General features: G+C 41.4%; 6 protein-coding genes and 2 long non-coding RNA genes across 24 annotated transcripts; 4 read left to right on the top strand and 4 right to left on the bottom strand.

The window, feature by feature from the left end:
- Positions 1-32581: 32581 nt before the first annotated feature.
- ING1 (inhibitor of growth family member 1) lies at positions 32582-39926 on the bottom strand. Of its 3 annotated transcripts, none has more exons than XM_062619531.1 (2): positions 38504-39926; positions 32582-34213 (listed from the first exon to the last, which is right to left on the bottom strand). In XM_062619531.1, the coding sequence occupies exons 1-2, from the start codon at positions 38643-38645 to the stop codon at positions 33510-33512; spliced, it is 846 nt and encodes a 281-aa protein (XP_062475515.1). In that variant the 5' UTR covers positions 38646-39926; the 3' UTR covers positions 32582-33509. The 3 variants fall into 3 exon arrangements, with proteins under 3 accessions (XP_062475515.1, XP_062475529.1, XP_062475521.1); XM_062619545.1 differs by lacking the exon at positions 38504-39926 and adding an exon at positions 36469-36574; XM_062619537.1 differs by lacking the exon at positions 38504-39926 and adding an exon at positions 34305-35123.
- A 5456-nt stretch (positions 39927-45382) lies between these two features.
- Positions 45383-47637, bottom strand: LOC134164119 (uncharacterized). The gene is made up of 2 exons (XR_009965002.1): positions 47343-47637; positions 45383-46789 (listed from the first exon to the last, which is right to left on the bottom strand). It is a non-coding gene; the product is annotated as an uncharacterized LOC134164119 (long non-coding RNA).
- Positions 47638-47640: 3 nt separating this feature from the next.
- On the top strand, positions 47641-81897 carry CARS2 (cysteinyl-tRNA synthetase 2, mitochondrial). Of its 5 annotated transcripts, XM_062619463.1 has the most exons (15): positions 47641-47870; positions 47953-48003; positions 52435-52552; positions 55265-55336; positions 55974-56079; positions 56810-56893; positions 59369-59498; positions 61345-61478; positions 64139-64206; positions 66855-66921; positions 70433-70571; positions 72547-72670; positions 74861-74959; positions 78678-78938; positions 81710-81897. In XM_062619463.1, exons 1-15 carry the CDS (start codon positions 47641-47643, stop codon positions 81785-81787), a joined length of 1761 nt encoding a protein of 586 aa, XP_062475447.1. In that variant the 3' UTR covers positions 81788-81897. The 5 variants fall into 5 exon arrangements, with proteins under 5 accessions (XP_062475447.1, XP_062475455.1, XP_062475464.1 ...); XM_062619471.1 differs by lacking the exon at positions 52435-52552 and having other exon boundaries at positions 47654-47870; XM_062619489.1 differs by lacking the exon at positions 47953-48003 and having other exon boundaries at positions 47737-47870.
- A 974-nt stretch (positions 81898-82871) lies between these two features.
- Positions 82872-132743, bottom strand: NAXD (NAD(P)HX dehydratase). 9 transcript variants are annotated; one of them, XM_062619387.1, is made up of 12 exons: positions 132496-132743; positions 130266-131132; positions 128630-129001; positions 125167-125317; positions 123831-123876; positions 122072-122160; positions 108388-108496; positions 97065-97115; positions 96880-96984; positions 96431-96551; positions 87711-87831; positions 82872-85144 (listed from the first exon to the last, which is right to left on the bottom strand). In XM_062619387.1, the coding sequence occupies exons 1-12, from the start codon at positions 132560-132562 to the stop codon at positions 84994-84996; spliced, it is 2250 nt and encodes a 749-aa protein (XP_062475371.1). In that variant the 5' UTR covers positions 132563-132743; the 3' UTR covers positions 82872-84993. The 9 variants fall into 9 exon arrangements, with proteins under 9 accessions (XP_062475371.1, XP_062475398.1, XP_062475381.1 ...); XM_062619414.1 differs by having other exon boundaries at positions 130266-130843; positions 132496-132657; XM_062619397.1 differs by lacking the exon at positions 132496-132743 and adding an exon at positions 132349-132466 and having other exon boundaries at positions 130266-130843.
- Positions 132744-172178: 39435 nt separating this feature from the next.
- Positions 172179-197989, top strand: RAB20 (RAB20, member RAS oncogene family). Its single transcript, XM_062619311.1, has 2 exons — positions 172179-172542; positions 196867-197989. Exons 1-2 carry the CDS (start codon positions 172371-172373, stop codon positions 197385-197387), a joined length of 693 nt encoding a protein of 230 aa, XP_062475295.1. The 5' UTR covers positions 172179-172370; the 3' UTR covers positions 197388-197989.
- A 2346-nt stretch (positions 197990-200335) lies between these two features.
- On the top strand, positions 200336-236191 carry LOC134163977 (uncharacterized). The gene is made up of 3 exons (XR_009964940.1): positions 200336-201983; positions 233411-233530; positions 236057-236191. It is a non-coding gene; the product is annotated as an uncharacterized LOC134163977 (long non-coding RNA).
- On the bottom strand, positions 202682-347180 carry COL4A2 (collagen type IV alpha 2 chain). 2 transcript variants are annotated; one of them, XM_062619258.1, is made up of 48 exons: positions 347093-347180; positions 346745-346848; positions 346544-346604; positions 307420-307500; positions 253627-253761; positions 253500-253544; positions 250698-250814; positions 249909-249980; positions 248206-248241; positions 248050-248112; positions 246024-246059; positions 245324-245365; positions 244733-244807; positions 243488-243532; positions 242270-242332; positions 241462-241506; positions 239938-239991; positions 239630-239696; positions 238184-238285; positions 237627-237782; positions 236472-236564; positions 235992-236158; positions 233369-233441; positions 233177-233283; positions 231943-232144; positions 231139-231198; positions 230318-230380; positions 225405-225512; positions 224594-224815; positions 222896-223057; positions 222140-222310; positions 220881-221024; positions 219511-219636; positions 218992-219173; positions 217522-217585; positions 217063-217137; positions 216484-216591; positions 215407-215514; positions 214106-214177; positions 213582-213707; positions 213323-213439; positions 211198-211359; positions 210968-211066; positions 210194-210340; positions 209466-209582; positions 208424-208615; positions 207831-208117; positions 202682-204397 (listed from the first exon to the last, which is right to left on the bottom strand). In XM_062619258.1, exons 2-48 carry the CDS (start codon positions 346786-346788, stop codon positions 204143-204145), a joined length of 5148 nt encoding a protein of 1715 aa, XP_062475242.1. In that variant the 5' UTR covers positions 346789-346848; positions 347093-347180; the 3' UTR covers positions 202682-204142. The 2 variants fall into 2 exon arrangements, with proteins under 2 accessions (XP_062475242.1, XP_062475253.1); XM_062619269.1 differs by lacking the exon at positions 347093-347180 and having other exon boundaries at positions 346745-346974.
- Positions 347181-347221: 41 nt separating this feature from the next.
- On the top strand, positions 347222-470893 carry COL4A1 (collagen type IV alpha 1 chain). 2 transcript variants are annotated; one of them, XM_062619285.1, is made up of 52 exons: positions 347222-347525; positions 399339-399389; positions 416752-416841; positions 416932-416976; positions 418547-418591; positions 418695-418757; positions 418859-418912; positions 419058-419084; positions 420226-420309; positions 420417-420479; positions 421488-421523; positions 422021-422062; positions 422637-422726; positions 423332-423367; positions 423520-423579; positions 425696-425740; positions 425947-426000; positions 426482-426523; positions 427387-427480; positions 428139-428174; positions 429729-429893; positions 431711-431806; positions 432673-432756; positions 433474-433544; positions 436151-436342; positions 437142-437310; positions 437711-437803; positions 437898-438002; positions 439191-439288; positions 439591-439741; positions 440067-440180; positions 440566-440733; positions 441284-441373; positions 442286-442438; positions 445277-445375; positions 445467-445556; positions 446413-446552; positions 447446-447576; positions 447681-447757; positions 448491-448589; positions 449106-449156; positions 451048-451233; positions 452893-453026; positions 456067-456139; positions 456603-456674; positions 458463-458591; positions 460024-460122; positions 460267-460479; positions 461995-462172; positions 464919-465033; positions 465954-466126; positions 467829-470893. In XM_062619285.1, exons 1-52 carry the CDS (start codon positions 347463-347465, stop codon positions 467908-467910), a joined length of 5010 nt encoding a protein of 1669 aa, XP_062475269.1. In that variant the 5' UTR covers positions 347222-347462; the 3' UTR covers positions 467911-470893. The 2 variants fall into 2 exon arrangements, with proteins under 2 accessions (XP_062475269.1, XP_062475278.1); XM_062619294.1 differs by having other exon boundaries at positions 347223-347525; positions 447446-447572; positions 447677-447757.
- The last annotated feature ends 63799 nt before the right edge of the window (positions 470894-534692 follow it).

Raw genomic sequence — 534692 nt, 5'->3', positions numbered from 1 at the left:
ACAACTTCACACGTTAGTCTTTAATGTTCTTAACACTTCATCCCCTGATTCCAGATAAAATATTAGTCTAAATGTCTGTCATGGCTTAAGCCCAGCTGGTAACTCAGAACCACACAGCCGCTCGCTCACTTCCTCCCTGCTTCCCTCTTCCTGCTCCTGGAGGGATGGGGAGGAGAATAGAATGAATGTAACTCCCATGGGTTGAGATAAGACCAGTCCAGTAATTAAGGTATAACACAAACCACTACTGCTGCCACCAATGATAATAATGATAAGGGAAATAACAAGGGAAGAGAATATGAAACTAAACAGGGAAGGGAAAAACAACAATAAACACAAGTGATGCACAATGCTTACCACGTGCCAAGCGATACCCAGCCCAACCCAAGCAGCAATCTGGACCTGCTGGGTAACTCCCCCCAGTTTCTATACTGGGCATGATGTGCTGCGGTATGGAATACCCCTTTGGCTAGTTTGGGTCTGGTGTCCTGTCTCTGCTTCCTCTTGGCTTCCCGTGCCCCTCGTCACTGCAGAGCATGAGAGACTGAAAAGCCCTTGATCGGAGTAAACATTACTGAGCAAGAACTAAAAACGTTGGCGTGTTATCAGCTCTGTTCTCAGACTGAAGCCAAACCACAGCACTGCACCAGCTACTGAGAAGGAGAAAATTAACTGTTACAGCTGAACCCAGAACAATTTCTAACAGCTGTGAAGGAAGGCTATCATTCAAGATATGTATTACTAGCTGAAGATGAGATGCTGCTTGGCTTCAAGACCCATTGCAAATGCTTTCAGGCTCTGAACTTTTCTGATCATTGCTCTTGCCCCTTACTGTGATTGAATCCTGATCCTTGTTCAGATTCCCATTCCATAAGTAGGCAAAAGTTTCTCTATGTCTATTTCACTCAATTTCTTTACCAAACTCATCCTTCTGCAGATTGAACCCCAGCTTAATATTTATAGCTAAGTTATAAATCACTAAGAAGCTTTGCCATTCCAATGGTATTACAAATTTAATACATGCAAAATACATGCTGCCTCACAAAACATCAAAGGAAGTCCTGAGCACAAACTTACAATGAAAAAGGAATCCTTGCTGTCACATATGCTGGAGCCAACCTACACTACAAGCTTTTATCAGTAACTCACACTGTCTGAAGCACAGCTTTGCACACTTCTTCACTCACTTTGCATCGAACCAGTTTCTTCCAGTGAAAGACTACACGACCCCAAACAAAACCCAAAAACACTCCACCAGTGCAGAACTGCCCACTTTGCCATTCCATGCTGGCACAGCCAGGGCAGGATGTCCCTTACATCCCTTCATCTACTGGGCATGTGGGGCATTAGCAGCAGAGGGTAAGGCAGCTGGACCGTTCCTCCCTTGTTGGTGCCAACAGATATGACACATGCTGCAGCTTCCCGCTGGCACCATCAAATCCTGATGGATTTTTTTCAGGGTGGTTACCACCCTCATGAAATTCTTTTTGTGCTTTCTAGGGGTCTTTGTGACAAAAAAATACCTCAACCACCTTCTCTTGTGTTCTAGTAACTGTATTTTCTTACTTGCCTCTAACTCTCAAGTATGGCTTTAGGTAAGACTACAGCTAAAAAGAATTTCTTGATGCTTCAGGGAGGAATTCTTGGGTGCTGTGGTCTGGGGGCAGGTGAGCTGGGGATGGAGCACTGTTGTGGGATAAGAAAAGAGGAAGGGCAGGGGAAGCTTCCCATGCTGGGCAGTGCTGAGAGCTGCAGCAATCCTGCTGGAGCTGGAGAGAGGGTGGAAGATGCACCCTGGGAGCATCGCAATTCACTGCTGTCGCTGGCCTGGGGGATGCAGATCCACAGGGAAGGAAATCTTTGACACCCAGACAAAACAAGGAAGGAAAACCAAAGTCTTGTGTAAGCTGTGCCTTTACTATTCCTGGCAACTGGTAACTACACTTCTGCTGCACCGCTTAATGACTCCCAGATATTTCACACCTCTCCTTTCGTTCCTGAAGTTTCCTGTCTCGAAGTGGTGACTGGCTGTTCACAGGCAAAGATCAAAAGAACCCTGGTTTAAAGCAGATGGTTTATTTTAAAAGCATATCTGGCTGTAACATTAAAAAAAAAACAACAAAACACTGCAATATTTCATAACAGCACCATGTGCTTGGCGTCTGTATCTGAATTAAAAGCTTTTGAAACACTTAAGTCATAAGCCTCCAAAAAGCATGCTGAATGTTACCTGTGGTATGAGACTAAAAGTGAGGCATCCTCTCTCCCTCCAAAAAGCACCACTTCTAATGAGCAGCTTCTCTTTGCTTCTGTGTGACTCAGCTACACGCACAGGACTTGTAGCTGTTCCCAAATCAGTAGGAATTAGTCTCAACTGGCTGAAGTGCAAGCAGGAGAGACGCGAGCTTGACAGTGAAGACAAGTCCCCTGGCTTGACCACTGATCTGAGCAGGGTTCCACAAGGAAAATAACCAAACACCTAAAGCTGAGCGCAATACCAAGCTGCATAACAGGAATTATATTTCTTCTTGCTGGCTAGAACTGTAAGTTAAAGAAGAAAGATTAAGTTAGGCTGAGTTTCTCTTCCTGCAGAGGCAGGATGTAATCTTACTACAGAGGAAATACCATGTGTTAATAGAACTTCTCTTGATGTTACCGAAAGGTCAAGCATTGTTTGTTGGTGCTAGATGACAGCTCAATCCCGCCAAAGACATGTGTGCTTTCCTGTGACAACCACAAACCTAATAGTGTCTGTGGGTTTTGCTGAGTTTTGTTCGGGGGAGCAGAAGTTGGGGTTTGTTTGCTTTTATTTTATTGTTGCTGTTTCTAGAAGGTCTTGAAGGTTAGATCAAGTCTAAATAACATTAGGCACATAGCTGAAATCCCAGCTTTTTGTATTTTATACTTGATATATTGTATAATACAACATATTCCATAAAAATTAGTACCAAATTGAAAAATCAGGTAGGTATATACTGTAAGAAGAACTAAGCAAAAAGTACATGCATGATGCAGAGAAGCACTTACTTGAATGGTAGTTCCTGGGGTCAAGCGACATTCCCAGCAATACAATGTCCAACTAGGAAATTCTGGAAATTCTAGGAAGTATAAAACCCACATGTTTTTTTTTTATATAGTGTAACTGATAAAAATGCCCAGAGATTTATTTATTGGACTATACATGTAATTAATGTTTCAAATCTGCATTTGCAGCTGAAATTCCAGTATTGATAAATCATGGATGTGTCTTCCATTAGCTGATAGGTTGGACACTGTCATACTAGAAACTGTCACTATTTGCCAGATGGATTTTCACTCTTCATCTTGGGGCATTATCCTGCAGATGCAGGTTTGCATTGCTGACAGTAACCAAGTATAGCATCTGTGTAAAGAAATTATTGTTACAAGGGAGGAGGGGATCATAGAATCATAGAATCACAGAGTGCTTTGGGTTGGAAGGGACCTTAAAGCTCATCCAGTTCCAACCTTCCTGCCATGGGCAGGGACAACTTCCAGTAGACCAGGTTGCTCGAAGCTCTGTCCAGCCTGGCCTTAAACACTGCCAGGGATGGGGCACCCACAGGCAGTATTCCTCACAGTGCTGATACACTGCTCAGATCAGCCCTGCAGAGCCTTCAGCCAGACAAATACCAGCTGGAAGCTCTGTAACCAGTTTAGCATGGCACCAAGCCCAAAATAATAAGCTCTATTTATTAGGTCTTCGGTACTCTGCCTGAGGTTAAGCCTGCCATGACCTCGACAGTAGAAGACAGAACAGCTGGGGGAATAATCCTGCTGAACCCAAAGACAGGAGAATAAGATCATCCCTCAAATTCAATTTGCAGAGCAAAAGAACTGAGATATGCACATGACCTCCTGCACAGGACAGCTGAGAAGTGAGGCTAAAGAGAGCAAATACAGACCTGATTGCCTCACCATGAAAGAAGTTCAGAAAACCACCAACAAAATAGCCACCAGTAAGGCAACAGGAGCAGAAAGGTGGTACCCTCAGTACAGGAGGCTCTTTGAGACGGTGATTCCTAAGGACTTACCAGAGCTTTTCCAGTACAGAAGGATATATCCATAAACCCAGTGATGAGAAACTCAGCGATTTCAGGAACCAAAGAGGCCAAGAGCAAAATGAGGTGATGAAAGTACGCAGCCTGATAGCAAAGGCTGAAATATGCATAAAGCAAACCTGTTTATGAATGAAAAGTTCTCAGAAATGGTATTGAATATAATGGCATTCCAGGGCAATGCTTGACACCAGTTTCTGCACATCCCCTCAAGCCTGTATCTTCAGGTGTATTACTTACGGGAGCTGCAGGAATAGTAACAATGGGGTAAAAAAAGCAAAAGGCAGATGCAAAGACCAAAGTCTGCTGTGACCAGCGAGATACAGCCTTCACAGAGTTAGAGCAGCATTATATATTTAACAGCCATTTGCTTTCAAAAGGACAAAGTCCACACCTGGTGCAAATGACACACAAATGCTGTCCGTTTTACCTGAAACAGATGTTTGGTTTCCCTTTTGCTTAAGCAGCAAATAAATTTGCCCAATCTAAGCACAGTGTGGGCTTGAAGAACTGCATGCACTGGTTCCTGATGGTGAGGAGCAGGGGTCTATGGATGCCTGACAGTTATCAGAAGGTCTCGAAACCTCCAGGTGATCTGCCACCACATCTGGTGCACCACTGAAGTGCCTGAAAGATACACAAATTACTGTGTATGCAGTAAGTCTGATTTTGTGAGGAGGTCAGGAGATCAGGACAGGAAGGTCCTCAGTGCCCTCAGGACCTGGGCAATGTTACATGGAAAAGGTGATGGGAAGTTGGAATCCTCATCACCTCTCCTGGTCCTTGTACTGGGGGTGCCCTGCACTGGTTCACGGGCATCAGGGTAAGATGGGCTTCACCTAGGTGGCCCTCCTGTGGTCCCACCTTTTCATTCATATACACATCCTGCTCCGCATGCTCCTGCCAGCAGCATGAGGAGGATGCTCAATGTGTTGTTGGATATTTGCTGCTCTCTGAGGTTTCCAGGCATAGCCTTCCAGCATTGCAGCATCTTCTGATACTCACCACTGGTACAACAATGAGGGCATCCTCCCATATGGGTGAGAGCTGCCCAGCTCCTCCTCATGGGTCAGCCCAGCAAAACCTGTTTACATGTGCTATAAGTCTCTTGGTCATCCCCACACAGCCTGCTGTCTCTTCAGCTCTCCTCTTTCCTTGGCCTCTCCCATCCACACTGTGCATTAGTCCTGCTGACACTCCTGTGGGAACACCTCTGCTCTCTCCTGCCAATCCACAACTAAAAAGCTTCTCTCATCTGCTCGTAATTCAGTTATTTTTCACCAGCTTTGGTATCTGTGATGGTGATAAATGAAACCGACCCTACCTGAGCTCCATATGAATTGCTGCTGAAAGACCATTTCCTACCCCAGCAGTTTGATTGTACCCTATCTCCTCCTTGGGTTTTTCCCTATTTCCTCCTTGGGTTCCTTCACTACATGTCAAATGTATGTGATTTCCTATCTCTTTCAAGGCCTTTCACTTATTGCCAGCCCCTACCACCCACCACTCAGCACAGCCCAAACCTGCTGACTCTACAAGCTCCTTCACCCCATTACTAAACTTTTAAGCAAATATACTCATGCTTTTCATGTGCCAGCTCCCATGCTTGTGGAAACTCCCCTTTCATGTATACAAAGCAACTTCACTGTGCTCCTTCATATGGTCCCCTGAAAAACTGCCTTTAAAACTAAAAAACAAAAAACCACCTTCCTCTATTTTTTTGGCTACTGATGAGGTGATACTAAAACCTACCATAGAATCATTTAGGTTTGAAAAGACCTTTAAGGTCATTGAGTCCAACCATAAAACTAACGCTGACAAGTCCACAGAACCTATTCCCAGAGTAACTTAGGGCAGAATGCATCCTTAGAAAGACATTTGCATGCTTGTCTGAATGAAGCCTGAAGGTGACCAGCACTGTCCCTCTGATTTCTGTACTGCCTGCCTGTATCTACCAGCCATCTCTTGTCCTTGATGCAGTTTATGTGTACTTTGCGACAGATTCCTTCTAGTTGTGTGTTTAGATGGTATCTAGAACAGTGAAATTCTAGTCTAGTGGTGGGGCTTCCAGAAATTATAGCAATAATGACAACAGCAGCAACAACACTAATAAGTTAAGAATTTAACCAAGGACTTACATACTCTATGGTACAATGGGACCAAAAGCCATGGCACGCTGCAGCAGCTTCAACATCTGGTGGCAGTAACACTGAGATGTAGTAATTTCTCTTCCTCTTCTACGTGCTCTCCATAGAAACATATTTGAAAATACCAATTAACATGAATGTTGTGGATCCCATTGTGATTATTTGCAAGAAAAGATTGCTATATTATACATGTAAGAACAGACTTCCACATCGTGCTCCTGTAGTATGTCAGGTTGAAAAACCTCCATTCTTTACCTTATCCCAGGTCTCATTTTCAGACCCCCTTCTGACTTCCCAATCAACACAAATGTGTAGGGTTCCCCATCCATCATTACATTATTTGTTGTCTGCAGGCAGGAGCCCAGCTCTGCTCTCACTCTCCTCCAGATTCCCTGTTCTGCCACTCTGTGAGGATGCACAGAGCATGGGCAGTACGCTAAAACTGGAGATGAAGAGGCACTGGCAAAGAGAGAGAGAAACCAAACCTGATTATTCCAAATCTGTTGAGAGAAAGAGATCAAACAGTACCCCAAAACAAACAAGGAAAACCAACATTTTGGAAATAAACCCCAAATTGCATGGCTGTAGAGGTGCAGGGCTCACAGGAGGCCAGCTGATGGGAAGGAGGTCTCAATCACAGTGAGGGTTGGATGTTCCCTTCTTCATGGGAGCCTAACCTCTGCAGGAAGGCTCTGGAGCAAGAAGCAGGCTCCACATCCGATTTCCCACCCAAAAAGGGTTAAATGAATCAAACAGGACTGAAATAGAGGACAACCAGCTAAGACGTCAAAAGAACCCTTTCATCTATTTTGCCCCTTTGCAGTGTCTGATCCCAAAGGTCAGCAGTGCCATGTGGCTCCTCCTAGCAAGATGCAGCCCTTTACATTTGCCTGTGGCACACAGGAGATGCTCCCCAGACCTTCCTCAGGCTGCTGACATGCTGACAAGCTGCAGTTCCCCTGCTCAGCTCAAGCCAGGGACTGCCATGAGAGAGTAGGTGAGTTTTTGTCAGAAGCAAGCTCCAGTCACTCCCATAATTTCCACTACTGAGGCTTTTGAAGAGCTGTACCGGTACAGCTCCTCAAAGTTAAAGTGCCTCTTCTAATGATGAGGAGGATAAATTGGGAGAGGGCTGTGAGAATGGATGTTTGACACAGAGGAAAGATGGGAAAGGACAAAAGCAAATGGGGAAAGGCTTTTTTCCCCCCAGCAAGCACTTTGAGCAAAAGGGTCTGTGCACTCCCACACAATGCCTCCCCTGCTCCAAATGGCTAGAGGTGGGTTTTGGTGTATTTGGGAATCTCTGAAGGATTTTAATCATTGCACATTACAGGAAGGGTTGCTCAGCAGGTGCTCTGTGTAGCGTTTAAAATGTGGGAGACTTTTGTCTTGCAGAATACTACATATTCAGCGTGCTAGTTGAGTTGGTCTCTGGCTGCTCCTGCATTTCCACTGTGCATATCAGCTCTGGTGCCCTGTTGAGTATCTCTTCCCAAACTACTCTGTACCGTAGATGGGAATGGCATCATGCCAAGGAGTGCATTTTGGTCTGCACAGGGGACTATGGAGTGCTTTTTCCTGAATAGTAATTTTCTGTGCTTTAGAGCACTTGGACTATGGCAACGTATGGGCCTCTCTGCACAACTGGATGTGACAAAAACAAGGGAAAAAATAGTATTGTATTGGCAAAGAAACAGACCAAGTACTGCGCCGAAGCCTGGGACAGAGATATCAGATTAGGGAGCTACTGAATGAACTGCAGCTACAGTGAAATGGGGAGAAGAAAACAAGAAGTAAAATCTCATCAATGAAGACCTAATAAATAAAAAACAGTGGGTGTCAGCTGGAGTGCACATAAAAGCCAAAATCCAGAGAGAAATGAACCACAATTAGCTGAGAAGACTGAAGATAGAAATATGCTTTATATTTTAATGTCCACAGTGAGAGCAATTGTGAACATCTGTTTCCCATGGCCATCAGGAACTGGTAATGGTTCTCCATCACTGGTGCTGAAGTCACTCTGCCTAGCACTGGGGAAGAGGCGAGAGCCCACGCTTTCAGTGATCTTCGGCCGGGCAGGAGCAACAAACACACCACAGCAACTCAGTCCCCAGGTTCAAGCCATAGAGAACAGATCATACCAGACTGGGATGACTGGCCGAAGCATCTGTTTCTCACTTTCATTACCCTTATGAGGTTCTTGCGAAATGTTGAATCATCTTTCCTCGCTGCTATGATTAAATGGACAAAGGCAGAAGAAAGCTCCTTAGGGATCTCTGTGGATTACTGACTGCTCTACCCGTACTCTGACAGGTGGCTGTAGTAAAGCATCAGAGAAATATTTTCCTGTTCAGCAAGCTACAAACTCAACTGCCTGAATTCACACATATGCCAGAGTCCAATCACATAATTCTTTGCTATGCTAAGTGAGAACCATGCATTGCCTCACTGCCTCAACCCCTTATTGTTATGTGGGCAGTTTAAGTGAGCCCCTATTGCAATGAATTTATGTGTGTTTTTCTCCATGTTTCACTTTTTGAATATTTAGTATTGCATATATGGAAGGTATCCAAATGATCACCTCAGTCCCATGTTTATTCTCAGGAGGGGTAGAGTACGCATACTGGCAGATTGCTTTGTCCTCCAGTCTTTCATGGTACACTCTGGTGGGTCCTAGATCAGAGGCTGTACAGAGTGTTCCAGCTTCAGCCCCTTGATCTCCAGTTCCATCAGCCCTCCATCCATTCCTCACATGCATCTAAAGCCCCATCCTTCTGCACATCTAATAATCTCTGAAGATGAGAGGAAGATCCGTATCAGCCTGCAATGGCTGATGATGAGGCCTTTACAGGGTTTCACTATCCTGTCAGCTATTGCTGCAAATTGAAATTAATATATTTCTATCAAAATAAAGATGGATTTCTCACACTTAGCACTCCTACAACTGAATTAGGGCAGCTGCTGGAACCAAAGGAGATGGCCCAAATGAAAGCCTGCTTCTGCAGCTCTCGTGTTATATGGTCTGTGTACCTCCTGCTGAACCTCTTGTTTGAAAGAGATTTTAGTCAATTTGGAGGTAATGGAGACAAAACCACCATTTAAGACCTCAATATAAGGATAGAGTCTGGGATGTATTTCTGCTACCTGATGTATACATTTGTTGGAGAGTGAGTTGGCTGTGAATTTAAGACTCAAAAGAAATTAAATTACTTGAGAGTATACTGTAATTGAAAAGAAGAAAAACGTGTGAGCTTGAAACAAATTTATTTACTACCATGGGAGAACTGTAATTGAAAAGAAGAGAAACTCGTAGAGCGGAGCGTTTGGAATCGACTTGAGAGGGAGAGAAAGTATGGGGCTCCTGTGCTCTGAAACGAATTTCTTGCTTGATTTGTAGTACCAAACTTTGGAAACATCTATACCAATTAACTTGAAAGTGTAGTGTTTTGCCCTAGGGAGTCAGGCATCAATGTGCAGGGATAGAAAAGTATGATACTATAAGCTTGTTCCTCAGCTTTTACAAAAAGTAGAACAAGGCATTGACAAAGATGTGGGTCTAGATTTCAGGTGCGATGTCACCAAGGTTTTCTTCTCTGATTGTGAAAAGCCCATCTGCACCTAAAATCTGTCAGGGTGCTTAAAACTGAATATGCATCATCCTGAAATGGCTTATGAAAACAGAACTATCTCAGAGAACCCTATTGTATGAAGAAAACTGCAGCATCTGGCTAGTACTTGGTGGAGAAGTTGACTTGTTCTTCTTATACCAGAAGAAGATAAAGAGATGGATATCACTGAGTAGCATAGAGACTTCTCTAGAAGTCTCAAGAGTTGGAACTGAAGCTTCAACTTGAGTTCCTCTAGAATCCTCAAGAGTTGGGAATGTTGTTCACATGCTTCCCAACACGCATTCTAAGTAGTGAGTGCTCTGCACAAGAAGGCATGCAGCAGCCTGCCCCAGGGCTGCAAGCCACAAACCCACCCTAGCACTTTGGACCTTTATGGAACATCACCATGGGATTCAAAATGACCAGCAGCTGTCACTGTAGTTGCCACTTGCAGCCTCTTTCTGGAATCCGTTCAGTACCAAAACCTGGTTCTAGGATGAAAACGGGTGAAAAATGGCCTTGCCAGACCTGTGCTTTCTGTGCTACAAACTCAGTGGCTCTGGTCACTCTGGAAAACATCTGTGCTAGGTCTTCTCAGTTCACAGGGTTTGCCTAGGAGCACAGGTCTGAGCTTGTTTTCTTTCTGCCTCACACACCACTGAGTGCATTCAGGACTGTGCAGGGCGCTGAGGGCTTTCACTGACACCTCTGCAGTCAGTGAGCAGGTGTGATTGATTTGCCAGGTAATAGGAACTTGCAAAAGGAACTAGCTGAGGATGCACAAGATGAGATGAATGCCTTACACTACTTTCTCTTCCTTGCAATACCTCTGTAGAGTAGCCATGAGTCAAGTGCAGTTACTGTCTCATTTTGTCATAAGGCTTAGGTCATTATCAGGCTTTGAGGCTTCTTCTCATGGAATTGTGCTCCAGAATCCAGTTTTTCATTAAATTTACTTTTTTTTACAGTCGACATTTGTTTATTTCTAAGAACACAGGAAAAAATAAACAGATGCACTGTGTCTGACTCAGGGACAGTCTTATCCAGTATTATGTTTTCTCCAATACAGCTGTATGATCTCTGACAATTTCTACCTAAATGAATGAGGATCAGAGGATTAGAGGATGGGATCACTGGGTAATTCAGGCTGGAAAGGCCCTCAGGAGGTCCCTCATACACCCCCACTCCAAGAAGCAGTGGGATCAGGCCAGGTTGCTCAGGGCTTTTCCCAGCCAGTCTTGGAACCCTCCCAAGGATGGAGCCTGCCCATCTTCTGGGCAGCTTGTCCCTCTGCCTGCCTGCTGCACTGCCTGTCCTCGTGGGGAAAGGTTTCCGTACCCAGCCTGAAGCCCTCTCATTTCAGCTCATATTGTTGTACATTGTTGCCCTGCCGTGCATGGCTGCCCTCACTCCATTCCCTCCCCATAGGCGTTGTGAGTTGGCTGTGAAGTGCCTCCAAAGCTGTCTCTGCCCTAGGCTGCCCCAGCTTCTGCTCATGGGCAATGCTCCTTAGAGTCATAGGGGTGAACTGACTCCACATTGTCGGAGTCTTTCTGCACTGGGGGGCACCAAACTGGGCACGGTGCCCAGATGTGGACTAACAACGAGTTCTGGGCACAGGGGACAACCCCTGATGAAGCTCCTGGCTGTGCTCCTGCTGATGCAGCCCCAGATCCTGTTGGTCATCTGCTGTCAGGGCTCACTGTGGCTCCTACCCAGCTTGCTGCCCCAGCCAGAGCACTGGCTTTCTGCACTGGTTTTCCATAGCCTTTGACTGCCTCCCCCCATTAGTCTCTTTCTTTATTTTTGAACCTGTTTCTAATTTTGACTTCTACCACATCGTTTGCCAATGCGCTCCACAAATTCAATATACACTGTGTGAAAAAGTACTCCTCTTTATTTGCTGTCTCTGACTGTTTCGTTTGGTGACCCCTGGTTCTGCGAGAAACAGTGAATAAATTTTCTTGTGCGGCACACAATTTTATTGAGTTACATCATATTTCTCCTCAATCATCTATTTTCCAAGCAGAGGAATCATATTCTGTGCAGTACTTTTTATGAAGCTGGTCTATACAGCAAATTCTAGTTATTCTCTGTACCTCTTTTTCATTTCGACTATAACCTTTTGAGATGAGCTGACAGTGTATGAAATGAGGATACATCATAAATCTGCAGTGTAATGATGCACCCTGTTTTGCACTCCCTTCTTTCCCTAGTAATTACCAAGAGTCTTTTACTACTTAACACTGAGCTGATATTCTCAAAGCACTACCAGATCATTCTTATGTGGTTAGAGGAAATGGAGAGCCCACCATTATGTGTATGTATGTAATTAAGATTGATTCCCCTACATGAATTACCATGAACATAATAACACCCATTTTCATCTCTGACTTTTTTCTAGTTAATCCATACCATGAGATCCTCCTGCAACTCTCTGCAGCAGGCTTCAGTTCAGATAACTGGATAATTTTGTATGGCCAACAAACCCTCTCACCTCATGATGGATGCTTTTCTTCTTACATCACTTACAAGTATTTCAAATAAGGTCGGTCACAACACAAATTTCTTTCAGGCTTCACCCATATACTCTTTCTAGCTTATTTATCCCTACTTTTATTCCATACTTTTAAAACTGCTCTTAAAACTTTTCTGTATCCTCATTTCTTCAAAGATTAAGGGCCTTAAGAAGATGCTTTGAAAGAATTGGCTGAAAATGCACCTGATGAAACAAGATTCCTCCCCTTACAAAATCCAGATGGATTCTTTCCTGTATGTCCTGTTCATCCATGTGTCTCCTGCTGCTGTCCCTCATAAGCCTGACAACCGGACTGTCTTCCAGAAAGTCAGCTCACACCCGTTATCTCTGAACTGGCCATTTTAAAAAGAGGTGCTGTGTTAGCCAACTCTATCCTGCACAAGGAGACCTCACCTCACCCGCAGGTAACACGCTGCTGGGATTTGGCACACGCACCTCTGGAGTCCTTGACTTTCCCTGCCAGAGCCCCAGCTATCAGTCTGGTCTAGATTTTCTTCTACTGGCACGTTAATCTGAGACAGATTCATAGGCAAAGAAAGGGTTTGAACTGCCCCAAGGGCCATGGTAGGATTTTTGCCCTATAATTCTAAGGAAGTATTTTTGGCCTTCCATGCTGTGGTTTTCCATTTAGTTTGCCAGAGCTTGTCCTTTTTTGCACCACCCTCACTGGGAGATGTCTTCCATTTTCTGAAGGAGCTTGTTTATTTAGTTAACTTCTGGTAGTGCTCTTTACTGTTTAAAAACATGGAAGTGTGGCTTTTTGGGATTTCTTTTAGAGTCCTTTAAAATTCATTTTTCCTTTCATCATCTGATGCGATGTCCATAAGCCATCTGAGTCTCATTTGGTACTTTTGGCTGCATCTTTTAACAGCCTTTCAACAGCCTTTATCACTTTCACGTTATTGTAGTGAGGTGCTCTAAAATGCACTTTCTGTGACCACGCTGCTCAGAGAAGTCTTGCCTTGGGTTTCCTTACTGATGTGATGGTTTCACACTCATGCCCATTGTCAGGGGGAACACCTGAAGCAGGAGGGGTTTCTCAAGCTATTCTCCACTTGGATGAAGCTACTAAGAGAATAAGGAAACTGCTGTAAGCCCTGTGCCTTTCACAGCACAGGGAGACCAGCTCATCCTCTCCTTCCTTTGTTTTGCCTTTTGCTAATCCAAGGGCTGCAAAACTTGACTTTGAGCTCGGTACTCAATATGAGACAGAGACAGATTTGCAGCTGCTTCAATTTTTATCACTTTACCAGGAATGATTACTGTGCAAAAGGAACAAAAATCCCTTTCAATTAAAGAGGGTTATTTTTTTGTTTACTATCCTCAAATTCTATTAGCATTGAATTTTAAAGGTCAAGGGTAGAGCAGCACAACTCACCACCACTTTACCTATGATTGCACCAATTTCAGAAGGAGAAATCTAAAATAAATTGCCTAGGGAGATGAAGACCGCACTGGTGACAGAACAGTTGAAATGAAACAATAAGGCTTCCTGTGATTTTGACTTTATTAGTTTCCCAATTCCTCCTAAAGCTTGCTTCTCCCATTGAACTTAAACACAGATGCTCTGCAAGACAATCCCCTGCACTCAGCCTGTCAGGTCTGACATCCATGCTGTCACATTCATGTGCAGCCTCTGCAGATACTGAGGGCATCACATGGACTGTGCAATAGACATGTTGTCAAAAGTCAGACATTTTAGAGTCTGTAAGTAGCAAATTCTCATGCAGCTCACAAAAAGGTTCCTATTGTCTCTGGGAAGTTGAACCAGAAAGTGCTGCCCCAGAAGGCTCCTTCTGTATGTGTGATTTGTAAAATATTAGGAAGTCAGCTGATGGTTGCAAATTGCCTGGCTCTTGAGAGAAAGGGTAAATAGATGAGGAAAAACTGGCAGATCAAGGACTCTCTACTCAAACAGCTCACATTTAAGAAATACTTCATTAGTATTCTTACATAGTGAAAAAAAGTGGTGTGGTGAATGGCTAAGCATCAGCACAATACAGAGGTGCTCTGCATTTGTGGAGCAGCATGTTTTGGCGCTTCAAGAGCACCCACAAAATGTCCATGTGCAAACAGGAATAAAAAAGGTGATAACAGGATTCCTCTCTAAAAAGCTGTTGTTTTAAGTAAAGCAGTGCCAGGCAGGGAGAACAGCTAAAGAGAAGAGAGCAGCTAAAACAGAGGATGGGTGGCAGATACAGTCTTTTGTAAGCAGGTTAACACTTCACACTTGCTTAACATTTTACTTTGATCAAATAAACCTGGTTTATGTCCATTTTGAGTTTTGTCTACTAATAAAGAGATCTCACAGTGATCCAGGAGATGGTGATGTTCCTTACAGAAACAGCAAACTGCTAAATAGGATGGCCTGGGACAAACTAGAAGTGCATAAGGTTCAGCACATATGTTGGAGGACATCATGCACAGTGAAGTGTGATAGCCAAGGGAGAAATATTTCCTCTAACAACCTCTTTGGAAAAATCTGCTGCTTTGACACAGCTGAGAAGACCATGTTCAATGCTCAATGAAATAATAAAGAAGTAAAGGGCACATGAAATGGGAGTCCTAATATACTTGGAAGACTTCACTGCTTGAACCTGCCTTCACCCACAAGTCCTGCTCACCTTCCACTCAGGCTTTGCCTAGCAAAGAATTCCTGGCATCCAGCCCATGACACTTGCAAACGTCTCTGATGGAGAGTAACTTACCAGGGAGGGTTTTGTGATTAAAGAGTTCATTTATTACCTCCTTGACTCTAAACAGGTTGATTTATACCATGGACATGTCTGAAGAGTGTTTGTAGTACCTCTGATTTGTTGATTGTTAATAGCCTGACCTTGCTGACCTTGATATCCACACTATGGACTGGGATGTATTCAAAGTGCTCAAGCACTTTCCTTTGGTTTGAGGGGGTTTTGGTGGCTGTTTTTGAAACCCCACTAGATGGCTCAAATATCCCAGCTTTGGATTATCCTGCCCCATGTCAGAAAGCTTTTGCACGCTAGTGCTAACAAATTACTATACAATCACTTCTGAACCTCAGCTTCACAATTGTGATGTATTAGACAAAATCAGAACTGTGTTAACACCTCCTGAAGATGGATTCATGTTACTATGTTAGTGTCACTTAATTCTTTCTAGGTCAGCTTTGAATGGCATTTGTGCATTTGTAATGTAGGAACGTCTGGCTAAAAATGAAGTCCTGGACTTTTAAACGACTTGGCATAGCCTTCTGGGCCTGAATGTCAAGTCTAGCTAAATACGTCTCTAGGGATCAGATTTGAGTCTTCGGTCTTCATGTTGTAGTATCAAAATCCCTTACGTTTATGTTTCCCAGGGGAAAATGGAATGGTCACACTTTGTCAGTGTGATATTTTACCTCCTAAAAGTTTATGAAGAGGTAATTTCATCAAAAGCAACATTGTTGGTGGTGGTTTTAATTTTTTATTTGATTACCTTTGAAACTTATGCTGTAGTTGTTCACTGTGTATGGACCATGCTGCAATCCACTTAATATCTGGTTCAAACACTGACTTTGAAACTCACTCCAATCTATTCAGACTCAAAAATCTTATTAGTTCATTCTCATTTTCAAATTCTAAATACGTTTGGGCCTATTATATCAGGCCACATCTATGGTGACATGGGGGCGGATGGAGTTCTCTGATTCACTGTTTGGGAATTGTGAGCACACTGAATCAGATCTCTGAACTCCACCATACATTTTTAAATGCTCTGAGCTAGTGGCACGAGGAAGGCTAATTACTGTGCTGTGATTCTAGGTGTGTTACATCAGTCTTAATAATTACATGCTTGATATAAGATTAACATATTGTGAAACATCCTTGTATTAAGATACTGTTTGTGGCAAATGAGGCATGAAATATAACAGCACTTCTCTCCACAATGTTAGAAGGCTGATCTTCTCTTTTTTTCCTATAGGGCATACTAAATCACCATCTTCATTACTTCACTGCTGAAGTTATCTGACATTGTTGTGAAGTCAGAGGGCAGCAGGGCTGCATAAAGAAATGGGTAGATTGAGTAGGATAGACAGCAATGGGATGAGTTAATTCATTGGGAATGACTCTGTATAAGAAAGGATTTGCCAGTGCCTGCATAGGTTTAGCCTGGATTAAAAATGAAATAACTGGGTTGGTCTCTCTTCAATAACAGAAAGTTATTTTTCTTACAAGAATTAAAATTAACCATACTTTAGAGTCTGGCCATAAGATAAGTGCTTTTCAAAGCTGCACAACTCTGCTTATGTGTGCTTTTTGTTTAAAGAAGAGCTTTTCTCTTTGCATGCCTGGGTTTGCAGTAGCAAATATCATCACCTTTGTGCCAAAAGGGAAGGCTCAAACTTCTCCCTTGAATTTCTCCTGTGAGCATGGGCACCTGGCACCCACACACAGCACAGGGTGTGTTGAAGTGTCTGACACCCTGAGGGCTCTGCCTTTCTGTGTGGAGAGAGGTGGCACCTGAGAAGCACATGCAGAAAGGGGACCTGTGATCTGTTGCTGAAGCTTTATGGCCACCTGAGCCAGCAGAGATGCTCTCCTATGCCCATTTACCTACGGAAATGATGAAACCTGCCCACTGCTTTTGCTCAGAGAGGAGCCCAGTGCCTCACATACCTACCAGAGGTGGTGGTAGGAACTTTGGCCAGGGGTTGGGGTGGGAACCATCCCCTTTTGGCAGCAATGAGCTGTTATTCTGGCTCACACCATCTTATGAAACCTTACTCCCAAGACAGCTGCAACAGGAGGAATAGTACAAACAGGAACATGGGAAGGAGAAGGCAAAGAAGCTTCTTCCACCTCAGCCTGACTTTTCCTATGGGACGGTCAGCTTCAAGAAACTGGTGAGAGGAGAAGAGTAGAAAGAGCAACATTAATGGACACAGGTGCTTTATCAAGGTGTAGCACGAAGACAAAGAGGCAGACTAAAGACCTATGTGCCACCTCTATTGGTGCATCTTTTCAAAAAGAAGTCATTTGGATCCACGAGTGAAATACAGCTTCCCATACAGAGAGGGAAGCACAAAGGCAAATCCTCTGGGTGACCAAGAGCTTGTGGGGCTGCCCAGGACTGCATCCCTGATGCAAGGGCTGTGTATGGTCATCTCCTTCCCAGCTCGTAAGCTGCAGACTTTTGGTACTCCTGAAAACAGCCCATAGGACAACAATGACTGTAAGGGAGATGGTGTGGGGGGGGTGTCTGGGGCCTGTTCCCGAACTGCTGTGCAGGAAGTTAAGGGACAAAACCTTGGACAGATTTAGAAATCTCTTAAGACCTGAGGGATACTGTAGTAACTTTGCTCTTACTTCTTTATGTTCAGTCTCTATCCCCCGATACTTCTTTGGTTGATATTGATCTATTTAAGAGGTATAAAGCAAATAACTGTATTTAACAGCCCTAGTTGTGAGCAATCAAAGAGCTCTTAAAAATCTCAGAATGCGAATCTACAATGTTTACCCTCAGGCAGGAATCCCATTAATAATTTAAGATGTCTGTATGCAATTGAACAGTAATGGTATTTTCAGCTACAAGGGATCAATCTAACAGCATATTCCAGATCTCTGTATACTGTGGAAACAGCACTTCTCTGGGTAAATGCCATCCTTATATACAGTGAGCTCTGAAAAATTACAGCCATTTTTCTCTATGGTTCATTTATAAAGCTTTCTTGAATCCTAGCAAAAGCCCTTATAACATGACTTGCAGCTTGCATGAGTGCCATTGCCTTGCACAGCCAGCAGAGCTACTGCTGCCTTGCCCTGTAAGTTTCTCAAGTGCCCAAAACCTCAGAAGCAGGGGGCTCTGGCTTCAACGTGCCTTCCTGAAGAGCAGAGCTGGATCCACCCAGAGCTGGATCTTCTGCTGAATCCAGCCCAGGACATGGTTACACATGGGACATGGAAGGCCGAAGGGTGCAGCTACATATCAGGCAATGTGCTGTTCCTGCGAGAAAGCAGCTTTCAGGAGGATGCCTGGCCACCGGCCTGGTTGCCCAGTGGGATTCGAGGGGACAAATCCATGGTGGACCCACCTGTGAGGTCAGCACCTCTGTGCCAGTCTGGTAGCCCTGCTGGGGAGGAGTGGTTGTGTAGGTATGGAAAACGCTCCATCAAGCCAAGGGAGTAAGCCTCCGAAAAAAGTATTTTCAGGAAGGAAAACAATTGAGAAACCAAGTAAGGAAAATATGAGAGCAAATAAATCCGATATGAAGGTAACAGCTGTAAAAACAGCCAGCCCGGGCAGAGCCCGCAGGCCAGCCAAGCAAGAGGAGCAGACTGTGCCACCATAACAGGGTACCGGCAGCAGCTCTCCTGCTGCAGGGCAAAACAGGGCACCACTTTGTCCCCAGATTTCTGTCGATGTGTCTTCCCAGCAGGTAGACAGTGCAGCCCCTGAGGTGTTGTAAATAAAATGCTGTGACATCCCTCCTGGAAGGAGGACACCGTGAAGTAAGCCTCAAGTCTAAGGTCTCTGCTGGCAGCCTCTGTTTGGAGGACAGGACCCGCTCCTGCCTTCATCTTTCTTCACACGCTGCCAGATGCTTTCCATGTTGGCTGCTCTTAACGGTGCCTTAGAGCTGTGGAAATTTTACCAGCTGTGGTGGCAGTGTAACAACAAAAACCAGCCTGACAGAAAAGGCTAATGGGGAAAAACAATATATCGGTTTTTACTGGATTTCTTTGAATTCAGCCTCCATCAATGAGGATGATTATAACCAATTAGGCAGAGCACACTAACAGTGATCACATTTAGAAATGTGGTTTCTTGATAGAAAAGGAAATTAAACAGGATGCGATCAGAAAACTGCAGGCAAAGAGAAAATGAGGCCAGCCCAAACCAGTAGGTTTTCATGAGAGAATAGGTGAATAGATTAGGTAATTTATTTTGTTGCACCTAGAGCATTAATCAGTGTTACACAATATTATAATTTGCATTTCCAGTAAAAGCATCTGATGTACCATCCTAGAGGACTTCATTTCCCTCCTGCCCTTAGCCCTTTCTTTGCTTGGGAGGCAAGGGTACACAATGCCCTTAAACCCTTCCAACAGGAAGAGCTTCTTCAGGTGATCCCGAAAGGGCTGGAACATCCCCTGAAGTGAGGGAAAGGTGGTCTGGTGGCCGGGGTGTCTGCGGGAACAGAGTGTCTGGCTGTGGCACCTTGGCCCAGGCAGGTCAGACGCCGTCCTGCCAACAAGGCTCAAGGCTGTGTCCTTGTGGGGCTCGTGCCTGCACACACACACACGCACACACACACACGTGAATGAGTCTGCAACCCAGCCACGAGAACCTGCTCTCCCTTCACCTAGGGAGAGCCCCTGCACTGACTGCCCAAAGCAAATGTGGGTGCTCAGTGCTCAGGGTTGTGAAGCTGGAAAAATGCCAGGGCTCAGCAAGCTGAGGAGCAAAGTAAAGAGGAATCACAGAACCATTTCAGTTGGAAAAGACTCTTAAGATCATCGGGTCCACTAAGGAGGTGCAAGGTGGACCTGGTCACTGAGCACAGCAAAGGCACTGGTGGCTTTGGCACAATTGGTTGTAACTTCTGGCATCTCAGAACCGCCCTGGCAAAGTTTCTGGAAGACATTTGAGCCAGTAAAGGAGAGTTAGATGGAGAGTTAGAGCAGAGGTTTGCGCTAGCAGGTGTGATCCCAATCCTAAGGGGCACAGCTCTGGCCTGACCATCCTGGAACAGGATTACACTGACACTGGCACAGGTTGCCCAGAGAGGTTGTAGCTGCCCCATCCCTGCAGTGTTCGAGGCCAGGCTGGACGGGGCTTGGAGCAACCTCCTCTAGTGGAAGGTGTTCCTGCTCATGGCATGGGGGTTGGAACCAGGTGATCCTTAAGGTCCCTTCCAACCCAAGCCATTCAGTGATGCTTTCAAGTGTGCTTGAGAATGCAGGTCTTCAGGTAAAGGTATTTTTTACGTCACTGTGCTATATAAGAACATAGTAAAAAGCAGTACCTTGAACTGACACTACCTGCTATATAAGAACATATTAAAAAGCAGTACGTTGAACTGACAGTACCTTTTTCTTGCCTACCATTGGCAGGGCCCCCAGTGCCGTCAGAAACATGAAGCAACTCTCCGTGGAAGCAGGAATCAGGCTCTTCTTCATGACCCTTCAGCATGAGCAGAGAGCAGGACTTCATCTCATAGTCACTCTTTGCAGTCATGATCAAACACCAAACGCCTGTCCAAGTAATGCAGAAAGCAGGGGATTGAAAAAATGCCACTGCTTAAAGGTGACACCAGGGGAAATCCTTCAGACCACAAATTCTGCACTGCACAAACTGGGGAATTTCATCCAGCTGTTCCTGCTTCACACCTTCCCTATGCCAAAATCGCAGCACACTTTCAAGCTGGGCACTGAGTGCCCTTCTCAGGCAGTGACTTTCCTTCTCCTATGGGCTGTAGGAACAGTATCATAAACACGTATGAGAAAATTATTGCCTCAGCAATAACCTCTCCATAACCAAGCTAGTGGGAAGGAATCATGTACAGAAAAGAATCCGTAGGTAGAGATAACAATTGCCAATAAAAGCTTCAGGCCGTGTCACTGGAGCTGTATATTATCCATGGAATTTATAGAATCTATTTTAGTTTAGCAACTTCCCCAAGAATATGAGCAAAGCAAATAAAAGGCTCCAGAGGGGCAGTAATAGCAGTGAAGCTACAGAGGTGTCCAGGTAGGGACCAGCAGCTCAAGATTAAGGCAAGATGGTAAATAACTGAAGATTGGAGCCCAACAGTGTGTGGTTTCCCCCATACGCCTCATGCTGCAGTGCTGCTGCTCACAGGATAGCCTGGCCACCAATGCCACATGAGAAGGGCAGGTGATGCCTTGCCTGTAGTGGTGGAGAAAACTGTTCCTAGGCTGCGGAAGGGGCATGGCTCCCCATGGCTGCTGGCCAATGCTTTCTGCACATGTTCTGCCCACTAAACAGTGTTTTAAGTTTAATATATATAAGATATATATATAGCCAAACCTCAAGATAAAGGGAAAAAGTAACAATCCCATTTGAAAATACATTGGCTGCCGGAACATAAGCTGCCTTCTGCTCTGCCCTCTTCTGAGCATGCTTCACATTCCCAGCTTGCTCCATCCGTGGCCTCCCATCAACTTGCTGTGCCACCCTGAATACATCTTCTGTCCTTCAGCCTTCACATTTACATTGGGATGGGGTGATAAACTTATTTTTGTAGGACATTCAGAAATTCTCATATAACAAGATGTTGGTCTTTAAAAATGATCATTGATATTTCCAGCTCTCCTAAATACAGTGGATTTCATTCATCCAAGCACTTATGCTATTCCTTCTGTTTTTCAATACAGTTTTCCTAACACACTGCAGAGGAAGAAAGAGGTAGAGGCATGAGAGAAGCTGCTTGAGCAGACCTGGACTGAGAACCTTTATATTCACAGGGGGGGCTTGGCTGTTCAAACCCCAGCCCATCCAAATTTCATTAAAGCACTCCTAATACTGCCTGTTTGCTGAACTGCTTATTTCTGAGACAGGAAAAGCTTACACAGTGCCTAGTTCAGGCCAAAAAAGGCTGTACAGTTTACAGGAATACAAGAGTAGCTCAAGCCCCGTGGGTTGGGGACTGTGAACTTGCAGATCGCTGTTGGTTTGTGGGCATAAAGAGAGGGGGGAAAGCTGAATAGATGTAAAAGATGTGGCAGGCAGCTCTCGTAGCCTGTCTCCATGCCACCCAGCCTGAAAATTCAGGATGTGGTTAGAAAGGGACTATGGTCACTTGAAGTCACCTGATTTCACAGGTTGAAAGCCAGCTGAGTGAGAGCTCAGAAATACCCAGCATCTCCCTGGAACTCTGTGGTGCCTTTCTAAAGCGGTATGGAGACAAACCCTAATTAAAAAGGAAGAATAATCTTTGGGCTGCATGCACTCTAGTACATCTGGAGCCTCTCACCATTCAGAGGGTGCTTTTCTGTTGCAATTAAAGGATATAATGACTGTTCCTTAATGAAGGAGCTTCTCTCCTGCGGCAGAGATGTGTACCACGGAGGTTTGTATAAAGGCTGAAGGTAGCAGGGTTTGCCAGGCTGCTCTGACAGCCCTGCTGCAGCATCCTTCTACAACTTTTCACTCGTAGAGACCTCCTTTTTTACAACTCCCTTTCCTTCCCTCTCTCTGCCACTAGCTGTTAGTTCTCATCTTATTTCACAGCTTCCCTAAGGCTGAGTGAGATGTAAACCTGGCAGATCTCATTCCTATGCAATAGGGAAGCGAGACAACCCTAGCTACTAGCGCAGCTACCCTAGATACTAATGCCATTCCTTTGCTCTCCTCCTAAAAGGATCAGCTCATCATCTGCAAAATAAACACTAGGTCTGCTGGGGCAGCACAAGGCAATGTGTAATGGGACTTCTACCCTGCCTACTCGGTGTCGCCACATCCCACCTACACTTACTCATCCAGCTCCTGCAAAACAGAGTGCAGGTGGCCCCATGGGAAGGGACTGGAGGCAGCCAAAAGCTTTTCCTTTCTGGTGTTTACAGGTTCTCTCCGAACCTCTGTGTGTGAATTGGGACTTCCAAGAGCCCAGGACAGACTGTAGGCAGGTCCAGTTCTAGCAAAGGCCTGGCCTTGAGCTGCAAACTGCAAGGCAAAATTGCAGCAGAGGAGTGGCTGTCGTTCCTTGGAGATGGGGATTCCCTCACAGGAAAAGGAGTGGGGATGCTTGAGTACAGTGGCCGGGGCGGGGGGGTCAGTGTCTTGGCTTTCACAGTAGGGAATCAAGGTCTTGGATCACAACACAGTGATAACCAAAGAGGTTTTGATGTTGATACTGATAGTTAATCTGACGTAAGGCGAGTGAATTTATATGGATCTTTGATCTAGTGGATAACAGGACACAGAAGCCGAGACAATTGTTTTGGTATGAATGTCTCAGAGCATCTTTCTGCCTTGACTTCAGTCATTGCTTCTGCCCTTTTGTAAACACGTACATTTAGAATTGCTACCAACCTGTTATTTGCATATTTTTAACATTTTAACTAGCCATTTTAACTACAGACACCAGCTTATTTTCCTTTCTGGTATATTTATCAACTGTCTTATACTTTCCTCATGTATGTTTGGCAAATCTGCACTTACCCAGTTATAGTGGGCATGACATTCCATAGCGACAGGGAATCATACAGAGTAATTTAATGTGTCCAATCCCATAAAAGCCTGGCAATGTTTGCAGCATGGGATCCTTAGGAAAAATCAAGACTGTTTATTACAACAAAATGAATCCCCAGATGTACTGGTTCTTGTGAAAACAGAGTTACTGACTCGAAATATCATGTAAAACATATTTCAGACTCCATTTGCGTGAAGCTGTAGGGGTTCATCTGGCACAGGATGGCACAGACGTGCTGATAAGATACCATGCATGTAGACAGAGATGTGAGATATGAAATCAGTAGGAATTGTGCTCATGCATGTGAATGACAGTTTAGTCCCAGTTCCCAATCTTCTACAGCAGCACCTGTTCCTTGGGTTGATTTATGTTCATCTTCACTCTTGCTTCTTACAGTAGGCTTCCAGTATACACAAGAGACCTGGCTGGTCCTGCTTTGGGCTAAATACATGGAGAAGTTACAGAAACAGCTCTCTGTTAGCATAAAGAAGACAACTTGCAGCAAACCAATAACCCATGGTTTCACAGGCACACTACTGCAACCAGGAAAAAACGCGCCGATGCCTGCACAGCCCCTGAGGATGGGCTGCCCTCCATGGCCCTCAGCAGCACCCTGCCCCATGACCTCCTGTGGCACATGAGGAGGCAGGGCCTTGCTCATTCCATCCCTCACTCATGCCACCCCGACACAGGGCTCACAGCTGCTATTTTGGCAGCACGATTAAAGTGCCCTTCTCCGGCTCCACAGCTTTGCCAGCCACTTGTACTTCCCCTCTGGGATCCTGAAGCACAAAAGAAACATAATAGCCAGCAACAGCCTGCTATAGAGGTCCTTTTCCCAGAACAGACCCAAACTTGCCTCTGTGGGTCAGTAAACCTGTTGTGTGGGATCCCCCCTTGCTTCTTGTATACCCTTTAGCATACATGACCATGGGCATACACAGCCAGTGACTGCGTCTTTCACTTCCACATCCCAGGCCAGGAATTCTGTGCACTGAGGCAGATGACATCCCACGCATGTCTCTTGGACCAGGTTCAGCTCTGCAGGAAAAGCTTCATTTCTCCCCATAGCCTACTACATCAGTGTAGTCGTAGGGAGGCGTGGTACTGTTGCTGTGCCCAGCTGCGCACCTCCAGGTATCACAGCATCAGCAAATACAGTTGTACCAGCTTGGAGTTCACATCTTGCACAGAGGACAAGGTGGCAGAGGCACCAGCTCCTGACCCATAGGCCTGTGCACAGTTTCATGCTGTCTAATTTCATCCTTTTAATCAAAACCTTCATCTTCCTTTCCAATAAATATGGTATCTTCACTGTGACTCTCCTTCCTGACTTACAAGATACATAGAATGAAAACTGCAATTATGAAAACACCACTCCAAAAAAAAGATAAGAAGTTCCATGTTGCTTCAGTCACATGGATGGCTAAGACTAGAAAATCACATTGCTACAGAAATATATTCAGGAAACTCAGAACTCAGGAGTGTTTCGGCATCAAACTTCTTCCTACCACTGTGAGCAGCTCAAACAGCTCTGTTCATAGCTAAAGTAGTAATAAGAAAACAATAGCCAAAAATACGTTAGGTTTTGAATGTGTCTAACATTGATCAGAAACGATGCAGGGAGCTGGGAACTTACCTGAGGCACAGCAAAACCAAAACATAAATCTCCAGCTAAATTATATAATCCAGGGACTCCCTCCTCCTGCACCCCAGTTAAGGAAAAGGTTTAGAAAAGCTGGTGATACGTTTTCATCCATTTGCATTTGATGGAAATCACCATGGAATACCCTTATCCAAGGAAAAAAAGAATAGCATTACCGTGCAAGACTCCAGAGCTGTAAAAATGTGTCAGGATCAGTTAAGGTGGGTTAATAGAGTTACTCTGCTTATTTACTCTTCCTTTACAATGCTGATCCCCACGGATGAAGAAACAAGCTCGTCTCCAATGCTTCAGTAGATTCTTATGTCTGAAATAAGAGTCAGTGAGTGTTTGCCCGTGGGCTTCTGGAGAGCTGCATGAATTCAGCTGTCCTTGCTGGATTGCACAAGGTTCCTGTCAGCCCACACGCCAGCCTGTCTAGATCCCTCTGGATGGTAGCCCCAGCATCAAACCTACTAACTGGCAATCTTGGTAAGAGAACCCTTCACTGCCTCCTTCAGGCCACTGGTAATGATGTTAAACAGGACAGGTCACAGGACAGACCCGCAGGGCTCCAGTCATTACCAGCTCCCAGGACAAAGGTATATGACCCAGTAACCATGACCCTCTGAGCCCAACCACTCAAACAGTTGCTTACCCACCTAGTTGCCCACCCATCTGGACTGCAAATTCCTAATTTAGATACATGAATATTATGGGATAGAGCATTGAAAACCTTGCTAAAGTTTACATGACCGGCATCCCCCTTGTTAAAGCTGAAGTAAATGAGATCCTGGGCTGGTGGTCATCTTCTTGAACTGTCCACTACAAGCAATTGACAGGTAAGGAGATATATAAGCTGCCAAAGATTCATTCAGTATATTGCAGAGAATGAAGCACATCCACTCCTCAAGTATATTACACCCCTCCGAAGACTCCCCCTCTCCCCCAAAAAAGAGAGTGCAAAACAGAGTGTGTATAAGATCACTGTCTATCTACCAGGAGGATGTGCCCTAGGTGGTTTCTGTAAAAGTAGAGAGACCCCCAGAGACAAAACCTATTTTTGATGTGTGCAAGATGCTAATAAAACAGCCTCCAGGAGCTGCTTGATATGGAGCAGAGATGCCTTATGTGTATTTTTACTGAAGGGAATCTCTGCTGTCCAGAGAGACCGAGTCCAGCATACAAAGGAGCAACATCTGATTCTGTGGCTCTAGTTTTTACTTCAAGCAAGAAATTGATCTAAAAAGCCCTATGTTAGAAAGAATGAGGCTCTTCCTGAGCTTTGGTGCAAAACTTTTCAGCTAGTCCTCCAGAAGTTCCTTTGTTTTCACCTTCTATACACCTGTAACATTATGTAACAGCTCTCTCCACTTCATGACTAAACTATGTCCTGAAACACAAAAACATTTGACACCTGCTCTGCTGGACACAGTAAGTGGACCCCTGGCTTCTGACTTGCACAAAGAAGGTTCTTTGCTTTCCTTGCAACCTCCTTGGACATGGGTGCTACCTCCTCGCCAGTGGTGCCTCCTGTAAAATAACATCTATAGATGACAGAATCACAGAATGGTTTGAGTTGGAAGGGACCTTAACGATCACAGTTCCAACCCCTCGCCATGGGCAGGGACTCCTTCCACTAGAGCAGGTTGCTCAAAGCCCTGTCCAACCTGGCCTTGAACACTGCCAGGGATGGGGCAGCCACAGCTTCTCTGGGCAACCTGTGCCAGGGCTTCACCACCCTCACAGTGAAGAACTTCTTCCTAATACCTAATCTAAATCCCCCCTCTTTCAGTGTAAAGCCATTTCCCCTTGTCCTATCACTACAGGCTCATGTAAAAGCCAGTCCCACTTGTCCTGTCACAACATGCCCTTGTAAAAAGTTCCTCTCCGGATTTCTCGTAGGGGCCCTTTAGGTACAGGAAGGCTGCTTTGAGGTCTCCGTGGAGCCTTCTCTTCTCCAGGCTGGTAACCCAGGTTACTAACCTTGGCAACCCACTTCTAACAGTTCTTCAATATTCTCTTATACAGCATGACACACTTCTGGCTTTGCAAAATGTTACTACTGCTCTTGCACATAACAGCTTCTGGTCATTTCATCAAAACTAGCAGATGTGCAGAAGTGTCACATCCTTTGTATTTATCTTTTGGGGAAATTTAATGCTCTATTTCCCTTGAATTTCTGTTGAGATAGAATTCCTTTAAATGTTTTATGGCCAGGGAGGATTATTTTTGATATCGAAGTCCAGCTGTTTACCTTATATTGTAGCCTTACTTCCACTCTTCACAAGTCTCTCTGTCCCTTTTGTAAAGCTTTCTTTGATTCTAAGGGCTCAGCATAATAGAACTCTCATGACATCTTCTATATTCCCAGAAAAAAAAAGTACATACAACTGTGGATAACAAAGACTGATAGTAGTATCAGTAATTTTAAAGTAAAAAATATTACTTTTGTCTTCTTGAAGCTGTCTCCAATCCAAGCAGAATAGGCTCAGCTGATAGAAAAAATGAGACGAAACATAACATAAACCAAACCCTGATAAAGCATGGAAATGCAAAAGCAGGGCCATCCAAACAATTATATTTCTCTTCTGTGGTGACATTGTGCCAAAATGGTATGATCACAATCAAGGCTTTTAAGTAACTGTGACCATAGATTAGACTTAATTAAGGTTTAAGACATGTTACATGTCCTCCAGGGACACCTACAAACTGAAGCATTCAAACTCAGGGGATTTTTCTGAAAGAATTGGCCTTAATCTTTCAGTTGTTGAATAAAATCACTGTGTGGAACATGCATCTAACAATTCATCTTTTACTGATACAGCTCCCAGTAAATTGTCTCTTCCCAAAGTTATAAGCCTGAAGAAGCTATTATGAGAACAGAGCATTTTATTTTAGATGAAACCATACAAATCTCAAGGAGAGAGGAGGCTGGCAGAGAGAAAAGTCCCCTGATATGTATCTTTTAATTAACATAGCAAAACAGTCCTTTCTGTATGCAGGTAAATCATTTATGCACAATTCACTTGGGTTTCTCATGCTTATCACTAAAACCCTCTTTCTTCCCCCAAGTTTGATTTATTTTGTAGAAAAAATATTGAACTAGAAAAGTTGTATTATATGATGAGGGAGCTTAGGATGTAGAGCAGTGAGGAGACAACAGTCATTTAAATTGCATTAATTCTTACACAAAGCAAGAGCATAAAGTTGACCATTTGTCTTACCCAGGTTTTACAATATTCACTTAAAAGATTAAAGTTTAAGTATATATACACTGTATATACTCTACAGACACAGCGCACAGTTGAATATAAACCTGAATTACTATACTGCAGGGAATTCTGCCATTTCAGACAGCTTTTTCTCCCTGCTTCACTAGTTCCCTAAAACATGGATGGAGGTTAGATTTTCTCCCCAGCAACTAAAAGGAATTTTGACTTCTACAAAGCATCCATCCATCTGACACTCTTCATTACTGCATCATAAACGAGAATGTTTTGCGTTGGAAGGGACCTTAAAGACCATTTAGTTTCACACACGCTGTCACTAGTAGGGACATCTTCCACTAGACCAGGTTGCTCAAAGTCCCATTCAATCTGGCCTTGAACACTTCCAGGGATGGGGCAGCCACAGCTTCTCTGGGCAACCTGTGCTAGTGCCTCACCACCCTCATAGTGAAGATTTTTTCCCAATAACTAATCTAAATCTACCCTTTTCCATCTTAAGACCATTCTTCCTTGTCCCATCACTATTTGCTCTTGTAAAAAGCCCCTCTCCAGATTTCTTGTAGGCCTCCTTTCTGTACTGGAAGCTGCTCTAAGGCCATCCCGTGAGCCTTCTCTTCTCCAGGCTGAACTAGCATCTGAGAGTCCATGACCTTATGTTAGATGGATAGTATGCAAACTCTTTATAAATAGTTAGCTGATTTTCCAAGGTATTTTGGAGAGGACAGCAAAGCCAGCAGTCCTTCTCAAGGATGTTAAGCCACAATGTTTACTTACACTTCTCCAGTAAGCGCTTTTTTTGACTACCAACAACAATAAACGCTTACTGGGAAAAATAATCTTGGCATCCTGAACTCAGGAAAAAACCTTAACACTGTGCCTCAGCACTTCCTATGCATGCTGTGCTCTGGTGCTTTTCCTTACTGTGTCATTCCTCCTTCTTGCTACATTTGGGACTTCAGTAATACCTGGGAAAGAAAGAAGCTGCGTGAGGCATTATTAGCTAAATTATTTTTTTGACATTACATTGAAAGTTTGCACTACTTTCGATACTCAGAAGCGAAAAATTATTAGCTTTTCTGAGCTATGGTTAGCACAGGTTGGGGTTTTTATGTAGGCAGAGCAAATGGACTGTGAGGATGGTAATAAGCCTCACTAAAGCAACAGAATGTGCTCCAAGGATATTCACATTTGTTTTGAAGCATTTCTATTACAGAGAACCTTTTTTGTATTTTATTCTGTGAAATAGTTTACAGGATTTTGTCTTCCCCTTTCACTGATATTACAATTAAAAAGATTAACTAAAAATACCCTACCAAAAAATGAGAGTGGTGGAGCAGTCTGATTCAATTGTATTTATTCTGCATACTCCTTGAAATTAGGACACAGTTAATCAGCAACTCTGCTTAATTAGTAAAAAACCTATTTAAACCTAATGATACAAATGGCCAGGGTTGCTGCTGCTTAATGGAGACTGTAGTTCTGCTTAATTGGGATGTTTTCAGGTAATACAGTGGCTCTCCCTCTCTCGCCCTCTCCCTCTCTCTCTCCCACTGGGAACATTTCACAATTGGAGCTGACATAGCACCCAAATGGCTCCCTCGCTGCACCTTTCACCTCCTCACTTCAGCACCAGCTCTTCACTGCCAGCTGCCCTGCTGCAGAACAGATGGGCCGCCAGAGGATGGGGACCGCTCAGGTGTAAGGTCTGCTGCCGGCCGCCTTGAGTGTTGAAACAGTGCTTTCCAGTAGTCAGAAGGGCTGTCATCAGCTGAACGGTTCAGCAACACAGCACGGACCTATCTGTGACACCTACCACAGACCAGCAGTGATTACAGCCACCTGAATGTTTTCAGTGAGAAGTTTGAGGAGTTTGCAATTCCTGCTGCTGTGACTTCCTTAACACCTCCTGATTTTGTATTAGTGCTACCATACCTTGATCACTAGCCCCTAGAAGAGCCTCCCTCTCCCTCAAGCCTTATGTTGGCAGCCTCACTGGGAAAAGGTCACTGAAGTATTCAGGTATTTTCTCAAACCTGCAGATGATCTCCCCATATCACAGCACTGTCACCCTGACAGGCAGTGCAAGGAATCGTATCACAGAATCATAGACTGATTTGGGTTAGACATGACCTTAAAGCTCATCTAGTTCCACCCACCCTGCCATGGGCAGGGACACCTTCCACTAGACCAGGTTGCTCAAAGCCCTGTCCAAAGGAAGCTTATGAACTAGCTGATCTGTCATGCAGAAATAACAAAAGCTGGCTCAAAGGATGACAGATTCTCATGGCCATTAAATTCACTGCAAATAACTAAGAAAGGATTCGTAAAGATAGTGTTTTAGACAAGATAGCGAAGACAGAACAAAGTTTGCCCAGTACACAGCACTTGGCAGCATGTCAGTATAACATGAGACGGCTTCACTTCCATCAGCAAAGAGCTTAGTGCCACAGCAGAGTCTCTCTAATTTAATTGTGCCCATCAACTGAAACTAGACCTGCCAAATAGTACCACATCGGTCCAGCCAACCCTCAGGGTCAAGCAGCAGAACAACTTTGCAGCCTGTAACAGGGCAAGTTGGGAAGATAACACAAGACCCGGAAAACGCAAAAAGGGATGTAGCTCCAAGCTGCTTTGCAGTTCATCAGCTGTCTTTTGCAAAGGACTGAAATGGGGAGACCACAGCCAGCATTCAGTAACTGGAAATACATTCATTTCAGGGAATATAAATATTGCTCTACTGATCCATCTTTAGCTGAACTTTCTTACCATACTCCTTCGCACCTTCAGTGTTTTCTTCTGGCTTTTCACATTCAAAACGCCCAGTGCAGGCATTTAATGAAAAAAAGGCTTTGTTTGAAATTGTGCCTGCACTAGTTCCTATATAAAGTTTCACTAGTACAACCCTGGTAAGTATCGATGTTCTCAGTGCAAGCATAGGACGACAACAGTGTGGCTGAGGCAGAAATGAAACATCAGGACTAGCCACAACAGCAGCAAGTGGAGGGAGCAGGAATGGCCAGTAAGCGGGTAGGGAGAATGGAATACCAGAAAGCTTTAGAGAAGGGTAAGAGAGTAGAGAGATTACACACCAACCCTAGCCCACCTCAGGAGCAGATGGGATTTGGAGTGGTCGTTTGTGCAGGGCAAGGATGGTGTAACAGTGACTGGAAACACAGCGCACATATGCTTAGTGTACTTATTCAGAAGTGAAACAGGAATTGTCACTGTGAATATGTCTGACTGACAGCGAGTATCTGTGCAAGGCGATGCAGTGCATCCTGGGGCTCTTCAGTACATCTTTAGAAAACACTGAGCTCCTTCAACTGCCTCATGTAAAACTGTATCCAAAACCTTGTCTCCCCAAAAAGACCTGCTGGAACCCATCAGGAAAAGGCAGCATGACTTCAGTGGTACCGAAGCAAAACAACGCAATTATAAACTCCAAGAGTGAGAGAACATTGTGTTCCAAAAACACCCCAACCCCAGCCTCCCACGCTCTTACAACATTCTTGTCTGACCCACCGGATTTCACCACCTTTGCGTTCATGACCTTGTTAGTGTTGGTCCCATCCCCTTTTCACTTGCAGTGAAGGGCCACAGGGCAATGACGAGACAAAATCAGCTCAGCCACATCAGCCCCGCCAGCCATGCAGGTGAAGGCAACAGTCTGACGCTAAGCCACACAGGGTCTGGGTACCTAACGCAAAGCATAGCACGTCAGCCATAGCTAGTGCATTTTTGCGTGAGGCCACCATGAAGAACAGGAACGCCTACCCTGGAATAGCTGCAATACTACTTTGAAAATGCTGTAATACAAAAGATCTTCCTGCTGGTAACAAACATGGAATGATTTATACGCATAATGTAAAAAGCATGAAAACAACTGAGCACAACCACCATTTTAGAGAAATGCCTGGGTCTGGGAGTGACTGCAAGCACAAGAAGAGTGGACCTGGATGGAAAATTAAATGCTGTTTTGGCTCTCCTACAACCTTGCTGGCCACATGGTCTATTAAGATTCCTTATCACAACTGCAATTTGGTTACCACTACAACAGTTTCAGGCTTTGAAGCAGCAGCTAGCTGGAGCTGCTCAGGTTAAAGACAAATTTCTTTTTTAAGCTATATGAATGATCATTAAACAGGATTGCTAAAGAAGCAAACTGTCAAAGTTGTTTCATTTATTTCTTAGTATCACAGCTGTACAATTTTCATACATAAGCAGGAAATGCACATTGGTTACACAACGGCATTTGGCTGCATTTCCAAGTATAACACAGTAAGTGCAACTCCACTTTAAAATGTACATTTATACAACTTAAACAAATTAAGGATTGCTACACTACTATCTGTGACAGTATAAAGCTTCATTTATGTGAAATCTCATTACTAAACCACTTCCTGGTTAAATATAAAACATATTCAATCATTTTAAAATGGCCCTTGTGGTATTTGGCCAGCATATAAAATATTTGTTGTGTAAAATTTAACCATTAACTTGTATTTTTTTTTAAAAATAATCCTCTAAGCCTATTTAAACTCTTGCTATTGAACTGTTATACTGACACTTTGTAGCAGGAACCAAATTTTACCCTCCTTCTATTTGCTCTTGCACTGCTTATCACTGAAAGAAGTTATATTTTTAATGTATTGCAGCTTTATTCAGATACAACCAGATTGCTAAATTGTTTAACAATTTTGGCCAAAAGGTAAATAATATTTTTCATCAAAGAAAACAAAATTACATTGCAGAGATCTTTGTCATCAAAATTTTAATGGGTAGAGTGCTACCAGCACTGAAAGAGAAACAAAAAGAGTATTAATTTATCTTTTAAGACCCATCCACATATTCAGTTTAAACTCTTATAACTTTACTTTTGGAATACATTGGTCCACAGACCACATTCTTGTTACAGTTTACCAAATGAAAACCAAAATTGCTTATTGCCGTCCCTGTAACAGGAATGGTTCAGTTTTAAACCTCCTTTAAAAATATACATTTTACAATCCTTTCACCTCAACAAAGGTGACACTGACAATAAATACACTGGTTTGGTGGTTCTGTTTTTATTCACTTCGAAAAGTCTACAAACTACCTGTTGTAGGCCCTTTCTTTTTTAGACTTCTCCAATGCCTTGTCCATAGTTTTCTCGTTTTCTCCTCTACATTTGGGGCAGTACCATTTGCCCTTTGGTTTGTGATTGAGTCCCACACAAGAAAAGTGAAACCACTCGATGGGGCACTCATCATTATCACATCCTATCATTTCTCCATAGGAGACTTGGTTGCACAAGCAATATGTTGGCTCATTAGGGTCAATAGGAAGGTCAGGGGGAGAAGCTTCTCTCTCTGCTTTTGCCTTAGATCGTTTCTTCTTCTTGGACGTCTTTGCTTTCTTCTCCTTAGGAGTTCCTGAAGTGATGTCATCATGATCATGATTATTTGAGGCATTTTCTCTGTTCTCGTTGTTCCTTTGCCTCCTCGACCTCTTGTTGTTGGGCTTTTCAGCCTGTGCGATTGTCTCATTCTTTGACTTATCTTGGCTGGCTTTCCCACTGTTTCCAGTGGTGTCATTAGTCTCTTGACAGGTCTCAAACAGTTCCACGTGGCTGTCCACTTGCCTTGTTCTGTTCTCAACGAGCTCCACCATCTGACTGACGATTTGGATCTTCTCATCCCCCAGTTCCTGACTCCGAATCAAGGCTCTCTGGATACAGTGCAACATTCTCCTCTTCTGCATGGCATCTGTCTCTCGTTTAAATTTTTCATAGTAATCATCCAGGTCCTTCAGAATCTCTGCAAGGAAGAGATAAAAACTGTAAATATTTTCAACAGAGATAATGGCAAAACAAAGCTTTCCCGTATTTTTCCTTCCATGCAGCAACACCTTTTTGTAACGCACAAAGATTCCCTGAAGCTGATATCTGACAAATGGCTGATGGCTCCAGTGGGTTACGTGTGTCTGGTCGGTCCTGCAGGAATAGGACGCAAATGCTGATTTAGGGAAAAAAAATAGTGACTAAATACCATTTTATACACACCAACAATTCTTCCCTTCAAACTTCACAGTAATCAAAATTAACTAATTAGAATATGCACACATACCCCCCACAGAAAGTTCCAACATTAGCTGTAACATTAGAGGGGAGATTAATTGATTGTTGTTTTTTTTCCTGGATGTTTTCTGTAGAATAACATTAATATTTTTAGTGAATGACTGAGAGTGGGAGAGAAAGAAAGTGAGCACAAACCAGTGTAGAATCAGATGCTGTGTTACTTAACAATCACTATCACACTTGACAGCTGATACAAGAAAAACCTTTAAATACATGGGGCTGAAGGCTAAGCTATGGCAAGTTTCATCTAAACTGAGTTGCTGAAAAAGTGAGGCCACTTAAATCCCCAGGACTACAATATTAGGATCAGAATATCCAAGATGTCTATGTGATTTCCTCCTTACACTTTCTGTAAAATACCTGTTGCTTCCTTTTACAATACAGATATACAATCTTCATTACATATTTACTGCAGAGAAGGAAATAAAAAGTTAGAAGATACCATTAAAGATGATATGCAACAACTGGAGCAGCTAGAGCTTCCAGCTTAAAACGCTAACATTGAAAATATGTTAGATCTTGACCTGCACCTCAAGGACTGTTCCAATGTTGTTTATATGAAAGAACAGTATTGAAAGTGTTTCAAGATTAAAGAACGGTTCTAGAAACCTATTTTTAAGCAGATGTTTTTGAGCTTCACTACAACACAACTCAGCGTCTCCATATTAAGTCCTCAAAATCACGTAGGATGTTTTTGCTGCATCTCCTTTCTTCGATTTTTTTCCGTTTCTCACAGGTTAGAACATTCTGCCCTAGAGAAGCAAAATACATCAATATATAAAATCTAACCTCAATTCACTTTGCAGAAGCCAAGATCTCTTACAAGTGCAAATGGCATTACCACAACTTTTTTAAACATTTTTTTCTAAGAAAATGTGATACACATGCAACTAACGGTCTTCCTGTGATTTAGGTTTTGTCTTGCCCAAGCAATTTTCTGAACACAGGTGGTCCTAATTTCTAGTGAAGACATGGAAAGTTTATGCCAAGTTTTCCTTTAGCTTTTAGAGCTGCAGCCTACGCTTCCTCACATCAGTAAACACAACCTGTCAGCTGGTACTGCAAAATTACCTATCTGACCAACTTTAGCATTCCAATACATTATTAAATACCTTAATCAAATGCTTTTTTCCCCCTAACTACAAGAAAACCCCGAAGAAAACAAAAAGCCACCAAAAAAAAAAAAAAAGAACTCCAAGTGTACAGATTAAGCATTGAGAAAGACTAAAAATCTAGAGTTAATTATTTTCAAGGGCTGAAATGCAAGAAGTTTTGTGTTCTAAGCTTTGGCATGTGACTGATGTCACCAATTTAACCCATCTGAATATGGGAGGTAGGTATCTTTCATAAAGAATACTCTCTCAATAACACAAAATAACTAATGACTTCAGCTAGCGGTTATGAAAACTTCAGCTCTAGTATTGCATATACACATTAACACCACAGCACCTCCTATTACGCAGGAGAAACAGTTAACTGCAACGATTTTGACTTCTGCAAAGCCTTGCGAGCACGTTCCTCGGCGCTGACACGTTCAGTATGTAAGATGCGGTGCGGGATGTGCTTGCTCACAAAAGCGGGCAAACAGAAAGGGATGCCTAGCATCATTGTCAGAAACACGCTACTCAAGCTATAAAGAAAAGGATCGACAGCTGTTTACTACAGCTTGGAGGGGGAGGATTCAACCACCGCCCTTCACACAGGCAGGCTCGCCTTAAGTCGCCCGCCCAGGGGAGACCGCCTTTATAGGAAACCCAAAAAGCCTCTTTCTCCCGGCGTGCTGCCAAACAAGGACCAGCGAGCGGAGTTTAGCGCGATCTGCGTGTTACGCAATTGTTCCCTAGCTGTGCACGCACCCAACACCGCAAACGCCATTAAACCGACAAAAACAGTGTCGCACGCTGCGAAAGTTTTATTCCCGAATAGCTCCCTCACCGGGGCTGGGACCCCACCACAACGGCCACAAGCGTACTGAGCGGCCAGAACTGGGCAGCCCAGGGGCCCCCGGAGGCGCGATGCACCCCCGTGAGCAGGAGAGCCGGAAGCCATGAAGTGACGCCCGCCTCCCGGCCGGCTGGAAACTACCCTCAGCGCTCTCCCCCACCGGCCATACGGCGTGCGGGACACGGAGGCAGCGGCCACCCCCCGAGCTGGGGGGGGTCCGGTCCCCTCCCCGCCCCCCTGCAACCCGCGTGCTAGGGCGCCCAGGGAAAGGAGGGCGCCAGGCGCCACCTTTACGGCGCGGCAGGCCTTAACGGTCCTAATGCAGAGCAGCCGCCGCGCGCCCGAGCGAGACGCTGCCGCATCCCACAGGGCCAGGGTAGCCGCCGCCTTCTCCTAGCAACCATCACAGCGGCCCCGCCCCGGAAGTGACGGTGTAGCTATTGTTCTCCGGCAGGAAACCGGCCGCGCGTCTCCCCGGTTGGCGGCACAGCAGGGAGCTAGGGGAAGCGGGGGAGGAGACGGCGGGCCGGCTCGCCGGGCACACGTCAGTCACGTTCCGAACGCCCAAGGTTGGCCTGCCCGCTGCAGCCGCCCCAGCCAATCAGAACGCACGGGGCGGGGCAGGCCGAGCTATTCAAATCAACCCCACAGAAAAGTTGCCTCTCCGAACGTCACGCGGAGGCGGGGCGCAAAGGCGGAACAGCCCATCCGAGGACCAATGGGCGTGAGGGGAAGGGTCGCGGCCGGCCGGTGGGAGGCTCCTCGCCAATCAGCTCGGCCGGGGGCGGGGCGTGCCGCGCTATGCTAAAGAGGGGCGTTGATAAAAGCCGCAGCGACGCCGTTTCCCCAGCAAAGCGCGGAGGTGCCCGCTGCTGGTAGTGCTGTGTTCCCGGGCCGAGCCAGAACTGCGCTGCCCGCCCTGCCCTCTCTTCATCCCTGCCCCGCCAGCTCTAGCCCCCGGGGAAGTTACCGACGGCCCCCTCCCCCGGGAGCTGCCGGGCTACCCGTCGAGCGGCTAGTGGAAAGGACAAGACTCGCAGCCGCCCGCCCGCCCTTAAGGCCACATGCAGGGTGGCGCGCAGGCCGGGGGAGAAGGGGTCCTCCCCGCCTGGCACCCCGGCTGTCACCGCTGCCGGGGGCATCGAGTAGAGCCCTTCCCCTCCCCTTCCAAAGCGGACACCGGCAAGCGAGAGACAAAGCTGCCCCGAGCTTCGCACAAACCGGCTTCCCCTTTCCTCCCTCCGCCCGTGGGGCATGGGGACGGCGTGCCCCGAGTGCCGGTAGCGCGGGAGGGGAGGGAGAAAGGAAGGGAAGGCGCAGTTCAGCCTCCACCACATCCATACACTCGCCGTGTCCCCCCACATGCACACCCCACACAGCACACGGCAGTCCCGTGTTCCCCCCGCCCCACGGAGCGGGGCTGTTTCGCGGGGTGAAACGAAAGGCATCGAGGAGGGAGCGAAGAAAGCGCACCCTGCCCCCCACTCTCGCCTAACCCCCCTCTCCTCTCTCCTTCCCTCCCTCTTTCCTTCCCTCCCTCCCTCACTAGCTGCCTCTCTCCCCTACTACAGCCATAATGAATACTGTACATTCCTAAATGTTGTGCTGTAATCTCTCCCTCTCTGTCCACCCAGCAGTTTCTTCCGTACCCCGAAACCCTACCACCTCAGCCCCGGGGACGGCCCCCCTTTGTGCACCGCACACCCCACTTCCCTGCCCCCGCCTTCTTGGCCGGCAATTTACACAGAAAAGCAGAGTCCTTGCTTAATAAGAGAATCTGGAGACCTTTTGTTCCGCCCCATGACAAGAGCTAACGCTGCAGATCAGCCCCTCTCCCTCCTCGGATCTCTCCTCCCGGCTTTCTCCCTCCTTTCACCTCCCAAAAATAAAACTACCATCCCTGTGGGGTGCAGAGGGGCAAGCGGAGCCGAGGCTCAGCTCTGAAGAAAAGAAAGGGAAAGACACCCTCCCCCCCCCCTCCCAGAGCCCCACACCACACACACGGACACAGAGAGAAAGCACTTACCTTGATATTTGGCGTCAATTTCCCTCATCAAGGAGACATTTCTCTGCAGATCGAAGGGCATAGACTCGATGGAGTCCAGATAATCCTCCACATAGTTCACTAGGTGAAGCTGGTCTCCGTTTGCAGGACTCAACATTTTCATCCGGCAAAGGGGAGGAAAAAAAAAAAAATATCTTTCCCACACCTCTGTCCGTGTCCGTGTGAGAGCAAGTGCTGCTTCCTCCACAGCCGGTAACCCCGCTGAACGGCTCACTCCCTGCCCACCTCTCTCTGTAGCTCCCCCAAAAAAACGAGGAAAGCTACATCTGACTCCTCTTCTGAGAAACAGAGGGAGAGAGAGACACACACACACCCTCCGCTAGTCCCCTACAGCCAGCAGCAGCTGATTGAATGGCTGTCGTTGTGGGTAATTCACGAAGGAGGTGGTAGGAACAATCAGAGGGATTTGTGTGTGTGTGTGTGAGGGGGGGGGGGGGGGGGGGAGGAGGAGGAGAAAGGAGAGGGGCTTAAACCAGCTCCTCCGAAACAGTCTGGAAACAAAATGTGCTCTGCAAAGTGTCTGTCAGGAGCGGCGGCAGCCCCTCTGCATGCGCCAGCGCCGCTCTGCTCCGCTTCTCCTCCGTTCTCCCCTTTCCCCGCTCTCCTCCTCACCACCGCCGCCGCCGCCGCCGCTGCTGCTCCCCGGCGATATTAACGCAGCACTCCTCGCTCCTATACGCCGCACTTGATCCAACGTGGAAAACCCAAATACCAGTTTCAAACACTTGGGAAACATTCAGCCCCGCCACGCACGGCGCATGCGCACCCCTCCCAGCGCTGTATACACACACACACACTGAGGCACACTCACCGCACACACGGACACACACACACACAGATACACCCCATCCCCCTCCCGGAACCGCGGCGGGGCCAGCACTCCTCTGCATATTCATCGTCCCTCCTCCCCTTACTCACGTTTGGGGAGGGAAGGCGGCGGGGATGCGGTCGCAGCGAGGGGAGCGGACAGCTCGGTGGGGAGGGAGGAAGCCCCCGCGGCCAGCAGCCCGGCCAGGGAGGGGAGAAGGAGGCAGGGAGGGAGGCGGAGGCTCCGGTGAAGTTGTGCGGACGCTCTGAGTGAAGAGAGCGGCCGGCGGGTAGGCTGAGGGGAAGCGCGGGGCCAGGCTGGCGGGGCAAGTTGGATGCTTTTGCGGTTGGGCACAGACTTTGGAGGAGTCTCTCGCCTTTCCACACACAGGAGCCATTCCCAGGGCTTTCCCGGGAGGGACAGGGAGAGGGGACAGCACTGGTAAGTGTGCAACGCCACGGCGCTGTCTGCGCCGCCGGACGCTGAGCTGAAACGCGGCCTCCCTCCTCAGCAGGCAACCGCATCAATCATCCACAACGGCGGGCGACACCCGCTCCAGCCAATTACCTCTTCCTTCGTGTCCCGCCCCTCAGCTCGCTCTGCCAATCCCCGCCAGAAGGGAGGGAAAGCGGGCGAGCGCCGCGGTGACAACGCTGCCCGGGATACCGGCCGCGGCACAAGGGGCGCGGGGAGAGGAGTACCCGCGCGTGCGCGCTCTAGGCAGCGCGAGGAGAAAATGGCGCCGTCTCTTAGCGCGCCGTATTCGCCTACGTTTCCCAGCGGGCTCTTCGCTGTGGCGGGCGTGTCGGCGGCGCCCCTTCACGCCGGTCTGCGGCGGCGGCGAGGGAAGGGTTAGCGACGCTTGTGGGAGTGACTGGGGCTGAGCTCGCTTAGCCTGGATGATAGCTGGCTCAGGCCGCCCCGCTCCCCATGTCCAGCGATGGGGCTCTGGTCTCGCCCGCACGGCGCTTTCCGCCGACGGAGGTGGGGCGGGTGCTGAGCGGCCGCGATTTCATCCCGTGCGTTGTTAGGGAGGGAAGTGCGTTCGCGTTTACCTCACGTTTCCTCTCGGGAAATTCTCAGATCCCGCAGAAGATACACCCGGTTCCGCCAGGATCGGTGGTATCGGGTAGCGAGGAGCGGGAAGAGGCGGGACTGGAAAATCTACCCGGGCAAAGTGAAGCAAAGCAACGCGCACTTTCTTGGTGTTTTTTCTTGTTGTTGTTGGGGTTTTTTTTTTGTTTTTTTTTTAAACGTCACTGGCAATCCCCTAATTTAGGGAAGACTGACTCATCGTTTCTAAACGCTCAGACCTGCTGGTACAGTCGTTGATGTTCTGCTGCTGCTTGTAGGGAGCAGAGACAGCAACGGCCTAACTAGGCCTCAGCATCTTAACCCCGTTTAAGTATTTCTGCTGCTGTCATCAACTTGGTGTCTGAATGCTTGGAGTGGGGTTTTGGGGAGCACAGGCTGATTTATTTGCTGTTTCCCCCTGTGGGATTCAGGCACTGAAATACATCTGAGGAGTGGAGACTATGCTGTAGACTAAGCCTATTTTGAACTGGCTGCGCCCCACTGCTTTGGGCAGATTTCAGAGGGCAGTTGCTCGTTTTCTGAAGATACCTGTAAGTTCTCTTTTTCTTCCTCTCATTTTCTGTGAGTTGCTGCACTTGCACACCTCGAAAACCTGAGATCTTATGTTGGTAAATTATGATGAGTACTACACCATCTAGGCAGTGCTCCAAGCCAGTGTTTCTGGATCTGTGTGCTCTGGTGTATGGTGGCATTGAGAGGGAGTTGTGTAATAGCAAGGCTAGCCCGGGAACACCTCTTCTAAATTGTTGACACCACCTTGGTAGTTAGAGCCTGTTTCACCCTTGCCTTGAAGAAGCTGAGCCACTGTCAGCAATTAAAGGTAGTTAACAGTCCCCCGGCTAGTGTAAGAACCCAAACCAATAATTATGACTCAGTAGAGGCAAAACATCTGAAAAGAATTCAAATAAGCCTCAAAAAGAGTAATTTTTTACAAAGAAGTTAACCACCATTCCAGACACATGGTAGTAATTACACATACAAATAAGAAATCAGTTTGTAAAAGTACCTGCTAATCTATTAAACAAGAACTTCTGTCCCTCATCCTTATAGACAAAAGAAGAAAATAGGAAGGCACAACTCTGAAGTGTGGCTGTTCAAAAAGTATTGATAGGCTTGGATGCACTGAGGATAGAGACCTTGATATCATCTGCCTCTTAAAAGTGCTGTCTACCGGATCTTCCTCTATTATCCTCTCATATGTTGCCTGCAGAGTGACAGAATTAAAACATCATTGGGCTTTGCATAAGTCCTAGGGAAGGGATAGGACTGAGCTCACCTGAGAATGCATTTAGTGTACACTTTTAAGGTCCCCTTTCACAGTTCAAGTGTTTTGTGCAGTGCCGTAATCAAGTACACCAGTACCCAGAAATACCTGTTCTCTGCACATCCCTCTAGGCTCAGTAGCATGTCAGCTGTACTTTTAGTGTGTGGAAATTGGGTATATGTGTACATCTCCAGGTTGGAAAGTTTTGGAGAATGTGGAGCTGATGCCCCATTGCCCATCTCTGCTTCTCCTCCTCTGTTTGCTTTTTATTTTGGCCTCTTGCCTCCAAACTGCAATATGTGAGAGATGGGAGATTTTGAATGGTGTCTCAGTTCTCTTTTCAGATTAGGGGCCTATTTCTTACTGTGGTGGAGCATTCACAGGTAGAAATGTAAGGAATGATTGTTACGCATTGAAGAAGGAAGACATCTGTGGGCTTAATTTTCTTCCCGTTTTCTGTACTTCATGGGCAGATAGAGTATCTAACTTCCCTCTTCCTGCTCACAAATCCCTTTGCTGCAATTACAAGAATCCCAAATCTCTGGGGTTTTCAAAAGCTTCTTGAAGCTGTTACCTTACTAAAGATCTAAACTCACAGTAATGGGAATCAAGGGAACATATAACCAGATCAACAACTCTCACAGCTACTGTGTAACGTACATACTGTGCGCGCGCGTGTGTATATATATATATATATATATATATATGATGTTATATAATATACTTCATATATAAATGTTCTAGTAAATATGGTTGTTCTGGCTCATCAGCATAAGTATCAGGATTCTTAATATGAGGAACATAAAATCCCAAACCTCCAAACCTGTTCTACAAATGCAGACACTGCTGATACAAGGAATTCTGGCTGCCTTCTTTCTCTGCCTTAGTTGAATATTGCTACATGAAATACTACATAATCTACTACAGCTGTGTCTCTGTTTATTAAGAAAGTCTGTGTGTTCTGACCGTTAGTGATTATACTCAATAGGTACAGATGAATCAGATCAGTTATTCCTTCTAATGAATTGCTGTTTCCACACCATTTAATAGCTTAATCCTTCTCTTCTACTTTGCATTTGTTTTGGGGGGTTTTGTTTTTTTGTTTATTCTTTATGAAGCTGAATTAATACTTACCTGGGTGATGATAATGGAATTTTACAAATCTGTTCCTTTTGCTTATGGTTGAAGGTTTTGAAACAAAACATGCAGGATGAGCAGAGCTGAGATTTGCAAGTGTGAACACAAGCAGCCAAGCCATAGCTTATGCTTTCATGTCATATGCATTGTCAGTGCAGTGGGCAGTGTATACCATTTACCAGTATTTGGGCCAGGAATACATGTTCATATCAGCAAATGATGTGAGATTAATGGGTTATAAAATCTGTAAAACAATTTAGCTGAGTTGGTCATTTTCCTGCTTCCCAGTAAAGGCTCAGGAACTTCCCAAACACTTAACCTGACATAGGCCTGACATTCCAGACTTTGTCTTTTTTTTTTCCTTTAAGTGAAGTCCTACTTAAGAAAACAGGTATTTCACTGGGTACAGCTCCTCATCTCTTCCTTTGCCTGCACTGAGACTGTTTCACCCACTGCCTTTTTTCACATGTGTTTCCTGGCTGCTGCCATCTATTCCTTGTATATGCTGCACCTAGTGAGCTTAAAGAGCACTGGCATTAAAGGTGAGCAGGAAGATTCTGTCTGGAACTAGTAAACATCCATTGCAGTACAAGGCCAATGCAGAAGTACCTCTGAGCTGTCCCACTATGGAGCCAACCCAGATCAAGGGGAGCTTATTCCATGGGCTCCACATTCCTGTAGCAAGTTCAAGAGAGATACATCTCAACAGCGGGAACCACTGACAAAGACACCCAGTTTGACCCTTGACTGAATTCCTACCAGCCCTCAGGTTTCTTTATGCAGACTGTGGCCTGGGACCCAGTTGCTTCTGATGAAAACCAGGCAGCATCTGTCAGAGCAGTTGACAGGTAGGTTGTCTAAACAATAGCAGGTAATGTGAATACCTTTGGGTTCAGCCTACCAAGCTTTTGTAAGAGGAGGAATGTTTATTTTGTTCTTTATGTCCACCAATGAAATTTCTTTTACAGTTTTATTTCATTTCCCCAGAATCACTCTTTTAGAACAGGTATCTCAAGATGATTTCTCTTTTATAAAACATACTCTTTATGTCATGAATAATTGGGGGAAAGGCCACTCAACACTTATTTATGAGTCAAACATTTGTAATAACCTTGAGAATTTTTATTCTCCTATAAAAAAACCTGAGATTCTTAAACAAACCGATAAATACCTAGGTTCTGTAAAAATAAAATTACTATAAAAGGTGAGTTGACATGTGTCTTATTACAAACTACTACAGAGTTACAAGAGAAATTCAGTCCACTGCAGTGGATTTAGCTCATCTTTGCTTTTGGTTTGTAGTTTTTCTTTACAACCTTCTCCCTTTGTCTCAAGTTTCCTTGCCAGGTTCCTGAACTAGAATCTGACAAGAAAGGTCACAGATACTGGAAACATGTTTTTGATAACACACAAACACAGCCATTCTCTGTCAACAGTTCTAAGACAGTGTGGTTTAATGTTTTAAAAGAAAAATGCTGTACCTGTAGCAGTAGGGGGGACAACTGTGAAACCTTACAAAGCATGTGTCTCATAATGATAAACAGAAAGGAAAAAAGAAATTTTAGATTATATTTACTTATGATATAAAACATGCTCTGGGATACACCCACTCATCTTACTTCTGGGGACAAGGCTTGTAGGTAGTCTTGGGACTGGAAACTGGGAAATACAGGAGGAGCCAGGTGAGCCAGAACCCCCCAGAGATACCCTCTCTGCCTACCACAGAGGTGTTGCAGAGCAGTCAGGGAACAGCACATAGAGCTGTGCTTTCACTAGGTTTTCCCTATAGATGAAGGCTGGAGAGAAAATGTAGTTGTCTTGCACATGCAGATACAGGGATGGAAAACACAAAAACCTGTTCTAAAGGCATGCAGGAGTCACCCCTTTATGTTAGAGCTTCAGATGTAAAAAAGACAAGTTTTAGCCTAAGTGGCTCCTAAGAAAAACATGGGAATATGACCTGACAATATTAAATACATGGGTGTCTCCTTGAAACAGCAGTTTACCTGAAGCTCAGTCATATTCCCAGATGGGTGTCTAACAGATGTACCACCCTGCAGACAGCATCTCCTGCTAGCTATATGGCACAAAACACACAAGTCACAGGAGTGCAGCAGGTTCAGGTCTGGCATTGGTTGGATGTACCCTGGTTTCAACTGCTAACAACTTCTATAGGCATCTTCTGCTTCAGGTAGAAGCAAAGATGAATCTCCTGATGGAGGCAGAAGATCCTTTGCTGCTATTCTGCCTCTCTGGTGGAGTAGTATCGTCTCATTTCACATGTTCCAGGCCAGGAATAAGGGTATAGGGGAGGGGGAGGTAGTCGTAGGTGGTAGAAGCAGAGCTGTACTTACAGCCATAGACTGATTGTTTCCAAGAATGTTCTCCAAATATGTAATTTATGGTTCCAATCCATCAGGATTAGTATTGCTTTTCATCTGGAATTGTATTATTTTGGTACTTCAATGCTTGTGGTATATTTTCCACTGTTCCACAGAATTTGTTCTATTGCATTAAAACAAATCTCAAGCATGAACAATGTTAACTATTTATTTTGGACATTAGGTAATTGTAGCTTTTCCTAGCCTCAGAAAATAATGTTTTATAGCAGGACATAGAGGTTTCTAGACTAAGTGCTAAGAGCCAGTCTGGATAACATAGACACTAAAGCCTTCTGAAACCACGAGGGAAATAAAAAGCTCCTGCATTCTTTTGATCTGTTGGCAGTTTCATCCATGCCAGCTAAACCTGGAATTAAGGCTAAAAGCCATCCATGGATACTTAGTTTTGATTTGGGCTCTGTCAAAGTGCTTGGCACCATGCAAAACAAAGAAGACAACGGAGTTAATGACAACTCCTAACAGGATGCATGTTGAACGACAAAGACATCAAACCCAGCTATGGAAACTGAAATAATTGGCTTGTGAAGCTTCCTGAGAAACACATGAAGCAAACATTTACAAAGGTTATTGAATATCTTCAGTTTCATCCTAGCTAGTCTCAAATTAGCAAGCCCGTAAGATAAGTTCAGTCAGAAAGTTAAGATCATTAAATGAAAAATACTGTAGAAAGTGCGTGTTAAGAAGGAAACATTTATCACTGGTAGGGCTTTATACCTGATACTCACTAAAATATACTAAGATGCAGATGGACACCTATTATTAGGTACAAGCAATGCTTTTAGATGTTCATATTACACATAAGAAAAAGCTATCAAACCTGTCCCTGGCAGATAGAAGAGGAAGCAATACAAGGACTTCTCTGAGGCATGTCACCACAGGCAGACCTGTTCCCTGCAGCATCCACTCACAACAAGCTGCCACCACCCAGCACTACCTTCCTCCCAAGTGATCAGCAAGATGCTTTTGCAGGCAAGTAAACAGAGTGGTCTGGGAGGCTGGGAAAGGCTCTGCTCTGAGCAGCCTCCTTCGAGGCTCATGTGGAGGCAGACAGTAAGTGCTGGAACTGACGGTCACTGTCTCCTCTCATGCAAGATCAAGGGTGGCTGCTGCTGGAGCTACCAGGCCGCAACTTAAACATGTGCCAGGAAGATGCTTCCTAAAAATGGTGGTAGACTGTAGTACTTGGTGCCAAAGGCAGGAGCTGATGCAAAGTCACAGAGGTCAGGGAAACTAATGGTAGAGCAATCTACCAATAGAGGGTAAAAAGACGGGGGGACACCAACCCCAAAGTATTCAGCTGAGGATGTCATCTGGTTGTAAGATGGGAGAATATCCAGGAAAATATTATATATGCCTGTGGAGTTCTCCCTTGTTTCCTTGGTACCCACTCATGGTTACTTTTGGAAACAAGACGCTAGTTAAAAAGGCCTTCTGACACCCTTATGTCTGTTCCATTACACTGTTATTCACTCAAGTAGCTCATAATTTCCAAAGCAGATCAAGGCAGTGCAGCCAGGCAAGTTCCGTTTCCTCGCTATGCTCTGAAAGAAAGAAAGAAAAAAGTTCCACAATAAGATGACAGAAGCCTCATCAGAAAGCACACACTCTGCTTATCCTGGCACTGGAAAAGAAGCTGACCTAGACCATCAACTAGTTGAAGCCCAAGGAACCTCAGTGAGTATCTAGCACCAGTTCATGTCATTTTTGTAATGATGTGACCAGGATAGGTAGGACTTTACACGGGTACATGGGAGTAAGAAAGGTGCAAAACTGTTTATTAAGTCCAGCTTGGGAATGTCTCACCACGTTTTTCTTGCAGGAACTGACGGGCTGCCTGCTGTTCTCTGATCTGAAAGGCAGTGTGAAATAGATTCACTCCCCGTCTGACCGAACTGACTTGACGCAGCAGGTATCGTTTTGCTAAACTATCACCTCTTCCCTACACACACCCCCACTAAAACCTCGTTAAGAACTCGGGTTCTAGCGCGGTTACGCTGAGGTACGGGCTGGGCACGCACTGCTCCGGCCGAACTGAAGCAGGGCACAGCCAGCCCCAAGCCCCGCACCCCCGGCGCCCCAGCCCGCCGCACTCACCCCGGGGCCGCTCCAGTAACACCCTTCGCCCGGACCGGGCCAGCAGCGGCCGCACAAGTGACCCTGCGGCCCGGCGGAGCCACCCGTCGGGACCGTGCCGCGCCTCTACCCGCTTGCCCCTCCTCTTCCTGCCGCGCCGGCTGTAGCTACCCCGCTCGCCTGTTGTTTCCCGGCACGAGCGGTGCAGGGTGTCGAGGTGACAGGCGCTGCGGGTTGTGCCCGGTCCCCTCAGCGCCCTCCCCGCTGAGAGGCGGAGCCGCCGGTTCCCCGCCCGCGGCCGGGGGCTGTGGCTATGGCCATGGCCATGGCCATGCTGAGTGAAGCAGCAGTGCTTGTGGCCCGGCGGTGCGGCCTCGGGCCCGGGCCCGGCCCTGGCGGGGGAAAAGTGGCAGCGCGACGATGTTGCAGCGCAGCGCGGCGGCGGGAGTGGGTGCCGCCGGTGGGGCGGGACAGCGGGATCGTGGCTTACAACAGCCGCAGCCGGACCAAGGAGCCGCTCGTACTGGCCAAGGACCGAGTGGCGACCTGGTAGCGCCTTGCGGCAGGCGGGCGGGGGTTACTTGGGTGGCCGGGCAGAGATGACGGTGCGGTTTGCTTCCCCTCTGCGCAGGTACAGCTGCGGGCCGACAGTGTACGACCATGCACACCTCGGGCACGCGTGGTGAGTCGACTCCTGAGTCACGGCGGAAAGTGGGGTCCCGTCCTGTGCGGGCACACTGGGGGAGGGAGCCCAGTAGCTGGAGTGCGGGTACCGCCAGGCCTGACTCGGTACTGAGCAGCCTGTGTCCGGGTGCCAGGATCAGACCCCGCTGGGAGCTGCCGGCCCTTTGCCTCTTGGTCTGCGTAAAGGGCAAACAAAATACTGTTTGTTTTCTTGTTTGTGTGTTTGGGTTTCCCCCTCTTGACCTCAGGAAGTATGGAAAGCGCTGTTGGTGCAGGTCATCCCAGGCAGAGATGCAGTAGTAGGGTGGAAGGTATTAAGAACATGCATTTTTTGCTAGGCAGGGTGAGTTGTTGCAAATTTTATCAGCTGTTCTGCAGAGGAGCTGGGGTCCTGGAGCCTCTTCTCTGTGAAATTACAGTTTTGCCTCAGATTTAGTTCAGATAAGGTGTTGGCACCAAGGAAAAACTGTTCAGGGTTGACAATTCTTTCAGGTGTTTACTGATAAACGCATCTGTTCAGTCATAGAGGCACAGAATACCAAATTGGAAGGGACCTCAGGGATCATCTGGTCCAAGATGCTTTCTAGGCAAAGCATGACCTAGACTAGATGTCCCAGCACCCCATCCAGCTGAATCTTACAAGTGTCCATCCTTGGATGACTTCCTGGGTGTTCCTTGGAACACTTCCCTGGAAAGTGTTCTTAAAGCTCAGAAAGGCCTTTTTGCATAGTAATAGTTCAGTGGCTTACTGTGTTTAAAAAAAAAAAACAAACCGAACAGCACAGTATTTTTTTTCCATAGGATAATTACAATACTAAACTAGCTTCGTTATAAGTAACTTCAAAAAAGTACTTTAAATACACCAGGGCAGGTTGTTTTACACTGATGCACCTGATGAGAAGACATGCAGCAGGCTGCCTGCTGCTTCCTATGAAGTCAAGGGGAGTTGCAGCTGCTCCTAAGCTTCTGTCCCCTAATTCTTAGAAGAACAAGATGCATTTGGCTTCTCAGAGGAGCAGGGGTTTCTCAGATAACTGTCATCTGTGTGAAGATCAGGTGCTGTGTATTTGAGTAATTCCATTTTAACGCAGGGGATCCCACAGCTTCTGGTCCCGACTTGGCTTCATTCAGAAACTTGTGTTGAATTTTGCTGAATGTTGAGCCATTGCAGTACTGCACAACTGCTGCCCCTTTCTGTAAAAGGGGAGTTTCAAAATACTAAACATAAGAAAATACAGTTGGCAACATCACCTTAAATGCTGCTGTACTGTTGTGTGTGTATGTGGTGATGTCTTTTTCCTCCTTGCTTTTGTCCAGTCTTAGCAGAGAACTAATCTGATATTTTACCAGTGATATAAGAATCAGAAAATGATATCTTGAATTATTCCATTTGTACTTAGTACCTTTAGGGGAACTTTTCTTTTTTTAAAGTTTTTTTTAAAAAAACTTTTTTTTTTTAAAAAGTCATAGCAATTTGTGCATTTAAATCTACAGTTGCTGTAATACAGTGTAATATAGCCTATGTTACAATTTACCTTGAAATATTTACCATTAAAAACTAATCACTTGAGAGCAACTGTATAAAAAGATGCTAATAAATTGCTTCATCACTTAATTGAGGTTCTGTAGTGTGGTAGGGCCCAACCTGATGTTGTGTAACAAGAGAGGGAATTGTAGAAGTCTTCCTGTCCGAAGTGGTATGGTGGATCTACAGCACAATGTTTGTAGAACTGGAGAACTTCACCTTTTCATCTTGCAGCTCTCTGGCTTTTAAATGTCTGGTTTTGTCAGTAGTTCTCCTTGTTCTCCTACCTTCTGGCTCTTTTGATTAAAGGCTCACTTTGCCTGTTCTTCTCATCCATCTCCTCTTACCCTCTTTCTAAGCTGTGAATTTCAAGTTTTCCTGATGTGAGGTTTGCCCTACATCTGTGTCATCTGGGTTTGACCGTTTCACTTACTGGTTTAAGACAGAATATTTACGGCTGAATCTTTCCTCTGGAGGGGTGTATCATGCAGATAAATAACAGTGGTATACTCTTTCTGCTACCTCATCCTCACCTTCATGTATTGTTTCCTGTAGTGCTGCTGTGCATCAAGATACCTACACTGCAGACCTTTCTCTCTTCTCATCAGTTAAGCTCTCCAGTGTGTGAAGAGTTGGCTCTTCCTTACCAGTGTCTGTGGTCTTGCACACATCAGTGGTGACATCCTGCTGCTTGGCTCATTTGATAAAGATGGTGGAGCACTCTTGATTTTATATGTGTTTTTAGCAATAATTGTGTATTTTTTCCCCAGTAGCTATGTCCAGCTGTAGAACTCTGGTAAGCATAGCTGAAGCGCATCCTGCTGATGCAAGTCTACAGGCCAGGAGATGCACTGGGAAAGAGCATGAAGTCAAATAGAGTTAATGGTTGTTGCTGTTGTGCTGCTCTTGTAAAATATCATTTGTTGTACTCTTGCAACGTGTTATCATTAGAATCCCTTTTTCCCTCTCCTGCTTGCATTTGACTTGCTGCAAACACAGCATAATGGAAATGAGCTTGAGATCCTTGAGAAGAATTTGAAAATAATGGTGTTGTTACTTCCCCCCTTCCTCCTTCCCCTCCACAAGGATTTCTTATTTCTCTAAATAATCCAACTTTCTCTAGGATGCTGTACTTCTAGCTTTCAAAACAGGTGCCTCAGTGCAACATCCTGCTGTTGCAAGAGGGTTGGACTAGATGATCTTTTGAAGTCCCTTCCAACCCTTAGGATTCTGTGATTCTGTGATCCAAAACTCATTCTGTATCAAGAAAAGAATCAGACAGGCAGATAATGCCATCTTTCCCCTCAGTTCTGAGACTGGGCTTGATCTTGCTGGCATGAGCTGCAGTCTGGTTGGCATCCAGACTCCTGGCTAAATGCTTGGAAATAAGAGTAAAACCAAGCATGAGAAAAGATTTCATTCAGACACTTGTGCCTGCTCTGCCATCCCACTGATTCTGACTCTCATTTTTTTTTCCTTTTCAGTCCTGAAGTGGTAAGAACCCTACTTTCTGAGGTGTCAGGAGTTCTGCTCTGACTTTTGCAATGCTGCTGCTTCTATAAATTCGCTTGGAAGATCAGAGGGGAGGAAACTATGCAAAATTTGTGTCAGCTCTGGCAACTACGACTGCAAGGCTGTTTAATAACAAGCTTTTGATGCTGGTGTCATTCTTCTGAACAGGGTCCAAAGACTGATCTAATGCTCTTGTGGAATCATGTTGCCACATTAGGTGAACCTTACTCCCAGAGAGCTGGTGTTCAGTAAAAACTCTCCCTGGCAGCATGGCTTTCAAAAAGCTGTTTTCAACATGGGCATAGTGCAGACAACAACAGAAAATGTTTTTCTTCATCAAACATCAAGATACTGCACATCCATAAATGTGAACCTTAGTGCCACCTGGTCCCTGCAGCTAGGGGGAAGGATGTAAATCCATTTCCAGTATTTACTTGCACTTCTTTGCTCTCACAGCCATTTGAGTTGAAGTTTGTGTGATGCTGTGAGTGAAATAGGAACCTGTAGGTCTGTGAGTCTCCTTTCAGGCTCTTGTTTTCTCCAAAGCAAGTGAAGGCTGAGAATTCTCATCACTCTACAGGGCAGACAGAGAGACTCTAATCACTATCTGATATCTCCCCTGATAATTGGGTTTTACTCAGTCAAAGTATGTTTTGAGAATTGTAAGTGGAGAGTCTGAGTAGAACAAGGGGCTTCCACAGCCCTGTGCAGTGGTAGGTACATCAATCTATCAGCATTGAATCTTCTGGTTTGTGGCAAAGAGCTTGCATAATTTCGAGGATTTATTCTCAGGTGTAAACAAAGCAAAATAACCCACAGCACAACTCTTCTTTGCTATCAGGAAAGATCTGTGGTGGTGTGTGAATGAAATAGTTTATTGGTGGCTGGCAGCTGTAGTTGTTACTCAACCCTAAGCAAAGTTCATTTGCACCTTATTTCTCCCTGTTCTTATGCCCTGTGGCTTTTGAAAACCTGTTAGAATATAGAAACCCTGAGGGATATGTTTCAAGAATATCTGATCTGTGTGTCTTATTTCATACTGCTGCTTTGAGAGAGCCTTGTGGTTCACGTATACCTTCCAGTGCACTTCAGCACTTGAATGAAGACGTGCAACAAAATAAAACCCTCAGAAAATTTGATGTAATGTGTCACTAATGCCAGAAGAGGGTAGGCCAGTTCAAGGGAAATTTGCTTGACTTTTGTGTGGGTGGTAACTGGTTTTGGAAAAGCACTTTATGCACTGAACACCTTTTCATTCATCCAGGTATTGGGGTATTTCGATTGTCCCCGTGGCTGTTAGTGCTGTTGAATATTTTTGTTTAAGTTTGTTCTTAATAGTGCATGTTTAAAAGCTCATGGGTTGTTTGTTGTTTTTTTTCTTCTCTCTTCTAGCTCCTATGTTAGGTTTGATATAATTCGAAGGATAATGACTAAGTTTTTTGGAATTGAAGTTATCATGGTGATGGGGATCACAGACATAGATGACAAGATAATAAAAAGAGCCAATGAGGTAGGTGTTTGCTGCAGTTTTGACCCAAACTTTTGATATTTTCTGCAGCTGCTTATATAGGAAAATCAACCTGAGTTTGTTTTTTTTTTGATGAGTGTTGCTTATTTTAATTAGTAGATGATAAATGTTGAGATTTCTGGTCCCCTCGTATGGCTGTAATGGGGCTGGGAGTCTGGAGGGCCGAGTGTTGGGGGTAAATGGGTGCAGAGTTCTGTGGCAGAAAGAGGTGGGAGAACTATGTTACAGCACCCGTGGCCAGGGTCCTCCTGCCCTTGCCCTCTGCCTAGGAGGCCACTGGGGAACAAAAAGCTGGGGTGAATGCTCAGAAGAGTGAAAGGTACCTTTTCCCAAAAGCAACCAAAAACTTAGCAGCCAGGAGCCTTCTGGCTGAGTTCTGAAGAAGTGTTGTGTTATTATCATTAAAGGCAGCATTGCCACACACAGGGCTGAGGGTGGTTCCCGAAAGGTGCTGAGCACCATCTAGCTGCAATATCAACACCTTGGAAAGCTTTATCAGTCTTGTCAGAATTCATCATCTACATGGAAGGTGCCATTGATTATAGGGGTAAGTCTTGATAAGACCTGGGCTATAAGTGATTCTCAGTTGGATTTTAATCAGACCTTTTCCAGCAGCTGATCTTGGTGAATGATTACTCCAGGTTTTTTTTTTCCTTTTAAAATGTTTTCTGGATCCTGAAACACTGAAGAATGTATTCTCTGTTCTATTCTGCATTTTGATTTTGTTTGTTTTAAGAATCTGTAACTCATGTCTGTGGATTATAAATGAGCGTGTTAGATCACATTGCAGTTGCAAGCTTTTCTTGGAGCCAGAGACTTTGACAGCTGTCACTTTTATTTAATCTTTAAGTAAACAGTTACTACTGCAGTTAAATATACGGTGCTGCATTGAAATGAATACTGGCTCACTGCTTCTGTAGAAATACAAGTGTGTTCCCTTAGTCCATTTACTTGCAGTTTTCTAAGACAGTTTAGTAAAAAGAGACAAGGCCCATCCTCTCAAAAACCTCAACAAAAAACCCAACCCAACTAAACCAAAAAGCCCTACACCAAAACCCCCCAGGTGTTTTAAATCTATATGTGTGCATTTTAAGATTTTTTTTTTTTTTTCTGTTGTCAGAACGTTAGGGGGAATTTTGTGTTTTAGGAGGAAGAAATAATTTGATGTTTTAAAAGAATTTGTGTTCATTTACTGCATTCTTTGGTTGCATGAAATAATCTTTTTCATGCCTTTTTTGTGATTTTTTTTTTTTTTTTTTTTTTTGAATGCCTGTTCTGCTCTGCACAGTGTTTGGATGGCCAAGGCCTCTGCCTCAGTATCCTGACTTTGTTGTTGGGACCTCTGTACCTGAGTCATTATAGTGGCAGGATCAACATGTCTGAACTTGTTCTCCATCCTCTGATAGGATTCATGTAGAGAAAACCTGCAAGTTCAACATCTAATCTGTGATGAGCGTGCTGCACATGGTAATCCGTTGAGAGAGACAGATGAGTCTCTGTCTTGAACATCCATCTGTAGGGGAGGAGTTTCCCCATCTTCCTCCTACAGGCATCTTTGTCTCTTGTCTTCTGTTGATCAAAGAAGCAGCTGAGCATCTAGGGAGATGAGTCTTGTTGCTGGGGTTTGAGGGAGCACTCCTGGTCTGTAGGCAGAAGCAGACCTTTGTTTCTCAGTGCTGACCGTCTTCCTGGTTTCATTGCTGATTGAACATCTGGTTTGTCTGTGTCTTGCCTTGTGCAGGAACTTGTCCCAATAGTGGTACCCACTGTGCTTCAAAACTCAGACCCCTTAAAGCTGCTTCAGTAATTAGAAGTGGTGAAACTGGATTTATTTTGTTAATGATTCAATTATCTGCAAGCTAGAGAGACTGACAGTACGTTGTTTTTTGCGCAGTAGGTTCTCATCAGAGAAAATGTAAAAGCTCACATTTGAAACACTTTGATACCATCCTTTTGTTCACTAGAGTAGGTTTTGCTGTTGTAGATCTTTCAAGCCTTGGCCTCTTCTGAATATCTGAGAATAAGTATCTTGTCATGTGTAAGTTGTCTCTTTCCTTTCAGGTTGCGTGTTCTTGTTGCATGTGCGAGGATTCCTGTTCTTGTCCATTGCCTTGTGATTGAGGAATGTGGAGAAGGTGTTAGAGAAGTGCCACACTTAGCAAAGTGTGGGACTGACTTTTGGTTTATTTCCCCTGATTGTACTGAGATCTATGAGTAACCATGATCAGCTGAAATAGCTTATTTTTCTTAATCACTGAAAATTAATGTCTTGTCTCATCCTGCAAGTCTCTGATTTGTCTCTATGACATGTAGGTGGTATCAGTGTCCCCTGCTAATAAGTTTAATGAATTTCCTGTCCTGTGTACAGTAGTATGCCTTGTCACTGGAAATAGAAACCATCTCAAGAAGAAACTAATGGGAGAGGGAAGGAGTTTATTATTTTAGTCATTGGTTGCTGTCTCCTAAAAGATACATATTAATATTTTGGAATTCAGAAGTGTAAATAAAATACTATTTTTGCTACATATAACTTGCATCTCCTCCCCATGGATGTTAAGAGTAACAAGCATTCCTGACTCTTTGTCTTGGGGGTTCTGTAAGTCTTCCAATTTTATAATTCTGTCTAATAAAAGATTGCAGTATTTTATATTATTACTTTGATTTATGATTTACTGATCAGCCTCTCTCTTTCAGATGAATATGTCACCAGTAGCTCTTGCTCGTATTTATGAAGAAGACTTCAAACAAGATATGGCTGCCTTAAAGGTACAGATACTCAAGCCTCTAAATTTTAGAGCGTTTTAAAGCAGTTCTTTTGGTAAGGAATCTAATTTTGGCAGTTTGATTTGAAAAAAAGAAATTTGTTTGCTTGTTTGATGAAGTGTTGCTTGGAAACTTGGGATTTGGGAGTACCAATTTACTTTTTCATTCTTCTGGAAAGATACTGCACACCTTTTGAGTAAGGAAATGGGGAGAAACAAACCCTACCTTTGGAATGAAACAGTTAAATTTCTTTAGCAACACAATTGGGGTTTTTATCCATGCAATTAGTCTTGGTTCACAGATAATACATATCTACTATAATGCAGAAATAGCCTGATATAAGTATAGGAAACATGTAATATTCTTTCATTGACTTAGGGTGACTTTGCTCCTTGTCCAAACTGTTTGTCAGAAGCAGGGAGCAAGGCACTGAGAAAAAATTTCCACCATTTTCTTTTTTTCCTTCTGGGTATTATCTTAAAGGCTGCTTGTGCCATTTCAGTTATACTTGCTTTTTTTTTTTTCTTTAAAAAAAAAAAAGATAAAATTGAGGAGAGCGGTCTTTAAAGTTTGTTTCCTAGAGGGGGGGAGTTTGTTGGCAGTATGTTTCATACAGGCTAATGAGGTGTTTTTCTTTAAGGTCCTTCCTCCTACAGTGTATATGAGAGTGACTGAAAATATTCCTCAGATAATTTCCTTTATAGAAACAGTAATTGCTAATGGCCAAGCCTATGCAACCTCACAAGGTAAGACTTATAGCAAGGCAACTCCTTGTTCAGCACATGTCCAGGAAATCAGTGCTCCTAGTAATCCCGGTTTGGGATCATATGAGATACCTTGTGCCAGGCTTTCCTGCTGTTGGTTAGCAGACTGGGTGTGAGCAACCTGTTTGTGATGAGATGAGTGGGCAGAACAACTGTTACTCAATTTCTAAGTTAAATGTAGCTTAACAGTTAATATAACTGTTCACTCTAATGAAGTTCTGTCTAAGCCTCTTTGGGGAAGTCCTGGCCTGGTTCCTACAAGAGAGCTGGGGGGAGCCTCTTAGCTCTAAACGTGAGGAGATTATCACCTATGTGCTGTAAAAAATGTGCCTGCAAAGCACAATACGTGGATTTTATTTTATTTTATTTTTACTGGTAGAATTGGTGGTTGTAAAAGGATTTGAGTGCGTTGTAACTGGAGTAGCAGTAGGCTGCACTGCAGTCAGGGAGGCGATTGCTGATTGTGTATGGGCAGGGGAAGAACCTGGGGAGATGTGCAGAATACAGAGTTATCCTATATGCAGAATGAGCACATACAGTGAGGTTACTGAAAAGCTGGTAATGTGGAAACATCTGCTACTATTTCTGAATTTCTAAATTGGAATAAAATGGAAGTTGAAGGTCATTTTGTTTTGCTTTCAGGGAAGTGTTCTGTCTTCCTTATGATTGTGCCACATCTTTGCTATCTCACTAAGCATTTCTTTTCTGTTAGGCAATGTTTATTTTGATGTTAAGTCTTGGGGAAAAAGATATGGAGTATTAACTACTATTTCTTCTGATACCCAAGATGAAGCAGGTAAGTTCTTGGCACCAACTTGTTTGTATTAATGTATCGTTTGAACTTGTATCTATGTGTAAACTTTCATTCTGGAACAGTTTTCTAACCTGTTGTGTATATCCCACTTTTTGGTTAATTAGGACTACATTGTTTTCATAATTATTTATTGAGGCACTCACTGTTGGCAGTGCAGGAGGAAACTTGGTCTTATTTTATGCTTGGCTCCCTCTGTACCTTTGTTCTGGTACCTTAGAACAATTAGGATTCTTAATCAATTATTTAGTACTTGGGAGTGGTACATATAAATTTCATAGTGATGTGATGGTCTCAGCTGTTGCACAAACCAGCAGTGAGATACTCAAGGGTAAATGCAGGGAAACTTCATCTGGTGTGTTACTGTTTGGGCAATTGTACTCCTTTGATTCATGATAACTGGATGAATGTGCTTCATTTGTTACTTACCATACTTACATTACCAGACTAATTCTAAGCAGCCTGTTTGTGTGAGGGTGAGCAATCTGTTGCCTATACCCTAGTTTTGTGGTTTGGTTTTTTTTCTGCAGTTGTCTGGCTGCTGAGCAGGATTGCTGATCCTCTTGGTAGTTTCCCAAAGTTAGGTCTGATCAGGTCTCTGACCTGAAAATTTGATGCAGGTCTCATGCATTGTTTTGCATGTTGAAGTTCAATATTTCTTCATTGAAAAAATCCATTTGCAGTTACTGAAAATGCCTGGCAGGCTGATGCTCAGGTGAATTGCAGCCAGAAACTTCTCACAGCCCCACTCTGGAGTTGTTTCAGCATTACAGCTCACAGAGGGAATACGTTTTGTCAGCGGTTATTCAGAGGCAGTTACTGACTGCAAAGGCAGCCAACAGCTTCCGGGACTGTGCTGGGAAAAACACTGCCAGCAGGTCAAAGGAGGTGATCCTTCTTCTCTGCTCAGCACTGGTGAGATGTGCCTGGAATCTGGGTCTGATGCTGGGCTCCCCACTAGGAGACAGGCATGGACATACTAGAGAGAGCCCAGCAAATGGCTGCGAATGAAGTGGAGGTACTGGAGCATTTTCATATGAGGAAAGGCTGAAAAGGTTGGGACTGCTCAGCTTGGAGAAGAGAAGGCTCAAGGGCATCTTACCTGTGTGTACAAACATGTGATGGGGAGAATAAAGAAGATGGAGCCAGTCTTCTCTCAAGTGGTGCTTGATGGCAGGGCAGGAGGCAATGGGTGCAACCTGAAACACAGGAAACTGCATTTAAAGCTTAGAAAAACCTTTGTTACTCTGAGGATGATTAACAGAAGAACATGTTTCCCAGAGAGGCTGTGGAGTCTCCGTCTTTGGAGATACTAAAAACCCAACTGGACACAGTTTTGAGCAGCCTGCTGTAGCTGAGCCTCCTCTGAGCCAGTGGTTGGACTAGACAATCTCCAGATGTGCCTTCCAGCTTCAGTTGTGACTGATTACCTGTTTTACCCTGTTTCCTCTCAAGTGACTTACAACTAAATTTACTGGTATTTCTAAATATTTTAACTGTTGTTTTGCTTATAACCAAGAAAAGTAGGTTTTTTTGAGGCAATAAAGGCAGAAGAGGAAAGGAGTCAACAGATGCTGGTCAGCCAGAGGTTGGCAAACTGGTGGAAGAGCCAAGATGAAGATTCAGTGGATAAAACCAGGGTTATATTTCTGTCCCTTTATTTCTTATCAATTTTGAATGATGAAGCAGGTGTAATGGATTTTTGTAATGTGCTTCACTTAATATTGCATGACATTCTGAATAAAAACTGACTCTCTGTAATATCAGTAAAGTAGAAGCGGAATGGCTCAAGAAAAATGACCATCTAATAGTTCTCCAAAAATAGCTGTGAATCATCATTAAAATGTGTTGATACTGGAATGCTCCAGGGATTAGCTCAGACCCAGTGATACACCGTGAGTTTGCTAGACGTCTAAAATAAATAAAGTAGTAAATCTAGTGTCAACTGCTGATAAATCAGATGAGAGGTGTTAAATAAGGGAACTTAAAACAGTGCAAGTTGCTTGCCAAGCTGGATCCGTTCAAGCCAAATTGATGTACTGTTCTGTACCAGTCAAATGTGAGATCAAGTATTTGTCAGAAAAAAAAAGTGCAGAGTTCAGAACCCTGTTCTAGTTTAGGTTGCTTTATTACCTTTCCTGTTGCAGTACAATCTGTTTGTCCTGGGAAACTGGCTGGTAAATAACTCAATGAATGATGTAAAACTGGAGAAGGCCAAAAGGACTAAAAGAGAGGATGACTGAAGAATCTTGAACCCATCTTAATTCAGTATACTATATTTTTTTTCAAATGATTGAGAAAATGGAAGCCTGGTGTAAGGGAGGAAAGTTGCAGGAAAAGAAGTTGAGCAAAAGAGGTTAAAATCTGAGTAATTCACTAAATACATTCCCACTTGCTTGCCTTTTTTTTTTTTTTTTTCTTGAAGACATATCTCATTAACATTTCACTTATTCTTGGCAGTTAATACTGATAAACGACATGGTAAAGATTTTGCCCTGTGGAAGGCTGCTAAACCTCAAGAGCTATGTTGGACTTCTCCCTGGGGAAAAGGAAGACCTGGATGGCACATAGAGTGTTCCACAATATCAAGGTCAGATTCTTGGCTTTTAAATCTAGTGCTGGTTTTTGATTTTGATTGCAGTACAGTGGTAGCAGCAGTATTGAAAGTGATTTTTCTGATCAGTAGAACACCAGTTTTGATATGAATATTTTGTGCAATTGTGCCTCAAACTGCTCCGCCTTAAGTGGCATAGCTGTCTTGCTGGGTTTTAGCATCTTTTCTTGAGAGAGATTCTGTGCTTAAAATACGGCATGCAGGATCACACAGTTGATTAGCAGGTCTTTAACTTGAATGGAGTAAGCAAAGTTTTAGTGAAGGTTATGGCACCTCTTTCATTTGCCTCTGTTCCACCTGTTGCAGTCTCTGCTGGACCTAGTTCAGCACATGGTGCTATGTCAGAAGGACAGGGTATGGGAATCCGTCCTGACCCCAGTGAGTGCATAAGGTCTTGTTGGTCTTAACTGCAGTTTTGCGTTATTCGGCTTTCATTAGAAGTCAGCTGCAGTATTAAATATTCTCATTTCTCTGTGGAAGTAAATTCTATGTGCATGATGTGAACTGAGTGTAGCAGCATTTTGGTTGTAGTTGGTTTAAATTAATTTGCTCTTAATTTGGAGCATATATATGGTAGTACTTTGTCTTACATTGTATTAACTTATGACCTATTCATTTGTGTTTTTAAAAAAGAGACTTTACATTTTCTCTCTTGGAAGCTTGTTAGTGGTGCTTAGTTCTGCATTAATCTCAGATCTTTTTTTGGAAGCTAATTACAAATTACTTAGCTCTGGCCCTGTGTAACTGAAGTTTTCAACTCAAGCTGAAAGCAGATGGAACACATGCTGTAGGTTTCTCTTTCATATTCTTTGCTGGTCGCCTGGGGTTTTTAGTCATTACTACTAGATTGTGAAAAGCACTTATAGGGGTGACTTTGTGTCTGTAAATAGTTTCAGCACTGTGAAATGGTTCTTTAAAGCAAGTGAAGTACACAAAAACATAGCATCATGGAGTGGTTAGGGTTGGAAGGGACCCATTTTAAGCAATAGCTGCTTACCTGGCTGTTTTGCCAAAAGTCTCAAAGCACTTCAAGCTAGGTGAACTAATTTTGAAAAGCCTTTGAAGTGTGCCTGGGAAGGTGAATGAGGAAGGTATGGGTCTCTAGTGCAGCCCTGCAGGAGGTAACAACTTGCTGTGACTTGGGTCTGGTTTCCTCTCCAGAGCTTCCCTTGAGGTGAGGTGGGCTTGCCCCTCCTGCCCCTGAGCATTCTGCAGATCCATCTCTCCCCAGCTCTTGATGGTTTTGTTGGAGCAAACTGGAGCAAGTGGCCAGTGCTCCTCTGTAGATGGTGCAAGGGAAGGTGTGAGCTGGAGCCCCTCCTGGGAGGATCTGTGCTTAAGCTGGGTTTGGAGCAGACAGGAGGAAGCAGAGGAGCATAAGCTTGAGAAATGGAAACAGCTAGTCTTTCTTACCATCTCTCCTTGTTTTCTTCCTGTGCTCTAGCAACTTCTGCAAAGCCATAGTGAGCCAGGGTGTTTTGTCCCCAAAAGGGACAAAAGTATTAATATCTAGCCAGCTATGAGGAGCAACTTGTTAGTGTGACACATGGGAAGGCTGTGTGTTTCTCTGTGTACACCCACATGCATGCATATGTGGGGCTTGCCTTTAGAAAAATAATTGCTCCTACTAAGAATTCATTGTGGCCAGATAGGGGTCCTGCTACAGCTTTATTATAAGATTTGTGTGAAGTCTTGCCTTAAAACTGCAGTCGTTAAACTGTACACTTGAATTTATGTTGTTTCATTGCATTCTTTTCTGCATTTCTTTTTACAAAAAGCTTTTGTAGTGTCCTACTTACTGACCAGGAAAATATTGTTACAGTGCAGTGTTTGGAAAGCAGCTGGACATCCATACTGGTGGAATAGATCTTGCATTTCCTCATCATGAAAATGAAATCGCACAGTGTGAGGTGTATCATCAGTGTGAGCAATGGGGGAATTACTTTTTGCATTCTGGTAAGTAAAATATGAATCAACCTGAATGGCCAGTACAAACACAACAGCTTGGTTTTTTTTAGGTTTGGCTTTTATATGGTATGGAAACAGACGGTCTACTACAGTGACCAAGTTCCTGTGACATGTTCTATGGAGTATGAGTGATTTGTTGGTGCAGCATGTAGATGTCACAGACCCCATCTCTTACCCCAGAATTAACCTCACTGTCTATGCCTTAGTAAACTGTATGAAAGCGTCTTTTACTTGCTTGGTCTTCAGCATATGGTACTGCATGGCATTATGTAGAAAAATATGCACGGTAGTGCTTCAGTAAAGCTTGTGCTCTACAGTGTTTTGAAACTTCATCCTTGTCTGATGGTACTAGCATTGTTCCCATTGACGAAAACCTTGGAATTTGTTCTTCCTGTTGTGGTCAGTGTGGCTCTGGATGGTCAGCTGAAATCAATAGTAAGTCACATTCAAGTCCGCCGTGTCTTTTTTTGCTGAACAGCACTTTATGCAAATTGTGTTGGTGAACTCTTTGAGCTGCTTCTCTGAGAGCTGCAGAGTTAAGCCTGTGGTACACCCTGGGAGTCACTTGAGGTTTCTTTTTTTATATATATTTCTATTGTAGAGGATGAATATTGAATTCTAGGTTCAGTTCACAGTGTAGAGCTTGTTGCAAATCAATAGCAATTATCTAGAGTGTGGTGCATCCTCCAGGGTATGCTTTGCTCCTGAAGTGTTGGGGAATTCACTGTGCTTCCCCTGAGATGCACTGATCACTGCCAGGTGGAGCCGTCTGTTGAAAAAACAGTGAATCTGACTGTTCAAGCTTAGCATTGAAACTATGAGAGAAATATTCTTCGAAACTAGCTAGCTGAAGAGGAGTCAATTCTTCTTAAACAAGCAGAAAAAAAAAATAGGGGAAAAAAATCCCAAACTTGATTCCAAGGGCAGTTTGTACACTGAGATTCTCCAGGAGCTGACAGATTACATTCTTTAAGTCAAAAAAAAAATTGCTGGAGGATGATAGTGTGAATTATTTAGGGCAAATGAGTCAGCTTCAGAAACAATTTATTCTGGAAACAGACTTCAGAATTTTAGCAGGCTCAGAATTGGAGGAGCAATCCCCATTAGAGGAAGAAAATCCCTGCACTGGGCATAAATCTTCTTAAAGGACTTTATTTTTAGATTGGCTTGGCACTCTTCCCAGAGTACAAGTAAAGTTATGAAAATCCTTGTATTTTGTGAATCTTTAATGAAATCATGCTAAGTGCTGAAACTCTTGAAGAGGAATATTATTTCAAATTCAGATGTCACCTGTATGTTACTAGGAAAACACAAACTATTTTAAGCTTGGCTGCTCAAAGTTAAGTCAGTCAATATTTAGGAACCTTTGCAAAATAAGAAAACAATTTTCCTTCTCCCAGGAGAAGTTGGGGTTTAGCTTGGAGAAGAGAAGTCTCAGGGGGACCTTATGACTCTCTACAACTACCTGAAAGGAGTATGGAGTGAGGAGGTGACTGGTCTCTTCTCCCATGTAAGAAGTGGTAGGACAAAAGGTAACAGCCTCAAGTTGCACCAGGGGAAGATTAGATTGGATATTAGGAAAAATTTCTTCACCGAAAGAACAGTCAGGTGTTGGAACAGGCTGCCTATGGAAGTTGTGGAATCACCAGCCCTGGAAGTGTTCAGAAAACATGTAGATGAGGCCCTCAGTGACATTGTTTAGTGGTGGACTCGGCAGTCCTGGGGTAATGGTTTGACTTGGTGATCTGAAAAGTCTTTTCTAATGTAAATGATTCTATGATTCTATTACAGAGTAAGAAAAGTTTCTGCTTAAAAATCTGTTTCTAAGTACTATTAAGTGCTGGGTTCTGCAGGCCATTAAGCGCCTAAAAATTGTGTTAGTTGTGGGTGCTTGGTAACTTAAAGGATCACTCTTTTATTAGGAGAAGCCAATGAAAGCTTTCAGTCCTGAAGCCAAGCTCTCCATACTTTGCTAAATGTGATGGAGACAGTTACTGCTTTTTTTCCTGTACAACAGCTCTGCAAACCAACAGTCCGTGTGACTGTTGGAAGCTCCAGCAATGCTCAGAGAGTGTGTTTTAAAATGAGCTAATTCAAATTAGGCATCATAGCTACATCACTCCCCTTTTTTCTTAGTCTCCCAAAATCTGGAGAAATAGGGCATGTGCAGAAAATTAATTTTACATGTATTTTGAACAATAAAATTATAGATTAAAAAAAGAGCAACAGCCACCAGCAGTAGTAAGTGCAGAAAATTGTTTGAGTTTCAGGAATATTGTAATGTGAGATTATTGGAAGATCTTTAAATGTCTTAAAATATTTCTGGAAAGTCAAGAGTAGCAGGCAAGGTACTTTTCTGTGAAGACTGAGAAGTGTTTGCTTGCTTGAAGGGAGACATTTTTTCCTTGATGTCTTGCCCCATGCTGGTGCTATTTTGTCAGGGGGTGTTTTGTGGGGATTTTTTTTTTTTTTTTTGTGCTAGCAAAGCTATTAAAATGTTATGTGTTGCACTGAAATGGTTGATGCATGTGAACCACAGCGTATGCTGCCTCTAGCGTTTCCAGTGTCTCAGTGCAGTGTTTCTCATTCAATCCCCATTCAGAAGCATGCTCATTTATCCTCATTAATTTTGTTTGGTTTTGTTCTAGGGCATTTGCATGTTAAAGGAAGTCAAGAAAAAATGTCCAAGTCATTAAAAAACTACGTAACAGTTAAGGTAATCTGTATCTGTAAATTGAAGCAATGTGTGTTTGTAATATGTAAATATTAATCACAGCCTTCTTCTAAGGAAACTTTGGAGAGTGTGCTTGTGCTGTAGAGAAAGACCTGAAGCAGAGTGTTTCTCTAGTGCTCTTGTGTGTACCTGTTATTGTGGATCCAGATGTCGGAAACCTGCTCAGACTCAGGGCTTGCTTATGACGTGATCTTGTTGAGAGTGTTTGTAGGAGCAGCATTTGTGCCCAGTACCAGACTTCTGCATTATAGGTTTGTGGTTGGACTTGATGATATCAAGGGCCTTTTCCAACCTAAGTGATTCTGTTCTACAGTGATGGGTTCTCGTCTGTCTGCTCTTAATAGTGCATATGCTTTTGGGACTTAGAAAAGAGCAGACATACTTCCTCGTTCTGCTTTAGGTGAAGTGGGACACAGTGTCAGCATTGGGTGTCCTGCAACTGCACTGTGCCAGTGGTCTCTTGTATTTTCCTTTTCAGTGACCTTGCTGATGTACATAGAACTTTGTCTTTGGCAGCCATAAGCCACATGAATACGTCCTGGTTTACTGCATCCCAAAGTTTTTGGTGTAGCCCAGAGCAGGATTTCTGTGCTAGGCATGTGGGATACGGCTGTGCTTGGTGCTAGGGTGGCTCCAGTGATGGCTGACACTTATTCCTAAAAGTGGGTAATTTCCTTCCTTTAGACAAAGCTTGAGGAGCTCTTTCAGCACATATGTTCCCCTTTGCCCTCTTGGAAGACTTAATTAAAATCCCTTTAAAAAGGAGTTCAATGTGAGCTGCTTTATTCTTAATTCTCCTGATGCTGTCTGGGTACAGTTTAGCCCTGTCTCCCCAAGAAAATTACCCATTGCTCATGGTTTCCACAGTAATTTCATGAACAGGATGGAGAAATGATCACAGATGCAATGTATGCAATTAGGAGTAAGATATAAAAATGTTCCCTCCACATCTGCAGTGGGACTTCTTTGTGCTGAGAAAACAAAAACTTGAGATCTGTCTCTCTTCCCTTATGGGTCTCTGCTTTTAATTTCTGCCCTTAGGCGTGGCTAACTAGTATTAATCTTTCCCTGTAAGTGACTTTTGGTCCGATAAAACAAATTTCTTCCTGTACAGCTTTCTTGCATCTTGACAGTTAAGCCCTGTGTGGAAGTTTTTACACCCCAAAAGAGGGGAAGCATGCCCGGGACCTTCCTGTGGTGCTGGCTGCCTGTATTTCAGGCTGTCACCCAGGCACAGTCACCTTGCACCCTCCACATCCAGCTGCTCTGTTTTCACTGCCCCTTGTCCCCTTCTCTGATTTCTCCCCCCTGACCTTTTTTCTTAATAGCTGTTCATTCTGACCTCCCGAGTCAAGCATGTTGTGATCATGCACGGCTGAGCAGCCTGCTTTGAAAGAGGTGTGATGCTTTCTCTGTACTGTTTTAATAAAATGCTAAATTGCTTTCTTTTTTTTCTGGTTTGGATGGTCATTTGCCAAGTTTGAAGTATTTCTGTACTTTACTTGTATTGTTCTACCTCTGTATGTTAGTGGAAAGCTTCTGGGCACCATGGGTGCACTCGGTTACATAGATTTTTTTTTTTTAAAGAACAAAACCAAACAACAACAAAACCAAAAACCCACCTACTGAAACAAGCAGTATCACTGTTTATTTCTTGATTTAGCTTGCCCTAATTGCCTCAGTTATTTCTGGTTTTACTTGAGAGGCAGCACGTTGCTGGTACTTGGGTAACTTAAGTGTTTAAGCTGGTTTAGTCTGGTAGCAGAAGCTCAACTTTGAAATATGCATCTTTAAGGACATAAATTACACTTTCCAGATTTTCTCACTTGTGTTGATTTTATTTCATGATTTTCTGTTTCGGTGGCACTTCAAACTTACCATCAGCAGTTTGGAAATTAGAAAAAGAGGCAGGAATGTAGTGTTGACAGTCAATCTGCCATAGTGTCCAGCCTTGCTGAGAGCAGAGTTGGAAGTGTTGAAGGTTTTACCAGTGTACCTTTCAAGCATTTAAATATTCCTCTATACTATTAGTATAAATTACACTAATAGTAATAATTTACTCTTTTGTATAGTAAACTGTTTGTAAAGCTGGATAAACATTAGGGTATGATTAATGAGGTTTCATAATTAGAACAGCTGAATTCTGGCAATATTAAAAGAAGTTATTTTTTGTTAACTCCCTGTTTTTGCATATTCTAGTCCTGCAAAAGAGGTACACTTACTTTGTTTTTCAATAAATCTTTCTTTTTCCGTAAAGCTTTCAAAACTCAGGACCTGTACTTTCCTGCAAGCTTGTATCCTAGTCTTAGTTTGGTAATTTTAGTTTGGTGTTTTTGCAAAGGTCTTCATACAGTGTATGTTTGATCATAATTACAAAGTACTTTGACTGTCTTGTGTGTGACATTGTGTGTATGTTTATGTCTTGTATAGATGCACATCTGTCTTATATGGAATTAAATCTTACTTAGTTTAGACTTTAAACCAGTGTTTAAACCAGTATCTTAAACTATGAAGATTGGTTGTTATGTTTGTTTGCCTGAAATATGCTATGAAACTGGTGTAAGGGAGTGGAACAACCCCTGAAGTAATTGATGTACTGCTAACGCTTTCTTTTTGTGGGTGGAATTCAGGACTTCCTGAAGAAATTTTCATCGGATCAATTCAGGATGTATTGTCTGCGCAGCAGATACAGCTCAGGTGAGATGAAAACCCCTGTTATTTGTTGGGATATGGCTTTCCACACACGCATGCTTCCCAAGATGGCAGTGCAGAGGTGTGGTGGAGTGAGTGCTCCTTGTGGTGCCTTGCAGCGTCCCTCTGTTGGGTGAAAAGGTTGGCAATGCTCTGAGGGGCTGTTCTTTGGTTCTTGTGTAAAAAAGCATCTTTACTGAGCACAGTACACAGTCATTCATCTAAATACCTTCCTGAGCTGCAGTTAATTGCAATTATCAGTTAACTGCACTTTCAGTTAATGAATTACCTCCATCTCTGATTTGCCTCTGTTGCAGTCACTTGTATTTCAGATATGATCAGCTGGTTTTTGAGATCTGTCTAGGTAGAGCTTTGCCTTATATTCCTGTAGGGTATGACAAGGGCTTGCGAATAACTTTCTGTCTCCCTGCTGTGTTATCATTCTTTGTTCTGTGGAATTACTGAGTGTTCAAGCAGTTCTTTGGTGTAGTGCAGCTCACTTACACTTCGATAACCTAATGATCATCTTGGCTTGAGGAACACTGCTTGTGGGGAGAGGTGTGGGAGATTTTGTCAGCTTCCCTGTCTACACTGTTGTATTTCCAGCAGGCAGATGCTACTTTGAACTGGAAGAGGTTTCGATATACAACATGAAAATATTGATTCCATAGCATTTTTACCAGTTTATGGCAGTCTGCCAAAAGCATATGGTAGTTCCCTAACTGTCTGTGGCCCATTGGCCATCCTGGCATGGTAAGGGAATGGTGGAGCACAGGGCACCACCTGCTGTGTTACTTCAGTGGGCCTCTAACTGCCTCAGATGAAGCACCTCTAGCACTTTGACTGGGAAAGATGGCATGGTTAAAGCTCTGTGGCTTTGCTACTGTCTGTCAGCATGCAAGCCTTGATAGAGGTGCAGTCGTTGGACTGAGAAGTATTTTGCTTGTTAATAACTCTAGATGCTTGCAGGAGCCACCTGTTTGATCTTCTGGTAGAGCCTCCCTCTACTAAGGCAGCTGAAGGCACCGGGAATGCCATATATCTCTGAAATATTTTGAAGCTTGGGATAGTAAAGATACTCCTGGTTATTACCTGCCCATCCCCACTGTGGCAGGAAGGGAGGAGCACATTCAGGTGGGAAGTTTGCTGCAGATCAAGTCCCCATTTGGAGCAGGAGAGAGGCAGGCAGTGGGGAGTACTGCCACTGCAGGGTGAGGCAGCAGGATGGTGACATGCGACGGGTCTCTGTCAAGAGATGAAATACATTGTGCACACATAAATTGCTCCCTGGCTGCAGCTAGGAACACTTGGGAGTGTATTTAAAACAGAAGAAAAAAGGCTAACACTTGCAACATCATCACATATATATGTATTTGTCCTGTAAACCAAAGCCAAACGGCTGGCAGTTTCCAAGCTTGCCTTGGCAAATAATGGCAGTGCCTTTGCTTTATGCAGTTAAGTGGAGGGGTTGTGAGCCTGCTGCAGGCATCAGGGTTATGTCCCAAAGCACTCTGCTGATCACCAGAACCGCTGCGGTGATTTTGTGAACCAGAGTGAACTGTAACTTTTTGGTCCCTCTGGTCTTTAATTACTTGGTGGTGCTAAAAAACATGTGGTTTGTGATTTGATAATGTAGCAATGATGCAGAAGAGGGAGGGAGCAGGGAGTACAGTAGGGGTTTATAGAGCTGGGTTTGCCGGTGCCATGCTGTGGGTTTGCAGTGCCTGCAGGCGGTAGCTTAGGAAAGTGCCATGAATCGGGGAAGAAGAATGGCTTTAATCAAAACAGGCTTCATCAGGATAAACTTTCATCAGGTATTCCTCATGGAGTTCCTGTAGCCAGGGTAATCAGTTGAGTAATCTTGTTGGGTATAAATGATTGCTTTCAATATCTCACTGTTTTCCAAAAGTCTGTACCTAAGTCTTTTTTTTGAAGCTGAGTAAAGCTTAATTTTTAAAACTGGTGTTAATGAGGCCATAATGCAGATTTTTAATTACATACAAGTGGAAAATCTGACAAACATGGTTCCAGACTTATGCCTTAGTTATACTGGGGTAAATAATATGGAAAGTCTGTTTAAACATTTAGGCTTCTTTGGGACTTAGGCTAATGGAACTGAGATCAGGTCTTGCATCTGGCTGTTTCTGTCCTCTTAGAACTGCCCCCTTTCTCAGACTGTCTGCTCTAAAGAGTCTGTGTCTTGGCAGTATTGTGTAATTGCACAAAGTAGTTGGCTGTAATGTGTGTAGGACCAGAGGTGAGGTTGCTATGGAAGCTACAGGTGATGCTCAGTGCTGATGAGATTAGAAATACGGTACAAGCTGTAGTTTGATTGCACCTTAGTGCAGAGGTCAGGCATAAAGTGGTGAAGCAATATTTCACTGGCTGCAAATGGTGCTTTGATTCAAGTCATCAACTCTGGTGTGATATTTATAGAATTACTGAATAGTTTGGCTTGGCAGGGAGCTTAAAGACCACTTGGTTCCAGCCCCTCTGCCATGGTCAGGGACACCTTCCACTAGACCAGGTTGCTCAAAGCCCTGCCCAGCCTGGCCTTGAACACTGCCAGGGATGGGGCATTCACAACTTCCTTGGGCAACCCACAGCTTCTCTGGGCAAACTGTGCCAGTGTATCATCACCCTCACAGTAAAGAGCTTCTTCCTAATATTTAATCTAAATCTCCCCTCTTTCAGTTTAAAGCCATTCGCCTTGTCCTGTTACTTCAGGCTCATGTAAGAAGTTCCTCTCCAGATTTCTTGTTAAGTCCCTTTAGGTACTGGAAGGCTGCTCTAAGGTCTCCCCAGAGCCTTCTATTCTCCAGGTTGAAAAAGCCCAGCTATCTCAGCCTGTCTTCATAGCAGAGGTGCTCCAGCCCTCTGATCATCTTGATGGCCCTCCTCTGGATGTTCTGCAACAGTTCCATGACCTTTGTATGTTGAGGACACCAGAACTGTACACAGTACTCCAAGGGGGGTCTCATGAGAGCAGAGTAAAGGGACAGGATCACCTCCTTCGACCTGCTGGCTTTTTGATGCAACCCATATGTGGTTGGCTTTCTGGGCTGCGAGTGCAGATCATGACTACCTAAATTAGAATAGGAACAAAATTAGAGGTGGGGTCAAAGATATGCCTTGCCAGCTGAAATCTGGGGGGATGCCTAGAAATATATTCAAATGGTTTGGAGCAATAACTTCACAGATTCAATAATAATAATGCCAAGTAGCGAATGCTTCAGTCAGTTTCCAGACAGTTTTTGAATAAGTCTGATACCTTTCCAGTAAGTTAGTACTTTGTCATATGTAGTGATTGTCTTTTATATTGATTTAATTCACCAAGTGTGCATGAAGAATGGAGGTTTTAATTAAATGTGCAATTAATTGTAAGAAAAGTTTATTGTGACAAATAATAACAAACTTTTCCTGGAATGACTTTGTCTCAGAATATTGTTCCTATGTATGACAGACACCATCCTCTCTGTCATAACATCCTAATAGATGTTTTTTATTTTCTCTGTAGCAGTAGAATTCAGTGATGAGAGCATGGATGATGCAAAGAACCTTCTTCAGGCAATCTCCTCATTTATTAAAGATGCAAATGCTTATATAAAAGGACAGCTGATATGTGACCCTGTTAGAGAAGACATACTGTGGGAAAGGTAAGTGCACCTGTATTTTAAAGATTGTGATTATGTGAACAGTGGCTTGCTGACAGGCTCAGAAGGATGAAAAGTGTGGTGTTCTGAGTTCACTTTAAGAAGCAGGACAAGAAGGACTGAGAGGCAAACTTCCCTGCCAGCCCTCACCAAAACCAGGGCATTCTTCTTTTCCTAGCCAGCTGCTTTTCCTTGTAGTCTGCTACATTTAGTTCATTGTGTTTTTAAAATCCGTGTTATTTATCTAGTGTGCCTGTTCTAACACAGGCATCTTTGTCCCTCTCAAGTGATGCAAAAGGCAAAGCTATGACTGAAGTTGTGAGACTTCCTGGTTATAAATAGAATTGTGTGTTAGTGGCTGAAGAGGAGGATGGCTGGAAAGTGATATGCCTTAGGCACATGGGCGTGAAATCAACCTAGCTGGCACTATGGTGTTCAGCAGAGGAGAGAAGGGGTTACTAAGAAACTGGCCGGGAGCAGAGATGTCACAAGGAAAAAAGAAATTGTTGGTTGTGGCCCTGAGGAGGAGAATCTCCTTTGGAGTCTCTTAGGAAAGCAGATCATCTTCCAGGAGAGTGATGTGCTGTGCATTGGGTGTAAAGATGAGATTAGTGCAGTGCTCTGGAGTTGGGGTAAGAGGGGAGGGAGCTGAGCACCCTGAAACAATGTATGTGCAGGAGGTTTAGGAATTGGGATGTAGGGTCAGAGGGTAAGCGCTGTAGAAGTGCGAGATGGCTTCGCTGTAGTACCGGCACCTCGCTGCTGGGGAGCTTGCAGCTGCACCAGCTAAGGCTTGCAAGGGGCACTGGAACATGCTACAGGGAAGCAGAGCTGAATTAACTAGTTGTGGTATTTGGCCAAAGCAGGTCCTTCAGCAGGAGACTGCAGGTGACCTGTTGGTGAGAGATAAGGCTGAGAGACATGAGGCACGTGGGGAAGTTGAAATGGATTGTCAGTGGGGGATATGTGGGAGGGCACAACTTGTGTATTAGTAGATGTAAACCCAACCAAAATGGAACAGAGCTCTTTATTAGGAAAGTGGTAGATATTCAGCATAGAGGGAGAAGCTTGCAGGGAAGAGTGTTGTGACGAAGGAGTTAGGGCAGCAGCCATCTGATATCTGAGGGGAGATATTCCAGGCAAAATCACTCTCCTGGGGTTCAGGATAGCCCCAGAGGTTCTGGAATAGCTTGAGTTTCCCCAGGTAACCCTACTCCCTGGGGGAGGCGGAGAAACAGCACTCTTGGGTCAGTGCTATTGAGGTCCATTTCACCTGGCTGTGTACAAGAGTACGCTGCCAGCAGCTATTCACAGCTCACCGTTTATTCCTGCTGCTGTTCTCACTGCCCAGCCTCCGAGTGGTGGCAGTGGTTCTGTGGTGATGAGTGCTGGCTGCCTGCTGGCTTTTGATGCCGTTACACAAACAGTCCCACCAGACGTCTCCATCTGGGCCAAGCCAAGCAGAGTCTGAGGTCTGGGATTAGGCTCTCCTGGGAAATGAGGAAGCAGTGCTTGCTTTTGAGCTGGATCCTGCCAACAGGACTCCTAGCAGACCCTGTGTCAGCACTCTTCCCAGGCACTGGATGTGTGTGATGTGGCTTTGGAAGAGAAGCGCACTGTTAGTATGAAAAATGGGCTGCTGGAAAAAGAAAAGAACTTAGCAGAATCTTTAACATGCTTAATATCAGTCTCATTTTTCATCTGACTTTAATTGGCTAAGGCGTTGTTGGCTCCTGTGATTAGCCATGTATTTATTGAATGGATGCAGAACGTCAGCTTTTGAGATGCATCAAGTTTTTCCCTTTGCAGCTGAAAGATGTATTCCCCCTTATCAGTGTAGCGTCACCCATCATAGGACAGCTAGGAAGAAAATGAAAGTGTCCTTTCGATGATTCCCTCTGGCTGAATAGCTGATGAATCCAGTGTACTGCTGGCATCTTGTTTGTCTTATCTTAAATGCTACCTTTTCTTCTTGAAGGCTAGCCAACACAAAAGTAACCGTGAAGGCTGCATTTGCAGATGACTTTGACACCTCCAGGGCTGTTGCAGCAATTATGGACCTCATTCACCATGGCAACAGACAGCTTAAGGCTGTTACTAAGGTAACCCATTAGGATACAGAGATCAGAAAATGACAGCTGTCCACTGTCCTACTGTTTAATGCAGACAGATTAGTTTATTGTTCACATAAGAAACCAGCAGAAACAAAGCTCCATAAATTGTTGACCTTAGTGGTGCCCATTTGTCCTGACCATATAGCAGGAATTGTGCGAAGCTATTGTTTTGTGCTTCCTTGTGTCCAGAGGATGTTTCTTTCCTGCTGCCCTGTATTATTTATAACAAAAGCTTTCGAAAGGTCTGAAGCCGCTGTGGCATGCTGGTAATTTTAGTGCTGGTTTTATGTTCTTACCCTGCTTCTTTGCATAATGTTCATGCACAGAAATCAACCTAAACTGGGAAATGGGGGGGGGGGGGTTTGCTGGGAGGGGGTGCTTTGGCAGACAGTCCCAGCTGCATGGGGCAGTCACAGTGGTGAGTTCAGCTTTGGGGACTGAGTGGCTTAGGCAGATTATAGCTGTGGCCGCAGCATGCCTGCAGGAGTCTGTTTTCAGATGGGTTTTGGCAAATTGAGACCCTGTTAAGACCTCTCGATGCTGACACAAAGGAAGCGTCTGGAGACAAGACCTGAGCAGCAAACACTGTCTGAAGCACTTCTGGGTCTCCTTTCACCAACAGCTCCCTTTCTTGCTCAAGGCGAGCAGCTCAGCTTTGTTGCTGCGGTGCTTTATTGCTGATGTCCTCATGTTAACCATGTTTGTGCTGTAAAAGGAGCATTGAGTACGTTGTAATACCTGATTTTAAGAGAGAATTAGGCTGTTGGTTTAGAAATCCTGCCTACTCCTGGTCCTGTTTTGGCTCTGGCTTTACATTCTGTCCTTGGCCTTATCTTTACAAAACAACTCTCTGAGGGAATCTGTGACCCAAACCAGTTTGCAGCAGGGCTCTGTAACAGCGTTAGCACTCCTAAATACATGTAGCCTCATTTGCCAGGCATTGCTTGTTTCCCCTGAATTCCTTTTGTCAGCCATTTCCTGGAGAATGGGATGGGATGCTTGCAGGGCAGCTGACTCGGATTTCTGGTTGCTGTGGTGGAATTTTCCAGGGTGCAGCCCAGCTGCCTGAGCGTTACCTCTTAATGACTGTGCGTGTAGTGTTTTCCCTTTAAGAACGGTGTAGTAATTTCACGTACACGTAACTACTCTTTCCTCTCCCTAACCTTCTTACCGTTCTTACCTTGGTACATTCCTGTCTCTTCCCCTCAGTGCTCTGCTTCAGCTCCTTCTAGTTCAGTTCTTTTTCAAACTTTAGGTTATGGCTTATCTTACCTTGTATTTTGGAACAGGCTGCCCAGAGAAGCTGTGGCTGCCCCACCCCTGGCAGTGTTGAAGGCTGGGTTGGACGGGGCCTCAAGCAACCTAGTCTAGTGGAAGGTGTCCCCGCCCATGACATTGGGGTTGCAACTAGATAAGCTTTAAGGTCACTTCCAACACAAACCATTCTGTGATTCTATGATTTTAGGCCCTTATGGAGATATTGGATGAAATCTAGTACCAGCTGCTAATTTGGTTGTGTGTGTCATCACTCTCTTTATCAGGCAAGAGATTAGTCCCTGAAATTGCTTCTTGGTCTATCATTTAATCTTGATTTTAATTTTGTGTGTGTGTGTGAAATAAATATGGAGGAAAGAAAGAAATGCATGTGGTGTTAAAAGCACGATTCTGTTGCTGCTGCTGGTGGTTGCTGGTGCTCCCAGGGCGTGATAAGATAAGCCATAAGCTATCTCAAAGCAGCCTTCATGTTATTTAAATCAATAAAACTCAAAAAAAGGATTTGTTGAGTTTTTTTTAACCATTTGTTTTATAGCTGCCCTTGAATCTGGGGTTTTGTTCTTTTATTTTGTTTTCACACACACGGCCCTTTCATGCCCAGAAGTGCTATTTTTAGGTCTAATTGACTGTGCATGTAATACATGGCAGCTTCATGCATCTCTTCTCCTTGCTGGGCATGCTGGTGATAAACTCTTCCCCTCCCCGTTCACTTAAATCTTTTTCCCTTTGTGTTGTGAGATGCTTTTATATCTCTGTAAAAGTCCCTGTCTGGGTAGGTGATACTGGTGGACGTAAATCTATATGATTAGTAACAGTTTTCCCTTGTGGACTAGGCTGGAGAGAGACGCCAAGTTCTGTAACATATATTGACTGGACAATCTCTTTTGAGTGTTTTTCAAACAGGATGCTGGATCTCCTAGAAGCTCTGTTGTGTATGGAAGCATTATTTCCTATATAGAAGGCTTTTTTAATGCCCTTGGGATGTCCTTTGGAGAAAGAGAGGTATGAAACATCTTTTCTGTGTGTACTAGTATATGGTACCAACACCAGTGTTACGTTTTATAGAATGCTTTCTGAAAGCATCAGATATAACAAAGTTATTTATGGTTTTAGTAAACCTTTAGTAAACCTTTCTGCACCGCTTGCAGTTTCTATGTGATGTCTGAGGAGAGCATGTGAGCAGATGGAACAAAGTATGGGCTTTTTTTCTTCTCAGAGGTACTCCCATGTGACTTGTGCAGCAGTTGTGCTGTGGAAATGAAAGTCAGGAATGAAATGAGAAGAAGTTAGCTTTGGAGGCCTTTGAGTTGGTCCTGTTACGTGCCTGGCTTTCCACTGGCTCTTCCTCTTCTTTGTGATGGTTGTACCCAGTCTGACTTTATAGCCATAAGAATATTTATGTATTTGTGGTTGTGACCTCCCTGCACAGCAGGAGCCAGGGTCCAGCTCCTGCGGAAAGCCATGGTGCGGGGAGGGGAGGGCAGCAGAGAGGGCCCATAATTGGAAATACCGTGCATATCCTCTAGTGTTTGAAAAGGTAGGAATGTGGAGGAAAAAAAAGGGGGAGAGAAAAGCTCAAAGCAAAGTACTGCATAGGGAAGAGAGTTATAAATATGGAGGTGATGCCCTGAAGTATGGAAAGGCAGCACTTAAAATGACACAAGGTGTTAGAGACAAGCCGACTATTCTGTGCTCCTCTTCTGCTTGGGTCTGGAGCTGAATACCAAGAAGTTGGAAAATTTCCTTAGAGAAACTTATGCAAAGATTTCTTCTGGGGAGGGGGAGAAGAAGATAAGAAAACACAACTAAAGTTATTCACACTTTGAAAGTAGGCAATAAAAGTATTTATTTACTTTGCCTCTTTTTGGGTTTTCCCACAAAATTTCTTTTGTAACAGTGGTTGGATGTGATTTGGCTGTGTGTAACTCCTCATAACCCATGTTTTGTCATGCTAATTTTCAGTGGTGTACTAAACACTTACAGACGTACGTTGGATGGCAAATGAGCCATCCAGTTGGATTCCTCTGGACTGTCTGTATGAAGGTGCCTACTGCACTTCTATTTTTGCTGAAATAAGTGTGTGAATGCTTTCCTTTTTGCATGCTGTGCTGGTTTCTCAGGAGCAGCAAGGTCACCAGAAGGCGTTGGTGAGAGATAGGAAGGAAGGATCTTGTCAGACTGTTCTGTCCCTTGGTGGTTCTAGCAAATGAATCAATCAAAATCTTCATCAGAAGGGTCTGTGGGATGCCACAAGCTAGTAAATAAAACAGTGAAGGGATTGTTCTCTGACCCTGAGACTATCTACAACAGCTCAGCATCCAGCCTCTCTTGCCTTTTAGTTGGGTGGCCCCAGGCATGCAGCTTGTGAGTGCAGTCCCTGATCACTGTGGGTCCTAATCTGTGGGGTGCCTGGGAGGGGGCTAGCTTGCCTGTGTAAAAGCTTAATGCAGAGAGTTGTATTTGGGCCCTCTTCATTTAGTTGTTTGCATATAGACTGTGGGGTCTGTGCTGCTCCTAGGATGGGATTCATCTCTGCTAATGAGCCTTGCATCTAATCCTGTGCTTCTGCTGTAGTCGGTGGAGAGAGGCACTGCTAAGGAACGATTCATCTTAACCTGGTGGCTGTATAAAATAAGGCTGCCTGTCTCTTTGCATTGGCAAGAGAAGAAGCCTGGACAACCACTGGCAGGTAAGATGAATCTGTCTGAAAAGATGAGAGGTGGAAACTGTCGTGCCTGTTTTAGAGCTGGGGAGCAAAGGTGAGGGGTTTGGCTGTGCTGAGGAGTGCTGTATTGTGGATGCAGCTGGTGGCAAACAGGTGGGGTAGGCAAGGACCCAATTTCCATATAAAAATTCTTAGGAGCTCTTCGGAGTGGTCGGCTCTGCAGGAGGAGAAATTGCATATCAGCCCTGAGACGCTACACTGTGTTTTATGTGGAAATTGGATCAGTTCATGTCCTAACGCTCCCATTGTTTTAGAGGATCTTGCCTTGTCTTAAGAGTAGGTGCCTGGTTGGAACTTTGGCAGTGGTGTTTGTAGAGGTGCATTTTCTGCTCCCCTCTTCATTTGTCTTTCATCTCTCTTCTGTATTTAAGCATTTATCCTGCTATTTTTCCTGCCCCAGGTTATGATGGAGCATTTCTGGCACTTAAATTAATTACCTTATTCAATCTCAAACTTCTTTAGTACATTTACATGTTCTGAAAGTTTGGGGAATTTGCTGCCTCTTACGATTATGGAGAGCACTGAGCATCTCTTCAATAGCCTCCCCCTCACCACCTCCTCCTCCTCTTTGTTTGCTTCAGTCAGTGACCTCTGAAACTACTCCCTTTCATTTCCATCCTGCTGTTCAGTGACTAAATACAGTCCCCTCTAGCTTTAATTACTCAGCTGCTCTTATGCTCCCAGTCGAGTGTTGCTGCCGGCAGCTTTGCCCCCCGGCCTTGGTGTGCTTTACATTTCACTGCTCCATTGTCTGCTCCCCCTCTTGTGCCTTGGTGATAAAATGCTGCGGCGGCGTTTTCTTGTTTGGTGGAGGTTTGTCCTGTTCCTCCCGCTTAGGAGTTTGCCTGTAATGAGGAGCAGGGATGGTGTCTGCTGAGAGTGGGAGCCGGGCTGTGTCAGTGCCAAAGAGCTGTCCTCTCTGGCTAGCACCTGAGCTCTCGGCCTGGCAGCCATCAGAGTGGGACCCTCAAGGAGAAGCAGGGCTATTCCCTTCCCATGGTGTTGACCAGCAGGACTCTGCCAAGCCAGAGGAGGCTGAGCAAGCTTGGAGCTGGCTGAGGGAAGGAGGAGGCCAGGCAGTAGCCAGAAAACATTCACTGTGTGCCATGGCTACTGCTTGGTCAGGTCTTTTTGGCATAGCTGGAACTTTGGATAAGGTGGATCAGGTAAGTTGTGTGGACTTGGGGGGGTTTCCTATGGATGCAAGGAGAAAGGATAGCCTAGAGACTTAAAGCCGAAGTACTTACTTTTCCTGGTTTGTGTTTCCTGAAGAAGGTCTGGAGCTCAAAGGCAGAGGAAGGGGCTGCTGTGCTCTCCAGCTCTGTAGATGTAGCTCAGCTGAGGGGCCAGCGGAGCTGGTGGCTGGGCTTCCCTCTGTGTCATTTGGCTGTTATCAGCCTTTTTCCCATTAATTTGTCTAATTCCTTTTTAACTTATGCATGCTTTGGGCATCTCAGAGGTTTCCTGTGGCAATGAATTCCACAGTTGGTTTATGAAGCATGTTGTATTCACATGAGAGCTCCAAAATAGGCACTTTCCTGTGTAGGAATATGTTTAACTACTTCCACTCTAACTTTTTTGTCTAGCATTAATGAGATTGTTACATTTTAAACATACCAATGCATGGAAGATGCACAGCTAAAAGAGGTGATGAGGCCTCGGTGTATGCTACTAAGTTGGGGTTGACTTTTAAATCACGGAATCATATAGGTTTGTGTTGGAAGGACCTTAAAGGCCATCTAGCATCTAGTTCCAACCCTGTACCACAGGCAGACACCTTCCACTAGACCTGGCTGCTCAGCACCCCATCCCACCTGGCCTTGAACATGGCAGGGGATGGGGCAGCCACAGCTCCTCCGGGCAACCTGTGCCAGTGACTCACTACTCTCATGGGAAAGAACTTCTTTCAAATGCCTAATCTAAGTCCATCCTCTTTCAGTTTAAAGCCTATAAATCATTCTCAGATGTTGCTAAATCAACCTCTTTGGTTTCTAGGTGGCTCTGAGAGGGGACAACTCTGCTGTGCTCTCCAATGTCATTGACGAGCTCGTACAGTTCCGCACAAAGGTCCGTCATTACGCACTTGCTCTGCCGGAGGCAGCAGGGACTGCATCAGTGGAGGGTGATGCAGGAGCCAAAGGATCAAAACCGGAAGAGAAGGAAAAGAGGCAGCAGCTAATGCGGGAGAGAAGACCCCTGTTGGAGGCCTGCGACAGTCTGCGTGAAGACCTTGCTGCCTTTGGAATCCACATAAAGGTACAAGTAACCCTCTGCCTGAGGCTGTTACTCACTTTTTAAGGCAACATTTGGTTTTGCCCCTTGTGCCCCTCCAGCAGCTTTTGGTGTTGTACCCTGCTTGCTGTGTGACTGCATCAGCAGGTGGTAGAAGTTAAACCCTTGCCTAGTTCCACTGCTAGTCTTCTGCTCCCCTTCAGCCTCATGCCTCAATGCAACCTCAATGCAGTTACTATTACTTCTACAGTTACTAAAGTGTGCTATTTAGCCACTGAGAATCCCATAATGCTCAGAAATCCGTTTCCCAAGCTCAATCCAGAAGGAAAAGTATGAGTAATGTGTGTAATCTTTGAAATGATTGCAGAGGACCTGGAAAGTAAACTCAGATGACTTACGAAAATACTGCCGGTCCTCTACCCTCCATGCATTCAGGTCTTTATGAGAAAGTGTCTGTTTTCCCCATCTCCATTCCCACCTGTTCCTGTGCCATAAGTACTTTGCCAGATTCCTCTGCCGCTCCTCTCTCCAGCCTGCTTCCTACTTTTGGCCTATAAAGAATACCACTGTTCTTTTCCATTACCCCAATGGTGGTGCCTAGTCAGGAGAAATCCCTTCACTGGGTTATTGTCTCCTCCTGGTTTCCGTGTGCTCTACTGCTGCTTTAACAGGTGCTACTTCTGTCAGTTCCTCTTGTTTCACTGCCCTCCTCCCCTCTGCTCCAGGCCTCGTTGGGTCAGTGTCGCTCATTATGTAGAGAGTAATCTCTCACTTTCCCTCCAGCATCTTCCTCCCTCCCCCCAAGCTGCTGCTTCTTCTCTCACATGGTTTTACCAATGGGAGGATGTAAAGCACAGTGATATTAAGGAGTGACGGCATTCATCCTCTTTAACTGCTGAATGTGAGAGCTGTCATTTGTTAGCACACCTGTTAAATCCAAACATGAAGTGTGGTCAGCTGCCTCATGATCTCAGATGAAAGGGAGTATGCTGAAACAAACTGGGGTGAGGGGCCAAGTGCAGCAGTGGTGAGCTACAGCTGTGAAAGCAAAGGAAGACTGTGGGAAGCTGGAACATCTGTTTCCTTGTTTGTACGTAGCTAAATCCTCGCTCCACTTACCTGTGAAGAAAGTTTGCAAATCCAAACAACTGCACTGAGATAGTGTCTTGGAGGTGATCCCCTTTTGATGTGTTTGGCAAAACAGCTGCAGCCCCACCTCCACCCTTCTGCAGATTTGTTTTTAAAGGGATTTACAGATGTTTAATAACCTCCTGGAAATTGCCCTTAGTCAGGATTCAGCCTATTCCAGTTATTTCAATTGTCTTTTTTAATAACCTGGAGCTTGGCATAATCTGTCTCCTGCTTGTCCCAGAATAGTTTCTTTGTGAAGACAAAACACACCTACAAGCACACACACCACATGCCCAAACTCTGCTCCTGCTTTGTTTGCTGATCCTATAGAAGGTGTGCTGTGGAGGTTGCCCAGATCTTGCCTTTGCAAATGCCAGAGGAGTCCTGCAAACTGAGTGATGTGACATGACCCAATCCTGCCCAAGGCAGGGCCCTTGCCACCCTCATGCTTGGCACAAGTCTGCCTGGCTGGGTGGGTTGGCTGCTGCTGAAAATGTTGTGGTAGTTCAGTGCTGAGCAACTGGGTCCTGCTTGCTTTGTAGGTGCTTGAGGAAGTAATCTGAATTTCTCTTGTCTACCCAGCCTCTGATCTTCATGAAACTTTTATGAACCCCACAATGAGCACATGATACACATCTGTCCTGTGCAGCTGAGGTCAGTCCATGTGCAGGAGGAAAAGCCGCAGAGCAGATGAAGCAGACAGGCCTCATCTCTGCCCAGTGCAGACCATGAACCCCTGGTTTGGGGCTGGGCAGGGAGAAGTTGGCTGGTGTAGGGTGTGAGTGGCAGCTCAGAGAATGCTAGTAACTTAATTCCTTTAAAAATCAGGTTTGTAGCAAGGGCAGTTTCTCCTTCAGCAGGTAAGCTTGTGATTTCTGTACACTGGTTTCTCCTCTCATGCTGCTCAATGCAGATGACTTTCTGTTTGAAGCTAGAGAACTTGCAACAAACAGATTAAAATATCCACCGGTCTTCTCACATTGCAGTAGCGTCCTTGAAATGCGAGCTGATCTGTGCTACCAAGTGAGGTGTACTGTTGAGCATTTTTGCATCAAAACCAGTTTTCACTTTAATCTGAAGAAAATTCTACACTCTATTCCAGCCTCTCCCATGAGTCAGAGCTCATGTAACATTGTACATTAACTTCTATTGTGAACAATTGCCACTGAACTTCTAGATCTTGAGTTGGAAATAGTTTGACTGTAATACTGTCAAAAATACAACAGTATTGCATTAGATACTTACAGCAACAGGCTATTGTCCTGAAATTCAGCAGTTACTCAGTACCTTCTCATGTATTGTCAAAGAAGAGCTGTTTCCCATGTGTATGAGCCATTTAAACATGACAGTGTGATTGCCTGGGTTTAACAGAGGTTATTCATAGGATACAGAGTACACACCGCTGCAGCATTCCATACAAAAGAGGTGACATTTCTATTGTGGGTTTTTTCCTTAACTGGGGAGAACTGTCTGGCTTTGACAGCTTTGGGTGTTGTTAGTAACAGCTGCATTCCTGTGAGATGGTATCTCCACCTCCATTACCTAATGGGATGAACAGCTTGCTGCATGGAGCTTCGTTACAAGTCTCTGCCTCCAACTACCTGCACATGTGATACCTGTGTGATCCAGACTGCTGGGACTGACCTGCTCACTTCTTCTTACAGGACAGAGCTGCTGTTTCAACATGGGAAATGGTGGAAGGAGGAGGGCAAGCAGAGCAGCAGGCTCAAGAAAAAAGCTGATTCTTTGTTCTTGGACCTGTGAAATTTTTTTTATTTCAGCTGCTTTGGCAACAGTTGTAAATACTAGTATTTCCAAATAAAACCTTCGGACCAGAATGGATAGAATGGAATGATATAATCTGAGCAAAGCTGTTGACACTAGTAGCAGGTAAATAAACAGAGGACTTGCAATTGATATGTGGAAGCATTCAAACCACGGAGCAGCCCAGGAGCCTGCTGGGTTGCCTCACGCTGGCCTCAGCATATTCAAATGCAGGCACTGCCCCAGCCCTTTGTGCTGTGTGTTCTGCCCTCACACCCTGTTCTGCTCAGCTGGCACTGGGAATTAAAACACAGTGAAGACAGAGGTGAGAACTCAAGTGTTTTCACCCTCAAAACAGACTTTAGTTCAATGTTTTAAACATGTGCTTTCCTGTCAGACAGAAGGAGGTGACACTTCTGGCCTTCAGGTATTTCCTTACTGCTGTGTTGCTGTTTCGGTCCTGTGAAATCTTTAACTGCACTATGATTGTATCCAGTTACGTGTAAGGCCTGGTAGCTTTTTAGTTTGTTTCTGCAGAGAAAACACATCAAGACTTTCCTAGCACTGGGAATTCAGCATGCTCAGGGTCTCTCCATCACAACTGGGAAGATACAGAATTAGTGTGTTTATCACCTGTTCAGTTACCTTTTTCCCCTCTTTTGCCATGTTTGTGTTAAAAAGAGAGGCCTGTCTTACACATGAGGTGACCTGAGTGTACATGAGGCTTGTACTTACCTACTGGTTTATGAAAAGAGAACAAGAACACTGCTTCCACTACAAGGAATTTCATTTGGAAATACAGTTCACACAGGTGATCTGTTCAAAAGGATAAAGGCTTTCTTTTATATTATTTAGAGCAAAAGGTGTAGCTGGTTTTCTGCTCCCTTTCTGGCTATAGCTACTCCTACGGAAAACAGGGGTGTCTTCATCAGCACTTCGCCAGATGCTGATGTGATTCTGTTAGTACTTTACATGTGCTAGTGGCTGTATCGCTCTAGCAGCCTGGAACGAATGGTGAACAGCTCTGCTGCTGTGGGGACACACCAAACAAGGTACACAGAGTCACTTTGCTATTATGTTTATTTCCTACCAGAAGAAACTGCTACATTGCCAGAATGTTTAAAAATCGTAACAATACGTATACAGTAGTGAAGAACAGAGTTACAACTTCTGTGTAGATTTAAAACCAACACCACAGGTTGAAACCCCTACTGAGGTCTGGTAATTGACTGACTTTGCCTTACGAATGCCATTTAAATGATAATACCACCGATGTTCTAAACACAAAACCAAAAATATGCTCACTTTAAAAGAAATCCAGTAGCTGTTTTAAAATCAGTTTTAACTCTGATTTTATTTAAAGGAGTCAGGCTTCTCAAATAGTTTTAGGGGGAAAAAACAATAGTAGCTTTATTTCCCCTGAGATGTAGACAGTTTACAAAACTGCTTAAATTAAACACCAAAACCCATCATCTTTTACGAGTAGATGTTACTCTAATCTCAAACAGTCTGTGAACCCTCATAAACCCAAAGTGAGCAAACATTTAAAAAATAGGAAACTGCTTTAAAAACAAAAATGCATTGGGGTGAGGTAGTAGTCACAGTGCATCCAGAAATATCAACTATAAGGGCTGAGGGCAGATATTTGGAGCAGCTTTTCTCGTTCCAGGTGCTTTCTCTGGGCAGCTATTGTAAGGAACAAGAAAGCTATTTGACTAGTAGCATGGCACCATATGCCAACCTAGAGCTAGAGCACTGGGAAAGAGTGGCTGCAGTGAATACAGAACATCTACTGCAGTAGCTAAGATGCATATGCTTGTTCCTGCACTTTAAGAAGTATATACACCTGGAGCTAGACTATAGGTTTAAGGGCAGTACACACTTAAACATACTTCACGTGACCTTGTTCCTCTCTCCATATTGGTTCTATCCCTGCAAGCTTTGACTGTATTTCCAAATGTTTAAGAAATGATACTGTGCAAAGTTGCATGCAGCTTCCCCTTTACACCCAACACTCCTCTGCCCTGCCAGTGAGGTATGGCCTTTACTAAAGATCCTGTCTGTCTTGCTAAGGATTGAGCCAAAAGCCCTTAAACCCAGGCACTGCACTCAGGCTTAACCACCAACCACCCTTTTCCTATGCCAGCTTTTGCCTTGCAGGGTACGGCTGCCTGCACACCCCTAGAAGAAGGCACTGGTACACACTGTTGGCTGCCCTTTGTGTCTGCAGTTCATACTCCTGCTGGTTAGTGGATACCCACCTGTGAACCTATGTGCTGGTCCTCTCAGAGCTCTAACTCAGCAGGCCATTTGAGTTCTAAAAACACTTCACTTCTCTGTGACTGCTGAGAGGCTGACCAGTTCAGGTAGCAATCACTGAGTTTCTTATCCTGCCTAGCACCTCTCCAAATGGTAATTCCACAGAAGTTCATCATACCAAATTCTAGATGAGTCAAGGCCAACTAAAGGAATAGAAAACATTTTTTTCAGGTAACATAATTACTGTTTAACACTAAGATACCTACAGTACAACCTTGTTCTGAGATGGGGCAACCTTTTAAAGAACAAACACCCACCCACTCCGAGATGTTGTAGGAAGCGGGTGTCCTGTTGAAAATAAGCGTTGCCTCTGGGACCGGGAACGGGAAAAGGCAACTAATTACATTCAAAATCTACAGCAACTCTCATGCATTCCCTTTCCAAAGAGGCTTACTTTTTGCTGCTTGATATACTAGCATGGCAAAAATGAAGGGCAGTAACTAATTCTAGACAGAGGGTCTAAGAACGAAAACATGACAAGCTTGGTGCAATCCAAGAACTTCAGCTGAGCTGGTGGAAGAATTTTATCTAAGTACCAAGTGCATTTATTTTTTGCTGTTCATACTTTAGTTATTGCTCAATAACTATCAAAAAGAACAGAGGAATACTTTCAGTTTAGTTTTATTATATTATAACAGATCTGCAACTACAGCTTATTCCAGCCAAAACATTTTTGTATCCCAAACTCTTAAAAAATATCTACATTGATCATATTTTTCTATTCTGAAAAATAAAAAAAAAAAATCTACCTAGCATTCCAATGCTGCTACAGCACTTGAAAGGGTGCACTACTTATGGGAATTCTATGGTAAATGTAATAAACTTGCAGTCATTGCTCGTCCTCTCCTTCTCTGCCGTTTTGGCTTCAGGTCTCAAAAAGTTTGTTAAAAGCTGTTCCAACTTCTGAAACCATGTCAGAGGCAGTCATTGAACGTCCAAACTTTTGAAAGGCCTGGTGGTTAGCCTGCCTTGTAAGAGAGCACGCTCCAAAAGCAGCCACTAGGAAGGGATTTTGACTAAAAGGGAAAAACAAGCAAACATCAGAAACAAAACCTGAACACTCCTGTGTAATTCATAAGGTAGTGGACCTAATCTTTGCACCCATAAATGTTTGTCAGCAGTGCTGGGGAGGCCTCTTCAGCAAACACCTGTGTTTCTCAGAATCCTGCATTGCATAACACTATTGCCTGATTTTAACATATGCTTCCCTTTCCATGGCACAGAATGTGACTGAATGAGAAACTGCCATGGCCAAAGGATGCAAAAAGAAAACGTGCTTAAAAGAGTGTGAGAAAATGTTTATGTCTAGTTTTACCCATGTGAAACGTCACCCTTCAGAGGAAGAGTGAAGTCTCATCTGGCAATGTTTTAACTCCTTTTCCTCCCCTGTCGCTGGGTAACTCAGTCTGGTTTAGGTTGCAGGGGTGGAGGAAAGACATGGAGACATGGACAAGACATTTGTTTTAATAGGGCCCTAGTCACTGCTCCAGGGCCTTCATTAGATCAGCTTGAAAGTGGTACAGTGACAGCTGTAAACTACAACAGAGATTAAGGCACTCTCTTAATGCCTCCTACATGCTTACAGACTCTGTAAGAGAGTGTACCTAGCCCCAAGTCTTCCAGTGCTGAACGCTCCCCCTGAGAAGGCAGCACAGCCCTGCCACCTTCAGAGCACCTTCTCACAGGCTGGGCCACAGGAGCTGCATCTGCTGCCTTCAGCACCAGCGCGGAGGAAATCAACTGCAGAATCATCCAGCAGCTGGCCCTGGGCTCCAGATGCTGCCTGGTGAAAAAACCTTCCAAAGCTCAGCCATGGCTGGGACACAGCTGCCTCCAAGTCACTAACTCCTGTGACAAGTATGAGTGTTGTGAAGGATCACCACATAAACACAGGCAAAACAGAACATGAGTTTACAATTTGGTGTTACCAGGGTAGCTTTGTGCATCTTTTCCTTGAAACCAGCAACTTCATGCACTCATCAAGGTGCAGGTGTATTTAAGCCATCCTGAGAGTCAACCCTGGATGCCCAAACACTGCTCTGAAACAAGAGCTGTGCACAGGCTTCTGGGCTCAATACAGTTAAAGCAGCTGTTTCTAAGCTGCTGCATAACCAGTCTGAAAGACATCACCTGAAAGACATCACTTTAACATCCCCTTAACAGGACAATCCTACCTACTATCCCACTAGCACTCCTGAAAGCCAGTGCAATGTTAACATTTCAAAATCATGCTCTGCCCAGACTCGATTTGAAACAACAGAGGCAGGCACAAGCATGGAAGGACTGGCTGTGCTGCCTGCAGTGCAGGCTGCAAGATGATGCCCTGATTCACTGAGCCCCAAAAGCTCCTCCTTTTCCTGAAACATATGAGAGAAACAGGACTGGTACAGCAGGTGTTTGAGAAGGGTCACCTTAACACCACCACAGGAGACACAATGTGCTGCTGATGCCAATTACACTGACTGTTCCTTCATCTATAAAATAAAAGAGTTTCTGAGTGAGCTGCCTGGAAAAGCCACAGGAGCACAAGTTAGAAAGCCTGGAGAACACGTGCTGCGTTTACTAATCTCTCCAACAATTTAATACTGATCTGTTGTGCACCATGCAAAAATGAAGTCATCCTTTTAATGAAGTGAAATGGAATTCCTCCTCCAGTGGCAGCTGCAGTTGCAGATACACAGATAATCTTGGTTTCATTTTTCGTCCTGCTAGATCTCAGAATTTTAAAGTCTGGTCCCTCATTCCTCCTGGGGGACCTGATGTAGGGCTCTCACAGTAACACAAGGAGCCGACCAGTTACCTCCCATGCACATCCAACTGTGTGCATCTTTATGTAGCATCCAAAAGACCACAAAAGTTCTCTGTTCCTTAAGTTTCAGTAACTCATTATTTATTGGGAAGAGGGACTGTCATTGCATAACTGCTTGTGTCAGGGTTCTTTTCAACTTTATTTAAAACACCTACTCTCACAGAAAGACTACATGACTGTATGGACCAACCAGTCAGATAGGTATTGAAATAATTTAACCAAGAAGAGACAGCAGCCACCTGCATGGCTGCTTTATGTATGATCAAACTGGACTGCTATCTGGTCTTTAAATGGTTACTCTCTTTGAAATTGTATTTTATTTGCAAGCTTTGACTTACCTGCCCCTCTGAATTACTTAGGTACAATGCAAGAGTACCTAAGTACCAAGTTACAAACACAAAGCTAAATGACTCATTTTCTGAATTACAGATGTTACTGCCAATGACTACCATGTATTTACTCTTCATACCTGCCCCCTGCATTCAATTGTTTTGAAAACACAAACCCCTTACACATACCTCCTTGGGACTCGATCCAAGTTTGCATGCTAGTTCTGCCTCAAATTGGGAAATGTCAGATTACTGAAGAGTCTGTCTTATTAAAATTGTAACTATTATGTAGACTGCTCTAAAACTCCCTTACATTTTGTAAAAGTACATGGATACCTTAGTCCCAACAGCTCCAATTTCATCCGGGAATGTCTGCAGCAGGACTACAACAGCTGCCATAGGAGAACAGACTCACAAGAATTAGGAAGTTACTAATACTCATACCCATTTGTTTTTTCTGCTCCAGCAAGAAAGGCCCAGTGCGCCAAGACTCCAAGAGAACCAGAAAGGAGGTCCCCCTGTCCGCCGCATCTCCGGCTGCTTCCTTCATGACTGCATACGAGTACTACAAATAGACAAACCAAAAACAAAGTAATGTGCATTTTTCTTCTATTTACAGTGGTGTCACTGCAGCTGCAAGGGTTAACCTGAGGCACACAGCGATTAACAAGTGAGAGACTCCTCACAGGCAGCAACATATGCTGAAATACACAATTCTTAACAAAAATATTGCATAAACATTTTAAAAATAATTTTCTAATTACTTTTCAATCCCTTACAAATAGCACTGCACAATGTTTACACTTCCTATACTTCACTCAGCCTGCACAGAAGATTCAGTCACTAATGAGTAGTTCACATGAACTGATGCTGTCACGATGAGCAAATCTCCCAAACTGGACCAGGTCCCTCCACAAAGCCGCTGCACAAACACAACTCTCCAAAGTCTTTGACCTTCAGAGTTTTCAAATGTAAACCAAGGTGCTTCTACAAAGAGAAAAAGCAAAATGACACTGGAATCTCAAGCCTTCTGCCATGCCCACCAGAAAGGCAATTTACTGAGAACAGACTTTTCCTTAAGCTTTGTAAAACCAGTGTGAAGAGAGATCATTTTTTGCCAATCACAGTATCCTCCACATCCGTGTATGTTTCTGTCAGCAGTGTCATTGCGGATAGGCTCTGACAGAGTATAAGGTGTTACATTTCTGTTTTAAATATACAAAGGACCTTGGTCAAACCGATCTCTTTGTGAGGCTTTAACTGTGAAGAACATGCAAATGGTTCCACTAAATTTAAGTCCTTTGTTCTCTACTCCCCACAAGTCCAAGCAGGAAGCCTGAGGGATACATAAGGTACAAAAGAAGACAACAGCCTAAATTCTGATACCATTCTCCAAACTTATGGGTATGCACCTACCCTCAGCTGTCTTTATTGCTTGTTTCTGAGAACGAAACCAGGAGACATTTATTTTCTTCTCCTAGGAGGGTGAAAGAGCTGGTCATGTAGTGATCCTTAGCATCTCCAGCCAGCTACTGCAGAGCTATGCACACCACTGTTGTGTGCTCCCAAGCATGCCAAGTACACAAGTGGAGTATAAAGCAAGACACTGCTTGGACAACAGCTCTTACCTCAGCGTTCTGCAGTCACCTGGGCTGGGTTTCTCTGAGGTGTATGAACAGAGCAGCTCAGGTAACTTAAAGGGAGTACTCTGTCTTTTTTTAAAGGAATTTTCCTCTTGCAAAATAAAGGAAAACCTCTGCACAAAACCAGATGACTTGCAGGTAAATCTTAAACAGCAAGCAGTAAAAACCTACTTAATGCAGGCAAACCCTTTCCAGTTCATTAGTACAGCTCATTTCTCCTTTTTGTTACTCAGTGCAGCAAGGAACCGTACTTCACTTTCATTTCCTACTAATTCCTCCGGCAGTAATTGCTAGGCTTGTGAGGCCAGGCAGTTGTGCATTTTTGCTGCCACTGAGAGGGCAAAGATTCATTAGTCACCACGAACACAGCAGACACCGCTGCAGCGCTGCCAGCAGTTAATTTTCCCAATCACTCTTCTTCCCTTTCCCCTCCCCCCCCCCTCCCAAATTAAGATTCTGGATGTGTTTCTCAGTGAGCAGTAGTTAATGTCAGATTTCACTAGTGTAATGCTCTTCTGAGGCAGGTATCTGAGGAAGCCATGCCCTTTTAGGCAGTGTTTTGGGTTTGTTTAAATAGAGTCTTTTGGAGAAATTGCCTCTAATTCTGCTTACTTTGAAGATGGTATCTCACAGGATTTTCACTTTGAGGGCTTGAACTCCTGGCAGGAGGCAGGGTGAAAATCCTCTGTTCAAAAGCTTTGGGGCCTTCTGACTGACAGCTGAGCACAAGCCCCTGCTTATTAGCTGCATGTCACCATCTGCCACTATTCTGTAGCCCCACAACCCTGCAGTCAGTTCTGAGCTGTACAGGAAAGCAAGATCTCCTCAAAGCAGGCCAATTATAACACCCCACTACAAAAAAAAAAAAGAAAAAAGAAGTGGTCTTTTGTTTGTGGGGTTTTTTTAAAGTAAGTCTCAAATACGTGCAGAAATACCTCACAGGTGACAACAAGAGTAGGCCTTTGTACTCTGTAGAGATGCTGGTAAACAAATCCATGCAATACCTTCAAAGAAGCAGAACTACAGGAAATTCACTTGAATGAGGAGGGAAAGGTGTAACGCATGGGCAACTCCTGTGCTCAGCTCCTCAAAAAACATCTCAAAACAAAAGGATGATGAATATTACAACAGGCAGCGGGAAAAAAGAACAAAAAACTCCTCAGAACTACAATCACTGTTAAGAGCTTTTCAAAAGAAAGAAGGAATCCCACACGCCCATCAAGACCAACTGGCACACTGCCAGATCTACAAAGCACAAAGTTTTCCTGATGCTCTTCCCAGTCTTCTTCAACAACAAAAACAAACCTCCTGTCTTCCCAGTCCCCCAAATCCAGAACCTCACATTAAATGTCTGTGACCCACTGCGATGACAGCTCAAGCAGATCTTTAAGGACCACGGGGGTCATATCCTTATATGCTGCACTGAGCAGTGGCAATGTTACAAGACCCTGATTAGATGGACATGACTGAATAGTCAGGGATGATGCTGAGAAGGCGGGCAGCTCTATTCCCTGCAGACATGCAGAATGATGTATTTACATGTATTTTTCAGTCCATTGCCCAGTGAAGCTATACCACATTTGACTAGGGATGAACACATACATCAGGAAACCTAGCAAATGTAGTTCTTTGAATAGCTGAGGAGACCAAGACAATGGAATGCTGAACAACAGGAAAACTGCAAAGACCAAAACCACCACAACCTGTCAATGCTGAAAGGCAGCAACCAGGACCACTTAAGGTCAATTAGTCTGACACCAGTCCAAACCAAAATAATGGAGAAGTTCATATTCAGTTCAACTGACAGACCTTACGAAACATACAACCAATGGAGGTCAAAACTGGCTCTCGGGGCAGGGTGTCTTGTTTTGGTTTTAATAGGTCTGGGCAACCAAATCTTATGTCATTTCACAGGGTGATGAATAAAGCCCCCCCCAACCAAACACACTGTAAGTCTTTTAATGAAAACTGATTTATGCTAAGTAACTTTTGAAAAGTAAAAAACAAGCAGCTCCCTAGCACTTTTGCATGGAGCATACATCTACTATAATAGGAAAAAGCTAGACAAAAATGTCATCATTGAAGAAAGCACTGAATTATAGCAAGGATATCTGCTAGAGTCAGAACAACCACAGCCCTATTCAACAGTTTCAACAGTCTCAGCAACTAAACAGCACACAAATATTGCCAAAGCCCTATGAAGCGAATACAACACGTCCCTCACATACAGTCACTGGCACTTCTTGCTTGCCTAAGTCCATGGAAACAATCTGTACTGAAGTGTGAGTGCCACAGAAACAAAATACTGAAGGCTATCATACTGAGAGAGTATCAGAAAGTGAAAGTTCAAGAGTTTCAGGCTCCACACAATTCAGAATTCTGCCCAGACTTCTAGGTAACTACGATCAAGTAATTTTGTAGCTCTATGTTTTAACACATCTCAGGCCATAAAATAAGTTACCATCACTCCCTTTTCAGCACTCCTTGAAGATAAGATCAATGTCAGCCTTTGGGGAAACATTCAGATCATGGTGTCACACTTAACTATACCGTTGCCAGCAAATTTTAAGCTGAAAGAACTCCCAGCCCAAACTGTGCTGGCAGATCAAAGCACAGAAGAATGTCCCATTTACGGGCATTGTATGCTTAATTAGAAGTCTGTTATGTAACTGAAAATAGCTGTCCTTGCTTTGAAGGGAAAAAAAAAAAAATAATCAAAATCAGTATTTAGTATTGCTGAGATCAAGCACTACCAGTTCGCTGGCAAGCAGGAATTCTGATACGGCTTTACAGGAGGCCCTATTTACAACACTAGCACCCAGACACTACAGTTAGAAAACCAAAGGCCTATATAGTATAAAAAGTAACATATGTCTGTGTTTTCTTGTTTCACAATGTGAAAACAAACCAACCCAGGGACTCATTTATTGTGTTTGTATTTAGAACACAGAATGTGAAACATGGGCTAGCTAGTCAAGGCTAAACACGTAATACTGATGCTGATAAAGAAGACTAAAGAACCTATGTGAAATGCCACATTTGCTGAGACTGAATACCAGAAGGCAGCCTGGAGATTAAACTTTAATTCTTGAATCTTGGGCATTCTGAACAAGTTCTTTGCACTTATTTTACTCTCACAGAGCAGGAGTATTACACTTATCCTAATGTCCTCGGGAATCTGTGTTTGTAAGATGTGACCATTATGACTTCTGATATCATCCAACTGGATTGTATCACCTACATATCTACCCCACACAACAACAAATACTCTTGTTTAATTGAAAGGCTTAAGATTTCCATTTTCTATGTAAAATAATGAAGCTATCAAAGACCATTTTGCTCCACCAAGTGCAAGATTTGGGTTTAGACCATTGTCAGATCTTGAGTAGAATCTTTTACCAATACATATATATGTGATCTGGCATATACTCAGACTAGTAAGAAATTTATCTTTTTCCTTTTGCAAGTTAACTCACAAAAGCATGTAGCTGGAGATTGTGGACTCCCAGAAACATACAGACAGGGAAACCAAGATTAAGGACTCTGGCTGAAGAAAACACTCAACTGATGTGGAAAATGTAAGTTGGCTTTTAAATAAAGGGTGCTTATACTTTAATATTCCCTAATCACACTTTCAAAACTTAGATAGGTCCTTGAGTGCAACGCAACAGGCAGTCTAAGTGAAAATGATCCAAATTTTACCTTACATTCTTAGATAGGTGCAGCAGCCAGAGATGTGATGATAGGTGAGCAGTGACAGGGAGACCACAGTCCGGGCTCTGCTAGCAATGGAAAGCACAGCAGCACAACGGGCATGAACCAAGACCTCCCTGTTTCGCTCACTCTGCAGAAGCAGGAGTGGAGATGAAGGTGCTGCCTCTCAGCTAAAAAACTAGGCAAAATCTGCTGGGCAGCCAGATACTGTAACAGCTTTTACCCAAGTGAGCCAGGGACTGACAAGCACTGAACAGCTTCCTTTCCAGCTGTATGGGGAATGAATGGCAGAAATCAGAAGTACTCCTTAGGGTACTTATGGGTATTCTTATGGCAAGAATTGTTTTTTTTGCCCCTTATTCAGTACTTAATAAGTCCTCTCACACGATGCTTTGCTTCTCTTGATCACAGCTGCAGCTGGGCAACTGGAGAGAAACTATGTCTGGCTACTGGCTCCAGGTAAAAGTAGTCCCAGGCAGCAGTGGTCTGGTTACCCATAAAGTCTGCCTTTTGGAAGGGAGGAGACAACAAACACAGGTGTTGGAAAATACAGAAAAATTCATTTTATCATTTAAAACCAAAACTCCAGAATCTTCAAGGACCTAACCAAATTTTAAACATGCTAGGAACTAAGACTGGTATAACCACACTTTATTATTGACCAGTTCTCCAAAGAATAATAAAAGAAAGCCTTAGAGAGCTGTGCCATAATGAATAAAAGCTGACTTACCTTTTACCCACAGGCTGAGTACTCATTCCTACCCTGGTCAGTGATGGCACTGATATCACCTACCAAGAGCATGGTGAAGCTCATCTTTGTAGAGCAGGGAATCAACAACTGTAGGCCAAGCTATAATGTGAAATTGCAAAAGGAAAGAGAAAAACAGTATATAAAACTTAACTTAAATCTTGGTGATTACGTTTACAGGGCAGCTGGCAGCTCAACTGAAATGGAGACAAATTTTAGGAAAAATCTCCTTTACAGTGGAGGACTGCTGCTGATTTCACAGAGCCCAGGTATGTGATTCGTTGCTGATTTTAAGGTTGTAAGGAACCACCTGCACCATCTATTCTGATCTGTAAAACAAAACCTCAGAGGTGTTCAGCTACTTCACAGCTTGGCATCTATCAGAGTTCTAGGTATGTTATTGTCATAGATAATTTCTCTGCCTTACTTTTAATGTGAATTTATTAAGCTTCAGCTTCCAACCATTTACTGTGCTTGTCTGCTTAAGACTACAGTTATCTGCCAACAGTGATCCTTCACCAACACCTGTACTTCCAGCTATCAAATCACCTGATAACCTTTTTTTGTCTTCAACTAACAGAAATAAATTGTTTACTGAATTCACTACAGATTCATGAATAAAAATAACACTACAGTCACTCTAAGCTATAAAGTATTCACCCAGCCAGTCTTCTCTGCACCCTCAAAAAGCCTTCCTTTCACCACAGCCAAGAACAGAACGCTAAAGCTACATAGTTAAGTTTGCAGCTCCTGATTTTCCTGGAGTACATTAAGACTTTTTTTAATTCCCACCCTTCCTCCCCACCCCCCCTTTTTTTTTCCAGAAAGTAGGCATGCAGTATATTCCCAAAAGAGAAAGTTTAAAATTCATATATGGAAACTCCAGTATCAACGTGCTAAGTACATGAGCTCAGGCAGGAAATGTCTGAAAACAGGTACAGGTTAAGCACTATGAACAGATGATGACAATAAAAATAAAGGCAAGAGGAGTACACAGATTTTTTCGTAGTATTTGACTGTGGTCAGAGGACATTAGCCTGATCCAACGATCTGGATTTCCCTCACGCTGGAATCATGACGTATGTTGTCTTAGCTGAAAAAAAACTTACATAAGATCAGAAGAACAGACAGATGAAAATGTTCAGAGCAAAAAATATGGGAGAGGATTCAGCGTCAGTGACACAACAACATGTTCTGTGTTGTGGCACAGAGCAGACAGTAGAAATCTCCTTTCTCAATGTGATTTTGCATTTAAGCAGCGTTTAAAAGAATGACCGACAGTAACTCCCAGACCCAAAGAACACACTTGTTAGAAGGAAGATGAAGTCTATAGTTTCTGCAAAATTCTCAGGAACCTTCTTGTAAACAACAGCCCTAAGAACAGTGTAACAGACATTATAACCTGTATTAAACCCGCCAACTGCTTCTTTACAGCTCAGCAACGCTGCCTGTAGTGTCTGTAATCCAGGAGAGAGAAGGCATTGGTGATAGAAGCGAAGTAACAAGAAAGCAGCCTATAGCTGGACATCAAACCACTGCTATAAAGGCACAGAACTGTTTCTATTTCGAATAAAAAAAGCCACTTAACTAAGAGAAAAAACAGATCAGAACACAACAAAGAACAAGGTGAGAAAAAAATTAAAAACAACGGAAAGCCCCAAAAGCACACAAGAACTTGTGCCACACCTGAACACCCAAAACTGAAACTGGAAAGAGTTTCAGTTGTTCCCCAATTTTTTTTTTTTTTGAACCCTGCGTGACAAGAGACAATGAAGACAGTGTCCCTTCTCTCCATCAATGGTGGAGTACACGTATCTGAAGAGTAACAGCTCAGAAGGAGATCTGAGATACCAGCAGGTAATGTGCCCAATCTAAAGCACTCACCCAGTTTTCCCAACATTCATTAAAAAAGCAACAATCTTGCATAAAAAGAACATTGTTGACATAAAAACAGAAAAAGAAGATACACCATAGTACTCTAAAGCTGTCTAGCTGGCATAAACTAGAGCCAAGTTACTTTATCTTCTGACAGAGTTCATACTCCCTTAAGCCTGACTTGACTGTCCAAGGTTACAAACCAACTCTGCTATGGGTGCAAATGTGACAGAAGATTTCATGCAGGGCAGCTTGGGTACTGTATGCTCAGCCCAAGTCCTTCACCACATAGACGTAACTATCAGTGTAGATAGATCTATCTATCCCAGCTTGCTTCACAGTCTGTTATATTATCTGTACTAAAGGGGGTATGTAGAAGGTGGCTCTGAACAAACCAGTTGTCATATTACTGGTTTTCTGTTACAAAAGACTCCTGTGTCTCCCAATAATGAAAAATTGATTATATATGAAACAGTTCAGAAGTGGCATAAACATTTATCAGAAATTAGCATTTCAAGTAATTAGAAGCAGAGCTGCTGCTCGTTATGTATGTGAAATAAGACCACGTAGTCAAAACACAATGAAGGCACTCATGAATTCATTTTACACTGATCACAGTAAATGATCAGTATAAAAAGCATCACACAGGCAGCTCATCTATTAAGTATATTTTAACCATATGAGTGACTGGTTTAAAAAGTTGTAATGGCAATCTAGAGTTAATTTGATTTTTTTTTTTTAATTGTCAGGCCTAAGGTACAAGTCATATATATACATGCTGATCTACAGCCCCATGAACCTCAAGACATCTTTATTTTTCATGCACACCAATATATGGTGAAACAACAATATTATTCTGCACCAATTTAGCAATGACATCTGGAGTTACATAGACCATTTCAGCTAAGGATTTTAAAACAGTTCAAAGATTGAAAAATCAATACCTCAATACCTGTGTAATATAAAAGATAAGTTATAGCCATTTAAATAAGAAATAAAATCAGCAACGTTTTTTTTTTTCAGCAAATAAGTTGCACTCTTAAAATATCAATTCGCACAAATCATCTAAATGTGGTCTGCAAAGCCACCCCTCCCATTCAAACTTCAGGGAGTACAGTCCAACCACTGGACTGAAAGCAAGCAAAACAAAACAATCATTGCTGAAAGCAAAAGGCTTTACTTACCTTTCTCTCCATCTGAAATAAGATCTCTTTCTCCCTTTTGAACAATTGTCAAATTCCCCATGGCTTGGCTGAGTCTTAATACACATCCATGATGATCACTACTGTCTACGGGGTCTCTAAGCTACAACACAAGAATTCCATACACAGTACATATTTTACTACTAGAACAACATATTCTAACACCTGCTACTTCATCATATGTATGGGGGAAGAAACAAAAAGCAGCACTATCAGTCTTTCCAGGTATTTTTTTTCCTATACCCACTGCAGTGCCAAAAAGTGTATAACAAAAAGTCTTCTGTAAAAGATCTTTGTTTAAAAAACTCTGGAGAATGTTTATTCTGCATATAAGATACAGCACATAATGTTCAAGCCAGTAATAAGTTATTTTTAAAGACTAAAAGACTGAACTTGCATGTACTTAAATATAAAAAAGGAAAACAGCTCACCATGGCTTCATACAGTCTACTAAATTCCATATAGTTTGGAGTAAGAATAGCTCGCTGGTAGCCTTGAATTAGGGAAGGCTGCTGGGAAATAAGCCACAGTCCATCCTGCAACGACCAGTAAGAAGAACATTTACTTAATGGATTCTTATATATCAAATCACTGACTGAATCAATAAAATACTTACAGCATCAATAATGATAGGAATTCCTTTCACTTTTGATTTTTCTATGATAACCTGCAAAAAAATGAAGACAACTTTAAGACGCTTGCTAATTTAAATCTCTTACAATCCAAACCAAATTCATATAATAAAGCAGATCATGCAAGTTGTTTTTATAAAGCAAAATTGAAAACAATCAGTTATATTCTGCAAACTAATGTAAAATTACCAGTTGATATGAGGATGTTTTACAACTGCATTGTTCTCTCCCTGGTTCAAGTATAAGCAGTGTCAAGAGGGGTTCCGTAACTGATGCCTTGGTGCTGCTATGCAAAGCAGCAAGCAATCTTACTCTCCCTTCTGCAGGAGGCATGTAATGCCAACATCAGTCACACACAATAAATATGCATCTCCAATTAAAAAAATGAGCATAAATCCAGATGAGTATTGCCATGATATAAATCTATAAATAACTATAATATTTCTGTGCATGGACAACCAACCAACCTGAGACAAGCAATACATAAGACATGTCATTTCAACTCATGGTCCTGGAGGTTTTATACTTTCATACTTTTTATACTTTGACCTTATAAGTGTCTATAAATATATAAAGGGGGAGTGTCACGAGGATGGAGCCAGGCTCTACTCAGTGGCAAACAATGATAGGACAAGGGGTAATGGGTACAAACTGGAACACAAGAGGTTCCACTTAAACTTGAGAAGAAACTTCTTCTCAGTGAGGGTGACGGAACACTGGAACAGGCTGCCCAGGGAGGTTGTGGAGTCTCCTTCCCTGGAGACATTCAAAACCCTCCTGGACACATTCCTGTGTAACCTTATCTAGGTGCTCCTGCTCCGGCAGGGGGATTGGACTAGATGATCTTTTGAGGTCCCTTCCAATCTCTAGCATACTATGATACTGTGAAAACAAAACCAAGGTGGGCCATTCAACAGACCATTTGTAGAACTGTTTTTTCAGCAAGCAGCATCTACTAGCAGACTCTCTGCCTTTGTTCTGTTCTCTCTCCTAACTGAACTGTGGCAACAACTGGTACTCAAGTTTTTTTAATGAGCAACGGCTGACAGTCAAGTTTTTTGAATGTTGGTCATTATCAACTTGTCTTTGAAGCTGGAGAGTTTATCTTTTTCCTGTAGAAGATAACAGAGGATGGTATCCATCCAAAAGTCTAATTAGTTTTGAATGTCATTAAATTCTTCAGATTAGCTCTTCAGATTAGCTGTCATATGGCACTGAGCTCCACAGGTTAGCAATTATGTAAGGAACAAGGAAGCAGCTTTTAATGAATGTTCACAGTATTGAACATCCCTGTTCTTGTATTGTGGTCAAAATAAATACTGCCCACCTCGCTTCCTGCAAGTTATTGATTATGGAATATATATATCTTCACAAACTCGTTCCTACTTGATTCTGATTTTTCCAGTACCAGTAGAAATCTTTCCCTTCTATTTTCAAATGGATGACCAGAACTTAAGAGCACTGTGCTTCAACCTAACACTCCTTTTGTTTGTCTGGGGACTCTTCACACATTGGAAGTATGAGAGCGATACACTACCCGCTGTTCCAAGCTTGAGGGCTGCAGCTACATTAGAAGCTGCTACAGAATAAAACCCTTTCCATGACACACACACATGCCTGCACAAGCCTCAGCTTGAGCTGTGTGTCACAGAGTGCCCACCCTCCTCGGGATCCCAAGGGAACAAACACCACAAGTTTTCTCCTACATCCACCTCCCTGGATAATTCTGAACCAATCACAGATTTTACACAACTCACACCATTCAACTGCTACTCAACTATTCAAGTTTATGAATAAGTATTTAACTGTGCAAGGATGGAACCTTAAAGCATACCTACAATTAGTTGTGGTGTACTGAAAACCACAGAGCCTTACTTTCAAAGCTTTTTTAAGAAATTTATGAAACAGAGTCATTTCCTTATTCATTAACTTTAATCTGCACAGATGTACATAGCTCAGTTTTTCTTCACAGAGGCTGTACTGCTTTGCCCCTGCTGAGTTAAGTTCATTAACAATTATGTTTAATTTGACTCTCTTGGTTATAATAAAATAAGGCTGTTGATCTAGTAACCGGGTTTATGGGTTGTTGTTTTTTGTATAAATGAATATTACATCCAAAAGCCCAATTATTTATGAACCACACTAAGCTCTTCTGATTAGCTATCATATTGCTATCTACTGAGCCCTAGAGGTTAACAAGATAGCATGTAAGAAAGCACTGAGATCATTCTTCCCCAATTTTTTGAGATTCAAATGCCATTTACTGCAACCTCATTTTCTAACTGCTTTTAATTAGAATATTTTTGTACATTAGCAACTTCACCAAATTCCTTCAGTACTTAAAACAATTACTGCTCCACTTCCCACTAACATGAATCACCCGTTTATTCTAGTATGTCAGTAAACCAGTCTTTCATGACACTTCATTTTTTAAAGCCATAAAAGATTTCCCCAACAGATTCCTCAAGGAAATCTGAGGGAAGACACAGAATCACGAAAGTCCTTACCCTTTCAAATCTTACTCTTAAATATATTATGAGCAACCCAAGGGACTTCTGTTCCTGAAACAGTTAATGTCTGGCTGTTGCTGTTATTGTTTGACATCTTTTCATGTTTCCTCATAACTATCATTTTGACTACTGGCTAGAATTTCACTTTTTGTCTGTATATATCTGTAACAACAGGCTAAATCAAGAATCCTGAAGATCCATTATCCACCAAAAGGATGCAAGTATAGGAAAAAAACCTAAAAGGTGGAAGTTACAAAGCATGAAAGTATACGTACAAGTAAATAACTTCTGGAAGACTGAGAGACACTGGTACTATCCAGAGAAACAAGACATTTCTTCCTAATAACATTCTGTGTTCCTAGTACTCCAGCACATCTTCCACAATCCTGAGACATTTGACCTCTGCTCTGAAGAGAAATTTCATCTTGCCAAGTAAAACCTACTGGCAAAGCAACTTCCACTGTGTGCTGAGTCTCTGAGGTATAAATTCCTAATCTAACATATTGAGTGATGTTTGCTTTTTTTTTTCTCTCTCTCTCCTTATAAAACAAATAACCAGGGGATAAAAAGTCCTTTGTCTTATTTAGAAAGCTCATTTCTGTTAAAAAACAAAACACACACACAAAAAAAAACCACCCCAAAACCCTGACAGCTAAACAAATGAAAAACCACCCAACCCAGAAAACTACCCTAATTATTTTCCTTTCCTCTTCTTCTTTAAATCCAGACAGAAACTGCTTGGAGACAGACAGGGAACCTCATAGAGGAAGTTCTGGGGAGGGTAGTTGGTAATCTGGCAACCACAGTAAAGCAGAAGCAGACAACCACCCATTTGAAGCACACAACATTCACTGGAGAACCTGTGTCCCCTATTGATTGTGGACAGGACCCATCTCACCTGCTGCCATTTAAAGGTCAAATGGCTAGCCACTGGAAATTCATCCTATGCGGCTTAGGCATCACACTTAGGTTGGATCAATCACCAACAGACGTATCTGCCTCCCCTCAGCTACCACAGAGAGAACAGACACTTTACTGCTTTATTTTTAGACACCAAGAACTAGGTGAGATTAAGCACACTTTTAAACACTCTATTACTAGAGATACTGTATTAAAAAAAAAAAACAAACAAATAAGTAAGTTGTGTAAGAGCTGTTTACAGCAAAAATGGCAACATCCTCTATGCAGAGTATTTTGTTCCTGGAAGCAAAAATCAATTTTCCGCTGAACCCGTATCTCGATATTTGGCATGGACTTTCCTGGTTAATACTTGCAGCATACAGAAAAAACTTCACTGTCAATTACACAAATAATACAGCTCAAAACTAACTCCACTTTCACACCAAAACTTACTGCCCAAAGCACCACAAAAACAAACCAAAGAAACCAGAAAACTCCTATCCCACTGCAACCAGATCATCACACACATTAAATCAGAAACAATTCAGGCTGGAAAGGACTACAGGAGAAAGAATGTTGAAGGGACAAGCGTGCTGAAGGAGAGCACAGTAATGCAGAAAAACATTATGCAATTTATCCATTTGATACCCTGCAGCTGTGCTGTGAAACACAAGGTTCACCTGCACTAACACAGAAATCCAGGACTCTTACACACTTCCATAATTATTATGGAAAATGGGAATGGGCCAAATGAGCCGGTGCAAAACGCTGGCTGCAAAAAACAGCTAGGAGGTGAATGGAGGGAACATGTGAGGGAGGAATAAATTGCTATGGAACTCCTAAGTACTATCGATATCTAATCAGACATGGAAGTCTTCATAGCGCAGCCACCCTGAGGCACCAGCAGCATCCACAGCCTCTTGCAAAACTCTGCAGTCAGCCTGGACTTCTCCACGCAAGCCCATGAGCCAGCAATAACACACATATCCTATTTACTCTGCCTGTAGACAATAGCATACAAGGTGGTTCCCCACAGCTCCTTGGAAAAGACAATTATGCACGGTTTTGCCCACACCTGACTTGGATACATTTCTCGGCTTTTTTAATTAGATGTGGATTAGCTGCAGAATGCCTGCAACGACTTTCAATCTAATTATTAGTTGTAGCACTACTCCTGCTTTTACTGGTGAACTCGTTTGGTTTACCTGCACAGTAACTTCAGCATTTGATGTTTGCAAACGGAAGAATCAGGAAATTAGAGCCACTCATTTTAGTAAAAGACAATGAAATAAACAGGAAACCACAATAACAGCACATATAAAGCAACATCTATCCCACAACAGTAATTAATTTTCATCAAGGATGCATCACAATGTCATTTTTCTACCTTGCACAGTTTCCTTCACTGACACCAGCAACAGACACTGTATTTCCTAGGTCCCTTCAAGAGTCATGTCTTGGCCTAGTCTTTGCAAAATTCCTTATCCATGTTCTCAAAAAGAAGTTCAAGCTTCTGCATACCATGATAATAGATAGCACTGACCATGATGACATCCAAACATTTTAGGAAGCAGTATAACCTTGCCTTCAGTGCACTCTACTGCAATCTCCAAATGCCAAGTATGTAATTACATACTCTGGTTTGGTAGAGACATTTAAATGTGCATAACGTGGCACTGGTTACATCTTATAAAACCTTAAAGGATCAAAAAGCTGTGGTGGCCCCTTTATGAAACAACCCTCTACTGAAAGTTAGGCTCAGAAACTGCTACTGAAATGCTCCCTATAATTGCTTGTATTTTCCACATGGATGCTGCTCTCACCCAATAATTCTGAATCCAGTTTTCTCTGGAACAAAGAGATAAAAGGGAAGAAACAGCAAAATTTTCCCTGTAAATGCTGCAGCTGTAAGTATTTCTGCACACTCCTTCCCCAAAGTGCCCAGGAGGCACAAATAAGTTCCACCCCAACACACTGCAAATCAATTCCCACAAATAGGTACTGAAAGCCCTAGGAAGCATTTCTGCATTCCTTGCTTCAAGTCTGGATAAATGCAGAGTTAGCAGGGACTCAGCTGCAATAGAGGTCAAGATGCAGCTCTGCGGCAGAGATGCCTGGAAAATGGCCTTGGCAAGCATAAGTTTGTAATCTTGCACAGCTAGAGGTAGGCAAATATCCCAAGCAGAGGCTTGTGCTCAAGGCCATAGTCAGGGCTGGCGGGGGACAAGGGGAGAAGCTTCCCTTTTATTCCCCAAATAAAAAAAATATTTTGTATTTGATACAGAAGGTTTTGAAAATCATTAGAAAAATGGAGTTCCACTGTTTAAGATTTTTCACATTAGAGCTGTATTTTCAGTATCTGTTTTGGGGTTTTATCTATTTACTCACTGGGAAACATGCAGTGAACTCTGAAACTTTATTTCCTTCATTCCTACAACTGACCCAAGAACTCACCCTCCTTTCAGAGGGTGGCAAAGACAATCAAAATCTTACTTTGTGAACAAGATTCACATAAATCACCTTTAACTAGGCTAATTGCCTGAGTTTTACTTCATATATCCCTGTATGCATAACTACCGCTAGCTCATTAATCAGTCCACCAAGTTCACAAATCTCACATAAGAAATGATCACCATTTGTACTATTTGAATTAAGAGTCACATAACAGCAACAAACATCCTTTCTCTGAAATATATAAGCTTCTTTATCTCATGGTTTATGCTCCATTCAATGTAACCAGGTCTTTTGCCTTTTAACTGTCGTACTACATGCTAGACCCTGTTTCCCAAAACAGATTTTTCAGGTGCACAAGTAAATACTTAATTTAATCCAGGCAGAGGGTGATAAGGACTCTAAAGAGTACCCCACTATATCATCAAGCACAGTAAGTGCTTTGGGAAGTGCTAAAAGCTGTTGTTACAACTAAAAAAGCTGAAGATGCTGTACATGGCAGCTAATCAAAACTGTTCTATTCTACATTACAAATAATGAAAAGAGAGAATGATCTGCTTGTAGATTCCCCCTCTGACTTCAAAGCAGATCCCTTGCTGTCAAACTTGGAAGAAAACTGCAATTTTCCCTAAACACATCCAAATCCAGTTAAGCAATAATCCTGTTTACTCCAAAGTAAAAAATCTAAGTCAGAATAAAGACACAAAGTTTTCTCATGCTGTCTCATCCACTGAAGGATTGCACTCAGAAAGCAAACTAGGAGGTTCCCAATTTACCATATTATGTTAATGTTAGACCTGGCTTAAGGTATTCATGGTCAGCTGCTGGGATTTTGTTTTAAAACAAATAAACATAAACTGAAAATTAACTCTGGAATTTATCACTGCCAATTTCTTTTTTACGGTTTCTATCTGAATGTGCTCAGAAAGAGTTGAAAAGGTATCCATTTCCAGCGTGTGGCTTACAAATGCTTATAAGTATCAAAATGAAGTTAAACAACAATATAAGCCTACAAACAGAAAGCAAATAAACACCCCACTTCACTGTGAAGGACTTTCATCAAGATCCATTACATACATTAGAAAACAAATTCTGTTTGCAAGCTGCATAAACCTGTATTTAAGGTCCTGTTAGCATATTTGCAAAACCTCTTTTTCTAATCAAGAGATTTGCAAGGAAGCCACAGAATCCTAATAGTTCTTAGCACAAACAGCAGTAGTTCTTAGCACAAGGAGAGGATCTCTCTGTGTCAAGCTGGCTCTCCCAAGCTTTATCCACATCAGTACCAGCATCAGAAAAGAACTGCACACTATCCCAGAAAATGCTACACCTTAGGTGAAGAGGTCCACAAATTCTGACACTCATTGGGCTGTTTGAAAGCAATGAGGCTTGGCTACTAAGAGTGCAGTTTTTCACTGGATACCACTTGTGGTATGTTCATCAATATTGGGGATAGGGTGAGGGCTGAGAAAAATACAGTGTACACACACATTCTCACAGTGGGTGCATGTACATGCACTCTGGTTTTTGATTCTGCAGTATCACAAGCAAGATCCTGTCTCCCTCACCCCATCTAGCTGAGGGCTCAGACAAAAAGTGGCATGTCCCTGTTACTACTTCACATCCCTATGAACTGCTGAATCCCCACGGCAAGAACCTCCAGAAGACTTTACAGAGGGTATGAACACGGCAGGAAGCAAATGCATGTGACACACACTGAAGAATCCTGTCTCTTGTAAATAATTCTTCTGCTAACTTGAGTTACCCCAAAGAGAGACACATCCTGTTGTTCATATTCATACTTGGTGGTAGGTCCCACAGACAGTATTACTATCTATCAACTGCAGCATTAACCTGGGATGCTTCTCAGGTGTCTTCTACTTGGTATAGAAAGAACCCAGGGGGCTGCTCAGATATCAAGAGGAAAATGTTTCTCAAGGCCCAGAGCAGCAGATTTAACTTTGCCAGACTGCTACAATAAAAGGTGGCTCTGTATTCTGTAGTCCTCTTGATCTTGCAAAAAACAGTGCAGATAGTGTAATGAAGCACCTGGTCCTGTTCTCACAATTTATCAGGGCTGTGAAGTGTTGCCCAAATCCTAAAGGCATGAGGCTTGAAAGGGGGGGAAATTATTCCAACTGACCAAACACAGAAAGGCGGAGAACACAGTTGAGGTGGAACTGAGAATCCACTTGAAACAGAGACTTTCAAATGGGCTCTATCTGGACACCTGAGGAAAAGCTCTTGATGGCACAGACAAGAATTCCCCTACTTCCAAGTCTCATGCTACAAGAAAAATCAGATCAATTTAAGACCAGAAGTGCAAACACCCCTCAAATGCGTGAATGAAGAACACTGTGGTGGGTAGATATTATAGGGACATAATATTGCTGCTGTGTGTGAAAAAAGAACATCCAATATCTTTGGAAATAAGCTGCTTCTAAACACTGGCAGAGGACAATAATAGGGACCTTGGCCTTGCTTCCACATAGCAGCTAAACTCTTTTTCAACAGTCTAAACCACCAGCAGCAGCATACCAGCTGAGATGAACTTGGAGAGGTAATGGTACTACCATCTCTGGCCATTATCAACCAAGATGGCCCGATGTTGTCTACAAGGAAGTTCCACACCAAACGTGGTAACAGCATTTTGGAAGTTGGAAGTAGAATGGGGAGCAGAGATGCTTCAATCTGCACACTCCAGAGCTGAGAAGGGGAGGAGAAAATGTTTTTGTCCGCTTCTCTGAAGAGAAATAGATAGCATGGACTGTTTATTTGCTCCAGAGTCGGAGGGTGCAACCAGGCCAAGACTAGGATTGCCACATCTACATAGGATCCAGCTGCACAGCTATTAGGAACCCAACAAATGCTTTCTTTCAGAGATTCTCTTGAAGCTCCTGGTCCTGCAAACCCATGGCTAGAAACCTCTGACAGATCATCAGCCCTAACCCAGGCAACTGAGGAACAGCATGTCAGGGTTTTGGCACAGACCCACACAAGTGAAATATGAGAGAGGGGTATAACTTGTAGAGTGGCTTCTTGTAACAGAGCTTGTATATGGAATTACAGACAAATCCAGACAATCACAAGAATCCAATAAGCACACAGTCAAAGACTGCCACTATGTCCTAAAGGGGAAAAAATTTTTTTTCAGAAGAAACTGATCACAAGGTGGTATTTTTTTTTCACATTAGACTGTTCAAAAGAAGCAGAAATGCCACAGTGCATACACTGCAGGCATCAAGTATGAGAGAAGGTGATGAGGAAGTAAAGCATTCTTTGACCTGGAGAGAGAAGATGCACCATCTGGTCAACAAGTACTCAGGCTATAAAATATAAATTATATAATTCACTAAAAACACTGTCCATGGGCTCTATACCAAAAATAGCAGGTTACTGCATTAGTATCTTCATTTCTCAAGGCTCAGAAGAGAAAAGCATCCTCAGAACATGACTGTTTGGACAAGGACATTCATTGGCAACGTGCTGGCACAATACTGACAAGACCTGACATAAGAACAGCATCAAAGAGGGGACAGACGACTACACCTCAGCACTTTAATGGCGCAGGAGGAGGAAGAGGGGAAGCTCTCTCCCCTCATCACTGCCAATCTGATCCAAAACCTGACCAAAACGCAGACACTAATCTACATCTCAGCCCTGTGTTCATATGACAGCACGCTGAGGTTAGCTTAAAGAAACAACTGAAAATTATATACCAAGCCAGCCTCCTACAAAAGTTTAAATAGCAATGCCACCATCACTTGCTTTTTTTCTTGAAGGTGAAGAGGGATACAAAGCTTAAAATTCACCACTGAAGAAAGGCCAAACTCAGCCTTTCCTCAGCACAGAGAAGCATCAGTCTTCCTCAAGCAGGCAACGAGGGTTCACTTGTCCCCAGTTACATGTGAAAAACCAACACTGAGTAACTAATAAACAGTTGCATAATTACAATGAAGACAATGACTTGAAATTAATAAGGTCAGATCCACAGCTCATACAAATGTGGCCTGATATTTTAGCATGAAGTAACTTCCAAACAAACTGTCTTCATTGGCTGGGTTTGTTTCTTTAACTTTAAGCTAGCTCACAGGGGACAGTCAGGATGAAGTAAAAATATGCTTGTAATTTACTAAGAAAGCAAAATTATTTTTAGCAATGATGCAAAAAAAGAATAAAATACAATCAAGGACTCTTCCAGATACATCTGTAATACACACAAAGTGACAGATAGTTATAAAACCCAGATGGAATTCTGATATAAAAGAAGCTTATGTTGGATAATTAGATATTCTAAATTAATCCTTCTTTTGTTTAAAGTTGTTTTCCTTTAGAAAAAAAGATTAAAAAAACCCAAACGCAAGAATAAAAATTATTGCCCAAAATTTTTTCAGTAAAAAGAATTTTTTAAAAGTTTTCAAAAAAGAATAAAATTGCTGTTGAAATTTTCCATTCAGAACAGAATTTGATTTCTTGATCAGCTGTAAAAAACTTCTTTTTCCTTTCTTTCTGAATCCAGAATCTTTATAGTTTTGCACCCCTATATCATAAACCAAATGTCTTTTGGAAGCAGGAGGAGAATTAAAGAAGCGAAGAGCTCCAACAGCAGCTTTTGCTAACAAAAGCCTAGCAAAACCACCCTCCATAGCTCTCAAGGTAGTCTAAACTACTTGGATAGAATGGCCTCCAGTATCTTGCCTCCCGTCTTTTGCAATTTCCCTGTGTAACTATCAATATGTCTGTAAATTATATTAATTTCACTTGTTAGTACCACTGATTCAGTACTAACTTCTCAGGAAAAAAGTTGAAATTGTACAAACTAAGGTTGACATTAGACTGAAAGATATACTTTGAACATACAAAGAGGTGTTGACAGTAATATAATGTGGAAGGTGGTGTAAGTACATATTATTTAGAGTACAGAACTATCTAAGCTTCTGTTTTCAGCTCTCCGCTAAGGTTTGACAGAAAATAGGACTACCTCTTTACGCAGGGTAGAAATCTGCAACATTTTATAATTGAGAGTATTACTGCTTATTGCAAGAGGGCACAGCCCCTGTTCTTTGGTGCCTGATAAAGTTTTTGAATATGGTTCCAAGAAAACATAAAGTCAGATTCATATTTATGCTCTCACAATACAAGTGCTTTGCACTTAAGAAAACACGGAGCTCTTTATCTAGATATGCCAACATCTATTTCTTAATTAGCAACTTTCACTATCAAAAGCAAATCAAAACAACCATATGGGTGCCTAAAATTCAGAGTGATGCTTACAGTTTCATAAAGAAGCCTGTGACTAACAGCTGTAATTTTAAGTCAACAACATTTTATTAAATTTCTTATTTAGTAACCCTATCAAAACCATTTGTGTAATCATGTAAAAGAGATGAAATTGGTTAATAAAATGCAACATAAAGATACAGAATAAAACCAATATGCACATTACCTTAGCATTCTCAAGTAGAACTTCATCTCTACCTAAGCCAGGTCCTATGACAACTGAGTGCAGTCGTGGTAACCACTTTTCCACTTCATGGACAGCATTGGGACTATCACTAAATGGAATTGGGGAAAAAAAGACAAATTTTAAAAGGCTTCATTTTAGTATTTGCAGAATCTGAGTTGAAGATGCAAGATAGAAAGAGGTATTTCCTATCTTCAGTGTTAGGCAATTTTATCCTCCAAACTACCAAAAATCTGTGACCTGGGAAATTTGGAATGGTTGTCCAAATAGCTAAAATGAAACATTTCTCTTGATTCATTCCTTAGGGTGTACTACATAAAAATGAAGAGGTAATGACAAGTATCCACCATGGTTGTTACAAAATAAAAAGCAAAGCATGAAACCACCAATTCTTACAGTCTGTCACAATTCCCTGTTTAATGCTTCTTTCCAGAGATTATACCTTGGAGAGAAATCCACCATCTCACAAGTATATACTGCAGCTTGTTGGAAATTATGCAATTATTTATCACCCTGCATAGCAAAATGATAAATCTACACTTTTTTTGTTATTTGCTTCATAATCATTTGTTCCAACTGAATTACAGCCAAACTGTCCCCTTTCCCCAAAGGGCAACAGAAGAATCAAGCTATTCAGGAAAGGTATTATCTGCTTGTAATGCTCAAGATTTCTGTAGCATCCAGGTTTTGTCTACATTGGAAAAATGATGAGAAAATCCACTGCCAAATCTTGCAGCTACAATACAGCATTCAGCTGCTGACCAGAGCTGTTTATTTTGTTCTCATCCGTTTTGTTGTGCAAATAGGTCAGAATACTTTGAAAGCACTGCCCAACGATGTCAGTTAATCCTTATGGACAGTAAGAGGGAAAATTTAGACTTCCTCCCTCCCTCCCTCTGACATAAGTGATGACAATAAATGAACATTTTAATGGGAGCACTGGGGAATGAAGCTCCCTATTGGCTAAGCAAGGAGATAGTATTTGACAGCATTTCTCAGACCATTTTGAGCTTGCAATACTTCAACAAAGCTCTATTATTACAGATGAAAGCCCTTGCATGTTTTTCATAACCAACAGCTGTACTGATAGGACACACCACTTGGGAACAAGTGTTTAGCTGGCGTCTGGCAGAATCAGCAAATTCCACAACGATTTCTGCAAGTGGCAGGCAGGAGCCTAGAGCCTTTGCAGCTGCACAGAGAGAGGTGGCTCACTCCAGGCTGCAGGGATGCAGTGCCTCGCGCCTGGCAGCGACCCAGCACCCCTCCATTGACAATGGCTGCTTCAGAAATCCCCGGCTGCAGCAGCGCCGGCTCCCAAAAGGCACCCAGTGCTGACACCACAGAACAGCTCTGTCACATTAAGGCTTTCGGGTGGAAGTGATGACTCCCTGCAAGGGCAAGGGATACAATGATCCATGTGAAGACATCAATCCACGAGAGGACATCAGTGTCCCTGAAGCAGTTCCCTGCTTAGCAAGCTGAAGCTGAATTTCCATTTGAACAACATAGCTCCCTCCCTTCTCTAACTCATAAGGAAACCATATTAGCTTGAGAATTGCCAAACAGCTCACTACGACTATTTGTTGTCCCTGCATAACCACCTCTTGGTTTATGATTTAGATATAGGCTGGAAAGAAAAATTATTCAAAAAATATTTAAAGTACTATTTAAAATAAAAGCCAGTTTGTTTATACACGGCAGGTTGAACATGTGAAAAACTGTCTGTGAACCAAGCTGTAATAAAAGGTCACCATTTCTGAACGCAGACTACTTTTTTTATTTACATGCTGAAACTGATTTTCTCTCTAGAAGAGCAATATGTCTCTAAAATATATATTTCTTAAATATATCATATATATGTAAGTATCATATAGCTGTAGGAATAGTGTTATATACATAAAGATGTTTGAACAAATTGGATTCAAAATACCTTCGGATGGTGGAAGCCAAATACAGTAAATAAATGTACCATTAACCATAACCTAAGAACAGAGCCATAGATAGCATGATAACTGCTCTGCTCTTGAAGAAATATCTCAGTAAATAATCTCAAGGTAGAAAGCTTGCCAATTTATTTATTTATCTTCAGGACTGAAATAAGATAATTTTGTTTCCAATCCAGTTGATAACGTGCATTCTTCAAAACAAAGCCATCTCTTGGGAAATGAACAGTCCAACATTAAGCCACTCCTGCTCACTTTGCCTCTGGTAATAATAAAACCCTACTGTAGTGCTTTTCATCTTCAAAGCATTTTACAAACATTACGTTCACATAACTCCTTTGCAACTTCACATCACGAAGCAACACAAGGCATATGAAGGGCCAAGAGATTTAAAACAGTGATAATGACTATTACATTGCAAAATCAGCTATAAAAACATGCTGTAAAGTAACTGATGGATTTTGATTTTTCATGAAGAAAGCAGAACAAATACTGCCTCAGAGAAGCATCATGCCAAACTTCACTTTAAGATACTGGATGTTCACAGCTGCTGTGACTATCCACCTAAAGACATCTTACAAATAACTTGTACCTACAGCTTCTCTGAGAGTGGAAAGGCTATTGTGTCATCTTGCAGTTTATTTCCACACACAGACATCAAAGTAGTAGCATTGTAAAGCTCATGGGATACAAATGATCAACACACAACATCCTTCAGAAGGAGCATCACCTTGAATATTCCTGACCATGGGACTTTGGCACAGAGATGGAAACTCTTAGGTCTTAACAGCTACAGTCTATACACATCACTTAAGCATGCCCAGGAGAGTTCTCTGACACTGATCTCAGCTGGCCTGTTTCATTTCTACACTTTCAGGCTTCAGAGCAGGTAACACTCAAACTGCCTACCTGGACCACATTAGTTCCCCACCAGTAGAAGTTTTTGGGAGATGATGCCAAGGACTGTTTGGATAGTACGCACAGAACACAAGACATGTCCTCAGCTGTTCATTGTGTGCTATACTCACACAAGTAATGTTAACTTTCTTGTCTGATTCCTAACCTGATTTCAAACCTTTCCATTTAGTTATCACCTGCACCATACAAGTGCAATTAGCACTGCATTTTTTAAAAAAACAAGGGTCTAGAGAGGTATGAGGTACGAAGAAGATGTCCCCTTGATCAAGAGAGATGGAATCTTCAGGCTTTGACAGAAAGGGATCAAGTAAGAATCAATTTTGCCTTTACAGGTGAAGAGCCATACCATATGTGACTTGGCTTTTCTCCAAAACCAGAAATCACAAAAGCAATACTCCTACTCTAAAGCACAAAGCTAATATTAATATAAAGAGGAATCAGAAAAGAAAACAGCATTTGAATTTCTGAAAAGAGGGTAAAAACCTTTGAGAGAGACTCTGATGAACTAAAAATGAGGGATATCCCAAAATAAAGCAAGCGGTTTTGGAAGGTGATGGGGCAAGAGACTGGGAAACAGTCTAGTTCTCCCATCATTTGAAAATACAAACTGCACCACGAACATATGTAACAGGAATAATTTGGGAAGCTGAATCCAAGAAGTAACACCAGTAAACATGGAGAGTGAAAGACAGCACCATTATGCAGATGTGTGCACTTAACGACCACAGCTGCAGATTTGCAGGGAATGCACAGATCTTCAAACAGGTACTCAACTTCCAGCTAACCACTATGTGTTACATGACACATTATCAGATGTCATTCTGATGAAAATCTAGATTATGACAGCTCACTGTTGCTCAGTCTAGCAACCAACCAGCATCCCTCCAAACCCCAAAAGCTTCCTCAAAGTCTCAGCTGGAAATCAACTGATAAAGCTCTGACTGCATACAGGAAAGAAGAACTACCACAGGATAAACATCTAAACAACTGCAAGACAACGTAATTACTACTATGGAAAACCAAAGGAGTGTCTCATACCTGTGAAGTTCAGTAGATAAGGAAGAGTCTTAGGCTAATGACAATAATCATTCAATCAACTTTACGTCCATTAACCAAAGCAGATCTAAACAAACAAGCAAGCATACAGGCAGTCTCACAGCAGGGCATACTGTGAAAAAGGACCCCACTGATGTTTTACCTGATCAGCTTCCCTTGGCTATGAGTGAGAGGTAGGAGAAAGGGATAAAGCTTCACCCAGCAGAGGCTAAGAAGACTGTGAGCTCCTGGGAAGACAGACACAGCAGCTTTATCATTCGCCTTCCCTGAAGCCCCTGTGCAAGCAGCACCAAGGTATGGTGTTCAGTATTTTGCATGTTTCTCTTTTTGCTCTTTTCTCTGCCTCCACACTGTATTGAGAAAAGTGCTTTCCATGACAAAATCGAGAAAGATTCTTCAAATTAAACAGCACTAGATCGCTGAAATGGTAACAATTTTTCTTTGTTTAATTATTGCCAAATTAAAAGCAATATGCCATGAAAAAAATCCTCATCTTGATACATCAATTATTTTTGCATACAGGATCAGCACTGGCTTGGTTATAGTGCTTACAGCAGTGCTTCACTACTTCATAGTCTCATTGTTGCCTCTTAATGCACAACCTCACAGTCTTTCATAATACCTTTCAGTTTTCAAAAAGCTAATATAGAAAATTAAAACTTTAAGTCAAACTTCTTAATCTTCAGGAATCTTCTGTTTTTCACTATCATTTGATAAAAATCAAGATAAAACACAGTTCTCTAGATCTTCATCTTGGTGAAAATTGATGTAAGAACCTTTCCAAAACCAACAAAAAGCCCCCCAAAAATATGGTGGCTACTGCCCTAATATCATCCAGGGTTTCTAAACATCTTCCAGAGCAGTTTGTAACAGATATTATTAGTGCCATCTGCCTGAAAGTCTGCTTTAGGCTGGTCACTGTCCAGAGTGGGAAGACAGCTGTCATCTAGGGCCTGAAATGCCACTCCCCTCCCCAACCCTCCAAAACAAGATGACTTGCGCTTGATTCAGCTTTGATCATGGCTTTCACCTATGATCAAAAACCACCACGGCAACAACTTTAAATTATTACAGAAAGTGTTAAACACAGCAGCTTTCCTCATAAGGATGAATGACAGTTACTGTCATTGCCTTCCAGAGGAGGGAAGGGAACAAGGGTGATACGGTGCAGCCTTGTCAAATTTTACATGGAAAAAAATATGAAGTGAAGTCAGCATGGATGTAACTGGGAGCTACAGGAATAATAGATAAGAACGAATGACAGGACAGACAGCAGGCAGCAGGACCACAGCTCTTCACGTGTTTTAGGCAGCGCTGGAACCACCTTAGTAATCAGAGACATGTCCTGGACATCACAAAATGCCGATCAGTGGGATGTCCTGCTAAAGAAGGACACAGGATGCAACTAAAACTGCCATTACCTGATCAACTACATGGATTCTTGCTGGACAGTGAACTCAAATTCTGCTCGTTTTCTTTGCGCATTTGGCGTGACTGAGGCAACTCCAAGTACATTAAAATGTATCGTTGCAAGTGCGTTACGTAAATTCAGACAAAGCCACCGTAAGTGGGCAGTTTCAAAAGCCAACCTAGAGTGTTGCCTTCAAAGACAGAAAAAAAGCCTCTGATCTGAGGATGAAAGAGTTTTGGTTTTGTTTGTCCAACCACTGCAGGTAATTATATTAATGTGAATCAAATGTTAGACCTGATGACATTTAGATCCTGTCATGCTATACAGTACATCAAAAGAAAGAAAGGACATAATATTCAGCTCTAGAATTTAAGTGGTTATCTCAGAAAGCTAATTATTAACTACTGTGGTAAACCCTGAGTAAAGTTGTTATTGGAAACTGGGTAAATAAGATAGGGAGAGAGATTATTCTGGAAAGGTTAGGTCAAAGGAATGAAAAGGCAAAACCAAACAACGCAAAACACGTTTGAGCATAAAATTAAACTAATTCTATATTCCAAGAGCAGCTATATTTGCCAATGTTTAAATCATCATTCTTGCAAATTAACTCCGAATTTCCAGACGCCCAAAGGCTTGAGGAAACTCCTTCTACCCCCATGTACAGATCTGGAAATAACTTACTCTTGAGAAGCTCATTGATCCCATTTACCAACTCATGAGTGTCTCACTGAGCATCCCAGTCAGGTAGAGCAAATCTCAGGGACAGCCCAGAGGCATGAAGTTGGCTGAATGCAATCAGAGATCAAAAAAAAAATGTATTTAATAAATTCAATACATTAAAATGCTCCCAAAAAAGTTTACAAGATACAACAGTCATCTTCATCTATCAGGCTGTTGGAAGATCTTTCAACAGTGTGTCATCTGTCAATGCTGGGTAGAGAATACTTATTTTTCTGCTACAATCTGATTAAATGACAGGCAAGAAAATGAAAGAAAAATTAAAACCTTAATGAGAAAGGGACTGAATAGTTTCGAATCAAGTGTCCCTTTTTAGCCATTGAATAAGTTAATTTAGACACCAGAAGTGAACCTGGTAGGCTTCATCTGAATATTATCAACACAACAACACCGTAATAAGAACAGCAACCCATGATCCAGAAGAAGCACAGCTGTCACAAGTTAATAGCAGGAGACTGCTCTTGATATGCAGACACCACAGTCTTTACTTGCTCCATATTCTGCCTTCAAGGAAGCAAGTGTGAGAATGACCCACTAAGGTATGCATTTAAAAAATGTGCTGTATTTACCATGTCATATTTTTACATAATAATAATGATGATGAAACCCAAAATATTTTCCACAGCTGCTATTTGGACAGCAAACTCTCAATTAGGTATCAGATCTTCTGTTTCACTAGGAATTGGGTTCTCAAAATATTATATGCATCAGAGCCAACACAAAAATGAACTCAAATGCATTATACAAATGGTGTCACCTCTCCTATGCAGAGTAGAGCCTCTCACATCCTGTGAGGAAGAGCCCCAAAGGAGAAGATACTGCTTGACTATTTTCTGAGATTTCTCACACAGACATGACAACAGCACTCAAGGTTCACCTTATCTAGCCTTGTAAAAATACCACAGGTATGGGCACAACCATTTTTACACCCTGCATTTAGATATAACCAAATATTTAAAGCAGTTGTACTACGTTTTTACCTCAATCACATTACCAATGCATGTTGTGACCCCCCCCCCCCCCCGAGCATAATGATAACCGAATGTCTTGACCTCATATTTTCCAAGTTCATTGTCCTGCATTTAGCTGTACTCAGTAGCTGGTGCAGTGCTGTCATTTCGGCTTTAATCTGAGAACAATGCTGATAACACACTGATGTTTTAGTTGTTGCTCAGTATGTTTACTCTGATCAAGGACTTTTAGTCTCATGCTCTGCCAGTGAGAAGGGGCACAAGAAGCCAGGAGGGAGCAGAGACAGGACACCTGACCCAAGCTAGCCAAAGGGGTATTTCATACCACAGCATGTCATGCCCAGTGTAGAAACCAGTGGGAGTTACCTGGAAGGCCCAGATCACTGCTTGGGTCAGGCTGGGTATCAGTCAGCAGGTGGGGAGCAAATTGTATTGTACATCACTTGTGTCTATTGGGACTTTTTTCCTTCCTTTTTTAGTTTTATTATTCTCTCCCCTTGTTATTTCCCTTATCACAGAATCATAGAATAGTTAGGGTTGGAAAGGACCTTAAGATCATCTAGTTCCAGCCCCCTGCCATGGGCAGGGACACCTCCCGCTTAAACCATGTCACCCAAGGCTCTGTCCAGTCTGGCCTTGAACACTGCCAGGGATGGAGCATTCAAAAATTCCCTGGACAACCCATTCCAGTGCCTCACCACCCTCACAGTAAAGAACTTCTTCCTTATATCCAATCTAAACTTCCCCTGTTTAAGTTTTAACCCGTTATCCCTTGTCCTATCACTACAGTCCCTAATGAAGAGTCCATCTCCAGCATCCCTATAGCCCCCCTTATCATTAGTAGTAGTAGTTTTGTATTACACTTTACTTATTTGACTGTTCTTATGGGATTTACATTCTTGTGATTCTCCTTCCCATCCCGCCAGGAGCAGGGGAAGAAGAAGGCAGGGAACAAGCGAGCGGCTGTGTGGTTCCAAGTTACTGGCTGGGCTTAAACCACTACATTTGCGCAAGTGGTCTTGTCCTATTAATACTTCTTGTAAACTGACTTGGTAGGTAGTATCTGTCAAATAGTCTTCCAAACAGACTGCAGTCAACCAAAACTTGCGACTTTAAAAGTAACAGGATGAAGTTCAGATGACAATGTAATTACCCTCAAAAGGAAACACTTAAAATGTCCCTATAAAAAACAATGCACTTTTTTTTTTCTTAAATGTTAAAATCAAAGCAAAGTGACAAGTTTTTATCACATCAGTAATCCCTCTCTGTTTTACATTCAACTCTTAAGGCACAGATGATAGTTCAATCAATACCCAGAAGGCTAAAGCACTTCAAATCAGCTGTGGACACATGAGAAGAGCAAAACAAAATAAGCATCAGTCTAAATAATCTGCTTTGCAAAGCCGAAGAAAAAAAAAAAAAAGACCCTAAACCCTTCAAATAACAAAAAATAATGCAAAAAGCAAATCCCAGGCATACCTGCCTCTGCCTTCACTCCAACTCAAGAATGATTAAACACCAAAGAAATCTAATCCTGGTGTCTAATCACAGCAGTATGGCAATGCTCAGAAGGATGAATTTGGCCAGGATCTAACTGTAGTAAAACTCTCCTACACACATATACATCTCTTTCAACATATCAGAAAGCAGCAAGAACAGCAGCACTCCCTGCAGTGATGCTAAAAATCTTTCAATACTTACTGCATTTTGAGGAGGTCGCAAAACCTCTGTTAGTATCACCTGGGATAAGGCACTCTGCAACAACAGGGAGGAAGAAAGGGACTATTGCAGGGAGCAAATACACCTCTGGTCCACTATTCATTCTTCAGCAAAGAAGAAGCAGCTTTTTGCCAAGAAAGCTAGACACTGGCAATACATCTATATGGCACTGCACCACAGGATTAGGAACAGTTTAAGTATACTTCTCTGAGTCACCATATACAAACTGACCTTCAGCTCTCCTTAAGTACTGAGGGGAAAAAACCAAAACAAGACAAACCCAAACCCCAAGAACTCCCTCATGTGATCCCTAGCTAGGCTGCTGTCTAAATGAGGTTTGGGAGAGAGATCACAAAATTCATGCCTGCATCTTCTCTGCAGGTGTAATAGGAATCCAGAAGCCAAGTAACTTGGGAGGCATCTTTTTGATAATCTGTGCTTTCTCCTTAACTTTCCCTAGTGACAAGAATTCTTGTGCTTCTTCCAGCAGTTGAGTCAAAGGAGAGGTTAATCACATGTTACACAGAAGAGGTGTTTAATCGCTATCCTTAGCTAACACAGCTAAAAGGTATGAGCTTCCTCCCACAAAGAAATACTAGCTTTGAATCTCCTCTCCACATAATGAATTAGGAAAAGCCAAAAATCTTAAGATTGTTCCTGGGCTTTCTTTTTAATAAGAGAGTTGGCACTGGTTGAAAGTGTACACGTAACTTATCAGGAGCTCATTGTCCATGATTCATTTTCATAATATTTTTCAAATAATCAAAACATAGACAAAATTATGTTCCAGCAACCCTGATCTAAGCTAAGCTTCTGCATTACTGGTAACTGGCCTCAATACACAGGCCAGCCTTGTGCAAGTTTCCTACTCAGTTATTTTTATTTCAAACTGAAAAGAACAGTATTTTAAAAATCCAACCCAAACCTCAAACTCTGCAATTAACTGTAAGACTTTCAGTAATTCTGGCAATTTTTCCTAGTCCATACAGACCCATAGATACAACCAGCTGGGAGGAAGGCATTAATTCTAAATCCATACCTAGTTCAAGGGTGGCTTTTTTTGGAGATAATGGAAAAATAACGCGACTTCCCCAGAATCATAACTTAATGACCTAACATCTCTCATTCTACTTCTCTGATAAAACTGGAGACCAAGGAATATATCAACCGTTGACTTTACAAATTCTCTGACAACCAGGTTACAACTGAACTGCTCAGTAGTACCTCAGTCTCCCCTGCCCTATAGAGGAAGAAAAACTGTAAGATTATCAAAAAGTCCTGGGAAGAGGAGAATCTAACACAATAGATTTATACTCTCTTCTTTTAAAATATAACTAGCTAGGTTCGTATAGGTCATTTTAACTCCGATCATTCACCTATCAAGACAGAATAAACTAACCCAACAAAATATTCAAGCATCCTATTCAACCTCACCTGAGCCAGGGAATTAACACGGGTAGTATGAAAAAGCCCCTGAAAACTGTTCTCCAAAAAGTTCTCAACACTAATGTAAGAAAGTATATACATGTCTTACAGCAGAAATCCACACAGAAACTACAATGAAACTTTATAAAATGCAAAAGCTAAGTTTTATCTTGCATTTGTGTAGTTTACAGTAGGAGCATGTTAACTGAGAAAACAGAGAAATGTAGCACAAACCAGGGGTAGTGATGAGAAAAGCAAGACCTCTGTGACCAGACTTGGTATACTCCACTATTCAGAAGACCCAACTTCTGCAATACACACTATTCGCTTCTCTACAGGAAAGCAAAACCAGTCAGCACAAATACTCAACTGGTTAGCTCAGGTTTTAATTAATGCTTTCATTAATACCAAGTGATCATGGAAGGAGTCATAATGCATTTGGCAGAATCCCTGAGAAGAAAAAGGAAAAGCTACTATTTCTAATATTGACTGTTCATGGCCCCTAGACACACAACTATCATTATTCAGCTCAGGTGGTGAGGATGCAGAGACAGTTGTTGAAGGTTTTTCTTTCCAGATCCCAGGCTGCTCCCTTACCTTCACTCTCAGGAACACGGAATGAAGTCACACGAAAAAACACAGAGAAAGCTACGTTATGGGTGTCCCAGGCACAGGCTGTTATACCAAGAGAAATCCCAGGATGGTCTGCGGCTGGAGCCATGTGGAATTGCCCTGGCAATGCTGCAAGATGGATGCTCATTTTCATAACCCTTCTTCTGCAATCCTGCTCAATTCTTCCCACATAACGTTCCTCTCATCCTTTAAGTGACAGGCATTCGCCAAGGACCTGAAACGCAACAGTGCAACTTCAAGCTCTCACATACCTTAGCTACTCCTGCCATCAAAGATCTGTGACAGCAGCTCTAATGAGCCAGAAGAGCCCTCACGTTCAGGGGGCAGCAGCAGAAAAAAAGCATGCTCTTTCCTTGAGGTGATCCCCTGTGAGCTGAAGGCAGCAGGGAAAGGTAGTAGCAGTCAAGTCACAGAGGAGATGATAAAATGTCAGACTCCTGGCAGTACAAAATGGCAGCTGAACCCTTGGCGAAATGCCAAGCTGCTCAGTGAGTTCAGGAGTACACGGGACCATAATTTTCATTAGCATAGTAAGAAAGCAGTACAACAGCTACCTAGTTACTCTGGAGGGTCATGGAGAAATCATAACAAAGCAAAGTTTTAAGGAGAGACACAAAAGAAAACAATGACGTAGCTGCTTGGAGGGTTTTACCCAGAGGTTCTTCCATGCATGAAGTGCGGCCCGGGAGAAAGTACAAAGACTGTTTAAGAGATCAGGCTCTGAATCAAGCGCAGCCAGCCGTGCCTGCAGAACTCAAACAGCTCCACAACGTAGAAAAGATCGTCTGAAAAGTGTGACACTGAAAACAAAGGACCTTACAAAAAACGGGCTGTTTGTGTAAATGTAAATAAAACCTGGACTCAGTAGAGTCACTCAAGATTTTTTGCCTTCTAACCAGAAAAGACTGTTTTCTCTTTCCCGCAGATTAAGAAGAGACAAAAACATAAGAAAATTTAACAAACAAATCTGAACATCCTGATATATGCATTTTTTCATTCTGAATGTCGTAAGAACAATATTTATAGATCCACAGCTTCATGCAATTAGCCAGCTGTCTGCGTTAAATTAATCAGTTGTAATAAGAGTATTAAATATTGAATTTCAGACTCACAGCAATACGGATATGAAAACTTCTAAATTCACTGTACTTTGTGCATCTAGAAAAATTTGCAGACAGAGTTGAAATTTAAAATCAGAAGTTCTCATTGCAAGAGAAAAACCAGAGCTTTCATTGAGATATGAATTCCAGAGAAGACATTGCGAATCTGCACATGTAAGAAAATACCCTTATTTAGTAGGTACAATCCCATACAGAAACTTTACACACTGTCACCTCCCTTTTTCTCTATGCTGCTTCTGTTTCTCCTATTAACCTTTACCATTACCACTGACATCGAGAACCCTATGTATACAAGACAGGTTTCTCCCAGGGCAAGGTCAACTCCTTCCCATACAAGGCAACCATATGCTGCATCTCAAGTGTCACCCACCAAGACAACCTTAGTTAGAAGCTAATACTGCCATTAAGATTCTCCATCTCATTTGTTATCATATAATACAAGACAGAACACCAACTGAAAACATGCCTTTTGGATTTTAGAGACTAATACAGTCAGGACTGGTGAGAACCCAACCCTTGCATTTCCTCTTGCTTTCAAACATTTTTCCCTGTCTAAAATCCACAGTTACAGGTTTCCATCTTTGAAAAAGATCAACCAAACCAACAAACAACAAATCTCAACCATAAGCCCCCCCCCGCCCCTCCTCCTCCCCCCAAAAAAACAGCTACCAAACAACGCTAACAAAACCACAATCCTTGGTATATGTCTGTTTAACCAACTTTTTAAGCACCTCTACACCAACAGGAATGAAACCCACCTTTAGAATGTAATAAACTTATGGCTTCCAACCGCAAGCATCACCATAAGGGAGATCATATTTTTCTTCTCAAGCACCAAAATATTTCTACTGTCATAAAACCGTCCTGACAGCAATATCTAACAAACACCATTTGAAACTGTGCTTTTTCTAGCTTAATCACAACTTTGCTATGTACACTGACAGACTGACATGCACTGGTGCAAGTTCAGCTCAGGGACATATACCTAAGGGACACATCTTAACTCTCATTTGCAGTGCTCATTGTAAACCATCGTAACACCTGACTGAAGCAATTTATCCTGCAGAAGTTCACCAGTCAGTAACATATTTCAGAACAGAAATTCAGTGAAGCACACGCTGACATTTGCTTATTAAACTTTTCATCTTCTGGTTAACAAGTCTCTTAGTTAATATCGTTTGAGAACGTCCATTTACTCCTAGGAATGGGTGTGTATCTAATGCAACATACTTATGAATTAAAATGAGAACCAGCATCTCTCTTGCCCAGTAATTCTGCATAAAAAACTATACACACAAGAGTGAGAGGAAAAGATATGCTACTGTTAAATACTATAAGGACTGAAGAAGCAAGAGAGCATGCTCTATCTGCTTTTCAAATGCAGGTTCTAAAATGCTGACTTGTAGTGATTCCTACTTCTGGATTTTGCTACCATTCACAGTTAAATGCATTACAATCACAGAATACACACAAGAAGGTAATGGAAAGCAAGATCTTTGCTTTTTAAAAAAATCGTATTTTGGTAGTAATGAAAAGAACTCACAACTGATTGTTCTACATTAAATATCTGTTTGTAATGAAAGGACAAACCCAGGAGGCTTTGTAATCTCTATCTCATCCACACTGTAACTCAGAAAAAGAAAGAACACAAACTTGTCAACTGTCAGACAGAAATGTTCAAACTAGTAATCCTAACTTGCTCATTTAAACAAAAGAGAATTCACTTACAGAACTGGATGAACTATCAGCTCTGGACTATATGATTTGATTACTGTTGCTGCATCTTTGGTACAAAACACATGGGATAAATCAGCACCCTAAAAAAGAAAATTTGCAAACAGAATTATCAAATTAACAGTAACTTTATCATTCCAAAGTTTACTCAGTGAGCAACTCACCTGAATTGTTACTTCTCTAGAGTTAAAGGAAACTTCTTTTTTATTTTGGCTTGGACTACCATGCAATGTTTTAGAGATTTTTTTTTTTTATTTAACTTCCAATATATTTTTTTTGTTTCTCACCAACAGGATGACTGAAAACACAGACCTCAAACCTTTACTCACTTGAGAAATGTTTCTCATTTGCAGATGAGCAAAGACTAATATGTCACACGTACACTGAGAGGAAAGGCAAAATAACACAGCTGACCAAGAGACAAGCTACATTAGAGATGAAAAATAATACTGTAATGTACTTGCAAAATATAGCTATGGCAATCTATGAGTACATTTCCAGTTCTACCATTTTTACTCAACAGGCCAAATCCATACAAGACAAAGGCTGGCACACTTTCAACAACACTCTGTAAGTTAAATAAATATTAAAGCTGAGGAGTTTAGCCTAAATCTTCTATTATCAACTCAAATAATCAGACATACACATAAAAATTGTGTAAGCAGTGACCAGAAAGCCTGATCTTGTATCTGTCTTGCATACTGAAATTTCCCAAGGTTAAGAAAGTGTCTCCTCTACTTTACTACTACACACTTAACATTTTAAGCTGCTAAGCAATGCAGATATTTGATCCTATGACTCTTTATATGCAGATGTAATAATCTGAGAACAAGTGACTTCAATAGGGGGCATCCTAATATGGTACTGTATTTGCACACAGTGAACAGTGGCCTTTTATCTTCTATAAGATCATTAACTAATATAATTTCAATTTTAAATCCTTGAGGGACAGCATCCTGGGGGAGAGGGGAGAGGTGGAGTGAGAAATACTTGGATTGGTTACCTACTTATTAAAACAGATCTTCAAGAAGAAAAACACACACAGTGAACTGCAAGTTATGACACACTATAGAGTACTGAAAAGCGTATCTATTATGTGAGCATGATTTGTTTACATTTGAATAATCACCACTGTATTTAGGTAGCCTACAGTAAATGTATTTTTATTCAGTAAATATGCCATTAAAGAAGTTCACACTTCTATGGAAAAAAAAAAAAAAGGAAATACTGAGCATTATAATGTAAATAAAGTGTGCTACTAAAAATTACATGAAATTCAACCAACAATCTTTAGACTTACAATAAGAATTTTACTATCCTAAAGTTGTAAGTTTTGAAAGAAAGTTACTTCATTCACCACAGAAAAAATTCCAGATAAAAATTCTGAGTAACTTACTGCAGCACTGAAAACTTAATTTCAAACATTAATCTGAAGTTATTTTATTGATCAATTTTGGAGAAAATAGTTCATCAAGTTTTGAAATTTCTTATCCAGGTCTCTGATAAAATAGCTCTCCCTTTGAAATTCTGAATTTTTTGACATATATCTAACTCCACCTCATACAGAAAAAACATTTGCAGAAAACATAGCAAATAACCTATTTAGAAAGTATTTCTGCAAATCCAGGAGTAAGGGTTTTCTTTGTTAAATAGAAGACCTTTAAAAACTCAAATTTCATATGCAACACAGAGCAAATGCTTTTAAAAAGATGGCACTTAGCTTATATAAATGATGGTACAGAAGAACACGTACCACTTTAAGAGCTGTAATTGCAGCAAAATACGGTGCTCCAGTGTATCTAGAATGAAATACAATTTAGGTTAGGAAACACAATAAGGACATTAAATAATCTACCCTGCCATAATGAAGTCCCAAATCCAAGAGCAAGCTTATAAGAAAAGCTTTCTCTTTTGTTTGCTGTAAAAGACAGATAAAAATCTTCCTATACTGAAGCCAATCTCAAACCTTGCTCTGATTTGGAAAGTGCAGGATTTCACCATAGCCACCGGATGCTTTCAGAGAAATATTTCAAAGATCACGCCATAAAAAAGCAAACTTTTCTCAGACAGCCAGCTAAAAAGCTCAGAGACAAACAAAACAAGAGTGGAGCACTGTTTGCAAGCCAAATCTGGGATCTGTGACCCAGATCAATCCCATCTGGTTTTAGATGCTTAACTAAAGTGCCTAAACTGTGATTCCAGTTGCCCTAAATCCTCTTTATGAAGACTGAAGAGAGAGATACAGACAGAATCACCCTCCATAGGTGCTTATTTCTGCCAAGAGGTAAGAATCTAAGTGCATTAGACCAACAGGAAAACTATCTCCTGGCTGAACAACCCAGCTGTAAGACAGCACCTGTGTGCTCTTCACAGAATGTTTATTAATGGCAGATGTCCAACAACAGATCTCTCTCACAGGAGAAAGATGCCATCTCTATTTCAAAACGGGAAAATGAAAAAACAGGAAGGTGTAATAGCTCATTCAAAGTACTGTGCAGATTACTGAAAGTGGCCAAGAAAAGAACAGAGCTTAGTTTATTTCTAGGTCAGTACAGCATTTAACTGATTCATGCTGTATCTCTCTTTCCCCTGTAACATGCTATTTCTATCACTCCAGAACATAAAGCAAAGTAATGACAGAACCTAGGAACTACCACAATTTATCAAAGGGCACAGTAAGAAAATTTTCTATTCCTGATTTAAGAGACCCAGTTCCCAAGATACCAAAATACATTTAACAACAACAAAAAAAAGATGTGCCACTGTCTTACTCTATTCTACAACTTCATGATGCAGTGGGAAAACACACTGAAAACAGAGATAGTATGGTGGACAAGAAAGACGGTGAAGGTAGACACAGACACAAATAGCATTCTAATCTTCAATCACATTCACTATCAGAATTTTGCAACACAACTGCAGGGAAACGTGTTCTTTCATAAGTATGCATGGTCATGATGACTGATTAATAAAGATCCCTAGAAAATACTCATGTTTTAAACGGAAGGCGAGTTTGAATGGCTTTTAAAAGTACCTAAGACATCCTCAAACTCTCTCAGAAACAAAAAACAAATTTCTGTTTAACTTACTCTTGACATCCTCCAACAATGCCTATACGTCCATCTTGACCTTTATGCCTTTTCCCCGTTAGCGGAGGGATAACATTGCGCACCAGTTGAAAAATATTCTCCATATCCTTTAGAGAGTGTGTCCTGTGCAGTGAAAAAGATCTCTCTATAACTGAAAAGAAGAAAATAAGTGTTACTACTATCAGCATTTCTTTAAAGCACTCACACACACTAATAAAACCACTCAAGGACTTACTTCTAAAAAGCAAATGCTTCATCACTTAAAGGCCTTTAAACAGTGAGTAGCTAGAGAAGGTGAACATTTTAAAAATTAATTTTGGGTCTGATGCACAAAATATTCCCGCTGACTGCTCACAGTCCTAATTTAAGGCTCAGGTACAGAAAGAAACAACAGCCAAGAATAGTTACACGAACATTTTGTAACTAGAAATATATTCTTAGTTCAGCCTGAAATCACTTCCATAATTAAGCTCAACTGAAATAGGTACACTTACGAAGGACTAAACACACCCAGACATAGAGCAAGCATAAACCTATTATAACCACATTTTAAACATACACCCTACCTTATTTTTTGCTTCCCCTTAAAAGACTTCCACCTCTCAGCAGAATCAGGGCTTATCTCACTGCTTTTTGTTTTGGCAGGTGGTTACAAAGCATAATAAAGTCTTTCCGCAAAACTATGATCCAATGCGCTAAATGCAAACATTACAAATATCACACTAAGAGACATTTTAGCTATCATACAACTGCAGATCTCTGATGCAAAGCCACACATCAAGCTACACATTAAAACAACTGCACACTCAGAAGCCTATATACTCCAATTACTGCTTCAAAAGACTACAGAAATCTAGAAGGAAAAGCTGTTTCAACAATTATGGCTAAAGAGAATTAAACCATTTACCTAACACAAGACAAATCTGAAGTTCAATACTTCTAATAATGGGTTAACTATAAATCGCAGTAAATACACTAAAAGAGTAAGTTCTTATATTTCAACAAAGCTCTTCACTAACTGTACAATTCTCTTCAGAACAGTAGTTTATTTGAACATTAGTTTCCTAGACCGTAGCTGTGCTTCCTTTTTTACAGATCTCCTAAAAAGCTTTCAAGGAACTGCTACATAGTAACACATAATCATGTAAAAAAATAACTCCCACTATACTCCTTATTTTCAGCTGTATAAAACTTAATAATCTCACCCTGCAACTCCAACGTCAGAGAGGGGGACACAGAGAATGGACAGATGGACCTGTTCCTGAAGTTTTGGATGTAATAATGGGTAAAAAAAGTAGTAAACAAGACACCTTCACACGTGTGAGCTACCAGCACAAAGCATCTTTTTGTCCATCTTGCGCAGAATCTGAATCTAAACCTAAATCAGACTAATCTTCAGAAATAAAATGCTTTAGTGCTCAATAATGACAACTACTCCTGGTTGATCTTTTGCTTTTCAAATCCTTCTATAACACAGGCATCCCACTCTCACTGAGACTAAAAAAGAAAAAAAAAAAACAGGGGGGATGGGGATGACCCAACCAAAAACCAAGAAAAGGAAAGGAAAAAAAACCCAGACTGTTTTGGATTATGGCCAAAATAGCACTGCAGCGACCCAGAGGAGAACAAAATGCTCATCTCCTCTGGAAACAAGGCAGATTATTTTCCTTAAATCACACTTCGTACACTCACTGGTTTTCAACCACACAAGAAATAGACTTATCCTACAGCTTGTAACCCTTAAAGCACAACGTTGTTAAGGTCGCCTGTTCTTTTTCGTTGCTTTTTTATATGCAAATATAAAGTGATTGCATAATAAATGGAAAGAAAACAGAGAATTATGGAAAAAGCAATTCTTCATAGAGCCCCACTCTTACCTACAAAAACTCTAAGGTATATGTAGCTATAAAGAACTGAAATCTTAATTCCTTAAAAGATCTGCTGCCTGAAGCATTATTTTCATATTTCATTTTAAATGCTTTGTTACACCTTGACCAATTAAAAGATTAGAATCCCAAGTTAATCTTGCTACAGCTAAAAATAGATAATGCATTTTTGCACAGTGTAATACGACTGTACACCTATATGACGAAATCCAGCAAGAAAAAAAACACTTTCAGAAGTAATAATAACACCCTGTAGGCACCATCGCCCCAGTCTATAACCTCAAATGACTTCCTAAAGGATTTTCTAAAGCACTTCAGGTCTCCTTTTAATGTGAAAACATTTAAAACACAGAACACACACGTACGCCAGAATTTATCTATGAAAGTCTCCTGCCATCAAGGAATGCTACAGACCAACTACTAGTCAAGAAACACAACCAAGTCAGCCAGCCTAAACCCTCAACAGGGCTAACCATCCAGTCCTCCATGCATTTTACAGGGAAAGACAGTATGTAATGTAGAATGGAAAAGGCTCAAAGATCCTCTCAGGAATCAGTCACCCTTCAGGATATGGCATGCTGGATTATTACTCAGCACTGAGGCTGAGTGTTACGTTTTTTCTTTTCAAACCATGCTTTTTAATTCCAAGCAGTGTGAAATTCAGAATTAAAACAGAACAAGATTCCTTTAGTTTCCATATGGCAGGCTACAACCACCAAGCCCCAAGCTGACTGGTTTCACTGAGAGTGTATCCCTATCCTCCTCCTCCCATGCTGTCTACTTCTACGTATAAAGAAACTACAACAAAGATAAATGACAAGGAGCCACAGATCCTGAGAAGTCCATTAATAAACGCTAGTATCAGATTATCAGCTTCTGGCCCACGCACGAAGTACAGAAGGAGAAGTCTGTGCATAAATACCAATTCCAGAGTCACTGCTTCACCTTTTTCTTTAAAACAAATTCAGATGCCCAAGAATTTATAAATGAACTGGTGTAGAAGAAAAATACACACCAGGACTTCCATCTTATATTACACCTACTACAGTAATATAATGTTCAATTAGAAGATATGATTCAGAATTGATTTAATGAAATTTATTTTAAAGATGGATTTTAACATTTACTTCAGTGTAGGCAAAACTCCGCTCTTCCCAACACTAAAAACACACATTCACAGCCTTAATTCCATATACTGGGTTAGACCTGATAACTTCAACAGCAGCAGAATTTCCGCTACCAGGTACCTAATGTTTCTAAAGTTTTCAGCAAGTACGTGCTACTGGCCTTTTATAAAGAAAACTTCCCTTCACTTTTCAGAGCCATGAATGTGGAAAGAAGTTCACGATGTTTACAGGGTTCAAAAGGTGTGATTTCATTCATTTTGTTATAACTATATTAAATAATCGCTACAATGGTACGAATGATGTTTTGTTTTCCATCACACAGACACGTTCACCACAATATTAAATAATTCCGATTAGCTTTTATTTTCAACAGCCACTTACTTACTACCAGGGCTTTCACACAGAAGTTTAAAAAAACCTAGCTTTTATTTATGCTATAGAAGGAAGTACCTATCGGTGGAGAAAGTGCTGCTGTCATAGCATTATAATTAAAGTTATCCCCATACGAACGATGGTTCGCTCTCTGAGGTGGACTTGCTGGTATAGATTGTGACCTTTGTGATACCGTAGAAGAAATTCCTGCCAACATCTGTCCCAACATCTGTAACATCTGGAGCTCTCGTGCATGCTCTGCCTCCCGACGCTTGTCCTCTATTTTGAGCCTCTGCTCTTCATATCTGTAAAATTTCTCTTCCGTATCCACGCTCTGCTGAAGGAATTTTTCCATCATTTTATCCAACGTTAAGTTTGCATGGCGCTTTTTGGATCTTTTGGGCTGATTGCGAGGTGGGGTAATAGTTGGAGCATTGATTTCTTTAAAGCCTAAAGCAAGAAGAAAAACAATTATTTTTCTGCAGAAAAATTACTTCCTAGAAGGAAAAGGCAAAACAAAAATCTCCCTACAAGATGTGCACCTAACACACGACAACGTTGTTATACTTTTTCCATGTGAGTTATAATTATCTCAGATATTTTCATTCTGGAGTACCAAAGCGAAACCACAAGCTTCTGCAAAAGGCAACACGAAAATACAGAGAGGCATCTTTTAATTGTTGTAGTACTAAACTTCAACAATAGGAGTCTTTCTCATCTTCGAAAAAGGTTTAAGTGAAGGCTATTAAATAGTATAGCCTCATTTGTGTATTGCAGGTAATTACATTAATCTAAACTGAGTTTCAGTCTGTTGGCATTCTGGATTTGCATTTCAAAAGAACGTTAGTGTAAAGAACTGTTTGATGGGGTTTATGTGTAAAAAGAAGGTTGGTTAAACGTCAACCAATTGGCTGATTTCTCAGTGATGTCAACTCCTGAAGACAGGTTCATGTTTGTACTAAAACCCTGGCATTAATCTAGATTTAAAACAAACAAGCAACACTGCCTCCCCCCACCTCCACAACACAAATGCGGAGCTGAGGGTAAAGAGGGAGCAACGGAAGGACAGGCTTTATCAAAGGGCTGTTTCTGTCCACAAACCCACTGAAGTTAGAAGCAGTGTTTCTGAAACAACTCGAGCAATTAATTACATAAAGGTTCTCCCCTCGCTTTCTGGCCCATCTGCAACAACAAGCAGATTTTTCAGGTATTATCATCATCACGGTTTTAATACCGACTAACAAAACTGCACATAGTCTGCAGGGAACGGGAAAAATCTTCCAGCATGAAAGGACGCCTATTTTCTCATACAGCGCTACCTGACACTTTGTCTTGATAATGTCTGCGCTAGTTTTCCTTTGGTTTCCCACTGATAAACACCAATAAAAACTCACTACTGTCGCTGTCCCCCGGCATCTCCCCGTACCCGGTTTGCAGCACTTCCCTCCCCCTGCAGCATCCCGCTTTCCTGGAAAGGCGGCGTTTGCTTGGCGGGGGAAAGAGGGAGCTGTCGGGAACGAGCAAGGTGCAAGGTGAAGGGGCACCGGCAGATTTCGGAGGACGAGGCGAGAGGGAGAAGAGGAAGGCACAAGCTACTAGAATCACGCTAGCTAGAGAGGCGCCGGCAGTTGGGCTACGAGACCCCAGGGCGGGAGAACCACGGTGCCCCCCGGGTGAGAGAACACCCGGCGGCGGGAGCCTACCGGCTACTCACCGTCGCCCGGTGGCACGGGGATGGCGAAGGAGGGACACTCCACCTTGATGGGGTGATCGGCGTAGGAAGAGCACTCCCCGGAGTCCTCGGTGAAGTTGTCGCGGGGGGACTCCAGCTCGCCGTCCTCTTCGAGGTCGGCGTCCACCTCGCGGCTGTTGTGCGGCGTGCCCGGGGTAGGTGGCCCGGCGAGCGGCCCCGCCGGCTGGGCGCTGTCGGGCGGCGGGGCCAGCGACTCGGGGGCGCCGTCGGGGCCCCCCCGACAGCTGAGGATCCGGTCCATCTCGTCGTAGTACTTGCATATCTTGCGGGCGTGCCCGTTCTTCTTCAGCCCGTCCCGGGCCTGGTAGTACTGGCGCTTAAGGCCCTTGATGCGGATGCGGCACTGCTCGGGGGTGCGCTCGAAGCCCAGCTCGGCCAGGCGGCAGGCCACGTCCCGGTACACATGGCTGTTCCGAAAGTTGCCGTCCAGGGCCGACTGCACGTCCGCCTCGCCCCAGATCTCCAGCAGCGCCCGCGTCTCCAGGTCCGACCACAGGAAGCCCCGCGTGTTCGTAATCATCCTTGGCCGGCCGGGGTCACTGCAATGGCCGCGCACCGGGGAAAGGGAAGAAGGGAGGGAGCGAGCGAGGGAGGGAGGGGGAGAGCGAGGGAGGGACGGAGGGGGGCGGAGGAGGGCAGCGGGGAGGAAGAAGCGGGGTTTAATGCCCGCACTCGGCGCTCCCAGGAGGCGCCTACGACAGCCCTGGACGCGGTGCGGCGGGACGCGGCGGGCACCCGAGCCCCGGGCCCCGCATCCCGGGCCGCCGCTAGCAGCCAGGACGCGCGGAAACAAAAAACTTTCTAGGCGCCGCTTTGAGCTGCGGGCACCTGCAAAAAAAAAAAAAAAAGGGGGGGGGGGCGGTGTTTTAAAATGAAAACCAACCGAACAAAAAGCCCCCAACCAACCACCTTTCCCACCCCCTCGGCTCGCCCTGCTCTGAAAACGATGGTAAATAAAAAATAAAAACCGGGCTGCCGCCACAGAACCGCGGCCCCCTCCCCTGGGGCAGGACGCACCGCCACCTCGCTCAGGCAGTCATCCGTGCGCGACCGCCCCCCCGCCCCGGGCTCCTCGGGGAGCGGCAGGACGACGGCGCTGGCTGGACTTGGAGGCCTTTCTCATCACAGCGCACCTCCCTCTCTCCCTCTCTCTCTCTCTCTTTCTCCTCCTCCTCCCTCCCACCCTCCCCCGCCGCAGTGGAGCGCGATCCCTGCACATACACACGCACACAAGGCGATGCAGCTCGGCTCACGGCGACCGAGATTCCGTGGCTCTGCTCGGCGCTCTGCCTCACCCAGTGCACTGCCATGCCGCGCCAGCACCGGGTTCCCATACCCGCTCCCTAGGGCTGCCGCGTCACTCGGTCCCGTGGCAGACAGGCAGCGGGCGGGCAGGCACGCTCCCGCCCGCCTGGGCGTGCACACGGCGCGGCTCTGCTCGGCCCTGGGGTCGCCACAAAAGCCCGCGCTGCGGCTAGAAAGATACCGCCTCCCGGAGGCCACCGCCGGATCAGGTGCTGGCGGTCAGGTCGGGTCTGTGTGCGTTTTCCACTGCACCCTCCGGCCAGCCCTTCGCCAGGCAGGTGAACGGCAGGCCCGTCACTGCGGCCTGGGGTGGACTTCATTGTGGCGGGCGGCCCTGGGGCCCCACTGCCGCCCGCGTGCTGCTCCGGCCTCTGCCCTTTCCCTTCGGTTTTGCTCCGAAAACCGCTCCCCGGCGGGAACTGCGGCGCCAAGCCCACCGCCCCGTCACGGCGGACAGCCACCGCCTCCTTCACACCCCTGCCCAGACCCTGAGGGGGACAGCCCAGCCGAGGGATCCCCCTCGACCGACAGCCTTGCCTTCTCTGGGAGGCAAGCCCGACCGCACGCTCCCACACCGCCTTTGGAGGGCAGCCCTCAGCAGCGAGCTAGCCTGTCTCCGCTCGGCGCCCACCAGCCCGGCCCGCCCCCTTCTCCCCTCAGAGGCGGGGCCCGCCCCCTTCTCCCCTCAGGGGCGGGCCCCACCCCCTGCACCAGAGCCCCTGTGCAGGGATGTTTATACCTTCGTCACTCCGCAGCCAGAGTGCCGCTGCTAAGGCCGCAGCCAAGGCGCCCGCGGTGACAGCGGCCTGTCCCCACATCCTCCCGGGGGAACAGGCGGAGGCTGCACTCGGGCCGGGCCCTGCGCCGCTCTGCGCGCTCTTCTTACCTAGCCACAGCGCGGAGCTCCCGGTGCCCCCCACCAAGCGCGCAGGCAAGCGGCGCATACAACTCATCGGCGCGGCTTCCGGCTCCGCGTCGAGTCGGCCCGGGCAGGGCAGGGCAGGCCTCCGCGGGAGCGCACGCCCGGCACCGCTCCGCGCCTCCCCGCGGCGCGCTTTACCCCCCACCCCCCTTCGGCAGCCAATGGCGGCGCGGGGCCTGCGCGGGCGGTCCGCGCCGAGGTAGCGGCCGCCCGCGGAGCCGGGGGCGCCGCGATGGCCGCCTCGGGCAGCGGATGGGCTCCGCGCCCTGGGGTCACCCGTGCCGCTGGGCCTCGGGGCGGCGCGGGCCGGCGGCGGTGTGGCAGTGCCCGGCCCTCCCAGCTCTTTGGGGCCGTCTTCCCAGCCTTTTCAACAGGCAGCGAATAAAACCTCGTAGGAATTACCATTTATTGCTCCCTGCTTTTAAACGCGCATTGCGCCCCTCACCGTGCTGTCCGTTTCTGAGAAATCCGCGAGCGGAATTCATTTTTAAGCTGCTATTTCTGGCTCAGATACATCATTTTAAAGCAGTATCCTTGGAATAGTATCTTTTAATCTAAAACAACAGAGCCGATGGAAATACCAGCTGATGTGTGTGGATTGGCTAAGGAATGGCGGACATTTCGTGACCAACCCAGATGTCTTAGCCTTAGGAGATGGCGGTTATGAAGAACACAGCTGAACAATGGACATGTGAGCCATCCCAGCTGTTTGGTCTTAGCCAAACTCTGAGTTAAGCTGTAAGGCCTGAACTCAAGTTACCCAGGCTGGAAGGCCTAACCTTAGGTTACTAAAGGACAGCTACATGCAGTAGAACAAGGAACTTGTCGTTTGCTCAAGGCTAACAAGATGTGGAAGCGGGATGGCGAAACTGAAAGATGTGTGCAAAAAGTAACAAATGGACAAGTTTTCAGCTAGCCTATTATCTGCTTCGAAAATGTGTGGATAGCACTTCTGAGCCAATCAGAATCTATATTGGTTACATCAGCTAGTCCTGTAAACTATAAAAGCTGTTGATGTGTGTGAATAAATTTGGCAATCGCTTGATCACTTTGATCGTCTCTGCATTGTCCGTGACTCCCACGTCAACAAGTGGTACCCGAACAGGGACCCTCAGATCGGTAATTTGCAAAATGCAAGTTTGAGATTCCGACGGGAAAAGAAGGGGCAGAGAGCCAGCCGAAACAAGTGCTGCCCCGGTGCTGCAAGTCAGACGTCTGCAAACTTCAGGAAATTTGCCCTGATCAGGTGAGCGGCTGGAGAAAAGGTGGGGTCCACGCTAACCAAAGAGGAACAGGCGGTGGTGAAGCTCCTCCAACACATTCTCTCTAAGAGAGGACTGCAATATGATAGTGCTGCCTTACAAAGGCTGCTAAAGTGGTCCTGTGATCGCGGTTTTATCCCCACAGTGCAAGCAGCTTTTAAGGTTCTGGAGTGGGACCGAATTGGTCAAGCCTTATGGGATGAGGTTAGTAAAGGGACCAAAGATGCACAGAAACACTCTACACTTTGGAGACTGGTGTTCGAGACTTTGAAAGAGATGAAATCAGAAAGGGCGGCAGTAGCTTCTGTATTTGCCGCCACAGCTCCAGAAGGGGCTGTCTCCCCTAACCCCCACCATAGTGCTGCGGCTATGACTTTTGCACCTCCTGTGGTACCTGGAACGGCACTGAAAAAATCAGTGCCCCAAGCCAATGAAAGCAAGAGCCAGATCTGCAGACGGCCACGTACCAAACGAGAGACACCTGAGAAGAAAGACATAGCTGCAAACAACGGAGACCCTGAGTTCGACCCAGGATCGGACTCCGAATCTGCTGAATCCGAGCCAGATTTATATCCTCTGCTTCCAGACTCTGACTCTTCGTCTCCCAGGTCGGTCTGCTCGGCTCATCAGCAACTACTCACTGGCCTTGGAGACACTCAGCTGCAATGATTGATGAAAAGGCTCGAAGCCCTCAAGACTCGGATTGAGACATCTCCATCGGCGCCACCACTTTATCCTCCACAAAACCCCTTCCTTAAAGAAGGCAAACGGGGAGGGGGTGGGAGAGGTATCGGGGGGCACAAATCCTGCGCACCGTTGGCACGGGTTAATCAAAGATGTGATTATTAGTGGTGAATTTTCTGCAATGGGCCTCTCTGCATATCCTGTGTTTACTACACAGCAGGGGGGTAAAGAGTGGGAAGCTTTTGATCTCAAAATAGTTAAGGAGGCCCGACAAGCGGTGACCACATATGGGTTAAAATCCTCTTATACTCAGGCTGTTATTGCTCACATATTTTCTGCGTGTATTTTGGCTCCTTATGATATTCACATGGTTGCTCAATTGTTATTGACCCCTCATTTACAGATAAGGTTTTTTAACAAATGGAGTCTTGCCTGTCAGCAAGCTGCTAGTCAGCCTCGCCATCAAGGCAATCCTTTATTTGGTATAACGTCGGATGCTTTATTAGGACAGGGTCAATATGATGACCCTCAAATCCAGGCCAATTTTCCGACCGCAGTCCTTGCTTTATCCCAGGAACTCGCACTAAAAGCGTGGTACACTTTGCCTGATGAAAAAGCCACTCCCAGATTCCTGACTGTAAAGCAAGGACCAACAAAATCTTATTCTCAATTTATTGATCGATTACATGATGCCTTAATTAAGAATCCTGACTTAGGAGAAGACATGAAAGGGAAGCTACTTGATATCATAGCCCTTGATGGTGCTAATGATCAAACCAAACAGATTTTGAATACCCTACCTAGGGGAACACCCGCAACACAACTTTTAGAGGCAGTGGAGCGCATGGGCCATAAGCAAAAAGCAGCCTGTATGGCTGAAGCTGTTGGTGCTGCTGTCCGTCCGTTAGTTAAGAATAGAGGGAAGAAAAAAAAGAGAAAAAAGATGTTATAATTGTGGAAAATTGAGTCATTTTCGAGCTCAATATAGGGCTCCACCAAAATTAAACAAAGAAAAGCAGGGAAGTGGACAAATTATAACTAGTCCGAGGTGGTGTGTGCGGTGTCAAAAGCCGACCCATAACACTGTGGACTGTAAAGGTTCGGGAAACGGAGCAAGAGCGCTTACCCTCACGCTCAGACACAAATGCAGAGTGCCTGGACAGCCTCACCTCAGCCACAGCCGGGAGTGCTGGAGTGGATGTGGCAACCGCAATAGATGTAACGATTTATGATTCCCAGGTTCACTTAGTGGATTTGGTATTGTGGGGACCATTAGGTCATGGGTTGAGTGCACTGTTAATAGGGCGATCCTCTGTATCGCGTCGTGGCATCTTTGTGTTGCCGGGATTAATTGATACAGATTTTCAGGGGAACATAAAGATTATGGTATATACCCTGAATCCCCCGTTATCGATCCCAGCAGGGGAGAAAATTGCTCAATTAATACCATTTGAAGCAAAGATACCACAACCCAGAAACTATCTTAGAGGAACTGGGGGTTTTGGCTCCACGGGCCAGCCAAATGTGTTACTAGCCATGGACATCACCGAAGGAAAACCAACCGAGAATCTCACACTCACTCATCCAAATGGCCAATCCACAAAAATTATGGCCATTATAGACACAGGCGCAGACGTTACAGTAATCCCCTTGCACCTATGGCCACAATCTTGGCCATTGAGACAGGCTCCGGTAGGAGTCCTAGGAGTAGGAGGGTGTCAACAAACTTTTATCAGTCAGGAGTTAGTTCTCTGTTGTTTGTCTGACGGTGCAACGGTCAACACCAGACCATACGTTTTGAATTTGCCAATAACCCTAGTAGGACGGGACATTTTAAGTCAACTGCATACCAGATTGGTAACGTCGCCTTTTTAGGAGCGGCCACTGTGGAACAGCCAATCCTGAAGTTAAAATGGTTAACAGAACGACCAGTTTGGATAGATCAGTGGTCGCTTAAGGAGGCCTGGCTGCAAAAAAATTGAGGAACTAGTTCAGGAACAATTACAGGAGGGACATACTGTGCCTTCCACTAGTCCATGGAATACACCAATATTTACCATCCCTAAAAAATCAGGAAAATGGAGGCTGTTACACGATCTCCGAGCAATTAACTTGGTTATGCAGGATATGGGGGCACTCCAACCAGGGCTGCCATCTCCAGCCATGTTACCAGAGAATTGGGAATTATTAATTATTGATCTAAAAGATTGGTTTTTTTACCATAAAATCACACCCAGATGATTGTGAGAAATTTGCTTTTACCGTCCCTAGCATCAATAAAAACGCCCCGGCCAAACGATATCAGTGGACAGTGTTACCACAGGGAATGAAAAATTTGCCTACAATTTATCAAATACACATTGATTAGGCCTTAAACCCTATTCGACCACAACATCAGGAATTGATTCTTTACCATTATATGGATGATATTTTAATTGCTGGAAAATCAATACCACAACATTTATTGGAACAATTACAGGCAGACCTGGCAGAGAAAAGATTATATATAGCCCCAGAGAAAATTCAACAGCAGGCTCCCTGGAACTATTTAGGATGAATTATAGCTGGTAGTAGAATTCAGCCTCAAAAATTAAAACTTTCAGCAGATATTCAAACTTTGACAGATGTACAAAAACTCATGAGTGACATTCAGTGGCTTAGAACTGTATGTGGCATTACTAATGATGATCTAGCACTATTAATGCCACTGTTAGGACGTGAGGTAAATGCAGATGCCAAACGTTTGTGGACAATAGAACAAACACAAGCCCTGCAGGAAATTGTTAAACAGGTACTTTCTGGATGTACAAAGAGACGGTTAGAGAATTTTCCTATTTCTTTTATGATAGTCAATTCAGCAGATGACAGATGACACCCTCCTGGATTAATCGTTCAGATTAGACATGACACTATACACATCTTAGAATGGGTATTTCTACCCTATCAGCCTAAGAAAACCATAACAACTCGTCCAGAGTTACTTTCTCAACTTACTCTTAAAGGCAGGAGCAGAATAGTTGAGATATCGGGAAGGGATCCAGATAGGATTCTAGTTCCGGTAGCTAAGCAGTATCTCTTTTGGTTACAAAATTCTACTATTGAATATCAGATTGCAACAGCAGATTTTGCTGGAGAAATTACTAATGTATTTCCCAAGTTGAAGCTTTTACCTATGATCACCACTCAGCACTTTGAAAATCTCAAGTTTTCAGCTAGCCTGTTATCTGCTTCGAAAATGTGTGGATAGCACTTTTGAGCCAATCAGAATCTATATTGGTTACATCAGCTAGTCCTGTAAACTATAAAAGCTGTTGATGTGTGTGAATAAATTTGGCAATTGCTTGATCACATTGATCATCTCTGCATTGTCTGTGACTCCTGCGTCAACAGATGTGCACTTCTGGTCCTACAGCACCTACTTAATCTGCACAATAAATCAAATTGCAGCATCACCCAGGAAAAACTATCTTGATCATGTGTATGAGAAATCGGAAACATTAAAGTTTGATAGCTGTTTTTTTCGCTCTAGACTCCTGAGTAGTTTAAGCAGGAGTGTTGTTACTGACTCATAAAAGCTTCTAGCCTAAGTACAGCAATAGAATGTCATTGTTTCAGTCAGTATTTTAAAAGGGTGAATACAGACAGTATCTTTTACTGTTATGTGTTACATATAAGCTGTGGTCAAACAGCCCTGCTGGTTTTACCTGGACCAAACCCAAGTAGGAAAGATGTGTTCTTCAGCTTTGGAAGCACCACTTAAAACAGCTGTGCTGTCTGCAAACTGCAAGACACACAGGCAACCTGAGCTTTTAACCTGGATTGATCAGTAACCCAGGTACTGGAGTGGGAGCTTGGATGCCTGACAAGTTTACTTTCAGGTATTAACTTGTTTATTGAAAAGTTGCTATTCTAGAAGTCCTGATATCTGGTACAATTTTAAAAGCAATACTGTAAAATTTGCCCTGCGTTCAGCAAGCACAAGTAATGCTTTTTAACCTTTGATTATCTGAGTGTGTGGCAACCCAAAAAATAGATTCAGTGGCTAATCATGTCTAGTTTTTACATGAGTTTTAACCCAGGGGGTAAAAAAAAAAAAAAAAGAGATTATTGGGTCATTGAACACATTTCTTACACATTTTGATTCCAACTGCAAGGATAAAGAGCATGTAGGTTTCCTGTAACTCGAGCACCGATTTAATGCCTGGAAGATAGGGAGGAAAGAATGATGTGGATGTTTTTTTTCATCTTATCAAGTATCTCTGGCTTTGCCAAAAACACATCTTGTGCCCAACAGATCAGAGAGGAAGAAAGATATAATTGTAATGTTTTTCACTGGGTTCTCTGGTTTCCTTTGCAGAAGAGACGGAAGCAAGTTCTGATAATGATGCAAAACCTTCACAAGTTGTTTGTGGAGTCAGCGAAGTTTCTCAATCTGTAAAAGAAATCCTAAGGATGTCTATGGGCTTTCTCTGTGCCAAAGTTGTTTGGGTTGTTGTGAGCAACCTTGGCATCAACTAAACCTGCTTTGCTACTACTGTTATCCAACATGAGTGTAAAAACATTGAGCAAAACACACTGCTGCTCCTCAGACGTTCTACTGCTCTGCATCTAACTCAAGGTATCTTCTGGTATAGTACTGGCTGCCATCTCTCTACTGCATACAGTATAAATCCATAGCTACTAGTGCCATCTTTGAGCCCAGCATCAGTGATGATACTTAACCAGGGCATGAGGCAGGAAAAAAGAGCTTTTAAAAGAAACACAGAAGGTGTATGAGGCAGAAGTTCACTCACCCATCATCCAGTTAAGAGAAAAAGCAACTGCAAGGGACACTTAGTTCTTTAGGTATGCTCTCTGCTGTGCCATTTTTGTTGAGCTTCCTGTTCTGACACTCCTGTAACTTTGTCTGCTTGTCTGCAAGCTTGTCCCTTTCTTACATGGAGAGAGGAATGGCCCTGTGAGTTCCCTTTCATGCTTTGGGCAAAATTCTTCTGGCTTATTTGTCTGCTGGCCCCTATCTCTTTCTCAGAGTCTCACCGCTCCTTCCCAAGCTCTTGGTCTCAGCCTTCAGTTCCAACATTTTAACCCTTTTCTAGCTGCACTTATTACTACAACATACCTTCCTCAGTAGTGGAATAATTGCTGCAACCTCTGCCTCCCCTGCTGCATGAGCAAAGGCTTGTCATCGATGACTGATGTGAGGATGTCCTACTACTGTCCAGGTAGGCAAGAACTTGGAGGCTTGACTTGGTAGTAGGTGGCAGCAGTAACTGACAGCTGATGATGTAAGCTAGATGTCCCCAGGTAGAGACCTCCAGATAGTGACCACTCTGGACCATTCTGTGGTTTCTTCTGCAGGTTCCTGCTGAATCCTTGTTCCCAATGTTTTTAGCTCTTTGTTTCTGATTGCTTTACACCCACTCGGTACTGATGTTTGAGTCCTTGCCATCCATTTGGCAGCTGTTGTGCAACCCTGCCTACCCAAGCCATTCCAAGGTGAACCTGGACAGCAGGTGGCAATAGCAGAGCTTGCAACATCCTTTGATTACATTCTCTCAGCTCAAATAATTGTCAGCCATTACTAGAATCACCATTTAGTATCACAAATGTTATAAACACATCCATGTTAACATACCCAAGTTAATAACTGCAACAGGAGGTTTAAGCATTCATGTGGAGTGAAGGAATGGAACAAGTCAGAAGTAATAAATAGCTTTAATTGAAACTTTAATTTAGAATTCTTATAAAATAAGACCAGAGAGTTCTTTGTTGCTGAAATAGGAATCTGGAAGCACTTTACATCGTGAAAAAGAAAAAAGTGGAAAGCCACAGTTTCATTTGAATCTTTACCTAGCTAAATTGTAGGGGTTAGAATTGATAGTAATAGAAAACAGCAATAGTAATTGATAGTAACAGTAATGTGTTAAGATAAAAAGGGGGCCAGTCCTGCAGATGTTATTAGCAGTACTATTTACTGCCATTAAAGTGAGTTGAATGAACGTGTTTTACACCCAATGTTGTGTTTCTCCTAATACAGGACTATATATGTTTTTATATAAAAACATTTTATATAAAATGTTATATAATAAGAACATATATAAATATTTTATATAAAAATATGCTTTTATATTGTGCAAATTTTAGTTAGTTTTGCTGTAGAGAAACTAGGCTGCAGAGAAACTAAAAACAGAATAAGAAGACCTGAAGCTACAATAATTACTTCTGTCACTAAACTTTTGTGCATTTTTATATTCAAGAGGAAGGGTAGCAGCAAGCAGTTAACAAGCCGTTACAAAAACACATCAAAATGCTTTGGTTTTCATACCAAGTTTACTAAACACAAATGTCACATGGGTTGAAGAAGAGAAAGGAAACTGTAAATCATAGAATCATAGAATGGTTTGGGTTGGGAGGAACCTTAAGAATTGTTTAGTTCCAACCCCCCTGGCCTTGGCAGGGACACCTTCCACTAGACCAGGTTGCTTAAAGCCCTGTCCAGCCTGGCCTTGAACACTACCAGGGATGAGGCAGGCACAGCTTCCTTGAGCAACCTGTGCCAGTGTCTCACCACCCTCACAGGGAAGAATTTCTTCCTAGTATCTGATCTAAATCTACCTTCTTTGAGCTTAAGGCTGAAATAAGAAGAAATACACCCACACCTGATTAAATACTGCGTAATAAGTTAGTCCCTACAGCTTCTGTAAATCTTTGTATTTTGACCAGGGTGTTACAGATACTATCACTTCTAGACATACTCAGTGTAATAATAGTTGTCAAGCCCCATGCTTTGCTAGATAATTTTTATTTTATCCAAAGTGAACAGTAAGATATTTTTGCTGAGTGTTAATGCTGAAAAAATGGATATCAAGGAAACAATGAAGAGAACGTTTCTGTTTTGTCATCCTCTTAGAGCAGGTGATAAGAATGATCTATGTACTGCAGTAGAAGTGAAGAGGGGGATTTTGGGGGTTCACCTGACTTCTGCAAGCAAGTCCCTAATATCTAGTGCAAGCAAAGGTACATAAACTCACACACCCGTTAAGCAACATCCAAAAAGTTAAAACAAACTGTGTTTCTCCCTTTTTCAATACGGAATAATGAGACTCTAAGAAAGTAAATACTGTGGAGTTATACAGTTTTCCATAAAATAGCTTTTGCTCTCTTCCTTGGCGGCAGAAGGTAACATTTGCCGAATCTATTAACTTACACAATGTAGAACACTGTTGCTAGTATGAAATACACTGCTCATATCACTTTTTTATTGTTCAGTAGCTATGTGTTATTTCAGTTTAGTCGTGTTTTAGCTGAGCCTGGGGGCTTTGCCTGGGTATTGTCTTATTCACTGTAGATACACAAAAGTCAAGCCCCTTGCTCAAAACTCAGCTTTGTGTGCATGTAAGAGAGATGTGGATACTCAGAATGATGGACAGATTTGTAAAGGATAAATTGGTTTTACCTTAAGTGCCACAGTTCAGTTCAGTCTTGGAAACACATAGTGTATATTGAACATAACTGCTGCAAGACTACATGCTATGTCCACAGAGGGATTTGAATGCTGAAAGATTCCTTTCTCAGGTACTTTGCTTTTTTTTTTTTTCTTTTTTTTCTGTAATATGTTGCTAGTCATCTCACAGATCCAGCATACCAACTTCAGCAGTTGTGTCCCCAGGTTTTCCTGGAGACTCTGTAGTTGTTTCAAAGTAGTCACCACAACCCCCTAAGCCTTGCATTTGTAGTCAGCCTCAGATTTCTGTAATGCCACAGGTGATGTCTTTGCCTCCAGTTGCTTCTGGAGTTGTGCATTATCTTTTTGCCCAAAGGAAAAAGCTGTAGTTCTTTCCTCCCTGTGAGAGATGTTTATGTTGCACATTCCTGAGATCTCATATGTGGAAAATGTACTCTAGTACTTACTATGCCTTCTCTTCAATATACAGGTGTTAAAATTGAACACACATACCTGAGTTTGATTACAGCATCCTCTACTTGAAAGTCAGCATATATACATGCGTATTATTTCTTCGTGTTGTTGTCACAGCTTTGTAGGTGTATGGTCAGCAACAATTAATTTTCTTCATGCCAAGGCCAGCACTGCAAGTTTTACTGGTATAATTAATCCCATTCTGGGAGGAGAAGGTAATTTTTTTTTTTTAAAAAGGCCAAAATAGGGTAAAAGGGTGGATATAACTATCTCATTATAAAGATGACGCGTCAGAATGATGATTTTCCCTGCTGCATGGGAAGATCTATCCCAGAATAAAGCACCTTTATACAAATAAATTAACAATACATTAAAAAGTTGAGATAGCAGGGAAATTGTATTGCTTTAGTTCTATCATTATAATTAAAATGGTATTTATTTTTGACAGACAAACCCCAAATAACCTATGGACATTTTAAATTACTTTATTTTGCCAGTGGTTTTCCACAAAGAAGCTTGTCATTTCATGTGAAGTAGAATGAACTGTTCAAACTCCTATTTCCATTTTCTGTTCTTCATTATGTTTAACACGTTTTCCAGCATGTCACGTCAATGAATCCTGTTATCCTAATAGCACATTTTCACAAAGAGTAGGTAATGAAGGAGCAGCAAAGATCAGGAGGGATGAGAATTTTGTGTGGGGTATGGGAAGGAGAGCCTTGACATGTGGTTCTCCAGAACTAGGGCTGCCAAATAGCACATGCCAAGAAAGAGGATACATGGCCAGAGAGGAAGGGAGGCAGATGCCCTTCTGCCCTGAGCTGCTGCTGTCATCTCTAGGTTCACGTTAAAAGAGTTCAGGCAGCCCATGTCTGGCTCACCACTCTGTACAAATCCATCCTTCCTGCACTCTGATCTCCCACTGTCATCCACCAAAACTGAGTCTCATCCACAGATTAGAATAATATTAAACCTCAGTGAGTGAAGGGAAGAGGTCTCTGCATTCCAGTGCAACTGGGGGAAAGTGTTGCTGCCCTGAGGCCATCCTACTGGTGCTCCCCAGCTCCAGAGCCTTTCCTCTCCCTCTGTGCCTGCCCACTCTTGGCTCCCTTCCTTGCAGGCCACACTGTGGCTCAGCACCCAGTGCCAGCTGGCTCCAGCTTTCCCCTGCCATGGACTGAGCCTGTCCACAGTGGTCTTCTGCTCCCATTCTCCCTGCACAAGTGGCCCATGCTGCTGTCAGTAAAGAAGACACAGCCTGCCTTCACCAAAATCCACCCAGACAGGACCCTGGTGGAGGTAAAAGAGGAGTTGTGTGCAACAAAACTCAAGCACCTTGATAGGGACAAACCACAGTAGCCCTTGGTCCTGTGGTAGGGGGAACGGGTGGCAAAGAGCTAATGAGCTGGAGCGTCTTGAGCTGCTGAGGCCAAACCCCAGCAAATCCTCTCAGGGATGCAGAGCTGAAGTGAGAGTGCAATACCATTGTGTATCACCTCCAGCCTGCCGCTTTGGCTGATCTCCTATCATGCTAACCCACCTCTCCAACACCCTGCAGGGAGAGGAGGGCTAAAAGCTCCCTTCAAACACACCCACTGTGCAAATAAGGGCTCTGGGCCATTCCTCTTATCTTCCTATTCTTTAGTTATACATCCTGCTCCATCAGGCTAGCGCCCCTAACCTTTGCATTCCCACTCTCCTTCTTTTCTCTTGAATACCTCCTTGTTTCACTGCAGAACACACTTTGGTTCCTGCTCTGTGTTTTCTTTTGCTGAGCCTCACACACTTTTGCTGGATTGCTGTGAATTTCCATATGATATATTATATGGGCCACAGGTGAGCAGTTTCTGCAGGTGATGGCAGAGGAGCAAAGAAGCCGGCCGTAAGCTGCCTTCAGCCCAGTTGTCAACTGGTGAGTTACCTGCTGTAGAAGTCTTTTAAGGCAGTGCTTTCAAGTGGCTGTGAAGGCTTCCTCCTGTTATACTGAAACCAGATTATCACTGAATTTACTTGATCCACTCCTAGGGAGTAATAAAATACGCATTCTACTCTGTAAAAACTCCATCTGGTCTCTGAGATATATTGGCATGGCAAGCATCCACTTTCCATTGCTGTCATTTGCAGTCCCCATCCAGCCACTTATCAGTTCATGTGTCACAAGAAGCAGAAAGATTTCCCTTGCATAGACAAAAAGTCACCTCCCCAAGGCCTCTAGTAACTGGTCCTGCCTCTCTTCTGGCAGCCGAAGTGTCACATTTTAAGGTTGTAACAGCCTAAAAAGGATTTAAGAGGCTGCCCCTTCTGCTTAGGCATTCAGAACTGTCTCTGTGCAAAGAAACTGTGTAACAGGGAGGGAAAGCATTGGGAATTAAAAATTAATAACTCTTGATTTTTTTTTCTGGAAGAGCTCTTTTATGATGTTTCAGAGCAGACAGGAGTTTGCTGGTTAGGAAAATCAGCAAACAGAATGCCATTCTTTTGAGATAAAATGTGATGCCTTTCATTTACAGCTGTATACACACAGTCTTAATCTACGCTGGTTTTGTCAGGTTCAAAAGCACTTTTATGTAATTCAAGGAGAAGGAAGTGTTGCAGGTTTGGGTTTAACAATCCTTCTGATACCTGTGGGTCAAGCCCGAGACCTCAGGTCTTTCCTTTCTCAGAGGGAGGACCTAGTTCCCTCCCTCCTAGGCTGAGTTTATTAAGGTTGCTAATCTGTTCTTTGTGATTACACAAGTGACTCAGTCACCTTTCAAAAGCATCACATTATTTCAAGACAATACTGTTACTGAGTAATACTATGAGGCTAAGTATTTGATGGAAAAATACTGTTTATCGGATTTAACAGATGCCTGAGGTTATTAGGTCTTCTTTCAAGTGTGTGTTTCTGCATGTGTTTCCTTGACCCTGTTCAGAGGTGTCCTGTGTCTGTGCCCTTTTCTCTCCCAGGTTTTTGTCCAGCTTAATAAAGCTAAATTGCACTAGTACAGCCATTTTCTTGAGGGCACAAGGCTTCTCAGACTTATTTACAGGCCAAGAGATTAATCTTAACTACTCTCCAGTGATTCTAGGATCTGAAAGATGCAAAGGACACCTATTAATACATTAACCTATGAACATCTCACGGGTACATAGTCTGGGGATACAGTTTTTGGTTTTCTGGGCTTCTGAAGTCTCATGTCTGTTACAAAAAGACACTTTGACTACCCAATGTGAGTAAAAAGACTCAGAATTGGAGGTCAAAGTGACAGAGGACAAAGATGACCTAATTGTGGAGGTGTGTGAGGACTGTTTCAGAGTAGTGGAAAAAGTGGAAATAAAGGAGGCCAAGAATTTCAGAAGATGCATCTGGGGGAGTATTTTTGCCAGGTCATGAGCTGTAATGGGATATATGGAGTGTAATTCAGCTCCAGATTGTAGACATCTAAATTTAGCTATTAAATGTAGGTAGCTTCCTGTGAACCACATACCTAAACTTCAATTTCAAGCAATGGAGATCAAGTCCTTAGAGTTATTTGGGCCTGGAGAGCTATTGAGCTCATCCTGAATTAGGCGCCTACCAGGTCAGCCAGTGGAAGACCCACTCATGCTGCTGCTAAGGTGCTTCTTAAACTTTGGCAAGTCTGTTTCACACATAGCCAGATGCCTAGGGTTCCCTGAAGCCAAGGGAACCACACACATCTCTCTGGTGGCTATGCTGGCAGGGGGAAACTACAAACCTGTTTGCCCACAGAGAAACATACCAGATGGTTGGGACAGCTGAGTGCAATGCATCTTGCAGTGCAGGCCTCCTTGAATGTCCCAGAAACTGCTCATATACTTGTTTATTTCACATGAAGGATGTAAACATGGCATCAGCTGCTCCTGGGAAGCCCAAGAGCTTAATCTGTTCAGAGCCTCTCTGCCAGGCTTACTAACATGGCCATAGTCTTGGCTGTGGGGCTATGAACAGGAGCTGTAGGACTCAGGGCTCTTTGAAAAGAGTAGCTAGATATGTCTGCAGTTAATGTTATTAACTGAAAAGACGTGGCATGACAACCCTGGTGCTTTATATGTCTGGAGTATACATATGAACCATATAAGGAAGGCTAAAACCAAATCTTATAGCTCCAGCACGAATAACTATAGCTTGCTCATTTAGAAGAGAAAGGCACTTTCTTCATGTATTTCTCTTTTATCTTACCCTTTACTTAACCTAAAAGGTGTTAAAAAAACCCAACAAACAAAACCCAAGCAGACTCACAATGACAATATCAGAGCTTATTTTTACCTCTTTCTTTGCAGAGTTTACTAACAACATTACAAATCTCTTTGGTATATTTCACCAGGATTACAAGAATTTAACTACTAATATATTTTCACAGTAGAGCATGAGTACACAGAATGTCTGGAAGTACAGTATGTTCATATGGTTCAACATAAGATGTGTGAATACACAAATACCTAACAGTGGATATTAAGACTAGATACCTTTGGCTAGCATAGGAAGATATATGCATAGGAAATTGGCTTGCACTTCCTGAGAAGATTTTTGGTCCCTTGCTGCTCATTGCACATTTCCTTCACAAGGTGTTCATTGTATGCATCTGCCTTAAAAGCATCATCAGCTTTGTCTTTGCCACTGTTTCTATACAGTCATGTCCTTTCTTGCTGTTGTTAGGCTCTGTTTGCAACTAAAGTCTGTTACTTCCATCTGCTGTGGGCAGAAATCTGCCTCTGAAAGACTCACTGTCCCTTGGCAGCATGCCACAGAGATGTTTCTCCACAAAAACAGTAGCTGTCAGTGCTAGATTTTGGGTGCTGCAGAATCATCTTCAATACCTAACAGTACACCTTTACTTTAGTTATCATTAGGTCCCTCCAGAAAATGAATTTTCTGGGCCTGGACTTCTGAGCCTCTTACATTCTCCAGATGGGCAAAGTGATTGATGTACAGCCCGCTGGTCATGCAAACACAGAGCAGCCCGTTGAGTTGCAGTGCTGTGAATCTCCTTTCTTTTCTCACTTTTAAGCAAGAAAGCTTGAAGGAGAAGTGATTCTGATGTTGTAACCTATCACTGTGTTCTGCTGTCCACCTAACAAAAGACTTTCTCTTTCCTACACCCTCTGTAATCATTATTGACAGCATGATTCTTGTGATTGTTAATCAGATTTATAGCCGGGGCATCACCTTCAGATTGAAATTTGTCTTCAGGTTTCAAAATGTGCTCAAATCTTGCAGGTGATTTTGCCTACAGTTCTAAAGAAGTGATCCTTCCCATCTACTCACAAACCAAAATGCTTGTTAAATACAGGCACTGCAGTATCAGAAGAAGAGTAAGAACTGCTATTTTTTTTTGTCAGAATCCTTGTCTGCAATTCCTGTCACAGTTAGGAGAACTACTCACTGATCAAGACCCCATTGCACTAGGAATTGTGTGAAGCTTGTGAAAACAACAGCATCCCAGAAAACTTTACAATCCAAGTATATGAGACAACACTCAAGTGGATCCAAACAAGAAGTCAGGTAAATACAGAGAATCAAGAGCTCATTATTGGTCAGCATGGGGTTGACAGTACTTTCAGCATACCTGCAGCATAAGAGTTTCAAGATTTTTGCTGGAAGGCTTTGAAAAGCACAATGCATTCACTGTATAAACATTTATGGTATTCTTCTCCCATATGTGATGGGTGCAAGGGAGGAAGCACCAAAGGGATGCACAGAGAAATGCAACAGATGGCTAGTTGGTGGCTGCAATCAAGGATCTTTGTAGAGAATGAGGCATAACAACATAGTTTAAACATGCTAAGAAAGTTCTTGAAAATGAAGCCAAGGACATATTTGATGAAAAATAAAAAGAACAGAGAATAAATGTGGAGTTTGAAGACAAACTAATGGATAGAAAATATAAGAAACAAATGGAGGGCAGAAGCTGTTACATATGGTGGTAAGGGTGCAATCTTTAGATTGGGATGTCCTTAAGCTGTTGTCTTTGGGAAGAAAGAGAGGAAACTTCTAAATTTCTACTTTTCTGCCCATGCTCTGAGCATCGCTGACACCCCACAGGTGTTCATTAATACCTTTGCTTGAGAACAAAAGAAGCGTGTGCAATAATTCATAGGCATAGCAAACTTCACAAAAGCTGCCTAGGTTTCTGAGCTCTCGGTTTTAATTGTCTGTCCCTTTAATGTCAGCTGAACGCTTCATACTGATGAAAAGACAGCTGGTTGCTCAGACATGGATGTACAACATCTGCTGGATGCTGTATAAGCATGAAACTTGCAACAGCTTCCACTCACTGTGCACCTGACTTTTTTGAAAGTAGTCCAGTTTTTGTGTTTCTGAACTGATTTGGTGCCTTTATTCATCACACAGCGTCTACTCATCGCTTCTTTATCCATGCTTGAACGTGTGCCACAGCATCAGAAAATAAAAGATTGAATTGGAAGGATTGCATTTGTTTTTTTAGCTTTTGCACAGTTCTTCCAATATTTCCTTTAGTTAAAATAAAAACAAATTATTACTGGAGTGCCTGCAAGTCTCTGTAACTCTTTGCCTTGCCACAGGTGGCAGAAGTGAGGAAATGAAACTCCCAAATGCTCACAAGCCTGAAGCCACGGGCAGGGGACTTAAAGAATCTGTAGCAGTTAAGAGACTCCTGTCCTGCAGCAGCTGAACTTTGAGGCCTCGTTTCTTTAAAGAGGAAACAGGTAAAGCTTGTGACTAGTAAGTGTGCCCAAGAGGTTAACTAAAATGCTGCAATCCACTTGAAATAAAGAAATATAAAGAGCTTCTGGGTCCCTCATTGAAGCTGGGTAAACATCCACACTTAAAATGCTTCCCATGCTGCTGGGAGCTTTCAGCAGAATACCACAAGATGGTTTGCAAGTACTGAATATGTACACACAGAGATAGCAGCTTTCTAATTCTGAAAATGTGTTCTTTCCAACATGCAACACACACATCATTCTGTGTCACTGTGAGTGTGCTCATACAGTTTGCTAAAAATATACTTTACATTAAATGGGAGACGGTAACTTTGTTTACCATTGACACAAAAGCAAGAGGGGATGCATTTCATTGCCTCTTTCCACTTCACTTAAGGGTGTTTCTCGGAACAGAACTTGCATGTATGAAACTGTATGACCTCAAGAGTGCAAAGTGATTTCCAGGGTAGGGTGGGAAGATGCTGATGTGCTCAAAGTTAAGAATAGGGTTAAGAACTTGCAGACCCAAAGTTGGGAACCTACGTTCTCCATGGACAGAAGCACTCCTTCCCAGGCATTTGGATATATATATCGCCAACAGCATGCCCTCATCCAAAATTCCTGTAACTGTGTTTGCTTGCACCTCACTTGAATCTCTTGGCCATGTTTACTAGACACAGATGGTGCTTCATGAATGCATCTACACATGTTCTGGATTGAAGTTAGCTCCCTGGAGTGAGGGTGAGGAGAGCTTACTGGTGTAGGTACTAAGTGCTATCCATTGTCCAACACAGCCAAGGCTTTGGGTCTTGCCCACAACCTGTAGGTACTACTGCTAAAGAAATAGTATCTTTTGCCTACTTTGTCAAGACATAAGAGGATTTCCTCCTTTTGGAAAAAAAAAAAAAAAGAAGAAGAAAGGGAAATTGTTAAGATTTTGAAGAGTTCTACAAGATGTGTTTTTAATTGTCTTTGTTGGAGTCTGCATTTTTACCCCTTGCTGAATCATGTTCACTGGATCACTTCTTATTCTCTTTCCAAGGAGAATTTGTAAATTGTGCAAAGAAGTGTTGGTCTTTTTTGGGTCTCTGACTCACCTGCATTGGACCAAATAGCTGTGGTGATTTAGGCTGTAAGCATTTCAACAGCTGCTTTCTGCTTCTCTTTGCCAGGGTGAACAGAATTTCTTCTTTTGGCTGGGCTACTTCAGCCTATAGGTCAGGGTAATAAACCCATTTCATCAACTCCTTAGCTATAATAAACTCTGAACTGGAACACCTTAAGTATGTGCTTGATTATGCTGGTACTCTTCTGGGGGTGTGTGGATGGACTATGACTTGTGTTTTGGTGTCTTTTTTAGGTCCCTTCTACACAAATGCCTTACGAAGAAATATGGAAGTGAGCTTTCACCACTGGCTGTGACAAGGCTGGAGTGAATTTGCTTGTGAATGTCCAAAACCTCTTAGCAGGTGCATTCCCTGTGAGGGTTGAAAGTCAAGGATAGACCTTGAAGGTGAAGTATTTAGCCTTCAGTTGTCTTTGTAGGCTCCTTTTATAATCAGTGATCAGTGAAATATACCATAAAAGGTAATTTGTGTCATCCTAAAATGAATGCCTGTGGAAAGTTAAGCAAGTAAGAGAGGCAATTTCTTCCATTGTACTTAATGAGAACATAGGCTACTGGCTCTGACTGCTGTGGATGACTGTGGATTAGTGGCAATATTTAAATATTTACTGAACTTGGACATCCCTCATCACAGGTAAGAAAAGTAGAACGCAACTACGAAGGCCTAAGAATAAGTGACAGAAGGACTTGACATGGTAGACATTTACAGTGACCATGAGGACTGGATGGTCCTCCTCCAGGAGTGATAAAGAGTGCAACAGCTGAGTTGTAAATAAATATCTACAAGTGATCATCTCACATTTATTATGCCCCACTGAGATGAAACCTTAACCCTGACCCCAACTCTAGCTCTGGAAATACCAGTTAAGTTATAGATATTTTATTTTTCCATTATCCTGGAGAATAGAAATATTTCTAACACTGAACTAATGCTAAAGAAATACTAAAGAAATACCAGCCAGTGACTGTATTCTCATTGCTAAGAACAGTAATTAGCAAACACATTGAGAATGACAAAATACTGAGATGCTTATGATTTAAGACCAAATTATCAGCTTTCATGAGGATAAATTCTGACTAATTTTGAGTCTTTTTTGTAGCAAATTAATAAAGGAAGGGAGAAAGAAAACCAGGTAAATAATTTAGCGGCTGAACATTCACACAGCAGGCTGCAAAAGAAACTTGAAAACCATGGGGGTGTAGGAGCTGTTCTATCATTAATCAAAACCTGCAAAAGCAAGGAAGCAAATGATAATAATATCAGTCTGAAATCAGGTTAAATCTGAATTGTTCGAGTGATGAGTACACGTGAAAGTTTCTTATGTACTCTGATCTGCCAGACTTAAAAAGATAATTAGTGAATCATAAATTCATAGAATCTTGTTTAATTAATTAGGAAAATGTAGGAGATCTGAAAAATTAAGTTGGAGATTAACACTTATTTTCCTCAAGTTTAATTTCACCCAGCTATGCAGCAAAATCTTCCTCCCGTTTTATTGTATTCAACCATCTCACAGATTGAAGAAGGATTCAGTTTCTTCATCCAAATCCCTGGCATATATCCACTTGCTAAGTTTCAGGTTATGCATTTTTTGGTATCTGTGGAGTAGGATGGGAGTGCAGCTGTTTGTGGTTGCTCATGCTTTATTTCTCTTGACATATAAGAGCCTGGAAAAAAGCTGTAAGTGTGCCAATGCTGTCTTGAACATTTGGCCAGTGGCATACAAAATAGAAACCCTAGTGCCTGACCCCAGCATGCAAAACATAGACTCAAAGTCCAGCAGGAGGGAGAAGAAAGCAAACTGTAAGGTCACACTGTGTGAGAACATGGTAAAAATCTCACTCTGGACTGAAAACTTTCCCTGGACTTCTGCACCAGGTTTGCCACCCGGTTATTTGTAGGGGTTGACGGTAACAGGAGCTTGGCAGAACCAAGCAGGCAATCTTACTCACTGAACAGTTGCACTGGCCAGGTGGTCCTCTGAGGTTGGCTGAGGACACAGACTCTTCTTTTTACACTTTCTAGGAAGCATCCGGATGCAATTAAGTGAGCCAGGAAAAAAATCTGTTCTTCATTCCTTGGAAAGGTGAGGTAGTATGGAAGAAATGCCTAGGGTTTTCCAGAACACACTCCTTAAATGGTTTGGCAAAGAAGCAGTTTTGACCACAGAAATACAGGCAACTCAGTATAACTTCTTTTTTTTTTTGGGGGGGGGGGGGAGATCCTGCAGTGTGGGAACAATAAAAGGTTGATTTTTGCTGCTTTTTATGCCTTGAGACACCACAAAGGTGTCACGCAATGGGAGCCACAGGGTCTGTCACCAGTAATCTTTGCACATCCTGCAGAGACAGTTAAATATACCTGCCCTCTGCCTCCAAACAGGCTACTGTACTGAGTGGAGACGGTCTCAGTGTGGGCCAGCTTGTGGTGAAAATATTTCCTTACTTACAAGGACAGGAGGAATGGGTCTAACTCGGTTTGACACTTCCTTAATCTCAATTGAGTCCTGTTAAAGACAGGGTCTTCATCTTACGCATTTTTTTTTCGCACGTTCCTTCAGCCCTTGCAAACACAGTGGCTTTCTGGGCAAGAATTCTTTCTGTAGCTGAGGGACAGCTGGCTAACCAAGTAAAATGCTCCAGAACCACATTCAGCATCACTAACACTTCCATTAAAGCCTGTGAAGTGCATGCAAGTAGAATTTATGGAATCTGATTGTCATTTGCCTATTTCCAGTGCCTCTTAGGTTGCCAAATAAATTGTTGAAGATTAGGGCTTCATTATCCTCTTTAATTGAGGCATGTACTGAGGGATGTAGTAGTGAAAGAATATTAATAATAACAAAGAAGAAAGCCACTCCTAATGTTTTGGCCAGGATGGCATGTTCCCAATGAGCTAATGAAGACTTTGCAACAACCTTTTTTTCTTTAATGCCCTCATCTTAAAATGTCAGCTGAATGAATCAAAATTAGGAGTGTGCAGCAGAGCAAGAAGGACTTCAGAGGACTGCTCCTGTGAAAATTAATAGAGACATTCTGGAACCCTGGCTCAGACGCATGAACGAGTCCATAACCTCAACTATCAAAAATTCGTTATATATGTAGCTTTGGGGGATTTAACAAGCCATTTGAAAGATTGGAGACTATAGGAGAAATGAAAAACAAATTAAATATGTTCGTTACAGTGTCATTCTTCATTTTGCCTTCAGAAACTGGCGTGTATGATTTGGCTGAACAGACGTGGAACAGTTTTCTTTTGATCAGTATGAGTTACAGTGCATTTTGCCCTGCTGCTGCTCTCTGTTACTCCTTCCGTGACTCAGATTGCACAGGGTTTGATTTATGTGCATGCTTTACACAGGGTCATTTTTATTTTTATAGCCCACTCATAATTATATAAAGAGACAGTATCTAGTCTGGATCAGAACTCACTTGTTAGGGAAAACATACACACACACTTCTTTTTTTCCCTTGAAATTTTGCTCTACAGTTTTAAAGAACAATAACTTTGAAGCTCATAATTTCTGTTCTTTAATGAACATAGTACTGGCCTAGGAAGGGAGCAAACCTAGAAATGAATAATCAGGCAGAGTCTCCTACAGAATACTACTCTGACAGCTACAGATGTGATCTGATGCAGTTTAACAGTGTCAGTGACTAGTAACTGAAGGCACCAACTATCTTGTTGGCCCTACCAAGACAGTTTGATGTAGGGGTGTAGTTTTAGGTATCCAAGTAAAACCAGTTACTCCTAATGTTCAATATTTTTGTGACTGGAATGTGTGCATTTAATTGGTAAGCAAAATTGAATCCAATGGAATATTATTGCATTAATATATATAACTCTGCTAAAAGACTCAGCCTGCCTCCAGGCTGAAAAAAAGAAAAAAATTTCAATTATTACTTTCCAATATGGATAAAGGTAGATTTTTCTTCTTTTTTTTTTTTTTTTTACTTTTCACTTTTCAAAAAAACCTCATGCAAAAAAATCCCAGCCTTCAGTGTTGCTGTCATTTTCATATAGATGTAACTCTACAGGTTTCAAAATGCCCCATATAAAAGTTACTTAACTTTCATAAGACTTGACTAATAATTTCCATTGGTGTACAAGACCTGTTGCATTGAAACTATTCAGGTTGTATTAACATTTACAGTACTGCAGATGGTGTCAGACACTTCTTCCTTGAAAGTAAGGCAACTTGTCAGCTAGTCACTTTGCTGCTTTATTGCTAATGGCTTACAACACTATACTGTGACTAAGTCACTGCCTGACTAAGCATCTTCTTCCTCTGTCATTCTATGATACTGGATGTCATCTGTATTTCAAGGCCACAGAAGTAAAAGCAGCTCTTCTTTTTAACTGTCCCACTAACACACAGTCATCACTGATAACTAGAAAACAAGACAGCTCACTTCTTGGAAAACTGTTTCTAACTACATGCAGATACCAGAGTATCACTAGCTATGTAAGTGCTATTCCTGTGCCCAGGACTGGCAGAAGCTGTTCCAGAGAGCTCTGTAGCAGCCATGGAGAGCTTTTTACTCACCATGAGCAACTGCTGAAATAATTCAGGAATCCACATAGAATGATAGAATAGTGTCGTGGTTTAAAACCAGGCAGAGGGCTCATTCACTCACTTCCCCCCTTCTTTCCCTACCCCTACTCCCAGAGGGACGGAGAGGAGAATTGAAAAGAATGCAACTCCCACGGGTTGAGATAAGAACAGTTTAGTAACTAAGGTATAACACAAATCACTACTGCTACCACCAATAATAATAATGATAAAGGAAATAACAAGGGAAGAGAATACAACACCTCAGCACCAGCCAACCGATAACTCGCCCCCCAAGCCCGACCAAGCTCCAACCGACACCTCCTCCAACCCTGCAGTCTCCCAGCCCTTCCGGCTAACTCCCAGTTACATCCTGGGCATGACGTGCTGTGGTATGGAATACCTCTTTGGTCAGTTTGGGTCAGGTGTCCTGTCTCTGCTTCCTCCCAGCTTCCCCTCCTCTCTGGCAGAGCATGAGGCTCACAAAGCCCTTGGCCAAACCAAAACATCGCTATCAGCTCTGTTCCCAGGCTGAAAGTCAAAACACTGCACTGCACCAGCTACCAAGAAGGAGAAACATGACTGCTACTGCTGAACCCAGGACAAATAGTTAGGGTTGGAAAGGACCTTAAGATCATCAAGTTCCACCCCCCATGCCATGGGCAGGCACACCTCACATTAAACCATGTCAGCCAAGCATCTGTCCAACCTGGCCTTGCACACTGCTAGGGATGGAGCATTCACAACTTCTCTGGGCAACCCATTCCAGTGCTTCACCAGCCTTACAGTAAAAAATTTCCTCCTTATATCCAATCTAAACTTCCCCTGTTTAAGTTTGAACCTGTTACCCCTTGTCCTATTACTCCAGTCCCTAATGAACAGTCCCTCCCCAACATCCCTATAGGCCCTCTTCAGATACTGGAAGGCTGCCATGGGGTCTCCACGCAGCCTTCTCTTCTCCAGGCTGAACAGCCCCAACTTTCTCAGCCTATCTTCATACGGGAGGTGCTCCAGTCCCCGATCATCCTTGTGGTCCTCCTCTGGACTTGTTCCAACAGTTCCATGTCCTTTTTATGTTGAGGACACCAGAACTGCACACAATACTCCAGGTGAGGTCTCACAAGAGCAGAGTAGAGGGGCAGGATCACCTCCTTTGACCTGCTGGTCACGCTCCTTTTGATGCAGCCCAGGATACGGTTGGCTTTCTGGGCTGCAAGCGCACACTGAAGCCGGCTCATGTTCATTTTCTCATCGACCAACACCCCCAAGTCCTTCTCCGCAGGGCTGCTCTGAATCTCTTCTCTGCCCAACCTGTAGCTGTGCCTGGGATTGCTCCGACCCAGGTGTAGGACCTTGCACTTGGCATGGTTAAACTTCATGAGGTTGGCATCAGCCCACCTCACAAGTGTGTCAAGGTCCCTCTGGATGGCATTCCTTCCCTCCAGCCTATCAACTGAACCACTCAGCTTGGTGTCATCGGCAAACATGCTATCATTAAGCTTAATTAAATACAGGGAAGAAAACCCCAAACTACCTAATACTCTCAGCACTGCAGTTTGCATCAGAGAAAATCCTCAGCTTGGTTTTGGGCTCAAGTTGCTCTTTCTTTACTGTGATGTTTGCTATGCAAGGCGTGCACCCAGATTTGGGTTAAGGCACTAGGAAATTTAGACCATAGCTATCTCAGAGTTGTTTGTATACTTTCTTGTCATACAAATGGCTGTATTTTTTCATGCTACTGCAGTACTTAATCCAGTCAGAAGCAGGTGAGAAAACATAATATATAGACATTTTGTTACTATAGATATACTGACATTGTGTACGAATATAAATCAGGATTTGGGAAGCAGGGGACATGAATGTGAAACATGCCATTTGATGGCTGACAGAGCACTTGATGGCAGCCTGCACACAGAGGCCCTGCACTGAGACCATCTTCTGCTGTTGAAGTACAGTGGAGTTTTTCATACATGTGTAAGCACAGGAGGAAATAATATCCTCAGCAACAGCCCCAGCACATGCAGCACATCACCCACACACAACCTGAAAACTACCCAGCAGGCAACAACAGGACACCTGACGCAGGTTTCATTCAAAACAGACTCCAGCAAGGTGTGTGCCTGCATAAGAGGGAGCAGAGAGATAAGCTGTGCTGGCATGTCTATGCTAGTGGAAGCAAGGAATATAAACTGCACTTTAAAGGAAGTTATTTGTTTTCATATGTTTAAGGGATGCTGTCAGTCTCTATGCTCATCAGAAACAAACAGCAAACAAGTTTTTCAGGAAAGTGAGTGTGATCTTAAAAGCATCTGACTGCACATACGAACAATTTCTGAATACGATGACATTTCTATTGCTTTTTATATAAAGCATCCTTGGGAAGAGCACTCTGTGACAGAGAATTTACTGTAAAAGCAGGAGAGAAAAAAATGACTGAAGGACAACCTTCTCATTTCAGTGCTGTAAATATGGAGGTGGCTGTTCTCATCTGTCTTGAAACCCAAGAGACCTTGCACTCAGCACTCTTCTCACAGGCAGCATCCATTTACAGGCAGCGTGAAGAGGGGTCTCACACTGGCTGGTGAATCCCCCCAGGGTGCAGCAGGCTCTGGTCTGTAATGACAACCACGGGGTGACAGCCACCTTGCACACACTGCATGGCTGTTGGGTTTATGACTAATCCTTTGCCATCAGCTGATTGTTGCCAATTCTTCTTCCAGTTCAGAGACCACAGGAAGCTATTTCCACCAGGCTGTTCATTTGTATTACTGACTTAATGTTACTTTTCTGACTAATGGTACCAGGTTATTCTGGGAATTAATGTATCAATTGACCTTTTATCAATGGTCTAAAATTCAGTTTACCTTCTTTTGTCTCCTTCATTCAGCAGTGGCCCCCAAACCATTTCTTTCCTAGGTTCAGGGTCAATTTTGATTACTGCAGTGGTAGACTATGGCCTGTGACAGGGAACATGAACAGCAATACCCCAAGCATGTCAGCATCTCAGCTCAGTGTGACTGTAATACAAATGATTTTGAACTCATGCTATGACTACTCAGGGGAACAGACTCTCAATCTCCACCACAGTACCTTCACAGCTCCTACAGCGAAGCTTTTCCAGAGGGTGAACAACCTAGGCAATCTTTGCTGTTTGAATCATTAGTTTTTACAAGTATTCCTTGCTGTGAGAAGATTTCAGTTGAATTTGTGGATAAGATCATTCATATTCAGAGCAAAGGTAGCAGAGCTGTATCCAAACAGGATACAGTCTTTACTTGCCATGATATCACTGCAGTTTTGTGATGCTGCGGTTAGAGGGAGGGGGCTAAGAGTGCCATAGACCTCCACTGGCATGCTGGAAATGTGTTCAGGGAGCGACATGCAGCCCCTGCTCCCCTCAGTCCATATCTCAGCGTAGCTGAGACCAGCACTGTACTGCAGGAGCGCCCCTGCTCCCCTGGTGTGCGATACTCTGAGCAGCTTGCAGCTGTAGGAGCCCTGGACACAGGCATTGGGCAGCCTTAGGTCTCCCTCTCCAGGAGCAAAGCTGTTGAAAAAGCAGCTGCCGAGACTGACTGTAAATTCCTTAGTTCTTCAGAATTTAAGGTTGTTAATCCATCACTGAAGAAAAGCTTTCTTATTGCACCACATGACTGCTAGGTATTTGAGATTTCAGGTTGAGCAGTTAGAGAGCAAAGAGTAGTGAGGAAATAGTTAGAGACAGCCAATCTCCTGGACCTTCAGAGCCAAGGGGCTTCCCCTGACTCCTTGAACCTAGTTCATTTATTAGCTGCTGGGGAGCAGCAATAACTATGTGTCAGTGTTTGCCAGAGTTTGTCCCCAGTGCCCTTCTCCAAGAAGTGGGGCTGGCACCTCTGCAAAGCCATGCAGAGGCATGGTGTAAAGCTCTTCGGCTTTCCAGGAGCAATTCCAGGACAATGAGACAAACCAACTCACTGTGGGGACCCTCAACAACATGACAGGTATACCACAAATAGCACAGAATAATGGGGACCCATACTGCACTGAGAAATGATTCTGCGAGGAGAAACACCAGAGAAACACAGGCACCTGGCTGTCTCCTGTCATACCCCTGCAAATTGTTGGGATTTAGAAGGTTGGAAGAAGCACGAGGGTGTTTCCTACACCTGGGTGAGGGCAATCGCAGGCACAGCTACAGGTTGGGCAGAGGAGAAATTCAGAGCAGCCCTGAGGAGAAGGACTTGTGGGTGTTGGTTGATGAGAAAATGAACATGGGCCGGCTTCAGTGTGAGCTTGCAGCCCAGAAAGCCAACCGTATCCTGGGCTGCATCAAAAGGAGCGTGACCAGCAGGTCGAAGGAGGTGATCCTGCCCCTCTACTCTGCTCTTCTGAGACCTCACCTGGAGTATTGTGTGTGGTTCTGGTGTCCTCAACATAAAAGGACATGGAACTGTTGGAACAAGTCCAGAGGAGGGCCATGAGAATGATCAGGGGACTGGAGCACCTCCAGTATGAAGACAGGCTGAGAAAGTTGGGGCTGTTCAGCCTGGAGAAGAGAAGGCTACGTGGAGACCTCATAGCAGCCTTCCAGTATCTGAAGGGAGCCTATAGGGATGTTGGGGAGGGACTGTTCATTAGGGACTGTAGTGATAGGACAAGGGGGAATGGATTTAAACTTAAACAGGGGAGATTCAGGTTAGATATAAGGAAAATTTGATTTACTGTAAGGGTGGTGAGGTACTGGCACAGGCTGCCCAAGGAAGCTGCGGCTGCCCTATACCTGGCGGTGTTCAAGGCCAGGTTGGACAGGGCTTTGAGCAACCTGGTCTAGTGGGAGGTGTCCTAGCTCATGGCAGGGGGCTTGGAACTAGATGGTCTTTAGGGTCCCTTCTAACTCAAACCGATCAACGATTCTAAGAGCAGAACCCCAAATACGCAAGGGGACCCCGTAGCTGGGACCCCGGCGGAGGTGGGAGCTGTGGGTGATGACTGGCAGCCCCTGGTACGAGACTCCCGGTACGATACCTCCGGCTCCTGTTGCTGCGGGGGCCAGTGCTGCCACCTGCCGGCTCGGTGCCATGTAAAGCTCGGAGGAAAACCCTTGCGCCTCCCACCAGATTCCCTTCTCCCCTGATTTCTGCGCTGCACAAATTATCCTATATTATCTTTTCTTTTTCAAACTTCTCTGGGACCACGCATATCCCAAACATCACACAGCATCCAGCGTGGTTTATCCTGTTTTGTAAGATAAATAGTAATAACATGAACTACACGTTTAACCCAGCAGATTTTTGAGAAAATACATCTGAGAGAAATGGTAATCACTTTTTTTTTCCGTCTCAAGAGCTTGTTTTAGAAGTAGTGCCTCCAGTTTTTGGCTGTGCCGGTACTGTTGAGGCACATATACTGTACAGATGTCTGCAGTCTTGATTTTCCTACTTGCCCAAGTTTGCACCTGCCTGAGATTGCACCCGCTCCCTCCTGTCTGCACATCAGGTTTTCTTATACACAGAAAAAGGACAGTGAAAGAACAGGTATGGTGCTTCAAGCATAACATCAGGACATGAGATTGTAAGCATCCAGACTTAGCAACAGAGAGGTGCCCCCATCCCCTGTAATACAGTCCTAACCTGAATGTCCTATTGTGACTGGAGCAGTTCGCGTTTCAAGACGTGACAATACAAATCCACAACACAACCATGTACTTGTAGTATGAGACTAGGTATCCAGGATGTCTTTCAAAAAGATATCTATCTTCCAAAGAATATCTTTGTGGGATAACCCCCACAAATCCCATAGAACTGCAGAAACTGGATTTTCTTCTGAAGCATACCATGGTGGGGAGGATGTAATTTCTCATCATTACAGAGAAAGCAAGGATCACAATCACTGAGCTCCAATGATTTTGCTCAAAATACTGTAAATTGTAAATCATCTATGAGGGATGGCACATGTGGGCAGAGAGCTCCTGCTTTTTTCTTCTGATGAAAAATGTTCTTAGTCAGAGAGAGGAAGTTGATGCAACACATTAAAATCCTCATTTCCATAGCCAAATAGAAACGCCTCTGCGGGTATGCCTACATTGCAGCCAAATTCACTACTATAGCTCCAAATAGTTCAGACTTCACAATACCCACCTACAGGCTTCTGCTGAGTTAGCAATAGTAGAAGGTAAAGACACATTGACTCAGCTCTCATCTCTCTGCCATAATCTGGGTCAAATGAAAAGGATTTTTTTCTTCACTTTACTTATGGGAAAAGGTGTCAAGGAGAAGACCTTGAGCATTCAGCCAGGAAACCATGGTATCGTGCCAATTCTTAATGAAATCCAAGTGTCGTGATTTAACCGACGTTGTGATTACTTGACAACTGGCAACTAATATCTTAATATCTTATTATTCATTTTGAAACAAAAACATTTGGATGTAACAAAAGGAAGCATGGAGTCTCAAAGAAAAAAATGCAAAACAGATATTGACAAAACCCCTACTATGTTCACCAGACTTGGCCCACGGTTATTCAGAATTTCTGATAACGTCATATAGTCAGTCTTGTTAAAGACTTTTGAAAGCCTGCGTAAACTGTGCAAGCTTTTTCGCCTGCTTAGGAAAACATCCAAAGAACTGTAATCAAAGAGAGCTTTTCCAAGGTGAGACTGCTTGACCAGGCATCAGAGAGCAAAAGCATTTTTATGGATCAAAGATATAGCTCATGAGGGGAAAACACACTAGAAATGAATACCACATTTCTTCATGACAATATGATATGGCTTGATATGTGAAATGAAGAAAGACAAAAGGTCAGTTAAAAGAGAAAGATGAATGAGGTGACTCTCACAAATGGTGCAACATGTAGGACCCATTTCTCTAACACTGGTCGTTTTACGATGCCTTGTCTAAGCAGGTTGTCTCACCCCAGTTGGTTTGTGAAGCAAAGTAAATTGCTGTGGTGAGGTTCCTGTTTCTCTTCACTGACCACAGAGGAAACCCAGTTTCCACTCCCACCAGTTTTACAATGAGCTGCTTCTCACAGGTTGCTTCCCATGTTGGGCTGAGGTGCTAAAAGCCCACCCACCGCCAGGTTTTTTGTTTTTGTTTTCTGCAAAAAGGTGGACTGTAACAAAGGCTAGAATGCAATCCTGCTAATTCAGGTAAACCATGTCCAAACTGGAGGCTGGACGGTTAACCCCTGAGTGCACCCTGGGGAACAGTTACTTTTACTGCTACATTTGTTGTCATGTTGTATTAACGCGATTAATATGCACAAACGGTAGATGCTAATCTACTCCTCTCTTAGAAGACGCTAATGTTTTTGTTGCAATCAGAAACCCAGTTTGTCAAGGTCATGAATCATCTCATTCCTCAGCAGTAGCTGATCTCAGAATGTGACCAAACCAGCCTCCATTTACTTGTTAATAGTTAACAGTTTATTTCAAGTGCCTGATAAATTCTGGGTCAGAACTCCTGTAAACATTTGAGGGCTCAGAGTTAATGTTTATTTTATCAGGGTGAAAATATGAACCACTCATTTCTGTAGCTTCTTGTGATGCAATTTTATTTCCATTGCAGCCCCTTTCTACAGTCACCTCCTACCCTGACTGCACCCCAAAATCTCAGTGTTCCACAGAAAGTACAAATGAGCCATCATTTTGATTCCCTGAAATGCCACAGCTTTTAGAATAATGCTTTAAAACAAGCTGACCTAAATCTCAGTTTCTGTTTATATGTAACTGCAGTGGTTTGGGGGCTGCTTCATAAAACCATTCCTTTCACAAAGGTGAGGAGGCTTCAAGTCGGAAACTAAGCATGCATGCAGGAGCTCTTCCCTGGTAAATGCTGCAAGTGTCTGAGAATTAGCAGCTTTGTGACTTTCTGATTTCCATTAGTCTAACAGTTTTTTAGACTTCTGGCCTCCACAAGGAAAGAGTCTCTACAATGTAATCATGCACTGAGAAAAAACAATTACTTTCTTCCATTTTAAACCTTCTACTACAAGGTTGTAACAGTTACTCTCACTTTTGCTAGCTTTTCATCTTTTATAATGGCAATTTGAGGACAGAGGGGATGAGGTAAATGTTTTGTCTGGTGAACAAACTCCACTTCCATTCCCTGGATTGCCTAAATTCTTCCATTTAAAAAGGCCTTGAGTTTCAAGTTGTTACAGTTCTTGTGCACATACAAAGGGTTTCTTACAAATCTTTTCTCTGTCATGATCACAAAATGTACTTATAAAGAATATAAGCACATTGCAAACTTGTGTGGCCTTATCCATCAAAACACAGGCTGTGACCTGAAGCTCAGTGAAATGGAGTGTTTTTTTCTATCCACTCTGAAGAATGCAGCTAACAAGTGTTTGACATAATTTCTCCATTTGTACTCTATTGGGTTTTATTTCCTTTTGTTGCTATCTGTTTTCTATACATCTACAAATTAGCTAATTATAACCCTAATCAAAAACTCATATCAGAATTTAAATTGTCCACCCTTCTTCACTGAATAATTTAGCATAGGCTACACTTAGATATGCTTTTAATTGTTAATAGTATTCCTAAGTGCTAAGAAAATACTTCAGCACTCAGCTGACCAGAAACCCTCTATGTGATCAGGTCCCTACTTGGCATTTCACTGAGAACGGACATCTTTTTCTACAGTCACCGATGTCTTCCTGTCTTCCTTCCCATATGAATGGATATTCCCATTTATTTTTCTTCTACTCTCTTCCATTCTCATTTTCCATGCACCTGTTCTATGATGAAGCTTTTGTTTTGGTATCCTCTCTCTTCTCTTTTGGTCAACCCCCACCTTTTAATTTCAATTATTTTTTCCATTCAGTTTCATTTGTCCATAGTGAATTAATTTTCTCCTTTCTCTTTTTTTTCTGGTTTATGAATAGAAATCTTGTTATGTTATTTCATTGTAATCTCATCTGAGCTTTAGAGAATGACAAGCTCCTTTTTTTAATTAAATAGGAACAAACTCACTCCAATACTAATATCTTACATTGACATCGCCAGTATGTTCTAAAGTGCTCTTTAGTCTGTTATTTTTACTCCTTAAACAGACAAACTTTGACACAAACAGGTGTTTGAAGTCAATTAGATTGTATCATATCATATTAAATCTGGAATGATTTTCACCCAGCACTTCTGTTTAAATTAGTAATTTAGATTAAATATCAGCAAACATTAATAATTCCTGCAACTTCTATCTAACAGGAGCTGTTTTCTCAGTGTGTTAAAAGGACACATATAATTCACACTCTATGAAAAATAAAATCTCATAATAGAAAACTTTTTCTTGAGCATTTCTATTCTTCCATCCTTTATGGTTCTGAGTTTTCTCTCTGATTTAAGAGTTTCTTGCCTGGATGTGAAGAAAGGTCTGGATACCTTGTACTCAAAGCTGCTGGAACCAATCAATGATGTCAGGCCAAATGCATAACTGATTTGCTCCCATAAGCAATTTAAGCAATGTTTTGGTGAAGTTGGCATAAGCATAAATCAGCACAGAACACGGTGCTATGTTTCTGCAATGCTCTGAAGATGAAAACATCCTGACAATACTAATTTATTACTGATAAATAAATAACCAAAGAAAGGCAATTTGTGGTTATGTTTACATCCCACTTGTCATTTCAAATGGAAAAAAGCAAGACAGCAATTTTTCAAATAATATTTACAGAGCTGAAGCCAGATCAGGAGGTACTAAAGCAATTACTTCAGCAGCTTGCTTTCATAAAGGGTATCACCAGCAAGACGTTTCATTTCTAGGAATCTTCCCAGGCTTCCAAGAAACACAGCAGCACCTACAGTCTGGAAAGATGTCAAAGCAGTAGTATGCAATTCATAGCAATTCAAGAAACAAAGTGCCAGAAAATATACTTCTTCAGCGAATACAATTCGCATCGAATTTTGCCATAACAGAATGACATGGAAGATAATTACATTATAGCAGGAGAAAGAAGCTTTCATTTCAGCTGCAAACAGGAGACACCGTTTGTCAGAGGCAATTTTGAAGTATTTTTGCTCTTGAATTTAGAGCAGGATTATGTCTATATAATTAGAAGGGAGAATATTTCTCTGAGGTGGCTGAAGGTCAAATCCCATCATGCTTATTTATACTTTGGCTATGAATAGTTCCACTGATCTCAATAAGACTTCTGGAGGAGTACCCAAGGTGAGTAATGATGAAAAACTTGATTAATAAAAAAAAGAAAGGGCAAAGGCAAAACAGAACAGTTTCATAAGATCAATCAACAGCAAATTTCTAAATACTGAAATTGAAAATGCACTTGAAAGAATGACACAGAAATTAATTCCCAGAACACTGTGATGTAAAAGGATGCACTGGGGAGTGGTACACTTTTTTGATCACAAATATATGCCTAAAGATACAGAAAAATAAGAAATACTGAATGCAGCATCTTTATGTAAACTCTTCACAGGATGTTACAGTATGACAATGTTTTAAATGTAATGGTGTTGCTATTATGCTCTGTTCGAAACACTTTTAGTAAACCTTAGGGTTGTTTTACTGGGCTTTAGTGTCTAGATATAATACCTAATATAGTGAAAGACATAGTATGTAATACAGTGAATGTCCAACAGACTAACTATTAACCTAAATATGAAATGCCCTATGTTTTTTGTCTCTTTATACAAAGAAGCTAGGAAGTCTTCTTCCGTATTCTAGGAGGGAAAGATTTTCTGTTAGAGAAGTAAATGTTACTAACAAAATCATCATAGCATCCTTTTTTCTAGTTCTAAACCAGGACTAGAAAAGGACTTGAAAATTTTATACAGTAAATTTCTAATCTGAAGGCTACAAACTTAAGCAAAAATTTCCAGTATTACTCTCCAAATGCATGCTGGTATCAATTATATTTGCATATTCTAAATTCTTCTTTGATCATCCATTCTAAATCTCCAGGTCCCATCTTCATGCATCTAAGTAAATCATGACTGCCTTTATACTCCTAATTACATTAGTTTCCTTTCTGAGTAAGTTATCTGTTATCCACCAATAGCTGGTGTAACCCTCATGCAGGAGCCAGACACAGCCAAATGAAATAAGAGCCCATGGAGGGGTGTCATGTTTTTAGGAGAAATCATTGTGATAAATTTCATTTCACACTGATCAGTTTACACTTTGAAGGTTGCAATATTATCTTTCTGTAAGGCATAAAAAGAGGGCAGCTGCTTTTATTGCCAAATTCAGTCAAATTCTTTTGACCTTTGACAAGCGCCTGGAGGAGAAGTCCCACTTCTCTCTGCATACTGCCAGAGTGGATAAGGAGGAGTTCAAAGAAGAAGGAAAAAAGGGGATTGCAATGGCTCATTCAGCCAAGAGGTGAAATAAAGGTGTAGTAACACGGCTGGAGGTAGGACAAAGTGTAACTCCTGACTGGATGTGATTTTGGCCTGAGGCAAAGTTGTCAGTGACAGTCTTCAATGGCCTTTTCTTCCTGACCTGGAACAATGCTGACAAGCTTGGCACCATGAGAATTTCTTCATAGGGAATAGTTATGGATTACAGCCTAGAAAAATGACTTAAAATTAGGGCATAAAATGCAGAATTTATACGCCTGAATGTCAATAGCTATGAGCTGGTCTCAACTGAAAACAGGTCTATTCTGTACATGTTGCTTGTTCCTTAATGATTCACATGATGACAGTATTGAACTTGAAAATAAAAATCAAGTTCTTTCAACTGTCACAAACCTGCATTGTGAAAATAAGTTCACGTTTAAAGAACATCACTTGCATTCATTTTGGCTCACGTCATTATTAGTCAGTGCCAACTGATTCTGCCACACCTGCATAGATTTTCCATTGTGGGCTGCTGCAGTCCATAGGACTTCTCATGGATACATGGGTCTGTTTATCATGAACAAGAGTCTTGATGAGTTTATAAGCACTAAACAAATTCTGTCTTACTACCAGTTAACTTACTTGATCCCATTCATAATGCTCAAAAGAGTGAAAACTTAATACATCTTTTTATAGGCTGTAATTCTGTAATTTACAGGCATAAAGACATCTGTACACATCCATGCACAGTCCTCCAGGAACATGGTAGACTGGTAGAATAGCCTTGGGTTCTCATGTGTTGATAAAGTCTGATTGGACCTTAAAATGTTACAGTTAGAAAAAAAATCTATGCAGAACTTACATTTTGTGCACTTTCCAGAACTTCTTTGACTGTGATCACATCGAATCACGAATCACATTTGCTTACTTTCTGATTGAGTCCTCAATCCTACATTTCCATGTCATTGGGTGAGTATGCCCACACTGAAATTCACCCCCCTGAAATATAAGAAAAAACATTTTTCTTTCATATAGCAGAAAGTCTAGGAAAAAATAGAGCACTGATACCTTCATACGGTAAAACATATCAATCTACCTAGGTAAGTACAAAACACTGGAGGACTTGGATGATTTGATGAATGGGAAGTACTAGAAAGGAGTAGAATTGAGCTGGCTCATGGTGTGTACGTGGCAGGGCTGCTCCCTCCACATGGTGCCTGCTGCCAGCTGTTCACAAACTCGGATTCCTTGTTGAAGGAAGGTCATTGGAGACCTTGGCTCACAGTTGAGCAATGAATTCTAAAATAGCTTCTTACAGAAGACCTGATGGAAACTTCCTCCTGAGCCCCTGTTTTCATCTGCATCACTATCACCTGTCCATAAGGGAAGAGTTTACTGCAGCTTGGTGTCTGTATCTACAGCTCAGGTTGCCTTGTGGTTTCTAAGATCTTCTTTTCTGTTGCCTGTAACACACATAAATTCTATTCATCCAAGCCAGTCTTTTTTTGTGATAAGGGTGTTTCAAGCTAGTTGATTTACCTGTCTTGTTTTCAGTGAACTGTGATTTGGGCACCTACCAGGCAGAAGTAATACAGTGTTATGCTTGTTCAATCCTGGTGAAAGAAACAAGTCCTACAACTGAAGTGCTCCAAGAGCTGCAAGGTTCCAAGAGGGACAGCAGAGTAGGGACATAGAATCAATCATAGAATCACAGAAACATGGACTCATAGAATAGTTTGGGTTGGAAGGGACCTTCAAAAGTCAACTAGTGCAACCCCCCCTGCAATGAGCATGGACATCTACAACTAGACCAGCTTGCCTAGAACCACGTCCAGCCTGGCCTTGAATGTCTCCAGGGGTGGCACATCCATGATCTCTCTGGGCAACATGTGCCAGTATTTTACCAACTCCATTGTAAAACATTTCTTCCTCACATCCAGCCTGAGTTTAAAACCATCACCCCTCGTTCTGTTGCAACAAGCCCTGCTAAAAAGTCTCTCCCCATCTTTCTTATTGGCCCCTTTTAAGTATTGAAAGACTTTAAAAAGGTCTCAGAGTGTTCTCTTCTTCACGCTGAACACCAACTCTCACAGCCTTTTCTCGCAGGAGAGCTGCTCCATCCCTCCGAACATTTCTGTGGCCCTTTTCTGGACCCTCTCCAACAGGTCCATATTTCTCCTTGATCCAGGCATCTAGGTTGTGAACTAATCTGTGGGGTGAAGAGGAAGAACCTAGTTTAGGATAAATATGTAGACACAGCAGTGGCAATGTGACAAATAGCTCTTTAAGGCTTTGTAGCCTGAGAGTGCACTGTAGTTAGGGCTGTCTGGAAGATGATGAGTGTAAATATTTCTGTTTAATGAGCATGCATGCTCATTTGCTCATTTAGAAGAAAAGAAGTCATAAAGGAAGGCAATAAGCAGAAACAAAACCATAAATTGCTGTGCCTTGCAAACTGCTACGTCTTCATAGCTTTTATAGTGACCTCATACCTTGCAAAGGGGTGCAACAAAGAAACCACTGGAGTGCCAGCACATTTTGAGGATGAGGAATGAGCCTCCCTTATTTCCCTTCTCTTTTGTTTGTAAGGTCTCAGCTAGGATTCACTAGATAACTAGATAACAACATGCCTCTATTTCATGGATTTGTCTGTGTTTAAAAAGCAGCATGTTTTGTTTAGCAGTTTGTACCTCCTTTATCACTGAGGTTCCACTGAGATCCCCTGTGGTATCTTCATAGTGCCCATCAGGTCATGGAGGTTCAATATCCCAGAAGACAGGAAGACAGATGCTGCCAGAGGAGGAAAAAGAGACAGACTGAGGTGCTCAACACCAAGGCCACAGCAAAACTGTGGTATGCTGGGGGCAGCAGTTACAAGCTGGCATGACATATAGGTATATAGCTTCAGCCACTTGCTCAACTTGTCTCCAAAAGAAGACAACCTCAGCAAAAATCAACCCCGTTCTGTGACAAACATTTCACACCATGTGAGCTTACAAAATACTGTTAGCCTGGAGACCAAATGCGGCCCATGGGCAGGACAATGTATATAAATACCTAGGGGAGGCTGGCATGGAAACAAATAAACAGGCTCTGATTTTCTCCTGCAAAATTAGGTAGCTTTCATACTGTGTGAGACTATAAAGACTGAGTTATCCTGACACCAGTACAGTCATTGGCTCAGGGTTTTGGCTGGCATCCAAGGCTGATGTTCCCATTCTCGAGGGGGCTTTAGCACAGAAATTGATAAGAAAGTTTATGTGTTGTCCACCTCTGTAAGCTAGCCTGAGCATCTGAATTACAGAACATCTGGAGACCAACCATGGTGACCATGTCGCCACCCTGTCAGAAAGGCTAATGAACAGCCTCACTGTAATTAAATGGTGTCCTTAGATGCTCTAAAATGAAAAACAAATGCACAGCCTGCATACCTGTGGTACCCAGACAGTAAAGTATTCTGTGTTACCTTCTGTATTGAGCAACTTCTGCCATGCTTCATGCCTATACTTACTGTGGTGGAGACCTCCTGCCATAGACAACTCAGTGATTTGGGGATATTATCTTGCAACAGGCCTACGCATCTGAGGGCTAGAGACCAAATTACAAGCTCTTAATGTTTTCCCAAATGTTTTCACATACACTCTGTTATTATCTATATTGCATTACAGGCTAGCTATCATGAGCCATTCAATTTGAACAACAGGCAACTTAAATTGCACACTGTACATTGGAGCACATTTGTACAAGGAAATGTCAGCAGCAATAACCAGACTCACTGTGCTGTGCCTAGGGAGTGTGCTCTCCTGAGGTCAGTGGAAGTTCAGACTGCTGAGGATCTGAGTCTTTAAGGGCTTACCTCAGGAGCGCTTCTATATACCTGGAACCTGTCCACATCACTAGCTTCCTAAATTCTTCCAAGGATCTGAAACAACACATAGTACCATCCAATCACAGGTAGCCAAGGAGGCCAACAGCTGCCCACATAGCCAAGGTCAACAGCATCCCAGCCTATATCAGAAATAGTGTGGCCAGGAGGATGGAGCAAGTAGGTGGCTGGTCTCTTTTCCCAAGTAACAAGCGATAGGACAAGAGAAAATGGCCTCAAGGTGCACCAGGGGAGGTTTAGACTGGATGTTAGGAAAAATGTCTTCAACCAAAAGGGTGTTCAGGCATTGGAACAGGCTACCCAGGGCAGTGGTGGACTTGCTGTCCCTGGAAGTGTTAAAAAACTGCATAGATGAGACCCTCAGTGACATGGTTTAGTGGTGGCCTCTGCAGTCCTTGGGTCCTGCATGTCTGTTATTAACAAAATCTAAAATCCCAGTTGCATTTTCACCCTGTTATTGAAACTGTTTTCTGGCCTATCTTCCCTGCACCACTGTTAGAAACTACAGCTACATTTGACTAGCACACAAAAATAACTCAAATACAGCAGAATCTTGGTAAAATACAGAAATAATTGTTGTGCTTTAACTGCTATGATTTGGTAGCAGTATAATTCAATAATCATACTGAAGCTTTGGGGTATTTTAGTAATATGTGAACAGCAAATCAACGCGTAAGGTGAGAGTGCATGCATGGAGTATTCCTTTACTGGTCTAGATCTTCATGGTCAAAACTTTTTGATACAAGATTACTCTTTTCTCTTTCTGAAATTCTATGATTCCATGAAATCGTACCTGCCACTTCAAAATGATGTAACTTATGTTGCACATGGGAATTATGTTGTACAGTATCCATGCAAAGAGAATGTCTCTTCATGTTTCCATACCAGGCACCCAGAAGAAATCTACTTGCTTTGTGTTACTTCTGAGAAGCACTTTGATTGAATGAGTTTCTTTTTCCCAGGTCTGGGATTCAGATGGGAATCCTGGTAGGAAATGGAAATCTGAGGTGCCTGCACACACCACAGCAAAATAGAGCCATACAATAATGAAAGTAAAACACCCTCCCTCACAGAGTATCTCACACTGCTCTGAATCTCGTCCCACATACTGTTATTTTAGAGTCTCTTGCAAGATTTTTTTTTCCTCCAAATAATTTAACATCCCCTCTCTTTGGGCATCTTTTGGGCAATGTTTGGTGGGTATCTGATTCTGAGCTGAAATGATGTATCGCAAAACCACAAATCTGGGAAGTAAAAGCAGAATAAGCAAAATTAACTGGGCATGGCTTGAAAAAAGAAAACACTTCTACACAGCTATTCCTTTTGAACAGGTAAGCAAAAATCAAAGCATCTCATAAATGCGAAGCCTAGACTGGCTAAAGGAATCCCAACAGTTTCAACATGAGGCATGCGAGAGTGAGGATGTGTGCTCATTTATTATGAAAAGTGCTGTTTATTTTTTATGAAGAGTGCTGCAATCTGAATGCTTCCATGCGAGGAAGGAGAGGAAACAACCAGTCAGCTCTTTTCAAGATCCTGTAAGAGTAGTTTCCTCTCCAGTCTACAGATTCACCCTTTTCATGTTTCCCAGGGTCTACACATTATGCCTTTCTTTGCCCAAAATTCATAGCATTTTTATGTCCTATTAAAATGTTTTCCCAGATATGCTTGGTGCAAAGAGGATTGATGCAAAAAGGATAGGTTAGATCTCCAGGTATTTAAAATGATTTCAGTTCTGTCACCTGAACTGGAATTAAGCTGAATTACAACAGCTGAGCAACTGACTGTGAAGGTGGGTAGACCTGCCACTTGGAAAATAATCCCTGGTTTTTGCACACAACCTGGCTTCTTTGTCACCAGGGTTTGACTGGCTGTCACAGCTCCGCGGGAGATACTTGACTCCAGAGCAACTTTTTGCCTCTCCATCTGCTACTGCGGAGCCGGGAGAAGCGGGCTTTCTGCCTGGGGACCGGGAGAGCCGGGTGACTCTGTTACTCCGTCCGGAGGAGCTTTGGCAGCCTGGGGTGCAGCAGCAGCCTCCAAAGGCCCAGTGTGGCCGAGCTGCTGCCCGAGGAGCAGCAGCGCCGCCGCTGGGTGGGGGGAACGGGGCGGCCGGTACACGGCACACACCACCCGGCTGCTCCGGGGCAGGGCTGAAGCGGCGGCCCGGCCCGCCCCGGGGCGGAGGTTAGCGGGGCTCCGGCCCGGCCCGTCCCGTCCCCTCCCCTCCCCCTGGCGCCGGCGGAGGGCAGGGGTAGGAGGAGCCGGAGCTAGGGCCGGATCGCGGCGGCTCTAGCGGAGCCCCCGAAGTTTGCGCTGCTGGCGGAGGGCGGCCCTCGGCCCGCCGCTTCCGGGGCTCCACCGCGCCGGGAAGAGAGGAGCGGGCCGGCGGGCGCCCAGGGAAGGGGGTGGTAGCCGGCGGGCCGAGCCGAGATGAAGAAGCCGGACGGGAAGGTGGTGCTGCTGGGGGACATGAACGTGGGCAAGACCTCACTGCTGCACCGCTACATGGAGAAGCGCTTCCAGGAGACTGTCAGCACTGTCGGCGGCGCCTTCTACCTCAAGCAGTGGGGGCCCTACAACATCTCCATATGGGACACGGCCGGTGAGATCCGCGGCGCGGGCTCGGTGCGGGGCAGCCCGGAGGGCCCCCTCCCTCCCCGGGCTCCGGCCCCGCGGGCTCTCGGTGTTTCCCGGCGGAAAGGGCCCCATAGAAACTTGCGGGGCGCTTGCCGGGCTGCCCCGCTCCTGTGGGCGCGGGAGAGCGGCGCTTTCCCCGCCGCCGTCCCAGGCGGGGGCTGCCCGGCGACACCGTCCGTGTCTCCTCGGTCATTCTGCGTGCGGTTTCCTTTTCCTTGATTTTGACAGGAGCTGTTGAGGGGACAAGGTTGGGTGACCTCGGTCGGTACGGTGTTTCGCCTCTCCGAGAACCGGAGAGGAGGGGATGGAGAAGCGAACCACGCTCCGCACCGGCGGAGGCGGGGTACCGGGAAATGTCCCTTGGGTGTTCGGGGCTCAGTGCGGTGTTTCGGAACTGCTGTAAAATAAGTCGGCTAAACCGAATGGTTTGGCAGTAGGACATAACTCTGAAAAGAAACACATTTCTGGCGAGCCAAAAGGGGCCTTGCAGCTGCTAATCCGTAGTATATTTGGATCTGCTTTGCAAAACGTGGATGTACAGAGAAGATCGGGATGCCTGTTGGCTTTCTTTAGCCTGAGTAGATGGCACTGACTGCAAATTCAGACGGGAGTTAGCGAGGTTACAACTTCTGCTCATCGCTTCTCGCTGCATGCTTTTAAATGTCCAACCGCGATCAGCTGGTGCCGGGCTCAGACTGACAAATGAGCGCAGCTCGCCAACCCTTCAGACGTGGCTTGCTCTTTGAACGCAGCAAGAAGAGCTCGGCACATAAGGATTTAATGCATAGCGAACGTGGGCTGCAAGCAGTTTCTGTCTGGGAGAGCAGCAAGGGGTTGTCTGGCCCGCTGTGCTGTGGCAGGCAGCATCTGCGGGATGCGGGAGGGAGCGCAGGTTGTGGTTTGGAGCTCTGGAGTGGAGGGGTGTGGGAGAGCATAGACTGGAGAAGTGGTTTGTGGTCTCAGTCATGTGAATATCTTGCTCTTGGTTATTAAGTCAGGAAATACCATGTAAAGGGCCAGGCTACACTGAAAAATGAGGTCTCTGAATGTTCCTGCCTGTTAAATTGACTGTTGGAGAAATAGCTTGTTTTCCTGTTCAGCTAAATTTTGTTGAAATTTTTTAGTGGCAACCTAAAGAATGTGGGTCATATATTCTTGTGAAACTTGGGGAGCTACAGCATCGTGCAATATTCCAGTTTCCTCTTGGTGACATCTGGGAGGGAACTTCATTTGCTGCGTCACTTTGTGTCACAATCTAATCCAAAACGGCTTTTCCTGTGTCAGGAATTGAGAAGGAGGAAGGGGGGAAAGAAAGTGCCTGAAAGTTATGCAGAAACTTTTTTTGGGGGGGAGGAGATGCTTAACTTAGGCTTCTTGCATTCCTTAATCTGTTACTATGATGAAAGCTCTCTACCAGCAGCCCTGGTGTAGATACACTTTCTACATGCTTTGTGGTATTCTTGAGAAAAATCTACTTAAGTTTTAGATTTGTCATGTCCTACTGTGGGGAGTCTCCTATGGGCAACTGCTGCTTGTTTCTAGTAAGCCAGTCCCATGTGAGTGATTAGTGGGCTTTATTTCGACAGAATTATCTTGGTGAGTTTGTTCTTTAGTAATTTCCCTTATGCCCTTCTGCTTTTTTTTGTTAGTTTGTTTGTTTTTAGCATATGTGATAAGTCACTCTAAGGCGTCTTCAGATTTTAGAGCCTTTCAGTCGTTTATTCTTATTATAGTGTTATATTCAGTGTTAGTTGAGGAAATACCTGAAACACCCAAGTGATACCTGTCTCAGGGCAACACAAGGGTTCAGGGCCTTAGCAGCCAAAGTTCCTCCTGCACTCTGGAACAGGGTCCTGTGATGATTCTGATGCTTGTTCAGTACTGCAGCAGAAGCTCCTTTTACTTCCTAAGCCTCGGCAAGACTTCTGTGGCAGGATTGCTGAAGCCAGTTGAAAAGTGTTGTTGGGTTGCACTGAGGGCAGCATAACTCATCTTCCTCAACTTTCTCTGAAAGAGACATACCTGCTTTCTCCTGTCCTGGTGGAGGAGGAAGGAACCTTGTGGACACTGCAGCTTTAATGTTGGGTCAACAAGGGCATTCATAAAGCCTGCATTATTTATTGTATTTTTTATTTAATTTGTGCAGACCTCACACTTTTGCTGGCCACAACGTGCCTGCAGTCCTTGGTTTGTGGCTCTTATCTCTCTGTGGTGTCACTGTCTTATCTCTGCCAGGTGGCTACCAAGTAAGCTTGGGTTTTTTTTGTATAAGAAGGCGTTTAAAATTTAGCTCTTCTGTCTATTAACCTGACATTGCTTATTACTGAATGCTTGTGAAGCAGTAACAGGGTGATCAAATACAGATCCATTGTTTTCTCTAACTGCGTGTGCCTCAAGTTATAGTGGAATCCAGAAAGAAAAGATTATCCAGGAGGTAAGAAATTCTCTACTATGACAAAAGTATGGTTCAATGTCTGCAACCCTCTTACCTACCTAAATACTGAGTGCCAACATGAGATGTCTGTCTTAATACTGCAGTAGTAAGTACTTCACACAATGTACAAAGCAGAAATACAGACGATTTGGCCTAGAAAATGAAGGGATACCTGGTCATGACTACTGCAGTAGTTCAGTATCTGGTAAAATACACAGACATGCAAGAGTAACTGGAATGCATGTTCTTTTAAAATTTTCTTGGTTCATGATTATCAGCATTATTTTGGGGACTGTTATCTCCTTAGGAGTCCCATGTATTTTTCTCTCAGTTCAGTTAGGATGGTTATTTGTTGTTCTGGTCTGGGTTAGGAAGTTGGCTGAAACAGTGTAAACTTCAATACACTAATGTAAACTACATTACTATTCCTGTAATAGAGTTTTGTTTTTACAAGATTAGACTTTAGTGATTGATCAGTATATCTGCAGTAATGGTGATGGACCAAAAATTAAGTATGCATAGATATTAGTGTTACCTCAGTTTAATGGCCCATCTTCTGAATTATTTAAAGAATGTGTCATTTTTACCCATCACTCTGCTGATCTTGCATTACTTCTCACTCTGTTATTCAGAAAAATCTCACATTTTTTCCAGGAAGAATTAATTTTGCTTACCAGAGTGCTTAAAACGCATGGTTCTGTGTTATCTCTCAATAAATCACAGAAGAGCACACCAGACCTGTTTTACCAATTTAGGTTTGAAGTGCAAATCAGTCTCGGGAGGACTCTTCTCTTGGCTCTACATTCGCTCCACTCCTTATCTTGGGAAAATCAGATGCCTACTCTAGTGTAAATTTTTCATGTTCTTAGCCATAAGTCTTGTAAAATGGGTGCGCAGAAGTTGTCAGACTTGATTGTTTCTTCTGTAAATGCACATAGCAAATAATTCCGCATTTCCAGTTTTCCAATCTGATTCTGAGACAAATTATTTTGAAATTGCATTCAAGTCAAGGAAACAAGCCACAGATGGAAGAACACTTGGGGCAAGTATCATATGCTTGCCATGTACTTATGTTCTTTGTTTTTTTCCTAGCCATCTGCTTTTGACTGTTTCTCCATTGTGAGAGGCTTGGATAGTTGGTCTACTGTTGTATTCTTGGTGCGGAGGATTATTTATTCTGATGCTACAAATTATATTTGCTTCTTTCCCGTTTGGTCAGTTAATTCAAATGAATAATAATAAAAAAAAAATCCATAAACTATAGAAGAAGACAGGAACTGGAAACTTTTAGCCTATTCTAAAGTCTGCTAGATAGAGACCTAGAAGCATCTGAGCTATGCTTTGAGACCCTCATAGTAGTATGTTTGGAACAGTATTTTTCTGAACCAAGGAAAGTAAACAACAGTGTCAGCTAGAAGAATTTTCTCACATGGAAGTATTGGAGGCTGGGATGTCAAAGCTGTATATATGTATATGTATGTGTGTATATATAACTTCTAGGCAGTGCTGACAGCAGCTGTGGAGTAAACCAAGACTTTCTACTGGGTGTTGATGGCATGTGGCTCTGAGCGAGCACACAGGCTTTTATCTCGGGCAGTGCAAACACGTCCTGAAGTTCTGAGGGTCTCAGTCCTGCTCCATCATTAAACCTGGAATACTAATGCATGGTGGCTGCAGCTAACAATGTTGTGGGAGTCTTGGGTGTTCAGGCATATTTTCTGATGCCTTGGTATTTCACAGGGAAAAACTTGTTTGTTTGTTAGATTCAGTCTCTTCAAGTTGACATTTGTTTATCTGGCAGATAAGTGGTGCCTCCAGCAGCAAGTTTTCTTAATTATTAGTGGTCCCCTGTGTTGCTGGCTTAGCATTAGGGGAGGCAACTGGTAAGTTAATGACAAGTGTTTAATAAAGTTCACTTCATGATCCTGTAGTTACATTTTAAGAAAGAGGCTGGGTTTTGAACTTGCCAACAGATAGTCATGCAGCATTATAATGGAGAAATATAAAGGTTAGCAGGGAAAACAAACTTCCCTTCTTTTCCTTCCTTCTCATCTTGAGCAAGCTGTCTGTATGCAAGAACTGACTTGACTATTTTATTCTGTGAACATTCAGCTATCAGTCCATATTTTTCCACCCTCCACCCCTTCATTTTGCACCTGGAGATTTTTTTTAGTGACTTTTTTACTTGTGGAGCTAGCAGGGACAAAGGAGATAAATATAGCCTGGAAAATGCTATATGAAAGGCTTTTCTGTGACTTGGGTCAGCTGCAGTGTATCTGTGTAACAAGTGCTTACATCTCTTGTGACTGGTTTGCTGATGTCTGATGGATAAGTGCTGGTGACGCATGTGAATTGCTCATGGTTTCTGATCTTTGATTGTCACTGTTATGTTGGCAACTGCCTGTGCTGAGCTTTCTCAGGCTACATCTGAGTGTTTGGCTGGTAAGAAGTGTTACGTTCCTTCCTAGCTCAGTTAGGCTTTGAGGTTTTTTGGATTTCTTGAGAATGAGGTCAGCCCAGGTAGGCTGGTCTGTCAGCTGCCCTGGAGGCCAACGCTCTCCTGCATAGTGAACAATATACAAATTTGCTGTAGGTAGGGAGGAAGTATGGTCTTCATTGTATTGAAACAAACCAAAGAAAGAGTAGGATTAAATGGTGTATTTTCATCACAAGTGAAGACTGATAGTAGCTACTCTGATATTCTGCTGATTTTGACTTTTGGAAGTAGAGGGTTACAACAGGGGAAAAGATGCTACAGATGGGAAGATGAGGTGGGTTAGTCAAAGCCAGAGAGGACTCTGAGGCATGTGCTTCTGAACCTGATGAAATAGAAACAGAGCAGCAGCTGGGATGTGTGAGGAAGTATCTTTAAGTTGAGGAAGTTGCTTGTTGGAAGGGTTTAGAGGTTGTCACCTCAAAAAGGGGATCATCTATGAGGAAGGCTGCTGAGTGTGTACTTGTGCTCGAGAGGCAGGGACTTGCCAAGATATGAGGTGGAAATTACAGAAAATAAGGTGCCTTAAGTTTGTTGCTGGTGAGTCATGGGTTGGGGGCAAGTTGTCACCAAAAGACTTTGAGTTTTTGCAGTTTGCATTTGAGAAGATCAACCTGCAGATATGATGTTGGCCTCTGTATTAGTTGTTCATAGTTGTTGCATGTAAACCAACCACAGCTGAAGACCAATGCACCACGCACAAGTAGTGAAACTTTCCTGGGATTACTGTGTACAGTTACAGTCCCCACACCTTGAAAAGGAAATCATAAGAGCTGGGGTTTGAAGGGACAATATAGCTAGCTGCCAGGAAAAATCTCTTGTATACCTGGGGAAAAGCCCTGAAGAGAGTTCACTGTCAGCAAGCTCTGTACCTAAAGCCTATGAAGCAGCTTCAGAGGCAGGAATGAAAGTTTAGCTTTAAAGCATCCCTGGAAGCATGGTTTTGTTGTGTGAAACAGTGCACTGGATTGCCTTTTTTTTTTTTTCTTTCTGCAATGCGTCTTTCCTGAAAAGAGCAGAGTAACTTAAGAAGTGATTAGAAATATGGACAGATAATGATTTTCTCTGTCTCACAACTTAAAAATACAATGTTACAGAGGCTGAGTCAAAGGTAGTAAATTCACTGCTGCTGAAAGTGCTTTTTTGTATGTGAATGAAGTAAAAGTATGGAAATACCTTGTCAGAAGATATTGTCAAAAATATACATCAAAAAGAAACGGGAAAAGTAACACACTTTGTTTATTCACCTGTGGCTAACTTACCTTATTGAAGGAGGAATTTTGTTTCCAATATGTAGCTTTAGTACAAACTCTTGGGAAGGTAGACTAATGGGGAGGGTGAGCCACTTTATTATACTTGGTGCAGCCCTAGATAAATGTCATGTATGAACCTCTGGAGTAACTTATGTATTCCAGCCTTGAGGTTAAATCCCCACTTTGCATGTGGTATTTAATAACAGTGTGCAAAGTGACTGAGCTGTTCTAACCTAAGTGTGAAACTACTTGACCATTTGGTGAGGCTCTCTCTGAATATTGTCAGTGACCTGAGAGGTTCATGCCTGGCTAAAGCTCTCCAGTATTGTGCCATGGCATTGCAGCTTGATAAACATTAGCAACTTTGGAGTCCTCAGTAGCACCTTAGCTTCTATAACAAAAGAGGTCATCTTTGCTTTCTAATTTTAGCATGGGGGGAGGCCTGAGTTTTAGAGTCTTGTTGTAAAAGGGGGATGAGGGGTTAATATTAACCATTTTCAACTGTCTAGTCTCTCGTGTGGTTGTTTTTCTGTGAAAATTTTGCTTCTCGGCTTTGTCTGATACAAATGAGTTTTTACAACATCTATCCTAAAGCCATATTTTAAAGCCCCAGATCCTAGGTAGGAACAATACTGAGAATCTTCATAAAGAAGAGTTTCTGCCTTTGGCATTGTAGCCTTTCTTTCCAGCTTACTGAAGGTATCTCTTTCAAAATGGACTTGACAGCTGAAAGGTTAGTTTAAGTGTTGACTGCCTGCTTTGTGGCAATACTGAAAATATATGAGGGAGGGAGGCACAAACAGGAAAAATGGTTAGTCAAGCAATGTAAATACAATGGCAAAGCTGCTGCCAAAAATTGCAGGCATATGGAAATTAATCTTGCTGGTGAATCGGGAGCAGTAGGAGAAACTGTAAAAGATTTCAGAAGGGTGTCCAAGAGCTAGATTTTTCACTTCAGTAAAACTGATCTCCCAGTTGGGTGTGTACAAAGGCATAAATAGGTGTTCTGTGCAAGAAAACAAGTTATTAATGCCCCGTTGCACTCTTCAGTTTGACTTTAGTATTTGTGAAATGTAAATCTGAGCTGTCTAAGAAATGACCACCCTTTCAACAGTGTGCGGGGAAAACACGTAGACAGGATGTGGTGATTTTTCTTCCCTGTAATTCTCTTTCTAGCTGAGTGAATAGCACTGTGCAGAACAGCAAAAAGCTTCATCAGCTGTAACGTGAAGGTGAATGTGTACAAAATAACTCATGTTGACATAATTCTGGATATTTCTGGGTACTAGGCACGTTCCCTAATGGAAAACAAATAGCTACTTAAAATTAGTATTGTATGCTTAGGTGGCTGAACCCAGGTGGTCTGGGTTGAGATGCTTTTTTCTATTGACTGTGCAATCAATTTTTACTCCTTTCTTGGAAGGAAAGTCACAGTGGGTGCTTAAAAGCACAGGGCAGGTAACTAGCTGTTAGCTGTATGGGTTTATATTTGCTTCTTTGAGCGCTCATGTATGGTGAGTACTCTTCTTGTTTCATTTCACATGCACATGCATGCTATAGTGCACAAATGTCAATGCCAGGGAGACTCGTAGCCAGCTTCACAGTGCCTTGGCTGAGCTGCTCCTGATGCCTAAGTACCTTTACACATTCGCATCTTAGATCAAGTTGTTTTCATTGCTACAGTTACTATCGTGTTGAAGCCATTAGCCATATGAGCTTCCAAGCAATTTCTCCTGTGGCAGTGTTACACCGTCTGAACTGAAGATACACTTAGTAATTCCTCATCTGAGTCACATTGTACTATTGCAAAATATCCAAACAAGTAACCTTTGTTTGGGTCTCCACACTGAGTCTGTCGCGGATGTATCTGGAGTCATTAAAAATTATGGAGCAGAAAGAATCTTTTCCTCTCCCAAGTCTGAATGATTTGCTTTCTTCCAGATGAACACTGGGTAGAACATCTGGGATTTCACTGAAAGGCATTAAACTTGTGATAAATTCCTTTTCCTGCACCTGCCATATTAACTAAAACTTTTGTAGAACCTGAAGATAAGCCTAGGAAATGAGATTTTTAACTTGATGATTAAACTTATGCAAGTGGTACTGCTGAGAGCAGAGGGTGGTCAAAGGAAATGAGGGTTTTTTTTTCTCTTAACTTGAATGAATTCTTAACCCAAGTAGTTTGCCATCCTTCACCACAGGAGATCCAGGATAGCATCCTTTAGGACAGCCAACTCAATAAGCGTACAAGATTTTCTAATCTGACTATCCTACCTGGTTATGGAAAAAAACCCAAATTTAGATGAGAACTTCTTAACATCATTTTTAAAGGGAGATAGATCTTCAGATGTGTTTGTGAATCTTCTAGTGTATCTTTCCATTGCTTAGGAAGCAGACTAGAATTGAAGTTGGCTTTGCATGGGCCGCCAAGGAGCCAGTTATGAAAGAGCTCTGCTGACAGCCTGAAGACCTGTGTAAGCTTGAAGCTAATGTTTATAGTGTTTTGGGTCCAGAAGAGGGCATTAAATGGTCTGCAGACAAGTCTTACAAGGAGCAGCTGAGGGAATTGGGGTGATTTAGTATGGAGAAGAGAAGGCTCAGGGGCAACCTTATCACACTGCAACTACCTGAAAGGAGGATGTAGTGAGATAGGGGTTGGTCTCTCCTCCCAAGTTCAAGTGGTAGGACAAGGGGTAATGGCCTCAAGCTGTGGTAGGGAGGTTTAGACTGCATATTAGGAACAATTTCTTCACAGAGAGGGTGATCAGGCATTGGAACATGCTGCCTAGTGAAGTGGTAGAGTTACCGTACATGGAAGTGTTCAAAAACTGTGTGGATGAGGCCCTCAGTGACATGGTTTAGTGGTGGACTTGGCAGTGCTTGGGTAATGGTTGGACTTGAAGATCTTAAAGGTCTTTTCCAACCTATTCGATTGTGTGATTCTATGATTCTGTAAAGCAAAAAGAAGGAAATATGTATTTGAGCTTTTGCCTTTTTACCAATTCCACTGGAGCAAGAATACATTTCAGTCTAGCTTGTAGCATGGCAGAAACTTCAGGTAGAGGATTCCAGGAGGAGAGACATTTGAAAATCTTTATTCTCAAGCAACCTGACTTTTGAATTAATGTTTCTATCCTTTGAGGTTGTTTTTGTTCCATGCTTTCACAAATAGGGTTATTTTTTTGTTTTGTTTTGCTTTTTCTGCTCTGAAAATATCATGTCCTCAACTACAGAGAATGTATCTTTTCTTCCTTTTTTTTTCTTCCCTCCTGCTCTACAGGTTAATGAGTTGAATGAGTTGAAGATTGGAATAATTTTGTCTAATAATGATTAAGCATCTGGTATAGATACTTTTGCCTGTTCCCTCAGCCTCTCCTGTTGATCCACTGGCATTCTTTCTTTAATCTGTTACGTGATTCAATATTCCTAACCGCTGTTTCTGTGCTTCAGCAAAATCCCACAAAATACAGAGAAAAGATGATGTCCAGCCATTCAACTGCTTGTATATACCTAGTTTAAAAATAAGTCTTCAGTACTGCTGAAATAGCAGGATTTTTTTGTTTTACATTCTGCAGCTGATGACTACTTAGGAATTTTTAGTCGTGTATAATATTCAGCCATAGATATTTAAATACTTGAGATTTTATTTTTCTATTAGTTATATCATTATCTGTGAAATGAAGGATGGCTTATTTAGACCTTCAGGAAAATGTTCTTCCTGTAAAAATATATTAACTAGAATCCCCAAACAGTTTTGGAGGCATGGCAAGAGAAATGAACATATGCTTCACATGAAGAATGCAAAGCAAAAGTTAGACAGACTGAAATAGCCTTTAAAACAAAAGAAATGCTTAAATGCTGTTCATTGGGTAATAATGAGGAACAAACACTCCTGTGTTTCTCTACACGGAGTCAACCAACTTTCATTTCTGCTTAGGCTCACGTTCTTAATCCACTCAGTGACAAAAGTATAAAAACATACCTGTATGGTATTGTGCCCTGGTTACAATGACCTTCAGTTGAGCTCCTGCTTCCCTTTCCCCAGGGGGTTTGGACTAAGTGACTTTCCTTTCTGGTTATGCAGGTTACTTCAGCAATGGGACTGAAGCTTCATGCAGTTAAATGCCTTACGTTGTGAAAATCCTCAGAAGTTCAGTGTGTCCATTCTTCATAACGGGGTCTGTGATCTTGACGTACAAATCTCTTGTTGCTCTCTTCTTAATTGTTTGAGTTAAAAGTAAGGCACTTTTTAATCTATTATTTACTTGTCTCCACTTCCTGCCCGTCACTTCCTCTCAAAAAAACCCAAACAAGCTTTTGGCTCATTTGGAAGAGGGAGAAATTATCAGAATCTATAGTGGTTTATAGGGCTTTTTCATTTTTTGACTATGTAGTTGAGACAACATCTTCCAAGCATCATAAAAAGGCTCATCAAATTTTTTGCGTTGTTGCAAGGGAAACGTAGGTATTTTAAACCAAACCCACTGGTATAATGAGAGTGACACCATCACCCCCCATCCTGATACTGTCTGTTGCTTATTTAAAAAGGAAATCTCTGATTTTTGAAACTGAAAATTGAAACTTTCAAACTGGTCAGCTCCTCCAGCCCCTGCCAGTATAGTTACTTTGTATTTTTATGAGAAACAAACGCTCCTGTAAGATTGTCTTTAGGACATGGGGCTTTCCTCCCGCAGCAGATAGCTGTATGTGTCCCATTCAGATTGTTTCCCTTACCTTGTTTCCTGTTCTAGCACTGTGGGCCCTTTCCTCATTAATAATAATTAGTTTTATCTCTGAAAGACATCATGGCCAATATACTTGGGTCCCTCTGTATATATTGTAGAGTTCCAGTTCCTGTGCTGAGCAAAGCTATGCTGCTGCTGTGGGAGAAGAGGGTGGTCTCTGGCTACAGGGAAGGGTGGGAAGGTGCAATCCCAGGCACATGTGAATGGATTGTCCTCAAAGTCTTCCAGGCTGATTACAAAAGGCTAAAAAAGCTGTTGCTTTGGATGCCCTGGTGCTATGTTAAAGGCACACTGGAGATCCCTGGAAATATCTGCAGGCTGAGCTTTTTTCAGTGTCTTAAAACTCTCTGGCTGGTGACCTGAAGTGGAGTGCTGTGTGAGGGGAGGGAACACTGGGCTCTGTTAGCCTGTTGCCACTGCTTGTGCTTCCCAAATATTGACAAAAGATTGAAGGAAGTGTCATTGAAGTGGGGCTGATGGAAAATAGGTACAGCCATAGCTAACATTCGTAAGTGAAGCTCTCCTGTGGGTCTCTGAAAGAGAAAGCAAACTTTCTGCATTATGATATGACTCTCCTTGGGTGTGCACAAAAAAGTTTATAGCTGCATGTTGGTGGTTTGGTTTCTTATACTTGGGAAGAAAGGATTTGAAGACAGGAGGCTAAAATACATATGATGTGTTTGGGGTTATAGTGGAAATATGAAAAAGGAATGATTCTAATAGATTAGACCATTTAATTTATGGTTGATTACAATCTTAATGCAGAGAGGATCTGCAATCAGTAACAATGAACTGTTTTTCTTCTCTAAAATGTCAGGCCTTAATGAAGATGTTTATTGAGTTCATGGTATTTCCTCACTAAAAACATGGTTGGTGTGTTGTGTTGGTTGACTTGGTATGTATCTAGTTACTGTCCTGCAAAAAATCCCATGGGGAATTTTTGATTAATAAACCCAACGAAACAAACAAAAACCAACCCCAAACCAACCCCCTGTAAAGAGATATCTGAACCAAAGTATCTAATGAGGAAGTTGAAAAACTTAAGTAGAACAGGAAGCATTTCTTGTCTGTGAGGGGGCAGACAGATGCTAATTTGCAAACTCTTCACTGGGACCTGGCAGGAATGCCAGACAAGCAGTAGCATTTTGGAGTGCTGATTGAGATACATTTAGGGGGGCAATCTCAACTAAGCCCAGCAAGCTGCTCACTCACCCTCCCCCAGTGGGATGGGGGAGAGAATCATAAAAGTGAGAAAACTCGTGGGTTGAGATGAAGACAGTTTAACAGGGAAAGCAAAAGCCGTGCGCACAAAGCAAAACAAGGAATTCATTCACCACTTCCCATTGGCAGGCAGGTTCAGCCATCTCCAGGACAGCAGGGCTCACCCATAACAGTGAAGACAAACACCACCACCCCAGACATTCCTCCTTCTTTCCCCTAGATATGTATGCTGAGCCTGAGACCATATGGATCTGGGCTACCCCTCTGGTCAGCTGGGGTCAGCTGTCCTGGCTGTGTCCCCTCCCAGCCTCTTGTGCACTCCCAGCCTGCTCACTGGTGGGGTGAGAGGCAGAAAAGACCTTGACTCTGCAAGCACTGCTCAGCAGTAACTGAAACATCTCTCTGTTACCAACACGGTTTCCAGCACAAATCTAACACATAGCCTCGTACTAGCAGCTATAAAGAAAATTAACTTTATCACAGCCAAAACCAGCACACCAGCTTAACTTGCCAGCTCCTTACTGAGCAATATAAAGAATCCAGTGTGTGTGGAGTGACCTCCTGGCCCCGCAGTGCCAGTTGAACTATGTTAAAATACACCTGTCTGTGCATTCCTGCCTGTGCTAAGGACCTGCTTCTCGGTTTGAAGGGCAAACTTTGGGAGGGAGTGTGGGCTTAAAAGATCTCTTTTCTGAGTGACTCTGAATGTAAGGACCTGGTAAGAGCCTCTGCTTAGCAACTGTGTGGAGAAGTGGGCTCATCTGCAGTGCCTGTTCCCCTGTGGAAAGGAATTGTAAATTTAAGGAAAAAGTATCAGTTTTCAGGTACTGGAAAGAAAAAACATCTGCTTTTAGTATTCATCCTGTGGAATATGAATTGCTTTTCTGTAGGAGGGACTTTTCTTTGAGGAGATGGATTGGTGTTCCAGTGAGCGTTACAGCTGAAAGGCTTTTTGCACAACCCAGAGCAAGGCGTCTCATGCGGATGAGGCTGTTCTACAGCCCTGTCCCGTAGCTGGCCTCTTTGTTACCCACTGCTGGGTGATACTTGACTGTCGAGCTCTGTTGCTGCAGTTAAGTGCTCTGTGCTATTGCTTCCTGCAGAACTCTCCACAGTAAATCCGAAGGGGCTTGGGTTTTCTGTCATAAATTTAACTCACAAGCACCCTGTAACATTTTCTTTTCTGTAGAGATGGTGTTGATGCTGGATTTCAGCTCACGTTCTAGTGGAGCATTGGCTTGTAGACAGGATGATAATGATGTCCCATAAATCTGGCATGCCCTCATTTCTTTTGCCAGACTTTGGTGTTGAGATAATACATCTTCCTACACAGCTGTGAGGTTTCAGAGGGAAATTGGTCTGTTTTTTTTTAGTTTGTGTTTGAGATGCACTCAAGATATGCTTGCTGGTCTGGTGGGGCTATGCTCAATTCTGTTGATCTTCTACAAGGTTCTGCCCTTCCAGACAGCTGAAAATACATGAACTGCTTGATGCTTCTGGGGTTATTTCCTTCTCTTAAAAATAAACACAGTGCTTTAAGAGACCTAAATAAAATGGGTAGTTTGAAAAAAGTCTTATCTAGCTAAATGAGAAAGTTTGTTAGGGTTGTAGAGGTGTCAATGGGATCTTTAGCTACAGATAGGTGGGTTTTTATTTTTCTCCCCTCCCTCTCTCCCCCCTTCCCCCCCCCCCCTTTTTTTTTTTTTCTTCCAGTAAGAAAGGTTAAGCTAAATTCGTTTTGGGCAACAATGTGTATTTTGCAAGGTCCATCAAGTTGGTAGTAGATGACAAACTGAGCCCTGGGTACCTCATGGTGTCCCACAGCCCATGAGCTGTTCTGAAGAGTATACCAAGTGTAAAGAGGGGTGAAAGTAGTGAAGAATTTCAGTAACCTCCTAGCTTTGGTGAGACACTCGTGGTTACAGAATAATATGGAAAGACTGGAGAAAAGAGCTACAGGTATGGTTAATGGTTTAGAGGAATCTGCTAGGGGCAAAGAGCCTGAATATGAAAAAATGTTGATTTCTCTGGCCTAACAAGAAGGTGGTTAGGTTATACAGGAAAACCTTTTAGGGAGGAGTGTTGAGTTTTTCTGGGTTTTGGGGAATGTGGTGGGTTTTTTAGTGGTGGTGTTGGTTTCATTTGGGTTTTTTTAAGAAGATACTTCATGGAGCTGAAAGTCTACCAAAATTCTGAGTCTGAAAGCTGACCTATAGCAAGCTAATTTGTGGGATATTAACTTTTCTTTCTTTGCGTGCTTTATAGAATATAAATTTCTCATTAACAAGATGAAGGCTGAGTGAAATTCTATCATCTTCATTACGCTAGAGATCAAGTGTAGTTCTCATTCTAGTCTCATCTCTGGCCCTGCTCTGTGATTTTAATTTTTTTTCTTTTGTTTTCTCTCTTCTTTCCTATATTAAGTTGTTCTCTCCCTTCCCTTGAGTGTGTCTGAAGGGTCTGTCTTTGGGAACATATGGAATGAAAATGGACAAACTACTGTTCAGGGCTGGATTTAAAAGTTTCTGGGAAAATTTAAACTGGCTCATGAGTGAATAATACAGGATTTGACAAGATGACTGAGGGATGTTTATTATAGTTCAGCTGTGGGTGAATGGGTAATCAGCTTTTTTTGATACCTCTGTGACTCTATGTGCTCTGCAGGGCATAACAGATTGATTAGCACCACCGTAAGCTGTTAGGCATCAGCCTTTAGTTTAGCTGCCTTTAGAAAATTAAGCTTTTACTTAAAAGCACATTTCTCCATATACTATCACACTGTTAACTGTTAAGACCACAGCAATTTTTTTAACCATGTTTCAGTCATAGATTCTTTAAAGGTATACTGTGAGTAAAGGCTGTGTGTCTGAGTCATTTCTTCAGCACATCAGAAAAATTCTGTGACTAGGCATTTATTGTGGAGCTTCTATCAGCACATACCTTGGAAAATAAACCTCTTGAAGGATACGAAATAAAACTAACCCTGTAGCAAAAATACCCTCTATTTTCTGTTTTGCCATTTTTATCACAGGGTTTTCTGTGTGCCCTTTCGCTGAAGAAAAGCGTTATCACAACAAGCACATATGCCAACAAGCCGTCTTCTTCAGATAAAGCTCAGATGATCCTGTAGATCATTAACCACATCTTAGAGCTCAGCATGTGATGTGCAGCACATCACGCTGACATCATTCTTGTGTAACCTCTCAGTGTGCTATTTGTCCTAACAATAAAGGGCCCATTTAAGTGAACTTCTTTGGAAAAATAGTTTTATGTGAATTGTGCCAAAGTATCACTTTTGGAATGTTAATTGAATTGTTATTTTAACAGCGATTAAAGAGTTAGTTGAAACTGCTTGACCTTTTGGTATTTTTCAAGTTTGACAAGGAAAAGTTATCCTCAGAAGGGATAGGGGTGTGAAGGGGGTTGTTCTCCCAGCCAGCCAGGTCTTGAACAGGTTGTACTATAATAAGTCTGGGTGTACATAGCAAAGAAGAAAAAAATGGAACACAGTCAAAATAGAATTATGATTGCTTTTTTTCTGATGAAAACTATAAAAGGAGAAGCAAATTAATAACAGTTGGTGCTGTCATTTATTTTAGCTGGCTGTTAAGATGACTTTCCTTTTGCAAAGGCTGTAAACTAGGAATAAGTTTGAATCTGTAAAGGAATTTTGAGAGCATTACTATTAGCAAAATTGTTAATCCTTGTATGGGAAGGCTCATCTTTCTAGCCACTTCACCTACCTTCTGAATTTTAGGGCAAAATCTTTTGCATCATATTTTCTGGTACCTGCTGAAACATGCCCCACAAATCTTATTTATGGCATATCAGGTATTTTTAGTTTAGCTATTGTATTTAGAGGGGAGGGGAAAGAATTAGGCTAAAAGAAATTTGGCTATAGTTTTTTTATTGAATGTTTTACTATTCTTACTCATAGAGTGTAGTGGATTTTCCATTTCCGGTAAGTAAATACCTGTTCTGGGTTCAGGACAGGTATTTAAACCACAACAATACCCCATTTTTCTTTTTCATATGCCTTCTAGTGATTCTTCTTGTTTGTAAAGATTCTGAACTGATTCCTTTCCCAGCCATGCTGGTGGTGATTACAACTCAAAAAAATTGAATTCATATGCTGCCTTTGTATTAGAACAAGCAAAAAGAGCAAAGCCTCATAAAGGATACAGGGTGTGGTGGTGTTTCTTTTCTCTCTAGTTCGTTTTCATGCTCTTTAAAAACTTTTCCATCCTTCTCCTGCTTTCCATATCTGTTTCCATGTCTGGTGTTTTTGTTTTTTTTTTTGTGAATGTAGTAGGGGTAGGAATAAATGATTTGTGTTTTTGGTGCCCTCAACTCAAGCAAAAGAAGTAAGAATGAGTTTCTTTTCTTAATGCATGCTGGTAGTTGCTGGTGTGGACTAGCCTTCCAGGGAGCAGTCCTCTTCTCTTGGCAGAATGCTAGTAGTTAATTTAGATGCCTGAAAGGGTGTTGGCTTTGTTATGTAAAGGAATGGAAATAAAGGATGAGTTTCCTTTTTTTTTTTTTTCCCCCTTGGATATTACATTGGAGACAGGATCCCCAGTAATAGGCCTTGGTGCTTGGTAATGCTAAACATGTCATCCAGTTTTTCCTGAATCCTAGTGCAGCCTCTCCTTTTATTCCATGGAGAATATGTTAATATCTGTTAAATATTCGTGCATAAGTTTGCAGGGGACAAGTGGTTATCTTCTTAAGATAAAAACAGATTAAAAACTTGTGCTTCTTTTTACAATTTTGTTTAAGAATTAATGATTTCAAACAGCTCTTTAGTTATTCATCGCTGTGTGTTTTTCTCACTTTTGATTCCTGTTAGAATTTAGGTTCCCTAATAAAACACATCCCAAAATATATGCACCATGTTATCCCAGCCACTTCTGGATCACTGATGGTAGTTTAGGAGACTTCTACAAACGAAACAGAACAACAGAACACAACAAAGCCAAAATAAAACCCAAAACAATTCTCTTTAGTATTTGTATATGCACAGAAGGGTACGGCTTAATCTCCCAGGATAAAAGCTGTTCTGGTACCATAACTCATAAATTTGGGATTATAGTGGCAAGACATTTCCTGTTTCATCACCTTTATCTGCCTCTAGTTAGATAAGTAGTTGGATTTTCTCAAGTAACGTATCAGGCTGTTCAGACAAAATCAGATCTGTTAAATAGAATGTTTTAATATTTGGTTGAATGCTATTCTAGAATCTGACAGTCGATTGCATAGGATTTCTGCATGTGAATTCAGCAGGGACTATATTACAGTGACATAATGTAATGCCACTTTCAGATCAGGAAAATAGTCTTACATTCCTCCTGTATAACAGCGTACTGAACTCTTGAGATCTGCCTTTTATTCAAGTGTCATGGCATTAAACATATTAGAAAGCACATTCTGCTTCACTGTTTATGGTTTGCAAAGCTTTCTCATCTGTGGCAGACAGTTAAATATATTGTTGGTTCCTTTGAATCTGGGACTCGCCTCCATTTGAATATTGTGATCTTTTTTATGAGGAGGTATTTGTAGCACTTGAAACAAATGTCCTGTATCTATTTTTGCCTCCCTGGATGCCAGCCTCTAGGGGAGGAGGAGAAGGTCTCATGCAGTATATTTCCTTTATCCGCATAAAAGCGGTAGTATAAATACCTAAATGCTGTCAGGCTTGGATCCAAGTAACTTTGGACGTAAGCTTGTGAATAACCTCTATTATAAGGAGTGTGTGTACGTGTGCATGGTGGTGAGACCATGTGTGCAACATGGTGGTGCTTCTTTGTGTGTTCATGTTTTAAATTGGAGTGTTAATTGTAAAAGTGTTTTTGAATAACCCCCGCTTTCTAAGACCAGAACTGAGGGAATTTAAGTAATTAATGATTATGCAATGGATAAGTTCTAGGCATTCTGGTCACTGATTTTTGTGTCCAAGGGAAACATTTGTTAGTGGAGGTATGGTATTTCTAATACGATAATTAAAGCTGACTGAAGGTCAGGGCTCGGTTTTATCATGATTTCTTATCTTGCCTAAGTGAGAAGTGAATGATTACTCCTGTTCATGTGGCTTTCTTGCTCACACGGAACTGCTGTTTTGCAGAAGCAGCTTTACAAGCCTAAAACAATTCATGTTTGTAGAGTGGCAATGTTTGCAGGGTCTTGGGAATTTCATTTTCCTTCAGAACTCAAAGTATTTATTCATTAAGTTAAAAATACCTAGGTTTAAGGGAAGAGATGGTCTCTTTCACCTTTTTAATCTTCTTTTATTATGAGATAGAGATACTTGCCTTAGGAATTGAGAGTAAGCTCTGTTTAGACATGGAGTGGGCTTGTCCCAGTTGTATGTTACATTGAACCCATGTTCTTGACTGCTTCTGATGGTTTTTCTTTGGAGAGCTATATTAAAGAATTTTCCTTTGTTCATTGTTCGCTTAAACCATGTGGTTGTTATTTTCTTCCATGTGTAGCTCTTTCTTTTAGTACTTTAAAACATGAAAGTGAAGCCCTTTGGGTATAAAGATCAGTATTTTGCTATGTGTATGTTCTTGGCTTTGGCTAAGACATCACTATATGTGGTTTTTAATAACTTAAATAGGAGCTTCTGAATTAGGGCACAGTTCACACCTTGAGTGTTGATTCATATCTAAGTATGAACAAAATAAATGTTGTCTTGATTTTTAGTAGAGCTAGAGATATCTTGCATTCTGAAACTTCAATTACACAAATATCTTCTATATTGTAGTGCTGTGAACGTATAATAGTAGGCGAAGGTGGAGCTTAAATGAATTTTCTAGTTGCTCAACTTTTAATTGTTTTGGTGGTTGGGTTTTTTGGGGGGTGTTTGGTGTGGGTTGGTTTTGTGGGTGTTTTTTTTCTCCCCTCACAGAGACTTTCATTCTTTGGGGAATTTTGTCTTGGAGGAAAACCAAATGTTGCCGTTTTTGTAATCGGGAAATCATGTATTCAGATAGCTTCTGGATATATAAAAATTGAGCACTCCAGTGCTTTCTGACTCATTTTTTTCAACTAATTCCTACTTATGTCCTCCATGTTAATCCTTTGGGATGGAGAGCTTTATTTTTATCCCCAGGTAACCACAGGCATAGTCTGCTTCTTAATAAAGCTCCTGACTTCAAGGGAAATGTGATAAAGCCACCTAGAAGAAATAAATACCAATCTTGAACAAGGTAATGAAGAACTCAAACTTCATCATTGTCAAATCTTGAGAGCCTGACTCACTTCTGGGCAAGGAAACTTTTCTGAAACCTGTATGGACCTTTATTGTTTGTTCTTTAATAGTCAGTATATATCTCGGTGTACGTGCACAAACAGAAGTCTCAGTTCCTAGCAAAATTGTTTCCCCTAGTGCCCTTTAAAGGGCCACAACTTTACTGCTTTGTCTGCAAACAGAGGGAAGCGTTGTTCCCTTTTTAAAAGGGAGCTTGTTTGTCTGCTCTTGTGATCACGCGGACGTTCCTGCTGAGGTAACTCAAGAGCATCAGGGTCACCCTTTGAACCTTTATCTACTGCAGCTGGATCCTCAGCTCTCATTTCTTTCTAATACTGGTTTCTGTGCTGTGTCATGGGTGTTATACTTTCCGTTTTCTTTCCTATTTTAGCAATCTCCTTAGGGCACAGTTCCTGTCTCTCTTCGTGTGCGCTCAAGTTCAGACTCTCCTATAAAGGAGAAAGAGAATTTGAAGGCAAAACCGAACTGATACCTTCTGTTTGTGTTAATTCCTCTCTACTGTCCAAATTACAGTCTTGCTTAAAGTATAGTGGAAATCCTTGGAACATACCTGATTTATAGACTGGAAACTTTCTGGACAATTTTGCTCTCTTGTTCATTTTTAATGCAATAGTAGTGTGCTGCTTTTGCTCACTTCTGTGTACTTTTCCATGCTACATACTTACTTTAGGAACTCAAAATTTAGAACCCCTCTCAGCAATATCAGAGTAACAACTTTTTTCATTACTTTCTGGAAGACCTTTTTAGCTCTTTAGTATTTCTGGTGTCTTATTCCCTCAAGACTTAAAGGAACATTCCATTTTGCATTCTTGTATGTGCTCAGCACCAAGAGATTTAGAACTTGTTCTTCCAGCAGAGGATTTCTTTAAAAGAGTGTGTGTGTGTGTGAAGTTATGCTACTTAAGAAGTTGTGGTGAAAGCCTTTGAAGAGGTGGTATGTAAGAAACATTCAAATCTGTCTGGAGGAAATCTTTTGCCCTCCTAAACATCAATAGAAACTTCACAGGCTACTTTGGGTATCACCCTCGGGGATGGTGGGCAGGAAGAGAGCTCCAAGGGGGAGATTGGGGCAGTCGTTGGCACTGCTGCTTTCAGTGGATCCCACAGCAAGGAAGGGGAGAGGGTGCTTGGTCAGGCTGTGATCCCATCCAGAGAAAGCATTCCTGTGGGCTGCTGTCTTCCAGCTGAGAGGCAGGGTGCTGTAGGAGGCTGGCTGGACTAAAGCCTCAGCCTTAAGTTGAAGTCCTTGCACACTTTAAATCTAGCCTTGAGTATTTATAAGGCGGGTCTCTTGCAAGGTCTACTTTTCCCTTCTTTCTCTCTTGGGTTTCTCATGAACCATCTGGTTCTGAAGTCCATTTGCCTCAAATTCTTTGATTGGCTTGTGGCAACCATCATAGGACTTCAAAAATGCTTGGTGACTGCGCTGCTCCTGAGTGGGTGAAGTCTCCAACAGGACTTCATAGACTTGCTGGAAGAGCCTCTGAAAAGCTAATGGTGCTGCAGGTAGAGATAATGTGATAGGGTATTTGAACTGCTGTACACAAGGCAAGATATAAAGATGAAAAGAAAACTGGAAATTAGTTTTGGGTTGCTTGACTTCAAGAAATTTCCCTAACGTTGTGCCTTTTGTGGTTGATTTGATTCTTACGCTTCCTTTGATAGCAAGTTATTTGATAGTTCTGGAGCTCTTCCTTGTTATCTTTATTTTTTGAAAGGGTGAAATCATTTAATTCTTAAGTTCAGTGTTTACCATTTAATTTAGGTAATTGTGGAAAACGTACATGGCTGGAGTGGTACCAGATGGGTCCAGGGAGAGAAATAACTGGCCCTTAAGAAAGGGGTGGCTGTTCTCTTGCAGTAAGTTTTTCACCATAATGTCTGATATTATTTTGCCTGACAACTTAGGGACAGATAAGCTTTTAGTTTAAATACTTTGTGTAGTTTTGAGTTTTTTTTCCACATCTGGGGTTGTTCCATTCCTTAAAGCAGCAGAAGTGGTGTGTACAAGGAAACTGTGCTGTAAAAATACATTATGCATATTTTCTGCATGTAGATTGTGCTGTGTGGGTGAGCAGGAGAGACTATCCATAATTCCTCTGACATAATTAATCCCTTATGCAAGGTAAATTCTTCTTACTGTTTCCTTCCCCCTTTCAACAGTATCTTACTTGTAGAAGTAGCCAGTTTGTAGTTAGAGTTTAAAAGTGTAATGGTTTATATTATGCTGTACAAGATTACATTAGCATACAAATTCCATAAAACAAGTAATAGTATTGTTCGAGTACCCGGTTGCTGTAGCAAATCATTCTGGGCGCTGGATTTTGTGGCTTAGGCATCTGAAGTGGAAAGATGGAGGAGGATATATGTTCCATTGTGGTTTCCAGACTGCAGTATAACCAGGGTTCGGATGAAAACAAAGTAGGTTGCAGCACAAACTCCTACTGAAAAATTGGAGACTTTTAAAGACTTGGTTGCAGTGCAACTGAAAGCAGAACTCTGAACATGAGATTGGAGGAGAAAGTGTAAAAGCACTGACCCCTTCCCTGTAACCCACTCTCCCTTGCCTTTACTTCTTTACACCTAAGCAAGGTCATATCAATCCCCCCCCCCTTTTTTTCCTACCTACCAGCTCATTAGTTAAAGAATTTCTCGGGAAGGGGGACGGGGGACGGGGGGGACAGGGACGACAACGAGCTGGAGATTATGCAAAGTTGCACAGAAGCTGTTCTCGCATTTTTCTGTACTCCGTTCATTGAATTTTTGACTTCTGCAATGTCATATAACACTTCCTGCCAGTCCTTCACTGTGCGGGAAAGTAAACTACACAAGGATTTTTAATTATTTTTTTTTAATGTGAAATCCTCATTTTCTGTGTTACGAGAAAGAGTAAATAGTTGTTCCTGGGTTAATTTCTCAGCATTAGGTCTGAATTTATAGACATTGTTCATACCTTTTTTTCAGTCATTCACCAGCCTGAGAGATTCCACAATTTTTCTTTATGCAAAAGCTTTGCATGCTTCTGAGCATCCTCACCAGCTTCTTTTTATACTTCTTTATAGTGTAGTCTGAACCTTTTCAAATCTGTTTCTCTGGCAATTATCAAAATTCCATTAGTGTTGAAGGTATGGTGAGCTTTGAATTTCATGTTCATAGAATCACTGAATGGTTTGGCCTGGAAGGAACCCTAAAGACCATGTAGTTTCAACCCCCACTGCCATGGGCAAGGACACCTTCCATCACGTTGCTCAAATCCACATCCAGCCTGGCCTTCAACACTTCCAGGGATGGGGCAGTCACAGCTTCACTGTTCTAGCTTGATGTTTTCCAGTTTTGTTTACTGATAATGATGAACACTTTGTCTGTTTTCTGGCCACTGAGTCCTAAAGTTTGTCAAAGGACTTACAATAATTACTCAAAAGTTTGAAGGTCTATTCCTGACTGGAGATAGGCTCTAAGTTACTTTCACAGTGTTCATGTACATGTGCAGATGTGTTTTTCCAATATATGCTGACCTGTATTTTTCAGCATGAATTTCTTTTATCTTTCCTACTCCACAGCTATTTATGAGGATTTCACAATGCTGTTAACTTGTGGTTAGTAGCTTTGTACAGAAAATTAATGTATCTAGATCACTTCCAGACTTCCTGTAGATGGAGGCTCTCTGCAAAGAGGCTATAAAAGAAGAGCTGAGAAATAATGATGATTTTAAAATGTTTAGAAAAGTAATGTTGTGTTTGTTTTTTTTTTTCTCCCCTTCTTCAGTGACCTAAGGTTGACTCTGATGGCTGGTTGAAATCTAGCCTGCTCTGTCTTTTTCTCAGTCAAGTTTTGGGGAGTGAAGTGAACATGCTACAGTAAATTCTACGTGTAGCAGGTATTTGGGGAAAGCTGCAGTTCTTGATAGCAAAGGAAACACTTTGTCTTTTGCCTCATTTCCCTTAGTCCTTTTGCAAGTACTGAAGAACATTGTTTACTTCCCAGAATTTAAAGAAGAGTCAGTTTTGTCTTCCAAGGAACAAAGCTGAAGGAGACCATCAAAGCTTAGCTGGAAGTGCTGGTAGATATTTGCTGACTGACAAGGAGGAAGAAATGTTTGTTATTAACTGTTGATTATTGAGTGATGGTTGGGGCAACCTAAAACATAAATTACTCCTAAAATGTAGTTAGTGTTCTCTATACTGTGTATGTTTAATATCCTTAAAAGGGGTGAGTACTTGTGATGGGATAGGTGCATATTAATACATAAAGGCTATATACAGCAGCATTAAAGACAACTATTTTCCTCTAAAGTAAATGTACCTGAGAACTGTGGGCATGTAGTATAGGGCTTACAAACGCCTTCAAAACCTAGGAAGAAGTGGATTACTGACTTTGATCCAGATTTCTGAACTGGATATACTTGGAAGTGTACGTTGAATTTATAGGAGTAATAAGGTCTAGCAGAATTTGAAACAGCAGAACTTATTTTTTGTGTATAAATTGTTAAATAGGTGAAATGAGCCATCTGCGTATGCAAGTAGGGTAGTTGTTAATGTGTCATAAATAAACTAGTATGCAGTTTAATAAAAAAACCCCAACCCCTTTTCTGCTGTCTGCAGCTGTGAATGTTGTGTCAGGCTTGCTCACTCGTCTTTACAGATTACCTGATCTGCAATTGAGCAAGCAGTGAGCCAAGCTGTTCTGCAGCACAGTTGCTCTCTCAAGGGAAAGCAGAAGAAAAAAACTGAAAATGCTACAAATAACACTTTTTTACCTTCACTGCTCCATCCAAATTGGCAAAATTGGCTTAAAATTCCCTAAACTCTCTCACTTAGTTAATAACGTAGCTTGCAGCACACTGACTTATTGTTGTGTTTAAACCTTTGCCAGGACGGGAGCAGTTTCATGGCCTCGGGTCTATGTACTGCAGAGGAGCAGCTGCTGTGATCCTCACGTATGATGTGAACAGCCTCCAAAGCCTGACAGAGCTGGAAGAAAGATTCTTGGCGCTGACGGACAGTGCGAGCGCTGACTGCATTTTTGCTATTGTTGGAAATAAAGTTGACCTCACCGATGACTGCGCTTTGCCACCGGATGAAAATAGACCTGAGAAGTCTGTTGCCAGCTGCAGCTCGAAGGTGCGAAAACAAGTCTGTGCAGAGGATGCGATTGCGCTCTATAAAAAGATACTGAAATACAAAATGCTAGATGAGAAGGATGTTCCAGCAGCTGAGAAAATGTGCTTTGAGACCAGTGCAAAAACAGGATACAAGGTAGACTACCTCTTTGAAACTGTGTTTGACATGGTAGTCCCAATAATTGTACGTCAGAAAGCTGAGGGACCACCGCAAACTGTAGACATTACAGACTACAAGCCGGCAAAAAGGACAAAATCTGGTTGTTGTGCCTGAATCATTTACGTAATGTAAGAAAAGGGGAGGGATTGTTCTCTCCAGCAAACTGAGGAGTGTCAAGTGCTTGCAGTTCACAAGAAAGGAAAAGTCAAAGAATAAATAGACTAAAATGGTGTCTGTGGAAAAAAAGAAACAACCCAAAAACCAACCAGCCAAACAAATCTGACCATTAAAGGTTTCTGGGAAGCTCTGTGTATGAAAATGGAAAGTGAGTGAAATTACAGAGGAAGACTTGCCAGTTTCCAGGGGAGTGGATCTGAAGACAAATGGTGTATTAGTACAATTGGTACAAATGACATTAACTTGAACAGTTTTGAAGGAGTCTGATTTTTACTGACTTGCCATTTCATGTTGCATGTAAATGATCTGTTTGTATGCTCTCAACAGCTTTCACATGATTGTCATCATTCCCTTTGCGATTCTGACTTTGGGAGATTGAAAACACAACACTTTTTTATTCTTGACAGAAAATAAGAAAGAAAAAAAGAAAATCCAGGTATAATTTATATCTGTAGCTAATAAATCAATTACAATCTTTTTATGTCAGATGACAGTGTAAGGCTTAAAAGCTGAACTATTAAAATCACGGTGGATACGTACTATTCATTTGGAGACTATTAGTGTGAATTCCCCTTTCATAGTGGGCTTTCATGTATTAACAGACAGCATTACAGCTCTTGCTGCTGTAATTGCAAGATGTAGGAGGAAGTTTTTCTTTCCTTTTTCTCTTGTAATTCTTTTTAATGTGGATAGCAAAGCTTTTTGGGGGAAGGAAGTGATTTTCTATTTGTCTGCATTTTGACCTCTTTATGGTGCCAGTAGAATGCCACATGCTGAATACCTGTGTTCTCTTTCCCTTCCAATTCCTCCTTCGTTGTGCTCAAGGCTGCAGCTTTGATGTTTAGCAGCTATGCATGACATTGCCGTCTTCCTGGAGGGAAGTGAGGACTTGCATTTTCTGATGTGAAAGTGGCTAATGCAGGAGGAAGGAAAGAGAAACTCCCTTTGTGGAGTAGAAAGGCACATGAAGGAGCACTAACAAGGTACCTGGTTTCTCTCCTGACTGCAGTAAAAAGGAGAAGCTAATACTCAATGCTGCTCCTAGAGTTTCCCAACTCTCTCGGCTATGAAGCAGTATGTGATGATCCAGGAGCACACACTGAGACGCCTTAACCACAGTGAGGAACTGCTACTTTCCATCCCCATATTTCCCCAAAACAACTCCCCCCAAACCCCAAAGATGCAGCTCACATGTTTCCATTTCAGCAAGTTGTTGTATGGGGACTCTTTCATCTTCCTATGGATGCTGTGGGCATAATTTTCTAAAACTAAAGGGTTGGTTGTTCTTATGCTTTCTCATTGAGTTTCTTTGTCCCAACCAAATCACAGTTAAGTAGTACATAGGGAGACAATTCCTAAATGAATAATGAATGAAATTATTACTAAGAATATTAATTAATTTTTTTTCCCAAAGTATATCTTCTTGATCAACTTGCTGCAGAGAAGTAGGTTTATTTTCTGCTTTCAAGCTTATGTGCAGTAACAGAATTCTAAGGCCAGTGTCTAGTCTTTCCTTGGGACTGGGAAGAGACAAACAGGCTATAACCTCAGTCTTGTCTGTGACCAAAGCGATTTGCCAACACATCTGCGAGAGGTTCACCGCTGGCTTTGCTGCATCTGTTGACAGCTGAACCTGCAGCATACGCGTGTTGCAAGGTCAGGCTTTTGGGTCATGTACAGCTAGAAGGTACAGAACAGGAAAAATATTTGTAAATATAACATCTAATACTTCTTAAGGTATAAATAGTTGCAGCTCAGTTGCACCAACATTTGATTCATATGAGATACGAAGGAATTCCTAGTCTTTCCCAAAGCTCCAACTTGGGTGTTTTCACTGGAAAAAAAAAAAGGACACAGGAGCCAGTCTTGCATGCTGTGCTTTTGCCCTTAGGGCTACACTTGTCTGGCAGGATGTTCCTGGCTTTTTAGTGTCACTGGCTATTGCTCCTTGAGAAATGCCCGAGTTATAGTGGATGTCACTCCGCCAGCCTGTGAGAGAGATCATGGGGTTACACAGCAGAACCTGAGAGGCTGCAGACTACACAGGAGCTGATGGTAGGAGCTCAGGAGGTCTGGATTGCTCGATGTGGCTAGCCCCATTTCCTTACTACTTGCAGAAGTCAGATTGTGCCTTTGAGCAAAACTTGAGGGTTTCTGGAGTTTGATGTAGGATTTTTTTTTTTAATTATTTTACTATTTTAAACTCTGCTGTAGCTGAGTTCCATTTTTACAGCCCAGTGTTGATGCTCTGTCTGCTGCAGAGGTGCCTGTGTGTGTCTGCAAGCACTATTGGAGAGCACAGTTCAACCCTCAGCACTGGAATTGCCTAGATTTGTTGTTGTTTTCTGTTTAAATGGTGTTTTTTGTTTTTTTTTTCCTCCACCACCACCACCCCACCCCCCCCCCCCCATCCAACATAATTTTACTGGAATAATTCAGCTTGGCTCACTGACAGGGAAGAGCAGTGAAGCTGCAGAATGGTCGTGCATGGCCAGGACTAGCAATGGCAGGTGAAAGCAGCATCCCAGGTGCTCTGCTTGCCCTGCCTGCGAGCGGGACCTTGTTTTACAAGTATTTGTTTCCCTTCACCTCCCTCAAATATTTGTCTGGATTATGTGAAGTGTTTGAACAGTTTGAAATAGATGTTATTTTTGTCCACACTGGGTGAATGTGAGATGTGGGCATGCTGTGCCTGAGATGATGGCCAGGCCACGCTGTGACCTGAGGGGGATGGAGGGGTGGAAGGCAGGGTGAGTGGGTGCCAGGCTGGTTGGGAAGGCCACATCCTGAGCAGTGGTGGGAGACTGAAGTTGCTGTTGTCTCCTTGCAACCCTAATAAGGCTTAAAGTCTCATGGAGACCACCAAAGGATCCTGAACGCCCCAGGTGCTCATGAAGCAGGTAGAGCTGCTTGAGCCACATGCTTTGGCTTCAGATGCCCATGCCATAGAATTGTAGAATCAACCAGGTTGGAAAAGACCTTTAAGATCATCAATCCAATCATTATGTCCTGCTGGGAAGCACCACTGCCTGTTTTTACTTCTCTGCTCCTGGGTCAGGGATGCAGTGATGTTACTTGTTCTCCTCATTCAGTGTGTCTTGCACCATCTGTGTCTAATCCCCAAAGACCATGAGTCCAGGCCCTCACTCACCCTGATGGGTGTGGGTGGCCAACCCTGGGGGTGCAGCTGGTCCCCATATGGTTTATGGGGTCTACTGCCATCTGCACTGGGGTGCCATCAGCACAATATCAGTGACTTCCCAGCCTCTCTTCTGGCAGCAACCTAATACCTTGTTTACTGCTTGTGTTTGCTGTTTTTCTGTTTCTGGCAGCCACAGACAATCCCAGTCATGTAAGGTGTGAGTGAACTTGGTTGATCTGGTCAACACACTCTGGGGAGATAATTGGTGTCAATTGACATTGATATACTGATGCAGTTACCTGCAGAAGGGCAATATAATCTCATTCACCTTCTCCAGGCTCAGCAGCATGCTTTCAACCAGGGAAGTGTAGGAAGCAAACAGTATGCTTTGAAGCAAAAGATTTGACGTGGTCAAACCCAGGCAAAACACTTGTGGTTTTTACATCCTAGGCTGGAACACCGTAGTTTAGTAAAAGGATTGTTTTGTTTCACTGTAGCTGAGTTTTTTCCAGTATCAAAATATTTTAACTTCTTGGGAATGGGTTCTGGGATCATAGAATCATCAGATGGTTTGGGTTGGAAGGGATCTTCAAAGATCGCCTAGAGGAAGCCCACCTGCCAGGGGCAGGGGCATCTTCTGATCAGGTTGCTCAAAGCTCCATTCAACCTGATATTGGACGGGTTTAGGCCACAATAAGGTCTTCCTGGAGCCTTCTCCAGGCTGAACAACCCCACCTCTCTGACTTTTTTCACAGGAGAGGAGGTAAACCTGCAATTAAGAGGCAGCTTGAGTAAGTCAGTTCCCCTCATGCTGTGCTCTGGGTTAGCTCACCAGGTGAAATTCTCTGGCTGCTGCAAGTATTCCATGTGATTGTGTGCACGAGCAACCTCCCCTTCTCAAGCACTGATTACACAGGCTTTTGAGAAACGTGGCTATGGGAACACAGACCTGAGAACACGATGTACACAAAGTACAGAAGTTCAAGTCCAGTTGGCACCTTGTGGGTTTTTGTGAGTTGTTTTTGCCTGTACCATGCCCATGGCTTCAACTCAATGCTGTGCTGATGATACTGCACTGAGCAAACTTGTTAAGAACAGCTTATGTGAGCCAGAGAAAATGAAGAGGCAAAACTGCTTGAGAAGGAAGACCTATCTGCTAAAGTTTTACACTGGAAAAAAATTAGCTGCATAGGAAGATTAGGCAATGTATTAGCTATGAAAGTACAAACAGTTTGCTTCCTTTGTTGATGTAATTGGCTTTTCCAGATTTGCATAACCTCCACTTGAATTCTCTTAAAATACTGAATGTGCTGGAATGGTATGCTGTCAAAATCCCAAGTGATAACTGTGTTCATCCCACAGCCACTGATTTCTAGCAACACCGAGCTGAGGTAAGTTGCTTATTTTTGGGTATTTGTGTTACTGCCCTGTGTATTTAAAAGAATTGGCAAGCATGGAATAAATTTGGCTCAAGTTGACTGCATTGTTTTCTGTTCTAAGTATTTTATTTATCTGAACAAATAGTAGTGTGATTACTTTGTTTGGGGGCTGCCTTTCAGAGCTACAGCATAGCCAAAGAGCTCATTTCAAGCTTAGGTAATTTCTCTGTTTATGGCTGTATCTCATCATATGTACAACTGATCAAGGTTAGACAGCATGCTAGCTAAGAATTTTAACTTCATTTATATTTCATCTTTTTGTTTTTGTTTTTTTTTCAGAGGTAACACTTGGGAAGTTTTGTTAATGTTGGTTTTCTGAACATTGTATAGCATGAATAATACATTGCTTTAATCTGCAACATTGCAATTTATTGGCTTAAATTGTTCTAACAACAAGATGGAATACTATTGCAGTAGTTCAGCTTAAACAAGCAATTTTAGAAACACAGCTTCCCTCTTGGATCTTTTAAAGTGTCATGAAATAAACAAGCGTGTTCCCAGTTGAAGAGTTTGAATTTCAGTGGAAGGAGCTTTCTGGCAGTGTGCTTCTAATTCCTTAGGTGCAAACAAAGTAATTCAACAGAGCTCTCCATATGCATTGTGCAGAAAAACACCGTTTACAAAATGAAAATCATCAACAAATAAAAGTTTAGAAAAAAAACAGGTTTTATTTATGATACAGTGAGGATGGAATGTAAGTACAAAAGCCAAAAGCACCTGAAGCAGGAGTGAGATGAACTGTTGAAAAATCAATTGCCATTGCTGTAAAAATCTCTTCAATTTCAGGTTTAAGTATTCAGGTATATAATCAGACTATACCAGTAGGAAATCTGCAACTGATCCGTTCCCCCACTTCCCGGTCTCTTGCAGTGGTGACAGGTAACTTTGAGCTAAACTGTTTCTGCAGAAGGAAAGAGTTAGCCATTCTGGCCATTTATCAAGCCTGGCATGCAATAACTTGGTTCTGTATGGGGAAAGATGGCTCCAAATTAATGCTTTGCTTCCTCCCCCCGGCTGTGTGTAAACTGGTGGTGGTTATCCCACTGCTGTGTGTCCTTAGCTGCCAGGACAGCATGCCTTTTGACAGACAAGTGGCAGTACGGGAAGTTTTGTGCTTAAATTAAAAGTTATGTGGCATCGAGCAACTTGCTGTCCTGTAAAGCCCACACTGTGTGCAATAGCTGTTCCGGCAGTAATGGTTAAAATAAGTTTGTGATGAGTGGCTTGGTTTCAGAGGAGAAAAGCTGCAACTGAAAAGCCAACCAGTGTCACCTGCTATGTGGGTAGTGTGACATGGATGGATGTCCACAACACAGCAAGGAGCAAGAGACCCTTGTAAGGATCCTGAGGTATGTCTAGAAAAAAATTATCAAGCTTGTAAAATAAAATGCTGATCTTCATCATTTAGTTTCCTAACTGAAATAGGAAGAGCTGTATTTTGTGGTCACTGTTTTTGGGAGGCCTGTGGGCTTCTCTGCTCTTGCCAGGGGTTAAGTGCCAAAGCATTGTTAGGCTTGAAAAAAAACCAAACACAATAAAAAGATAATTGTTTTGGGTGTGTTTGAAATACCCAAGCATAAAATACTAAAATCAAGGTTAGGTTTCAATGCTGGACATGAGCACTTTCCAAAATAGTTTCAGTATTTTGCAAGAATTTCTCTCTGTGAGCACGCTGTGTTAATTTATGGAACTGGAGCTGCTAGTGTTTACTGTTGCGACAAATACAGTGAATGTAAAAGATACATATATCTCTTAAAGTAAATGCAATTGGTATCTGACCAAGGTAACCATTTATTACTGAAGGTTTTTTTGTGTTTCAAAGCTGCGAGTATTTGTAGCATTTGGCAAATGATGCAATGTTAGAATAGCAAAAAGTATATATATACACTATATGGTAGGTGAATACAGCATTAGATCTGTGTGTTAGACGTGATTTGTGTTACACTTAATTTGCTTTTATAGACATCTTTAAAAATTAACTTTCCATTCAGCTTTTGAGGTAATAAGTTAAAAAAGCACCAACATGATTTATTCAAATGTCTAACTATCACAGAAGGTTCCACTGTATAAGAATGACATGTTAAGCAGGTTCCTTATACTGTGAAAGACTTCTATAAATTTTTCATACAGACTTGACATCTGCTGATATGGCTTCGGATCAGTCCTGCCTTTAGTGTATCTGCTGAGGGCTTGCTTTGGAAGGGCTGGTCAATCGTAGTGAGCCAGAAGCTGTATTTATTGGCAAAGTAGTGACAGGTTCCACGTGCTCCATTGCATTCGATGAAAGGAGTCGCTCTGAAATCTTCTAGGCAGCTCCCAGGAGAAACCAGCGACTGGCCTCCACCTTCATCACCAGCAGCAGTGTGCTAAACAAGACAAGGAAGGCAGCGGTCAGAGTACAGCCGCAGGCAGTGCTGTCAAAAACTTGCATGTGGGAAAAGAGAAAAGCCACCAGAATTGCTCCTAATACATAGAATGGTTTGAGTTTAAAGGGACCTTAAAGATTATATAGTTCCAGCCCCTCTACCATGGGCAGGGACACATTACACTCTACCAGGTTGCTCAAAGCCCCATTCAACCTGGCCTTGAATGCTGCCAGGGATGGGGCATTCTCTCCAGAGCAGTCAGCTAATCCTGCAGCTAAGTAAGGCTTAAGGGTTTGGCTATGCTTTAGCTATACAAAGGGGTAGCTCCTGTGTTGATGCCACTTTAAAATCTTCTGGCAAAGGTCTTTTCTATAGTTAAGATTTTCACTGTTGAAAGTCTTAGCACTGGAGAATCATTTAGGTGGGAAAGGCCTGCTGGGGGTCATTTCAGCCAGTACCGTGCTCAAAGCAAGACCGACTCCAAAGTTGCCCACAGTCACTCAGGGCGCTGTTGAGTTATCAGTACCTTGAAGGATGGCACAACCTCTCTGGGCACTGGTTCTCTGTTTGATTACCTGCACTGAGAAAAGCTTTCCACCATACATATATCTAACTTGAATTTCCCTAATTAAAACGTCTGTCTTACTGCATTACACATAAGGAACATTGTGGAAACAAAATCACCTTTTATGCAAATAACTAGTTCTATGGCATATTCTTTGTCAGCAAATTACACCAAAACCATGCATCTTTAGACCACTCAACTGTTACTTTTGACACATACTGTGGTAATGAACGGAATGTTAGTTTTCTTCTGTCAAAGGCACTGCTAAAAACCAGGCATTTCCTCTGTCCCTTTTAGAGCTGTACAGCTCCTTTTTAAGTGAAGCCGTTTCCTTTTCTGTTAAAACCTGAAGGAATTTGCAATATAAAAGAAAGCTGGAAAATAAAGTTGCTAAATAGTTTTGTAAATGTAAGGGGTAATCTGGGCACAACTACTATGTTTGCCTGCCTATGTCTTAATAAATACCACACTCTGAAAGTGCAAGCTGTAACTGATTTGGTTTGTGCTACGAGAGGTCCAGTGTGTTTGTATAAATGAGTCAAAGAAGTGGCCACCTTTTAACAGAGTAAAGGACTGATCTCTGGCTGGAGGTACATGTTGCTGAGGTTTACCTGTTAAAGGGTTTTAAAAAAAACCCCAAACAACTCCTTCCCACGAGAACCCCTTACCCAGACCCCAGAACTGCAGCCTATCAGCTGCCTTACAAATATACATGACTTGCTAGGCTATGAAAATCAGAAGCAAAATTGTTCTAGCATCCTTCTGTAAAAATTAAGTTGGTAAGGAGCAGCATAAACTATCACAGCTTTGAGGCCTTTGCAGTTGGAGCTGGAAAGCAGTTAGCAAAAACTGCACATGCTATTTGAGCCCTGGCTTGGGAGCAGACCCACTTGAGAACCTCAGGATGAGTACTGGCATTCCTATGCTCAGGGTACAAACTCCAACTCTATGGCTGTAGTATCTTTTCTGGTATTGGCCACGGCCTTCCATCCTTCTACAATGCTTATGCCACTCTGATGTTCTCTTATGCCACACTGATGTTCGCTTGCTACCTGAAATCTGCCTGGCTTCTATGGCTGTTTGTTTAGGCAGGAGTCTGTGATGACTCCCTTCGGTACTGTACCTTCCTTAGGGGAAAGAGGTGACAAACGTAAGCCAAGGAAGTAAAACAGTATGTACTCTGAGATAACCAAAAGCATGCTGTACTTCTTTCATAGTTGCCTGAGAAGCAAAAATGCAGTCACCAAACACTTTATTCCCTCCAAATGCTAGCTGGGAAAATAAGAACTCTTCTCACTCTGTGCTCCTCAGTGCTGGCAAAAGGTCTTGCTAAGGTGAAACTCTGCTCTTAACAATGCTTGGTGTTTACACAGGGCTTTGCAAACATTTAATTAATCCTTAGCATTCTTGTGAAGTAACTATGAGATTGGTATCAGGGTTTTTTTATAGAAGCAAAAGAAAGGTCAGACATAGGGCTGGTCAAACATTTAACCTGCACTCTCAGGTTTTGGTTTGGTTTTGTGTTGTTTTTTTGGTGTGGGTTTTTGTTGTTTTTTTTTGGTAACTAAATGACAAATGCCAGATTTCCTTTACCTTATTCTCTGAAAAAAATAAACTTGTGGCTTTTGACAAACAAATGGTTTGCAGGTAAGAACTGCTATTGTTATTCTATGATGTTTTCTACCAGAGAAATCTAATTACTTTTTTCCTCAACCCTGTTTACTTCAGCATTCAGTCCAGTCTTTAATGGGTTAACAACATGGGCTTACTGTTGCAGATTTTGACTCTCCAGTACATGAAGCCAGTCATAAAAATGACCATCTGTCAGATCACTCATGAACATTCTAGCAGCTCTTTACCATGTTAAGCTCTCCAGTACTTACATGACACCTCTGTACAGTCTTGCAATAAAAGCAGGTCAGGTGCTTCAGCAGGTCTTCCACTGCACACATAATGCTAAGCTTTTCTATAACCTCCCATTTCTTAATTATAAGATCACAAGATCTAAGAGATCCCATAAGCCATCGGATATAGAGCTCAGGTCTCGTTGGCATTAGAGCTACAACACTGAAGCTTAATTTAAAAAACAACAGGAGGCTGTCACTGTTTCCACACTAAGTGGAAACCTTTGGTTTCTAAATCACAGAATGGGTTGGGTTGAGATCATCTAGTTCCAACCCCCCTGCCATGGGCAGGAACACCTTCCACTAGACCAGGTTGCTCAAAGCCCATCCAGACTGGCCCTGAACACTTCCAGGGATGGGGCAGCCAAGACTTCCTTGGGCAGCCTGTGCCAGTCTCTCACCCCCCTCATAGTTACAGAATTTCTTCCTGATAGCTAATCTAAATCTATTTTCTTTCTGTTTAATACCCCCTCGTCCTCTTACTACTTGCTATAAAAAGTCCCTCTCCATCTTTCAAATCTTAGACCAAACATCAATGATTTTAAGCTTTCAAAAGAAGGGAAAAGGTTGATTTTTCTTTTTTTGAAATACAGATCAGCTTTACTAGTGATGTACATAAGTAACTCCTAATCATTAGCTGTGGAAATGCTTTGTAGGCTACAGTCGCACCTCAGTGCCATTTTATTTGTCAATCCATATCTGTCCCCATATTCTGCTCTGAAGCACTATTTTGTATATGTAGTAAGGACTCTAGATGCTATTCTGACAAGAAGCAATTTTATGTGCAATTCACAGAAATTTTGTTTTGCCTCCTCTGCTTCCTAGAAACTAGGAAGTTTAAGTAGTTTGTAGTTCTCTGGTTCCCCAGTATGATGCTTGGCTTTGGTGTTGCTGGCTCTAAAACAGAGCAGCCTTCTTAGTACCTAACACTCAAACACAAAAAGTGACACTGGAGAACAAATACCATAAGGAAGGAATATCCGATCCACAAACTGCGCCAGCCTTCAGGGCAGTGAGGAATAGAAGCTTCTTGGCTATGGACAGCAATTGCCACAGCTGGGGCCTCACAAACTGAGCACCGACTGATATATGGCTTGATTTCATCTTCTGCCACAGGCATCATCGGAAGGGGTGCCGTAGTTGACAGCCAGTAGGACTTATCGTTTCGACTTGCATAATAACAAATATCACCGGGGTTACAGTAGAGGAACGGCATAGTACTGAAACGAGCCAAACATGAGCCAGCCAGCCCTGTTAGAAAGGGAAGAGAAAAAATAATAGAAATGATGGCAATCATTGACACAGAAGACAATGCATGTTTTCAGTTTCCTGCTCCTTCCTAAGTATGTCAGTAAAACCCTGAAGTCCAGACTGTTTCACTGGCTTTAGAAGTCCCCTTGAGCAACACTTGAGAGCTCAGGGGCACTTCTCATTCTGGTGTTTCCTAAGCCTGTCTGCTCAAGTCCCAGCTTCCTCTAAGAACTGTTTTATTCTTTTGTTATTTTCACTCAGAGACATGGAATTGAGGCTGCTGTCAGCAATACCTGCCCCACGTACCTAGATCCTGGTTGTGTGCTTTCTCTTGTCCTTCAAAGTACAGCAGGCTGTATCCACTCCAGAGTTTGTTCATGCCAACCGGGCACATTGGCTCCTGATCGGACTGGCTGTGCTTCACCAGCAGGTAGCCCATGCTAACGCTGCGACCTGGCATGCCTGGCAGCCCGGGGCTACCGGGGCGGCCTGGCTGACCTTAGAAGAAATGGGGAAAGAAATCATCCAACTTAGTTTGTGCTCCCACAAATGCTCTGATATTCCAGTTAAGCTGCTTGAATAAAACTTAATTGCATGATAACTCTTCTTATGTTAGGTTATTGTTAAAAGAGCTGTAGTTGTAGGATTACAGCAGTTGCTTTTAAAGAGATTGGTGCTGGATAAGGCTCCCTGGTTTCTAAGGTGATGTATTTTGCTATCAGATCCAGGAAAAGTCACATACAACACCCTGAATTTGAGCATACTTTCTACAATACAGATAAGCCTATTTGTTCCTTAAAATGCTTTCTTAGTCCAAGATTAAGCAATACTTTTTGAATTGCTTGTGTTTGCTTCATATGGTTACAACTATGCTATGCAAATACCTTTTTCTCCGTGTACTTAGCTAATTAAGATAGTAATTGTTCTCCTCTTTGACTGAATAAGGACACAGGTTATTTCTTCTGCAAATACGTTCCTTTAAACATCATTTACACAAATACCACCTACCCAACCATTTGTTTTCATGAATGTAACTGCTAGTAAAACACTAGGCGAAAATACTTAAGAGAAAATCAATATAAAAATACACAGATCAAAACCAATATAAAAACACAGATCAAAACAAACTCATGAACATGAGTGGACTGACATCTACATTTATCAAAACTTATTATGAAAATATTGCTTTAAGATAACTGTTAAAAGTAGGTATTTGTCTCTTGTGAAGTTGTGAAGACAGAAACTTTCTTTCTCCTCTTCTCATCCCCATCCATTGAGGTAGAACTACAGAATGATCTATGGCAGTGACAGTGGAAAGAGGGAAGAAGTGCTGTGCAACATTTTTTACCTTCAAATCCTACTGGACCCTGAAACCCTGTTGCTCCTTGTTCACCTCTGGAGCCGGGAGGAGCTGGAATGCCACCCCTGCCCTGGAGTCCTGGTTCTCCAGGTGCGCCTCTGAAACCTTGCACCAACAATGGTTATAAGCACAGTGACTACACAAATATCAACATGCTACCTGCTTTGTTAACATATGCTCTACTCTCTACTTCTATGTGTTTGGTCTTATGTGACATGTTTACCAATTTACACTAAAGGCAAGCTCCTGTGGTTCTTGCTCAGGCAAACAGCGCTGACTTCATCGGAAAATGTTCCTTGGATCAAGACTATATGAGCAGCACAACCCTGATCTTTCACTTTTGCTACCACCACGCATGTCTGATGAAGCTAGTAGCAAGGAGTGTACTGCACTGGATCCATGTATCACTAATGCTACATTCCCTGTGCTGATAGCACTTCCACAAGGATGTGCACATTTCCATCAAAGTTCAACCTTGATTTAAATGAGATCCACATCTGGTGTTGCTTTGGCTATGTGAGTGTTGTCAAAGTTTCCTTGTGTTCTGCTTAGGTTCTGAATGCTAGGAGGAGAAGGAAATCCAAGCCCTAGCTTTGAAAGACCAAAATTTGACTCTCCGACTTCCGGAATTTAAAGTAGAAGAGTCAAAACAGCTCTCTGGTGACCTGACCTCACTAAGGGGATCTGACCTTTCACTCTGAGTGTGCAGTTCCTACCTGGATCGCCTGGTGGACCCTGAGGTCCCACATCTCCTGGGCTTCCTTGAGGTCCTATATTTCCACTGGGACCTGGTGAACCTTGCTCAGCAACCAGCCTTGGAGGAAGAGGGGACAGCCCAGGGGAGCCTGGAGGCCCCTGAAAGCCTGTGATTAGGAACAAGATGAGACAGTTTGTTTAAAAATCCCCTAGTATTTTCCTTAACATGCTTTCATCCACAGATATATATACACACATATGTGAGCAAGGGACTGTGGTCAGCAACCCTCGGACAGCACACAGATAAGCAGAAGGAAGTGAATGATGCCACTGCTCCCTCGTTTATGCCACAGGAAGCTGGGAAAGTTCCCTGCAGAGAGCAGACAGCTCCCTGAGGCACAGCACCATCTTTTGGTGGGCTTCAGGAGGCACAAATACATGCTGATACAGTTGGAGTGAAGGATTTTAAAGGTATTTCTAAATATCCAGTATATGTACTCTGGAGCTTTAGTTTAGATCAGGAATTCTTCTGTTTTTTTAATCCTGAAAGTGACTGTGATTTTGGAGCTTGTACCTCATACAAAATAAATTGATAAAGGCAAAAAGTTGACTACTCATGTTCAATTCAGGCATCTGCCCACTGGAATTTGCCAGACAGAGAGTCATGCAGGTTGTAGAAGACTCTGGAGGTCATCTAGCCCAACCTCCCACTTGAAGCAGGGACAGTTAGATCAGCTCTGTGGAGCTGCAAAATGAGTAACTTAGAAAGGAGCCATGCATCTGATTGCACTTACCAGTTAGTCCTCTATCCCCCTTGGGTCCAATAGGTCCCAAATCACCTGGAAATCCTACTGGGCCCATAAAGCCAATGACACCTTGCTCACCCTTCCGACCTTGAATGAAAAACAAAAGGTGACATTACTGCCTTTCAACACAGATTGAGTGCAAAAGTCAAGTTATTAAAGCTGCTGTAGCATAGGAGGTTCCCCTGTTCCTGGCCAAGATCAGCATTTCCCATCCTTACCTTTTGGCCCAGGGTAGCCAGGAACGCCGGGTCTCCCTGATAATCCAGGATCACCTCTACTTCCTTTTGGGCCAATTACTCCACTCACACCTGTTTGTCCACTTTCTCCTTTGCTTCCTGGCGGAGCTGGTATTCCAGGCTGTCCCTGTAGTCCTGGATAGCCTATTTAGAGCACATATAGGTTGTAATCAGTTTATTCTTAAGACCTGGACACAGGGGAAAACAACAGTACCATCTAATTGTATCCCATCAGGTTTTATTTCCTTAAGTGGGGAACTAATGCTTAGCTCCCCAATTTATTCAGCACTCCTGCTCTGAGACTGGTATACTCTTTGCTGCAGTGGCAGAGGAATTAGAGCATGAATCTCCCACAAAGCAGTGTCATCTCAAGATGTCAGCAGAAATGAGGCGCCTGCTGAGATGCATCCTTCAATGAGCTCCTCCTTCCCCAGCAAGTTCCCCACTTCAATAGATGCCTCCCTGCTTCATCCTAAATTCTCCAAATAACTAGAGAGAAATCAAAGAGCAGTGAGTGCCTGATTCAGTGCCAGGTGGTAACTTACTGTTCAGTGTATCTTAGTGCTTCAGTTGAACATCTGGATACAAATAACTACTTCATACTGTCTTGGGAATTATGGGAACAGCTTCTTTTTCTAGAATTACTTATTGCCTGAAGCTAAACCTGGCAGGTTTCTCTTCAGTTATCTCTGCTACCTAAGAAGACATTTGGACCTTGTTTCTGAAGAGAAAGGGATTTACTAAGTAGGGTTTTCAGTGGGGCATCACTCGTGCTGCCTGCTGAAGTTGGACCAAATGCAAGATGCAGGTGGCAAGATAAGAACGAGCCATGCCTCACCATTTTGGCTGGGAGATGGTTCATGTTCCCACTCTCCTGACTGCTTCTACTTTTATTTTTAGATCCAATGACTGCCTGGGGAGTGGGAATCAGTATGAAATGTTAGGCCAACTAACGTTTGTTTTCCATTTGGAAACCTAGGTATTCTGTTGGGTTTCATCTGGTTTGCCTATTGTAGATTTTTGCCAAGTTTACATAAAAATTTCCATGCATCATATAAAGATGGTAGTGTGACATCTGCAGCTTCTGCTACAAGCTCTTCACAGTGGCACTACAGTTTGAAATGAATGTGCAGTCCAATAAGCTACAGGTATATCAGCCTCTAAATATAGAGAGACACAGAGTGGCTCTTTCATATGTGTGAGAGAGGCAGGCTCATAGCATGGACTTGTAGAGAGAAAAGCTAATACTTCCTTAGTAGCTTAGTTTGCATGGGAATTTCACATAGGAAAGTTTTATAAATGATAAAAAAAAAATTCCCTAGACCTGCAAGTCTGCCACAGACCTCAGATTTTAAAGTAGCAAATTAGCATAATCCTTCGGAAAGTTGTTAAGAGAACTCTGGACGATTACAACTGTTTGCACAAAAATCAAACCCTTCCATCAGGACAACCTGGAGGAACTGCCTTTTACTTTCAAGAGGTCTGTCTCTATTATCTTATACACCATTGAAGATAGGCTGAATGAAGATAGGCTGAGAAAGTTGGGGCTGTTCAGCCTGGAGAACAGAAGGCTGCATGGAGACCTCATAGCAGCATTCCAGTATCTGAAAGGGCGCTATAGGGATACTGGGGATGGACCATTTATTAGGGACTGTAGTGACAGGACAAGGGGTAACGGGTTAAAACTTAAACAGGGGAAGTTTAGATTGGATATAAGGAAGAGATTGTTTCCTGTTAGGGTGGTGAGGCACTGGAATGGGCTGCCCAGGAAGGATGTGAATGCTCCATTCCTGGTGGTGTTCAAGGCCATGTTGGACAGAGCCTTGAGTGCCGTGGTTTAATGTGAGGTGTCCCTGCCCATGGCAGGGGGGGTTGGAGCTTAGGTCCTTTCCAACCCTAACTATTCTATGATTCTATTAGTTCTGTCCAACAATTATTCATGCACTTTAGTGTTGCATTTAATAGGGATATTTTACTGAATCAAGACAGAAATAACAATGAAACTGCTCTTGCTAACCCAGTACTTAATCTTCTGTTGTTGTCTGAGGGCACAGCCTTGTACCTGAGTCTTTTTATTCTTGCCCGAGGGAAACAAGGCATGAATTACCTGGCACTCCATCTAAACCTGGGGAGCCTTTATCACCAGGATGTCCTGATATATTTGAAATCCCAGGAGGACCTGGAGGTCCTTCCTGCCCAGGAAGGCCAAAGGGTCCTTGGACTCCTGAAAGGAAGAGAAGAAATCATCAGTACTACAAGGAAAATGCACAATTGCAATTATAAGGAGTCACTTCAGGCTAAATATAAAGAATGAGATTTTCAAAATGGAAAACACCTGCATAGATCCCATTCTCTGGAATACAAACCTGGAACACCTCTGTCTCCCTTCTGACCCGGAGGTCCTTGGCTGCCTTCCACTCTGCTTGGCTCTCCTGCTTCTCCTTTGTCACCCACTGCACCTGGGAAACCTGCAGAGCCGTAACCATCTGGACCTGTTGTGGAGTTGTTAAAAATTAAGAGGAAAGCTGAGATGTTTCTGTATGTAACAGTGTATCAGCATGCTAACATACATGTATAGAGCATGTGGATTTACTAAATATGCGAGTCTGTAATGTTTAATTGAAAAATGCCTCACAATGGGAAGAAAAAGGCCTTGAGGCTTTAACTTGGTAAGAGGAAAAAAATTATGATTTAAAGTTGAGTTCTAATCCATCTGTGTGTCAGTACATAGGGTATGAAGCTGTTTGCCAGAGCCCACACTAATGAAGAAAATTCCACACTGGGCTATGGAATACAGTTAAGAAAGTCACATTGCAAAGATCTCACTCACCAAACTTGCAGCCAACACAATGCTATGCCTATGAACAGGCAGAATAAGAGTCTCACTTACCTGGTGATCCTGGTAAGCCTTTAGTGCCTGGTAAACCATGCAGTCCACTGATTCCTCTTAAGCCAGGCAAGCCTGTTTTAAAATTGCATTCATGATTATCTTAATAGTTTCTATGAGTCTGTATATATTACTAGGCAAAAATTTCAAATCCTTGGATAAATACTATTCTGTGTTAAAATCTGGTGTTTTATATGCAAATTAAGTCATTAGAATAAGCTTACTATGAAATACACCACACCACGGTTTTGTGAGTAGCAAATTTTGCTACTATCCAATATTATCCAAGTAATAAACAGATTATTACTTTTTAAAATATCTTCGATCTGTCTGGTACCATGTCATTAGTTCCATTCTTGCTGCCATGAGTTTTTAAATAACCATTTAGTTTTCCAAAATCCTCAAACCAAGACAATGATGGCATAAATTTTAGGCTATACATGTGATTATAGCGAAGCTCTCTTCAGGAGAAATTCACTCTCTGTAATTTAAAAAAAAAAACAAAACCCCAGCAAACCCCTAACAAAATGTATAATAGCTGCTGCTGCTGGTAAAATTTATCCCATACTTCTAATCAATGGCCAGAGCTCTGGAGGACAATTCAACCTCACAATAAATAACGTCTCTCTCTCTTCACTGTCTATAAAGGCAGCCTTCATAACCATATTAGCTTAGATTTGATGCAGATTCAGATAGAAGAATCCTAGTAAAAGCAGGGCAATTTCTGGCTATACTGTTGAAAAAAAAAATCTGCTTAATATACTAAGGAATTAGGTGGCAACCAATGAGATTCTGTATCCTGTGATTCAAGCAGCTTCATCTTAAACTATCACCTGTATTTTGATAGCAGAATTCTGTCTGAGCCATAAGTCATTTATTCTTAAAACCTGACACTGGATCAGTTCACAGTTTTTATAATGACGTAGGATAAGGATAAGCATATTGTTTGCTATCTAATGCCACATTATAATATTCTAATACTGTATATCATTGCTCTTGCTGCATGTCAAATACTTGTTTTTTCTTCCCAGTTGCCATGAAAAATGAGTATGTTTCCTGAAAACTGCTTTCCTGGTTGAGGGAGGTCATGAGCCGTTAAAGTGAGCTCACGTCCTTCAGAAGCCATAAATGAGAAAGCAGCCACGTGGGTCTTCACTAATGCACCTGGACTTTATGAGGAATAAATATTTGCTAGAGGGAACTCTGCCGCTCTGAACTGCAAAGAGCCTCCTTTCTTTTCCATCCCAAAGGAACAATAGCAAGTGCTCACATTAAAATGACTGAATAGTTGAAGCTGCAAATACCTGCTTGTCCTGGTAAACCAGGCCAGCCGGGAGTTCCCTTTTCACCTTGAAATCCAGTCATCCCAGGGCTTCCTTGCTGTCCTGGGGGGCCAACCAGTCCTGGCAAACCTGTGTGACAATGATGTTATTGCTCATGAGTGTCCTTAAAGCCAGCCACCCAAAACATGGGCTTGTGCTACCTTCATTCTCCCAGGTAGCAAAAATAAGGCTTTCGCTTCCTAATGTCATTGTATGATACTGCACTGCTCATCCAAGTGGAAGAGAACTAAAGAGTGTAAAGGTAGGAGAGGCAAGGTATAATAGAACAATTCATTACAAACTTCAGGTTTTTATAACCTTTCTGACAACCACAGAAATACAATGGGCTCCTCCTATTAAAATAATAATTTTCTTCTATTACCAGTTACGATGAGTAATTTAATGTATGTGCACCTCAGTTGCCTCTTCTGCCACATCCGTTTTGCCTTTCCGACTGGAAAGCTGTTCAGACAAGAACTGTTTCCCATTGAGGAACCCACTGAAACTGCTCCAGTCTTGGCTGGAGTTTCTAACCCCTCTAATTATATGAGAAATGTGGAGCAACTGTTCTGAAAGAGCATTTTCATGATCCTCTTGCAATAAGACATGTTCTTAAGCCCTGAGTTTATGATCCAGCCAGAGCCAAATCTGACTTCAGTTCCCCCAGTATGCTTGTACAGTCAGCCAATGAGCCTGGCTCAAAGGCTCTGTAACTGGGTCCTAGGGAGTACTGTCTTAATTTTTGACAGAAAAGAGTATCGAAAAGCCCTTTTCCTTGAAGTATTGAGACAGCATTAGAATATGCGAGTATGCCAGCAACACAGTTCTTTGGACACGACTGCTGTAAAAAGTAAAACTGTATGAAGCAGAGGTAGGCTTTTGAAATTTCCTCTTAATAAGTTCTACCGTGAGTTCCGCATCCTTTTCACTGCTCTTTACCAACTTACAGAATGATCAACATATTAAAAAACATAATGATTTTATTTCAAGACAAAAGGTATTTTTTCTTTCTCCTCTTAAACATTTTTACTCTTCTGAGCTCTAAAAAGAATATTTTACCTTCCTGTCCCACAGTACCAGGGAGACCCTGAGTGCCCTTAAGGCCTTCAATGCCAGGGAAACCAGGATCGCCACCTTCACCTTTTTGTCCTGCGCTTCCTCTTGTGCCTGAAAAAGCATGAAGCCAGTATATTCTTTTAATAATCTCTGTACAATCCTAAAAGCTAACAAGCATAATGTGAAATTGGCTACCTAATAGGTCCTGATCTTGCCACATAAAGACGTTCTTCTAGTCAGGGCGCTTGCATAATCTGGGAGAATGAGCAGTTGCCTACAGCATGCGGGCCAAACCATCATTAAATTTGTTTTTAAAAGTAATCCCCCAATTATGTGGAACATGACACTGATGTTCAAGTGTGCTGCACGTGCAGGGAAAATTTAATACACGACCTAACCAACCCAATCCAAAATTGACGTGGCCCTGCTATCCCATTTTCCATAATTATTTCCTCTTCAGGAGCTCTCATGAGAGCACAGGTTCAACAGGCACCAAAAGCCTATGGTAAACTCCCCCTCCCTCCCTCTGTGGACTTCAGTATGAAAAAAGTAATACATGCAGAGCAACTGTGAAATTAATACCTGTTAAGCCTGGCACACCAACTTCCCCTTTAAGGCCTGGCATTCCTGGTAAGTTTATAGTATCTCCCTGCTCACCTATTTCAAGCAAAAAAGAACACATGAGTGTAATGCTTTAATTTAAACAGTATTTCCTGTTGTTTTGAATGAATTGCAACCTCTGAGGCAAAATTCAGTAATTATTATCTTTCTAGAATAAAAGAGGAGTAAATTAAAAAAGGAAAAACATAAAGTCTCTAGAACAACCACCCTCCCCACTATGGATGGCTTCATCCATGGACAGTACACGTTGCATGAAATTAACAGTATTAAACTTTTCACAGCCTCCTACATCTACAATACCATTCTGTAAGACTGAAGGCTCTTTAACACTGAAGACCCCCTAAGACTCTTCAGAACTTAATGCTGAGCGTTTGATGAGCAATGAATACAAAGAGGGCTCAGATAAGAGAATTAACTCACCTATTTCACCATGTGAGCCAGGAGTACCAAAATGGCCTGAAATTCCTGGCATGCCCTTTTCTCCCTGTCACGCAATTGAGAACAGGTATCAGTTAGTGAAGACAAGGATATATTCAACTTTCTAGGCAGCGCAGTTTGGAAATATTGAAAAAAGGTTATCAAATTTACCGGTTTTGAGTTTCTGAAGTCCTTTATGGAGAGTAATTTGGCTGAAGTCAGTTTAACCGAATCAGTACAAAACCAATGGACAAATTATATTTGCAAAGCCTTAAGTCTGAAATCGAGAACATCCTATTGCACATATATGTTAGTGAGTCCTTGTGATGATTTTGGCTGGGGTAGAGTTAATTTTCTTCACAGTAGCTAGTATGGCTTTAGATTTGTGCTGGAAACTGTGTTGGTAACAGAGAGATGTTTGAGTTACTGCTGAGCAGTGTTTACACAGAGTCAAGGCCTTTTCTGCCTCTCAGTGCACCAGTGAGCAGGCTGGGGGTGCACAAGAGGCTGTGAGGAACACAGCCAGGACAGCTGATCCCAACTGACGACAGGAGTATCCCAGACTATATGGCATCATGCTCAGCATGTAAAGCTGGGGGAAGGTTGGGCAGGGGGCCACCGCTGGGCATTGGCTGGCTGGTGGTGAGCATTTGTATCACTCGTATTTCTTGGGTTTTATTACTTTCTCGTTATTTTCCTTTTCATAACTATTATTATAATAATTATTATATTTCAATTATTAATCTGTTCTTAAACCCATGAGTTTTCTCACTTTTACCCTTCCAATGCTCTTCCCTCATTCCACTTTGGGAGAAGTGAGTGAGCAGCTCTGCAGTGCTTAGTTGCCAGGTGGGGTATACCACAAGAGTCCTGCAGACCTTGGTTAGGAAGAAGTCCTACTGAAATCTAAGGGCAATGCTACCTGAGAAAGGAACATAGGTTTTGGCTCTCTTAAATAAATGATGTGTGTGAGTCTACTGTCAGGCATTTTGGAAGAGTCTATTTCTTCCATTGTAACTTATTTTGCATCCAAAGTGAACCACAGTGAATTATCCTCTAGGAGCTGAGATTCTTAGACTCTTTTACTGTTAGATGAGTGACAGTGAATTATTTTTGGCAGTGGTACCACAAGTCCCAGGAGAAAGGGAAGAGCACGCTCAGCATGTGAAAAATTTTACCAACAGCTGCAGCAACAGTTAGGTCTGCAAGGACCTAGAAGGAACTGTGTAGGTCCTCATTGACAAAAAGCTGGCACCTGAAATTTGGATGTCTCCCAATAGAAGATAAAGGACTCTGCTTGATGAACACTGGAGGGACCAAACAAAAATATTTGGCCTATTTATTAAATTTTTATTGCATTTTTATCTTTTCATTGTAGCTGTTCAGCACCATGTCAAGGGGTGAAAGCCACTCCCTAGAGAAGCTGCATGGCAGCACAAGGACACCTTTATTCCCTCATGGGCATGAACTCACCCTGATTCCTGTAGTGCCAGGGAAGCCTCTGATACCAGGAGAGCCGGCTGGACCTGGATACCCTTTCAGACCTGTCAGCCCTTTCGCGCCAATGTCTCCTTTCACACCAGCCACATAGCTGGGATGCCCAGGGGACCCTGGAGTTCCTGTCTTTCCGGGAACACCTGGCATTCCCTTGCTACCTGCAGGCAAAAAAGAAGAAAAATAGAAAATATGTAAACTATTAAAGCTGAGAAAGGCTAAGATGCAGTTGCTTGTAAGAAGCTTTCAAAACATGTCACCATAATGCATTAGTACAAAAAGGAGGCACATACACACAACATAACCCCACAAAGCTTTCCTTGGCTCTAAACGCAGTAAAAGGCAGCCAGGAGCTCAGCTTCTGCTGTCAGAGACTTTGCTGGGAGGGTCTGCAGCACAGTGGAACAATGAGTGGGGTATATTTAATATGGTAACTGAGAAAAGACACCAACCAATAATCCTGAACGTACTTGGGTTCTTTTTGCTGTGACCACTGACCTTTTAAGCCAAAGAATCCCTTCGTGCCCCTTTCTCCAACATCTCCTTTTTCACCTTTAACTTCCATCATCATGCTGGGCTTGAGCTTTGGGGGTTCTCCTGGGGGTCCTTGATCCCCACGGTCACCTAAGGGGTGAAAAACCAACCATGTAACATAAAGCTAGTCAGTGGCACTGCGGTGGAAAAAGTGAGCAGAAGAGTAAATTTAGCAAAAAGGGTTTAGTAGATAATTTTGCACAAACTAAGGAAAATCCACGCTGTATTGACCTGTTGCAATACGATGTGGCATCAGCACAGTCAAGCATTAAAAACTCCATGAAAACTGAGTTAAACTTTTGTACATGCAGTCCTGGGAAGCTGGACCCAAACTCCTTTGTGATAGATAATTTACCTCTCAGCAGTTAAGTATCATATGTTTATAAGAAACCAAAAAGCACACTGGAGAATGCACAGAAAAGTAGGTTAGTTCCAGTGAAAGGGAAACTCTCAGTCAAAATGCCTTGGGCAAAAGAAAGTGTTTGGGTTTGTTACCAGTTATTTTGTTCCTTTTTTTTGATTTGAAGGTTACTGGTGACAATAGTAAATAATATTCTGAATAAAGGACCCGAAGAAGCTGACTGCATGATTGTCTTTAGTTCTTTGTGGGCCGGCAGAGACAGGCCATCCATCCAGACTTGTCTCCTATGATCATACACTGTCTTATAGTTCTTCACCAAGAAGTATATTTACACTTCTCTTCACAGTGGCTGTTTTCACACTTGCCTTTTGCTCATACCTCCCCTGAATTGCTGGGAGCATTGTTTTGCAACGTTTAAATTGCAGACTAGATTTTCTTAAGTACCTATCTCAGGGTCCCTGGAAAGAATATTTTGGTGTTGTGGTAAAGCGCACAAAGAAAAGAGGACTCAGTTACACTTTTCATTTCACTGATGATGATATCAGCTGAAACTTTACTGAATTTTAACTACTTAATTGCTTGTTTTTCTGAGTATTTAAGTACCTTTACAGTGCAACTGGAGAAAATCTGAATCTTCCCCCCATGCCCCCCTCCCCCCCCCCCCCGCACACCTTACTCTTCCTGAGAAAAGGCTCTGTTAAGCTCTGCATATGCCCAGAGGTGCCACTATCTGAGCTCAGCTGAATAATGAGATGTCTGTCTCCAGCCTTAAATGTGTAAAGATTCACAAAGAAGTCACCTTTCCCTGAGCCTAAAACTCAGGCCTCTCACCAGAGGCCCATGTGTGAAATAGGTCAGGAATGTCTGAGCTAAATTTATGATGTGAAAAATGTCTTTGTTGTCTTTGTGTCCTTGTAAAATTGTTCTCCAGATGTGAAAAGCAAACACACTGGTACCACCCATAAGCAAATACCTTTAAAACCACGTGCTCCTTGTGAGCCTTTATCACCCTGAGCCCCCAGTGGGCCAAATTCTCCTTTGATTCCCTTGATGCCTGGTCTTCCTTTTAGGCCTGTCATTCCTTTGAAACCATCAATGCCAGGTGAACCTCTTTCACCTTTAAAGAAAGAAAGGGAAGAGAACTGTTACCTCACTCAGATTTCTTCAAAGTAAGCATCACATGACTAGAGTGGTGTAAAAACTGTGCAGCAGTATCTATTTTTGGGTGCCTTGATATCTAGGTCAATCTGCAGCTCTGGGTCAGGCACCCAAGTTAGAGAGGAGCAGGGGCACATTGAACTGCCCCAGCTGGCCAGGAGGAGATGTTGTAGAGATGATCAGAACTTAGTGTCTTCTAAAAGTTCAACCCCTCTCCTACATGTGAGCTAGAGAAAGGTACCTAGTTCCATACAAGGTTTTTAGTCAGCCTCTTCTTCTACATGAAGAGACACAAATCTTGGGTTTAGGACTGGCTGGCCCTTTCTCACTACAAAATCCCACACTCCTTTTCTCCAAACAAGAGGATGCTGTTTTACACAGGGCATGCTAACATATAGATCTTAATTCCTCTCAAATGAGAGGTAATCAGTACTCCAGAGTTGTATTAGGAAAAAAACCTTATCTTTCCAACTGGTGAAATTTTAACATGCATTTATAGGCATGTCCCCCTCCTTTCCCCACCTTTGACTGGGCTTCACATAGAGTTCAATACTGTTGAAAATCCCTGTAATCCCTGTGAAATGTAGACAACTTGCATTATACATAGCATTTTTGGGACTGGCAGGTGAAAATCTCACCTTCTTGATATGCAAGATTAGTATCCTGGTAAAAGTCAACATTGAGGTCTTGTGTCTGGCATTGCTCAGTATAAAACAGCTAGCTTTAAAAAACTTCAAAGCAAAGGTTTGGGTAAAATCTCTGATTTCACTGACAGCCAAAGGGCCTGGGACAAGAGAAAGACTTCTGGACAGAGAACTGAGTAAATACTGTGCAATTTTTAAAAGGAGAAGTAAAACAGCCAGTTTCCTTCTGAGTAGGGCTGCATGTCAGAAGCTAGCATTTTGCCAAGCACAACACAGGAGATAACAGTGATTTTTGGAATATATTAGGCACATGATCCTAATTCTTCCATTTTAAAAAGAGGTAGCCCAGCAGAGAAGGTATCTTGTTCATCTCAGCACAGAACTGGTTTAGGCAACACTACTTTTTTCAAAGCAGCTGTGCAGAGCTCACCTTTGTCTCCTGGAAAACCATCCATTCCGCTTATGCCAGGGGGACCAATCACACCAGGCACACCTTGTAATCCTGGATAACCTGTTTCGCCTTTGTCACCAGACAGACCTTTCATGCCCACAGGGCCAGGAAAACCTTGCTCACCATCTTCTCCCCTAGCACCCGGTGGACCTGCCATGTGAACATGCGAATAGGGAGATTAAAAAGTGTTTGGACATACATGATGATTTTCATACAAGGCAGCTCAAGGAGGAGAAAACTGCTGTCCTACCAGCTTTGTGTTGAGGGGAGAACATTAGCACTTTTTTCAGAAAAGAACTGTAGACATGATTACAAAGACAAAGCAGATCCTCAATGCAAACCACACTCGCTGCCAGCTTAGTCCTGCACCCACTCCCAATAGGACCTTTCCCTCCTTTTTTTAGGAATTAAGCATATCTTCCATAACTACTCCCTCCTTTGGTAGCTCCATTCTCCCAGTCTGCCACCAGCAAGCTCTGACCTGGCTTGTTAGGTGGCTGTACAACTAAAAGCAGCAGCTCTGCCAGCAAGGATCATCACCCCTACTTCCACCTCTGATACCAGTACAATTTGCAGACACATTGTCTACATCATTTCTGCCATTTATCTGGCTGAGAATAAAAGCACGGCATGTGCCACAATCCCAAGCTTAACTTTCTGCTGTGGAAACCATATAGTTGTCCTGCCACAGAAAACTGTCAGCAGGAGGGATACAGGACAGCAATACTTCCTCACCAATAGGTCCTCGAGAACCAGGCCCGCCACCTGGCCCAGGGTTTCCTGGTGGCCCTGGGAATCCACGTGTTCCCGGAGTTCCCGGCAATCCCATCAAACCAGGGAGACCTTGTGGCCCTGGCTCTCCTTTGGATCCTGGCAAACCTGGGATACCATCCGCTCCTAAAATACCATAATCATGCATTAGAGAGCATAAATATCTAGAGAGCTTATTATCACCACTTCTGTGTATACACTAGTCTTTCAGGGTTTTTCCTCTGAAACTTCAGTGAGAGCAGGGAAAGCAAATTAAAAGACTACTCATTAGTTTTAAAATAATTCACATTACCAGTACTGATCTCAGTACTTGTATTGGAAAGGTTGACTGGCTCTTTCATAATGGAAACAATCTGGCACTGGGCGGATATAGATGGGGCAGGTCTTTTCCACTTTTAACCCCAGTAATTCTGTAATTCCTGATCTCTCTCTTTATCACATATATGTTTTTAAGAATCAAATTAAGCAGCTGACTGAACCACTGAAATAATGTTCTGTATCTTTTCTAAAATGTGATAGGCATGAATCAGAATATTTGAGGCAGGTTCTGTTTTGGGGTTATTGTTCAGAAATCTTCAAGTAAGGTCATTACAAGGCATTGTTACAAGATTCGTACAAATTCTTCTGCAAAAAGGTCTTGACATGACTTAGTGCACTTGGTGAAAATTTACATCTCTACAAGGTAAGAACAAAGGGGGTATCCAAGATTTAAAAGCTAATTCCTGCTTTGTATTCAGATTGGAAATGCAGAAACACAGAAGACCTCAAGAGTAAATAGCACTTAACATCCAGGCTGAGTGGATCTGCTTCTCTTTATTCAGGTTTTATGTCAGTGTGGGTCCATTGCCTTGACTTAAGTGTGCTTTTATAACTAATGTCACATAACTTGGGTTTTCTCAACAACAGAATACAAGCTTTACCTCTTTGTTCTGAGGGGCTAGTAGTATAAGTGGAAGCACTAGCCACTTCATGTAAAACTAAAAACCCACATCACATACAGAAAATTCACATACTTTTCTTTTGGAGTCATTCTTTCAGAACTGTAAAATAAATCAAGAAGAGACAAACTACTAATACTTTTTCTTTTATCCATACTTACTTTTTGTTATTGCTGAAAATTTAGTTCTACAGAAATGCTTAGGAAGAAGGTACAAAGTCACACAATTTTCTTTCCCTTTCAATTCATGTTTTACCTTGAGTTTCTTCCCCTTTTCAGAGTGATGTTTTCTGCCTTTTTTTAAATTTGCCAAGTGCCACAGAGCTGTCTTCATCTTTTTTTTTTTCACACTGTGGCTCTACTGAAGGTGAAACCAGTTCTCTTCACTTCAAACAACTTATGTAAGATGACACTCTTCTTTGTATTGAAAATCATAAGAAAAGTCTCCCAAACAGGCACCTGTGATAGACCTCCTTGCTTTGAGCTAGTCACACAATTACTACTCTTTTTGCCACTCCCACAACAGGGCAAGGGGGTAATCAGCATATTGGTAACACCTGATGGTGAAGGGATGGGAGATCATCAGGCACTGGGATTTGATACTGGGGTCATCAGTACCTCCAACACATCCTAAGACAGTCTCTTACTACTCTCACATTCCTATAATTTGCCTACATTTATACCATACTCTTACTTAAACATTTCTTTATTTGAAGTAGTTTTACCTCTAACTCCTGGTACTCCTTGATCTCCTGGCAAGCCTTTCAACCCGGGGAAACCAGGAAGCCCAACATCCCCTCGGGAACCTGCTGCAGCACCTAAAGCATCACCAGGTAACCCCTTCAGTCCTGTGGCTCCTGGAGCACCAGATTTTCCTGTGAGGCCTGGGTGTCCCTGCAGTCCAGGTAGACCGTTTGGGCCCCTGTCTCCCCTGGGCCCAGTAAAACCTACAAATAAAACAGGGAGTAGGCATCACAGGGTTCACTATAAATGTTGGAGTTCAAATCACAGATGCACCGTTACAACACCTTTTATATTACTGCAATTTCCCCTAGTCCTTAGCAGAAACATTCAGAATCAAAGTGTTTTTATATATATATACATACATGCTTTTAAACTACGTAGTATTTATAAAAACATTCAACCAAATGTGGAAATGGGCAGTTATATAGAAATACTAATACTAGTGTTTTCCTACTTTCTGCATCATCATTCTGAGTATATTCCATTTGGAATCTGAAATATCTTGTTACTGAATTTATTTCTGTGTGAATTTCATGGACTTTTACTGACACATTCACAATTTTGCACTATAAAGCAGATTTTAAAAGGCTGGTGTTTGTGTTACTTTTCATCATTACAGAAGTTGCAGGAAACCCTTTTGGATTTGAAAAATAGCGGTTTTGTATAATAGTTTCTTATTTGAACATGGAAGGGAAGATAAATAAAAATGTATCTGGAACCAAGTTTCGTGTTCCAGTAACTGTAGTGAAGAGGTCAAAACTATATAAAGAATGACAAGTTATTTCAAGATACCTGGAGGACCTGGTAAACCTTCTCGACCTGGATCACCTCGTGTACCATTTAGCCCTGGGAATCCCATGGGACCTGGATCACCTGGGAATCCTCTTGCACCTTTCACACCTAAATTATATGAAAGAAAGTAAGAAATTGTTTCTGAACAAACAAACCAGAAATGCCCATATAATATAAGAAAAGGTAGTGGTAAATATCACCATGATGTGTTTCTGGATGCAAAGATGAAACTTTTTTTAATTTAATGGGACTATATCATAGCTCTTTAGCAGTATTCATGATCCAAAGACATGGCCAAAAATCTAGGCTGAGTGCTCTTACAAACATGGATTAACCTGACTTAAAGACTAATGATATGGAGACTACCAGATGAAAATGACTAGGCTCATAGACTTTTAATACTTTGTAAATTAAGACTTTTATCTTGAAGTCAAAAGGCAATGTCAAAGAAGAATGCTCAACAGAAACAGGCTCAGATGAGATGCTGTAGGAGGAACAAATTTTTCCCTTCCTGGCTAACACGACAAGATCACAGAACAAGAGCAGAATGGTTTAGATAACCACAAAACAGAAATGTAAGGCTAAAGAGTAGATCTAATCATCCTGGAAACAGGATACAAATTAACTACACTACTTACTATATTTATGACAGTACAGATGTATAGTTTCGGTAGTAAAAGCAGGTGCCCTGAAAAAGTGTTTCTCTGGCACTGAACTCATATTCATACCGAGTTACCTCCTGACAAGTAAAATTAGACCTCACTTCCTTGTACTGTAGTATTTGACATTTGGGTAAGGACAAATATTACTGTTTCTCAACATCTGAACACTTTCAAGCATTGCAAGTGATACTTAAGTTTGTAAATTTTTTTTATTTTTGCAATAGTTTTACTACATAGAATCATAGAATCATTAGGGTTGGAAAGGACCTTAAGATCATCTAGTTCCAACCATCCTGCCATAAGCAGGGACACCTCACACTAAAACATCTCACCCAAGGCTTTGTCCAACCTGGCCCTGAACGCTGCCAGGGATGGAGCATTCACAACCTCCCTGGGCAACCCATTCCAGTGCCTCACCACCCTAACAAGAAACAATTTCCCTCTTATATCCAATCTAAACTTCCCCTGTTTAAGTTTTAACCCATTACCCCTTGTGCTATCACTACAGTCCCTGATGAACAGTCCCTCTCCAGCATCCCTATAGGCCCCCTTCAGATACTGGAAGGCTTCTCTGAGGTCTCCATGCAGCCTTCTCTTCTCCAGGCTGAACAGCCCCAACTTTCTCAGCCTCTCTTCATACGGGAGGTGCTCCAGTCCCCTGATCATCCTTGTGGCCCTTCTCTGGACTTGTTCCAACAGTTCCATGTCCTTTTTATGTTGAGGACACCAGAACTGTACACAATACTCCAAGTGGTGTCTCACAAGAGCAGAGTAGAGGGGCAGGATCACCTCCTTCGACCTGCTGGTCATGCTCCTTTTGATGCAGCCCAGGATACAGTTGGCTTTCTGGGCTGTGAGGGCACACTGAAGCCAGCTCATGTTCATTTTCTCATCAACCAACACCCCCAAGTCCTTCTCTGCAGGGCTGCTCTGAATCTCTTCTCTGCCCAACCTGTAGCTGTGCCTGGGATTGCTCCGACCCAGGTGCAGGACCTTGCACTTGGCATGGTTAAACTTCATGAGGTTGGCATCAGCCCACCTCACAAGCGTGTCATGGCATTCCTTCCCTCCAGGGTATCAACCAAACCACACAGCTTGGTGTCATTGGCAAACTTGCTGAGGGCGCACTCAATCCCACTGTCCATGTCAGCGACAAAGATGTTGAACAAGACCGGTCCCAACACCGATCCCTGAGGGACACCACTCGTTACTGGTGTCCAGCCGGACATTGAGCCATTGACCACAACTCTTTGCGTGCGGGCATCCAGCTAGTTCTTTATCCACCAAGTAGTCCACCTTTCAAATCCCATCATAGAAGGCCACCAAATTGGTCAGGCAGGATTTCCCCTTAGTGAAGCCATGCTGGCTGTCACCAAGTACCTTGTTGATTTTCATGTGCCTTAGCATTCTTTCCAGGATAATTTGCCCCAAGATTTTGCCAGGCACAGAGGTGAGACTGACTGGTCTGTAATTCCCTGGGTCATCCATTTTCGCCTTCTTGAAAATGGGGGTTATATTTCCCTTTTTCCAGTTGTTGGGAATTCATTGTATTCCAAGATCAAGATTATTTGGTAAAGCTCCTTCTTTGAAAATAATACCTGTGGAATGCTTTGTTTCCCTACCCTCCTGAGCTCCTCAAAAGTTCCCAGCTCAGGCTTGAAGGTCAACAACATGCTTTAACATTTTAAATGTTGTTGCTTAGTATCACCATGAATTACAACTCATTTCTTTCTACACTGAAAGCAAATATGTCTCTATCTTTGAGAAACCAAAGAAAACATCACTTGAATTTTGATACTTTTTTCCACTTCAGTTTTCTGAATTTCCATTATTTAACTATAATTTTTGCAGTTCTAGCTGTTATTTGTAGAGGGGAGAGGAAAACCTTTAAAAAGACCACAATTAAGGTGCACATAAACAGCCAATGCAGCATGAATAGCATTTTCCCAGAGCCATACAGGACTATTGTTCTCTCCCTTATATGAACAATAACTTCTCAGAAAGCAATTGAAAGGAAAAATCCTAGGCTTTCAGGTCTCAGTGAAAAATTCTAATGTACCTCTTACAGAAATAGCATCGTAGTCCTGTTTCCCATGTGTAATAACTGACTTCATTCATTCTGTTCAGTATTGCACTAATTAAAAAGCCATTCTAGAGAAAGAAGGCAGCAGATAGAGAATGCAACTACTGCTTACTGCATATTTCAGTAACTCATTATGCAGTGTTAGCTGCTGTTAACATGTTATGCCAAACAGTAGTAGGAAAAGGTTTTTATTTTAGACCAGTGTTTAGTTTGCAAGCTCTTCAGCTGTACATTCAAAACAGAAAACTTGAACATTTTATTCCACAGCGGTCACGTAGGTCTTGAGACTACTGAATAACAAGGATGTAAATTAGGGTGGGCTCTCTATGTTGCCAGGAATTTTAAAGGAACACAAGGACATGAGGGTGTGAGCCTATAAAGATGACTCCTTGTTTGATATACTGCGTGCCATCAGCACCTTGTACACTGAGAGACTTGACTGCCTATAGCAGAGCTCCATCCTGGCTGAAAAGAAGTCAGGAAATCTTGTGGATAAAACCACATCACTCTAAGGAGACAATGAAAATAGTGTAAAGGAGGTGTTGGTGCTTTTGAGTCAATCCAGAGAATGTGGGTAGGAATAATGACCCAGGAAACTAGATTGACACATACATGGCAACAAGAAGCTGTGAAAAGTTGTAAAATGTGTCCTGTTCCCATGGGTTGCCAGCTTCAGGACTCAGGCTGAAAGGTGGCTATAAACAGAGTTCTGCCCTGGGCTCAGCGAGGGGCCTTTTCCAGTTTTTGGAGGGAAGGGAGGGAAAACAAATCTTAAAATTACTAGAACATAAAAGCTGACAGACAGAGATTTGTTAAAGAGCTAACCAAAAGTACAAAATATAGACCACATGAAAACAGTGTCACTTGTTTTACAACAGTCTTACAGCTAGGAGTTAAATCTGGCTGTATTCACTGAAATAAAAACCATATGAATGAAAGAATAAACAAATCATCAAAGCAAAAAAAAAAAAGAAAAAAATTACAAAGATGGCAAAGAAAACAACCTTCAGAAGCATTGATCCTAACAACAAAGTAAGGCATTAAGGACTAAGGAAACATAGGTTGGAGATACACATCATCTTTGAACAGAGATCAAATGTTCCCTTTTAGAATCCATTAGTCTGTGATAAATGGATCCATCAATCCATGCACGCCATAATAAACCTTATGCTGGAAAAAAAACCCAAACACTTGACATAGCCCATATCTCTGACATTGGCTAAAGCATGGAGGCACAAGAATAGCTGCATCAAGAATTTTACATTTACCAAGCTCTGAAAGACCCAGTTCTAGTTTCTGTCAGTACCTTTACCAGCTGGTCATGAGAAGGTTTTACTGAAAAATAGCTTTATTGCTTTGGCTGGGAGTACATAAGCTTATAGGAACATAAGCTTATAGGAACTACCAGTGAAGGTTCCCTCTTCAAGGTCAATAGTTATGACTAATCAGCATCCTTGTCTGTGTTTCTCTCAATTCCATCTCGCACAGTCCTTCAGACCCTGTCCCCTGCACCATTTCCTCTTTCTTTTGGAAAGAGGTGTGGAACCCTCAGTGCTGGGGAGGCCCAGGATTGCCAGATGGTCCCTCTGGGCTAGGATAGACCAGCTCTGCAAGAAAGGTATGCGTGGCTACAGACAGTGCAACTTCATTGCTTCAGACAACCTGGCCCATTACACTGCGCTGCATTAAAGATTTCAGGCTCACACTCGCTGAAGGCGCTCTGTATATCACAAGAGGAGGAATATTAAGAAGGATCTGCCACAGCTCTCCACTGCAACCTTTTATCAACCTGCTCCCAAAGGACAGGAATTTCCGTGTGAGGTGTCCAGTCAGCTCTGGGAGACCTCAGTATATTTTCTACCTATCAGCCTGTAGACTCCTTCTGTACATCTTCACTTACTTGCAGTGGAGGATAGCAAATGGGCTGTCCTTTCTGTCTTCATTTGTTAATGGCTGACACTCATTAGCAAAGGCAGAATTAGCTCAGGAACAGTGCAGCCACCTGGGCTTCAAGCTGCTTAGGTCTCTCTGCTGGCTTTAAGTTAACATTGTCCTCCCTTGTAATTTCTAAAACTCACTGCCTCCTAAGGTTCAACTTTAATTGATCTGGCAAGATCTTCCTCAAAACATAATACATGTGCAAAAGAAAGGTGAAAGCAAAATGTTACCTGTGGCTCCTGGCAGCCCTGGATTGCCTCGGGATCCCTGTGGTGGCCTCACACAGCCTGCACCTGAAAGCAAAGAGGGCTGGTTAGTCACACTGTATGTGCTCATACGTTGCCACTCATCAACTCTGTGGCTGCAGTTGAGACAACATCATTAAAGCAGGTGAATTAAATTAACAGGCAAAACCCTAATATTAAAAAATATTTTACTCTTCATTAAAAAAAAAAAATTGGTCATGGGTGGCATTTTCAGGAGAGCACTAAAGGTGCTCTTCTGCCTACTTCCCAGGGGCTATGGTGGCTTGCTCCAGTTAGACTGGTATGGGAAGGGTAATCAAACCTCATGGATGACTATTTTTCAGAATAAGAGAGAAACTTTGTTTCCCTGTGGGCAATTTAGACTCCTGAAGCAATCAGATAAATTTTGGTACAGATGAAGGGTTTTTTTTATTTATATGTCAAGTTGTACTGAAAACCTTCACTCAAAGCTCTTTTAAAAAAATGGTTTAAATTTTCTTGGGCACCTAATTTCTGGGACTGTTGTTATAGAGTGCATGGCAACCATAATTTTGTCACAATAAACAGGAGCAATGAAATAAAGAATTTCTGAATTGCACAGCTAAAACTGCAATACTTTTAGAATATGTTCAATTTAATTAAATTACTTTGAAGCTATGGACAGTATGTGCATGGTTATTTGTGACCTGAAGTTCAAACACTTTACAAATAAGAACATCCAAAACAATCACCAGAAAGTATCAAGCCATAAGAGCAGCATAAGACTAAATTTTAAAATATAATCAAGCAGTTTGTACGTACAGTACCTGACCATATTGGCTCAGTTCCATCTCCTCTAGAAAAGTCTTCAGTGACCTGCCCACAGTCTATAAGCAAAGAATGGTAAAGGGCAGTTATTATTTAAAAGAGAAAAACTGTGCTCTCAATTCCAACCAAAATGGCTATTACAACATCAGATAATGTATTCACTTATGCATACATACAACACAAACTATTTGTTATAACATAGTGGAACTCTCTCTCCATGTATTAATTCAATCCAGGCCTGAAAGCTAACCCTGTCAGAGTTAGGAGGCTACATGTCTCATGCACTGTTTAGGGTTGGCAGGTGCCTGCCTTGGCTTGAATATTTTGCCAAGCATTTCAAAGTTGAGCAATAAAACCGTGAGCCTGAGCTGTTGTGAATGTACCCGTGTCATTCTTACGCTGGAAGTTGCAGAGATACTATCAAGAGCTCTGAAGGATGGATATATGATTTTCTCTGGTCAGGTAAAAGATTATGTTGGATGGGGAAGACCAAAGAAAACCACCTGTGAGTACTCCAATAGCAGGATATTGCTTCATTGCCACCAACTGCTTGAAATCTGAAAGATGTTACTTGCTGGCACTAGCGCATTCATACTATTTCAATACCTGACATGAAACTACTGGGACTTTTGAAGTATTTACTTCTTTAATATTTCTGGACAACTAATACAAGCAATATCTTTTTACCCCTCCCCCCCCCCCAAATGCTACCTTTTCAACAATGTGCTGTACAGAGGCTTCACACAGTTCAGTAACGATCTCCCATGGCTCTGATGTAAAACACTGCGATTGATGCCTCTTACCTACTTGGCCAGGCTCTCCTGGCAGACCGGGCAGACCTGGAGGTCCTGGGCTTCCATCTTGTCCATGGTCACCTGGAGGTCCCCGGTACCCTTTTGGACCAGGAAATCCTTCACCTGGCAGGCCTGCTTCTCCTGGAAAGCCCTTTGGGCCTAATTCACCTGGATAACCAGGATCGCCAGGGAAACCTCTGACAGCATCACCCTGAGGGAAGTGAGTGGATGTGGTCACTCCTGACTTTGCTGAGAAACAAAAAAACTCAAACAGTTGAACCACGCCCGTGACCAACATAAGCAGTAAGTCCCCGGATGTTGCATCCCAGCTCTTTAAATCAACACTGCAACTAAAATATTTTTTAAATAACCTGATTTTAATTTAAACCCCATGTCAGAAAAGGCATGAGAGAAGCACTCTTAGAGGAAGCATTCCCTTGAAAATGTTGGCCCATGAATGGCACTTGGGCAATATGAATGAATCACTGCTGTGGAGTGGCTTACTGCCCTTTCCGAAAAGCTGCAAGTGGATTTTGGGGAATCCACATGCATTGCTAGATTTGTTCTGGTGTGGCATTTACTTCTGAGACCTTGAGAAAAGCTGATATAAATTGTGCCCAAATGGGGGCATATTTTTAATTTTTCTGTTACTTTACTGATATTTCTACACTACTGAATCTAACAAACATCACTAGAAAATATTTCAATCCTCAAAGTAATATAAAATACTCTCTTTAGTGGTAGTAAAAAGCATTGTAGTCCAGATTGGATGATATGGCTTATCTTCAAATAATGCATAAGAGCAGTTAGCTAGGTGAGGCGCTATCAAGCATATATATGATGACACAACCTACATTTTGAGACTGTAAAGTTGTAGTAAATTTTACTTTTCTTTAACTCAGTTGTAACAAAACTGCTGAAGTTCAGTCACACAGAATCTCTCCTAGACAATGCTAGAAGGAGTCACTAATGAACCACTATTTATCACAAATAACAAGCTGGCCTAAATGGGTCATACACTACTATGTAGTTGGGTAAGTAAAATGGAAATAAAAGTGAAAGATTGTTCCAAAAACCCTGAGAGTAAACCTGATCTTGAATATACCAATAACCAGCAAAGCCAGTCTAGTTGTGTGCATCATTATCTGTGAGAGAAGGATAGCTTGTTGCTCATAACCCCTCAGAATTAAATGCATTTGTAATTGAGTGTGGTGGAAATGGTTTAGCTGTATTTGCTGCTCACCGGAAAGCCAGGCTGTCCTGGTAAACCATCTAATCCATCTCTGCCTGGAAAACCATCTCCACCTCTGATACCAGGCAGCCCGGGATCTCCTCGAATTCCTTTGGTGCCTAAAGAAGACCTTCCATTGTGAGATCAATCTCTCATGAAAGGTATAAATACAGGTGATATCAGTTGTTTTGTTTTTTACCCTACCTTTAGTAGTTATGTATAAAGAATCTCCCTTTTCTCCTTTAGGACCAGGAAATCCATGTTGACCCGAGAAACCCTGGTGTTACATGCAATGAAATAAAGAAGAAACAGAACCACTTAAATCAGAAAAGCTTCTGTAAATTATTTCTTCTTTAGTAATCCCATGTACGTGCCTGAATGTTTATTAATATGCTTTAACTAGGACCAAGGTCTTTGTGGCATGGTAGGGGAGCTTCTGCATGAGGACAGCACTGGGAGAGCTGTGGCTTTTCATGATCTGCAGTCCTGCATTGGAGAATACTCAAAACATTACTATCTCACTACATGGAATGAAGGACTGAGTGGCCCACAATTAAGCCATTCCACTTGATGCCTACTCATCCAGGTTGAGCAAGTTGTTAGTTTGCCCTCTCCAAAGTGCATATGTCAGTGGACTTTATTGCAGCTTCAGACATTCAGCAACATGATGGCAATCCATGTTTGCACAGAAACCCTGACAAAACAAAGCTCCCTGCAAAACAAAACAGAACACAATCCAGAAGCCAAACAGATCCTCACCAACGCCACTGCATTGGCTCCACGCCCAGTGCTTGGTCTTCTCTGTTCTAGGACACTCTTTCTCCAAACCCTAGCTGACTCAAATCCAGTCTCACAAGAGGCCTTGGCTTAACCAAACAAGTTAATCACACTATGCACAGTGTATTACCATTATTCCTCCACTTGCCTTCTCCCTCTTCCCTTTGAGTATTGGATAAGGAAGATCATGAGGGGAGAGGAGGGGCAGGAGTAAGGAGAGAGCGGCAGGCATGAGGGGAGGTTGAGAGGGGCAGTCATGAAGGGAGCTTGAGAGGGGCAGGTGTCAGGGGACCTCAAGAGGGGCAGACATGAGGAGAGCTTGTGAGGGGCAGGCGTGAGGAGCAGGTGTGAGGGCAGCTTGTGAGGGGCAGGCATGAGGGGAGCTTGTGAGGGGCAGGCGTGAGGGGGAGGTGTGAGGGTGCAGGAGGGATGGCCTTCAGGGCTGAGGGGAGATCATGAGGGGAGAGCAGGGGTGGCTGTGGGCCATGAGGGGAGAGCGTGAGGGGAGATGAAGGATAGCTGTGAGGGGTAGGGTTGGCAGCTATACAGAGTAGGCCACTATGGCGGGTGGGGGGTAGATGAGGCGTTCCTGTGAGTGGAGATCATGAGGGGCAGCCATGAGGGGAGATGAGTTTGCCCTCAGTGACATGGTTTAGTGGTGGGCTGAGCAGCTCTGCATAGCAGTTGGACCTGATGATCTTAGAGGTCTTTTCCAACCTGGTTGATTCTATGATTCTACAGTAAATTACTCAGTTTTAACCATTAAAGAAAATGCTGCAAGCAACTCTTTGGCATCATGGAAACAACACTGTTATATTGACCTGCAATTCTCCCTGCCCACCACTACAAAAGAGGACAGCTTCATAGCTGGCAGTGGATTGTGATTCACAACACTATTATAGGGCTGAAAAGTAGCATCATCTTTAGATGTTCAGAAGAGCCTAAAGCACTAAATGAAAACATTATGTTTGCTCTGACATCTTTGTATAAACAAAATCAGTTTTGGGTCAGATTTACAAGAATTTTATTCTAAAACCTTGAGAGATGTGATTTCCTGAAGTCAGTTCTGACGGCAAGGAACCACAATGCAATTGGCATACCACACAGTACAGCACCTCTCAGTGTAAGTAACAAATGATTATAAGCAAAGCTCTTTTCTTGGGGTTATTGAATACTGTTTTTTAGGAAGACTTAATGTATTGTAAACAAGAACCTTGCATTTCATCATTTTGATATAGTGTCTTATTAACAACCATAAGTTACTACTGGAATTAGAATCATAGAATCATAGAATAGTTAGGGTTGGAAAGGACCTTAAGATTATCTAGTTCCACCCCCCCTGCAATGGGCAGGGACACCTCACACTAAATCATATCACCCAAGGCCTCGTCCAACCTGGCCTTGAACACTGTCAGGGATGGAGCATTCACAACCTCCCTGGGCAACCCATTCCAGTGCCTCACCACCCTCACAGGAAAGAATTTCCTCCTTAGATCCAATCTAAACTTCCCCTGTTTAAGTTTTAAGCTGTTACCCCTTGTCCTGTTACTACAGTCCCTAATGAAGAGTCCCTCTCCAGCATTCCTATAGGCCCCCTTCAGATACTGGAAGGCTGCTCTGAGGTCTCCACGCAGCCTTCTCTTCTCCAGGCTGAGCAGCCCCAACTTTCTCAGCCTAAATTATTACCCTTCCAGATGGTCAGGTCTTACTCAGTAGTACAGTAGCATAGTTTAAATGGGAAGTGGACCTTAGTTTATGTGGAAATCTTTCACTTTTCCTAAAACTGCATATTTTGACTTCCATCCTAGCAATTCTTTGCTTTCAGTATTTTGTAGATAGCAATCTGAAAGCAATTGAAGTGGCATGGAAAGAAAGAAATCATACTTGTTAGCATTTTTCCATGGAGAATAGCCTGGGTTTTTTTCTTGTGTGTTTTTGGATTGTTTTTTGGTGTGTTTTTTTTATTTTATTTATTTTTTTGAGTTTTTGTTTGTTTTTTTGTTTTCTAGTAGGCATTTAAAGCAATGCAATAAAGTGGTAATTATCTCACTTTTGCTCCAGGGTAGCCAGGAATACCGTGTGGTCCTTGATCACCAGGTTCTCCTTTCCTCCCAGGCTGGCCAGGAGTTCCTGGAAAGCCAGGAGGGCCAGGGGGACCAGTAGAGCCCCTTCTCCTTTCCTCATCCAAAAGGCATGTACTGCAATCTCCTTCTTCACCTAAGGAAAGGATTGAAAAGAGAAGAAAGAATGAAATGGATGTTCAGCTATACCCATTTTATATCTAGACTTGAGAATACTTGAGTAGTTTCTGAAATACTTGAGAGAAATACTTCCTCTTTTTTTTTTTTTGTTACAAGAAGCTAACATAATGCTTCCTTGCGTTAGCCCCAGATCGAATTCACCAGTCCACAAGCATGTCATAGCTCTATAAACTCAGACTGAATAAAACAGGAGCTTTACATAGTGCTGCTTACAGCAGCATCTGTTACCTGTTATCATAACATCTGTTGAGTTATTTGTTGTAACTTACCTTTAGGTCCTTTTTGTCCTCTTGGCCCAGGGAAACCTTGTACGCCAAATCTACCTGGCGTCCCCTCCTGTCCTTTTAATCCAAAGAGAGGACCTAGAAATCAAATAAAAATAGCAATTGATCTACTGTAGATTTACTTTTATTCCCTTTCCTTCCTGTTCCTTTGAGCTGTACTGCATCTGCCCTTTTCTGTTCTCCCTAATGGAGTTTACTGTCTAACCCAGCCTGTTATTATCTACCCCTTACTCTCTTCCTCTCTACCTCTTCTCACAGCTCCCCACACACTTTCTTAGCTACTTCCATCTGCAGTGGCAGATGATCCTTGCCATTCTTTGCTCTTTCTCACCTTGAATTCCTTGAGCTTCTCTCAGCACAACTAACTTTGCAGTACCACAGGCTGCCTGCACTGGATCACCTCTTGCACATCATTTTCTCTGCTCCTGCTCTTGCACTGCAGTGTTGTGCTTTTCACACCACAATCTCAGTCAGAAGCAGCCTCTGGAGGTCACCTGGTCCAACTCTCTGCTCAAAGCAGGGTCAGCCTCAAAGTTGCAGCAAGTTGCTCAGGACCCTGTCCAGCTAAGTACTGAGTATCTCCTAAGATGGAGAGTCTACAGTCTCTCTGAGCAACCTGTTCAGTGTCTGACCACTCTCATGGTGAAAAAGGTTTTCCTAAGCAGAACTTCCTTTGTTGCAGCTCGTCACCATTGCTCCTTGCCCTGTTGCTGTGTTCCTTAGTGAAGCATTTGGTTTCATTTTCCCTATGACCTCCTGAGAGGTAGGGGAAAGTAGCAGTAAGATTCCCCTTAGCTTTCTTTTCTCCAGGATAAATAAGAAATTCAGCTCTCTCAGACACTCCTTGACACTCATATCTCACCCCCAGCCCCAAACAGACCTTTTCTTTCAAATTTCACCAGGAATGTCTAAAACTGATGGAAACCTTTCCTTCATTGAAGAGCACACAACACCTCTTCCCTGTGCGTCCTTCCGGCCAAACATTTCATTTTTCATTTCATTTCATTTCATTTCATTTCATTTCATTTCATTTCATTTCATTTCATCCATCTACTTTCTCACTTTGCCTTGCCAACCACTGTCTTTAAAATAAGCACAGATGTTCCTGTGAGTTCTTGTCATCTCTCTTTATGCACTTACCAGGGGCTCCAGCAGGACCAGGTGGACCACGGAGTCCTGGTGTGCCATGTTTACCCGGAAAGCCGGGCGGGCCTGCCTGATAAGCAGGAGATCCTGATTCACCTTTTTCACCTTTCGGTCCCATTTCTCCAGGTAAGCCTGGCTTATCCCCATCCGCTGGAACAGAAACAGGGAAGAAGTTCAAAACAGTTTCTTAACAACAGTGCTCAAGGAGCTGTAATGGAGCAGAAGGGAAAGTTCATGCAACTGCATCTAGCATGCAAGGAAAAATGGAGATATTTAGCATAGAGTAAAAATGGTAACTGCGCTTCTCACTTGAGCAAATCTACAGGAGTTACTGAAGCAAGCTTCCATCATAATCTCCAGTTGTTTTGTCAAAGCTCCATCAAGGCTGGAGGAAAATGCTTCTCTGTTTTTTTGTCCCAGCAGTTAGTTATCTACCACTCTGCACTGCATGATCCACAGTCCACACATAAATTCCCCACATCCCTGACCATGTATCAGTTGAAACTCGCTATAAAGTTAAGCTGTTGGAACATCTGTTGATAGGATATTACCATCAGAAAATCCAGGAAGACCAGGAGGTCCATGATCTCCCTCTTCTCCTGGGTCTCCCTGTAGTCCAGAAACACCTGGAAAGCCTGGGTCACCTCTTACACCTGAAAGACATCCCCGTTCCACAAACCACATGTTAGTGTGATGCTGTTTGTGACCCATAAATGCCAACTTGTGTCACACTGCAAATTACTCAGTTCTTAAAAAGTAAAGATTAGGAAATTCAAGGACTTTAGAATATTAGAGTTTGCACTTGTTTCTTAAAGATAGTTTCAGAAATGCAAAAACGTGCTACCTCATGCTACCTAGGCTGAATAAAGAAATGAATTTGAGAGATTTTTGTAAAGCCCAAATATATCTGGGAGCTGAACATGGCCTGTGACAGGAAGAAGAACATCTCTCAGCTCTTACTAATATGCTGCTAGAGCTAAATTGCTCCTGAGAAGCACAGAAGACCAGCTCTCTATGATATGTGAGCTTTGGGCTTTCCTCTGTTCCCCAGGAGATAAAGCATCTGCCTGGGCCTGGCTATTGCCTGTAGGGAGGTATCATGCTCTTGTCATAGGTCAATGACACTAGAGGACATATGGTGTGTCAGCCCCTTTACCTGTTTCCTCCTCTCCCTACACAGTCTTTCCTGATCCTAAAAGCCTGGCAGGGTGTTTGATTTGAACAATATTTTGGGCCTCTTGCTCCCATTCACTGGGAGAAAGGGAACCACTCATTGTTAGGCTCTCTGGCTTTCTTCAACAAGATCAGAAAACTCAGTGGTATAAGGACAAAGGCTGGGACAATGGTCTATGACCATCTTCGTTGTTTGCTGGCACCTTCCCTGAAATAGTTTTCATCTTGGCAAACTGGTATCACCTTGTATGTGTTTCTAGTCTGGCAAGCCATGACTTTGTGGGACATCTGACAGTGGGTGCTACAAATTTAGTGGAAAGGTCACAAAATCAATTTGTTGGAAAAAAAATCCTCTTCTATTCCTCTTCTATTCTATTGTTTTTAATGTTGATTTTTGGTTTGGTTCGTTTTTTTGGGTTTTCTTTTTTTTTTTCATTTCTAAATACTAGACTATAAGAATGGTCTCTGCTGTACTGCCATTGCTGCACTTTATCCAGAGTCTCTGAAACAGGATACAGAAGACAGACTCTCCCATTCTTCCTTTCACTGGACAACAGTCACAGGCTTTTTTGCTTGTTTCTTCTTTCTGGACATAGGAATGCATGGATGCCTTTTGATCAGCAATCCAGCTTCAACAGGACAAAGAAGCCACCTGCCTGCAGAGCAGTGATCAGAGCACTCTCTTGGAAGGCAATTATACCTTCTGGAACAGTTCAGCAAACCAGTCTTTTAAGGAGTCAAATCCTCAGAATTTCATGCTTTTAATCTATGTATAAGGTAGTAAAATGCAGCTAAGATAAGCAATCTAAGCAAAGAAGATGTACCTTTCCTTGGGATGTGGGAAGGAAGATAGGAATCTGGTCCTGGAAGACCAATGTCGCCTGGCTCCCCCTGTTAACAGAAACTGAAGTATCACATCTAAGCACATTATTCTAGAGAATTCCTTTTAAAATGCCCAGGAAACCCAAAGAAACAAACTGACATGACCTTTCAGAAATCTCTGAGATTTCAAGTTAACAAACCACATAACTGGTTCTACAATGATGAGAAACACAATTGTTATTACATGACAGAAAAGCAAGCAAAATCACATTTGCTTTATTGCTCCTGGCAAATGAGAATAAAGCAGTACCTTGCCTCCCCGAGGACCATAGACACCTGGTGGACCATCAAATCCTGGAAAACCCTGTAATACACATAAAAATAATTGACTTTTCCTTCACAGAGAGAGAATAAAATTACTTGCTTCCTCTGATGTTAGTGTTAAAACTATGCAACAGAGAGGAGCAATTTGTTTCCCTGTGGTCTGGTAATTTGGGTAATACCATTAAGTTTTCTGTTTTGATGTTACACGTCTTGGACCAAGCCTAACTCCCATCAAAGGCCAGAGGGACCTGCTGTGGCGCAGGCTCTGTCACCCGTGGCAGTGGTGCAGATGGAAGAAGCACCTACATTCACGCTGTCATACATTCTATGGTTCTATGTCACAAATTAAACTGCATGCTTCAAAGTCCTTTCCATAATGGCAACTGTACATCAGACCATGAAGAAAGGAGTTTCTTCACTCAGGTGTAAAATCTCTACACTAGGTGGAGCTGGCGGACTTAAAGTGAAACCAGCAACTTCCTAATTAAACACAGCTTCATCTGTGCGCAGGCAGACTTAACCATCCTTCCTTCTTTCTTAAGAATCAAATCACTCAAAAAGCAACAAAAAGATGGTTGTTGTGAACAGCACATCGAGTAGGCTGTCCCGTCTTATACACGTTATACACTGATACTCCATCAAAAGAAATGTATCTTCTGCTAAAAATGTTGCCAAGATTCACCCTCAGGAAGGGGAAGTCACTGACCATTCCTGACTGGAGTATGAGCCTACGTTAAGGTCAATCAATGGGCTTTAATGGGGTTTGCACCAGCCTCTCCACATATGTATTACTGATAGCATATTCCCTTCCACACCAACAGGTTTTGTGACTGGACCAAATAGCTGTTATTTTTCATATTTCATGTACTTTCATGTCCCATGTGCTTCATGTTATAATTGTTATGCCTTGGTGGCAGGACAAATCCTTACACAACTAAGTATGGAGAAACATGGAAAAGTCATGCATTTGAGTACACCACAGCTATTTGAATACCTCATGGAAGTGATTTCTAAGGTTGACGGAGGAAGCCTTTTACTGAGACCAAACAGAAAATATGAGCTCTTCTCTGTCTGACAGAATGCTACTTTAAATGTTTGGTTGTGTTTCCATGGAGACAGAGATTTACCTGGTACTTTTATCATTTTTCTTCTCTTCTTTCTCTTCTTCTTTTGTGATATTTAAGTCTAACCATAATGCCCAACGCTATTCAAAAGAGTAAGTTTCTGCATGTCGGAATAAAATTACAGAAATCATGGCCACAGTAATGGGAACAATGAAAATGACACCTCCCTGTTGTGCTCTTAAAACAAACTTTAATTATAGGACCATGTTTTTTTTCACTGATGAGAAAAAGAATTGACCCAAAACTACAATGATGGTTGAATCCAGATGATATTTGTTAGGCTACAGCTGGTGTAATTACAGGCAGGGTTTGTCCTCTACAGTTTACTTTTTAGACAGATTGTCTACATATGTGTTAGAAACAACAGTCTGGTATGAGATACTCACTCTTTCTCCACCAAGTCCTGGAAAACCATTGATGCCAGGCAGTCCCTATGAAGGCACAATAAAAGTAGCATAATAAAGTGTCATCCTAACATCCTAATGGTGAAGAACCATTATTATTCCTGACATAGAATAAATCTGACAGCTTGAAACTGCAACACTAACAGTCAGAGTTCAGATGCTTTTCCAATAATACTCATGTATGGTGCAAACAGAGGAGGTCTGAAATCTAATCTGGTATTTGATTTTTATCTCTTAATCAATACATTGTAAATTGACCATGAAGATTTTAAAAATGGCTGAGATTTTTTTTCAAATATGTGCTCAGTACTGTTTTCACGCTGTTTAAACATTTTAGAAACACTGCCCCCCGCCAAAGCATCCATTGATGCTACAAGGTAGTAGTATTTAAGCTATTTTTTTTTTTCTGGGGTCACAAGTAACCAGAACCAAACTTGTGTTTGTCAGCCATTGTCTGAAGAGACCTAAGACGGAAACAGTGGAGTAGAGTCTGTGCTGAGGACCAGCACAGTAGCTCTGGCTAGTGAGCACAGCTTTAGGTATAAGAAATACACAAGGCTTCCCAAAGATGGTATAGGCATACCTGTGAGGCCCAGAGGGGCCTCTTCCCACTATAATTTCAAAATGACCTTTTTGCTTTCCTGTATCAGGCACAGGTGGCTACAACCTGGTGGGCTGAAGAACTATCATTTCTATAGTTTGTTAATCTGTGTTTTGCTCCTGAAGGCAAAGTCTCAGCTTGGACTTGCAAATTCATCTGGGTGAATTTTACCTTTAATGAGTGACTCACCCTTTGTCCTGGGAAGCCTATTACCCCTTCTTCACCTTTTTCAGGGACATGAAGAAGTACACCCTAGGAAACATTACAAATTATTTTAATGTATTTCTTCATTATATGCAAAAAAAATGTAAGACTGTTTTATGGAAGCTAAACAAGAAAAAAACATTATTGTAACACATGGAGGATCTAATAATAGCTGCATGTGAAAGAACTGTTGTCCTTAAAATTAAGTGTAACATGCTTGCTTCATTACAATAGCAGGAGCAGGCCATTAGGGAGAACACAGGGTTTCCCTCCTATCATCTCTTTATTTTTTTCTGTTGCTGCAACTCTAAAAGAAGAGCCAAAGCAATTATTCAGCTATACAACTAATCAAGCAACTCAGCTGATGCCCAAACTGTAGCTTGAGAGAGCTATTTGGCAAACATAGTCATGCTGCTATCCATTCTAGAAAGAAAAAAAAAAAAAAGAAGGAAGAAACACATACTCCCTTTTGCTACATCAGCATAAAATCTACAGTTTTGCTAATGCAGCTGACAAAATTCTACATGTGTAAAATCTGACCAACAGCTGAAGAACTGGCTAGCAACTGCACATGGAGGGCATCAGGGCTCACACTGTGACCTTCTCCCACAACCTTGCGGAGAAGCTGACCAGACCATCTGAGAAAATAAAGATTTGCAGAACGCTCAGTGGGGCATCCTTAATTGGTAAAGACTGTATTTTAAACCACTCTGGGAAGTAAAAAGGCACCATTCAGTGGCAAAGCTATTTAGATAGTCTAGAGATTGCAACTGAATAAGTTAACTAAACCACATTCAGTCAAGCCTGGTTGACAGATCTAAATGATACAGCAACACATGGGATTACTGTCCACTTACTCAACAGACTTACTGACCAATGATTCCAAAAGTCTGTATGTGGTAGAGAGTAGACTGAAAAGGATTGAGATAATTTCTGTATATGCTTATTTAATGAAATTTAGTGGAATTTTTAAACATAGCTAAAGTTAAAAAGTGCTTGAGGGAAAATCTTATTTTGGTAAACCAGTAAGAGAATGACTGATTGCACTGTGGAGTTTATTACATGTCATATTCAGCTTTGCTAAAGCATCAGAAATGGTGTCTCTGCTTATGCTGCTCCATATCTATACTGCATCATTTCAATGAAGAATGCACCAGCAGTAACGCAGATGTTATTTGTTTTCTTCTTCTCCCATTGACTTACTGGAATTCCAGCTTCCCCTTTTTGTCCAGGGTCTCCTCTTTCACCCTAACAATAAAGAAAAAGTATTCAGATATGTTAGGCATTCCCCTTTACATTTCAATGACTTTTCTAAAACACAAAGTGACAAATGTTTATCAAGAGTGAAAAAGTGCCACTCCTGTCCTGTTCTTTATCCATACACTTGTCATATGAAATGCATTTTTTCACAAGAAATTTTTAAAATTTGCTCTTTAAAAAAATATTTGATGTTTTTTTCTGAAAAGTTTTCTAGAAATGTGAACACCTCAGGGGCTTCCCAGGCTTATTCATGAGATGTCTGGGTGGTGAGTGCCTGAGTATCGCCTATAAATAAATGCATATTCTTCCATTTTTACCTGCCAATTATCTATTAATTGTCTCATCAGAAGTAAGAATTCCTGTTAGGATCAGACAAATCATAGCCTAAAGTCTGCTCACTATATTGATCATATATCCACTGAATATAAAGACTCTCTAAGAAGTAGCTCATATGCAGACATTTCTGCTTAGTCATGAAAAGTCCAACATATGCATTACTTAATGCAGACTGCAGACCATCAAAAGCATTTTTAGATTTTTCAGTGTCATAACAATTTACTTATCTTACTGAAGAAATTCCATGAGCCAAATGAACTTTCTAGCTTCAATTTTGAGATGAAAAACTACTGCTCTGGTTCTCATACACACACAGGGTATGAGAAACTCTTCTGCCAACAAGAAGTAATAGATAAGAATAAGATACATCTTGCTGTTGAGGATTTCTCCAATATGTATGAATAAACCTTAATTCTAAGTATACAAATCTCTGCATCACACAGATAAGTTATAAACACAGTAATTCAGACAGCTTCCCTAAAGATACGCTTCTTTTAAAGCAAGAAAATGTCACTCACTATTATGAAAAATAAGATATTAGATGATTTCTCAGCAGGTATTGCTGCTTGTAAAATGAGAAAAGGTGAGTGATGGCCACTAGTCGCATAGTTAAACAAAAATAGTAAGTTTGCCTAAGGAACCTTTAGCCTGTGAAAAGTGCTTTCTGGATTACTTTAGCTACCACTATTTCAATAAATACTTCATGATCCAAGCTATGGGAAAGTAGATTTCTCTTTTGATATACTAAAGTATTCTACATACTATATGTTAAAGCACAATTGTACAGTATTTCAGTTTTGGTACTGCAGAGCTTAGTTCCTTGTGTATTTTGGCAAAATACCTGGTAGTTACCTTGTGTTTGTCAGAGGGGACACCCATCAGTTCTCTTGTAGGAAGCCCAGGTGGACCTGGAGGACCAGGAGGGCCCTGCAGGAAAAGCGTAAGAGTACATTTACTAACAGTTGTAATACCTTGCCAAGCTGTTGATCAGCACATGGTCTAAGGAACTGCAACAAAAGGAGCAATGCAGATTTGCCCCTCCTAGGTGTATGGTTCTAAACCTCTGAATAAATTGATGGCAAGATAAATTTATTTTGTGCTGGGATTAACATATAGCAATACTTGTTCTTGTCTCGTAAGTTTCCAGAATGACGGTAAAGATTATTGCTTTATATAAAGTGGTCATGCTTTACAAATTTCAGAAGTGTTGCCTCTGTGTGGTGTAAATGAGGGCAAAGCAAGATCAAGAAATGTAGAACTTAGTCCAGCTATGACATTCCTTATGGAGATTATCATCACTTTCAAAGCTATACTTGTTTTTCTCTTATAATTGCATGATACAACTGCAAACTAAGAGTGTAATTAAAATAGGTTCCTTTATAAATAGTAAATAACAGCAACCTGTCCATTAGTAATGACACTAATTCATTAGTTTTCCTTTACCTGTTCACCTTTTTCTCCATAGAAGCCAAGACCTCTGTTACCCTGCAAAAACAGTAGGTCAAGATTTACTTCATGTATGACTCAGTTTTCTAATGTAAAATTCAAATTTAAACATGCTTAAAGGCCTTTTCAGGCTTGCAAGTCCTTAGGACACCACTGAACTGCAGTCAAATAATAGTCTAGGTTTACTGTCAAGGTTTTTTATAGATTTAAGAGTATTTTTTAGAAATAAACATTCAGAAAGACAACTCTAATTAACATCTCATGCTACCAGTGCTACATAAAACAGACTTCAAGTCATTCACTGAGTAATGTGAAAAGATCAAGTATTTCTTTTGCAAGTTTTTTAATAGCACTGAATGTTAAATAAAAACACCTAAGTGGGCTGGAACAATGAACTCATATATTTTTCTTCCATGATATAGCTGAATACTGTTAAGACTGCAAGTGTTCTCTGTTAATGGGAAGCTACTGTAATTACAGTAGCAAATTAAATGTGGCTCTAGATGTGGCTTAATCTCTTCAGGGTAGGCAGTCCCAGTGTAAGATTAACTTCTTGTGGTATGCAGCCAACACAGAGAGTCCTGTGCTACACAAGCTTTAGTGCAGCCTGTGGTTCTTTATTTTACCGCTTTCAAGTAGGTATTGGATAAACCTCAGCAACACAAAATCAACATAAACGACTCTGACACAGACTTACTTGTGGTCCTTGTGGTCCTGGGGGCCCTGGTGGTCCCTGGAGAAACACAATAGGGGAAAGCAAGTTACTTGTCAACTTTCTAATCAATGCATGCAGGACACTAGCTATTTTATGTCCAAAATGTAAGTATTTATTTCTCAGCTTATTTATTTCTGAGCTGTATTCCTCAGCTTTGTGCTATCCTCTTCGTATTAGCTGTGTTTACTGTCCTTAAAAATACCCTCCTAAGTCACATCATGATCTTTCCTAACAGAGTAACAGTCTCCCAGTTTAGACCTAATGAAATCCCATGTTAATTTCAAATAAGAAGAATTTGTGGTTTTGGATCCTGACCTTGTAACGTTTTAAGCTGATAACTAAAGTTAAGCATGTCTTCACTGGACTTCACTGGACTGATGCCCTGCCACAGTACCCATCTGTAAAGGAAGCTGAACTAATATATGCATCTCAGATTACCTATTTGGTATTGTACACAATGAAATCAAAGGAAGATAGTGGGAAATGAAAATATAACAGGAACAGAAGCTGCCACAGTCTTACAAGAAAAGCTGGAGGAAAGCCTCAAATTGGAGATACAACCTGCCTTGCTTCAGTCAGCTATGGTAGCAGGCTCCAAACAGCTCTGCACATTAAATTCTCCATCAGATATAAGAAAGGTGAAAAAAAATTACTGAAAAAATTAAAACCTCTATCAGATGTAGGAAAGGTGAAAAAAAATACTGAAAAAATTAGTTTTTTAATTAGTTTTGGTTAGTCAAGTAATCTGTGACCTGCTGACACATCTACTGGGCACCTCTCACAGGTGAGTCACAGCTTTAGAGACAGTAAGTATAGTTGAAGATATTTTGCTAAAAGCTGGAGATGGTGGGCATCCATCTACTTGGGAAGAGTGTTTGAAAGATGGCAACCAGAGGGATGCCACCATGAGCCTCAGAAAATGTATGGTTTATAGCACTCCTGACATCCAAGACAGCACACTGGGAATATGAGTCATTGCAGGCTGGGCTCCTGTATGAAGCTCATGAATGCTGTGGGTTCACTCTAGAGGAAGAGTTAGTAAAAGACTGAGGAGATCCTGCTTCAGGAGGACCAGAGGAGAAAGACAAGATGCAGCTTACTCCAGACGATAACAGAGGTCACTGCAGAAAACAACTTTGGAAAGGTTTAGCATGCTGTGGATTTAGTCGTAGAAACATACGTTGTTTTGGAGGGGGGGGTGCCTGACAACAGCTGTGGAGGCTGTGTGTAGAAAGCCCTGATTAGTTGCCTTTCTTCCCCTCAAATCAGTGATGTAGTGCAGGTCTGAAGTGAATTTTTGTCAAAATAAACAAAAAAGCAAAATGCTATAAAGTTGTCTTACAGGAAAATAAAGCAAGTGTAAAGAAGATGAAACATATTGAACATCTGCTTCTTACCCCTAAAATTATTAACCGCGGTAATAAGAAATGTAGAATGGTATCTGGAGAGAAAACAATCTTCTCAAAGAACTATTCAGCAGCAGTTGTCAACGTCAATGCTGTACATGCTGATTTTGGAGAAAATGACTACAAACTAGTTTAAAAATAAAATTGTATTCTAAATACTAATGAAGACTGTAATCTATCTATCCAATCTCCTATGGGAAGTGTGGAAAGCTAAATATATATTCTTTATGATCACTAAAGATAATATATTTAGGTCCTGATACCTTTGATAACTAAGTGTGTGGGGGATGTAGACTGGATAGCATTGAGTAATCTTTACAAACAAGACTCTTTCAAGGAGGTTAAAGAAATACAATATAAATCCAAAGCCTCTGGCAATCTGGGGTGAAACAAATTATATCTCTTTTTGCAATATTCATTCTTGTAGAATCAGTGTTTCACAATACTTTTAAAAAGGTTTTGCATCCAAGGACACCTACCTGCTGCTTTTAACCTGTTTCTCTACTCATTTGCTAAATTACAATCCAACATAATGGAACTTGCTGAGATAATTCTTTTGTTAGGTTTTAATTTTCTCCAGAACATATTTTAAATATACTTACTGGTCTTCCTCGCTCTCCTCTTGGACCAAGAGGTCCTTGAATACCCAGCGTACCTGGAGGTCCCTTTAAACAAAAAGAATGCCCAGCCATCAACTAATGTTGTTCTGGTATCAGTTACTGTTGACACTTTATCACATTTGCTGTAGTACTACTTACTGGAAAACCACTGAACCCTGGCTCCCCAGGTTCCCCCTAAAAAAACAAGCAAAAAATGTGATAAATGCTATATACAAAAATAATTTTAAAAAATTATTCTTCTCACTATTTCTTTTCTCATTCCAAAAACTAATCACAGTATACAATGCTACACAAACCCTTACACGCAGATGCATTCAATTCAGGTGTTGAGATAACCAAATGTGGGCCACATGGATTTTGTGCTTTGTATACAGAGCATATATAGTTGCATACATAGTTGCATGCAATACAATAGGAGGATACAAAATTGGCTAAGGAAGTTATGGATCTAAACTACCAGGCTGAAATGGATAACAGGCCACACATAATTCTTTTTTGAAAAATCCTGTCTAACCAGTGGCTTAATTAGGGCTATAACCTTAGCTGAAATACAAGTACAGGTTCATATTTCATGAGTTGCATGGGAATTACTGAATCGTTTTGAGTCAATTCTGAGTCACTAAAAGCATTTGGAACACACTGTTTTCAGTGACCACATATTTTAACCGCAGTACATGTTGAAATGTTTTTGAAAATTGGACCCAAAACTGTTCTAGCGCAAAGATCTTCCAATACCCATAAATAATGCGGCATTCAGTCCAGACACCTTCAATCACTTTTAATAGCATCCTAGCTATCTGGTTAATTTGTATTTAGTTAACAGAATAATTTGTGGAACCAAATACTTTCTGAAATGAATACAGGTGTCAGTATCCATCCTTGGGCACAATATACTTGAACAACTCTTAATCATTACTTAATTATTCCTTAATCATTCCTAATTAGTAACAAGTGCAGATGTGAAGAGTTTCTGAAAGCAAAAGAAGTAGTTAAAAAACCTGGGCAACTTACAAAGATACCAACAGGAAAACCTATTTTGGCATTCATCACTGACACAAAATAGACATAAACGATGTCAGCAGATCCCTTCTGTGCTGAGTACAGCTTAAATGTAGCTTTGTACATCAATTTGTCACAATTTGTTCTCTAATACTGTATATGGCCCATTACTTCTATCTGATACCTTCAAATTATACAAGCCTATATATATGAGAAAAAACTACAAGTGATTACAAAACAACTGTAAAGATTAGATACAGTAGGATTAGACCCCTAGGAATACTTTGGCTTTACTAATTAACTAAATAATATATTGAAGCATATTTTATCCTAAGTCAACCAAACTCCAGCATGAAAATTACAAAGAAAGGATGGTAACAGTAAACAGAATAATTCTGTGGACAAAATCATGACAAGAGTGATTTGCCATTGACGAGGCCTTGGGTGATATGGTTTAGTGTGAGGTGTCCTTGCCCATGGCAGGGGGGCTGGAACTTGATGATCTTAAGGTCCTTTCCAACCCTAACTATTCTATGATTCTATGATATAAAGGTAGTCATTGAATAAAGAGGGCAATACTTGAACTACAACACCAGTGCCTCTGCAATCCACCTGTAGGCTGGAATTCCTTGCAAATAACTGAAGGGACATTCCCCCCCCCCCCCCCCCCGGATATCAGATAAGACTTTGTTGCAACCACAGAAAGCAGAAGCTGCCTTGCAAAGCCTACACAGAATCAAGGTGTGCCTCTTGTCTCGTGTCTGTCAGAGTGCAAGAAAAATCCATTGTTTGTTTGTAAAACTGTACTGAGCATGAATAACTCACAGGAGTTACAGACATACCCTGTATCTGCTTGTGATATCCGGTGGCAGTATATAGGGTTCCCCCTTCTGGCCCTTTGGCCCTTGGACTCCCTAGAGGTGACAAAAAAAAATAATTATAAAGTAAGCTTTCAGATCATATATGTTAACACATGAACAGCTAAGAGTAATGAAAAATATTTGTTGGGGTTTTCATGAGTATATACATACCACTGTTTAGAGACAGAGACTATGCCCAGCTTTGGAAATTCATGGTTTAAAATCAAAGTGTAAGCCCTCACAGTACGTAAAAGTGACTTTCTGATTCCATGGGAAGAATCCCCCATTACCTGGGAGTGGTATTACAGGGTAGTACCTCCTAGCTAAAGCTGCAGCAGCAGCTCCCCAGGGGCTGACATGTGCTCTGGTAAATCCAGGAGCCCCTGCTCACCTCAGCATGATCCTATGTATCGTGCCATGAAAGCCAGTACTTTGGCCATGGGACAGGGAAGGAAAAGGTTACTTTCATCAGAAGTTGTCAGTTTAAGATTATTTTACCACTGTTGGATAAGGATGTACAGGTTTTCCTGAAGTATTCTCCCTGCAATACCTACATGACAGATACAGCTCTGGGCAGACCTCCCAGCCCTGGCTGCAATTCAGTAACTAAGCATAGCCCACTGTGTCCATGGTAAGTTTGCATGTATGCTCTGCTGGGCCAAAAGGGAGCTCCATTAAGAGATGTCCCATTTGCTTCCAAAACACATGTGACTAAAACTCCCTTCAGCAATGATTTTACCTTCAGGTGCTCCCTTACTGCCAGCTACTTACAATGGTACCAGGGAAACCAGAGAATCCAGGAGTTCCCGAGTCACCAGGGTCACCTACTGTCCCGTTACAGCCATCATGACCTGGTTTCCCCCTTGATCCTGGCTGCCCTGGATGACCCTGTTGAGGGAAAAAAAAAAGTGTTTATCTATCCATCTGTTTCTAGTTTTCCTTTTCCTGTAGTCACACAGTATTTAGACATTCTCACATTAAGCCCAAGGCTTGGATCCATGGGAAACTATGATTTTCAAAGACAGAAACAGACAGTGCCTTTTTTTAATATAGCTGCAGCTTGAACCAGATGCCCCAGACAGAATGAAAAAATGAGTAGCGAAGGACCTTTCAGAAAGGGTAAGAAAGCTATGTTCAGTGTAGGCTCTGTTAAGCAAGAGAGCTAAGCCAGATGAGGCTGCTGTACAGGGAGCCACTAAGAACTGGGATTTTTAAGCATTTTAGTGCTTCACACTGGAAGAGTGGGAAGAAAGGTTCCTCACTGACTTTGAACAGCTTCCAAGCCAGGAAAAAACAGTCAGAGATGCTTTTGGAGCTAGCTTGAGTGTTGTGATGAGGATTTAAGTATGGAAAAAAACAGCAGGCCTCAAAGCAAGGGAGTGAGGGGCACTGCAGAACCTCCACACTGAGACTTTGAAATGTTATTCCTGTCTCAAGCTGGATTTTCATTGCTGTACCTATATTCACCTTAATCGCTGTTGCTTCTGGTTCGCCCTGAGGCTGATGAGAAGCAAGTATACCCTTGATCAGCTCTTTCTTCCAAGGGACTCAAGTGAGAAAACCCAGAAACTAACATAAGATATTTTTCTCTTTCTCTTCTATCTAGAATAAGAGTTTTCTCTGCTTCTGCTCCCTTGCCTACAGGAAATCTGTCCATGTCCTTACCTAGCTCTATGTCGTGGTTTAAACCCTAGCCAAACAGCTTGTTCACTCACTCCCAGTGAGTGGTGCTGGGCTGGAAGCAATCGAGGCCCCCCCCAGCCCCGGGCTCTCCCCTTCCCCGCTCCCGGAGGGATGGGGAGGAGGATCGAAGGAGTGCAACTCCTACGGGTTGAAACAAGAACAGTCCAGCAACCAATGTACAACACAAATCACCACTGCTACCACCAACGACAACAATGATAAGGGAAAATAACAAGGGAAGAGAATACAATACCACCCTCCGAGAAACCAGTCCAACCCAGAAGACCCCGTGTCCTTCCGGGTAACTCTCAGTCACCCTCCCAGGCATGACGTGCTGTGGTACGGAATACCTCTTTGGCTAGCTTGCATCAGGTGTCCTGTCTCTGCTTCCTCCCGGCTTCCCCTCCTCCCTGGCAGAGCATGAGCCTCACAAAGTCCTTGGTCAGGGTAAACATTACTTAGCAACAACTGAAAACATCGGTGTTATCAGCGCTGTTCCCAGGCTGGAAGTCAAAACATAGCACTGCACCAGCTACCAAGAAGGAGAAAAATTAATTGCTACCGCTAAAGCCAGGACACTCTAACAAGTTCTGGCATTCCTCACATCAGAAGACACTGAGGCTTGCCACCATCCTCTCTTGGCCTCTAGCCTCACACCCTAACACCGTGTCATTACAGTTCATACCTGTACCTATCGACCTGCTGTCTGATGGTCAGTGTTAGTCTCGGCCTGAGAAAACTGCTTGAGTTTGGTGAATATAAGTTAGTGGGAAGGGCAAGGGAGCTTGAGGACAGGACATAGTGACCATACGGGTTCAAGTACTGTCTGAAGGTATTTACCCTTCACAACGCAACATGCAGAGGTTGGGAAGGCAGGGCTGAAAAAGAAAACTTGCTCAGGTAAGAGAAGTGGTCCAGCAACACCGAGCTTCACAGCAATTTACTCTCCTCCTGAGGATGCTTAGAAAAAAGTCAGTGTGACATGGTGAGATGAACAAGATCCTTGGCTTCAGGGGTGTTAATAAAAATGGGAGAGTCCTCTGCTTTTCCTTTGAGAGTGAGAAAGAGGGAGAAGAGAAAGATTGTGAGAGAGAAAGCCCTGAATCTCAATAGGGAACTCTTCTGGAAACAAACAAGGGTGAGAGTGGATGTGGATGCGTGGGCTGCAGAGTGGGGCCCCGGTGTCAAGGAGCACTACAAAGGAAACCCAAGCCTGGGAACTCTGTCCAGGGATTCCAGTGACTCAGATTTCTTTGTTATTTTATGACACAAGATGTAAAGACGTGTAAGCTGGGAAAATACTGTGCTGTGAACTTTACCCGGCTTTCCTCTTTGAATGTTTCAGTTTCATGGACCTGGTCAATTTGTTCAAAGTTTGACAGTGTTTAGGAAGTTTTTTAAGACTATCTCAAGCATGCCACATGAGCTATAACACAAATAGCAATGGTTAGTATTCTAAAAATCATTGGTCTTTCTATGTGCTTTTCAACTCTGAAATAATTAAGGAATGACCCACTGGTGTCCTTTGCTCACAAGGTTAAGAGATGTGAAGTAGTTATCTCCCAGCTCTTCCCTACAAAAGAACATACTTAGCTGGGTAACCTCCAGGGACACAGGAAATTTCTATCCTTTCTTGTCCCCTTTGCAAGGGACTTTCTCCATAGGACAAAGCAAATGGACCTTAATTATCTGATGGAATGAGAGGAAGCACAGATCCTGAGATCTTGTCTAGCTGCAGATCCAGTCCAACAAATGCCCTTAGCTTAAAACTGTGTATGTGGCTGATGCTGAATTTAGCCCAGCTATTTTAATTAAAGCACAAAGGCTTTAAACTACCTTGCAATATTTGCAGTTGGTGATTTCTTAAAGATGAGGTAAACATCTACTTACAGGCACACCATCTGCCCCGGGGAATCCAGTGACTCCTCTTTGCCCCTAGAATGAAACAGCGCAATTAAAATGATGCTCTGCCCAGTATTTTGCTTGTCAGCTAAAACATCTGCAATTCAGAAGTTACCATTTCTCCTTTGGGTCCACTTATTCCTGGCTGTCCTCTTTCACCCTTGTGACCTTTGGGACCTTGCACTCCTGGGATTCCCATCAATCCTGGTGGACCAGTGAACCCCTGAGATCCAAGAAGTCCTGGCTGGCCCTGATAAAAATAATAAAGAAGCATTTATTTAGGGACAGACATGAAGCTGGATTAGTTACCGCTGCTACAATGGAGTCAATCTCTTGAAGACAAAATAAACACAGAATCCCTTTCCGTTCCAGTAGGTCAGACTCTTTGATGAATGTCATCTGGAAACACCACAGAGAGAAACTCCAGGAACAGTGACCACATTGCACGTGACAAAATCAATGTGTGGAAATGCACACTCAAATCAAGGTTCACTACTTGAATATTCATGGCTGGTCTATGAAAAAAAGTGTTTTCTTTGGAATAAGGCTTCTCAAGAGTGATTCTCACTAGACTGCAACATAACCAATTAATACTCCAAGCAAGTAAAATATGCTTAACTGTGAAATTGCTTAATGGCTCTATTTCTTACAACTGGAGTCTGCCTCTTTGGGGATGACATTTCTATTTATCATTGGAGCCTGGAAATGATTAGATGTGCATACATCCACACAGGTGGAGGAGCTGCATTCAGGGCTCCCTTGTCATTCTCCCTTCCAGAGCTGGCTCGGCTCTTGGGGACACTTCAAACATTATTTAAAAGTAATCCCCTGTTGACTGCCAACATCACAAGGCTCAACTGGGGAAAAAATAATTTTGAAAGAACACAATGTTGATTTAAGTAATGGGTTGTGACAATATGTCTGAGATCTGTGAACCAAAGTGTCTGAAAGCAGTTCCAGACGTAGTGTTACTGAAGGCACATATGTTTTGCATGCTCTACACTACACAATGCACTAATGACACTCACAGTAAATTGATGCAATCTTTTCTGGAAAAATATGCTTCAGTGGAGCAAAGCACCGTTTACTGAGTTCTAATTAAGACAATTCTAATGAAACTATATTTAAAATTAATTTAGATTTTTCACAGACTAGTCTACACCAGCACCAGTATCTTACAAAGCAAGAATTACAGCAAAGCATGAATAAACAGATACCTACTTATGCAAACAAGTGACAAAAAAGATAACACTCTGTTTTAGTATAAAATACTTACAGTCTCGCCCATGCCTGCAAAGAAAGAGCTAGAAGATGAATAAAATCCCGGTCCAGGAAGGATAACACTTCAGTAATGCCATTGAGGTGGGAGAAGTGGAGGAGGACAGTGTGGGGACTTTAAGAAATGAATCTGAAGATACCCTAATTTCTTTTTATTCAGGAAGTTGTAGGAAAGATACTGAGAAACTCTTTATTGATATAAGGTGATTTTTTTAAATTCTCATACTAAAGGATAGGCCCATTTGAGATACACCTTCAAAACTCAATTGTCAACAATCTGTCTATAATTAACATTTATCTAGGCTACAGTTGTCTTGATACCGCAACCCCAAAAACAAAGAGTATGACTGAAACACAGCTTACTTCTAGTTTTAGAAATAAATCAATTTGCCACACTGCTTTTGTGGAAAATGGCTGTCACAGCAGTTGGAGTACGTTTTTGTATTTTAAATCTTATTGTATAACATCAAGTGAGTCCATACAGAGAAGCTGATGCAGCCAAACAAAGTACAAAACTCAGTGCAATATTTTTGGTATTTTATTTTCTTGGAAGAAGACTAGGAATGAGCCTGAGTATGAAGAATGAATTGCATAGAGTTCTTGGGACAAGCCACCAGGATGGACTTCTTACATTATGGATCTTTTGCTATAGTGTTACAATTATTTTGACAAATCTGATTGTTTAGGAGCATTGCCAAGGGACAACAGGGATTATTTAAGTGTTTGAGCTGTCAGCATGAAAGTGAACCTCTCCACATACAGCCAAGCCCAAGTTTATATAGCATACCTGCTTCTAAACCAAGCCTGCTCATGTGGATTCTCAGGCACTAGGAGGCCAATGCCTTTTCAAGCTAACAAACTGAGAAGCAACAAAGGTTATATTAATACATATAAAATATAATACGATTTGTGTTGGCAGGAGGTATATGCATCTGGTATATGCTCATTTCCTTATGTCAGCAATAGCTGGTTATTACAGATGTATCTTTCTCCACATCAGTAGTTTTCAGGTTTTAAAAAATCAGTGAATCTCTTGAAAGTAATCATATGAAGGTGCAGATCCTTGTCTAAACAGATTCACAGCAGACATACTTTTCTTAGTTACCTGACTCAAATGGAAATATGCTGATTAGAAGCACTAGAATGATGATTTAAATCTGAGCCAATAATCATCAGTGTGAGCTCCAAGGTCAGGAAGATCTTATATCACAAAGAAGTCTTTTCTGACATCATGTTTTCTCAACTTTTCTTACTATGGCTCAAAATTTAAGTATAAAGGAATTAAGAGAGAGAACACATGTACATACACCATGAAACTGCTTTTTTTCAGTGAAATAATAGATATTTCATCAAGTTTTAAAAATTCATTGCGTTCTTTATCGTTTTTTTGTAAAGCAGCATCAATTCTTATGCAAATATCAAAATATTTCCTTATTATAAGGCCTTAAAACTTAATTAAATACTTAAGCTAGCTTGTTCTTCCCCATACATCTAAATGTAGAAAGGAACCTTTAAATGGGATAAAAACGTATCTCATACACCTGCAAAGAACACAGAAATATTATTCAAGTCCAACTGTAGAGATTTAAGTTGGCTTCAGTTTCAGTCTGAGAGGTTCTGAAAACAAACGTGTCACTACTCCCACAAAGAATGGAAAACCTGGATTCTGTACCCTGAAAATGCTGTTTCACTTTTGAAGTACCTGAAAAACAAAAGAAGCCAAATAAATTCCAAAAGCTACTCATAAATTCCAAAAGTGCCCATCTGCATCCCTTTTGTGGGCAGCAGGTTGCAGGCAGAAAGTGTGTAAAACATTTAACTGAAACTTCTGATAAAACGCTGGTTATGTTCTTCAGAACTTTCAAATCTATGGATGGCTTTCTGCAGGGGCCATGAAGAGTTGTAACGCTTCAAAGGGGGCATTACATGCAACATGGTTACCTCTCCAATTCCTACACCAAATAACACTCTCCCATTTCCAGTCCCATTTTCTTATCTGGTGTGGAGAAAGAAGTAAATGAGTAATGGAAAACACAAAGAGAGTTAAGTAACACCGGCAGCCCGTTCCCCATGCTTTCCTGGTAATTATCTGGTCATTTGGTTTTCAAAAAAGAGGGGTTATTTAATATTACTTGCAATAAAGACAAGAGCATTGATCCTTCTGTGACCAGTTTAGTATGAGACTAAAGTCAGAGCTTTCAGGGGAAGTACTTAATATCATTTGTGTAATTCTTCAGCCCATTAGTAATTTGACTTCAGTTAACAACTGTTAACTGAATTAACTTTGTTAACCTTCATTAACTTGGACTTGCCAGCTTTTACTCTGCTTTCTTTATATCTTTTGTTGAACAAGTATGGCCCTTTTTCATTACTAAATAACCTAAGAACATTCTTTTGCAAAGGTCACTGAGGAGATTTAAGCAAAGACAATCAATTTGAAAGGCTTAGTCAAGTAAAGCACGACTCAATTATTACCAATTATCAAGGATGCTGGGGAGAGACTCTTCATTAGGCACTGTAGTGGTAGGGAAAAGGGGTAATGTGTTCAAACTTGCACATGGGAAGTCTAGATTGGATATAAGGAAGAAGTTCGTTACTGTTAGGGTGGTGAGGCACTGGAATGGGTTGCCCAGGGAAGTTGTGAATGCTCCATCCCTGGCAGTGATCAAGACCAGGTTGGACAGAGCTTTGGGCAACAAGGTTTAGTGCGAGGCATCCCTGTCCATGGCAGGGGGGGCTGGAACTAGATGATCTTAAGGTCCTTTCCGACCCGAAGTATTCTGTGATTCTATTAGAGTCCCAAATTCCCCTCTTTTGAAACATGGTACTGCTCTGCTGTGCTTCTGGAGGGTCAGAAGTCCTAGCAAATTCTCCAGACCTGTGAAATTGTGTCTGGATTAAACTTCCAGGTCAAAACCCCACCAAAACCCCAATAAAAACCTCCAAAAGGCAAGCCTAGGGAAACGTGCTTTCCTTATCTGTCATATTTTAGACAACTCACAAAGACCTTTCTTCTGTGCTCCCTTCCTTAAATGATAAAATCAATGCTCTAGAAAGGTGAGAGAAGGGTGCTGTCTGGCAGAAGGCTTCCCATTTTGATGAGGTGAACTGGAGCTCTTCCTGAATCCAGAGCAAGGAATGATTACTTCATGTCACAATCATGTCACTGAAAGGCTTATCACAGAATGCATGGCAGCTATGGCACTATGGCCAGCATCAATGAGGGAGCATGTGAAAAGGAAAGGAAAAAGTGGGCTGATGGAATATCTTGGACACTAAGAAGAAGTTTTAAATTTGTTCCAAGAAAACTTCCATGCCTGTTCAGATGAATCACAAAGCTCCCAATGCCAGGATGCATTCCTAAATAGGCAGTCCCTGCTTTGCTCTTCCTGTGACTTCAGCTGACTGGAAGAGGTCTCACACAATTCATGTGGCTGGCCCAGCCATTTGCAAAAGCTATTTACAGACAGGAGCAAAGGTTGGAAATTTAGGAAGCTGTGTGGAAATCTTCCCAGAAAATATTTGCAATGCTGTATATACATTGCCACTTGTCCAGTGACATGCATGAAGGAACATGCTGTCAAGGTTGTGACTGAATTTAATAACTGCATTTTGCAATGAAGTCCCAGTGGACTTCAGAAGATCCTGAACAGCCTTTTAAATCTGTACTGAATGTTCATACTTTGCAGCCTGTTCTTTTTCCAGTTCTTTCAGGATCAGTCAAATGAAAGAGATGTCACGTTGCAATAGTTTCTTCCATCTAATTTACTGCTAAGTTTACAACAAAGCTGGTGGAGGAGGTTGCGCTAATTTTGAGATCAACCAGTTGTTTGAGGTGCTATACAAATAAAGATACAATAAAGGATAGTACTGGCTCCAAAGGTTTTAAAATACAAGCACATAATCACAGATTGCTGAGAAATCCACGTATCAGTGTGGAGATATGAAGAAAAGAGAAAACTGTTGATTTGCAATAAAGAGGAGACAGTATCAGAATTAATTACTGGAAAGCTTCAGAGTCATTGAGCCCATTTCTCCGCATTTCATTACAGACTTCCCTTTTGCAACTGCTTCTGGTATATGGAATGTGATGATTCAGTATTCCCCACACGAAAGCGATCCTTGTAGGCCATCATTTATTTAATAGTGGACAAGAAGAAAGGAGGTTAATTCCCTGACATTTTTAAAAGGTCATTGGAGAAAGGGCAAGTTCACTTCCTCTGGGAAGGGTGATCTGACTGTGACAGACAAGTGGGAACTGGGACTTTTTGTTAAGTTGGCTCAGCCAGAAATGGTTCCTGTAAGAACAGATGAGGAAAGGACGTGACAGCAAGGACCTCAATGCAGTTCCACTACTACAGGGAGACCAACAAAGGGAACAGAGAGAGCAACTCACCAGGGAATAAAATCAGTTATAAGGAAAATGAGCAACTTCTGAGCTGATTAAAAGTGCTAACGCAGGAAAAGGCATCCCTGCAGGCACACAGGAAAGACACAGGGAAAGTTTTAAAAATAATGCTGGCAAAATGCGGAGAATAGGGTGTAAATGTAGGGAATTTGCGGTTCTCTAAGGCATCTTCCACAGAGGTAGGCACAGTAAAACTATCATTGAATCCAACTAAAAAATGCTTAAATTAAACCTTAAATGCTCTCATCACCCCCAAAAACATGAACTACAAGCAACAACTTCAAGAACCCTGTTGCGGCACACTGAGTAAGACTGGTATGGGCATATCACCCAGCATTTCTCTTGGACCGTAAATCCAGGAGTTAATGGATTGAATATTAAAGGGGAATATGTAAGTGAGGGATCTGGGGTTTCAGCTCCATGCAATGTACGCTGTGCCAGAAATCACTCTGCTATGGGGTTGCACAGCTTTGGGCTGGGTGGAAGAGAAAAGCAGAGCACACGGAGCGTCGTGCTGCCATAGCTCAACTAGGTCAAGTCAGTGACTGCTCCTGGCAGTCCAAGACTGCCCAGTAGAGACAGATTTCCAGAGGCTCATTGCACAACAGCCCCTGGCTATTTACAGAACCAATCTCAAATCAAGTTTAAGACCATATGGGATCCTCTCCATGGCAAGGATACATGTGCGGTCTTCCTTTCCTGCCAGCTCTACTAAGATAAAATTTTTGCTTACCCCCACTTTCCAGTGGTTACTGGAATAAACCAAGGTTAAAACACTTTGCTTTCAAAGCTTCACTGGGTACAAAATCAGTCACTGATGAGCACATCTTCCATGACACAGAAGACACTGGTACATTTCCACACCATATATCATTATGCTGTACATTGATAACGTAGTCTGAATGGTTCCATCCACCCCAGCAACTCAAGCGTTTTGCTTTAGTAAGATTAAAACTTTTTTGCAATTCCACCTGAAAAAAGTAGTTCAAAATAATCCATGGAATGGTAGAAAATCACAGAATCATTAGGATTGGAAGGGACCTCTGGAGATCACCTAGTCCAACCTTCATTGCCAAGGCAAGGACCACCTAGAGAAGGTTATGTAGGAACGTGTCCAGGCGGGTTTTGAACGTCTCTAGGGAGGAAGACTCCACAACCTCCTGGGCAGCCTGTTCCAGTGCTCTGCTACGTTTAACGTAAAGAAGTTCTTCCTCACATCATTGAGGTGAAACTGCTTGTGTTTTAATTTATGGCCATTGCTCCTTGTCCTCTTGCTGGGCATCACTAAAGAGTCTGGCACTATCTTCCTGGCACCCGCCTTGAAGGTATTTATATGCATTCATGAGATCTCCTCCCAGTCTTCTCTTCTCTAGACTAAACAGGCCCAGCTCCTGCATTCTCTCCTCATAAGTGAGATGCTCCAGAACCCTGACCATCCTTGTGGCCTCCACTGGACACTCTCCAGTAGCTCCTTATCTTTCTTGTACTGAGGAGCCCAGCAATTCAGATGTGGCCTCACCAGGGTAGAGGGGAGGATCACCTCCCTTGACCTGCTGGCCACAGTCATGAACTCCAGGATACTATTGGGCCTCCTGACAAATATAAATACAAAGGGTATAACATAGCTAATGCTAACCACTGGAAAGAGAGATTATATGGGAGAAAAAATCCTGAAGTTTGTGCAGGCTTGGCTGTTAAACATATTAGCACGTCACTCTATATTTGTGTCTTCAGGACTGTAATAATGACTATTTTCTAAAAGACAGATACCAATCTCAACTTGCAGCTAGCATTCAGAAGCTCTTCACTAGATGGCACCAGCCATTGATACTGCATGCAGCCCCCACCACCACAGGTGCATGTTTCCAGACCATGTTACAACTTCAGGAAATCTGATAAGGAGTTCAGGTATGGTTAAAATATCTTTGTGTGAAGGCTACAGCAACAAAAGCAAATGCTTGGCAGTGAGATAGCTGGGAAGGTACAAATGAAATGAGATGAAATTCATCATGCAATCAAGCAGCATGGCTTCCTGAAGTGCCTGACTCATTGTTCACCCTTTATTTCATATAATAGGAAGGACTTGGTCTTCTAAGAGAATGAGAAAAACTTGTTATTCTATTTCTTCAGTGGATTGCTAAATTTACATTTAATGTCACAGGCCTGCCTCTTCTCAAATTTATGTTCTGAATCTGTATTAGCTTCTATAGGCTGGCATTAGCTTCTACTACCACATGGTTATCAGAGTTAGGAAGGGATGGACTCCTGTAATCTAACTTGAATATTGATAAGCCAGTGAAGCAAACCTTTCTCATATGCCTAAATTATGTGATAGTCAATTCTTGACAGAGTAGCACTGACAGAGTCAGCAGTCTTAAAAAAAAAAAAAAGTACATAGCTAATGTTTATTTCTATTTTTAATTTATTTTTTGCTACTTCAGAGGTTATTTAGCTGACTTTCACATCCAGCTGATTTTCTCAGAAAAGACTTTCCTTCTTATTTGTTAAAAAGCTTTTATTTATACCAAAAAGTAAACAAAAAAGCATAAAATTCATGTTAAGTTAAAAATAACTAAAACTTGAGGCTAGTTCAGCCTAGTGGCATGGTAACAATTTGCTGCTCTTTCAACTACATTGTCTGGACATGCGACATTTTCTCTCAGGACAGTGGTGACCAAATGACATTAACATTAATTCCAGAGCAGTGATTCAGCTTGCAGAAGTTTTGGGCTTTTTTTTTTTTTTTTTTTTTTTAATTATTGAAGGAATAAACATTAAATCTTCATGAAAAAAGAACAATGAGAGGGTTCTCTTGACCAGAAGCCACAGCCCTTTTCTGTAGTCAGTAAATGAAATAAGCTTGTACTGTTCCCTTTTCCCACAGTTTGATCTAATTTGTGATCTTCCAGAAAGCTGCTATGTCACCCAAGAAGATAAAACATGCGCAAAAGAAAATATACACTGGAATATAGGTCAAACACTTAAGAACCAGTTAAAAGATTCTTCATGTCACAAAACACATAGGAATATATGTCACAAGTGCTTTCTGTGCTTTGCAGAGCTGCTGTAGAAAGAATGATACCCAGACCATGGCAATGGTCTCTCAAAGAAAAACATCTGAAAGGGCAAGTCCAGACAAAACCTCACAAGGATTTCCATGCTAAGTCATTAAGAGGTTATTGCATAGAGGAGAGAAGAGGAAAGAGAAGATGTGGGAAGGAAGTGCTGGGCAGAGGGGAAGGGTGGTTTTGTTTGCAGACTCAGTAAAGGAATAAATCTGAAAGTCCAAAGCAGCATCTCTGCTGAAGTATGGCTGCACAAACAAATTGAGAAATCTGGGATCAGACTTAAGCAATTAACCTGATCTTAGAATCATAGAATCATAGAATAGTTAGGGATGGAAAGGACTTTAAGATCATCTAGTTCCAACCCCCCTGCCATGGGCAGGGACACCTCACACTAAACCATATCACCCAATGCCTTGTCCAACCTGGTCTTGAACACCGCAGGGATGGAGCATTAACAACCTCCCTGGGCAACCCATTCCAGTGCCTCACCACCCTAACAAGAAACAATTTCCTTCTTATATCCAATCTAAACTTCCCCTGTTTAAGTTTTAACCCATTACCCCTTGTGCTATCACTACAGTCCCTGATGAACAGTCCCTCTCCAGCATCCCTATAGGCCCCCTTCAGATACTGGAAGGCTGCTATGAGGTCTCCATGCAGCCTTCTCTTCTCCAGGCTGAACAGCCCCAACTTTCTCAGCCTCTCTTCATATGGGAGGTGCTCCAGTCCCCTGATCATCCTCGTGGCCCTCCTCTGGACTTGTTCCAAGAGCTCCATGTCCTTTTTATGTTGAGGACACCAGAACTGCACACAATACTCCAAGTGGTGTCTCACAAGAGCAGAGTAGAGGAGCAGGATCACCTCCTTCGACCTGCTGGTCATGCTCCTTTTGATGCAGCCCAGGATACAGTTGGCTTTCTGGGCTGCAAGCGCACACTGCTGGCTCATGTTCATTTTCTCATCAACCAACACCCCCAAGTCCTTCTCCTCAGGGCTGCTCTGAATCTCTTCTCTGCCCAACCTGTAGCTGTGCCTGGGATTGCTCCGACCCAGGTGTAGGACCTTGCACTTGGCATGGTTAAACTTCATGAGGTTGGCATCAGCCAAGGGAACTTTACCTGACTGCCATGATTTCTCCAATACGATGGCCAGTGACTTAGCAACTTCATTTGCCAGCTCCTTCAGGACCCGCGCATGAACCTCATCAGGACCCATGGACTTGTGCACGTTCAGATTTCTAAGATGTTCTCGAACAAGATCCTCTCCGACAGTGGGAGCAAGGTCTTCATTCTCAAGGTCCCTGTATCTGCCTTCCATGACTTCTTGTTGAAGATGTGCCTCCTCATTGCAGGGTGGTTGGACTGGATGACCCTTGAATGTCCCTGCCAACTGAAACTATTCTATGATTCTATAACACATATATTAGCAACTATATCTGTCTAGTGAGCACACTCTACTGAATTATGGACTTATAATGACTTGAAAGGCAGCAAGCATTTTTAAAGGATTTTTTAATCTATATGCAGTGTAGTCATTCACTACACTGTGATGGTAATATGTTATGGTATGATATATCCCAATGCACATATTTAAAGTGGATATTCAAACAAATCCACCCTGAATGTACCCATTTTTCTTAGCTGTCTACAAAAGGAGCTTCGGTCCCTCACTCAAACGCTGATCTCCACATCGTTGCTTTCTAAACAATACCCCAAAAGATCAAGCCCTGGAATTGTGGATTTAGCAGTTAGAATTAATACTGAAATAAACTTGAGCATGAAAACTATTCTGCATGAAAAAGGAGCTGGATATAAATGCAATACATTTACTAAACTTGGCAGGCAGTATATGTCAGAACAGTTGCTACTGGTGGTGCAAAATAATAGGATTTTCTTAGAAGTTAGAAATATTTCAGTGATCAGATGATAATGGTGTGTGCTCGAAAGTATATGCATTTAATCGAAATATATCATCTGGACTGTACCTTTCTTCCTTTTTTGGCTACTCAGATAAATGTGCTAGGAGCCACAAGAATACTAGCATTTCTACATAGCTTCTTAGTTAAGTTTCTATAATTTTATTCAGGAGATAACAAAATTTCTACCTACATTGTGCACTGCTAAAATTTTGATATGGGGCTCTGGTGATATGTAAGGGAACACAGGGAAATCTTCAGATCTCAGAAACCTGCAGAGCTATCACAGCTGCAGCTGACCGGATACTGTGCAACCTAGACAGATGCTTTGGGTTAGCATGAGCGGAAGTGCGATTAACGGAGCTACTCACTGTATGTTGGTTAAACTGCAAGTACCAACCTAAGATAACTATAAACCCAGAAAAAAACTATGTCGATTGATATGTAAATACTGTCCCTCTGACTTCCAACCAAATAGTGTCTTTAAGAAAGAGTTAACCAGAATAACTTAGAGATGTTACTTTGGATCAACTTGAAGTTGAGATCATGAGCTAATGATGTTTCACAGAACACTAAAATGACATTGATTTATCCTTGCAAAACATTCATTACTATTTAAATAATTGGAGAAGACTAGTTTGATAGCCAACCAAAAATTCACCAGAGAGGAAAAGTCATCTTGCCAAATTTGCTCTTACAAAAGACAAATATCAAGATGATGGGTCTGGAGCAGGAGCAAGCAGGAAACTCCCAGTTACCCAGTCATAGCTGCTGTATTATGTTCATGTAAAAGGGCAGACATTGGTGATGGTACCTATTAAATGTTTGACTGAGCATTTTGAGGGATGATGAATGCCTCACATGTTTTTAGCACAATGAGCATGTTTTCAGAACAGAAGAAATTTCTGTTCGTTCAGCATGGGTTTTGACAGGATTAAAAGAGCCAGACACTTCCCAGGGCACCATACAATGCAGTGCAATCCTCCTAATCTGCTAGTATCTACACCAAAGATCTTTTTTTTCATTCTTTCCATTCATTCCATTCATTTTATTACCCTCACACTATTAAGATCAACTGCTTTTTGTGACTTTTTTAAAATCCCAGTTCACACAAAATGCTAAAAACTTGCATAACACAGTGGCTCGGATAGCTGTAAGCTTGCCGCTTGGCCAGCCAGGCTCCTCACAGCGAGACAACAACCAGCACCTGCTTGCTTTAGAACATTCAGTCATAGACTCAAAAACTGATCTGCCAGCCCAACTGCTTTCAAATGGGTTTCAGCAGTGTGTGGGAGTGTTCTCAAGATCCTTAATTCAGGAAGTTGAACACAGATGTTTTCTGTCAGTAGGCGTTGGAGGCACTGATAGTAACATCTGTTCAGTTTTTTTGTGAGAACATTTTTTTTCTGTCCAAGAAGGATTCACTGTTGAAACTTCCAAATTGTGCAATTGGCAAAAATGTTAAGCTTGTTAGGGTCCATGAGTTTAGGAGTATGTGAAAATTAAAACCCCTGCAGGAGTTCAGTTTATCCTATGCCAGGTTTTCCACTCTGTGCTCCTCTTCTGTTTAAACAAAAGTATAACTATTTTCGTGGTGGGAACAGCTATCAAAACTGACTTGATCATATAAATATAAGTTACTACTGGCTGTTTAAACCGTAGAAATAATTTAATTCTTACAGAAGCACTAACTTTTTAGTTAGTTGTATATCGAGATACACCCTCCACATGGGAGCCCAGAATACACACTCTAGCAGCATGTGCAAGGGACTTGGTGTAGACCTTAGACACCCTCATGCTCCGGTCATGGGAATTTACAGTTTAGGACAGTCTCTGAGTTCCCAGCAAGGCCAGATGATTGGCTCTGAACCACCAGGAGGGATGGGGGGCTTTAAGACAGATGTGTGCAGCAATATGAAGAGTCATTGTTGATGCTGAATAAGAGACATCTTTTTTTTTCCTAACACTTCTGGACAGATGGGTCTCAAGAGCAGTGGGGTGCTGTGAGATCATCTGAATGGAGTTCGCACAGTTGTTTTCTCAACATGATTGGCTAATCTTGATGTTAGTATCAGTGTGGATGCTCTAGAAATGTCAGCAACTGGGACTCTGCACCCATATGCCTTCCAGTGGATGTGGCCTGTTAACAATGTTCTAACGCAATCATTTTGATGGTCTTTAAACTGAGCCTGGCTTCATGTTGGGTTTGTCTCCAAAACCAACAAATAGTCTAAGTAATCTGTAAGAAGTCTTGCCATCTTCAGGTAGTAAACAGAAATACTGAAAACTGACAGCAATTGTCTTTTACACAATACAATTAAAAGTCCTGTCTTTTGTATGCACAGATTAACAGAAGGTTTTTATAATCTGACAGTGCTAGATCAAGCTGAATAATCTAGGCAATGATCTGGAGAAAGTATTATAGCAACCAAGGACTTGTAGAAGTCTCTGTGATCCCACACAAGTCTATTTTTTTTTATTTTTTTTATTTTTTGAAATCAGGAAGAAGGCAAGTAAAACTATTTTCCTTTGAATCATGAAGAAAACAGTTCTATGTCATCAATCTGAAAAGAAGTACTCTTTTGAATATAGCTTGTGATAAGAAACCTAAAGAGGGTTGAGAGTGGAGTACAAAACTTGAACAGGAGGTATAGTTTTCCAGATCCATTATGAAAGATTTAGTTTTTCTGTTATACTCAGTTTGAGGTAGCAATAATGGGGGCCAGGAGTGCCCACACATCTGCAGCTTCCAAAATGTCATCACTCATGGGAAAGGATGTTCTGGAGAACATCAACAGCAGAAAGTTCTACAGCTGTTGAAGGAGAAAGCCTATTTATCATTTCAAATGTTGATTTCAAAAGCTACTGGAATTTTTTTAACCATTTATTGTAGTCAGTGTGGGCTACTCAGCTGCTTCAGCAGAGGATTGGGATGAGAATCAGAGCAAAGTGTTCTGTTTGATCTTTTACTCCTTTTTATTCTGCAGAAAATGGGGGAGCAAAGGTACTAATAAACTGTAATGGCAAGCTGCTTTCACTTGAAGGACATGTCACTTGTCTGACAGTTTTTGATCTCCCTCTCCCCTTTCTCCATGAAAAAAATGTTTCAACTTTAACTCTCTTATCTCTCCTGCATCTGTGAGAACTTATGATTATTACACGGCTTCTACAAAGCCAATGCTAGTTCTCCTATGCAAGTAACACATATATTTTTATTGGTTTTTTTTTTTGTCAAGAGACAAAGAACACTTGTTACATGAAAGTAAACAAACTCTGAGCAATATCCTTATTGAGCACTACAGCACTCAATACAGACTGGGATAATGTGGATGGCTAAATGAGTCACTATAGAGTACAGACTGGTAACCCCAAAATTACCTGGACAATAACCAAGACTAACCAAATATTAACTGCTCTAACTTACCCTGCTTGTAAAGGGGGGGATTGGATGAGATAATCTTAAGAGGTCCCTTCCAACCTCAACCATTCTGTTTTTCAGTGAAATAAGGCAATACACCTGATGTTCAAAATACCTTAAGATCCTGCAATTTAACTGTTTGCCAGCACTATTGCTTAGATTTTTTTCCTCTCTGTGATGTCTGAAGGTTTTTCTATGTCTGCGTATATATTTATTCTCCCTCTTGTTTGCTGTCTTCAGATTTCTGTGTATCTAACACAAGCCACAAAGCCCTCTAGTTTCTTCAAAACATGTAAGGCAAGGGAGCCACTGACATTCCTTACTGATAAAAACTGACAATTACTATGAACTATTCAGGAAAAGTTAGCGCTATTAAAAAAAGCTACGTGCAAGTTTATAGCTATCTGCCCGTGGATACAATAGCTGTGTGCTTGCCACAGGCAGAATTGTGTATATGTGAGTTCGCCCATATCTTTACAGTTTAGATGGGTGCAGTATTTACAAGAAAAGCCAGGCTTCTGGTTCTGCAACACTTTAATAACCTCAGCAAAAACCCCACCAGACCTGTCACTCTACGGATTCTACTGCTTTACTCAGATGTTGCAGTTCTGAACTAGATTGCAAAAGTTTCTGCTGTTATTTGTTTCCACAGGAAAACATCAGTGAGCACTCCCGAGAAAAACTTACTTTATTCGGAACACACCCTGATACTTCACTGCTTTTTGGCATGAGAAATAACTAACAGAATGTGGCTCTAAAAGGAGAGATTTGAAGAAAGTCAGGGAAAGAAAGATGATGGAGATGCTCAGCTTCCTGTGAATACTTCTGAGTTAGAGCCATACTGCTCTTCCTACTCCCGCTGCAACCTCCGAACAAGCAAGAAACCTGTATCAGACTTTGAAACAGATATATGAATGTAAATGAATTTGTCTTAATAAGGCTGACAGAATTTTCAGACAATAAATTTCCAGTAACAAGCACTGTATAAAAAAATCAATGAAAATTTATTTCTAGTCATGCTGGTTGGGTCCATGCAACATTAGTTCCATAAATGTTAAGCCAACTGCAATGAAAAAAACCCAGAAATCTGCCTATTTGCATGTTCCTTTGTGTCTTGATGACTCTTGATAATTTTATCTATCTAGTTGCTGCACATATTAGGTACCTTGAAAAGCTGGAACCAATTCTAAAAGAATATAGTTTAACCACTTGGGAATTACACACATCAGGAAGAATTTTAATGAAGCATCATAGAGAAAGCATTTGCATTATTAACTATAATAGATTGTGGACAGAAAAAAAAATCAAAACTATTTCCTTTCAGCATTCAATAGAACTATTTTATTCTGAAGAGAAATATGGCTTGTTATCATTCCCCAGTTAATTCTGGTTATTTATAAAGGCCTGTCTAGACACTGAGATACAGATGTCTTAGATTTTAAATTATCATAGAAATGTAAATAAGTTTATTTATTTTATGCAAAGTAGTTATGAGATTCCCATAGAAGTCCCTCCTAGACTAAACTTTCCTCAAAAAATTCAGATCTTAGTATGGAGAAAAGCTATGGGGGGGGGGAGAGGGGGGAAATGAAATGCATTTTGAAAATACAGGAGAAACATTAAGGAAGGTATCTGGAAATATATTTCAAGATCTAGTAAAAGATCAGACTTAGTAGACTGTTTTTCAGCTGTTTAACTAGGTATCTTGTTACTTCATTCAACTCATATGTTAGAGAACTGATGAGCTCATTACCCAGTTGAATAGCTAATCCTTGACAGTAGAAATCAGCAATGATTTGATAAAGTAGCTAACTGACAACAGGGCACTATATTCTCTATTGCACTGAGCACACTGTTGCCCTAGACCGCCACTGACAACATCAGTAGTAGAAATAAATAGTTGAAAGTAAGAAATAAACAGCTGAAAGTAGTTGGATCAAAGTAGGAAATGTCAGGGAAGGCAATAGCAAGAGTGAGGAAGACCCTGCCGCCACCAGTGTGGGCAAGGCAGGGATGCCCACAAGCTATAGTCAGCCATTCCCTCCTTCATATGCTATTACTGCAAGGCTGTTTGGTTAACTGGTTCTAGTCTTCCAGTCTTTGCTCTTTATAAAGAACGTTCATTACTTTCATTGATATATAAGATACACCTATCAATGCGTATGTTTTTAAGGAATACAGGTTTTGACTTTGAAATGGACACTAAACCGTACACTGACACTTTATCACTTTATTCACTACAGATGAACAAGTCAGTAACATTAAGGGATCAGAAGTTGTTTCAGGAAAAAAAAGAAACCTACAAACAAAATAAGAAACTGGGGGGGGCAAGAGATATTTCATGAAGTCATGCTGTAATTCTGTTTAGAGATGTTAGAAATTATACATCTGAGGCGGAGGGCAGTTGGGAAGAGATGTGAAGCTACACATAAACACCTGGGAAGAAAATTGAGAGAGGCGGACTTGATGCCAGAACACCTCTATCTCCCACAGTGAGAACGCTGGCACTGAACCATGCTTCAGCTACTGAAAAATACAGACTTCTGGTGGAGTGTTCACAGGCTAACAAAGGAACCTACTAGGAAAAAAAAAAAAGTGTAGATAGCCTTTTTGTTTTGTTTTTGCTTTTTTCCACACTTTCCCTAGACTAACAGTAGCCAAACAGTAACTTTGTTAAAGAACAAATGAATATAAAATTTACTTTTAGCTTAATGTTTGCTTGACATTAGAGTGATTGCAGGATAAAAAAGCAAAACTACCACCTTCTCATTCCTCAGCGTGCAAGTGCATATAGATACTGATGCTGGTTTGAGACTGGTCTGTGCTAAGTTAACAGCAGTATCACTCCTATGCAGTGTTGCAGGTGTCAAACAAGCCCTTCAGAATAGAGGTGAATTTCTCTCAGTTTGTTATTTCCTAATTATTTTTGTTGGACTGCTTCAGCAACAGCAGCAATCCTTCCATGCACAAATAATCAGGACTTCTTTTACTTCTGAAGGGGACTAGGGAAGTGGCATGAAAGAACATTTCAGAAGACAGTTTTTGTGCAGCTGTTGGCAAATTCATAGAGGAAATGCAAAAGGTATGTGTTGGGATAATAATATACAGTGACAAAAATGTAAACATGAAAAGCAAGGCCGTGACTTAATTTAAGCCTTGTTCAGTCATGTGCTAGCTAAAACATGCTTCCGCTTTCATAATTGAAAAAAAAACCCCAGAAGTTTAAAACAACTGAAGCCACACAGCACTAGACCTTCTTGCATTGTCCCAAAGATGTGTAGCGAATAAAACTTAGTTAAATCTCTGAGATTAAATAAAAAATATGTAATCATCCATTTAGAATCATAGAATAGTTAGGGTTGGAAAGGACCTTAAGATCATCTAGTTCCAACCCCCCTGCCATGGGCAGGGACACCTCACACTAAACCATATCACCCAAGGCTCTGTCCAACCTGGCCTTGAACACTGCCAGGGATGGAGCCTTCACAACTTCCCTGGGCAACCCATTCCAGTACCTCACCACCTTAACAGTAAAGAACTTCTTCCTTATATCCAACCTAAACTTCCCCTGTTCAAGTTTTAATTCGTTACCCCTTGTCCTGTCACTACAGTCCCTAATGAAGAGTCCCTTCTCCAGCATCCCTATAGGCCCCCTTCAGATACTGGAAGGCTGCCATGAGGTCTCCACGCAGCCTTCTCTTCTCCAGGCTGAACAGCCCCAACTTCCTCAGCCTGTCTTCATACAGGAGGTGCTCCAGTCCCCTGATTATCCTCGTGGCCCTTCTCTGGACTTGTTCCAACAGTTCCATGTCCTTTTTATGTTAAGGACACCAGAACTGCACACAATACTCCAGGTGAGGTCTCACGAGAGCAGAGTAGAAGGGCAGGATCACCTCCTTCAACCTGCTGGTCATGTTCCTTTTAATGCAGCCCAGGATACGGTTGGCTTTCTGGGCTGCAAGCACACACTGAAGCCGGCTCATGTTCATTTTCTCATTGACCAACACCCCCAAGTCCTTCTCCGCAGGGCTGCTCTGAATCTCTTCTCTGCCCAACCTGTAGCTGTGCCTGGGGTTGCTCCGACCCAGCTGTAGGACCTTGCACTTGTCATGGTTAAACTTCATGAGGTTGGCATCAGCCCACCTCACAAGCATGTCAGGTCCCTCTGGATGGCATTCCTTCCCTCCAGGGTATCAACCAAACCACACAGCTTCCTGATCCCTGAGTTACACCACTTGTTACTTGTCTCCAGCTGGACATGGAGCCTTTGACCACAACTCCTTCTGTGCCGCCAGCCAGCCAGGTCTTTATCCACTGAGTGGTCCACATATCAAATTGATAGATCTCCAATTTAGAGACAAAAATACCTTTACATTACTAATCACTTCTTTTCCTAAATCTAATGGAAAATGTATGTTAGGTTATCAATTAGTATCAGCTCCAGATTTAAAGAACTGATGACACAGTTGATCTGAAATTTTGGAAAATGAATTAAAAAACATTATTGAAAAGACTAGATTCTAGCTGGAATCAGTACACTTGCTCCACATCAGGTGCATTAGATGGCAGGGATTTAAGCGCGATGCTCTGGGCAGAGGCAGCTATCCAAAAGGCATCTTGCATGCCATTTTTAGTGGACACAAATCAAAGAAATCTGAGAATAACTCCAGCATGTCCTCATAGCAAAGCTGATTATCAGAAAGTTACAAACCATGGGTACACAAGAAGCCGTTGAATGGCCTAAGTGAGACCTGAAAGATTGGCACTTCATGACCTTCAAGATACAGCCCCAAAATTGTCTATCTTTTCAGGTAACTTTAATACTGCATTACAGAGATTATACAATATGATAAGGCTTTTCTGGTGGAGCTGGTGCCCTAGAAGTCAGGAAGACTGGCTACATCTCATTGCCCTGCTACTTCAGCCTAAAAAAATGCCAAGTATGAGTTACTTCTGGTTAAATCAAGCTCATGATAATTTCTTGGCTTAAGCTCATCAGTTCTTTTTAGGGAGAGACAGGTGCCATGCAGAGAAGCTGCTCTCCTTGCTGTCTTACCTAAGGCACAGGAACCCAATGGGAAGGTTGAACTGTAAAAAAGAGACCAGTGATTTTTGGTGGTGCCTATTTAATGGGACTGCTCTAGGGAAGTTGTCCCAAACTGTTACCTGCTTCTTGCAGCATTTACCAGAAAAGAGACAGAGATGAGGCATACAACACAGCCCTCTCCATCCCACCCTCTACTGAGTGAATTTCCTTTTGTGAGGGTGGAGGGAAGGGGTGAACACAAGAGATCTTCCTTTATGGGGCCTGTTAATTTGCCTTGCCTAAGGGAGTCTTTGGTGCTACTCTACAATATTAGCTCTTCCTTCCATTGGTCTTCATGTGGACTGAGAGGAGGTGAGGTAGCACTCAGTACTTGTACGCCTACAGTCCTAGTCAGTGCTGCCCACCTTCCTCAAATACTTTCCATCTCCATGCTGTGGATCTGCAATAGGCTTTACAAACAAAAAAAAAAAAAACAGCTTGCACGCAGTACTTGCTTTTCTTTACAAAGTTATGTAAAATAACACTTGGATAGATTCATTTTAATCCCCTGCATGAAGACTACAGACTAAAAATGAGCATAAATACTATGAAAAGTGAATGTCCCAAGGCCGCTTACTATCACAAGCACGAAATACAGAGCTCCTTGTCTAAGTTCTCCTGCACCATTCCAATCCATTCCTCCTCATTATCTCCACATAAAGACTATTCATTCATGACAAGTTGGTTTGGTTAGTCCAGATCATTTTCCATCACTGTTCACATGCTCTGTTCTGCTTCCTGCAAAATCGCTTACATGCTGCAGTCACGTCAACGTTTTTGGGTCACTCTCATGAACTTGCTGAAAAATTTGTCTGTGCTGCCCGACGCCTAAACTCACCAAAATAATCATCCTAATGTCTGTACATGGTGCTATTAGTTACACATTTGGAGCTACAGCAGAAGAAATAAGGGCTAGAACTTTTGCTAGTAATTATAATCAGATGCCTGCAACAATCACTGTGGTTTTGCCTGATCATTGAGTTGTTCCTCAGACAGACTATCCATGACATGAGCAGGAAATTCCCGTGAGAACAGATTGTGGAAATGAGGTTCAAATGGTGCACTCTATTGGTTTGAATGGAGAAAATAAGTTGTTTTTTTTTTTTTGTCAGTTTATTTTGATTATGGGGTAGCCAGAATAAACTGGATACACCCTAATAAATAACATACCTTTTATCACTGAAATGTATTAATTTTTGCATTACTGTATATTTTCAATATTTAAAAAGTTGTGGATAGAAAAGAATTTATTGGCAACTGATACACACATACTAAGTAATTTTATCCTCATTTTATTGGTAAACAATTTTCCGACACATTTGTAAGTAAATAGACTGTAAAATTTATCTCTAGACAAATATCAATGTAGATGGATAAACAGTTTGAGAGAGGAGGTTTCCAAAAAATCTCAAGCTGTCATGTAATGTTAACAGGAATACAGTGTGCTCTCAGCAGCACTACTCAGAGCGAAATGTTATGCCCATGGATGGTAAAGCAATGAATAAGCTGCTGTTAGTCCTGGTCATGAAGCACTGTGTTTGAAGGCTGGACATGAATGCCAAAAAATCTGTACAATTAAGTGCCACTAGTCCTACAGATCCCAAGTAGGCAATGTAAGAGCTTATCATTCTTCTTGCTGTGAAAAAACAAAGTGATACACAAGCTCAACTATGCATACTTGCAGCTTTTCTAGATCTACAGGGCTAAACAAAGCTGGGAACATAAAGCCACACAAGCCACCCATTCTGAGGGCAGTCCAAAGAGAGTTCAGCACTGGTCTTAAACCCAGAGCTGTTCAGAATTATTTTGTAGTTTGCTGAATGTTTTCTTATCAGAAAACAACAATCTGCCAGAAAGGATTCTTTGAATGGATCAGTTTAGAAGACCAGGGAGAGGGAGGGGGAAAGGGGAATGGGACAGAATTCCCAATTCCAAAATGGGAGTTTTAGTCAAAATGAGAGAAGGTGCCAACTCTTGTGTTAGTTCATGGCAATAGCTCTCACAGGAGGTGTGGGAAGCTCAGGTTCAAGACTGAAGCACAGCTGCTTTGCCATGTCTGTATTTCTTTTCCTAAATGTGTTTTTCCATCTCAGTCCTTAAGAAAAAAAAAAAACAAAAAACTCAGTTTTGCCTTATTTAGCAATAAAGTATTTCAAGTCTTGAAAATATTTCAGGTCAGCAAAACTGGCTTTGTTAACATTTGTTCTGCCATATACTACCCAAGAGCAGGCTCCTTGCTTTCATGCTGCAGGACAGCATGTTTGGATTTTGCTGCCTCCTGCCTTTTACACCTGCTATGCTGTGAATGGAGTCAATGTCACCAGGCTGGCTCCCCTGGCCTTATTCCAGCCTATGATTTCCTCATGTTGGAGGGAACCTCTTCAGCTGCTTTGACAGCACAGCTTTAATTCCGCTTTTCTTTGCTGCAGTTTTCCAAAAGGTGGTTGAGCTCAAATTTAGTCTTCCTTATTTTTCATCTTCTTCCAAACAGTGCAGCTTCCGACCAATAGGGCTTCGATAACTAACGTGAAGGAGGTTAACAGCTTGCTTACTCAATTAAATGAGCTTTTATTGTAACTTAGCCTTTATTTTCCCTAATCTTCATGTGAATGGAAATGCAAGCGTACACGCCGCAAATCAGAACTCAGATTTAGATGTATTTTTTTCTGAAAGAATTAGTGAAAAAGAAAAGGGTATTCAAAAGGTAGTACAGACTGAATACAGCACTGGAATAGGACATTCACTGGCTTGCAGCAGCGGATGCAGAAAAGGTTTCCACTGCAACAAGAGACTGATGGTGGAAGTCTGCTACAATAAAGTTCCCTTTGGGTCAACTTCAAGCCATTTACAGTTTCTTTACGCTAAAATCTCTGACTCATAGATTTTTCTGCCTTTCACTATATGATTCTCTTAATTTGTAATTATTTTAGCTTTCAGTACATAGCTATCGCTGCTATTTAAACAGTACGTTGCAATATACTCTACTGCCTTGGCATCTCTTACTAACTCCACTGAGTTCAATTACACCACTCCAGTACTAGACCAGTGCAGCTGAACTGGGAAGAAATTTGGGTCTAACGTCTAACAGATGTGCAATGGGAAAATTTCCAATGTCTCATTTTTTTTCTTCGAAAGCAGTTTAGAATAAAAGCTAGTTTAACTCCCGTTTCTCATAGCTCATAATCTCTCACAATAATAAGCTATAAGAATAACATGGAAATGAAAGAAACCACACTAATACAACAAGAGGGAATAACAGCTCTGCGTAAAATACAAACTATTTCACATGCCTGTTCCTACCCCTACTATATAGAATCCTTCTGCTGAAAGCACTCCAAGAATGTGCCATTTACCATTAAATCAATGAAGTCAAAGAGCATGGGAATGTACTCTGAGATCCCAGAAAAATCTATCCAGATTGCACTATCAACAACCTGCCATGTAGTGCAAGGTTGAGACTGAGCCCGATACTTTGTCCAAAAGTTGGGTGATGATTTTTTTGGAAGGATCAAATGCATGCATTTGAAGAGTATCATTTGTGACTGTTTGTCTCAGGAAACTTAAGCAAAGTTGGAAAACAGTGCTTTCTTAATGAACATATTTTATTTTCTCTCAATCTATATGCAAATGTTTACTGCAAACAAATTGTCTGAACTGTTCTAAAACAACCCTCTAAAATGAAGTAACTGAAGCTTACACAAATACACAGCAGAAGCAGGAATTTTGCTGAGTTATTACATACTCAGCTCTTTTTTTCCCCATGCCTCATGTAATGTTAGGACCCCAGCTTCTGATATAAATATGATTCTTGTATAAACACATTCTTTCCAACAATATTCATCTGTTTCTTTGTGTCTAAGAGAGTATGAAACATTACAGAGGTCTCAGCGCTTCATTCTCTCATTCAGCAAGCAAAAATAAATCTTTTTTTTTTTTTTTTTCTGCTGGTATATAAGATGCAGTGCCAGGAGCTGCAAAATCCTTCCCTTTTCTAGTATTGTCTACTGCACTCAAGAACTCATTGTTAGCCACAGACGCGAAGCAATGTTAAACAAAGTTGCTACTGCATAATCATATCCTCTTCCACAAGCTTTTGCAAAAGGTTTAATATTCAGCTGCACTGGAAGAATATACTTAGTGAGATTTATGTAGCATCATAGCTGGACTGCTTGCGTAGTTTCATTTAGAGCTGCGTCAGCATCCCTGCAAAGTAATCTAGCCAGGCTATTTAAAACACTTTTTAACAAGGCAAGAAATCAGATTTTTCACATTGAATGCTCTGGAGTTTTGACAGGAGCCTGGGGAGGTCTCCACTGCTGTTGGTCTTTAAAAGAAGTCCTTATACATGCAGGACTGAATTCGGATCCTCCTTTTCAGTTTGGGCTACATTTAAACAGAAGGATCTAGCATAGCTTCCCAGCTCCTGGATCCACATGCTTACCCCACCCATCTTCTTGCTGTGTATCAGAATGAGATGCAGGTGCTCCTTGCCTCCTTTTCCCCTTCATCTGCCCCATATGCTACTGGAACAGCATGAAGCTCATGAAGATGGAGGAATAGAGCTTGGAGGGGTACCAGCACTGCAGGGCTGGCTGCAAAGAGGACCTGCAGTATAATTCAATTTAGGCACCACTCTAACGAAACAGGTGGCACCAAAGGGTTGCATGGAGACAAGAAACAGAAATCAAGAACACTACCAAGATTCCATAGTTAAGATAGCATATTAAAACTGCAGAGCTGAGTAGTTTAAGCCTCAGCTCTATCATAGCTTTCCTTCTTAATGCTGGCAAAGCTCTTACAGCTGCATCCGTGGATGACATCTGCTTTCTTCAAAGTCTCTGTCTCTGTTGCTTCAATAGGCAGCATGTTCTGCAGTGGCAAAACTTTCATTTGTGTGACTTTAGTGACTATATCCCTCCTTTCAGATTAGGAACAAGGTTTTGTGTGAATAATCATAGAACTGTAGAATCATAGAATGATTTAGTTTAGAAGAGACCTTAATGATTTAGTTCCAACCACCTGCCATGGACAGGGACACCTTCCACAAGACCAGGTTGCTCAAAGCCCCATCTAACCTGGCAGTAGGATAGCTGTAACTCAGTCTGTCATACTAATTTGTAACTGTTCATTAAAAAAGTCCATGTTTATCTTATTTGTTATTTAATATTACAAAGAAAACTTCACTAAAATGATTTGCACGAATTATCTTCACAGTGAACTCACTATTAATTGCGAGAGAGATTTGTTCAGCAAAAGCATGATTAAGCAGTCTCGTGCACACACACATACACACATGCACATGGAAAGCTCTTCAGGCCTAGCATGCAGGTGTCCATTTTTGTGGAGGAGGGGAACCACAGTTCTTTCACATTTGCTCATCATCTTTACTGTGTGCCTGCTGAACTTCACTCTCTGGAGGTCCACCTCCAGGGAGAGAATTGTGATATGGGCAGCTTTCTATATTTAGATCCAAGAACAACTGAGAAGCCCAATGCTGGTTGCACTGAGCAGCTTTTTTGTCAACTGCCATGTCTACGGCAGCCTTGAAAATTCACACTCCGCATAGCAAAGGGCCATGTTTCTTTAGCAACTACAAATCGGCTTATACTCCATTCCCATTTGTAATACTGAGCCAAGAAAGTGTTATAGATGAAAACCAGAACCTGCTCCACTAAAGCACCCTTTTCAGAGCTACATTGCTCCGCCTGTAATACAGCGCTTCGTACAAAAATGAGGCTATTTTTTTCTCTTTAGTAAGAAAAATGTACTTTTATGGCTGAGTTCTCCACCAGGGTATGCTTCTGACACAGGGAACTTAAAAAAAAAAGATCTTTTCCTGTTTCATTGTCTCTGTATATCACCATGTGCCAAAGGAAGTATGTTTGGACATTATTATGCAGCTTGCTGAGAAACTATCTTAAACCTGAGGTTTCTTCTTTCCTACTAGCCATTATGATTCCTTATCTCAAGCATTCAAACTATTTGCTAATTAGTCGCTCTTCTGTTGGTGTTTTTTTTGTGCTTTTTTGTTGTTTTATGAAGTAGTTGCTATGAAAATAATGATAACTTGTGGACATGAACATTTCTGTCCATTTTTTTAATACTGAAAGGGCCTATCTTTATTGAGTAGGAATGTTAATGTATCTCTGGGAATACCCTTGTAGAAAGCAGGTTGAATTTCGTTGTGAGACTGAAAAGTTGGTGCAACAAAAAGCTAAGTAACTCTTCCTGTGACCAATTGCTACCAGGAGTTATTACTTAAGACTGATCTATACTATTAAAATAAGTAGAAAATAAACCCCCATCATACTTTACATTATATAAGATACATTAGGCATAAAGACTTCAATTATTTTTATTGCAAGATCTAGTTTCCATTTACCTGCTATCTTGCTTGAGACCTAAGCAAACCCCAAACATATTAAAAAATGCTTGGCCATATGTTAAGGTATTTAGGGTGCTTTTCAGACACATTCTGTCCACAAAATTGCCAATGTGACTAAAAGCTGAGGAGAAAAAACAGTGTGACTTGTATGGGGAGATAAGAACCTTTGACAAGAGTTGTGCAGCATTTTGCTCTAGCTAGCACTAGCACTGCTCTGCTAATACACAGCTGAAATTCACAACTAAAACATGGAGATGGACTGGATGTTTCATTTTTAAAAAGGTAGATGGTATCAAAACCAACTTCTAAAATCTTCCGACAGAAACATCTTTCCATCTGCTGCTATAGTTTCTTTATCCTGAAATTGTTCTCTGGAATTTCCTGTTTACTCTTATTAATCTCCTAATTTATAGATCACGTCCTTCAGCACCAATGGAGGAATTTATGTAATTCCTATTAACTGAACTCCTTCATTATGCTCTTTTAGAACAAACTGTATTATTACCTTAATGTGTGTAAGTTCAAGAGGTTTAGCATTTCTTTATAATGAGTATTTCTACAAACTTTAATTTAATTGCAAGTTTGAGCCTCTTACCAACAACTGCCTAATTAAAAAAGAAAATTAAATTAAAACTGCTGGAGTAAAATTTACAGCATATGTAGATTTAGTGTCTCCTATTTATTTACCCTCTTAAGAAATCATTCTCCTCCCCACTTCTGTGTCTGATCTCAAAGTACAGATCTGCCTGGAGCAGATTCTCCAGTGTGACAGCTGGGAGAGCTATAAGTGACCAACTCAGAAAGGAGAACACTGAATACTAGCATAAAAAAATTTCCCTTTCATGGAGTCAGTAGTATAGGCATCCTTTCCATGGGGCAAGCTGTGGGGCTCATCCCTGGCTATACAGTTGCTTATTGAGCAGTGAAGACCACGATCTGGCTCTTCTAATCCCTCCCCCTCTTACTCCAGACACACTTCCTTTACAGAAAGTTCTCTATAGCAAAGGACAGGCACAGAAATACAGCCTGTGCTGTCCTTCCTAGGTAGTGTTTTAGGAGGATGGATGAGTCAGTTTTTCCATCTCACAGAAGTACGCACTTCCATCCTCAGCCCATACAGTGTCAGCAGCCTTCCTGTGGCCTGGGAAAAGGGAGGAACAGAGTCCTAGATTCCTGTGCACACTGTTGCTCCTCTGTCACCCAGGAAGCCTTACAAAATCCACTCCTAGAATGGCTTTGGAAAATTGTGATTTAGTTTATTTACTAAAATAAGATTTATATCGTTAGGTCCTCACTGCATTTTTAAGTGGTTTGTTGAAAATCTTCCAGAAGTTCACATGGGAACCAGATTCATTTTAGCTTAGCAGAAACATCTTTTACTACATTATGTAAGAAGTAAAAGCTATTTACTGCTGACTGGCCACACTCAAGATGTGATTAAATAATCCTCATTCCCATTCACCCCAACATCTCAGTCTCCTCCCCTGAAATAACATGGCAGGAAGGGCCCTCTTGTTCCAAAACACCACTGAGAGAGGGCTGGGTGCTCAGTGCCCATGGCAAGAGAGGCTGAAATGGCACCGATGTCTGTTTAAACAGCATGGTGAGTGAGCTGGCCACTGTTGTACTTTGCAGCCTAACCTGGCCCTCAAATAGAATATCACACTGACAATATCCCAATTCCCTGTTTCCAGCAACTATATTCAAACAGGGAGAGGTACACAAACACAGCAACTTCTGCTCCATAACAGCTTACTGAGGATCATATCCATCATGTAAACATTTACACAGAATGGACTTGTTACCCTCCCCTTGTGCAACCCTGAGCTCTGCTGCGTTTAGACTGCTCTCCTCTACTGCCCAGCTCACTGTTCCCTCCTGCTTCCCACTGCTCATCTCCTCTTCTGGCCTTAGTCCCAGCCATCTGCTGCCAGCTCCTAGACAAATCACATCCACAATTTTCCTCCTTCTGTCTGCTTCACCATCCACTCCCACACCCTCTTGATATCTCTTTGCCAAATAGCCACCTGGCAAGAAGAGCATCTTAGAATCATAGAATTGTTAGGGTTGGAAAGGACCTTAAAATCATCTAGTTCCAACCCCCTGAGGTGGGCAGGGACACCCTATGCTAAATCATATCACCCAAGGCCTCGTCCAGCCTGGCCTTGAACACTGCCAGGGATGGAGCATTCACAACCTCCCTGGGCAACCCATTCCAGTACCTCACCACCCTCACAGTAAAGAACTTCCTCCTTATATCCAACCTAAACTTCCCCTGATTAAGTTTTAACCCATTACCCCTTGTCCTGTCACTACAGTCCCTGATGAAGAGTCCCTCTCCAGCATCCCTATAGGCCCCCTTCAGATACTGGAAGGCTTCTCTGAGGTCTCCATGCAGCCTTCTCTTCTCCAGGCTGAACAGCTCCAACTTCCTCAGCCTGTCTTCATATGGGAGGTGCTCCAGTCCCCTGATCATCCTTGTGGCCCTCCTCTGGACTTGTTCCAACAGTTCCATGTCCTTTTTATGTTGAGGACACCAGAACTGCACACAGTACTCCAGGTGAGGTCTCATGAGAGCAGAGTAGAGGGGCAGGATCACCTCCTTCGACCTGCTGGTCACGTTCGTTTTGATGCAGCCCAGGATACAGTTGGCTTTCTGGGTTGCAAGCACACACTGAAGCCGGCCCATGTTCATTTTCTCATCAACCAACACCCCCAAGTCCTTCTCCTCAGGGCTGCTCTGAATCTCTTCTCTGCCCAACCTGTAGCTGTGCCTGGGATTGCTCCGACCCAGGTGTGGGACCTTGCACTTGGCATGATTAAACTTCATGATGTTGGCATCAGCCCACCTCACAAGCGTGTCAAGGTCCCTCTGGATGGCATTCCTTCCCTCCAGCCTATCAACCAAACCACACAGCTTGGTGTCATCGGCAAACTTGCTGAGGGCGCACTCAATCCCACTGTCCATGTCAGCGACAAAGATGTTGAACAAGACCAGTCCCAACACCGATCCCTGAGGGATGCCACTCGTTACTGGTCTCCAGCTGGACACTGAGCCATTGGCCACAACTCTTTGCATGCGGCCATCCAGCCAGTTCTTTATCCACCGAGTGGTCCACCCATCAAATTGATGTCGCTCCAATTTAGAGACAAGGATGTCGTGTGGGACAGTGTCGAACGCTTTGCACAAGTCCAGGTAGATGACATCAACTGCTCTACCCCTTTCCATCAGTTCTGTAGCCCCATCACAGAAGGCCACCAAATTGGTCAGGCAGGATTTCCCCTTAGTGAAGCCATGCTGGCTGTCACCAAGCACCTTGTTGATTTTCATGTGCCTTAGCATGCCTTCCAGGAGAATCTGCTCCAAGATTTTGCCAGGCACAGAGGTGAGACTGACTGGTCTGTAATTCCCTGGGTCATCCATTTTCCCCTTCTTGAAAATGGGGGTTATATTTCCCTTTTTCCAGTCGTCGGGAACTTCACCTGACTGCCACGATTTCTCAAATATGATGGCCAGCGGCTTCACAACTTCATTCACCAGCTCCTTCAGGACCGCGGATGGATCTCATCAGGACCCATGGACTTGTGCACGTTCAGATTTTTAAGATGGTCTCGAACCAGATCCTCTCCTACAGTGGGCACAAGGTCTTCATTCTCACAGTCCCTGTGGCTGCCTTCCAAGACTTGGGTGGTGTGGTCAGAGCCTTTGCCAGTGAAGACCGAGGCAAAGAAGTCATTCAGAACCTCAGCCTTCTCCAAATCCTGTGTAGCCAGTTCTCCCAAGAGCTTCCTGAGGGGGCCTACGTTCTCCCTAGTCTGTTTTTTATTTGCGACGCACCTGTAGAATCCCTTCCTGTTATCCTTAATACCTCTAGCTAAGTTTAATTCTAACTGAGCCTTAGCTTTCCTAACTTGGTCCCTAGCTTCCCCGACAACATCCCCGTACTCTTCCCATGCCACCTGTCCTTGCTTCCACTTATTGTAAGCCTCTTTTTTCAATTGAATTTTCCTCGGGAGCTCCTTATCCATCCAAGGAGGTCTCCTGGCCCTCCTGCTGCACTTCCTTCTGGTTGGGATGCAACACTCCTGAGCTTGCAGCAGGTGATCCTTGAATATCAATCACCAATCTTGGGCCCCCCTGTCCTCTAGGGCTATATCCCATGGAACCTTACTAAGCAGGCTCCTGAAGAGGCCAAAGTCTGCTCTTTTGCAGTCCAGGGCAGTGAGCTTGCTGCACGCTCTTCTCACTGTCCTGAGGATCTCAAATTTGAGCATCTCGTGATCGCTGCATCCAAGGCTGCCCTGGAGCATCACATTTCCAACCAGCCCTTCCCTGTTGGTGAGCATGAGGTCAAACATGGCACCTCTCCTTGTTGGCTCCTCTATTACTTGCAGAAGGAAGTTGTCTTCTACACAATCGAGGAACCTCCTGGATTGCTTGTGCCGGGCCATACCGTCCTTCCAACAGATGTCAGGGTGGTTGAAGTCACCCCTGAGAACAAGGGCCTGTGAGCGTGAGGCTTTTCCTATCTGTCTGCAGAATGCTTCATCCGCAGGTTCTCCTTGATCAGGCGGTCTGTAACAGATCCCCACAGTAATGTCTCCCATAGCTATATTCCCTTTAACCCTGACCCACAAACTCTCTGTGGACTGCTCACCTGTCCCCAGACAGAGTTCCATACTCTCCAGCCTATCCCTAACATAAAGGGCAACTCCCCATCCCCGCCTTCCAGGCCTGTCTTTCCTAAAGAGCCTGTAACCTTCCATTCCAACACTCCAGTCATAGGAACCATCCCACCATGTTTCTCTGATGCCTATTATATCATACCCCCATAGACGTGCACACATCTCTAATTCCTCTTGTTTGTTCCCATTGCTATGGGCATTTGTATAGAGGCATCTGAGCCGAGCTCCAAATGAAGCCGGCTCATTGGCTGGAGCGGCTGGGATATCTCTACATTGCTCCAGGCATTTATTATAGGTTCTGGCAACTGACTGGGTGTGTTGGAATGGAATGATGCTTCCCTCCCCCAACACATCTAGTTTAAAGCCTCCTTGACCAGTCTGGCAAGCCTCCTACCAAAACTGCTCTTTCCCTTCTTTATCAGAGCAGCTCCACCAGCCCCCACTAGACACTAGATCTTCAGGTTCATCAGGTGCACATTCCTGGAGAGAAAGCACCAGCTAAAAGAGAAGGGTGTGGTTGGCATGGGGATAGCCAGGGAGGAAAAAGAAAAACAAGCAAGCAGGAAAGCAGGGTAGGGAAGAGTATACAAAGAGATTCCTTGGTAGCACGGATGGCCAGATGGGTTTTGGTGAAACTTAAGAGTGAATAAAACACCCTGCCTTAATTGCACTTAATAACCTGGTCCTAAAAGAGAAGAACAAAGGAAACAACAACAAGGGGAAGGTGGCTGGAGTATTTTGATTTTATTTTTCTGGGCTGTGAGAGGCTCTAAAATCTGTTACTGAAAGCCAGCCAGAAACACAACAAGCTAATCTGAAGACCTGCATTTTTTGTTTCAGCAGAAGAAAGTGCAAACCAATCTGAAATCAAAACACAGCTGATGTTCAGGAGACACTGGGTGGTAAGAAGCAGTTGTGTTTTGTAAGAATAAGCCATCAAGAAGAAGAATGCATCCTACTTTGATTTTTTTTTTTTTTCTAAACATGGATTTGAGGTCGATAAAAGCGAATGACCTCACCTCCCATGAGAGATAAAATTCCATTCATACAACTGATTAGCTAGAAGACAGTCCTCATTTCACTAAAACCATTCCAAACACACACCCACCCCCAAAACCTTCCCACAACCCCCCCAACACCACCCACAGTTCTCAGTGCATTGGAAAAGTAGCTGCTGACAAACGGGAGAGAAGTCTGTCTGCTGAGTTTTCCAAGTGTTATGTTTTGGCTATTTATTGGCATAGTTACATTGCAAATGAACTTCTCGCTTGTTGGTATGTTCCAGCAAAATTTTGACCTAAGCAAAGGGTGTCCAGTCATTTTGGCCAACTGGCAGGGGTTGATTAAGATCCTTGATATTTTTACTTTGTTTTGACTGGATTTGAAAAGGCAGTCCTGAACAGGCTTTTCGCACTTTCTGGAATCTTAGGGAGTAGAGAAGGTATCACACTGCACGTGTAGAAACTGCCATGGGTCCCCCTAGTGCTGTGCAGTCACAGGCTGCCACTTATGCATTAATACCTCCACACCCTGATATACTACCCAGCTATGAAAACAAGATACACTGTTGTGCAAGCATTCCTTCCAAACTTTGACAAGGAAAATTATATAAAAAAACAAAGGAGTACACACATATTTCCACAATTCCTGGTGAATGCAATAATTTTCTCATGCTCTCCACCTTTTACCAGCTACAGACTGCAGTTTCTGGCACTTTGGTAAAAATATTTAGAGCCTCCTGGATAGTATGAGGTTCTGACTGCAGACAGAAGAAACCTTCTAGAGACAGAGGAAGGGAATTGTCATACTGACTGAAAATCCTTATAGTATTTGATGCAGATAGTCATATAGTCCATGCAATAATCCTCCACATCCTTGGCCTTAAATTCTTTAAGTACAGCTCTCACTAACAGGAGTTACTTGGCAATAAAATTTGCACTAAATATTGAGCTGCAGTTTTCAGATACGTACACATTTGTCCAATGCTAGATTCAAATCTAGCAAAGAGACATCACAGCAACAACCTAATCCATGATGGAAATGACAGCTGTCTCATCTAATGACCTTTCTTGCCTCTGAGTTTTTGAAAACAAGCATATAGAGGCAGGTATAACTCATAGGACACATGAAGTAATGCCTATGCTCTTCTCAGTATTGATAAGCTCTGGGCCAGGTGGTCTAAGTTCAGTTGTGGACACTGTATTTCAAGAGTCAAGATAAAAACAATAAAAAATGATCTGTAATACAATAAACTTTACCTACAAGTAATAAATGAACAAGTCATCTCTCCCCAGACTACAGCAGCAAAGACTAAGTGGGGCATAATAGCAGAGATACCAGCACATGCCCTTCAGATATGTTGACAAGCTTGCTGGAAAGACTGTGGAGTCTCCATCATTGGAGGTCTTTAGGAAAAAGTTAGACGCATCTCTGCTGGCAACAGTAGCAGAATTGGCATACCTTACAGTTTACTAGAACACAAACAAGAAAAAAAGTCCTGTCAAATGTAATCAGTGCTTATAATTGTTGTGCTATCTACACAGTCTCAAAGAGATAAAGGCATCCATGTGAGAGGCACTCTATATACACATTGAATAACAGTTTAGAGAGCTTTCACTGTAAATAAACAAGAGAGCTGAAGGAGGGAATTGTTGACATTTTCTTTACTAAGGTTGAGAACCTCAACAGTGGTATTAACCAAAAGACAAGAACCTAGTTTCCAAAAATACTCAGTACGAAAACCCTGGCTCCAGCTTCCCTAAGGAGCCCTCAACTCCCAGTTAGCTGCTTCTCAGTAAACAAGCATGATGACCAAAAATAACTCACAATGGATAAAACTCCATTTCAAAAATCCATTTTACTTAGGTAACTAAAGAAAACTGAGCTCTTGAGAGATTCACCTTATATGACTTAGTTTCCAGCAGACCAGGACTCTGTGCCTAAGCCAAGGGAAGTAACGTTTCCTGAGAGCCCAAGGCTACAAGAGGAAAGCTTGCCTGGAGCTTGCAGGAACTCCCAGACCTCGTTTCTACTCATGCGCTGGTTATGGGCACAACTCAGACACTCATGCAGTTATTACTCAACTAAGAGAAAGACATACAGCTGGGCCAAAACCAGTCCTGATTCACTGCAGTAGAGTCAACCGTGAGCTGAAGGATCAGCTCCCGCTTCATTAGCTGGCTGCTAATCCACCTCAGCAGCAGGGACAACTTAATATAGTGTGTATATGGAAGAAAGAAGTGGGTTTTTAATGCCATTTTTTGGTAGTAACTTCCCACATACTCCCACATTATGCAAAGCTGACACTGCGGCTGTCAACTGAAAAACAATACGTGTATTTAAGTACCTTGTGTCCCAGCAGGCCTGGGAGTCCCAGAATAGTAAAAAGTGCATATCTGGTAATGAAATTGTCTAAAGACACTACTGAAATCTTATTTCTTTGGGGACAAAAAAAAAAAACTATTTTGAAAACATTTCGGATTTTCTTTTGTTTTCTGAGCATAGATCACTCTAAAAGAATAACTGATACACTGTAGTAACTCCCAATTTCAACCTGTGTGTTCTTGATTTACATAGTTTATTGTAAAGTTTAAAACTGCTTTAGAAGAAACATGTGTGGGCAAAGGAATGAGAATGGAAGAGAAACTACCTACATGGCATCTGACTAAAATCGGTCCAAAAAGAGGAAGACATGGTGTGCAGCAGGTCAGAGAGTATTCTTCCTCTTCTCCCACCATGGACCTTCATTTGTTTCACTCCAGAGCACACGGAAACTACCAACATCTGTCATCTGTACAGCTCCCAAACCTCATTTCAAGATCCTGAGTGGATGTCAGTAGCCCTTGAGTTTTGTGGGTACCTCTTGGTTCAATAGTGAATTTAGAGAGGTGAAAGTGGACTCTACAGCAAAGGTTGCATGCACAAGTTCTACTGAGTTCACCTGAGTTTTGGGGGTTTTTCACTTAAGAAATCAGAGTGGACAGTTTTAGCCTACAGGAGAAGCATGAGCTCAAGTCCAAAGTAAAAGGGAACTGCCCTACTTTTGACCTGTGAGACTATAAATAAATGTAGACAAAACACAGACAATAGCAGACAACTGCATATTACATGAAATTATAGCAATATTCTTCTTCACAGAAGTTATTTCTTCCCTTAAGCTCTTGATAACTTTCTGCTTAGTGAAAATGGTTGTGTGTGTGTGGCACTTTAATGTAATGACACAATCTGTCAGTACAATAGCCTAAGTTTAAATAATGCTTCCTCACAAAGTTTCAGACACACAACTAAAGAGTTAAGTAGTTTCCATGTTTGTTTTTCCTGGATCCTGTTCTGAGACTATCTTCCATAGCTGGAAAAGGTCAACATCCTACCATTAATACAACATTATTCCCACAAGTTTCTACAACAAAAAGAAGTTTTCATAAACAAAAGCCATTTTTTAATGTGGTGCATCAAGAGCCATGTTTACTTGTGCTGTTATTTTGCCAGTACCTTATGGTTTAGAAAAGATAAGGCTATTAACGGAATTTAAAATACGTATTTTTTGATCTTATTCCACATTAGGAATGAAAGAAAATGTTACTGAACTGTCCTCCCAACTTCCTCTCTTGAGAGGTCAGGCAACTTGGCAATATATCACTTCTGAAAAAAGTGATAGATTTGTATGTTTGGAGGAGCCACGGCATGTAAGATAAATTATATACAATCATTCAAAATTTTCTGAACTTTGAAAATAAATAATAATTCTATGTCATTAAGAAACCGTTTTGAAGTATTTTATAGCTATTACAGTAAAGCCCTAGAAATCTTCTCATAATCAAAATGCTCAGAGGAATTTCTGTACTTTGACTTTTAACTCACTTTGTTCCTATGCACTGGTTGGCAAACACAGTTCATCCGGGAAATGCGCATACATTTATAGTATTCCCATTTCTCAGCTTTCTGTGATACTTCAAGGGAGTGTTCATGAAAGCAATACCAAGGTACTTGCATGACATCTGGTTAAAAACATAAAAGCACAGAATATTGAAGAGAAGTGAAGGTTTTTTTCTTCACATGCCGTTTTCAACTGTGGCATCTGCTTTAATTGCCTTTGTTCCCAAAGTGTATGATTCACATCCCTTCTCTCCAGAGAAATAAATCTGCAAAACTAGTATGTGAGAACCAGAACATGGATCCTGCTATTTCTTCCCTTTAATCTTGTAAATCTAATGTGGAAAGAATGTATTGGAGTGCTGGTATCTGAAAATGAAGGTGTGGTTCATGGAATGAAATATGTGATGATCTTGAACTCTGAAAACTATAAATTGTTATCTGTTAGTTTAATTGATCTGCCTCTTTATAGCATGCCCTCCAGAAAACAATCAGTGAGCTGGCACATGGAGTCTAGTTTTAAATGAGAAATGCTCCTGTGAAGTTTTCTAACATGAGGGTAAACAGAAATCTGAAGGGACAGGGGATTCTTTAACTCTCCTGGCACTGCCCACACCATTTGTCTGTGCTGGTTCATGGTATAGGTCTGTCCTGGTCTCTGGGCCTGTCTCCTTGGACACCTCTTTCTTTGAAGGTCTCTTTTTCCTCTCCATGATCCACTAAAGAAAAGGATTTTGTGACAGGGAAGCAACTTTGTCTGAAGTTTGGGCAAGTTACAAACCTTTGTAAAGCAGCACATACTCAGCGAGGGTTTTTACTTTCTGACACTGCAACATGGTAATATCCCATTGCTTCAGTGTGCCCAAAACCTCACAGCTCCTCAACAGGACCAGGCTTAGTGAAGATGGAGCATCCCATGTTGGGTCTGTGGCATATCCCTGCCAATTCCTTATGTGGAGTGGTGTCAGCCTCACAGAGGCCCGGGTGGGTGCCCACCCCAAAGCTGAGGAGCTCTGGGAGGACCATTCCTATAGCTCCTCTTCCAAACCAGCCTGGGATAGATATGAAAAATGAAAGCAGTTTTCCTGTCCCTCCTCAGCTGGCATTCAGGCAGTGTGGAGCACACCCAGGGACAGCAGACTGGATGGAGAGGTCAGTATAGGCTGCCAGCTGGAGGTGTTGGAAAAAACGGAAGCAAGGTTGTGAAAATGACAGTGGGAGTCAGAGGAAAGATGGGCCCTGGTGGCACAGGAAGATGGGGACTCAGAGAACCAGCACAAGAAGGGGCTGATTTTTTGAAGAACAACCAACCAACCAACCAACCAACCAATCAAACCAAAACCACCACCAACAAAAAGCAACACCAAAACCAAACCAAACCAAACCAAACCAAAGGGCAACTGGTGAAGGAGGGACTTTATGGTCAAATGGGGATGCAGATGGCTGTGGTTTAAGTACAGAATAATGCATAAAGGGAAAGCAGCTGGAATAACTGCAACTTTAAACATTTTTTAATACACAGTTCTGGATTACACAAGAGATATATTACACAGGATCGATGACTGACGAGCAGGTTAGGATTTTGTACCTGAATTTGTGCTTCCATCTAAGAGCTATTCCTCCTGTGCTGTCCCCTCTTCTGAAGACAATGTGGAGAGCAGGTGAGGAATAGGTGGTGACTGCCACCTTAGCTGAAAGATATTCAGTGAGTCTAATCAGAGGAGTAAGATGAGGCAAGTTCCCCTTGAGAAGCTTTCACAAATGCGCTGCTCTTCTAATTTCTTGCAAGGGTCCCTAGGTATCTCATTTAATTGAGGTACAGAATACCACAACCAAAAGAAGAGGGGTAGAACGCAGAGAATGATCTTGTAAGATAGTGATAAAAGTACCAGCATCCTGAAGTGGTTACAGGAAGGCACATAGTAGCACACAACGGAAAGTAAATTCAGTGCAGTTCTTATTACGCAGGCTCCATATCCACCAGCCACAAAGCAGTAAAAATACGTAACACACTAACAGCAACAGAAGAGATTATATCATATAAGGGACACATCTGACTCTGGGTTTAAGAGAATCCAGAGGAGCACAAATCTCAGGCTAAAACCTGGTGAGAGCCAACAGAGCATTACAAGCACCATGGCATTGTACAAAGGCATATGTACTGGCCATAGACTAAACTGGCCTAAATTTCAGGCTCATAAACAAAGCAGGGGACTGTTTCACAGCCCCCATCAGAATTTATTCTTAGCATATGTATCTGCCTGAATATTCAAAAGTCAGATAGGAAGTAAATGAAATTCATCAGTCATCAGCTGGCCAATGCTCCTGCTTCCTGGAGTGTTTACGGTTGTGCAACATTTCCTCTCACAGGGACAAAAATACTTGGTTACAAGACAAAATGTTTTTTTCAATCACTGGTTCTTAACAACAGTTCATTGCTGAGGTTTTCTTTGCTTTGTCTCTGCTTACCTCGTGACACTTTAGCATCTAAACATTAGTAGCTTGTTTGAAAGACTTGCCTTCTCCTTGATTTACATATCACCATGCACATTTCTGCAATTTTTCTTTCTGACTACCACCCTCTCTTCCTTCCAGCTCATCCTAACCAACTCAAGGAAACTTCTGCTTGTGCTATGATTACACCAAAAGCTTTGTGCCCATGGAAGGAGGCACTTCTAAGAAGGAAGTCTTGACGCTGTTTTGCTTTGTGGAGTAGTAGATTCATATCTCCGGATGGTTTTATCTCAGTTCTCCCCTGACAGTCAAATTTAAGCAAAGATGGCTATTTCCTATTTCCACTAAAAGAAACTGAAAGGTTCTCACACAAGGGTAAGGTGAAAACATAAGCATTTCCCTCCTGGACCTTCTGGAATGTCTTCGTTCCTGTTGCAGCTTTGATATGAAACACCTGGGTCTTCCTCTGGTCAAACACAATAAAATCCGCCTGTGATGTCCTTGCTTTCTTACGAAACACACTTTGTGTCTCTCATGAATTCTTAGATGCTTAGTTAGCTCTTAAAAAGCCAAACCTCACTTTGTGCCAAATTCCAGCTCCAAAAGCTAATCCAACCAGCAACCATGAAAACAAGCGAGCAAACTAGAAATGCCCTTCTTGCAGAGCTTCAACCAATTTGTGTCTGGTAGAAACTGCTGCCATCTCTTTAGGAAACACACAGCTGGGGTGGGATGCTTCCCCCAACTTCTTATATGCACCTGCTGCTAAAGGGATTAATTTACAACACATGCTCAAAGGGTATCATGTACTCACTTAAAGATTCTGGTTAACTGACAGATGTTACAAGGTCCTAGGACTGACTTGCTTTCCCACTGAGTGAATTTTGAGGAAGTTCTTCCTTGAACTAAATGGCTATTTAAGGGGTAAGCCCAAGTTTGACTTACATTTCAATTCATGATAAGAACAGATTATAATACATGAGAAAACACAAGCTGACCAGTCTTCTCTAAGAAAACTGTGGTAGATGTTTGAATAAACAAACTGCAGGAATAGAAGAACAATTATAAATTAGGTACTGAATTTCATTATGGAAATGCTTTGAACTGAATTGCTAAAGAACTCAGACTCCACCAGACAGCCCTAACTGCATACACTTCCTGAGATCTCCAACAGAATTTGGTTTAGAGAATTAGGAATATGAAAGAGATTTTACAGTATGAAAGATCTCTACCTCAAAGATCTCTTGAAGCAAAGGATTCACAAGTGGCTGCAAGAGTGTTCCAGTGATTGTAAATACATGGCAGAAAAGTATGTTTATCCCACAAAAGTGAAAAGGATTGCTGTTGATTTAGTACACAGAGGAAGGAACACATTTAGCTTTACAATTACGCTTATTGCAGGAGAGTTTATTCAGCCACTCAGGGTTCTGATTTACACAAACAAAACCTCTTTGAAGTCAGTTAAGTTACACAACATATATAAAACAGTATAGGTCTCTGTCTAGGACTAAGAATAGATGAAGAAGGAAAATCCTTACAGGGAGAAGGCAGAAGACAATGTCTGTGAAGGGGAGAGTAAAAGCAACCCATTCTGCAGCTGTGTAAATTCACCAAGCCCACAGATTCAGCAGACAATATGATGATGTGTATTTATACCAGAGTGTTGGGGCTTTTTAAGCAGATAAAAATAATTTTTTTTTTTTTTTTTTTGAAGTGCACTTACTGAGTATGGTATTTAGTGTTTATTTAGTTTTGGTAAGCATGAAACAGTCATACTTAGGCAGGACACTGGCCTAAGCTTCTAAATAATTTCACAGGACTGAAATTATTTAGAGGCTTTTGGATGATTAAATGTACATATGCTTGATACATTTAGCAGTGGCTAGCACAAACTATTACTTAATAAAACTATTACTTTGTAATGGTATCTTTGATGGCTATACTGACTTTACTAGAGAGTACTCCTGTGTGTAGCAGAAATATGAGGCCCTCTACCAAGGGCTGGACATCCTGAGGATGGAAGGGACAGGAGGGTCTCCTTCCCCTACGGGTGCTTCCTGGTGAAGCAAATCGATCATCCTCCTTGGCCTTGGTGGTAGCCACAGATCCAGACTAAGCCCAACAGACCTGTTCTCCACTTCCATGTATCCAGAAAAACTTAGGCAGTTTCAGAGGCACAATGGAGGAGGATAGCAGCCCAGGGGGCATGAGAAGCAAGCCTGTTTTCTAGCACACTTGATTGCACATCAGGCCACAGAGGTGCTGGATCTTGCCCTGCATCTTTAACATCACTCCAACGCATACCGTTCCTCTTCTTAAGTGATGCTTGAGCCACTGCGCCAGTAGGAAAATATGCCACTACACACCTGCTGGGCGCTGAGAAAATAGCCCTAGAGGTGTAGGGGGTAGCAGGTTCCTGCTGAGACACTGACCATGGCAGTGCCAAGGCCAGCAGTGGGATGAGGGCTGTGCTTCTGACGGCCGTGGCATGGCAAGTGTTAGGTACCAACCTGGGGCACCACCATCATGTCTCCTTCTTCCTCTTCCCTTTCTGCCCAGAAAAAATCCTTTCATTTCCCACCGTGGATGAGCAATGCCAGTATCTCCAAATGAGTGAGCTGGGCAATAGGTGGGGATTGAGAGAAAAAGAGAAGGGGAGGGAGGCAATGGCTGCTGCTGCCCCAGCACCCCTGTTACCTGCTGGGGGCAAGAAGAAAGCAGTGGGGCCTGGTGGCCTCCTGCTCTGCACATGGACCTCACTCTGCACATGGACCCATCCATGATTGTGGGTCTACAGGTCTAAGTGGTCTGCATTTTTGCCTACAGGCACAGGAAAACTCACTTTTTAAGCAGTTTTCTGTGGTGGCCAAAGGTCTGCTGCAGCTATATTTTATGCTGACATTTTTCAGATGGCTTTACAATTCACCAAGTGGTTTTCTTAGACATGGCCCCTCTCCTCAGGCTGCTCTGCTGTTCTTCTGGGGGGTGTAATGTTTTTCTCCAGTCTCCTTTGATGATAAAACTCTCTTCCCCTTTGAGAAGGCTTTGTGGTCTTTCCCCCCTTCTCTGTTCTACTGAGTTCTGGGTCTCTCTCCATGAACTTCTCTAATTTTAAGGCCATTATTTAACTGCCTTATAATAAACTGACTTCCATTTTGCATTTATATTTCTTAGCACATATGCAGCCTTTGAGATTTCACTGCATGGATGTTTCAAACCACACCATAGGATCTTGGCAGTCACACATGACTTCAGAGATTTTATACACATATATCTGACGTACAGAGGAAGTAATTAAACCATATGGACCTCTCCCATACAGTAGGAAGCACAGCAGAAATCTTCTCACTTGATTTATTATAACCTTATGTCATTTAGCAAAACCAACTTTGCAACTGTTTGAAGGAAATAAGCCAGCTGAGGAGGAGAGAGGACCTGCACGGGAGCTGTGGCTCAGGCAATCCGAGCTGTTTTGCATGCCTGTGGCTGTACAGTGCAGTCAAGACCTTGCTGGCAGCACCAGGTATGAGCTAAAAGAGTGCAAACTCTGCAGTTTGGTTTGTGAGATTTTGTAACAATAAGGAAAACAAATGCATCTGTCCTCAGCCTCCACATTTACTTCTTCCTCAGCTCTGATGGCAGAGGCTAAGGAGGAGGGGCTGCAGGGGACAGCATCAGAAACTGTCCCTTGTCACACAGGGGGACACCACCCCTCTATCCTCCAGCCTTGCTCTGTGCACACAGGCCGAGGAAGGATGAGGCTGGGCTCACGCAATTTAGCCTGTCCTGTCTGCAGAGCACACTGATGGTGAGGGAATGGCCCCTACAATCTCTGCCACTGTGCAAAGCACCTAGCAAATATAAATAAAATAAAATAAAAGCTATGGGAAAGGGTGCAAGATAGTGTTACAACGCACATCTGTGCCAAGCTTGTGGAGGAGTGTGCTGTGTAATGGAAAGGGAGTTAGTCTCACGGCAATATAGTGGTAAGGGAATACTCTGCAGTAGCAGTACAGTCATATTTGAACTAAAGAGCTTCCTGTGGAAACTATGTTCTATCCGGAAACTCACATGCCAGTTCTTGCCCTCATTAAATACCATAATAATGAACATATATGGGTCCAACACCCACAGCGTTGTGTGGTGCCTTTGGGCCCTTTGCTGTTGGAGAACTTATCCACTGGAAAGAAGCTGTCACTGTGCCCCTCTGCATGCTGCTACCTCTGCCATTAATGTGGAAGTGCTAGCAATGCTCTTGGCACTGTAAGAAGAGACACACACAGCCAGATCCTACCCCAAGGAGGTCACATCCTAACACAGCCAAGCACAGCCAGCTGTGAAGACCACCGCATCCTGCACTGCAGAGGGAAGAGTTCATCTCACAGAACCAGCTTCTCTCATTCCCCTTCCAGGCCACCAAGAACGGAAGTTTCTTACAGGAAGCCTTCACCATGAAAAGGGTGGTGAAATGGCAAAGGAAAAGGTGTTATGTACTTGGGAGCAGATAACAGAAAGGTCATAAAAGAAACAGTAGAAGTAAAGGAACTAGGAACTGAGAAAAAGCCAAAAGCAAGAGGTGCTTTATAGGGGGGAAAAAAGGGAGTATTTGGATCAGAATAGAATAATACAGACGCATCCAAGCCCTTATTAGACTGGACAGAAAGACTATATTGGCTGCTGTACTCTGAATGGATTGAAGCAGTACGTGTACTGGGGAGGACAGCAAGCACCAGAACTTTCTCTTTCTACTTTGCCAATGTCCTTGGGGCCAAATAAAGTTGCTTTTAAAGAAGTTATAAGGTTTGATAATATCTCTTCAATCAGTGATACTGTATTTGCAAAAATTAGTGTTACTAATAAAATAAGCAATACTTAGGCATAGAATTTCATCAAAAAAAACATGACCTATATTAAAAAAAAGAAAAACAACCCCAAAACACACACAAAAAACCCCCAACAACCCTGAAGAGCTTTTCTTTACTGGCACCTATGACAGCACTAGACAGAAAGGAATCCGATAGATTAATACAGTCTTTTCATAGGCAAATAATTTTAGCTTGTGGGAAAAATAAATGCAGCATGGATGTTTTATTTGTGTTTGCAGCTTATTCATTATCTACAGCTGTTCTCCATGCCTAAAACACAGACTTCTATCCTTCAAGATTGTCTTTCTGCATGCTCCAAAAATGAATATATAATTTTAAGATATTTTAATGCTTGTCATCCTTTTCCTGATGAATGTAATGGAAGCACTTACATAGACTTCAACAGCCCTGCTCATTACACACTGAAAAGTACTCGTAAACCTTAGGTAAAAACTGAGGTAAATAAGGAATATTTATTCTCTTTTAAGTGTCAGTAAGAAAATGCTGAGAACGGGCTTGGTCTGTCCCAGCAGATACTATTCATGATGACTGACTGCCCATTCCCACATTCCTGCTCTCTCCAGGTCAGACTCAAAGGATTCCACTAATAGTTTGGTACTTACCAAAGGAAAATGGGTCAATGTTACTTGCTCCCATGCGACAAAAATAGAGAAAATAGAAACAAGCACCATTTGAGAAACTTGTAAAGCCTTGGACACATGTCATGAGAAACATCTATGCTCTCTTGAGTGTAATTTCAGTGCTAAAAGATGAGCTGGATTATCCTCCTTGGACGCCAGTGTGAGCTACCCAGTTACAAAGCATTACTATCATCCACTCGCTGCACGTTGTTTAAATTCCTGCTCACAGTAAGCAGGAATTGCAAAACTTGACCAAAAGCACAAAGAATATTTCTGTGCAGTAGTTGCACTGTCTACCAGAAGCCAAAGCCTGAAGGTATAACCAAATGGACAGTATATTTGTCCTAAACCCAATCTTAACAGCACATTTCATTTCTGTAATGAAGTGTAACAATATGTGAAAACCAAACAAAAATATCAATGATACATGAGAATGTACTGTACTTGTACAGTCTTGTTTTATCTTCTGCAATAAAATTGTTCTTCATTCCTTACTGTGATTTCTCTTACTTTTTTCTCCATCTCTCAATTAAATTTGTGATATGCAGATGGCCAAATACACTCTTAAAAATGCTGCCCTCAAATTGAATTCCTAAAATAACAGAGAAATACCTTCTCAATTTATCAGCAAACTGCAGTAAGATCTGTTTTCTTATTTGAGTGTAACAAGCCCATAAATCAATAGAATACGTAGGTAAAGCAAGAGGAATCAAATGTTTTCTTTTCAACACAAGAGCTGAATCCACGTTACAAATAGTCAATTCAGCACATTTATTTCAGTCGTAACTTTGTTTAATCTACAACCTTGGTATCCATTTTGATTGATTACACTAATTCTTGAGCTTTATCCAACATTTTTGAATTGTTCTCCCATCACACCAGCTGAGATTGCAAAGGTTTTTGATAAAAGCTTGCAGGAGAAGTAACTGCAAAGATCTAACCTGGATCAATGGACTTTAGAGAGTAAAGTGCAGTATTTGTACAAATGCTGAAAACCTGTAGTTATTTTGGTGGAGATAATGTATGTAAATACATATAAGTTTCAAAAGATGAAGTTAAAAATGTAAGTAAAATAGTGTATGTGTCCTTTTGACTACCTTTCAGTCAAATATCATTCTTTTTCTCCTGTACAGTTAATTTTAACAGATTTTGGAAGAATTTTGCTTTCAGGGCTGGAGCAAAAGACAATTGCACAAGAGAGTGCAATCTGTTAGCGTGGGATGGGCTTAACAATACTGCAGTCCTTTAGATTACAAATACACACAATTTTTTAAGATTAAGATTCAAACAATGGTTCTTATCTGTCTGAATCAGAAATGCTCTGCAAAAGAAGAAAAGAATAAAAATGAGGGAAAAATATTTTTTGGTCAACGTGTATTTTGCTTGATTTGAAAGAAAGACTCCATTTGAGTTTATTTTACCCTTTAAACATTCTTTATTGTATTCTGAATATTTACAAATGAAAATGTGATTTTGGTGTGAAAATTTAATTGCGTTCCTGCATATATTCGAACAAATCACTCTGCTTCTTCTTACATGGTTTGTATTTTTCATTTGAAAAGAATTCTGAGGAAAACTTTTCACCGACTCTTCCCACATCTCAGATTTTGTGTAGAATGAATATATGGAAGCAGGATTCATTGCTTCTTGCTCATGGGAAAGTTATCTAACCTCCCTCCACCAGTTCAAAAAGATCTCTGATGTTGATTAAACATGTATAAACAGAGCTAAAAGAAAAAGGAAACATGCATGCTTCACTCAAAAAAATGTCAGGACAAATGTACTGAAGACCAGCAATTAGCAACCAGCATGAGTACCCCACTACAGATAGTCAGTGTATCCCAGGTTAAGCAATTTTCACTAAATAAAACATTAGATCATAAACCAGTCAGTAAGTTTCAGACTGACTCAAGTTCAAGTTCTGTCAAGCAAACCTGTACCCTGCCTGACTTCAGTAGCTAACTCTAAAGATTATGGGCCTGTTTACTGCTAACAGCTGCTTAAATTAAGCCTTTAGCCTAAGATTTAGATGCCAATGGAACAATATCAAGACTTTAGGGATTCATGCATGCTGTCAAGACCTTGTAAGGCAGTGTTTTGAAAGTATAAATGTAAACAAAAGTGTGCATTTAAAACTGTACCCTCAAACACGTGTGTAAAAGGAAACTGTACTCTTGTATCTGAAAGCAGAATTTAGCTTCACAGTTAAACACTTTTATATGCTAACACTCTTCCTGTCTTTTGTAGCCACCAGTAAACTGCTTTCCAGTACTACTCTGACAAGAGAAAAAAGGAAAATTAAATCTTAATGTACCATACCAGATTTGATTACAGTATTGAAAAAATGAAGGTTGCCTTCTTGTTCATGAATAATGCTTATTAGTATTATAGGTATTTTGCTTTTAAATCTGCTGCCATTACAAATACCTCTCCTCTGAGGGCAGCTCCTCTTCCTGGAAATTTCCAGAGACTTAACCTTGGCCTATAAAGCAATGTGAAGTTTTGAAGCATCATTTTTTGGTACTTCATATCCATTCTAGTGCAGAATCTGACAATACTTAAGAAGACACGAGTAAGTTCGCTCCCAAACACTGGAGAGCAAATAGGACGCTTTTCGAACCATTTCTGTCTTGGGAAAGTAAGAACAAAAAGACAAAGACAAGCAAGGGCAGGCCACTGCAAGGCATGAAAGCTCTGTGAATTTTTTGCTTGCATGATCACTGGGTTTCTTCTGGTGGTGAGTTCATGTTTAGGTGTTTGCTGAGTGGCTTCCTGGAGCGGATGAACTGGCAAGGTGGTTCCTTGACCTTTACTATGTAGGAGCTTGCACAACAGAGGAGCTTACATCAGCCTGTATATAGAGGCTTAGGTCAGCTTGGCTTCTCCTCAAGACCCCTAAGCACATCAGTGAGGCCAGATCTTGCTTGTTGCTACTTAGTTTAACAAGAGCAGGGAAAGGGAAAAGTAATCCCAATCCCTTTTCAGTGGAGAAGTTAGACTAATAGAAATATCCAAGAGCTAACAAATTGTAAGCTCAGGATGCAGGCAGATGCTGAGCAACAGAAAAGAGACCACTCTTCTGCAGAGTGAAAGGTCTGTTTTTACTGATCTATAGAAACATAGAATAGCTTGTGTTGGGAGGGACCTTAAAGGCTACCTAGTTCCAACTGCCCTACCATGGGCAGGGACACCTTCCACTAGACCAGGTTGCTCAAAGCCCTGTCCAACCTGGCCTTGAACACTCCTGGGGATGGGTCAGCCACAGCTTCTCTGGGCAACTTTGGCTGGAGCTTGCAGCAGAGAATGGGCAAAATCTGTAAGTGCTTCTACAGCAATGTTTGAGATCTAAAAACCAAGGTTACAGAACTATACTAATTGGCAACAAACAACACCCCTGATATAACAGACATCTCATGCTGGTGAAATGAGAAAAATCAGTGGCATACAGAACTGCTACGCTGTCTAATTTACATAGGTGACAGAAAATATGGATACAGCCAGAGAAGTGGCACAGCATGTGAACGCTAAAACATAGTGTAACAGAAAAAAAAACACTGAGGGCAATGGGAAGCATTAGTGAATCCTTGTGAGGGGAAATAACAGAAAGGTAGGATTTGGTTTATATTTAGGACTCCCCTGTTAAAAGACACTGATCACAAAATACTCAGTGAAATTAAAGAAGCTTCACAACTAGGTCAGGTAGCAATACTGGCAAATTCCAACTACCAATGTATTGTCAGGCACAACGCCTTCTCCCAATGAGATAAGGAGAAAGAACTTTCAATACAGCAACTGGCCACTTAGTGGTGAGCTCTGGGACCCATAAGAAAGGTTGCAGCTCTGGGTTTAGTCTTGAGTGCTGCACAGGACCTGCTTCAAGAGGTACTAGTGGAAGAACTGCTCTGTAAGAGCTTCACAATATAACTGAACTTAATGCTCTCATGGGATGGAGTAAGCCAAATAAATACCTCACACAGATATCTAATTCAAGAAGGGGAAATACACAAAAATCACAAAAATAGAAGCCTAAAGCAACCTGGAGGATTTTCAAAAACACTGTATTAAAAGCCCTGGTAAACTGTGTGTCACATATCAAAAAGAAAGTAAAACAGTTCAATAAAAACCCTGCACAGCTCATAAAAAAAGCTAAGAAGGCTATTATAGGGAAAAAGGTTAGCATTTAAAAAAATTGCTGAAATGAACATGAAAGCTCATAAAAAACAGATCAAGAGTAAATGGCTACTAGGATGGCTAAAAAAGAATGTGAATGTTTTGCAGAAGATCATCAAGACAATAGTAAAAAGTTGTTTAAAGAAAAGCAAGAAGCCATCAAGGGAAATAGTAGTACCAGACTATGCCAAAGGCTTATAAGGGGCACTTTGGGATGATAAAGCCATAGCAGAGAAGTTTATTGACTTCTTTGCATAGGTCTTAACTGCTGAAGGTGTTTGAGAGGGTCCCAAATCCAAGCTATTTTTGAGCCAGATTAATTTCAGGTAAATATAAAAATATAGAATCATAGAACCATAGAATCAAATCATAGAATAGTTAGGGCTGGAAATGACCTTAAGATCATCAAGTTCCAACCCCCCTGCCATGGGCAGGTACACCTCACACTAAACCATCTCACCCAAGGCTCTGTCCAACCTGGCCTTGAAAAAGTATTAGATAAGATATAGATATATATATTAAATATAAAAGTAGTAGATAAAATATGCAAGGCAGGTGTTACTAAGTGAGTGAACAGGAGCAGGTGATATTCGCCTGTGAATTCCGAAAGAACTCAAGTGTGAAACTGCAGAGTTGCTGGTCAAGATGTGTAACCCATCATTACAAACTGCCACTGCAACAGCGGGCAGCTGCTAACCAAGCTCCCATGTGGAAAAGAGAATCAAGAGGAGACCCTGTATATTACGAGACAGTTTATCTGACTTTCCTGCTTGGAAAAGTTATAGTCTGCCTTAAAGAATACAATAACTGAGCACAAGGATAAGCATGGTAAAGCAGGCCCTAATGACAGTAATGTATTTGGATTTTCAAAATGGCTTTGACAAAATACTTCACCAAAGCTTTTTAAAATAAATTCCCTAAGGGTTGCAAGAGAGGTGCTGTTATGGACTGAAGGCTGTTAAAGGGTAGGAAGAATAGTGCTTGATGGTCACATTTCAAAATGAAGATGCAACAGCAGTGGGTCCTCTCAGACATGGGTGCTGGAACTGGTTTTAGCAAAGACTTCAACAGTGATCAGAAGGCACTGAACTGTGAAAAATCCAAGTCTATACATGATACTAACCTCTCTTAGATTGTTAAATGTGATGTTGGTAAAGGAGGATGGGGAGATCTAGTGATCTCCCATGTTGGGACATCCAGAAGAACCCCACCACACTGGGTGGGCAGATAAGCTTCAGTGTTGAGGGGCATCAGGAATGGTACTGAGGAGAAAACAGAGGATGTCAACTTGCTGCTAAGCAAGACCTTGGTGCACCCATAGTCGTGTGTGCTGTGTACTGTTCTTGTCTCTCACAGAAGAGAGAGAAAAATAAAGGGACTAAGGGTTGGAGTGTTGCCTTCAGAAGAGAACCTAAAAAGGCTGCCACTCTTCCTTTTGGATAGGAAAAAACTGAGAGGGAATATGACTGAGATTTACAAAATTAGGGAAGCAGTTAATAAGGTAAATGCTGAGCTGCTCTTCCCAAATCTTATAGTACTAGAAATAGGGTGTACTTGATGAAATCAGAGGGAGATTGAATTAGAACAGGTTGGACAGTAATCTTACATTATTTGAGTAGTTCAACCCTTAGTGTCACTGGAGGTTGTGAACAAATACACTTACAACAGCTTCAAAAAGGAATTAAGACAAATTCAGGGAGAAACAAAGATACTGAAAGAACATACAAGTAGGGTGATCTTGGGTACAAAGGAAATGGACTGCGCAAAGTTGCCAGACCTCTGTGCTCCCTGTAAATAGCATCTCCTACTGCTACTGCCGGGGAGACAGTAGTGGACTAGAGGAATTACTGATCTAATTTGAGAAGACCCTTCTTATGTTCTTATTTTGTAAAAACAGTAAAATATCAGATTTCATCAGCTATATCAACTTACACTAACAGTTACAAAGGAGCTACTGCCATTATACCAGCTTAGAAGCCAGTTAATTGTGATGCTCAATAATTACACTAACAGTTGATAAAATAATTTTATTGGATTTAAACATTCTCCTAAGATATAAAAATGGAATTGACTTAAGAACATCTTAAGTGCTGTATTTTTTTTTACTGTTTGTTTGTTGTTTTTCTTTTTAATTATAAAGAAAAACTTCTTCTAGATCTATCCCATGTGTTAAGATTTAAACTTGCATGGAAAATGCTCGTAAGTAAAGATCAGACACTAGACTTCACAACTCTATAGCCCTCAAAAACAGACGGGATAGCTTACCCTTGGCCACCTCATTAGTGTAAGCAATGGAACAGATATCTGTAATGGAATTATAATGAACCCTCATGTCAGTCTTAGTTAAAAAGAAATGTTTAGGCATTCCCCAAAAGTCGCCTTTGTGGAGGGACTTGAAGCTGTCTGTTCATTTCACAGTTTCCATTATTCCAGCCCCTAGGAAAAACAATGGCTAAGCGGCTCAAGCACTGTTAGATGCTTGACTCAGAAAGTATAAAGCCAGATTTCAATAGAGTGCATTTTCTCACTCTATAGAAAGATCAAAAAGATTTCTACTCACTTCCACTTTCTACAATGCCTTCTAGGTTGATTATGAAGTGAAGTTGATTATGAACTTCAATAGGTCAAACAGTTGGCCACTGTACTGGAAGGAATTACCGTTTCCTACATAAGTGCATTAATGTTTAACAGATTCTAGGAGTGCATATATTGTACCCTGTGCAACATATGGTTTGCAAAGAACTATAAATCTCAACATTTTAGGAGTTGCAAAAAAACAAACAAATAAAAAAAAAAAAACCCCAAACAACCAAAACCAAACAATCCCCAAAAATTAAAATAGAGGAAAAATAAAAAAAATGAAACAAGAAGTTTTTAGTTTGTTGTTTTTGGTTTTTTTACCCCTTTAATTCAGGGTTTCCGTCAAGGTTTCAACACCATATCAGTGCTTCTCTTTTCTCCTTTCTCTCTTACCCAGGCACCTGGGTACTCCTTATAGTATTTTCTCCACATGTAGCTTAGGGAGCGGTTGTCTGTTGTGATAGAAGAACAACTTAGGAGAAGTTGTCTTAGGAGAAAATAAGAAGATGAGTCTGTCTAATCACAGGGAAAAGATGAATCTGTTGTCCTTCCAAGTTTTCTTGCCATGTGGATTTGAACACTCCTCTAGGAGCTTCACTTCTCGATGAACTTGGCTGAGCTTTTTGCCAGCTGTGAGAAGGGGAGATGAGGGTGAGGCTGGGCTCCTAGCTTGACTGCTGCAGCCCCAGCTCCAACCACCTGCCTAGTTGCAAGGTACGGTTAAATGGACTTGATATTTTTATCCAGCTAACAGTAAATAGTACCTCAGTTAAAGTAAAATAACTAGGCTACAGTGAAAAAAAACAAAGACTAGAATGCCATTAGACACTAGAAAAGACACAGCTTATGGAAGAAGTTCCTTTTACTTTTTTTTCCTCTGAAGGTGTGAACTGAAAATTGAGACAGGAGGTGGAAACCTCAAAGGGATTGGTTGTGTGTGGCCCAGGAAAGACATTCCTTAGAGAAACTTCCCCGAACAACAGCTCAGCATTTGCTGTGAACTGTGAAAACTATGTTTGTACATGGTTATCAGCAATATCCTACGATTCTCTGAACATTTTAATTTGACCTGTTTTCCTCCTGGGAATGAGGCAGAATGTGCTTTTCACAGCCCTGGGAGCAGCTCTGACGAGACGCAAGAGGTTGTAGGTTAGCTGCTGCCTTTGCCTTGCTACAGCAGCTCCCCCAGTGCTACAGCAGGCAGATGAAGCTTCTGCTGTTTCATCTTCCTGTCCCCAGCGGATTTCATTGTCCTGTGTCTGAGCCTAGGGAAAGCTGCAGGGCTGAGTTCACACACCTCTTTTCAGTAGGCCTGCTAGATGCATGCTCTAATTCATGCTAGGTGGCCTTTTGTCCCTAAAAACTGCCTGTTTGAAACAGGATTCAACTTTCGTGTGCCTTTGTGCCTAATCTCATCAGTCCCAAGCCCACAGCAGTGTAGACAGAAGCTCAGGGCTTCCAGTTGTCCTGCGTCTGGACACCTGGCACAAACTACCAAAGCCTGGCTGAATCCTCACACATCTACACAGTGCCTCTCTGTTTCCAGCGCAGATCCCCCAGAAGGTATCAATGGGCATATTTTGTAAAGAACACTTTTTTAAAAACAAAGGCCATTAGATTAAGACAACAAATAAAGAGAAGCATCTTTATTTAAATATCTTTATTATCTTAAATAAAGCCTTTATTTAAATGCTGTACCTTCAGACTGTAACTGAAACAACAGAAAATGAAGTAGAAGCACATATAAATAAAAAGTAGGTATCTCTTCAGACCTTTTCTACTTTCATAGTTTGCAACTGTATTTACCACTCCAATGAATTCACTTCATTCAACAGCTTCTGATATGCATTCATTAGCAGCAATCCAAGAAAGTGGTTTTGTTTGCCTGGTTCTGAGAGAATATCCAGGAGATGGTGGAGCTGACAGCTGACTGCAGACCCTCACGGTGCTGCTCCCACCCTAGCTCCAGATGCCCTGCAAGTGACAGCTCTGTTGCACCTAAGGTAGTCACTGCAGAAGCAGGCTCTGACAGAGTGCTTCAGACACTCTTACAAGTGCAAACATGCAATATGTCTATTGTGCATGTAATGAGTCACTTTGAACAGCAAATGTGTGTCATGCAGAGATTTTGTAGGACATTTTGTAGAAACAAATATTCCCATTGAGGATTAGCATGAGACCAGAAGCAAGACCAACACTGTTCCTTAAACCAGATGTTTAACAGAGGTTGTGACATCTGAAGAGATGAGCAGACACAGAATACATGCAGTGTATGCTGACTCAGAATGAGGCATGTCATTTCAGAGTTAAAATACTATTTTTGAAGTGGTGTAAAATTCTTTACATCACTTTCCCCAATACTGCTTCACATCTTGCACAATTAACCACAAGTAGCAAAACATAATTTATCTTTTGTAACATCCTCCTTTTCTCCTTTTTAATGTCTATTTAAAGGGAGGCCAATGTGAGTACTTACTGGGGTTACTTACTTCCCTGGGATAAATCAAAGAGTGAGAGTGGTAAGTACATAAAATCTGCCCTTACCTTCCAATCTAGATACTAAGCAACTCACTGGGAGCTTCTCATCAGTGGCACCTGACTGGTTCTCTACTCTGGTAACTTAGTATTTTTCGCTTTTCTAAACTATGCATTTACTTTCTAGCTACGTCTTTTGTCCTGTAGACTTGGCAGCTTGAAATTAAAAGTTATTCAGTCAATAAGGAATGTGAAAAATATTTCACTCAAGAAAGTTGTAGTTTTGCAACAAGTATTTCCACAAACCCTAACAAGTACATCCATGCTTTGCTTTTAGAAGCCAAAAAATTGACACTGAAAAGGCATAGCAATGTCATGCTCGAAGCCATTTCATACAGCATTAGTTTGTGACTTTCAGAGCCCTTGGAGGGAAGTGGCAGGAGGCACTCGCCAAACTTCATGTGTGGGATGATGAGGGTAAGGCAGTAACAGCTGGAGGGAGCCTCACTGGAAGCTGTCTCAGGGGAGGACTTGTTTGTCCTCAGCTTCACGAGTTTGCCATTAGCTTAATGTAATGGAAAGCAGACCATGAGAGGATCATAGTCAGGGGATGGGAGTATCACCATTACGGTACTTATGGCATGGTAACCCCAGAATCATCTGACTTCCATGGAGACAATGGGACTTCTGCTGTAAACAAGAATGTTCCTCATCTCCCACCTACACTGTGACTTTCTTACTACCTCTTTCTCCACTCAGACGTGGAGTCAAGCTTGAGGAATGCGATGGGAACAGGAACTGATGTTTCGCTGCATGGAGGAAAGGCAGAGAACTAAAGAATCTTATGAAGTTTATGATAGCAGAATGAGCATATGACCTGCCACCACGTCTCTTGCCTGACCTATTCTTAGAGATGGGTGGATGGAAAAGGCTGAGTCACTGTCTCAGCTGCAGAAGACCAAGCTGTGCAGAAGGAGCCTGCCAGCCAGGGCTCCAAGCCATACAGGATAAGGAACTGCCCTATTTCTTGGAGCAATTTGCAGCAGGTGGCTAAACCCCCCCACCCCATGTCCCTTTCTCTGCCTCATTCTTCACTATTCCCTAAAACAAAGAACAGACTATCAGCAACAGCCTAATGCCAGTAGTCCCAAGCAGTTCCCTTCTAGCAGAGATTTCAGGTTTTGCAGGCCTTGCTCCCTTTCTCTTTAATGGAAATCACATGTATGTTATAGCTTTTCATGAGATGCCATTTTGTTAGAAAGACTTCAAGAACATTGCTGAGTGATTTTGTCCATATTCATTTAGCACTGTCACAAAATCCAGTGATACTGTAGAACATAACATCCCTAAAATTCTGATCTGATCAGCTTGTCGTGGCTATTAGGTCTCTTGGCCCTGATCTTTGAGAGAAGAACCTGCCATATTTCATAACACTGCATTTCTTCAAATCTACAAGCTCTTGAGAAAGTAAGACGAAACAACAGTAACCTTTTCCTGAAAAAGAATAATTGTTTGAATACTCTAGCAGACTGATGCAAGTCCACCTTTATGAAACAACATTGAGCACTGAACATCAAGAATGTTTTACAGGAAAAAATGTTACTTACACGGCTTCCTTTTTCAGGGAAGCACTGACATCCTCCACTGCAATCTCTGCCTCCACATGGTCCTGTGTATGTCTTCCCACCCTGCAAACCAGAACACACATAAAATGAAAGTTAAAAGATATCAGCCACAATACCTGGCACAGCACAATAAGCTTTGATTAACAGGCTTGCTGAGAACTTGCCCAAGCAAAATCCAGGATTAGATCTATGACTTCCAGTTGAAACTTCTTTAATCTCTGCTTAGAAGCAGCCGTGAGTGGCTTTCCAGTTCTTGGAGATCAAGAAATATAATGCTACTGTATTATTTTCCCTTCACATTTTCAAAACATTGCAGCTCCATGATGAGCAGTATCTCGCACATCTTTTTGACACATGCAACAGATATCGTATCACAGAAGTGCAGCTGCTTGGATTCTTCAGGGACAAGGACTAAGTCCTAGGTCACGATGCAGCACATCCTTCTATGCATGCTCTAAATCGTTGCTATACTTTAAAATATTTATGGGTGGACATAAAGGAAGATGTAAGTATCAGGTTCAAAACCATAAGCCAAACTCCTGCTCTCTCCTCTTCAATGACTATCTATTCTAGAGGTACCTAAAACCTGCTAGCAACCAACCACCGTGACCTAGAAGTCAGACACAGATTAAGTAGATGGCTGCAGTTACATCTCTCTTGCCTGTCCAGAACCACCTTGGCCTGGGCTGAAAATGCATGGATCACAAAATATGCACCATTCCGTGTAAATCCTTGGATGGTCTTCAACAGGCAGGCCAGCTCTGATTACACCTAGCACACTGCCTGCACGAAATGCAGCAGCCACAGTCACTCTTGTTCAGAAATTTGAACAGCAGAGATGCTGGGCATGCTGTTGTGTGACTTTTATAACTGTAACTTAAGCATTAGGAATACTATGAAGACCAGCCTGAAGCCCACCTAAGCCCAGGGTTTTGAAAACTTGAAAATGCCCCATCAGCCTAGTCAGTAAACTGGGAAAGGAGAAAGGGATTTCTTGTTGCTATTTCTAAGCCTGGTTTGCTGTGCAGCAGTTAATGGAGCCAAAAGGAAAAGAGAGAAGGATGTCTTGGAGGCACAGCCCCTCAGTCAGGGTGGCTGCTAATTTTCATGTGCACTGCTCCTTAGACAAAACTCAAGGCACCCCAACTGTAGGATACAGGTTCTATGTGGCTTGCTCCACTACTGGATGGAAAAACCCTGAATCCTTTGTTGCACTGCAGCAGGAACAAATGATCCCTTCACCCTTCCTGCCCTTTCATAGCTTGAGCTGGAAGGGAGGTGACAGTGGTATAAACAAGCCCCCAAACAAGATGGGTGCTCTATGCTGTTGCTTAAATAGGCTCTGATGCTGCTGTTCCTGCCTGTAGCCCTGACTCTAGGACCTAAAACAGAGAAGGACCAACACTGCCACACTTTGCATTTTTCACATGTCTCTTAGTAATCCCCTACTCAACACCTGGGGTTGTGGGTCACATTTCTCAGGTACCCACTCCTGCTGCTACACTACCGAGAGCCTGAAAACAGTTCAGAGCTTTGGATTTCTCCCTGGGAGCCAAATGAATAAAAGATACGGAGCAGGTACCAGGCATTGCCTAAATTCTCCTTTGGTCATATTTGCACAACAGACTCTGTATTACTGCTATGAGAAGCAGTAATACAAAGTTCCCAAGGTAAGCTCTCAATGCTTGTCATAAGAGGGTTAATGTCTGTATCTGAACTATTTTATATATCAAAATACTTTCATTTCAGCTTTATATTTAATTTTCACATTTAACACTGGGCTTTTCAAATTGATAAAAGAGGTCCACAGAACTGAAACCATGGCCCAAGCTATTTAAAGACTAGGTGTGTGATTCAGAAAATTATTTCATGGATGTAACAATGTTCTACATCATGTTATGAACTCTGCTTTATGTTTAGGCTATTGTTTAGAGGAAATCATAAACCACGACAGTTTTATAACCTCTACTGCTTGCGCAGGTTGGGCCATTTTTTAGTTAAATATTTGGATGTTCACAAACTCACTCTCGCTATGTTTTGGTGTTTTTTTTTCTCATTAACCTATTTGCAGATGAAACATGCCTCTCCGTGAGTATCTTTCATTTCACAGTTTCCCTCTAAGTTCTTTTTCAGAAATTAAGGATAGTTCTATTCATTTTTATGGATGCCTTGCAGATATAAGACCTGTGTGAACGTATTCCCCTGTGGGATGCAGGACTTCATTAAGGAACACTGTGTTAGGTAGTGCTGCCGTTAGTAAGAATCAATTCTGAACTTTAGAGATCTGTTTTGGTTGGAGCTGTAACAGCCTAACAGTAACAGACTGACAGATACAGTAATTTTACCATATGAGTTTTCAATTATACTTACTGAGAAAACAACAGGGAGAACAATAAGTTTATTTCTTTATTAATTAGCAGAGTGACTCTAAATTTGGTAAACTGTTGCTAAGGAGAACATAGAGTATGAGTAGGAACTATGGCAGGATTATTTGTGTACTTGAGTATGAAAAAAAAAGGAGGTTGCTAATGCATATTTCAACTGGAATAAGTTCAAGGTCTATTGTTTGTGTACTATCCACCATCCAACATTCTAATTTGTATGCCATAACAATACCGGCAGCTAATGTGGGGACACAATTGTTTTCTTCCACAATTTTAGGAAGTTTTTTTTTTTAATTTTCTCATTTTATGTCCTTTTAAGCACATAGATTCCTTAGATAACCAAGAGAAAAATCTGGAAGATTCCAAAGGTAGGGAACATAATGGGAAAACATTTGAGACCAGCACTAATATATCTCTTCTGGATTATACTTGGGCTCTCCTTATTGCCTAATTTCCACTTTTTTACTTTTTGACTGCTAGTGAGATGACCCTGGAGCTTTTAGTCACATGTAGGGTTTTCTACTTTATTATCTATGAATGTTTATAACTCCTTGAAGGCAGATCATTGCGCTGCCATTTAGTCCGATGTTACTGGGAAGTTACACTATAAAACATTATGGTTTAAAGGTTTGTTTACATTAAAAAAGAACTCTATTAAGAATCCTTCTAAAACTTTGTCAAAACCAATTATACACATGGGCTTACAACTGTGATGGAGGGAAATCACATGGACATGCATCAGTCAGTAATTAGAATGCAGAAAGTCCAATTTAAAATTTAGTGATGGCCAAGGTAGTTTTAAAGCACTAAAACTATATATGCCCTGAGGAAAACAAATTTCTGGGAACATAGCACCAATGGTGACAACCAAATGTGGCTCTTTTGATATAACATGGGTGCCTAGACTACTGTTTCAATCACTGGGGAGAACAACCAGTCCTAGGATACAATTTACCCCATCCTGATACTGGCATCTAAACTGATAAACTGCACCCTTCACAGAAAGCACCTACTACTTTCTCTGAAACTTAAAGAGGTGGGTGGAGGTGACTGTCTTACATGCAGACATCCATGCCCTGTATAAGTCTGAGGACAGGGTGAATCAGGTGAATCTCCTGATTTGATCAATATGCAGTTAAATGGTGAAAAGCTTAAAGAAGTATTTGCAGCAGAATGGTGTTCTAAGATTCGTGCAACAAAGCTGGAAGACTGGCAATAGTCCCCAGTTCTGAAGTTGTCTATTGAGAAAACATTCAATTCCAGGTCTTGGTCATGTTCTGGATGATCCCAAATTCCACTAATCTCAAAAAAGTCCAGAATCTAGGAAGAGTCTAGAAATGGGGTTTATATAATCTGATTTAAAATTTCTGCAATATAGGCACAACATCTGGCTGCTATTATAGACCATCCAGAGAATCTCATCAGATCTATTTTAAACGTCTGAGCTAAACCTCATCCTAGAAGGGTGAGTAGATTAGAAAGATGATAGTCTAGGGTAACTGGTTGAGATGTGTTTAAAGTGTAGATGTTCAGCTTCACATGAGACGGATCCTATGCTAAGTGTCCAAATCTCATCCTTAAAGCAAGCTATGGCCTCTGATGGGAACACTGAGTGTCAGAAAATCAAACACCTACTGCTGGGAAAGCTGTAACCAGCAGCCCGCAAACGAGGGTGGAATGGATGGAGAAAGGGAATAAGGAAAGCAATATATGAAAAAGGGAGAAGAGGGTTTTTTCCAACTCTCTTTTTAATATCATTAAAGAACTTTGCTGGAAAAGAATATAAAATTGATGGTTCGGGGAATGTGAATACTACTTAAACACAAGCAAGAGAAAACATGTAAGTGCCATGTATGTTTGTAAAGCTTGTATATTATTCTTGTGTAAACAGCCCTCATTTTTATTTATATAAAATTGCAAGCATAAAATATGTGAGTGATCCCAACATAAAACCTTACTTTTCCCTCTTGCTTTCCTTTTTTTTCTTTTTTGTCACCAAACAATATTACTTATGTACTTACACATCTTCAGCTAGCTAAAGACAACTTAAATCAGTTTCCTTGAGCCAAACTCTTAAAAACCTCAAAAACATATATGTCGCTATCTTTAAATTTTTTCCCACATTAATGATTTATTTATTACTGATCTTGGCCACATCTACGTAATCGTTTTCTCTGTGTGCCTATTCAAGTACCTTCACTTCAAGGGTTGATATTCTGACAAAGAACAAAGGCAACCAGAGGACAGATCTCAAAGTTCTATGAGTACAGAAAGCCCAGGAAATATAAGCCTCTTCCTTACATACAGCTCAAAACATTAGGGAAATTATAATGAAAATATTGCAACCTGGAATCAAAAGACTCTGCACACTGACACCTTCTTTGATAAATTTTATATGTTGCAGTTGTACATTAACTTTTGTCCTGACAATCCCATTGTGCTCTTTCCATCAACCACAGCGGCTCCTCCAAGCCAGCTAAGCTTTACCAAAGGAAGCTTTAGAAGGCCTGGGAGCTTGCTGAAAAGCTGAACTACGACCAGGGGTGCTGACATACCGCATGCCTCTGTGGTGTGGCAACGAGCAGTGTGTTTGGACGACTCACGTGAGACTTCAGCCTGGAAGTTCTGAGGGGACTCCTGGCATGCCTGCAAGGCAGCCCTCTGTGTCACTGCCAGGGAGAACCAGACTGGCCCACACCTCCATTATGGACCTCTGTTTCCATGTCTGACCTTAGGCTGTTGAAACTCACATTAATTTCAAGTTTGGTTTATATGGCCCTGACTTAGAAACATTAATTTTCTGCTTCCTTAGGAAGAGAAAAAAATAAAGTAGGAGTATGACAGGGTACTCCTGCTGTTGATGAACCAGACAGAAAAGAACTTTGTTGGTTACAAATGCGACTGAACAGTTGTATTTGCTCAAAACCAGCATTTTACTCTTTAAAGAGCTGAAAACATTTGTTGCCTGGATGCCAAACTTATTTCTCTAGAAACACATATAAACAACCATTCAAAACAAGCATGGAGAATGCTGTCAGTGGGGGACGCCTGGACTGCCCAGTGTCAGGCTTGGTCTGGAAAACGCTCTGTCCTCAGAGTTACAATGCCAAAGAAGAAACCAGTCATCTGAAACTGCCTGCTCGCAATCCAGTAGCTACTAGTGCACCAGACAGTAAGACCACTGTGAAGACCTTAATTGGTGAAGGAAAGGATTAATTGGCACATTCAGAGAGGAAGGAAAAGATGGGGGTGTGGATCCTCTCTCCAACTGTTCTGAGAATTAGTTTGCTAAGAAATAATTCTTTCTTTCATATTTGAATGGGAGCCAGAACCTTTCTAGACTGGATGCATGGCAACTGGAATAATTTAGTGCGTGACCTCAATATCATATGAATGTTTGCACTTCCCACCAAAAGAAGGGGGAGCCATACACTTACACATCCTTCACTGAAAAAAAAAACCCAACCTGGAGAAGGAAATCGTTCCCAGGAGGAACATGAAGAGACTTACCGTCAGCCACACTAAGAAAGCTGGTCTCCTAACAACTGCCTAATGTAGTCTTCCTGATGAAGTAAGAAGAGTGATGCTTGTTGCAATCCATTATGATTGGTGTGGAGTTTCATGTGCCACCTACCTCTTATAATGGAATGCACAGAGAAAACTGGGAGGCAGGTTGCCAAGCAAACAAGCAAATAAACAAGTTGCTTCAGTTTGAGTTCTGATGGGCTTGGAAACATCAACAGAAGAGGAGTATCCAAAAGCAGCACTGCTCCCAGGGATTGGGATGCCTGTGCTCAATGTCTGGGTCAGGGAAGGAAGGGCAAGAGAATACAAAGTCTCTGATGCTGAGAAGACCCCAACAGACACAAACTTGTCTTCTCAAGTGTGTCTCAGCAAGTATGTTGAAGACAGCAATGGGAAACATGAATTCTGTACCTCTCAGCAGTGAAGCTATAAAAGACTTTCCTCTTATGGGCTGGCTTGTGGCTCTTGATTACATTAACGTTCTGGCACACAGCCTTGCATAGTTTCATTTCAAAGTGAAACTTCACAGCTCTACATGTTCACTTTATTTGAGGTACTATTTACCATCCCCTTTTCAAATTAAAATGTTCCCTTGTTGCATTCTCAAGACATTGCTTTGTAACAACTGCAGAAATCAGACATGATACAGTGTGAACTTACTCTCCACATTTTCATAAAAGCATTTCTAATTTTGTGACTTTCATCCAAACACATATTGACTCAGCAAACCAGATGGAAGCCAAAAGGACTTCTGTTATATAGTAGGAATAAAAAAAAAAAAAAAAAAAAAAGAAGGAGGAAAAAAGTAAGGTTTTTAAGAGGTTCAGTCAGAGAGTAAATCTTAAAAGCTGCCTAAATATACAGTACAGATATTTGAATAACTGTCCAGGGCTCTTGCCCACTTGCCCAATTTGAGGTTATGTGCAAACAGTACGCTTCTGAGCAAGCAGTGTATGCCATGCCATAGGTTTCTGTCAAGAAGTCAGTGAATGGGGATCTCATATTTTACAGATAATGAAGTTGAATTCAGCTGCTTTTTGCCTTTTTATCTGTCACAGAGATGATTATAGGCTATCCTAAGAAAGGGATTAGAACATAAGATGAGAAAATCCAGTTAAAACTTTTTGAAATGTAAAACAAATAAAAAATAGTCACCCCTAGAGAAAAAAATTATCACTCCTACTTGTTTTTGAAGAATCTGTAATGCCACAGGAAAGGGTATCCTAAAAATCAGCCACAGGTCTCTGCATGAATGTGCTGTAGCTCTAGGAGCTATTGAAGGAGGGTTAAGATGCAGAGGGCTTTTCCAGAACAAAATTTCATCCAGAAGAGGAAGAACAATATCCTCTGGCACTTCCGTATCTGAGACAGGTGACTTAAGTTGCCTAAAGGAATGACAGTTTTGGTCTTAATCGTCAACCAAAGCTTGCACATACACCAGCAAGAGAGAGGTGATGCTGGAGGCAAACTAAGCTCTTCGAAGAGTGTGCAGCAATGGTTAAAAATATCTCTTACATCTTCCAAAGGGACAAATGTTACATGGTCATCAACTGGCCCAAAGTGATTACAGAAGGACAATGAAAGTGTTGCTCATGAGCACTCCATTTTCAGTTTTACCAACTTAAGAATCAGGTTTGCTTGCAGAAAAAATCCCTCAGCTACAAGTCTAGTAGAGTTTGAAGATGAAAATATATTAATAAAGGTAACCAAAGGTACATACATTAATTATTTCTATTAGTTAAAGCAAGGATATTGGATTCCCTGATTATGAGAGCTCAGACACCTTGTGAATATGTAGATGCCTAAATTTTGGTGACTTCATACATCAACTGACACTTTGTTTAAACGTGAATTTTTAGCTAAATCTGACAGGTAAAAGATGCAGAAGCATCTGAAGGAAAATCTGGACTGGTAAGTTAAAATATGTTTTGATATCCTCTTAAACTTGCTTCTATGTTCGTAAACATGTATTATTTTAGTATATTGTCTTATGAGACAACAGATTATTCACCTACCATCCAACACAGCATTCCTCGTCTAAAAAGATGGTGGTCTTTACAGTGAAAGTGCTGGGACATCTTAACATGAGCCTTTATTCACAACACCCCACCCCTAGAAATGGAAGTGTATCCTCATAGAAACTACCTAGGTGTTTTTAAATAGTACCGCAGGAATCAGAAGAAATGTTTTCTAGTTATCAGTGATAACGCTCTCTGACTTGGCCAAGTAGATGTTATCACTTGTTAGGGAGTCTGTGATGACAAGCTATGCTGGAAGGCACAGTTTGTTTCTCTTTTAATTTTTATTACATCATTTTACTTTATGTGAAGCCCTGTGCATTTTGTATTTGATCTGTACAAATGTAAAGGCTTATGCAAGGCACAAGTTGGTGAACAGTGTTATCACCTTGTATGTGCAGTTACACTGCACTGTGGATCAAAAATATTTTCCATAAAGAAATGAGATAAAGACACTGACAGCCCTTAATCTGAATTTGGCTTTTGTCCAATATCTTATATTACTGGAAGAAAATATCCCTTCCCATCCCTAAGAACAGAAAGGCATTTGTTCACATACTAGTAGCATAATAATGAAACACAGCATCCACTCATTAAAGTAGCAATTTCTATATTTAACTACTTTTAGTTTCCAAAGTCTAGTCATTTTCAGTTCTGGAAAGACATCCAAATAATGATATCATTTGCTTCAAACAATAGAAAGTCTGGATACTATTCTATATATGGAGTTTTTTTTTAGTCTATTTATAAACCAAGCCAGCTATTTGACCTGTCTAGTTCACTCACCTACGTAAATTGCCAGACTCAGGAAACTTACTTAAGAACATATTATTCTTAGTGATTGGCAAACTTTAAAAGTTGCTAAATTATATTTCAGATCTGCACCTATTACATTAAGAACACACCAACCTGCCAATTTAGGAAAGATTTTTGCTTTTGAACCAGCAGAATGCAATTGCATTAGCCCTGCTTCTGGGGAAGCAACTGACACAAACCAGCCATACAGCTGTTTGCATGGCTCTATCATCTGTATTTGTTCAGTGCAGTGCAACAGTGCCAGGATTCCCCAAAACGTAAGCATAACCACTGAGATTTTATTCCAGTTTCATGTTTTCTATAAAATGCTTGACTATGTATGAACTGCATTTATAAACTGAATTAGTTATTGAGTTTTCCTCTGAAGAATAGCTGTTTACAGCAATAACCTGCTGACCTGGTTCTTATGCATTTAAGGATCTGAGGAGGGTTTTTTTTCCCCTTGGGAGGGGTGAGGTTGGTGATGGTTTTTAATAGGTTTTTTTAATCTTCTTGTGACTGCAGAATCAAGTATAGCAGAGAGAGAGACTAGTTTCAGTTCTTCCTAAAGAATTATTTACTAAATTGTAATTAGAAGTATACACCAAGAACTGGAAGTATGGAGCTATCATTGAGAGAATGATTTGAAAGGAATAGATTTCCACACATTAACTAGTGATGGCACAGACTGACTGACACTATCTTTACCACATACGCTGATGAGTAAGTCTAGTCCAGTGCAACGCTTACAGACCTGGCTCAGTTTTCAGAGTTGTCTGTTAGACAAACGACTACATCCACACTATTAAATGCAGAAATTTGCTAAGCAATTCTTCAGAACTGTTTCTTGAGACTTGACTAGCATTTCCTTAAAAGTAAGAAGAATTAGATATGAGGTTTGAAAACTGGAATAAGAATTGCATTTGATGATGGAATAATTTACAGCTAACTGCTTGGTCAGATGCAACACCCACAATTTCCTTTCTATTTCAGACATTAAAAAGCCCACAAGAACTAGGTTTCTTACTGACCCATTTCATTTTCCACTTTAGATTTCAAAACTTAACCTCCTCCCTGGGTCACCTTCTCTCTGCTCTGAGTTGATCAGTGTTGCCACTGGTAAAAGCCTTGGCTTTACAGCAGGTTGTTATAGGGGGTATACTACATAAAGAAGGTATATTAGAGGATTTTACATATCAGGACTATGTGAAAGGTTCACTATTTGCAATGAGGTCAAGGAAAGTAATCTAAAATACAGAAGGAGGTGTTCAGAAGAAAGATCGATCTCTTCCTTGTGGGTATAAAAACTTATAGTTAACTATTAGTGATAAGGTCCTTTCTCACTCATACACTTTTGATTAGCAACATGTCTTAATATATTTTGCCATAAGAGAAAAGAAGGGACCTGTGAAATTTCAATTTTTTTATTTTTTATTTTGCAAATAAGATGTCCCAATGTGCACAAGAAACACCTGAAAAATTCAAACAGAAGCAGCATAGTAAATCCTGCTCATAAAACTTACATGATGTAGTTCAATTCCCACTTCTACCAAAAAATAGTTTTAGTCACTTACTTGCTCAGAAGAAAAAAAGTCTCAATATAGGTTTTGGACAAAAGCTCAATGTTTTGTGTATTTGTATGAGTAGAAACCTGGAATGGCCACATTAAATTCTCCTGGATAGTAAAAAATAAATAAGAACCAGGTTTTTCTTTTGTGGGTTTTTTGTTGGTTTGTTTTGTTTTTTTTTTTCCCATCCTTCATATCTGCTAATACATAAATTTCATGGGAGGGTTGGGAAATTTTTTTGGTGGGGATGGGGGGAGATTCAATTTCCTTCAAAATATTCCATTGACTATACAAAAGTATTAACCTCACAGCGAAATGTTGGCTCAGGAGAAGATAATGTAGAATTTACATTTATGCAGAATAAGAAAAAATAGCTTATGTTTCCCATATGTGCCACTGACCTGTGACTTACAACCTGCTTTGGTTCAGTTCCACGGCTGGGCTGATTTCTGCAGTGTTGCAGAACTGAGTTCAATGCACTTTCCCAGAGCCGCCTGATGAGTCAGTGGTTCAGCACGGTCTGGGACCCAAGACCTTCGGGCCTTCCAGTCCATTTCCCTAACCAACAGACAAATACTGTCTGCATTGCTGCAATAAGTCTTGTGGCTCAGTCTCCACACCAAAAACACTCTTACCAAAAACCAAACACTGCATTGATGCAATAAGTCTTGTGGCTCAGTCTCCACACCAAAAATGCTCTTATCACAATACAAACAACTAACATACTCAGATCATAACCAAATACCAAGCTTCCTTAAACTGTCTTAAGTGATGTCATTTAGCTTCCCTTTCAGATCCTTTTCCATTATATGCTTGTCTTTTTTGCAAACAGATCTACGAAAAATTGGAAATGTTCATGCCTCGGCAGTATGGAGTAGAATATAGACAAGAATAAAGTAAGGAATACACCTACAGTTCACTGTATCAGAAATTAGGTGGGCTTGACTCTTAGAAGAGGTAGAACAAACCCTGCAGTGCTCATCAAGCTCTAAGGTCTTAGCAACTGCTAACTGATGCTTTATTCAGAAAGTTTCCTGTATAAGTTGTATACCCTTCCTAACTCAAGAAGAGTAACTCTGAATGAGAAATCCAGCAGAGGCAACCAGCAGACTGGATGTATTATTCAGCTTTGCCATAAGAAGCATTCTATGAAACTCCTCATATGTGATGTTAGCTCAAAATGTGGATTTTGAACCAGATGCCCAAAACCTAAGAACGGATCTTAGAAATACTTTATCAGCAGCGGTGTGGAAATAACCTGGGATTGCACGGCTCATGCCAAAGGGTCATGGTAACATTGCCGCCCCCCCCTCACCCCTCCCCCCCCCCCAAAAAAAAAAAAATTAAAAATTTCAAGTTCTATCTCCTTGCTTGCCTCTCTGAATCTTCACAGATTGTACCTCATGCCTCTGCCTGGAGCAAAAACCAGTAATGAGACTGTTGATGTCCTGGGCGGGTATCACATTATTAGGGCAGTGGCCAGGCCTTTCTAAGCTCCCAAACATAAAAACTCAGTGGCTTTTACCTGACATTGCAAGACTTTGCTAAACTCTAAAGCCTGGTAGAGGAAAATAGCTCTCCACATGAGGAATCAGGTCTCTAGTGAACCATTACCACAAGAATGCCTCAACCACTGTCAAGACTGTTCTGCAAGGTCCTTTGCTCTTACAGTCAAAGAAACAGCTTCATTCTCAGGCATCGGAAGGTAAAAGAAGAATCACATATTTGTCTTGTCTTTCTTTTCCCTAATCATGGAAAAAATAATATCTACGACACATTTTGTGAGCAGGATAGATGTCAAATGCAGTAAGTTTCTGGAAAGGCTCCGCTATGTTTCCTGTCCTAGCAGAATCCTCTCTCATTCATTTACTTTTAGAGACTCAATGCATGAACTGCTGAAAGCAGGGTAAACCTAGTTTCATTACTGCCTCTTCAGTAGATCTTTCCTTCTGTGTTCTTTTTTTCCCAGCCTCTCATAAATTACTCCAGCTTATTTTTTCATTAGAAGGTAAGAGTACTGGCATGCTGGATCAGTAATGAGGTTTCCAATCCTATTACACTTTGTCAGCAACAGCTGCTGTTCATGGATGGATCTCATTAAGCATGCATTTGAGGGGCTGAGCACTGACTGTTCAGTGCCTGCAAGCTGCATAACTAGAACCTCATTTCTCAGTCTAATGAGATAAGCAACAGTCCCCATAAAATTCCCACTCTATTTATACTGCATGGTTTGTAATCTCTCCCCTTTTGTATCCTGAAAGGGAAGAAGAGGGTTTCCTTAGATGGCAGATCCTGGAACCTGTTTAACTGAATTGGAAAGATGCTAAAACAAGTCTTGGAGGAATTTACTCCAAACCTCATCCTCTTTATCTGATGAACTGGGTTCCATTCAGGCAACAGCTTCTCGGTAGCAGGAGACCTCAGATCAGCAGCTTTGATTCAATTTCAGTTTTGCTGCTGAAGCACAATCTTTAGCACAGTTGCACAATTCCCTGCAGCTCACAGTTTTCATGGCACCAAATGTTCACACAGTCCATTCAGAATATTTATTCTGCAGTTCTCACTTCAGATAACCCAAGCATAATATTTCAATTTCCCCAGACTTTTTTGACTGTTGCCCATTATCTTCTTTATGCATACACATGCTCTGTCCTCTCTTGTACAACACTTAGGTCAGCAGATCATCTGGCGAGCTCCTAAGTGGTAGATTATAGTCAAACCAATAGTAACCCTTATTTTGTGGCATTAGTAATTCCTGTTGTCCACTATTATGCAGAACATCAGCTTTAGTAGCTTAGGAGAGTGCTTCTTCCTACTGGTGTTCCTGTGCTTCTGTATTATACACAAGCCAGAGTTTGGAATCCAGGTCACCACCGATACAACTGGCCAAGATACTACAAATATGGGCATGACAAAAGCAATCCTTGAAAACCCTGATATAGTAATAATAAAGCCCCCTTATGGATTTCCCTTCTATTTACTAAGAAAGGGTATCTATAGCAACAAACTTCACCATATTTCTTGTGACTTTCTGATGTTATGATTCTTCTTATTCATCTAAACTATCTTTAAAAACTATCCTGCAGTGCAAATAGGCAGTAGATCTCAACTCAACTGTCCCACTAAATTCATCTGTACCCCTTAATCATAGAAACTGATCCTCTTGTTGCATACTGGAGAACTTCATCACCATTAGAAAGTTTGATGCTCTTGGTTGTGAATTCCTGCTACTATGTGAACTGGGATCCCATGGCAAATGAGAAAGTTTTTTCTGCTTCTGCTGATTTTATTATCTTTAGGTAACTAAGAAAACATTAGTTCTTGTGTTTTCCACATTAAATCACAGCAATAACATAAAAATCATGTAAAAAAACTACTCATAAAATCTCACAACAGCAAAACCACTCATCCTCCACACAAGTTTAACTCCTATAGACATAAACCCCAGTAAGTCAATCTTTCTAAATAACACAACAAATGTGACCATTACCCCATGCTGGTAAGAGCCTCTCTCCTGTCATCTTTTTCTAGGAACAGGAGACCTGAATGAAACATGACTACATGACTGAAGACAACAGTTTATGTCAGATACTTAAAAAAAGCAATACAATGCATTACACAAAAAAATGCTGGGTCTTATATTTTGACCAAAAGTACACATAACTAGCCACCCCTGCTTCCTGTCTTATCTTTTTTAAACAATTCTATCCTTTCAGGGGGAGAGCAGAACAGTGCTGTCATGTTTTGTTGTGTCTATATTGATAGGAGTAGCTGGCACAGCTGGCAAAAGGAAGGTTAACTTGTTTCTCACTTCCCCACTACTCCCACTGCCCCCCATCCCAGGAAGGCAGTAGGAAAAAGGAATTGTTCTTCTGAATTGCACATCCGTCCCGTCTCCTTTTGGGAAGAGACAGCTATTCCTTATCTTGGCTGTTTTACATCACCCAAATGTGAAGGAAGGGTTTGAAGGAAGGAAGTCAGAGAAAAGACAGAGAGACCTCTATGTTTCAGAGCACTGGAGGGAACTGCTCTCTATGTACCAGAAGAAGGGTGGGGAAGTTGGTGGTGGTGGGGACAAGAATGCTGTAGATAATGATGAACTAGAAAACCTCCACTGATAGAAAAATGAATTTTTTTTGGTGAAAAGGTGATCTTTGATCTGTTATCTACTCTACACTCTTGAACAAGACACTGAAGTAAACTCTTTTACAGTATTTCAGCCTGCAAACTTCTTGTCAATAGTGATTGTCCTCTGAGATCATAAAGAAAAGATGTGGCTGACTATGTTATTCATGCCTTAAAGATAGAAAGGAAAGAAAAACATCCTTTTTGCACTGTTCTAGGACACACTGCCCCTGGAAATAGGGACTTATGTCTAAATCTAGCATAAATAATGTCATTTGGTAATACTTGAACAATTTGGCCTTCCCTCTGGGGATCACAAATGAACACATGGGTTCTCAGAGAAGACACAAAGAGATTTTAATTACCTTATTTTGAAGAAGCTCTGCTTAAAGGACACAGACTTGAAACACTTGAGGGGCAAACTTAAAAAGATCTGGAGTTAAAGATAAGCATGCAAAATGGAGAGTACTTATCTAAAGCTTATCTGGACTATCTGATGCTCTGTGAAATGGTACCAGAAATCCTGTACCAGCAGGCCTTCTGCCATAATTTCAGAACTTCCTTTCAGGCTAGAAACTTGATCTGTTTGGTGGCAATTCCTCACCTCTGGACTTTGTGTAATGCTGACAGTGCAGCATGAGAACACAAACCCAAGTAACTTAAAAAATTCCTGTCATGGAACTGCTACCCAGGCATTTCAGAACTCAAAACTTCTCATAGAGCAGCGGGGGCTTGGACAAACTCAGCCAGTTTCTCCTGTGAAAGCAGACGGTCTGAAGAGCATCTCTTTCCCAAGAACTCCCACGGACAATGAGTCTTCTCTGCAGCCTAGAGAAGGAGCATCATCTTTTGGTATATGCTAGCAAGGGACTAAGGGACCAGGTGTTATCCGGCTTCACCAAACACCTATTTTCTAGTATTTTGGGCCTTTGTGTTAAAAACAACCTAGTTAAAAAGTGTGGAAAATAGTGCATACAAACACATTTGCAAAAACGTAGGCAACTTCCCTGCAGTAAACACTGCCCTAATAAACTGTGCTGGTCCTGAGAAGTGGAAAAATGTGTCTATGTGGGAAAACAAATTCCAAGATGATTATTTCTTCCTTTCTTATTATCTTTAGTAAGGAAAGAGCACTTAATTCAGTAAACCTGTTCTGTGTGGTTGGGGCTCTGCGTTGATTCCTGCACCGCTGCACTTTCTGTAAAGGACCAGAAACACCACTGTGACAGCTGAATGGTAGTTGGAGACACCAGAGAAGGGCAAGTCAGGAGGCTGGCTGCCAGCACAGCAGTCACAGCTAGCACCAGGCAGAATCAGCATCAGCAGCAACTAATGGCAAAACCAGTAGTGGAGCTCAGCACGGCACGACACGTGTGGGGATTAGGTCTGGAGCAGGTTTGGCTGCAGATAGTACCCATTTCCTGCGAGACCTGGGCACCCTCCTCCTGCAGATAGACAGAGGGGGAAATGTCAAGCCACAGCAACCATCACTCCCAGCTCCTGGAGGACAGTGTGATGCTGTGAACATACTCAGTGATGGCAGTTTTGCCTCCTGCTGTGGATTACTTAGGTTTTCCGAAATGACGTATGATTAATTGGGAAGAAGAAAGAACAGGGAAGTGTAAAGATTTATTTACTTAGGCCCTTTTGTTTGATTCATTGTTCCTGTGGAGGGAAGTACTGCTCAATAAGAGAGCGTAATTTAGATGCCAGATTTCTGGGTGGAGGTTCCAACCGGGCAGTTTGTTTGGCTCTGCAGGGTTGGGTTCTTTTATTTGGTAACGGAGAGCTAAAACTGATTCTGACCTATACTGCTTCTTGCCAGAGAGGTTTCTCTCACGTTGAATTCCCTGCTGGGTTAGACATCAGTCTACCTGAAAGATGTGGACAGATATGGACCTCTGAAGAACCAATGCATACAAACAGGTATCAAATCTAGAAGCCAAGCTATCTCATAACATAGATGGACGTGAAGTGTAATTCATCACTTGGATAGCTCAGCCAGGAAAGGCTGCTATTGCAATCACATTGTCAAACTACACTGCTGCCAATGGAATACCTCTATGCAAAACATACAAATAGGGAACAGTGCAGGCTTTGCCTTTCTGGCTTTGTCTATAACAGCTTTAGTCAGCAAAACGTATACGTGTAAACCACAGATGGCTGGACTGCAGACCTGGCTAAAGATTACTTAAATAGACCCTTACACTTAGGTAGGAGACTAAAAGGATGCAACTGAGATGGCACAATGCAACACTGTCCATTACTTTGTAATAATAAGTTTACTTGTAAATATTAAATGCCATAACAATATTATTCAGGTAAATGCTTATATAGTGCATGTTTTTGAGGTTTTATTTTTGAGGGAGATCAGCTGAATTATGCTAATTTGTTCTCCATATTCATTCAGATACATTGCTTTTTATTTCTCCGTTTTCCTTTTTGGAAAGAAACATCAGCAAAAACTGAAATTCCAGAGGAATTAATTCTTTTTTTTTTGGAGATATAGCTGTGAAAACATGCAGAATTTTCTGCTTTCCCATAATAAAACTTCCTTGGCCTCTAACACCAGAATCGTTCATTCCTTGGAGAGCAGAACACACTAATAAAATATTTACCATCTAGGAAAGACATTGGCAGTGTTTTTCATACCATCTGCATTTTGACTCCAGGACTTCTCAAGAGCTGAGTACGGGTACTGCTTGGACAGCTTTCAAAAATTGGGCAAAGAGTGCTTGACATGCCATGGGAGGTGAAGAGTCCGTGAGTGTAACTGTTACTGATCCTTACCACCCCAGTGCACCTCACACCGCATCTGCAGCCTGGACATTACATTCCAGCTCTGATAAATTCATCCACCCTGCCCATATTGCTACAGTAGGTCCAAAAGCATTAATTGTTTCTAATCTGCAGTGCTGAAACTCTGTTAGTATGTCAGTCACTTTATTTCATCCTGAAGAAGCTCTGTTTCCATAACATAGTACCTGTGGCACCTACTTTGTACCATGACTACTTTGCATTTGCTTGCTGCAGGGCTAACATCTATCCTACCTAAGTAAGTCTAGCTGAAAACTGTAGCATCTGAAGAACCAATCAAGACCAGAAGTACCAAACATTGTCATTATGCTGTTTTTTAACAGCACATTAGGCTGCTTTTGGCAATTCTTGTGCTGGAAGTTCAATATAGTGCCTATAAATGCATGTATATGATTTCTGCTACTGCTTTTTTCTTTCTTTTTTAATCCTTATGCTCAAAAATAGCTAAAATTAATTGTGTGTGGTAGGAGAGAGCAACAGTACCAAAGCACATAAAAGCCTTTAGCTAGCCAAGGCAAAGTTGGGTAAGATTATTTACACTGGTGTTCACATTGAATTTTCTGGTATTTAAAAAAAGAAAAAAAGTAAACTACAAAGGTTTTTTCCCCAACTTTAACTATGTTTTAGCTCTATACCGTCAGCTCAGAAAAAAGTTACATGAATGCAACATGCTTTCAGTGTAAATAACAAAGCATAGAAAACTTCAGTATCAAAATGATGGGTCGCTTGAGGGATTAATTTATTCTGAGTAGGAAAAATATATTTTTCAGATATTTTTTCATAAATATGCTTGAAACATGGCTTCCTTTCTTTAGAAAAAATGTAGCTTCTTAAAAGTAGCACACACCTTCAGGAAAACAGTAGCAATAGAGAGATCAGGCAACTTTCTTTTCCAGGCCTTTACAGACTCAAGGCGCCTGTGCTCTGAGACTCCTCTGCCTCAGGGAGGCTTGCCCAGCTCTGCTTTGCTGGGTAAATCTGATAAGACTGTGGGCTGGACTGACAGGACTGCATGCCATGCAAGGCTGTTCTAGCTGTCTCCCAAGCACAGCTGAAGACTACAGCTACTGCTGTAGCACAGCCTTCAGCATCAGATTGCTAGTCAAAAGAAGAGGAGCATCAATGGAATATGAATGGCAGTTTTGGTGTCACTTTGCCACCTGATCTTAAGACTACAGTCTTTCCATGGAGGACTTCTGTCTTGTTTCACTAAAATCCTTTCCTGCACTGAAGACTGTTCTCCTGGTACACAGCTGCTCCCTTTCTTTAGGACATGGCAATGCCTACCACATGAACAAAACAGACAGTACCACAAGCAGAGCATGGAGCAGGTTCCTGGCTAGCAAACAAGAACATTCTTCACTTGCTTTCTCATTTGCAAAAGATTGACACTGCTGAGAGCTCTCAAGCCTCTGTTATCTCTGCGACTGATTCTTGGTGAACAGACAGCAGCAAAATGAACTTTCCAGGGTCTCTGAATATAAAATTAATGTGGATCGCCTAGACTAGAGAACAGTACTATTACTACTTATCTTGTTATGACAAAACATGTTAGTATATTTGTCATTCTTTACTTGATAAATGGAAGCATCACTTATCAAGAAGACACAAGGGGTATGTAAGGAAATAACATAATTTTCTTCCATCTCTCAAAACCAGCAAAGCTAAATATCTTCTCTGTAAGCAAAGCATAGTCTAAAATTAGGAAAACAAAGACTGCAGAAAGGTTTCTGGGACTTAGTTTTCTAATTAAATAATGGGAAGAACATCCTTCCTGTTCCCCTCCATGTCTAACTGTCAGCAGGTAGATGGAATGACAGTTGTAGTTAAGAAACAGTTGAGTTATTTATGACAGAAATCGAACTTCAGTGTTAAAGTAATATAACATGGGGGGGATGTGTATGTCCCAGACTTGCTTGAATGATGGCAACATATCTCACTTTCACAAGTGGGTATATCCTCTGAATTCAGAAATGAAATTGAATCCACAAATTCAAACCTGTGCAATCAATTTTTTTAATTCTCTTGCTATATACACTTGCTCCCATAACACCCAGCGTTCTCAGCTGGAGATGCAGTCATCCTATTGCCTTCTTTGCAGTACATCCATGCTAGGGGCAGCAGCAGAAATAACGTACTTCTGATTTTGCCTATGGGCAGACGGTGACTCAAGTGAGCAGACCTGGAAGCTGCCATCTCTGGCCAGCACACACATATCACTTTGAAGCAATATGGCTATATGGCTATTTCATAAACCAAAATACTCTGGGAACCACACAGGAGCCTTCAGCAGAAAGAAAACAGAAGTTATGTCCATTTGAACTGAAAAAAAACCATTTGGCTCCTTAACGCAGCCAAGTTAAGAGGTCAATCCTGGTCAAACCAGCCCGTCTACAGGTTGAGCTTTGGTATTAGAGATCAGGAGTCCTGTAAATTGTGTTGGCCCATGAAGGGAAAATGCTCATCAGTGCCAATCCCGAGACTTATGTGTAGGAAATCCACAACAATAAAGTAGACAATTTACAATATTGATACTATGCAGCTATCATAAAGACTGGGCTGGAGAGAAAAACATGATGACTTCTAGAGAGCAGAATTAGGAAACCTAAAATCTCAAGGAGCAGATTAAAAAAAAACACTTATCATTTGACTGCTACTCTGAATCTTCTGACTGTACTAAAAGTCATACAGACTTCTTTGCTGCTGCTTTTTCTTCAGCAGAAGTATGCAAAGTAGCTTTAAACTTATCTCTTATCTCTATGCTTGCTGTATATGGAATTTTCCAGAGGAATTTGTCTAGCAGATGTTTTTAACTACAGTTGGTTAAAAACATGACAAAGCCCCAGAAGGGAAAATAAATAACAATGTTGTGACACTAGGAACCTAGTTGTCATCATTAGTGATGATAAAATATAATTGCCTGCCCTGAGCTGGAGTGTTCTGGTGGTCTCAGTAAAATCTAAGATGGAAGAAAACAAGCTGGACCAAATTCAGGGAAGCATGAGTATCTGTTCATATACCTTTCAAATTACAAAAAGCCATGATCAGTTATCCACCAGTCATCAGTATTAGATTTTAGGAGCACTTGCTCCTTCTTTTTATCTGGAAAATGAAATATCTGGAAAAAGAAATTGCCTCTCATCGAACTGGAAACTGAAAATGAAAGGTTAGGGTGCTTGGACCTTTAACATGGAAAGTATTTACCTACAAGTAGTTCTTAGAGTGCTGAAGATAGTCACAGGGCAGGGAGGGAGAAGGAATTGGGCTCTCTTCATTCTACAAGGAATTTTGCAAAGAATTCTTTCAGTTTTCTCACAGAAGATGATCTGAACTCTTAAAGATTAAATAAATGCTCCACGAAGCCTCATGTGAACCAACTTCTTGTCAGAAAAGCCTGCTTTTCTACAGGCAACACTCTTAAAAGTTCCTATGGAACAATTTAATATAATTAGTTCCATCCAGTCTGCACCACTCCACCACTGATGTGCTGTTTTTGCAATACCAGAAGCAAAATTGAGCATGACTGAACTCTTTTCCTGCAATGTCATGTTGCTGTACAAATAGTAAGTGGCTTCAGGCTACAACATCATGCTGCCCTTTGAGTCCAGGTTAGCCTCTGTGGGGTGGCTGCACTCTCGGGCCTCTTTGGAGAGGCAGTGAATGGACACTGTGGGTGGTAGGTTCCCACAGTGCTAATGGTCACAGAAAAAAATGAAGCCAGACATAGGGCAGGGAAGGAGAAAATAGAAAGTAGGACCAAGAACTGGAAATCTATTATATGCCCTCAAAGCTCAAAGGGAAAGAATAAACAAAGGACTATTATTCCTTCTGTTGCTGCTTTTTTGCCCCCTTTTTTTTTTTTATTTTCTCAGTGTTGTTTTTCTTTTTAACTTTACTTCTTTCATCTTCCTGTCTCCTGATCTTTCTTTAGCAAAAAAAAATACCATGTTGAGATGCACTCAGGCTTAAAAATGATTAAAACAACCCCACTGTACTTGTCCTCCCAAGCATCCCTTTGTGTGGAGGCACTTCCCTGCTTCCCTGCTGACCGTGGACCGGGATGTTGAGCCAGGTAGCAAACATGTGGCACGTCACACTTCACTTCAGCAGGCATGCTGCTTCCTCCACTTGACTGTGAATCACCAGAGAGTGTGAAGCAGGGGTGTCACACATCCATTCTTCGGGGAACCCTCAGCTCCCTGTCCCTGGCACGAGGCGAGGGCTGAGCCAAGCCTGCCTCAGGAAAGTGTGCAGCAGACACTGACAGCTGCGAGCAGTGGGCAGCAGCTTCCCCCAGTGGGCAGCTTGCCCCAGAGATGCATTTGAGAAAGTGGAAGATATTTCTTGTTGATGCATGTATGACTGCAAGGAAACACAGCTAAACTATGTCCTGCAGTTTCCTTACAAAGAGAAACCTCACAGCAATAAATAAAAGTGCCTGGGGATTTAACACACTTGGAGGCAAAGACCATGCTAACATGCACAAGCCAGCAGTATTTTCTACAGAATAAGCGGCTATGGATACCTGGAAGATCAGGCGCACTGATGAAACACCTCAGAGGGGCCTATTTGGCACTTATTGCTGCCTGTGCAATGAGGGAAGAGACACAGACATCTCTAGAGGGCAACCAGATCCAGCTGTCATGCCTCTCCAGAAAACCAACGTACAACGCCCAGCAGGCACCTCTTCACCTGCCCAGACCTGCTACTGAGCCCTTCCATGGCTGACTGAGGCTGGGAGAGGGGAAGCTAAGCCTTTTAAAAACCTGAGTTCTCCGAAGTATCCCACTTTGGACATCTACTCTTGGCAGTACTTTGACGATGATGAAGGGGAAAACTTTGTATAAATGAGTTTATCAGGTCAACAATTTACATCAGCAAGTAAGCAACAAGATTTTCAGGTATAGAGCTTGCTTTTTTCCTCCATGTGTGGAGAAATTATTGGTTTAGCAGCCAGCAAAAGGAGGGATGGATGTGTGGCATGCATTCGGAAGTATGAAAAGAAACGCAAGGAGTTAGAAATGCATACCTGATGTTTCAACTTACTTGAGAAGTACATTTTACTGTCTTAGTAATTAGTTTCTGCAGCAGTTTCCAGGAGATCCTGTATCACAACTATTAAATTTACAGTACTAGAAGGAAGGCTTCCTTCTCTTCCTTGAGACACCTCCCAAGAGAACCTGGCACTGGAATGCTTGACTCAGTAAATACTTATTTTTGGTAGTATAGCCTTTTTTCCAGCAATTGTGTGACCTTTGGTTATTTTTGCAAAAGAAGAAATTTGGAAATATCTATCTGCATGGTATTCTTTAATAGGCTGAAAAAAAAAAAAAAGAAAATTCCCTAAAAGGAGACTTTGAAAGTTACTAAATTTTGTGAGTTACCAGAGTATAATTTATGAAATTCACAGAAGGGATCACTTTCCATGTAGAATGAATGACATATATTATACAAACATGTAGATACTGGGAAAAATTAGTTTGATTAACCCAGTAACTCTGTCCCAGGCAAAATAACCTTTCAGAAAACACCTTTTCTACACAGAAAGTAGGACCTCAGCCAGAAGGTGGACTCATAAGAATAGGTTTAAAATAGTCAGTAAAGCCAAAACTGCCTTTACTGTGTGCTTCTTCATGAGCTCAGACAAAGATGTATATATTCCAAGATACGCTAAAATAACTATCGCAGAAGATACTTGGTTGCATGATATTCTTATAACATGATGCCATCAAACAAGCTCTTGATTTCAAAAACTGTAAACTCAAAAGAGCCCTCAAAACAACTGTATCCAGAGAGATGGACTTACTTTACAACATAACACAGGCCAGTGAATGGTAACATTAATTTCATCCTTTCAGTCCAAGAATGGCTGCATTTTCTAAGGACACTGACTCTTTCTTTCACAGTATTTTATCTTTGCATTATTTTATCACAAACACCTCAGTTAGGTAGCACATAATCTCTTCCTATTCCCACTGTCATCCTTTAAAAGCTTAATTTAAAAGTCTGAAGAGAATTGTTTGTAAACAACTGTCAACAATTCTCTTCTTCAATGGTTTGACCTCTTTTCCTACGTATCAAGTATCACAGTTTGAGTTTCAGTCTTCACCCTGTGAAGCTCCTGTTAGGAAACACTGATGTAAACAATAGAAAGGAGAAAACTCCACCAAGCTCTAGACCAGCTGAACTTAAAGAATTTAACATCATCTTAAATAAGTTAATTGACATAGGGTGGTAGCTTTTCTGATTAGTCTTAAGAAAATACTGCAGCCTTCCCACAGTACAATGCATTCCACCCCCAAACCATGCAATTTCAAATGAATCTGCATCCATATAAAGAACAGATGCTGCATTACAGACCAATTCTTAATACTTCCCACTATTGAAAAATTGACAGTGACCACCATGGCTAGATGAACTGGATTTAGATTTAGGATTTTTCCAGTGGGTAGAGTGAAACTGCACTGACTGATGAAATTTTAACCTTAGAAATGTCAAGTTATACTGTCCACAGTAACAGCATCTTGGCCCAACTCCACATGCCAAATAAGACAATGAAGTTAACAACATCAGGGTAATATTACATTTATGGAAATAGGCCACCTGATGAATGATACATATCTGAATTTCCTCATTTCCTTCCAAAGAAGAATTCATTATGAAATGTAAAAACACGAGGGCCCTATGTGAAAATAAGTAAGACTGGTGGTTAAATAATTTTAAAGCACCATAGCTATCTTAAGAGAAGGCAAGAGATTTGACTGGAATCCATTACACTGTAACGAGTGGACACACCAATCTCAGGTTACTACTTTCAGACTAGTACACATAATGGGACAAGAGGGCAAAGGCAGAAATTAAAGAAAAACAAATTCCAGCCATCAGGAAGCATTTTTCACATGAGAATCATAAATGTTGGAATGCTCTATCAAGTAAGGTTAATGAGGCTAACAGCTAGCAGCCAAGGAACATAAAATTAGATGGCATCATGGGTGGATGACAAAAAGGAAGTAATTTCGTAATCATCCTGAAGGCAAGAATGCTTCTGATGCTCTTTGCATATCAACATACGTACAGACCCACATTTGCCTTTCACTTACATCTGCAAAAACCAACAAACATCCCTAGTAGAATTACACAGCATCAGTGACAGGATAACCTAGTGCCTGGGTTTTATGGAAGGTATGTAAGAAATGAGAAAGGAAGAGTTATTTTTCCTTAACTGGCTGTGATTTAAAAACTAGATTGATTTTTCTGATTTGCTGTACTTTGCAAATTTCTTATATTCACTTACAGTTTTATACAATTAAGCAATACCTAAAGAAAACCTGTTCTTGAAACTCTTCTCATGAATTTCACAGCATCACTCTGACTTGATGCTGCATGACATTCTGATTACGAATCATGTAGGAAATTTCCATCCAACAAAATCAACACAATGTATCTTAAATGGGTTTAAAATATATATTTTAAGTGCCAGATGAAATTTCAGTTAAAGAGATGTGGGCTTTTGGTGACGCCCCATAATGATTGACTCTTTAGCAGTTGTGTAAGTTACATGGAAGAACGTATAACATTTTCACTGACAAAGTTAACCGATGTCATGAAGATGGGGCACAATAAAATAAAGTAGAATCTAGATTAAATGCTAAAATGGAAGAGATGAAAATACATTTTAGCACTGCCCATTGTAAATTCTTATCTATAAACAAAGAAACCTGGGGCACAGAGAGTAAGAGGGACTCTTCCTGTGTTACTTGGTTCTCGGGCAAGAGGCATAACAGGGTTTTGATAATCCATCAGTTCAACATGAAGTCCCAGTACCACACTTCAGAAGAGAGAATACAACATTTAGCTCTGTAAACTGAGTAGTACTGGACAAAACCAAGGAGGTCATGCAATTTTCTTAGGTAAGACTAATGAAGTGCTTGGTCAGTTGTGACTGACAATTTCCAGTACGAATGGAAGAAGATTTGGAAAAAAGCCATAGGGAATGATCAAAGACTTGTAAAAAAGGATTCCTCAGTGGCAAATTGCAAGAGGCTGATCTATGTAGCTTCATAAGAAGAAACTGAGAAGGGGTTTAAAACAATTATTTCACCAGATACTGTCATCAGCATTGGTAGCAAACATCATGGACATGCCATTCTCCCAGCTCCAAGTCTGGTTTCGTAATGCTCCAAAATGGGTTAAATGCAACAAGACACATCTTTCTCTCTAAGTACCTACATAATGAAACCAATAATGCTGAGCTCTTTTATCTACCTTGCAAAGGTAAAACAAAAGCTCAAAGACAGATTTTAAAGCTAGATGAATGTGGTCTGTGTTTGTTTATTGCAAGAATAAACTACTGGAACAACTTAGCAAGGGCTGTGATAGACTCTCACACACTGGAAAAACAAAAAATACAGATGGGATGTTTCACTAAAATTGGCACAGTAATTCAAACATGAATTAAATTCAGGAAATCCTCACAGCCAACATTATAAATATTAGTCTTGTTTTATACATTCCATGTTTTTCTTTACACCAATATGCCACATGAATCAAGTGTACTCTATTAAACTGACTGTACTTTCAACTGGTGATAGGCAAGGACTGCAAATGAGAGAGAAAAGACCTAACAGTTTAGTACTGTAAGTCTTACATAAGGAACTGTTATGTGGTGGACTGTCATAGGACTGAAATGAAAAAAAAGTAATTCCTAGCTGGCTTCTCGTATGATCAGTATTTAAGTCAAACCCCAGCCACAACTTTACTGGTTGATAACAAATGTAGGTGACCAGTTGGGGATATAGTCTGACTCATCCTTCTAAGACCCTATTCAGAACTTCTGGTTCCTAGAAATTCAAAATTGAACCTGCTTACAGAAACATTTCTCATCTCAGACAGAGACATGACATACAACTGCAAAAACCAGGAAGGCCAAAAGATGTATGTAGTGTTAAGTCACTCATTATTACCTGAGGGAGGCTTGAAAAGCAGAACTTCACTAACGATTAACATGAAACTCCAACTGTCAGCACACATGGGTAGCATTTCTATTAATTGTTACCCCGAACATTAAATCCAGTCAATCCTATTGTGTGCTGCTGTGTCTCCCAGCAACCAACAGAAAAGCCCGAATGCTTACAGACTGATCCAAAGCATGCTCAAATCCATTGATTTAAAAGGAGTTTCTACAAATATGCTTTAATCTCACTTTAAAAACTGAATTAAAACATTAGACCATTTGATAGCACCATCTTAAATTAGAATTTTCTGTTGAAGACAACATGCTGTTTTGATTAAATCTGGTGGCATGAGATGGCTCTCATAACACTGCAGTTAATCATTACAAAATAGTTAAGCCAGGAAAGTATTGTGTTCTTCAGACACAGTTATTTAGACTGAAAGAAACTGGTCACATGTCCTTAATAATTAGACAGAATCCATGTGATAATATACCAAGATCTCACACCTCTAAGTCTTTACCAAGCATGCTGAATATACTCTTTGGAACATGTGACCTTTTGGGGCACGTCTAATGCAGCACATAGCAATATAGCACAGAGATTCAAAAAGCAAGTCTCAAATAACCCACCCTGAGTACTGTATCTGGCCTGAACAGTGTGTGTTGCAGTGCATTTGTATAATTTGCTAAAGGAATTCATTAGGAAAGCTCTAGCTGCAGAAACACAGGGCTTACTGAAAGTAACTTTTATCTTGGCAAGGTAGCAAGCTTAGTAACCTGCAGTGATGTAAATCAGCAAGCAATAGCATGCTACTCTGAGTGTGGAAGGATATAACATTTCTTTTCCTGCTATTTTCAGTGTTGAGAGGTGTTACTGACAACGTAACGCAACTGCAGTGTGAATGTGTGTACTGGAGGAAAAAACGATTAATGGCCTGCTTATAGCCAACAGGGAGAACGAGTTCCTTCTCCCCCACATGCTTGGCTAGGTAATATTCAACTATCAGCATCGTGTAGATTGAAGCATGGCTTACCTGCATCATGGCTGCAGGAAGAGCAACACTACAGGGACGGACAGGCAGTAAGTCCTGACTTGCTCACACTCCCTAATTAGTCAATACGGCTCTCATGTTGGGGTTATCTTTTATGATATTTGTGGCTCTGCTGTTGTGGAGGCTGATGGACAGTCTGACACTTACGCACGGAGAAGGAGAGCTGTGTGAGTGTACAATGGCCAGCATTTCCAGATCCCCACAGGATTGGTCGTGAGCTCTGTCCTGCAGCTGGACCCCTTAGGGAGCTGCTGTCTGCTTCGGCTTGTGAAATGCTGGAGCTTCTCCTTTCCTCAGGTCTCCAAGTTTTCTGGTATTTGTCTTGCTGCTTTTAGACACGCAGAGATTTTGGGAACAGATCATCAGATCAAAAGGTCAGAAGTCTTTCCTGCTTGTGCTCTGGAACATAGCCTTTGTGTACGTTGCTCATTTGAAAGATGTAAGGGACAGCTGGCATTACTAACCAGACTCGCTGCAAAGGCTAAGCAGACTATATAAAATTACATTTGGTTCTGAAGTGACAAGCTATGGCAAAACTGAGTGGGTATTTTATCCAAAAAATATGAAAGAAAAAAAAACCAAGCCAACAACCTTGTACTTTTATTTTAATTCACAATTTTCCCATGTCCTTTCACAGGAAAGCAGTACCATCTTTTGACAGCAGGCAAACTTGGAAGTAGGAAATACAGCAGAAATTCTGAGACTGAACAGTAAGACTTCTGCAGCTGAAACAACTTCAGGGCAATCAGACCACCAAAAGCCTACAGAATAGTCCCAGGCCTGGCTTCTCAACTACTCAGGAATCGGACTTTCCTCAAATAAAAGAGTACATCTGTGTTTTCAGAAAAGTTGTGAAAAGTGGGGGACCTCAAGATGCGAGTTGACTAGTCTTAGGATGGATCTCATCCATCTTTAAATAAAAAAAAAAAAAAAAAAAAATCCTGGGTTTTTTGTATGTATATAAATGACTTTGGAGAGTTGACATTTCTGCATAGATGAATGGATTACCATGGGGTTGCCCATCATCTGCATGCAGCACTGTAATCTCTCTACAGACTATGTCTGGGTAGGTAGTAAAACTACTTGACATGTACATTTTCACACCCCTTTATCTCCTGAGAAGTCTGAGCTTTAATCTCCTAAAATTAATTACGCTATTCTATGAAGTCATGTGACCCTGCCTTAATGGAACATTTTTTTTAAATGCCTAATGAAAGATTGGTAGCCTCAAGGCTAGAAGTGCACGGCCAGGGCAGATCTCAGTCTACCTATCACTCATAACGAATGATGACTGTACTTCAGTTCCTCTCCTTGTTTACAAGTTATTTGCTTTATTGGAAGACAGTGAATGATACATGACTAACACTGAAATCACCTTAAATGAAAATGAAATACCTTGAAGAGGCAGTAAAAATGACATCATCCCTAATTTGAGATGGTATACTTCCAATGAGGCAGCTGACAAGTCTGCAGTCCACCTCATGGAAACTGGATTTGATGCACAAAGAGCTCCCAACATGCTGGTACGATGTTTCTGAGTGCCTGTGATTTGGTCATAGTAACTGAATGTTTTTCCTTGGGAAAAAAAACACCAGTCCCGTTGGTTCAAAGCATGAAGCCCTGTTAAGCAGCACAGGATCATGCAAGCATGGTGCTGTAGGGCTCACAGGGATTCCTTACTCAGACAAATTCAAGACTACAGTCCCAACCTTCAAAGAGATTTATGATCTAGCCTCAAGCTACCTTATTAATCACCTATCTACTCAGTGGTGACTCTATGTAGTACTGTGTCCCTAAGGGACAATACAAACCTCAAGCAAGAGATTAGAGTTGTGAAGCAGAGCTAGTATTTTCTTGAAGCTCTCCAACATCTTAGACATAGCACATACCTTATCAAGAATGGCTACTATCTTATTCCCTTGAAGGCACAAACAGACCTATTATGAATGAGTAACAGCAAAGAGAGCTTCAAGTTGCTCATCTTAGACAGAAAAATAATCAGATTAGTATTGGTCAGAGCATGCACTGGATGGATGGTGTGAGATGTTTGGATCTCAATTTGGTGGCATAAATTCATAAAAAGAAACCAATATTAATAAGAATTTTTTTTTTCTCAATTGGTTCCCAGTCCATCTGCCATATAAGTTTATTTAAAAGATCATTCCTTGTAAGGGATTCAGGTATAGTTTGATGCGTGAAAATAGTACCATATTTTACACTCTTTGAGTCTAATTAAGTCTATTTACTCAGAGGAAAGGAATACTGATTCCTCCAGTCCCTGGGTCACTGAAAGAATGGAGTTCCAAGAAGTCCTCTCCTTATCCTCTAAGACCAGATCAAAAACTAACCAGACTACCTTATAGAAAGCTGCAGTATTAATAGTTTCATAGATAAGGCAGCTGGGCTGTGAACTGCCAAACAAATCAAAACCATTGCCATAGGCAAGGGCTGGAATAGAAAAGTAAGAAAGAAATCTAGACTGGAAGCTGGCACTGTGTAACTGACAACTGACAAACCCCAGTTCACACCAAATGAGGACAATTAAAACCTCTGCCTTCTACTACTCACCTGTCCTTGACTTTATTCTAAAACCAGAAGGTAAAGAATACATTTTTGCCATTCCCCTGATATGAGTGAACACTCCAGGTGGTCTCCAGTGAGAGGGAGACAGTTCAAGGAGTTGCACTGCAGTGTTCAGTTCTCGAAGAACAGACCAAAGTACAGTCATGAAGTGCAGCATAAGCCACCAGGAAACAAGCACGTAGCCAAGCGCTACATATTCCAGCCACTGTCCTTTCCTTCGGAAGGACTATTTTACCTAGTGCTTAGGCATGACAAAGAGGTCTAGTAAATGGTGTTTTGATGCCTCTGCTTTTGCAATTTTGTTTGTGACCTGTTGCCATTCACATGCTTATTTTTGCCCTTTTACTTACATGATGTAGATATCAACAAATAGGGCATGATAATGTGCCATGAAAGATCATATAAAGGTTAAAACAAAAGTATCAGGAGGGATTTTGGTTTTCCTCTGCATAAATTTCTTATTTGAGTGGGTGACATAGCAATACAGTTGCAAAGCAAGCCACAAGTATTCAGAATGCTGAGACACTTTCTGCACCTGGCTGCAAAATAACTCAGCTCTTCTATTTCATCCGTACTCAGGTAAAACTACGGAATACACTGATTGATGTGAGAAATGAGAGTGGGTCCTTACTTCCAGGCAGCTCCTGTCACAGTCTGAAGCACACATGCTCTACATTAGGGCATTAAGTCGCCCCTGCTTGACCATCTGTACTACTTTTGCTGTCAGAAAGGTCCTGTGCATGCCTGTTGCTTGGGCTAGGAAACTTTTGCTTGCTTTGCTTCAGCAAAGATGTTTTTGTGCATGATGGAGGAATCAGTATACTGTAAGGACCACAGGCAGCCTCTAAGGGGCCACCCTGTTTTGGAAACTAAGGAGGATAACTACTGTTATGGTCATGGACAGACCATGCCAATTGACCACGAGGGCAGAGAATACACCTGGGACTCTGTGGTTTACTGTAAGGGATGCAGCCAGAGAGGAAGCAGGCCACAGGCTTTAGCAAGTTAAGAGATAACAGATGTGCTGGCTACCTCGTGGGCATGCACAGAGGATAGAAGATTTGAATCATAGAATAGTTAGGGTTGAGTGACTTTATTCCTATCCCTTTATACCTACTCTTACCACACACCTGCAAAGCACTTGGGAAAAATCCATCTTCAGCCCCACACTGCAAGGAAAATGCTTAAGTTTCCCTGTTCACTTCCTTCTTCCAGCCAGCGTCACTTAAGATTTTCCAAGTGTCATGCAAAGATGTTTGGGGCTGTTTCCAGCAGACTTTCTTTGGCTGACGGCTTGGGGAGATATGCAGGCTTCCCATGGTCTGCGGCCCCCGTGGCTATTCCCAGCCCTGCGCATTCCTTTCTGCCCACTCCCTTTGCTGTGGCTCAGCCAGGGACACGCCAGCAGCCCTGGTGAGCAGCTCCACTCTCCTCCCAGCACTGCTCCCCACTGTCTCCGAACACATGTTCAGGGTGCTGTGAGACTTGGACCAGGTGGCTGAACATCAATTATGAGGCAGGTCAGCGGCTCGAATGTAAAAATGCTTTTCCTCATCTGTTTGCAGCATGCCTGGGGACTGCACAGCAGAGCAAGGAGAGCCAGCACTGTGCCGAGAGTGAGACACACATGAGCACGGCTGGAAAAGCCTACTAAGTTTTCCCAGGTTTCTGCCTTAAGATATTATTTTGTTCCCCATGTTTGCAAGGTGCAGCAAGTGTGGGCAGGACCTGACAATGGACACTCCTGCAGTACAGGCGGTGAACCGCTGATTTGTATAGATGCTTGTTTATCCTTTTTCTTTTATCACTGAAGAGGAGCAGGTTTGTTTCCAACCCTGCATTTCCACAGGATCCCAGGCCATGCAGGAAAGGGGTCAGCTTCCTGCCAAGCCAGGAGCTGTGGCCTCCAAGGGATGAGGACCAAGGACTGGCAGAAGGGCAGCCTAGCTGCTCTGCTTCCATGTCAGGCACCAACAGCCAGAACACAAGTTCCAGGAGCTGCATTGGATGTAGAGACTCAGGAACTCAGAGCTGTGCTTTGGGACAAAGTTTAAACCTAAGGCAATTACTTGTTTTCTAATAGTACACACACACACAAAAGAATGACAGCCCCATTTCCTCCCCCCCCCAGAACCCTCCAACTCCACTTACAGAACAGGACAAATGGAAGGGTTTGTGCTGTGTCCAAAATATTTCACTTTGCCCAACATCCCTTTGTGAACAGCCCACTTCTATAGTCAGGAGATAATTTTGACCAGCAAAGAAACTTTAAAAGCCTGGTGAAATATAAAGGACAAGAATAGTTGGAATAAAGAATTTATTACTTCGTTCCACCAGCCAATGGTGAGAGGAGGTGTGGGCATGATCTGCAGCTAAGACCTGCCAAAAATAAGCCAAGCCCTATTTTATCTGAATGATCTTGACTTGCTGACTTCAGAAAGCTACTTCAAAATAAAGGTTGGGATCATTTATGAATAAATAGGACGCCTGGAATATCGCAGTAAGCATACATTCTGGGTAACCAATATGACCTAAATGCTCTTCTAATCTTGCATGTCTAAAATAAAAATAGAACTCATTGGTAAATTTAGGTTGAAAATCCATTTTTTTCTCTTGACAAAAAGTTCTGTTTTGACGAACTCTGTCAGAAGAAGAAAAGCCGAGTAATGCCGCCCTTTGGATTCACACAGAAGGTTCTGATCAGTTTTGAAATCCTCTTTGGGCCTTCCAGAAACACGCTGATCTCCCTGTAACTTCCATCGAACTTTAAGCTCACGTCTGCTTCTCCAGCACACGCGTTTCCTGTCCCAGCCTTCCCCCAGCACCGGACCTGCCTCCACCGCTGGCAATGCCTCAGGCCTCTCTCCCCAGCCAGCCCCAGGGGAGCCCCGGGGCCAGCCGGCCACCTGGGCGCAGGGCCAGCTCCCGGCGCAGCTGCGCAGCCTCCCCTCGCGCTGCATGGTGATGTGAAATGAGCTGTGTGGGAAAAAGCCCGTGAGAAGTGGGGCTTCCCTCTCGGCCCACCAGCGGATCACTGAATGCTGGGCCTCGGTGCTGGCATGAGCTGTGGTCAGCCATGGGCCACCCCGACCTTGACCTGTGTTAATACCCCAGTGTAACCTCGGCCTGTCCCCATCGCCATGGCCCTGCCCTACACTCCAGGGCTGTGTCTGACCCCAGTGACCACCCCTGCACTATGAGGGTGAGGGCCCAGCCTCTATCCATGCCTCTTGTCTTCCCTACCCACGTGGGGCAGCAGCCTAAGTCTGGGTAAATAACGTCTGCACGACACCCCATTGCTGTGACATACAAAAGCAAAAGTGAAAGATGGTGCAAAAGCACATGTGTTCAGAAGATTCAGCAGCCTTGTCAAACAGTAACTGTCAAAGAGGGGAAACCATGCTGCAAAAACATGATGCAGGTGAAGGACGTACAATTACTCATGAAATGCAAGTTCACTTTTCTGCAAGAGCTTTCTTCCTTGCTGCACATTATTTCTAGGGTCTGAAGACAGGCTGCTATGCTTGCAAAGTTGTGATTCACTCCAGCACCTTAGCTTACAAATGGACAAAAAAGGGCACATGAAAACCAAACACGTCAGTCCTTAGTCACTCAGAAATATCTGCATCATAAAAATCACATACATTCACTGTGAGCTGAGTCAACTGCTCCTGTCAAGCAGCTGCTGCCATTTTAAAGAAAATAACTGTTGATAAACATCAGGAATACTGCAAACTTCACTGTGTTTTTGATCCTTAGGAGCAAATGAGGTACTGTGAACAGCGCAAGGCATTTGTTTCCTAAGGGAGAAGAGGTTAGAGAAAACAAGCTGCCTTCTTTGGCAAGCAAAGATATCATAACTGTAAGCTACTAAATTAACTTTGAACTATCCCAGGATCTTGGATCAGTATAAAATACAATATAAAGAATGCTCCACTCCTTGACCAATTTTTGGCTTGGAAAAACAAAAGCAAAGAACTGATGGAGTCAGTCTGGTCTCAAACAAGAAATTCATTACTGCAAAAAGAAATAAAAAAGATCCACTAATACAAGCTGTGCTTTTAACTATGGAACTAAAATATTTATAACAGATATGTTTGCTATACTATAACTGAGTAAGCCACAGCACAGCTTTACATCTTGGGTAAGGCAAATCTGTTTGGACTTATAATTTTTTTTTTCCACAAAATTTGAAAACTAAATGCTATGGCTTAGTACCATAATGCATAAAGGCTTCCTGTGGTGCAACTACTACACAGTAAAACCCAGACATGCTACTTTAAAAGCTCAAGGAAAAGCGATGCTGAATTTTTGAAACTGCTGCAGCTACTTTCTGATTAACTTTCAGATTAACGTGATAAAAAAAAAAGACATAATTTTGCTACATGATAGTTTACGTTGCTCGTCTCTCAGTATCAACATTTTAACTTCTGAGAAATACAGGACACTGACAGAACTCTATCTCTTCTCCTACCAAACGCAGCATGACTATATATCCTGCAATAACTCTTAAAAATTATTATCGCACTCTGTGTATATTATTGTAGACATTCATTAAGCATGCTTCTGACCTACTCACAAGAAAAAGTGAGTAAAGGATCTATGAGTGGCTTTGCACTGGGAGATTAACGTGGACATGTGTGAGAACCTCCTCCTCACTAACTCCAGGGAGACACAAGGCTTTTAGTGTAACCTGTCTTTAGCCCTAGAATGAGTAACTTAGATCACTCTTAGGATATAACTTCATACAAAGAATAGTCTCTCTAATTGAATCCACACAGTTACAGCAGAAATGGCTCTTCCTAGGAAGAATGATTTATTAATAAGAACTTAGGATCAGTCCTGGTTTCATAAGCATGGCCACAAAAAAGAATTTCAAGGAAGAAATTAAGGAATAGTGAGGGAAAGAGACATTTAAGGAAACTCTCTTCCTAATGAATGGAGCAGACAGCATACTAGAAAGAAAGGACCACAAACAGGATTTTAAAGCTATGGAACATGACCACATTTCCATGTATGCAATACTTGCATCATATGAGGCCTGACATCATACGATGCTGACATGTGAAATCCTGAATCTGATCAAAAAAAAAGTAAAAATTCCATTTTGGTAGCCATCGTGCTGCGCATCTACAGCCTGATGCACGCTGTGACCCTCAGCATGGAAACACCACTGCCAGATCAAGGCATGTCTGTTGGTGCTGGTGAAAGTGAGGGATTTTGCCTTATATAGCTATCTGGATGCCACCTTCTTCACACAGCACTTCTCATAGTTCTTTATCAGAGATGCCCTGTCTTCACAGCTCCATGAGTGAATGTAGACAGAGTCCTCTCTGAACTACCCAATTATTCTTTCAAGGTTCAAAGAAATTTTGAATAAAGTGATCAGATGTGCTGGAGGTTCCCCAAAATGCTGGGTTTTATTTTTTGCAAGGTATCACTGCTCTGTCTGATTTTCTTACAGAGCACCACTCTTACCCAAAGATGAGCCAAACTGCACACTTACTTAAACAGGTATGAAAAAGCCATGTCTGCCAGTGTGGAAATGCCTCTAATGTTCTAAAATAGTGATGTTTCTCTTTATTGGGAACTCCTAGGCAAAAGGCAGAGTTGTTTTTGAAGCAGTGCATAGGTAGGGAGTCTGGTATTTTCAGAAAGAGACAAATAGGCTTTGCATGCACTAAGAAATGTGGCAGAAGAAATTGGTATGTCAGATTGACAACTCATTCCTGGATTACCTGGGAAGAACACATGCTCTATTATGCTCTATTATATTTTGCACACTGTGGTACATTCACAGTGGACATGTCCAGCAGGATGGACTCAGTGATTACTTAATCCTGGCTTCTTTCAGCCTGAAAATCCTGGGTTAATGTAAAAAGTGTTCCCATTTCAGTGAGAGGGGTTTCCAGACGGAATGAAACAGGACACACCTGGGAAAACCTGGATGCAGGACAACCACAGAACACTGACACATTTTAACTCAGAGCAATAATTTAGACACCCATGTCAGCAACCTAATTTCACTATGAAGTTGATAGAAAAAAGTACCTGGTACTTTTGGTCTTGTCTTCTCTTTTTAAGGATTGCTGCTTCTCCCATTTTTATGCCATTCCTACTAATACATCCCCTCGCAATGTCACAGAACACAAGAGAATTATATCCTGTAAACTACTTCAACTGTATTTTTATTTCTATATAAATCTCTGTATATATGTTCTCCCTTAAAAATGTCAGTTGTGATCTGTTGTTGTTGTTTTTGCAAAAATGTTAGTCTAACTTATTCTCCCTCAAATTTCTTTTATTTATCTGATAGTCATTCTCTTCTTTTCTGGGATTCCATTGCTCTCAATGGAATATAGCTTGGGGAAACAAACAAAACACAAAAAAACACCCCCAAAAAATCCCAAAACCTCCTCCCCCCAAAAAAATACAAAACCCAAAGAACAACCACAAAATCAAAGCTATTTTCATTAGGGGGAGTTTAAAAATATATACCAATAAAGTAATCACATATCACAAAACTACTTATGAAGAAGGGTGCTTTGGAAAAGACAAAAGACAAAATAAATCAGCATTAGCAGAAGATACATTCTATCTGAAAAGAAAAACAATAAATAATCCAAGAATTGTATTTTGGATGCAATACATTTGCAGGGACAGAAAGAGGGAGAAGAAATCTGCAAACCTGCCTGATCTTTGGGGAGTTAATACAACTTAATTTTATCTAACCCATATTCATTCTTAATTCTACAATTTAGACTAGTTCCAAAGTTATTTAAGGCCTTTAACATCACCAGCCAGTGTATGCCAAAGAGTGCTAAAGATAACTGGGGCCTGATCCACACTCTTTGGCTGTGTCTTCTAGTATTTCCATTCAGTGACTCCTCTTGCTTAATTTTCTTTAAGCCTGCAACTGGCAGCATCTCCTCTTGCCTGAGACACCATTTCTTCTTCCCCAGTCCTCAGATATACTAAACATCCTTCTTTTTCTTCCTCTCATTTCCTTTCTCTGCTGAGAAACATCCATCTCCCTAACAGCTAACAGCAGCCTCCAGTCAAATGCTCTGAGTTCTGCTCTCTTTCCCTCCATCCTGGCTTTCTCCTTAATCTCATTCTAGTTTCTTCCTATGTGCAGTTTCACTCATTCAACACTTATCTCCAGCAGCTGTAACTCATTCTCACATATACGGCTGTCAAACCCAGAAGCTCTGCTTGTCTCATTACAGGCAGAACCGTGACTTTTACAATCTGGTCCCACAGACTTTAGCAATCTATAGCAGTTCTTTTTTAATATAAGCTAATAAAACACTTTGTAACTTCATCACTACATCAATCTGTGTAACAAATAGTAGAAGATTCAATGTGACAAACAGGATTACAGTGTGAAGAATACGACTGCCAGCAACCCACCCGCAATCACTCAGGTGGTGGTGCTGCTTCCCCGCCACACATACTCTGTGCAAACACACTTGCCCAGAGCTGATGTCACTGCAAGGAGCAAGCCCACTCCCAGCTGCCTATGCCAACCCAAGTTTCTATGAATACAAGTGGTGACCTGATCCAGGCTGAAGTTAGCTTTCACCCTTCTTCACTTTTGGGGTACTGATTAGTTTAAACGAGTAACTTTCCAATGCACCACACAACTATAGAAAGTTGTGCTGACCAAGGGAAGGGAGTAGCATACAGGTGGAAAATGGGATATTTTGGTGGCAATGCTGTTCTATTTTTTTTTTTCATGGAAACATGACCAAACTTACTCATATTCACTGTGGCTTTTCACCTCCTGCACAGCAACCACCTTAGGAGCTGTTAAATCATGGAATTAAGACCTTCAAGCAGGCAAATTTGCTCTTCAAGAGACTAGGGGAAAAACAGCATGTCGACATTCAAGCAGCCATGATCAGACCACATCTACTAAACGAGGTAGCTCAAACACCTCTTCAGTATGCCCCTAAAATTAATGCCTCAGACTTCAGTCTACAAACAAGAACATGAAGGAGAATGAACTAACCTATGCTACAGCTAAAGCTCAGGTATTACGCTACACATGCTACAGCACAACTTTACAAAAATAGGAGTCATACCACAACAGCTGCTTTTGTTATGTCACCTGATCCCAGTGATTTCATTACCAAGCCTAAACCACTTGCATTATCATCAGCCTGCTCTGGTTTCAGCAGCACACGGTAATATTATCACCCATTTAGTACTACTCAGCAGAATGATGTTTCTATCAAAACATGGCAAAGAAAAGTAGCACGTGACACTGGAGGTCCTAGCTGTTGTCCCTTCCCATGGGGCTGCGGATCCCCAGCCTGCCTGCACTTGCTCAGCCATGATGTAAAGACATCAAGCAGCCACGCAGACCAATGGGTAAGCTCTGCGTGCCAACTGCACATGTGGCACAACCCCTGCTGCAGAAGCCCTAACATTTCCCATTGCTTAATTATCTTATATCATCTTACCATGAAGGTGTAACCGCAACAGATATCTAGAAGCAGTGCAGTCATAAAAAGGAGATGAAAGTTGCAGACAGTAGGACTGGAATCTAAGTAGGGTAGCTTAAGAAAAAATGTAATCAAGGTCCCACTTGCCCATGACCACGAAGCTTTACCCATATGTGGTGGCTGACAAATGCAGCCACAAGGCCTGATCCAAAGTGTACTGGCATTAATGACAATTTTTCCATTAAAATACAGTTAAGCTTTGCAACAGGCAAATGTTGCACTCCCATATACGTTACCTCTCACTTCTTTCACATCCCTGTGATGATGACCCGCGCCACCTTGACAGCACCTGACCTACCTATTTTGGTTTTAACAATTTAATTTAAACAATTTGTTTATAAACATGCTTCTATTTGTGTAATAGCCATAACATCAACTTCTCAGTCCTCAGATAAGGTCTGTACTTCACTGAAGATATTTTATTTGCAGGTTTACTTCTCCAAAGTACTCTCTGTTATCTATAGCACTGCATTTGCTTTTCTGACAAAAATGAAGCAGCTGTGGGGCTTGCTTCACTATTGCTTTAACAAATTACCCAATCTGAGCGAAAGTAACAGCGGAATACTTCAAACAACCTGTCACTGGAGCCTTACGCTTCTCTGCTAAACATCATGTTGTTGAAGGCGGTTATCTGTAAGGCTCGCAGAGATGATTTGTCGGTTGTTTCTTTTAATGGCATGATAGATAAGCCATCTGGCAAAGTTCCTCACTTTCTGGTACCAAGGAAACTGCTTTTTCCTCCTCTCTCCTTAAAAATCATAAGGCATTTTACTTACGGCATCCACTTGGACAGCTGACAGCACGACTTCCATCAGGATCAGCAGAAGCCCCAGATCCCTGCAGGGAAAGGTGAATAAGCATGATATTATTGTTTTAAACGAGCCCAAAACAAGCACGTGACAAAACTCTGCCGCTGAAGGTGACAATACGACTTTTAAATAGTTATTTTCAAAAGCCTACCGAGCAGAATTACTTACTGACAAACAAAAATACGTGCGCAGGGAAGCTGCGAGATGTCCATTTTCGCGCCTTCTCTGCCCTGGGGCTCGTCTCAGGGCTTCCTCCCGCAGGACGGCAGCTCCTGCAAGGCAAAGAAGAGCCCGCACATAACGCCATTTCCCCCGCCGGAGGTCTCCGGGCTCGGCGACGCCGCTGCCGGGGTAAGGAGCGGCCCAGCCGGCCTTGGGGCGAAAGGCGAGAGAGGAGGGGTATTGCGCCGCAGCCACATGCGTGAGCCTGAACACCGACGGGAGAGCAGTGCCCGCGCCTCAGCTCCTTCCCAGCCCTAGCCCCTTCCGCCGCCCTGCCCCGCGCCCGTTCCTCACCGTTGCGCGCCGAGCCGCCGTGCCCTCTCGGGCGGCAGCGGCGGTGTGGGGCGAAGGAGAGGCGCGCCTGCCCTCCCGCCACCCACCCGTGGCAGGAGCAGGAGGAGCAGGAGGAACTGCGGCCAGTGGGGAGCGGAGCGGGCGAGGTTGCGCCCTCCCAGGCAGGGTCCCCGCCCGGGGGGAGGAGAGGGGGCTGCCACCGCCCATCTGCTACGGCGCGACGAGTCCCTCACCCCCCAGGCATTACAGGCGCCGAGGCCGGCACGGAGGGGAGTGAAGCGCATGTGGGGCCGGCCCTGCGGAGCCCCACGCTGAGCCGCCGGCGCAACGCCGCTTCAGGGACAGACGGCGCGGTGCGGTGCGCGGCAGCATGCGGCTCTGGCTGGGCTTCGGGCTGCTGCTGAGCGCCGAGCTCAGCGCCGTGTCTGCCGCGGTGAGTACGCGGACGAGGGATCTTCTCACGGGGCAGCGCGGGGACGGGACAGGGTCTGCCTAGCGTCTGCACTGCGCGGCGCCGCGGCTCTCGGGAAGGCGGAGCAGCCAGGTGGGCTTGGCGGGGATACCCTGTTGACCAGCGGCGCTGCGCCCGTTCGGCGGCCCTCCGCGGGCGCACACAGGGGAGGCCTCCCCCCAGGGCCGGCGGCGAGGTCCCTGCTACAGCCGCGGGACGGGCCCCGCCGTCCGGTATCTCTCCCACGGCTCTGCTCGGAGCGCCGCTGGCTGGGGACGGAGTATAAATCGCTCACCCACCCATGGCTTAAGAGTAACGAGTTGTGTGTCCGCGCTTAAAAAGAAAAATAAGAGTTTTTCTACGGAAAAAAAAAAAAGAGAAAAAGGATAATAAATAAATACTTGGTTGCTTGGATCCCAGTTGCCGTGCTCGCTGCCTTTGACCTCCTCGATGGCAGTAGTCCGGAGACCAGAAAGGATCCTGATGTTGTTAATGGTTGAAGTTGAGTTTTGGCACTTCTCCCGATGGAGCAGATTGAACTACAAATTAAAATCGAAAGCATGCAAGTAGTCTGCAAGTTTTGCTAAGGGAGCTAATTTTATCACTGAGATAATAGCTATCCGCTGTCCTTAAGTTAAAGGACTTTCTTTCCTGGTGCTCCTGGAGTGTTTGTGCTGTTCCTTGTGTACCTCTTGAGTAAAGGGCAGTGACATAATAATTTGAAATGGCTCAACTTTTTGTGTCTCCTTGCTTTCTTGCGTTTGCTTAGGTTGATCCTGTCCTGGTGAAATTTGGGAGTACAAGAAGCTCATCAGTAGGCATGGGCAGATGGATTTTTTTGTGCTTCCTGCTTATAGATGTAGGATCTTGTACTAGCATTTTAATCAGTAGAGAAAGTATGGGAAAGGTTCGTATTAAAATTTTTCTGCCGTTTCAGATGAGATTAAGTTCTATAATGAATTATAATATCTCTATGTGGCCATGGGGATGGTATGTATGCCTTGAATCAGCTGAAGAAAGGCACTGAACTTGTCTGTTGCTCCTAGGCTGATAGTATCAGGCGTACTGTGGTTGCAGTAAATCACTTGGTGATGCACCTCTGACATGATTCACCCATCACTTGGCATTAAGCTGTATTCCTTTCAGGATATAATTAATTTTCATTAATTAAAGTCTTTTGAAGTAAATGATTCACATTTGCACTCTGAATTTGGTATTCCTGGAGGTATAAATACCTGTTTGTGAGATCTGTTCCCATCTTGAGCTGTGAAGTCATTGGGTAAACCATGACTGTCAGTCAAAGACAGAAAACTATGTAGGGAAGAGGTGTTTATTAGAAGACAGTACAAACTTTAGAATTAGTTGTACAATTTCAGGTCTTCTGTAGTAACTCTGAAGAGGCTCTGTTTTAGAATTGTCCTGTATGTGCGGGACAGGTTGTTTTATTTATGCCCCATCACTGGCAGTGTTCAAGGCCAGGCTGGACAGGGCTTTGAGCAACCTGGTGTAGTGGAATGTGTCCCTGCCCATGGCAGAAAGGTTGGAACTAGATGATCTTTAAGGTCTCCTCCAAACCAAACCGTTCTCTGATCCCATGGTTAAAGATTCCTTAAAAGTATAATCTGGTGCTTTTAATTACATTATGAAGTTATCCTTATAATTGATTATTCCTTCTATGCTGTGCTGACTGCAGATTTACAGTTCTTATTCAGCACCACTGGGAAACACATGTATGCTGTGGAAGCTGAGCTCCTTGATGTTTTGTAGCATTAGATAAACTCCCAGCTGTACAAGGGTGGCCTTTCAGCCAATGCAGTTCTGTTGGTGTTGTCCCCAGCTCCATGCTATTGCCCATCATTAGCAAACGCCCTCAAGGTGAAGGAAACTGCTGTTGGCCTGCAGCATACCAGGGGTGGGTGGTGGTTGTGGGGTTTCTTTTTGGAGGTCCTTAAGCTGGGCTGATGCCTCTGAGTAATTGTGGTGGGATGGTCTGATCGACTGTATACCTGGGCAGGACTTCTCACTTCTGCTTTTGGAGAGGTTGCAGAGCTGGCCCAGTGCTCACGTTGTTCTCAAACAAATGTGTTCCCACTGTTTTCATTTAAAGAGTAGTCATGTTAGCAGAGGACTCCATGGTAGGCAAGGTTATATGCAGTACTGCTTGCGACAGTCTAAATGGAGTGATCACTTTTCTTCTGTATAAAGTGATGCTGGTTTCCCAAAACAGCTTATATTAACTAGATTTTTTTTAAGAACTTGTATTTGTGAAGCCACAGCCTTGTCATGCTCTTAATTCTTCTGTGGCCTTCATCACAGAATCTCTGAAGCTGGAGGGCACCTTGGAGATCATCTAGTCCAATGCCCTGCTTAGAGCAGGGCCAGCTACAGCAGGCTGCTCAAGGTATGTCCAGCTGGGTTTTGGGTATCTCCCAAGGATGGAGACTCCTCAGCCTCTCCGGGTAACCTAGTTGGTAGTTCTTCATCCCGTCACAATAAAAAATGCTTCTTCATATGTGCTTCATGTTGTGCAGGGGTGACTAATTGAGACTTGAGACCATGTCTGTGAATGCACATGTAGCAGAAGCAGCTTGTGCTTGTGTTGTTGGTGGTGATTCTGCAGTGTAACAGAATCGCCAGGCTGGAAGAGTGAAAAATTGGTTTTATCACTGACATATCTGTGATTAAATACATACAAGGAGATTTGGAAGGACTGCTCTCTCAGAGGCTTTGACGTAGCAAAGCCAGCCTTGAGCCAGCTACTGTCAGGATCACGTGCCTCAGTACAGAAAAGGGAGCTGCTTGCTCCCTTGCAGCTCCCACCGGTTGTAATTTTATCACTATAAAACACATCCAGATGTGGCACTAGAAGCTCAGTGTTTTTTATGTTGACCAACTATAATTAAAATATTAATTAGAGCCTACTGGGCTTTTGTACTGTTCTGTGTTCTTTTTAGGCGATTAACTTTCAAATTTTAAGGAGAATAGCGTAGAAGAAAGGGCAGTGGATTTAGATGTTCCCAGGTTAGGCTGAGAGACTGCTCCCATGAGATGGTTACAGGAGAAGCTTGTTTTGATGGATCTCTGCAGGGGCTCTCATTTCTGACACTCTTCAGGCTGCCATTTCCTTTGAAGAAAGTCCATTTCCTAACATTAGTACTGCTTGGTTGAGAGATGACAATGCCACAGAAATCCTGGTTTCATGTTTCGGTACCTTGTCAATGCTGCTGCAGCTCTAGCCCCTGTGCTTCCCGCAACAGGGCAAGATCCTCCAGCTGTTCTTGAGCCCTGGAGCAAGGCATCTTCCACATAGGTGGGCTGGCTGCCATGTGAACCTGGGGGAATGATGCAGATGCCCTACCTGGGCTTAGCAGTCTCTCCGAGTTCCCAACCATCTCCCTTTCCACTTTTAGTGTTGGCAAAACAGGAGCTGGGCTAGAGCTGAGAACAAGCTCTGTCCAGCGACTAGGGGAAGGCAGGCCAAAACACTGATAGAAATATGCATAATTTTTTCCACAAAGGCAGTGCTGATTCCACTAGTGCTGTTTGTGCTGAGCCTGTGGTGGCAGCTGGGGATGTGCTGGTGGGAGGCCAGGAGGTTCCTGTCCCCGGGCAAACCCTGTCTAGGGAGTGGTGCCCTGTCCATAGCCAGGCAGAGGCAACTCTGCTGTATCGCTCTCACGCCTTCCTTGTGTCAGCCCTCCTATTTTTAAATTGTATTTCGGACTGCAGTCTGACACACATAATTCTAGGCCTAAACAAAAAGAATAAATTGCTTTCAACTAATCTGAATAATATTTTGGTTCCTTTTTCATTAAAAAATGTGGTTTATTGAGATGAAGATGTACAGAACACATAAATCAAGAGCAGAAAACAAAAAAAAAAACAAAACCACCAAAACCACTGGGGCTTTTGGCATGTGGCTGAAGAGAAGTCATATGACTGAGCCTGAATGATTGGCAGTGCTTCACTTAAGTGTGCTTTTACTAATGAATTAAGACTGCATTGGGTACCTGCCTTCTGCAGCTATTGTGTCTAGGGCTGACAGCTGTCTTTGATGCTGAAACACCTATCACCTGAGGCCATTTGGCATCTTTGTCTCTGAATGTCCTCAAGGACTTGTCAGTACCAAGAAGATGTCCAAAAAAACATTGCATGTTTCAATTCAGGATGGAGATGAAGTCACTTCAATTCAGAAAATGTGGCCAGAAGGAGAGACCCAAATGACTTCCCTGTAAGTTAAGCACCTGTCAGGCTTGAAGGGCTCAGAGGGGAATGGCAAATGTGTTTGGTTTTGCCTGCCAGACTATGGCAGGATGCAGGAGGGTCTGAAGAAGAGAAGTACAGCACTTCCCTTTCTTCCTGTTGGAGCGAGGTGGCTTGGCAGGAAGAGGTATGAGACCTGGGGTATCCAAGAGTGTACCCCAGAGGGCTATGAGAGCTTGGGCAGGCAGGTGGCCTTCCAGCCTGTAGGAAGGAACACTTGCTGGGGGGGCAGTGGTTGCTGGGTTTGTTTCTCCAGTCCCAGCACCTCCCCCGAGGAGAGTCGTTCGATCAATATATATCCAGAGCAAAATATATAGGCACATCTGGGGATGAAGGAGCAGGCTGGGTGACTCTGGGGAACGTCCTTGTCCTTGCTGTTCATCCTATCCACTTCCCCTCTCCTTCTGGCCACCTTTTGTACAGCATCATGCACAGGGTATTGTGAGAGAAGTTAGGCTGCTTTGGGAGCACATACCTGTTTGCCACTGACTGTTGGAGAATGCTTTTCCTGGGCCGCCCTGAGCAGTCAGTCCTGACTCATCTCTGCGAACTTCATTCCTGGAGCCAGCTGATGAATGTCAGCAAACGCAAGTGCGTTCCTGGACCATTATCCCAAGTAGCACAGTTTTCAGTTCCGAGCGTTTATGTGTATCGGATGCCTGCAGGACTACTGCAGTGTTTCGTTGCAGCTCATCCGCTTGGCATATATATATAATCCTGGGGTACAATTAGGCTATGTAATTCCTGAAGTTATGCTGGATATACTGTCAGCTCCCTTGGTCAGGTAGAGAAATGTGTTATAGCTGCTGCAGGCAGCTAACACAACTGTTTAAAATGTCAGAAACCATCTCTAGGAATAGGCTTATGAATATTGTTCTTTTTATAGAACTAGACTAAACAAAGGAAGATTCAACAACCTCAACATGAGAATAAATTGACTTACTTCATCAGTGTTTAAAAGTTGCATAGTGCTCCCTTCCCAGAATTTCCGTTGACTTTCCCATCACAAAGGCCCTTAACACCTTGCAACAATTGGTCAAAGGGAAGAATTTGGTCATGGACTATGACCTGATTTGAAGAGCAACCTGTGCCTTTAGTGAGTAGTTGAGGGTGTGAAGTACTGCAGCAATTTAATGATGTTTGTGGAAAGATAAATTTTTGATTTCTCTGGATTGTGTCTGGCTGGAATTATTCTTGGTGATTTAATACAGCAGAAAAGTGTAAATGGCATTAGCCCTCCCAGGAGTCTTTATATAGCAGTATCTTGGACAATGTGGAAGTAAAACACAGAAAAAGTTAAAACATTGTCAATATGTCAGTTACTACCATTATACCATTCTAATATGAAGTGACTTGCATTAAAGGAAAAGGCAAATGTTCTTTATGAACAGCATAAGTAGATGGTGCAAAAAAGCATGGTCTGATGTTACTCTGGGATGTATAAATAGATAAAGGATGATTAAAAATTTCATCAGAGAAAAATTGTGTGCATTATAGCTTAAAGTTTCTATTTAATATTGGGAAAAACATGTAAGTATGGAGGTTTGAGTAAATGTTTCAAAGACCAAAAACCAGACTGTTTAATCTTCCTTTATCTCTGACATATTCTCTCACAGAAGGAGGAAATTGTGTGAACTTTCTAAATAGAAAAAAAGAAAAAGTACAGTATTATATATTTAAAAGCACTTTAGCTTCCAGTCACTTGTACTTTGCTATGCTCTTTTTAGATCTGGATTTACTTATTAGCACTTTGATTGATCCAGTGTCTCAAATATGTTTTTTTTAGGAAATTTCTTACTTTGTGCCTGCTTCCATTGCATTTCCAACATGGGAAAAAACATTATAAGCCTTAAGGCTGTATTAGCTCTCCCTATGGGTAGGAGCCTCTGATTTGCCGAGTCATCAAGTGTCTGAAAGCTGGTACTTCTGAGTTCCAGTGGGAATTGCTTTTATACTATGGTTATGTGATTCTATACCTGTGTTGGGTGTTTCAGTGGCATCGGTGCAGTTGTGGTACAAGGTGCTGAGGCATGGGAGCAGGCAGCAGGTGCCGTGGGAGCCAGTGGCCTGGGAATCTGCTTGGGTGCAGATGAGTCAGCCTTGCCTCACAGCCCACAAATAAAACTTCTTCTTTTCTTTCTTTTTATTTTCTTTTTTTTTTTTTTTTTTGGCCTGGATTGCCTTAGAGTAGCATAATAAAAAAGCCATTACCAAAGATGAAATAAGGAAGCCAGAGAAGAGCTGGAAAAGGATAGGGTAAGTTAGATCTTTCACATTCAGAAGGGATACAACCTTTTACAGATAAAGCATGGGACAAACTATCCATTACTCTGGCTGTATGTGACAATGTATACCTTAGAGAACATTTCAAATGCTACAGCTGGGAGCAGGCATAAGGTATTGGGTGGATAAAGTTTGTCACCTCAGTGAAAAACCCTGTCCAGCTGTTAAAGTAGGAGCAGAAAAGATGCTCTGAAGAGCTCTATTTTGCAGACTCCATGCTTCACCTCTGAATTGAAATGAGATAAAAGCCACAAGTCAGTTCTAGATGTTGAACTTCTTTAAAAGGTGTCAGAGGTCTGGTGGTGTTCCCTAGCATTTGCTACAAGAAAATGGATTGAGACAATTAACATTTCTTTAACATTTCATGACATTCTTGAGGCAATTTACATTTTCTCTACCACCTTTAAAAAAAAATGTCCAGCTTTTTTTTTTTTTGCCCGTGTTTGCCTCTGCTGCTCTGGGATTTATAATATCTCTGGCTACAGGGGAGGTCTGTGGTTTCACCAAGGTGCTCAACTTTACTTTTAGCCAAGGTGTCCTCTCATATGTCTTCTATGCATGAGGATGTTGTCTTAACAGTGGTTGTGAACCTGGTAGAGCGTTTCTAAATGGTTTCGTGGGTGAAAGTGTTCTAATTCATCAGTATAGCTGCTGCCATTCTTATGTGATGATTATTTCTATAGATACTTGTGTTGGGAATTCACGGTGAAGTTGTTATCATTCATGCAAATAATCCCTAATTTAGGGGAAAATGGTTTATTAGCTGGTTTTATTTTAACAGATAATTTATGGGGTCCTTAATTTAGTGTATGGATAGCAGAATGAGACAGGTTTGGGGGTTTTTTCCTTTTTCTTTTTTTTTCCCCTTCTTTTTTCTTCTTTTGTCATGACAAATGTTTTAGTTGTAGCTAAGGGATAAAACAAATTAGCCCATTTTCACTGGATAGCTATGTGCTGACTGGATATTTGAAGTCTTTTGGTCTTATTAGTCCAGTTATTTATGCAGTGGAAGAAAACTTGCTTTCTAGTCTACTGAAGACTTCTGTTTGAATATTTGATAATCTAAAAGCATTGAAACAAATCCTAGGATTGTAATGAAAAACCCAAATAAGGCTGTAAAATTACACTGGTATGGACTTATGGAGCTGTAAAGAATTAGAACAAAAGTCTGAGGAAAAATTAGTACATTAATGGTTTGCATTCATAGTGCACATATTAAGGGAAAAATCAGCTGAGGATGAGGGTAGACTCCAACATTCCAGGAATTTTCGGATTGTGCTTGAAGCTCTGTCCCTTTTATGGCAATGGTAAGTCAGTTATCTGCTAGCAGAATAAAAAAGGATAAATATTGGCTGCCATAAAGCCAAAAGGCATGTGCACGCAGTATTCAGGGCCAAAACTCATAAGACTTTAGCTGTAAATACACATGTAGCTTTAACAGTTTGTAAGAACAGGAAAGACAGACTAAAACTACTTAAATGCTTGTGAAATTGCAGCTTTGTTTGGGGAAATTATGATTTTTATTTTTTTTTTATCACTGAAGCTATCAGATTATTTTTCTTTAGCTGAATTCTATTGACTGGGGCTGTATCTTTGTTAAGAAGAGTTCAGTTTTTGGAATCACTGTGGAAATATTTAGAGAAAAACAAGGACTAGCAAGAGGTATAAACATAAGTGAGAAGAAAGTAAAAAGGTTAAAATCATCCTAGGAAGTCTGTCAGTTTTATCCTTTTTATTTTTTTTAAAATGGTACAATGACTCTGAGGAGTTAAGGCTGCGTGACTTATCCCACGTGGCTGGAGCAGAAACCAGGGTGGGAAGCATCCCGGAAACCAGGGATTAGAAGAGATTGTCAAAAACTTGGTATTACAAAAAGAAGTCATGAGAGAGGGAAAGAGCCAAATGCTCGAGCCCTACACTTAGTTTTGCTTAGTTGGAGCACAACTGTGGGAGCTGACTGGCTCCTGGCCCCTGTCACCGTTTGTGAGGACCCCCAGCTGGCAGTCCCAGTCTGGAAGGTGGTGTTCCTCTGATCATTACTGATAAATCCCAGCTGGGGGAGGACTCAGACATGAGTTCTGGCGCTTTTAATTTTTATGCTGTGTAATCCTACTGTCTGTGACTTTCTATTGCTATTTTAAAACTTGCTTCCCATTATGGACCTCGGTGATTCAGCAAATGTTGTACCATTTGAGTTAAATAATGTCTCGGCTCACGCCCTTGAGAATGCCAGAATAGTAGTCCAAATCATGCAGAAAAACAAATCCATCTTGCTGGGGACATGCCTTTGAACATGTGCTTTGATTCACACTGGTCAGACAAACAGTAGATGCTGAGTTTTGATGCATTTTCCAGGAATGGTGTTCTTGGTTGGGATGGAGCTTGTGATCCTGAACAGACCGGATGCGTCATGAGCATAGAAAAGCTTTGGATCATAGCCCTTGGACCTGCAGACAGGCGACTACCTATCTCAGAGTGATTCTAGCTCAGTGCCCTCTGTCCTGTCAGGTGCAAAGTCATTTCCTCAAAGTTGCTAATGATTTCAGCTTCCATTTAATTCCTTTTTAGAGTAGTTAAAGGGGCTAAGGATGTGGAAGGATTTTTTTTTTATATCAGCAAGGAGACCAAAGAAGATGATGGTGACAGGGCAAAGCCTGGAAGAAAACTGCTTAAGTCAGATATGAGAGATTATTTTGTGAGGATGCTTCTGTGTGCTGTGATTATAAGGCTCATGTTTTCTTCTTAATGTCTTCAAATAAAATCCTCAAAGGATCAAGCTTAGCAAGTGATTGCCTCATTACCCACTTGTGTCATCTTTGCAAAGGTAACATACACACCTATTAAAAGGTGTTTGTTCTGAACACCTTCTGTACATTCAGAGGCACTTTACCATGGGAACTGTTGGTCCTGGAATGGACTTGGCAATGTGAGAGCAAGAGGAGAAGGTCTTTGCCATCCTGTAGGTAGGCTATTCCTGGATGTTTCCAGGTCTTCAGAAACTACAACTGCACAAAACACATGTAGGATATCAAGCCTGACTGAACCTTTGTTAAGGCCTGAGCTGACACTTGCGTGGTTCCCTGTGCAGCTTGAAATGAAAGCCAGCCTATTATGATTTTGGTCCAGAGTTTGCAAATTACTAGTTCTATGCACAATTTTAGTCACTTATATGATATGAGACACATCTGTGTCTTGACGGACATGTAAGTCTGGACTCCATTTCAGCAGAATGCATTTTATATATGTTTAATATAGATATACCATTTATTTTATTAAATAGTCTCCTGATGGTTAAAATTAAATAGAATTCTCCTAGCTTATGAAAGAGAGGAGCATGCGGAACTTACTGCAATGCCAAAACATCCCATGTACTGAGTGTCTATCTTCTGTTCAGCTCAGGTTTATTTTTGCTCCACTGTTACCCTATACCGTAAGGCCCACAAGCAGTTCTTTGTTTTTGTAAATCCCCATTTATTATCACAGATTAAAGTCTGAACATTTCATGAACAGAACGTGGAAAGTTCTGCATTTCCTTCTGTGTGCTTGCTCAAATGCGTGCCATGATTGCAGCAGTAATGGGCAATTACACGGAACAGGTTTGCAAATGGCACACTGTGTATCTATACTGTCCATGAGAAATGTGTGAAATTTATTGATACGGGAAGATGCATGTGTGGTTATGTCATGTCCTGTGTTGTTTTTGATAACACCCCTAGATTTCTAATAAATGCTGTTCAGCTGCCTAGAAAATTCACAGTTCTAAATCCAAAGATACATAAATCATATCAAATCAGTTACGAAGATGGAGACTGACTTCTCTCTGAAGTTGCACATATTGGATAAAGTATTGCTGAAAAGAATTGAATGTTGTGATGTACTTAGAACGTGAGCCTCTTTTATGAGTTTTTCTGTACCTGAAGACAACTAATGAATTTCTGGAATGTTAGGTTAAATGTGAAGTTTGGGTACAACTCTAGTTAACACAGAATTTATAATACTGCACATGAAGCGATCTGTTTCTTGTTGCTATTCGCTGTGTTAGAGAATGTAAAGTGCAGGATTCGTGTCCTTAGATTTATAGTATTAGATGGAAGCTGCCAAGAAAGCATTTTTAAAAACTGAATCATACCATGCTAAAGGCAGAATTATGACGTACCTTCATGATTAACCAATCTCAAAGTTGTTGCTGGTGTTGGTCAGTGGTCTGCGTATTCCCCTTGGTACCAATTATTAATCCCAATACTATTTATTAATAGCTCAATATCAAGTGAGGTAATTCATAGGAATTAGTTTGGTGCTGATGCTTCAGTATCTGACTGGCTGCAGGAATTATTTAGTGACCCATTAAGTGTAAAGCAGGGTCTGTCATGGAGAAGCCTGATCTCAGGCTTCTGCTTCTTCAGATTGGTTATTGCCTGTGTTTGAGGGGCAGAAAAGGGATGGAGCTCTAGAAGAGTCAAGGCACTTTGCGTATTGTGGTGAAATACTGAGGTATGAGCTGGACAGAGAAATTACTTATAGGTGTGTTGGCTGGGCAGGACCAACGGCCGCACTTAGCTGTCCCCCCATGCTTTCCCATGTGTGCTGAGCTCCCTGTGGGGTAGGTGGCTTTCAGCCTTCACCTTGCACCTGCTTTACTGTGGTGGGTGAAAAAGGCATATGGGTTTTCTCTTCCCTGGCTATTGCCTCCTGCATTTGAAGCAGCAGTGTGGCTGAGGCTTGGGCTTATCAGTAGCAGGGATGTACTTCTGCAGGACGAGCGGCAGTACCTGCTGCCCTTCATCCCACAGGAGAGGCAGAGGAGTGTGCATCAGCTGGCGGGCTGTGCATCCCAAGTCAGACGCTTAGCGGTCATACCTGCTTCCTGTGAACCTGAGGATGACCAACAGGGATCCCACATTCTTGGGCTATCCTGCTGGGGTGAGAAAGATTTGACCTCCAGAGGAGCCTGAAGTGGTAGTGCTGCCCTGTCCCTGCCTGGTGTTCCCTTTGAAGCTGAATTCTCTGGCTGACGACAGTAGGCAGCAATAGCAGCTCCTGTGGCATCCCCTTCAAAACCTACAGGCAATGAGAAAGATGAGGGAACAAGCTACAAAAAGGCGAGAAAATGTCAATAAGATCTATGAGTCTTTTCTTACTTTTAGGGTGCTTCAGCATTTTGTTTCTGGCATGAGAAATTACTTCTGTTGCTGAAGAATTATGTGCAGAGAATTAGGCTAGTGGCTATTAGGCTAGTCAGCAGAGAAAAAATTAGTTTTGTCAGCTTGGTTGTCTGAGGGTTATTTGAAATTAACAGGTTTAGAATGGGGGAAAAAAAAAGAGGCTGGTCAGAAAAAGAGAAAGCAGGTCCTGTGCCTGTTTTTTTTTCCATTTTAACCAGTGTTACACAGTTCCCTAGACTGAAAGTCCAATGTCATGTCTAACCACTTCATTTATTTCATATGTTTGTTTTGATTTTGGGATGTAGTGATGATGGGCTGATATTTAAATTTAATTTAAATAGAACTTGTGAAAATATATGCTATTGTCCAATGTCAGGAAGCTGTTAAAAACTTCTGGATGTGTTAACAGTGAGAAACTATCTAGGTGTAGTGATCAAGGTAAATTAGAAAGGGAAAAACACCTCCTGAGGCTCTAGGCTGAGTCATCAAAGAGATTTTTTTAAAATAATGAAGACATTAACCAAGAGACATCTTCCCAAATGTTGCCAGTAGAATACAAGGCAACTTTTTCTGTAGAGTTTGGTTTAGTATTTATCACTGTTAAGTGAACACTTCAGATAAGCTTCAAAGACTCTGAATGTATTCTGTGGTACCTGTTTTTTCTCCTCATTGTAACTCTTAACAGTGCAAAAGAGACGGTCTGGTAGTCTTTTAGTCCAGATGTGTTGTCAGGGAACAGGGACTAAGAGTGGGAGGTTGGCTGAAACCCATGAAATTTTGTGGCTGTGACCAGCTGGTGTATTGTTTCTTTATTTAAGGACCACTGACGGTACAAATCACAGCATCTAGAATCCCTCTGAAATGCAGGAGGATGTGTTTGGGGCAAAAAGCAGCCCAAAATGTTTAGGAATAAAAGGTGACATTTGTTTTTTTTGGTTTTGTTTCTTTTCCCAGGCCTTATCAAAAAATACGAGAAAGGAAGATTTTGGAAAAAAATTCGAAAGAAATGTCCATAATGTATTTTTGTCTGAGAATAGGCAGTAAAATAATTGCTAGGGTAATGATAAAAATATTACCGCTGGGCTTGTTTATTGAATTCTTTCTAAAATTATAAATAGTTTGAATAAACAACTTAATTTTGGAGCCTGCAGTATCAGCCAAACACTGTTCCTGTGTGCTGTGATCTGTGCTGTTCTCAGTCCTGTGCTGTGGTGTCTATATGTTGGCATATTATATTTCTTGACTAAGATTTTTTCACCAGAAGCATCTTCTTTCTTTTTATTACAGAATAAAGTATCTGTGCACATGCTTGTTTCCGAAATCTTCATTTTTGTTTGCAATTTAATGATAGTGACGCTTTATCTCTTTCAGCATTTCTTTTTTCTCTTTTGGTGCCTATTCACAGAAGTATCTGTTAATAGAACCCCCTCAATATTACATGTAATATTCAAAGGTTTTTTTATAAATAATTTCATGCAAACATATATGTATCACTGCACACTCCTTTTAAGACTAAGGGATGCATTCTGCATAATGTAGTTAAAACCTCATTTTGGTAAGCACTTACCTGTTGCAGATAGATATGTTTTTTTTCCTCTCTCTGCCCCCCTCTCCCCTCCTCATTTTCCTTTTGTTTTTCATCAGGAAAAGTATGGGACCCCCCCTGCCCTTTTTCCCCAAACCATTAAAACCTGTGGGGACTTCTCAAATCTAAGTCAGGACCATGGATCTAGGTAGATAATCAAGGGAGAATAAGAGGTGCCAATGAAATCCTGCCCCTTTACTCTGCTCTTGTGAGACCTCACTTGGAGTATTGTGTGCCGTTCTGGTGTCCCCAACATAAAAAGGACATCGAACTGTTGGAACAAGTCCAGAGGAGGACCATGAGGATGACCAGGGGACTGGAGCACCTCCTGTGTGAAGATAGGCTGAGAAAGTTGGGGCTGTTCAGCCTGGAAAAGAGAAGGCTGCATGGAGACCTCATAGCAGCCTTCCAGTATCTGAAGGGGGCCTATAGGGATGCTGGAGAGGGACTCTTCATTAGGGACTGTATTGACAGGACAAGGGGTAACGAGTTAAAACTTAAACAGGGGAAGTTTAGGTTGGATATAAGGAGGAAATTCTTTCCTGTGAGGGTGGTGAGGCACTGGAATGGGTTGCCCAGGGAAGTTGTGAATGCTCCATCCCTGGCGGTGTTCAAGGCCAGGTTGGATGAAGCCTTGGGTGAGATGGTTTAGTGTGAGGTGTCCCTGCCCGTGACAGCGGGGTTGGAATTAGATGATCTTAAGGCCCTTTCCAACCCTAACTATTCTATGATTCTAATTTCTTTGCCCTTGCCAATGAAGTTGGCATAGCTCATATTCTGATTCTGATATCATTATTTTTTTTTTTCCCTCTTCTTTCAGGTTAAATTATGAACTTTTTTACAGTGCAGTCTAAGGTTTTCCAGTTTGCTTTGTTCTGTGGCATGTTCATCAACCCTTTTCAGATGTGAACAGGACAGGACATTGAGCCCTGTCCAAAGGTAGGGTGTCTGTTTCAGAAATAAATCTGTATAACGATGCCCCTGGACATACACTGCCATGCCACAAAACCCTTGTGGGCTTTAAGTTTTTGTCTGAAGGTTCCAATGTGATTATTAGTTTTCCAGTTATTCCCCTCATGTTGCACATCCACCTGCTCCCTCAGCTACAGTAGAATTGGAGACAGGTCTAGGTACTGCATCCTGAAAGGATGGGTCCAGCAGATTTGCAAGGAGCTTGTCCTAGAGTAGCTTTTTGGTACTGTTCTTTCTCTTTCCCCTTTTTCATTTGCTGTGTACAATGAAGTGTTCTCCCTGAGCAGCTCTAGCTGACTGCTTAGTTACCCTGGAACAAATACCATGGATCTCTAGCTCCATAAGGCTGATCAACTGCTTATCTAGTTCCACTCCTAGGATAAGGTCAACTTCTTGCTGCTGTGGTGGACTGAGAGAGATGCTGCAGGCCATATCAAGTTGAGCTGAAGGTGAACATCACTGCCTGCACATACGGGAGCAGAAATTCAGTCCTTATTTTGCCACAGGCTGCTTTGGCAGACCTATGCAGTATTTTAGTTTTCCTGTGTCTCCTTTTCTCAACAGTGAAGTAAGAAAAACAACGTCTTGGTCTTCAAAGTAGAATGTAAGTCAGTTGTGTCATACACTGTGACCATACAAAGCCTGAAAGTATATAATAAAAGTAAATTTGATAAAGATTGAAAATTATTTTCTTAGAATTACTAGCATGAGGAATAAAAGGAATGCGCATGTCCCAAAATTTGGCAGTGCACTCACACTCATCACTCATCATGTAACTCTGTGTTGTCTAGCTTTTTCCTGTGTTGATCTTTACTGTTCTCATTTTCAGGTGTTTCTACATCAACTGCAGAGACAAAAACTTTAAATAAAGAGGCTAAATATCAAAGTGGGAAAAAGGACAGATGATAAAGAGGAATTTTGTCACATGGTCAGGATAGTGCACCTGATTAGCTGTGAATTTCCATTTGAAGCTTTTACTTTTGGCTACTTCTTCATGGCCCTGATGGAGAATAGAATTGTTCCTAACTTTACTTAGAGTGCATTTAAAAGCATATTTTCTAAATTGTTTCTGCTTAGGACCCCAAATTAGAATTTTTTTACTAATTTTTTTTTTTTCCCCACAAGAAAAGGCAAGGTTGCACAGAATTACTGGGAAGAGTAAAGGTAATGGATTTGAATTTTGATATTCAGTATAGAGGAAGACAATAAAAGCAATTGGACAGCTTTAAACTCATACATCTTACAAGGCCTGCCAGTTTTCTAAGGGAAAATCAGCCAAGATCTTCATATTAAATTATTTTAATGATTAAAAAAGTCTTTTGGAAATGGAAATTTTAATTATTTTTTTTTCTGTTTTTTTTTTTTTTTTTAATGTGGAATTTCTTTCCAGTGAAAGAAGGGGAAATGAATGAAATAAATTGATAAAGGAAAGGCTTGGCAATGACTGATAAGCTTTGGATTGTTATAAGTAACTATAAAAAGTTCATTTTCATAATATGAGAGTATGTTACCTGCTCTTCTCTTCCCCCGCTGCTAATTGAAAATGAAGGGGGAGCGATTTAATTCTTTGTGATCAATTTTACAGCACTGAACAAGATAGGGAGTCGAGGCTGTTCTCAGCTGGATAGCAAACAGTAGAGCTATTCTTTTGGTCCAACAGCCCAGACCTCGTAGGGAGAAGTGATCCAACTGCTTCCAAAATTGGCACATCTCTATACTGTAGTACTTTGTTTCTCAGGGATACTTGATGTGCACTCCACCAGCCGAAGTATGGGTGAGATAAATGTAGAGTTCCAGAATAAAAGGCATGGAACTAAACCTCATCCCCAAAGTTTTAGGAACCTTTATATGTGTTTTGTTTAGAAAAAGCTATGTCAATATATTTTAAGAAGTACAGCAGACAGCTTCTGTTCTTCATTCTTCTCACTACTTGTAGTTCCTGGTGGGCACCTGAATACTTTACCTGTCTTAAATACACTTAAGGAGACTAAATCACTCAATTGCATCATTATGAAAGTAAATTTTTCTGTATTCAGGTGCTGAAAACCGAAATGGTGATGGAAATGCAAAGCAAGCATCCAGTCGGTTTGCTTTGCTCTCTTTTTCCCTTGAAAATGCAATGCGTTTGAGATATTAAGAAGAAACATTGAATTTAAGCATGACTATAAACTGAGGGGTGGATGTGATTTTACTTTTGTAGCACTAATTTTGCTTGTAGACAATTTTCTTTATTGAGTCCAGAATACAAGAGCTCCCAGCCGCTTGCCCCAGTAATTTCAGGTAGCAGTGAAGTAAGTATTGCCAAGCCCATCGAAGTGGAAATAGATCTAAAAGAGTAACAAGAAGAGGCAGCCTTCTCAGCAAACCTTCATTCAGCTGTCATAGTTGCACTAGGAGAATAGATTGGTCACACTGGCAACATATTGGGAGTTAAGGTACTTGGTCTCTGTTGTGAATGCTCTATGATTAATTTAACAGTGTTGGACAAGATAGGAAAGCAGACTGGACTGACTTGCTGACGGATGCTAAAGAGACTGGATCTTGCAGGGCTGTCAAAAGAGACATTTCCACTCCCTTTCCTCATGTACATCAGTGTCAGTGTTCATTTTGTTGTAAGCTGGAGCCTGTTTCAGCTCATCTGCTTCCCAGCGCTGGCTCCTGGTAAGGCTGGCTGCATGACGTTCAGTGTTAGCGCAGGAGAGGGAGCAGGAGTGGGGCCAGACCGCAGCTGTTAACAGCAGCAGGGATTTGGGTTGTGGTGCAGGAACTGTGTTAACCACAGCTTCAAGGTGTGGTTTCACATCAGAGCTGGACTGGCCTAGAGGAGGGGTGGAGGGTGAGTGCGGCTGACCTTCTGGTCACAGCTAGCTATTAGCTGGCTTCCCAAAGCTGCAGCCTTGCTCCCACTTGTCTGTTTGCTTTCGGAGAGGTGGTGGCCATTAAATATGTTTGCGTGATGTATAGCCAAGTGCACTTCCTTCATACCACTGCCCATATGCTGACATAATATTAACATAATTTCCCACAGAGAAAATGCTTAGAGTATATTCTGTTTTCATAGTCAAGCTCTTGTGCAACCTAAATATGGGCCCCTTTTGCATCATATTAGCCTTTAATTGCTTGATGGATTTCACAGGATCCCATCTTGTTCAATATGCAGAACAGACTGTGCTTAGTGAGCGAGGGAGGATGCAGGGTTATATTTTTTGGAGTTGTTTCTTAAGTTTAAGATCTCATAATCAAGTTGTGCTTTGAAGGCAGAATAGCTGCCTTCAGCTTCTTATGAGCTTCCTATAGCTTTTATCACAATAATACTTAAATGCTTTAAAAAGAACACACTGATTTTTAGAAGCATACCCTCAGGTGGAGTGAGGCAGAGTATTGCTGCAGGTAGCCATTTCACCCCATTTTGTCTATGTGATCCAGAGTGGTGCTTGAACCATTCCTGAAGATCTCATAGCTATTTGCTAACTGTTTGCAAGAGGAAGCATAGGGAAGGTAGTGTCAAAAGTACCTCCTAATTAGCATGCAGTAGCATTTCATAGTTTGCTTTTAACACAGTAACTTCAGCTGAAGCCAGGTCTTTTGAGATCTTTGGTCTGAAAAAAGATCCAATGCCAGATGCGTAGAAAATGGGAAATATGTAATTAGTGATTGCCTGTGAAAAGTGTAGAAATGATTTGTGCAGCGTCTTCAAGGGATTTCGTGGTAGAGGCAGGGCCTGGATTGTGTTCTCAAAGGGCACCGCTCAACTGCCTTAACTGTCTTTGCAATTGTCCATCTCGGCTTTCCATGTATCTTAAGTACCTGCAGCAACCAAACAGAAATCAATGGAAGGAGAAGGTTGTAAATCTAGAACCTTCAAAAATCATTGAAAGAATAAAGTGAATTGAAAAAAAAAAAAAACAAAAAAGAAAAAAGGAAATAATTTTTTCATTTTGACTGTTTCAAAAAAGAAGGTTGTGAAGTGTAGCTCTGCCACAAGAGCAGTTCCTTGCTGCTCTCAGTTATCCCATCGCTTTCTCAAGGTGGGAGGAAGGCGTGGTATTTAAAATCCTTTCTCAAAGGCATCATAGTTATTACTGAAAGCAGTGGTGAAATGAAAATTAATTTTTCTATGTCTTATCCAGACTACTGTTTTGCTCCAGTAGACTGCACTCATTGTTTTTTTCTACTCATTTTCTCAACACAGTGTCATTCCCCCAACTGTATTAATTATTTTCCTTTACAATATCTATTTATCTTATCTGTCATCCTGTTTTTCCTGACTCCCTTGCCTTGATAGTCCAGTTCCAGTGTGTTTGACTATCACCTGTAGTCTTACCCTTCTCTCTTCACCTGAAGCCACTTGACCTTATATATATTGGCAAGGCTATGAGCTTTGCATGTAATAAGGAAGAAAAGTGTATGCAGCAAACCACAGGTTTTGATATTATCAAATTATGTGCTTTAGCGTTGTATTTACTTGAGTATTTTGCCTTTTAGCTGCTGATGAGCAGGCAGCTCCCAGTTTACAAGCTGCTTAATTTGTTTGATTACATCAATGCTTAGTCTGTGCTCCTCTTTTGGTGTTCCTTTCTCTCTGTTGAACTATTGCCAGATGCAACTCGTATGTCTGAAAACTTGGAAGAGTTGATGAAACAGTTGTCTTCCTTTTTCCCTGAAAATTGTTCAGTGGGTTTTTGCTTTGGCGGGATTCTATGTTGTGTTTGTCACTGACCCCTTGGATACTTAAAATCGCCATGAGAAAATTGAAATGTCAGATGCTGCAGGACTTCCTTTCAAACCTGCTTTCCGTCTCATTAATCTAAAGCTTTTAAAAGTAGCTAAAAGCTTTGTTGAAACAACTGGAGAATGATAAAATCTATGAATTCAGCTGAAGTAATGGTAAAACAGCAACACAGTTATTTTTAGTTTTTATGTACACAGAGGTTTTTGCAACCTGTTTCAAATTATCCATGGTAATAGAAAATTGTATATTACTATTAAATGTATGAAACTTGAAGTTCACCTAAGCACATTTCCCCTTAGAGAGCATCTTTCTGAAGATCAGCTTTTTGGCACCATGACAAGTCATGTCCCTCTGCATATGGTGCCTTACATGCACTGTTGGTAGCAGGTAGTCCCAGCTGTCTACTGCTGGCAGTGAGCACCTCGAAAGTAATTGTAAAGCCGATGTGCATTATAGATGTATTAAACACACAAAGTATATTATGAGATTATTCTAATGATCTGTTTAAAGTAGAAATATTTAAAAAAAAAAAAAAAAAGTCTTGTCCATAAAGGTCATTATATGCCTTTCCTGAATAAAGTAATTTGACACTGTCAAGCTGGGTAAGCATTGTGATGTAATTTTATATAGCCCTTAGGACAAAAAGAAAGATTTTGTTTTCGATCTACTAAGAGGCTGAGCGGAAATACGGTAGAAGAGAGAAATTACTAGGATTGAGTATAATATTATGGCAGGTGTTTTATAGCTTGTACATGCAATAATTTCAAAGCTCATGAAGCTTAGAAAGCTCCCTATAGTTTCAGAGAGTTTCAGTTTAGGTCTTGAGCATTGGGCTTTGGGCTGTGCTAAGATTAAGAAATGAAGAAGGAAACCAGAAAAAAAATGACGGCCAAAAATTCATGCTCCAGTGGAGTTCTGTGTTCTGATTTTGCTAAATGGGATCATTAAATATTGACGAATAATTGCAGGTAGGTATCACAGACTAAACATAGAGTTTAGTAAGAATGAAAAGTTTTTTGGGTGTAGCTGCTTTGGCTCCTGATGGTGCTTAAATAAGAACTGTTTTCTTTTAATTTGAAGTGAATAAATACTAGAATTACATCACATGTCTTTTAAACGTTTATGGGTGTTGTGACTTCCTTAATGCATAAAACTGCAAGGAAAAAAGGTTGTGCTTTTTGAACAGCAAGATTTAAAATTCTCACTGTTGGTACTTCATTGGGATTTAGGAGCTTTAAAGAATTTTGCTTTTAATATAAGTGAGTAATTGTTTTACATTTTCAAAGGAATAATAATGACATTGTGTTGCATTCTAGATAGTTCGGGGTTTAGGAATGCGACTTTTATTTTAAGGTTTCATGGGATATCCCCAAGGCATTTTGCTTTTGACCTTTAGATGAAATAAGTGGATGTTCGCTTTTTGTAAAACGGACACAGCCTGCTGGCGGAGTGTAAAGGCATTTCTTATTTAGCACAAAGTCATGCTTTATGTGGAGAATTAGATATACAGATTAAGCAAAATGAAGTAATGCAAATATAATGCCAATCTTGTTTTCACCCTAAATAAGTTTACATTCTTAGACTCAATCTGCTAATGTACATCTGTGTTACGAGCTCTGCCTTTAGCTTCTTTGCTTCTAGTTTTCCATTCATAATTTCATAGCAATAGAAATGCCTATGCGTATATGTGTGAGCTGAGGGCCAGGCTCTATTTCTTCCAAAGTCACCTGGGTACCTGCCACATGAGATAGTACGTATGTTTGTTAGCAGGTATGTCCAGTTCTCACAGTAGAACAGTTTTGGTTGTAGCTGATAGGGAATACATAGGTGCCTAGATTCCGACTTCTGCAGTACATGTATCTTATACTGTGTCTTCCTATTATATGGTGTCAATGAAGGGACTGTATGTGCAATGGTTCTGTGTGGCTTTGATTTTTTTAATAAAGTGGGTGTGCTGTAAATGGATTTTATATGTTAGAGAAGGCAAAATAAAACAAGTGCCAAACACTTGTTTTTGCAGAAGATGGAGAGATTTATTATGATGCTCTGTTATCTGCAGAAATTCGTTCCTGGATGCCATCAGCTGTGGACTCTTGCCAGGTAGTTTGTCCAGCTTTCCAGCAATGGGATATGCCACTGAGGGGTGGCCAGATTTTCTCTCGACAGCTGCGAGTGTTGCCTTGGGCAGTCTGCAGATGAGCAGTGACAGAGGTTCCCTGTCCTGACTGGGGCTGCAGCCAGCCCTGTTAGTTTTGCTTGAACAATGTCTACCACAAGGAGGAAATGCGAATGCTGTTTCCATTTATTTACAGCTATTTGACATACAAAATAGGTCAGAGTGATGTTGAAACATCAACTTCCATTTTCAAGCACTTGGTTTAGATGTACCAGCAAGGATGACAGAACTTGCCAACCTCCTTCCTCTTCATCACCTCCTCTCAGCTGGATCCACATAGCCCGGGGGGAAGTCAAGAAAAAAATTTATGCAGAGAAAGTATTGATCACTCTCCCATAAACTTGTTACTTTGAATCCTAAGTGGCATAGCATGTGGTAGAATGTATCCTAACAGCAGAGTGTGGCCTCAGCACTAAAGTGCAGTGCATTTGCTTCTTCAGGAAAGTTATGAGTTTCAATATTTAAATAGATCATTGCTCAGTTAAAAATTTTTACAAATTTAGGTCAAAATTTGAATCTTGCACAGGCCGAATTTCATTGCAAAACAGGACTGAGCCTGAAAGGGATTTCACAGAAGCAAGGTCTTTTGAAGAGCAGCTGTTTCTAAAACTCTTGTAGAGGCCTGAGCTCTGAATGGTCTGAGTTAAGTCCAAATGATTTCTTTGTTTCACTGGGCCTCCTCACCTCTCTAGTTTGAGCCCCAATTTGTATTTAGATGAAAGAATCGAAGAGAAAGTTAAAACTTGCAGGCCACAATAGTGCCTGCAGAGTTGCTTTTGTGAGTGAGAGATGGCTCCAGCAGATGAGGAGAGAAAAGAAGATGCCTTTGTGCAGGCTCTGGGCTTTGCGGCTTTCTTTTTGCTATTTGTTTTGTAGATGCACTCTTGAGCTTTAATGAGCTTTCTGTACTGCTTGCTCCCAGTGCTGGGCTCTGGGGTTATGAAGAGAATGAGTTCTCAGCTCTTTCCCCTCTTTTGATTTTATCAAAGGTAGAAACAAGGGAGGGAGAGGCATTTCCCTTCCCAGTATCCTTTTCAAGTGATAGATGGAGAGAGCATCCAGTGTGTCCACTTTCTATGCTAAGCAAGTTGGACTGGGCACCAGATATTTCTACTCTTTGCTGGTAAGGATGCAGAAGAAGGTGTTTGTCCTATTTGTTTGTCCTGTGGGATTTTTTGTCTGGTGGTCAGTGATATTTTCATTTTGGAAAGCTGTGGAAATGCTTCTGTGCAGGTTTTCAGTCTGGTTTTGCTTATGGGAAAGTGGAAGGGGGAATACAGTTGTAAAATAAAATTCTTACCAACCTGCTTCAAACTATAAGTATATGAATTTGGGGAAAGTTCTTTTAATGAACTGTGCCTGTGTTAGAATAACCAGGTGGAAAATTGGAAGCAAAAGCATTGGCAGAGCTCCCTGTTCCTTGCATGGTGAGGGAGCACAGGGACCAAACCATGGCTGTGTAAGGGTGACGATGGGAAGCAGTGTGAATCAGATGCACCCAAACTAGTTTCCTGTTTTATGGAAGCAGTGAGTTCAGTGATTCCCTTCTCTGTGCTGGCTGCAGTAAAAAAAATTCTTGAGCTTTTCCGAGTATTTAACCTGTCATCCAGTTAAAGTTGTGAAAATAGAAAAAGCTTGGAGTCCATAAAAGGAGATAATTTGAAGTTAATAGGGGCAGCTGTGTCACACAGAAATGGAGGAACACATGTCATTGTGCATTTCACTCTTGTGTTCTGCTCTATTAGATTAATCTGCCAATTTAATTCATGTCTGTACTAAACAAAACTTTACATGGCATAATAGAAATGAGCTTGTGTTTCTGCCTTGTTCCCTTGGCTCTTTCATAATACTGCAGCTTTCTGTGAGCCTGAGAACAGCAGTATGAGCATCTGCACAGGTTGAAATTGAATAGTTGAAGCTCAGGAGTTGACTAAAAGCTTGGCCAAAATGCCCACCCCCTGTCTCTGCTGTGCTCCCTGACACATATTAACCTAAATTGGTTAAATATACAACTTGATTTATGAAGCACAAAATTGCTTTTGCAAGTGAAAGCTACCTAAACCTGTAGATGTAGGATATGTCATTGCCTTGATTTTTTTTTTTTTCTTGAGTTAATAAGTTAGTATATCAATTACTGATTTTAATCTAGGGTGCAATAAATGAAATTCTGTGCATCTGGGTATGTTAGATGGGGCAGGAGCATCAAAATCAGGTGGGCCATGTTTGCCCCTAAAGTTCAAGGCTGATGGATTTGACATCAGGGAACTTCACATGTAAAAAATTTATCCTAAACCACTTCAAACAGAGATTAGAGAGGAAGCAGGAGTGCTTATGTGGCTGACAGCCGTGATGGAGCTCACCTGGGAGTCTGGATGCCCTTGGTGCTGCATGCTGTGCTCTCCCTCCCCTGTGTTGGCAAGTGTGAGGGGTGGGGCCCCAGTCTACCCAGGATAAACCTGTTTCTATTCAAAGGGGCTTCCATGTTTCTGGCTGCAAACAGAGAGCAGCAGGGGATGGAAGTAAGCCTGTGTTATGTCCCCTTGTTCCCTGAATGGGGATCTTGTTGCTGAAGTAGGAAAGAAGTTGACAGTGGGGAGGGGAAGGTGACTGTGATGGCAGTGGTCCTATAACCCTGTTTTTAGCACTTTTCCTCCAGGTTCAATCTCGCCATTGTTTTTCTGCCTTTATGCACTTTTTGCACATCTCTGCAGTACAGAGATGTTCCTCACACCTTCCTGTCCCTAAACTCTTCCACTTGAGAGTTAGCCCTCCTCCTCACCAGCTCCTTTATCCCTCATCAGTTCCTATGCTGGCTAAGCTTCACACCCCGTCCTCTCCTACTCCCCAAGGCCTGCTTCTTGTTTCTAGAGGCTTTAAAAAAATAATCTGTGATTATCAGAGATCTACTTAGATAGGAGCACAAAGGGAAGGTGAAGATGTAATATATGGGAGCCCTAATATTTGCAGTCTCGCTATGCTGACCAAATGTGACTAATACTTGGAAGATTAATGGTCAGATGCCATCATTGATCTGTTAATTGAAGATGGCTTTTGTCTTAATCTCCTATATTGCAACATGTTGGAGATGTGCGTCAGTAGATGTTTACAGCTGAGGATTACTGATGTTCTTCCAGACTGCCTTGTGTATGCTCAGTTTTGAATGCTTTGGCACAATTGTTCCACAGTGAAGTTTAGAAACATGTTCAGGAATATATATTTTTCATATTGCATTTGTGCAGCTGCAAACAAAAACTTGGTACTATCTCTTACTTTAGGGATAAAGTAAAGAACGTGCTGTACCCATGTATGAGTCATGGTTCATTTATTTTCTATGAGAAATTTTAAATGCTGTATTGCATGACCTTTGTCATCTTTGTGTACAGTGGAAAAAATATACCAAGCCAGGAATATCAATGAAAGTCATCTCAATAACCAAAAACAGTCAAGTAAGTTCCCATTGGGTCCTGGGTTTTTTTTCTTCATTAAATGGGTCTTTACTGTGGAACAAATGATGATGACTGCCTGAGAATTTATAAGCTGAATAAGCTTTGAGATCATACAGCCTCCTTGACTAACCAGCATCCTCTGATCTTACATCAGAGGAATGGGTCTTTTTTGGCAAACGGAGTCTAGAGTGAACATGTCTGCTTCGATGTTTTGAATTGAAAGTATATTATTAATTTCTGGCTAATACAGATAATGCATTTATTGCAAGTGGTGCTTGTAGCTACACTCTGTTTGTTTGGTGCTGTACTGAAAGGTGGTAAGGGATAATTCAAAACAACTCCACACCTAGGCCTGACGTGCAGCTAGGACATCTAAGACAAGGTACATCTTCCAGGTTGTTTCCCTCCCATGCTTCACGTAGTGTTATTACCCAGTGCACTGTGTAATGCAGCAAGCATTTCTCAGCCAACCCCTTTCCCCACCAGCGCCTCAGTTTCTTTTTCATTGAGAGTTATTGTTTGGCTTGGTGCTAACCTAACAGCTTACTACAGCTTGTGCTGTGGAGCCCAGCATGCCTTGTAATGGATTAGACGCAGGTCCTTAGAATAAGAAGCATAATGTGTCTGCTGTCCAGGGATATTTGTGGGGGTGGCAGAGAAATCAGAATGGACAGACAATAAAGTGCTCTTTCATTCATGCCACAATTTTTGTGGAGTTTCATAATGCTGGTTTTTGTGAGTGCACATTTTCCTAGTCTGTGTTCTTGTCTTATAGTTTTTATTACTTAATATCCTGTTTATTAACATACATCCTACAAAAATGATCCCTAACATAAAGGTACAGCAATTGCCTGGTATAGGGTTTGTCATAGGAAAACAGGCAATTCAAAAAGGGAATAAACCCAAAAAGGGAATAAACCTCTAGGAAGTACTTTAGGAGTATTGGTGTTTAAGATCTGATTTTCATTTAAAAAAAATAAATAAATAATTTTTGAAGATGACTGTGAATTAAGAGTTTTCATAGTTTCTGAAAGTGGAAGAAGTTGAAAATGGTTGAAAGAATAAGGGTGAAGTTGTTTCTTTTCGATAGACTCAGGGATGGTTTGGCAGGATCCTGTTGGAAACAAGACTAAAAAATTAGTGTTGTACCTTTAAGCAGGATAAACTATACAACCGCAATGGGAATACCAGAAAGCATAATTGGAAACTGGTTGAGAGCTTCACTGAAGAGGTGGAATGAGTTGGAGCACATTGCACAGAAAATGGCAGTGAGGCCGGATTATTTAAGAACCATTATAAGTAAGTACCATGGGTATGTAGGCAAGAACTTGGAAAGGGCAGAATGAGATAAAATGAACTGGGCCTATAATAAAGAGAGAATATTCCTTGTGCTTACAGGCAGTAAGAGAAAACCAAAGGCATTAAGTTGTGCCTTAGTAATTGGAGCTGAAAACCTCATGATGAGTGAGGCTTATATGTTCAGGTGGTTTACACATGCATCATCAGGCATCTGAGCTATCTTGGGGAAGGAGCAGGCTAGAACCTACTTAAATTAGATGCATATTTTAAAATCATTTGACCCTCATGACTCAGACTCATGGCAGGGCTCACAGTCTAGTTTTTTTAAGCTGCAGAGCCATCAGACGAAGCAGTCTCACTCTCCTGCCCCTGCCCACTCCCAGGAGCTTACTCCTACTCCTGAACTCTGCCCCTTCGTGTACTGCCATGGGAGTTCATCCAGTTATGTGGTAAAACAGGGCAGGGAGTTGATTTGGCTCAAAAATGTTGATGTTTTAAAAATCCTTTGCTATGTTAGTTTTTGAAAAATGACTTTTACCAACCCAGTCCATTCTATGCTGGTAGGAGGGATTGGTGGCTGTGCTAACATCAAGTGCTGGTGGACGTATAGCACTGCCCCATGGACTGAAGTCTGAACTTCCAGGCTGTAAGAGCTACTGAGGTGTAGTTGTATGTTACACCTGACCCAGCTCTATCTTCTTACTCCTAGCACTGTACTTTTGTTACTTCTCTTTTTGCTGTAAATGCTTGTCCTACTCTGAGCCAGTTCAACTCGGTAGCCTGTAAAAAGAATTATTCATTATAAAATAGTCTTCTTTTTTTTGTGAGGAATAGGATGATTCCTTGTAGTAGCAGTGATTGTTTGACAGACTGACTGAGACAGACTCAGCTTCACCTTTGGCAAGTAGGCTGTTGTAATCTTACAGTCACTAGCAGTTATCCTTAAGAAGTGATGTGAGGTAGGAGCATGGACAGAGCAGCTGTGATATCTGCTTCTGTTTGCTTTTCTTTACAAGGTGGGGAAGGAATACCCGGGAACTTGATACAGACTAATCAGTTTTTCTCATGTCCTAAAAAAGATCTCTGGCTGACTAAACAGAGTGGAAGCACCCATGTAAATAAACACCCACACAGCTCATGCTGGCACCATCCGTGTTAAATCAGTTCACTGGCTCTGTACCACGGTTAACAAGTGGTGAGTGGTGAAGAAGCAGATGACAGTGAATTCAGTAATGATTTTAATGTGTCTCATCTACTTCCTGATGCAGATGTCATGTGCAAATGCCTGGTCAAATGATGGAGAAAGACAGTAGTATACAGTCCTCCATGGGAGGCTTGTGTATTCTGTCTGGAAAAAAGGATGGGCATTGCTCCTCTGAAATGAGAGGAACGAGAGAAAGCACAGGTCTTGAGCAATATAAAAAGTTGTTGAGAAGTGGGTAAGAATAAATTCTCTCTGTCCTGTAGGTAAGAAAAGAATCATTAAATTGTAAGGAGAAGGATTTGGGTTGGTCATTAAATTGGTAAGTTTTAAGGAAGACCAGACAAGCACCATGAGGAGGGGGTGTAGTTGATCCTTCCTTGAGACAGCAAGTGTAGTAGCTTCTTGGGTTCCTTTTTCAGATATTATTTTCTAGGTTTTTAACTTACAGAAACATGGCACTTAACTGCTAACATATACCAGCAGAAATTCAACATGTAGACCCTGAGCTACAAGATGCCCTCAGAGAAATTTGTTTTGCTTCAGAGGAAGGACTGCTAAGCAATACAAGATGTCCTGTAGTTGTCTCAAACACTGGCAATTAAACTTGGTTTCAGTGTGCATCAGTGAATACCTGGAAAACTAATCAAACCTATTCACATGCCATAGTCATGTGGTTTTCTGCTCCCCATCTCCCCTTTTGTAGGATGCAAGAGGGAAGTCCTTTTCAAAAATTCTTTTTTTGTTTGTTTGTTTTTTGTTTAAAGAAGGAAGCCATGGAAGATTGTTACAAGAAAGATGGCTTTGTTTGGGCACACTTCTAACTGAGTGAAAAATAAATGTACAACAGGTTTAGAGGATCTTAGCTCTTCTTTTCGGGTTGTGCACCAGATGGAGAGCCTATCTGCCTCTTCCTCCTGACCTTTGGTTTACATTTTTTTCAAGTCTCAGCAAAGTGGAAAAAAAAGAAAAAAAATTAAGGAAGAAACATTAGCAAGGGTTTTCCTTACCAGAGAAATAGGACGATTTAAAAAACGCTTCACAGAAAGGACTTACCTCCATCTGATGCTTTTCTTTCTTTGTAGCTAAATTTACTATTCTCTCAGGTTCTTAATTTTTTCTGTAACGGTGAATTCTTAATCATCTTTGAGCCTAGATGTGCATGGGAGTTATGAGGCAGTTTGAGAAACTGAAGTGAATGTGACTGAACTGCCTAAGGACTTGTTTAGAAGCGGGGTTTTAATATTTCTCAGGACCAGGGATGTGTGTTGCCAGCATGCCAATGTTGAAGAAAACTCCAGCATCTTTTGAAATACCCTTCCCTCACCCATCTTGCTTGCCCTCCCACATAGTGCAGCTTCTCAGCACTGCCTGGGTTTGCACAAAACATATGTATTGGGGTAGTTAAGCAAGAAAACAGCTGATATATTGTTCTCCTTAATTCACTTAACATATGACCTTGCACGTATCTGCGACTTACATTAAATTACATGAGCTGTGAGTGTACTATTTTGGGTGGGTTTTTTTTAAGCAATCTATTTGTTATAAAGATAATGCTTCCCCTAGTGGGAAAAGGAAGACTGTATTGTTACAGTGACATGTCTTTGTAATTTGAGATGACTTTTCGTTTCAGAGCTTAGACTTTGTGTATGTAATTATAATAGTGAAAAAAACAGATCTTTGTTATTCTGCACTGCAGGCAAGCACAGTCCAATAGAGGGGTGCAAACAATTATTTTTGTAGTGGTTTTCTTCATTACTTAGAAGCACCAAAAAAAAGGATGAAAACTTAGCCTGAGTTACAGCTAGTGTCTCCATCTTTACCTTTCCTGAGGTACCATGGGCTAATGCCCTTGTCCTGGCAGTCTCTTCAGTCCATCCCCCTTTTTCACAGAAACAAAACATTCCCTCTGACTTTGAGCAATTTCCATCCTCCCTCTCCCAGTATGGAGAGCCTCCTGAGGACTTTGTTTGCTGCTGCTTTTCTCCATCAGTCCTGCCTGGTTTCTAGATTTGTTGCTTTAATTCCTTCAATAAAATACAAGTGTGCCATGGTTTGGAAGTATCCTAAATATCTCTGCTTGATCGATATGACCTTGTGATGACTTCACTGTTAAAGGAAGCTGTTTCTCACGCAATACTCCTAGAAATCAGGGGTCAAAAAGCTGTGTAGATAAGTGGTGACTAACCATGTTTAAGAAAATTTCACGGTGTCATTTGAACCAGCATGGTTAATACTGTGTCAGAGTTTACAACATTTCCTGTTTTCAGTGCTTTGTAATTGTAATCTAATCTCTTTTGGTTTGAAGGGGAGATTAAATCACTGCCAGGGAATAATTTTCAAAAACTGAAAGTACATGAAAAGTCAGCTGGTTTTGCTTGAAAGTGAAAATACAAAGTGGAGTAGGCTTCTATTTTGAAGTGAAAGTAGAATGACAAACATAACAGTATTCATCATAGTCACTGAAAAGCAGTTGTTTAAATAACCTCAGATGTTATTTTTAATAGGTAAAGGCAAAGATTTTGCAGAAAAATGCATTTTTGTAATAATCCATTTCTCTAATGGTATAGGGATCACATCTAAATCCTGAAAGTACCTTTCAAGAATTCTGACGCTAATGCCTGTAAATTAAATTTTATTTTTTTTAGCCATTTTACTGTGGGATATGCACTTTTAGGAGTTATTATAAATGAAATCAGATATTTGATGCCCAAATGGCTAACATACTGCCACCATTAATTTAGAATAAGCAGATTAAATTTGATAATCCTGATAATCCTTCGATAGACCTATATATGACTCTCCTTAAGTATGTGTGAAGCTGCTATTCAAAGTTATTCTTACTCTGCGTTTTATGCCTCATCATATTTCTCTCAAGGGGTACCTTTGCTTTACTTGATAGTCATTTAAAATTAATTTACTACATCTTCAGAATGGTGAAGGTTGCTAATCTTGAAGAGCAAACTGGTTTTGCCTGAGAAGTTGCTGTAGTTGCTCCCGCTACCTGGGGAAGGAACTGTTGGGGCAGTGTCAGTGGCTTCTTCTGCTCTTCCTTCCCTCTTGGGTTGAACCGTAAACCATTCAGGAGTTTATTGAATATAGGGCACACAACTGGAGAGAGATAAAATGGAGTGTATATGCAGTGCACAGAATGCACAAAAGCACAAGACTACTTTATTAATTTCTCCCTATTTCCTATTTCTTCCCTTTTTCCCTATTCCTAAAACTTTGTATGTTCATTGGTGTGAACCTAAGGTGACAGAAGAGTAGAGGTCTTGAGATTTTTTTTTGTCATGAAAATGAGCAAGACCCTGCAAAAAAAGGAAAAATTAATGGCCATTATTCTCCTCTTAGATATGAGAAAGATTATAAATGCTCTAACTGTAGGAAAAGCTACACTGAGGATTGGAGCTGTACTGAGATATCTGAAAATGGGGGTTTTTTGGTCCTTTTATTGTTGTTTTTAAACCATAGGAATGCTTTAGTGCCTGAAAGTTTTATTGGTCTCCAGAAAACTGGTGTAGTCTGTAAAGGGTACATTTCCGCACTCTTTCACTCTAGCTTTCATACATTGAGGGGTTATAGAGGGGATGCTATTTGTACAGTCTCTTCCAGCTAACTTCCCCCACCTCTCAACCATCAAGTTTCTTTTCAGAGTTAAGCATCCTCAGGTTAGATCTAACCCATATCCTAACCTCGGCAAGACCCTGCATAGCATAGATCTGCATCACCCAATGCAGATAAGATTGTGGATCCCATTCGAGTGTCATCCAAATACAAAGAAGTCAGGATTGTCATAACCGGTCACTAATGCACACTTAGTGTTATCATAGACAGGGAGAAAACAAAGTTGTTAGTAACTGTTAGTACAGACCATGTCAGAGAGAGAAAATGAACTGTTGTTCATAAGAGGAAACAGTTGCACCTAGTATGTTTCAGATGTTTAGGAAGGGGGTCACATGGCCACAGTTCATCCATTCAGGTGGGTTTGCACAGCAAAAGACAGCATCATCTGTTCCAGAGCTGGATTTAAAGAAGTCCCCTTAGTGGAAGGAGGCACAGTAAGTGGCTGGGTTTTTGTTTTGCTTTTTTTTTTTTGCTAAAGGAATATGCTTTTGTTCTGGATGAGGATGAAATATTGCAAGACCAATAATTTTTTACATTCTGTTACTTTTCCACAATGATTTAAAAATTCTGGAAATAATATAGATGAGGTTTTGCAAAGATAAAATTCAGATTCTTTCTTCTGTACAAAATGGTGACACATAGCCATCGAAGAGGAAGGAAGGATGTGAAAAATAAGACCAAAGGAAGAAGGTAGCTATCCTAATGAGTATAGCAGAATCTTCTGTGGTACTAATTGCCTAATGTTTCCATCTTCCCACAGATGCTATTTTTGTATAGAGTTTTTCCAAGGAATGAAATGGTGGTTCCGTGATCTAAAAAGTGATTTGAATTACTGTTACATCAGGCCTTGATTTGAGTAGTGTAAAAGTATTCATATTTTTGATACGTGGACATTTCATGAAGACTATTTCAGTGCATTCTATGATGACCTGCTTCTGAGCTAAAAACAGATTGGGTTTTTTTGCAGTTAAAATAACTGTCTTTACACAAGCAACAGCTAACTTTGGTTGTGATATTTTGGCTCTTTTCAGAAAGTCTGCCAAATGTGCAGACATGAGGTGACTTCATAACATGCTGGTTTTAAGCGAGAATGTAACATTTTTCACACATGGAGAGTATTACTGATATGTTGGATGCATATATATTAGGAATAAATACCAATAAAGAAAGGCTCCTACACTGGAGGTTGGAGAATTCATGGTGGTCTTGTTTTATTTGGCCAGTTGGATGCCTCTTCAATTCTTAAAAGGTCTGTGACTGGAAAATCGGACAAAATCTAATCATACTAAATAAATGGGTGCCCAAAGTTATGCTTCTAGAGCCAAATCTAAATGAGTAACAAGATCTTTCAAACCCACCAGGCACTTCAAAGTTTCTGATCATATTTTTAGGTGATGTGATGCATGTGACTCTGTATTGGAAGCTGCGGTGGTTGGAATCTGCTCAGTGCTTTGCAAGTTTGAAGATTTTGAAGCTTATTTTGATCTCTACAGAGGAAGTACCATTACTAATATGAATGCTGTTGCTAAACTAAGCTTTGCAGGTGTTTTTCTCTTCTCCAGTAGTGTTTCCCATGACTTTTATTTTTTAAACTTGGATGCTGCAAGTGGTGCTCCCCTCCAGCAGTATTCTCAGTTGCTCAAAACTTGTTGGATGTTCAGAACCTCTTGAAGGCCTTTTGACTCACATGGCCTGTTTGGCATCAGTTTTATCTCTTTTTTGAAATAATTGTAGGAAGGAGTCAGATACTATGGGTGCATATCAAAGAAAGAAAACAGCTGTCTTTTCAGTGTGGGTGCATTTTCTGTTTTGGCAAACAGTATCCACCTTCATAGCTGTTCTGCTGCTGTGTACACTTTATAAATCATTGTGGGGTATGTTCCTTCTGGGAGATGCAGTGGCAGGAGTGTATTTGTGACAACAGATGCTTGGATGCTGAATTCTTTTGAAGTTTATTTATTAGAAATTAGTTCTTTTTTGTTTGTTTGTTGGTTTTGGTTTTTTGGGTTGGTTGGTTGTTTTTTTTTACTTTCAAATTTAAAGGAAAGCCAGATAGAATAAGACTGCAGTGTGTGACCTTAACTCTGTTTATGTGGAGATGCCTGCAGGTTCTGGAATCCAACTGTCCTCCTTCTCAAACCTGCTGCTGTTCTTTGTGCTGCTGTATTTGTCAATCAGAACTCCTAATCCCACATCTCAGTACCTTTTTCTACTTTGCTTTCTCCAATTTGGGTGTTCTGAGGGGTGCCAGCCTAGTGTGGTGCTTATAGTTTTGTTTGTGTGTGACAACAGGGATGCAAACTCTTCCATTTCTGATGACTGAAAACTGCTGAAAGTTTCACAGTGTAATTATTAAAATCCTTTTATATAAAGTAACTTCTGTTTCTTTCTAGCACTATATAGACTTTGATGAAATGTTTTATCTTAATAGGGTACTTTTCAAAGCCAAATTACTTTACTTGAAGATCAAGTAAACTGTTAGAGACAGGGAACAATAAATATTGTAAAAATGTAATATAAATAAATACCTCCTTTAAAGCAAGCACCAGTGAAATTAAGGGACTGATTTCGTTATAAGACTTTTGTTTACATTAAGTATGGTTAAAATATGCTAATGGCAACTATCAGACTGAATCTGCCCTAAAAGCTTGAATTATTTAATATTTCACTTTTTTTTTGTTTTGTTTCAACTTCTGAATTGTATCAACTAAAAAATGATCCAGGAGCAAATCCACATTACCATTATCCCTGTGCAAAAAATGTGAGCTGGGCCCAAAGCGAGTGTGAGTTTGGCTTAAAAAGAATGTTTTGGTTTTTTTTAATAATTATCCTTCAGTTTCTTTTAAATTTATCTACTGTTTTTGGTCTTTAGATTGCCAATTTCTGATCTATGAGACAGTTGAGAGGATGGCACTTTTTCAGCTAAAAAAAAAACCAAAACAAACCCAAACAAAACTTGTTAATATACATAAACTCACATAACTCCTGTCTAAAAAAACAGTGCCAAAAGTGAAAGGACCCCCCCCTTTAAGGTGGTACTAATGAATTTAAGGTTATGTATAGGCAGCACTGATGCCGTTTTGGTTGACAGGACACTTGTGATAAGTAGATGTAGTGATTTTAATGACTTCAGTTTTCTGTAACTTTTCACGCAGTGTAAATATGAAATTTTTGAAAAAGTGTTATTTAGATGTGTGGTTAAAAGTGTGGTCTGTTCTAGGGAGCAATTTGGGAATACATCTGGTGCATTAAGGATGTTGCCATGAGAATGACATGTTCTGAACTTTGAGTTTTAATACGACTTTTGCAGATGTGCTGGCGTTGAAAAGCAGTCTCGTGATATGACTTTGGGTGGTTTTGCTTGCATTTATCACTTTTATTCCTGGTTGTTTTTTTTTTGAGGGCACTTATTACTCAAAGTTGTCAATATTTGCATTTTGTGGCGTATTGGAATTGTTAAGCTGAACATTTTTCTCATTCATGCAGGCTGTTCTGAACTCTCTAGGCTAATTTGTAGTACACAAACAGCTTTAATTCCAGCTAAGTCCTTGTTAGTTAGGACTGTGTGAGTCTTCACAGTTATTTTGTACATGACTTGAGGTAAATTTTCATTACCTGAGAATAATTTTATTGGATTTATGCGTGTGTGTTTGTGTTGGGAACATACTGCACATCGCAAGGATGCAATACCTAAGGATGCAGGATAATCAGAAATGTTAAATCTCTTTAGCAAAATTACATACTGTGTGTACTGCTAGATGTACTTTGGATGATGTCTGCCAGAGGAGTTCACAGGCTGGGAAGGCTCTAGGAAGGAGCCTTGGGAAGCTCCTTTTCAAAATCTGAGGTCCCTGAAATTTGCAAATTATGGCATAAGGCCATGTTAGTAGTGACACAATGTGTGATCATTTTTGATTTTTGGCTAAGCTTGCAGTCATATTACAATTAACTGCTATTGGGAATTCAGCTAATATCCATAATGATGTGAAGTCGCTCAATCTATTTTGAAAAAAAAAAGGATGCCATCTTAAAAAAACCTATATGATTCTATGATTCTATATAGAATGGGGTTATTAAACAGAAGTCATACAAGTATAGAAAATGGAAAGTAACTGTCAAATTTATTCAAGAATTTAGATCAGCACAACTTTAGGGATACTTTGAACCTCCTTTCATAATACCAATAAAAACTGAAGTGTCTTTGTTAGTAAGTGGAAGTTACGCCATGGGAGAAAGGAATATGATCAGTGATATTTAATTTTAAAGGTGAAGTCTGGGGATCTCCATCTCTTTCTGTCACAGTAGCATGTAGTAGCTCATAAATATATCATTTATCTGAGTGCCCAATAAAATGGTAAGTGCCTTTGCTAATTAAAGTACTTATGAAGGCTATGTCAATCTGAACCCCCATCAGACTGTTCCTGGACAGTTTAACCACCTGTGGTGCTGTTTGCATCATTTTGCCCTCCATTGTGGCAGCATTTTTCTTTTTACTTACCCCAGCATGAAGGTAAGCTAAAATGGACCATAAAAAAAAAAAATGGGCAAGGAGGGAGGGAAATCACTGTATTTAGTCATTATGTAGGTTAATCTCAGGATGGGTTTGATGTGTGCTAGTGGCAGCACAAAAGTAGGGCTAGGGCTGTAGAAAGGAGAGGACAAACCTGTGGCAGGTTCCACCAAGACTGGGCTCCATGGCTTTACCTGTTGTGAACCTGCCTTTCAGTGAGTTGCAGAAGGAATGGCTTTTGATGAGTTCTTGGCCTTTGCTGTGTCCTTCATCTTGCCCTTTGGGCGCCTTGAGGCTCTTACTGGCAGAATTCTTTTTGGAAGGGCTCTGAAAATGATCTGAGCCCTCTTCAGTAACCCATGCTTATTGATTTCAGAAAATTTTTCTACATTTCTTTGACAAGGAATGAGATCTTTAATACTGACCTTTTACTGGATGGGTGAACTTACTGGTTTTAATTCTACATAGCAAGCAAGGACTTTGAAACCCCTTTTTGTCTGCTTGCTTGTTAGTAGTAAGTGTAAGAAATCTTACAGCTGAACATTATCTGGCTGCTTCTTACTGTTTTTAAATAAACTCCTCACAAAATATTTACAGCTATATCTCAGTGTTCATCAATGTTTACACTTCTGCTGACCTCTACATGTGGAATGCAGGTTAGGCAAATGTTTAATTTTACTCAGCTATAGCTTTTCCATCACTAAGGAAGTTGCCATATAAAAGAACGGATTTTCAGCTTCTCTTCTAAATCACGTTATTTCCGTTTGTGCAATGAAAGCTATTTACTTTTCTTTTTGTACTTAATTAGTAAGGAATTTTTGTAAACTGTCAGCTATTAAACACTTTCCTGGATGCTCATGAAGTATGCTTTTATTTACCAAATGCAGTCAGCAACTGAAGTGGTACAATAAAAATTACATTGTATGCTTTACAAGAGGAAAAAAATCAGTTTTTGTCAGCTTCCTGTCTAGTCAACAAAGAAACATGAAAGAAAGAGAGGACTGACAAGTTTGTTTCCTTTTGTGTCTGGCGAGTGCTGCACACTAAAATAATATTTCCTGTTGCTATTTTGCTGTAATGTTCCAACATTTAAATTTTTGTTAAAACTGGATTTTCAAATGTCAAATTTGAAAAATACGGGTTTGATAAAATTGTGTCTGTTTTTCATTTGGGCCAGACAAGTAAATTAGAGTACATGTGGGTAGTACTGATTTTGCCTTGTGACTAGATTTTAAAAATGCCAAAGGAATTTGATTAACTAGCCACATCACTAAAAGTGAGTTCCACAGCTGAAAAAGAAAAAAAAAAAATCAGCTGTTTGATAATCAGCCTTCATTATTCTTTAGTTACTGATTTTGAGACAAATTGCTCTTTAATAGATACACTTATTTGCAGTGGAACATGCATGTGGAATGTCACAATCCAATTGTAAGTGAAAATGTTTTCTGTACTAAATTGCTGATTTGTACAGGAAAAGCTGACATTATAGTTTCTGCCAGCATGGATATTCTGGTGTGTTTATGTAAGAGTTGAATTCAGAGCAAATTAGGGAATTAAGGCTCCAGGACTTCATAGCAATAAAAGCCACACTGATGACTTGCATGGCCTTTCTCTGAAATCCTTTATGGCATAGCTAAGAACTGGATTCAACATGAGGTGTAACCACCTCCAGCGTGGATTTAATGGGCCGAAGTGTGAGATTTAGAACATATAATTTGCACTCAAGTTTCCCTTCCTTCCCATCTAAGTTTGGTGTTCATTGGATGAATGAGGAAGACAGCAACATCCTGAAACCCAATCCGTCCACTCCCTGTAAGCCTAATGCACAGTTCTTGCAAGTCATGCAAGTCATTCCTAGCTTTTACATCCCAGTGTGGTAATAGTTCTGCCCATCAGGTAGCAGAAGACATAGAGTCCTCTCTGTAACTCCTAATTCTCAGAGTGTTGGGAGTCCATAAATTAAGTTGTGGTAAAGCTCATCTTCATTCTTGTTATGAAGTGAGGTGGAAGGGAGTCATAAACCATCCTAAACTGGGTGTTGGCTTATGAACTAAAACACTGATTTGAGGGTTGTTTCTCAACTATCTGTCAGGTTGCTGCACTTTACAGGTGGTTTGAGGATTGCAGTCTGGTTTGTTTTTTTTTCCCGTTTTCTTGTCTCTAGACCATTTCTTAAAGGACACACCACTTGGACAAGTCCCTGAGTATCACCACTTAGCTGGTGCTTCTCAGAGAGGAATAAGGAGGAAAGAAAAAATGGGTTTTTTGACCTTTAGTTGGTCTTCTTTGTACTTCTGAGCAGTAGTTGAGTCTTCACTTCTTTACAGAGCAAGGGCAAGTTGGGACTCTTGAACAGCCATGGCCATCTGAGGTCTTTAAATACGGAGTAATGCATTTGAAATGTAACTAGAACTGAGTGAGGTGTTTCTGGGGTGTGCAGTCTTTAGGGGAAAAGATACTGGTGTGTCCTGAAGAGAAAGCAGGTCATAGTCAATGGCATCCTTGAGAGCAGACGGTATTCTGTGGCCTGTTAATAAGGAGCAGAGAAAGCAATGCTTCCCCTTTTTAGCAGTCCAAATAGAAAAATGACTGATAATTTATTGCAAAAAATTATTAGTTTAAGTGAACTGAAGTTGTAAGTTGGAACTTAAGAGAAGATGCCCACGTAGATTGTTGACTAGCGATTTGTTAAAATACTGGAGAAAAAAGCATAGGGTAAACTTCTGGTCTATAAATTGTGGTAAGGTTATAATACAAATATGCCCAGAACAGATTTCACTTTATGTAATATGCTTCCAATTTTAGGCCTTCCTGTGATGCTGCAGTTTCTAGAACTGGCTGGCTGCAACAACTGGCTGAAATCTTTCACTAGAGCAATTAAATGCAGCTTTTTTAACGTAGCAGTGGTATTGCCATAGGATGAACCTGTTTGGAAGAGCTTTGAGATCTGTGGGGAAGAAAAATAGGCTTCTAAAGTGAAATTTTGTGTATATTTTGGCTGGCTGTTAAGAAGACTAAACATGCTACATGCTTTTTAAACCCTGTGTTTGGCAAGGATTTTGAACTGCTGTGGTTACTGCTGCTATTTCAGAATAGCATAAGGTTCTTAAAATTTACCAGTTAATTGCTCATTGACAATCTTATTTGGTTGAGTCCGCTGGCCAGAGTGAGACTATCATCTCCTCCTCTTTCCACTGCTACTGAGGAGCTAAGTGACCTAGCCTCCTATCTAGTGTTGTGAAGTATATACAGTGTATTTAAAATTGTTTATATTAATCATTTATAATTTATTATTTAATTATCAGAATTTTTGAAAATGTTGAGGTTTATTTTAAAAGAAAAGACAACTTCATATGAAATGAGTGTTGATTTAATCAGGAAATAATTTAGACAGTTCTGATAAAATCATGCAATAAAAATTGCATACAGTCTAGTAAAATTTGATAGTCTTTAAACAAGCCATCTGACCAGAGTCCTTCTGGAAGGGAAGTCATATACACTTGCAATATGCCATGGAGGTCAGTGTGGACTTCCCTTAACGTTTTCCTTGCAAAAGCTGCAGCATTTGACACACAGGGGCAAATCTTGTTAACAGGATGCTGCACCACCTCTGGTCAGATGAAGTTGTGCATTCAGGATGTTCATGCCATGCAAGTACAGCCTCAGGGAGCAACCTGAGGAATGGCTGCCAGGGCACACGCAGAGTCCTTGCTGCAGGTACTGCATAGCCACTTAAAGCTACGTTGTTTCCTAAGCCATGAAAACTCAGGCTCTGGGATGGCTGAAGGGTAAGGAAGTAGTGCTGTGGAGCAGAGGACTAAGAAGGAGCATATGGACACCGTTCAGGCAGGGTGTGTGATGAGGAAACAGGAGGCCTCCTGGGCAATATTGAGTCCAGGGTGATGGTGTTACCTGCATGTACACACAACCTTTTCCACTGGTGATGAATCACACTGCAGGAGGGTGTTCAAACTTAGAAGTCTAGCTTCCTGTGCTTTTCTCACATTCTTCGGCGCATCATCTCAACTAAGAGGGTTTCACCTCTCCGTTTATTTAGTCTAGGCAAGTATGGCCAAGGAAGAAGCCCAGTGCTGTGTTGTTTTAAAGTTGTTACTTTTAAATTTATTTGTTTATGTTAATGCTCATGTTTATCAGTTAAGGGAAGGGAAAGCACTGCTCATGGACTTGCTGTAAATATTTGCAAAATGGCTTCACTGGCTTCCTGCACATCCCTCCTGAGGCATCTAATTTGCCTTCAGGTTTACAAAACTGCCTTAAGGAGATTTGGAGGGCTGGAGGGCTGCATCTCCCCTGCAGATTCGCTCTTTCACTGCCCTCCTCTGAGAAACAGGGTCTTGCAACAGCCAACCAAGTACTGGTTATTAAAGGGAAGACCTAGGCATGGCTGTAGTTTGTGTGGCAAAGAGATGGCCTCTCCATCAGGATGATGGCCCTGCAGCTGCAGGGATAGTCCTGGGTCCTTTGTGGCCCATGTCAGTGTGCACAGACTGGCTCTGTGGGTGGTTACTGCCATGTTTAGGCTGCTGTACTGGGTGTAATGCTTGGTACCTAAAACAGTGGTTGTGCATTCATGTCTTGCTAACCATGGGCAAGGAAGCAGGGAAGTTACGTGGCCATTAAGAGGGATATTTTTCTTCTCCACTTCCTGAGAATTTGTGCCACAGCAAAGCAGCTCTGCTTGTGGCCACACTGCTGTGGTTTGTCCTTCTTCCAGTGGACTGGCCTGTGAGCATGAGGGCTTGCTCTGGTTTTGGCAGCCACCTCTTCCTGTGTTCCCAAGTGCTACTTAGAGAGAGCTGCTGTGTGTGAGAGAATGGAAGGAGGGAGTCCTTCATGTCAGTTTCCTCTCAGGCTAGTCCTGCTTCCGGCTTCAGTCAGGGGAAGTGCTGGAAGGTGTAGGTTGGCCAAGAGGGGCTTCATCGCTTGATGGGCTAATGGCCAGCGCTGCCTCTCCCTCAGCCTCTGCCTAGTTTTTGTGGCATGGTGTGGCATTTTGCCTGCCTGCTGGAGCATTTTGGGGCAGGCTTTTCAACCACATCGAGCATCCATACATGAGCTTTTGGAGCAAGTCCAGAGGAGGACCGTGAAGATGATGAAGGGGCCAGAGCACCTCCCGTATGAGGACAGGCTGAGAAAATTGGGGCAGTTCAGCCTGGAGAAGAGAAGGCTGCATGGAGACCTCATAGCAGCCTTCCAGTATCTGAAGGGGGCCTACAGAGATGCCAGAGAGGTGCTCTTCATCAGGGACAGTAGCAGTAAGACAAGGAGTAATGGGTTTAAACTTAAACAGGGGAAGTTCAGATTATATCTTTCAGATACAAGGAAGAAGCTCTTTATTGTAGAGGGTGATAAGGCACTGGAATGGGTTGCCCAAAGAAGTGGTAAATGCTCCATCCATGGCAGTTGACCAGGTTGGATGGGGCTTTGAGCAACCTCGTCTAGTGGAAGGTGTCCCTGCCCAGGGCAAGGGGGCTAGAACTAGATGATCTTAAGGTCCCTTCCAACCCAAAGCATTCTATGATTCTATGAACTTATTATGGGTACCCTTGTGCTTGTGAAAATGGGGATGTGTGATGAGCGCCGAAAGCACAGAGGCCAGAGAAGCTCTGAGGGGTTTTTAGAAAGTAGGTAATCCCTGCTGATGTGGGTTTAATGATAGGACAGCAAGGAGACTGTTGCCTGTCCCTCTGGCATTCCTGGACACCACTGGCAGAGACAGCTGTTAGGGGATACCATTATAATGACTCTGTTTCCATCTTGCCAGGTTATTGCTGGATCCAGCCTTGTGCTGGATGTGATTGTGAGGATTTGTCCTGGAAGGCAGCAAGAAAAACAAACTCTGTAATTTGTTTCAGAGTCTGCACTCTCTCTGCCTCCTGAAGAAGAATGAAGTTTGATGTTTGGTTTCCCTTCAGCTACTGCTAGTTATACTAAAAACATGTGTTAGTAGGCAGGGTGTTAGGACCTGCTTTGTACAGGACAAGGAGCGGTTTGCTTTGTACGCTCTAGAGCAGCTGCATATGAGGTGGATGGTAAGTTCTATACCAGCCATGGTGTTTCTTCAGCAGATTTTCCTTAGATTTTTTTTTCAAGTTAGAAAGATAAGAAAAGGGAGCTCCTCACCTGTATTGCCTGGATCCAGTGTGCCCATTCACAAAGAAGAATAAGGTGGGGATTACTGGCAGTGTTTCATAGAATCATAGAATAGTTAGGGTTGGAAAGGACCTTAAGATCATCTGGTTCTAACTCCCTGCCATGGGCAGGGACACCGCACACTAAACCATCTCACCCAAGGCTTCGTCCAACCTGGTCTTGAACACTGCCAGGGATGGAGCACTCACAGCCTCCCTGGGCAACCCATTCCAGTGCCTCACCACCCTCACAGGAAAGAATTTCCTCCTTAGATCCAATCTAAACTTCCCCTGATTAAATTTTAACCCATTACCCCTTGTCCTGTCAATACAGTCCCTGATGAAGAGTCCCTCCCCAGCATCCCTATAGGCCGCCTTCAGATACTGGAAGGCTGCTATGAGGTCTCCATGCAGCCTTCTCTTCTCCAGGCTGAACAGCCCCAACTTTCTCAGCCTCTCTTCATACGGGAGGTGCTCCAGCCACCTGATCATACTTGTTGCCCTCCTCTGGACTTGTTCCAACAGCTCCATGTCCTTTTTATGTTGAGGACACCAGAACTGCACACAATACTCCAGGTGAGGTCTCACAAGAGCAGAGTAGAGGGGCAGGATCACCTCCTTCGACCTGCTGGTCATGCTCCTTTTGATGCAGCCCAGGATACGGTTGGCTTTCTGGGCTGCAAGCGCACACTGAAGCCAGCTCATGTTCATTTTCTCATCAACCAACACCCCCAAGTCCTTCTCCGCAGGGCTGCTCTGAATCTCTTCTCTGCCCAACCTGTAGCTGTGCCTCGGATTGCTCCGACCCAGGTGTAGGACCTTGCATTTGGCATGGTTAAACCTCATGAGGTTGGCATCAGCCCACCTCACAAGTGTGTCAAGGTCCCTCTGGATGGCATTCCTTCCCTCCAGCCTATGAACCGAACCACACAGCTTGGTGTCATCAGCAAACTTGCTGAGGGCGCACTCAATCCCACTGGCCATTTCATCAGCAAAGATGTTGAACAAGACCGGTCCCAACACTGATCCCTGAGGGACACCAGTCTTTACTGGTCCCCAGCTGGACATGGAGCCGTTGACCACAACTCTTTGTGCGCGGCCATCCAGCCAGTTCTTTATCCACCGAGTGGTCCATCCATCAAATTGATGTCTCTCCAATTTAGAGACAAGGATGTTGTGTGGGACAGTGTCGAACGCTTTGCACAAGTCCAGGTAGATGACATCAACTGCTCTACCCCTGTCCATCAGTTCTGTAGCCCCATCATAGAAGGCCACCAAATTGGTCAGGCAGGATTTCCCCTTAGTGAAGCCATGCTGGCTGTTACCAAGCACCTTGTTGATTTTCATGTGCCTTAGCATGCCATCCAGGAGAATCTGCCCCAAGATTTTGCTAGACACAGAGGTGAGACTGACTGGTCTGTAATTCCCTGGGTCATCCATTTTCCCCTTCTTGAAAATGGGGGTTATATTTCCCTTTTTCCACTCATCGGGAACTTCACCTGACTGCCATGATTTCTCAAATATGATGGCCAGTGGCTTAGCAACTTCATTTGCCAGCTCCTTCAGGATCCATGGATGGATTCCATCAGGTCCCATGGACTTGTGCACATTCAGGTTTTTAAGATGGTCTCGAACCAGATTCTCTCCTGCAGTGGCCCAAGATCTTCATTCTCACAGTCCCTGCGCCTACCTTCTAGGACTTGGGGGGTGCGGTCACAGCCTTTGCCAGTGAAGACCGAGGCAAAGAAGTCACTCAGAACCTTCAATTTACCATAATCAATTTAGCTTTTGATACCACCAGTGATTGTAACACCAGAGGATCCTACCGGCACCTGGAATTGTTGTCACTTCTTTGAAAATGTGACTGAAAGTAGAGTTCTTAAATAGGAAAAGGAAAAAAAAAAACCTACTGGACCAATACTCACTTGGTAAATACAATTTTCTCTGCTTGCTGAAGGCTAAGCAGTATCTGGCAGTCTGTGGAATTAGACCTCCTAGTAGATAATGTTGATGGGAGGCTGTATATTTTAGTGATAACACAATTAGTTTTCACAAACCAGTTATCTGCTTTGAGCTGTGCAGAACTGAGTGATACAATGTGATATTCTGGAAATTTTCACTGAGTAAGCAAATACCTGGATTGTTGCCAGAGCTTCCTGTAAAAGAATGTACGTAGAGGAAACAGTTGCTTTAAATGTCATTTATGTCCAAATATGGAACAACAGGAATAACTTTATATTTCCTGTGAACTAACTAGAAGCCCCCTGGATTTGCATTGCTTTGTGAAAATGATGTTCACATCACCAACAGGAAAGTCATATTCACAGAGCAGCTTTCAGGGGACTCCCATGACCCTATCTCCAGGACAGACCCCTGGGGAATTTGGAAAAGAATGTCAGAAATGAGGTCCCAGCAACAAAACATTTCAGCTGCAGCAATCTGGTATTCTTTTGACTAAGAAGATGTGACTCTCTTTTGTAACACTTCGCTTCTTTTTAGTGAAGTACATCTGACTTATGCTAATTTACAAAACAAATATTTCCTGAAGTAATTAATATTAAGATTTTAAAAATTAACTAATATTCCCTTGAGTAGCAGAAATCCACTGGATGTCTCTGATAAGAATCTGTGGTCTGTCTGCAATTTTTGTATGAACAACCTGTATGATTCTGGTAATACTAAAAACAACAACCACAAAACAACCCTACCCCATTCCCCCCAGCCAAAAGGAAAAAACCCTGCCAAAAACTACAAACATCCCCCATGTCCCAAGAGCATAATGAATTTTTTTTTTCTGATTATATTCTGTAGAGCTTTTCTTAAAATCAGTAGATTTCCTGAAAATTGTACAAGGCTTTAAAAATTGTTGTAATTAGTTCAGATTTCATCATGCAGAGTGGTATTTCAGACAGTAAGTTGCCATTTCTTTCAGATATTATCTGTATGGTAATTTGAGACTCGAAGTTTCCCTTGGACTAACAAGGATTCTTAGTTGATGCTCTGACATACTGTTGTCCATGAAGTACCACACTTTTCCACCGGGTAGGTTTGTTCCAGGAGATTTTTCATCTGGTCTAAACATACTTCTAGAAGGTTTATTAGGAGAACAGCTCTGCATTGACAGAAATGAGTGGACACCACTTCTGCTTCCTTCTGTCCTTCTCATGTACAACAGCCAGGAGGTCTTCAGGAGAATGAGCATTTTCATTCTTCTTATCTGTGCAAAGTTTGAACCTTTGGAGATTACTGGGTTGCACTTATTTCTGTTGCTTAAACGTAAGCATCTGTTGCCATTTGAGATACTTACATAGGCCTAGCAAATGTGACTCTGGACTTAGGGGACAGCCGTTGCCACCTGGCCTGGGACATGGAAGCAGATGATATCCCATAGGTCATTTTGAATAGTTCAGTTCTTCTGTGCTCTGTGAATACTGGAGCTTCAGAAAACTGAAATGACACAACCAAGGACTTTAAATAGCTACTACATGACAGAAACATCCAGTGGTTGTTGACTAGAGCTGACCTGAATTTGGTGACCTAGAGGGTGAAAGCTGTAAAACCAATAAGCCTTCCCTTGGTTAAGGGAATTCCCTGAACAGTCATAATTGAAGTCTACCCATGATTTGCTGGGAAAAAAAAAGAAAGAAAAAAGATATTAAGATAAGCTGCCAACTGGGTTTGGGTGTGTTGGGTTGTTTTTTTCTTTTTGTTTTAGGTTTTTTTTTGGTGTGGGTTTTTTTTTGTTTGTTAGTTTTGTTTTGGGGTTTGTTTTTTTTTTTTTGTTTGGTTGCTTTTTGTTTATTTGTTGTTGGTTTTTTTTTCTGGTGGGAGAGAAAAAAGGCTTGGGAGAGAAGGAAAGCTCAAGCTTGAAACATGACCAGCAGGTCAAAGGAGGTGATCCTGCCCCGCTACTCTCGTGAGACCCCACTTGGAGTATTGTGTACAGTTCTGGTGTCCTCAACAGAAAACGGACATGGAACTGTTGGAACAAGTCCAGAGGAGGGCCATGAAGATAATAAAGGGGCCAGAGCACCTCCCGTATGAAGACAGACAAAGTTGGGGCTGTTCAGCCTGGAGAGGAGAAGGCTGCGTGGAGACCTCATAGCAGCCTTCCGGTATCTGAAGGGGAGCTACAAGATACTAGAGGGACTTTTCATCAGGGACTGTAGCAATGGGACCAAGGGGTAATGGGTTTAAACTTAAACAAGGGAAGTTCAGGTTGCATATAAGGCATAAGTTCTTTACTGTGAGAGTGGTGAGGCACTGGAATGGGTTGCCCAAAGAAGTGGTAAATGCTTCATCCCTGGCAGTATTCAAGGCCAGGTTGGATGAAGTCTTGGGTGACATGGTTTAGTGTGAGGTGTCCCTGCCCATGGCAGGGGTGTTGGAACTAGGTGATCTTAAGGTCCTTTCCAACCCTAACTATTCTATGATTCTATAACCATAAAATCATAAAATGTTTCATTTTGTTGGTTATTTATTGACATCTGAAATTGATGGGTTTACAAATGAAGTGAGAACTTTGCTCAATTTCTGTTCTTTGCTTTAAGTTCTGAAAAGGAATGCAAGACAGATGTTCCTTTTCATGAACCATTTTGAGAGTGGAATTTCAAATCATCAGTCCAGGACACCTTACTTTATATGAGCTCCTATAGGGGAACATAACTGAACATTGCTAACTTGCTAAGACAGTCTGGATTTTTTTTGTTACCCTCTTTGTTCTAACTGAGTGTAAATCAGAAATTTTAGTAACGTAATTTTTTTTAAAGTTGTTAATGGGCTGCAAAATCAGTTAAGAAAAATGTTAAGGTGAACTGGAATATAGCAGTGATTTCTTCTAGTGGTACTTTACACACAAAAGAGCAGTTTGACTAATTCAATGCATTAATATCCAAAGGGTCAAGACAAGAATAGCAATACAGCCAGGGAGCTATTTTGACATTCTGAAGAGAGAAGAAAATATGAGAGGAATGCAAGATAAGTGTCCTGCAGTTGGCATCACCTCCCTATTTCTGTATTTGGTGGGATGTGAAACTTGAAGATATCATTGATCTAGCTCTCTTGTTACAGCTACATGAGTTATGCATACGTGTGCTTAGGAAGAAGTACAGCATTTGCTACAAAGGGATAAATTTCTGTTGGCCTTCCCTGTCCAGACTAGGGTAACATAGTGGTGAAAAGGGGTGGATTTTGTGGAGGCAAGACACTGAGACTTGAAGCTGTCAACTGTCAAACGCCCATCTGTTGGCATAGACATTCTTGGTGTTTCAACTTGAAACTGGTATTTGAATTCAGCTCAAATTGGGGTTCAAAACGGAGCAATGTGAATGGGAAATCTACAGTCTTTAATCAGAAAACATCATCAGTGCCATTTCTAAACAGAAAATGCCATTTTATAATGAATAAATCACAAGATGAAACATGTATGATTACTTTTTGAAGCATTTCAGCTGTGAATTAGAAACACTGTGAATAGTCACCATTCACCTGTTCACAGGATTTTCAGTCATTTGAAAGACATTGGATTTTAGATAGGAAAAATTGACTACATTCCCCAGAATGACATTTTTAGCATGGACAGAGTTAAGTATACAGTGAGACTTTTATTAATTTTCTCGCTTAAATGTGTACTTTAAAGGGTAAGTTTTGAACTTGATTGGTACCTATGCAATTAGCCTGAGCTGATGTTGTGGGAAAGAGAACTATGATTTGTCTTGAAAAATGCACTTCTGTAAGACAGTGGAATGTCCAAGAACTGACTTGGCTTTTGTGGTTTTTTTGAGATCTCTGTATCCTCCAGAAATGGTGCATTTCCAAATACGGCAGTTGTTTCCCTCCTAGGCTACTCATCTGGCTGTTCCAAGCAGTAGTCCTCTAATGCCAGGAAAGTAGCTAGACATGGAAAAACAGGGCAAAACGCAACAAAAATCTGCAGCTACGATCTGACAGATGTCTTACAGGCTGCATTGCAGTGCAGAGTTTCTTCATTTTGCTGCAACAACTATTAGAAGCCTTCTCAGCTCTGTCACTGACAGGGCTTAATAACCCTAAAGCTCTGTACGTGATTCATGGAAGTTAGAGGTCTGGGTTGGGGTGCCCATTCATTAGGCGCACTTTTTTTTTAACTATAAGTTAATATGATAGTAAATGAATTGCTGTTCTTTAGACAAACACTTGGTCTGCATGTAGCACAGTTGTACGCACAATGTTGAAGGGACATAATCTTTTTATAGTTTAATACTGATTTGCTAGCATGATTCACTAAGCTTATCAGTTGCAGACAGTCTGGGAGAATGAAACAGAACGGAAATGCTTGTCAAAAAATGAAGCCATTAGTATCACTAAAATGAGCTTCTGCTTCTGGCCTGAGTGATATTTCGTGGGTGGAATAAGATGAAATGAATTTCCTCAAGTATTATGTGAGAGGCTAGCCTGTGGTGTAAAGAAGCTATGGCTATTTGAAAAATGCTAGCCTACCATGTAAAGTAGGTGAGGTATGCAACATTCCCCTTCTGTTTTGCCACCTGGAGGACAGCAGTGATTGCTCCAAATGCCAGTGTCTTTCTGGGGAAGACATTGTTTCAAAGAGGATGTCTGGGGGATAGGACAAAACTATTTCTCTCCATTTGTCTCTTTATTTCTAGTCACGTATGGCAAGAAATCATGAACTGAATTCTTCATAACATGAAACTGATTGTAAATCATAGAAGTTTAGAAATAAGCAATAATTTTGCATAGTTTCAGCTTACTTACCTTGTGATTATTATTCCTTCAGGGTGAAGTTTCCCACTTAGGACTTGATTGTGTAGGGTTCTTAAGTCATTCCTAAGTGAGTACCAGAAATGCAGATCTCCTTGTTCGCAGTTCAGAAGATATTCAACTAAATTTCTAATGATTTCTGAGGAAAGAAGAGCTATTGTTATAATCCCATTCTGTCTGTAACTCTAGCCCGCAGATCCTACCCATACACTTTTCATTTGTAGCCTTGTTCTCTTGCATACCCCATGCTCAATCTGCCCATTTGTCTCCACTACTTAGTTCTCCAAGGTGTGCTTCATCTACATTGAAAGCAAACATCCAAAGTAGGTGAGATGGATTCCAGCACAGAAGTGCGCATTTTTTTTGCCATTGAATAAAGGGAAGCTGCAGTGACTGGTAGAGATATTTGTACCTCCACTGGATTAGGTGAACAGAGACCCTGATTCTTGTACCTGCTGTAACCATCTTCCTTTAACCCAGTATCATATTGCTTAAATGCCCCTTTGACCTCCTTAAATTGACCTTTGATCCACAAGCTTTTTGCAGTCTTGCCTTCCCATCTTCCCAGATGACCAGAAGGAAAAAGCTCATATTTCATCCCAGTATATGCAGAATTTTATCACATCCCTCAGATTCAAAAGTACATTTAGTAGCTGAGGATAATAACCACTAGTGGCCGTCATTGTTGGTCAACCTTCCATCCACTTGCAAAGGTTACAGTCAGTGATAGTGGGAGATGATGCTAGTGCAAAATAAAAGCAGAGTTTTGTAGGGCAGGTGGCCTGTTCTGGCATAGCAGGCTACAGCACTTACCTGCACATCGGGCCTTGTGCAGCTGTGGTTCCTGATGCTCAGTACCTTCTTACCTTCCTTGCTTTGGTTATTCTGAGACTTAAGAAACAGGAAAAATAGAATATTACAGTGTCATTTTTGGAAGCACAAAAGGAGACGGAAAAGCCCAAGTCCATTCTTCTGGCCATGCTAAACTTAAGAACAAACCCCAACTTAAAAATAAATAACAACAGGTTTTTGGGGTTGTTTTTTTTTTTTTTCTAAAACAGTACATGCTGAATAACAGGCTGAAGGAAATATGTGGCATTAACTTGAAAACAGATGTTTATAATGATTCAATGACGTATTTTAATTACATTCCCAGATGCAATTAAAACAGACATCTTCTGAATTTAAGGGATGTGTTGATAAAACTGATAACCTTCTACATGATGCTGAAGGAGGAAGAATGAGCTGCAAGCATGCGTCCTCCAGCCGTGATCTTATCAGGTCTGAAAAACTAAGAGAGGTCACACTGGGTCATTTCTTTAAATGGGAGGCCCGATGTTTTTCCAGGCATAACCATGTAACTGCAAGGAGTAAAGTCGATTATTCAGTGGGTGGCACTTTTCCCTTCTGGTCAGTACTGAGTTGGCATTGCAGCATGAGTTGGCATCTTTTTCTGATCTAATTCTCTTTCTGCAGTAAATAATAAATTTTCATCTTTCTGTGCATTTGTAATATAACGTGGCAAAGTGCTGTAATAATGTAAGAGAGAAAATGTGGTTATTTTTATGTGAATGTGGAAAAGGTTTGACTTCAAACACCAAATTCAATGGATCTACATTTAAAAGAAAAGTATCTCAACAAAAGCAACATTTTTTTTTTCAGGAGCTGGTACCTTAGTTTTATTGGACAGTCTTCAATGTTTACTTTTTTTATTAATGTTGCTGTATTATTTAAGTTTCTGGAGTGATGATGCTTATTGGTCTCTCATTGGAGGTTTTCCAAATTCAGAATAGATTCAGCATATTTTTTCTCAATTTCCCATAAGTACTGAGGTCCCAGTAGGCTGTGGAGCCCGCAGGTGTGGAGGGACAGGTGCCCAGCGTCTGTGCTGAGAGCTGACTCTGAAGAAGTGCTGTCCCTGACTGCTTCCTGTTAATGGCTTAATGAAACTGCTGAATTATCTTGTGTGCGTTAGTGCAATATTCAGTGATATAAATATTTGGTTTGTTTTCCTCCCAGTTGGTTTCTGAGGGACATGACAATAGCAAAAGCAATAGACTGCTGAGTTACTCACCAGCTGCTTCATGATTATGAGGAGGAAAAGTGGGGAGTAGCCCAAGTGCACTTAAGTGTACAGAAATACTTGGTAACACAAAGTGACTGAAAGCTTTTACGCTTGGATCAGTTAATCTGACTTCTCTCAGATGTTACAACCTTTCATGTTTTGCAAAAAAATAATGAGTGGCTTTTTATGTCATTGAAGTCATAGAATCATAGGATGGTTTGGGTTGGAAGGGACCTTAAAGGTCATCTAGTTCCAAGCCCTCTGGCCCAGTCAGGGATACCTTCCACTAGACCAGGTTGCCCAAGGTCCTATGCAGCCTGGCCTTTGAACATTTTCAGGGATTGGGGCATCCACAATTTCTCTGGACAGCCTGTTCCAGTGTCAAGTTTATCCAGTGTAGAAAACCCATGAGGTGGTGCTGTTATAAAGAAAGGCTTTCAGAAAACAAGGATCTCTATAGTGTTTCCTGGAGAATAATTTGGACTGATTATGTTTTTATTGATGTTTTCTGTGCATTCTCCTATGCAATGAATGCACTTTTACTTAGTGGAAGGTTTCCCATCATAATGACAATTGCAGTTAGTCATTATAGAGGGCAAGAAAGAAAAAAGATCACTTGAAATGTGGTAGATGCAAGAAATAGGACCAGAACACTGAAGTTAGATATTGCCTGGCCAGTAAACAACATTAACAACTGCCTCGATATCTAATATTTGCCATTAGGAGCAGTTTGCTCTCTGAGGGGCTGCAGTTTGACTTGATTTCATAAAGTACACCCAGGCATACTTCTTGATATAGTTTACTGTGGTAATTATACCAATATTTAACTTCCTGTAAACACTACTTTTTTCCTATCTGAAGATTGGCAATTACTGAAAAAATCAGTAAATCAATATTAAGAAATCTCATGGTAAAACCCCAATGTGTATAGATGTTTTTTATATTTGGAAAAGAAACACAAAACATATTCTTCAGGTTTGATATTTTTCTTAAGCATAGAAGATAAATCATGAACTGCAGTTTCACCATCCCTCTCTCCTCAAAGCAATGGCAGATATTTATAGAGCTGAAGTATTTATGCAGAATGCAAGCCATTTATTAACAGAGACCTAAGAGATGCTTCTACAGTTGAATTGATTTTGTTTTAAATATTTTGTTGGGCTTTGAATGTGTGACTGTAGTATCTTAGAGGAGAACCTACTTCTTTTAAATTGAGATGTTCATATTGCTAGATGCAGAGTGTGTATTCTATAAAAATTAGTTATTTTTTTAAATGGTGACCCTAAAGACAATGATTTAGAAGTAATATAAGTTTTCTATGGTTAAAAACTATAGCAGATATTTTTCTTCTTTTACAAAGGCTTCTCTTATTGGACGTGGTATGAAACCAGAAGTGTACATCTATATAAATTTAATAGTGTTTTGTTGGGCTTAAGTGAACATTTGCCATGCTGACCAGCCTTGCACTCAGCATGGTACTGCTGACATCCCTGGTTTATTGTGGTATGTTCTGCCTGTCATCCAGTTCAGACAATTAATTCTCAATGTCTCCTTCATTTTCAGGGTTGTTCCGGCTGTGGAAAATGTGACTGCAGTGGAGTAAAAGGGCAAAAAGTGAGTAAGCCAGCTCTCTCTTCTTCATTATCTTGCTTATTTAAACCACACAGTGTATGATCTACTGGGAGGCAGGTGAGCCATTGGTTCCAGTGAACACTCTGACATGGCGCGTTTCCAAGGCCAGGCCACATGCCCTTCAGCAGGATTTCTGAAAAGCAGCCAGCTCGGTGTCTGCAGGAGCAGGATAGGGCAGGAGGACCAGGGGTGGGAGACAGATGAATACCCTCACTGCGGGGTGAAGCTCCTAGTCCGGTGCTTGGCTGTGCCCTCCCTTTTTCTGCGTTTAGTGGGGTGCTAACCTGGCACTCTCACCTTTCGTACACCTCACCTCCAGTCTTTTCAGTGGATAGCAGGGTTGACATCCTGAGCACCTCTGGAAGCAATTCTAGCAGTTCAGTTCCAAAATGCTCCCCTCAATGAGTTGTGCAGATTGCTCTCCAGGAATTCTGTGATGCATCAGAAGCAACTCAACCTTACCAGGGTTAGGCCTGGGAGGCAATGACCTGGAATAGAAAGAAATAGGTTAATAATCAACTTAAATACAGAAAAGTATTGCACGTCAAGTTAAAAAATAAAATACTTAAAACTTTTTGACAGAACCTTGCAAATGAGTTTTAAAGTTCCCATTCAGCTGTCCAAACTTTCTGTGTGTGAAACAGAAAAGGCACTTTAGAGGCTTCTTTTAAAGTAGTAAGAGTGAAGAAAAAATACAGTGTACTTAAGCATTCCATGAATTCCCCTGTAAATTACCTGCTTTTGTAAATAGCATAGGCATTCAATCACTCTCCTTATCTTTTCCAATTTTGCTGTAGAGATTTCAATCTGTAATGTGTTCTGTTGTGCATGCACATGTATTGTATTATCTATAATACATTATAAATTAGTGCAATCCAAAGGTTTTATCATCCTGTGATTGCAGTGGGAGCATTTTTTGAGGTAAGTTGTTTAGGTCAATCAAAGGACTGCTTTGAAGAGGTGGGGGTTTTGTTTGTTTTTTGTTTTGGGGTTTTTAAATAAAGGTACAGCTGGTGTTCTACCTTGTCTCACATGTGATAGCTGCATATTTACTGATGAAGGTTTTAAGAATGTTTGTTGTTGGCTTTTCTTTAGTGTTTTCTAGAACAAGGAACATAAAGTACTTAATTGGAGACCCAAGCAAAGATAATTTTCTTTGTAACAGAACATGGATTAATTTGTGAGACAGATGAAAAGAGATTCAAAATTTCTTTTAGATGTTTTAATGGCCCACTAGTATCTGTTTAATAAGAGGCAGCTATATATTAAAAATAAATAGCGCAAAGATTTGGGAAAGGTCAGGAACTCTGAATTTATTCCTTGATGTCTTGATCTTGGTTTTCAGTAACAAGTACAAATAAATCATTCTAGAATGAGAGAGAGATTACGTTATAACTCTCTTGTTGAAAGCCATTAGTTTTCAGTTCTTAGAGTATGCCAGTATGTTGCAACTAGATATTTAAAAAAATTGTAGTTTGGGGAAATAACTTGGCTTCATTTATTTCTGGCTGAAATCATGACTCTTTGCTAGAGCTGTTGCTGGCATTTTTCATTTGCATAGTCCAGAGTCTCAGAAAGTTCTCCTCGGAGTAAATAGATCCTTATCTGATATGCTAGAAGCCAAAACTACCTCAAATTAATGTAGGCTATTTTAAAATGTGGAAGAGAGAAAATATCAGCCCATAGCAACAGAAGTCATAGTAAGTTCCAGATTTTGTGCAAATTTGTCCAACAAATCAGTGTACGCCTTGCTCTTCCTAATGGGTTTCCATCAAAAACTTCTCTAGCTTTAAATGTGGGTGTAATGGTATATTTACATATTTTCAGACTGTGTAGGAAATTTAATTATTGACATTAGAGACATTTAGACAGGTGAATGTATAGTTAACACCTAGAAAGCAATATTTAAGGAAGGTATTTGAAGGTATTCTGGAGTGAATTTAAAAGTAACTTGATTCAGATAATAATGCTTGCTCATTATGTTAACATTCTGAGGCTTTCAAATGCATACTTAGGATTTTGAACAAAAAAAAAAAAAAGACTTTTATCTAAAAATGTCTGCCCCTGCCTTTTTTTCAGCCTAGTGCAGCTTTTCATCTGATTCTTTGCATTTAATGCCTTTTTGGAATAAAGACTGCCTGGTACCCAGTCCCAGGCCTGAAGACAGAAGTTGGTAGGAAAGCAGGGGAAGCATCCTTCCTGCTTGCCACTGAAAAATTTCTAGAAATGGTTTTTCCACCCGATGCATTTGTCTTTGAAACGTATCTCTGTAAACACAGTTCCCATTAACGTGCACATCAGTACTGGTACCTGCTACCTCAGAAATATACTTAAATGTTGCTTAATCAGAGAGGGACAGATTAGAAAGACTGATCCTTGCCAAGATCCAGGCCAGAAGAGGGCTGCCATGCCCAGCTGTTGTGGTACCCCAGGAGACCACATTAGGGAACATCTGCTCTCCACTTCTCATGTAGCCACTTGCGTGGGAAGTATATATCCATCCTGCCCAAGACCATCCCCAGCCAACATGTTGCCTACACTGGAAACCCTTTTGATCTGTCTTCCATGTTGTGCAGAACTGCACAAATGCTGAAGGGCCTTTTCCAATCCACCCACACTCTTCAGCAACATAACCACACCAGTTCACTACCATGGGATCTTCAGGAGCTGCGGAAGTGGGTGCTGGGTTTACCCTTTAATGCTTTAATTATTAACATCTGGAGATACATTTCTTTCCACACACAGTGTGGGAAGAAGTTCCAGAATGAATTGGGGGTGGGATTTAATTAAAATACATTTGGCCAAATAATATTAATGATCTCACCACAAAAAGTGCTGAAAATAGTATTTGACTTAAAAGCTTTTAAATTCCCAAGAAATATTGCCCGTCAGCATTTCAGACATGGAAGAGTAAGTTATATTGCCATATTTTTCTCTCTCATTTGAGAATCTTTTAGTCAATATGACCATTTGGATGGCCATATTTAGAATACATTCAGTATGTTCTCTCATTACACTGTTTCCGTGAAAATTGTATCTCTATGCCAAACTCCTTTAAGATGACTCATACTTTATCAAGGGCATATAATTGAGAAAGTCTAAGGGGTTTTCATCCCTTTCAGAAAATTTCAGAAGGTGAGTGTAATTGGAACAGATGGTTCTTATCCCATAAAGCCTTTATTATTACACTGAACATCAGGCTGTTATTCTAAGCTATGTAGTGTCAAGTATCACGTATTTACTGAACAATAGGTGCAGAAATTTTAGAAAAACATAATATTGCTAAAATAATAAATAATGCCTTGGTGTTTTCCATTAGATAGATTAGCCAAAAATCTTCATTAGTTTCCTCTTACACTTTCTATTTGGTTTTCTGCATAATAACTTGACTGTTCTTTCCAACTGCACTACAAGTGTGAGATCTGTTTGAACTGGTTAGTTTTGAATGCTTGTCTACATTTTACTGAGTTACTCAGAAGCACGCAGAAGCTGTATTTTCTCTTTTATGCCTACCTAGATTTTGAGAACAATTTCAAGCAGCTGTGGAGATAAGAAGTGCTAGCCAGTAATGTGTGTAGAAAAAGCATGCAAGCATTTAATTACCATTTAGAACAAAGACTTTATAGAGCCGAGTAAAATTCTCCATGCACTGGCTTTTTCCAGGAATGTTCGTTCTCTCATTCATGACCATTTGCACTCGTTTTACTCCGTATCAGAAACGTGTATAAACAGAGGCAACACTGGAACTTTGCTGTAACTAAACCAGAATGATTAATCTTCTAACACTTGTCAGTTAGAATGCATTGAAGTATAAGTCTTCATTCTTTAATATAAATATCTTACAATGATTCCCCTGTCTCAACTTTCAATTATCCATTGAAAGTTCAAGTCACAAAAATCTCAAATGTGATTTTTGTCATTGGACATGAAATATTGCACTTAAAAAAAAATTATATCTGCTGGGATATTCTGGAAGAAAATAGAAAATAAAAATAGAATGAACTCATGTAACTGCTGATTTTGACATTTTTGATATGAGGTGTAAGAAAACTTGTGCAAATAATTTTATACTGGCATATTTTTGTTTGCCTAGTGCCTTGTTCTGAGGCCCTGTCTGTATTATTATACCTACATAAGAATTACTTCTGTTTCCCTTGATGAGCGCATTATCCCTGTGTGGATTGACTGCATTGACTGTGGAAGTACACAGACTGACTTTGCTTGAGGTGTTTTTGGGCCTGGCAACCAGGTGGCTCTGTTACTGCCTTAGGTTGACAGTTACTGTGACGCCTCTGTGGTCACCCATTAACAGGATGAGTCTTTTCTCTCTTGTGCAATTCTACAGTCTTGAAAGTCACGCACGATTTTCCTGTCTGCAGGAGATTGTGCAATGGTGAGTTGACTGTTCCAGTGGACTGTGTCCCTATATATTTGGTTTGGCTTGGTTTTTTTTAAGGTTTACCAGATTGGGAAGGCCTTCAAGGCTTTTCCTGTCATTTTAGGTATCAAAAGATAGAGCAAAAATATTTATGATATTGATGAGTTAAACCAATAGAAAAACCCTTGTTAGAGAGAAACTCTGGCAGTCAATGGGATAATCACTATTAAGTAATTCTGAGTTTCCTTTAGAATATAGTAAAGGGCAACAAATCAGTTGCTTTAGTGGAGCGAATCAATAATCACTAGATCTATGCTTTTCAAATTCAACCTATGCTAGCAGCATCAACACTCTTTTTTACCAAGAATGTTAATTTTTCAGTACTTTCCATTGGTACTGTTTGTTTTTAATAAGCTCTTCCATAGTTTTGCTCAATGTTTCTATTTAAGTGGCTGCTGTGGGAACTTAATCTCATTTCCAGCACTTGTTCATGTGCAAGTTGGAAAGACTATGAACTGAGGACACTAAGGAAACTACAGTTAAGTAAAGGCTGTAAAGCTGACAAGAAGGATGACAGTGGGAGGAAAGATTGTGTTTGCAGCTTTAGTTTGCAGCTAATAGTTAACATGAGGTCATCTAATAATTCCTGAAAGGGGGAAATCAGAAGACTGTAATAAAATAAGCAAAGATATTGATCAGCTGCAGATCTGATATCCTACAAGGGTACTTGTGGCTCTTATTTTTGAAAATTAGGCCATTGTCACAATGTTTATGTCACTTCTGCAGTGACATTAGTATATTTTTATTGATTTGCCCTTCATGCAGAGAAAAATAATGCTTTTAATTCAAATCAGGGAAAAAGAATACCTATGTTTCATGAAGAAAACACATAAATAATGCTGCTATTCTTGAAAAGAATGAGACATCAAAAGACCTTGAATTATATTGAGTGGAATATGCTAAGTATTGAAAGTTTTATTCACTTTCCCAACTGTAAACTGTAAAGTGGATCTGTCAGCTTTTCTTAGTTTAAAGTTGTCACTGGGACCATTTGTCTCAGTTGTCCAAATAGGACTGAATGTCTGTAGCAACATTTTCTATATTAAGATGTATTTTTGCACTCAGTACAGTATGTATCTTTGATTGACACAAACTAGTGGATTACACTGATGAATTTACCTCTTTGGAAAGAGTGCTATAAAAGCAGATATCCCAGTAATACTGTGTGATGGGGTATGCTCATATTTAGTTTTCAGAGCTGACTTCTAAAGGTTTCCACAAAGTGATATGTCAGTTGGCATAATATGATCTTTTAAGCAGCTTTTAAGTTGCCAGATGCATATCTTTGCTTGTAAAGCTATTGGTATAATAAGCTCAGGCATTTCTTCATGAAACAAAACATGCTTTCTGACCTCACAGAGTTTGATTTTACATTTGTACAACTGTTACTGTATGTCTTCATTATGGTTTCTTGAAGGATTACAAGGCCTTGTTTTAATATGAAGCATGTAAGCCTCCAATGAAGTCAGTAAAGTTTCCCAAATGTGAGATCAAAGGAAGATGAGAAAAGACCTGTAGGTCGCCACTTCTCTGAAATCTGCATGCTCTGGACGTGAAGCTGCTACAGTCCCTGTGGAATACCCACAGGTAGTTTGGAATCTTCCCAAATTTAAAATTTCGTTCATGCAAACAGAATCACACTTCCATTATATATATACCAACTACACAGTGATCGTTAAACTTATGTTGCAGCATTCAGTTTTTTAGTATCTGGTTGTATGCATGACAGCACCTGCAGTCTGTATTTGTACATCATTCATCTTACTGCCCACTAATGTTCTGTGATACTGACAGGTTTTTGTGGGTGTAGATTACAGGTCTGAGATAGCAAATGGCATAGCAATGGGTATAGCAACCACAATAGCAACATTTTGTAGTTTACCCCTCAGGCTTCTTTAAATCATTCTGCAATTCAATTTATATTGTGTTTGCTGGGGATCTCAGACCAAACAAGCTGTTATAATTGATGGTTCTGTGATATGTCAGTTCCCACATGAGAACTTAATACTTGAGGCACTTAATAATCAGTCTTTGCCTACATTTTCTCTGTAGTAGTATTGACAAGAATTATAGGTAACATAGCAAAGAAAGTTCAGCTAAATGGCGAAAATAATTATTAGCTTTCAGTAACAGGCAAAATGTTTTTCTATATCATCTTTAACAGGAGAAGAAAAGCAAAATTAAGGTAAAGCCAAGGGACAAGCAACTTAGACTACCATCTGGAAAATCATGTTTCTGTCCCTTAGAAGGTTCAACTGTAACTGGAAAGGCAAAACCTACCCATAAATTTTGTAGCTGTTAAAGAAAGCATGTGCCAGCTTCCACTGCAGTTCATCTGCAACATTTTAAAATGCTTTTATATGCCAACAAAAGTAATTCTTACCAAGGTTTGTGTCGAAGTTAAAGTATGCATGGTTAAAGTAAATACTGAGTTGAGTGGGTGAACACAGGCATTGGCATCAAATCGGATGTCCTTTCACTCTTTTCTCATTTGACACTGTTACTGACTGTAAAAAGATGCAACAAAACTGTTTCATGGGTAGCTAGCAGAATACTAAAGCCTTGAGGAGGTTTGGTAACCCTTGATTTTGTTAGAACAGTTTGCTTGCCTACCAAGCAAAGATGCTGCAGAACTGCAACAAAAACAAAAAAAAAAAAAAGGTTTAATGGAGGAGAGGGACTAGCAGAGAGGGGCAGTCTGAAGTGCCCTCTGACTCCAGTGTCAGCAGTTGAGTGAAGAAAAGGGAAGAATACCAAAGGTTGGTATTGTGGAGCAGTGAACAGAGAAGCCAGTTCTGTATGCAGCACCTGCAGTGAGATCTGTGAGTTAAGGTTGCAATTGCAGATCTTCAATTCAAACTTCCTTTCTGTCTGAAAGTGTGGAGATGGAAGCTCCGGAAGCAGGATGGAAGCAGGTCCAGTAGAAACACACACATCTTCATGAAACTCCTCCAGAGGGATCTCTTTAGGAATCTTTAGGTATTAAATACAATGAATTTATAGTAATGCCAGGGCGTGGGAACTAAGGGACACTGCTCACCTCAGGAAATAAATGAAAAAGGTAGCATTTGTAAAAGTGAAATTCTCCAGATGCAGACAAAGTACAGACTTTGATAGCAAGACTGTCTCTGCACCCTACCTCTCCTTGGGCAGGCGCGGCGGGCAGGAAGGGCCGGGAGGATCCGGATGCCGGTGCGGGTGGCGCTGGGGGGGAAAACCCGAGCCGGTTGGCTCCTATCATCCTTCATCCCGCAGCTGTGTCACTTCCCCGCTGGCTCCTCTGGGTGGCAGTCAGACATCACGGAATTCCTGTTCTCTGGCGGGCAGCCTTGCTTTTTTTTTTTTCTCTTTTGTTCTTGTTTGGGGTTTGGGTTTTTTTTTTCATTTTTAGTCAAAAAAAGAGAAAACCTTAAGGCCACTTGCTAAGCAGGAGATCAGCTGGTGGGCATTCACTGAAAATGATGCTGCAGCAGTATCCTGCACAATATCAAAATAAGGAAAATATTTGTTTTCATTACTGTTAATGATTACTGCATCCTTGTTAACTTAATTGATTTAGGCTGAACAAGCTTGGACGTACTATAAAAAAATTATATTGTAGTGTCTGTTCTGCAGTGGATCTGGTTGAGTAAAGAGACTCTAGAAATTAAAGTGAAGAAACAATGATTTACACTTCTGAGGCACAACGTTATCTGCCTTCTGGTATTTTCATAGAATCACACAGTCCTTTAGATTGGAAAGGACCTTTAAAATCATTGAGTTCAACTGTAAACCTAATGCTTCGAGGTCCACTATTAAACCATGTCCCTAAGCTCTATATGTACACGTCTTTTAAATACCTCCAGGGATGGTGTCTCCACCACTGCCCTGGGAAGCCTGTTCCAATGCTTGACAATCCTTCCAGGGAAGAATTTTCTCCTCATATCCCATTTAAACCTCCTCTGGTGCAACTTGAGGCTGTTTCTTCTTGTCCTATGACTTGTTACTTGGGAGAAGAGACCGACGTGCAGTTGTAGAGGGTGGTGAGATCAGAAGCCAGAATATTTTCTCCTCCTTCCCTGCGGGAAGCAACTCTTCTGTAACATTTAAATATTTAAAACTTTAGAAATGCCATTTCTAACCTAACCCCAAAAAGCAGCTAGAATATTACTGTCTCAAATAGTAATGTCTGTCATGTACTCTCTAAGATATGAGCTACTTCATTATGAGAACTTTATTGCCGTCTGTACTGTCCAGGACGAGCTGCCCATGTTTTTACTATTTATGGAAGAGATTACTTTCTGTAAATATGTCCATGACAGACCTTTGCCAAGAGAATAAAACTTGCATGTAACGTCACATTTCATTGCAGGCCTAGGGTCTGAACAAAAATAAAGTAAAAAAACCTGAAAAGTTCAAGACCTTTTTTTTTTTTCTGCTGTTTCATCTTTAAATGCAAGCCTTTAAACAGTGCCAAATGCAAACAAGTGCTAAATAATTTACACTAATGAATAAGGAAGGGCGTGGAGCATTTTTACCCCTTATATTCTTGGACCTTCAACACTGGAAGTGATTTAACACAATGTGCAATAAAACAAAGGAAGAGTTAGTCAGACGTAATGAGTTCAACAGATGATTAGAAGGGGTGGGAAATATAACCTTTTGATTCAACCTGTTCCCAGGTGGTAGAATTTCCTTTTTTTTTTTTTCTTGCAACCTCCCCTTCCCTCATGTTTTTTTGAGGTTCTTCTATTCCCCAGCGTGGCTCTAAATGATGGGGAGGAGGCTCCTTGACCCAAATCTGATTAAAAGAGAAAAAAAGGTTTGGAAAACCCCATACGTACTTTTGGTAAAAAGTTTATATGACTTCCTCCTGAAACATCATGAGAGCTGTATTTTTATTTTTACTTTTTTCCTAAAAAAAATCAATAAAAATTTAAAGCTAAAGACATTGAACCACATACCTTAGTGTTACCTTGTCAGGCTTTGTGTAAGCAGACTTCCACAGTTGAAAATAAAGTTCACCGCTCATTTGTTGGCTTCTGCTGTCTTTTAGTATTGTCTTCAAATTTGACCTTCATATACCATGCCCTCAGTCTTGCTTTGAGGTAGACTACTCCTGGCTTATAAAATGTTCAGACTAGGGGTCATACATGCTGTCATTCGTGAGTGACTGAAAGGTGCGTGTGCCTCACTAAACTTCAGGCAGCTTTTCTTTTTTTTTTCTTTTTTTTTTTTTAATGGAGGGAAAACAGAATAATTTTTTTCTCTAAGTACAAACACGTTTCTCCTCAGCACCCTGGCTACTTCTGGATCATTCATCTACACTGGAGTCAAATATCACACAAAAAGTATGTCAGCCAAAGACACTCACACTGGGAGCTTAAGTGTGTACATGGCTCAGGAAGTCCTAAAAAGTGAAATTTGGGCACCTCCATTGAAAAAACTGACTACTGCAGTTGGAAAATGAGGAATAACTATGGGGTGAGCAAGAAGAGGATTTAGATGAAGGAGGCTTGGTAAATTATGTAGGGAGGGGCCATTACTTATAGCTGGTTTAACTGAAATTGTACAATGCTGCTAAGCAACCAGTTGCTTGACTCTAATTAAATGGAGGCCGAGTGTGTAGCCATGACTGACTTTTGCATGTTGATTTTACTTCCCTTAGCTTATTTTACTTATTTTTCGTCTTCTAAATCGAATTCACACACTGTATATCCACCCATTTACTTGCACACCAACTAAGCACATACATACTGATATCTATATATCAGAAAAGGATAACCAAAGATTGTTACTTCTATTTTTATACTCCTGGGAAGCACTTGGCAGCTTTCTGAGGAATGCTCTGTGCAGCCATGAGGTGACACTGAAATATGCTTTCAGCCTAAGCATTCTTTTGTATTTAGGAGGCAGAGGCGCAGGCTCACTCCCTGAACTGTAAACCTGAACAGCAAACCTGAACAGCTTTCCAATTAAATGTTTATACAGATGGATTCACTATTTTTGGGCTCATTTTATATCAAGCTGCACAGGTTCCCCAGTGTGGTAAACTCATGAGGCCCAAGAAAGACACTTTTGTAGTAGGAAGAGTGATCTTTTCAGGGAGTGAGAGACCAGAGCTGGGTGAGGTGCCATCATTTGGTGATCAAGAGTGCAGCTTCTGCCCTTCTGTATGGGCATTGGCTTTTGCACCGTTAAGTCATTGCTTCTCAGAGTTCCCACCTTGAAGTGCAGCCTGAGAGCTGGTTTAACTGACCGAAGGAGTCCCACGGGTGAAGGTCACCAGGGAGGGAGCAAAGGGAGAAGGAGAGGGCAGAACTAGCATCATGGCAGAGCGGGCATGACTAGAGAGTGCTATTCCTCGGCAGCTGTTGGCGTAGCTCTTTGTCAGCATCTGCTCTGTCTGTGTGTAAAACAGAGCAACACTGCTCTTGAAGGTGTGCAGGGGACTCATCCAGCCCACAGCTGGCCTGACTGTGGAGCTGTGCAGGTAATATAGAACTGTCAGGGCTGCTCCTTCTTTTAGTCTTGCCAAAAAGGCTGGACTTATGTTTCCATGCAAGTGAGTTTTCTCAGATGCTTCCTAGCAATGCAAGAATCCAGATTTTGCTGAGTCTCCCCCATCTTCTCCAAGCACTCACACCCTCTAACCCTCTCTTCTACTCTGCATACTGTCAGGAACACAGCCCCAAAACTTCTGGGTGAGCCAAGATGTTTACAGAACTCCTACACAGATTCTTTGCATATCTTCATAGTTATGTTTATGTAATTAGTTACTCGTTACTTGTGTAGCTCCAGAATTATATAGCTATAGCACAGATAGACTGTAGTGCTGAAGGATGTGCTGTGGGAATTTTGTAATGTGAAGCATCCATAGTGCATTTGAGGACACTCTTGCTCTGTGAGCATATAGCAGTACTTATGTTTGACTGATATCCACTTCACACTTTCAATAAAATACTGAAAATGGTAAGTGCAGCTGAGGACAAACAGATGATATTTGTCATACGTGTTTATTTTAATCCTGAGAGATATTCAGGGCCAGTGCTCCCTCTGGTGGTTTAAAATACTGCTTTAATAAAGAAATTCATACTGCCCACCTCTGTCTTCACTGATGTAACACTGAGCCAATTACAATTCTGTAACACATGATTAAAAGAGTGTGGAGAAATGCAGTGACTTGAGTGAGCTACTCGGATCACACAATAGTGTTTCCCACTGTGCACTGTAATTACTGGTCTAACAGCTCAAAGCCAATTCACTTCAGCACTTGCAGTTATATCAGCGGAAGGAACAAATACAAAGCCTGTATTCACTTCTCATGTGGCTGGGTAGAAACCATGTAGTGCATTGCAAGGCTGTTGTGAATCTGTAGATTTTACAGGGTTATACTGGATCATCAAGGCATGATGAATGATTTGGATGGTGGGTTTTCTTGTCAACAGTTGCGTCTATGTCTGAAACGAATTTCTTTCAAAAGCAATGTTTGAGACTCTTTGTAAAATCAGACTTGAGGATAGGAGAAAAAAATAGAAAAGAATGCTGAATTTGCAGGCCCTATTTCTTTCTTTGGAAACTGCATCCTCAGTTTCCATCTTGAAGCAGTTGCGTTTCTTTGGTATGCGTGCGTTTCAGTTCAATGAACATTAGGTTTTGGGAAGAGGGGAGCATGTGTGTTTGTGAGAGAGGAAGTCTATGCTTATAACAATGTTGGAGTCAGCAGGAACATTGGTCTGAAGATGGCTCTCCAGCAAGGTCAAACATTTGTTGGCTTGCAGCTCAGCTTCTCTTGCAGCGAAGGCACAGCTGAGGAACTCTGGTGGATGAACTCCAACAAACCCCACTGCGCTGGTGTGAGAAGCTGCTCTCGCTGCCTTTCCGCCCTGCATCGCTATATCCTCCTTGCATCAGCTGCCTGGCCTAATGAGCTCCTTAGCTCACCAAGGCCAGAGCAAGCTTACTAGCTAAAGGAAAGTGAGTAAATTTAGTGAGCTGAACTGGTGCAGTGGAGGCTGAGGGAATTATACCAGGTGATGTAAAAAAGAATGAAGTAGCACCATGCCTTTAAAAGAAGAGCTACCTTTGCTGGGTAGATCAGCTCAGCTGCCTTGTGACATCACTCTGTAAGACTTTTATGCCTTTTCAGTTGAAGGGCAGGCACGTGCCTGTCCTGCTGTCTCAGCTTCAGGGCGATTGCTGGGAGTGGCAAATGAAGCATCTTTCAGATGGCTTCAGGAAGATCCGCACATTGTTATTCACCATATGCGTGAGTCTCTGAAGAGCCTGGGAACATTATACTCATATGGGCCCAGACACCCTGTGAGCCCACACTACCTAAAATCTCCCAGTCCTGCAGGCCCTAAGCAGAATAATAGCAGAAATAATTTATCATGGGATGGTGATTGTTTCCCCCCCCCCCCCCCCCCCCCCGCACTTGATTTATTACAGCTGAATCTTCTGAAACTGCTTACTTCATGTGACTCTCTTGCTTAGCAATCTGCAGTTGTTCCATGTGTCAAACAGCATTTCATGGCAAATTTTGAAGGGTAGGTGCCAGAAAAAATATCAGCCCAGGCTGTTATGCTTAGAAGTCCATTCAGTTGCTTTAAATTGAACTATATCTAATATCTAATATCTAATATCTAATAACTATATCTAATGCAAAGGCATTTGGATACGTTTCACAAAAGCTGGGCTAACACAGGCATCTTGCTTACTAAATGAGTGCAACAGTGACTGAGTGCTTGCTGTCTTTTTATGTAGCACCTCCACATTTTCAGCAGCTGAGTGGCAGAATATTAATTTTTGTGAGCTGAGTAATGAATTCTCCTTTGTGCTTTCTGACAGTTTGTATTGAATCGGCAGAGGTACAGATGACTTGGTTACATCTGTTTTAATTTTTGAGTCTCATGAATTGATTTGTTAGAAGCAGAAGCTCTTTCAACATTACTTGCCAAGATTTCACAGCTGTGAATACTGGAACTTGAACAATACATAGCCCTTGCAATCAGAGTCTCATGCTCTTCATGCATCACAGCTAGAAATCTCAGTGCTGAGGGAAAAATAAGTGGGTAGCAGCAGTGATCTGGTGCTTGCCAATTTATTCTGTGTGGATGCTTAATGAGTAGCAGCATAAATGTAGTGCAAACACTAGCTCTTGGGCGGCTTTATTGGAACACTGAGTGAAGAAAAGAACTGGGCAAGCAAGCAGGGAAAGGATGCTGCTCAAGTATTTCCTTGCAATGCAAGGCATTTTCAGGACATGCTTATGTCTGTATCGCACAGCATAATAAGCAATAGCTTCATCTGAGCTTGAAATAAGATACTGGGTAGGAAAGCAGCAGTGCAAATGTTGCTACCTCAGTGATCTCTGTGGGCTAATCTGCCCGCTGACATTAGGACACATAGAGCTCTGCGTTCACATGCATCTTTACAGCTCTTAGATGGTAGAGTTCCTGTACTCTCTTGTTCAGTGTAGATATGTAGAGACTGATAGAATTTTACTGTAATTTAGTGTAGTTTCACCAATGCCAAGAAATGTCTTATGGTGGAAGTTGGTACTAACTGGGGCAGGACTACTGAAATAAGACCTTAGTTCGTTAGCACTGCTTCTTTACTTACAAGTTTTGACACACTAGTTTTCTAAGACTGATACAAAGAGGCCATCTGCTAACCGGACTAAAGAAAGGGACTGGAATCCAGGGGACAGACATCTCTAGGTCTGTTACAGGGTTGTGGTGAAATAGGTTGTCATAACTTCTCTGAGTTTTTATGGATGACATGGAGAGGTAAGGTCCCATTAACTGTGTAGCATGGGACTGCACAAGTTTGGGCTACTTAGTCAGTACTTACTTTGGACTGCTTACTCAAACTTACTTTGCAGTAAAATGAAATGGGAAGGCAGAGTAGAGGGAGAGGTGTAAGCAGTGTGAAAGTCCATGTTCCCCTGTTAGAATAACTGGCTAAGGTTGCAGGTTGCATGCAGGGAGAGATCCAGCAGCTTTCACACACGCAGTCACCTTTACGTTTCCTTACTTCCATATGGCTAATCAGAGGCAATAAGATGAGCTCAGTTCTAGTATGAGAAACCATGAGTCTGCAGTATCTGGGACAGCACAGCCCTCACAAGCTCAGAAGTTATGCTCTCCAGGCCTTGGGATTTCCAGTAGCTTGACTGGATGTCCAGAAGTCCTGGACAAATAGCCAGTTATTTTTATTTTTGGCCAAGCAGTTCAAGTCAGTAAAGTAAAATGTTCCTAGGGAAACCTGGATGTATCTCTGCTCAGAGTGACTTGGTATGGTCTCGGCTCTGCTCCTGCAGCTGTGTTTTACCCCTCAAACAGGGCAGCCTGGGAGGTTGAAGACAGCCTTGAGAGAGCTGACTCTAGTTGCCTTGGAAACCCAAATTTGAGTTAACCTCCTTGGCAAGCTGAAGTGGTCATTGCCTTAGCAAGTGATTTACAGGCATGTTAAGGCCTTTTACAGGGCCAGAACCGTTTTAAGGGAGCCTTAGACTAAGTGAAAATCCGATCTGTAAACCACAGTTTTATCTTTCCTTAAGAACGGACAAAAGCATATTTCCCTGTGTTTTGTTCAAAGTGTGTTGAAATCCTCTGAACTCCTGACTACAGAATTAGTTGAGCTGCACATGACTCATTTTCTCTGTGGGTGTCAAAATAATCTTGTTTTCTTTTCATTTGCACATATTGTGCTTTTCTTCAGGAATGGAAAACCCTGTTCTATATACTTGAGTGTCTTCCTCCTCCTTAGTCCATCTCCCAGCAGGTCATGAGAGCAAGTGCCCAGGGTTCAGTGTGAAATCGTGGTCTGAAGCGAGACAGCATCTGATTTCGTGCAGTGCCAATTAGCAGGCCAAAGTATGGGTTTAAGAACCTCAGTAATCTGTTTACTATTTCAAATAGCCTTCAGGTTTTCAATTACTTAATTGAAATTACTTAAACATTTATCCTGGATCCTAATACACTCCTCCTTAAAATATTATTCAAAACAGTTTGTAACTTTAGAACTTGGACTTTGTACTTCTTACAGCTGACCTAGAAATGTATTTCTTCAGCTGTTCTGCTGTTTGCTTTGTTTTGCTATGTTTTGTGGTCTAACATACTGCCTTGTACTTGGGTTACTAGAAAACTTTATTCTCAACCATGACAAAGAATACTGGAGAGTAAAGAGAGGAGATTATGTCCTTTTGGCACTGCAAGGAAAAGCTGCTTGTTTGACTCAAAAGATGCCTTTTTACTGAAAAATGTATTTTTGTAGGAGGAAGGGAAGCAACAGGAGGTTCTTTTCCTGGCAGGATTGTTTAATAAATGAGTGCTGTTTTGATTTCACTTTCTCATGCTCTTATCAACTCAGTTATAGTTTTCTCCCCTCTTTTCCTCCTTGGCTCTGCTCATATCTGTCAGTCACCTCTCTTCTCCCGTCTCTTCATCATCTTAACAAAATCCTTGACAAGGAGCTAAAAACAACATCAACCCAATAACTCTCATCTTCCAAAACTGTAACTTGCACCATGTGTGTGGGTCATTACTCAAGTTTTCTCTGCCTGCATAATATAACCTTTTCTTTGCAGGATGCCTGTTATACCTACTTGAGAAGTGAGCTCTCCAAGACTTAGATGTTCTTCTTTTCTTGTGCGCTCAGTCCTCAGGTGACCCCTGCAAATTACCAGCATATTGGTGGGAATCTCTGTCCTGAGCAATAGGGGAAAAGTTTTTTGCCATTTACTGTCCTAAAATCCAAATACCCAATTAGCAAATAGTAATCTTATTTCTCTCATTGTTTTGCAGAAAATACTTAAATATTTGTGTAGCTTCATTTTGTTTTGAACCCCGTTGATTTTATTTTCCGGTTTGTATGCTTTGAAAATTGGTCTATGTTTTGAGTTTATAAACTATTAGCAGGTGCCATGTTTTTTTGTTTTTTAACTTGTATACCTTTTCCTTTTTGCAGTCACTCACTAATATTTTATTCATTTAATGTTCCCACATTTTTGGTCAATGTGGAGTGTTTCTCCCTGTTTCACACCACCTAGAAAGGACAACTCTGGTTACTTCCTTCATGGAACATTTGGCTTTTGATTTGCTTGATTTGCTGTTTTCAGGCTCCCCTATATGCAGACTTTGCAGCTTTTATTCAGGCAATGTTTCTCTTGGTTTCACTGGGAGCTCCAGTATAGTGAATGCATAATAGTTGAAATATTGATCTAGAGCATGGATTTTCTGCCTCTAGTTTTATCTAATTTAAATACAGTTAGAGGCAGCACAGAAAACTCAGGTGTCCCATACAATATTAAAGAAGAACCTAAAGGATGACACATACAATCTGTAAGTTCAGCTTCTTGGGAAGATCCTGTATCTTAAAGCACTCTGAACCACTCTGAAATTCAAGAATAAGTGACAAGCCTGGTGTCCTTAATCTACTGTTGTGAATGATGTATTAGAAGAGGAGTTGTATCAGTATTCATACAGTAGTGACTGAACATTGGTATTTGCGGTTTTCAGGAATTTAATTGCTGATTTGGGGTGTTAGATTTTCTACCAGGATTTAGCGGTATCTCTGTAGGAATGTGGATAGGTCTTATTAGAGGGAAAGTGTCCTTTCTGATCCCATGGGAATAAACATATTATGAACAAGAGCTATTTGGGGAGACAGAAAAAAGGTTTCATTGACATTCAAAGAGTGTTTTTTTATTGTGCCACACTCAGCTTCTGCCAACCTATTATTGAACCAGAAATTTATCTTTGTTTAGAATAATCCTTTCAAATACCAACATGAAATGTTTGCTGTCACATGTAGATTCTTACCACCCAGCAGGTTTCTTGAGCACAGAAATGGGGAGTATGTGCGTTGCTTGAAGAAGTGGCTTCAGTTGTTTAGTTGCTAATGAGTTTTCTGCTTCCCCAGGGAGAAAGAGGCTTGCCGGGACTACAGGGTGTGATTGGGTTTCCTGGAATGCAAGGACCTGAAGGTCCCCCTGGGCCACCAGGGCTTAAGGTAAGAGCTTAAGCTTCAGTATTTAAAACACTCAGATTTCTCTAAATTGTTGTCCCTAAGAAAGACAAAGCTATCTCTTTTCCTTTGCAGGGTGATACTGGAGAACCAGGACTGCCAGGAACAAAGGGAACAAGGGTGAGTTCTACCTTTTTTGCAGTTCTGTTCTCTATGTGTTTATCTCTTTAAATTTCCATGACTGCCTTCAAGATAGGGTTAGACTTTTGTTTGAGTTAATGACATCCCCTTGTGCTGCACAATAATTTCAAGATTCTTGCATTTGCTTTTGAAGTTCTTTCTGTACTGGGCATTCAGTACCTTGCCCATTTGCATTTTCACCATGTACTTGCCACTGCATGAACAGCACTTTCAATACGTCTTGGATATCTTTCTGACATACCAAGAAGCATTTTTGCAGCTTAAATATGAACCAACCTTATTATCTCATGCAAAATTCTTGTTTATGTTTGCCATCTAAACTCCTTCAAGCACTCCAGCAGAGAAGCTGACACACCCATGAACATATAGCATGTTAAAAGTATTCATAAGATGCAGAGCCTGTTTAAAGCCAGGGACAAAGGACTCTTGACTTTGCTAGAAGAGGCTCTGAATATACCTGTCACCCTCCTGTTGTCATTTCTGTTTAATGTGGCACTTACATAACACTTATTTTAGCACATTATATTAACCAGGGCCATGTCTTTTGGGGTTTTGTGAGGTGCCAACCTCATTCTGAGCATTTTCACATTTCATAATATGATGGTGAAAGAGGATTCAAATGATCTAACCAGTAATGATGCATATATTTTTAGCTATATCACCTTGTCCACAGATTTTCAAAATGCTGTCTCAGTTTTGTTCTGCATTTGCCTGCAGTTGCTGCATCACATCGATTTTATTGAATCAACTGCCGTTTCTGAACTATTTCAGAGGGGTTATTCTGCTAGATCCAGAAATCCTTATTTCAGTCCATGATGTTCATGATACCCTGGGGTATCCTGGGTGTTAATGTAAATTTGGCATCCCCTGACAAATGTGTTTGTGTGCTACAGTGCAAGTAGACTGTATTTTAGCAATTACAAAGTTCTGGAAGATGCCAGTATTCTATCTGAGCACAGTATTCCCATGCATCTTTTCAGCTGCTTAATACATGTATTAGAAAATACTGCATGATTGAATAAACTGGTAAGAAGAAAATGATGTGCGAAGTCAGACTCCTGATTCATTACACTGAAAAGCTGTTCAAGGAGAGAGCTATCTCAACCTACAGTAGGCTCTTTGAGAATAAGGATGAGTTGCTACACTGATGTGGAGTATGAAGACAGAGAAGCGTTTTACAGTGTGTTAACAACCTCTTCTGCTATGAAGAAGTGCTTACAGTAAATTTCATTTTGGAAATGCTGGTTGTAAGAAGACAGCACCTCTGCATTCCTTTTTATCTGTACATAAGGCCCTGGTCCAGTTCCTATTGAAGGAAATCCATACTGCTGCTTAAAAAGTTAAAGAAATATAAAGAGTTGTTTTCAGTTATTGATTACTTAGGTGCCATGTCTGAGAGGTTTTGAAGATTAGAGCTGTATTTTCAAGGAAATTTAAAAGAAACTATTACTGTATTTTGACTGTCACCACTGGAGGTGAGACTTGGGCTGCAGCTTGTCATTGCTGTTTTATGGGTTTGCCATTTCAGTTTATGTTTTTGCAATTGCAGGGTCCCCCAGGAGTATCAGGCTTCCCAGGAAACCCAGGCCTTCCTGTATGTATGAAGTATTTTTACAAAGAACTTCAAAGTTCTAATTGTGGCATCCGAGCTGGATTATTGCTAATATTGCTAATTTCTTTACTTCCTTTTCATGTAGGGCATTCCTGGACAAGATGGCCCTCCTGGTCCACCTGGCATTCCAGGATGTAATGGCACGAAGGTGACATTTGCATATGTTTATAACAGCATCTCTGTTTTGAAATAAAAAACCCCCTCAAGCATATGTTCCCTAAACAAAACCAGTTTCTCTGTTCCCCTTAGGGTGAAAGAGGTCCTGTAGGTCCCCCAGGTTTACCAGGGCTGACTGGGAGCATAGTAAGTAGATTCTTTCATGCCTGATTCACTTGTTTCACCCCTTATTCTTGAAATGCAAATGTAGCTATATGAAAAGCTATACAGTAAAAGATGTAAAATATACAATACTGAAGAACAATAATATCAAATACGTCTTTTTCCACAGGGACCCCCAGGACCTCCTGGAATGAAGGTACATTTTACTCTGTGTTGATATCCTGCTTTTAACAATAAGAATTAGGGTGAACTTTACACCCTCAAAGACTAGGAGTCCTTACTTAAGGACTGAAAAATTATACCATGTTTCATTTTGTACTCCGTTCTGCAGTCCCACTAAACAAAGACAATGGGGAGACCTCCAGTTAATAACAGTTGAACATATGTGTTGTTCCATGCAGATCTGCAATGTGTGTTACATAGATTACAACAGGAAAAAGTAGTACATATCATTGATTATGTGTAAATGGTATGTAAACTAGCTAACTAGATATCTGAATGCATTTTGTGAGCAGGAGAATGAAATATTGAATGTCAACAGAGAGCTTCTTTAAACTCAACAGACACAATTTGGAACTGTGAGCTAAATCTGAATCTAAATGTAATCTTGGATTTGTAATCACATGGCTACCTGAAGTTTTAAAATGCTCTTTTGTCTTTATCTCACATGAGAAGAACCTACTTTAGTTTATAAGCACAGAAGTACTCAAATGTTTCTTTCCTAAGCATGTATGCATAGGTATGCAACTCATGAAAAAAAATCACAGTGTTGAAACTTTTTACAAAAATGCAGGAAAAAAGGGATCTTTTACTGTAAAAAAAAGAAACATAAAGAAGTAGATAACGGTCAAAATAGTTTTCTAAACTAAGACAAAGTGGATGCCTTTTTGGAATAAAGAGGATGCCATAAATAGATTTTATGTCAAAATATGGTATAAACCAAAGATCTTAGCCAGGAAAGGGGATTGTGAGGTTACTGCTTCTCTTAGCAGCTAGGTCAGATATTCCAGTTGTGTGGTGACACTGTAGTAGTGGTAGATTTGGTGGGAAAATCTTTACTATTACCCATTACAGTATGGGAAATTAAGGTATGAAGGTAGATTTGGTACTGGAATCTCTTCAGGTGGCTTTAAAGGACATTTGGCAATTGAGGTCTTAACTTTAAAAATCTCTTGTTATGTTTCAGCTGAATTAAAAGAAGGTGACGTTTTAAAGTCAACTTTCCAAATGATTCCAAACTTTGCATAGCTCCAACTTTCCTCTCATCTCAGTATTGGTGTCTTTGAATGTATTTGAATGGATCTTCAAGTATTACTGGTTTTTCTTTCTTATTACAGGGAGATCCAGGTGAAGTGATTGGTCTTTTACCTCCTAGTCTGCTAAAAGGTGATAAAGGCTTTCCTGGCCAACCTGGACTACCTGTAAGTCTAAATGATGTCTGAATAGCAGTGAGCTTAAAATTCAATCAGTATTACGGCATTTCCAAATAAATATCACTTTTTAATTATGCCTTTTTAATTTTTTATAGGGTCCTCCTGGAAATCCAGGGTTTCAAGGACCAATGGGGCCACAAGGCCCACCAGGAGAGCCAGTAAGTTTCCTTTCATGGTGATTTGCACTTTACTGATTGAGTTTTATTATAGGAAAGTTCCACAAGGTGTGTATAGCCAGTGTTTGTTGGGATTTGGGAAAGATAACGTGTGGTTCCAGGCTTCATATTTAAGCTCCTGGACGCTACCATGAATAAACAGGTAACATAGGTTTTCAACAGCAGTTGCTCCTACAGTGATCTCTTCGCAAGAGGCTTGGAGGGTATTTTTGTGCGGAAGGGGCTGTAACAGTTATTCCTCTTTTCCCCTCTTCCCACACTTCATTTATAAAAAATGAGCCACACTACTAGACAGATCTAAATCAAAATGTTTGCCAACGTTGTACTTACGGACAGCCACAGTAAGCAGTACTGCGGAAAGCAGGATATCAACTGTCTGTTATTATGGAAATTGCCACATGCTGAAGGCACTTCAGCTATTTGACATTTTGACAGGTCTAACAGATATAATATCTTCTGTTTATGTACTGGATACAGGTAACATTAGCAGCAATCAGTTATTTCTGTCTGGTGAAAGTCAGCCCAGTGTTTCTGGCTATTAAAGTGTGGTGTGTGAGATTTCTTACCCTTCTGAAGAAACTGAAAGTGATATAAAGGAAAATGGTAGTGCAGTTTAGTCATAATTTGCACTTGCTGATGTGACAAGGAAGTTTAATGAAAGAAAGATGAGGACTAATATTTAGCCTGCAGAGCTGGGAAAAAAAAAAAATCAGCAAGATGATTATTTTACAGTGCAGTGCCATGTACTTTTTTTTTTTATTGTCTCTTGTCTAGGTGCTGAGTAGACATTACTAACTGCAAAATAAGGTGTGATGAGGTATCTTAGACAGATTCTGTTGGATTTTATTATTTGTGAGTCATGTACAGTAGCAGAAAAAGATTTTATATCTTGGTCTAAGGGAAAGATTTGCATTCTTGCTGTTTTTCTAGAATAAAGCATTATTCCATCTATATTCCATTATATATATGCTAAAATGTACTGTCTCTTAGGGTCCTCCAGGGCCACCAGGACTCCCAGGTGAGAAGGTAAGACTTTTTGTTATAAAGATTAAGTCTATTAATTTGTTATTTGGCATACCAGATCCCCAAAAATCTGGAAATTAATGGTCATAAAGGTCAGGGTTTTTTACACTTTGGGATCTGTTTATATCTTAATGGACATCTGTTAGCTCAGTTGGTCTAATCAGTAGTGATTACAACATTCTATGATTATTTGACCTCAGCTAAAAATGTCAAAATTTTCACTAAATTGTTGAAGAAAAAAAAAAAGAGCATACTGACAATAAAATAATTTGATAAATTTCTGTCTAGATTTTCACAAATTGCTGTGATACAGGACTTAAAAACACAGCAGGAGGTTTAGGAAATAAATACTTGTTTCACTTGTGCATTTAAAAGACATATTCCATCTTTTATATCCTCTCTTTGCTTTGCGGTGTACAGAATACCTTCATATGTGTGTATGTATGCATGTATGTACTGCTGATAAAAACTGGCTAAGTACGTGTAATTTGTATTTTCAGGGCTATATGGGCTTGGGCTTTCAGGGTCCCAAAGGTGAAAAGGTAAGTCTCTTGAAAACTTCTAGAAAACAACTGTCAGACATATCCTATTACTTTGTTTAAAATAAACAAACTGTTGGAATCAGTCCATGGAGATCACTGTAATTTTTGGAATGCTTGAGTAAATCTGTAACTTACACCTAAATGAACAAAAGTCATGAACAATGAACGTTTATAGACTTTGTTCATTATGATGTTATATGTGACACTGATTTAGCTCATTATCCCGATCTTCTTCCTAAAGGAGGCACTAAAAAAATTTGTCCTATTACAATAATTAATTGGATGTGTTCCTTGTATTTGGTATTAATCATTCTTCACCCTACCAGGGGATTCAGAGATTTTTCTTCAGGGCAGTCTCTATCTGTTACCCACTATATAGCTGTGTCTCCTATAACTGTGATGTAACCCTTTCTCTGGCTGATTTTGCTGAAACAAGAATTGGAAAAAAAAAAAAAAATTTAGCTATATTTTTAAAAGGAAGTGGTAATTCTCTTTAATGTTATTGGCCTTAGTAATGTTTGTTCTCAGTGTCAGTACTGTTTTCAATGGACTGTCCTGCGTTTGGTGTTGACAGGGAGAACAAGGGGTAAGGGGCCCCCCAGGCCCACCAGGACCAGCACCACATATGAAAGAAAAAGGGAGTGAAATTATAAGAGGAGAAAAGGTGAGACCTTAAATGATTAATCTTGTTGTTTTTTCATTAAAATGTGATCAATAGGAATTAGCAAACAAAAGTAAGACAGGAAAAAGTATAATAAGTCACCTACAGCAAATTTTCAAATGCTTCTTCCTGTTTTATTTCATGAATGAATTTTGATTGTCTTTCTAGCAATTTCTCTGAAAAATATATGATAAATGCATAAATAACTGCATGAATAAGTAATGCATACAGCAGAGGACTTTCTGAGGAAGGAGGATTGATAAACGTAGTCCTGTAAACACCAAATATTCTGTAAATTTGAATTAAGTAGCTTGTACTTGTCATGGGCAGAATCACATTCATGGAATCTGAGTGTTAATTAATTTTTCAGTTATTGAATTAGGCAGTCTAAGCAATATATACTACTACAGTGAACTAGCTTAATGGATTTACGTTTTCTGTTTCTGTAACTTGCACGTCATACTATTAGACATAATACTTGAAGTAGCAAACAGGGTTAAATGTGCTTTTGCTGACTTGAAGAGTTAAATGGTTTGCAACCTAAATATATAATGGTTAAGGTTTTGCTTACTAATCTACTTTTTTTTCTTTTTTTATAATTTCATTAGGGTGATCCAGGTGAAAAGGGTGAACAGGGAGTTCCAGTGAGTATTGTGTAGATTTAATTTGGTTTTATTACGATAAAAATTGTGAAGAATCTGATAATGGCCCTGAATATCTTTATAGCTGTTGGATAAATGCAAATTTACTTTAGAATTTGGCAGTATTTTTAATCTGATGTATATTTATTTTGCAGGGATTGCCAGGTTCAGGTTTCAAAGGTGAAAAGGGCGAACCTGGGAAGCCTGGTCCACGTGTAAGTATGCTCAACTTTATCAATAGTATAAGTACAGTCATCGTATTGTTTCCGTAAACTAATTTAACTTCATATCCGTTAGCAAACCAGCAAATTTGGTATATTTCAAATAGGCAAGTTTTGCTGTTGGACAGGTGTACAAGTCAAGGTAATGATAACATGCAGTAATGTATGTAACATGCTTTCAGATAAACAAAACCACCTAACAGTAGCTTGCAGTGCTGAAGGCAAAGGCAAGACTCCCATTGATCCCAACTGAAGCAAGATTAAATCATTCTGGAACACAAGGAAAAACAAAGCAAAACATATCACTTTGTTGGGATGACTTTAGCAAAATGGAACATGTTGAATTTATTGCAGATCTCTTACATGTAATCTAAAATAAACCTGCTTAGCCTAGAGGTACCATTTCTTATAAAGAAGACAAATGGAGCAAAAGCTTTAGATGACTGGAATATGTTTGCTTGCTGGTTTCTAGCCTGACTGTAGATGCTTGAGGCCATAAGGTCTGTTACATTTGCCTGGTCTGATCTATAGCATAAGTCTTATCCATACAACGTCTACATGAGTCATGCTTCATCTTTCATAGCTGAGCTGGTAGCAAAACCATACATTTTCTACATGCAAACGTACTTAAAGTGTTGCATCTCAAATTGTGGGTCCTCATAAACTGTTAGAAAAGGACCAGCACATGTATAGGTGTTGAATTGTACTTTAATCTGAAAAAGAGAGAATCTTGCTCTCTTCTGTACTTCAATGTCAAATGTTCCATATTCCTTTCAGTAATGACATGTGATGGGATTATCCTTGCTGCGTATGATTTTTTACTCTTACAGTAAATCAGGGCTTGAAACCAGAAAAAGTGGAGAAATGTTAGCCTAAAAATTGTAGAGGAAAACTGTTCTTTGAATTGTTAAAAAATACAGCCTTCAGTTTCTTCAGAGTTCCCTGAAAAAAGTTCTTAAGATATTTTGTCTATAATTGTTGCTGTTCAAGGAAATCATAGCTACTTCTGAAATTGAGATAAGGCTTGAAAGACGAGCAGATGAACAAACTTGATATTCTAGTTTCATGGAATGAAACTGTATGATTAATTCCAATCACAGTGAACATTTGAAGATTCTTGTGACTTTACAGCTCATTTTTTTAATTAATTGTTTAAAATCACTTATGAACTTCTTTATAAGATACCATAGCTGCACACTTTGGTGGCCTGTTCACATTTGTTTTATCATTTTTATCATTCAATTTCATTGTTCTAGACAGAGTTTTTTGACCTAAACTGATGGGATTATTTTTCAGACTGAATTGCATGCACTATTGCTTTGTTCATTAAGTATATACATTTTCTCATTTTATGGGACATACTCATACTGCTTATGATACACATACAGTCTAAAGACTCTAACACCAACTAAAAGCCAACTTTCACTGGGTTAGGCTACAAACCTAGGTGCCAGTCCCTTCATGGTCCATAGGAAGAGGAAGGGAATGCTGAAAAGTAGGTTAGTCCATCTAGGTCATTTATCACTAATCTCATCTCCTCTATAGGCTTAACACAGTGGTCTAATAGTGAATCATTTTGCTCTGGAGGAAGAAGTCGGGGATTCCAGGTTATCATATGCCTTGTGATTTGAAATTATAGCTTTCAATTTACCACTAGATTACCCGCTGTCTGATATGGGGCTGCTCTCCAAGCCTTCTGCTGAAACTGAGCCACTGAATGTCTATGAATAAAGGTTTTGTGAGGTTGGAGAGTATATATATAGAAAGGGATTACTATGAAGGGAAATGTTTCTGGGTCTGGTTCCAGTTTCCTGTGCTGTTGATAAATTTTTTCTTGAATCCTCCTTGACTGGGAAATCCATATGTTATTCCTGGATCTGGGAACAGATTTGCAGGATTTTATTTAATTCTGCAGCTTGTAGGATGTTGAGTAACATAGGCATTAGGCAGGCATAGTTTGCCTGCTTTGTACCGTTTGCAGTTAGCTGCATTAGCACACTTTAATTCATGCATTAAAATAGTGGTTGTTTTGTTCTAGTGCTTCACCCACTGTATTTAGAAATTGCATGTGTGTAGCTGTCTAAGTAGAGTGGAACTTGGTGTTTTACAGGGAAAGCCAGGAAAAGATGGTGAGCCAGGACCTAAAGGAGAAGCCGTATGTATTTTACTGAATTTCCAGTACTGTTTCTTGTAGTTTGTGTATTATAAATGGTAGAAATTTTCTAGCCACCTGAGTTGTTTACTTAAAGTTGTTGCTTTTGGTGAATTAGTGACTGGCTTAAAAATTTAAAACTTCAATGCTGCCAGGGCTAAGATGCAACTATACTTGTCTTTTCTGGTTTTGCTGTCTTCTGCACACAGGGTTTGCCTGGTGGGTTTGGGATTCCAGGACGACCCGGGGAACCTGGTGCCAAGGTGTGTAGTAGCAGCCTTCACTTCCCATCACATAGAAAGAGAAGTTAAGAGCTTGCATGACGTATTCATAGATGTGCATTAAAGCAATAAATGCATATTAAGCAATATTAAATGAATGTAACCAAGTTGTAAGTAAAGTCATCAATCAGAGTCTGAGAAAAGTCAAAATTAAAGTAGTGTAGGTATCCCTGGTTGAGATCTCTTACACAAATTGATTAATGCAGGCTTTATTTTCATAAATTCTTTGCCCAGCCAGCATATGTACAAATGTACTTTCCTAAAAAATCCAGTTTCTCTTTACATAGCGTAAAGCAGTACAGGCCTGCAAACTAATTTTTTACTGCTTATTATAATGGTCCAGGTACTTACCATTTGGAATTTGCATGATTCTGTATCAAAGTGTTCATTAGCTAAGGAAATCCTATTTCATGGGGAAGAAAATCTGATCTGTATTTAAAATGCGCATTGTATTTTGATTTAGGGTGACAAAGGTGAACGAGGTTTTCCAGGACCTCCAGGAAGAGTAAGTCAAATAAATTACTGTTTTATTTTAAACTTCAGTGAAAACATAAGTTCTGTGAAAGCCAAAGAGCTCAAACAATGAGGAAATAAAGAGAGACTGTGTGTGTTCTGATCTCATTCTAATCAATCATGTCCTAATTTTCTCTTAATGAAAACAAAAGTTGGATACAGTTCTTTTAAGTATGTTTGAAATTTGGGAAAGGAGCTGTGAAAAAATATGATTTTCAATTATTTTGTACTGTGAAAATAATAGGCATTGATAATCAGTAGAAGTATCCAAAAGAGAATTCAAGAGTAAGTCTGTCAGCCTGCAGTCTGTAATTTTTTTAACATTTCAAATAAAAAATGGGATTAGTAAGCAACAAATAGATTATTGATGGTGCTGCTTCACCAAGAGGGGGGAAAATTCCCAACATCTGCTGATTTTATATTAAAACTTGTGCATACTTCCTGAGTATTTTATTCTAAATATTAGTATCCCATATGTCAAGCTCAGATCAATGTTAGCAGAAATCACCAGAACATAGTATTTTAAAATTAAAGGTAATACAAACCTTAGACCGCGCTGAGGTTTCTTGGCATCATTCTTGTTCAGAAAGGTGCTATAAAACTCTCCACTTAATCCTGCTACTTATGTGAAGGACTTTGGTAGAACAGGATATATTTTTCATGGTAATACCTCGGCAGCTACATCCCACTCACAGCAGTTGTTACACGTCACTAAAATTGCAGATATACCAAATCTGCGCAAAATTGATAGTACAGACCAAAATGGCCTCTGTACCATCAGGTCAAGAAGGGAGAGATACAAATGAGGGCACTGTTGCATGTTTCTAGTGTCCTAGCCTTTGTCCTGTGATTCAGATTATAGATACTGGACCAGTAGATATGTTTGGTGAAAAAGGAGAGCCTGGACTTTCAGGTTTGCCTGGGCTGAAAGGTCAAAAAGGTGAAAAAGGTATGTGTTTTGTCTTTTTGATTGAGTTATGATTTTGGTTTTATTACTTAATTTAAATTAAATTAAATTAAAATTGCACAATCTGTGAGCTCAGGAGCTCTGTACAACAGTGAAATGTTCCAGTTATTTAACTTCTTTCAGGTTATTACATTTGATGGTAATTTGTAGGACTCTTTTCCTCATCATAAGTAAAACTGCCTTTCAGTTACAGATCGGAAAAAGATAAACTAGGATCTGGTTTTTATGGCAGTTAAATAATGCAGTGAGATTATTTAAGATGGAAATCAGTACTAGCAAAAAAGAGGATAATAATACAGAGAATCTTGAGACTTCTTTAAAAAAGTCAGTAGCTAAATTTTAAAATTTGGCTTCCATAATTTATAAAATACTTCAGTAAACAGAAATTAGCAATCATCCCCTTTCCCATTTTCCCTATTATAGACCTTTACACTATTGAAGAAAGACCAGTGGAGAAGATGGGTCACAGCAGGGCTTTTTGCCTAAGTGCATTGTTTGCAGATATCTGTAGATTATTTAACTTAACCTGTGATTCAGTACATACTAGCTTCTAATGTGTACTTAAATAACATGTGCTAAAAGTTCACTGATGTTTGTTTTTCTGACTTCCTTGCCTAATTGAAAACCTCTCTTTCTAAAGGTTTCCCTGGTATACAAGGAATCCCAGGACCTCCAGGTATGAGTTTATGGCCACTGATCACATTTTTCCTGCGTTGTTCTTGGGTGAAGAGTCCTCTGTAGCTACTGCCAGTTACTTGCCTGACTTACAGAATGCCCAGGCAGTGGCCTCTCCAGATGTCTAATCATCCCCCTAGACCTTTCCTGTAGATTGTTCTCATGTCTCTGATGTTATCCAGCTTTACCCTTTGTGTAGAGCCCTGATAACTTCCTGCTTAAATTGAAGAAGTACTGTGCACAGGTCATCAGAGATAGCCCGGACAGTATGGCTCCACTGGGCAAGACTTATTAAATGTGAATATGTGAGTGGATATATGCATATGTACCTATGTATGCATACTCATATATAATTTTTATGCTCTCACTTAAGCTTTGTATGTGGTTGTATGAGTATAATAAAATAAGGTTCACTGGGAGAAATAATGGCATTTATTTCATCAGTCATTCCTGAAAGCTTCCTACTTTTTTGTCACTTGCTGTAATAAGAGTTATTTCTTTTGCCTGCAGATGTTGCCAGTTTCATAGGCAACAATGCTTTACCTACCTGTCTTCTTCACATTAAGACAACGCTGCTATTGTGTATATATCCACATGTACGTGTGTTTGAACTGAACTACAATATTTGCTTTTTTAAAATCAAGCAAATCCTCTGTGGAAACCTGACTGTAGTGCATCCTACAGGGATACTGCTGTTACTTCCTTTGCTTGCCTTTTCTGTCTTGACAGTGAGCTAAATATGAAATGAATGTGAGCCAGGGACAGATAGTTTCTAGGAAATTTTTCACAGTTTAGGGAGGAGATACTATATACCGTAGGCTGCAGTAGTCTCTAAAGAATTCTGTATGACAAGGAAAGAAGAATGGTAGCTCTTAGTCTGTCATTACCCTGCAGAAATTGAGATCTGTGTGACTTTCACGTCTTTCTGCAGTGTTGAAGAAGGCTGAAAATGGTTTAGTAATCATGTCTAGTGATCAGTTAAGAACTGAATTAACTCATTAAAGTATGAAGACCTGTGTGGCAAACAGGTAAAAGGAGATCTTAAGCAGGCTTTTTCCCTAGCTACTTAACTGCTTTTTATTGGCTGTTGTTTGCTTATTATTCCTACAGTTTTAGTTTTAGCATTGTTGAAATTTGCTAGCATTGTTGAATACTTATTTACAGAAGTTCCTAGACATGCTGTCCCTTTCTAGGTCTGTTTAAGATCTGGTTTATTATGAGACAAGTGTGTAATAGTTTCTAAGTGTAATAGTTAAATTAACTCCTGTGTTGCCAGTATTACTACCCAGCAAAAGTTGTTTCAACTAAATCTCAGGCAGTTAGTATAGAATAAGTGTGTTTGTCTAGGGACCTAACTGAAGTGAATTATTCTGAGCTGTAGTGAGTATGTAATCTCGATTTTGTATAAATCACCTATAGTAAAACACAGTCCCTTTTTTATTGTGCACTAACATTTCTCCATTTCTCTCTGAACCCTAATGGAGGCCAATGTGTTGTTAATGTTACTGTCTTTTCACTTGTCACTTCTTTCATGTATGTTTTACTATGTCCAAAGGTCGTCCACTGCCAGACAGGGTAGGATCACCTGGTGTCCCTGGAGAGAGAGGTGAAAAAGGTGAAAAGGGTTCTCCAGGATTCGCTTTGCCTGGACCCCCAGGAAGAGATGGTTTCCCAGGTCCCCCAGGGTTGCCTGGCCCACCAGGTCCTCCAGGCAAAACAGGTAGGTAAAGCATTCAGTTGCTTTTCACAATGAAGATTCAGTAATGCACTCTGCATGCACGTAAACAAGAAAAATGCAACAAGATTATAAAAGCTATAATCAGAATGCATCTTCATCATGGAATAAATATATCCGAGCTGTTAATGGACCAAGAAAAAGCTGTTCCACGGTGCAGCAAGCTGCTTGCTTCCTTACTAGGACAAGGATTCTTTGCTAAACTATTTTTTTTTTTAATTTCTTCAAAAGTTCATTGTGGACTGTTACAATATAACCAAATAATTGACCTTAATGTATACTGGTTTCCTCTGTGTCCTAATGTTCCAACCTAGAGATATTTATAGATCTTCAATTTAAAAAATAACAGATACTTATATTGTTCTTAGCATGAAAGATAGCCGTTCAATATCACAATTTACAAGTCTGCAGTTCCAATCTGTGTAACAGATTGAACACATGTAAAAATTGCAGCCTGAGGTACTAGCCTGCCATAAATTTTTATTGTAAAAATTATCTTACAGGAGAGTCCACACATGGTTTATAGAGGTAAATGAAAAGCTAGTAATGATATGATAAATATGTAATAATTAGTAATAATAATATTATGCATCTATGTATAACTACATCTGATGAAGAAATAGAGAGAAAAGAGAAAAAAGATTTTTAAAGATGAAATTGTTTTGGTTTTGCTCTGCCGCAAAGTAATGAAAAAAGTACATACAAAAGTGGTCCGTGCTTAATAGCTCCTTACAATTGATGTTTTAAGTCTTTCATTGGAGGAAAACTTTTGCTATAAGTGATACTGATATTGTGAGTTATATCGTCCTATCAGAAAGAATGATATACCTATTACAGTAGCTTAGCTAGTCTAAAGCTGTAGAAAGGAACATTAATGTCTGTGGAATTCCTAAACAAAAAATATTTTGTTCAAAAACAGTTTAAGATGCCCTGTTGTTGCTGTATTTGTCAATGAATCCATTTGCTAATGAATCCATTACCTAGAAAATGGAATTAAATAGTGAAATCTTTCCTTGGCCTAAAAATAAGAGCAATTCCTGGTTTTCATACAACATGTTTCTTTTACTGCTTAATTCAGCTCCTTCCCCAGACACCTGAGCTTTCTTCAAGTACATAATGGGAAACAATTTGTTTTCATTTAACTGTTGTTTGTCAGGCTTTACATTGACACTTTCAGTACTGGCTTTGGCCAAGATGATGTCATATTGTATTGGGTCAGAACCTGTGCCATTATCATCAAACAGAAGCAGCACAATTTGTATTCTCATATCAAGTCTGCTAAATATTCTTATTTGTTACCTATTTCAGTTCCTAATATTATGAAATTTCTTGTTTTCAGGAAGCTTGATCAATGTAAAGAAGTTAAATAAATGTTAGCAAGCTGCTCTTCACCTACAAAGTTTCCTAAAATATTGGGAAAAAAAAAAAGTTGCAGTACAAAAACCTCTAATTAATTAATTTCTTCAGAAGTCAATATTCTCCATTCTCTTCAGGGTCAAAAGAGCAATTTTCACAAACAGCACTCTTAACTAAGTCAAAACTTAAAAGCAGATTTTATGTGAAAGTTGTTTGTAACCTTATTATGGTAGAGCTTGTCTTTTCTTTGTAATGCTCGGCGTTTCTTAAGCAATGTATGTGGAATCAGAATACAGAATCCCAGTTAAATTTGTCAAAGTAAATAAAATAGAAAAGTAAAATGCTATCCTAACTTACCACTCTTCAGCTGGGCTATTCATAAATGCAGCCCTATAATGGAAACTGGAACTTGTCAAACAATATTCTTCATTGTATTTCCATTGCAGATGGAATCGATCAATGCCAGCAAGGGGAACCTGGTGCACCAGGTAGTCCTGGACTTCCAGGGAGAGATGGATTTCCAGGAGAGATGGGAGAGAAAGGTAATACTATTTTAAAGTGATTGCTTGCAAATGCTCTGTACTCTGGAGCTTGGGTATGTAAAAAGGCTGAGCAAGTTAGTCTGGATCCAGAGAAAGCATGCTTGAAGTTAGTTGAATACTTCATGGGCATGGAAGACTTTTCTTGAGTCTCTTGTGAGTAAAAGAAGGATATTGTGTTTTGAGTTGTGTGACACAAACTGCATTTACATTTCTGTTGGCCTACACATTGCTGTTAAGTGATAAAGGATAGTGCTGGGCTGAGAAGGGAGCAGGGAAGAGAGAAAGGGTTGAGTATAGCCCCATTAAGTGTAAATTGAACTGTTCATGGCAGTTGAAGGTGTGAATTCTGAGATAAAGAATTAGAGAGGGGCAGATGATTTGGGAATGGAAATGGTTTATGAATCATTGCCACAAGTGTAATTGAAGCTAAAATTGTAACACCTATAGATAGCACTGTCAACCATGGGTTTTAACAGCATTGACTAAATGGACATATAAAAAAAATGAGCTGCACTCATTTACACAATGGTTGATCCTTCCTAATCTCATTCTGCTCACTGCTTTTCTAAAGATGGAAATTGTAGTTAATATTAAGGTTCTTTTTTTTCTGCTTTAATCTATTTTTCTATATGCAGTGTATATTTCTTTTTTTCTTAAGTTGATCTTCATTCCATTCCTTTAAAATTTTTTAGAAATTTGAATATAACTTTGCTTTTGCTTTGAAGGATGTAACTAGAAGTAGCACATTTATTCTTTCAACATGAAGTGTATTAAATTGACATTTGCCCCTGAATCCACCTGCTTGCAGTTATCTTAAATCTTTTCATTGTTATTCATTAGCTTTGTGGTGTGATGTTTTTTTTAAGGTGACAAAGGTGAATCTTGTGCCTTATGTGATAAAGTAGGACCTCCTGGACTTCCAGGACCACAAGGACCACCAGGGCCAGCAGGTAAAAACTGATTAACTACCTGGAATTAACTACATAGGCTAAAATCTAAAAATGTATTATATATGATAAAATTGATTGCATTTTGTCCTACTAATCAAATTACTTGTGAAACTAATGTAAGGAGCATGGAATATTCCTATTTTGGGCCTGATTCCACATTTCCGAAGCAATCAACAGTTACTAAGGGGGCAAAAATTTGCCACAGGAAGGGTCTTTGCAAATTGTGGCCCAAATATTTTCATAAAAGATTGTGAAAGTTAAAAATAATCTGGGAAGCATTTGCCCTGTGTGCCCAGGCTTGGCAGTGGCCCATGCATACATTCCAAATCCTAGCATTAAATTCTGTGGCAAAAAAAAATAATTTTTCTGCAATCAGATGGGAGAAATTCCACATGCAAACATGTTTGTTTGTTCTAGTGGCTGTTGAGAAAAAGTAGTACAGTTTAGGTAGTTTCAAGACTGCAGTGGTTACATGATAGGTCTAAGTAGTAAGGTGAATTCATTCCTAAATCAGATGAATCATCAACTTCTGAATTTATGAATGCAGACTCATATAGCACAAGAGCACGTGAATCCAGACAACCTCACTGACTTTAACAGCATTATGTTGATGTAAGTGGGGTGAAATGAGACACTTTGAGGAGGATCGCAAAGAATTCATGAGCTATTTGTAAATGCACGTAATAAATTTAACTGTATTTTTGTCTCTGTGATAAGGTTTTCCAGGGCAAGTGGGTTTCAAGGGTGACAGAGGCTTACCTGGACTTGATGGCCTTCCAGGGGTACCTGTAAGTAATGCCTTGCCAAATGCTATATGTCCTATGAGACATGCAATTAGAAAAACATGTGATCATCAGTGTGGAGGTATAATAGTTCTGTTTAAAAGCAGACCAGCACAGTGATATGATAAAATTGAGGAGCTATGCCTAGGAAAATAAAATAGGAGGCATGATTGAGCTATGAGAGGAAAAAAGAGTGGTCAGAAATGGGTTATATTTCTGTGTTTGCCCATCCTATGAACTCAGCAGGACACATGACCTGGCTGACCAAGCTAAGCAGTGGAGTTGAGTAAAAAGTAGGATTCTGCAGGAAACCGGTGTAGGTCTGCCCTGTCCTTCTGGTGAATCTTTGCGGTAATTCTTTGCTGTTATGTACATATATATTGAGAAACAGTGCCATCTAGTGTAGTATAAGCAATGTAATATTCGCATGCAATATACTTTGGCATTTTGTCTGAGTTTTGGGAAATATGTGCAGCATGTTCCATAAAATTTATTTACTTAGGAGGGAAGCTAAGTAGTATTGAAGAAATAAAGGAAGTCTCTGGAAGTGGATAGTATCCTGACAATATGATCACTTGTAAATTATGTTGATGCAGTACAACAGGACTCTTAGTGAGGAAGGGCAGATATCAGAAGCATGTAAAATGTAACACAAATTACTCCTAGATGAGCACTGTACTAGTACAACTACATTTGATCTTGTCTGAGTTCACTTGAGTGTCCCAACATAGTGTGGTATGCTGTCAAGACCTACCTTAGCATACATGTTCCTGTAGTATAACGTGAATTTTGACACCATTCCTAATGTAAGTAGACTGAGTTTGTCAGAGTCTTCCCAGACTTCTTTTTCCAAAACCTTTTTTCTTCTTCCAGCTGATCACTTTTGGGAATATAACTTCTCAGCATTATTCATGTGCACTAGCTTTAACACATACGGGAGGTGCACAAACTCCCTCTATCACTAGTGGTAAGAGAGAAGCACCTTCAGAAGTTAAACCAACCCCTGCATGAATTCCTTCTTCAAGGAATCTGTTTCTTTCCCTTGAGTATGAATAAAGCCTAGATGCTTGATTTCAGACAATGAAAGTTAGCTAAGATGGAGTCCATTCTCTATTTCTACCATGATAAATAAGATGATGTTACTCGGCGAATGAATTTACTATAGTATCAATGGGATCCTTGAAAGAAATAGTGGAGAAAAATGAAAGACATCCTAATATATTTAATTTTTTGGGGGTTTTGTGTCTAGTATTTGTTCTCAGCACATGTGTTGCCACACCTTTATATTTTCCCTTTATTGCTTTTTAAGTTCCATTCATGTCTTTCATCAGACAAGGACTGGCTGCTGTTCTGAATTCTTTTAAGCTTGTTTTGCTCCACAGGGTTCAGCCAGGTGGTGATCCAGCATATAGTTTAGCTTGGAAAAACTGCATAGAGACCAGCCTCGCACACTCACATTGCTTAGAAACATGCCAGAGCCAGATTCTGATCCAAGACCCACCAAAGCTAATGGAAAGATCACCTTTGACCGTGTTCTGGTTCAGGTTTAAGTGGAGGGCACACATCAGTCATAATGAGTGGACATTGCCCATGAAGTTTGTGCTTTACTACCCTAGTGAGTAGCTCTGATTCACTTGAAATTAGAGAGACTGTTTCTATGAGAAAAGTTCATCTAAGTCCTAGAAAACATTTAGGGAAAAATTTGAATTCTGGAAATCCTATAGGTATATTATTAGGTAGATAATTTCTTCCAGGGATGCTTAGAAAGCTCTTTTCTGAGCATGTGTGTAGTATATTGATAGTACCTACTGACTGTGATTGTTAATTTTACGAAATTGATTAATGTTAGTAGTGAAGGGAAATGTGGGTTTGTGTCCTCTAAATGTCATAAATAAACTACCCAGGGAGAAGCTTTCATCCTTCAGCTAACCTTAGCTCTTGTGCAAATAATGTTTGAGTTTTGTGTAAGACAGTCAATTTCGTAGATAATCTATATATTTGATGAATAGTTAATTTAAAAGGTTTTGAAAGAAAGAAAATAATGGAGGGCTTGTATAAGCAATTTAAACCTCTAAGTTTGGCTGAGTTTGCATACTGGAAGTTTGTTATTTTCTTGTATTAGTTCTGCTGGTATTGTAAATTATCATGGAAATGTAGAAGTATATTTTTTGCATTTGTATCAGGGAAGTAGGTTCCACAGAGTTACATAATTCAGCATTTAAAGGTTGGGGCAGACACTTCAACTCTGAAAATGCCTTTTTAAAAAGCCTTACTTACGTTAATGCTGATATTGCATAAATAGGCATAGCTGCAATCCAGTATTGAAAATTCAGAGTATGTTTTTGGTATCTTGGCCTGCAGGTCTTGTGTAAGTGTTGTCAGTTTATATGTACATTCTAAAATGTGATATGATAAATGACAAAATGGTCAAGATCTGAATTAATTTCTTATTCACACTTCTGTGTCCTAGATTCATTTGGCCTTCTCAATTGAAAATTTAATGGTTTTGCATGATTTGGATCTACTCTTTAATTTCTAAAGTTTTGTTTTCTTTTGCATCAGTTGGAGGGTTGGTAGGGCAACCGATGACATCTGACTTTATGAAATTTCAGGGGCCCCCCGGCACTCCAGGACTTATGGGCAGCCCTGGGGCAAAAGGAGAACCAGGAGATTTTTCTTATGATTCTATCCTGAAAGGTGAAAAGGGAGATCCTGGTTTCCCAGGACAACCAGGTATTCCTGGAAGAGAAGGATTACCAGGAAAAGATGGATTGCCAGGTCTCCAGGGTCAAAAAGGAGCACCGGTATGTGTGTTTATTTATGTTTACATACTATCCTATGCATTCTGTCTTTCAGATCAAAATTCACATGTTTCTATGCCCTAACATGCTTTATGTTTATTTGCCTCATTTATTGTTCCGCATCATGTCCTTACCTTGAGTAGTTCATTCTTTCTCAGAGGGAGACTCCATTTTCCCTGGAACTAGTGGGGAAGAAGGTCTTTCAACAACAGACTGTTTTAGATTTTGACCCTTTTTTGCTTGTCATGCAAATAAGTGATCTGACTCAGATGTATTCAGCATGGGGTTGCTACTTTCAGGGCTGTAGAGCAGGGATACTTCCTCCACAAGGTTGTGGGCATAGATAACAGTTTTGCTCCATTCTCCCTTCTCACAGCTTAATAGAGAGAACTAATGTTGATGATTTAGCTGATCCCTGGAGATGATTGAAGGAGTGCAGCTATCCAAATAGAGATTGCTAAGGCAGGGTTCAACTCTGTTCTAGCATACTTCCCTTCTTGTGGAAACTAATGCTTCAAAGTCTTGCAGCTGATACAGATGTGGAGCTGAAGATGAAGCTCCCTATGCTTCCAGATCTATCACTGGGAACATAGCCTCCATGGTCCAATTAATTGCATTGCATACTAGTTATAATTTCCATGTGGAGCCCAGTTTCCACTGAACTCAGTGATAGAAAATCCACTTTCTTTAGTATTACAGATACGTGTGCTAAATCCAAGTTACAGAATATTCAGAGAGGATGATGTGTTCTGTCTTGCCAATCAATCAGACAAAAAGTACACTTATACTTTCCTAAAATTAGGGTACAGCTGGCTTGAAAGGAGAACGTGGTCCCCCTGGCCAACCTGGATTCCCTGGAGTACGTGGTGAAAGAGGTTTTCCTGGCCCTCCTGGGATAGGCGCTGCAGGGTTACCTGGTGACAAAGGAGACAGAGGCTTTGCTGGAACCCCAGGTTTACCAGGCCTTCCAGGTAATGCTGTAACATGCTTTAAAAAAAAACCAAACAAATAAACCCAAACAAACAAAACCCAAGACCAACATTTGTGCCCTTTAAGTGATACAACCTGCAGGACCACCAGCATTTAAGACTGAAATAAAAAAAACCTTTTTAATTTCAATTAGTGTTTGATTTCAGCAGTATAACTGCTAATCTTTGAGAGCAGGTTTCTTGAAGAATTTTTTTAGGCCAAATGGAATGGATTAGCTTCATCTTAATTTTCTATGAATCTTCTACAAAAAAACTCCCTAATAAGACAGTTGTAATGGTATGGGTGGACTAATATTGCTGGCTGGGTGAAACTCCCATGTTTAGTTTCATCAGTTCCTGTAGTTAATCTTTACATTACATCTTTACATCTTGACATTCACAGGAGCAAAAGGCGAAGCAGGACGAACTGTAACACTCCCTGGACCTCCTGGCGCAGATGGCCTTCCTGGGCCGCCTGGTTTTCCTGGACCCCAAGGTACAGTAGCCTGTTAATCTTTGATGATCATAATGGCTCTGTTCCCCAGAAGCTGGCCTTTGTATTAACGTTTTTCTTGTTTTCACTTGCAAAGGTGACAAAGGGGATCCTGGGCTTCCAGGTAGACCTGGCCTTCCAGGAGAAAAAGGGGCTATTGGGCAGCCAGGTATAGGGTTCCCTGGACCTCCAGGACCCAAAGGTAAGATAAAGTTATCCATCTAACACTGTTGGTATAACTGGAGTGTGGATGGAGGTATGCACTATCACTCAGCCATGGCTGCATGAGATTTGGGAGGTACAGCTAAAAAACCTTCGTTACGGAAGTCCACAAGCGCCACAATAAGCATACTTTCAACACACACTTGCTTTGCTTTGTGCAGTGATGTGCAGATATAGTATCAAGGCTACTCCCAGAATAGAAAGTGATATAGTGTAACATCTTACCTTGCAGCAACTGAGGTTGCTGAGAGATGAGATGACCTTTCTGAGAAATGAAGCACCATGTGTGGTTGGTTGAAAAACCATGCTGATGTAACATTTTTGGGACAGAGATAACTCTGCTGTGTCCCAGGTGGCTGAGAGTGGTTTGGTTAGAATACCAGCTTGTTCAGCATAATTTTAATCTTCCCTGCATGGCCATTGTCAGAGTATGCATATAGCTTAGAGGGAGTCTAAATGCTTTGTATTTTGGGGAGATGTGCTTAATAGTACTGTTACTAATTTAGAACTGGATGACTGGGTGACATGGTTTATTGAGACAGAGTCTTAGATGACATGATTTAGTGTGCGGTGTCCCTGCCCATGGTGGGGAGGTTGGAGCTAGATGATCTTTATGTCTTTTCCAACCCTAACTATTCTATGATTCTATGACTGAGCTTTCAGAAGCCACCTAAATCCCCAAAGTTCCTGTTTGTCTTCATTATTATTTCATTTATTTGACTCCACACACCAATGAACTGGAAGGATCAGGAAGACATAACAAGCAGAAAAAGCAGATTTTTACCTGTGACTACCTCCAGTTTTTCCAAGATTATTGTGGAATGAGCCTGAACAGAAAGAAGAGGCCTGTTGCATCTGGAAAGGGATTGTTGAATGGTCTTTGATGCCAGCAAGAAAGGCATGGCATATCAAACACATTTCTTTCAAGGACCCTTCCTTGAATTCAGCTCTACCTATTGTCTTTCCTGGGGCTTAGCCTAAAAGCTATATTTTCCACTCCCCAAGACCTTTGCCTGGGAGAGAACCTTCATCTCAGTTTATTGAGCATATACTGGTGTTGAGTGAATGGAAGATGTGAATAGTTCCATTAGAGGCTTGAAGAAACAGCTGAGGACACTTACAGGCAGAGACAGTAATGATGTGAGTTTTGTTTTGTTTTGTTTTATAGGTTTCCAAGGTCAGCCTGGCTCACCTGGTCTTCCGGGGACCCCAGGAACCCCTGGCCTGGATGGCTTGCCAGGTGTACCAGGTTTACAAGGTCAAAAAGTAGGTGTCACCTGGTACTGCTATTTGTGACTGTCCTTGCTAAAAAGAATGTGTGTAAAGATCCTGCTCCTAAAAAAAAAAACAACCCAAAGCTTTCCAAACTGTCCTTTTTATGTTTCCTACTATGCACACAAAGGAACAGAGTAGATGGATGAATGCTTGACATTAACACTAAGGGGCTTACAGCTCTCCCCTGTAGTCATGTATAGTGGTTCAATAGCCTCTGAGTGATTTAAATAGTCAGTGAATGAATTCTTGGTTTTGATGTGTTGATTCCTAATGTGTTGTGTTTCTTTGGCTAGGGTGAACCTGGTGTAGGAATCCCTGGCCCTAAAGGATTGCCAGGCCCTCCAGGCCCAGCTGGCATCCCTGGAGAAAAGGGAAGTCCAGGACTGCCTGGTTTACGTGGTGAGCAAGGCTTTCCCGGCATACCTGGACAGCAAGGATTCAGAGGTAACATTGCCAGAAATATATTCAGATCTGTAGTTGTATTTCTTTTAAAGTTACTCCCACATAGATGCAGCAAAAAGCCTATTCACTACTGAGATGTCCTGCTGGTATCTGCCCTTTTTTCTTCTCCTTATTTTCTTCTACCAACCACCAGTAAGAAATGCTAGCAGCAGAGCAGCCCTTCCTCCAAGCAGAGACAGGGAGGCATTATAGGCTCAAATGATGCCCTGTTGGCCAAGTAGTTAAAAACACCCTGTCTAGCATCTTCAGCACAAAGATTTCAAATGACGTCGGAGGACACTCAGTCTCTGCCTCTGTTTCCCCACAGGCGACCCGGGCCTCCCAGGACTGCAAGGCTCGCAGGGCCCTCCGGGCGCACCGGGGCTGGGCCCACAGGGATCGCCGGGACCCGCTGGGCAGCCAGGACCACAGGGACCACCAGGTGAGAGGAAAGTACTCTGCTTAGGAGTGGAATTTTGGTATAAGTAGATACTGGTGTTGGTAAAAGCATTGCTTGTGAACTGTTTTGTGGTATCAGGTTGGTGGGGGTGCATGGAAGGGCATGTTGGTGGGCTGCCTCTGTCTGGTCCAAAACACAGGGCGAGGCCTCCAGGAAATGCCTGCCATTTTGTTTGTTATCCTCAGGTCATTGGTAGATAATATATATAAGGTTAGAAAACGAGGACTATTTCTGCTGTCTGCCTTTGGGTCTTCATTCTTCATGCTATGTAATTCCTGAACCGCAGGTGGACATTATCAGATATTCTTGTTAACCACGTTCACCATGCTCTATTAAGGACTAATCCTGTATCTGCTTTTTTTCCTAGGGTTTCCTGGAATAAAAGGAGAAAGGGGCTTTCCTGGTATCCCAGGTCTAGATATGCCAGGACCAAAAGGGGATAAAGGTAGCCCGGGCCAGCCTGGAGTACCAGGGTCTGTGGGGTTACCTGGCCTGCCAGGTCCGCAGGGGGCCATTGGACTCAAAGGATCATCAGGTAAACAACTTTTCCCTCAGAAGCCATCATCTTTGACTAGTCTTTTGTTAAGTTTTGGGATCATGCCCTTTCACTCAGTCAGGAATTGATCCATCAAAGAGCCCAAGCCTGGGAAAGCACGCAGGCTTACATCAGTAAAGCAGCTCTGTGCAGATGTAATTGAACTGCTATTCAAGTCCTTTGGTGGGTCAAATCCAATGACTTGCAGGGACTAGCTTTTAGCCTGTAATAATAAAAGAGGATTATTCTGCACGGTTTCAGTGACAGAATGGGGTTTTAATAATGCCTTTCTTAATGATAGCATTGTTTACTGTAATAGGAAATTTTAAGAATCTATCAAAAAAAACATTACAAAGTTTTATTCTGGTTTTCATAACACTATTTTTTACTGTTGTTTTCTCTATCAGGCTTTTTTAAATCATCTTCTTTGTCCCATTTTTCCTTAAGTAGTGCAGTTCCTAATATGGTAGAGAGTAAATGATTCTGTTTTGTGTATTTCTTTACACTGCTTGCTTTGTGTCTGTTAATCACGCTTTCACTTTGATTTCAGGAGCCAAAGGAGAAATGGGAGTTATGGGAACTCCTGGATTGCCGGGAACTCCTGGACCAGTTGGAGATCGAGGGTTGCCTGGTGAAAAAGGTAAGAGAGATTTTCTAAAAATCGAAGCTGTAAAATTCAATTTTCTTGGCAGAAGGCAAGTCTGGAAATCACCAAATTGAGTATGCTTGGCCTAAGGAATGTTTTACGTCAAGTAACTTCCCTTTAAGTTAGAAATAGCGTAATTTAGAAAGCCATATCCTAGGAGCTGTCATGTATTTGAGCACTGAGCCATGATTTTTGATCCATTCTTCAACAGTGTAAAGGTTTGCTAGGTGCTACAGATATTACTCCAAGGAAAGCACTGTATCTGAAATTATAAAAATCCAGAAGGAAAGTCTTATTTAAATTCTTCAGATAATCACAGAATCATGGAATGGTTTGGGATGGAAGGGACCTTAAAGATCATCTAGCTCCAACCCCCTTGCCACAGGCAGGTACACCTTCCACTAGACCAGGTTGCTCAAAGCCCCGTCCAGCCTGGCCTTGAACACTTCCAGGGATGGGGCAGCCACAGCTTCTCTTGGCAACCTGTGCCAGTGCCTTATGACCCTTGTAGTGAAGAATTTTTTTCTAATGTCTAATCTAAATCTCCCTTCTCTCAGCTTAAAGCCATTTCCCCCATCCTGTCAGTACAACGTTCCTCTCCAGATTTCCTGTAAGGCTCCTTTAGGTACTATAAGACTGCATTACTGCCAAACTCCTACCCCTGTTATTTTCAGAGTCTAAAATTAATGACTGTGAGGCAGGAAAAAATATCTCAACTTTTTGACAGAGCTGTTGTGAAGCCCTGGTATGAAAGTCTTGATATTAGATAAATGAGATGTTCCAAAGCATGGTATTCGGTTCTTAAAATCTGAATGAATAGCTAATTTCATTTGTTCATGTTTACTGGATATTTTATTAATTATAAATTTATATGTCACTATAATATTCTGTGCTATCCCTTTATAGGTAGCCAAGGTTTCAAAGGTGTAGTTGGTCCACAGGGTGATCCTGGTGTCAAAGGAGATAAAGGTGAAGCTGGCCTTCCAGGAAAACCTGGAACAATGGACACCATGGATATGGTTAGTCTCAAAGGCCAAAAGGGAGATCAAGGAGAAAAAGGTAACTTTAGTTTCTAACTGTGGGTAAGTGTAATCAACACTATATACTGTTAAGCAGCAATGCTTTGAGTTCAGTTGTATCTTAGTTTTTGAAGTAAGATTAAAGTATTTCACACAGCAAATGCAGATACGTTTCTGGTATCTTTCAACTCCACAGAAATGAAGATTAATCACAGACAGAGAAAGGGGTTTGGTTGGATGGAAGAAGTTCCATTTGCCCTTGTAAAGTCCATTTTGCCTCTTTCATCTGAATACTCTCAAAAGAAAGGAAATTTTAAAAGTAGAAACTAGAGCTTAGCAGAAGAGAAAAGCTGTCTTTCATGTAAACCTATAACGGAAACACTGTTGGCCATGTGGCCACTGTTGTTCATGTGGCCATGAAGACCAACTGATACTGTAAGAAAAAGTGGGTTGCCTTTTTTTGGCACATGTGTTTTTTATGACCTCAGGAAATTTCAGGGAAGACACATTGTATGCCATCAATACCAAAAGATCAACTTATATCGCTTTAGAAACATCCGGAAATATGCAGGAGAAAGACAATCAACTTTCTATTTAGAAACTTAATGATGGTAGAGATATTAGGGGGTTTTAGATAATGCATTCTTCTTGGACTTTTATTTTCAGCATTACATGAAAATTTAGTTAAGATCATTTTCTCTTTTGTTTTTCCTGTCAAAGAAAAGATAGTGTATATTTTTTATACTTTCATTATTTGTCCACTTTATGTTGTGATTTGCTTTTTATTAAAAATATCCCATAAGAGTTTTTAAGTAAATGATAACTGTTTAGTTAAAATAGAAGTGTAAGGCTTAGAAGGGAGCTACTGAGATCATGAAGTTTTCCATTTCCCTCAACCAGATCCTTCAGCCTTTCATTATAATTCATGTTTTCTGAAATCATTATCATTCTTGTTACCCTTTCTGACTTCTCCCCAGTTTGGCTGCATCCTTGTTAGAGCACACTTTGCGAAAACAAGTGAAGCACTTCAATTTGGGTCATGCTAGAATTAAATTTCCCTTTCTGAAACAACAGAAAACTCAGTTTATGATTAGTTATAATCCTTAGTATTTTACTTTTAGACTGGTGCCTATGCAATTTTTTTGATGCATGCTTTTGACTTCTTATCACGTATGTGGTGTATTGCATTTTTTGAATTTCATTATGTTGATTTCAACTTTTGCTCGAACTCTTCTGCCGTCTAATTCTGTCTTCTTTTTAAGGCTTTCCAATTTAGTGTCATCTGTATGTTTCATCTATTTATTCTCCATTGGGCCCAGGACAAAGCACTTGAGACTCCTTTTCAGTTTGGCAGTGATTCACCAATAACTGTGCTATGCTATATCTGAACTATGGGAACAGGATGGTTTCCTAGGCTATGTACCTTTTATGACTATGTCCTGACTTCTTGTTAGAATGGGACCTGGGCTCCTGTGTCCTGGTTGGGTCTCAGAAAAGCCTAGGCATGTGGATAGGAAGTGTCTCCAAGCTTGGACACCCTTGAACTGCAAGGGAGGGCAGGAGCAAGTATGGACTGCATCTGTCTCTAAGCTAAGGTGCAGCCTCTAAGAGTATTTGATGAGGCTCCCAGTCTATAAAGGTTTCACCTAGATTAATTTTCTCATTTGTTCCTGATCTTGATATGTATGGTTATATGAAAAGCTTTAAACCAAATCTGCATAGGTTGTTTCTCATTACTTTCTTATCTACTGCTGAAGTTGACTGATTGATAATTAGTTTTATTTTCTTTCCAGACATCCGAATTAGGCACACTGGTTACATGTATATAAAGAAGCCTTTGCTGAGAAATTCAGATAATTGATTTCTTTGGTTTCTAACTTCATCTCTCCAGCACTGATAATGAATGCTTACTAACATCTATGCTGTACCTTTTCCTGGCCACACAAAGTCTAGAGATTGGCCTGGCTCATGCAGCCTGGAAGTTTAGGTTCCAAGGAGATCCCAGCCTTCTATTTTTGCTGTTATTCTGCCCATCTCGTCTTCTTCAACCCAAAGATATTTAGTACCAGTAAAGAAGAATAATCTAGTTATTCTTTATAATTTTATCATCTGCCTTCATCTCTCTAGGCATGAATATCACAGTAATGCTTTAAAAAGCTTCTAAAATACTAACTGTGCAAAAAAGACACAGTATTTTTATGGAAGATGATCAGTGATGTTTAATGAAAAAAAAGTTTCGGACATCTTGGGGCCTTTTGAATTAAGTCTGCTTCCTTAAAAACATTCAATGAACTGTTTTTAGTAACCTATTGCCCTCTGCCTATATGTGACACTAACAGAAAGGATTATGACCAAAAATCAGGGACCTTAAACCTAGATAAGAGGCACACTACAAAATAAGAGGTGAAGCTTTCTGGAATGATGAAGATACTTTAACATTAGATAGAACTGAGGGAACAGCAGATTTCTGGCTGTGAAGTGGTTGTTTACATGTACCTTTTTCAACAGCAGGTCAAATCAATAATTTCTGTTAACACCTGAGTCTGGCACTTCTGAAGTAACTCATTAATCTGACTCAAACACATGTTCAATTGCAATTTCATTTAAAGACATAACTTGCCTTGTAATTTGCACAGACACCTATAAAATTGTAATTGTTTACTGCCTTTCCTCAGCACTGGTTTAGTAACTGGAAAGTTGTGTTTTACTCAACTGTGACTTTACTGTACAGCATCTTAAGCTTGAATTCAGCCATTTCCTTATTCAGTAGAAAGAAGCAACAGTGATCAAAAAATAACTGGAAGGACTATTATATGGCATTACAGTAGATTTTCATAGAATAGAACTCTCTCACTGTGTTTGCTTTCTTGGTGTCCAGGGGACCATGGACCAACAGGAGAAAAAGGGTTACGTGGGGAATATGGAGAACCAGGAATTCCAGGGAAAGATGGTGAACCTGGTACTCCAGGACAGCCAGGTATGTCTGAAGCTAGCAACAGAGAGACTGTTCATCAGGTATTTGAAACCTTGTTAATTAATGGGACTTTTAATTTCTCTGCTGTCCGTAGGACCAAAAGGTGATCAGGGCCCCCCAGGATTCCCAGGGGATCCAGGAGTTCCAGGACAAAAAGGATCGGTTGGTGAAATGGGTTTGCCAGGTACTGACTGCTGGTAATTTCCTGCTATTGTTTTCCACAAATTAATATAGAACATTATGAGACCTGTATAGGATATTTGTTGGAGTAGATCTACTAAATGGTTGCACTGTTTGCAGTGTCTGAACTTTAGACTTTTGGGACACTGCTTTTTCAATCCTATTGTGATATACAAATAATAGGATGGTTTCCTAAGTTTCTACGTGAGAATCATTTAGCTGGATTTGTAGGATTTGTGTATTTGTATCAGGCAGGCAGTTTTCGAAGTGGTACCTGTTTTTTCTGTCTCTGTCTCTGCTAGTATATGAACTGCATTAAGCTTCTTGTGTATTTACCACCTTCTAAAATGTTTGGTGTGTTGCTGTCTACTGCCTTTTAACTACAAACTGTAGTGGTCTAGGTCTTTGTGAAGGGAATTGGTAAAGAATAGAATGGAGAAGAACTTATGTCTCATCACGGAAACTTGGTCTCTATTCAGATGGCCTTGTGCCTAGATATTTAGGAAATCAAAGGTGGAAGACTGAAATGGTAAAGTGGGACAGAAAAATTTTCTACAGCAGAGTCCCTTTGTCACTGTTGGCCTGTTAGAAATTCTTCAAATCAACATAAAGTTTTATTCAAATCTTACTTTTAGCAGGAGCTCTATCCAAGATTATGACCTTCTCTTATGAGAAGAGCTTATCTTCCCATAAAAGTCGCATTTACTGAGTGAATCTCAAAAGTTAATTTGCTACCTATTTTTAGTGAGTTCCATTGCTTTTCTACCTCTGAATGACCAAGGTAACACTGAAAAATCATAGTCAACACTGCTAAGGTAACACTAGTTCTGATATATCCATTTTTCCTTTTCTCTTACTAGGAACACCTGGAGAAAAGGGTCTGCCAGGTGTACCAGGTTCACCAGGCACACCAGGGTTCCCTGGGCAAAAAGGTGAAAAAGGAGACAAAGGAGCACCAGGTTTTCCTGGAATTGGCTTTCCAGGGTCTCCTGGTGAAAAGGTATTTATACCCCTAAGGATTTAATAGTCTGTCTCTACCAAATACCTTATTTGAAAAGACACTGTTGGTCTTTAAGCTATCTTATTGTATTTTCAGATGTGCTTATTCAAGTACCCGATGAGAAACTTGAAAGGTATACATATGTGCAGCTTTAGGTGCATTCTGTTTGATGGGACCACTGTCTCCAAGATTTTTGCTTAGAATTCTCTTCAGAATAGGCTAATTTACAGTGCTAGAAATGTGGGTGAGGGGAAGAACTTTTTAAAAATGCTAAGTAAATAAAGTGAAAAGGGCTTTTTACAAACAGAGCAAATAATCACACTGAAATAGTATTTCTGTACTTTGACAAAAATACTGGGAAGCTGAAAAGAACTCTAAAATGCTCAGATATTACTGAAGAGAGAACTGTATTAATACAGTTCTCTAAAGTTAATCTGATCTCTAATACTGTTCTAACAGGATTCTCATTTGTTTCACATTCTTTTTCCTAGCTATACAATGGCACTAATAATGAAATTATAAATAATAATTGTAAAAATAAAGCCAATCTGGTAGCAAAGTTGCTGAAGACTTAAAGATTGTTTTGAACTGAACCCAGGACAATAAGCTAAGAGGCTAATTTGGTAGAGACTTTGTAAAAACTGTCATAATAATTCATAGAAAACTGTTCATTTTCATGAGTAATATGTGTGTATTAAGCAGTTGCTGTAGAAGTCAGTAATTCTGATAGTGGAATCTCATGCCAAATTTAATCCTAAATTACTTTGTTTATAAATGGAAAAAAAATTCTTTATACGTCTGATGGTTCAGAGGGGTGACATATACCATTGCTAACAGAAAAAGCTGATTCATAATCAATGTGTGGATTTTATAACGTGTGTTGCTTCTTCTAGGGAGAACCAGGAAGAACGGGTAGTCCAGGTTTATCTGGAGATAAGGGTGAAAAGGGTAGTGCAGGAATTCCTGGAATGCCGGGTGCCCCAGGTCCCAAAGGATCCCCTGGCATAGCAGGATTTCCAGGCAAGTCTTTATGCTTTAATAAAACATAAATTGCCATGAAAAATTCATGTGAAACTTATATGAAATATCCTGCATATAAACCCATGTCTTCTTCCTTTCTTTAGGAAGCCCAGGCCGCCATGGAGAAAAGGGTGAAAAAGGACTTCCTGGTTTAGCTGGCATTCCAGGTTTAAAAGGAGAACCAGGTGAAAAAGAAATATAAAACACCAAATGCTACTTAAATTATTGTTCACCTCCAGTTAGTGGCTAAAACAAATACAGTGGCATCCTACACTTGTTTTAGCTCAGCTATTTCCTGCTACATTTGTTCATTTCATAAGCAAAATAAGACAGCACTGTTTCTCAGCTAAATCTGAGTCAATGTAGTGTGGGACTAAGACTTCTTTTACACTGTTTATAGAAGACATTTTACCACCTTCCACAGCACTGGTTGTTGCTATAGACATTATTTCTCTTGTTTCTGAGTTAATTTAAAAGCAATAAAGTTGATCCATGGGCCTAAACCTCAGTCACCACACTAACATCATTCAACAGATGTTAAAGAGGAATAAGTCCATTTATGAATATAACAACATTTTTGAACTTGGAGTCTTATGTTTTTAGTTTACTGGCTGCAGGACACATCATCTCATTGGAAAATGGGCTGTGCCATTCACAAGTCTTTGCTGGAGTTCATGCACTTTAAACTCACTGAAATTCATTATAATTAGCTATGTCAAAATTGGTAATACTTGAGACCTGTCTCACACTGATTTAATTCAGAAGTAACCTCAAAGAAAAATTACAGTGAAATCATCATGCAGCTTCTGCTTGGTCTCTGTGGGAGCAAAAGAATAAGTGAAGCTTTTCTTTAGAGGAATAAAAGGTGTAACAAAAAGTCTGATGAAAGTGAAATAAAAATGGGAATTTTTTTTTCAGGTGAACCTGGCCTTCCAGGTCCTGCTGGTTCCATTGGACAGAAGGGTGAGCCAGGTTATGATGGGATTCCAGGTGCTGCCGGTGCAAAGGGTGAACAAGGTACTGCGACTCTCGTATTAAGTTTATGCGCTTCAAAAAAACACTGAGACAGGCTACACAAGAGTAGCTGGTAGAGGGGTGTGCTGGGTTTGAGGTACTTTGAATGGAACCTTAGAAAATAAAGTTAGTATGCTGTCTTGCAAGTTACTATCATCCATCATTGTAAAGATGATCATTTAGATGAGCAACTGTGTTTAGTCAGTGTAATCTTGTAAGAATTTATTTCACAAAAGCTGGCAATACCTCAAAGAACTGGTATATTTTGAAATTAATTTCAGTCTTCAACTTTGCTGTGAAATAATGGAGCAGGCTTGCCTTTTCTTATGGTAGGGTTTTCAGTCATATGGGACCCATTTTCCTAGATACAATACCAATATATAACAAAGTCTCTGCACTGAAAAACTTTTGCATAAACCGTTTATTTAGATTTTATACTTGCTTAATAAATTTTTGTTCATTACATGTTAAATTTAAGTCTGTTCCATCTTCTAAGTTTTTTCTGCTTCTCTATTACAGGTGTTCCAGGTAGAGGAGTTCCAGGATTTCCTGGTGCAAAGGGAGATAAAGGTAAAACGTTTTTTTAAACAAGTAACAAACCTCCCTCACAACATAATATAAACATACTTCTGTAATTCAGACATACTTTCTACTTCATTCTTTCACATGCTGTACCTTTTCAGAGTAGGCAGAAACTCTGAGAGGTTTAAATACTTTCTGTTGCAGCGACAGCATCTTGGACATGAGTTAGCTATACCCTAAAATAGGTAATTATTCATAGTGTGGAATTTACTGCAAGCTGTGCTGTGATGAGGTAATATAAATAACTCATGTATTTGTGTGCTGTGCTTTTGACTCCAAGTATTCCTGGTTTTGTACTAATTTTGCAAGAATCAAAGTCTAGTGAGGCACCAGACAGCTAAAGATAATAGTTTCATGGCCAGGATACTGCAGTAATTTTTTTACCTGAGTCTGTTGTGCAGCCCACATGCTATTTTATTAATTGCTAAAACTGTTATTCTGTATAGCTTGGTATAGCATGTCTAAGCTATGCATGGGAGCATGGTGCAGAGGTGCAAAAGGTAGCAGAGACCTGATGAGATCTTCCTGAAAATTATTACTACCTGGACTCTGGACTTACTAGCTATCACAATTTCAAGACCACTTGTGGTCTTTGCAAAGAGTGTCTGCACTACACTGTGACATGAAAACAGCTGATTGGCTTGAGTTAGTGTTTGCTCAAGGTGTCTGTAATGCACCATGCTCCATTTGATGAAGTAAGTATGTCCTAGACACTATGTCCTAGACACTATGTCCTAGACACTGGGCTGCAATATCAGAAGAAACTGTTTGAAGAAATATCAAATAAAGGAAATTGTGTATGATTAAAGAGTTTTCAATTTTTAAAATCCAGAAAACAAAAAGATTGAACTGGCCCATCTATGAAATAAACGCGACATGGCAGATTTTTAATAACTTACATAGCTTGAAATTCCAATGCCCTACCTCACTCATTCTTCCTATAAATACAAGAAACTTGTGTGGACGATCAGAAGTGGTAAACCAGAATTTTAATTAAATTACCATCTTGGAGCAATTAACAGCCATTAACTACTGAGAAAGCCTGATAATAGAGAACTTACTTAATAAGTAGATTTTCTAATCATGGCTCAGTAAGGCATGAGGAATGCTAGATTATAAGAGCGCTTTTCTCACCTTATCCATCTCATTTTGTCAGCACAGCTCATTTAAAAATATCTGGGTTCAGAGTAAATAGATAGCCAGCTGCCATCATTTGTGCTCCAAATGTATTGTACTTGAAGAGATATAAGTCCAGGATTTAAAGTCCCTGTTCTGTTTAGGCAAAAAGACAGGGATATTGTTCTCTATAAATTTAATTTGTCTTATTATTGTACTTATGCCAGCTAATCTATATTCTTCTTAATCATGGACTGGATTGCAAATTTTAACCATTTGTACAAGCCTTAAAGTAAGTACTATGTGTCTAAATCTAGATGTTGTTAGTAAAAAGAACATTCCATTTTCCTCCAGGAGCAAGTCCTTTTGTGCTTAGTCAAGGAAAACATCCATTACTCAGCTATGACAATAATAATTGTAACGGAGTAAGGGTTTGAGGGCTTTACATTCCTATTGGAAAGACTGATAGAGAGATTCTGAATGTTTGTCTATTTTTAGAGTGGTTTAAAATAGCCAGTGATCAGTAAGCTAAGAAAAGGTGTCAGTCAGACTAGTCTTTTCCTTATACTTTATGTCATAATGTGGAAAATAATTTTCCAAAATTTTACATTTTTATACAAATGTATAAAGGCAAGGTTCAATATTTTCTTAAGGAATAAAGCTTACTGTGAGTGTCTAATAAGGCAGAAGAATTCAGTAATTGTGAACCTTTCTCTAATCATGTTTTATTTGTGGGTTGTTTGGTTTTTTTTTCAAATCTTAGGTGCAAAAGGTGATGTGGGCTTTCCAGGATCCCCAGGAAGTCCAGGGATCCCAGGCCTGAAAGGAGAACCAGGATATGCTGGTCCACCAGGCCCTAAGGGCAACCAAGGTTTTCCTGGACTACCAGGAAGTGCAATTGAGGGCCCTAAAGGAGACAGAGGACCCCAAGGCCAACCTGGCCTTCCAGGTAATTCTTTTATCTTTGGTGTTACAGTATCACAGTATCACAGTATGCTAGAGATTGGAAGGGACCTCAAAAGATCATCTAGTCCAATCCCCCTGCCAGAGCAGGAGCACCTAGATAAGGTTACACAAGAATGTGTCCAGGCGGGTTTTGAATGTCTCCAGGGAAGGAGACTCCACAACCTCCCTGGGCAGCCTGTTCCAGTGTTCCATCACCCTCACTGAGAAGTTTCTTCTCAAGTTTAAGTGGAACCTCTTGTGTTCCAGTTTGTACCCATTACCCCTTGTCCTATCATTGTTTGCCACTGAGTAGAGCCTGGCTCCATCCTCATGACACTCCCCCTTTATATATTTATATACACTAATAAGGTCACCCCTCAGTCTCCTCTTCTCTAAACTATAGAGACCCAGCTCCCTCAGTCTTTCCTCATAAGGGAGATGCTCCACTCCCTTAATCATCTTCGCTGCCCTGCGCTGGACTCTCTCCAGCAGGTCCCTGTCCTTCTTGAACTGAGGGGCCCAGAACTGGACACAATATTCCAGATGCAGTCTCACCAGAGCAGAGAGAGGGGAAGGAGGACCTCTCTCGACCTACTAACCACCCCCCTTCTAATACACCCCAGGATGCCATTGGCCTTCTTGGCCACAAGGGCACAGTGTTGGCTCATGGTCATCCTGTCGTCCACTAGGACCCCCAGGTCCCTCTCCCCTACACTGCTCTCTAACAGGTCGTTTCCCAACCTATACTGGAACCTGGGGTTGTTCCTGCCCAGATGCAGGACTCTACACTTTCCCTTGTTATATTTCATCCCGTTATTCCCTGCCCAACTCTCCAGCCTGTCCAGGTCTCGCTGGATGGCAGCACAGCCTTCTGGCGTGTCAGCCACTCCTCCCAGCTTAGTGTCATCAGCAAACTTGCTGATAGTACACTCAATTCCGTCATCTAAATCATTGATGAATATATTAAATAATACTGGTTGCAGTACTGACCCTTGAGGCACTGCTGTTAATCAAAGCTCAACTAATGTACTGCTGTTAATCAAAGCTCAATTAATTAATAGCATAATAAATATTGCATATACTTGTTATATCCTCTTCTCACAGGTCAGAGAAAAGCTCCCCTTGATATTGGCATTATGTCCTAGAGCAGGCTGATTTCATGCCCTTAGGCAGTTGGTTTTGTCCAGAAGTCTTTCTTCTAATGCTGAGAAGAGTGCCTCCCATTTCCATGTTTCCTTCTGGGCTTTATTTACTGTTTTAAGGCTTCCACAGCTATATGCTCCTATATCCTGTGGTGTTAATGTGCTTAAAAACAGCCCAGTGTGACCTTATCTTGACAGTGAATGACTCTGTGCTAGAGGATAAGGAGGAGAGTAGAGAAGAGCTGCAGTATGTCTCTACCACATTCATACCTGAAAACATACCATCTGTTTTGCACATACAGAAAACTCTCAAGTATTTTCTGTCAGCCACAGGCTGATAAATGATGGGATGTGGAGTCATGTGGACATCACTGCAACAGATTCTCCTTCTTATTTTCCTGAAATGTTGTCACGATAATTACTTTGATACTGCCCATTTGTAGATTGAGACAGCTTGTCCTTCATCAGGTACTTCTCTGAATGAATTTTGCCGCTAAATAGTCACTTGTTCTGGTTTGTAGGTTTACCAGGTCCAACAGGGCCACCAGGACCCCCAGGTCTGAAAGGGGCCAAAGGAGAGCAGGGGAGCAATGGCTGGCCTGGGACTCCTGGGAGTCCAGGAGTCAAAGGTGATCCAGGTTTCCAGGGACTGCCAGTAAGTTACTTTCAGTACACTCCAGATTTTCTGAAAGCTGGTTCTTGTAATTTATGGATATATTAATCATAGATGTTTCATGTTCAAAATAATGATGCTTTATGCTTAAAGTGCCTTTGGGACTCTCTGCTGAGGATGTGAAGTCAGTTTGAAAACAGTTCAATTCTCTCCTTTTAAAGGCTGCTTACCAATAAGCCCCAGTGAGCTAATGAACTTAATAGAAATTTATAGATAGTGAGTGGGAACATACAACACCCAGAATATAATTTACAGTGTATTAACAGTACAGAATGGCTGCAGCACATCCATAAATCCTGCAAATGCATTAGTAGTTAATTTTAAAAGTTGCATATTTCACGATAAATTGCCTTCTGAAAATACCTGAATTGTTTGGTTTTGTTATGAAACCTTTCAAATAAAGTGCACTTTCAGTACTGTCAGTGATGAAATATAGCTGCTGATTTAGAAATACAAACAGGCAATGCTATTAATACATTGTTGGTACATATTATTCATTTTCCCTAGTGTAAACCAGTCCCTTTGGTGTATATTAGGGAAAATAAAGTAGAATAGGACAGTTACCTAGAATAGCTGGTCTTCTATACTCTTTCACTTAGACTGTCTGTTACCTTTTTCCACACTGAAAAATATGGTCTATATTTTAACTTTTAATTTCCTCTTTCCTACTAAGAAAATAATAAAATTTATAGAAGAAGGAATAAGAAAGTAGGCAGATATGACTCATCAATTCCTGGCGTACAAGGAGAAGGAAGACTCAGGAATAAGGTCCTGATGTGAAAAGCAAAATACTGATAATGGACTTAAAATGTCAGCATTATTTTTGATAATGCAAAGATCTGCTACATCCTTTTCTGCATCCAGGATTCACTTTGCAGAGACATTAAGGGTTTGATTCAGTGTTCTAACACTAGATCTTGGCTTTATCTTTTTGAGACCATACCAGCTTTAAAGGCAGTAAATTTCAAAATAACGTTCCAGTATATTTCCACTGTTTTAAGAATTTGCAGTGCTTCTGCAGAGAGCCAAGTTTTTATATGCCAGAAAATTCTAAAGTTTTCATGGGTCATTATTCTAGTCCAAGACTCTTTGTTTCTGAAGAATGTGGAATGCCAAAGGATTTTGATTCTGTGCTTTCAGTCAGAAGAAAATGCTTTACTATCCTTGTGCCACAATGTGTTGGGTTGTTAAGTCAGTGTGAAATGCTCCGGTGAGAGTTATTTCAATATTAAACTTCCTCTGGTGTTATATACTATGATGGGTTTCTAATGTCTTCATGCTCCCCAATGTGACAGGCTCCTGCTCTGATTGCAGTTCATTTGCTTGTACTGGTCTCCAGGTACATGGTAACCTATATCACAAAAGAGATTTTGTTACAACATGGGTGACACAGCCTGTCCAAAAATCCAATTAAAAAAAAAGTGAACATGGAGATCAGAGCATGAAATACAAATCCCATGGGTTTTCTGTGCATTTTAAAGTTGAAATGAGAAAAGAAACACTTTCATAATTTTCATGAACTGAAACAGTTTTGTTTTGTTGGGAACAGATCCAAAACAAAATGTTGTTTGCCGAGCTATATATAGTGTGGGGGGAAAAAAGTTCAGGAATCTGCATACTGTTGTGGAAAATGTATTTTGTGGAAAGCTTCCAATAAACTTTTCTTATAAATTATTACATTTTATAATTATAACCTAAAAAAAAAAGAGGTTATTAAAAAAACTCTTATAGTGAGATTCTCTGACTGATGACTGTCTTCTGAATGACTGTTAGGCCTCCTGTTTTGTGCTAGAGAAGCTCACGTTATGATACAAAGAGGGGACCATTTCTTTAAACAATCCTGTGTACTACGACTATGTGGCTGAAGGAAACTAGGGAACCTTACTTCATTAATACCTCTCTTCACTGTTCCAACGGTAGCATTTCTTTTGTTTAACTTCAATAGACTCATTGCTGACATCCATTTTTAAGCAAGTTATCTCTTCTCCCTTTATAGTCAGTGGAAAGAGAAGTTTTTAGGGAGCCATTCTTCTCACCTTAGTATAAACATCTAACATACATCAAATGAAAAATCACTCCACTGTGTGTCTACCCTTTTGCTCTCCAAATATGATGAGGGGAATCTCCTGCCATCAGTATTATTTTTCACTGAGTACTCAATTCACATCTCCAACCTCTGATCAGTAGGTTACTTAGCAAAGGGATTTTGTGTCTTTCTTCCACCTGTGTTCACATTTTATTAGATAGGGGACTGTCACTGCCATATTGCTTCAGCCAGGGAGAAACTCTAAACTATACTTACAAGCTTTTTGCAGATGCTCTGCAACAGACAAAGAAGAAAAGGAAATTGACTGTCATTTAAGTTACTATTTACAGTGTCTTTTGAAATATGGGCTTGGTTTTCCTTGAACTGAGGCTATATAGTGAACTTGTTACCATTAATTTCAGGAGAACAGTTTATAATAGTGAAGGCAGAAGGAAGAGTTCGCATTGTATTTGAAGTGTTTAAGTCCTTGTATATTTTAGCCCTGTTGAGAAATAAAAATCTTCAGAGGATTTTAAGTTGTTGAGCACATTCAATTTCATCCCGCATGTGAAAGTAGAAGGTTTCAAGTCTGATATGATCTAGAGTGACCCCATTCAATTATATGACTAGCCACTGCCTTGTAGGACTGCACTGAAATTAGAGTTTGCTGAGCTTTGTGCTTGCTGATGTTTTTCATGACAATATATACAGTCTATGGTTGAGAACCGTTTTATTAGCTATACTGTTAGTGAGACCTTATTCTGAACTAGTATTTTTGTAAGGCAAAAAATAGTTTAGTAAGAACAAGGTGTCATGCTTTTTCCTAGAAAAGAAGCTTCTTATCCAGTCATGATAGAGAATAATCATTCCTTAAAGTTAATGGCTTTTCTCTCATGTTAAACGTGCTTTTTATAGGTTTCTGAAAATATCCAGGCTATTTGAGATTCATATCTTAATAGTGTAGGATAACTATATTTAACTTTTTCTTTTATACAGGGTAGCCCTGGTTTACCAGGTGATATTGGTCAAAAGGGTGATCTGGGACCTCCAGGAGTTCCAGGTGTACCAGGTGAGAAGAACATTAACCATGTTCCTAAAAAGTATGTCAAGATGTCACTTTCAATATCCTTCCTCTTTCGGAAAAGATGCTCAAAGTATGTTGACTGTTACGAATTACTGAAACAGGACATTGAAAACTGCATGAGAAAGTATACAAGAACAATGGAGATTTTTCTCAAGGTTTTTTGCCTTTTGTCTGTTGTCTTGCTTTGTTAATTTTAAGTGTATTTAAAGGTATTAATAACTGAAGTAAGGTAAATTTGGTTTCAGTCATCATTTATTTGGTTACTTAGTGCTGTTTGTATCTTGTTCTTGCAAACAAAAATTACTTGTGTAAATAAGTCATGGCCTTTACATGAGTGGTGGGGTGGTGACCTTTACAGGGTCATGGGGTGGTACATGATTATTCTGCACATATCCTTCCAAATCAGGAAGATACTGAATTTTCATGTAAATATTTCCTTTGACTTCAGGTCCAAAAGGATCTCCTGGCTTCCCAGGCCTTAAGGGTGAACGAGGTGATCAAGGTCTCCCTGGATCTAAAGGTATAATATGAATGCTTTTTTTTTATCCCAGATGTTGTTAAAATGTAACTAATAATGGTATCTCCTTCCCCCTTATATTCAGTGTCACAAGTTAGAATATTAAACTATATATCATGGTATCAACATCTGAATCACAGAATCATAAAATAGTTTAGGTAGGAAGGGACCTTAAACGTCATCTAGTCCAACCCCCCTGACATCAGCAGAGACACCTTCCACTAGATCAGGTTGCTGAGAACCCTGTCCAACCTGGCCTTGAACAATTCAAGGCCCACAGCTTCTCTGGGCAACCTGTTCCAGTGACACATCACACTCTTTGTAAAAAAAATTCTTAAGTCCAACCTAATTCTACCCTCTTTCTGTTTAAAATCATTGCCCTTTGATCTGTGACTATAGACCCTGGTGGAAAATCTCTCTCCATCTTTCTTTAAGCCCCCTTTATATATTGAAATGCTCCAATAAAGTCTCCCTGGAGCCTTCTCTTCTCCAGGCTGAATAACCCCGGGTCTCTCAGCCTTTCTTCAAAGGGGAAGTGCTCCAGCCCTCTCTAATCATTGTCATGGCTCCCCTCTGGACCTGCTCCAACAGATCGATGTCTTTCTTGTACTGGAGACCCCAGAGCTGGATGCAGTATTCCAGCAGAATAGAGGGGAAGAATCACCTCCCTCCACCTGCTGGCCATGTTTCTTTTCATGTAGCTCAGAATATGATCAAATTTCTGTGCTGTGACCACATATTGCTGGCTCATAGACAGTTTTTCATTTATCTGCAAGTTCTTCTCTGCAGGGCTGCTCTCAGTCCATTCATCCCCTAGTCTGTATTGATATTGGGGATTGCCCCTACCCAGGTGCAGGACCTTGCACTTGGCATTGATGAACATCTTGAGGTTCACACTGGCCTACTTCTGAAGCATGTCAAGGTTCTGCTCCATGGCATCCCTTCCTTCTAGCTTATTGACTACACCACTCAGGTTGGTGCCATCTGCAAACGTGCTGAGGGAACTGCAAACAACCTAAGGTCTGGGCAGCTATTTCAGTCCTTGGGAGGTCTGTTTGGATGGAGATGTCAACATAGATAGGCTGTAGTGCTTCTGTTTGGGTTTTAGCTACAGCCTTGAAGTTGTAGATGCCTTTTTCATTCCACAGGTCAGAGTCTTCTTGCAATTCTTAGAAAAATAGTCCACTTTAAAAATGGTAATTCTTTTGAATGATGTCATCCTTCTAATTGTAATTCAGTGGAGATCTCAAGCTTCTGGGTAGGCTTGCACAGCCATCAGTTGGCATGACTGTTGGGGCTACTGGGGAGCAAAGCAGGCAGCAGCCCAGGAACTGGCAAAGTGTGCAGCTCTTCTGAGCAAATTGTTGCACAACCTGCCAATGTCACTCCCATCAGATGCCACTCCCTGTTTGCACACCCTGGTCACAGGGCTTCTTGTCAGAGCTACATCTGTGGGCCTGCTCTGTCCTTCCTGGTTGGACATGGGAATGTAGGAGGTAGCAATATGATTTTCTATATGATATGTCACTGGAGGCTTGTGAAACAGCCTAGGCTGTTTCCCCCATTGCACCTTGAGCCCTGTTGTCTTCTACCCTCAGTCGCTTTTGGGTTTGGCTCTTTAACAGGTATGACCCTACTCAATGCCCATATGAAGTCTTGGACACACTGATACCTTGTATGTATAGGCTTTGTCTGTTTTCTGACTCTAAATGGCACTACAAGGTAGCATTGTTTTCTCACTTTTTTATTGTACAATACTAAATATGTGATTTCCTCTGTTAACTTTGGCAGGTTTACAAGGCCCACCAGGCCCACCAGGTGCGTTTCAGCTTGTTAAAGGCGATCCTGGCTTACCTGGACCTGTAGGACCAGTTGGTCTCAAAGGATTCCCAGGACTTCCAGGTCCCAAAGGACAGCAAGGTGAGAGTCTCGAAGTAGAAACACATTTTAAGTAATGTAAAAATAGACCAGTGGTAGGCTAGACAATAGAAGATTTTTGATATAATATTGCGTAGCTTTTTATAAGCCACTTAAAATAGTGTCAGCAATGAGGAGGAGAGTCCTTCATTTTGGAGCTCATCCGAAAGAGTCCCAGGAGCAGATGCGTTCCTGGTGATTTTCATATATGCTCTCACTCTGCAGTCAGCCCATCAGTATCTGAGCTCAGCAGTAAGCAGAATGACTGGCGACACACTTCTCATCCTTTCTCCAGAATGTATTTGTTAGGGTATCTTCTGTCTTCAGTGTTGAATCCAAACTTAATTACTGTGTCTGGGAGAAGACAAGCATAAGGAAAAACACTTTGATCCTGGAGTGAAAAGTACTTTCTTCCTGAGGAACCTTGTTTCATAGTCCTAGATTGCAATTTTATAAAGAAAAGGTAAACTGCAAAAATTAGACGCGTTAGAGAAGTGAGTTTAAGAGAATAAATAAGAGAATGGAACAAAGGGTAAGATGAAATACTAGCACAAGGACACATGTCCTTCAGAATGACAGGACATGGTGAGTAGGTGCTCAGAGGTGTTCTTAAGCTAGTAATATTCTGATGGAAATCTTTGTTCTTGATTGTTTTATGAGAAAATAATAGGGAATTACAGTGGAATATAATGAATATATTGTTTCTATTTAATATAATAGATAATGGAAGATTGCGTTTGAAGGTGTGGTTACAACTTTGTAACTGCTGTCCATTAAGAAATAGCTAAGAAATAACCTCGGTGATTGAACACAGCATGGGTTTGCTTGTAAGGGATGTGTCGCTATTCTCTGTAGTCACTACAATATGTGAACACAATATTGCTTTTTTTGAGTGATCAGGAAAATGACAGCTGTGCCTAGCTAAAGTGTGTCATGTGTCACAGAAATGTTGCTATGGTGCTGATGGTGTTAACTTCTTTTTCCCAGTCAGTTACTGAGTTTATGTAGGACTCAAAGCGTCCCTAGAAATTGATAAAGGGATGACATAATGTATGTCTGAAAACCTGTTTAGGAAGAAGCTAAGAGAATACTGATTTACCCACTGTTCCTGACCCAGCTTCTTTATGGTTTGTTTCAGTTTGAGTCATATGATAAGCAGAGGAGGAGATTGCTGACCTACCTTCCTTTTCATATTCCAGTAGAATACTAATTGTTTTAGAAGTACACGCTCTTCTTACTTCTCTGTTCTTCTCTATTATAATCAGTTTGCCTGCAGTAACCCACATATGTCCTCTAGGTATTGAAATATATGCACTGAATATGCATGAGTTTAGTTTATGCTGAGGTGTGCCTGTGCTGTACTGAACAAAAAGGCAAAATGTCAGAACTAACAGGAAGTAGTATCTAGTAATAACTATTCCTCGTTTTTCAACAGGGGTGACAGGACCTTCAGGTGTACCCGGACCACCTGGTAGTCCAGGGTTTGATGGTAAACCTGGGCAGAAAGGAGAAGCTGGTCCTTATGGTCCCCCAGGTAAGTCCATGAGTTCAAAGACTTGATTCCTTCATATAAAAATAACATAGGAGACTAGGTGTGAATGTGTCTAATTTACCTTATTTAGTTATATGGGCAGAGTACTGCTGTCTGAGAGGTAAAAGGAGACTCTCTGTATTGTAGGGCCCAGAGGATTCCCTGGTCCACCTGGCCCTGAAGGTTTGCCTGGGGCTATGGGCCCACCAGGTGCACCATCTGTTGCTCACGGCTTCCTTGTTACCAGACACAGTCAAACCACTGAAGAACCAGCGTGTCCATTTGGAACAAGGCTGATTTACCATGGCTACTCCTTGCTTTATGTACAAGGCAATGAGAGAGCCCATGGCCAAGATTTGGGTAAGTAGAAAACAGATTAGAATTTAATTAGAATTAATTACAAACCAAATGTTTCTTTCATTTGTAGAACTGTAGTGAACAAACTGTAAAATTACTCTGGGCTAGGTGGTAGTTTATTATGCCTTCTAGGTTGGTACAAATAATGGTTTGGTATATAGTGGAAACAGTGCCAGTTTACCTAAGAAAGTCTTTATCAAAGCCTTTGATGTGGTCATCCATAGTATCTTTGTAGTCAAATTAGAGAGATATGGGCTGGCTAAGTAGATGATAAGGTCAATGGAAAATTTATGGGTCCATCAGGTTCAGAGGGATGTGATCAGATGTACAAAGCCTGAGCGGTGGTTGTTGATTAGTGATTTCTCTCAGGAATTAGTATTGGGCAAATACATCCCAATGATTTTATTAATGACATGGGTGAGTGCACTCTCAGCAAGTTTGTAATGTGTAATGCCAGACTGGGAGGAACAGTTGATTCCCTAGTGGACACAGCTGCCATTCAGAAGATCTGGCCAAGCTGGAGAAAAGGGCTGAGAACCTCACAGAGTTCAGTAAAGGCAGATGCAAAGGGGTACACCTAGAACAAAATAACCTTGTGCAACAGAATAGGCTGGGGAATGACTATGCTTCCAGTGGCAGCAGTACAGAGTGCTGCTAGAAAGCTGCTTTGCAGAAAAGGACTTGGGAGTCGTGGTAACCAGCACTGAGTATGAGTTATCCATGTGCCTTTGCAACAACAGCTACCTATTCCCTCTTGCCCAACTTACTGGCTTCTATTGGCAAGAGTGCAATCAGCAGATGGAGGGAAATGATTTTTCCCCTCTGTTTGGCAGTTGTAAGACTGCATCTGGTATATATCTGTGCCCAGACTTGGGCTTCCCAGAACAAATATATTATTGTCACACCACAGTAAATATAAAAGCTAGCTACTAAGGTGGCTAGTGCGTCTGGGCAGTGTGATGAGACTGTAAGGGTTTGCTCAGCCTTAACAGAAATGTAGGGAGAGGCTGTTATTGCTGTCTAGAGCTGTCTACAGGGAGGGCAGAGAAATGGAATCAACTCTTCTCAGAGCGGCTAACCAACAGAAGAAGCAAGGGACACAAGTATGAGGTGTATTTCAGTGAAACATCAAGAAAAGCTTTTTTTACCTTGCTGGTGCTCAAACACTGGAATGGAACCCCAGAGAGGTTGTTGAACCTCTGTATTTGGAGATACTCAGAACTCAAACTGGCTATGGACCCAAGCACCTTTTCTAACTGTCAGGGGCTTGGGATAGGTGATTTATAGAGGTCTGTTCCAACCTAAGTTACTCCATAATTCTACAGGCAAGACTGGGCTACTCCTTGCCTTGCCCTGTTCCTTCCTTAGGGAGTAAGAGAAGTCACTTCCTCCAAGAGAACTGGACCCTTCAGAACAAGTGAAATCTGCTTTTTACCTGCTCCTGGAAATCTTTGCTTGGCAGTTGGCAATGGTTCAGCAAAAATGGGTTAACAAGGAACCTTTCACTTGACTTTTCAGGCACGGCGGGAAGCTGTCTTCGTAAATTTAGTACCATGCCTTTCTTATTCTGCAATATCAACAACGTATGTAACTTTGCATCAAGGAATGACTATTCCTACTGGCTGTCCACTCCTGAACCCATGCCAATGAGTATGGCTCCTATCACTGGTGATAGTATCAGACCATTCATCAGCAGGTACAGTTTCAGTTCTGCTGTGTTTGTAAAATGAAGAAGCCTGTGAAAAGCGCGTATGGTACATTATTTTTCTGGGAAAGGCTTTTAATCTGTACATTTTTATTTCCTGCCTTTAAATTTAGAGTTCCTTTGATGAAGTGTTTCAAACCGTGCATTTTTTCAGTTTAGACTTTGATCAAAAATAAATCCATTTGGAGGGAAACCCAAACAAATAAAGTAGTTTATTTTGAGTCTAATGCAAATGAAAAGATTTACTTTGAAATGTTGTTTGTAAAAGTTATGATGTACTTCGAATGAGAAAAAGTTTTGAATTTATTCACAATTCTTGTCCAAAACACTTGTTTTTTGATTAGCCATAGCTAGAAGCTTTTCAGGGCTCAATTTTCTTTTGTTTGAAAATGGTAGCGTTTTTATCATTCATTAGGCTGCCAGACTTCTTCCATTGTTTTGGCAACACTGCTTGAATACGATTGTTGTGTGAATTAAAGGAAACAGTTGCAAAATCAATCATCTATTTTTTTAATAATTCAGATTCATAGCTGGCATAAAGTGTGGTACGTAACTGTTCTGCATCAATCCAGCATGTCAAACTTTTGGTCCGTTTTAAATTTCAAGACCTTTAGCAAAAAATATCCTGGCATAATATTCCCAGTGCTGAAGGCAGAGGTGTGAGAAGAGCGTGGTAAACTGTACCACTGTCATTAGATAAGAATCTGACAAGGAATATCCAATCTATAGCTCAATTGATAATTGTTAGATATAGGCATTACTTTGATTCCTATCATTGCTTCTAATTTGTATCAGCTCTTGCTGATCCCTCTTTCTGCCACGTAAAGTGAATGGGAGTGGAGATTGCTGTTAGTGTTTTCTCGGGTCTGTATAAACCACTCAAGAGAAAAGACAATTCAAGTTATCAGTGGGTTGTAGTCTTGACATCTTGGTATGTTCAAAAAAATATTTGTCTCTACTGCAAAACATTTGATATTTATTTTGCATAATAGAATCCATCTTGTGTCTTGTACTCTGTGCTCTATTTTTGGCTTAGTGCTGTAGAAATTGGTGTGCCTTGGAAATGAGTGAGCAGATTGAGGGCAAGATGATCTCAAGACAGGCTGTAGTTTTTGTTGGTCTTATTTTTTCGGTTGTTCATTGGATGTGAAAGGAAGGGGCTTGACTTGCAGCAAAATTCAAATGGACAACCTCTGAAATTCATGTTGCTTTTATGCATTCCCTATCAAGCACCCAAAGTAGCCTTTAACAATCACTTATGAAACTCTTTCTCAAGGAGGTACCCACCAACATTTTGCCTTATCTTATGCAGATAGAGTAGCTTTTGCGCCATAAAAAAAGTATATGTGTGTGTTTGTGTGTGTATATATACACACGCATGTGTATGTGTGCATGTGTGTGTATATGGGGTTTTCATCTTTTAGCCATAATAGAGAGTGAGATAATTGTAATACACATTTTCTAAACCACCAAAGAATCTGAGAAGGATATTCTTTCCATTTATTTTATTAGTTGAGGCTTTTAAACCAGTAGCTTTCCCTGTCCAAAAGTTGGAAAGGTGTAGAAGTGTCACTTGCAGCCTTGGGTCATGGGACTTCTTTTCATGTAAGGCCTTCCACTGAAATACCAGAAATCTCTTGAAGCAAAGCAGAGCTCTGGGAACAGGAGCATCTTTACATTCTTCTTTTAACTTACTCTTTCATCCATGTGTTTCTTAAAATAACTCTCTCACTTCTGCACTGAAGATGAAGGCAGTAGGTATGAAAGCAGTCTTCACAAATCAGAAATAGAAGGCTTTAATTCTCAATTCCTTTGCTTCTGTGCATTTTTCAGTATCCAACTTAATCCATTTTGCACTTGATTCTTTCCACTGCTATGATAAATGGAATCAGACTGTTTAGTTCTGTTTTGAATCATTTTCATCATTGCTAACTGCAGTAGCCAGTTTAGGCATTGTAAAAAAGAAAATGGATTGTATCTACCAGATTCTTTATTACCAGCTCCCATATTAAATTTCCAGCTCAGCTCATATTTGTTATGCTTCTCCTGTGAAGGCATGATTGGTCATTGGATTATTCAGTAACATAGCAGTTCTGAGACGCATTGAATTTGTCTGAAGTGAAAGAACTGGTGCTGCACAGCTTTCTGGAGAGTTGCTTTCAAGTTCATTGTTCAAGTTACTTTGCTAAAAATCTCTTACTGGAGATAAATACCATAACTGTAAATAAAAGCCACTTTCAAGGAAAATGCATTGGGAAGAGTCTGCATTAGATTAGATTAGCCTTGTAAGACATTTACCAGAGATGTTGCTTTCTTTCTGGAAGTCACTCAGAGCTATGTTTTAGGATGGTGAATTGCTATGACTTCACTCTGATCACAGTAGACCGCTTTTAATTGATACTTGCTGAGTTATAATGATTGCCTCTCATATTCATGACATTGAGCACTTTTAGAAACTGCAGTACAAATGGGACTGGAAAAAGACAAATATATTTAAATATTCAGATAAGAGGTCTCTTGTTCTTTGCTCATAGGAAGACTAACAGAAATAAGACTTAAGCTGTCCCCAAATAGAAAAAACGGTTGTTTTTCTAAATGAAACATTTTAGTTTTATTTTTTTTCTGAAAGTGACAACATTTTCTAATTCAAGATTTCTTAAAGAAAGTAAATTCTAAAAATCATAAGTAATACTAATCCTCAAGTGCATGTAGCTCATTCATGTCTTGGTCTTTCTAGATGTTCTGTGTGTGAAGCTCCTGCTATGGTAATAGCCGTTCACAGTCAAACAATTCAAATACCACCGTGTCCTGAAGGCTGGAGTTCACTTTGGATTGGTTACTCTTTTGTCATGGTGAGTGCACTGGGGCATACTCTGGGCTGAAGAAAAGCATTTGTTTCAGCATTTTATCTACACTCCTGCTCTGAGAAAGTTAGTATCTGACTGTGCTTTAGAAGGGCATTAGACCTCTATCCTTTCTGGTGTCATTAAAAAGATTCTGGCTAATTACTAAATGAGAATGATACAGTGGCAATTAGTTGTTCACTTCTGGGGAGATGCACACAGCTTGCTGGCTTGTTTGCAGCTCCAGGACAGAATCCAAGTACTGAATAAATGAAGAGATAAGAGCAATTTTCCATTGTCTTTTTACATCTATGTTGCACTAGCTTCCTAGAGTGGTAGCATGTCACTGCTTGTCTTCTTCCCATTTTTTTGATGAATAAGCCTTCAGTTTTCAAATGGCATTTTTGACCTTTTATCCAGTTTCTTTACCTTTACCTATACTACTAAAATAAATAGGGCTAAAGAGTGGCCTGGAAGAGCTGCTCTGTTAGTCCTCCACAGTGGTTTGTTAGCATGCATGACAACAATGTCATGCTCACACCTGTATCAACAGGCACTCTCCCAGGCAAAGTCTGGCCATGGTCTGAGAAATAGCACGGATTCAGAGCTCCTAGCAGTTGGCAGTAGGAGAGAGGCCACTGTGATGTGGGACAGGAACTGGGTTAAGCTATTCAAATATAAACAGTACCAGTCTGTATGCATTTTGGGCAGAAAGCTGTCCTTGGCCTGTTGCTAGCAGAGGTAGCTTGGGTCCTACTGACAGTCTTGTAGGATTTCTGTGCCTACAGGTGCCCTGAAGTTGATTTTGTGGGTGTGTTGTACTGTCATTAAGTGAAAGAACCTAGTGCCGCCTCTGGTTCCTTCAGCTCTACCTTCTTGCTCCTCCTTAAGCTAGTAGTTCTCTGACTGATGCTTTTGCATTTTTCTAGCACACCAGTGCTGGTGCGGAGGGTTCTGGCCAGGCCCTGGCGTCTCCTGGTTCCTGCCTAGAGGAGTTTCGCAGCGCTCCCTTCATTGAATGCCATGGCCGGGGCACCTGCAATTATTATGCAAATGCTTACAGCTTCTGGCTTGCCACTATAGAAAGGAATGAGATGTTCAAGTAAGTTCATGATTTATTTATCAGTATTTGAGATTCAGTCAAGCCATGTCCGTGAATAAGAGAAGTATCGTTTGAATGATATACATGGTTCAAGTATGGGTTGCGCCCCAACCTCGTTAATATATGCAGTTAATGATTTTCGTAACAAAAAGAAATTGTAATAGCTTTTGAGGAAATTAATGAATGTATCTTCCTTTAGTGTCATTTGTATCTGGCATTTTGCTTTTCAGAATAATCTAACAGTGTTTGCATTTCCACTATGTTGGATTGTATTCACGGAGCTGTAACTGAGATAGGCTGACATACTGGTTGAAATTAAGTTAGAATACCGCCTGATGAATGTTAACACGTAATAAAACCACTTGAAATTTGCACAAGTGTTGAACTAAGTGAGCTGCACAATTATTTACTTTTCCCTAATATTGGAGGAAGTATGTCTGAGTAAAATGCAGCTGAAGGCAGAGGCCTTAGGTATTTCTTCGGTCCTGCTGAGGTTCTGATTTCAGGAATTAAGTGGTAGTAGGCTTTGTTCTGGTCTCCCACGCATAAGTATTTTTCAACACAGTCTAATTTGTACCATATGAGTTTTACTATTATATTAGCATATACACCAGTTCCCAGGTCTGCACAGTTTACCAGATGGGCAGACATTCCTCTGGAATGCTGGCAAGCACCCTCTTCTGCAGCAGTCCAGGCTGTTGCTCCTGGTACCCTTCATCTGGTATCCTTCATCTCTTCATGTCTCCTAGATCTATGAATGCCTCTCAGCCTGTCTCATTCAAAATGAATCAGGTTGCTTAGCCAGTTTTGACTATGTGTCTATGAGATCGCTGTCAACTGAGTAGAAAAATTGAGCACTGGGAGTGATTATCACTGGGGCTGTGATAACCTCATCAACCAGAAAAGCTACTGAAAGAGCCCATTTGCCCATTTGCTTACACTGGGGTAAGCACTGGCCCCCTAGAAAAGAAGAAAGCTGGTCAGAGAAAAATTCAGAGGAGTCAGCGCTGTATTCATTGAGTCCTACCCAGAGACCTGTCAACTTCATACCCTTTTCTGGAGACAAACTGTATTTCAAATTAATAAAATGATTCCAGGTCAGGGGGCCTGTCATACCATCATGATTCACAAATACTCATCATTTTCCTATAAACGTATCATCTTTTTTGAAGAAAAGTGTTAAATGTAAGCACACTCGTGCCTGAAAATGCTTAATTTCCAGTTGCTAGGAGTACCTCTTTATGATAGGTTAGAAAGTAAAATATTTTGATTTGTCTTTTCTGTAGTATATCACTTAATTTGTCTTTTGGCTTTTCACTTTTATGTAGTCACAAGACTTAGCAGAAACTCATAAAGAGTCAAATGTCTTCAGTTTCTTTGCCTATTTCTTTTCTGCTACCTAAATTCCAGCATGTTCTTAAATTGCTGATTAAACAGGTAGCGTCTTTTGGTTAGGCAAATGTTCAGCCTTGTTACAGAATTGAATTCTAAACTGGAAGTGGACAATGTTTGAAACTAATCTTGTGACAGTTTGTGACCAAAAGTGAATATACATTGGAGAACTTAGGGACATCTTTATTCAGCACACCTTAAAGAGGCATTTGGCTCCATGCAAAGTCTGTGTTGTCAGTTCTAAACTTGAAGACTGACTGTTGATACCAGCAATTGCTAATGGGTCTTCTCATTTCTTTTTTTTTAATAGGAAACCAACTCCCTCAACTTTGAAAGCAGGGGATCTGCGCTCAAATGTTAGCCGTTGTCAAGTCTGTATGAGAAAAACATAATGACTTTTGAATTTCAACTAATTTCACACAATATGGTGCTATTCGTTTAACAGCAATGAAGCCTAGACATATATCATATGTACCTCATTGTTGTCCAATATGAAAACAGTAAAGTGCCTTTTTAGGAACTTGCATAACTAACACACACTGCTTTACTGGCCCTGTCCTTGCTGAAGAAGAAAAGAGACAACAAAGATAAGCTTCAAATGTTGACATGCCAAATGGCACTTTTGATCAAAATATATGTATTTTTTATATAAATGCAATGCACTGATAGAATAAAAAGTCAGCATTTATCCAGAAAAAATGCAAAGGTGCTAGGAGGTATGCAGTTCTGCCTTATACTGTTTGACCCCCCTTTCTCATTTTTGTATTATATATTTAGATTCATTTTTCTTCCCCAGATAAGTTTGTTGTTACCATTATCTAAGTGTCTCAAAATCCCAGACTCTTGGGTATGTACTTATTGTTCCTGTACAAAGCAATACTAATGTAAAAAAGAGTTTTGGGATTACAGACTGTGGTTAAGCAACATGTAACCATCTTTTCACAACATAGAGTGCCATCCTGCAAACCTTTGCTTCTGTTTGTAGTCTTTAGTGCTGTTGGTTTTAACGGGACTACAGCTGGAAGAGATTGCCAATTGGTTTCCCAAATAGGCAAGTAAGTGTTTCTGCCATGTTGGTACTATGCAGCTTCTTCATGCAGTAGAACAAACTTTCCTGTGGAATAAAGAATGATCCAGCAATGGTCAAAAAAAAAAAAAAAAAAATTTTAGTAATTTATATAGATATTGACCATTAGGTAAATCAAGCTCTGAGTTTATCATTTCAAAAAGAAGCTTGCCAAAGATTTCTTCTTTTCAGTGTCATAAATTAGGTGTTTAATGCCAAAATATGATGTGAAGTGTTCATTTTACAATAGGCCATTTCAATGCTGAAGTTGCAGAGGCTGAACCCAGGTTAACAGCTATTTTTGTTTATTCTAGTAAATCCTGCTTTAAGCTTATAGTCTTTATTCTGTATTTAATATTTTTCAGGGTTTTAAACACTACTCACACACTGAATGACTTGATTTTGAAAAGCATAAGGCCTTAATTTTGTTAATATTGTGCCAAAAAAAAAATCTTCAAAGTGGCCTCAGAAATATTTCTAAAGAATTTCTATGCAATTATATCATTGTTTGAGCACATCTGTGTCCAAAAGTGTTTTATAGCCTATTACCATGCAAATACCAAAGGATTCTTTACAAATGCCAAGGCCTTTGTGTAAATTCTTATATGTGTATTTCTTAAGAATTCAAGTTTGTAATAAAACTATTTCTGTAAAAAAAAAAAAAAGCAGAGGAAAAGAAAAGGTTTTTACTAATTTGTTATTAGCATTCATTTACAGCAATGAATTAATTTTTAATAAGCCACCAATAAATGCACAAGCTTGATGCAATCCTAGATTATTTTTGTTTTGCACATCTCTCAGATGTACAAAGCATCTTCCAAAGGGGAAAACAGGACACTGTATCAACACCTCTATTGCTATCTCTGAGAACTGGTACTAATAGACAAAACAGGGGTTATGTGTCTGTTACTGAAATGTGCTTGATGTGAACATGTTACAAAAATCTGCTAACCTCATCCTAGCTCATGGGAAGCAATCAAGTTACATGCATTTTTCACTCTTTCCTGGAATTTTCATGTACAAAGCAGAATTGAATTATACAGGAGAAAAGTTGAAATATCTCATATAGTTCTGCTTGTTAAGTGGGCAAGGTGAATCTTGGCTCTGGTTGGTTGGAGAGGAAATGGTCCGTGGTATGTTTTTCCTTGGCAAAAGCACAGAAATTGTTAATGTTTCATGTTGTTTTCCAAAAATTGTGAAGAGGCTGCTGCTGCTGTTCTGAGCTCACTTGCACTTAAAATCCTTGAGGATTGTCTGGCCAAATGGCTGAGGAAGGCCTCCGTATAGAAATTGGCCACCTCCTTTGGCACTGATTCTTAACTCTCATGGAAGCTTTGACAGATGATCATTTTATTTATAAATGACCAGTCCTCACAAAAGTCCCTTACCATAGTACAAAGTACCAGAGTCTGGTTATGTCTAATCAGCCTGAAGCAGGGTTTTCCAAAGTGCCACTTGTTATTCAGAAGAAGAGGAGAACACTGTGCTAAGGGCAATTCATTGTGGACTCTAGGAAGAATTAAGCATTCAGCCTGCTCTAGCTCAGAGGATCCAGGCTGCTGCTCAGGCTTTTTAATTGCACTCTACAGCTTGTCTCCTGGTCAGCTAGGGATTTAATTTTCTTAATTTGAATTGTTTCAGAACTGCAAGACAGTTGAATTTATAAAGTCCTTCATGTATGTCTAAATGAAACCTGTGCATAAGAATACAATTCATTTTGCTAGTGAAGGGACTGCTCCCTGCAGCTGATCATGTACTAATCTGTGTTTTCTCAACTAGAAGCCTTTTGGAAACCAGGTAATTTGAAAATGTTCAAAACCTGTTTGAACTATAGTTTGATGTCTTACTTCTATAGTAATAATTATTTATTCCATGACCTCCAGCTCATAAAAACACCTAAACCATTGTCATGCTAAAGATGCTATTTCTACTTAAGTCAGTGAGTAAACGTTTCAGTGGTTATCAATCAGATCTCTTAAAAATATTGTGAACGCTGGAGTCTGGTGCCCTGGGTGAGGAAGAGCCCATGTACTAATGTGGAAAAGAAGTGTGAAACACTTTTCTTGCTTTCACAAATCTGTAACTACCCCATATTCCATCATTTATGGCCAGCATTGTGGCTACATACCATTCATTGTGTGAACAGGCAACAGCAAACACATCATTTGTTAAAATTGCCTTGCATAAGATCAGATTTCAGGAGAAAGCTTTCCTAAAGAAGTACATCTTGTTTGGTAGGCCTGTCTGTTTTTGATTGCAGTACTTGAAGAATAACTTTCATGACCCAAATAAATGCATTTCTAAACCAGGAGGTGGTGCCCTTGCTCTCTTTATGGTAAAATTGGAACTAACAACTACACTAACAAATACCTTGTTCCTAATCCACTAAAATGTCAAGCAGCCTGAGAGTTCTCTGTTTTCCCAAGTCTCTGTCTCTTTTCTGACATGTTCCTTCTGAAATAGGAATGGAGCAGTCTTCAGCTCAAAAAGAAAAAAAAAAGCCACAACCTCCAAAACCCCTATACATAAACAAAATAAAAATAGAATATGATGGAATAATTCAATATATATTTTGACACAAATGATCTCTTAGCCTGTGTGTATCTTTTCTGATAGATGTATATTCAGTTTATAATTATATCTTTTATCCTTTCCATAGTGGTAACTTCCTTGATGAAACACTTCTTTCTGCGAAATGGTACTTCTGAGAACAATATCCCCCGATTAGGCTCTCAGAAAAGTGGTTGTATTAAAGCCATACCTTTATATGTCTAAAATCATAAAGCTCAATGACTTCCTCAGAATTCCTTTCCTACTTTTTTCATATTTTACAAATCCTGGGTAATCTGCAATAACTACACAAGGCAGAACATCAAGAAGTAAAACAGGGGCAGGCACGTGGGTCCCAGAAAGCCCACTTAAACCCAGCAAATAGAAAATCATAGAATCATAAAACCATTGAATGGTTTGGGTTGGAAGGGACTTAAAGACCATCTAGCTCCAATTACCACTGACAGGGAGACCTTCCAGTAGGCCAGGTTGAATGGGATGGGGCAGCCACAGCTTCTCTGGACAACCTGCTCCAGTGTCTCACCACCTTCACAGGGAAGAATTTATTCCTAATAATATCTAATCTATCTTCTTACAACTGTCACAAAGAAAGGCCACTGGCAATTTGAAATCACAGGTGTCTTGGTACCTGCCTGGATTTCTGTCCCTTGCCCTGATATCAGGGACTGGCCATGACTGCACTTCCACCTTCAGAAGGAGTCCCGCAGCCTTCTGCCTGAGGCTGCCACAGAGATTCCTCTTCGCTGTTCATGGCAGCACGTTTCCACCGCTTCATACAGAAATAGTCTTTCTTACAAACCTCACGTTCTGAATTAGAGAATGAGACTAGTGTGGATCCCTATATGCATCCATCAGGTTCAGGGTAATGCCAAGACCAATGATGGTCTGGAATATAATTAGTTATTATTAGGAAAAGAGCTATCCAGTGGCCACATGGAAACATTCAGCCTCTCTGTTTTCCGGCTGAGGTAAAACTAGAGAGAAGGAATTCATTCCACCCATCCATTAATTACAGTATAGTTTATTTAGTAAGATCTTGGTATTAATTGTGTTTGTAATATTGGGGGAGGTCTGTACAGCATAATTATAAATAAAATAATATGCAAACTTGTAGCACTAACAGCTGAGCAAGAAGCACCACATGTTCTTTGTGAAAGATGTACTAACATTCAGAACAACCTCAAAAATTATTTAGAATCATAGAATGCTTCTATGATAATAGAATTTCCTGAAAGTATAATTTTTTAAACCATTCTCGTCCTTCAGAGTGTCAGAAGAAAGTCCTTCAAAAAGATGCTAGGAGAGGGTGTGTGTGGTTTTGGTTATTTCTCTCTAGCAAACAGCATGCTTGTTGTGTTGCTTGAGGTGTTAATACCTGTGGGAGGATAAATCAGTATGACTTCCCATGAACCCAGAAAAGTTTCCTATGGTAAAAGGTATTTCACCCAGCCAGGCTTCCTGACACCACCTTCTGTCTTCAGCTCCCACTGCAGAGGATGTTACTCTGAGCTGAATATTCCTACTTACATTTCAGTGTTGATTTTAAAGATATATTCCTTTCCAGCTTCTCACTATCTTCAAGTAAGACAAGAGCATTACTTTTCTGTAAACAATCAAAAGATGTACAAATGTCTGAATCTTTTAGTTTTACATACGTTAGAGAGCTGCCTTTATTTTCCTCTGGCTATATGCAGTCAACTATATTTATTATAATTGGCATGCAGAGGACAGAAGACTTGACAGAGTGAAAGCTATAGATGGAACATGATCATTTGACGCTCTGTCAGCTCCTGTCTTGCCTTAAGAAAACATGTAACATTTAATGCAGAATTGTGGCAGGCTTCATTTGTCATCTCAGCTCTATGAAGTATGATTTACTCTGTAGTAAATAAACATGTAAAATGGCCTGGGCAGTGGAGAAAGTCCTTGTAAAACGGTTTAAAGAGCATTGATCAATCTTTATTATGCTTAGTGCACAGCTATTAGACCAGTGTTACTCACTGTATGCTTCCGCTGTACCTCTCAGGCTTGCACCATAGTGGTCATATCTCACTCTCAATTCCTGGAAGAGGTGCCAAGTGGAGAGTGCTAGCACATGCCAGGTGCTATCTTCTGCTATCAAAGCTTTTGTTATCTTTGTGGGCTAGTAGCTGGCAGTGGAAGATGTTGCCCTCTTCCTGTTCCCTCTAAATAATTATATCATTTTTTCCAGCCTAATTTTGGACATGAAACTGTTTGAGACGTGGCAGCAAAATTATAGGGACTTGAAATGCAATCACAGGAATCCCACGTCAAGAAGTGTTTCTGTGTACCGCTTTCAAAAATGTATCTGGGAATCCCCACACTAGCTGTGCTGTCAGACACTGACTGACTTCCCAGGCAGTCCCAGTGAGTATCTGTTTATAGTTCTATTGAGATGTATATTATCCTCCCATTACGTTAGCATGGATGTGCTGCAGTGTCTGCAAGAACTCTTGATGGGTGAGGAGATGAGTATGAGAAGTGAATGACCTCTTGGTAGCTCAAGAGGCACATCTACAAATGGAAGGACTGTTTGCTCTCTTTCACATAGACCGACTACAGCTTTTTCACAGATTTTTTTACCACCTTTGATCAGCAACTGGGAACTGTTGACCACCTCTGTTCAAAGCTAATACCTGCCAGGCCCTGTAGCATTACCCTGAACTAAGGAAAGGATCTAGCCCGGGGCAGTGAAAGATACCCCCTTGTCTTAGTCCCAGCCTTCCCTTTCCAAATAAAAAACACATAGAAAAGAAGTGCTGGCCTTCCAATAAAAATACACTGCAGCTTTCATTCTCCTGTTTCCAATGGCAAATCTTACTTCAGGGATAGATGGTGACCTCTTCAAAATGGGAGGGAAAAATCTGAAATGGAAATTTGAGAAAATACTCTCTAGATTCTATATTAACTTTATAACAACAGTTGCTCAGAGTAAAAAAAGCAATATCTGAAATGCTATAAACACCTACAGTTATGAGGGAATTTGAGGAATTCCTTATAAAGATGGGGATTTCTAAACAGGAAAGCTACAGAAGTTATGAAGGCCAACTTAAAAAAAAAATACAGAAACACACTGGCTAAGTAGAGCACAACTTACACATTTGAAATAAAAATCATCAGATTCTGAAGGTCACTGTGACTGTTAGTGGTGCAAACCAGAAGCACAGCATTTCCTAGAGGAAGGCACTGCAAGCTGGGGATCACAGGTACAAGTAACTCTGCAGTGAGAATGATTGGGGTTCTGCTCATATGAGGTGCTCTGGAGCCCGTGCAAAGGTTCACTCACAGTCACTTGCTTTTTCAGAGGCCTAACCTAAAAAACTGAGTTGGACATACTAATTGAAGCCTGAGATTGTCTGAAAGGACATTTGTGAAGAGGATCTATTAACTGTGGCCAAGCACTTGATTCACCACTACAGAAAAAATGATCTCTTCCATGCAGTTTTGGTACCAACATATTTTTTGGTATTTTTTTGTCCTCATCTGTCATATCAGATGAATATATCCAACAAGAGTATATTAATAACTATTAACAAGAGGTAGATTTCTTTCTAGAAACACACAGTACAGTGGAAATTGTTTAGGTTTTCCTTCTCTTTTTCAGGCAAATTGCAGAGAATCACAGAGAGAGAGAGAGAAATTTTGTAGTTGTTTGCTCTTGCAAGGCACTGAACATGACCCCTCAGGAATGTGTAGGAGAGGAAATGAAAAGCAGACGTGGGAAGCTGAAAAAGCTGCACTTCTCCTCTATCATTAAGTATATAATAAGGTAGATTACATCAGTTGTTGGCCTAGTCTCCCTGGTGAACAGGTGTCATAGATACAGCACTGTCTAATCAAATATTAACTCATCATGTGGCAGCAAGTACTAGGAGAGGGAACATGTAAGATCATCTACCTCCTTTCACATGCAGCCAACTCTTCCATGAGGCACTAAGGTTCAGCAGAGGACATTCTTGTCATTCTTATGGAGTTAATCTAATTTTGTATAGTTGCATAGACTTGTGACAATTTTTTTTCTGCTTTCTATAACAAAAGTATGTTGGATGCTAATAAATGAAAAGCCACAAACTCAAAGGGTGACATTTATGTATGTATCTGTAAAGTTAAACCATAGGAATTTAGTAGTAACTGTCTCCAACCATTAGTTAGAATAAAGTGACGTACAAGACTTTTGATTAATATCTTTCTACACTGCAAATAAATGCCATTGCTCCCAGTTTACAAGCAGGAAAAATGGAAATGAAATTACATGTAGTTAGTTAGAAAAGAAGCCAGTCCTTAACTCCTGGATTGGGCCTGTCCCTGCTGGACCATGGTCTGCCCCAAAGTGGGCATTCCTGAACAGGGGTGGAAAAAAGAAAGACTTGTTTGTTTTTTGAATATTCCATTGCATTTTTTAGACTTTATACAGCTTTATAGAGAACCCAGAGGGTTGCAGTAATTTTAAAATTACAGCTGGATCAGTTATGTGGGTATTGTACGTTGTCAAATAACATGAGAGAAGGTGCCTAGTGAGTCTGTCTTCCCAGTGACTTTCCTGAAGAAGAAGAAAATCATTAATATATGGTATTCAAAGTAGAAGCAAGCTAATGATAGATGAAATGAGGTAAGAATTTTCTTTTCAGGAAAGACAGTGTATCACTTATTCTGTTTTCCTTTGGGGTCCAGGAAGAGTCAGGATAGAAGGAGAAATGATGGCTAGGAGACAATATTCTGGATAAGTAGTTATCCTGACTTGTGAACTCTGATAGGTGTCCTCCTCAATCCATTCTAGCTGTCTTTCTTCTGAGATCAGAAGCCTAAAATTCCCTCACACAGTTTCAAGGAGCGCGTAAAAACTCTTCCTGTTGAATAGAGAAAGGATTTAGTAAACTGGGTATAAATTGATCATAAAGAAATTCAGCCTGAAGAATCCTTTATAACCAACAAAGAAGGGAGATTTGGAGCCTGGGCTGGCAGAACTGAAGAACTAGGAGACTTTCCATCCCAAGCTGTGTTAGCACATACCGAAGAGAAATGCACATCTGTACCTGTAGTTTCCTATTATCAGATATTACTATTCTATGTTCTGGTGGGATTATGGATTATATATCTATATAGATATACATAGATATATACAGGCACAAAATATATATAAATAAACCCAAGAGTTATTTTATATATATATTACATCTAAGAACTATTATCCCATTATCAGTACTAATTGTCCAAAACATATTAAAATTCACCTGACAGAAAAGTGAACCTAATGTGTAAGTGCTCTGTAGTTTTTCATTATTTAATGAAGGCAGGAGATGTGCCAAGAGCTGAAGAGATCTAGGTGTGAATTTTAGCTTTGAATCAGCTCCACCTTGAAGGAAGATACAAATGCATACTGTTCCCTCTTCACCCCCCCTTGCTTTTGGGAAGAAGCCCGGTGGCACAGGAAAGGGGGGCAAGCTAGTAATGAGCTCCATCAGGTTCATGATATTGGCACTCAATGAGTTAGGACTGGTGGATATGTTGTGGGGTAGATTTGCTCTGGGGTTGTGACATGGCCAAGGTGCATGGCCTACAAACACAACAATTGCCTCACTGTGCAAATACTGCTAGTGTCACTCTCCATCTGCTCAAGTCAATGTTAGTCCACAGGAGCAGAGCTGTTGAGGCTCGAGCACCTTGAAACACCCCTTACGATGTATTTAAAAAGAAGCGCTCAAAACAAGCACTGCCTGGCCACCTGCTGCTGATGGTAAACCCTTGTCAATTTATTTGCGATTAATTGGAGATGTCTGCACGGGTTCTGTATTGCATCACCTTCAACAACTTTTGGACACCTTAACGTGACAGAGCCAGTGAAAGTAAGCAGTCTTCTTGAACTCTCACTTCTGGAAAGGAGACCAGTAAGAGCTTGTCATCAGTTTTTATTAACACTAAATATTTTAGCAAGCTCCTGCCATTTTAAGTATTGTGGGGAAAACAAAGCAGTCATCTGCCTCCTCTAGCAATTTTCGTAACTCATGAGACTAATTGTTCCTGTCAGGTAGCTGCATAGCTTTTTTTGTGCTTTATAGCTGACAGCCTTTTTGCATTTGGTATTGAAAGTACAGGCTTCAGCATTATGCTACAGAGACTATCCTACATATTTTAATCACTTCCTAGAATCATTCACCTTTTGAAAGAGGCACAGCTCTGCACTGCAAAGCACAGAAAGGACAGTGTTGAGTCTACAGATTTCTTACCCTCTGGAGGATTTATTGGCAGAAGTGTAGTGCTCTCAGTGAAAGGCATTGAGAACAGGCTCCGGTGTGGTCTTGGTGAACTTGTGATCTTTACTTTTATTTCTTTCTTAGTGTATGCTGTGAGTTGACCTAAACTATATTTTTTTATTAAATAAGCAAATCATTGATGTGTCCTGGAGGGCTTGTTACAACAAAGAAACACAGAATAGGAATATTCTCTATTTTTTGTAAGAAGTGGAGACTCGCTGCCAACAGAGATTCTGCTGCAGCAAACTTGTACTGATGGGACAGGTTTAAGCACTTAATCCTTTTGCTGCTCCTGTTATAACAGTTCCTAGAATATGGCAACACTAACAGGATGTTTTTTATAGAGATTAAAAAAGGATTATTCATTTTAGTGACTCATCTCCAGCCAATCCATTGTTGAAAACTGCTTCTGATTGTACAAACAGTATGTTTTCCTGATGAAAGGAAAGCAAACTGAAGAGTTTGCTTTCAGCCACCAGCTGAAAAAAAGAGTTCCTTTTTAGCCACCAGCTGTTCTGACTTTTGCTCTCTGTTAGGAATATAACAGTTAAAAATCCCAGGAAAGTCTAGTTCTCTTCAGTGTGTCACATGCGTTAGCCCAAGCATCTGTTTCTCCCTGTCCTCTACTCCTACAGATTATTCAGAGGCAAACACCACAACATCACATAGTGTCTACCCCTCTGTTTTGTTTCAGAGTGGTGTAAAGTCTGTGTGTCAATATTAGGGGCACATTCTCATCTGGTCCCACTTAGAAGTTAATTCTGGGAACAATAGGCCCAAGAATATTTTCTGCAACAAAAGAAATCCTCTTTTGACAAGGTAACAAGAGCAGCCTGATGAATGCACAAGAGTGAGTAAAATGCTCCACCAAAAGATACAAAGGTATCTTGCTTTCTTACAGCAAGGCAGGAATTGTGGTGCTGAGTAAAGCGCTCTACTCTCATATTCCTCTACTACATGCCCACAAATTCTGCCCCTTTTCTAAGGGCAAGCTATAAACTTCTGATTGACTTAATTTTCTGTTGTCTTAGTCTACTTGAAAAGGTTTAAATAGTGAGAACAAACAACAAAAACCTTTACTTGAAAAAACCCTACAGCTTGGAGTGTCTCTTTTAATATTATTTTTCCTGGCACAATAAAGGAGCTTCTTAACCTTTTGCTTAATAACAAGGGTTTCTCTGTGAAAAGCTTGCACTTCATTTTTTTCCTATGTGGGATACTGTTTGCTTTCTAAGCACTACTTCTAATCTTTCAGTTTTGTAGGTCTTCTTTTGCCTCAGTACCTGCTACTTTATGGATGTGAGTTGCCAGAAATCTTTTGAAATATACAAATGCATATATACAAGATAACGCTTTGAAATATATTCTCTAAGCAACTAATTGTACCCAGTAATGAAAGTAATTTTCTTACATTGTAAACAAAATGGGCTTCAGTTAAACATCATGGAGCAAAAATTGCTTGGATGGATGATTTTCTTGTGAAGCAGGAAATACATGTTTTCTTGCCATCTTTGACACTGTACATACCGCCATCTGGGTGTCCTGAGAAAGCACCTGGCTTGCTTCCTTACCTGCTGCTCTCATCCTTTCTCAGTGGCCACATCAAAGTGCACTGTAAACACAAAAATGTCATCAAATGCCAAGCTTTCAACCTTACATAATGCCACTTGCTCTGGGCCTCTGCAATGTGACTGATCATCCCTGATTTGCAGGTGGAGGAGCTGAGGCAAAGATGCCCCGAGAGCCAGGGACTAGAGCTAGAGCCCAACTTCTTCACACTCTCAGTGCTACTCTTAGGCCACATCCACACCCCCTGCTGCCCTTGTGCCCACAATTACTGTCAATTACTGCCAGTACTTTACAGCTGTATAAAAATATTCCTTCTGAAACATTGAAGCATCTTTAAAGATGATATGATAGTACTACATTTGCTCAGCTTTCCAGTACAAGACAGACATGGAGCTCCTGGAGCAAATCCAGCTCACAGCTACTAGAATTAGTAAGCATCTAGAATATCTCTCCTATGAGGACAGGCTAAGGGAACTGGGCCTGTTCAGCCTAGAGAAAAGAAGGCCTAGGAGGGATCTGATCAATGCATTTAAATATCTGAAGGGAGGGTGTCAAGAGGATGGGACCAGACCCTTCTTGGTGGTGCCAGGCAATAAGGCAAAGAAGCAGTGGGCACAAACTAAAACACAGGAAGTTCCACCTGAACATGAGGAAAAACTTTACTTTGAGCATGACTGAGCATTGGAGTAGGTTGCCCAGAGAAGTGGTGGAGTCTCCTTCCCTGGAGATAGTCAACAGCCATCTGGACACAATCCTGAGCAATGTGCTCTAGGTGACCCTGCCTAAGCAGGGAGGTTGGACTAGATGATCACCAGTGGTCCCTTCCAGCCCCAACCGCTCTGTGCTTCTGTGACAAAATGATTCCCACTGCAGTACTAACCCCAACTCAATCATTGCTAACATTAAAGGCACTATTTCTGCTCCGCTTTCTTCCTCTGAGCCTAGGTAGCTGAACGCTGCTGAAGTGCCTGATTTTACACATGTTATTTGAGAAGTGTCTATGTGTAGGTCACTAAGAGTACATTAGGAATGCAGTGACATTTGTCATTCAAACCATCGCATCAACCGAGCCTCTGCGAGTGTTAATTATTTCACAAGTGGCTGCACTCAGTCATGTGTCTCAGGTTGGTGTGCTGCCAAAGGAGCGTGATTTTTTTTGTAATGAGTCAGAATTTTCTTTCCTCACCCATACCCTGTTAGATGGGATCACGGTCCTCACATGCTTCCAGAGGGATGTGAAGACACATTGGGTAACAAACAAAAAGAGGTTAAAATTGCAAACTGCAGCTGTCCTCTGTTTTCTGTCAGATTGCTGAGGTTCCTGCTACACTGTTCAATCTTTCAGGAAACTGAAAGGCAAGAAGCTATTTCATTGCCCACAGGAGCTCAAGGGGTTTTGTATTATAGTCAAGTAGCAAAGAACCGTTTCAATTGGTGCTGTTGCCAGGAAGATCACAGTACAGTTTAAGTCTTTGTCATGAATCCATGAGGTTTTTGCTTACCATAGGCTGAAGCGTGAACCGTAAACTGAACTAAAAATTGATATAATTTAGTAATGTATTATAGAGAGACCACATGGGATTTTTCTAGAATTTAGGAGCAAATCATCTGTAGATGACTGCTGATGGCTTAATCTCCATTTCATTCTGTGAACAACAGGACATACAGCCAGCTGGGGTTTACTAGATACTTCCAAAGCATCGTTATTTCCAGTTAGAAATGCTATCAGCTGTGAAGTCAAATCCCACAGTGGAGGCTGCTGAGACTTTGCACTCTGCCAGAGTAAAGGCGCTACCCTGATCATATGCAGCCCAACTGGAGCCATGGCTATGACAGGAAACTGAGCAGAGACAGGGCAGCCTGGAAACTATGTCCCTGGTCATTATGTTCGTTGCTGCTATAAAAAGACTTCAGTCAATTATGAATTTTGTCAGAACATTCTAATATGGGTAGAAGGAGAAGGTCACTTTGAAATTAGCTCATATTTATTTGTCTGTCAATGCTCATAAGAAATTATACACATACACCAGATGCTAGACTGGCCATGCCCTTTGTTCATTACACAGGCAATTAAAACAAAAAGAAGAATGTCCAAGTGGTAGAGTTTTAATAATCCCAAAGATTAGCAACTAATCCCAAACCATAATGAATTTTCCATCAGCATGACTTGTAGGTCACTGTCACTATAAATCCAGTCCAGGGAAGTCCATTACCCGAAGGAATGCTCGTGGACTGCAGAAAAACAGAACAGAAGCCAGAGTCAGTGGTGGAAAAATAAAAGCAGTAGAACATTGCCCACAGGGTGCTGTATTGACAACCTGGAGATGGCAGTGTAGTCAACTACGACTCATACTCCACAAGGAAAATCATCATCTTCCATTTACATCACTTTCTGTTCTGTCGCATCTTAATAACACAAAGTCCTAGTACTACATGGCTACTAAATCCTTGTCTTAATCACAAATGTGCTTTGAATGACTGTTACGCATATTGGATGAAAAGATGTAGACTTCTGCTTAACTGCCTGAATTCTGGACAAAATAGTTCCACCTCTGTGACCCTATAGAGAAACAGCTGAGTGAAGTCAAAAAAATCCCCTGGGCAGAGCATGCCTTTGCTCAGTATGTTATATGAGCACTGCTAGTGTAGCATTAAGTACCAAAAAGTCTGTCTTAAATTGCTCTTAATGACTTAGGTACCTGAGGCCACAGACCATGGAATTCTGAGGTTCTGGTGCGGGTGAAGGATCTTAAGACCAAACTGTGAACCAGAAATGTCTGTATAAAAGCCAATTTATCTGGGAGGGAAGAGGAGTCCATGTGATTATTTAATTTATGTTGTGACTAAACTGACTGACATGAAACCATGACCTGAGTGAACGTCTGAAACGGTATCAAAAACATATCCATGTTAACAAATGAACATTTGACATTGTCTCCTGCAATGTTATAGCCTGTATAGGCAGGCAAGTAGATTGGTAAGAAACCAGTTGGGTGGTCAGACTCAGAGGGTCATGATAAGTGAATCATTTTCTGCCTGGAGCATGCAGCAGAGTGGGTACCACAAAGTCTATCCTCCCGCCTGTGCTGCTTAATGTTGTTGTTACTGACCTGGAAGAGGTCATGGAGCACACTCATCAGGTTTGCAGAAAATGACAAATTAGAGGTAGCCAGCCAATACTCTCCATGGAAGAGCTGTCATTCAGAGGCTCCTAGGCAGGCTGGAGGGGTGGGCCAACAGGAACCTTATGAAACTCTAGAAACCAAATACAAAGTGCTGACCTGGGAAGGAAGAGTCTTTTGTAATGATAAAGGCTGAGGGCAAACTGCCTGGATAGAGGGTCTTGGGACGGAGCTCTGGGGCAGTGAGCTAGATGGGAGCCAGTAGCAAGCCCTGGCAGCGGTGACAGCCAGCAGCACAGAATCATACAGTGGTTTGGCTTGGAAGTGACCATCTAGTTCCAACCTTCCACTAGACCAGGTTGCTCAAAGCCCCATCTAACCTGTCCTTGAGCACTTCCAGGGATGGGGCAGCCACAGCTTCTCTGGGAAAACTGCCAGTGTCTCGCCACTCACACAGTAAAGAATTTCTTCCTAATGTCTAATCTAAACCTTCCCTCTCTCAGTTTGAAGTCATTCCCCCTTGTCTTGTCACTACATGCCTTGTATAAAGTCCTTCTGCAGATTTCTTGTAGGTGCCCTTTAGGTACCGGAGTGCTGCTCTGCGATCTCTCCTGAGCCTTCTCTTCTTCAGGCTGAACAACCCCAGCTCGCTAGGCCTGTCTTTATAGGAAAAGTGCTCTAACCCTCTGAGCATCTTCGTGGACCTCCTTTGGACTCACTTCAATTTGTGATGCTATTCCCACCCAATTTATCTGGTGATAAATCCTGTCTGGGGACAGTAACCCAGACAGTTGCATCTTGACCACTGGCATAAATCAGCATTGATTATACTGACTCAAAAGTGTTTAAATATAGCAGAGGCTGTTGCTCATTTTTTACTATGAATGGCAAATTTGTCAACAAAATATTTCAACACTTCTCAAATATGGAAGAAAGAACCAAATTAAAGAGTTCTGTTTTTTTTTCCATCACTACCATTCACCATCAGTATCCTGTAATGGACCTGAGTGGGACTTAAAGAGCATACTTTGTTTCTAATTTGTTCTTTTTTAAAAGTTCTCTTATAATTTCAAATTTCATTAGTCATTCCCTGTGACTGGCGACATTTCACTGATCCCTTTAGCTTCCACTATCTCCTCCCTTTTTAAAGTTAAAATGTATCATTGCTGACATTTTTCTTTCCTTCCCAGATTCTAAATATTTATTTTGAGGATTTCTTTATCACCCTGCATCTTTTTTTTTTTTCCCCTTCTTTTTAGTCCTCTGAATATTTCCTGATTGCTCAATCATGGCTTTTAATTTAGCATCCAAGAACTAGTTGTGAGGCATTTCCTCCTGTACTTTTTCAAAGCATTTCTCACTCTAGATATACAATTCCAGTTTACAATGTTGCCAATTAGTTCATACATTTAAAAAAACACCAGTTTAAAGCTTGATAAAATATAATGCTGATTAGTAGCAGTACTTCGGTAAAATAGGTTTAACCCAATAATGATCATCAATATACAGTCAAGCATAAATATTCTAAGTAGCAGTGAATATTTGCTTGTCCATCAAAAAAAACTCTGACATGCCAACTCTCTTATTGTCACTTTCTATGGATACTTTAAGGTCTCTGTAGTTAATTTACCTAACTCTTCACCCAACTACTTACACTTTTTCATACTCCCATGAAAAATGTCTGATGTCATCCAGTTGTTGCCACCACCTAAAAAAGTGAGGCCTTTCTCCTAAGTATTCCTAAGGTAGATAGTTCCCACAGTGCAGCTAACACATGGACAAGGTGACTTCCATGGGTGCCTTCCAACCTCAATGTACTACTAATTGTGCTAATATCCTGCAGTACCTTCAATATCTACTTCAGTATTACCTGTTCTCACGGCCTCCAATTTTGTGAAACATCTACCCTGTCATTTTTAATTGCTTCTGAGTACATTATGGAATATAAAAGTGCCTATACTTCAAAGACTCTTGAACCTGGACAGCACCATCACTCATAGAAATGGGTTTCAGGTTCAGAAGCACTATCTGGTGTCTATAGCCAGTGGAATCCCATAGACCCACTGCTTTATACAGCAGTGCTGGTTCCATAGCCTTTCTGAGCCGCTAATTACGGAGATAATTCTCCTTGTTAGCTGGGGAAGCTCTGGTTCCTAGTTAAATGTAGAGCAGGAACCTTGGCAATACAGCAAATAAGGCTGAGGAATGGAGAATCATAGAATAGTTAGGGTTGGAAAGAACCTTAAGATCATCTAGTTCCAACCCCCCTGCCATGGCACGAATGCCTCACACTGGACCATGTCACCCAAGGCTCTGTCCAACCTGGCCTTGAACATTGCCAGGGATGAAGCATTCACCACTTCTTTGGGCAGCCACTGCCTCACCACCCTCATGGTAAAGAATTTCTTCCTTATATCTAACCTAAACTTCCCCTGTTTTAGTTTAAATGCATTACTTCTTGTCCTATCATATAGCATTCTGAAAAATGAAAACACTCTGTGAAGACCCTCCAACTTTGATCTCACCCTTCTAGCATAAACTTGGTTTAGACAGTGATATTGCACAATGTTGTCATTCCTTCCTCAGCCTGATTTTCTTTTTTCTTACAGAACTGAGGTCCAGGTTATACAACCCAGGGATCCTTTCTTCATCAGCTTTCTAGGAAAAAAGCATTGGAAGACACAGAGCATTTTTCTTGTACAGACACATGCCATGCTTTGATAGCCTGTGATGTCTCCACCACACACCTGGGCTGTACCTTTTCCACTGGGTTATGATGCCTTCAGTACTCTGTGCTTGTGCTGCTGTTTCTTCCCCCCCTTCCCATCAACTACTTCAACTTACAAGCTGAGAAATTGCACTCTCAGCATTTTTAAATGCTCCAGTAAGTAAAATCTAGCACATGTAGTAAATCATTGATCTTCATTTTTATTAACTTGGTGCTAGAGGTTCAGAATAAGAGACTCTTGAGCCTTCTGAGAAATAAAAAAGCAGGGGAAGTAGGGAAAGGTGTGCTCACTCCATTACTGACTGTGTTCCAGCAACTGACACATCACTGGGTGTAACCCACAGCAGCTATAGGAACTGCTGTGATTTAAGACCATTTCTCAGGGATTTTCCACTGGCTTCAGATCCTTCAGACTTATGAGTTCTACAGTTGTTCCCCACTCTACCTTGGAAAACTTCTGTATCAGGCTTGTGAAAAGGGTTACCTATTTTGGCCCTGACCTACCTTTCTTGGGTTGAACCAGACCTCTGAGGATCATGCAAATTCCCTAAATGCTGCTTAATTATTTGTGTATATGTGGGAGGGGTGCTCAATTAGTCCCTTCTAGTTTCTTACTTGCATGTACATAGAATCAGATAATCATTGAATAGTTTGGGTTGGAAGGGACCTTAAAGATCACCTGGCTCCAATGCCCATGCCATGGCTAGGAGCACTTTCCACTAGACTAAGTTGCATGTGGTATCCATGGATGTGCAAGGATATGTGCATGTAGTTTCAATTGCTCTAAGATGCAGGTATTAAGCTAATCTCTACCTGGTTGAGGGTAAAAGGAAAAAAAAAAAGAAACAGTGTGCTGGAGTTAAGAGAAAATGAGCTCTCCAGCTGTGAACCATCCAAATGTGTGCATCAGAGACTTCAAATTTTGCTGAACTTGTAATCAAGGTTGTGCAGATGCCCATGGTTTTGATGAACTGGACAATATGTGCTGAGCAAAGATAATGGTAGATGGGAGAAAGAAGAAAGCTAAAAAATTTCTGATCTCAAGTGACAGGGTGTTGTTACTTGTGGAAAAGCATATGGGGTAAGCCCATACATTTGGAAGAATCATTGAGCAGCAGTTAACATCCAGCCACACAGTGTCATGCTTTGAATAAAATTTTGAGGTCAGATCTTGTGGGAAAGAGAAGGGTATCCTTGTAATGCAAAAATGCATAGAATGTGGTATCCAATGTAAAGGAAACAGACACAGACTGAAAATAAACAAGCCACCAAGCAAAGGACATAAAATGAAAACACCTGTACTGCCTATTTCATTTCACCAAGTAAGATATGCTGAACCTTACCTGAAGGATGCATTTGTAAATGAGTGGATGCATTTTTAATGCTTTTGTAGCTGCTCTCATTCAGAAGGTGCACTCCTTTATTTCTGCAGTCTCTAAGAGCAAGTGTTTTCCCGTTCATGCTCTCATTCCCAGCTGAGCTCTGTGTCTCACTGTTGTGCAATCCTGTATACTTGTACTGCATCTAATGGTTATTAAAAGGAGGTGAAACAGCAGCACAAAGGAGATGCCTGGCAGTGGCCTTTTACTATGTGGCAGTACTTTAAATTGCAGCAGAGGTAAGGAGCGGCTCTAACCTCTGTCTCTGACTAGCTACCATTAAAAAAAAGAACTTTTTTGCCATTTAAATGCAGCATCTCTATGCTGACAAGCTTTCCTGAAGACTTTCCCAGCATTGATGTGATCTGGAGGGAGGATCCTAGCGCCCCTTTGGGCCTACTTGCTTGCATATTTTAAATGTGTGAGTTTCACAGGAAAAAGAATATTGACAAAGTTTTAAATTACTTACATAGTCAAATTAAAAAAGGCACAGAGAATAAATAAACTAAAGTCTGCCTACTGAGACCCAGCAAGTGTCTATCTTCACTCTGACAAAGAGATAACCTAAAAACCTGACTTGAACTAATTTGGACACTTGAGACAGTCCAGGAATGTACTAAAGAAAGATATTTCTTCAAGAGACACATCTACACTGATAGGTAAAATATGAAGTTATCCCTATGTATTCCATAAAATTGCTTGTTAACTCAAAAGCTGCTGCATAAAGTTACTTTTTTATTAGCTGCGGAAACTTGATGACTATCAAATGCAGTAACACAGTGACTTTACTTCTAAAATTGCAAGGTCCATATTGCTTGAGTCAGTCCTATTAAATCAGAGTTCTTATCAAGTGAATTTAGCTACACTTTTAATAATCCTTAGCATACACCACTGAAACCATTGTCCTTTATTATCCAGAAGCAAACAATGCTGATCATTTAGCTAGATACTGGACAAAGCACACCTCTGTCAGAGCCTTTGGCTCTAAGCAGTTTCTGGAAAAAAACCCAGACACTATCTGGGAACACATATTACCTGCATGAAACACTCTGGGTGGCAGAATTAAGTAGCTAAAACCAATACAGCTGAAATTTCCTGGAAATTTGGAAAGCAAATGGCTTGAACAGTGCTTCATTCTGTATCTGCACTGACGAATCTGCGGAGTTTTGTCATATATGCCAGAAAGAAAAGCCAAGTGAAGTGAAGGAGCCCATGCTGATGTCACAGAAAAAGTCCTCATCCTGGAGCAAAGGAGACAGATTTGTTTGTCAAGGAGCATAGGAGTGGAAAAGATCTCTGGATCTTCAGTATGCTGAATGGAAAAAAACCCGTGTCCTTGTAAAATCTTACTGCAAGGATACCACCTTCTTAAAAGACACTATAGCTAAAACAGGTGATTGTACAAATGAAATCTGCTTTTGCTTGACATGTATTTCACTAAGTTCTAAGTGCAACTTTGCCCTGGACTTTGAATCCTTTGAATCCTTTTAGTACTGAAAAGCCAGTACAGCTATGCAGCTGGACAGTGGGGCACAGTCCAGTGGATGTGAACTCAGGCAGATGGAAAAGATCATGTATTTAATCAAATAAATCCAGCTTGGTAGAATATAGTGCTAGGTAATTAATACTGATTAGAAAAGACAGAATGGTCATACTACACACAAAACCAGTCTAAAATTATACTGATGAAGACTGGACTGTTCCCTCCTGCTACTTTAACAGACACAGGAATGGTTGCAGCATGAAAAACATCTCCAGGCCACAGTGAACCTGGACACAGTGAAGAAAGATTATTTAAGACCAAAGGTTAGTAGATACTCCCACAGTGCTGTTTGAATATGTGTCTAACGATGTAGTGAGCACAAACTTGCTTCCTATCTACACTGTGTTGAAGACAAGCTGGGAGAGTGGGGGATGCTTGGGCTTGAATTGACTGTGAGTTTGGGCATAAATTTACCCTTTACTCCAAACCCACCCAAACTGAATCAGGTTCTTGAGCCCCAGCTTCGGAAACAGGCTGGAAGTGTGTACAAACCACACGCATGAGGCTGCTACTTAGATTCTTTAATAGACTGGTTATAAATATCACATTAACATCATGTAATCGTTGTCACTTCTGTTATCCTTAACTGGGAAAAGAAAGTATTGGGAATTATATTTTCAAGGGACTTCTCTGCATGTCAGCTGAAACTAGTTATGTTACACTCAAGCTTGTGTTTATGTGCTGCTTGTCGGCTGGAGCCCAGACACACAGTCAAAAAGACTTTGTCAAGCCCTTGGCGCTGATGGGGGAGTAAGGAGCAAGCAGGTTATTTCTAAACTTTAGCAGCTAGCCTGTGTTAGTTAGCTCACTTCTACGTGCAGCCTGAACACTCCTGAAATGTCTGTCACAGGACATAAACATTTATGATTTTTTTAATGCCAAATCCTTGGGCTCAGAACCAGTTAAGCTTAAATGAATACCAGCTATTATTCTTCACTATTTCAGCTTAAAGTAAACTCAGTATGCTTAACTATTTAGCAATCAGTTACTTCATGCTTTCAGTGTGTGAAAGGACAATTATGCCTGTCTTACTGGTTCGCAACACCCAGCAGACAATCTCAGCTCCTGGTGTGAAAGAGTACACAGGGCCACCCATATTGGCAGATGTGCCACTGCCGTGTGACTTCTGATGAAATGGACTGAAAAAAACCTTCACAAAGAGAAAGAAAAAAAACATTTGAAATAAGGGAATGCCAGAGGAGACTCATCCAGTATATTTACTGGTGTTAGGACCTGATTCTTAAGCTTTAGGTGTAGCTCCCTGCTCCGCAGCCATTTCTTTCTTGCTCTCCCATTTGTTCTGGCTTCATGCCTCTGTTTCACTTCTTGCTTCTATAACATACTCCCATGGCACACAGACCCAACGCCATGCAAGCTAAGTTATATGTAGCTACATGACATGAAGCAGCAGCCCATTTTTCTGAATAAAGACCATAGATTTTATTCTTAAGGGGCTTGAGATTTTGCTAAGGAAATAGTTTTGCTTAGCAAGGAGTTTGTGCAGCCAGTTTCAAATCACAGAAAAACTTTCAAGATATTTGTAACACCTTCTTTGCCTTTTGCTTTGCATTGGTATATTCGCACACATAAAATTATCAGCAAGAGGTGTTTTGTTTTGTGTTTTCTTTATGCCATGAGTCTTTTCTGCATGACATGTTTGGAACTGAGCCAAACTTCAGTGGTATAGCATCAGTGATTTTACCAGGAGTAAATACCATCTATTTTTCTTTTCTGAGAGACTTTAGATGGTAACCCCACCCTTCAAGGCTGCATTACGATCGCACCACTCTCTCAAAGAGGACAAGTTGGGTTGCAGTGCTCACTAGGTTAACCAAACGTAAAATGTGAATGCAACAGTTCACAATCACAATGAGTAAATGCCCTTGAGAAACAAGAGTTCCAGTTTAACAGAACAACAAATTAGCTTGTTATGAATAACATTTACAATAACTTCACAAGTAAAGCTGCCATTCTGTTCTGCGAACTGTATAAGACACGAAGTCACAAGGTGAAACTACCAACTGCTAGGAAAGAGAATAAAATTCACTCCTTTGCATCAGTGCTGATTAGAGATAACAACTATTGCATTTCAATTTGTGTTCTTTTTAACCTGCTTTTGCTCAGCTAAAGGTCCTTTTCACTGATGACAGTTTTACAAGATACATCTTGCGGGTGCTGGACTGCATTCAGAAAGCACAAATCACTCTGTAGGCTAAGAAGAAGGTGAACCTATTCAAGAATCATCTTATGGTCTTTTCAAACCTAAATGATTTTATGTTTCTATAAGGAGTCTTTGATTTCAAATGAGAGCTGTGATATGATTAAATTTTCTCATATGCATATCTGTTTGCAAGATTAAACCTGAAGCATGAAACTTAATGCATGATTTTAAAAAAGAAAAAAGAAAAAAGGAAGAAACAGGTTTTTGGTGAAAGAATAGAGGAAATAATGCCTTTTTATGCTTTACTGACTACATATACCTTTCTACTTAAACTATGTATATTGGTTAGTGATTTTCAATTTGTGTGTGTGGTGGAGCAGAGGACAGAGTTGCAAAACCAAGTAATGAATAAAAATAAGAGAGAATACTTTTCGTCATGTGAGAAAGCATAGTGACAGAGGTGCAGAGTCTGGTGTTGAGAAGCATCCAGAAAGCAAGGCAACAGCAAAACTCTGCCTCTGCAATTTTAGGGTTGGAAAGTGAAGGGACAGGTTTTGAAAGCAAGATGGATAGCAGTTACACGAAAAGTCCTAAGCAAAGACACACACGAGACAGTGGTCAGCAACATATTCTTCCCCCCTTCCTCACACTGTGATCTACTTCAGAGAGCTTAGCTCAGAAAAAAAATAATGTTTACTATACTTTTGGATGGCATGACATTGTTGTAAAAGCCACACATTTATATCAGTAGCAGAATGTCTGTCCAGAGACCAGATTTCACCACATTTTCTGCATCTGTGGGCATTGGCCTCAGACTAATTTAAGAGGCTGAGCTTATTCTCTGACACCATTTCACACCTATGCAGATTCTGTTTTATTCTTGAAGGACCTATTTGGAGCTGAAATTTGAGCAATGCACAGGACAAGAAGTGAGAGGAAAAAGGTTTTCTGAGATATGACTGAAGGGAAGGATAAGGTAAACTCATTTAAGCAGCAGCACGTTGTGGTCAAGACAGGAAAAATACAGAGACTACAGGGAAAGCTATTAGATCCACAGGCATATGGTCAATATGATCTTAGCACTCCAGAACAAATTAAGGGATGTAATGAACCTCACCCTGAAGTGATAGGTGGGATTCAGTTTGAGTCTAAGATGCCCAAATTATGGTTATGGTATGTAGATGTCACATATGGGCCACTTGTCTAAGCTGCTGCTACTGTCTTCAGAGGTTTAGTCAATGGGATCCAGAGAGAAATTCAGCAGACAAGTTGCTTGCAGCATGATTCGGCTGTCTAAACATAGATATCTAATGCCAGTAGAGATGCCCTAGGCTGTGCCATCTGGCTTACAGCTGCCACTCCTGGAACAAATAGGGCAAACAGATCAGTATTATACCTGCCGGCCCACACAGATGTCTCAGATACCTGCAAGCATCTGAAATGGTTGCTGGGCACTTCTGTCTAAAGGTACATCCAAACCAGGTGAATCAAGTCCTAGGCACCTATTTTAGAATGAACCTCTAGAATACTCTCCAGGGTCTCCTGAATTTGTTTTAAACCTGATATGATTCCCATAGAGATGTTAATTCCAAGTTAGCCAGTATGACTACCCTCTCAGTTGTCCATACAAACAGGCTTCTACTGAAGCCGAGGCATGTAATCTAAAAATGGTACTCAAGATGGTACCAGGGGACACCTGCTGGTACTCTGACATACTTTTTGGTTTTAATCAACTACAAATGGAGGTAAGACTGAAAAGCTTGCACTTCGGTGTCTGACTTTTAAACATCTAAAATGAGGTGAAGTGAAACCCAGTCTAGGGAACTAGTTCCAGAAGAATCAACATGATTTAGGTCTGGTCTACACAAGAAAAAATATTTTCCATGTGATGCAACTTTATCTGAATGATTTCATACTGGGATGAACACTTTTATTCTGCGACCTTTTTCCAATTTAGCTTACATTGCTTGTGAAGAGACTGAAGGAAAACAGACCCAGGATAAGTGTGCCTGTGTGGTATAGCTCATAACATTTCTCTCCAGAGAAAAACGCTTGGGGATAGAAGCAGAGGAAGAAGAGAAGTGCAGGTAAAACCAGTGTCACGGGGGAGATTAGTTAAACCATGGACAAGGGTAGTAACAGGAAGTCTCATTTAAGTTCCTTCTGATTGTATAATAGTGATGATAAAACGTGTTCTCCATTTGCTTTGTTTTTAAATGGTTTGTGTTTTTATACTTACTGGCTGTTCCTTTCATTGTGAGCCTTTTGTTTGATACAAATTGTTTCAATATGTCTTTGAACTGCATGTTTGAACACACAGCTTAATTCACTTCCATTTTCAGGAAGAAAATATCCCAAGCACTCAAAAGCATTTAGAAATAACTCCACACTCATAAAAAATTAAAATCTTTGCAAGTGCCTGGAGCAGGAAATGGTGCTGGTTTGTAAGATGTGCAGTCTATTTGAAAGCCAATTGTGTATTTCATTTAAAATGAAAGTATGTAAAAACAGTTTGTTGGTTTAAAGCAATTTTGACTGAAGTTGTCCTTTTAAATGACTTCTATCCTCAAAGCTGCTAATTTTTGCTGCCACTATCAGCAGTCTCCAATCCCACAAACACCTGTGCATGACAGGACAATTGCTGTAATCTAATTTACTTCAATGGAACAACAGAGAAGAGTAATGTTACATCTGACAGTTTTTGCGGAAGCAGGGTCACAGTATTCCTGCTTCCTAACTGAGGGACCTGTCTTCAGTTGCTTGCATGGTGTGTGTAGGAACCAGATCAGAAATTTTCTTATATTGGAAATCAAGTAAGCTGGTCTTAGCAACAGACCTTACTGTAAATGTTCTGAAGAGGTTTCTAATCTTTCATCTTATTAAAATGTTTGTCAAACTTACTAGCCAGTTACTGCTCACTGTGATGCAACCTTTCTTCTGAAAATGGCATGGATTGTGGTCAGATGAGACCACCCATCTTGGAGTTACAAGCATGCTTAAAGATGTGTATCTGTAATCATGCTCAAAACAAGGAATAGTTTGTGTTACCAAAGACCTGTGGTACAGTTATAGAAAAGGATTTTGTAAAAGGTATTAAGAAGGAAGCAGAGAAGACGTTCTTTCAATATCTAGTTTGCTGTGCCTTGTTTCATGAGCCCTTCAACTTTGCCACTTCAAATGAAAGTTGTCTTTGTATAGGGTTTTTTCTATATATAATTTTTTTTTAACATATCATTTTGCTGACACAAAGCCAATCCAATTATTCCCTCCTAGGAAATGTCTGAATCACAGTCTTCAATGTGGAAACACGGGAAACCTAAGTCACCTTTACCAAGGAATCCCTTCTATGGAAAGTCTGGAAATTTTAGAGTGTTATTTGCTATATTGGCTGTGGTATTTTTGTTCCATTAAAAACAGATGCTATTCCTTAGTATTAAGCCAGATTAATTTCACAGATACAATGGAATCACATTATAGCAATCTGGTTTTGTTTTTAAACAGAACAATTTCATCGTATGCATGACCCCTGGTTATAATATAACTGTTTTGATGTGCAAATGGAAATCTGAGAATCTGACTTTCTTACACTGTATGTAAAAGGTGGCTATATTTGTAGACTCTAAAAGTGGATCCAACTGTACAAGTGTTTGAATACATACCATCTGTGTTAAACATATGTTCTTTTTAGGCCTGAATTTGCCACTGCCATTATTTCTTTTAAATGACTATAATGCACTTCCAGCAGACAGGGCATTTCAGAATTCAAGATTAACTGACAGCCATGTTGTAAAAACTCAACACCTGTTAATTGTCACTTGCTCTGAAATTAACAAAAAAAAAAAAAAAGAAAGAAAAAGGATTAATTGTGAGATGAGGCACTTCCAAATGCTGTGAGGACAACTTAGTGTGGCCCAGGGTGGAGCCGTGCACAGATTTGATCTTCAAAAGTGGTGAGAGAGGACCTTGGGAGCACAGGAACAAAAGGCAAGTGGAAAACGACCAGCAGCCTGCGGTATTGTTGTCACATCTGGTCGCAGAGACGGGAGTGAATGGAGGGCTGTTTATAAACAGCTGAGCTGTGGCACAGTTCTCCTGCAGGCTTTCCAAGTGAGGTAGGTTTTCAGTGAGTAGAGGCTTAGTTACGGAATTTAGTTCTCTTTCAAGAACATCTGTGGCTTGCTTTTCTAATTAAAAGGGCAGTCCACAAACAAACTGCTTTTTATGGTGGGAGAAGAAACAATGTCTCAAAAAACAGCTCAGGGCTTTTAGATGCAACAGCTCACAAGGGGGAAGTATAATCAGGCAGTCGTGCTTTTCAGAACAACCACATCTCTTTTTGATAGTGTTGTGTCACTGAGCCCTGACAATTACATGTGTGATGTAAAATGAAATGTCAGTGGGTCTTCCATTTATTATACTCCATCATAATTGATAGCCTGAGTCTTTCCAGCACTGACTTTGATCTTGCTGCTTGATTTATGTAAGCTGACTCTAGTGCCCTGGAAAACCTCGGCTGAAATCAGTAGGGTTGTGGAAGGGTATGTATATTTGCCCTGCAGCTCAGGCTGCAGGAGAGGAAAATAATTTTATAATACTGAAAATTGCTTTTTGGATTTGCTACTATGAAGTGCCAGGCTAATGTACTCAAAATTTTCATTTTTGTACGTGTGCCTGTTGGTACATGAGTGGGGAATATGACTTTCTGGAACACTGGGTTGGATCACCGAGCTCTTCCCGGCCAACGCTTCCCTGACTTACAGGGCATTGAGACTAATGAGTGGATACAGAGATCTGAATTTAGCCCACAAAAATAAATAAAGAAGAGGAAAGCAGATTGTAACAACAGCAGCAATAAAAAAAAATAATTATTTCATATCAAATGGTTGAAAAAGTTCTCACTATTTTCCCAAAGTAGGGAAACTCAGGTCCCACCTCTCACAGCCTGTTCATATTCTCAGACTTCTTCCCTGATTCCTCTTTAAGATTTGTGGTAGCTCATCTCTTGGTGACTCCTTACTCAAGACAACACCAAGTTGTCAATTTATAGACAAGGATGCTGCTTGCAGGCCCCCTGAGCCCCGAGGTAGTATAATTTTATTTATTAAAATAAAATTCGAATTTTATTATCTTCCAGGGCAATGTCCCTGTACACTTCCTGGCCTGTGAAGAATAGAGGGACATTGTCCGGGAAGCTAGGGATCAGGTCAGGAAAGACAAGGTCCAGTTAGAATTGAGTCTGGCTGGGAATGTCAAAGATGCTTGCCCATTTTGTATTTCTTTTCCTTACCATTCTTGTTTCCTGCTTTTTTCCTGCTTTTCAGGAACCAGAATCTTCAATCTCCAATCTGCCCATTTCTACCTTTCCACTTCATTCCAGTCCTTGGGCAGGTCCAAATCTCCCTTCACAGGCTTGTTCTTCCTATCCTTCTCAAGAGCTTTCCTTCTTCTGCCTCTTCCCCCTGCCTGCAGCCCCCTTCCCACCCTCATCCTGAAGTCCTTTCCCTAACCTGGCCTCTCCTTTTCTGCTCTGTCCAGGTAAAACTGAAGTCTTGCTCTGGCCTCTGCAGCTTCCACCTGGAACATGTGAAGAAAGAGTGGAATTTCTCATGTGAAGAAAGAGTGGAATTTTGTTCCACCTGGAACATGTGAAGAAAGAGTGGAATCGTTTTTTCATTTTAAATACCAATTACTGAAAATTCTAGTAAAATATGTTACACTGACACTGTGGTTTGGTGTCGCCTCACCCAAGTCATAGTTAAGACAGCTCAAAAAGCATACTGACTTTAGTTATCTTTGTAGCAAATTCTGACTGAACAACCAATCATAAGAGATAAAACAGATAATAAACATGACCAACTTTTTATTATTTCTTTTTATGTGAAATTGGAGGAAGGAGGAAATAACAGGCTGAGAAATGTTTCATTTCTTCTTGTCAGGGTGAAAGAAAAGAAAAATACACCCAAGATGGCTCTTTAAAAGTGCCATTTAAATGAGACCACTGTTGAAGGAGGTAATTATTTTTTTATCATAAAAGCTTGACAGCCTCCTTTTAAGGTTGAAATGCAGAAACAAAATGAAATCTTTTGTATGATGGATTGAGTTTAATGCACAGCAGTTTTCTGAGTGGGAAAAACAGAGAAATGATTAGGTTATTTTTATTACTTTAGCTAGAGAGACTGGATACTGCTGCTATAACTAGTCACTGGGGTATAATTAATAGCCCATTTGCTAATAGAATATAGAGCTTTAAAGGCAGATGCTCTTTGGGATTTCAGTTGTCTTGCTGCATCCCAGAGGGTTGTAAAGAGCGTGGAGGTGTGTGGCACAGACTCAGTTTTTTCTCCTGGACCCTACGCAGTTAATTTGAATTGCCCAGAGAGACCTCTGCTGTGCAGAGGTCTAGGCAGACTATGGGGCCTGCCTGGCTGCTGCGGCTGGGCTGTGAGCCCTTTGGCAGCCTTCACAACAGGGTGTGTGCACTCGGCCGCCAGCTGTGCCAGGTGCCAAGTCCCAAACTCAGCTCGGCAGCCGGGATAGATGGGGCTGTTTTGCAAGAGGAAACAAGGGACCATTTTGACCCTCCCAAGCCAGATGGTGAGGGCTGGCTGGAGAAGAGAAGAGCAACCCAAAGCCTTTGTTTGAGCTCTGACCTGCTGGTACACGGTAAAATCTGTGGGTGCCACAGATGGAGTGTATCTCCATGTCACCCCATCAGAGGCAATCCTTCTTCCTTGTCCACTTGCATCCATGGAGATGTTGTCCCCTGAGGCTAACCCAAGGTTAGCTGACAGCAGAGTAACTTTCCAGCAGGTCTTTATAAGAAAAAGGGTGAGGAAGGAACCTGGTCTCTCTCCAGTTGCTTTGCATATATGTGCTTGTCCAAAGGGAAAAAACAAGAAAGTCAACCAGGAACTTGAAAATAGTATGTATAAGAGACTCCCTGACACCTAATCCAGTGCACATATTATCCTGGTTTTAAGATACATGTCATCCTTGCAGAGCCAGATTCAGGTTACTGTGAAGTTCAAGCTGTCCCAGTTTGTGTTGGAGATGGGGGTCAGTCTCCCATTAGGCTAAGAGTACAAAGACCAGAACCAGGTCCCACTAGTATTGTCTCCTCTGTTTCTTATTTCGCATGTAGATAGGTATATGGACCCAAGCACTCATTTACATGTTCCTGATTAAAATGCTATTTACCACTGAAGGAAAGAGCATTAAAGATAATGAGTGTGGGAGATATTAAGAAAATAAGTGCAATGAAAGCTCTGAAGACTTCCCGTTTTACCCAGAAAGGATGCTAAGAGGGTGAAAATGTAATTTGTTGTGTGTTCAGTGTAATCTTTGACGATACCCAGTCTATTTCTCTGCTTTTCTGACACATTCTGCTGGATTCCAGAAATATAAGATTCAACAGTCTCCAGACCTTTTTTCTATTTTATTCTGAATTGTTTGCGGCAGTGTAGATGTCCCTATATGCCTTGTGTATCTGTTTTCAACTTTTCTCCCTGAATCCCTGAGACTGCAGTCAGACAGGGAAAGGACATCCACATGAGCTCCTTCTCCTGTCCCGTGCTGCCTCGCTGCTGTCCGTGTAGATTTTGTTTCACAGTTTCCATTTACCTTTCAGGCCACACAGAGAGAGTAGATTTTCCAAGCATGGCTATTTTAGCAAATGTTTGTTTAAGCAATTTAGAGCCCATTAGTGTTGGGATGGCTCTGAACAGCTTCCCTGGGGCCTCCCCCACCTCTGGGACCACTTTTGTGCCCAGCCCCTGGCCTGTACTGCCTGCTGGAGTGTCTGTGCCCAACTTTGCTGATCCAGACCAGCCTGACCTTAGTCCATTCCCCTCCCCACAGCCCTGCCTGATTCCAGTGACCATCCTGGGGACTGCGGGTCTGTGCTGGGTGGGTGGGGGCCTGGTTTGCCCCACCACTGCTGCCAGAGGTGTTTCCCCTGCCTGTGCAGGGCAGTGCAGTGTTGTACCCAGCCTCATACTCAGATCTGCTTCAGGGCTGATTTTTCTGTTAATGTGTTTTTACCTTTCATTTTCTTTTTCCCCTCTGGGATAGCTGGTACCACAGCAGGTAATGCTGCTATCTGTGGCTTTTGAGAGCTACCATGGCACACTCAGACATACAGTGAATTTAGTTTCCAGAGCTTAACAAACTACTGCACACCAGTGGCTGTGGTAGCTGCCTTGGTACGTTCTTAGTCTGCAGCAAATACAAGATAATTTGTCTAATCGTAACTCTTTATTACTGCAGGCTCAATTAAATCCAATTATCTCACATTTGTGAGGTTACACACACACAGAGGATTATTGCTGCTCAGCTGATGGTGGAGAATCTGACAACAGCTGAGCCCAGCCTAAATATTTCTTACTACTCTTAAGCATCATTTATACTGCTGCCTGGAACTCTTCTGAGTTTGTTCCCATAAAGCTTTATCTCCAAGAGAAGGTGGTACGCTTCTAAATGCCAGCTCGTGTTAGGAAAGGAATTTACATTAGGCTAAACTGGTGACAGTGGAGGAAAAGACCAGGCTCCGCAGCAAATGGAAAGTCTTAGGCTCAGGCTTACATGATACTCTATGCATTGAAAGGTTAGGAAATTCCCTTCCAGGAATCCCAGGCCCTGCACAGCTAACCAGAATTCATCAGGGACGTTTCTAGGGATGATGTCATGCAATATTTTTCTGTTACTAGTTGATGTGTTTCAACAAGAGAGAAGTTAAAGCTCCTATCTCCACAATACATTTACAGTTAAGTTTTGGAGAAGCTTACAGCTAAGCAGGTACACAGGATGAAAAACCTAACCAGAAGAGATGGAAGAATTCAAAGTATACATGAAAAAGGATAAGTCCAGTAGGAAGTGTCAGTGGGGGAGAAGGACAATACAGGCAAACTCTGAAGAGACGAGGAACTTTCTTAGAAAACTAGGCCAGAAAGAGAAGAAGGGCCATTATAATATGGTATATATTCTAAGGCCCTGATGAGTAAGATATTTATAGAAAAAGAATTGCACACATGTGATGCTCTGCCATCTGAAGCTTAGTGACTCCCAGAAATCTGCTACTTAGGCAATTCGTTATTTACATGATAGGAGCGCATGATAATGATTACAAAATGAGGTGCACACTCTTGTTTGTGTTCACAGTCTGGAGGGCAAGGTGAGCACAAATTACCTTTCCACATAAAACAAGTAGCTGGCGCTTCAGGTAAGATAGTAATGGCTTGTTACGGCGTAACTAAAAAAAGAGATCTTCATCTATTTCCCTCAAGCAGATTTTATGGCTTTTGAAGAGCTAATTTTGTATCAGAATGATCTTGAGTGCCATACTGCTAGCACTCCAGAGAAGTATTCCAGCACCTGCTCTCACACAGAATTAGATATACTTATACTCCTAAAAAGAAGACCAAGCGAATTATACTATCTGCTATTAATCATTTCACACATATCTCCCCTGATATTGTAAATATTCAGCAGTTTCTAGTCATGCAGTAATATAAAGAAGTAATACACTGCATTATGGATAACTTCAATTTCAGAACAAGTGGAGGACCAAGTGTTTGATCTCTATATAACACAAAGTACTTGAAAAATGTATACTCCCACAGTTTTGTTTATTGTTCAATGACAAAAACTAGACCAGAACGAACTATGGCCATGTCAACTTTCTAGTAAAGCACCCTTTCTGAACACTGTGATGGACTGTGAGTCAAGTTGCTTGCTCTTCATGTTCAGTGCATACAACAGGGATTTCAATAAGGTCAAAATCAGTAAGGTAAACCTTGAAAGCATTTGCTATTTATAAATCACTGAACTTCAAACAAGTACACATCATACACTGGAATCTGACCTTAGCAGAAATAAAGTCTAAAGGGGACTGAAACTCACACAGTCCTTATACCAGTTCTCACACAATATCATATTTAAAGCACATTCTCCTAGGAGCTTCTCCAGTGAATATGGTTTATAGGTCAAATCATTCAGCTTCATATATCACAGCCTTAAATATACAACTTCCCTAAGTGTGGGTGGCTTTAGAGAAAAACAAGTCATGAAGAAAGAAATTGGGAAATCACATTTATATCAAGGTAAGCTCAAAACCAGGCTGAGAGGCATGATTCTGGAGTCCAGTATAGTCAAGTTACCTCCTCCAAGTGGCAATACTGGGACAGACAATCAAGATGATTTTACAGTTTAAATTCAATTCTATCAAGACTGATAATAAGCACAGTACTGATTTTTTTACTGTTCATATTTACTTGTAAAGATGTTTTAATATAGAATTTTCCAGCTGAACTCTGGGAAGTGTCTGTGACTGCTTTCTGTGGTTTTATATCAGATATGCACTGAATCTGACCTGCCTCATTAACTGCAGATATGATATAGAGTCACAAGGCGCACAGGTGATTTTAGCTACACAGAACTGTAAAAGTCAGGGCAAAGACATTTGAAAGCCTGTATTACATGCAAACCTTCAAGTTCTTAAGGTAGCCCTGGATAGGGAAGTATGAGCAGATACCCTTAATGCTGGCTGTGCTGTGGTAACAAAACAGCTGGGAGGGAAGGGGAGCTGATATTGCCTTCAGTTGACCTAGATGAATTTGGAAGAGGACATATGCCTACAGCTTCAGCCCGGGGTTATAAATACGGGGTTAAGTTCACATTCCTTTATGCTACACTTCCATCTAGGAAAGCTAAGTTACCTCAGTATTTCCACATCAGTTGTGCACTACTGATCTTTGCCATAAAGGCTGAATAGCCACATTTTCTTTCCAGAGCTGTCTGTCTACCATTTATAGGTCACCCATTAAAGTGAAACCCTTAGTGAGTTTTTCATATAGCAATTGTATTTGGGGATCAAATCCTTTTGGTGCTAAACTATTATTCCTATGATTGGCACTCAGTAAATGAAAGATATGTTTCAGATTTTGGAGACAGATGAAAGGTTCTATGATCCTCTTAACAATCTATCCAAAATGTGGATAATAGATAAAGAGAAATGTTACAGCCATGGGAAAGATCAGTTAAGCTGCCTGAAAGAAGGAGAAATTATGGGAATGAAAGAAAAGGAACAGAAAATTGTACTCTTCATGGGACTGCCTTCAATCTCTTAGCAATGTCCTCAGCTCTCTTCAAGCACAGTATGAAGCCCAGCTGTTGATCAGCCACACAAACAGAATGGATGTGCCTCTTACACCACATTTTAACCATGCCAAAGTGACTGTCAGCAGGCACACTCCATACGTAGTCCTGTAGAAAGGAAAGAGGGACAAAATAAAAATAACACTAATTTAAAGATGTGCTCATGTGGGAGATGGAAAACTGGTCACATCAGACACCATAGTGCACAATTAGATCTTGTGCGTTCATCTAGTGGTGACTCCTGGCAGCTGAAGCATTCTTCTGTTTAAGGAGTAGCTGCTGAGTGACAGAAATCTGGGTTAAGATGCCAGAGTGAAGGAGTCATTTTACAAACTTGGCCAGTTAAAATGTAAGGTCTCCCCACAGCATATTTAAGAATCTTCACAGCCTTAATTTACTCCAGTCTTGCTGGTCAAGTTCACGTCTCCTACCTGCAGGTACTAGCTAGAAAGACAAATGTTTTGATGGAGAGCTGAATCAGGAATGAACCTGTTAAGAGTTTGCTGCTTTACTATTACCATGCAGGGAGCAGGCTTTGGGAGGCTAAAAACAACAGCAGAAACACTGACTTGTAAAGTACCAAGACAGGCTGAGACAGTTGAGGCTGTTCAGCCTGGAGAAGAGGAGGCTCTGTGGAGACCTCATAGCAGCCTTCCGGTATCTGAAGGGGACCTATAGGGATGCTGGGGAGGGACTGTTCATTAGGGACTGTAGTGACAGGACAAGGGGTAACGGGTTAAAACTTAAACAGGGGAAGCTTAGATTGGATCTAAGGAGGAAATTCTTTACTGTAACGGTGGTGAGGCACTGGAATGGGTTGCCCAGGAAAGCTGTGAATGCTCCATCCCTGTCAGTGTTCAAGGCCAGGTTGGACAGAGCCTTGGGTGACATGGTTTAGTGTGAAGTGTCCCTGCCCATGGCAGGGGGGTTGGAAGTAGATGACCTTAAGGTCCTTTCCAACCCTAACTGTTCTATGATTCTAAGATGTACCTTTGCTTCACAACTTGGCCATTCTGTCAAATTCTGTTAGAGAAACTACAGGTGCCTGTTTTTCTCAGCCTAAAAGGACAGGGTAATCTTCTGATACTAGGCCACCTGTGATAAGTTTGATAAACACCTGGGGCTAAAAAGAATGACTCCCTATGCTGAAATCTGGAACTGAAAGTCAGGCAGTCATTTTATTAATGATATTCCAGGGTAAAAGAGTCCTCACATAATCTTTTTTTATATCACAGTATACTGTGAGCAATTGTGCTGAGAGTCAGGGAAAGATGAAGTAATGACTATAACAGATAGAGTGGACTTTGATTTGGAGGTAAAATATGTCCTCTTTCCACTAATAATTTAAAGGGATAAAATTTACACTGATTTCACTAGGAATTTGCCCCATGTGACATCACTTAAAGCACTCTGAGGTTTGAGCCTTGGACATTTGGAAGCAACGAGTTCATAGGGAAAAATTAGGCTGTTCACTTTACTTTCCTGAATTTTGCTTTATTTCTGTGATTAAAGGAGTACCTGCACCTCTGTCCCTCTTTAAGGTTTCAGTTTTCCAAGATGATTATGTCTTTCAGAGTCTGTGTAGGGGTTACCTACCACCTGAAACACACAGATATTATTTTTATACTGACAGGAGCAGTCTCTGATCTTCAATACTGTGAAATATTCAGTTGTGAAATGACCTATATCCTACTGACATGTGACTATATTTACTTCTCAGTCAGCTTTCAGTGTTAAATGCTAAATGCAGCATATAAAGATGTTAGATGAATCTGCATTATTTTATGGAAGAATCTGGGTCCATAGCCTTTTAGTAGCCTCACAAGCACAGCAGTAAAAGAACCACCTTGTTTACTTGTGTAAGATCTACAAAGTTACATTACCTGATATAAATAAGCCCGAAGTTGCAAAGCTGACAAGAGTTCATAAATGCCCTAAATGGGGGCATATCGTGGAACAAGGAGTTCTCATGATCAAACCAGGTCTGGATAAAGTGACCCAGGATAGATAAAATCAGTTTATCCAGCACCAGGCTCTGAAGAAGCCCTAGTTCAGAGGTGACACTAGATCCTGTGCTGGGATGGAGCTGCACTGAGAATTCATCCAACTGTCATCTGGTATGACTGGTACTGTCTCATGCTAATATTACCCATGGCTTTTTGCTCATTTTAGGAATCTGTAGATGGTGTAAGTGCATAGGTTCTGATGTGTGCACTGCATGCACTTTTAATTCAAGGAAATTTCTTCTTTTCATCCATGTGAAGCTCACAATGAGCATGAACTTGTCCCTACCCATTCTACGGAATGAACTGGGCACAAGCTTTCTAAGTGTTTCAGAGCTCTAGCTTCAAGGGAAAAAGTTTGCCCTGATGTTTATAGGAGCTGCTTTCAACCCAGCAGTGACCATTAAGCAGGTAGCCACATGGAAGATGATTTGGCTGAGTCTCTCTCTCTAGTTCAGTAACCAATCCTCAGCCCAAGTGGTACTAGCCTTGGGCTGAGGATTATGTCAATCCAAACCAGGGCTAACACTGGTTTAATAACTAGATGTTATTTGCCTTAAGGAGGGCAAATGAGAATCGTTTGAAACAACAGCCAGGCAGTGGGAATGATGAGGTCTCCAGGAGCTGAACTGATTCATTTGTCCTCCTGCTGAGAAGCAGAGACTGTATTTGCGGCTCCCAAGAGATGTGTCACCTTAGAAGGGGGTGGAAGGAAGAATGGCTCTGTCCTAGCCTTCTGTAAACCAACCTTCAGAAAAGAGCACAAAAAATATGTGTCACTTTTAGAGATGCCAGCCTTCCAGGAACTCCTCAGGCAGTGTTTCTTTACACTGCTCTTTTCTAGGGAAGTCTTTATCCCACATGATGCACCCAAAGGGAAAGAAATATGAGTCTCCCTATCTGCCTTATCACACCAAGAGCTCAGAAGCATTCATGGTACTTGTGTATGCTTCTTGCTCCTCCCTGTGAGGCAGCAGAGCCTTACTGTCTAACCAAAAATGTCTGTGTGGGCATACTGAGAACCATCTTTGGCCCCTTCCTTTGGACACCCCAGTTTGGAATTGTGCCCTGTGCTGCAAAGACCAATTTACTAACACTCTTAGGTGTTTTTCTATTTTTGGACATCTACAGAAAGTATTTTATTTGGGATTTGTTTTCCTCCACCACCACAGAACTGTGAAGTTGTTCTTTTGTTGTTGTTGATCGTCTACATCAGTTGAAGGAATTAAGCAAACACGCTTTATTTGTCAATCTGGCAAATGGAAAGAAAGAGAAAAGAACAAATCCAACATCACAGGATGTTAAGAAAATTACTTCTATATTTAGCCTGGTACATTTTCAAACATGTAAACACCTCTGTAAATCGCAGCCCCTGTGGCAGTGCTCTAGGGATTATTGAATTGCTTGGAAAGCTGGCAGCCCTATATGACATACCAGTGAAGGACTTGACAAGGCTAATTGTGTTCCAAGTTGTTTTCAGCACCAGTGGGAAACGAGGTCTGTGTCCTGGATGTACCGTACAAACTCAGTAGTACTGACGGAGGAAAGGGAGGTGGGAAGAATGAGGTGCTGAATATAGGTAACAGGATCTATAAGCATATGACATTTAACTAATATATTTGGCCTCTGGAATTTGAAAAGTAGTTGCATGTTTAAAGGGAGTGAGATATACTATCTAGAGTGTCTATGTTTCCCTTGGAAATTTTAAACGGCTGTTAGGTCTTGAGCACATCCTTCTATATATCTTCCCTGTAACAGTAAGAATACAAAATTCATTATTAATGAAGTTTCCCCTCTAGACATGGAATTTTTTATATCCAGGGAAGACATTTTTTCTCCTTCATACACTTATGAAGCCTAAATTTTATGTCCACAAATTTTCAAGCTCTAGTAACAGCACTTCAGGATTGTTATCACTTAGAAATTCCCAGTAGTAGCAAATGATATGTAAATACCTTTTTACTTGCCTTTCTGTCTTCAAATATGGACTTCCACCTAATCTATTGCTTGAGAGACTTATCTGCTGTCCTGTGAAGTGTTCCTTAAAGAGTACTTAATTCAAAATCTGTGCGAGCAGGTGAAACTTTTGTGGTGTTTACACCTGTTTATCTCACATTTAAAATGTGTTCTGTTCATCAAATTCAATATATTTAATCAAACTATTTTCACAGCATTTGGAATGCGTTCATCAGCCATTTATGTGACTCTCGGGGCTCTGGTGGGAGGAGGCAGGTAACCTTTTATGGCTTAGAGCTCCTGGAAAACTAGCTTCCTTTCTGTGCTGCAGGAACAAACATGCCATAAAAACACCTCATTGAAGCAGATTTAACAACATTTTCTCTTTTTATGAGCATAGCAGTAGATTTGTGCTAGGTCTGGCTTTGGTGCCTTGTTTTTCTCTGTCATATGTTGTTAAGCATACAGTCTCCTGCAGAAAGTGCGCTGTTTCTTCTTTCCTAGGGCATATCTTCCAGTCTTACAGTGGCAACGCAATCTAAGATTCTGATCATACTCAACTGTGCTAGCTCTTCAGAGTTGGTGTTATGAACCCTCTGACTGAGGGTTTAATAAGAGGAAATTTTGGGGAATGGAATCTCAAAGGGAAGTTGTTGGCATCATGGGGCTCAGGAATAATCTGTCTACCAGAATAATAAAAGGGAAACCAGATAAATGGATGAAAGGACATGAGAAGAGAGGAGGTATGGAGGACTGGATGCTTGGGGAAAATAGTGAGGAAATGAGAGAAGGTCTGGAAGAATATCAGGGGTGTGATGGAAAGAGATTGTGAGGAAAAGCTTCTCCAGAATGGAGAAGCCTGGGAAAGGAGTATGAAGTGGTATTAAAGGGAGTGATGCATGGTCTGGCTTGGGGGCAGGAGCAGACTGAGGCTTGCAATGCAAGCACTCTTCTTCTAGGGCTCTGGGCCAGAAAGCAAAAGGATTTTTCTGTTTGGGTAACAGGCAAACTATAAGCCCATCTTCCTAAAGATATTATGCAGCCTATTGTTGGTACACTTAGAACAACTTGGTAAGGGTGTTACTTCCCATCAAATTTGTTTAGCTATATCTGGAATGGGCAGGTCCTGAAGGATATATGCATGCCACTAAAAAAAAAACCAAAAGAGTGTACAGTGTGTTCTCTGGTCCACCAAGCAAATGTCAGTGAAATGACAGGGATAGAATCTTTCTTCTCTCAACTAAATAAGCTCTTCTTATCCATTGTTTCTACTAGAAACAGGCCTTTGCCTATGTTTTCCCCTGAATCATGCTTGAATAATGGCTGTGAGGAGCTAAACTATGCGAGGAAGCCTACCAAGAGTGTGTCTGGTCCATGGCTCAGTTTCATTTCCCTGCAAAGTCATAAGCCCTGAAAGAAGGATGTCTTGCTGTGGAGAAATTCTTGAGTTATTTTTTAGCTCTGACAATGAATGTGAACTTTTCAAGGGATGTTTCCAGGCAATGTAGGTTTTCCTTCTTTCCACTATGCCTGGCATAAATGAGATCAGCATTTAAAACCTATACCAGGATGAACATAGGGCTGGTCTCTCCCAGTATCCCTTAGCAGAGTGATGATGACCAATTGACTGGGGTGCCAAGTCACCAACAGAGCCTTGGGATGGTGCCAAGGTCTATGATGATTTTTCAAATAAGCTTGAAATGTGTCAAAACCTGTTGATTTAGGGATTACAGATTCAGTATAAGGATAGTCTCCTTCTGTGAGGATCCTGAATATTTAGAAATGAGTTAATTGATGAAGGAGAGGGATTAGAGAGATAGGCCCCCAAAATGGTAAAGTAAATGTTCCTTACTGTTTTGCTATACTATCAAGAAATTAATAGGTAATCTGCATTGGTGTTTGTCATAGTGTAAACTGCAGCATGGTTTCCTGATGATCTAATCTGGTTTCATAACTGGAGAGTGCATCTATTCCAAATGCCCTGTCCTTTACATAGTCATAGGATAAAAGGGCAAGGAAAGTAAATCGTGCATCTCTTTGCAAAATAGAGCTAGGATGTAGCCAAAGTACCTGTGCAAATCCATAAATTGAAGAGTACTCAAATTTTCCATTACATCCTATGCAGTTGTATTTATTTTTTGTTTTTGTGAAGCTGAACTTTTTAAGAAAGTAATAATAAATAAACTCATAAGAATCTATTCTGCGAGAAACTGTAACTATGAAGACCAAGAGCTGCTATGATTACTCTGCAGACTTCAGCACAAAAATTACTATATATTCTGCCAAAAAACAATGTACTGTTCCATTGCTGTAGGACCCAAATTGCCATCTGTGTCTCCTGCAGTTTTCAGTGTCCCATGTGGCTAATTAGCTGGCATATGCCATCATGTGAAAAAAGGAATTGTTCTATCTTGTTGGAGGGGTTTTTTTTTCAGAATTTAAGTTATCTACACTTGTTCATCTCAAAGGTTAAGTGTCTATTAAGGGGAACCATAAATGTTCTGAGTACTACACAGAACAAATAGGACACATTATCTTGACCATAAAGAATTTATCTAATTTAGACAAAAAGCTGAGAGGGGCAGGTAGATGATTAATACATTATCAAAACTGCTTCAGATAGAAAACTGTTTTTTCAAGGAGAAACCATTCACAAGAAATTCTTGTTTTGGACTGACTCAATTTTAGGTAGGAACTGACTGCAAGTTTCAGTTCAGATATTCTGCTGCAGAGTCTTGCAGAAGTTATAGTTAGGCTGTTTGGGGGTTTCTTTCTTCTTTGTATGTAATTCGCCTTCATGAACTGAACTGCAGTCCCACAGATTCAATCTCATCTCTTGTTAATAGGAGACCATGTGCTCTCTCACAGAAGATGTAGGCTAAACAATAAGCCATGTTTAAGGAGAAGAATATACAGCAAATCGTCTGTAACTTCCAGTGGAATAGAAATATTTCACAAAAAAAATGATTTGCGACAAATTTTCACAAGGCAATTTAATTTCATTGTTTTTTTCTGCCTTTGCCTTGTGGAAGGGCTCTGCTTTGATGCCAAACAGACATCAAGGAGCCAGAAGGGTGGGGGATTTGTAGTTGAAAATATGAAGAGGGGAGACTGGTTTCTGAAACAATTAGAGCTGACAATATAGCTAATAATCCGTGCCTGTTTTTTAAAGAATTATAACCTGGCTGACTCATTCAACTTCTGCTGAATCTAAAAGGTTTTTGAGATAAATACATGGTTGCTTACTTTAGCAGTACGTGTTTGCCTAAATAAATTTTCAAACCTTAGAGAAAGAGAAATTTGGTCTGAGACAGCTATTCTGAAGTCAAGAAGCAATGAAATCCTGTATAGATATATTAGCCAACATTATTATTGATAATTAATACTTATTCATGATTATTATGACTAAACTCATATGTAGCTATGGCTAAAATGCTTCTGGTGCAAGTGCTCTCGGATACAAGGATCACCTTTTTTCATCCAGAAGCTAGGGGCAGTACTGAGCCACTCCTGTTTCATATACAGAGGATCTGCTGAAAATGAATTCCAAATTAAGCCCTAAAGGCAGCAGGAAATTTGGGATGCAGCAGTAGGCCTCCTTTAGCAGGAATCTTCTTGGTACTTCATGGAGTTAAGAAGTTGTTCTGGGAGCTGAATCCTATACATGAAATAATTTCCTATTGTTTGTGGTTTAGAAAGTAATTATTAGGCCATGCCCAGAGAAAATTCAGGATAGATGTGAGAACTCTTCAACAATTTAGCTGTGAGCAGAGCAAACTAGATCTCTGTGGAGATAACTTTAGGTAAGTCCTGCTGACTTTCTGCTGGGCTTTCAAATGCTGTTTGCAAATTCAGAACTGCAATAAATTTGTAATAATTCACCTCAGCAGCCCCCTGCAGGCGCTTTTATCCCAGGTAGTTTGCCAGCTTTCTTAAACATGCTTTACTGTATATTGACACTTCAGCTTTTTGGGTATCTCTGTTTCTTTGCCTGTATGAACCACTCCTTAAAATGGCCTGTTTCCCTGGCACTGGGAATGAAACTGGAACAGCTTGTCCTGGCAACTGTTGCTAGTCTACAGTAATTGGATGTATTAAAAATAAAAACAACAACAAAACAATTGTTTTTCCTCATTCCTTCCCAGTAGAAATCAATTAGTCACAGCCTTTATTTAGCACATGTGACATTTACCTAAGCAAAGGCAACTGGTGAGCCGGTGGATGTGTAACAGTCCTGGGGAGCACAGATCTTACTCATGCTTCAGGCTTTGCTCAGTTGTCCTGCTTGTCACCAAGGGCTAGTCATTATTCATGGCAGTGCAGGATGTTTCTGGAAACAGGACAAACTGCTATGGGATCCTTATTGCCATAGATTTGAAAGGAATTGAATAGGGGAACCGGATGTTTTACTTGCCATTGGGAGTACCCTCCAGCAGCACACCACGCAAAGAGCTTTCCCTTGTGGGCTTTATGCCAGGGCCACATCCTCAACATAAACTGCCACCTTCAGTGCTTGCTGGCTGCTGTCCATCAGATCCCCATGTGCTTCTGCCCATGAGAGGCCTCAAGCAATAAATCACCCATTTGTTCCTCCATCAGACGGTACCTGCCCACTCCCTCCCCATCCCCATTCTGACAGTGCTTATCTTCAGGCTCCACAGAGAAGTGGGGGATCGTTGTATTTTCTTGATAAACACCTGACTCATGACATGTGGATGCAGTTGTCTTGGAAATGCTGCTCAAGTCAGGTCAAAATTCAGCAGTGGACAAAACCAAAAAGGATAATCAGTAAAGCTGTGGTTTAGTTTGTGTGATTTCATTTTGGTTGAGGCAAATCTCACGGAAGGCTAGGGGAATTCCTGCAGGTATTAATTTTACTTCTTGGGCTGAGGTCATCTGGAGCTACATCACCGACGTGTGACAGAAACACCTTGACCACCTGGCACAAAGCAGATGACCTTTTGATAAAAACCATGCAGTTTTGACTCCCTAACCTGCTTGTATTGGTATGCATTTGGGCTGTTGTACAGCTGGGGTCTAGCTACCTGTCCTGTCACATGCTACATACCCTAATAACTGTTGAATTTCCTTCCTGCAGACTCCTGCCACTGTTGCAACTCCAGCTCATCTTTTTCTTTGCATTTATTACCTGCATCTAAGAGAAAATTTAGTAAAATTAAATGTTTAATGCAACTTTGAAGTATTTTCTCAAGGTTTCCCTTTGTTTCAATAAGAAATATCAGGAATAATTCTTGGTTTGTGTCAAATTAAATTGTTCTTTTTGTTTTACCACCATTACTGTTACATCAGACCTTACCTCTGTATCAGTTATGACTGGCCTTCTATGCTGCCTGTGTTTTGTGTGTTGCCTGTGTTTTGAGGTGTGGCTTCTGTCTGTCAACTGTCTCGCTCAGAAAAAACCTCTTTCTTTCCTCTGACAGTATCTTGAATGAAAAATAATGCTCCCACCTCTCATTTTCATCTAGGCATCACCCTGCTTCTGCAAAGCAAGCTATTCTGGTGAGTACATTCACATGAGAATGTTCTTTAACTCTATCAGCTGGTGAGTAATCATTGCTGAGGTTCAGAATATATAAAAAAATTATTTTTAAAAGATACAGTGCTATACATAAAAGCCTCTAAGGGTGACTTTGAAGTCTGAAGATAATTATTTGGCAAGCACTGTGGGGTCTGCTGACATGGTTAGTTAAAGAACATATTGTGCTAATTTGCAGTTATACTAACAAAGATAAGAAACATGAACTACAGAACTGAGTACAATCAGGGATATGTAAATGGGACCTATGTTATGTCTGTCTGATCTCCTGAGGTTCTGGCTCTATTTTAGAGCATTTCTTTATTTAAAATACCACTGTCAGAAAGAGAGATGTGTTGAATGCTCCAAAGGAATGTGAAAGCTGGAAGACTTGCCAGAAAATGAGTTTTCCCTTTAATGCTTGATACACGATTTATCTATTGTTACCTGCTTTTCCTCTTCTGTCTGATTACAGAACGTATGAATTTTAGTTCCTATTATAACACATCTATCAGTGTTAAAGACTTTATTGGATGAATTGATAGGTTCTGAACTTCGTAAAGTCTCCACAGGCAAGGGTGTAGGTCAGCAAATAACTGTAAGGACATTGGTCTTCTAGTTTGGCCTTACTGAGAGTACCCAAGATGAACTTTGGTTATTTGTGTAGGAGTGATTTAAAATACCTGCTCCATTTTTCTGCCACACTCTGTTACCCCAGCAGCAGTGGCAGCAGAAAGGGTGATATACCCTTCTCTCAGCTACAGAGGTCATAGCCTGGTGTATTCAGTGAAACTGCAGTAAGTCTTAGCTTTTGGGCAGTAATTTCTGGCTGTGTGCACAGGCAGCTGAGAGTAACAGCCTCTTAAATTATTCCAGCGTACATTGCAAGAACTCATTTAGAGGTTCTCTGCATAATTTCGGGCCCATATTTGCTAAGGTGTATTTCCCTTCATGAAGCTTTGTGTAAAAGCTGTATGTTTGCACCTATGCACACGTGGTCATTAGGCTTCTCATCTGTGCATGAAACTGTCAAAAATCACACATGAAATTGTCTTGCATCCAGCATGGGAGGATATCCATAGTGCCACTGATCACAGTAATGTCCTGGTGCCTTTAGGAATCCTGTTTGTCTGCCTTTGTAAACTACTTGATAACGGCACCATGCTGCAGCACCTGGCTGGGAACCCGAGATGGCAACTCAAAAGTCAGACATTTCTCCTTCACACCAGTGGTCCACAGCATGCCAAGATTTGTATGCGTTATCTAAACCCCTTGAAGTTTCCCTGGGGTTCTTACAGAAAGCAAGAGCAGGGAGCTGCTGCCTCTCACTGATGCTTGTCAGGACACCATTTCCAAATCCTCCCCAGCCCTGTCCTGCTGCATGCCACTCAGGAGCTCCCTTGTACCCCAGGTTTGGCGTCTGTGCTGCTAATTCCTGCTCATCAGTGGAGCTGCACTGTTCAGAAATCAGTTCGATTACCAGTATCTTTGGAAAATCTCTCATGGCATAAAAGTTTTGTGGGTTAGAAGGCGATGGCTATAAAACTGGGATAGTTGTGACTTTGTTTTTTATTTGTTGTTTGGTTGTTGGGTTTTTATTGTTAAAGGGTTAATGATGTGCTATAATCCCATATAATCATTATATTCTTATTGGAATTAGATAGTTCTGTTGTTTGTGCTTACTAAAGTATAGTATGCATGCATGTGTGCCAGGACAAAGATGCAATATCAGTGGAATTGCATATGAGGTTTAGCAAATTGATATCAGAATGAATAGTTAACAGGCACGTCAATCATGACAGGTGAGCCTCCACTTAAGTTCATATGGCTTGCAGCTGAAGTCACATAGAAACTATCGTTAATATTAGCCAATCTCAGTTAAATCTTAGTGATCGTGCATGTTATCAGATCAATAAAAACCCCAGTCTGAGCACATTTATCCTCAGGTTGGCATCTGGAACTTGAGTTTCCTAGAAACATCTGACAACTTCAAGGCCAGTAATGTTAGAAGCTTACTTTAACTCATAATGACACCTCCTTATTCTTATGAGGATGACTTTTATCAAGTCTATTTTCTAGTTTTGATTCTTTTCCTCAGAAAATGAAGATTACTCACAGGGTCCAAATACATACTCAATTTTGAAAGGGTTGATGTTTCCTTTATTCCATATAATTTTTTTGCTGCCTTTTCCTTGAAATGTTTCTGTTCTCCTCCCTCTACCCTGAAGAATTCTGATAATGGTTTTGAGTGAAGTCATCAAAAACTAAAAGTAGTGAAATGCATGAAAAATCAGAAGGGTGTCTGCTTTCTTTTGATTGCTTCCTCCAAATAAGGTCTGAAGCAGTTTAAGCAAAACATGACCTTTTCTTCTTCCATTAGTGAAGGTCAGTTATCAGTGGGTTATATATATGTAGAGAAGTTAGTTACCTTACCATAAATGCAATTTCCACTCTTATTCCTTAAATTTACCTTGATGATAGCCATGCTACACTGTATAATGTGTAATCATGACAAAAAAAATAAAAAATCTCTAAGCACAAGCTGTAGTTCTGATTAAATACCTTTATTACTTGAAGTTTTCAGCCCAGTTTATATTTGTTTCCCTTCTTCTCTTTCCAGATTGAAAATATTGCAGTAAATGAAGACTCAGAATCTGAATTTCTTCTGAAGAACAATGATCTTATGAACGTTGTTGACTCTCTTCTAAGAAAGAGAACCAGTAGCAAGAAATCTGGTACTGAAGGCATTTTCCCTCATATCCCTTCCCCCAAACCTCATTCATTTGTTTTCCACTCTGAACCTGTTTGTAGTGACTTTTATACTTTGGTTTCATATTGGGGTGTGTGCGTATTTTCGATGTAACTGTCTATACAGAGGTAGGTATCTTGTGCCTGAGAGCATTTCAGACATACTGTTTCTAGGATTGCTGTATACCACCTGCACCAGTTTTCAGGGGAGATTTTCGTTGCAAGAGAATGTCTATGCTGCAGTGGTCCACTGTTCAAAAAGCAAACGTGCTTTCTAATTTTCTAGCTTGCTAGCTCTCTAGAAAACTGGCTCTTGAGAATCAGTTAATGATAGATCATATATCTGAAGTTGGCACTGCATTGTGGAGTGCAGCCACAGCCTTAAGAGCCTTTAAAGGATGAGTGGCTATTACCGATCTATAAAACATTATGGCATAGCAATTTATTCCACAAAACCAAAATGATACACGGAGAAACTATATTCATTACATAAATAGCACACTTTAACAAACAAGACTGATATTCTATAAGGAGCACACATGCAGTAATGAGAACTTTATAAAACAAATTGTGAAAGGAACAAACTGTTACAGTCTGATGTAATTTCAGTAATTTTGTAACTGAGAATTTCCACCCACTACGCGTGAAAGGAAAAGTACACATAGCCCTGCACACCCATTACGTATTTACTTTTTTGATAGTGGCAAGCATGTTAGCTGGTGAAATGATGGCTTTGGGTCCTTTCCATTATTCCTTGACTGTTCACAGAGGTGTCATTGCTTCCTAAAGTTCGGAAGGGGAAAATTTGAATTTTGATTATTAATATAACTCCTAACAGGAAGAAATGAAAATTTTAACCAAAACAAAACCATCTACTTAACTGGAGCTTTTTTTCCCCCAGCAAGAGAAAATAAGTGTATTGGGAGGAAAACTTTATGATAGCTTACAGATTATTTCTTTCAGATAGCAGTAATGGAAACTGTCCTTTTGAATATAATTACATATGTGAACAATCAGTGAGACCTGCCAAGGTTTTCACTGCTGTAAAGTTAATCTTTCATCTTTTCAAACATTTATTTATAGATCCAGATTGATTACAGGAAGAATAACAGCAGCTATGGCCTCAGTTGTAGACATTCGTACTAATTGGTAGAAAAGTGTATGTGTGCATGTACCTATATACACAAACACACACACCAGTATTCCAGACGCACAGCAGAAACTTCTGTACAGCTAAAAGTAAAATCAAACACATATTTTCCATTTACATTTTTGAACCTAACTTTTTATTATGCTGTAAATTTTGCTGACTTACTAGGTTCATATACTGCTTATCATTCAAATTTAGGTTATTCATACAAACCAAACCTGAACATCAGATATTGGAAGGTCAGTTTTTGGCACGGTACTTCTGGAAAGATGTGAACCAGTTGGAAGGAATCTGGATGAATACAACAGGAATTAACAGAGGTCTAGAAAACATAACCCATGAGAAAAGATTGAAGGTACGTAGGTAGTTTAGCCTAGAGAGGAGCAGAGAAGCAGGAAAAATTTTAATAGTTTCAAATATCTAAAAACAAGCTATGCTTATTTATTTTCCAAGCTGATGGCTGAAAAAGCAAGAAGGAATGGTCTTAAACTGTGGTAAAGGAGAGACAGAGACACTAGGAAATACACTGTAATGGTATGGCCAGAGAAGCACTGGAACAGTGCTGAAATCTTGATCACCTGCAGATTTTAAAGAGTATGTTAGAAAAACATCAGCCAAAAGCAGACCTTGGAGGAGCTGGAAGAGGGGCAGGGGAAGGAGTGAAAGCAATCTTTTGAGAATCTTTTGAAAACTCCTTGTTTCTGGGTGACATGATTTCACATCCTGGGCTGTTATAATAGGGCATCACACTCCCTTCAGTATTCTTTCAGGCATCCATGATGGCCACAAGATACATCTCATTTTCTGGATCAGAAAGCACCAGTGGAAAAGGTTACCACCCCATGTCCCTGCAATCATTTCTTTGTTCTGTCTTTTCAGTCAGCTTCAAGAGTGGCTTACATGGATGCTCCAAAATAACTTCAGTCAAAATAACTTAGTAAAGATCTATTTAAAATGTGTATGTTAACCTGGCTATCTCATTTGGCTGAGCAGCTTCTGCTAGTAGGTTTCTAGCAAGATCAATGATAAGGAGGAGGTGAGGGTGGGATATTTGGTCAAGCATGTTTTCTTTTCCCCTCTTTGGACTTTGCAGACATTGCTCTGACCATAACTGTCCCTGTTAATCTTGCTACTTTCCCACCTGCCATCCTTTCTTCAAGAAACAAATCTCTTTACCATTTCCTCACATCCAGCTAATTTTTAGGTAGTTTGTATTTTGTTGGACAAAACTCATTGCCAACCTGATACACTCTCTAGAGAGGAAAAGGCAGGAATTGAGAGAATCTGCATGCTGTGGGAAAGATCAGGTTCGATATCATCTAAGGAAGGTGAACGTGCACAAGTCCCTGGGATCTCATGAGATGCATCAGTGAGTTCTGGGGGAGCTGGTGGATAAAGGGATAAAGTAGCTAAGCAGCTCTCCAGCATATTTGAGAAGTCATGGCAGTCCAGTTAAGTTCCCACTGACTGGAAAAGGGGAAACATAGCTCCCATTTTTTTAAACAGAATAAAGAAAGACCTGGGGAAGTACAGGCCAGTCAGTCTCACCTCTGGGCCTGGCAAGGTCATGGAGCAGATCCTCCTAGAAACTTTGCTAAGACATGTGGAAAATAAGGCAGTAATTGGTGACAGCTAGCATGGCTTCACTAAGGGCAAATAATGCCTGACAAATCTGGTGGCCTTCTACAACAAGGTTATTGCATTGGTGGATAACGGAAGAGCAACTGAAGTCATCTACCTAGACTTGTGCAAAGCATGTGACATTGTCCTGCGCAGCATCCTTGTCTCTAAACTGGAGAGACATGGATTTGAAGGATGGACCACTCAGTGGGTAAGAAATTGGATGGATGGTTGCAGACAGAGTTGCAGTCAGCAGCTCCATGTCCAAGTAAAGACTAGTGACAAGTGGCATTCCTCAGGGGTTGGTATTGGGATCGGTGCTGTTTAACGTCTTTGTCGGTGATATGGACAATGGGATTGAATGCACCCTCAGTAAGCCTGCTGAACACCAAGCTGTGTGGTCTGGTTGACATGTTGGAGGGAAGGAATGTGTCCTGGGTTCAGCAGTAGCAGTCATGTTTCTCCTTCTTGGTAGCTGGTGCAGTGCAGTGTTTTGACTTTCAGCCTGGGAACAGAGCTGATAGTGATGTTTTGGTTTGGCCAAGGACTTTGTGAACCTCATGCTCTGCCAGGGAGGAGGGGAAGCCAGGAGGAAGCAAAGACAGGACACCTGACCCAAACTGACCAAAGAGGTATTCCATACCACAGCACGTCATGCCCAGGATGTAACTGGGAGTTAGCCGGAAGGGCGGGGAGACTGCAGAGCTGGAGGAGGTATCGGTCAGAGCTCGGTTGGGCTAGGGGAGCGAGTTATCAGTTGGCTGGTGGTGAGGTGTTGTATTCTCTTCCCTTGTTGTTTCCTTTATCATTATTATTATTGGTGGTAGCAGTAGTGATTTGTGCTGTACCTTAGTTACTAAACTGTTTTTATCTCAACCAGTGGGAGTTGCATTCTTTTTGATTCTTCTCTCCGTCCCTCCAGGAGTAGGGGGAGGGAAAGAAGGGGGGGAGTGAGTGAATGAATTACCTGACCGGGTTTAAACCACAACAGAATGCCATCCAGAGGGACTTTGATATGCTTGAGAGGCGGGTCGGTGAGAAGTTCAACAAGGCCAAGTGCAAGGTCCCAATCACAAATACAGGCTTGGGCAGAAAATGGATTGAGAGCAGCCCTCAGGAAAAGGACTGGGGGTTTTGGTTGACAAGAAGTTCAACATGACATGGCAACGTGTGCTTGCAGCCCAGAAAATCAGCTCTATCTTGGGCTGCCTCCTTATGAGGGTGGTGAGGCACCAGCACAGGTTGCCCAGAGAAGTTGTGGCTGCCAGATCCCTGGCGGTGTTCAAGGCCAGGTTGGACGGGAGTTTGAGGTACTTGGTTGTCCAGTGGAAGGTGTCACTGCCCATCGTAGACGGGTTGCAACTAGATGATCCCAAAGGTCCTGTCCAACCCAAACCATTCTATGATTCTATGATTCATGCATCATGGCTTGTACCTCCGACATTTTTTACTGGACGTGAAGATAATATATGTCAGGATAAGTTACAGCCAGTGCAAGACAGACTGAGGCTGGAGGCTGTCATTGTCCTCAGAAAGAAATAGGGAAGGTAGATAATGTTTTACCATTGTTTTAAATATTATATTCATTTTGATATATTGCCTTTCTGTCAAACAGGTTCCATTCTTCAGGAATTGCCAGCAAAACACTGCAAAATCAGTCCAAGAAGTTATAGCGGTAACTGGCAAGGCCTTTTCTTCTCAACTGCCTGTTAATATTTAGAGGATAACTTGGGCATTTCTATTCTTTGCTAGCTGAAAGTCAGGGTATACCTTTAGATTCTGGGGAAGAAAACAGAAACTAAGAGTCTCGTCAAATGAGACTTCTATGAGACAAATGAGAATTCTCAGGCTTATATGCTGATAACCCAAAATGTCTCAGAAGTTGTGTGCTTCACTTTTTGATGCCTGGATTCCTTTCAATGCCTAAATTTGAGTCAGACCAGCAGACCCAAGCCAGGTGCAGCCCCTTTCTGTATTGTACTGGGAGAGGAAAGCACCTCAGAGGTGGAGGGGGCAGCAAATGCCTGTGAGCTGGGCAGAAAGCCACCCCAGGTGGCTGCTGGAAAACAGAATGGGTGGAGATGCCCTGAAAAGCCTTGTTTTCTCCTGAGGCCTGCCCTAGCTACTGGGTTGTTTGGAATGGTGTGAGGCTCATACAGATCTTCTCAAAAATGGGTCTGAGTGACAGGCCACGGAAAGGAGATAGAAGTGAGAGGGCAGGCAAGGGAAGGAGGTCCTCTTCAGTAAGTGAGGCCACGTGGGAGCTAGTGTGAGCCTTATAGCTGTGATATGCACCAGGAGGGCAGCCAAGTATCTCTATTGCAGGCAAAAATGAGAGTGCTTCTTCCTACCTGATGCCTCTGAGTGAATCTGTAGTTACCATACCACTGTGGACTCATTTTGGCCAGAGCTGCAAAATACCTTCAGCCTTGTGTCTCCAGCACCCCAGAACTATCCCCTACCTGTGAAGTCTCTGGGTGGAAGGAGGAAGTTGGTTCCATCATATTCTCTTCTTCTAGCTACATCTGACAGGGGAAGAGTCCTCACCTGCTGTAGTTTTGAAACAAAGGTAAGAAAAACATCCAGGAACGGGAATCTTGAGGGAGATAACTGAACAAGGCACATACATCTCAGAATATAAAACAAAAGCCTTCCTGAAATAACCCTTGGTTGTCTTAGCTGTGTTCATACTCGGTATGTAAGCTGGTTTAGGTCATTTTAATCTACTTGTTTGCAGTATTTCCTGTGCTGGCCTCTTTGGAGGAAGCACTGTGTTGCAGGACTGGAGGGAAAATACTAATGAAACAATTTGAAGGTATCATATCCTAGTTAACTGCTGTGTCTTTTTTGAGACTATGTAAAAGAGAAGGGGTAGAGCTGTGTTTTTGACAGCGATAGTCTTTGTATTACACAGGTATTTTGTTAGGGACCTCATGAAAGTGGACATGGTTAGCAATACACTGCAGACTGATGAGCTTGAGTGCATGGCTACTAAAAGGCTAAAATGACCCCAAAAATTTCTTCCATTTTTTGAGACCTTGCACCCATCTGCCATATCTCTTGTCCTACCTAGCATTTCTGGACCTTCTATACATCCCAGGTGTCTGTAAGCATGACTCACACAACCTCCATCTGCTCTGTGATCCATGTTGGGCATAAGAACCTTACATCAATGCCATGAAGCCAAAGGGCTCTCTGCAAACCAAACACACTTTTGGGGGTGGGAGGGTATAATGTCATCTTAAAGGGATACTCCCATCTGAAGATTTTATTGCACTTACATCTAACTGGATGATGCAGAGGGCTATAAAGGTTTGTATCCTTGTTAAAAGTGAGTATACGTTCCAAAGAGCGGAACTTTCTACAAGAGTTCTTTGAGATTTAGAATTGTAGAATTTAGCATGACCCTGATCATTCTTGAATTAAAGACTTCAAGTTGCCCTTGTTTTTCATGCAGTCACTTATTTTATAATGACACTTTGCTAATTTTACAAGAGACACTGTATCTTGGTCTATCTTTCTGTACTGACTATCTGCTTTCAAAGGCAAACACGTGCCAAGATGCATTTCATTCAGACTAGTTGAAATCCCTGCCAGATACAGCATCACACTAATGAAGATCAATGCAATTTGCTTGGAGTGCTGGAAATAGTTATAAAAACAGAAGCTAGTTTCATTCTGTAAGTCCTCAGTTTACAGGTTTACTTACAATTTGTCATGGTTTAAACCCTAGCCAGACAGCTTGTTCACTCACTCCCAGTGAGTGGTGCCAGGCTGAGAGCAATCGAGCCCCCCCCCCATATTTATACTTCAACCATCATCCTCCATACCGAAGAGGCTTTAACCTCTTGGCTTGTTTAATTGCAGCACATGTTTCACACTCATGAATAACCTGGGCAATAGTGTCCATTGTTAAGTCCACCCCTCGATCACGGGCCCATCTATTATGTTGCATCTCTGCCCTGATGGCCTGAAGTGTCATGGGCCCACCAGGCCAAAAATAATTCACTTTTATTTTGCCAATCTAAGTCCATCTGAGCCACTTCAATCTTAGCCGCTTTATCCACTTGTTGGTTGTTCTGGTGTTCCTCAGTGGCCCGACTCTTGGGTACACGGGCATCTACATGACGTACCTTCACCACCAGGTTCTGCACCCGGGCAGCAATATCTTTCCACAGTGCAGCAGCCCAGATGGGTTTACCTCTGCATTGCCAGTTGCTCTGCTTCCACTGCTTCAACCACCCCCACAGGGCATTTGCCACCATCCATGAGTCAGTATAGAGATAAAGTACTGGCCACTTTTCTCGTTCAGCAATGTCCAGGGCCAGCTGGATGGCTTTCACCTCGGCAAACTGACTCGATTCACCCTCTCCTTCAGCAGTTTCTGCAGCTTGTCATCCAGGACTCCATACAGCTGCCTTCCATCTCCGATGCTTTCCCACAATACGGCAAGAGCCATCAGTAAACAAGGCATACTGCTTTCCACTTTCTGACAGTTTATTATATGGTGGGGCCTCTTCAGCACGCACCGCCTCCTCCTTTGGTGACATTCCGAAATCTTTGCCCTCTGGCCAGTCCATGATGACTTCTAGAATGCCTGGACGACTGGGATTTCCTATTCGAGTTCGTTGTGTAATTAGTGCAGCCCATTTACTTCATGTAGCATCAGTTGCATGATGTGTAGAGGAGACCCTGCCTTTGAACATCCAGCCCAGCACGGGCAACCGGGGTGCCAGGAGGAGCTGTGCTTCAGTGCCAATCACTTCTGAAGCAGCTCGAACCCCTTCATAGGCTGCCAGTATCTCTTTCTCAGTTGGGGTATAGCTGGCCTCAGATCCTTTGTATCCCCGACTCCAAAAGCCGAGGGGTCGACCTCGAGTCTCCCCTGGAGCTTTCTGCCAGAGGCTCCAGGTAGGACCGTGCTCCCCAGCTGCAGTGTACAGTACATTTTTTACATCTGGCCCGGTCCGGACTGGTCCAAGGGCTACAGCATGAACTATCTCGCGTTTAATTTGCTCAAAGGCTTGTTGCTGCTCAGGGCCCCATTTAAAATCATTCTTCTTCCGGGTCACATGATAGAGAGGGCTTACAATCGAACTGTAATTCGGGATGTGCATTCTCCAGAACCCCACTGCACCCAAGAAAGCTTGCGTTTCTTTCTTATTAGGTGGTGGAGACATTGCTGTTATCTTGTTGATCACATCTGTGGGGATCTGTCTACGTCCATCTTGCCATTTTATTCCCAAAAATTGAATCTCCTGTGCAGGTCCCTTGACCTTACTCTGTTTTATGGCAAAACCGGCTCTCAGCAGGATTTGAATTATTTTCCTCCCTTTATCAAAGGCTTCTTCCTCTGTATTGCCCCACACAATAATGTCATCAATGTATTGCAGGTGTTCTGGAGCTTGCCCCTGTTCCAGTGCAGTCTGGATCAGTCCGTGGCAAATGGTAGGGCTGTGTTTCCACTCCTGGGGCAGTCAGTTCCAAGTGAGCTGGACACCCCTGCAAGTAAAAGCAAACTGTGGCCTGCACTCTGCTGCCAAAGGAATTGAGAAAAATGCATTGGCAATATCAATCGTGGCATACCACTTGGCTGCCTTTGAGTCTAGCTCATACTGAAGTTCTAGCATGTCCGGTACGGCAGCACTCAATGGTGGTGTGACTTCATTCAGGCCACGATAGTCTACTGTTAGTCTCCATTCTCCATTAGACTTTCGCACTGGCCATATGGGGCTATTAAAGGGCGAGCGGGTCCTGCTGATCACTCCCTGACTCTCCAGTCTACGGATCAGCTGATGGATGGGAATCAGGGAGTCTCAGTTGGTGCGATATTGCCACCGGTGCACTGTTGTGGTCGCAATTGGCACTTGTTGCTCTTCAACTTTCAGCAACCCCACAGCAGAGGGATCTTCTGAGAGACCAGGCAAGGTGGACAGCTGCTCAATTTCCTCAGTCTCCAAAGCAGCGATACCAAAAGCCCACCGGTACCCTTTTGGGTCTTTGAAGTACCCTCTCTTGAGGTAGTCTATGCCGAGGATGCATGGAGCCTCTGGACCAGTCACAATAGGGTGCTTTTGCCATTCCCTCCCAGTCAGGCTGATTTCAGCCTCCAGCACAGTCAACTCTTGGGATCCTCCTGTCACTCCAGAAATATAGATGGGTTCCACCCCTTGACAGTTTGATGGCATCAGGGTACACTGTGCACTGGTATCTACTAGAGCCTTATACTTCTGTGGGACTGATGTGCCAGGCCATCTGATCCACACAGTCCAGTAAATCTGATTGTCCCCTACCTCCACCTGGCTGGAGGCAGGGCCCCTCTAATGGTCATCACAGCATTGGATACTTAAGTCGTGGTGAAAGGGATTATTCTTCGTTATCACAGGAGCTGGAGTAAAATCAGCTCTTCCATTCCATCTGGGAAACTGCTCACCAGAGACTGAAGCCGTAGCTCTCATGGGACGATCAGTCTTGGCCCTTGCTCCCCTCTTCAGTTCACTCACCCGTTCCTCCAAAGCTGAAGTAGGTTTTCCATCCCACTTTGTCATGTCTTCTCCGTGATCCAGCAGGTAAAACCATAGGGTAGCCCGTGGTGTATACCTCCTGTATCTCCTCTCTCGAACAATAGGATGCCTTTTGTTAATAGCTGAGACGTGAGGAGCTGGATAAATCAGATAGATCGTCCCTCAATTGTTTGAGGTCCTGGGACAGTTTTTTCACAGCTGAGATGATGGAAGGGGTGAGATTGTCTTCGAACTCTCGGAGTTTATGGACCATTTCATCCACTGTTAGTGGTACTATGTCATTCCAGGTCACTGTTGCCAATGAATGGGCATATGATGACGGTGCATTCCGTGTAAATTTTCGCCACATGGATTGTGTACATTCAACTTCATCTGGATCTATGGGTGTATCCCCATTATTCGGCTTGATGTGATAGATCATCTCTACAATGGCTGATTCCCTCAGAGACTGGGTGCCTTTGTCTATAGTAGTCCACTTGGCCGAACGACTCATAACATCGTCCTTGTATGGAAACCTTTCTTTCACAGCTGCCAAGAGCCTCCTCCAAAGGCTGAGGGACTTTTTCTCTCTTGCAATTGCTTTGTCAATTCCCCCTTCTCTAGCAGCTTGGCTTCTGTACCTTCTAGTTCGTGACCATCGGCCCCATTGTCCCAGCATCGGAGTAACCAGGTGATGATGTGCTCCCCTGGTTGACGGGTAAAATCTTTTCGCATATTCCGCAGCTCAGTTGAGGTCCGAGGTTGGGAAGTTACCTCTTCTTCTTCTTCTTCATCACGTGATGATGACTCCTGATCAGATGCTAGACCGGATGGTGAATTCATTGTTTCTTCATCTCGCTTCACCCTTCTTGCCTCTTTTTTGCTTGTTCTCTTGCATACAGGGGCAACTGATATTGGTACGAATTGGTCCTCTGGTTTGGCTGCAGTGATTATCACTGTGGTTTGAGTAGCAACTGTACTTGTTGCTGGGGGTGGTGTAGCTGCTGTGCTTGGAGCTGGGGTAACCGCGCTGTCTGTTGCAGTCGAAGTTTGAGCAGCTGCTGTACTTGCCACTGGGGTAGTTGTGCTGTTCATTGCAGCCAAAGTTTGAGTAGCAACTGTACTTGTCACTGGGGCTGGTGAAGCTGCTGTGCTTGGAGCTGGAGTAGCTGCGCTGACTGTTGCTTTGCCCTCAGATCCAGGGACATTCTTTTCCTTTTGAAGGTGGATAGTGTTGAACAAGGCCCTGTAAGCATAGGCCAAGCCCCAGCACGTTGCCATGATTTGTCCATCTCTGGTATGGCCAGAATGACCACACACCTCAGTGTGTTTTACTAATTTGGCTGGATTTTGCAGTTGTTCAGTAGTGAAATTCGAAAGTACTGGAGGGGCCCACTGACCTAGGTACTTGCCCATACTATCCCACACACCCTGCCACTCATGGCTGTCCAGCCTCAGGGAAAATCTCTCGGTCCTCCTACATCGTCGTTTGACCCCAGACAAGACCCAAACCTGACTCTGCTTAACTCTTGAAATCAGTCGTGGGCAAAACACATTCTGTATGCGTGCTAGCATGGTGATTCCCATCACGATCAGCAAACAAGTCTCAACAGCATTAAAAAGTCATTCAAAAACTTCAAAACTCTCAAATGTAAATGGTCTGGGGGGAGACCTGGGAGGGTAAAAGGGTGTCTCCTTCACAGGTTGAGCACCTGAGAAGGAGAAAAAAGATGTGTAATTGCTAAGCACTTTTATTATATACCTCCCAAAGTATAAAGATGTTGACCACACTGGGAACATAAGCCAGATCAGTTTCATGATCAATGATTCTATTGTATTACCAGTCATTACCATAAAGTACAATGAGACAAAAACCTTAGCCCAAGCCCCACACTTGAAAAATGCTAATACAGCAAATACGGGATGGAAGTAAGATACGATATACTGAAACTGTGAGATCAAGAGGAACAACCTTGAGAGCAAATAAATCAGCATTGTGACGAGTGACTATTAATCCAGTCAGGTCTGTCGTTATCTCAACCCCTCGTGCCCCACTGTTGTGGTTTAAACCCAGTCAGGCAACTTGTTCACTCACTCCCAGTGAGTGGTGCCGGGCTGACAGCAATCGAGGCTTTCCCCCCCCCACGCTCTCCCCCTTCCCCACTCCTGGAGGAACGGGGAGGAGGATCGAAAGAGTGTAACTCCTACGGGTTGAGACAAGAACAGTCCAACAACCAATGTACAACACAAATCACCACTGCTACCACCAACTACAACAATGATAAGAGAAAATAACAAGGGAAGAGAATACGATACCACCGGCCAAGAAACGAGTCCCACCCGGAAGCCCGTGTCCTTCCAGGTAACTCCCAGTTACCCCCCCCACTCCAGGCATGATGTGCTGTGGTATGGAATACCTCTTTGGCTAGCCTGGGTCAGGTGCCCCGTCTCTGCTTCCTCCCGGCTTCCCCTCCTCCCTGGCAGAGCATGAGCCTCACAAAATCCTTGGTCAGGGTAAACATCACTTAGCAACAACCGAAAACATCGGTATCACCAGCACTGTTCCCAGGCTGGAAGTCAAAACACAGCTCTGCACCAGCTACCAAGAAGGAGAAACATGACTGCTACTGCTGAACCCAGGACACAATTTAAAGATTTATTTGCATTAATCTAACGAAACTTAACAAAATAGTTAAAAGTTTGTCCACAGTTTCTTTTAAATAGTTCCTTCTATCAGCAAAACAATTCTGGAAACACTGTGTGAAAAGATAGAACTTAGAAACCAATGGCAAAAAAGTGTGTTGCAGAGGAAATAAGCAACACTGTTATTAAGAAGGACATTATTTTGCATGTATACTGGTCAGAATAAAAAGACATTTCCGAGAGCAAAACCTACTATCTAGAAATACAACATTGCCTAAACCATTTCAGCAACATAGCCAAGGAATAAGTAGGTTCAGGAAATGAGAAGTAGCCCTGGTTTAGCTCAGGAAAGCCAGCTCCTTTTCTTGAAACAATTTCATAACCTTCACTTGCATACAAATCACAAGTAATAAGAGGCTTGTAAGAGTTGTACAGGCACGCTTTGTATGATGATCAGCCTCCTCCCAGCTGCAGTTTTCAGAGGCAGGGGGGAGCAGTAGTAGCATTCTTCATAGGATTGCCATTCACACTTCAAACAGGACATATGTGGGAACTAGAATAACACTGGTACTGTTCTGAATGTATATTAGAAAGTACCAAAGTGGGTATAATTTATCCCTATGGCATCCAGATGCCATGGAAACCCACCTCATATAAGCCAGGGTGGGTTTTTTATGATTTAAATTCCATTTCTTCTGTCCCACATGAAGTGTATGAATTACCACCAAGGGAGAATTCGCATATAAACTACCATATGCTTCTTAGCAATTTCAAGCCTTTTCCAAAATGACAGTAAAATCATTTGTATGATCCCTGTGTACATTTTCAATCCCTTAGTTGCTTCAGGAAGAAGCAGAAAACTCCTTAATGTAAAAATTTTATGTAAAGCTCTGTCTGTCATTTTAGTGTGAACACTCCTACTCTCTCACACAAAAACAGATTGCATTGTGCTTTCACTGGATGGAGAAGTGGCCAGGACAGAGAGCCTAAGGAAGATACTATTTCCTTACAGAGTGTCTAAATAGAAGGACCTTAAAATCTTCCTTAGTGGTTTAAACAACCTTTTAATCTCTTTTTGTAGCATAGTTCTCAATCTTGGAAGATTCCCATTCATTGTGAGAAGAGAAATAGAGAATTCATATACTGAAGAGGAGTGTAAGATAGCTCTGTTGTTGGAAATCAACTTCAGGAGCAAAGTTTAACCTGAATTTTTTTAGAATATGGACAGGCTGAATGAAAAACTGAATTTTCTGTAATATGCTTAAAGTTTACTAAGGACCAGCAGAAGACTTGATCATTCTTCTTGTGTTTTTTTCAGAGGCAAATAAGCAAAGTCATTAGAACTGTTTGAGTCCTCCCATGAAGTTTCTGTGGTTGAGTTCCATGTGTTTTCTTCATGTTGTTGAAGACAGATTTTATCTCTCAATCACTCACCATCTTCAGCTCCTTCACAAATCTGAAATGAATCTTACTGTGTTGAAGCTTAGAAAACCCTTTTCTCTAAAAGTATTTCTTGTTAGCAGATGACTATTCCTTGCTATCTCTGCCTTCTTGTGCTACTAGGAACATTCCCCCCCCCCCCCCCAATATTGCCTGTGCCTTCCTATGTCTCAGTGCTGCAACTCTTGCATAGAATCATACAGAACCATAGAATGGTTTGGGTTGGAAAGGACCTTAAGATAATCTAGCTCCAACCCCCCACCATGTGCAGGGACATCCCAGGCATTCAGAGGTACTTTGTTTTTTCACTATCTACAGCAATTTGTATGTATATAAATACTTGGGAGGGGAGAGGGGGAAGTGAGTGCCATGCTTAATGCTCTGGAAAACTTTGATAATGACAGCTATATGTTTATTTTCTTTGAGATTGGTCTATAGCTATTGACAAGGTGCAGTGATGGACTGTCAGATCAGTTGAAGCTATATTCTACAATAGAGTTTATTCATTAATAAACTCAGTTTATTTAATATTATTATTAAATATTTACACAAATATTTTCTTACAAGTTCTGAGACTAACATGGTGTGTTGCCCACAATATATGTTTTGCCTCCAAAGACTGTTTTGGTAAGAGCCACTCTTTCCTGCTTTGCTGCTTTATTCCCCTATTATCGCAGAGGAGCACATGAGTAGGCTACTGGATTAGCTTTGGATACTATCACCACTAACCTGTATGAAGTTATTACCCCAAAGAGGGGGAGCAAAGCAGAACATGTTCCCACACCTTGGCTGTTCCAGTTCATGCTTAACCTGCTGATGGCAGTGGATTCACATTAAGATGTCAAAGCACAAAGCACATGTATTTCTGCCTTGTTTCTTCTGCATCAGTGATGATGACCACCAGCAGAAGTAAAAGCAGCTACAGCACAGAGGAGACCCATAACATTTTCAGTTGCTACAGCTGTTGAATAGTGAATGTGATTATCTGTCAGACTAACTGCAGCCAGAGATAATGCTGCAAGTTGTACAGATATATCTAAACATGCTTTGAAGCAGCTACCTTGGATACAGCTTGTGAAATAGCTGAGGTGGCACAGAGTCCGGTGCAAGCTATGTTTCCTGTTATTTATTCAGCTTCTCAGGTGGTTTCATAACCCAAGCTGAGTTGTGCTGCCATAGCTACATGGTAACATCACTCCTCCTAGTTTCAAGTCAGACTGTTCTTGTGTGCATGAGCTCCAGTCATGGATCCACACAGACCAGTTCTGCCCTTATTTGTTTGTACAGTGGAGTTTCAACTCCCCAGTGGGACCTTCAGGCACTGCTGCAATAGAAATGATAATGAATCATTAATAACTTCTGCTGAATCATATGAAAACTGTTCACTGTGCAGTTGATGTTTATTTATTGCAGAATAGGTAATGCAACAAAAGTCAACAAAATTAGCTGTGGACTGTTTTACTCCAATTCATTGAACTTTTTCTTCTGGGGATAATTATATCTTAAAATGAAAGAAAATTATATGCATTTGTAGTTGGAAAGATTCCCCTTGCCTTCAGCAAATATCTTGAGTGGCTTTATTAGTCCTGGTATTGCTTTACTATTAACACAGTACTGATAAAGTGTCTGGAAAGAGGTGTTTGGTTTGTTTTCAGAATAGAGCTATGAGATGTCAGAACCAATTATGTTCTGTCCTTCTGTTAATATTTCTGCGTTCTTTTGGCACAAATTCACACCAGCCTCCACCAAACAGCTAGATGGAGCTCTTTCCTCTTTAATTAACAGGAAACTGTTTAAAAGAACTAATTTAAAATGTTTAAACCAATCCTTCCAATGAAAATATTCTCATTTTTTAAATAAGATAGCTCTGAGTAAGAAGTATGTAGGAAGGTTTTGCATGATTAGACCCAAAGGCCTTATCTGGAAAGATGTTAATAATGTGCATGTGAACAGAGCTAGTTCTGCAGTGCATGAGCTATTGACAAAAAAAGATAAAATGAAAGAGAATGAAGTATAACTTGAAGGTTTCCTGACAAGCAGTATCTCTGTAATTTATATGAACACATATACAAAAGATTGGATAGAACGATATAATGGTCTTTTTTTGTCTCTGATTCAATGAATCTAGGTAGATGTCAAGTACATTCATTAGTGAAGGTAGCCAAGATGCTGCTTGAAACAAGCTGTGTTGAAACAAGCCAGGTAGAGGTCTATAATCTTAAATAGCATGTCCAAGAGAAGACTAAACATTGTCTTGAAAATGTACAAAGCAGGACAGCAGTCGCAGATATTCATGCTAGCTACTGTTGCTAAATTAGGAAAATCTACTCTAGTATGGATATAATTCATTCTATTAACCCTCAGGAAAAGAAGATGAAGGAAAATGGAGAACTGTTTGCCTTAAAAATATGCATAGTAAAGATATGCATCATTTATATAAATGTAATTAGGTATTACATTTTTTGAAATGTAAAGGTAACTGTAATAAACAAAAATCTGATGGTGTTTACTCTTCGTTTTCCCTTTGTAATGCATACACTTATTCTGGGATTGCACTAAAACCTCTTAGAATTAATGGAAGATTTTCCCACTTATTTGGGGGAACAAAAAAGAGACTACAGTACGTAATGATTTTCACACACAATTCATCAAATTCCACTCTTGAATCTGTGCTTCAGTCAGCTACTAACAGATTCTGGTTATAGACAGAGACACGACTGAGCTGTCTGCTTCTGCTTTGTTCCACAGTCTATCAACACCATAAACTGGCAGAGGGAACAGAGTTGAAGTGACGCTTTGTGGCACCCACACATCATCTCAACTTCAGAGCACAAAAATGTTTTCCAGAGGCTCCACAAACTCCTGATAGTTTTACTGTCTAAGACCTGGAGCCTATCTTCCCAGGTGGCTGAAGGGTGATGGGTATACTTGCTTCCTGTAAGTAACTCCATTGCCATGGCTGGGGATGGAGGACTCCAAAGTGGACCCTGGGATTTTCTCAGCTGTACATGGTACCATGGACTTGGAGGAGTCTGCCTGAGCTGTGCAATTCAATCTCATGCTGTTACAGTCAGTCACAATTTCTATTCCTCTTTGCCTGGTTAGCTCCAGCTAATAGTATTGTTTGTTGACAACAGCTCCTACTGGAAAGCTGTTCTAGGATCATACTGAACAGAAGATTAGAAACCTTCTAATCTCCAGACATAACTTATTAATAGCCAGTTTATACTTACCTGCTCTCTTACAAGTATACCTGAAATCTCAAATAGACCTTCTCTCTCCAGGGTGCAAAAGGTTCATTTTGTGGCTACATTAGCAAATTAACTTCAGTAATAAGACTGGATCGGCAGGCAGAAGCAGTGCCTAACAGGCAGTTTACTTGGCATGTGATTTCTTCTGGTTGAATGCTCCCACTGCACACGTGGTTCAAAGCTTTCCAAAAGAAATCTGCAATTTAGACCTTTTCTTCTTGAATCTCAGGTTCCTCTCCAAAGTGCTACACTGTCCATCTGCCTCATGCAGATGCTCACAGCAGTTTCAACACTGCTATTATCTGTGTAAATTCAAACATATGAAAGTATCACTTCTGCTCTTTTCTCATGCTGTTTTTGCATGACACCACCTGCAACTCCATCCACCTCCCTCCTCATAGTCTGCACAATGTCTGCTGCACTGTGTTGCAGGCAAGGAGTGAATCCTGTGGCTTCAGTAGGTACCCCAGCAGGACAGTGAGAGCAAACTGACACTTGTTCTCCTGAAATTCTGTCTCTGTTCTAATTCTTTTGCCCAGGCTGGGTTAGTGTTGAATTGAGACTACTGGGACTACATCACCATTGGGATGACCAGTAGTGGGTATGAAATTTCCCATTGCAGTGTAGAATTTCTCTTGTGAGCTGGGGCCAGGACCTTACCCTCCTGACATGAAATTTTTGCAAGCTGGTATCTGTATTCAGTATAGCAGCTGTAGCCTTATGGAGCCTTATAAACTTCAAAGCCTCATCTGTGGCTAACCACTGTGGGATGGCAAGTCCGCCATGTGTGGGGTTCAGAGAAGCTCTCCAAGATGCTTCCTACATAGACTGCGAATATCAGCAAAATTGTTGAGACCTTTGCAATCCAAGGGTTGCAGAATTGTGTGCGTCTTGGAGGAGAAGAGCAGGGCCCTTCTTTCTTATCCAATTCCCAGGGTATAGCAGCTATGATCACCTAAACTGCAAAGGCTATCATCATTTGCTGTTCAGGACCAAGGCAAGCCAAGATGCCTTGACAGAATTCACCAAAAGGGCTCAGGATACTCATTGCATCCTGCAGCTCTGTCCGTGAAGTCATCTGGGTTCTGGCACCCTCTTTCCAGTGTGAACAAGGGTCGTTCAGGGCACTCAAGCTCTGTAGAGATGCTGCATACCCATGTATCACTTGATCATGAGTCTGTACTGAGGACTACACTACCAAGGATGGGAATGCTTCCTTACTGCAGGGGGCTTCTGACTACATGTGCAAGTCACGTGCGTTTGGCCAACACACTGCAAGCTGGAGGACTGCACAGAGCAGCAGTAGTGTCAGTGCCCTCCAAATTATGGGCGTCTGCTGTGTCCTGCAGGGTTCTGGGAGAACACACTTTGAACTGAAACCATGAGGGACAGTTTCTTCAAAAAAATTGTGCACAACCTGTTGTACTCTGCACACAAAACATTCAGTACGACATGCACGCTTGGGATGCTAATTGCTCCTTCATTGATAGAGAGCATCTGAGACAAGATGTTTAAATGTCCCTGTCTTTTCCAGAAACGAAACTTCGTAATGTAATTAGAAGGTTTAAAATAATAATCGAAAAAAATGTCTTTAAGTCTGCTTAGTCTTCCTTTTGTTCCAGGAGAGGCTACAGGCAATTTCTATACCCCTAGGCGGGGTTTCAGCTGCTTACTGATAGCACTCAATGCACTATCCCTTTTCAGCAAACATGTTAGCTACGTCTCCACCAGCTCTCTCTGCCTCCTATGACTTTTTCTGCGTACCAGCATGTCCTTTTACTCAATAATTCTAAGAAAACCACCCCCACCCTCTGTTAAGGTGGGTCTCCTGCCCTTACAGGTCTTTCCTGGAGTACTGCTCTGGGGGATGTAGCAGCCAGAAAATACAGGCTGCTCAGGTGAAAGGGGCAGTGGGTGGGCATGGTTTTTGCTGCTCAGCAAAGATCTGACAGGAGAAGGGGGACTTGAGGGTGGTTTGCTTGCATGTGGCACTGCAGGCAGCTGGCAGCAGACACAGTGGTGGGAGGGAAGTTTGTTGAAGACTCAATTAGTTCAAGCTGCTTGGTGGATGGGACAATCAATAAGTGGAGTAGAAGACTAGCTGGCTCTGAGTGGCAGGAAGGGACCCCTCAGCAGGAAGATTCTCCTCCTGTGTCTGACAAAACTCTTACGCTTCCTTCATTTTCAAATTTTAGGAAAAATTCTCACATCCGTTCTGTGCCTAGGCTTTTGCCTCACATGTTCAACTCACAGAGAGACTGAGCCCTTCCAGCCTTACAGGTTGCCCACATTCCTTGCCCCAGAAGGACTTAAAGCTGAAGTCTCAGAAACTGTGCTTGCCCTTTCACACATGTAGCACTTAGTGGACAAGCTTTCTGCAATGACACAGCTATTCAAGGAACCACTACTATACTCTTCCCATGCTATGATGGGCCATCAGTTCCTACAACCCACACTCCCCTCTCCAGCAGCTTGCTCTTATCCCACGCAAAAACTCCTGTACACGCTAGGATGGCCCAGAGTTTTACATCAAGATAAAATACCTGAACCTAAGCAGAAATAGCTGAGCACAGGTGACTTAATCTCCTGAGCTGACAGGCCCTGTCACTTGTAAGGAGATCAACATGACAGAGGGTGGGAAAGTCAGTATGTCCAAAAACTGCATTGGAGCAAAGACCAAGAAAGACAGAGAGAGAAGAGAGAGGGAAGTCTCTGTGAATCTTCTAGGAGAATGGGCAGGTGTCTAATAATATGACAGACAAGAGAAAGAATGAAACAGTGACAAGTTTGGGCAGCTGACCCAGGGGAAAGGTAATTTGCAAAAATAGCAGGGGCGTAGCAGTTGTTGATAAATAGAAAGGCAGAGATGGCACTTCTTCCTTTGCATGGCAGGAGAGATGCCTTATGATGTTGTGGGATCTGTGGAAGAGTCAAGAGCCTCCTCACAGCACAGATATTTCACATGACATCTAGTGGCAACGTGGCCCACACCCTGGCTTGACACCCACAGTCTCCATGGAGCATTGGAGCAGTTCTGAAGTGGCAATTTTGTTTTAGTTTCCTCCAAGGGGAATTTAACTTGTGCACACCAAAATCACTCTGCTGCTTGAATCAAGATGCTGGAACAGAGTCAAACAAGGATGTCTCTTCAAAACTTCATGGCTGTTTCAAGTCACAGTGTCCATGTAGACATTTCCTTACACTCTCTTCTCAGCCTCCAGATGGTGAGGGAAACAAGCTAAGACTTTGATGTTGGTGTCCTGGCCTTGTAGCTGAGATGAGGCACTGTAGAATGGTGCAATATCTACAGGATCCCTGGTCTAGTTTCCATGCCTGCTTTCTCTTTTGAGGAATTCAAGTATAGGGATGCTTATTTACATCTGACCCACTCTAATATTACAGTTATTATCTGGGAACTTGGAAACATCTATAGGTCAGGAATATAGACACAACTTTTAAGCTGCCTCCCCTGAACCTACTATGTTGCAGTATAGATGGATGCCTCCTACTGTGTCCAAAAAGGCTAAGGCTGATGGCAAACCTACCTCCTTAATTATACGTAGAGGTTCTTTTTTTTTTTCTCATTTAGCAGCACACAATCCATACTTCCCCCAAATCCTATAGTATTGAAAAGATTGAACAGAAGTAATCTAAGCAGCTTGGGACGGTAAACTTATCCCATTGGATCTATGCACTTTTTTCATTTGTCTCCTTAAGTGATACTTCTGGAACTGAACAAAGTGAAAAAAATGGACTGGATTTTTTATTTCACCAAAGTGTAACAAAGGACTGTGGTTTAAATCAATTCTGTTTCCTTTCCTTAGGAAATAATGTGCAAGACTTTTGCACATAATAAAGCATAGTTTAAAGCAAATCTTTGATATAAAATTATAATTATATATATATAAAAAACAAAACAAAACAAAACATGAAACCTTTCCAATTTGTTGTCTGGTATTTCCTCTTCACTACTGTGTATCTTCCAGTTGGATAAGCATTAATGAATCATCACAAAGATTTTGCCTGAGGTTCAGCAGTGTGATCATGTTTAACTTTGTTCCTCACAACCTGAGGGATTAGCAGGACCATAAATTAAGCATTTTATCTACTTCAGCCATTAAGCACAAATATCCAAGTTTTTTATACTTTCTTATACTTACTGTGTGATGATAATATGAGATTTTTGTTTTGTTCTTCTGATGGGTTTCTTTGGAAACAAGATACTCCAGTTTTTCAAGATGAGTAATAGCTGAAATTTTGCAGACTATCAGGCACCAAAATCTCCTGAAATACTTGACTAAAGGTGTTTACAATCATACCTGCTTAATCCTAAATCACTCGAGTCCCATTTCTGTATATGCTAGAAGAATCTTTAGTCTAACAAAAGGGTGACAGGAAACCAGATAACCAGGTATTTGAAGAAAGTAAGAAGGCATTAACCAGGCCTGATTGATATTGTACAAAACAAAGAAGAGTAAATGCCAGTTCAGAGTTCAGAAGGACAGATGAGAAATGATACTACATATTGCCTCCTTTTTGCCCTATTAACATTAGGACGTGAGGTGAAGAGTCCCTAGAATACCCATAGGCCTTGCAGGAAGCTGCCAGCAAAGTCCAGCCACACATGCACTGTGCAGATGAGGCTCAGAGACTCCACCTGGAACACGAGGAAGCAATTTCTGGCATTCAGGCAGTCCTAGTTGGTTGGCAGAGCCATAGGAGATATATCAAAGCAAATCCAATTTTAAAAAACCCTGTGTTA

This window comes from Pezoporus occidentalis, unplaced genomic scaffold (assembly GCF_034315485.1).
Source record: "Pezoporus occidentalis ecotype Australia unplaced genomic scaffold, CSIRO_AGI_Poc_V1 ctg105, whole genome shotgun sequence".
Lineage (NCBI taxonomy): Eukaryota > Metazoa > Chordata > Aves > Psittaciformes > Psittacidae > Pezoporus > Pezoporus occidentalis.
Note: the sequence above shows the minus strand (reverse complement) of the source record. Positions and strands in the feature narration are given on the sequence as shown.

Coding starts and splice junctions, on each gene's coding strand:
- COL4A1 (XM_062619285.1), top strand. CDS start 347,463: ATGCGGCTCTGGCTGGGCTTCGGGCTGCTGCTGAGCGCCGAGCTCAGC. Junction 399,390..416,751: donor GTGGAGTAAAAGGGCAAAAA/GTGAGTAAGCCA, acceptor CTGCTTCCCCAG/GGAGAAAGAGGCTTGCCGGG. Junction 442,439..445,276: donor GGGAGATCAAGGAGAAAAAG/GTAACTTTAGTT, acceptor CTTGGTGTCCAG/GGGACCATGGACCAACAGGA.
- CARS2 (XM_062619463.1), top strand. CDS start 47,641: ATGGCCATGGCCATGCTGAGTGAAGCAGCAGTGCTTGTGGCCCGGCGG. Junction 55,337..55,973: donor AAGATATGGCTGCCTTAAAG/GTACAGATACTC, acceptor TTTTTCTTTAAG/GTCCTTCCTCCTACAGTGTA. Junction 61,479..64,138: donor GAATTACTTTTTGCATTCTG/GTAAGTAAAATA, acceptor GTTTTGTTCTAG/GGCATTTGCATGTTAAAGGA.
- COL4A2 (XM_062619258.1), bottom strand. CDS start 346,788: ATGGACATCTCGCAGCTTCCCTGCGCACGTATTTTTGTTTGTCA. Junction 224,816..225,404: donor AGGTTTACCAGGTCCTCCAG/GTATCTTGAAAT, acceptor TTTTATTTGTAG/GTTTTACTGGGCCCAGGGGA. Junction 208,616..209,465: donor GGGTCCAGTAGGATTTGAAG/GTAAAAAATGTT, acceptor ATTTCTTCTAAG/GTCAGCCAGGCCGCCCCGGT.
- ING1 (XM_062619531.1), bottom strand. CDS start 38,645: ATGAAAATGTTGAGTCCTGCAAACGGAGACCAGCTTCACCTAGTGAAC. Junction 34,214..38,503: donor AATTGACGCCAAATATCAAG/GTAAGTGCTTTC, acceptor TCTTCCTTGCAG/AGATTCTGAAGGACCTGGAT.
- NAXD (XM_062619387.1), bottom strand. CDS start 132,562: ATGAGTTGTATGCGCCGCTTGCCTGCGCGCTTGGTGGGGGGCACCGGG. Junction 131,133..132,495: donor GAGCTCCGCGCTGTGGCTAG/GTAAGAAGAGCG, acceptor TTTTTTTTGCAG/GTGCCCGCAGCTCAAAGCGG. Junction 96,985..97,064: donor TTCCTATCATTATTGATGCT/GTAAGTATTTTA, acceptor TGGTCGTTGCAG/GATGGACTGTGGCTTATTTC.
- RAB20 (XM_062619311.1), top strand. CDS start 172,371: ATGAAGAAGCCGGACGGGAAGGTGGTGCTGCTGGGGGACATGAACGTG. Junction 172,543..196,866: donor CTCCATATGGGACACGGCCG/GTGAGATCCGCG, acceptor AACCTTTGCCAG/GACGGGAGCAGTTTCATGGC.